General features: G+C 44.0%; 2 protein-coding genes, 2 long non-coding RNA genes and 1 other non-coding gene across 12 annotated transcripts in view; 4 read left to right on the top strand and 1 right to left on the bottom strand.

Moving 5' to 3' along the window:
* The first annotated feature begins 109,099 nt into the window (after window positions 1-109,099).
* LOC130273067 (LIM zinc-binding domain-containing Nebulette) lies at window positions 109,100-381,009 on the top strand. 2 transcript variants are annotated; one of them, XM_056519260.1, is made up of 8 exons: window positions 109,100-109,434; window positions 147,525-147,619; window positions 242,484-242,568; window positions 253,456-253,563; window positions 367,362-367,533; window positions 368,178-368,270; window positions 376,786-376,910; window positions 380,242-381,009. In XM_056519260.1, exons 1-8 carry the CDS (start codon window positions 109,366-109,368, stop codon window positions 380,416-380,418), a joined length of 924 nt encoding a protein of 307 aa, XP_056375235.1. In that variant the 5' UTR covers window positions 109,100-109,365; the 3' UTR covers window positions 380,419-381,009. The 2 variants fall into 2 exon arrangements, with proteins under 2 accessions (XP_056375235.1, XP_056375234.1); XM_056519259.1 differs by lacking the exon at window positions 368,178-368,270.
* LOC130273066 (nebulette-like) lies at window positions 256,922-367,346 on the top strand. Of its 7 annotated transcripts, none has more exons than XM_056519251.1 (32): window positions 256,922-258,056; window positions 258,277-258,376; window positions 261,843-261,958; window positions 263,008-263,122; window positions 286,110-286,198; window positions 286,289-286,360; window positions 296,896-296,991; window positions 301,196-301,306; window positions 307,567-307,677; window positions 315,871-315,972; window positions 318,136-318,237; window positions 325,327-325,440; window positions 332,773-332,877; window positions 334,212-334,316; window positions 335,049-335,156; window positions 336,635-336,739; window positions 342,794-342,901; window positions 344,152-344,262; window positions 344,712-344,819; window positions 346,176-346,280; window positions 348,173-348,280; window positions 349,221-349,331; window positions 351,534-351,644; window positions 351,738-351,848; window positions 355,529-355,639; window positions 356,928-357,038; window positions 357,980-358,084; window positions 362,284-362,376; window positions 363,506-363,598; window positions 363,693-363,785; window positions 365,098-365,190; window positions 365,665-367,346. In XM_056519251.1, the coding sequence occupies exons 4-32, from the start codon at window positions 263,083-263,085 to the stop codon at window positions 365,854-365,856; spliced, it is 3,024 nt and encodes a 1,007-aa protein (XP_056375226.1). In that variant the 5' UTR covers window positions 256,922-258,056; window positions 258,277-258,376; window positions 261,843-261,958; window positions 263,008-263,082; the 3' UTR covers window positions 365,857-367,346. The 7 variants fall into 7 exon arrangements, with proteins under 7 accessions (XP_056375226.1, XP_056375228.1, XP_056375229.1 ...); XM_056519253.1 differs by having other exon boundaries at window positions 258,272-258,376; XM_056519254.1 differs by having other exon boundaries at window positions 256,922-258,073.
* On the top strand, window positions 290,521-290,709 carry LOC130274693 (U2 spliceosomal RNA). Its single transcript, XR_008844435.1, has one exon. It is a non-coding gene; the product is annotated as a U2 spliceosomal RNA (small nuclear RNA).
* An 11,057-nt stretch (window positions 381,010-392,066) lies between the features above and the next one.
* The window catches only part of LOC130273063 (uncharacterized), a 224,993-nt gene continuing 61,662 nt past the window's right edge, over window positions 392,067-555,397 (top strand). The window contains exons 1-5 of the long non-coding RNA XR_008843859.1: window positions 392,067-392,223; window positions 449,036-449,166; window positions 449,676-450,082; window positions 508,157-508,275; window positions 520,004-520,101. This is a non-coding gene — a long non-coding RNA (uncharacterized LOC130273063). The remainder of the gene's footprint in view (window positions 392,224-449,035; window positions 449,167-449,675; window positions 450,083-508,156; window positions 508,276-520,003; window positions 520,102-555,397) is intronic.
* LOC130273064 (uncharacterized) lies at window positions 467,189-485,320 on the bottom strand. Its single transcript, XR_008843860.1, has 3 exons — window positions 485,036-485,320; window positions 469,404-469,498; window positions 467,189-467,376 (listed from the first exon to the last, which is right to left on the bottom strand). It is a non-coding gene; the product is annotated as an uncharacterized LOC130273064 (long non-coding RNA).

Raw genomic sequence — 555,397 nt, 5'->3', positions numbered from 1 at the left:
TACAGCCTATGCACATATATACATACAGCCTATACACATACATACAGCCTATACACATACATACATACATACAGCCTATACAGATACATACATACAGCCTATACACATACATACAGCCTATACCTATACATACAGCCTATGCACATATATACATACAGCCTATACACATACATACAGCCTATGCACATACATACAGCCTATACACATACATACATACAGCCTATACACATACATACATACAGCCTATACACATACATACAGCCTATACACATACATACATACATACAGCCTATACACATACATACATACATACATACAGCCTATACACATACATACAGCCTATGCACATACATACAGCCTATACACATACATACATACATACAGCCTATACACATACATACATACAGCCTGTACACATACATACAGCCTTTACACATACATACATACATACAGCCTATACACATACATACATACATGCAGCCTATACACATACATACAGCCTATGCACATACATACAGCCTATACACATACATACATACAGCCTATACACATACATACAGCCTATGCACATACATGCAGCCTATACACATACATACAGCCTATACACATACATACAGCCTATGCACATACATACATACAGCCTATACCCATACATACATACAGCCTATACCCATACATACATACAGCCTATACCCATACATACATACAGCCTATACACATACATACAGCCTATGCATATACATACATACAGCCTATACCCATACATACATACAGCCTATACCCATACATACATACAGCCTATACCCATACATACATACAGTCTATACCCATACATACAGCCTATACACATACATACATACATACATACAGCCTGTACACATACATACATACTGCCTATACACATACATACATACAGCCTATACACATACATATATACAGCCTATACACATACATACAGCCTATTCACATACATACATACAGCCTATACACATACATACATACAGCCTATACACAGACATACATACAGCCTATATACATACATACAGCCTATACCCATACATACATACAGCCTATACACATACATACAGCCTATACCCATACATACATACAGCCTATATACATACATACAGCCTATACCCATACAAACAGCCTATACCCATACATACAGCCTATACACATACATACATAAGCATATACACATACATACATACATACATACAGCCTATACACATACATACATACAGCCTATACCCATACATACATACATACAGCCTGTACACATACATACATACAGCCTGTACACATACATACATACATACAGTCTGTACACATACATACATACATACATACAGCCTATACACATACATACATACATACAGCCTATACACATACATACATACAGCCTATACCCATACATACATACAGCCTGTACACATACATACATACAGCCTGTACACAGACATACATACATACAGTCTGTACACATACATGCAGCCTATACACATACATACATACAGCCTATACACATACATACAGCCTATATCCATACAAATATGCATACAGCCTATACACATATATACAGCATATACCCATACATATATACATACAGCCTGTACACATGCATACATACATACATACACACACACACACACACACACACACACACACACATAGGGGGAGATTTATCAAAATCTGTGGAGAGGCAAAGTTGCCCAGTTGCCCATAGCAACCAATTAGATTGCTTCTTTCATTTTTCATAGGCCTTGTTAAGAATGTGAGAAGGAACCTGATTGGTTGCTATGGGCAACTCAGCAACTTTGACTCTCCACAGGTTTTGATAAATCTCCCCCATACAGCCTATACACATACATACAGCCCATACACATAGATACAGCCTATTCACATACTTACATACAGCCCATACACATACATACATACAGCCCATACACATACATACAGCCTGTACACATACATACATACAGCCCATACACATACAATCATACAGCCTATACACATACACACATACATACAGCCTGTACACATACATACATACAGCTTGTACACATACATACAGCTCATACACATACATACAGCCTATTCACCTACATACATACATACAGCCTGTACACATACATACATACAGCCTGTACACATACATACAGCCTATACACATACATACATACAGCCTGTACACATACATACATCCAGCCTATACACATACATACATACAAAAAGCCCATACACATATATACATACATACAGCCTATTCACATAAATGCATACAGCCTGTACACATACATACATGCATACAGCCTGTACACATGCATACATACAGCCTGTACACATACATACATACAGCCTGTACACATACATACAGCCTATACACATACATGCATCCTGTACACATACATACAGCATATAAACATACATACAGCCTATATACATACATACAGCCTGTACACATACATACAGCACATACATACATACAGCCCATACACATACATACAGCCTATTCACATACATACACACATACAGCCTGTACACATACATACATACAACCTATAGACATACATACAGCCTATACACATACAAACATACAGCCTATACACATACATACATACAGCCTATACACATACATACATACAGCCTGTACACATACATACATACATACAGCCTATACACATACATACAGCCTATACCCATACATACATACATACATACAGCCTATACACATACATACATACAGCCTATACACATACATACATACAGCCTATACACATACATACATACAGCCTGTACACATACATATAGCCTGTACACATACATACATACAGACTATACACATACATACATACATCCTATACACATACATACATACATACAGCCTATTCACATACATACATACAGACTGTGCACATATATACATACAACCTATACACATACACACAGCCTATACACATACATACATACAGCCTATACACATACATACATACAGTCTATACACATACATACATACATACAGCCTATACCCATACATACACACAGCCTATACACATACATACATACAGCCTGTACACATACATACAGCCTATACACATACATACATACAGCCTATACCCATACATACATACAGCCTATACACATACATACATACAGCCTATACACATACATACAGCCTATACCCATACATACACACAGCCTATACACATACATACATACAGCCTATACACATACATACAGCCTATACACATACATACATACAGCCTGTACACATACATACAGCCTATACACATACATACATCCTATACACATACATACATACAGCCTATTCACATACATACATACAACCTATACACATACATACAGCCTATACACATACATACATACAGCCTGTACACATACATACAGCCTGTACACATACATACAGCCTATACACATACACACATACAACCTATACACATACATACATACAGCATATACACATACATACATACAGCCTGTACACATACAGCTTATACACATACATACATGCAGCCATTACACACACATACAGCCTATACACATACATACATATAGCCTATAACCATACATACATACAGCATATACACATACATACATACAGCCTATACACATACATACAGCCTATACACATACATACATACAGCCTATACACATACATACAGCCTATACACATACATACATACAGCATGTACCCATACATACAGCCTATACCCATGCATACAGCCTATACACATACATACAGCATATACACATACATACATATAGCCTATGCACATACATACAGCCTATACCTATACATACATACAGCCTATATCCATACATACATACAGCCTATACACCTACATACATCCTATACACATACATACATACAGCCTGTACACATACATACATACAGCCTATACACATACATACATACATACATACAGTCTTTACACATACATACATACAGCATATACACATACATACAGCCTATACACATACATACAGCCTATACACATACATAGATACATACATACAGCCTATACACATACATACATACAGCCTATACACATACACACATACAGCCTATACACATACATACAGCCTATACACATACATACATACATACAGCCTGTACGCATACATACATACGGCTTATACACACACATACATACATACATACAGCCTATACACATGCATACATACAGCCTGTACACATACATACATACAGCCTATACACATACATACATACAGCCTGTACACATACATGTATACAGCCTATACACATACATACAGCCTATACACACACATACATACAGCCTGTACACACACACACACACACATGCACACATACAGCCTGTACACATACATACAGCCCATACACATACATACAGCCTGTACACATACATACAGCCTATACACATACATACGTACAGCCTATACCCATACATGCATACATACATACAGCCTATACAAATACATACAGCCTATACACATACATACATACATACATACAGCCTATACACATACATACAGCCTATACACATACATACATACAGCCTATACCCGTACGTACATACATACATACAGCCTATACACATACATACAGCCTATACACATACATACATACATACAGCCTATACACATACATACATACATACAGCCTATACACATACATACATACAGCCTGTACACATACATACATACATACAGCCTATACACATACATACAGCCTATACCCATACATACATACATACATACAGCCTGTACACATACATACATACATACATACAGCCTATACACATACATACAGCCTATACACATACATACATACAGCCTATACACATACATACTTACAGCCCATACATACATACAGCCTATACACATACATACAGCCTATACACATACATACAGCCTTTACACATACATACAGCCTATACACATACATACATACAGCCCATACACATACATACATACATACATACAGTCTATACACATACATACATACAGCCTGTACACATACAGCTTATACACATACATACATGCAGCCTATACACATACATACATACAGCCCATACATACATACAGCCTACACACTTACATACATACAGCCTATACACATACATACAGCCTTTACACATACATACAGCCTATACACATACATACATACAGCCCATACACATACATACATACAGTCTATACACATACATACATACATACAGCCTATACACATACATACATACAGCCTATACACATACATACATACATACAGCCTATACACATACATACATACATACAGACTGTGCATATATATACATACAACCTATACACATACATACAGCCTATACACATACATACATACATACATACAGCCTATACACATACATACATACAGCCTATACCCATACATACATACAGCCTGTACACATACATACAGCCTATACACATACATACAGCCTATACCCATACATACACACAGCCTATACACATACATACCTACAGCCTATACACATACATGCATACAGCCTATACACATACATACATACAGCCTATACACATACATACATACAGCCTATACACATACATACATACATACAGCCTATACACATACATACATACATACAGACTGTGCATATATATACATATAACCTATACACATACATACAGCCTATACACATACATACATCCTATACACATACATACATACAGCCTATACCCATACATACATACAGCCTGTACACATACATACATACAGCCTATACACATACATACAGCCTATACCCATACATACACACAGCCTATACCCATACATACATACAGCCTATACCCATACATACACACAGCCTATACACATACATACATAGTCTATACACATACATACATACATACAGCCTATACACATACATACAGCCTATACCCATACATACACACAGCCTATACACATACATACATACAGCCTATACCCATACATACATGCATACAGCCTATACACATACATACAGCCTATACCCATACATACACACAGCCTATACACATACATACATACAGCCTATACACATACATACAGCCTGTACACATACATACAGCCTATACACATACATACATACAGCCTGTACACATACATACAGCCTATACACATACATACATTCTATACACATACATACATACATACATACAGCCTATTCACATACATACATACAACCTATACACATACATACAGCCTATACACATACATACATACATACAGCCTATACACATACATAAAAACACACACACACAAAAACACATCTCTTCAGACAGGCCTACAACAGTCTCTAATTGGCCTCAACATATCCTTAACATATCCCCAACATATCCCCAACATTTCCTTGATATATCCCCACACCTCTTGTTTGAATAGTTATTGTGTCTGATACTTGTCTTTGTTTGTACCCCATAATTGTAAGCGCTGCAGAATCTGTAGGCGCTATATATATAAATACATACATCCTACACATTCTTGCTAATTGTGGGCACCTTCAATAACACAATTATTATTACTTTCATTACTTTTACTAATTGAGCTTTATTACCATTGTTGGACTATCAGGGAAGAAAACTTTAATCTTTCATTTCAATAAAGTATAATTTTGTTAGAAATAATTACACCAATATATTATAATGAAGGCTGAATAAAGCACATTATCACTATCTATCTATCTATCTATCTATCTAATATTTATCTATCTATCCCATATCTATCTATCTTATATCTATCTCATATCTATCTATCTCCTATCTATCTATTTATCTATCTATCTATATCATATCTATGTATCTATCTTTCTATCTCATATCTATCTATCTATCTATCTAATATTTATCTATCTATCCCATATCTATCTATCTTATATCTATCTCATATCTATCTATCTATCTCCTATCTATCTATTTATCTATCTATCTATATCATATCTATGTATCTATCTTTCTATCTCATATCTATCTATCTATTTCATATCTATCTATCTCATATCTATCTATCTCATATCTATCTATCTATTTCATATCTATCTATCTCATATCTATCTCCTTTTTTATTCTTCTTTTACTTCTTCTCTGTTGCTTTCTTTCTTTCCTCTATTTATACATCTATTCATGTCATTTCTATCGATCATCTGTCTATTTCATATCTATTTCTCTATCTATCTGTATTATAAAATACACTCTTGGATCTATGAATTGGATCTATGGATGTTTATCCCTATTTTTTGTTCACATAACAAAGTCTTTGTGATTTCGTGTTATTTCTTCTTTCCTCCGTGGTATGATTGTATAGAATAGTGTGCATTAATTTGTGTGTAATATTTCAGTGATCGTACGATCTTTTCTCAGAACAGGGGAACAATATTACACAATTTACACTACAGTTCTTACTACAGCTGTCATATCATTACACGGGGTGAAAAGTTTCTGCGATCTTTTTGGGGATATTCGCATTATTTTCATATACAAGTAGAAATATCCACGAGACAGATATCTAGATATATACAGATGACAGATTTGAGAAAGATCAGAGAGAACATAAATAAATAAAAATCGGATAGGTCAATTGACAGAGAAATAAATAGGTATGGGATAGAGCCGTTTTATCAATAGATCTATCAATAGGTATGCAAATATATAAATAATAGGTAGATAAATAAATAAATAAATAAATAAATAAAATAGATGGAATGTAGATAGATAAAACAAAGACAAAAAAAAAACAAAAAAACAAAAAACAAATAGATAATAGTCTGAGAACACTATAAGTGCGCAGTATTGACCCTCCCAGCCGCAGTCATCACTCAGCAGCCAATATGTATGATGTCTCCTCCTTTCACTCTATTATTATTACTTATTATTATACTTATTAGTTGGTGCAGTTGCCGGCGATTTTATTGCAGCGTTTACAGATCATATGTAGCTGCAGCTTCTGCTGTGACTGTTACCGCGTGACGCTACTGCCCTCTACTGGCCAAAGCCGACAGTGCAGCCAGCGAACGCTTCGCCAGCTATTTAAAGGGGCCGACTTTCTTAAGGTGGAACGGAAGAGTTCAGCAGCGCGGACAACTTTCTCGATTTCCTCTCGGTATACCGTGGATCCCGCCGAAAACTCTTACTCATAAATACTAGTTTATCCTCTGCCATTACATGAAACCAATAAAAAGTCCCTAGAGCAGTGTTTCCCAACCAGGGTGCCTCCAGCTGTTGCAAAACTACAACTCCCAGCATGCCCGGACAGCCTTTGGCTGTCCGGGCATGCTGGGAGTTGTAGTTTTGCCACAGCTGGAATGCACCCTGTTTGGGAAACCCTGTCCTAGAGGTCGGTTTAGTCCTATCCTGGTATATACACAACTATATTGCGCTGAATAACCCATGTAGCAGACCCAAGCTGTACTTTGCTTCCATAAAAACAAATTTGGAACAGTCGTAGAAACTCACCCGAATTTATTTAAAGGAAAAAAAAAATAAAAATTAAGATTACTATAAGATGATGGATAGTTGGAGGGAAATTCTAGAATTCCAAGTCCCCCAAAATGTGTTGTATGATTTGTAGAAATGCATAAGGTTCTGTCAAATCTTCAGTATTTTTTTTTTGGCTAAATTAATTTAATTATTTACTTTAAGAAAAAAATAAAAAAAACATCACCCAAATTATTCTAGAAACTGGAAATAAGTCCCTGCACATAATAATTTGTCATAATTATAATAATATGAATGGAGATAATAATAATACTAATTGTAATACAAGTAATCTAAAAACAAGATTGTAAAAATCAGTAATTAGAAATTAACAATATATACTCTTTTTTTGGGTTTATGATGCAAGATTTTAGAATTTACTGAATTTATTGCTAATAGGTAAAGAAAAAGCCAAGCAAACAAGAATGAACAACACATACATAGTACAAGATATTCATTTCTTTTCTTTTTAATTCTTATATTGCTAACCTGATCCTTTTTTTTTTTAATCTATTAAGAAAAGAAATATTAAAAATATAATCTTCATCATCAACATCATCATTATATCACAAAAAACACACTTTAATACAAACATATTTTTGGATAATAAAATGTAATTAATATCATTCAACTATTTTTTTTATTAATATGAACACTTTCCTTAAAAAAGATGAATACTTTAATACAAACATATTTTTAGATAATAAAATGCAATTAATATCATTTAACTATTTATTTTATTAATATAAACACTTTCCTTAAAAAAGATGAATATTTTAATACAAACATATGTTTAGATAATAAAATACAATTAATATCATTCAACTATTTTTTTTTTATTAATATGAACACTTTCCTTTAAAACGAGGAATACTTTAATACAAACATATTTTTAGATAATAAAATACAATTAATATCCTTCAGCTATTTATTTTTTATTAATAGACACAGAAAAAAAAATCTACCTATAAAAAGAAACAACTAAACAGTTACCTATTGTTTGTATGGTGTCTTTTGTATTATTATTGGTGTCTTTTGTATTATTATTATTGTTTAATTGCCCAGAAGTAATTCATGGTTATATTGAAATAAAATCTTCAGGCTGTAATTTATGGGAGGTCCATGGAATCACAATGCTAATATACAGACAGGAGGAGGAAAAGGTAATAAAAATGCAGAGAAAATGTTGACATTCCCCTTACTATCTGACATGGAGAAAGCAATTTATGTCAGGAAAACTCTCTGGCTTTCCAGAAATTAAATATTTATTTAAAGTGGAGCTATTGTGGGGATTGTGCTGGGAGGCTGGGATAAATAGAGCCTTGTTCAGACCAGTCTGAAGGTGATATTCCCTGTAGGCTCAGCTTATGGGTTCACTGAGCATGTGATCAAGGCAAAAAAGGGTTCATAACCCAGTCAGCCCCATGCAAGCTGACACAGGGCTGTGCACTCCATAGTGGACACATGGTTGTAAGCCTAGAATAATACTGGGTATATGAGTAATAGCCAGGGAAAGTGTGTTGTAAAAAGAAAGGGTTATTACCACACACACATATATTTATATATAAATATACACACACATATATTTATATATAAATATATATATATATATATACACACGCATATATATATATATATATATATATATATATATGTATTTTTATATATATATATATATATATATATGTATATATATATATATATTAAGCATATAAATATATATATATATATATATATATATATATATTTATATACATATTTATTCATATATATATATATATATATAAATATATATATGTGTATGTATATATATATATATATATAAATATATATATATATATATATATATACACACACATATATTTTTATATATATAAATAAAATGTTTATGAATATATATTTATTTATATGCTTAACATATATATATATATATATATATATATATATATATATATATATATATATTTATATGCTTAATATATGTATTTATTTATATGCTTAATATATATATATATTTATTTATATGCTTTATATATATATATATATATATATATATATTTATATGCTTAAAATATATATATTTATTTATATGCTTAACATATATATATTTATATGCTTAATATATATATTTATTTATATGCTTAATATATATATATTTATTTATATGCTTAATATATATATATATATATATTTATATTTATTTATATATATATATATATAGCACAGATAAATAGCACTTGATTGCCTATATGTGGAATCCCCACAAGAGAATCCAATACTTTATGCATTTACGTAATATTGTTATTGTGTATCCATAAAAGTGTCATCATCTTTCATGCTGCAGTACAAAATGTTGCAGAATAAATAGAATAAAAATAATATATATATTATATATATATATATATATATATATATATATATATATATTATTAACAATGAAAAAGTAATATTCTGATTAAAATAATAAAAAAAAAATAAAAAATCAATAAGAATTGTATTAATATCACCAATTTCATCTCCTTATTTGCCAAGAACAATACGTTTAGCACCTTTCCTGTAAATGATCATAAATAAAATAAGAGATTTAAAAAAAAAAAAAAAAAATATTTAAAACTTTTTTGCAGTTTTAGTTCCCGTTACATTTTTTTTACACTGCTTTTTTTTTCTTCATTTAGTCAAAACTACCAATGAATTCTCATAAGGCCACGTTCACATGGTAGCGTTTGGTTAACATTTTACATCAGCCTAAACCAAGAGCGGAACCCAACATGAAGAAAAAGTATAATGGAGAGATCTGCACCTCTTTTGTGTGTTTTGGCTTACAGAAACTGATGTAAAATACTAACCAAAACATTGGTGTGCGAAAGCGGCCTACAGAGAAATAGAATCCTTCCTATATACACTTTTGGGGGGTGTTCACACATTCAGGTTTTTAATTGCAATTACTGAATACAAAGCCAGGAATGGATTTGAAAAGAGAAGTCTCAGTCTTTTCTTTCTATATGTCCTCAATTTATGATGTGTGATGGTTGACCACCGCCATTGGCTTCAAATACTGCTGTTGCAAAACTACAACTCCCAGCATGGCCGGACAGCCGAAGGCTGTCCGGGCATGCTGGGAGTGTAGTTTTGCAACAGCTGGAGGCACTCTGTTTGGAAAACGCTGTCATAAAGGTTTGTGTTTCAAGTGTCACGTAATTTTACTTTAGGAAATATCGCAAGCATTTTGTACTCCTTTTTTGGGGATGGTAGTTTTTCTGCCCTTTTTGTTTTCTTTTTGACTTATTTAGCCCATAGTTTGTGACCTCTTCATGTTTTCCATTGTTACCTGTATGCAACTTTTAAGAACGGCTATTTTTCGGACTAGCATTATTTATTTATTTACTTATTTATTTATTGTTGTGGGGACAATGCTCTTTATTTACACATATTTAATTCCTCTTTATATCCCAGATGCCGACTATACTAACCTATTACTTTACACTAAATATTTTACTATTGTAAAATTTTACAATTAGAATATTTTACTATCATATTAAATATTTTGGGATCATTAAAGGGCTTATCCACCATAAGGGGATTTTAGTGGTACATCCCTGCCAGAACTGGGTATTTCCTGTTGAATTTCGTTCTCTAAACTACACATCCCATAGTTCCATAGTTTGTAAGTATGAGGTCACTTTCCTCCCTCCCACACATCAGCCACCCCACCCATTGAAACACACACGTGATCCCTTCAATGCTATGCAAACATTGTTTCCTAATCAGGGTGGCTAGAGCTGTTGCAAAATTAACTCTCTTCCACCCTGAGGTCGCTCCACCCATTAAAGCAGGACAGATTCCCTCTGATCACCTGACTAGTGATGTCAGGTCTCGTCGCACTGCAACCTGGGAAATCTCGAGACCTGAGTAATTTGTATACTTTTAAAAATAAATATAATCACAGAAGAATTGTGAGACCACCGTCAGACACAGGTACAGACACTATATTATGAACTACACTAACTTTACATCCCCTCTAGCATAGTCAAATAAAAAAGATCCTGGAATACCCCATTAAGGGCAAGTTTATGGATTCCATTAGCCCTTAGGTACGGGTATGGGTACAGGTATTGGTCTGACTGCTGCCAAAGTGCATTAGCATGCAGTAATCAAAAGACATGGGGCTATGTTCACACATAGTAAGTCCCTCAGTAATTCCAGGACCCGATTCAGAGGAAAACTATGATAGAAAGAATCATACCTTTCCTGTGTTTGGACTCACTCCTGTTTTTGTTTAAAGGGTACCTATTATCAAAACAAATCAGGATCAAGCCTTAATGAATATCTTTCTAATTGGTTTGTATTAAAAATGTTGCATCCTTTATTGTTTTTTTTTACTATTAAAAAAGTGACCACTAGGGGTCTCACTGTTACGCCGAGCGCTCCGGGTCCCCGCTCCTCCCCGGAGCGCTCGCTTCACTCTCCCCGCGGCAGCGCTCCGGTCACGTCCTCTGACCCGGGGCGCTGCGATTCCGCTGCCAGCCGGGATGCGACTCGCGATGCGGGTAGCGCCCGCTCGCGATGCGCACCCCGGCTCCCCTACCTGACTCGCTCTCCGTCTGTTCTGTCCCGGCGCGCGTGGCCCCGCTCCCTAGGGCGCGCGCGCGCCGGGTCTCTGCGATTTAAAGGGCCACTGCGCCGCTGATTGGCGCAGTGGTTCCAATTAGTGGTTACACCTGTGCACTTCCCTATATCACCTCACTTCCCCTTCACTCCCTCGCCGGATCTTGTTGCCTTAGTGCCAGTGAAAGCGTTCCTTGTGTGTTCCTTGCCTGTGTTTCCAGACCTTCTGCCGTTGCCCCTGACTACGATCCTTGCTGCCTGCCCCGACCTTCTGCTACGTCCGACCTTGCTTTTGCCTACTCCCTTGTACCGCGCCTATCTTCAGCAGCCAGAGAGGTGAGCCGTTGCTAGTGGATACGACCTGGTCACTACCGCCGCAGCAAGACCATCCCGCTTTGCGGCGGGCTCTGGTGAAAACCAGTAGTGGCTTAGAACCGGTCCACTAGCACGGTCCACGCCAATCCCTCTCTGGCACAGAGGATCCACTACCTGCCAGCCGGCATCGTGACAGTAGATCCGGCCATGGATCCCGCTGAAGTTCCTCTGCCAGTTGTCGCTGACCTCACCACGGTGGTCGCCCAGCAGTCACAACAGATAGCGCAACAAGGCCAACAGCTGTCTCAACTGACCGTTATGCTACAACAGTTACTACCACAGCTTCAGCAGTCATCTCCTCCGCCAGCTCCTGCACCTCCTCCGCAGCGAGTGGCCGCTCCTGGGATACGCTTATCCTTGCCGGATAAATTTGATGGGGACTCTAAGTTTTGCCGTGGCTTTCTTTCCCAATGTTCCCTGCATCTGGAGATGATGTCGGACCTGTTTCCCACTGAAAGGTCTAAGGTGGCTTTCGTAGTCAGCCTTCTGTCCGGAAAAGCCCTGTCATGGGCCACACCGCTCTGGGACCGCAATGACCCCGTCACTGCCTCTGTACACTCCTTCTTCTCGGAAATCCGAAGTGTCTTTGAGGAACCTGCCCGAGCCTCTTCTGCTGAGACTGCCCTGTTGAACCTGGTCCAGGGTAATTCTTCCGTTGGCGAGTATGCCGTACAATTCCGTACTCTTGCTTCAGAATTGTCCTGGAATAATGAGGCCCTCTGCGCGACCTTCAAAAAAGGCCTATCCAGCAACATTAAAGATGTTCTGGCCGCACGAGAAATTCCTGCTAATCTACATGAACTTATTCACCTAGCCACTCGCATTGACATGCGTTTTTCCGAAAGGCGTCAGGAACTCCGCCAAGATATGGACTCTGTTCGCACGAGGCGTTTCTTCTCCTCGGCTCCTCTCCCCTCTGGTCCCCTGCAATCTGTTCCTGTGCCTCCCGCCGTGGAGGCTATGCAGGTCGACCGGTCTCGCCTGACACCTCAAGAGAGGACACGACGCCGTATGGAGAACCTCTGCCTGTACTGTGCTAGTACCGAACACTTCCTGAGAGATTGTCCTATCCGTCCTCCCCGCCTGGAGAGACGTACGCTGACTCCGCACAAAGGTGAGACAGTCCTTGATGTCTACTCAGCTTCTCCACGTCTTACTGTGCCTGTGCGGATGTCTGCCTCTGCCTTCTCCTTCTCTACAGTGGCCTTCTTGGACTCTGGATCTGCAGGAAATTTTATTTTGGCCTCTCTCGTCAACAGGTTCAACATCCCGGTGACCAGTCTCGCCAGACCCCTCTACATCAATTGTGTAAATAATGAAAGATTGGACTGTACCATACGTTTCCGCACGGAGCCCCTTCTTATGAGCATCGGATCTCATCATGAGAGGATTGAACTTTTGGTCCTCCCCAATTGCACCTCGGAAATTCTCCTTGGACTTCCCTGGCTTCAACTTCATTCCCCTACCCTGGATTGGTCCACTGGGGAGATCAAGAGTTGGGGGTCCTCTTGTTCCAAGAACTGTCTAAAACCGGTTCCCAGTAACCCTTGCCGTAACTCTGTGGTTCCTCCAGTAACCGGTCTCCCTAAGGCCTATATGGACTTCGCGGATGTTTTCTGCAAAAAACAAGCTGAGACTCTACCTCCTCACAGGCCTTATGATTGCCCTATCGACCTCCTCCCGGGCACTACTCCACCCCGGGGCAGAATTTATCCTCTCTCTGCCCCAGAGACTCTTGCCATGTCCGAATACGTCCAGGAGAATCTAAAAAAGGGCTTTATCCGTAAATCCTCCTCTCCTGCCGGAGCCGGATTTTTCTTTGTGTCCAAAAAGGATGGCTCCCTACGTCCTTGCATTGACTACCGCGGTCTTAATAAAATCACGGTTAAGAACCGCTACCCCTTACCCCTCATCTCTGAACTCTTTGATCGCCTCCAAGGTGCCCACATCTTCACTAAATTAGACTTAAGAGGCGCCTATAACCTCATCCGCATCAGAGAGGGGGACGAGTGGAAAACGGCATTTAACACCAGAGATGGACACTTTGAGTATCTGGTCATGCCCTTTGGACTGTGCAACGCCCCTGCCGTCTTCCAAGACTTTGTCAATGAAATTTTTCGTGATCTGTTATACTCCTGTGTTGTTGTATATCTGGACGATATCCTAATTTTTTCTGCCAATCTAGAAGAACACCGCCAGCATGTCCGTATGGTTCTTCAGAGACTTCGTGACAACCAACTCTATGCCAAAATTGAGAAATGTCTGTTTGAATGCCAATCTCTTCCTTTTCTAGGATATTTGGTCTCTGGCCAGGGACTACAGATGGATCCAGACAAACTCTCTGCCGTCTTAGATTGGCCACGCCCCTCCGGACTCCGTGCTATCCAACGCTTTTTGGGGTTCGCCAATTATTACAGGCAATTTATTCCACATTTTTCTACCATTGTGGCTCCTATCGTGGCTTTAACCAAAAAAAATGCTGATCCCAAGTCCTGGCCTCCTCAAGCAGAAGACGCCTTTAAACGACTCAAGTCTGCCTTTTCTTCGGCTCCCGTCCTCTCCAGACCTGACCCTTCCAAACCCTTCCTATTGGAGGTTGATGCCTCCTCAGTGGGAGCTGGAGCTGTTCTTCTACAAAAAAATTCTTCCGGGCATGCTGTCACTTGTGGTTTTTTCTCTAGGACCTTCTCTTCAGCGGAGAGGAACTACTCCATCGGGGATCGAGAGCTTCTAGCCATTAAATTAGCACTTGAGGAATGGAGGCATCTGCTGGAGGGATCAAGTTCTCCTGTTATTATCTACACCGACCACAAGAACCTCTCCTACCTCCAGTCTGCCCAACGGCTGAATCCTCGCCAGGCCCGGTGGTCTCTGTTCTTTGCCCGATTTAATTTTGAGATTCACTTTCGTCCTGCCGATAAGAACATTAGGGCCGATGCTCTCTCTCGTTCCTCGGATGCCTCAGAAGTTGAACTCTCTCCGCAACACATCATTCCACCTGACTGCCTGATCTCCACTTCTCCTGCCTCCATCAGGCAGACTCCTCCAGGAAAGACCTTTGTTTCTCCTCGCCAACGCCTCGGAATCCTCAAATGGGGTCACTCCTCCCATCTCGCAGGTCATGCGGGTATCAAGAAATCTGTGCAACTCATCTCCCGCTTCTATTGGTGGCCGACTCTGGAGACGGATGTTGTGGACTTTGTGCGAGCCTGCACTATCTGTGCCCGGGATAAGACTCCTCGCCAGAAGCCCGCTGGTTTTCTTCATCCTCTGCCTGTCCCCGAACAGCCTTGGTCTCTGATTGGTATGGATTTTATTACTGATTTACCCCCTTCCCGTGGCAACACTGTTATTTGGGTGGTCGTTGATCGATTCTCCAAAATGGCACATTTCATCCCTCTTCCTGGTCTTCCTTCTGCGCCTCAGTTGGCTAAACAATTTTTTGTACACATTTTTCGTCTTCACGGATTGCCTACGCAGATTGTCTCGGATAGAGGCGTCCAATTCGTGTCTAAATTCTGGAGGGCTCTCTGTAAACAACTCAAGATTAAATTAAATTTTTCTTCTGCATATCATCCCCAGTCCAATGGACAAGTAGAAAGGATTAACCAGATCTTGGGTGATTATTTGCGACATTTTGTTTCCTCCCGCCAGGATGACTGGGCAGATCTCCTCCCATGGGCCGAATTCTCGTATAACTTCAGGGTCTCTGAGTCTTCCTCCAAATCCCCATTTTTCGTGGTGTACGGCCGTCACCCTCTTCCCCCCCTCCCTACTCCCTTGCCCTCTGGTCTGCCCGCTGTGGATGAAATTTCTCGTGACCTTTCCATCATATGGAGAGAGACCCAAAATTCTCTCTTACAGGCTTCATCACGCATGAAGAAGTTCGCGGATAAGAAAAGAAGAGCTCCCCCCGTTTTTTCCCCTGGAGACAAGGTATGGCTCTCCGCTAAATATGTCCGCTTCCGTGTCCCTAGCTACAAGTTGGGACCACGCTATCTTGGTCCTTTCAAAATTTTGTGTCAAATTAATCCTGTCTCTTATAAACTTCTTCTTCCTCCCTCTCTTCGTATCCCTAATGCCTTTCACGTCTCTCTTCTCAAACCACTCATCCTCAACCGTTTTTCTCCCAAGTCTGTTCCTCCCACTCCTGTTTCCGGCTCCTCGGACATCTTCTCGGTCAAAGAAATTTTAGCTGCCAAAAAGGTCAGAGGGAGAAATTTTTTTTTAGTGGACTGGGAGGGTTGTGGTCCTGAAGAGAGATCCTGGGAACCTGAGGACAACATCCTAGACAAAAGTCTGCTCCTCAGGTTCTCAGGCTCTAAGAAGAGGGGGAGACCCAAGGGGGGGGGTACTGTTACGCCGAGCGCTCCGGGTCCCCGCTCCTCCCCGGAGCGCTCGCTTCACTCTCCCCGCGGCAGCGCTCCGGTCACGTCCTCTGACCCGGGGCGCTGCGATTCCGCTGCCAGCCGGGATGCGACTCGCGATGCGGGTAGCGCCCGCTCGCGATGCGCACCCCGGCTCCCCTACCTGACTCGCTCTCCGTCTGTTCTGTCCCGGCGCGCGCGGCCCCGCTCCCTAGGGCGCGCGCGCGCCGGGTCTCTGCGATTTAAAGGGCCACTGCGCCGCTGATTGGCGCAGTGGTTCCAATTAGTGGTTACACCTGTGCACTTCCCTATATCACCTCACTTCCCCTTCACTCCCTCGCCGGATCTTGTTGCCTTAGTGCCAGTGAAAGCGTTCCTTGTGTGTTCCTTGCCTGTGTTTCCAGACCTTCTGCCGTTGCCCCTGACTACGATCCTTGCTGCCTGCCCCGACCTTCTGCTACGTCCGACCTTGCTTTTGCCTACTCCCTTGTACCGCGCCTATCTTCAGCAGCCAGAGAGGTGAGCCGTTGCTAGTGGATACGACCTGGTCACTACCGCCGCAGCAAGACCATCCCGCTTTGCGGCGGGCTCTGGTGAAAACCAGTAGTGGCTTAGAACCGGTCCACTAGCACGGTCCACGCCAATCCCTCTCTGGCACAGAGGATCCACTACCTGCCAGCCGGCATCGTGACACTCACTAACAGTCCTGCCAGCAAGCCTATGTACTAATTTTGGACTCATGCTGGTCAGCCAGTATGTGTCCAAAATCATGACTGCAGGCAGGACACAGTCAAGCTCAGCACAGCACAGTCAATGAGACAAGCGGGAACAAGCACTGTGCTCATTCCTCAGCAGGGCGCGCTCCTGACTCGGCTGGCCACATCCTCAGGCTCTGCCCCCTGACAAGGGGAGCCTGTGTGCGCTGGCCCCGAGTAAGTGGAGTGCTGCTCAAGGATCCGGTCTGCCCTGCGAGCCCCGACAGGCATCAGATGATGTCACGCCTGCTGGGAAACGCCCACTTCCTCCCCTGGCACAGGGCAGCCTACTGAGCTACCGAAGACATCAATAAAAAGGTATTTTTAGGGGGTTTTGAACAAAAAAAAGGACAGGGATAGATTTAGTTGGAGTTAGGGACAGATGGGGATGGGGAATTAATGATAGGTACTCTTTAAAAATACTGATTCAAATACTGACTAAAATACTATGTGTGAATATAGCCTTTAAAATAAAAAATATATAAATGTAAGAGTGAATAAATGGTCACTAAATTAAATACAGGGATACAATTTTTTTTACACCTTCGCAATCTCCTCCAGTGTTTTGAAACGTGTTCATGAATATTTTGCAAATTTTGGGGGCATCACAATGAAAGCTATTGGGGGAGATTTATCAAAAGCTGTCCACAGGAAAAGTTGCACAGTTGCCTATAGCAACCAATCAGATCGCTTCTTTAATTTTGCAGAGGCCTTGTTAAAAAGTAAAGAAGCGAGCTGATTGGTTGCTATGGGCAACTGGGAAACTTTTTCTCCGGACAGGTTTTGATAAATCTCCCCCATTGTGTCACACAGATGCCATAATAACACTTTGTGGCCGGTAAGCTTTTTCGACCTGTCACTTATATATGTGGATGAAAAAAATATGACCTTCTTCGTCATATACTGGGGTATTTTTTTGGGGTGTTTTTTTTTAACCCTTTATAGACATTTTTTAGGCTCATTGCCACGGTTTTTCAAAACCACAGCATGCATTGGGTATGGCCTTTTCTTTTCAAGAATGTTTGACATATTTCCTTCCATGGAAGTCCACAAGTGGGAAAAAACGTCGGAAAAAACGTCTTGTGTATAGATGGACATTGGTGTTTTGTTTTTTTCCTGGCCCTTTTTTCCCCCTCCAATTTTTCAATGGAGATCCTTGAGTCACATGAAGAAAGAATCACATGACTTTTTTGTTGAAAAAAAAAAAGAAAAACAATAAATAAAAAAAACACCAAAACAATAAAAATTGGATCTTGGAAGTAAATAATGATGGGGTATTTTTCCCTGGCCAAAAAAACGAAAAAAAAAAAATTAAAGGGGTACTCCGGTGGAATTTTTTTTTTTTTAAATCAACTGGTGCCAGAAAGTTAAACAGATTTGTAAATGACTTCTATTAAAAAATCTTTACCCTTTCAGTATTTTCAGCAGCTGTATGCTACAGAGGTCATTGTTTTCTTTTTGAATTTCTTTTTTGTCTTGTCCACAGTGCTCTCTGCTGACACCTGATGCCCGTATCAGGAACTGTCCAGAGCAGGAGAAAAACCCCATAGCAAACCTATGCTGCTCTGGACAGTTCCTGACACGGACAGAGGTGTCAGCAGAGAGCACTGTGGACAAGACAAAAAAAGAAATTAAAAAAGAAAAGTATTTCCTCTGTAGCATACAGCTGCTAAAAAGTAATGGAAGGGTAAAGATTTTTTTTATAGAAGTCATTTACAAATCTGTTTAACTTCCTGGAACCAGTTGATTTAAAAAAAATAATGTTTTCCACCGGAGTACCCCTCTTAAAAAAAATTTGAAAAGTTGTTTCTAATCTCAGCCTTATGGTGTTATAGGCACAACAAGGGGTCACATTTCGGTTGTTTACTAAGCAAAAACTCAAGTTTCCAGAATTCTATCATCTTGTTTGATCAAGCCATGCATGATATGAAGATGAGGTCACCTGGGCAGGGCCTGTCAATCACATCACTGTCATCAATATAATTGGTTTCTACCTTAAGCTAATTGGACGCCAGTCCCTGGAGCCGGGGCCGGTGCTGTCACACACAGATCCCACTGTCTCGGTGCAGCAGGTGTGCTCACATCTAGTCCCATTCAAAGACACCTGTGTATAGCCAGGTCTCTTGTGTTACAAAGGGCCGCCTTAAGGGATCAAGGGGTCGTTGCCCCGACAAACACTCACACAGATGTAAGCTATAATCTAATTGCACATATGGATGCCTTTATTGTCAGCTTATTAGCACAGGGGGGCTATTTTTAGCTGCGGCCGCTAAATCAATTTATCCTCAGAAACACAATGAATTTACCTCTTTACGTATCAAGTGAGCAGGAAACTTTTTAAAGCCAGGTTCACACTGGGCCTCTCTATGTGGCCTTACATCGGAGCAGAGTTTACCAACCAGCATGGCTCCAGCTGTTGCAAAACTACAACTCTCAGCATGCCCGGACAGCCAAAGGCTGTCCGGGCATGCTGGGAGTTGTAGTTTTGCAACAGCTGGAGGCACCCAGGTTGGGAAACACCGCACTGAAGACTACCACAAACACCGCACTAAGGCAGAGTTCAGATGGTAAAATTATTTTTTTACTTTTTAGATTAGGTTTACACTTTTTTTTTCCATCAAAAACTCAGGGGCCAGAAGCTAGGTGAAAGTCAATGGAAAGTTATTATTTATGCTTTGGCCTTTTTTTCCCACTCTTTTTGGGCATCTCTTTTATTTTTGGGCTCAGTGGCAGTTCCGTAAAAGCACAGCATGCCAAAAGTTAGGCTTTTAATTATTAATTTATCTATTTCTTAATGTATTTATTTATTTATGTATTTATTTATTTAGATGTTAAACTCTTGGCTTTTTTTTCTCCATAGAAGTCTATGGGAAGGAAAAAAAAAACATCATAAAAAATACCATATGGATGCAAGTAATTTTAAATTATTTTTTTTTTCTGGCTCATTGGCAGTTTTGTAAAATCGTAGCATGATGAATTTATTAATGTATTTATTTATTTATTTATTTAGATTTTAAACTCTTGGCTTTTTTTTCTCTCCATAGAAGTCTATGGGAAAAGAAAAAAAAAACGTCATAAAAAATGCTTATGTGGATGCATGTGGGTTTAGAATTATTTTTTCTGGCTCAGTGGCAGTTTTGTAAAATCGTAGCATGATGAATTTATGAATGTACCGTATTTATCGGGGTATACCACACACCGGCCTATAACACGCACCCTCATTTTACCAAGGATATTTGGATAAAAAAAGTTTTTTACCCAAATATCCATGGTAAAATGAGGGTGCTTGTGTGTGCGTGTATACCCCGATACACCCCCAGGAAAGGCACCGGGAGAGAGGCCGTCGCTGCCCGCTTCTCTCCCCCTGCCTTTCCTGGGGTCTAGAGCCCTGCTGCCGGCCCTTCTCTCCCCCTGGTTATCGGCGCCGCTGCCTGTTCTGTCCCTCTGACTATCGGTGCCGGCGCCCCATTGCCGGCGCCGATAGCCAGGGGGAGAGAAGCGGCGCCGACAGCCAGGGGGAGAGAAGGGGCAGCGACACCCATTGCCGGCGCCGCTGCCCCGTTGCCTCCCCCCATCCCCGGTGGCATAATTACCTGTTGCCGGGGTCGGGTCCGCGCTGCTGCAGGCCTCCGGCGTGCGTCCCCTGCGTCGTTGCTGAAGTCTATGGGAAGGAAAAAAATAACGTCACCAAATATGACATGTGGATGTGGTTTTAGAATTTTTTTTTTTCCGGCTCAGCGGCAGTTTTGTAAAATTGTAGCATGATGAAACTATGGGATTAATTTTTTTATTTTTGTAAAGAAAAAAAAATTAATATAATTTTTCACCCAAGAAGTCTATGGGAAAGAAAAAAATGTTATAAAAAATGACGTTAGTATGAGTTTAGTATTGGCTTATTTTTTTCTGGCGCCTCCCCCCCCCTCCATTCCTTTCACAGAGATCTTTAAGTCACATGATGAAAGAAACACTTAACTTTTCATGAGAATAATGCTTAGGGTAGAAAAAGAAAAAAAAAAAAAAAACTAAGAAACAAAACGCAAAGACTAAAACCCACTATTTATGAAAAAAATATTATTTGTGGAATTGTCCAAACTATTAAAGTATAATGTTTATAATCCCACACAATGAATGCCGTAAATGTAAAAAAAAAAAAAAAAAACTGATGCCAGAATTGCTGATTTTTTGGTCACTTATATCAGAATATAAACAATAAAAAATATTATAAATATATAAATATTAAATATAAATATTAAAAAAGAGACCAAAAAGGGCGATCTAACAATTTACTGATAAAAATCTTCAGATCATGGTGTAAAAAATGAGGCATCGTACAGCCCCGTATACAGAAAATAAAAGAGTTATAGGGGGTCTGATTAATTAAATTTTAAAGAGGTACTACGGTGGGAAACAATTTTTTTTAAATCAACTGGTGCCAAAAAGTTAAACAGATTATTAAATTACTTCTTTTAAATATCTTAATCCTTCCAGTACTTATCAGCTGCTGTATGCTCCACAATTGTGTAGTCCTTTCCAGTCTAACCACAGTGCTCTCTGCTGACACCTCTGTCCATCTCAGGAACTGTCCAGAGCAGGATAGGTTTGCTATGGGGATTTGTTGCTGACATGGACAGAGGTGTCAGCAGAGAGCACTGTGGTCAGACTGGAAAGAACTACACAACTTCCTCTGGAGTATACAGCAGCTGATAAGTACTGGAAGGATTAAGATTTTATCTAAGTAATTCACAAATTTGTTTTTGGCACCAGTTGATAAAATGTTTTTTTTCCACTGGAGTACCCCTTTAAGCTTACAGATTTTTGGGGTCCAACCAATTCAGATAATGAAGAATCTATAGTGTAGACTCTTTGGGGTAAAACTGCAGAAGCCATTGGCCACACTTGGACATTTTGGCTTCATGTGGCCTACAGCTCATGTGGTTTCACCCATGATGCCTTCCCTATAAAGTGGCGCCACCACCACTCACTGTGTAGGACACAGTGCAGCAGTTCTTTGTAGAGCTGGGTAGCTGAAGGATCTGCTGTGCTAAGAAAAACTATACTAAACCAATGCTACCGTCCCTTCATTCTTATGACTGTTTGGGGTTGATTTTGTGATTGAAAAAAACTTTATTAGCTATCAATGATTATAAACATACATACAATGTACTGCGACATAGCAGCACACAACACATAAATCCAATTAGCGTATATAGCGCTAATATACATCATACCACATGCTACACTTACATTCCTGTACACATTATACATTTATATATTTAACAATAAAGCATTGCAGACTGTGGGGTGGGGGTTATAAATTTGAAGCTCTCCCATCCATCATAAAGTGATGGCATATCCTATCAATATTCCATCACTTTATAAGATGTGGGACTGAAGGGGTAAAGTTTCTTCTTGAGGAGAGAGCGCCAAAAGGTGTGTGTAGTATTATGGGACATTTAGGTCTCCACTATAAAAAAAAAACACATATGCAAAGTAGCCTTCCTCCAAAAAGAGAGTGAGCTTGCTCTCTGGTGCCACCTATTGGAGGTAGTGTCCCTGCAAGTAAATGCTTGGCACCTAAAAAAAAAGCTTAAGGGGGTATTCTGCCCCTAGACATCTTATCCCCGATCTAAAGGATAGGGGATAAGATGTCTGATGGACCCCCGCGAACTCGTCGTTCGTTTACAGCGTCGGATGCAGCGCCAGAGGCTCGTGACATCATAGCCACCCCCCCTCAATGCAAGTCTATGGGAGGGGGCGTGACGGCCTCCACCCCGCATCGCCAGTCATCTGGCACGGAGTGAAGTTTGCTTCGTGCACCAGATGTCTGGGGTGCCGCAGCCAAGATTGGCAGGACCCCCGCGATCAGACATCTTACCCCCTATCCTTTGGATAGGGGATGAGATGTCTCGTGGCGGAGTACCCCTTTAAAACATGACATGGAATTGTTAGTCAAGCCAGACTCTCCAACAAAATGAAGAGTCCCCCTTCTGTGATGGGCTTGTCTCCTGTCTGTTTCAGACACTTCTTTCGCAGTTCACATCGGGGGGTCGCCGAAACACCTAAAGACCGATAATTTCTTTCTGATTCATTCTTAGGTGTGCCTCTAATAAAATTCATTCAATTAGCTGTAATTGGAAAAGAAGTCTAGTATTAGCCCAGTATACATTAGTGTAGTGTATAGTAAAGAACTACTGCAACGTCTCCCATCAGTCGCTCATTAACTCATTTATTTCTTGGACCTGAGCCAGGAGCTGTGGTTTCCTCGAGAATGTAGAAGGTAGTTCACACAAAGTACAACAAATTCCTGTTTTTATATTATGTTTCAACAAAGGTAGAGGCAAATATTATAAATTGTGTTTAATATGCACTCCAATAATTTGATTTAATTCTGCACAAATACATTCAATAGGAAACATTGTCTAGAAATAACCTTGGAGCCCAGACACATTTACACAACAAAGAGAATAGCCATTATTTTTATTATCAGGGTCACAATTTATTATCAGGGCCTCTGTCTACAGACCTGTAGAAAGGGGGCACCTGCTAAAAAATCAACTCAGTGAGTGTGTTCATATGGAAATTATAATGATCAGCCCATTACATCAAAGGGGTACTCCGCTGCTCAGCGTTTGGAACAAACTGTTCTGAACGCTGGAGCCGACTTCGGGAGCTCGTGATGTCATAGCCCCGCCCCTCATGATGTCAACCCCCACCCCCTCAATGCAAGTCTATGGGAGGGGGCGTGACAACCGTCACGCCCCCTCCCATAGACTAGCATTGAGGGGGCGGGACTATGACATCACGAGCTCCCGGCTTTGGAACAGTTTGTTCCCAATGCTGAGCAGCGGAGTACCCCTTTAAAACTTGGATGACACATGTACATCCTGTGAATGCTTAGAAGCTGAGCTCACTTTACACAGGGTGAGTACCAGCTGCTATTTACTGACCATAAATGGCGGCATCTATAAGTTAATCTAACAATTGTCAGGGGTTTTGGAAGACTGGGACCTCCGCAATGCAGTGTGAACAGTCCTGATCAGCTAAGATGGCAGCTGGAAAGTAAAGTTTTTCCTTAGCTCTATGCCACTGATCGTCACTCTGGTAATACAGCCTGCCTCAGGCAGACTGTAGAAGCAGAGCACCGATAGTGCTAATCTGTGCTATGCTATTATATAGCTTTTACTACCAAGTGAATTATTGCTTATAATAGTCCCTTAGGCTACGTTTCCACTTGGTTTTTTTCTGGCAGTTTTTGGATATCTGCCACTGCAGTTTTTGAGCCAAAGTCAGAAGTGGATCCATAAGGGAGGAGAAGTGTAAGTCCTTCCTTTATATGTCCTATTCCTTTTGAATACATTTCTGGCTTTGGCTCAAAAACTGCAGTGTCCGTATTCCAAAAACTGCCAGAAAAAAACCAAGTGGAAACGTAGCCTAAGGGACTATTATAAGCAATAATTCACTTGGTAGTGGAAACTTAGCCTTATGAAGACTTAAAAAGTGTGATAAATATTAACATTTTTTTTCAGAAAGCCCCTCCCTAATAAAAATGTTAATCATCCCTAAATGTAAAAATACCCAACATGTATTAAAAAAGGTTTATGATCCCACATGGTAAATGGCCTAAATTACCAATATCCTTTGGGTATTGTTGTTATCATATTGACCAATAGAATTAAGTTAATAAAATGTTTACCATGAAGTGCACTGCATAGAAATGAATTCCACTCCCCAAATTTAGTTTTTTTCTATTTCACTGCACAAATATTATTTTCTTGCTTCGCCGTAGATTCTACAGTACAATGAATCGTGTCATTACAAAGTACAATTGGTCCTGCATGAAAAAAGCTCTCATATGACCCTGAAGATGGAAAATTGAAAGGGATATGGCTATTAAAAGATGAGGAGGAAAAAAACGAAAATGCAAAAATTAAAATTTGCGGCATCCTTAAAGGGGTATTCCAGGATTTTTTTTTATTTGACCATGCTACAGGGGCTGTAAAGTTCATGTAGTTCATAATATAGTGTCTGTACCTGTGTGTGACGGTTTTCTCACAATTCTTCTGTGATTTTCGCCCCAATATTTATTTTTAACAGCATACAAAATGACTGTTGTCTCAGATTTTTTCCAGGTTGCAATGCGGCCGAGACCTGACTCACTAGTCAGCTGATGACAGGGAGCCTGTCTGCTTCAATGGGTGGAGGGATCACTTGGTGGGAGAGAGATCAATCTGCAACTAATGCAACAGCTGTAGGCACCCGGATTGAAAACCACAGATCTTTTGAATGGATGCAGCTCATTTATGTTTCAATGGGTGGGGTGGCTGATGTGTGGGAGGGAGGAAAATTTAAATATGGGATTTGTAGGCAAAAGAAGAAAACTCAAAAAGGAAATACCAGTTCACAAAAAGCTAGCCACAATGTTATGGTAATCTCACAACACAGCCATTTAGCCCCAAGACAAGCGTAGATCCTTCCTAAACATGTCCATTACTGCCTGACAGGTAAAATCACCTTATGGTGGAAAACCCCTATAAGGGGTTGAAACCACCTGACTAATATTGTGGTGGTCCCCCCCGGTACCATATTGTCCAACAGTAGGGATGATTCGTTGCTCTGCTGTCAGCTGGATGGAGGAGGTTGTTAAGTTGTTGTTTGCTTTCGATCCTTAGGATGCACTTACAATTATCAGTGGCTGGGGGTAAACAGGGGCCCTAGGCTTCCGGCACCACCACTCGGCACTTTCTTAAGTAAGTAGGAAGTGGGATTAACTAGTCACGCTGCCTACATCTCTATCTAGATGCCAGGCCTGACAGGCTGAGGCCTAAGCGGCACCGATTGAGGATAGCATGGGAGTGGAAATGATAAATATGTTATACAGCAGTACATTGGGGGCAGAGGATAATTATTCAATTATAGGGGCATGGTATATAAATATTTCATTTATAGGGGCATGGTATATAATTAATTCCTTTATAGGGGCATGGTATATAATTAATTCCTTTATAGGGGCATAGAAATGTATTGAATTTCAGGGTTATGGTGCATATTGACAGTATCTGATCGTGGGAAGTCCAACAGCTGGGATTCCCCCGCAATCTCTAAAACAGAGCCCTTGCTCTTGGAGAGCATTTGCTGTAGACAGTACCGCTTAAAATTCAGAGGACATAGTGTATGGCAATGTTATGGCAGTGTGTGGCGGGATTATATTCTGGGGGTGTATGTGGCAGGGTTTTATTCAGAGGGTACAGTGTTTGGCAGAATTGCATTGATTATTGTTTTCTTACAGACGATTAGGTGAAAAGTAGCTGAAAGAAGTCATGTGGTCTGGACCAGATAAAGAAGAATAGGAAAGAGAAGACGTCACCTGTGAGACACTGATATCATTGTGTAGTCTGTCAGTGTCTCATCAATGCTGTAGTCTCTTGTAAGTTTTGCAGTTATTATAAATGAAATAACAACTCCCAGCATACCCTTACTTGCCAACTGGTATATTTGAATATTAAACATTATTTTAAGTAGTTTTCACACCAAGTAGGGTTTCAAGCCAAGTAGGGGTACTCTGCTGCTCAGCGTTTGGAACGAACTGTTCTGAATGCTGGAGCCAGCGTCGGGAGCTTGTGGCGTCATAGCCTCGCCCCCTCATGACGTCACGCCATGCCCCCTCAATGCAAGTCTATGGGAGGGGGTGTGACAGCTATGACATCACGAGCTCCCGGCGCCGACTCCAGCTTTCGGAACAGTTTGTTCCAAACACTAAGCAGCGGAGTACCCCTTTAAAAATGTGAATGTGACCCCTGATCTGCCCTAGTGGTAAGGAGCATACAGCCAATTTTTATATGAAGAGAGCTGTGTCTTTGGTTAATTTTTGTTGTAGAACAGGTAGGGATGTACAACTATCAAGTGCAATTGTAAAAGCCCAGTTATTTTTTCAGATATACATTTAATAAGCCACATGTAGAGGAGCTTAGTACACATGAGTTATACATGGAAGGGACAAACTATAGGGAACCTCGTGTCATACATAGTAACATAGTTTATAAGGTTGAAAAGAGATCAGAGTCCATCAAGTTAAACCTATAACCCTAATGAGTCCCTACTGAGTTGATCCAGAGGAAGGCAAAAAAAAAAACACCTCATACTAGAGGTAAAAATTCCTTCCCGACTCCAAATATGGCATCAGAATAAATCCCTGGATCAACGTTCTGTCCCTATAAATCTAGTATAACCAGACCTATAACCAGCGATGTTATTACTCTCCAAAAATGCATCCAGACCCCTTTTAAATTCTTTTACAGAGTTCTCCATAACCACCTCCTCTGGCAAGAGAGTTCCATAGTCTAACTGCTCTTACAGTAAAGAACCCCCGTCTGTGCTGGTGTATAAACCTTCTTTCCTCTAGACGTAGAGGATGCCCCCTTGTTATAGATACAGTCCTGGGTATAAATAGATCATGGGAGAGATCTCTGTACTGTCCCCTGATATATTTATACATAGTTATTAGGTCTCCCCTAAGCCTTCTTTTTTCTAAACTAAATAAGCCTAATTCTGATAATCTTTCTGGGTACTGTAGTCCTCCCATTCCCCGTATTACTCTGGTTGCCCGTCTTTGAGCCATCTCCAGCTCCACTATATCTTTCTTGTACACTGGTGCCCAGTACTGTACACAGTATTCTACGTGTGGTCTGACTAGTGATTTGTACAGTGGTAGAATTATTTTCTTGTCGTGGGCATCTATGCCCCTATTGATGCACCCCCTGATTTTATTTGCCTTGGAAGCAGCTGCCCGACACTGGTCACTACAGCTAAATTTACTATTAACTAAGACCCCTAAGTCCTTTTCCACGTCAGTCATCCCAAGTGTGCTCCCATTTAATACATAATCCCAGCCCGGACTTTTCTTCCCCATGTGCATTACCTTACATTTATCAGTGTTGAACCTCATCTGCCACTTCCCAGCTCAAACCTCCAACCTATCCAGATCCATTTGTACCAGTGCACTGTCCTCTATTGTGTTTACCGCTTTACAGAGTTTAGTATCATCTGCAAAGATTGCTACTTTACTATTCAACCCCCCTACAAGGTCATTAATGAATATATTAAATAGAACAGGACCCAAGACTGACCCCTGTGACCCCTGTGGTCACCCAATCAGAATAAGAACCATTAATAACCACCCTCTGTTTCTTATCACTGAGCCAGTTACTTACCCACTTACACATTCTCCCCCAGCCAAATCCCTCTCATTTTATGCACCAACCTTTTATGTGGCACTGTATCAAATGCTTTGGAAAAATCAAAATATATGACATCCAGCAATTCCCCCTGGTCCAGTCTGGAGCTCACCTCCTCATAAAAGCTGATCAGGTTAGTTTGACAGGACCGATCCCTCATAAAGCCATGCTGATATGGGGTCATACATTTATCTTTATCAAGATATTCCAAAATAACATCCCTTAGAAAACCCTCAAATTATTTACATACAACAGAGGTTAAACTAACAGGACTATAATTCTTACCTTTTGACCCCTTTTTAAATATTGGCACCACGTTTGCCATTATATTTAGATTTTTTGTAGTCGGCACTGTACTTCTTCCTGGGTTACACAGGTGACCTGTACTGGAGAGTTTACCTTATCTTGCTGTATTTCACCTGGCATTTCATTTTCCTCGGTGAACACAGTGGAGAAGAATTTGTTTAATATATTTTCTTTTTCCTGATAATTTGTTCCTCATCTTTTTTTTAAAGGGCCAACACTTTCATTTTTGACCTTTTTGCCATTTATATAGTTAAAGGAGTAGTCCAGTGGTGATTCAGTGGTGAGCAACTTATCCCCTATCCTAAGGATAGGGGATAAGTTGCAGATCGCGGGGGGTCCGACCGTTGGGGCCCCCCGAGATCTCCTGTATGGAGCCCCGACAGCCGGCGGGAAGGGGGCGTGTCGACCTCCGCACGAGGCGGCGGCCGACACGCCCCCTCAATACAACTCTATGGCAGAGCCGAAACGCTGCCTTCGGCAATCTCCGGCTCTGCCATAGAGATGTATTGAGGGGGCGTGTCGGCCGCCGCTTCGTGCGGGGGTCGACACCCGCTATCTCGGCGGAGAGTCGGGGCCCCGTACAGAGAGATCGCAGGGGGCCCCAGCGGTCGGACCCCCCGCGATCTCAAACTTATCCCCTATCCTTAGGATAGGGGATAAGTTTTTCACCACTGGACTACCCCTTTAAAGAACATTTTGGGGTTAGTTTTACTCTCTTTGACAATGAGTCTTTCTGTCTCTATTTTTGCAGCTTTTATCAGTTTTTTTTTTAACATATTAAACATTTTTCTCTATAGCTTTTTAATGCTTCTTCAATGCCGTCCTGTTTTAGTTTCTATGTTACTATGTTACTATGTCCTTCAGACCTGAACACATAATATGCTTCCATTAACTATGGCATCTGTTTTAAATAGTTACATCTACAGCCAAACATTCTGGATCTCACCCAGAGATACTTAAAGGGTCATTAGGAATCCTATTTTATTGGTCTTTTTAGCTTTTGATTTTTTTTTCGTCAGTTGTCTCCAGCCATCTTTATATCTAGCAGGTCACTCTAGTTGACGTTGCTTTTTCCATTTGAATAGACATTTTCTCTCATCATCGGCAGAAATCCTCGGCTGATCCCGCCATAGAGAATGACACCATGTTTTCACCGTGTTTAAATAACAAAGCCTCGAAATCACACAAGAAAAATGAAAGAATCTTATCCATCTTTTCCCAGGTTCAACAGTTCTTGGCGCTTCTTCTAGTCACGTTCTCTTGTACAAGGACTTTTGTCTTATAGTAATGTTCCTGCATAACATCCCGTCCTTTTATAGGCGCATTTGACTTCCCTAACATATAAAAGGAGGCGCTATCAAATATCCTTTTCTACACGTTCCCATTTGAAGGCACCACCTCTGGAGTTCTGGCGCAGTGAAAGGCAAATTAGAGCCTCTGCGTTCTTTCATCTTTTCCTATCAAACTCTCGGGTCTTCACAATACCTTGTAACAGATCTGGAGAATCTCGCACGTGACAAGATTTCCCATTATATGAGTGACTGGCCCAGGAATAGAAAATCAAATCTTCCTATAATATTTGCCTTTTGTAAAGGTTGAGTTATTGCTTTGCTCACATTTGCTCGGCTGTAATATATAGCCTACGGAGTAATGAACAATTATTACAGGATTATTAACTGATTATTAACCCGCAGTGACATCCTATGAATTTCCTGAGAAATAATTATATTCAACCTGCCCCCCAGTATATCTTGATATTAAAGATCGTGGTGTGTGAAAAGATAAGACTCATTGAATGATGGCGGAAATGGGATGTGGTAGAATAATTGCATGCAAATTCTAGTTTAAAGAAAAAAATATATGAGAAAAATTTTAAGAGCACTTATAATCTACTATTTATTAATGAATGAATGAATTAATTTAGTATGGATATGTATATATATATATATATATATATATATATATATATATGGAGAGAGAGAGAGAGAGAAAGAGAGATTCATTTATTAAAGGGGTTATCCAGAAATTTAAAAACAGATCTAATTTCTTTCAAAGAGAGCTCCCTGTCTGTCGCCAGGTTGGGTGTGGTTCTGCAGCTCAGTTCCATTGAAATTAATGGAGCCAGATTGTAATTCCACACAGAACCTGGAGACAGACAGGGAGCTATCTTTATAAGGAATTAAGTCTGTTTTTCGATTCCTGGATAATTTTAGTGCCCCCTATGTTCTATGAATTTTAGACATTCAAAGATTGGCTGTTGACTGGTTCTAGTCTTTATTTTTACCCCCAACATTGTAAAGCGCTGCAGAATTTGTTGGCACTATATAAATCAATATTATTATTATTTGTTCTGCCTTAGCATTTATGTATTGTATATGCTAATGTATATTAACTGTGTTTTTATTGCAGTAACTAAAGAATGACAGGCTGCAATACCCAGCAGTGCCGCCATGTTGGATTGCTGTGGCTGACAACAGGAATGGGAGTTTTCTGGATGGACAGTCCCAGGGGGATGTACAGATGCTAGTATAGGATAAGTGTTAAGGGAAGGATAGACAATTATGCGCTATGCCGCCATGCTGAGTGGGAGGAGCCTTGGCTGAATTTTTGTGCCAATTAAAGTGTGTATGTTAGCCCATGAGAGATGTCAGTGGAGAATGCCATTGGCCTGTAAGAGGAATAATAGGCCTGAGGCTTGGATATTACAGTGCAAGCTTATTCTACTATATGATATGGCAGGGGGGCTGGAGAAAGCAGAAACATGGGTGGACTGGGGCCCATGAAACATATCATAAGCCTTTGTAGTGCTGCATAAGAGGATGGCCTATAGAAGAAAGAGTCTATGAGGAAGGGGTTCATCTGCTTTGCCAAGCAGACAGTAAGCTAATAAAGTGGCCCTGCTGCTATTCTAGAGCTAGGAAGGAATGGCTGTGGAGGAGGATGACTTTATATTAATGAATATGCATAGGCTGAGCCTGGACATGGTTACCTGTGGAGAGTCCTCTGAGGTTGTGGAGACAAAGTCAGTCTGGTATGCAGAACCGGGAGCGGGTTATCAGTGTATTGCTCAAACAGAGTAGAAGGTGTACCGGTATATAGGTTCTGTTTAGGGTCTGGGGAGGATGGTGGATAGCTGCAGTAGAGGTTGTTTCTCAGCTGAGCCACTGTATTTGAAGAAGTGTTAAATATGTCATTTCAACAAAATCCAACAGAAAATGGTATGGAGGTACTGAGGACATGGTATAAAGGCACTCAGGAAATGATATGGAGGCACTCAGGAAATGATATGGAGGCACTCCGGAAATGGTATAAAGGCACTCAGGAAATGATACAGAGGCACTCAGGAAATGATATGAAGGCACTCAGAAAATGATATAGAGGAACTCAGGAAATGATACAGAGACACTCAGGAAATGATATGGAGGCACTCAGGAAATGATACAGAGGCACTCAGGAAATGATACGGAGGCACTCAAGTCACTCAAGTAATTGATTAAGCACAGGTATGTGCAAAATGGCTCGTCGGGCATGTGATGTATCTGTGATCTGCAATAAGGAATAAAGAAAACTGCCCTTGACCTGAGTGTCTCCACACCTTTTTCTGTTGGATTTTCTATCTTGTTTTCTGAATGAACACTGGGAAGGAGCGAGAGTTGGAGATCCGTGAGTGTTGACTGCAGTGCACATGATTGTCTGATCTAAGTGCAATAGTGCTGACTGCAAGCTGTATTCTGCTGTGGACTAGTCATTTCAACAAACTTTGCAAAGATCAATTGTACAAGCGAATATAAGAAACTTTGCAATATATCTTATTATATCTAATAAAAATGTCACTCTGAAAGTCTGGTCCTGTAGCTCATTCTGAGATCAGTTTACAGCTGCTCATACATGTCAGTGGGGGTAGGGGGTAGGAAGAGCACAGGAGCTGTAGAGACAACTGTGTAAGTAAGAGATCTCACCCCGGGCTTTAGTCACTGTTTGGTCTGTTCACTACTTTTTCATGCCTTCCCCCCCTCCACTTCTTTTTAGGCTGTGCATAGAGACATAGAAGTTCATGATGTCTGTACAGTGTATGGCAGATCCCATAGACGAGTGGTCTCGAAACTGTGGTCTCGAAAATGGTTAATGAGGTTGAGTGGGGGGGTGTATTTTTTGTAAACTTTTTCTAAACTTTAATTTACAAGCTTATTAGGGGAAGCCATCTGATAGATTATGTCTATTAATAAGCTGGTATTTAAAGGGGTGATCCAGTGGAAAACTTTTTTTTAAATCAACTGGTGCCAGAAAGTTATACAGATTTGTAAATTACTTCTATTAAAAATTCTCAATCCTTCCAGTACTAATTAGCGGCTGTATACTACAGAAGAAATTCTTTTCTTTTTGAATTTCTTTTCTGTCACCATCACAATGCTCTTTGCTGACACCTCTGTCCATTTTAGGAAATGTTCAGAGCAGCATATATTTGCTATGGGGATTTTCTCCTGCTCTCGACAGTTCCTGACATGGACAGAGATGTCAGAAGAGAGCACTGTGGTCGTGACAAAAAAGAAATCCAAAAAGAAAAGACTTTCCTCTCTAGTATACAGCAGCTGATAAGTACTAGAAGGATTAAGATTTTTTAATAGAAGTAATTTACAAATCTGTTTCACTTTCTGGCACCAGTTGATAAAAAAAAAAAAAAAAAAAAAATTTCCCACCGGAGTACCCCTTTAATGATAGTTATTATTCCAGTACCTATGCCTCAGAGGTGTTGGGAAGAGCCAGTACCAACAGGCAAGGTGTGTCCAAAATGGCACTCCTTGGTTTAGGTAGTAACAAGCTGACATTATTTAGCCTGAGAAGGGCCAAAAACAATGGTCCTCGCCCACCCTGGTAATGTCAGGCTGCTGCTGCTTTAGTTGATATCGGGCTGATTTTTTAAATTGGGGGAACCCCGCACTATTTTTTTTTTTTAAATAAATGAATAAATAAATGTTAAAAATGCATTCCCAAAGAGTTACTTGCAACAGCTGGCGGCACCCTGGTTGGGAAACCCTGGTATAGGGGCTTGCTGTCTGGCAGGTGGTGCATTTTGTAATAAGAGTCTCCGGTTTTTATAGGGCCGGTCTGACATTATCATATAAGGTAATAATTGACTGTTCAGCCTCATGTTCTAATGTCTACATCAGCTTTGGAGACACGCTTTTCTTTTTTTCTGTTCTTGTGTCTTTGAGGTCTATATTGATTTTTTTCCTCTTTGCTTGAAGAGTACATATGTTAGGGTTTTAGTAGAACATGCCGAGCAACAAAGGGAGTGCTGGGACTTGTTATAAATTGGAAGGGTTAATCACTTAATCTGCTTAGAACAGAAGAGAGATTTATTTAATGGAAGTCAAGATGGAAGCGCTTCAAGGGGGCACAAGTCCGACAAGCGATAGGAATCACAAGTAATGTGTTTTATTTACATGTAAAACCCAATTGGCAAAGAATCTGTCAAAATATTTGATTGAAGCACTGAATTTATTTACAATAAAGGGAGTTATGCTTTCCTTCTTCTGCCCCTGCCCCTGAATCTGTATACCCTTGTGAAGGCAGAGTGACTTGTTGCCCCCCCCCCCCCCATTACCCAGCACCCTATATCTGGCCAAGACAGAGTATACTTTTGGCACCCAGCACTTGGGCAACATACACCTGACCTGGCAACTCCCCAGGGAACTTATATTAGCATTTCATTTAATATGATTCGGCAGGTTGGATGGGAAGGGGTGGTATGGTAGTATTTTTTTCTCTAGGATTTTCTTCTAACATACTGCACTAGTTCTTTCAGAGGGGCAGACAATTGCCCAGAATGTGCACCAATCGACTATATACCACCATAAAATACAGTGGTCCCTCAACATACGATATTAATTGGCTCCAGGAGGACCATAGTACCATATATACTCGAGTATAAGCCGAGTTTTTCAGCATGATTTTACGTACTGAAAACGCCCCCCTCGGCTTATACTCGAGTGAACTCTCCGCGTGTCAATCTCTTCCCTTCGTCATCATGCAGACCCCCCCTTTAGTTTTCTACTCACCTCCCCTTGGTAGGAAGGAAGGGTGAGCTGTTCTGGGCCATCTATGCTACAGGGACCGTCCGGTGGGGAGGGTTAGTCATTCCGGGCTGTCCATCTTCACCGGGAGGCCCTCTTCGGGCTGGCCCCGGACTAGTGACAATGCCTGACGACGACGCACAGGGACGTTCATGCGTCGTCGTCAAGGAAACGTCACTAGTCCGGGGCCGCAGCAGAGAAGAGGGCCTCCCGGTGAAGATGGACAGCCCGGAACGACTAACCCTCCCCACCGGACGGTCCCTGCAGCATAGATGGCCCGGACCATCTCACCCTTCCTTCCCACCGAAAAGAGGTGAGTAGAAAACTAAAGGGGGGTCTGGATGACGACGAAGGCCGCAGTGGTCTTCAACCTGCGGACCTCCAGATGTTGCAAAACTACAACTCCCAGCATGCCCGGACAGCCGATGGCTGTCCGGGCATGCTGGGAGTTGTAGTTTTGCAACATCTGGAGGTCCGCAGGTTGAAGACCACTGATTGAAGGGATTGACAGGCGGTGATGATGAAGGGGGGGTGATGATGACTAGGGGGATGATGACAGGGTGATGACGACGGGGGTCTGGATGATGACAGGGTGATGTGTAAGGGCTCATTTTTTGCGCCATGGTCTGTTGGTATTTTTTTTATGTAAACGCCATTGACCGCGCGGTTTACTCAACATATTATTTTTATAGTTTGGACATTTTCGCACAGGCGATACTACATGTTTATTTTTATTATGTTTACATATTTTTTTAATAGAATTTGGGAAAAGTGGGGGGGGGGGGAGGGTGATTAAAACTTTTAGGAAGAGGTTAATGTGTGTTTTTTTAAACTTTTATTAAGCTTTATTTTTTTACACTTTTTTAGTCCCTTAGGGGACTTTTCAGAGGAATCATTACTTTCCTCATACAGATCAATGGAGTTCCATAGAATTTCATTGATCTGCATGCTCTGTGCTCATTTGGCTGAGCCTGGTCCAGCCAGGCTCAATCAAATGAAGACCACGGTCCTAGAAGGAAGCAGAGGTAAGCCCTCTGGCTACCTCCACAGTGGATCACCCCCATCACAATCATGCTGTGGGGGTCGATCCACCCCACTGGACCACCAGGGAGTGTTTTAAAGTCCCTTTAGACACCGCTGTCAGCTTTGATACGGGGTTTTAAAGGGTTAATAGCCAGCCGCGGCCGCATGTCGGCTATTAACCCTGGCCCCCAGCTACAGGAATCAGTTGGGGGGCGGCCGCTATGTCGCGGGCTCGAGTCAGGAGCCTGCGCCATACACTGGTTGCCGTCTCCTTAGACAGCAACCGGTTAAACAGCTATCCTGTGACAGCTGAAGCAGTCAGCACTGCTGGATAGCCATTTTAGCGAGGGCCCGACACATAGCAGCATCGTATGTTGATGCTGCCTTCAACATACAATGGGCTCTAAGAAGCCATCGTATGTTGGAACTATCGTATGTCGGGGCCATCACATGTCGGGGGACCACTGTATATAATAACTAGCCAAGGAGCTCAATTACCATATATAATAGCACAAGACCTGAGGTGACCTTTATTATTCTGCTGGCAGAGAAGCTGGCATTACCCGGGCTTCCTACCAAAACCTTGTGAGAGAGGAAAAGAAACAATGATGCTCTTGTCCTCATATCCCATCCTCATATCTTTACCTCATATCCCCTTCTTGTATCACAACCTCATATCCCTTCCTCTTATTCCGACTTCATATCCCATCCTCATATCTTTACCTCATATCCCCTTCTTGTATCACAACCTCATATCCCTTCTTCTTATTCCGACTTCATATCCCGTCCTCATATCCCGACCTCATATCCCATCCTGAAATCCCTACCTCTTTATCCAATCTCATAACCTGACCTTATATCCTGTTCTCATATTCCATCCTTTTATCCCGACCTGATATCCATCCTCATATGTCTTCATATCCCGTCCTCATATCCTGTTCTTACATCCTGTCTTCATGTACCATCCTTATATGCCGTCCTCATATCCCATCCGTATATGCCGACCTCAATTGCCATCCTCATATCCAGACCTCATATCCCGTTCTTGTATCACAATCTCATATCCCTTCCTCTTATTTCAACCTCATATACCTTCCTCTTAATCCGACCTCATAACCTGACCTCATAACCCATCCTTATATCTCGTCCTCATACAGTATCCTGACCTCATGTTCCATCCTTAAATCCTGTCTTATATCCCGACCTCATATTCCGTTCTTATATCACTATCTCTTATCCTGTCCTTATATGCCAACCTTATATCCCGACCTGATAACCTGTCTTCATATCCCGACCTTATACAGTCATGGCCGTAAATGTTGGCACCCCTGAAATTTTTCTAGAAAATGAAGTATTTCTCACCAAAAAGGATTGCAGTAACACATGTTTTGCTATACACATGTTTATTCCCTTTGTGTGTATTGGAACTAAACCAAAAAAGGGAGGAAAAAAAAGCAAATTGGACATAATGTCGCCAAACTCCAAAAATGGGCTGGACAAAATTATTGGCAAAATTGTGGAAAAATAAGATTGTTTCAAGCATGATGCTCCTTCAAACTCACTTGGGGCAAGTAACATATAAAAATCACACCTGAAAGCAGATAAAAAGGAGAGAAGTTCACTTAATCTTTGCATTGTGTTTCTGTGTGTGCCACACTAACAGAAAGAGGAGAAGATAACTGTCTGAGGACTTGAGAACCAAAATTGTGGGAAAATATCAACAATTTCAAGGTTACAAGTCCATTTCCAGAGATCTAGATTTGCCTTTGTCCACAGTGTGCAACATTATCAAGAAGTTTGCAACCCATGGCACTGTAGCTAATCTCCCTGGGCATGGACGGAAGAGTAAAATTGATGAAAGGTGTCAGCGCAGGATAGTCTGGATGGTGGATAAGCAGCCCCAAACAAGTTCCAAAGATATTCAAGCTGTCCTGCAGGCTCAGGGAGCATCAGTGTCAGCGCGAACTATCTGTCTACATTTAAATAAAATTAAACGTTATGGCAGGAGACCCAGGAGGACCCCACTGCTGACACAGAGACATAAAAAAGAAAGACTACATTTTGCCAAAATGAACTTGAGTAAATCCTTCTGGGAAAATGTATTGTGGACAGATGAGACCAAGATAGAGCTTTTTGGTAAAGCACATCATTCTACTGTTTACCGAAAACAGAATGAGGTCTACAAAGAAAAGAACACAGTACCTACAGTGAAATATGGTGGAGGTTCAATGATGTTTTGGGGTTGCTTTGCTGCCTCTGGCACTGGCAGCCTTGAATGTGTGCAAGACAGCATGAAATTTGAGGACTACCAACGGATTTTGGGTCGCATTGTACAGCCCAGTGTCAGAAAGCTAAGTTTGTGTCCGAGATCTTGGGTCTTCCAGTAGGACAATAACCCCAAACATACATCAAAAAGCCCCCAGAAATGGATGGCAACAAAGCACTGGAGAGTTCTGAAGTGGACAGCAATGAGTCCAGATCTAAATCCCATTGAACACCTGTGGAGAGATCTTAAAATTGCTGTTGGGAAAAGGCGCCTTCCAATAAGAGACTGTCACGATGCCGGCTGGCAGGAGGTGGATCCTCTGTGCCAGAGAGGGATTGGCGAGGACCGCGCTAGTGGACCGGTTCTAAGCCACTACAGGTTTTCACCAGAGCCCGCCGCAAAGCGGGATGGTCTTGCTGCGGCGGTAGTGACCAGGTCGTATCCACTAGCAACGGCTCACCTCTCTGACTGCTGAAGATAGGCGAGGTACAAGGGAGTAGGCAGAAGCAAGGTCGGACGTAGCAGAAGGTCGAGGGCAGGCGGCAAGGATCGTAGTCAGGGGCAACGGCAGGAGGTCAGGAACACGGGCTAGGAACAGACAAGGGAACGCTTTCACTAGGCACTAATGCAACAAGATCCGGCCAGGGAGTGCAGGGGAAGTGAGGTAATATAGGGAAGTGCACAGGTGATCACACTAATTGGTAATTGGGAAGATTGGGCCAGGCACCAACATTGGTGCACTGGCCCTTTAAATCGCAGAGACCCGGCGCGCGCGCGCCCTAGGGAGCGGAGCCGCGCGCGCCGGGACAGGACCGACGGAGAGCGAGTCAGGTACGGGGACCGGGGTGCGCATCGCGAGCGGGCGCCACCCGCATCGCGAATCGCATCCCGGCTGGAGGCGGTACCGCAGCGCACCCGGTCAGTGGATCTGACCGGGGCGCTGCAGCAACGAGAATGAGGCGAGCGCTCCGGGGAAGAACGGGGACCCGGAGCGCTCGGCGTAACAGAGACCTGGAGCAGTTTGCAAAGGAAGAGTTGTCCGACATTCCGGCTGAGAGGTGTAAGAAGCTTATTGATGGTTATAGGAAGCGACTGATTTCAGTTATTTTTTCCAAAGGGTGTGCAACCAAATATTAAGTTAAGGGTGCCAATTATTTTGTCCAGACCATTTTTGGAGTTTGGTGTGACATTATGTCCAATTTGCTTTTTTTCCTCCCTTTTTTGGTTTAGTTCCAATACACACAAAGGGAATAAACATGTGTATAGCAAAACATGTGTTACTGCAATCCTTTTCTGTGAGAAATACTTAATTTCCTTGAAAAATTTCAGGGGTGCCAACATTTACGGCCATGATTGTATCCCTTTCTAATATCAACAACCTCATATCCCTTTCTCTAATGTCGACCTCACAACCCACTCTCATTTCCCCTTCTCATATCCCGATCTCACATCCCATCTTCATATCTCATCCTCATATCCTATACTTATATCCTGTACTCATATCCAGTCATCATATCACATCTCTACATCCCGTCCTCATATCCCGACCTCATAGCCCATTCTCATATCTCATACCCCATTCTTATCTCGTTCTTATATCCTTTACTCGTATCCTGTACTGATATTCCTCATATCCCTTCTTCATCCTCATATCTTGACCTTATATCCCGACCTCATATCCCGTTCTTATATTACAACCTCATATCTCTTCCTCTTATCCCGACGTTGATTTAACTTAAAGGGGTACTCCGGTGGAAAACATTTTTTTTTTTTAAATCAACTGGTGCCAGAAAGTTAAAACAGATTTGTAAATGACTTCTATTAAAAAAATCTTTACCCTTCCAGTACTTTTTAGCAGCTGTATGCTACAGAGGAAATTCTTTTCTTTTTGAATTTATTTTTGTCTTGTCCACAGTGCTCTCTGCTGACACCTAATGCCCGTATAAGGAACTGTCCAGAGCAGGAGAAAAACCCCATTGCAAACCTATGCTGCTCTGGACAGTTCCTATCACAGACAGAGGTGTCAGCAGAGAGCACAGTGGACAAGACAAAAAAGAAAAGAATTTCCTCTGTAGCATACAGCTGCTAAAAAGTACTGGAAGGGTAAAGATTTTTTAATAGAAGTCATTTACAAATCTGTTTAACTTTATGGCACCAATTGATTTAAAAAAAAATATATATGTTTTCCACCGGAGTACCCCTTTAATTTGGGAAAACCAGGTTTAGATTTAAGACACCTTATACTTAATTCTGCCGAACCTGCTGCAGCTGGCTGGTTCAACCAAATGTGATAAACATATATGGGGAGGTCAGGAAACTGTTAATTTGGGAGACAGTTATTGAAAACATATAGGCACCTTAAGAGCTCTATTCAATGTTAGGGTACATTCACACGTGCGGATTTTTGCAGCGTATTTAGCTGCGGATCCACTGGTGAAGGCCTGCTCTATGCTGTCTTTACATGTGCCTGCTCGTAGCAGAAATACGCCGCTACGAGCAGACACACTGCAGCGATGTGCGCGGCGTACTCGCACATCGCTGCCGCTCTCCCTGCTCTGAGCTAGGCAGAGAGCTCCCGCAATGTGTGAGTATACAGCGACTCGCACATCGCAGTGTGCCTGCTGGTAGCGGCGTATTGCCACTACGAGCAGGCACATGTAAAGCCAGCATAGAGCAGGGCCTTCACCAGCGGATCTGCAGTGTAAAATCCGCTGAAAATCCGCGCGTGTGAACGTACCCTTACTGTGGAAACCATACATCAATTATTACCAACCCTAAACAATAAGGCTAAGTTTCTACTTGTTTTTTTGTCCTGCGTTTTTTGGTTTGAAAAAAAAAAAATGCAAGAAAAAAACGCCTGAAAAAATGGCAGTGCAATTTCCTGCGTCTGGCGTTTTTTCTGGAGTGTTTTCTGGTGTTTTTTCATTTGTGTGGAAATTGCACCTTGGCAGTTTTTTTTGTCCATAATATTGCAGAGATGTGGAGCGGCTCTATACGGCGTTCACATCTCTGCTCTGTATTCCGACCAGTGATGTGAATAGAACATCACTCATTCATATTTTCCGCCCAGAGTGGTGATTGGCCGGATGGTTGCAGCCAATCACAGCATTGAGGGAAATATGAGTGAGTGGCTGGCCGGAGACGATCACAGCGGATGTCAGTAGTGATACCCACTGTGATCTGTTCTTACCTGCAGGTACTACTACTCCCAACACGGAGCATACTCTGCTCCATGCTGGGAGCTGTAGTATCTGCATTAATAGACAGATTGCAGCGAGTGTAATTTCTGACACCTGTTGCGATCTGTCTATTAATGCAGGTACTACAGCTCCCAGCATGGAGCAGAGTGTGCTCCATGTTGGGAGTAGTAGTAACTGCAGGTAAGAACAGGTCACAGCGGGTATCACTCCTGACACCCGCTGTGATCCTCCTGTATAATGTATAGATGCGGCCGGCCGCCCTTCTATGGTCCCCTGCACTGACGTGTATATATACACCTATTCATATTTCCCACAGAGAGTTGTGATTGGCTGGAACCATCTGGCCAATCACAGCTCTGCAGGAACTATGAATAGGTATATATATACGTCAGTGCAGGGGACCATAGAAGAGCCGCTGGCCGCATCTATACATTATGCAGGAGGATCGCAATGGGCGATCTGTCTATTAGTACAGTTACTACTACTCCCATCATGGAACAGTGTGTTCCATGCTGGGAGTAGTAGTACTACCTAAAAAAATGTAAAAAATAAAGAAAAAAGTGAAAAACACACACACACTACATTTTTATTATTGTCGGCTACATTTTTAAGTCCCCGCCCCCCCCCCACATAAATTGATCCCGGTTTAAAAAATATATAAAAATTTTGTTATAAAAAAGATACATAAATTTTGTTATAAAAAAACGCCAAGGAGCTGAAAAACGCCAAAAGAGAGTGAAAAAAGCCAAAAGAATTGAAAAAAAAAAGCTAAAGTGAAAAACGCCAAGTGGAATAAGAATTTTGCGATTTCTCATTGATTTAACGCTAATATCTGGCCACAGCCAAAACAAAAACCAAGTAGAAACTTATCCTAAGGGAACCCATAAAAGGAAAAAACAAACATGGAAACCTCCCATCCTTACCTCGAAAGAATTACCTGTATTGTGTTGGCTGGATCAGAGAATCTCCGAATAGGCCAGTCTTGTGGGGTCTTTTTGGTATGCATTAGCTAGTACCTACCATGAGTGCACAAAAAAATAAAATATGACTTAATGACACTTTCTGGGTGCCCAAGGCTTTGCTGCTGATTTTCCTACCTGTTGACTTCAATGGTTAGGAAAATCAGCAGCAGAAAATCTGCAGCAAAATCCTCATGTGTGAACAGAGCCTAACTCTGAGCTAGTATAGATTTCCACTATAGTTTATGCCAGATGAATAATAGTTAATCTGCCAGTCTGTAGAAGCCCCACCCCTTCTCTCATGTTGCCCCACCTATTTTTTTTTAAACCTGCTGGAAAGTCACATATTTTGTGCATATAAGGCTTTGGATTTGTTGTGGATTTTTTTTTATGAAACATGTACACAAAATGTCTTCTAACCTCATTCACATTGCTTCTATTGTAAATGCTGTGGATTTTCCACAGGGAAATTCCATGTGGGGAATCTGCAAGGTATACACCACAAATGGCTGTACCCTTAAAGGGGTTTTCTGGTGATTTGCAAAAACCTACTTGGCCCTGATCCACCGCTGGTCCCTTGCAGCTCCTGTTGGCCTCTGTCCGGTCCTGTGATCAGCATGATGTGCTGGCTCAACCAATCACTGGCTGTGGAGGTGTTCTGTCTGGGCCAGTGATTGGCTGAACCGGCAGGTCCTTCAACAAGCAATTGTCTTGGAAGCAGGAAGAAAAGAGAATATCAGGGGGGCTATTTTTACCCAGCCCCAGCTAGATATCAATTGCAAAATACACCCTTCAAGGTGAGCATGAGGTGAGATAAGCCCTTCAAGGTGAGCATCAGAGTTATCACTTAAAGGGGTACTCCAGTGCTAAGACATCTTATCCCCTATGCCTGATCTCGTGATCTTTCACGCAGCACCCCATTACCATCAGCCCCCGAAGCATGTTCGCTCCGGGTCTGATGACTGCCAATCACGGGGCCGAAGTATTGTGACGTCACGGCTCAGCCCCCCGTGTGATGTCACGCTCCACCCCCTCAATGCAAGCCTATGGGAGGGTGTGTGACAGCTAGGCCCAGAATATTGATGGACATTATATATATGTACACATCCCCACTTGCCGTCCCACCTATAATAATTACACATGACCAGTGACAAACTCTTATATGGCTGGACTGGGTGGTCGGTTACAGCTATAGATTATTACCTTAAATCAGTTTAACAAAAAAACCGAGGGTAAAATAACTGTCTAGCAGGTAACTTGCTTAAACATATGACTTATTAAATACAACTTCACTTTTTGACCTTCTTCTTCCTCTTGCTGTAGCAGTATGGCAGCCGCCGGCCCCCGATGGGCATGTGTGCCCGCAGCTTCACCGCTTTTCAATGATTTTCCGCCGCCAGCTGTGACTACAAGAGGAAAAGACTAACGAACAAAGAGAAGAAAGCACTAAGCACAACAATAAATAACATTAGAGGCAGCATACAAACAAATGCCGTACAAGCCACCGGAGCCCAAATAAAGAAATATATACAAATCATTTTCTGAGTTTTTTTTTATATAGATATGTTTTTGTTTTTTTTAAACAGGGGTAACAAAAGCAGAGAGGTCCACAACAGACACCCCCTCCCCACCTTCAGAACACAAACAACAAGAAAACAGGGTGGGAGGGCGGGACAAAGTTCTCCTCATGTTGGTGAGTAAAGAAGGAGGGGGAAGGGGGAGTGAGGAGGACTGATATAACCCATGGGCGGGCCCTAAACTTCCCTCCTCGTCTTATGATTAACCCACTGTGGTCCGGCTGCTTTTCTCTTCTTTGCTTAAAACCAATATCTTGGCAGTCAGAGGCGTCTAGGCTTATGCATGCCGGTGACAACCAGGTAGCCTAGTATATAGGTAGGGAGTTAAAGGATAAGTTTCAGGAAGAAAAATGTATCCACTATCCGAAGAGGGATAAGTAGTTTTAGATTGGGGAGGGGGGGGGGGGGGGGGGGTTGGGGGGGTCTGAGCGCCAGTTCTCCAGCACAGCGGCACGTCACAACCCCTGGCCGAAGCGAAGGCCACCACACCCCCTTCATATATCTCTATGGTAGAGCCGTTTGACAATCTTCGGTTCTTCCATAGAGCTTTAGGTGTGGCGGCCTCCGCTTCGGGCGGGGGTCATGACATGCCCCTGTGCTGGAGAACTGGGGCTCCAAACAGGAGATCACGGGGGACCCCAGTGTTTGGACCCTCCATAATCCTCTTCCTTCCTTGGGATAGGGGATACGTTTTTCTTCATGATACTTATCCTTTAAGTAGGCCGGTAGTCCCCTCAGTTTAGACCCCCAAAGTAGACAGGTAGTCGTCCCACATTAGCTCCCCAAATTGGCAGGTAGTACCCTCAGATTAGACCCCACCAGCAGTCAGGTAGTCCCCTCAGATCTTTATATTAGACTCCCCCCCCCAGTAGACAGATAGTCCCCTTCACTTACCATGTGGCTGCAGCCAGCAGTGCACCACGCTTCATCGAGGACGATGCTGCTGCTGTATGAGCAGGAGCCAAAGGCTAAAGTTGTACCGCCTCCAGCTTTCATTCATTGCTCTGACTCGGTCCGTTCGCATTGGAGAAGAGATACCTTTCGCAGCCCGGGAGAGGCTCTTCCCCTAGATGGTGAGTGGTGCACGGCCGTACAGAAACGGCGGCCACGTAATGACGTAGAACGTAGTGATGCACTGGCCTTGTGATTTTGGAAACGTCATTATGCGGCCGTCGTATCTATACTGCCGCGTACTGCTCGTAAGCTGGGGGAGGAGCCTTTGCACAGCAGTGAAAGGTATTTCTTGCTCTGATGCAAACGGACTGGGAACACCGGGTCGCCGCAATGAATGAGAGCCGGAGGTGGAGCGAATTTAGCTTTTGCCTCCGGCTCCTACATGAGCCCTGCCTGGACCCGAGCGTGGGGCTAAAGGGCTAGCTGCTTTGGGCCCACAGGAATGACAGGGCCCAGCGCAGCTTCCCCTTTTGCCCAGTGTTAAAGATGGCCCTGCCTACCACACATCAGCCACCCCACCCAATGCAATAGACCAGTGTTTTCTAACAAGGGTGCCTTCAGCTGTTGCAAAATTACAGTTCACTGCAGAATGATCTCCCTTCCACCCAGCGGTCGCTCCACCCATTGAAGCAGACAGGCTCCCTCTGAATACCAGACTAGTGATGTAATATCTCGGACTCCACTGTAACCTGGGAAAACCAGAGACAACAGTCATTTTGTATGCTGTTAAAAATAAACCTTGGGGGCTAAAATCACAAAAGAATTGCGAGACTATCCATCACACACAGGTACAGACACTATATTATGAACTACACTAACTTTACAGCCCCTGTAGCATAGTCAAATAAAAAAAAATCTCTGGAATACTTGTTTAACTATATTAGTAATATACTATATTATAATATATTAGTCTAGTATATTGCAACAGCTAGAGGTAGCATATACAGTGATCCCTCAACTTACAATGGCCTCAACATACAATGCTATGGAATCTGCGAAACATGTCAATGGCTGGAAGAACTGACCAATCAGAATGTATATTTCACTGGTAAAACCCCTGTATTCCTAAAGTGTATGCACTGACTGGTGTCTGGTAGCGCCCCCTACAGTACAGGGAGGTATTACATGTTCTGTACTCTTTACCTGTGCCAGGGTTAGCTGCTCCTTTGGGCATCAGGTGAGGGCGGCTCCATTTTCCTTTTTTTTAGGACATTGTGTGTTCTGTACAGGACCCTGAAGAAGCTTCTGTCCTCTACATAGACCAGTGTTTTCCAAAGAGGTTGCCTCCAGCTGTTGCAAAACTACAACTCCCAGCATGCCCGGACAGCCTTTGGCTGTCCGGGCATGCTGGGAGTTGTAGTTTTGCAACAGCTGGAGGCACCCTGGTTGGGAAACACTCAAATAGACAGTGATATAAAGCTCCCAGCAGATCTTTCTTACTTTTATATGTAAGGATTTGCTTTATCTATATTAGTTATCTACTTATTTTTCTTTAATCCTAACTTTTTTCCTATTTTTGGATGACATTTTGGGGGCTTCAGAACCAATTACCAGGTTTCCATAGAGTTATGGTCTCAACATATCATGGTTTTAACATACAATGGTCGTCCTGGAACCAATTAATATTGTAACTTGAGGGACCACTGTAGTATATTTGCTTGTTTAGGCCAATGTTGCAAATGTTGCATCCTTCAGCACAGGCAGATCGCATAAAACAAGTGATATGATTTAAACCATCCAATATAGTGCAGTGTTTGCAGTGTTTCCTAACCAGGGTTCCTCCAGCTGTTGCAAAACCACAACTCCCACCATGCCTGGACAGCCATTGGCTGTCGGGGCATGCTGGGAGATGTAGTTTTGAAACAGCTGGAGGAACCCTAGTTGGGGAACACTGAACTGCACTTAAAGGGGTTCTCCGGTGCTTACACATCTTTTCCCCTATCCAAAGGATAGGGTATAAGATGCCTGATCGCGGGCGTCCCGCAGCTGGGGACCCCCGTGATCTTGCATGCGGCACCCCATTTGTAATCAGTCCCCGGAACGTGTTCTCTCCGGGTCTGATTATGGTCGACCGCAGGGCGGGGGGCGTGTGACGTCACGCCTCCTCCCCCGTGTGACGTCACGCTCCGCCCCTCAATGCAAGCCTACGGGAGGGGGCGTGTCAGCTATCACGCCCCCTCCCGTAGGCTTGCATTGAGGAGCGGAGCGTGGCATCACACAGGGGCGGAGGCGTGACGTCACACGCAGCCGGCCTGGTGGTCGCCTGTAATCAGTCCCGGAGCGAACACGCTCCGGGGACTGATTACAAACGGGGTGCCGCGTGCATGATCCCGGGGGTCCCCAGTGGCGGGACTCCCGCGATCAGGCATCTTATCCCCTATCCTTTGGATAGGGGAAAAGATGTGTAAGCACCGGAGAACCCCTTTAATGTATACTTACAACTAATGCTAACAAATCAGACCAGACTCTGATAATTCACATAATAGCCACCAGATGGTGCCACTTAGCTGTACAATTACTCTTTCCCTTCGGGGTTAACAACGTATTTCATGAGCCAAAGAAAAAAGTAACCAAAAAAAAAAAAAAGGAAACACATTTTTTTGAGGATTTGTGGGATTCAAATAAAAGTAAAATAGTCTTGTTTGCTATTTTTTTTATGTTGTCCAAATAAAAATCTCCAAATCTTTGAATGGAGCGTTCCACACCAGATCTATTCTTAACTAAGCCAGAAGCTTGTCTGTAACTCAATGCGACTATTAAATCTGCAGCGCAACATCTGGAGTCACTCCACTGAAACTAAACAGACACCGAATATATAAAACAAGACAACACAATTGTGGTTAAGAAACGGCCCGAGAACAACATTAACCAGCATTATGGGAAATTTGTAGGCAGCAACTGGCAATTTAATGCAATTTTAATTTAATGCAATGTTTCTGTGTCTGGAGGATCTTGCATACCCACCAATTTCAATGGGAACTGTGTAATGCGCCAGTTTCCCTGTGGGGGTGCTGTAGGGCAATAAAAAAAACCTGAAAAATGTATTTGTAAATGTAAATTGTTAAAATTTTGAAAAATTATAAAAAAAAAACTGAAAGAAAAAAAAGTGATTGAGAGACACAAGAGTTTCTATGCATTAGGTGTCCTACACATCATTGGGTCCAACAGACGGGGGGGTGGAAATTATACAGTAGATACACACACACACACACACACACACACACAAACACATATACATGTTATACAGTATCAATAAATAACAGTGACATATATACATAAACACACAGAGAAATTGCACAAGAATAGATAAATAAAAAAAGTTTCATTTAAACAAATGTATAAATAACAGTGTAATATATATATATATATATACTGTATATATATATAATAGTTTATATATATATGTATATATTTAAAACTCAGAGTAATGATACAAAAGTAAATAAAAAAAGAATAAAACACTATTATTTATTTATTTATGTTTTATTCTTTTATATATATATATATATATATATATATATATATATATATATATACATACATATATATAACAGTAATGAAAAAAGAATAAAACATAAATGAATAAATAACAGTGTAATACACACACAGACATATAAATGGATATCTATTTTTAACACTGTTGTTTATTCATCTATGTTTTCTTTTTTTTAATTTATTTATCATTATTATTATTATAATTTCTTATATAATTACTCTGCGTCACAGACCTGCAGGACTGGGGGCTAATAGAGCCCTTATTGAATTGTTGTAAAAAAGGCAAAACATAATTCCCGGGACTTAAATAATTTATTAATTCACTTTTTTTCCACTTAATTTTACCCAGAATGAATAAATGTATCCATGTTTTCTCAATGAATGTTATATTTTAAGGCCATTTTCCCTCAGTTGCACTGACCTTCCCCATAGCAGTGTGTAGAGCTACTAACATTCTACGCCAGTGGTCTCCAAACTGTGGACCTCCAGCTGTTGCAAAACTACAACTCCCAGCATGCCTGGACAGCCATGCTGGGAATTGCAGTTTTGCAACAGCTTGAGGTTCACAGTTTGGAGACCACTGTTCTACACAATTTAACATGTATTTAGGGTTTGGATAATGTTATGCACACACAAGTTATTTCCCAAAGATTATTGTTAATATTGTTAAAATTCTGTTTTCACTTTTGCAGTATTGGGTGCAGAATTGGGGGAAAAGTAGATTTTTTATAAATTGTAGAACAACGTAACAACATAACAAATTTATTTTTTAAAAGCAAAGGATCTGAAAACCTGCACTGCAGGTAACACAATGGTTAAGTTGTAATCCAGCTATACTATATGTATCCTATAGCTATTCATTCATTGACCTTGTTATCTTTTCGGCCTTTTTTCCCCTGTTGTACTGACTGACCTTCCCCATAGCAGTTTGTAGAGCTATTAACTTTCTATACACGATAATATATATCTATGGTTTGGATGATGTTTCGTACACGAGTTGTTTCACAAAGATGAAGGTTAATATTTAACTCACCAAGGCAAAGTATAGAAGAGGGGAAAGTGGGAGATCAAATGGCAAAAAAAACGTATCCTGAGTTACAAAAAACTAGAGAAGAAATCTAGACAAAAGATGTTATTAGACATAATAACACAAAATAACACAACATACAAGGCAAATTTTATCAGGGCTGGTGAAAGGATTTTGCCAACCTAGGCAAAAGCTAATCTGGCCTCCCCCTTGACCCTGCCCATTAGCTCCACCCTTTAACACACTACTTGGGTGACACACTGTAACAAACACCCTCCTCATGTAATCTCCTTACTACTGGGGGGGGGGGCCACACTGTAACAGGGGAAGTGTTGCTGGCTGCGAACGGGAGGTTTGTATGCTAGCTGGCTAAGAGGGCACTCTAGGCGGCTGCCTATTTTGCCTGTGGGCAGAGCCGGCCCTGAATTTAATCTATTTAATAAGTTGATCTTAAATGGGCACTGTCAGAATCAAATACTTTTTATATGTTGTACATCTTTGCAAAACATTAACCTTTCTAATATTAATAGAAATTGTTATCACCTTTTTATAGAAATGATGGCTTATAGCAAAGACCACTAGGGGTCCCCATACCATGCAGAACTTAATACTGTCCAGCTGCAGCATCATATTTGTCTCAGTTAAAGTAGAGGCGGGGTCAAAGTCCAGTAAGAGAGGGCAGGACTAGCACTTCTCTGTGCTCACTCCTGTCCTATCAAACTGCAGCATGAAAACAGAGAGGAGGGGGTTACAGAGCAGCCTGCAGTGATTGGATGAAGAGACCCAGTACAGCACAGCAGACTCAGGGAGTAAGTGAATGCATGGTATGTGAGGGCAGGCTCACTGCTTGTCTTGGACAGGCCCCTGCGTAAGCAGTGGATGTCAGAATGAGGGAGCAGCAGCACAGGGGGATTTGTGAGCCAAAAACAGAAGCTAGACACATAAAAAAAATGTAAAGCATCTACATGAACCTAGTAAGTAACATATAAAATCTGTATTTATTTCTGTGATGTGGCAGGTACGCTGTAAAGGGGTTTTCTAAAACTTTTTTTTTCATTAATGGCTATCCCCATGGTATGCCTTCAATATCAGTCACCTGGCACACCTAACCAATCAGTTCTTTGCCAGAGCTGCTACATCAACATATGCAGAGAACAAAGCACATTGGGGAGATTTATCATAACTTGTGCAGAGAAAAAGTTGGCCCATTGCCCATAACAACTAGTCAGACTGTTTGTTTTACTTTTCAGAGGCCTTTTCCAAAGGAAAAAAAAAAAACACAATCTGATTGGTTGCTATGGGCAACTGGTCAACCTTTCCTATGAACAGGTTTGGATAAATCTCACCCAATGTGTATTGATCGTGCTTGGTTACTACAGATAAGCTTCCACAGAAGTGAATGAGTGCTGAGCTGCAGTTACCCAGCATGGCCACTACTCAAGGTATAGCGCTGTCTGCTACAAGAGCCATCTGCTACCTCTGGCTTCTTTACTTTGGACTTGGCTTGACTTCACACTATCTTACAATTTGCTCATAAGTCCTGGTTTCCTGACACTTGGACTGTGTTCCGACTACCCACTGCCTGCCAATCCTGTTACCTTCTGACCTCCTGGCTCTCACCCAGTTAGTTAGATTCTGCCTTTTTCTTAATTTTTGTGTTAGCCTAGGGAGGGATCATCTCCATGGTTGGGGTCACTAATATCAGGGCGAGTGTTGTAAGTAAGCAGGGACAGATTAGAGTTGTACGTCTTTTTTCTCCTCATTATAACTTTTGTGTTTTTCTATTTATTTTGATTACCACATGTCCCTGATTTATCAGTTCAGTTGCACATCTTTTTTTATTTTTTTTTATTTTTTTTATTTCAAATGACAAAATTACAATAATGCATTTCAAAATTCGCTTTACACAATATAAATAATCCCACCCACACCCCTATCCCCCCACCCACTACCAGCTAGGATGCCTCATCCCATTTCTTCCACTCGTTTTCAACTTTTTGACCTATCTTTTTTCCCTGATAGTAAATAGCTTCAAATCTTCTCATTTGTTGGACTTCCCTCTGCCACTCAACCCAACATGGGCCCTGGGGAGCAAACCATCTCCTAAGAATAATTATTCTAGCTAATCCGAAAGCCTTTATCAGAACACTGTTCTTGCACTTCTTGATCTTGATGGTCGGATAAATTGATTGTCCACCTTATGACCTATTCTACTTTTAAGAGAATGGCCCTGTTGAGTGAACCTGTATGGAAGCTGTGATGAATAGTTCTGTCAGGACCCATAGGGTTAAAGGGGTACTCCGCCTCTAGAGATCCAAAGGATAGGGGATAAGATGTCTGATGGCGGGGGTCCTGCCGCTGGGGACCCCAGCAATCTCTCCTGCAGCACCATCTTCAGAATGCTCCGTGCTGATGACTCACGATACAGGGGACATTATGGCCCGCCCCCTTGTGATGTCACGCCCTGCACCCTCAGTGCAAGTCTTTGGGAGGGGGAATGGCAGCCCCCTAAATAACCTGTTCTCGATTTGTAACCCATGAAACTAACCCATGCAACTTGGCTCCATGTCTACCCAAGAGAAGCGTAAAAGGTTCCGGTTTCTCAATGGCCTGTGTTTCTATTGTGGAGAAGACACACACTGTCATCAGGACCTGTGCCAAGCGCCCGCATCCAAGTGGTCATCATGGGGGCCACTTGGGCGCACAGTAAACCTGCCAATTGTACATTTGGGGAAAATTGATATGCCTGTTATTCCTACTAATGTTTCATCTGCAAGTTCTAAGAAGCCAGCTAAAAGTGTTCATGTGAAATCTGAGTCTGGGAAATGTGCTGAGGATAATTGCGAACTAAATGACACCAATTAATGGTGTGATATTGAGGATGAGGACACGATAGAGGAGATTGATGGTCCATCCGTGGTTAAGTCTGCTGCTGGGTGTGGTTCAGCTTGCTGGACCTATTAGGATACCCCTGCTAGCATCACAGTCATATATAAGGAAGCCTGTTCTCTTCATGCCTCATCTGTGAAAATTCTTGCAACTGAAACTAGCATTCTCTGACTCTTGACTCCTCCATTGCTCTCTGTTATTGTACTCCGTACCCTCCTGGCTTTGACTCAGCTCGTTGACTTTGTTTTCAGTGTATGTGAGTGTTTAGGTTGATTTCTGTTAGTTTGTGTTTCCCGACATCCTACTGTATTATATTTTAATGTTTTGACTTTTGACTGTCCCTGCACGTATCTTTGGAAGGCACTGTCTTCGTGGTTGTGGACCCCTTTGTTTGGGACGGGTACGCAAGTAGGCAGGGACAGAGGGTATGGGCAAGATTAGGGCTTTACTCTATCCCTGCCCAACATGACAGAAGCACATGTATTCCTTACTGATCCATGCTACGGAGATATTCTTCCTTAGAATCCAGAGATGTAACTCAAAGCTCCTGAGCTCCAATGTAAAATCTGTTACAGGGCCCCTGACCATAATGTAGGTATTTGTAAAACTGGTGCACTCTTATATGGTATCGGAACCTGGTGCCCCTCATCATACAGTCCGGGCCTGCTGCACAGCTAGCATGGTGCTGGGGCAGGCCGTCTGAGCCTTAGTAATTTACATTAAAAACAAAAAAAACTAAACAAAAAGAAAAATCATGGCAGCAGGCCCCCTCTCTGTCCCGTGTGCTCGGGCAGTGCTCAAGTGAGTCTGCCCGGGTGCACATTCAAAGTAATGAGGTTTAGTTTGTATTCTGTAACCATGGAAACACATTGCACTGCAGAGGAGCTGTATTAAACAATAGTGGGAGATTTTTTTTAATCAGACTAGAAAAACCGTTGCTCTAGGTCTTCATGGATATATGTATGTATGGAAATAAATATGTTTTAAATCAAGTCTTTATTCCAATTGTGGATGGTGGTGTGATTTAATGACATTTTATATTATGATTTGTCATTTGTTCTATTATAGCTACCACCATAAAGAAAGAATAAAGTGTCTTGAGTGAGCCATCCCTTTATCTGTCTTTGCTATTGGCAATTTTATTTTTATATTCAGATGCATTGGATCAATACCATAATGGTCGCCTAATGGTGCAAATGGATGTAAAACTGTCCTTTTATTACTCTAGATCTGCAGCCATTGAATATAATCTCTAAGAAGCCATAGAAACAGCTACTGAAACTCCAAACAATCATTTCAAGGAAACATTTTAACTTCAGAATGACTCTACTATTACAGTAATGCTCTTGTTTAGCATTCCCAGTTGCCGCAGCCTATGTGCCATACTTCGAATATTACCGATCAGGACAACCTCAACTTTTAGGCCAATTTTATTTTCATTGAAAGCTCCTGAGAGCACATGATTTGGTTTGACTATAGAATCCTTCTTACCTAAGCTCTTCAAAGGCTGCATAATAATAATAATAATAATAATAATAATAATAGCTCACAAAACATATCAAATGTTATGATACAGTCACCATGGCCAGAAGTGTAACTTGTAGTGCAAAATCTGTAACAGGGCCCCATGTCTACTGTACGCCATTTATAATACAGGTGTTTTCTCATGGGGCAGAGGTGTCTTTGGGCCCCCTTAGGCATCAGGGTCCCAGTCCTGACCATAACCCACATCAGCTCCATCATCATGATCATCAATAAAGCAGTGTTTCCCAACCAAGGTGCTGCCAGCTAATTTTTTTGGACAAAATGCTAAAAATTTTGACCTCTATAATTATTTTATTTTTCTTTATACAGGGCTGCTCATTTTTTATTTTTCTGTATACAGGGCTGCTCATTTTTTATTTTTCTGTATACAGGGCTGCTCATTTTTTTTATTTTTTCTGTAAGCAGGGCTGCTCATTTTTTGCAGCGTGATATGTAGTCTCTGTTGGTACCATTCATGTTTCGATAAGACTTTTTGATCACATTTTCTGATTTTTTTCTGGTAATTGACCCAGAAATTATAGGCCTGTTCTGTGAATTATCGACCTGTTAGTTTAACCTCCGTTGTATGTAAATTGTTTGAGGGTTTTCTAAGAAATGCTATTTTGGAATATCTTGATAAAAATAAATGTATGACCCCATATCAGCATGGCTTTATGAGGGATCGGTCCTGTCAAACTAACCTGATCAGCTTTTATGAGGAGGTGAGCTCCAGATTGGACCAGGGAGAATCGCTGGATGTCGTATATCTCGATTTTTCCAAAGCATTTGATACGGTGCCACATAAAAGGTTGGTGAATAAAATGAGAAGGATTGGGCTGGGGGAGAATGTGTGTAAGTGGGCAAGTAACTGGCTCAGCGATAGGAAACAGAGGGTGGTTATTAATGGTACTTATTCTGATTGGTAGACTGTTACTAGTGGGGACCACAGGGGTCAGTCATGGGTCCTATTCTATTTAACATATTCATGAATGACCTTGCAGAGGGGTTGAATAGTAAAGTAGCAATCTTTGCAGATGATACTAAACTCTGTAAAGCGGTAAACACTATAGAGGACAGTGCACTGTTACAAATGGATCTGGATAGGTTGGAGGTTTGTGCTGGGAAGTGGCAGATGAGGTTCAACACTGATAAATGTAAGGTAATGCACATGGGGAAGAAAAATCCGGGCTGGGATTATGTATTAAATGGGAGAACACTTTGGACGACTGACATGGAAAAGGACTTGGGAGTCTTAGTTAATAGTAAATTTAGCTGTAGTGACCAGTGTCAGGCAGCTGCTGCTAAGGCTAATAAAATCATGGGGTGCATCAATAGGGGCATAGATGCCCACGACAAGTAAATAATTCTACCGCTGTATAAATCACTAGTCAGACCACACATAGAATACTGTGTACAGTACTGGGCACCAGTGTACAAGAAAGATATAGTGGAGCTGGAGAGGGATCAAAGACGGGCAACCAGAGTAATACGGGAGGACTACAGTACCCAGAAATATTATCAGAATTAGGGTTATTTAGTTTAGAAAAAAGAAGGCTTAGGGGCGACCTAATAACTATGTATAAATATATCAGGGGACAGTACAGAGATCTCTCCCATGATCTATTTATACCCAGGACTGTATCTATAACAAGGGGGCATCCTCTACATCTAGAGGAAAGAAGGTTTCTACACCAGCACAGACGGGGGTTCTTTACTGTAAGAGCAGTGAGACTGTGGAATTCTCTGCCAGAGGAGGTGGTCATGGGGAACTCTGTAAAATAATTTAAAAGGGGTCTGGAAGCATTTTTGGAGAATAATAACATTACAGGTTATGGATTCTAGATCTATATCAACTCAGTAGGGACTCATTAGGGTTATAGGTTGAACTTGATGGACTCTGATCTTTTTTCGACCTTATGAACTATGACTTCACCAAAAATCAGCAATATGAGCATCACCTGTTGTCAATGGTGTCACCAACATCATCTGCCTTCAGATTTAAAATAGTGTTACCTTTTTTTTGCAGTCCTGCCCCTGGCAATAATGATATGACCCTGTCCCAATGTTCACACAATAGAAGCAGAAAAGTGACAGATAGGGCCCATGTACACAATGGCAATTCTGCTCAGAATGTTTCTGTGCGAAATTCTGCTTGCAGCAGCCTCCATTCTGCTGCACTTTGCACACTGCAGAAATTTCAGATTCTGAGCAGAAATGCATTGTTGTGAAAGGGGACGGGGCTAAAAGGGGTACTCCGGTAGAAAGCATTTTTTTTATTAACTGGTGCCAGAAAGTTAAACAGATTTGTAAATTACTTCTATTAAAAAATCTTAATCCTTATCGGCTTATCGGCTGCTGTATAATACAGAGGAAGTTCCTTTCTTTTTGAATTTCTTTTCTGTCTGACCACAGTGCTCTCTGCTGACACTCTTTTTTATTATAAAAATACAAAACAATTCCAAAAAACAAGAACACAAAACAAGCTTAACTAGCTACAACAGAAATGTAAAATAAAATAAAACCCTGCCTAACCGGCCAGCCCATCTTTAATAAATTCCAAAATATACCAAACTACAACTATACTATACCTATACACCTAAGCAAACTATGAAATTCTCACTCACACACATAACATAACAAAAAAATTAATAAATAAATAAAAATAAAAATAAAAAATAAATATTATTTGCTCAACTTGGCTAATTAAATGAAATAAATAAACCAACATAAAATTCAGCACCACCTGGCTATAACTCAAAATCATCCATACTTGGGAAAATAAATAAATAAAGCAACAGAAAACATAACACACGCATAATCTCCAAAACTAAGAAAGACACACACACACACACACATATATTGAGAATGAAAATAACAACAGCACAACTTGGCTTATTAAAAAAAAAAAAAAAAAAAAAAAAAAAAATAAATAAATAAATAAATAAAAAAAATTAAAAAATTAAAAAAAAAAAAAAAACAAAACAAATTATAATTAAAAGCACACCTCTGCTTTTTAAAAAAAAGTTATATATACACAGACAAAAAACACCTATATACAATAATAATACTACATAACTACAACTGGTCCGACTGCCCTTTTCTTATGGCTAATGCAACAATATAAAACAAAATACATGACACAATATACCAACAAATAAATAAAATAAAACAATAATATAAAACAATATACATAGCACAGTATACATACAAATATAATAAATGTGCCTCACAAAAATACCTACAAAAACCCAAAAATAAAACCCAAAAATAAATCCTACACTAAAACTGTGCCCTCTCCCACACCACCCCTCCTGTACATGGGCCAGTCCATAACCGTTCGTACAGTTCTTAAGTCCAGTCCTTAACTGACCCATGTCAGATCCCTTAAGGAAGAAAGAGAAAAAAAAAAAAATATATATATATATATATATACATTTTATTTAAAAAAAAAAAAAAAAAAAAAAAAAATTTTTAAAAATTAAAAATAACAACACCCACAAATGCCCCCTCCCCACCTAGCACTCCAACCAACCAACTAAATACAACCTTACATACAAGACCACAACCCAATTTAGGCCCAAGTTCAGTGCCTGTAAGCCCTTCATACCATATCAGCTGAAAACAAAACAAAAAGCTATGGTGCACATGCAACAGCCCACCACCAGGGAGAAGGATGGCAGATCTGATACACTGAAGAAATTTAAACTCTTTCCCTAACTCCCCCTACTATTCTCCCTAATTCTCTCCCTTCATCAAACTGACCCTACTATCACCCTATCTCTATCCCTGTATGCCTTTCCTTAACCAAAATAAAGGTACTCTACCAAAAAGGTCTAGTACCTAGGGCACATCAAAAGAAAAACCTCTCCATAGGAGAGAAGCCCTACTGGTGCCAAGACTGCCATACTCCAAAGACCTGATCTTCCCGAGGTCACCGGTGATGTTCCTACAGACCTCCACCTCGGAGAGGACTTTCTGCTGGGTTGACACTAAACACCGTGCATTCCACGTGTGATACTTAACCACTAAGCTAACTAAAAATAAAGTGCCCCGATCTCGGCCACCGAGGGTCCTGAATGCCCCATAAGCCCACTCCGGATAGGTAAGGCCGGCAAGCTGACTCCAGGCAATGGAAGCGCCCACCCGGTTGTAGACCCCTACGTTAAAGGGACAATGAAGCAGGAAGTGGTCCATGCTTTCCAGCGTGTCCACACACTCTTCTCGGGGACACCCCCGGTCATCAGAGTTCCTGTACTTCAGGTTGTCCCTTACACCTAGCTTCCCCTGAAAGCAGCGCCAGGCCAAGTCCCAAAACTTCTGGGGGATCCTTTTCAAGTTCAAAAGATACAACCCCACCCTCAGATCCCGACCTGGGCAGTCCCTGAGCGCCAGAGGCTTCTGGAAGTGGGTCAACAGAACCCGTTTGTCAAGGAACTGCCTTGACTGGGTCCTGATCTCCCACACTCCCAGACCCCACCGACGTAACGCCTTCAGAGTCGGGGTAGCATAAGCCGGAAGATATCCATGGGGTGTACGGAGGTCCTTCACTTGCCCTCCTCTCTCCCATTCCTGGAAGAAAGGCCGAAACCATTCCCTGCAGGAGAGTACACACGGAGAAGCCCTCTCTTTCCAGAGGTTCGAGATGTTAGCTTTCAAGAAGGTGTTTGTTAAGAACACCACAGGGTTTACCATAGATAAACCCCCTAGTCTCCTCGTACGGTACGTAACCTCCCTCTTGACTAGGTTCAACCTGTTCCCCCATAACAGTTGGAAAAACAGGCTGTAGACCCTAGTGTAGTAAGCCTCTGGCAAGATACATACACTGCCCAGATAGATAAACAAGGGGAGCAGGTATGATTTGATCAGGTGTACCCTTTCTCTGAGAGTCATAGACCAACCCTTCCACTGGTTCACCCTCTGAGTGGCATCATGGAGCTTACCGTCCCAGTTTTTGGTGGGATAATCATCCTGGCCGAATGTGATGCCCAGAATTTTTGCTGAGTCTTGGGGCCCTGGGAGGGTGTCCGGGAGATCAAATGTGGGATCCCCCCCTCCCAGCCAGAGACTTTCACACTTTTCCTGGTTGATCTTGGACCCGGATGCCTCCGAGTAGCGCTCCACCTCTGACATCACCACATCGACCTCCTCCCTCGAGGAGACAAAAATAGTGACATCATCAGCGTACGCCACCACTCTCTGGGTGACATCCAGCTCCACCAGACTCATCCCGACTCCCGCCAACGGCCCACGATCTACTCTCCGGACGAAGGGATCAATCGAGAACACGTATAAAAGCGGGCTCAAAGGACAACCCTGACGGACTCCGGACCCCACCTCAAAAGAGCGGCCAGACCACCCGTTCACCAGTGGGAAACTCTCTGCCCCGGCATACAAGATCTTAAGCCAATTCACAAAAGTACTCGGTAAGCCATATCTCAGGAGGACGGACCAGAGGTACTCGTGGTTCACCCGATCAAATGCTTTGGCCTGATCCAAGGACAGCAAGTACCCCTTCCAGAGACCCGCACTACTCCGCTCCACTGCCTCCCTGACACTGAGGACAGCACTTAAGGTGCTTCGGCCTGGAACAGAGCAGTGCTGAGCCCCCGAAAGGAGCCGGGGTGCAAACTTCACCAGCCGATTAAACAGTATCTTGGCCAGAAGCTTCCTGTCCGTATTGAGAAGAGCTATGGGCCTCCAATTCTCAACACGGCTAGGATCTTTACCTTTTGAGAGAAGAATCAGGGCTGACCTCCTCATTGACTTTGGCAGAGTGTCCGAGGAGAGACACTCATTGAATACCTTGGTCAAGAGGGGAGCTAAAGACTCCTTAAAGGTCTTATACCACTCGGATGTTAAGCCATCTGGACCTGGCGACTTCTTGGGGGCGAGCCCCTCGATCGCCAGTCTCACTTCCTCTTCCCTGATATCTTCTGCCAAAACATCAAGAGAGGGGTCTACCCCTGGCTCAGGAATGGTTTCAGCCAGGAAAACCGACATCCTGTCTCGATCTAGATCCTTCCTCCCCAAGAGGTGTGAGTAGAAGGATCTGACGACCTCCAGGATCCCTGATCTGGACCGATTCAGAGATCCTGTACTATCAACCAGTCCTGAGACTACTTTACTACTCACTGACATCTTGCAGTTTTTGTAAGGGTCGGGCGAGCGGTACTTCCCGTAATCCCTCTCAAAAACCAAAGATGCGTGCCTATCGTACTGACACCTCATCAGCAAGGACTTCACTCTGGAGATATCATCACGACTACCTCCAGTCGAGACAAGAAACTCGAGTTTCCTCCTCAGACCCTGATACAGGCGATACCTATTCAGGGACCTGAGGCTCGAGAGCTGGCGGAAGAACCCCGCAACCCGCTTCTTGAATATCTCCCACCACTCTGACTTACTACTACAAAGGCCCAGTAAAGGTACCTGACTCTGAAGAAAATCCTCAAAGGACTGTCTTATCTCCGCTTCCTCCAGGAGGGACGAATTCAGCTTCCAATAACCTTTACCCATCCGAGGGGTCTCTGAAACATTCAGGGAAAACAAAATCATACAGTGATCAGAGAACTCCACCTCAACCACGGACACTGCGGAAGAGACGGCTTCCTCCTTTAAATAAAACCTGTCTATCCTAGACCTGCGACTACCTTGATGATAGGTGAAACCCGCGTGGCCTGAGGGGCTCCGGATGTGGGCATCCTCTAGGCGAGCTTCCCTAACTATATTATTAAGGGCCACACTATCGCAATCCAGCGGACCGTTGGAGCCTCTCCTATCTTGGGACCTTGTGACATTATTGAAGTCCCCTCCAAAGATCACCAGCCGGCTAGTAAAAAGGAAGGGCTTAATCCTCATAAAGAGATTTTTACGGCCCAGCTTTGTTTGTGGGGCATAGATGTTTATGAGCCGGAGCTCTTGTCCCTTCATGAGGACATCTAAGATCAGGCACCTCCCCATTTCTAACTCAATAACCCGTCTGCATTCAACCGGAGCGGTAAAAAGGACCGCCACCCCACTATACGGCTCAGCCGCAAGAGACCAGTGGGAGGGCCCGCGCCTCCACTCTCTTCTGGCTTTCACCAGAGAGGCTAGATCTGACAACCTGGTCTCCTGTAAAAGGAAAATGTCGGCTTCAACACGGCCGAGAAAATCGAAGGCTGCAAATCTAGCCGTATCCGACTTTATACTTGCACAGTTAATAGATGCCAGCGTCAATGGGGTGAGTGCCGCCATCATTGGTGATTGAGTTAGACGGCCACACCTTTACTTCTGCTTCCCCTTCTTTTTTGCCCCCTCATCCCCTGAAGAAGAGGAAAGGGCAGGACCACTTTTCGACCTTTTCTTAGACTCTGATTGGTCCATGGGGTCCCCGTCTCCGTCCGGCCCCAGTCTAGCCCTGCCCTCCGAGGAAGGTGCCTCCGCAGGACAGGGCCCAGTTCCCCCCAGAGGCTCTCTCACCCTAGGCACCCCGCCCTCACCTTCCCCCTCCAAGGAGGGGGAGGAGATGGTATCGAGGACGAGGTACCGGTTTGACAGGTCAATCAGAGGGGGGGCAGTCAGGCTTCCGTTTTGGACCTGGCCCGTAGTACAAGGCTTAACAGAGGGCTCCGACCTCTTCTTTCTCCCTTTCCTTTTGCCCTTGTCTTTCTTTTTTGGCCTCTCCCCACTCTCCTCATCCACACTTTCATAGTGGGAGGAATCGGAAGGGTCGGCCATATTGCCTTCCTCTCTGCGCAGCCTCCTGATCTCCTCATTCAGCACATTCTCCCCCAGAGCTTCAGTGGTTACAGGGCCAGCTTCAGGACCAGGGGCCGGAGCTACCCCAGTCACCTGGGCACTCTCCAGCTCCCTACTCCTCCTACGAGTTTCCTCCCGCCTTAGTTTGGCGGGGCCCTTTATCCTCGTCACTAGCCCTGTTGTGCCCCCATCCCTGCTTGTACCCTCCCCAGCCGAGGCAACTTCACAGCTCTCCCCGGCCGGAGCAGTCGCAGCACGGGCGAAAGCACTCGGACAACGGCTGAAAGGGTGCCCGAGGACACCACACAGGTGGCACCGGATCTGCCTACAGGATGCGGCCAGATGACCCACCCCACCACACAAAGCACAGACCTGTACAGTACAGGCTGCGCTAAAATGGGTGGGGCTGCCGCACCTGTGACAGACCTTAGGCTGCCCCTGGTAGAAGACCTGGATCCTGTCACGTCCAAGGAAGGCGGCTGACGGAATGTGGGCAACTGTACTACCTGAACGTTTGAGTTTGACGGAAAACGTCCAGGCCCCGGACCAGATCCCGTGCTCATCCAAATTTTTCTTGGGCATGTCCGTCACATCCCCATATCGACCGAGCCAGGTCATGATGTCATAACAAGAAAGTGACTCATTACGGGTCAAAACTGTCACTTTCTTGACTGAGTTCTGACGGGAAATCGCCTTTACAGCAAAATCCCGCCAGCAGGGCTCGTTCTTCGCCACTTCGTAGTTTGACCAGAAGAGTTCGAGACCCTCTGGCCGAACGAAACTGACGTCAAACTCAGACGAACCGTAGGGGTGGATCAGGGCAAAGATGTCACTCGCCCTGAATTCCATCTGGAGGAGGAGCTCAACCACTTTAGCGCGAGGCGGGCACGCATCCTCGCCCCTCCAAATCAGACGGACCACATTCCTACGGTTATTGTCCTGCCCGGGTGTCGGGAGGGACCAGACCACCTCCCCATTCTGCTCTCGGAAAGCCCCCAAACCGTGCCTCTCTATCCAGAAAGACAGGTCGACCTCACCCCTTCCCTCTACCTGGATCGACCTGTCGCCCCTACGCAGAGCCTCCAGGAGGCGCTGTTGCAAGTAACCCCCGGGGCCGGACGGAGACGGGGACCCCACCGAATCCCCGGCAGCAACACTGGCATAGCTCCTAGGAGCAGTCACTGCCGGGGGGGCAGCCGGACCAGACCCAGACCAAGGAGCACCATTCACACCACAACTCCCATCATCCATACCAGATGTTGCATTCACACCACCACTACTCCCACCATCATTCACTCCACTGGCACTCCTCCCAATCACAACACTACCACCCCCATCATTCTCACAACCTGCACTCACTTCCTGCCTAACATATCCTGGGCTGGCTGGGACTTGTAGTACCGCCGGTTTTAATACAGGTTTTCTTGCTGGCTTAGCTGCCGCTGGGGTCAACGCTGATGGCTCCTCCTTCATAGGCGATGTTACCACCTGAGTCTGGGGTTGCCCCACCGGGCGCACCCCAGCTCCTCCCACAATGCCACCACTAGGCTTGCCCGACCGCTCAGGCTCTGCTGATGACACTGACGCCCGGACACTCTCCCCCCTCACAGAGGAGTGCCCCGCAGCGCCCGCAGAAACCACAGTACTCGGGGGACCGCCCCCCGAGCACACGGACCGACCTTTCTCTGCTTCCGACGCCCGGACACTCCCCCCCCTCACAGGAGAGTACCCAGCAGCGTCGGTAGTGCCCACAGCACTCGGGGAACCGCCCCCCAAGCACACGGCAGCATAGCTCTTCTCTGGCATTTGGACATGCCCCCCGCCACCCTGGGGCGTCCCAGCAGCGCCAGAGTTGCCCAACATGAGCCCATCCTGCCCTTCCCTACCGGCAGGACGGGTGGGCTTCACATCTATTGCGTCCATAGCCATTTCAGACGCCATTCTATACCCCCCTTGCTGGCCCCGCTCCACCACAGGAACGGCGTCTTGCAGTTTGGGGGGCTCAGCAGCCTGAACCAGCTTTGCAGCTGACCCAGACTGCTGGAAAGGTACGAACATGTACTGCACAGATTGTTGGGTCTTCTGCTTCTTTGCTTTACGCCTGACTTTTCCATCCTCGCACTGATCTTCACCGAAGGTGAAATTCTGGAGGTGGACTGGGGATTCCTGCATGACAATTGCCCTCAATAAACCCCCAGCCTCACTCTCCACATCGTCCTCCTCACTGTCAGTCACAGGGAGCGCCACTTGGGCCGGCTCTATGTAGCTGTCCTGGGTGTCACAGGGCATAGGAACAGACACAGCATCCTCCACCACATGCGCTCCTTCCTCTACCTTCTCCTTAACTCCTTCACTGCCATCCTCACTATCTTCACCGCCACTACTCTCCCCATCATCCACCTCAACCTCCACCTTACCTGGGGATTTCATGGCGGCAAACCTTTCATCATTTGCCAGCTTCTCTCTTAGGAGACCGCTGCCCTCCAGGATCTCTGCCTTCCTCTCCTCCAGCTTGGCAATCTGGGCTTTCAGGGCTGTGATCCTTTTCTTCAGCTCAGGCTTGCTTCTCCTGGACCCAGAGTTTGCCAGACTCTGAGTCCCACGCAGATCTTCTCTTGCAAGCCTGAGCTCTTTACTGCAGCGGTCGTATTCCGCAAAGCGTGCGGCCATGCGGGAGCAGTAGGTCTCACTTGATTCTTTGGGGCCTCTTTCAGCCCACATCTCCAAACTCTTCCTCCTTGTTTTCCTTCCACCACCAGATCTCTGGCTGGCACCTGTTGCTTGATGAGCAGAGCTTGCATTGCTGCAGACTCTGCTGGATCTTCTGCCTCCGGCTGGAACAATGGCTGTAGCAGTTTTCTCTCCACCCCCCGCCAGCCTTGAAGAACGGGGAATGGAGGCCTGAGGCTCCATGCAGGAAAGTTCTCCCAGGGAGCCTGCCACACCCCTGGGAAAGCCTTGATGTAAAATGCTGCTTCTCTGGATGTCTGGAGCTCAAAAGAGACACACCCGACAGCTTCTCACACAGAACTCCTCTGGACTACAGGATGTGCTCTCTGCTGACACCTCTGTTCATGTCAGGAACTGTCCAGAGAAGGAGAGCTTTGCTATGGTGAATTGTTCCTGATCCGGACAGTTCCTGACATGGATAAAGGTGTCAGCAGAGAGCACTGTGGTCAGACAGAAAATAAATGAAAAAAGAAAAGAGATAAGTACTGGAAGGATTCGTTTTTTTAATAGAAGTAATTTACAAATCTGTTTAACTTTCTGGTACCAGTTGATAAAAAAAAAAAAGGTTTCCATCGGAGTACCACTGTAATGTCTATGTAGACAGTTTCTCCAATTCTGACGGTGCCGGCTGCACATGGGATCTCTGTTAGAAATTCTGAGGTGTGCATGGGTCTTAGAGTTTGCTTATAGCAGTGTTTCCCAGCCGAAGGCTGTCCGGGCATGCTGGGAGTTGTAGTTTTGCAAAAGCTGGAGTCACCCTGGTTGGGAAACACTGGCCTATAGTGTGAAAATTTTAATATTTCAGAATTACAAAAAAAAATAATAATAGATATATTTAGAGAAACGAAACAGAAAAAAATTATTGTATCATTTCAAAATAAATGCTTTATAGTACAATAGAACAATGTAACATTTAAAGTAGAACAGAAGGATTTCCAGCGCAGGTAAGTGGTAATGGAATGCTTTATTACGGAAACTTCAGCACATGGATGACAAAGACACAAGTGATGTGTTTCGGCCCTGGAGTCAGGCCTTAGTCATACACAGGTATAAGGTATGTACAGGCTTTATATAAGGAGTCCATCTCATGACCCTCCAATCATGGGCTGTGACCATGAGGTGAACTCTGCCCCTTTAGTCCTGGACCGGTGTGCCGCAGCCTTCAATTCTAGCACAACGCACCTGTGCAGTAGGGGACAACACAAGACCTAGATGATAATAAAATGCAAGGCGGCAAAAAAGAATAAAAAATCATTATTATTATGCAACTATCCTTGTACATATTTAATATATACATAATTTTAAAAAAACAACAGTGGGTCAAAAGAAAAACCTAGTTATCGAAGAACACTCACTGGGGACAAGGCAATGGGGAGTTCACTGCATGGTCACAGCCCATGATTGGAGGGTCATGAGATGGACTCCTTATATAAAGCCTGTACATACCTTATACCTGTGTATGACTAAGGCCTGACTCCAGGGCCGAAACGCATCACTTGTGTCTTTGTCATCCATGTGCTGAAGTTTCCGTAATAAAGCATTCCGTTACCACTTACCTGCGCTGGACATCCTTCTGTTCCACTTTCCTGTATTCCAGGCGCTGCCCACGCCAGTCCGGGCACTGCGGGCTTGGGAGTGAATTGAACATCCTTTCTGCTGTTACAATGTACATGTTTCTTTGAAGGGGCTGCAGTGAAATGTTTCATAATTTATGCCATTAACCTGGAGAATTCATGCCTTTGAAATAGTAAAGATTGTTTAATTTAATTTTGGAACTTAGCACTAAGAGACATAAAGTAATAGATGGTGGGACCCCCTTTGTTTGCACAATGCACCCTCATAGGACACATGGAAAGTTGTTATATATATATAGTACAACACAAATAGAGAAACAGACAGCCACCATTTGTATTTGATCTACTTGCTTCTCAGCATAATTGAAAAAACGAACAGGTTGTTAGTATACATTTTGATCAAAAAGTACAAGCCCACTCGTCACGTCAAGGCCGCCTAGTCAGAGTGGGTCCCTAACCTGCCTCCGAGACACCATGCCCACAGGGGAAACGACCCAGTGCCCAGGCAACCCCACTGCTGCCCGACCAAGCCCCTGGCTTTGGGCCGCACCACCCCACAGACAAAGCATCATAGAAACATGCATGAAATTTATGCTGAGAAGCAAGTAGATCAAAATACAAATTTTGGATGTGCGGCTGCGTTTCTTTTCCTCTATTTTTGTTGTACATGTGTAGTCTGCCCCCTCTTTCATAGCCAGCACTCTCCTCCACCCAGGCGTTTTTATTAGCAGGAGACTGCATAAGGGTTTCCTCCTAGCATTCTACCAGCACTTGGTAGATATTCACATTGGTGTGGTTGCACTGAGGCGGTCATTATTACTGTGATGCTTTGTCTGCGGACTGGTGAGGCCCAGAGCCAGGGGCTTGGTTGGGCAGCAGTGGGGCTGCCTGGCCACTGGGTCGCTCCCCCTGTGGGCATGGAGGTGCTGTGGTGGTGGTGCTACGCCAATGTTGAGTTAGGGACCCACTCTAAATAGGTGGCCTTGACATGGCGAGTGGGCTTGTACTTTTTGATCAAAATGTATACTAACAACCAGTTAGTGTTTCAATTTATGCTGAGAAGAAAGTAGATCAAAATACAAATTGTGGATGTGGGGCTGTGTTTCTTTTCCTCTATTTTTGTTATATATATATATATATATATATATATATATATATGTAGTGGACACCCCTTTTATCACACAGTATGGCACAGAAAGCTCTTGCTTAACTAGTTTACTATTCTACTTACATAAGAGACTACATTCCTCTTTAAAAGAGACATTTATTCAGACTTGGCTTTACATATATATATATATATATATATATATATATAAATCTCTCTCTCTCTCTCTCTCTCTCTATATATATATATATATATATATATAAAATAAATGAGTGTTCGCCTTTATCCACTAGTCTACAATGTATATAACTATATACTGTGCACAATGGGTGGAGTCCCTTTCTTGAATCTACTACATTACTTACCTTGTACTCATCCTGTGATCCTGAGCTGAAGTTTGTATTAAACTCCAGAACTGCATTTGCAATTCTTCGGGTTGTCCTTGGAAAGAGTACACGACCCTCTGACAGGCGCACCTCTTACTGGACTAAAAAATGAGACAGGCACCTTTTTTTTCCATTAAAAACAGGGACAACCAAATGGAAGGCAAACATCCAGGTCACATGACCTACAATCCAGAAAGGAGTTGAAGAGGTGAGGCATCTATGGCTGCAGTGAAAACTCATTATGGAACCAATAATCTATTCTGTTTTGACATGTTGCTACCGATCCATTAGAATCATCGCCTTCTTAACGCAGCTAACCTTCTCCTAATCCTCGGCAGCAACATGTCAAAACGGAATAGAATAAGTGCAGGCAGCATTGATGATCCCTTAAACCTACCCTCTATGTGCACTGAAGGACTTTGAAGCGACATCAGAAGCTAAGCTCGCTTCAAAACAAGTGAGTAGCGGCTGCTATCATCAGCTGTGACTCACCACTAATGCCAGACATGAGCGATCACACTGATTTCTGGCATTCAAGTCTTTGAATGCATCTAGAACAATGAAATACTGTTGCAGGGTGTTTGGGGCACTCATTGGAGCCCCCCCCAACATGATCGCAGGGGTATGATGAGAGGAAAAGGGTCTCCTACCAAACTTCTGCTCCCAGAGAAGGTACCAACAGCATGAGAAAATGATTTATCTTTTAATCCCTATGTTTTTTATTACTTTTCCTTCTAAAACCCAATGCATATTTTGGTGATGACAACTAAGGATTACGATACTAGTTTATTTTTTGAAGAGTTCAGAAATGTGTAATTTGCATATGCAAAATAGCCCATCATTATCTTTTCAAGTCTCTTAAATGCAGAAGACATAATTATGTTCTATTACATGTTCCAGGCACTCTGGATGACAATGACAGGCATTTCATATTGGGACAAGATGTTAGAAAAAAAAATTATTTTAACTTTTTGTCATTTTTTATTTAATGACTTATTATATAATAAATGCAAAGTGACTGACGTAGGAAATTTTTGTTTGTCTAAGCAAGAAAACTAACTATTGTTGGAACTGTGAAAGAAAGAATAATCTTATTGATGAAACTAAAGAAAATAACAGGGCAACCTAATGGAAAGATTGATAAATATTAAAGCAAATGTATTATTTTCAGCTTTTATCATGATGTATGTGTCTCCATGCTAACTACAAGCTCTGCGTCAACTGGTTCTATAGTCATATTTCTATTAAAGGACCTTAAGGACCAGGCCCATTTTAACCCCTCACCTTAAAGGGGTTATCCACCATAAGATGATTTTAGTACATACCTGGCAGACAGTAATGGACATGCTTACGAAGGATCTGCACTTGTCTTGGGGCTAAACGGCTATGTTGGGAGATTACCATAATACTGTGGAAAGCTTTTTGTGAACTGGTATTTCCTGTTTCAGTTTTCTTTTTTTGACTACAAATCCCATAATTAGAGATGAGCGAACTTTTGAAAAATTCGATTCTGCCAATTTGCCGAATTTTTTAAAATAATTTCGTTCAATCCTAATTTATTTGCGATTAATCTATATTAAAAATGTCTATTTCTGGACTTCAGAGAGACTCAATAGGGGTGTAGAACACTTTGCTGTGTTCTAACACGCATATGAAGTGTGCTGGGGTAGTGAAATAATACTGTTATTCAGTATGACATGCAGATTACAGGCATCGCTTTTAGAATCACTGCCGCAGAGTGGCATAATGACAGAGCATGGAGGTGGCATCAGTATGAGAAGACCATATAGTGGCTGAATGACACAGCGTGGATGAGGCTGAAGCATGGGGAGATCATATAGTGGCTGAATGACACAGCGTGGAGGTATTGACAGCATGAGGAGACCATATAGTGGCTGAATGACAAAGCGTGGTGGTGTTGGCATCATGAGGAGACCATATAGTGGCTGAATGACACAATTTGGAGGTGTTGGCTGAAGCATCAGGAGACCATATAGTGGCACAGCCTGGAGCTGGCTGCAACATGAGTAGACACTAGGGCTTCCCAATCCCTAAGATTAAAAGATGAATTCTGAAATTTAAATTGAAGATTTAGGGTAGCTAGTGCTACCATAAAAAATTTTTTAGGCCCAGACAAAGCAGCATCAGTAAACCATATATTGGCTGAATGACACAGCCTGGAGTTGACTGAAGCATCAGGAGACCATATAGTGTCTGAATGGCACAGCCTGGAGTTGGCGACTGATGAGGAGACAATAGGGCCTCACAATCTCTAAGAATGAAAGATGAATTTTGTAATTTCCATTGAAGATGTATGGTACCTAGTGCTACCATTAACATATATAGGTAGTGTCCTAGGCCCAGCAGCATCACTAAACCATGTAGTTGCTGAATGACACAGACTGGAGCTGGCTGAAGCATCAGTAAACCATATATTGGATGAATGGCACAGCCTGGAGTTGGCTGGAGCATGAGAAGAGACCATATAGTGGCTGAATGAGACAGCCTGGAGGTGGCAGCAGCATCAGGAGTCCTGAAAGTGACCCGGCGACAGAGTGGTGCGGTGGGTGGCAATACCAGTACCCGGTGACAAAGGTGGGTGAAAAAAGGTCTGATGCGTAGGAATGTTTGTAACTGGGGAGCAGTGCCTTAAATCTGTTTGGCACTATCCATATTTGTGAAAAGTTGGTGTGGCACCATGGTCAATCTACTCTCATGCATCAGGCATTGGTCGTTGGAAATCCGGGCTGATCCATGCCTGATTCATCTTCACAAAGGTCAGTCTCTCCACATTTTTTGTGGACAGACCAGTTCTCCTTGGGGTGACTATAACCCCCCGCCACACTAAACAACCGCTCTGATGGCACACTACTGGCCGGGCAGGACAGCTTTTGCCGAGCAAACTAGCAAGCTAGTTGCGGCTACAAATCAAGTTTGGCTGCCCAGAAGTCCAGCGGATCTTCAAGGTGTGTTGGCATGGGCATGTCAAGGTATGCCACCACCTGCTTGTTCAGGTCCTGCTCCAGGTGTACATGCTGCTGATGAGTTGCTTCACTATGCGAGTGAAGAAAGCTACTCATCAGCAACTGTAGACTCAGGATGCTGCTGATGGAGCTGGTACTGCTCCTGCCACTCCTCCGGAGGAGTTCGTCTTATAATATATCTGGATGATATTCTCATCATAGCCGATTCTTTAAATCTCATTCATCTTCACTTACATTGGACTTTAAGCTTACTTACCAATCTCAGATTTCTAATCAATCTTGAGAAGTCAGTTCTCGAACCTTCAAAAAAGTGGTCAATACTCAATCAGCCATACTGAGCCCTCCCCCAAAAAATTACAAATAATTTTGAGTTCGATACGATCCATTTTGATCAAACAATAAGTGTCCCTACAAGCCATTGCTCGTTGTTACGCCGAGCGCTCCGGGTTCCCGCTCCTCCCCGGAGCGCTCGCTTCTCCCCCTCCGCTGCAGCGCTCCGGTCACGTCCTCTGACCCGGGGCGCTGCGATCCTGCTGTCAGCCGGGATGCGATTCGCGATGCGGGTAGCGCCCGCTCGCGATGCGCACCCCGGCTCCCCTACCTGACTCGCTCCCCGTCTGTTCTGTCCCGGCGCGCGCGGCCCCGCTCCCTAGGGCGCGCGCGCGCCGGGTCTCTGCGATTTAAAGGGCCACTGCGCCGCTGATTGGCGCAGTGGTTCCAATTAGGGTTATCACCTGTGCACTTCCCTTTATTACCTCACTTCCCTTGCACTCCCTTGCCGGATCTTGTTGCCTTAGTGCCAGTGAAAGCGTTCCTTGTGTGTCCCTTGCCAGTGTTTCCAGACCTTCTGCCGTTGCCCCTGACTACGATCCTTGCTGCCTGCCCCGACCTTCTGCTACGTCCGACCTTGCTTCTGCCTACTCCCTTGTACCGCGCCTATCTTCAGCAGCCAGAGAGGTGAGCCGTTGCTAGTGGATACGACCTGGTCACTACCGCCGCAGCAAGACCATCCCGCTTTGCGGCGGGCTCTGGTGAAAACCAGTAGTGGCTTAGAACCGGTCCACTAGCACGGTCCACGCCAATCCCTCTCTGGCACAGAGGATCCACTACCTGCCAGCCGGCATCGTGACAGTAGATCCGGCCATGGATCCCGCTGAAGTTCCTCTGCCAGTTGTCGCTGACCTCACCACGGTGGTCGCCCAGCAGTCACAACAGATTGCGCAACAAGGCCAACAGCTGTCTCAACTGACCGTTATGCTACAACAGTTGCTACCACAGCTTCAGCAGTCATCTCCTCCGCCAGCTCCTGCACCTCCTCCGCAGCGAGTGGCCGCTCCTGGGATACGCTTATCCTTGCCGGATAAATTTGATGGGGACTCTAAGTTTTGCCGTGGCTTCCTTTCCCAATGTTCCCTGCATCTGGAGATGATGTCGGACCTGTTTCCCACTGAAAGGTCTAAGGTGGCTTTCGTAGTCAGTCTTCTGTCCGGAAAAGCCCTGTCATGGGCCACACCGCTCTGGGACCGCAATGACCCCGTCACTGCCTCTGTACACTCCTTCTTCTCGGAAATCCGAAGTGTCTTTGAGGAACCTGCCCGAGCCTCTTCTGCTGAGACTGCCCTGTTGAACCTGGTCCAGGGTAATTCTTCCGTTGGCGAGTATGCCGTACAATTCCGTACACTTGCTTCAGAATTGTCCTGGAATAATGAGGCCCTCTGCGCGACCTTCAAAAAAGGCCTATCCAGCAACATTAAAGATGTTCTGGCCGCACGAGAAATTCCTGCTAACCTACATGAACTTATTCACCTAGCCACTCGCATTGACATGCGTTTTTCTGAAAGGCGTCAGGAACTCCGTCAAGATATGGACTCTGTTCGCACGAGGCGTTTCGTCTCCTCGGCTCCTCTCTCCTCTGGTACCCTGCAATCTGTTCCTGTGTCTCCCGCCGTGGAGGCTATGCAGGTCGACCGGTCTCGCCTGACACCTCAAGAGAGGACACGACGCCGTATGGAGAACCTCTGCCTGTACTGTGCCAGTACCGAACACTTCCTGAGGGATTGTCCTATCCGTCCTCCCCGCCTGGAAAGACGTACGCTGACTCCGCACAAAGGTGAGACAGTCCTTGATGTCTACTCTGCTTCTCCACGTCTTACTGTGCCTGTGCGGATGTCTGCCTCTGCCTTCTCCTTCTCTACAGTGGCCTTCTTGGACTCTGGATCTGCAGGAAATTTTATTTTGGCCTCTCTCGTCAACAGGTTCAACATCCCAGTGACCAGTCTCGCCAGACCCCTCTACATCAATTGTGTAAATAATGAAAGATTGGACTGTGCCATACGTTTCCGCACGGAGCCCCTTCTTATGAGTATCGGATCTCATCATGAGAGGATTGAACTTTTGGTCCTCCCCAATTGCACCTCGGAGATTCTCCTTGGACTTCCCTGGCTTCAACTTCATTCCCCAACCCTGGATTGGTCCACTGGGGAGATCAAGAGTTGGGGGTCCTCTTGTTCCAAGAACTGTCTAAAACCGGTTCCCAGTAACCCTTGCCGTAACTCTGTGGTTCCTCCAGTAACCGGTCTCCCTAAGGCCTATATGGACTTCGCGGATGTTTTCTGCAAAAAACAAGCTGAGACTCTACCTCCTCACAGGCCTTATGATTGCCCTATCGACCTCCTCCCGGGTACTACTCCACCCCGGGGCAGAATTTATCCTCTCTCTGCCCCAGAGACTCTTGCCATGTCCGAATACGTCCAGGAGAATCTAAAAAAGGGCTTTATCCGTAAATCCTCCTCTCCTGCCGGAGCCGGATTTTTCTTTGTGTCCAAAAAAGATGGCTCCCTACGTCCTTGCATTGACTACCGCGGTCTTAATAAAATCACGGTTAAGAACCGCTACCCCTTACCCCTCATCTCTGAACTCTTTGATCGCCTCCAAGGTGCCCACATCTTCACTAAATTGGACTTAAGAGGCGCCTATAACCTCATCCGCATCAGAGAGGGGGACGAGTGGAAAACGGCATTTAACACCAGAGATGGACACTTTGAGTATCTGGTCATGCCCTTTGGACTGTGCAATGCCCCTGCCGTCTTCCAAGACTTTGTCAATGAAATTTTTCGTGATCTGTTATACTCCTGTGTTGTGGTATATCTGGACGATATCCTAATTTTTTCTGCCAATCTAGAAGAACACCGCCAGCATGTCCGTATGGTTCTTCAGAGACTTCGTGACAACCAACTCTATGCCAAGATTGAGAAATGTCTGTTTGAATGCCAATCTCTTCCTTTTCTAGGATATTTGGTCTCTGGCCAGGGACTACAGATGGATCCAGACAAACTCTCTGCCGTCTTAAATTGGCCACGCCCCTCCGGACTCCGTGCTATCCAACGCTTTTTGGGGTTCGCCAATTATTACAGGCAATTTATTCCACATTTTTCTACCATTGTGGCTCCTATCGTGGCTTTAACCAAGAAAAATGCTGATCCCAAGTCTTGGCCTCCTCAAGCAGAGGACTCCTTTAAACGACTCAAGTCTGCCTTTTCTTCGGCTCCCGTGCTCTCCAGACCTGACCCTTCCAAACCCTTCCTATTGGAGGTTGATGCCTCCTCAGTAGGAGCTGGAGCTGTTCTTCTACAAAAAAATTCTTCCGGGCATGCTGTCACTTGTGGTTTTTTCTCTAGGACCTTCTCTCCAGCGGAGAGGAACTACTCCATCGGGGATCGAGAGCTTCTAGCCATTAAATTAGCACTTGAGGAATGGAGGCATCTGCTGGAGGGATCAAGATTTCCTGTTATTATCTACACCGACCACAAGAACCTCTCCTACCTCCAGTCGGCCCAACGGCTAAATCCTCGCCAGGCCCGGTGGTCTCTGTTCTTTGCCCGATTTAATTTTGAGATTCACTTTCGTCCTGCCGATAAGAACATTAGGGCCGATGCTCTCTCTCGTTCCTCGGATGCCTCAGAAGTTGATCTCCCTCCGCAACACATCATTCCACCTGACTGCCTGATCTCCACTTCTCCTGCCTCCATCAGGCAGACTCCTCCAGGAAAGACCTTTGTTTCTCCACGCCAACGCCTCGGAATCCTCAAATGGGGTCACTCCTCCCATCTCGCAGGTCATGCGGGCATCAAGAAATCTGTGCAACTCATCTCCCGCTTCTATTGGTGGCCGACTCTGGAGACGGATGTTGGGGACTTTGTGCGAGCCTGCACTATCTGTGCCCGGGATAAGACTCCTCGCCAGAAGCCCGCTGGTTTTCTTCATCCTCTGCCTGTCCCCGAACAGCCTTGGTCTCTGATTGGTATGGATTTTATTACTGATTTACCCCCTTCCCGTGGCAACACCGTTATTTGGGTGGTCGTTGATCGATTCTCCAAAATGGCACATTTCATCCCTCTTCCTGGTCTTCCTTCTGCGCCTCAGTTGGCTAAACAATTTTTTGTACACATTTTTCGTCTTCACGGGTTGCCTACGCAGATTGTCTCGGATAGAGGGGTCCAATTCGTGTCTAAATTCTGGAGAGCTCTCTGTAAACAACTCAAGATTAAATTAAATTTTTCCTCTGCATATCATCCCCAGTCCAATGGACAAGTAGAAAGAATTAACCAGATCCTGGGTGATTATTTGCGACATTTTGTTTCCTCCCGCCAGGATGACTGGGCAGATCTCCTTCCATGGGCCGAATTCTCGTATAACTTCAGGGTCTCTGAATCTTCCTCCAAATCCCCATTTTTCGTGGTGTACGGCCGTCACCCTCTTCCCCCCCTCCCTATCCCCTTGCCCTCTGGTCTGCCCGCTGTGGATGAAATTTCTCGTGACCTTTCCATTATATGGAGAGAGACCCAAAATTCTCTCTTACAGGCTTCTTCACGCATGAAGAGATTCGCGGATAAGAAAAGAAGAGCTCCCCCCGTTTTTTCCCCTGGAGACAAGGTATGGCTCTCCGCTAAATATGTCCGCTTCCGTGTCCCTAGCTACAAGTTGGGACCACGCTATCTTGGTCCTTTCAAAATTTTGTCTCAAATTAATCCTGTCTCTTATAAACTTCTTCTTCCTCCTTCTCTTCGTATCCCTAATGCCTTTCACGTCTCTCTTCTCAAACCACTCATCCTCAACCGTTTTTCTCCCAAATCTGTTCCTCCCACTCCTGTTTCCGGCTCCTCGGACGTCTTCTCGGTCAAGGAGATTTTGGCTGCCAAAAAGGTCAGAGGAAAAAATTTTTTTTTAGTAGACTGGGAGGGTTGTGGTCCTGAAGAGAGATCCTGGGAACCTGAGGACAACATCCTTGACAAAAGTCTGCTCCTCAGGTTCTCAGGCTCCAAGAAGAGGGGGAGACCCAAGGGGGGGGGTACTGTTACGCCGAGCGCTCCGGGTTCCCGCTCCTCCCCGGAGCGCTCGCTTCTCCCCCTCCGCTGCAGCGCTCCGGTCACGTCCTCTGACCCGGGGCGCTGCGATCCTGCTGTCAGCCGGGATGCGATTCGCGATGCGGGTAGCGCCCGCTCGCGATGCGCACCCCGGCTCCCCTACCTGACTCGCTCCCCGTCTGTTCTGTCCCGGCGCGCGCGGCCCCGCTCCCTAGGGCGCGCGCGCGCCGGGTCTCTGCGATTTAAAGGGCCACTGCGCCGCTGATTGGCGCAGTGGTTCCAATTAGGGTTATCACCTGTGCACTTCCCTTTATTACCTCACTTCCCTTGCACTCCCTTGCCGGATCTTGTTGCCTTAGTGCCAGTGAAAGCGTTCCTTGTGTGTCCCTTGCCAGTGTTTCCAGACCTTCTGCCGTTGCCCCTGACTACGATCCTTGCTGCCTGCCCCGACCTTCTGCTACGTCCGACCTTGCTTCTGCCTACTCCCTTGTACCGCGCCTATCTTCAGCAGCCAGAGAGGTGAGCCGTTGCTAGTGGATACGACCTGGTCACTACCGCCGCAGCAAGACCATCCCGCTTTGCGGCGGGCTCTGGTGAAAACCAGTAGTGGCTTAGAACCGGTCCACTAGCACGGTCCACGCCAATCCCTCTCTGGCACAGAGGATCCACTACCTGCCAGCCGGCATCGTGACACTCGTATTGTAGGATTACTTTCTGCTTCCATTCAAGCAATCTTCCCAACACCTCTGCACTAAAGGGTACTTCAATGCTTAACATTTGAGAAATGTCTTAGGTTATTCAGATGAGATATCCCTCACTTTAGACACCAAAGAAGAACTTCTATGCCAACTTGAGTTCTGGATATGATCATAGAATTGAATGCCAGTTGTCTGGGTTGGGGTGTTCGCTGCAGTTCCCTTTCCGCAGGAGGAAAATGATCCGAAGAAGAATCCCTTCTTCATAGCAACTGTTTAGAACTTTTAGCGGGTCCTTTTGCCCTCAAGAGTTTTGCCAATGACAAGTATTTTACTGCGGATGGACAACATTCCTGAGGTACAATACATCAATCGACTTGTAGGTACCAAATTGAAAATGTTAGCAAATATCGTAAAATATTGCAGAATACCTCCCAGGTTTTTCCAACTCCAACTTACCAAATTCCACGATTCTTCATTTGATGTCCTGACCCTGAATCTCTCAGCACGGATGCATTACTTCAACTTTGGCCATTAGAGACCCTTTATGCATTTCCACCATTTGCATTAATTCAGAGAATTCTCCTATTACCAAATTACAGAAATTGACGATTGTCCTGATAACCCCTCTTTGGCCGACCCAATCTTGGTTCCCTCAGATTCTGGGAATGTCAATAGATTTTCCTTGCATCATACCAATGCATCAATCCATCCTTTTAGATCTGTTAGGGAATTCACATCCTCTTATTTTGTCAGACCAATTGCCTCTAGTAGCCTGGTTCATCTCAGGTCATCAGAACCTGATTTCGATCTTTCACAACCAGCTAAAGATATCCTCTCGGACACATGGGCATCAGGTACCAGATCAGCTTACGGATAAGCCTGAAAAATTTGGTCTAATTGGTGCATACAACGGGATTTGGATCCCATACATGCATCTATAACACAAGTCATCAATTTCCTTTCAGATTCTTTTGATGTGGGTAAAGCTCTCGTACTATTAATGTATATTGTTCAGCCGTCTCTCTTTACCATGCACCAGTGCACGCTTTACCGTTAGGAAAACACCCTTTAATGTGCTAGTTATTGAAAGGTATTAAATATAGCAAACCCCCTGATCCTAGATATCAATCTACTTGGCATGACATGGTACTCTTAAATTTGATCAATTCATGGGGAAATAATGATTCCTTACAATTAAAAGGATTATCTATTTATCTATCTAAACTGCTCAAAAAAAATAAAGGGAACACTAAGATAACATATCCTAGATCTGAATGAATGAACTAATCGTTTGAAATACTTTCGTCTTTACATAGTTGAGTGTGCTGACAACAAAATCACACAAAAATTATCAATGGAAATCAAATTTATCAACCCATGGAGGTCTGGATATGGAGTCACACTCAAAATCAAAGTGGAAAACCACACTACAGGCTGATCCAACTTTGATGTAATCTCCTTAAAACAAGTCAAAATGAGGCTCAGTAGTGTGTGTGGCCTCCACGTGCCTGTATGACCTCCCTACATGCCTGGGCATGCTCCTGATGAGGTGGTGGATGGTCTCCTGAGGGATGTCCTCCCAGACCTGGACTAAAGCATCCACCAACTCCTGGACAGTCTGTGGGGCAACGTGGTGTTGGTGGATGGAGCAAGACATGATGTCTCAGATGTGCTCAATCGGATTCAGGTCTGGGGAACGGGCGGGCCAGTCCATAGCATCAATGCCTACCTCTTGCAGGAACTGCTGACACACTCCAGCCACATGAGGTCTAGCATTGTCTTGCATTAGCAGGAACCTAGGGCCAACCGCACCAGCATATGGTCTCACAAGGGGTCTGAGGATCTCATCTCGGTACCTAATGGCAGTCAGGCAACCTCTGGCAAGCACATGGAGGGCTGTGTGGCCTCCCAATGAAATGCCACCCCGCACCATTACTGACCCACTGCCAAACCGGTCATGCTGGAGGATGTTGCAGGCAGCAGAACGTTCTCCACGGTGTCTCCAGACTCTGTCATGTCTGTCAAATGTGCTCAGTGTGAACCTGCTTTCATCTGTGAAGAGGACAGGGCGCCAGTGGCAGATTTGCCAATCTTGGTGTTCTCTGGCAAATGCCAAACTGCACGGTGTTGGGCTGTAAGCACTACCCCCACCTGTGGACGTTGGGCACTCATACCACCCTCATGGAGTCTGTTTCTGACCATTTGAATGGACACATGCACATTTGTGGCCTGCTGGAGGTCATTTTGCAGGGCTCTGGCAGTGCTCCTCCTGCTCCTCCTTGCACAAAGGCGGAGGTAGCAGTCCTGCTGTTGGTTTGTTGCCCTGCTATGGCCTCCCCCACATCATCTGATGTACTGGCCTGTCTCCTGGTAGCGCCTCCATGCTCTGGACACTACGCTGACAGACATAGCAAACCTTCTTGCCACAGCTCACATTGATGTGCCATCCTGGACGAGCTGCACTACTTGAGAAACTTGTGTGGGTTGTAGACTCCCTCTCATGCTACTATTAGAGTGAAAGCACCACCAGCATTCAAAAGTGACCAAAACATCAGCCAGGAAGCATAGGAACTGACCTGCAGAACCACTCCTTTATTGGGGGTGTCTTGCTAATTGCCTATAATTTCCACCTGTTGTCTGTTCCATTTGCACAACAGCATGTGAAATTGATTGTCAATCGGTGTTGTTTCCTGAGTGGACAGTGTGATTTCACAGAAGTGTCATTGACTTGGTTTTTGCTTTACATTGTGTTGCTTAATTGTTCCCTTTATTTTTGTCATTGTCACGATGCCGGCTGGCAGGTAGTGGATCCTCTGTGCCAGAGAGGGATTGGCGTGGACCGTGCTAGTGGATCGGTTCTAAGTCACTACTGGTTTTCACCAGAGCCCGCCGCAAAGCGGGATGGTCTTGCTGCGGCGGTAGTGACCAGGTCGTATCCACTAGCAACGGCTCAACCTCTCTGGCTGCTGAAGATAGGCGCGGTACAAGGGAGTAGACAGAAGCAAGGTCGGACGTAGCAGAAGGTCGGGGCAGGCAGCAAGGATCGTAGTCAGGGGCAACGGCAGGAGGTCTGGAACACAGGCTAGGAACACACAAGGGAACGCTTTCACTGGCACGATGGCAACAAGATCCGGCGAGGGAGTGAAGGGGAAGTGAGGTGATATAGGGAAGTGCACAGGTGATAACACTAATTGGAACCACTGCGCCAATCAGCGGCGCAGTGGCCCTTTAAATCGCAAAGACCCGGCGCGCGCGCGCCCTAGGGAGCGGGGCCGCGCGCGCCGGGACAGGACTGACGGAGAGCGAGTCAGGTACGGGAGCCGGGGTGCGCATCGCGAGCGGGCGTTACCCGCATCGCGAATCGCATCCCGGCTGGAGGCGGTATCGCAGCGCCCCGGGTCAGTGGAACTGACCGGAGCGCTGCAGTGAGGAGAGTGTAGCGAGCGCTCCGGGGAGGAGCGGGGACCCGGAGCGCTCGGCGTAACAGTACCCCCCCCCTTGGGTCTCCCCCTCTTCTTGGAGCCTGAGAACCTGAGGACCAGACTTTTGTCCAGGATATTGTCCTCAGGTTCCCAGGACCTCTCTTCTGGACCACAACCCTCCCAATCCACTAAAAAGAAGGTTTTCCCTCTGACCTTTTTAGATGCTAAAATCTCTTTGACGGAGAAGATGTCCGAGGAGCCGGAGACAGGAGTGGGAGGAACAGATTTGGGAGAGAAACGGTTAATGATAAGTGGTTTAAGAAGAGAAACGTGAAAGGCATTAGGAATACGAAGAGAAGGGGGAAGAAGAAGTTTGTAAGAGACAGGATTAATCTGGCGCAAAATTTTGAAAGGACCAAGATAGCGTGGTCCCAACTTATAGCTAGGGACACGGAAGCGGACATATTTAGCGGAGAGCCATACCTTGTCTCCAGGGGAAAAAATGGGAGGAGCTCTTCTTTTCTTATCCGCGAATTTCTTCATGCGTGAAGAAGCCTGTAAGAGAGAATTTTGGGTCTCTCTCCATATGATGGAAAGATCACGAGAAATTTCATCCACAGCGGGCAGACCAGAGGGCAAGGGGGTAGGGAGGGGAGGAAGAGGGTGACGGCCGTACACCACCAAAAATGGGGATTTGGAGGAAGATTCAGAGACTCTGAAATTATACGAGAATTCGGCCCAAGGTAGAAGATCTGCCCAGTCATCCTGGCGGGAGGAAACAAAATGTCGTAAATAATCACCCAAGACCTGGTTAATTCTTTCTACTTGTCCATTGGATTGAGGATGATATGCAGAAGAAAAATTTAATTTAATCTTGAGTTGTTTACAGAGAGCCCTCCAGAATTTAGACACGAATTGGACGCCTCTATCCGAGACGATCTGCGTAGGCAACCCGTGAAGACGAAAAATGTGTACAAAAAATTGTTTAGCCAACTGAGGCGCTGAAGGAAGACCAGGAAGAGGGATGAAATGTGCCATTTTGGAGAATCGATCAACGACCACCCAAATAACAGTGTTGCCATGGGATGGGGGTAAGTCAGTAATAAAATCCATACCAATCAGAGACCAAGGCTGTTCGGGGACAGGCAGAGGATGAAGAAAACCAGCGGGCTTCTGGCGAGGAGTCTTATCCCGGGCACAGATAGTGCAGGCTCGCACAAAGTCCACCACATCAGTCTCTAGAGTCGGCCACCAATAGAAGCGAGAGATGAGTTGCACAGATTTCTTGATGCCCGCATGACCTGCGAGATGGGAGGAGTGACCCCATTTGAGGATTCCGAGGCGTTGGCGTGGAGAAACAAAGGTCTTTCCTGGAGGAGTTTGCCTGATGGAGGCTGGAGAAGTGGAAATCAGGCAGTCAGGAGGAATGATGTGTTGAGGAGAGAGTTCAACTTCAGAAGCATCTGAGGAACGAGAGAGAGCATCGGCCCTAATGTTCTTATCGGCAGGCCGAAAGTGAATTTCAAAATTAAATCGGGCAAAGAACAGAGACCACCTGGCCTGACGAGGATTCAGCCGTTGGGCAGACTGGAGGTAGGAGAGGTTCTTGTGATCGGTGTAAATAATAACTGGAAATCTTGATCCCTCCAGCAGATGCCTTCATTCCTCAAGTGCTAATTTAATGGCTAGAAGCTCTCGATCCCCGATGGAGTAGTTCCTCTCCGCCGGAGAGAAGGTCCTAGAAAAAAAACCACAAGTAACAGCATGCCCGGAAGAGTTTTTTTGTAGAAGGACAGCTCCAGCTCCCACTGAGGAGGCATCAACCTCCAATAGGAAGGGTTTAGATGGGTCAGGTCTGGAGAGCACGGGAGCCGAAGAAAAGGCAGACTTGAGCCGTTTAAAGGCGTCTTCCGCTTGAGGAGGCCAAGACTTGGGATCGGCATTTTTTTTGGTTAAAGCCACAATAGGAGCCACAACGGTAGAAAAATGTGGAATAAATTGCCTGTAATAATTGGCGAACCCCAAAAAACGTTGGATGGCACGGAGTCCGGAGGGGCGTGGCCAATCTAAGACGGCAGAGAGTTTGTCTGGATCCATTTGTAGTCCCTGGCCAGAGACCAAGTATCCTAGGAAAGGAAGAGATTGGCATTCAAACAGACATTTCTCTATTTTGGCATAGAGTTGATTGTCACGAAGTCTCTGAAGAACCATACGGACATGCTGGCGGTGTTCTTCTAGATTGGCAGAAAAAATCAGGATATCGTCCAGATATACAACAACACAGGAGTATAGGAGATCACGAAAAATTTCATTAACAAAGTCTTGGAAGACGGCAGGGGCGTTGCACAGGCCAAAGGGCATGACCAGATACTCAAAGTGTCCATCTCTGGTGTTAAATGCCGTTTTCCATTCATCCCCCTCTCTGATGCGGATGAGATTATAAGCACCTCTTAAGTCCAGTTTGGTAAAAATGTGGGCACCTTGGAGGCGATCAAAGAGTTCAGAGATGAGGGGTAGGGGGTAGCGGTTCTTAACCGTGATTTTATTAAGACCGCGGTAGTCAATGCAAGGACGTAGAGAGCCATCTTTTTTGGACACAAAGAAAAATCCGGCTCCGGCAGGAGAGGAGGATTTACGGATAAAGCCCTTTTTTAAATTTTCCTGGACGTATTCAGACATGGCAAGAGTCTCTGGGACGGACAGAGGATAGATTCTGCCCCGGGGTGGAGTAGTGCCCGGGAGGAGGTCAATAGGACAATCATAAGGCCTGTGAGGAGGTAGAGTCTCAGCTTGTTTTTTGCAAAAAACGTCCGCAAAGTCCATATAGGCCTTAGGGAGACCGGTTACAGGAGGAACCACAGAGTCACGGCAAGGGTTACTGGGAACCGGTTTTAGGCAGTCCTTGGAACAAGAGGGCCCCCAACTCCTGATCTCCCCAGTGGACCAATCCAGGGTTGGGGAATGGAGTTGAAGCCAGGGAAGTCCAAGGAGAATTTCAGAAGTGCAATTGGGGAGGACCAAAAGTTCAATCCTCTCGTGATGAGATCCGATGCACATTAGAAGGGGCTCCGTGCGGAAACGTATGGTACAGTCCAATCTTTCATTGTTTACACAATTGATGTAGAGGGGTCTGGCGAGACTGGTCACCGGGATGTTGAACCTGTTGACGAGAGAGGCCAAAATAAAATTTCCTGCAGATCCGGAGTCCAAGAAGGCCACAGCAGAGAAGGAGAAGGCAGAGGCAGACATCCGCACAGGCACAGTAAGACGTGGAGAAGCAGAGTAGACATCAAGGACTGTCTCATCTTTGTGCGGAGTCAGCGTACGTCTTTCCAGGCGGGGAGGACGGATAGGACAATCCTTCAGGAAGTGTTCGGTACTAGCACAGTACAGGCAGAGATTCTCCATGCGGCGTCGTGTCCTCTCTTGAGGTGTCAGGCGAGACCGGTCGACCTGCATAGCCTCCACGGCGGGAGGCACAGGAACAGATTGCAGGGGACCAGAGGAGAGAGGAGCCGGGGAGAAGAAACGCCTCGTGCGAACAGAGTCCATATCCTGGCGGAGCTCCTGACGCCTTTCGGAAAAACGCATGTCAATGCGAGTGGCTAGGTGAATGAGTTCATGTAGATTAGCAGGGATTTCTCGTGCGGCCAGAACATCTTTAATGTTGCTGGATAGGCCTTTTTTAAAGGTCGCGCAGAGTGCCTCATTATTCCAGGATAATTCTGAAGCAAGAGTACGGAATTGTACGGCATACTCGCCAACGGAAGAATTACCCTGGACCAGGTTCAAGAGGGCAGTCTCAGCAGAAGAGGCTCGGGCAGGTTCCTCAAAGACACTTCGAATTTCCGAGAAGAAGGAGTGTACAGAGGCAGTGACGGGGTCATTGCGGTCCCAGAGCGGTGTGGCCCAAGACAGGGCTTTTCCAGACAGAAGGCTGACTACGAAAGCCACCTTAGACCTTTCAGTGGGGAACTGGTCCGACATCATCTCCAAGTGCAATGAACATTGGGAAAGAAAGCCACGGCAAAACTTAGAGTCCCCATCAAATTTATCCGGCAAGGATAGTCGTAGTCCAGAAGCGGCCACTCGCTGCGGAGGAGGTGCAGGAGCTGGCGGAGGAGATGATTGCTGGAGCTGTGGTAGTAACTGTTGTAGCATAACAGTCAGTTGAGACAGCTGTTGGCCTTGTTGCGCTATCTGTTGTGACTGCTGGGCGACCACCGTGGTGAGGTCAGCGACAACTGGCAGAGGAACTTCAGCGGGATCCATGGCCGGATCTACTGTCACGATGCCGGCTGGCAGGTAGTGGATCCTCTGTGCCAGAGAGGGATTGGCGTGGACCGTGCTAGTGGATCGGTTCTAAGTCACTACTGGTTTTCACCAGAGCCCGCCGCAAAGCGGGATGGTCTTGCTGCGGCGGTAGTGACCAGGTCGTATCCACTAGCAACGGCTCAACCTCTCTGGCTGCTGAAGATAGGCGCGGTACAAGGGAGTAGACAGAAGCAAGGTCGGACGTAGCAGAAGGTCGGGGCAGGCAGCAAGGATCGTAGTCAGGGGCAACGGCAGGAGGTCTGGAACACAGGCTAGGAACACACAAGGGAACGCTTTCACTGGCACGATGGCAACAAGATCCGGCGAGGGAGTGAAGGGGAAGTGAGGTGATATAGGGAAGTGCACAGGTGATAACACTAATTGGAACCACTGCGCCAATCAGCGGCGCAGTGGCCCTTTAAATCGCAAAGACCCGGCGCGCGCGCGCCCTAGGGAGCGGGGCCGCGCGCGCCGGGACAGGACTGACGGAGAGCGAGTCAGGTACGGAAGCCGGGGTGCGCATCGCGAGCGGGCGTTACCCGCATCGCGAATCGCATCCCGGCTGGAGGCGGTATCGCAGCGCCCCGGGTCAGTGGAACTGACCGGAGCGCTGCAGTGAGGAGAGTGTAGCGAGCGCTCCGGGGAGGAGCGGGGACCCGGAGCGCTCGGCGTAACAGTCATCAGTGTAGTTTGTCTGACAATTTAGGAAATCAATCAATGTATAAAACCACATATCTCAGGAACAGAAGGAAGGATTAAGAAGTTGTAAATAGGTGTGTGATCAGGCCACCCAAACATATTTTATGAGGTGGCCACTAGTCCTTTTTAATCTCCATAATGTACAGTCGCAGTACAGGGAAAATACACACAGTGATGTCACAGTACAGGGATAATACACACAGTGATGTCACAGTACAGGGATAATACACACAGTGATGTCACAGTACAGGGATATTACACACAGTGATGTCACAGTACAGGGATAATACACACAGTGATGTCACTGTACAGGGATAATACACACAGTGATGTCACAGTACATTTCCACCTGTTGTTGGCTCCATTTGCACAACAGCATGTGAAATTGATTGTCAATCAGTGTTGCTTCCTGAGTGTACAGTGTGATTTCACAGAAGTGTGATTGACCTGGAGTTACATTGTGTTGTTTAAGTGTTCCCTTTATATTTTTTTGAGCAATGTATCTATCTATCTAATATCTATCTATCTATCTATCTATCTATCCATCTTCCTATTATTTATCAATCTAATATCTATCTATCTTCCTATTATTTATCAATCTATCACAATAGGTAGGGCACAATGTAGACCTATTCTCGCTCCTCAAACCACTGTCCCTACCTACTTGGCCGATCTGCCTTAAACGGCAGCTTCCAACTGGGTGGCGGTTCCTACACAGACTACATACACGGGTGGCCTAAAAGGGTCAAACAGGCCAGGTCAGCAACATCTGGAAATGTCAAGTGCCATGTACCAAAACCAGGAGGACAGCGCAGTACAAAATCAGAACTATAATCAGAACATTAAACAGCTTGAAATCCAAACAGGAAGCCAGGATCCAAATCAACAGGCAGAGATGGGGTAAGGTAATAGGCAGAAGTAAGGTTAGGAACGCAGGGATAATACAAGGAACACCATTCATGAGTAGAACCCCAATCATAGATGTCTGAGCAAGGCCCATTTAAATAAATCTGTCATTTAGAGTAGTGAGCGCTGGCAGCGCTGCTGACTGGCCTAGCGCTCCCACCTCCTGAACCAACCACGTCCCAAAGTGCCGAGTTGCCCAGGATGCGGCTCTGGAACGAGAACATGTGAATTTGTTACACTACCTACCTGTGTCATTTTTTTTACATACTTTACTAGCTTTTTACCGTGTTTGGGCAATTGCATTTGGTATCAAAATAACATAGAATCACAATCAGAATCTGGAAAATATGTAACCAGTGCAAAGTCTAGCCTTGAGATCAGAGACAGGGGCTTTCATGGCTGCTCATGATCTCTGCAGCACTGTCAGACCAAGCACAGTAGAAAGGCTCAATCTCTTGTTAATGGTCAACAAAGGGCAGGCGGTGAACTGGAACTGCTAGCTCCTGTTTACTGTCACCTCTGTCACGACCTTGGACTGGGCCGACAATCAAACACTTATAGCCTTAACTTCAATTATTTCTCAATATATCATGGAGCCATAAATGACCGGCTGCAAATGCCAAGTGGCCCGTAGCGCTAATTGTGTGTCATACCGGCTGTAACATTTTACATTGCAATTGCATTGAATCAATATTCTATAAAAGTAGCCTTAATCCAATAAAATAATAACAGGCTGGCGCTACCACATATGAACAAAGGGAACTTTTTAATATGAGTGTTGAATGGTGGCACTCGGCTACTGTTTAAAGTCCATTATTCACATATAAATTCTCAGAAAAAGTATCCAGTGTTTGGTTAATTTCTATAAAAGCAGAAGGTTGGATGAGATGAAAGGAGATCTGCAAAAGCGACGGTCATTTCCTGTGACACATCTTGCTTTCTCTAGCCTCTAGCCCTGTGTTTTCCAACCAGTGTGCCTCCAGCTGTTGCAAAACTACAACTCCCAACATGCCAGGACAGCCTTTGCTTCTTTATCCTGTTATCAAACATCCCCTACACCACCTGCTGCTCAAATCTTCTCTGAAAATCAGCTCAGCTTTGTCCTGTGTCTGCAAGACAAGCAATACAAGTCCATGGAAGGGTAAGGAGGGAGCTCTGCCCCCCAGCTCTGGAAAACTGCTGTAACATCCCAATGGGTGTGGACCAGTTTTGCCACTTTTGGCCTTGGGCCAAACTTGCAAGCGGAGTTCATGTGTTCCTCTTGTTTTCACCCTTTATTCTGCTACAGGGTGCGGAAGTCTAAGCTGCAGGGGAGACACCAGGTCATTACCTCGAGTGGTTCCGGTAAGTGGCAGCTGGCCAAGCAGGCCAGAACACCCCAGTGCCAAGCATTGGGGATACAGGCAGGTGGGGCAGAGTGACGCTTAAATGGAAGAGTGCATCAGCATAGCCAGATGAAACAGAGCTGGTGCTGTGAGAACAGCAGAGACGAGGAGCTCAAGTTCAGGCAGATGTAATAGATAATTGGGGTCATACACAGGAGAAGCAGTATGGAACAAAGGGATCAGGCTGAGGGAGAGTCAGTTAACAGGCTATGGTCAAATACAGGAACACTGGTCAGAAACAGGACGGACACCTTTGCTGTAGACTAACTACACTATTGCTCAGACACCACAGGAAGAGAGTAGAGCTTTCTTATAGTTGGTGCCTGGCAGGGCTTGGAGGAGGATCCATTAGAGAGTTCACACTGGCCCTATAAGTCTCACCCAGTGCTTCTGCACAGCCCTTCGAGTGCAGAGGGGAAACTGCAGTGATGGCCAAAGCAGGAGCAGAGGGGGAGATTTATCAAAACCTGTCCAGAGGAAAAGTTGCCAAGTTGCCCACAGCAACCAATCAGCTCGCTTCTTTCATTTTTAACAAGGCCTCTGCAAAATGAAAGAAACAATCTGATTGGCTGCTTTGGGCAACTGGGCAATTTTTCCTCTTGACAGGTTTTTATAAATCTCCCCCAGAAAGTTCAGAGGAGGAAGGCCAGCCAGGATGCATAGCAGAGACATGAAACAGAGAATGTCGTCTTATGCAGGTAGCCAGGACACATACACAGGAACTGCTGTCACACTCCAGCCACATAAGGTCTAGCATTGCATTAGGAGGAACCCAGAGCCAACTGCACCAGCATATGGTCTCACAAGGGGTCTGAGGATCTCATCTCGGTACCTAATGGCAGTCAGGCTACCTCTGGCAAGCTTGTGGAGGGCTGTGTGGCCCCCCAAAGAAATGCCACCCCACACCATTACTGACCCATGGCCAAACTGGTCATGCTGGAGGATGTTGCAGGCTGCAGAACGTTCTCCACGGCATCTCCAGACTCTGTCACATCTGACACATGTGCCCAGTGTCATCCTTCTTTCATCTGTGAAGAGCACAGGGCGCCAGTGGTGAATTTGCCAATCTTGGTGTTCTCTGGCAAATGCCAAATGTCCTGCACATTGTTGGGCTGTAAGCACAACCCCCACCTGTGGATGTCGGGCCCTCATACCACCCTCATGGAGTCTGTTTCTGACCGTTTGAGTGGACACATGCACATTTGTGGCCTGCTGGAGGTCATTTTGCAGGGCTCTGGCAGTTCTCCTCCTGCTCCTCCTTGCACAAAAGCGAGGTAGCGGTCCTGCGGCCGGGTTGTTGCCCTCCTATAGCCTCCTCCACGTCTCCTGATAGCGCTTCCTGTCTTCTGGTAGCGCTTTTTGCCACAGCTCGCATTGATGTGCCATCCTGGATGTGAAAGCACTGCCAGCATTCAAAAGTGACCAAAACATCAGCCAGTAAGCATAGGAACTGAGAAGTGGTCTGTGGTCACCACCTGCCGAACCACTCCTTTATTGGGGGTGTCTTTCTAATTGCCTATAATTTCCACCTGTTGTCTGTTCCATTTGCACAACAGCATGTAAAATTGATTGTCAATCAGTGTTGCTTCCTGAGTGGACAGCGTGATTTCACAGAAGTGTGATAGACTTGGAGTTACATTGTGTTGTTTAAGTGTTTCCTTTATTTTTTGAGCAGTGTAGTATGCTGGCGATTGCTGTAAATCTGCTGGAAAATACTATACAAAACTTTTAGAATGGACAGAAATATAGCTGTTCCTATGTAGACACACATAGGAAAAGTCATCCAAAATGACAGGTATGTTTTAAAGTTCTGGCTGTCTGCAGCCACCTCTAGAGGGAGCTTAAGAGCTTACTGTGTTATACAATGTTAATAATGAGTTCAATGTATAATCAGTATTTAGTAAGAATATACTACATGCTCTGTCAGTATAATATATGGCTCTATTTAAGAACTGTACTATAATTTCAAATGACTGAGAAGACACGAGAGATGTCAAGAAGTATAGTATAGTAATTGCTTCCTGTAAAAACTACCAGACTTTACAGAAATAAACCATCTGAAAGATATTTTAGCAAAGTCATTTCTGACTCATTGAAGATCAGATTATGAGAAACAATGTCAGGATGATTATTTCTCTGTTATCCCAAAGATCTCACAGATACTTCATTGCGAAGACAAAATCTATGGAGACTTTGTTTTGTTTTTGGGTTATGAACGTTACGTATGATGTAGCTAGAGGCTATCGGACTGAGGTTGACTGTGCTGTTTTGGCCATTGGCATCATGATAATACTGAGGGTACAAAGATAGTCTCTTAAAGGGGTACTCCTCCCCTAGACCTCTTATTATATTGCCTTGGATGGTGGTGATGGATTGTTATCATTATGAAATTCTGAATGTACCACATGTAGTGCAGATAGAGAACTGATAGAGTAGGAAAGCTATGGAGGGAGAGAGTCCTGTCCTTATGAGCTTTACAATCTAAAGGGTAAAGAATAGAAAGAGATATTGGTGAGAGGAGATATTGGTTGTGTTTACAAGATGAAAACTTGGTAACATTTTCACAAACATGTTTGGAGCTTTAGGTTAAGATGCTGTTTAGTCATAGTGACTGCATTTTATTGTCCATCGTATGTTCTATCACTGGGTTTTCCCAATGGAATAAATCTAGCAATTTCTGCATATTTACTTTAGCATTGACCTTTTAGCTACTGCTTGTATATTGTTATTCATTTCAACAAGGAAATTGCTTTTCATAGGCAGTAAATTTACTTTAGTCCAGCACACGATGAACTAAACAAAAACCCCATGATGCCAATTGGCATTATGGATTTGGATGGGAGAAAAACACCATAAATACCAAGAGCTTGGGTTCTTAAAGGGTGTGGTAGCCCTTGGGGCAGTGTATGGTAGTGATGGTATGGTATCGGTATATGAGGGGTTAATGTTAACCCTATAGTTTGTGACGCCATGCTGAGGCAATGCTCCGGCCTATTGCCGCCCTTCCCAGTAACGATAGGTGCATGAAATGACTGAAAAAATAGGCATATAGAACAAAAAGTCCCGGCACTCACCAAGTTGCAAGCCAATATGTATTTATTGTATGTGGGTAATGCCGAAACGCGTCCTGTTTACCCGCATACAATAAATACAAATTGGCTTGCAACTTGGTGAGTGCCGGGACTTTTTGTTCTATATACTTATATTACTTAGTGACTGACAGTTGTTGCGGACCTTGAGCTATTTAGAAAGTCTCTGAATTTAGGGTAGATATTTGCAGATCCGTCCGGATTTAGGGGTTATATTAGGTCCGGTGATGCTGCAGAGTGTCTGGGAATTGATACACTTTATATTCTGAATTACTCAGCCGTTGCCGCAAGGCTCGGGCCTAACTCACTGCGTTAGTTGCTGTACAGGTCTTTCCACGTCAGGAGTACAGGAGCAAGAGAGAGAAGATGGCCGCCGCTCCCTTATATGGGCTTAGGGCGGGGCAAATCTGATTGGTCCGAACATCTGTCACTCACTATTACAGAGAGTAATTGGATTGCTTACGTCACAGGGCCTCCAAAGGTCCTTAAGCTTAATACCATAGAGTTTACCTAGTCATGTGACCCGCAGGTCCTGCAATGCTATGGAACCTGTAATTAACCATTTATCTACATATATATTACTATATTTACATTACCTTTACATAAATTATTGCTCTATGAGCTAGAATAGAGGCGACAAGGGGTAGACTACATCACAGGGATCCCTACGTCCTAGGGACTCTGGCTATTTGGACCCACACATACATAGGTACTGTAACACTCACGTTTCTGAAGACAGGAACTCCGGTGTTTGTGGATCCGCTGGACCTGTGTGGCAGATGACTCGGACCGTGCCAGGGAACAGAGTCTAAGGTGCCGCTGGTCTTCACCAGAGTCCGCCGCAAAGCAGGTTGGGCTTGCTGCTGCAGGCAACACCCAGGTCGTAACCCCCGGCAACGGCTCGACCACACAGGCGGCTGAGGAGATGTGAAGCACAGAAGGGATGAGACAACTCGTAGTCAGGATAGTTGTAGATCAGGGCAGGCAGCACAGTAGCGTAGTCGGGACATAGCAGAAGTTCAGTAGGCAGACGGCAGAGAAGCAAGGTCAAGGTAACAAGAGCAGGAGATCTGGTACACGGCAGGGAAATACAAAGGAACGCTTTCTCTAGGGCACAAGGCAACAAAGATCCGGCAGAGAACTGAGGAGGGGGGAGGAATTTATCAACAAGACACAGGTGGTTACACTAATGAGCGTACTGGCCCTTTAAATCTTAAAGCTCCAACGCGCGCACGCCCTAAGGGACGGGGACACGTGCGCTGGAGCAGAGAGGTGGAAGCAGATGCAGGGGAAACACACGGAGAGTGACGGACAGGGACTTGCATGCGGGTGCGACCCGCAGTGCGAGTCCCAGCCCCGTCGGCAGCAGAAGGTAAGGGGACCATGCGCTCACGTCCAGCGTGTGAGGCCGGAGCGCACAGCGTAACAGTACCCCCCCTTTGGACTCCCCCTCCTTTTACGAGAGAGGAAACTCCTGAGAAGGTCACGGGCCAGGATATTCTCCTCAGGTTCCCAAGATCTCTCCTCAGGACCATAACCCTCCCAGTCGACCAAAAAAAATTGTTTACCTCTCACAGTTTTTGCAGAAAGGATCTGCTTAACTTTGTAGACATCTGATGAGCCGGAGACAGGTGTTGGGGGAGGATTCTTCTGAGAAAACCGGTTTACAATCAGAGGCTTGAGGAGAGAGACGTGGAAGGAATTGGGAATACGTAACGTAGCAGGTAGACGGAGTTTGTAGGAAACAGGATTGATCTTTTGAAGAATCTGGAAGGGACCAAGGTAGCGGGGACCGAGCTTGTAACAGGGGATCTTGAAGTGGATGTATTTGGATGAAAGCCACATCATGTCACCAGGAGAGAAGGACGGAGGAGGTCTTCTACCTTTATCTGCTTGCGCCTTCATACGTGAAGAAGCCTGGGACAATGACTGTCGGGTCTGTTGCCAGATGGTGTTGAAGCCACGGACCAGCTCATCAACAGCAGGCACACCGGAGGAGACTGGGAGAGGAAGAGGAGGACGGAGATGGAGTCCGTAGACAACAAAAAAAGGAGACGACCTCGTGGACTCGGAATCCTTAAGATTATATGAGAATTCAGCCCAGGGGAGAAGGTCGACCCAATCATCTTGGCGAGCTGAAACAAAATGCCGAAGATAAGTCTCAAGGATTTGATTGACCCTTTCCACTTGACCGTTGGACTGAGGGTGGTAGGCCGAGGAGAAGTCCAGATTGATGTCCAAACGGTTACAAAGAGCTCGCCAGAACTTAGAGACAAACTGCACACCTCGATCCGAAACGATATGTTGTGGAAGACCATGTAAACGAAAGACATGCAAAAAGAAGTACTTCACCAGCTGTGGAGCAAAAGGAAGACGTGGTAGAGGAATGAAGTGAGCCATCTTGGAAAACCGATCTACCACGACCCAGATGACATTGTTATTATGAGAAGGTGGCAGATCGGTGATGAAATCCATGGCGATATGGGACCAGGGAGTCTCTGGAATGGGTAAAGGCTGTAAGAGTCCTGCAGGTCTTTGCCGAGGAGTTTTGTCACGGGCACAAGTTACACAGGACCAAACAAAATCAGAAACATCACGTTCAAGATGAGGCCACCAGTAGTGCCGGGAAATAAGAAGTAGGGTATTGCGTATTCCAGGATGTCCTGCTGTCAAGAAAGAAGGACCCCATTTCAAGACCTTGCGTCTCAATCTGGTGGGCACAAAGGATTTTCCCGGAGGAATTTGCTGAATCTCAGCAAGAGCGGTAGGAATCAAACGGTCAGGAGGAATAATGTGCCTAGGCGTGGAGTCCAAACCAATGACGTCAGAGGACCTGGAGAGTGCATCAGCCCTGATGTTCTTGTCTGCAGGACAGAAGTGAATGAAGAAGTTGAAACGGGTAAAGAACAGTGACCATCTTGCCTGGCAGGGGGTTCAAACGCTAAACAGATTGAAGGTATAGAAGATTCTTATGATCGGAGTAGATGCTGACCGGATGAGAAGAACCTTCCAGTAAATGTCGCCATTCCTCCAAAGCTAGCTTAATAGCGAGGAGTTCACGATCTCCAATGGAGTAATTCCTCTCAGCAGGAGAGAAAGTCTTGGAGAAAAACCCACAAGTTACACTCTTGCCCATGGCGTTTTTCTGTGTGAGGACGGCTCCCGCTCCAATAGATGAGGCATCAACCTCCAACGCAAAGGGCCTCTCTGGATCAGGTCTTGTAAGCACGGGAGCAGAGGCAAACGCAGACTTTAAACTGGGAGAAGGCCTCTTCAGCCTCTCGAGGCCAAGACTTAGGATTGGATGCTTTTTTAGTGAGAGCTACAATAGGAGCAACCAAGGATGAAAAATGTGGGATGAACTGACGATAATAGTTAGCAAATCCCAGGAAGCGTTGAATAGCACGTAGGCCCGAGGGATGAGGCCAATCCAAAATTGCAGATAACTTATCAGGATCCATCTGCAGGCCCTCATGAGAGACAATGTAGCCAAGAAACGGAAGACTAGACTTTTCGAACAGGCATTTCTCCAATTTGGCGTAGAGATAATTTCTCCATAGTCTCAGAAGAACCAGACGAACATGAGAACGATGCTCCTCTAAGTTGGAAGAGAAGCTCAGGATGTCATCCAGGTATACGACAACACAGGTGTAAAGAAGATCATGGAAGATATCATTAACAAATTCCTGGAAAACGGCTGGAGCATTGCAGAGACCAAAGGGCATAACAAGATACTCAAAATGTCCGTCACGAGTATTGAAGGCCGTTTTCCATTCATCTCCCTTGCAGATACGAATGAGATTATACGCACCGCGTAAGTCCAGCTTGCTGAAGAACTTGGCACCACGTACACGGTCAAAAAGTTCTGAGATAAGAGGTAAAGGGTAACGGTTCTTGACCGTCGTGATTTTGTTAAGTCCTCTGTAGTCAATGCATGGACGGAGTGAGCCATCCTTCTTCCCTACAAAGAAGAAACCTGCTCCTGCAGGAGAAGAAGACTTACGGATAAATCCCTTTTGGAGATTCTCCTGGATATACTCAGCCATGGCTTTGGTCTCAGGAACTGAAAGAGGATATATCCTCCCACGAGGGGGAGTGGCACCAGTCAGAAGATCAATAGGGCAGTCGTAAGGACGATGTGGAGGCAGAGACTCAGCCTGTTTCTTGCAGAAGACATCCGAGAAATCTTGGTAAGGTGGCGGCAGGCCAGGTAAAGGTTGAGAACGAGAAACAACTTTACGCAGAGCAGACTGGAGGCAAAAATTTTGACAGGATTGTCCCCAGCGAATTATTTCTCCAGTTCTCCAATCCAGTTGTGGGGAATGGCGTTGCAGCCAAGGAAGGCCAAGAAGAATCTCAGAAGTACAGTGTGGCAGAACATAGAATTCAATCTCCTCTTTATGCGATACTCCCACTTGCATGACGAGAGATTCAGTACGGAAGTGAACCTTACAGTCCGGATTTTGTCCATTAACAGAGGAGATGAACAAGGGCTTGGCAAGCCAAGTAAGAGGAAGATGATACTTGTGGACTAAAGCCGCATCAATAAAGTCACCTGCAGATCCGGAGTCCAAAAATGCTGTAGCGCTGAAGGAAGACTTGGCTGAAGCGAAGACTTGTACAGGAATAGTTAAGCGTGGAGAGGTAGTATTCACACCCAGGGATGCCTCTCTCACATACCCTAGGTGCGCACGAACAGTACAGTCCTTGAGAAAGTGCTTCCGGGCTAGCACAATACAAGCACAAATTCTCGTTGCGTCGTCGTGACCTCTCCTGCTGCGTAAGACGAGGACGATCTCCTTGTATAACCTCTTTGGCAAGAGGAGCAAGAGACAGAAGAGTTGGACATTGGGACACAGGTGTCAGGTGGGCAGATTCCGTCTCAAGGCCCAATTCCTCCACATCAATGCGTGTGGCCAAGTGGATAAGTTCAGACAAAGAAGATGGAGGATCTCATGCTGCTAGAGCATCTTTAATCCTGCTTGACAGTCCTTTTTTAAAATGTGGCACACAAGGCGTCTTCATTCCAGGCAAGTTCAGAGGCTAGAATGCGGAACTGAACCGCATAGTCCCCAACGGTAGAATCTCCTTGACATAGATTCAGCAACGCCGTCTCAGCTGAAGAGGCACGTGCGGGTTCCTCAAAGACACTGCGAAATTCAACCCAGAATGCAGACAAATTGAGGGATACTGGATCACCACGGTCCCAAAGGGGTGTAGTCCAAGCCAGGGCTTTTCCAGAAAGTAGACTAATGACAAAGGCCACCTTACTACGTTCAGTCGGAAACAGTTCAGACATGAGCTCCAAATGCATGGGGCATTGTGTAACAAAGCCTCTGCATGACTTGGAATCCCCATCACACTTGGAAGGCAAAGGCAGGTGCAGCTGGGAGCCAGGAGACACTGCAGAAGCTGGAGGTGGGAGTGGGCCAGATTGTGGTACCTGCTGCTGTTGCAAGGCCAAAAGCTGTTGTATCATGGCTGCAAGTTGAGAAAATTGCTGCGCCTGTCGGGCAACTGCTGTGACTGACGTATCACAACGGAGGAAAGATCCGCAACTTCAGGCAGGGGTTCCTCAGCGGGATCCATGGCCGGATTTTACTGTAGCACTCACGTTTCTGAAGACAGGAACTCCGGTGTATGTGGATCCGCTGGACCTGTGTGGCAGATGACTCGGACCGTGCCAGGGAGTGGAGTCTAAGGTGCCGCTGGTCTTCACCAGAGCCCGCCGCAAAGCAGGTTGGGCTTGCTGCTGCAGGCGACACCCAGGTCGTAACCCCCGGCAACGGCTCGACCACACAGGCGGCTGAGGAGATGTGAAGCACAGAAGGGATGAGACAACTCGTAGTCAGGATAGCTGTAGGTCAGGGCAGGCAGCACAGTAGCGTAGTCGGGACGTAGCAGAAGTTCAGTAGGCAGGCGGCAGAGAAGCAAGGTCAAGGTCACAAGAGCAGGAGATCTGGTACACGGCAGGGCAATACAAAGGAACGCTTTCTCTAGGGCACAAGGCAACAAAGATTCGGCAGAGAACTGAGGAGGGTGGAGGAATTTATCAACAAGACACAGGTGGTTACACTAATGAGCGTACTGGCCCTTGAAATCTTAAAGCTCCAGCACGCGCACGCCCTAAGGGACGGGGACACATGCGCTGGAGCAGAGAGGTGGAAGCAGAGGCAGGGGAAACACCCGGAGAGTGACGGACTGGGGCTCGCATGCGGGTGCGTTCCGCAGTGCGAGTCCCAGCCCCGTCGGCAGCAGAAGGTAAGGGGACCAGCGTGTGAGGCCGGAGCGCATAGCGTAACAGGTACCGTATAAGATGCGGTACCGGGACACCACAAGGGGTACTACCCTGCCCCAGCGTCCGTAAAATTTAGTTCCAAACGCTGGGTGTGCCACCACGCCCCCTCCCATAGACTTGCATTGAGGTTGCATGGTGTGACATCATGAGGGGCATGGCCGTTACATCACAACCACCGCAGCACGCATCCAGTGTTCAGAACTAAATGTTCCAGATGCTGGGTCAGTGTGGAGTACCCATTTAACCTGTGTTATGCGTACACCAGGACATGGGAAAACCTAGAACCCCCTCCCTCTTTGAGCAGTTTAGAAGAAACATTAAATGGCATTGTTTCAACAAACATTGCATAGATCAATAATATTAGTAACCATAACCAGTGACTTTGTAGCATATCATAGAAAAGGAATATGCAAAGCAGCTCATCACATCCCCTTCACAGGTAGAATTCTCTAAATATCATCTTTAGCTCCAGTTATGGAGTCTCAGAAACTGATTGGGATTCAATGCCAAACCAGAAGTCTCCCCAGAAGAGAAGTGGACCCATCTGAACAGTGCTGTTTTGGGGGTGTTGCCCCTCATCAGAACAGAGCACGGGTTCTGGCTTGGCTGGTGAGAGGCCTGTCACCTAGGCAAAAGGGGCAAGTATTCTCCTTGTGGAAGCACCATTTCTGGTGTGTGGAGATTCAAAGGCCATTAGCACTCCATAGAGGCACTCCACTGGGCACTCCACTGGGCACTCCATAGGGGAGCTGAAATGTTGCTTGTTGTGACACGAGTCAAGAAATTTCACTTTTTACTTTTGCTAAACTGGAGTCCTGCGCAATTGGTGTATATCTGGATGGACTTTGATCGAGTTTGAGGTGATGGCACCCACACTGTGGATTGTGAAGAAGTGCTGCACATTTTCTTGGATATATATATATATATATATATATATATATATATATATATTTTTTTTTTTCTATGGTTTTATGGTTATTGTAATTTACAGTTATATACCTTTGCATATATTACATATGCCTATATAATATGTTTGGGAATTTATACCCTTTGTCATATTTGAATATTTGAAAAATGTACATACCTGTAACCAGTCTGGGCCATTTCTATATATCTATTATTATACAAATTTTTATATAGCTATATTCTAAAAAGTGCTTGTTGTCAGTATTTTAAATTGTGTTTATTTTTGTATGTATACACATGCCTTTGTATTTCCACTGCGGGATCTGGTGGGCGTGATTACACCAGGTGTTCACCTGGGTGTTCCCTTCCACCACTTCCCATAAAGGAATGGCCACTTCCTTTGTATCTTTGTATGAGTAAGGCTGGTTTTTCCGGCTGAAACGCGTAACCTTGTGTCCTGCTATCCTATGGCTTGAATCTACAATAAATTTTGGCTTTTATTGCACGTTATCCTGCGCTGGACCATCTATTTTCTTCATATATATATATATAAAAAAATCCCAAAATAAGCAGCACATCGAGGTAATTGAAGATATGTAGGTAGGGTGCATGCATGCTGGAGCCACGGTCCACTGGTTCCTTAGTAATAGTCAACTGACTATATATATATATATATATATATATATATATATATATATATATATATATAGGAAAGGTAGTGGAAGCCGGCACTCCAATGTAGTTTTCAAAAAAAGTGGTAGTTTATTCACCTATATGTGATGTCCCAGTATGGGATATGCATCTCTCAGTCTTATCAGCTTGAGTCCCTACACGTCCCCAGGGCTCACCTGCACTGTACCCCTATAATCTGTGTAATTGTATATTATGTGTAAAGGACACATGATAATAGTTGTCACATGTTAAAGTCACATGTTTTCTACCCAGAGAGCACCAGGTGACCAGATGACCTGCAGCTAGCCTATGGGCTCCTTGCTCAGCCACCCTTTATAAGAGCGGGGGGGGGGGGGGAGGTGCTACAATATCTCTTCTCTCTTGTGTTTAACTTTCTGCTGAGGTCAAGTCCAGTCCAGACGTCTCGGAGCCAGTGTCCAGCACATCTGGAGGTCTCAAGCCTAAATTACAGCCACAAGTCAGTAACTCAAGTCATCTCTGTCTACTGTCACTATCTTCAGTCAAGTCTATTATATTCAGTGTGGCTGTCCTAAAGTCTGTCAAAGTCACTGCAAGTCCCAGCAAGCTGCAAGGTCCCAGGTGTTACTGGCCACCTCTCTGGGATCCTGGCCTAACTGTAAAGACTGTACCATCTGTCTACCTCAGTAAAGCTACCGTTATAGGGGTTAGGCTGGGTCCACACTACGTTTTGTCCCATACGGGAGCACATACGGCAGGGGGGAGCTAAAAGCTCGCGCTCCCCTATGTCATTCATTTCAATGAGCCGACCGGAGTGAAACGTTCGGTCCGGTCGGCTCATTTTTGCGCCGTATGCGCTTTTACAACCGGACCTAAAACTGTGGTCAACCACGGTTTTAGGTCCGGTTGTAAAAGCGCATACGGCGCAAAAATGAGCCGACCGGACCGAACGTTTCACTCCGGTCGGCTCATTGAAATGAATGACATACGGGAGCGCATACGGTAACATACGGGAGCGCGAGCTTTTAGCTCCCCCCTGCCGTATGCGCTCCCGTATGGGACAAAACGTAGTGTGGACCCAGCCTTATCCAGGAACTTTTTTTTATATATCAACTGGCTCCAGAAAGTGAAACAGATTTGTAAATTACTTCTATTAAAAAATCTTCATCCTTTCAGTACTTATGAGCTGCTGAAGTTGAGTTGTTCTTTTCTGTCTAAGTGCTCTCTGACACCTGTCTCGGGAACTGTCCAGAGTAGAACCAAATCCCCATAGCAAACCTCTTCTACTCTGTGCAGTTCCCAATACAAGCAGAGATGTCAGCAGAGAGCACTGTTGCCAGACAGAAAAGAATAACTCAACTTCCGCAGCTGATAATTATTGGAAGGATTAAGATTTTTTAATAGATGTAATTTACAAATCTGTATATAAGCGGAGAAGTGGAAAAAACCGGCTGACTCACCGACAAGTGATGAGGCCAGATGAAGCAGGCTTGACGTGTGAAACAGACTCTGTTGCCGGATTTGTGTACCCCCCATCCCGTCCTCCTCCCCTGTTCTACATGTATATGTGAGTATATTAATAAAGAAGAAAACCTCAAGAGAACTTGTCGGTGAGTCAGCCGTTTTTTTTCCACTTTTCCGCTTATATACAGTTGACATTTCTTCATTGAAACCAGAGCACCACCACTACTCCAGGTACAATAGACTCCACTATAATCCTAGCCCGGGTGTCCGGCTTACTTGCCGCAACAGTGCCGAACCATCTTTGTATTTTCTAATTTACAAATCTGTTTAACTTTCTGGAGCCAGTTGATATATATAAAAAAGTTTTTTCCTGGATAACCCCTTTAGCCCTGACCTGGCCTTGGACTCTTATTTGCCCTGCCTAAACTAGGACTAGCAGTCCTACGGTTCGGGTGGTTGTGGGTTAAAACCACGCCCTGGAGTCACGAACATTTAGGGGTTAACACCATCTGCCCCTGGGCTACAACATCTGCCCCATCCACTTCACACCCCAACACCACACATACAATACAGGTAAAGCGACGTTTCGACCTAAACTAAGGTCTTTCTTAAGCATAGTGACAATCAAATAAACATATATATATATGGAAGCCAATTAATGACATCATAATTAAGGGGTGGATACAAAAAAGTGAGAGGTGGAAACATAGTGACATCATTTGTGTACATCATTAAGTATAAAATGCGCAAGACAGGAAGTGACTGCAAAGTCACACTATTTCCAAATGTAACATACTGCGCTCTGGCCACAGACACCGGGTGTGAGCGCAGCGTCCCTGTGTCCCCGAATGCCGGCGCGGCCGGGATTTGCATCGCGGGACGCGCCCCATATGCAAATCCCGGCCCATCTCTTACCTCACTCCACTCCTGCAGCTGCTTCCTATCAGCCCCGGCGTGCGCGTCCCCTTCCCTTAGGGCGCGCGCGCGCCGGAGCTTTGAAATTTAGAGGGCCAGTGCGCGCATAATTAGTGAATTCACCTGTCACCATGTTATAAGTTATTTGCACCTCCCACGCCCCTCTGCCGGATCTTCAGTGCTTATTTCCTAAGAGAAAGCGTTCCCATTGCCTGTTTTGCCTACCCATGTTTCCTGACCTTCCTGTTACGTTTTTTTTTACTTCAAACCTTTGCTGCCTGCCTAGACCTTCTGCTACATTGACTATGCCTCTGCCTCATCCTCTGGTACACCGCTTTGCCCAGTTACCTGTGTGTTCGAGCCGCGTCGGGGGTAGCGACCTGGGTGTCGCCTGCCACAGCAAATCCATCCTGCTTTGCACCGGGCTCTGGTGAAGACCAGCGGCACCTTAGACTCCGCTCCCCAATATGGTCCGAGTCATCAGCCACACAGGTAGAGGATTCACATCCAGTTTCGTGACGGCCGGCATTCAGGTGCGTGACAACAAATAGACCAGAGGGGCATGCAACTGGCAGTGGTGAACAACGGCTCTCATCTGATTGGGGGTTTCTTCTGTGTACAGGTGTGAGTAACATGAACTGTCATTTTTGGATTTATAAGCTATAAGTAAGTATTTAAAGATTGAGGATTACATGTATGTTCTTCACATCACTTTATACAACATGATGGACACTGTACACGGTCATGGCTGTAAATGTTGGCACCCTCTTAAATTCTTCTAGAAAATGAAGTATTTCTCACAGAAAAGGATTGCAGTAACACATGTTTTGCTAGACACATGTTTATTCCCTTTGTGTGTATTGGAACTAAACCAAAAAAGGGAGGAAAAAAAGCAAATTGGACATAATGTCACACCAAACTCCAAAAATGGTCTGGACAAAATTATTGGCACCCTTAACTTAATATTTGGTTGCACACCCTTTGGAAAAAATAACTGAAATCAGTCGCTACCTATATCCATCAATAAGCTTCTTACACCTCTCAGCCGGAATGTTGGACCACTCTTCCTTTGGAAACTGCTCCAGGTCTCTCTTATTGGAAGGCACCTTTTCCCAACAGCAATTTTAAGATCTCTCCACAGGTGTTCAATGGGATTTAGATCTGGACTCATTGCTGCCACTTCAGAACTCTCCAGCGCTTTGTTGCCGTCCATTTTTGGGTGCTTTTTGACGTATGTTTGGGGTCATTATCCTGCTGGAAGACCCAAGATCTCGGACGCAAACCCAGCTTTCTGACACTGGGCTGTACAGTGTGACCCAAAATCCGCCGGCAATCCTCAGATTTCATGCTGTCTTGCACACATTCAAGGCCCCAAGGCCCCCAAGGCCCCCAGGCAGCAAAACAACCCCAAAACATCATTGAACCTCCACCATATTTTACTGTAGGTTCTGTGTTCTTTTCTTTGTAGGCCTCATTCCGTTTTCAGTAAACAGTAGAATCATGTGCTTTACTAAAAAGCTCTATCTTGGTCTCATCTGTCCACAAGACGTTTTCCCAGAAGGATTTTTGTTTACTCAAGTTAATTTTGGCAAACTGTAGTCTTGCTTTTTTATGTCTCTGTGTCAGCAGTGGGGTCCTCCTGGGTCTCCTGCCATAGCATTTAATTTCTTTTAAATGTCGACAGATAGTTTGCACTGACACTGATGCTCCCTGAGCCTGCAGGACAGCTTGAATATCTTTGGAACTTGTTTGGGGCTGCTTATCCCCCATCCGGACTATCCTGCGTTGACACCTTTCATCAATTTTTCTCTTCCGTCCACGCCCAGGGAGATTAGCTACAGTGCCATGGGTTGCAAACGTCTTGATAATGTTGCGCACTGTGGACAAAGGCAAATCTATATCTCTGGAAATGGACTTGTAACCTTGAGATTGTTGATATTTTTCCCCAATTTTGGTTCTCAAGTGCTCAGATAGTTCTCTTCTCCTCTTTCTGTTGTCCAAGCTTAGTGTGGCACACACATACACACAATGCAAAGACTAAGTGAACTTCTCTCCTTTTTATCTGCTTTCAGGTTTTTATATTGCCTACACCTGTTACTTGCCCCAAGAGAGTTTAAAGGAGCATCACATGCTTGAAACAATCTTATTTTTCCACAATTTTGAAAGGGTGCCAATAATTTTGTAAAGCCCATTTTTGGAGTTTGGTGACATTATGTCCAATTTGCTTTTTTTCCTCCCTTTTTTGGTTTAGTTCCAATACACACAAAGGGAATAAACATATGTTACTGCAATCCTTTTCTGTGAGAAATACTTAATTTTCTAGAAATATTTCAGGGGTTCCAACATTTACGGCCATGACTGTTTGAATAATGCACACATATTTGTGTATGTTTATGTGATTGTCACTATGCTTGAGAAAGACCTTAGTTTAGGTCGAAACATCGCATTACCTGTATTTTATGGGTGAATAAGCTACCACTTGTTTTGAAAACTACATTGGCGAGCCGGCTTCCACTATCTTTCCTTTTGTGATTTGGGCCTTGGTCTGGCTTTGAGGACTTAAAAAGTCACTCACAGTGCATCATCCATTCCATTTTTCTTCTATATATATATACAAATGTAGAAAAGCAGCACAACCAGTCCAATTCAATCAAAATGAATACTGCAAAGCAGATTCTAGAGTGTAGCTCAAAAGAAACGCCAACTTTAAAGGGGTATTCCGGCTTTATACATCTTATCCCTAATCCAAAGAGACAGAAGATGCAGAGAGACAGCAAAGACACTGCAAAGGAACTTACCAAGAGCAATACATCTCTCCACAGGACTTGATTTGCAGATTACACCGCTCAGTACTGCTCTATAACATCCTCCATGCTGCTACTGCTTCTCAGGGTGTGTATAGAAACTTAGCAGGATCCCCTCCATTGTGTGTGTCCAGTATATAGCAGACATCATTGATGTTAGGCTCCACTCACCAGATGAGGGACAACTGAAAATTAGAGATGAATTCTGCAGAGGGGGAAAGCTGATCAAAAATGCCATAAACGAGTTATCAGCCTAATATTGTGTAGGACCCCCATGGCAGCCTGGACTCCACAAGATCTCTGAAAGAGTCCTTTGGTATCCTGCACCAAAACATTAGCAAGTTGCTTTTTACCCAGGTAAGTGACACACATGATGGGAAAGAGAACGCTCTTCGTACATTTAGTATTGTAAGTTCTATTTTGTATATACATTTCAGTTGACATGGTAGATGCACTTTAAAGGGGTACTCCGGTGGAAAACATCTTTTTTTTAAATCAACTGGTGCAAGAAAGTTAATCAGATTTGTAAATTTCTTCTTTTTAAAAATCTTAATCCTTCCAGTACTTATCAGCTGCTGTATAATACAGAGGAATTTCTTTTATTTTTTAATTTCTTTTCAGTCTGAACACAGTGCTCTCTGCTGACACCTCTGTCCATTTTAGGAACTGCTCCGAGTAGGAGAAAATCCCCATAGTAAACCTCTCCTGCTCTGGACTGTTCCTGAGATGGACAGAGGTGTCAGCAGAGAGCACTGTGGTCAGATTGAAAAGAAATTCAATAAGAAAAAAACTTCCTCTGTAGTATACAGCAGCTGATAAGTACTGGAAGGATTAAGATTTTTAAAAAGAAGTAATTTAGAAATCTGTTTAACTTTCCGGCACCAGTTGATTTAAAAAAAAATAAAAATAAATGTTTTCCACCGGAGTACCCCTTTAAGCAGACCTCCAATGTAGGAAATAAAATATTTTGGCAAATCGAGTAGCAGCATTTCCCCAGAGCAGCCTTTGATGACTGCAGATCTTACTACATTATGTGTTGTTTTTACTCCTCATTGTTATGTAACAAGGAGTGTGAGAAGCGCGGTGTGCTAAAAAGATCAATTATACTCCGTGTAGACAATACATTCTACCGGGGCTTCACCCACATCAAAGTCATCTAAACATACATGACTTCATTCCTGTAGGTTTGGCCCAATCCTTTTATATCTGTTCGCGACAATGCTCTCCTTCTTATCTAGAGTGTTCGCAACGTTCTACCCAGTTATTTGTGTCGTCGTGCAGCCTCCAGACATCACATTCAGTCTCCCCTGCACACTAAATCCACTGTTATATTATTTAGAATAGTGTTTCCCAACCAGGGTACCTCCAGCTGTTGCAAAACTACAACTCCCAACATGCCCGGACAGCCGAAGGCTGTCCGGGCATGCTGGGAGTTGTAGTTTTGCAACAGCTGGAGGCATCCTAGCTGGGAAACACTATTCTAGAATGTCAGCATGTCATACACATACAGAATAAGTAATGTCACACCCTTCATATGTCATTATGAAATCCCTCACTACAAATCCCAGCATGTCCTAGCCATTTTATGATCTGTACTAGAGCCACAATAAGGACCTCAACATCCCCCCCCCCCCCACCCCGGCTCTACTGATCCTTTCTCAGATCTAACTGCATGGGTCTAAAGCAGTGTTTCCCAACTAGCGTGCCTCCAGCTGTTGCAAAACCACAACTCCCAGCATGCTCGGACAGCTGAAGGCTGTTCGGGCATGCTGGGAGTAGTAGTTTTGCAACAGCTGGACGCAGGGGTCAAGTCCTGGGAAAAAAAAGTGCAGGAACTCACCCAAGATTTCCACTCAAGGGCTGATACTGCAGGACTCCTACTAATGGGAACAGTGTTCCTGCTGTAGAAAAAGTGCAGGAACTCAGTTCCTACGCGATCCTGCAGGACTTGAGCCCTGGCTGGAGGCATTCATGCTGGGAAACACTATTCTAGAATGTCAGCAGGTCATTCGCATACACAATAAGCAGTTGTTCCACACGCTCCAGACTTTGTCCTGAATTCCATAGAAAAATTCGAGGCACAATCTGCATATTTTGCATGCAATTTTTAATGCGTATTTTACCCTATGCATTGCAAATCAAAAATCTGCAACAGAATTGACAGGTAGATTAGAAAATATGAAAAATGCCCTGAATTCCGTAAAAAATTTGTACATGCTGGTTAAAGGCGGAGTTGGCACGCCCTCGTGAATACAGAGCCATTCTTTTAGTGCTCCTATTTGCCAGTAGTATGAACTTACAGATCCGCTTTTAGGGCAGGGTCACACGTAGTGGCGGCAATCGCAAGAGCGAGCTCCCTGCTGCGGCCGGGTGTCCGCCCGTTGCGGCGGATTTCCCACTGCAGACATGGTACCTGCTTGTAGCAGATGCGCAGCAGGAAATCCGCCGCTCAAGCAGACACACAGAGCTACCTAGCCGCAGCAGCGACTGCCTTCTGACTGCCGTCGGTGCATCCTCAGCTTGAAATGTGTGACCCTACCCTTAACAACCATGGGGGAGATTTATCAAAACCTGTGCAGAGGAAAACTTGCCCAGTTGCCCATAGCAACCAATCAGCTCGCTGCTTTCATTTTTATGAAGGCCTGTGAAAAATGAAAGAAGCGATCTGATTGGTTGCTATGGGCAACTGGGCAAGTTTTCCTCTGCACAGGTTTTGATAAATCTCCCCCCATGAGCGTATATTTACGCTCATGGACGGCTCCCGTTATGAGAACCGCTCTCAGGATCTGAGCACGCTTCATATCTGGCAGGTCCCGGTTGCTATCAGCAACCAGGACTTGCGGCTAATATCGGACATTGCCGATTGGGCTGATGTCCAGTATTGATTGCGGCGTCTAAAACGGGAGAAAATTCTGCTGGTTAGCTCAGTGAATGGGTCTGTATGTGCAAAATTGAAAACGTTATGATTTTCAGAAGGTGATGAGGAAAAAACGAAAGTGCAAAAACAGAAAAACACGTGGTCCTTAAGGGGTTAAAGGAGTTATCCATGAATCGAAAAAACTGCTAATTTCTTTTAAAAACAGCGCCACACCTGTCCTCAGGTTGTGTGCGGTATTACACCTTGGCTCCAATCACTTCAAAGAAACTGAGCTGCAATACCATACGCAGCCTGAGGACTGTCCGGGTATGCTGGGAGTTGTGGTTTTGCAACAGCTGGAGGAACCCTGGTCGGGAAACACTGCTCTAAGAAATTCGAGGAAGAGAGCTACACTGTAAGACAAGACACAACAGGTTGGTTATTCCTAAATAGTATGGGAACGACTTTTTTTTTTGAATACTGAAGTCAAAGGCTCCTGTGCGGATTTCTGCATTGACCAACTCAAATGAATGGGACAGTTTCAGAAATTTCTGCAAAAAAAAAAAAAAAAATTTAAATCCGTGGTTGCGCGTGAACATCCACCTGTGTGTTTCAGTTTAGCAAATTGTAAAATTTCAATAAAGCAATATAAAAAAAGTAAAGAATAAATAGATAAAATAACAATAATAAATCTGAAGTATGTATGTTTTTGTTTTGCATATTGTAAAATGTTTTGCATATTATAAAAAATTAAATACATTTTAAATAATAAATCGGCGGTGCCTGTGAATATCAGCCTGCGTATTTTAGTTTTGCAAATTTCAATAAAGCAATGTAACAAAAAAAAAAAAAAGGAAAAAAAAAATGTAAGAAATCTGCAGTGCCTGTCAATATCAGCCTGTGTGTTTTAGTTTAGCAAATTGTTAAATTTCAATAAAGCAATATTAAAAAAAATAATAATAATATTAAATAATAAATCGGCGGTACCTGTGAAGATCAGCCTGTGTGTTTGTTTTTTTTTGCAAATATTGTAAAATGTCAATAAAGCAATATAAAAAATAAAATTAATTTTAAAATAATAAATCTGAGGTGCCTGTGTCAGAATATCAGCCTGTGTGTTTTTGTTTTGCAAATTTTGTCAAATTTCAATAAAGCTATGTAAAAAAAAAAAGTCAAACAAATAAATAAATAAAAATAAGAAATCTGCAGTGCCTGTCAATATCAGCCTGTGTGTTTTAGCTTTGCAAATTGTTACATTTCAATAAAGCAATATAAAAAAAAAATTATAATAATAATATTAAATAATAAATCGGCGGTACCTGGGAATATCAGCCTGTGTTTTTTTCTTTTTTTTGCACATATTGTAAAATTTCAATAAAGCAATATAAAAAATAAAATACATTTAAAATAATAAATCGCCGGTGCCTGTGTCAGAATATCAGCCTGTGTGTTTTTGTTTTGCAAATTTTGTCAAATTTCAATAAAGCTATGTAAAAAAAAAAAAAAGTAAAACAAATAAATAAATAAATAAATAAGAAATCTGCAGTGCCTGTGAATATCAGCCTGTGTGTTTTTGTTTTGCAAATTGTAAAATTTCAATAAAGCAATATAAAAAAAAAAAAAAAAATGTAAAAAAAAAGAAAAAAGAAGGCAGGGCGGACTGGGAGGGAGCTTAGTCGCTTGCCTGTACACAGTCACACACATCTGCCTTGGGACTGCAGTGTGATCTATTCTGCCTCCAGCTGATCAGCACTCCCTCCGCTCACTGACAGCTCCCTGTGCTGTGGAGACCCCCGACAACATCAGAGCTAAGGGGGGCACTTTTTTTAATTTATTTTTCTATTTTATTTTTTATTATTATTAGCATTTTTTTTTTTTTTTTATATATTCCCTCTCGGTCTTTTATTGCCAAAAAAATAAATAAAATTAAATTAAAATTGCTTTAAAGAGTCCGAGAGAAAATGAACCCGCAGTGCGCCCGCTGTGGCAGAGTGGTGTATCCCACCGAAAAAGTCAACTGCTTGGACAAGGTAAATATTTTTTTTATTATAATAATAATAATAATAATAAAAAAAAAAAAAATATATAATCTTAGAATAATTATTTATTTATATAGCACACACAGATTCCATAGCGCTTTAAAAAAAAAAAAAATGTAATTTTTTTTATATATTTACGGAGATTTCAGCATCGTATACTTATTCGGATGAGTCGACGTTTCCCTAGTTTAACTAGTTATGCAGGTGTCGGGCGATGCATAAACTTCATCCTGCAGCAGTGATACTACGTAGCTGGGCAGACCGGTCGTGTTGTAACTCTTTGTACAACTGTATTGTGATAAGTCAGCGCAGAATGGCTCTGCTGCATTTGACCGACTCAGCTCTGCTGCATCTTCAAGTTGCAGAATGCACACAATGCTGTTAATGATGATGCCAGAGGAGACTTAAGTCAGTGTTTCCCCAACCAGGGTGCCTCCAGCTGTTGCAAAACTACAACTCCCAGCATGCCCGGACAGCCTTCGGCTGTCCGGGCATGCTGGAGGTTGTAGTTTTGCAACAGTTGGAGGCACCCTGGTTGGGGAAGCACTGACTCAAGCAGGAATGCCTTAAAATTTGCAGCAGGGGAGGGCGACGCATACAGTAACGGGTTGGCAGCGAACAACTTGGTGCCTTTCGTATCATGTTTATCAGGGTATTGGACATGAAAGAATGTGCCCCCCCCCCCCCTCTCTTCACGTCAACTGCTGTGTGTGCACAGTTGTGTAAATGGCTTCTAATCTCTTGTGCAATGTCACGTTTTGGCTCAGGGGCAAAAAAAAAAAAAAAAAAAAATTAAGCTTTTCATCCGAGTGACTGAAAGCAATGCAGAAACGACTTGTCCAGGATAGGAGTGTAATCATCGCGTATTGACGGCGGATGGCAGGCGTACTGCTGAGCCATGGCGATGTCAGCTAACAGGACCACACGCTGACGGTGATCAGAATACAGCAGTGAGCGGCGGTGAAGAGATAATGAAGCAGCGTCATGGTGTGAAGGGAAAGGGGAGCTGACTTGATGGTGATGATGATGATGATGATGAGAGTGCTGCTTCTGTAGGTTTTGCTGCATCCTTATGGGATTGGCTATTAAAAGAACAACCAATGTCAAAACTTGCGTCAACGAGTGAGTGGCCCTGAGCAACTCTGTAGGGGCCTATACGGACTGCACTTTTTTTTAAAGGAGTACTCTGGGTTAGAAAAATGCATCCCCTCTTCTAAGGATAGGGGATAAGGGTCAAATCGCAGGGGGTCTGACCGCTGATCTCACACTTATCCCCTATCCTAAGAAGAGGGGATACATTTTTCTAACCCGGAGTACTCCTTAAACAAAAAACAAAAAAAAAACTATTGGGAGTAGTGGTCACATAGGTTGAGAAAAAGACACAACATTGAATTCTGTTTTATCTCATACCTTGTGATATGATCCAGATCTAGGTAAAAAGCAAAAAAATAAATAAATTTAAAAAAAAACTGGTTAACCATAGCAGATTTTTACCCCATGAAGGGATGTTGGGGGTAGAGATGACAAGTTTTTTCCAGACCTCCGTTAATTTCCCTGGATCGCTTAAAGGGGTTATCCACCATAAGGTGACTTTAGTACTGTACTTATCTACCAGACAGTAATGGATATGCTTAGGAAGAATCTGTGCTTGTCTTGGGGCTAAATGGCTGCGTTGTGAGTCCATAAGGCTGCTACTTTCTTTTTGTGAAATGGCTATTTCCTGTTGAAGTTCCCTCCCTCCAACTGCAAGTCCTAGGATCCCTTGTTTGTACGTGTGAGGTCACTTTTCTCCCTCCCGCACATCAGTCACCTCAGCCGTTTCAGAAAAAAATAGTCTCTCTTCCATGCATGCCAAAACTACAATTCCCTGCAGCCCTGTTAAGAATGATCTCCCTCCCATCCAGAGGTCGCTCCACCCATTGAAGCACATGCAGGCTCCCTTTCAACACCTGACTAGTGATGTCATGTCCCGGGTCACACTGCAGCCTGAAAAAAGCCGAGACAACACAAATTTTGTATGCTGCTAAAAATGAACATCGGGGCAAGGATCATATAAGAATTGCGAGACAAGCCATTAAACACAGGTACAGACACTATACAGTGATCCCTCAACTTACAATGGCCTCAACATACAATAGTTTCAACATACAATGGTCTTTTCTGGACCATTGCAAGTTGAAACCAGACTCAACATACAATGCTACGGACAGTCCAGATCTGTGAAACGTGTCAATGGCCGGAAGAACCGACCAATCAGAATGGGAATTTCACTGGTAGAACACCTGTATTACTGAAGTGTATACACTGACTGATGTCTGGTAGCGCCCCCTACAGTGCAGAGAGGTATCACATGTTCTGTACTACTCCTTACCTGTGCCAGGGATACCTGCTCCTTTGGACACCAGGTGAGGGCGACTCCATGTTACTTTTTTAGGACATTGCATGTACTGTACAGGACCCCGAAGAAGCTCCTGTCCTCTACATAGACCAGTGTTTCCCAAGCAGGGTGCCTCCAGCAGTTGTAAAACTACAACTCCCAGCATTTGGCTGTCCGGGCATGCTGGGAGTTGTAGTTTTGCAACAGCTGGAGGCTCCCTGCTTGGGAAACACTGACATAGACAATGATTTACAGCTCCCATGTAAGTACTTGCTTTATCTATATTAGTTATCTACTTATTTTTCTTTAATTCTCACTTTTTCCTATTTTTGGATGACATTTTGGTGCCTTTAGAACCAATTACCAGGTTTCCATAGAGTTCTGGTCTCAACACACAATGGTTTCAACATACAATGGTCGTCCTGGAACCAATTAATATTGTAACTTGAGGGACTACTGTATTATTAACTACACTAACTTTACAGCCCCTGTAGTATAGTCAAAAAAAATCCAGGAATACCCCTTTAAATCTTAATTGTAAAATTATATAAAAGATGATTACAGTGCAGCCCTGTTCACAATAATTTTTTGAACTAATTTTAAAATAGTAATCTAAATACTTGTCCATGCTCTAGGATGATCAGGACTATTGTCCGGGCTCCAGGATGCTCATAACTATGCACTGGGAGATAGAGCCTCCTGGTACTTCTTCATAGCACCCATAGTCGTGACGAGACCCAGTGCAATAGAATCAAATTACACTGGGTCTCGTGCTGGCTTGAGGTGCTATGGAGACAGAACAGGATGTGCCATCTCCTGGTAGCAGTTATTAGCAACCAGGAGCCCAGACAAAAGCCGTTTCATGGTATTTAAATACGATTTGAAAATTACACTGGTTTAGAAAAATTATTATTGTGCACAGAGCTGCACTATAATCATTTTTCATATAACCTTACAGCTACACTCAAAACATTGTACAACAAAAATAGGGAAACATAGCCGCACAGCCACCATTTGTATTTTGATCTACTTGCTTCTCAGCATAATTTAAAAAACTAACAGGTTGTTATTATACATTTTAATCAAAAAGTACAAGCCCACTCGCCACGTCAAGGCCACCTAGTAGATCAAGTAGAAGCAAGTAGATAAAAATACAATTTGTGGATGTGCAGTTCTCTCTTCTTGTTATACATTTGTAGTTACTCCCTTCTTCCATGGCCAGCACTCCGCTCAACCCATTCGGCCCAGGCGGTTTTAATTAGCAGGAGACTCCTTACATTCTCCCAACCCTCTGGCAGTGAGCACATGGTAGCTGTTCACACTGGTGTGGTTCTCTGTGGCAGCCATTGTTACTGTAATGCTTTGTCTGTAGGGTGGTATGGCCAGGGGCTTGGTCAGGCAGCAGTGGGGCTGCCAGGCCACTTGGTCATTCCCCCTACGGGTTTGGTGTCGTGGTGAAAGTGGTCGCCACCCGGCGCTACGCCAGTGTTAGGATAGGGACCCACTCTGACTAGGTGGCCTTGACGTGACTAGTGGGCTTGTACCTTTTGATCAAAATGTATATTACTACCCAGGGCTGAACTGGGGATTTAAAGCAGCCCTGGAAATAATTTCCTACCAGCCCCACAGCAATGCAGCACTGTGGCAACAGCCGCCAGGGCGGCCATCAGAAATTTTACACAGCTTAAGGCAATGGCTCCTCCACTTGACTCCCCCCCCCCAAGGGCTTGCCCGCTATTTTCCCCATTTATCAAATTATCAATAAAAAAAAAATGTAAACCACAGGACAAGAAAAACAAGAGCCCTTTAGTTCAATGGAGAAAGACATAGGAAATATTATCACCATACATATTACCATCATACTGTTACTAACCAAATACTGTATACTGAGACCAATATTACCAATAATACCAGTATACAAAGAGGAATATTATCACCATACATATTACCATCCTACTGTTACTAACCAAATCCTGTATACTGACCAATATTACCAATAATACCAGTATACAAAGAGGAATATTATCACCATACATATTACCATCATACTGTTACTAACCAAATACTGTATACTGACCAATATTACCAATAATACCTGTATACAAGGAGGAATATTATCACCATACATATTACCATCATACTGTTACTAACCAAATACTGTATACTGAGACCAATATTACCAATAATACCAGTATACAAGAGGAATATTATCACCATACATATTACCATCCTACTGTTACTAACCAAATCCTGTATACTGACCAATATTACCAATAATACCAGTATACAAAGAGGAATATTATCACCATACATATTACCATCATACTGTTACTAACCAAATCCTGTACACTGACCAATATTACCAATAATACCTGTATACAAGGAGGAATATTATCACCATACATATTACCATCATACTGTTACTAACCAAATACTGTATACTGAGACCAATATTACCAATAATACCAGTATACAAGAGGAATATTATCACCATACATATTACCATCCTACTGTTACTAACCAAATCCTGTATACTGACCAATATTACCAATAATACCAGTATACAAAGAGGAATATTATCACCATACATATTACCATCATACTGTTACTAACCAAATCCTGTACACTGACCAATATTACCAATAATACCTGTATACAAGGAGGAATATTATCACCATACATATTACCATCATACTGTTCCTGACCAAATCTTGTATACTTATCAAAATTACCAATAATACCAGTATACAAGGAGGAATATCATCACCATATATATTACCATCATACTGTTACTAACCAAATACTGTATACTGAGACCAATATTACCAATAATACCAGTATACAAGAAGAAATATTATCACCATACATATTACCATTATACTGTTACTGACCAAATCCTGTGTACTGAGACCAATATTACCAATAATACCAGTATACAAGGAGTAATATTACCACTATACATATTACCATCATACTGTTACAGACCAAATCCTGTATACTTAGACCAATATTACCAGTATACAAGGAGGAAATATTCCCCCCATACAGTGACCATATAGTGGTAGATATTAGCTCTACACAGGCTCTGCAGACCATATAAGGGATTAATTACAGTTACATCAGGTGACGTCTTCTCTGATTGGAGGCATTCACTTTCCGCTTTCTTCTCCTTCCGGCCCAGACCATCATGACAACTTCTTCCTTTCACAATTCATATCCACAGAACCTGCCAGACAAACATTTTAGGCTCCCCACTTTTCCTGCACCTATAACGTTCCATACATACATAATATTAGAGTGGCTAGATAAGTGTGTTGGGGAAGAGTCGTTAGGTCCGTCCGCCATCCATTAGGTAGTTAGGTCGCTCCAGAAAGTAGACAGGTCCCTTCACATAGTTTCCCTCATTACACAGGTGCCCGGAGTAGGGAGGTACCACCTGTAGGTAGGTCCCTGTGTACATAGCTGCCCCCTGTAGATAGCTACACCCTTTATGCAGTAGCAGCCCCCTATAAGTAGGGGTTACTACCTGTATGTAGATCCCCCTGTATATAGTTGCATATACAGTATTATCCTCCCCTTTAGGTGTTAGTAGCAGCCCCCTTTAGGTAGGAATAGCCAGCAGCATCCCCCTTTAGGTAGTAATAGCCAGCAGCATCCCCCTTTAAGTAGTGATAGCCAGCAGCATCCCCCTTTAGGTAGTGATAGCCAGCAGTATCCCCCTTTAGGTAGTGATAGCCAGCAGCAGCCCCCTTTAGGTAGTGATAGCCAGCAGCAGCCCCCTTTAGGTAGTGATAGCCAGCAGCAGCCCCCTTTAGGTAGTGATAGCCAGCAGCAGCCCCCTTTAGGTAGTGATAGCCAGCAGCAGCCCCCTTTAGGTAGTGATAGCCAGCAGTGCCCCCTTTAGGTAGTGATAGCCAGCAGTGCCACCTTTAGGTAGTGATAGCCAGCAGTGCCCCCTTTAGGTAGTGGTAGCCAGCAGTGCCCCCTTTAAGTAGTGGTAGCCAGCAGTGCCCCCTTTAGGTAGTGATAGCCAGCAGTGCCTCCTTTAGGTAGTGGTAGCCAGCAGTGCCCCCTTTAGGTAGTGGTAGCCAGCAGTGCCCCCTTTAGGTAGTGGTAGCCAGCAGTGCCCCCTTTATGTAGTGGTAGCCAGCAGTACCCCCTTTATGTAGTGGTAGCCAGCAGTACCCCCTTTATGTAGTGGTAGCCAGCAGAACCCCCCGTTAGGAAGGAATAGAAGAGAAAAAACATATTTACCTGGCTCCCGTGCAGTCCATGGCCTCTTCTCTTCTGTCTTCTTCACCAGTCTGTGATCCGGCACATGATGATGACGTCATTCATGTGCCGGAGCGCAGAGGACGGAAGCCCGGGCCACTTGTGGGCGCATGCACAATGTGTGTTGCCCACAAGAGTGAAGAGCCAATGGCTCTTCGCTCTGTCTATCAGCCGAGCCCGAGCGCCGCATTGAACTATAGGCGCGTCTGTAAGACGCGCTTGTAGTTCACTGCGTCCTGGACTGGCCATGGAAGCAGGAGACTGCTGTGTATATAGCGGTCCCCTGCTTCTGTGCTGCGGCATCTGCAGGGGGGTGCAGCGGGGGCCCGGGCCCCTTACTGGAGTACTGGCTGTACCCCCCCTTAATGGCGGCCCTGGCTGCATACAAGGTCCTGATACTAGTATCAGGACCTTGTATGCAAGTGTGCATGGGCGGCCCGACCGCGGTCCGATCTATATGAACGGGTCTGGTCGGTGACTGAGCACAGGCTGGCCACTGTAGCCCCAGGGTGAGTGGCCTACCTGGAATTTTCCCCGGTATCCCGGTGGGCCAGTCCGGCCCTGCTACTACCTGATAGTTTTTGAAATTATGCTGAGAAGCAATTGGATCAAAATGCAAATTGTGGATGTGCAGCTTAAAACATTGTTTATTGAACTCTGTCATTGCTTCATCTCAGGATGGGCATTTTAAAGTTTGATTGATCTTACTGCAAAGGAGCCTTTCCTATATTGATTTTTTTTTTACTTGTCCTTCCTCAATCCATAAAAATTGTTAAACTTTACAATTCTTGGAATGAATCATGTGCCAGTTGTTTCTATCAACCTTATCTATGTTTTGATATGTTGATAAGACCGCCCCTAATTCATCTTCTATCATATTTTTCCAGCTTTTTATCACTAGCTTTCTTAGATCCCTATTATAATGTGGAGCTGGAAACTTAACCTCTTGTTCAAAATGGGGTGACTAGAAATGGGGATTTATAGAGGGGCATGGTTCTGTCTGGATTATAACTGGATTTTCACTGTCTTTTATACATACTAAAATCTTCTTTGCTTTTGCAGCAGCCGCTTGACACTGAGTGCTGGTTAGTTTACTGGTAAATAATATAGTATACTCGAGTTCTTCTCTTGCTCTTCTATCCCTAGTTAGATTTGCTGGCCTATGATTTCTGCTGCCTATGGAAACTGTACATCTAGTATCTAAGCATCATGGCCTAACCAATGGATATGACTCTAAAAAGTATAGAAAAATTGTCATGATGCCTTTGTTAGTGATCAGGTGATGTTGGGATGGCTAGTGCTTTATATACATGATGTAGTAGAATAGGTTTACAGTCATGTCCAGTGGATGGGCCATGCTGATGGTTGTAGTGTTCAGTGTAGAGTATAATGGTGTCCTTAGTCATATCTGTTGGTTGGGCCATGATTTGGCTGTGTAGTGTTCTGTGTATTACAGGCATATCCATTGGTTAGGCCATGATGGAGGATGTTGTAGTTTGTGTATAGAATAAGATAGAAATGTATTACAGTCATGTAGTAGTTGGGCCATGATTGGGGGGGGGGGGGGGTGTTAGTGTTCTGTGTATAGAAAATCATAGACTTGTATTACAGTCACGTCCAGTAGTCGGGCCATAATTTTGGGGTGGTGTAGTGTTCTGTGTATAGAGAAGGCTAGACTTGTATGACAGTCTCGTCCAGTAGTCAGGCCATGATATGGGGGGGGGGGGGGGTGTAGTGTTCCATGTATTGAGAATAATCAGACTGAATTACAGTCAGGTCCAGTAGTTGGGCCATAATGGGGGTGTAGTGTTTTATGAGTAGACAATAATAGAACTGTACCATGCATAGAGAAGGATAGAACTGTATCACAGTCAGGTCCAGTAGTCGGGCCATTATGGGGGGGTTTAGTGTTCTATGTATAGACAATAACAGAAATTAATTACAGTCACGTACAATAGTAGGGCCATTATTGGGGGGGGGGGGGGTGTAGTATTCTATGTATAGACAATAATAGAAATGTATTACAGTCATGTCCAGTAGTCGGGCCATAATGGGGGTAGGGGGTAGGGTAGTGTTCTGTGTATAGAGAAGGATAGACTTGTATTACAGTTGCGTTCAGTAGTTGGGCCGTAATCGGGGATGTAGGGGGAGATTTATAAAAACATGCCCAGAGGAAAAGTTGCTGAGTTGCCCATAGCAACCAATCAGATCGCTTTTCAATAATGAAAGAAGCGATCTGATTGGTTGCTATGGGTAACTCAGCAACTTTTTCTTTGGACAGGTTTTGATAAATCTCCCCCGTCGTGTTTTGTGTATAGAATACAATACAAATGTATTACAGTCCAGTAGTCGGGACATAATGGGTGGTGTAGTGTTCTGTGTGTAGAGTGTTATTGAAATATATCCTCGTATGGCCACGCAGAGGGGGAGATTTATTAAAACTTGTGTGGAGGAAAAGTTGACCAGTTGCCCATAGCAACCAATCAGATCGCTTCTTTCATTTTGCAGAGGCCTTTTTTGAAAATGAAAGAAGAGATCTGATTGGTTGCTATGGGCAACTGGTCAACTCTTTCGTCTGTACAGGTTTTGAAAAATCTCCCCCATAGTCCCTGAGACTTATTTTTATATTTCGTCAACTACGCAATAGCAGCCGCCGGTGAGGATGAATATTGAGAGCTGTAGGGAAGCCAGGTGACACGCTTCTAATTCATGGTGGCAGTAGTGCTTAGTCAGCAAGTAATCCCAGATGTTGCTTTACAAATGCCCTTAGTTTCCAACAGTACAAACATAATGACAGAAAAAAAAAAGTATTTGCCCCCTTCCAGATAAGTGACCAGTTCTCAAAATGCCATATTAGATAACAGGAACCTGAACAACTAAGTGGTACAGTTTTCGGAATATTACTGTAACAACCATATGCAACGAGACGAGGAGCAAACTGCCGAAAAGTTGCGAAACGCGTTGTTATTGCGTGAAAAACCTGAAACATTGCATATGAAGGATACTTACCTGGTACTGGATTTGAATGTTAATACACAAAACCTGCTAGTTTTATAACATACAGCAGTGTTGACCGAGCCGTGTGCCTCCAGTTTTTGCAAAACTGCAACTCCCAGCATGCACGGACAGCCTTCGGCTGTCCGTGCATGCTGGGAATTGTAGTTTTGCAACAGCTGGAGGCACTCTGGTTGGGAAACACTGCCATACAGTATATAGCTCTATAAGCAAGGGTTCCAAGCAGTTCCTGACATGGACAGAGGTGTCAGCAGAGAGCACTGTGGTCAGACAGAAAAGAACAACTCAACTTCCTCTGGAGCATACAGCAGCTGAAAAGTACTGGAAGGATTAAGAGTTTTAAATAGAAGTAATTTACAAATCTGTTTAACTTTCTGACACTAGTTCATTTAAAAAATGTTTTCCATCGGAGTACCCCTTTAAAGGGGTACTCCACTGCTCAGCGTTTGGAACAAACTGTTCCAAATGCTGGAGCTGGCGCCGGGAGCTTGTGACGTCATAGCCTCGCCCCCTCATGATGTCACACCACGCCCCCTCAATTCAAGACTATGGGAGGGGGCTGACCAGCAAAGTACCAGTTTAAAGGGGTACTCCACTGGAAAACATTTTCAATCAAAAAGAGATTTGTAAATGACTTCTATTTAAAAATCTTAATCCTTCCAGTACTTATCAGCTGCTGTATACTTCAGAGGAAGTTCTTTTCTTTTTGAATTTGTTTTCTGTCTGAACACAGTCTGACCACAGTGCTCTCTGCTGACACCTCTGTCCATGTCAGGAACTGACCAGAGCAGGATAGGTTTGCTATGGGGATTTACTTCTGACATGGACAGAGGTATCAGCAGAGAGCACTGTGGTCAGACAGAAAATAAATTCAAAAAGAAAAGAACTTCCTCTGGAGCATACAGCAGCTGATAAGTACTGGAAGGATTCAGATTTTTAAATAGAAGTCATTTACAAATCTAACAATCAAATTTATAGCTTTTACCTCAAGTACCTCACCATCTAAGGTGCATAATGATATGTGTGGAAACGTGAATAAATTGAATAAAAAACAGCATCACCAGTACAAAAATGTATTAAAATTAGTATTCAATAAAATATATTAAAATGTACTAAACATATACAGGCACCAATAGATACCCCACTGGGCCCTAGTGGGGGTAACGATACTGAATGAATGACTATAGAATGTTAAGCATATATATATATATATATATATATATATATATATGCAGTCCGATAGTCCGGCACCTGGTTTGAGAGTCCCGTTACGGAGCAGATGGTTAAAGTGCACTTGATCAATAATGTGGAATCAGACTCCAGATAGTCAGTAGATTAAATAATAGAAATATTGAAGAGACATTAATAGTTGTATTTCTCAACTGGAATACAACTATTAATGTCTCTTCAATATTTCTATTATTTAAAGGGGTACTCCGGTGAAAACCTTTTTTCTTTTAAATCAACTGGTGGCAGAAAATTAAACATATTTGTAAATTACTTCTATAAAAAAATCTTAATCCTTCCAGTACTTATTAGCTGCTGAATGCTACAGAGAAAATTCCTTTCTTTTTGGAACACTGATGACATCACAAACACAGTGCTCTCTGCTGACATCTCTGTCCATTTTAGCAACCATGCATAGCAGATGCATAGCAGATGTATGCTAAGGGCAGCATGGTGGCTCAGTGGTTAGCACTGGTGCCTTGCAGTGCTGGGGACTTGGGTTCAAATCCCACTAAGGACAACAATAAATAAAGCATTATTATTATTATAATAACATCAGCAGAGAGAACTGTGCTCGTGATGTCATCAGAGAGCATTCCAAAAAGAAAATAATTTCCTCTGTAGTATTTAGCAGCTAATAAGTACAGGAAGGATTAAGATTTTTTAATAGAAGTCATTTACAAATATGTTTAACTTTCTGCCACCAGTTGATTTAAAAGAAAAAAGGTTTTCACCGGAGTACCCCTTTAATCTACTGACTATCTGGAGTCTGATTCCACATTATTGATCAAGTGCACTTTAACCATCTGCTTCGTAACGGGACTCTCAAACCAGGTGCCGGACTATCGGACTGCATATATATATATATATATATATATATGTATATATATATATATATATATATATGCTTAACATTCTATAGTCATTCATTCAGTATCGTTACCCCACTAGGGCCCAGTGGGGTATCTATTAGTGCCCGTATATGTGCCTGTCTCTGACGCCGGTGGGGACCGGTTATAGCTTTAATTACCTTGCACCTTTTGTTGTGAGCTGCACCTTTTTGAAACTAATTTACAAATCTGTTTAACTTTCTGGCACCAGTTGATAATTTATTTATTTTTTATCCAGGGGAGTACCCCTTTAAGGACTGCATGCCACAGATACTTGGGTTAGCAGGTGACATTGTAGAGCCCTTTTATTTGGCCAGTATGGCTCTGGTACTGTATATATTATGAGCTTTGTTCTTGTACTTTATACATGTTATGTGCTTGGTTCTGATACTTTATATAAGCTAGATTTAAAAGGCTAGGTTATAAGGAGGCTTGTTGCACCACACAACTCTCCTGCTTTTGCAGGGTGTAAACCCAGTAGGCTGCACACTTCTATGGTATTGTGCACATACAGGTCCAGGAGCTTTATACTGTACGTCAGTGTTTCCCAACCAGGATGCCTCCAACTGTTGCAAAACTACAACTAAAGAGTTGCAGTTTTGCCACATGTGGAGGGTCACAGTTCAGAGACTACCACTCCATATTACTAAAGGGGGTACTCCGGTGAAAAACTTTTTTATTTTAATCCACTGGTGCCAGAAAGTTAAACAGATTTGTAAATTACTTCTACTGAAAAATCTCAATCCTTCCAGTACTTATTAGCTGCTGAATACTACAGAGGAAATTATTTTCTTTTTGGAACACAGAGCTCTCTGCTGACATCATGACCACAGTGCTCTCTGCTGACACCTCTGTCCATTCTAAGAACTGTCCAGAGTAGGAGAAAATCCCCATGGCAAACATCTGCTGCTCTGGACAGTTCCTAAAATGGACAGAGATGTCAGCAGAGAGCACTGTGTTCCAAAAAGAAAATAATTTTCCTCTGTAGTATTCAGCAGCTAATAAGTACTGGAAGGATTAAGATTTTTTAATAGAAGTAATTTACAAATCTGTTTAACTTTCTGGCACAAGTTGATTTAAAAAATAAATAAATAAATAAATAAAGTTTTCCACCGTTGCACCCCTTAAGGATGACTTGATTTTATATATAACTGAACGCAGCATGGTATTTGCTAAAGTATTTTTCCTTCCAGAAGAGTACGGCAAACTGCCTAAAAATAAACCCATCTCAAATTCTAGGAAACATGTTTTAGTGGCATCCTCCCTGCAATAAAACAAACAGAACAAATATGCAACGCATGTCATGTGGACTGCCATTCCCAATCTCCTCCACCTAGCCCATCCCTGCCTCGTGGAGAGAAATTCTCGGCCTCTGTAAATGCTTTTACTGTGCGGCAAACAAATCAGAGGATGTAAAACAGGGTCAGAGGTATGTAAGTCTATGACGACACCTACGTGTTAGATAAGTACTATGAGAAAAGAGAGCAGAGCTCTTCATAGGGCAATAACGTTTTTAAAAACCTATGCATGGATTTAAGGTGAAGCAGTGCGCCCAATAATGAAAACTTGCTCACCTTGCTCTGTTGTTTATGATGACACAACAGCAATAAGCGTATAAGTGAAATAAATGGTGGTGCAGCTTCCTGGAGTCGGCAGTAGGAATTGGAGGAACGCGGAGGAAAATGCCAGGTTTGTCAGTGCGAGACACCAGGCAGGAGACTTAAACAGCAAGATTCAGTTTATTAGCCACAACATTATGTGTTGCGAGGTTTTGGAACCTTTTCATCAGATGTGCAGGAAGATGCCTGCACATCTGATGAAGAGGTTCCAAAACCTCGAAACGCGTAATGTTGTGGCTAATAAAATGTTGTGGCTAATAAAGTCTCCTGCCTGGCAGGCAGAAGTTGACAGAGTCAGGCCTTTGTCACATGGCAGTATTTTGGACAGTCTTTTGCATCAGTATTTGCAGGCCCAAAACCAGGAATGGGTGCAAAACACGAAAGAGGTGCAAATCTGTTATATGCAGGGCCGGCTCTGCCTATAGGCAAAATAGGCAGCCGCCTAGAGCGCCCTTTTGATCGGGGGGGGGGCTGATCTGGGGCGTGTCAATTTTTGCCAATGGGCGGAGTCAAGAGGGCAACAAAATTAGCTTTTGCCCTAGGGTGGCAAAAATCTTTTCACCAGTCATGGTTATATGTTATATTGGCCCATAGATTTTTATTCTTCAGATGTATTACTAATATACTGTTGTTTTAACTGTATCAAAAAGCATACGTTGTAATACAACAGTCTTGTCACGATGCCGGCTGGCAGGTAGTGGACCCTCTGTGCCAGAGAGGGATTGGCGTGGACCGTGCTAGTGGACCGGTTCTAAGCCACTACTGGTTTTCACCAGAGCCCGCCGCAAAGCGGGATGGTCTTGCTGCGGCGGTAGTGACCAGGTCGTATCCACTAGCAACGGCTCACCTCTCTGGCTGCTGAAGATAGGCGCGGTACAAGGGAGTAGGCAGAAGCAAGGTCGGACGTAGCAGAAGGTCGGGGCAGGCAGCAAGGATCGTAGTCAAGGGCAACGGCAGAAGGTCTGGAAACACTGGCAAGGGACACACAAGGAACGCTTTCACTGGCACTAAGGCAACAAGATCCGGCAAGGGAGTGCAAGGGAAGTGAGGTAATATAGGGAGTGCACAGGTGATAACTCTAATTGGAACCACTGCGCCAATCAGCGGCGCAGTGGCCCTTTAAATCGCAGAGACCCGGCGCGCGCGCGCCCTAGGGAGCGGGGCCGCGCGCGCCGGGACAGAACAGACGGGGAGCGAGTCAGGTAGGAGAGCCGGGGTGCGCATCGCGAGCGGGCGCTACCCGCATCGCGAATCGCATCCCGGCTAGCAGCAGGATCGCAGCGCCCCGGGTCAGAGGACGTGACCGGAGCGCTGCAGCGGAGGAGGTGAAGCGAGCGCTCCGGGGAGGAGCGGGAACCCGGAGCGCTCGGCGTAACAGTACCCCCCCCCCTTGGGTCTCCCCCTCTTCTTGGAGCCTGAGAACCTGAGGAGCAGACTTTTGTCAAGGATGTTGTCCTCAGGTTCCCAGGATCTCTCTTCAGGACCACAACCCTCCCAGTCTACTAAAAAAAAATTTTTTCCTCTGACCTTTTTGGCAGCCAAAATCTCCTTGACCGAGAAGACGTCCGAGGAGCCGGAAACAGGAGTGGGAGGAACAGATTTGGGAGAAAAACGGTTGAGAATGAGTGGTTTGAGAAGAGAGACGTGAAAGGCATTAGGGATACGAAGAGAAGGAGGAAGAAGAAGTTTATAAGAGACAGGATTAATTTGACACAGAATTTTGAAAGGACCAAGATAGCGTGGTCCCAACTTGTAGCTAGGGACACGGAAGCGGACATATTTAGCGGAGAGCCATACCTTGTCTCCAGGGGAAAAAACGGGGGGAGCTCTTCTTTTCTTATCCGCGAACCTCTTCATGCGTGAAGAAGCCTGTAAGAGAGAATTTTGGGTCTCTCTCCATATAATGGAAAGGTCACGAGAAATTTCATCCACAGCGGGCAGACCAGAGGGCAAGGGGGTAGGGAGGGGGGGAAGAGGGTGACGGCCGTACACCACGAAAAATGGGGATTTGGAGGAAGATTCAGAGACCCTGAAGTTATACGAGAATTCGGCCCATGGAAGGAGATCTGCCCAGTCATCCTGGCGGGAGGAAACAAAATGTCGCAAATAATCACCCAGGATCTGGTTAATTCTTTCTACTTGTCCATTGGACTGGGGATGATATGCAGAGGAAAAATTCAATTTAATCTTGAGTTGTTTACAGAGAGCTCTCCAGAATTTAGACACGAATTGGACCCCTCTATCCGAGACAATCTGCGTAGGCAACCCGTGAAGACGAAAAATGTGTACAAAAAATTGTTTAGCCAACTGAGGCGCAGAAGGAAGACCAGGAAGAGGAATGAAATGTGCCATTTTGGAGAATCGATCAACGACCACCCAAATAACGGTGTTGCCACGGGAAGGGGGTAAATCAGTAATAAAATCCATACCAATCAGAGACCAAGGCTGTTCGGGGACAGGCAGAGGATGAAGAAAACCAGCGGGCTTCTGGCGAGGAGTCTTATCCCGGGCACAGATAGTGCAGGCTCGCACAAAGTCCCCAACATCCGTCTCCAGAGTCGGCCACCAATAGAAGCGGGAGATGAGTTGCACAGATTTCTTGATGCCCGCATGACCTGCGAGATGGGAGGAGTGACCCCATTTGAGGATTCCGAGGCGTTGGCGTGGAGAAACAAAGGTCTTTCCTGGAGGGGTCTGTCTGATGGAGGCAGGAGAAGTGGAGATCAGGCAGTCAGGTGGAATGATGTGTTGCGGAGGGAGATCAACTTCTGAGGCATCCGAGGAACGAGAGAGAGCATCGGCTCTAATGTTCTTATCGGCAGGACGAAAGTGAATCTCAAAATTAAATCGGGCAAAGAACAGAGACCACCGGGCCTGGCGAGGATTCAGCCGTTGGGCAGACTGGAGGTAGGAGAGGTTCTTGTGGTCGGTGTAGATAATAACAGGAAATCTTGATCCCTCCAGCAGATGCCTCCATTCCTCGAGTGCTAATTTAATGGCTAGAAGCTCTCGATCCCCGATGGAGTAGTTCCTCTCCGCTGGAGAGAAGGTCCTAGAGAAGAAACCACAAGTGACAGCATGCCCGGAAGGATTTTTTTGTAGAAGAACAGCTCCAGCTCCTACTGAGGAGGCATCAACCTCCAATAGGAAGGGTTTGGAAGGGTCAGGTCTGGAGAGCACGGGAGCCGAAGAAAAGGCAGACTTGAGTTGTTTAAAGGAGTCTTCTGCTTGAGGAGGCCAGGACTTGGGATCAGCATTTTTCTTGGTTAAAGCCACGATAGGAGCCACAATGGTAGAAAAATGTGGAATAAATTGCCTGTAATAATTGGCGAACCCCAAAAAGCGTTGGATAGCACGGAGTCCGGAGGGGCGTGGCCAATTTAAGACGGCAGAGAGTTTGTCTGGATCCATCTGTAGTCCCTGGCCAGAGACCAAATATCCTAGAAAAGGAAGAGATTGGCATTCAAACAGACATTTCTCAATTTTGGCATAGAGTTGGTTGTCACGAAGTCTCTGAAGAACCATACGGACATGCCGGCGGTGTTCCTCTAGATTGGCAGAAAAAATTAGGATATCGTCCAGATATACCACAACACAGGAGTATAATAAATCACGAAAAATTTCATTGACAAAGTCTTGGAAGACGGCAGGGGCATTGCACAGTCCAAAGGGCATGACCAGATACTCAAAGTGTCCATCTCTGGTGTTAAATGCCGTTTTCCACTCGTCCCCCTCTCTGATGCGGATGAGGTTATAGGCGCCTCTTAAGTCCAATTTAGTGAAGATGTGGGCACCTTGGAGGCGATCAAAGAGTTCAGAGATGAGGGGTAAGGGGTAGCGGTTCTTAACCGTGATTTTATTAAGACCGCGGTAGTCAATGCAAGGACGTAGGGAGCCATCTTTTTTGGAGACAAAGAAAAATCCGGCTCCGGCAGGAGAGGAGGATTTACGGATAAAGCCCCTTTTTAGATTCTCCTGGACGTATTCGGACATGGCAAGAGTCTCTGGGGCAGAGAGAGGATAAATTCTGCCCCGGGGTGGAGTAGTACCCGGGAGGAGGTCGATAGGGCAATCATAAGGCCTGTGAGGAGGTAGAGTCTCAGCTTGTTTTTTGCAGAAAACATCCGCGAAGTCCATATAGGCCTTAGGGAGACCGGTTACTGGAGGAACCACAGAGTTACGGCAAGGGTTACTGGGAACCGGTTTTAGACAGTTCTTGGAACAAGAGGACCCCCAACTCTTGATCTCCCCAGTGGACCAATCCAGGGTTGGGGAATGAAGTTGAAGCCAGGGAAGTCCAAGGAGAATCTCCGAGGTGCAATTGGGGAGGACCAAAAGTTCAATCCTCTCATGATGAGATCCGATGCTCATAAGAAGGGGCTCCGTGCGGAAACGTATGGTACAGTCCAATCTCTCATTATTTACACAATTGATGTAGAGGGGTCTGGCGAGACTGGTCACTGGGATGTTGAACCTGTTGACGAGAGAGGCCAAAATAAAATTTCCTGCAGAACCAGAGTCCAAGAAGGCCACTGTAGAGAAGGAGAAGGCAGAAGCAGACATCCGCACAGGCACAGTAAGACGTGGAGAAGCAGAGTAGACATCAAGGACTGTCTCACCCTTGTGCGGAGTCAGCGTACGTCTTTCCAGGCGGGGAGGACGGATAGGACAATCCCTCAGGAAGTGTTCGGTACTAGCACAGTACAGGCAGAGGTTCTCCATACGGCGTCGTGTCCTCTCTTGAGGTGTCAGGCGAGACCGGTCGACCTGCATAGCCTCCACGGCGGGAGGCACAGGAACAGATTGCAGGGGACCAGAGGAGAGAGGAGCCGAGGAGACGAAACGCCTCGTGCGAACAGAGTCCATATCTTGGCGGAGTTCCTGACGCCTTTCAGAAAAACGCATGTCAATGCGAGTGGCTAGGTGAATAAGTTCATGTAGATTAGCAGGAATTTCTCGTGCGGCCAGAACATCTTTAATGTTGCTGGATAGGCCTTTTTTGAAGGTCGCGCAGAGGGCCTCATTATTCCAGGACAATTCTGAAGCAAGTGTACGGAATTGTACGGCATACTCGCCAACGGAAGAATTACCCTGGACCAGGTTCAACAGGGCAGTCTCAGCAGAAGAGGCTCGGGCAGGTTCCTCAAAGACACTTCGGATTTCCGAGAAGAAGGAGTGTACAGAGGCAGTGACGGGGTCATTGCGGTCCCAGAGCGGTGTGGCCCATGACAGGGCTTTTCCGGACAGAAGACTGACTACGAAAGCCACCTTAGACCTTTCAGTGGGAAACAGGTCCGACATCATCTCCAGATGCAGGGAACATTGGGAAAGGAAGCCACGGCAAAACTTAGAGTCCCCATCAAACTTATCCGGCAAGGATAAGCGTATCCCAGGAGCGGCCACTCGCTGCGGAGGAGGTGCAGGAGCTGGCGGAGGAGATGACTGCTGAAGCTGTGGTAGCAACTGTTGTAGCAAAACGGTCAGTTGAGACAGCTGTTGGCCTTGTTGCGCAATCTGTTGTGACTGCTGGGCGACCACCGTGGTGAGGTCAGCGACAACTGGCAGAGGAACTTCAGCGGGATCCATGGCCGGATCTACTGTCACGATGCCGGCTGGCAGGTAGTGGACCCTCTGTGCCAGAGAGGGATTGGCGTGGACCGTGCTAGTGGACCGGTTCTAAGCCACTACTGGTTTTCACCAGAGCCCGCCGCAAAGCGGGATGGTCTTGCTGCGGCGGTAGTGACCAGGTCGTATCCACTAGCAACGGCTCACCTCTCTGGCTGCTGAAGATAGGCGCGGTACAAGGGAGTAGGCAGAAGCAAGGTCGGACGTAGCAGAAGGTCGGGGCAGGCAGCAAGGATCGTAGTCAAGGGCAACGGCAGAAGGTCTGGAAACACTGGCAAGGGACACACAAGGAACGCTTTCACTGGCACTAAGGCAACAAGATCCGGCAAGGGAGTGCAAGGGAAGTGAGGTAATATAGGGAGTGCACAGGTGATAACTCTAATTGGAACCACTGCGCCAATCAGCGGCGCAGTGGCCCTTTAAATCGCAGAGACCCGGCGCGCGCGCGCCCTAGGGAGCGGGGCCGCGCGCGCCGGGACAGAACAGACGGGGAGCGAGTCAGGTAGGAGAGCCGGGGTGCGCATCGCGAGCGGGCGCTACCCGCATCGCGAATCGCATCCCGGCTAGCAGCAGGATCGCAGCGCCCCGGGTCAGAGGACGTGACCGGAGCGCTGCAGCGGAGGAGGTGAAGCGAGCGCTCCGGGGAGGAGCGGGAACCCGGAGCGCTCGGCGTAACAAGTCTGCAAACATGTGTGGTGGTTCAGTAGGGAAGGCGTTACCCAGTACCCTTGTTGCCCTGTCTGGCAGCCTCCCTTCAGTGTCCCCTGGGCCCCTTGTACTTGTTTTCCCCCCCCTGTTTATATGTTTTGCTATGTATTATAATATATAATGCGTTGTTGCTTTAAGAGTGATGTCATGTGATTGTTACCCAGGAGGTATCAGTGACCAGTTGATCCCAGGGGTGACCTATGGGCTCCCTGCTAGTCTCCCCCATATAAGCCCTGGGTGGAGCTAGCTCTCTCTCTTAGAGCTCTGCTCTTTCTGCTAAGCTGAGGTCCAGTCAAGTCCTAGTGTGTGTCCAGAGTCATTGGAGGCCTCAAGTCAAGTCCTGCAGCCACAGTCAATTGCAAGTACCGAATTTTTCGCCGTATAAGACGCACTTTTTTCTTCCCCAAAACTGGGGGGAAAAAGTCGGTGCGTCTTATACGGCGAATACATCCCTATCACAGAGGTCCCTGCGGCCATCAACGGCCGGGACCCGCGGCTAATACAGGACATCACCGATCGCGGTGATGCCCTGTATTAACCCATCAGACGCGGCGATCAAAGCTGACCGCCGCGTCTGAAGGGAAAGTGACACTAACCTGGCTGTTCAGTCGGGCTGTTCGGGACCGCCGCGATCTCACTGCGGCTGTCCCGAACAGCCCGACTGAATAGCCGGGTTAGTGCTTACAGGACATCGGGAGGGACCTTACCCGCCTCCTCGGTGTCTTCTCCGTTCAGGGATCCCCTGTATGGCCGGCGCTCTCCTTCCTCGTCATCACGTCGTCACGTACGTGCGTCGGCGTGCATAACGACGTGATGGCGGCGCCGGAGAGCGAGGATACCCGGCCGGCAGCAGAGACGTTCCAGAGCGACGGGGACACGGCGACAGCGATGGAGCGACATCCAGGGCAGCGGTGAGGGGTCCGGAGCGGTGGGGACACGTGAGTATTACCTCCTATGCAGTGGTCTTCAATCTGCGGACCTCCAGATGTTGAAAAACTACAACTCCCAGCATGCCCGGACAGCCAACGGCTGTCCGGGCATGCTGGGAGTTGTAGTTTTGCAACATCTGGAGGTCCGCAGGTTGAAGACCACTATTGGGTTCAAAATCTTTATTTTTTTAGATTTTGCCCCTAAAAATTGGGTGCGCCTTATACGCCGGTGCGTCCTATAGGACGAAAAATACGGTAATCTGCAGTCATAGCTTTGTCAGTCAAGTCAAGTCAGTCCCTGTCAGCAACTGTCAAGTCAGCCTGGCCTGCATTAAATTGTCCAGTCCTACTACAAGTCCCAGCAAGCCCTTAAGGTCTCTTAGTCACTGGTCCCCTCCTTGGGCCCTGGCTGAACTGTATAGACTTTTCCATCTGTCTACCCTCAGTAAAGCTACCATTGTCCGTAACTTAGCATCGGAGTCATTATTGCTTCTGTGCTAAGCCCAGGATCCAGCGGTATACCTACGGGTGGTATCGAGGATAAACCATGCCCTGGCGTCTTGAATACAAGGGATTAATGCCATCTGCCATAGGGTAACAGCAAGCTTAGCCAAATTAACCCTTTGCGCGCTGTAGATCATGCATAAAATGGCAGACAAATACCTGTTCAGTACAGAAAATACAGAATATAGGTCTTCCGCATCTGAAAGTCACAAGATACGATCTAGCAAACCTTTTGGTGCTCAACCACCTGACCACTGTGATGGGTAGCAGCTGGCAACGCTGTGCTGGGCCAACACACATATTGTGACTGCAAATCTGCAATTAATTTTACAGTAGTTCTGACATTTGTGGCTTCAACATAAGGGGGAAATAGATTTTTATTTCCAGGCCACAGCGCAGACAAAAGTGTCAAAAGTTTAGTCCATCTGATTACTGGAGACAGGTTCCTAGGGAAGCGCGCAACTCCAACATATCTAAACTTTTGACATGTCTGTGCAACGTATCAAAAGTTCAATTAAGTGACAATAATGCTTTAACTCCCCTGGGGCACAGCATGTGTGTCACTGCTCAGCCTAGTGAATATGGAGTGGCCCATGACAGGGAGGTGCAGTAAGCCAAACACTGGGAGTTGAGGAGAGGTGTAAGGAGTCGTTACTTAAAATGAACTCTTCCATAATATTGAAGCACAGTCTCTTAGTGTTGGTGGTAGCAAATGGTTGTCTATGTGGGGATGGTGAATGTCAACGCATCTGGCTGCATATCATGGTGTAGTCCCTCAGGTAACATGTGTCATTGGTTGGCTTCCATATATAGACCAATATATGGCGGGTTAATACTCAAGTTCAATTCCTATAGGTCACCTAGGTGACCCAAAAATAACCCAATTTCCCATATATTCCCAAAACTTTATTATTAACTCATAATTAAGCACATTATTTGGTCTAAAAATCCAGTGTTTTTCCGCTCCTGAGGTATTAGATGCTATACAGCACTCTCAACATTCATGATCGGTGTACACCTGCAGTGTGTACAACCAATACAGGAGCTAACACTGATGTTTAAAATCAAAGCTCAGCCCCCCTCTCTGAGGGGGGCTGAGCTTTGATTTTAAACATCAGTGTTAGCTCCTGTATTGGTTGTACACACTGCAGGTGTACACCGATCATGAATGTTGAGAGTGCTGTATAGCATCTAATACCTCAGGAGCGGAAAAACACTGGATTTTTAGACCAAATAATGTGCTTAATTATGAGTTAATAATAAAGTTTTGGGAATATATGGGAAATTGGGTTATTTTTGGGTCACCTAGGTGACCTATAGGAATTGAAATTGGTTGGCTTCCATTGAATTCCCAGACAATGGGGGAGATTCATCAAGACCTGTGCTGAGAAAAAGTTGACCACTTGCCCATAGTAACCATTCAGATCGCTTCTTTATTTTTCTGAGGCCTTTTCAAAAATGAAAGAAGCGATCTGATTGGTTGCTATGGGCAACTGGTCGACTTTCCTCTGCACAAGTTTTGATGAATCTTCCCCAATCAATACTCAATTTGCACTGCAGCTTGCAGGTTCTCTGAAAAATGGTAACTGGACAGCTACTAGTCCCTAGGCCCAACTGAAGGCCCGCAAAGGTCCTAGACTATGGCAATGGTGCTTATGTACGGCTTATTTTCACAAACTTTATGCTGGTATTTTTCTGTCATGAAGGCTGTAAATGATAATCCCCTCTCATCTCATACTTGGGTTTCTTCAGGATGGGACTAGGTAGGTCTACCAGGACATCATAGGCTTAATGCAGATGCCAGCAGGGCCTGTGTCTTTGGGCCTAACTAGGCCTTCTTCCCTGAGGAAAAAGCAGCAGACACTAGACTAGTAAATTATCTCAGCTCATGAGGCAGATTCAGATTCATCTAAACTTTTTTCTTCTCTGAATGGAGGTGCTGGTCTAACACTGACTATGTAAAGAATGGTTTAACCCCTTTTGACCAAAACTTGGTACAAAGACATTAACAGCATATCTACATAAGGCACTTTAACCAACCAACCCAATGCACCACAAGGGTCCCAATGAGACATTGACTCTATTGCAGGGAGGCTCACAGACTGCTCGCACCAATGCCTTGCGGCACTATGGGACAGCTGCACCGTAATTCAATCAAGCTCTCTACAGTCTTCTTAGTGCGCTGGTACAGCCGCAGCCCCCTCTATAGCTCAGTCTTTTTGCCCTGGCTTGCTTCTCCTGGTGACACACTGGCAGCACTTGCAGTTATGTCCGTGTATCTCTGCAGGCTTCACAGCCCCCTGGCACAGCTGCATTGCTTTATAGCTCAGTCTATTTCTCTGTGCTGGCTTCACAGTGCCCTAGTCACAGGTGTGGACTTCTGTAGCAGATCAGTAAGATATTTCAGTAAATGCCAAAAACAACAACGTTCTGGTGGGAACCCCCAGTTTTATCATGTTCTGTCTCGTCCCTGCTAGTGTGGCAACAGCTTGTGCAGCAATTCCTGCATCCCATATCGCATGGCCCAACAGCATGGCGTTCTGGGTTGGAACTGATGCAAATGAAAGAACCGTCTATTCTAGTGCAAAACACACTGTCATAAATGTGGTGTCCCAGGAGAGCATTTCCAGCTGCTACCCACTAAAGAGTTGTCATTGACTAAGTAAATAGGTTTGCTGGATGCACAGCGTGTAAATCAAGTCCTGGATAGTATTGCAAATATGATTATCTGCAAATGTATTTTCTGTATTGCACTTCTATTTTATGCATACAGTGAGGTAGCAGAGTACAGAGGGTTAATCTTGGTCACATGCCGTTCATTTCATTGTATAGCTTAATGATGATTTGGTCACATGTAGTCTCCTAGCTAATTATTGCAGAAGAAGGTCTCTATTCCAACTATACTGGGGAATTAGGTGGACCTAAACCAGTTATAAAGATTTCTAACCTGGTCTTTAGCTAGCTGCGATCAGTTGCTTCTTCTGATCTGAGTTCCAGTATCGCTGTATTGATACATTTTTCTACATTTCCAAAAAGGAAAGACTTTTCAAAAAAGGATGAAGCTAAACAAGGGCCTTTCTGTTTTTCACTGATCTATTTTGGGACTACAGTCGGATCAGTAGCAGCCTGTCTGCCAAGTCAGGGAGAACATCCCTGGAGGTGCCTTTCTGAGTATTGTATCACAGATTAGGGTGTGAGGAAAGTGAAGTCCTATATTGCCTTTTACACGACAGTTAATTCACCCATGAGCTAGAATTTGGACTAGAGAACTTGTGAGTGAGAAAACGGTAAATCCTTGTGCACATATACACATAGCTACAGAGAACATTTTCACATACTAATACTTCAAGATTGCTAGCATTCAGCTTAGCTGCTATGAAAACACTATTTCAAGGGACAGTGACAAAATCTACATTCTCTGCAGCTGGACTGTTTAAAGCCGCACACAAGTTCCTGTATTTCTCTGCAATTGTTAAAGGAGTTAAAGAGGTACTCTGCCCCTAGACATCTTATCCTCTATCCAAAGGATAGGGGATAAGATGTCTGATCACGGGGGTCCCGCAGCTGGGGACCCCCGCAATCTAGGCTGCGGCACCCCAGACATTGCAGTACATGGAGAGAACTTTGCTGACTGGCGATGCCAGGCAGAGGCTCGTGACATCCTAGCCATGCCCCGTCAATGGAAGTCTATGGGAGGGGGTCGTCACGGCCGTCACGCCCCCTACCATAGACTTGCATTGAGGGTGTGTGGCCGTGATGTAATGAACGAGGTGTGGCTGTGACATCACAAGCCTCCGGAGCTGCACCCCGCCATCAGAGATCTTATCCCCTATCCTTTGAATAGGGGATAAGATGTCTAGGGGCGGAATACCCCTTTAAGTAAACCTTACTGCATTCTAGCATCAGAAGTCTCATTCATTTTCTTTGCCTTTGTAAACAGCTTTACTGAGCTGGGGGTCACAAAGGGAATTTGAGTTAACACCACACTGCTATGGAACATAATCATCCGGGAATACTACACCCATCATAGCCCACACTTCTCATTCCTTGTGATTACCACATACAGTGGTCCCTCAAGTTACAATATTAATTGGTTCCAGGACGACCATTGTATGTTGAAACCATTGTATGTTGAGACCAGAACTCTATGGAAACCTGGTAATTGGTTCTGAAGGCACCAAAATGTCATCCAAAAATAGGAAAAAGTGAGGATTAAAGAAAAATAAGTAGATAACTAATATAGATAAAGCAAATCCTTACATATAAAAGTAGGAAAGATCTGCTGGGAGCTGTAATCAATGTCTATGTCAGTGTTTCCCAAGCAGGGAGCCTCCAACTGTTGCAAAACTACAACTCCCAGCATGCCCGGACAGCCAAAGGCTGTCCGGGCATGCTGGGAGTTGTAGTTTTGCAACAGCTGGGGGCACCCTGCTTGGGAAACACTGGTCTATGTAGAGGATAGAAGCTTCTTCGGGGTCCTGTACAGTACACAGTGTCCGAAAAAAGTAACATGGAATCGCCCTCACCTGGCATCCAAAGTAGCAGTTAACCCTGGTACAGGTAAAGAGTACAGAACATGTAATACCTCCCTATACTGTAGGGGGCGCTACCAGACATCAGTCAGTGCATACGCTTCAGTAATATAGGTAAAGAGTACAGAACATGTAATACCTCCCTATACTGTAGGGGGCGCTACCAGACATCAGTCAGTGCATACACTTCAGTAATACAGGTAAAGAGTACAGAACATGTCATACCTCCCTGTACTGTAGGGGGCGCTACCAGACACCAGTCAGTGCATACACTTCAGTAATACAGGGGTTTTACCAGTGAATGCCCATTATGATTGGTCGGTTCTTCCGGCCATTGACACGTTTCACAGATCTGGACTGTCCGTAGCATTGTATGTTGAGTCTGGTTTCAACTTACGATGGTCCAGAAAAGACCATTGTATGTTGAAACTATTTTATGTTGAGACCATTGTAAGTTGAGGGATCACTGTATACATAAAGATTGCAGCATACTGTGGGCACACATATAGATACAGTCTAACACATTTACACTTGGACATATTCCCATCTGTCATATGGGTGTCACTCACAGCATGATGTTCACTGCGCACACCCATATTACACATTCATTGCTGCAGGAACATGGTATGCCCATTACTTAAAAAAAAAAAGTCCCTCATAAAAGTCAAACATGCTGGAGAGCAGGAAGATGCACACTGCTTGTTACATAAAGGTGCAAGCTGATGTTTTAGCTCTGCAAGAGGAAACACACAAAAAAGAAACATGTAGACGCATAGCACAACTTACAACAATTCCCATACCCACATAGCACATACTACAACATACCTGCACAGCACATCCTACAACAGTGCCTATGTGGTGTCCCAGCACAAGTGGTTGTCTTGTGGTTTCGGACTGACTCGGGCAGCCTGGCAGCACAGAGTGTTCGGCCCACTGGCATTCTTTTTTTTACATTAATTATGTGTATAGTGTAATATAAAAATAACATATTTTTCTTAAATACATTTTGTTATGATTCCATGTATATTACTGTGGCTTTAAAGGGTACCTCTCATCAAAAAAACTTTTGATATATTATAGATTCTTGTTTGCAGAATAACTTTCCAATTGCATGTTATTAAAAAATATGATTCTTTCTATTTCATTTTCCACTTTGAAAAAATGACCACTAGGGGGCTCCCTACCAGTCCTGGCAGCAAGCATTTCAGACTCATGCTGGAGTCCTAAACACTCAGAGCTGCCAGCCTGCTTTGTTCACAGCCAAACAGGCTGTGAACAAAGCAGGCTGGCATCTCTGAGTTTTCTCCTTTGTGAACAAAGCAGACTGGCAGCTCGTAGTGTTTAGGACTCCAGCATGAGTCTGAAATGCTTGCTGCCAGGACTGGTAGGGAGACCCCTAGTGGTCATTTTTTCAAAGTGGAAAATTAAATAGAAAGAAGCATATTTTTTTTACTAACATGCAATTGGAAAGTTATTCTGTATACATTAAACTATAATATATAAAACATTTTTTTTGATGAGAGGTACCCTTAAAAATGAGAGCAGTGAACACCATTTGACCATGTGAGCCAATGAGACCCCATAGGTCTCCTTGTATAGTGAGGTACAGGGGAGGAGTTAGTCAGTCTAGTTCCAGCAAGACTCCTGAGCAGCAGCTAAACTCAGGTGTGCTGTGTCGTGTGTCCTAAGCAGAGGCCTACTTCAGTTCACTGCTGGTCATCCTACAAATGTCACTCGCGGGAAAGATTCATGCCCCTGCAGAATAGTCTGTGGTAGCCCTTGGGGGCTGTATGGTAGTGGTGGTATGGTATAGGTATATAAGGGGTTAATGTTAACCCTAGAAGAGTTTGTGACGCCAGGCTGAGGGCTGGTATGCTGAATCAGTGTTCCGGCCTATCGCCGCCCTTCCCAGTAACGATAGGTGCATAAAATAACTGAAGGTCCACAAGAAGATTTGAACTTGAACTTGAATAACATTTACTGTAGTGCTTGCAATATTCACGGTACAGTCACAGTCTCATACAAACAGTCCTTTGGTTACTGAGCGACTGGCAGTAGTTGCGGACCTTGAGCTAGACAATAAGTCTCTTAATTTAGGAAGAGATTTGCAGATCCGTCCGGATTTTGGGGAGGTATTAGGTCCGGAGATGCTGCAGAGTGTTTGGGAGGTGATACACTCTATAATTATAATTGTTCAGCTGTTGCCGCAAGGCTCGGGCCTAACTCATTGCGATTACTGCTGTACAGGTCTTGCTTGCTTGACAGCCCACAAGGTAAGAGAGATGTTGCTAGCTTAGCTCCCAATAAGAGAGAGAGAGAGAAGATGGCCGCCGCTCCCTTATATGGGCAGGGGAGTGGCGAATCTGATTGGTCCGAACTTCTGCCATTCACCTTACATGGTGTGATGGGATTGCTTACGTCACAGGATCTATATACATTATACAACCAAAACGAGGCTAGAAATACCAAAGTGAGGCCTGGAACGCATCCAGAGTGAGGCTTGGAACGCATCACATGACCATGACAAGTAATTAACCATTTATTTACATTTATACTATACTATTTATATTATCTATGCATAAATTACTATTTATACGTTAAGATAGAGGCGACTAGGGGTAGACTAGATTACAGGGATCTCTGGCTATGGGGACCCATAAATAGATAAGTACCGTATGAAATGCGGTACTGGGACACCACAAGTCTATAGTGCCTTGGAAGGACCCTAGCTACCAGAATCAAAAATTCTACAATTCTGTCCGGTGAAAAGCACCACAAGTCCAAGTCTCAGAATGGCAACAAGGCTCGCAAGGGGTACGCTGCACTCTCACACTAAGGCCAGCTGTTTGTGTTATACCAACTTCACAAGCTCAGTAAAAACTTTGGTGTGTTTATTGGCTCATCGTGTCTGGCCCAGGAAGTCTGCTTCCCACCTTCGGACCGTGGATCGGATAAATGGTTTCCTGGCATCACAAAAGGAACAAGGTACTTCTACTTACACCCAACGGCTGCCACACCGGTACCTGCACAGTACATCCTACAACAGTACCTATATGTGGTGACACAAGGGTGCAAGGAATACCTGAACACTTTGTGAAGCCAGGGCACCGTTCGCCCATATACGGTCCGAGGTGGAGACAGCTTCTCCTGGGCCAGACATGGGGAGTAAAGAAACACATCGACGTTGGGTTACGGATTACTGCCTTTTACTGAGCAGGGTGTAGATGTTATTATACGCAGACAGTATGGAGCAAAGTGGAAGGGGTGCAGTGTAACCCGTTGGGAGCCCTGTTGCCTTTCTGGGACTTATGGTGCTTTTCACCCACTTGATTAATAATACTGACTTGTTATGAGAGATTAGAGATTCTCCAGGCTGGCTAGGGTTCTGACAAAGTCCAACAACTTTCTCCGCCAGGGCTTGACTTTCCACTGTATTGAGAAGACATTTGTTCGGGGGCCTTCTTCAGGATTTCTCCACAAGCCACTTCATTTCTTTACCACACTTGTACTCCGCATGAGCTCACACAGGAACTGAACTCAACTCCGAACTGGGGCAACTCCCTCCCCCACTACACTATATACAATTTAGGGGTTCCCATTGGGCAGGCAGAGTCACATGGCTTACACTGCTTCTCTGCTCTTACATAGTACAACACACTTAAATAACAGGTTTTGCAGTGCATATAAGAAACATAAATGAAGATATATTAAAATGCTTAAACATATGAAATAGAACGGACAGTCTCTTAGTAGGCCCAACACCTGTGCTGTAGGTCCTGTCCTAAAACAGTGTGTCTTAAAGGAGTGCAAAAACTTACAGATGTGATGTGTAGAGGAGCGTAGAGTGCAAAGGAAACTGTGTGCAGGAGCAGGGACTCCTGTCAAAAGAAAGCAGTCCATGCTTCTGTACAGAAAGCTGCACTGCTCTATGTATCACCACAATTACATTTGCTAGATTGAGAGCTAAACACAGAGTCCCACAAATGTACATGGTGGCCCAGGAGTGTAGCGGTGATTCTGTATTGTGAAAGTCAAAACAATAAAACTTTTCACTACAAAAACCTGACCATGGTACCAACCTTTTCATTTTCTGGGAATTGGCTCCAGAATTCCCTTTCTAAACATAATGTATTATAAACTCCCTACCGGTTGTAGTCCGGAAGTACAATGATGTATTTCAAAATTGTATAGGCTATTTACAAAGTTACTTGAAGGGAACGTCTGGTGTAGAATTTCTCTTTTTAAATTCCTTATTGGTATACCGAGTTACTAGAGAAGAATTGTCCATTCAGAATCCTCACTTATCAATGATAACAGAGACCGGCTCACACTGGCAGACCCAGCACCTCTGCCCATTACAAGGACTGCTCAACGATTCCAATAAAAACTGTGTACTACTTCATTTCCTCTGTGGTGGTGCTGCAGGGAAACTGAAAACTTAAAGGGGTACTCCACCCCTAGACATCTTATCCTCTATTCAAATGTGGTGGCCCAGTACAGGAGTTGCACCCCTGTACCTTTGCTGCCCTGTCAGGCAGACTCCATTCCGTTACCCCTGGCCCCCCCTGTACTTGTGTCTTATGTATTCCCCTAAGTGCCTATCTTAACCAAGGTAGGTACCAGTGACATGTGACCTACAGGGTGACCTATGGGACCCCTCCTGAGTGTCCCCCATATAAACCTTGGGTGGAGATAGTTCACTCTCTTTTGGAAGTCTGGAAAGAGTGTCTGGTGTCCTAGCGTCTACCACGCAGCCACGGATCCACAAGTCCACTACCCCCCAGGTCCAAGTCAAAACATAGTCAGTCTCAGTCAAGTCAGTCCAAGTCAATCTGTCTCAGGTCAGCGTGGCCCTGCATCAAATTGTCCAAGTCCACTATAAGTCCCAGCAAGCCCTGTGGTCCCTGAAGTCACTGGTCACCTCCGTGGGCCTAGCCAAGCTGTATAGACTGTTACATCTGTCTGACTCAGTAAAGCTGCCGTTGTTCCTTGGCATTGGAGTCATTATTTGCCCCCGTGCCTAGCCCAGGATCCAGCGGTATACCATCGAGTGATGTAGAGGATAAACCACGCCCTGGTGTCACGAATACAAGGGGTTAATGCCATCTGCCCCTAGAGTAATTCCATCTACCCTCATCACACCCTCACCACACAAAGGATAGGGGATAAGATGTCTGATTGTGGGGGACCCGTCGCTGGAGACCCCCGCAATCTCGGCTGCGGCACCCCAGACAGACTGGCGGTGTGGGGTGGAGGCTCATGACTTCACGGCCACACCCTGCTTGTGATGTCATGGCCATGCCCCCTCAATGCAAGTCTATGAGAGGGGGCGTGACGGACATCATTCCCCCTCCCATAGACTTGCATTGAGGGTTGTGACTGTTACATCACGAGTGGGGTGTGGCCTTGACATCACAAGCCTCTGGAGCTGCACCCCACGCTCTAAACGAACGCGGGGGATAGGGGATAAGATGTCTAGGGGCAGAGTACCCCTTTAATGCTTTTAAATAAAATTTTGGGAGAATTGTCAAAAATAGCAAAGAAGAAAAGTTAAGTAGTTGTTCATGGCAGCCTATCGGATTCCAGCGCTCACATTTAGGGGACCCTCTGAAAATGAAAATTGATTCTTTTCTGAGGACAACTTCCCTATAACTTTACACCAGTCATATGTTTCCTGTGTCTGAGTTCGTTACCATCCGGCTACATTGAGTTTCTTTAGTAGTAGTTGAAATGGTTTTGTGTAAACTTTTTAAGAACCAATTTAGTTGGAAAACACTGTATGGCCTCCATTCCCTGGGGGTTTGTAATCTGATTCGGTGAAAAAGAAAAATTTGTATCCTAGGGGAGAGGACTCTGTGGAGCGCGGTTACAATCATTTCCCTTGTATTTGTTAATTGACAGAAGGGACGTCATCCTAGAGAGAAGTCATTAGTCCTGCGGAATATAATCCCGTCTTGATGGAAACAAAGTTATCGTCGCAGTCTGTTATCATAACACATAATAGTTTCCCACTCATTAAGTTCAATTATTTGTCACGTCGGATGTGACTTGCATGTTACCTTTAGAATGGGTAAAGCGTGTAATTTAATTGCTCGCTACATCTTCAGCATTCATTACTGGAATTTACATATGTAAGTAGACCTTGAAAAGTGTTTGTTCTGGGGAACTTCATTCCTTACTTGTTTGAAGTGAAGCTTTCGGGGGAGCTCGTAATGAAATATTTACTGACTGCTAAAATCGCTGTTGAAATTGGTTAAATATGTAAGTGGGATGAATTATGGAGAGTGGTAATGTATTTGTTAAAGTCCGGTACTCTACACAGAGAAAATAAAGTAAGGAATGGAGAAATAATTGTTGCACTTTACAGTTGTGTTTAATAGGGCATATGTAGGGACAGGGGATCGTGAAGAAAGCCCCTGGAGGGGACAGAATGGGAACGGAGGGTCCCCATGACAGGGGTATTATGCGGGCAGGTAGGGGTTAAATGTGAGGAGGTTAGAGGAGGGAGCTAGGGAAGCGCGGGCTTTTAGTGAGGGAGTAGGGAGGAGTTAAGGAGGGTATATAGGAGAGGGCATTTGTGCGGGGGCCACAATCTGCGTGGCTGAAGAAGTGTCCCGCCCGCCCGCCCTTATTTTTGTCACAGTGGCGGGGTCAGGAGAGGAATCTGGGGAGGCACCAGTGGATGGGCATGGTATGTTGGATGGTGTGGAGGTGGGCTGGGAGCGGTTCCCAGCCAGAAGGTGGAATTCAGGTTGGTGGGCTTCACAAAATGGTGCTCCTGTGCAGGTGAGCTACGGCTAGGAGCAAGTGAAGATCCCATCACCTGTGGTCTGGTAACGGTGCCCCTCAGGTTCTTCTCCTGCGCTAATAGACATCCTAATGTTAGGACAGGTTATATTGTTATGTATGACGTTCATACATCGGTTTACAATGTTGTAATTGATTATTTATGTTATTTAATAAATGGGCTGCTGTGGCCTTTGTTTAACCAACACATGTCTTATGTCATTTATAGGAGGGAATAAGCTAAGATTAAGTTAAAGGTGTTAAATGATAGATGATCTGGTGGGGGTCATAGCAGCTATAATATCCCCTAGTCATGATCAATAAAGGAAACCTGGGTCATCTTCAAAAGAACTTCAGCTGTTATCACCCTGATCTAGCTGGCGCTTCAGTATTCAACAGCTCTTTGTGGAGTTACGTTGGGTGCCTGATATGCTAATGAGGGCCTAGACTGTCAATTGGTCGGTCCTCAGCTCTTTGTTTCCAATGGCCGTTCATCACCTCTTCATTCTCAGTGGGGAGTGTGCATTGGTCCACACCCTGTTTGACAACTGAACAGTGATTATACCACCTTGATAGGATATGGACTCCATTTTAGTCCATGGGCCAGAGCTTCTCAACCACTGTGCTTCTAGCTGTTGCAAAATTCTCCGAGCAACAATCTCTTTATCATAGCTCAGCCCCACCTTACTTCACAAGCTCCACATCTTGTAAGCTACGCACCTGACACAAGCCCCCCCGCCCCCAAGTAAAGCTATGCCTCCTTCTATTTTCGGACTATGATCTCTTCATAACAACTCAGTCCCACCTGAGGACGGGATATGAGGACAGGATATGAGGAAGGGATATGAGGACAGGATATGAGGACGGGATATGAGGACAGGATATGAGGAGGGGATATGAGGACGGGATATGAGGACGGGATATGAGGACGGGATATGAGGACGGGATATGAGGACGGGATATGAGGACAGGGATATGAGGAAGGGATATGAGGACAGGATATGAGGACGGGATATGAGGACGGGATATGAGGACGGGATATGAGGACAGGATATGAGGACAGGATATGAGGACAGGATATGAGGTCAGGATATGAGGACAGGATATAAGGACAGGATATAAGGAAAGGATATGAGGAAGGGATATGAGGACAGGATATGAGGACAGGATATAAGGACAGGATATGAGGACGGGATATCAGGAAGAGATATGAGGACAGGATAGGAGTGTGGCATATGGGGACGGGATATGAGGACATGATACAAGGACAGGATACAGGATCGGGATATGAGGACTATATATTCGGTCCGAATGTAAGGATGGAATATGAGGATGGGATTTGAGGATGGGATATGAGGACATGATACAAGGAAAAGATACAAGATTGGAATATGACGACATGCGATGGCCCCATCATCAGAGACCATTATATGCTGAAGGCAGCATCAACATACGATGCTTCTCTGTGTCAGGGCCATTACACAAACGGCTATCCAGCAGCACTGACTGCTTCAGCTGCTGCCGGATAGGCGTTTAATTAGCCCCATGTGCCCCGCTAAATGATACTTACATATCCCCGCTGCTCCGGACCATCAGTTCGCCGCTCCTCTACTACCCCTGTCCTGCGGCGGCGTTCTTCGTTGCCACTCACGCCACCCCGTTATCCAATAGGCGCGGCATGAGCAGCGACGTGATTACGGCGACTGAGAGCGACGGCGCAGGGCAGTGGTGACATAGGGATACGGCAGCAAAGGAGCAGCGAACTGCTTCAGCTGCTGCCGGATAGCCATTTAATGTGCCGCATGTGCCCCATCAGTTCGCTGCTCCTCTACTGCCGGTGCCCAGCGGCATTGCTCTTTGTCGCTATCATCACGTCGCCATCATCACGTCGCCCCATTGTCCGATAGGGGCAGCGTGAGTGGCAATGTGATGGCGGCGATGGAGAGCGAAGGCAATGTAGTGATACGGCAGCAAAGGAGTGGCGAACTGACGGGCCGAAGCAGCGGGGACATGTGAGTATCATTGAGCATCTGTCTGTGTTGTCTGTGTGCCTCTATGTATAGTGTCAGTGTTCAAATGGTTTCAACATACGATGGTCCGCCAGGAACCAATTACAATTGTATACTGTGCAATAGAAATGAATAGGCTGCACTCACAACTTCATTTTTCATCTGTGCTTTTATTCTGGTTCGATCATGAGTATGTACAGCGGGTGCATTCAATAGGAGAGCCACATATGTTTTGTGCTGTTTAGTGCATTCTCTGGCTCATACAATTGTATGTTGAAGGATCACTGTATTAGGAAGGAATGTTAGGGTGGGATATGAGGACGGGATATGAGATCGGGATATTAGGACGGGATATGAGGATGAGATATGAGGACGGGATATGAGGACAAGAGCATCATTGTTGCTTTTTCTCTCCCACAATGTTTTGGTAGGAAGACCAGGCATGTATGTATGTATGTATGCATGTATGTATGTATGTATGTATGTATGCATGCATGTATGTATGTATGCATGTATGTATGTATGCATGTATGTATGCATGCATGTATGTATGTATGTATGTATGTATGTGTGTATGTATGTATGTATGTATGTATGCATGCATGTATGTATGTATGTATGTATGTATGTTCCAACATGACTTCCAAACAGCTCTAAATGTTTTAATTAAACTTAGTACTTGTTTCTTGTATGTCACAGAAAAATATAGTACAGTTTAGGGATGTCTCCACAGCCAGAGAGTAATGAGATCAGGAGATGTACTGTAAGCCCCATGCAAGTCTCTTGGACTTCTGGTACAATTCTTAATCAAGTTACTCCCAGGCTGCGAAGATTGCCCAGGAGTTTTAAACATCCTCCTGTCTGACCAATGTCATGGTAAAGTATGTTATTCCAACAGGAATACAAGTATTTACTAATAGAGAGAAGTCAAAAGAGGCCACCGGTCTTCCTTAAAAATAGAATGCTTTTATTGATTTAGCTTAAATTTAAAGGGGTACTCCCATGGAAAACTTTTTTTTTTTTTTTTAAATCAACTGGTGCTGGAAAGTTAAACAGATTTGTAAATTACTTCTATTAAAAAATCTTAATCCTTCCAGTACTTTTTAGGGGCTATATACTACAGAGGAAATGCTTTTCTTTTTGGATTTCTCTGATGTCATGATCACAGTGCTCTCTGCTGACCTCTGCTGTGCATTTTAGGAACTGTCCAGAGCAGGAGAAAACCCCCATAGCAAACATATGCTGCTCTGGACAGTTCCTAAAATGGAGAGCAGAGGTCAGCAGAGAGCACTGTTGTCATGACATCAGAGAAATCCAAAAAGAAAAGCATTTCCTCTATAGTATACAGCCCCTAAAAAATACTGGAAGGATTAAGATTTTTTTTAATAGAAGTAATTTACAAATCTGTTTAACTTTCTGGCACCAATTGATAAAAAAAAAAAAGTTTTTCACGGGAGTACCCCTTTAAGGATGAAGAGAAACCTGTTGTATATAGAGGTATTCACAACATTCTCATGCTAAAATGGATTAAGTAACACTTGGTTGCTCTCATGGTTGAGGCTTCATGTGTTTCAGGAATATGTTCTCCCTTTCACGTTTTTAAAGGGGTTATCCAGGAAAAAAATTTTTTATATATCAACTGGCTCCAGAAAGTTAAACAGATTTGTAAATTACTTCTATTAAAAAATCTTAATCCTTTCAGTACTTATGAGCTGATCAAGTTGAGTTGTTCTTTTCTGTCTAAGTGCTCTCTGATGACACCTGTCTCGGGAACCGCCCAGTTTAGAAGCAAATCCCCATAGCAAACCTCTTCTACTCTGTGCAGTTCCTGAGACAAGCAGAGATGTCAGCAGAGAGCACTTTTGCCAGACAGAAAACAACAACTCAACTTCAGCAGCTGATAATTATTGAAAGGATTAAGATTTTTTAATAGAGGCAATTTAGAAATCTGTTTAACTTTCTGGAGCCAGTTGATATAAAAAAAAAAAAGTTACCCCTTTAACTAAAATCAAGAACAAATCCTAGCCTGAGGGCAAAGAGATACTTTTCCAAAGGAAATATTTAGTAATAGATTCTGTCTTTTCTAGGCTGAAAGCCGTTCCCTTTTTTTGCAGAGAAAAGTAATAAAGGAGAACCAACTTTTATGGAACATTCACAGTTTAAAGTGAATGACCATTTCACACCCTGTAGGTCCAACATTTGTTCCAATTCATTTTTCACCAATTTAGTTTTTTTTGCACGCTAAACTCTATTTTCTGGTCCAGAGCTTTGAATACTGTGCATAGGCATTGTGGGGAATTTATTCCTTTTATTAAGACTGTTGTCTCATATGCCGGTTTAGAAAAGAGTTTTGCGGGAAAATTTAACCCCTAACTCAATGCTTTCCTGTGCAATAATATAGCAAATTATGGCACACTTATCAGCTGCTGTATGCTCCAGAGGAAGTTGTGTAGTTCTTTCCAGTCTGACCACAGTGCTCAGTCTCTGCTGACACCTCTGTCCGTGTCAGGAACTGTCCAGAGCAGGAGAGGTTTGCTATGTGGATTTGCTCCTTCTCTAGGACAATTCCTGACATGGACAGAGGTGTCAGCAGAGAGCACTGTGGTCAGACTGGAAAGAACTACACAATTCCTCTGGAGCATACAGCAGCTGATAAGTACTGGAAGGATAAAGATTTTTAAATAGAAGTAATTAACAAATCTGTATAACTTTCTGGAACCAGTTGATTTGAAAACAATATTTTTTTCCTCCAGAGTACCCCTTTAAAGGATCTGACAGTTATGATTTAACATCCCCGATCCTTATTTTTCCTGCATTAGGGTAAATTATGGATGCCCCATGAATGCCATAATCATCTTGTTTGGCTGAATGTTCTCTAATATATATGGGACGTTTAGATCAATGTTTACCAACCAGTGTGCCTTCAGCTGTTGTAAAACTACAACTCCCAGCATGTCCGGACAGCCTTCGGCTGTCCGGGCATGCTGGGAGTTGTAGTTTTACAACAGCTGAAGGCACACTGGTTGGCAAACACTGCTTTAGACCCATACAGTTGGATCTAAGAAAGTATCAGTAGAGATCCGTATTTTTAGTACAGATCATACAATAGATTGATTAGACATACTGGGATTTGTAGTGAATGAGAGTTCTCTGTAATGACATATGAAGGCTGCATAGATGTGTGTTCTCCGTTAATGCGGTATTCGGTTTTCTGTTTGATGTTAGGTAAATTGCATTCTTCTCTTGAGAAACCTTTTTCCTGAATGTCAGTTTTCCGCATATTTTATTCTGGTAGGTGTGAATGCATTGCGCAAATCATCCCCCGAATGTCGAAATCTTCTCACCTCATGATACCATAAAGGGATTGTTAAGCGGCCGCCCTATCCGTGTTGTTACTTTCCTTCTCTCAAACAATTTGTCTCCTGTCTCTTCAGCTTCGGCGCACTGTCTATGAATGATGAATGGCGCCGTGGTCAAATATATCTTTATATACTTATATATCTATATAAGATGAGATGAGGGAAGTGATTGCCTTTATTGGTTAATGATTATATCACATGATCGTGTCTTTGTTTTTGTCTTTTTCAGTATTGGCATAAAGGATGTTTCCATTGTGAGGTTTGCAAAATGACTTTAAACATGAACAGCTACAAGGGGTACGACAAGAAGCCCTACTGCAATGCGTAAGTACAATGGGGGCGATTTATGATGCTTTTCCGTCGTCTTTTTTGGCTCTATATTTGGCGCATAAATTGTTGTAAGTGTTGCTTTTGCGTAAACTTTGCAAAGTAATTTTTGACTATAATTACTTTGGTACTCACTTTTGTTTTCTCATTTATTAAGTGCAACTTTTCTACATGCACCAGCCTAGACCTGGCTTACAAAAATGGATGGCCTTTTAAAAAATTGTTTCGCATTTTTTTTTAGTAATGGGTTAAAAAGTTGCCAAAAAAGATGCAGGGGAGAAAATATACAAAGTGATGTCTAAAGGTCTTTAAAATAAATAAATAAATAAAAAAGCGTATTAGCACCATATTTATCACATGCGCTGCACCATTTAATAAATTTGGTGCACATACACATTAGCAGCACATAAAAATAGTTTTACCTACACAAACAATGATAAATTCCCGCAATGACTTCTTCATATAGTAACATAGCTTGTAAGGCTGAAAAAAGACATATGTCTATCCATCCAGTTAAAGGAGATATCCAGGGGATAAGTTTCCAGGGGGGGTCCGACCGATCTCCTGTACGGGGCCCCGGCAGCCAGCTGGAAGGGGGCGTGTTGACCACTGCACGAAGTGGCGGCTGACACACCCCCTCAATACAACTCTAGGGCAGAGCCGGAGTGCTGCCTTTGGTAATCTCCAGCTCTGTATTGAGGGGATGTGTTGGCCGCCGCTTCCCGTGGGATGCCGGGGCCCCGTACAGTGGTCGGACCCCCCCCGCGATTGGTAACTTATCCCCTATCCTTAGTGTAGGGGATAAGTTTTTCAGGACTGGACTACTCCTTTAAGCCAATTACCCTGTTGTTGGGGGCTTCATATAGAAATCTCTTAAGGGCTTTAGAATGTTTCCCCACCTATGGTGGTCTTTGTAGGACAGATGTTGTGTGATTAATCTTTAATTAGATTGCCCCCCCCCCTATGAGCTGTGTCACTTCTTTCTTACCTGTCCCTATGTTCTTATTTGTAATGCATCCTCTCCAGATACCTCCACAAATTGGTCATCCAACCATGTATCTATAGGTTTATCCTTATATATATATATATATATATATATATATCTACACACACACACACACACACATATTGACATGTTATGTGTTGGGGAGGGCAGAATTGCATTTAAAGGGGTACACTGGAGAACATTTTTTCTTAAATCAATTGGTGCCAGAATGTTATACAGATTTGTAAATGAATTTTTACTTAAAAAATCTTAAGCCTTTCCAGTGCTTATCAGCTGCTGTATGCTCCACAGGAAGTTGTGTAGTTATTTCCAGTCTGATCACAGTGCTCTCTGCTGACACCTCTGTCCATGTCAAGAAATGTCCCGAGTAGAAGCAAATCCCCGTAGCGAACCTCATGCTCAGGACAGTTCCTGACATGGACAGAGGTGGCAGCAGAGAGCTCTGTGGTCAGAATGAAAAGATCTGCACAACTTCCCCTGGAGCATACGTCAGCTGATAAGTACTGGAAGGATTAAGATTTGTAAATAGAAGTAATTTACAAATCTGTATAACTTTCTGGCACCAGTTGATTTGGAAAGACAAATTCTCCTCTGAAGTACCCCTTAAATTTGGTCTAAAGTCATGGAACTTTACTAAATGCAGGTAAAAGAAGTATTGTCCATCGTCTGAAGGCTTTAGACATGGACATCTTTTTGTCTAAATAGTGGCTCCGTCAATACTTCTGGTATCATATAGTATAGTCTTCTTTGGCTCGGTTGATGTAACAGTGCCTTCAAACAGTGTTGGCCAAACCTGACAAAAAAGTATAAAAACTCATAGTAATAGTAAAATAAATAAACTGTAGAGGCAATCAACAATAATATGGTTTGGGACATGGGAGTACTCATTTCTGTAACTCTCGCCTCAAAACATGTGTAACTTATGTCATATGACTATTTTTAGTAATAGTGATGCCATAAGATCTATATAAGGCAAGAGAGACACAATCTGTATTTCACCTACCTCTCTGAGGCTACAGGATATATAGCAAGCATGATCTAGTTGTAGCCGCAATGCACAGTTGACATCATAGTAGGCATATGTTTTAAAATTATAATTTTTTTTTATAAAAATGTATTTAGTAAATTATATGAAGTATGCCCATGCCCTTGGTATATCCTGGGTTGAATGGGTGGCTGACACTTAGTTTCTATTCTATACTAATGGTGGCAATAGGGCTGCAGATGTTGCTGTTGTTCCTGCACTCAGGAGCTTAGAGGGCTCTCTACTATGTAGGACAGTGGTCTCCAAACTGTGAACCTCCAGATGTTGCAGAACTCCAACTCCCAGCATGCCCGGACAGCCAACGGCTGGGAGTTGTAGTTTTTCAACATCCGAAGGTCCACAGTTTGGAGACCACTGATGTAGGAGAAAAGAAGCATTATTATACACTGTATTTAGAGTGTTTTCACACACACACACACACACACACACACACAGAGGAACCACTGTGGATTTGAAGTTGTAAAATACGCAATTTCGGATTTTGGATAGCCTTGTAAAATCCACAACTGCAAATCCGCAGCAGATCTGGTGTGTGTGTGAATGCACCCTTAGGGTACTTTCACACCATTTACCATTCACTTCAGTAGAGCTGCTGAAAATCAAAAAATAAAAATGGAATTAAAATAAAATTAAATAATTAAATGTAAAAATAATTATTAATATCATTCTAAAAATAATAATTTATATTCACTTAAATAAAAATGTACAACTTCATGTCTGCAGTGGATCCGGTGTGTGAATGCACCTTAAGATAGTAAATATTAATAATTATATAGTAACAGAAGGCAAAGCAATCACATATATATATATATATATATATATATATATATATATATATATGTATATATAAATATATATATATATATATATATATATATATATATATATATCATATGTGTTGACCCCACTCATTGTACTGCATGCACTTATATTAACTTCTACATTAACTTATAGCCCTCCCATACCCATAAATAACACTAAACAACAACTTTTTTTAAAAGTAATAACATAAGTGATAAGCTGGGCTGCAAAGGTGTATAATGTTGGTGTATGGTGTGGCAAAAACAACTTACAGTTCGTGACACCGGGGCAACGTTAACCTACACATTCCGAGTTTTAGATAGCTCTGCTGAGCCAAGCACTGGGTCAATGATGACCACGAAGCAAGGTTACGAAAAACTATTTGTACTGCAGGAATGTTGTTACAGCCTTCTCAGTACAGATTTATGCAGAGGGAAGTGCAGAGTGAGCCCGGGAAACCTGTCGCCTTGCTGGGACTTGTAGTTGCTGAAACTGCAGACTTGAGATTAATGACAGCACAAGCTGACTGAAGATTATTTTTCCCCGTTGTGCTTACCGCCAGGCTTGAAATTCACCTGAGCAATGGGGTTCTTCAGAGATTTGCGTGGCTGCAGATTTTGAAAGTTTCTTCTCCTTAGGCCTCCTAATACTTCTCTACACACTGTTACTCCACACTGTACCTCTGCTCACACTGAGCTTTGCATTCAGACAGAACTGAAAACTGAACAGCTCCTCCCCCTACACTATATAAAGGCCAATGTTGGGGGGCTCCCATTGGGGCGTTATGGTCACCTGGGCCGATGTAGCATTCCCTTAAAGACATTTTCAACATTTATTAAAGGCAATGTAACAGACACATTATAAATCATCAGACAATAAACGTTAGTGCATTTTAATGCAGCACTTGAGCAGTGGGGCCCAGCACATGTACCTGAGGCAATGTTTACCTGTTAGGACAACTCCTGTACTGGAACACCACACACACAAATGTATAAACAAATGTGTAATACATCCAGTCAATATCGGTATCAAAATTAGGGAGGGAAGGCAGAAGATCCTGCTCCTAAAGCCACTGGTGAGTCTTGAGAGGTCAGAAAAAGGCAAAAGGGGGATTCTCTCCTGTGACCACCCCCACTTGCTAACTACGCCCCTCACCATTGCTACAGCCAATTAGCTGTTTTTCACTTAACTGCTTGCAGTCCGTGGCACCTTCACTTATACAGCAAGGTACCATCCATAAAGTGGTATGGGGTTTTGTATTCTGTGGTGTCGCATGGTGCAAATCTTTCTATCGGGGGCCCAGGAGCTACAGGATTTGTCCAGCAAAATGGGCTACCTCCTCCTCCATCTTTAGCGCTGTCCTATTTGCTCCTAAAGGTAAGGTGTGTTTCTTTAGCATTGCATTCTGGGGGATGTGTTTTGCGGTATAATAAAAAAAAAAAAACAATCCCATGATGTTATGGCTTTTAGATAAGCTGTAACGTTGCGGTTTCATTCCGGCATCCTCCCTGTTATCGGCGCTTTAGCGTTTATATCAAGTCTGAAATCATTTTCTATTTTTACCCAATGACATCTTCACATTGCAGGTCTGATTCTATCCCAGCATCATGAGCAACGAAAGGTGAATTCAGGGAGATAATAAAGTGGTTTCTGGCAGCCATATGTTACTAATACAAAATACGTCACCGCCTGTCATTTTCAGGTGTCTAAGGTCTGAGCGCATTTATTCCGATCTATTGCTTGGCTGTAGGTACTTTACAGGGGTTGTCTAGTTTAGAAATCCCACTGTCATGCAGTGGTTTTAGAACGGTGTGTCTCCAGCTGTTGTAAAACTACAACTCCCAGCATGCCCGGACAGCCGAAGGCTGTCCGGGCATGCTGAGAGTTGTAGTTTTACAACACAGGACAGGTCAGGTCTTATATTTTTGCGGAATGTCGAATTTGCACTACATAATGTGCAGTACATTTTGGCGGAATTTCCGGCGGAATTATTCAGCAGAATTCCATGCAGTAATTCCGCCTTGTGAATAGCCTTACTGAGGTAAACGGCAATAAAAAGGATGAATATTGTAACGTTAAAATGTCCCACAAATGTCTTTTATGTGTTGATGGGGGCACAATATGTAACATAAAAATAAATATGTAAAAGGAAAACATCAAGTAAAAAAATAAAATACCAAAACCACAGCTATTGTCTTCTTAGAAGAAGTGGGGTCTCAAAGTAACAAAACATAGTAGAAGAAAAGTATTGTCCCTATGTACCCCAATGTATGCTAGCTGCTTTAGTGTGTGCACAGGGAATACAAATAAAACGTAATATGCATACAAAATATGTAGGACCAGCAGATCATTGAATAGTATGTAGTAGCTTGGGGGGTGTAGGGTAGGTAGTGTGTAGCTGTGCAGTAATGAAAGGGTGTTGGATTAACCGTTAAAGGCGTTGTGTGCTGCCCTGCCTTTCGGAGCTCAGCACGCAGCGTCCGGAAGTTCATTACTTCGAACGCTGTGTGCGGGCTTCCGTGTTCGTGGCCGCCGGGCGTGACGTCACGCCCGCCCCTCTACCAAAGTCTATGGGAAGGGGGCGTGACAGCGGTCGCGCCCCCTTCCCATAGACTTTCGTTGAGGATGCGGGCGTGACATCACGAGGGGGCCGGGCGTGACATCACGCCCGGCGGCCGTGAACACGGAAGCCCGCACACAGCGTTCGGAGTAATGAACTTCCGGACGCTGCCTGCGGAGCTCCGAAAGGCAGGGCAGCGCACAACCCCTTTAACTGTCGTGACGCCAGGGTGCGGGTTCCTCTCTGTATATATATCCTACCGACACCCGTCCCAGGAACGATAGGGAGGAATAAAGGATTGTCCACAACCGGAGTTTTAGTAAACTGAAGATAACTTTACTGCATATTTTATGCAGGTTAAACGAAGTAACAGTCTTTACAGAGGACCGGACTTTAGGCTCCTCACAGGTTTGGTTGGGATCTTATAGGGAATAAGCTTGAAGTATTTGCTTTACGCTGTTCCACTGGATTTAGGGGTATTGTTTAGGTCCAGCAGTCACGTAGGATTAAGATTGAGTTAGATTGAACTCACGGTTTTGTATTCAGCTGCAGTTAGCAGGCTTCAGGCCTTGAAGGTATACACGGAGCTTCTCTCTCTCTGCTGTCACGATTCGGCTGGCTGGAGGTGGATCCTCTGTGCCAGAGAGGGATTGGCGTGGACCGTGCTGGTGGACCGGTTCTAAGTTGCTACTGGTATTCACCAGAGCCCGCCGCAAAGCGGGATGGTCTTGCAGCGGCGGTAGCAACCAGGTCGTATCCACCAGCAACGGCTCAACCTCTCTGACTGCTAAAGATAGGCGCGGTACAAGGGAGTAGACAAGAGCAAGGTCGGACGTAGCAGAAGGTCAGGGCAGGCAGCAAGGATCGTAGTCAGGGGCAACGGCAGGAGGTCTGGAACACAGGCTAGGAACACACAAGGAAACGCTTTCACTGGCACAATGGCAACAAGATCCGGCGAGGGAGTGCAGGGGAAGTGAGGTATAAATAAGGAGTGCACAGGTGAGAATACTGATTAGGCCTGCTGCTCCAATCAGTGGCGCAGCGGCCCTTTAAATGGCAGAGACCCGGCGCGCGCGCGCCCTAAGGAGCGGGGCCGCGCGCGCCGGGACAACACAGACGGGGAACGGGTCAGGTACGGGAGCCGAGATGCGCATCGCGAGCGGGCGTGTCCCGCATTGCGAATCGCATCCCGGCTGGGAGTAATATCGCAGCGCACCCGGTCAGCAGGTCTGACCGGGGCACTGCGAATGAGAGAACGCTGCGAGCGCTCCGGGGAGGAGCGGGGACCCGGAGCGCTCGGCGTAACAGTACCCCCCCCTTGGGTCTCCCCCTCTTTTTGGAGCCTGAGAACCTGAGGATAAGACTTTTGTCCAGGATGTTGTCCTCAGGTTCCCAGGATCTCTCTTCTGGGCCACAGCCCTCCCAATCCACCAAAAACAATTTTTTCCCTCTGACCGTCTTGGAGGCCAAAATCTCCTTCACGGAGAATACGTCAGAAGAACCGGAAACAGGAGTGGGAGAAACAAGTTTGGGAGAGAAGCGGTTAATGATGAGTGGTTTAAGGAGAGAGACATGGAAGGCATTGGGGATACGAAGAGAAGGAGGAAGAAGGAGTTTGTAAGAGACAGGGTTAATCTGGCACAAGACTTTGAAAGGAACAAGATAGCGTGGTCCCAGTTTGTAACTGGGGACACGAAAGCGGACATATTTAGCGGAGAGCCATACCTTGTCTCCGGGAGCAAAAATGGGGGGAGTTCTTCTTTTCTTATCGGCAAATTTTTTCATCCGGGATGAAGCCTGTAAAAGAGAATTTTGGGTCTCTTATGGTGGAAAGATCACGAGTCACTTCATCCACAGCGGGCAAACCAGAGGGCAAGGGGGTAGGGAGGGGGGGAAGAGGGTGACGGCCGTACACCACGAAAAATGGGGACTTAGCAGAAGACTCGGAGATTCTGAAGTTGTATGAGAATTCGGCCCATGGTAGAAGATCTGCCCAGTCATCCTGGCGGGAGGAAACAAAATGCCGTAAATAATCACCCAGGACCTGATTAATTCTTTCTACTTGCCCATTGGATTGGGGATGATAAGAAGAAGAGAAGTTTAGTTTAATCTTGAGCTGTTTACAGAGAGCCCTCCAGAATTTAGACACGAATTGGACGCCTCTATCCGAGACGATCTGCGTGGGCAAACCGTGAAGACGAAAAATGTGTACAAAAAATTGTTTTGCCAACTGAGGCGCTGAAGGAAGACCAGGAAGAGGAATAAAATGTGCCATCTTGGAAAATCGATCAACGACCACCCAAACAACTGTGTTGCCACGGGATGGGGGTAAGTCTGTGATAAAGTCCATACCAATCAGTGACCAAGGCTGTTCGGGGACAGGTAGAGGATGAAGGAGACCAGCAGGCTTCTGGCGAGGAGTCTTATCCCGGGCACAGACAGTACAGGCCCGCACAAAATCAACAACATCCGTCTCCAGAGTCGGCCACCAATAAAAACGAGAGATGAGTTGCAAGGATTTTTTGATGCCCGCATGGCCTGCGAGGTGGGAGGAGTGTCCCCATTTGAGAATCCCGAGACGCTGGCGTGGAGAAACAAAGGTCTTCCCTGGAGGAGTTTGCCTGATGGAGGCTGGAGAAGTGGAGATCAGACAGTCCGGAGGAATGATGTGTTGCGGAGAGGCCTCTACTTCAGAGGCATCAGAAGAACGAGAGAGGGCATCGGCCCTAATGTTCTTGTCAGCAGGGCGAAAATGAATTTCAAAGTTAAAACGGGCAAAGAACAACGACCACCTGGCCTGGCGAGGGTTCAGTCGTTGGGCAGACTGGAGATAGGAGAGATTCTTGTGATCAGTGTATATGATAACTGGAAATTTTGATCCCTCCAGCAGATGCCTCCATTCCTCAAGCGCCAATTTAATGGCCAGTAATTCTCGATCCCCGATGGAATAGTTTCTCTCCGCCGGGGAGAAGGTCCTAGAAAAAAAAACACAAGTCACAGCATGCCCGGAAGAATTTTTTTGTAGAAGGACAGCTCCAGCTCCCACTGAGGAGGCATCTACCTCCAATAGGAAGGGTTTAGATGGGTCAGGTCTGGAGAGCACGGGAGCAGAAGAAAAGGCAGACTTGAGATGTTTAAAAGCGTCTTCCGCTTGTGGGGACCAGGACTTGGGATTGGCATTTTTCTTGGTTAAAGCCACGATAGGAGCCACAATAGTGGAAAAGTGTGGAATAAATTGTCTGTAATAATTGGCAAACCCCAAAAAACATTGGATAGCACGGAGTCCGGAGGGGCGTGGCCAATCTAAGACGGCAGAGAGTTTATCTGGGTCCATTTGAAGTCCCTGGCCAGAGACCAAGTATCCTAGGAAAGGAAGAGATTGACATTCAAAGAGACATTTCTCCATTTTGGCATAAAGTTGATTGTCCCGAAGTCTCTGAAGAACCATGCGGACATGCTGGTGGTGTTCTTCTAAGTTGGCAGAAAAAATCAGAATATCGTCCAGATAAACCACAACACAGGAATATAAGAGATCACGAAAAATTTCATTAACAAAGTCTTGGAAGACGGCAGGGGCGTTGCACAGGCCAAAGGGCATGACCAGATACTCAAAGTGTCCATCTCTGGTGTTAAATGCAGTCTTCCATTCGTCCCCCTCCCTGATGCGGATGAGATTATAAGCCCCCCTTAAGTCCAGTTTGGTAAAGATGTGGGCGCCTTGTAGGCGATCAAAGAGTTCCGAGATAAGAGGTAAGGGGTAACGGTTTATTACCGTGATTTTATTAAGTCCGCGGTAGTCAATGCAAGGGCGTAGGGAGCCATCTTTTTTGGACACAAAAAAAAAATCCAGCTCCGGCAGGAGAGGAGGATTTGCGGATAAACCCCTTTTTTAAATTTTCCTGGATGTACTCCGACATGGCAAGAGTCTCTGGAGCAGACAGAGGATAGATTCTGCCCCGGGGTGGAGTAGTACCCGGGAGGAGGTCAATAGGACAGTCATAAGGCCTGTGAGGGGGTAAAGTCTCCGCTTGCTTCTTGCAAAAGACGTCAGCATAGTCCATATAAGCCTTAGGAAGACCGGTTACAGGGGGAACCACAGGGTCCCGGCAGGGAGTACTGGGAACCGGTTTAAGACAGTCCTTGAGACAAGAAGTACCCCAGTTCTTGATTTCTCCTGTGGACCAATCAAGGGTTGGGGAATGGCGTTGAAGCCACGGTAATCCAAGAAGAATTTCAGAAGTGCAGTTGGAGAGGACCAAAAATTCAATTTTTTCGTGATGAGGTCCGATGCACATTAGGAGGGGCTCCGTGCGGAAACGTATGGTACAGTCCAATCTTTCATTGTTAACACAATTGATGTAGAGGGGTCTGGCGAGACTGGTCACTGGGATGTTGAACCTGTTGATGAGAGAGGCCAAAATAAAATTTCCTGCAGATCCGGAATCCAGAAAGGCCATAGCAGAGAAGGAGAGGGTAGAGGAAGATATCCGCACAGGCACAGTAAGGCGTGGAGAAGCAGAGTTGACATCAAAAACTGTCTCACCCTTGTGCGGAGTCAGCGTACGTCTTTCCAGGCGGGGAGGACGGATAGGACAATCCATTAAGAAGTGTTCGGTACTGGCGCAGTACAGGCACAGATTTTCCATGCGGCGTCGTGTCCTCTCTTGAGGTGTCAAGCGAGACCGGTCAACTTGCATAGCCTCCACGGCGGGAGGCACAGGAACGGATTGCAGAGGACCAGAGGAGAGAGGAGCCGGGGAGAGAAACCGCCTCGTGCGAACAAAGTCCATATCCTGGCGGAGCTCCTGACGCCTTTCGGAAAAACGCATGTCAATGCGGGTGGCCAGATGAATAAGTTCATGCAGGTTAGCAGGAATTTCTCGTGCGGCCAGCACATCTTTAATGTTGCTGGATAGGCCTTTTTTAAAGGTCGCGCAGAGGGCCTCATTATTCCAGGATAATTCGGAGGCAAGAGTACGGAATTGGATGGCGTACTCGCCAACGGAAGAATTACCCTGGACCAAGTTCAGCAGGGCAGTCTCAGCAGAAGAGGCTCGGGCAGGTTCCTCAAAGACACTTCGAATCTCGATGAAGAAGGAGTGTACAGAGGCAGTGACGGGGTCATTGCGGTCCCAGAGTGGTGTGGCCCATGACAGAGCTTTCCCAGACAGAAGGCTGACTACGAAAGCCACCTTAGACCTTTCAGTTGGAAACTGGTCCGACATCATCTCCAAGTGCAGGGAACATTGCGAAAGAAAGCCACGGCAAAACTTAGAGTCCCCATCAAATTTATCCGGCAAGGATAATCGTAGGCCGGAAGCGGCCACTCGCTGCGGAGGAGGTGCAGGAGCTGGCGGAGGAGATGATTGCTGAAGCTGTGGTAGTAGCTGCTGTAGCATCACGGTCAGTTGAGACAGCTGGTGGCCTTGTTGCGCTATCTGTTGCGACTGCTGGGCGACCACCGTGGTGAGGTCGGCGACAACTGGCAGTGGGACTTCAGCGGGATCCATGGCCGGATCTACTGTCACGATTCGGCTGGCTGGAGGTGGATCCTCTGTGCCAGAGAGGGTTTGGCGTGGACCGTGCTGGTGGACCGGTTCTAAGTTGCTACTGGTATTCACCAGAGCCCGCCGCAAAGCGGGATGGTCTTGCAGCGGCGGTAGCAACCAGGTCGTATCCACCAGCAACGGCTCAACCTCTCTGACTGCTGAAGATAGGCGCGGTACAAGGGAGTAGACAAGAGCAAGGTCGGACGTAGCAGAAGGTCAGGGCAGGCAGCAAGGATCGTAGTCAGGGGCAACGGCAGGAGGTCTGGAACACAGGCTAGGAACACACAAGGAAACGCTTTCACTGGCACAATGGCAACAAGATCCGGCGAGGGAGTGCAGGGGAAGTGAGGTATAAATAAGGAGTGCACAGGTGAGAATACTGATTAGGCCTGCTGCTCCAATCAGTGGCGCAGCGGCCCTTTAAATGGCAGAGACCCGGCGCACGCGCGCCCTAAGGAGGCGGGCCGCGCGCGCCGGGACAACACAGACGGGGAACGGGTCAGGTACGGGAGCCGAGATGCGCATCGCGAGCGGGCGCGTCCCGCATCGCGAATCGCATCCCGGCTGGGAGTAATATCGCAGCGCACCCGGTCAGCAGGTCTGACCGGGGCGCTGCGAATGAGAGAACGCTGCGAGCGCTCCGGGGAGGAGCGGGGACCCGGAGCGCTCGGCGTAACATCTGCTAGTCCGGAACCCAAGAGAGAGATCATTGGGTAACAGTGCCTTTATATCTAAAGGGGCGGGCTTCAAGCTTATTGGTCCCCCAGACCTGTCAGTCCTAATACAAAGCATTGAGGTACATCACGTGACATGAGCACCTGACCTGGAAGGTCCTTAACCTTAGCAGAACAATATAATTATTAATCATGTGACCTAAGGTTCTGGAAGCAATGTTTACACTATACATTATATATATTACAAACACATAAAATTAAAGAAGAGGTGACTAGGGGGTTCCCCACTAAGAGCATCCTATCAGTACAGAGGAACTCTGACTTTGGGGACTTATAAGACAAGGTACAGTACCGGGACACCACAAGTACATGTAGAGGAGTATTGTATACAGGTATATATCAGTCGTTGATTCAGGTTTCCTCTGATAAGGTAACAATGGTTTGTTGTGTATGGACATTTACATTTATATCCTTTATAAAGATCTTCCATTGAAGCCAAATCATTCCACAGTTATGAGCATTGTCTTTCCTGTTCAGCGCTTCTATGACCTCATGATATTTGCAAAAATGGAATTTGCATCAAAACCTCCCTTGAACATTGTGACATCGATTCCTTCACTTATCTATAAGCAGAAGTGCGTTTTGAATTTCTGGTATGGCCCTACAAACAATAGAAGGTGGAGGTAGAGGACAGACATCCAGGATCATACTGGGGTGCATGTTCTGTAAGCTAGGATGCTTAGGGCTACTAGCATTTAAAAAACTTTCGACATGTTGCCCAGGTAAATCAAAAGTTTTGACCCACCGCGCTGTTAAAGGGGTATTCCAGGCCAAAACTTTTTTTTATATATCAACTGGCTCCGGAAAGTTAAACAGATTTGTAAATTACTTCTATTAAAAAATCTTAATCCTTCTGATAGTTATTAGCTTTTGAAGTTGAGTTCTTGTTTTCTGTCTAACTGCTCTCTGATGACTCACGTCCCGGGAGCTGTACAGTTCCTATGGGGATATTCTCCCATCATGCACAGCTCCCGGGACGTGACATCATCATTGAGCAGTTAGACAGAAAACTTCAGAAGCTAATAACTATTGGAAGGATTAAGATTTTTTAATAGAAGTAATTTACAAATCTGTTTAACTTTCCGGAGCCAGTTGATATATAAAAAAAGGTTTTGTATGGAATACCCCTTTAATCAAATTCGACCTATCTAGTGATCACAATGGGTCTCAAAGTAGAACTCTGTGTAATCAAAACTTTTGACATGTCTGGGTAAGATGTCAAAAGTTTTTTGGGTTTCTGACGCCATTCCCGTCAAAAACAACGGCACCCGACAGTCCCCATAATAGTAAATGGGAGCAGTCGAGACCGGTTGTTGCCCGTTGTTCCCCATCACGAGAACGGCCGGTAAAGTTACAAAAAAAAAAAAAGGGAAACTTTAACGGCCGTTCTTGACAGGGAGCAACGGCAGTGTGAAAGGGGCTTAAACCTACCCTAAAAAGGGCTTTCCAGGAGTTTTTCATTGAAGGTCTATATAACCTAGGTCTCCAAACTGGGGACCTCCAGCTGTTGCAAAACTACAGCTCCCAGTATGTCCGGACAGCCGTTGGCTGAAACAGGAGCAGTGACCAATCGCCACACCCAAATATGATTTATGGGAAAAGTAGGCAGCATTATAAATCTTTAATTATGAATTTATATCCGAAATGTTGCCTATCCTGTGTCTGCCACATCAGCTAAAATAAGTAAGCACAACACATACACAAGAACCTTTACAATATTCTCTCATAATTGGCTATGTTGCACATATACAGTGACCCCTCGACCTACGATGGCCCCGACATACGATCATTTCAACATATGATGGTCTCTCAGAGGCCATCGCATGTTGAAGGCAGCATCAACATACAAGGGGCACACTGCTTCAGCTGCCACCGGATAGCCGTTTACGCTGCCCCGTGTGGTTCGCTGACGATCACTTACCTGTCCTCGGGGCTTAGTAGCGTACTCCTCGATCCCCTGCATCGCCGGCGCTCTCCTTTGCTGTCATCACGTCGCTGCGCACACCGTCTTGTCATCCAATAGGAGCGGCGTGCGTAGCGACTTGATGGCGGCAACGGAGAGCAAAGTTCCCAGGCAGCAGAGACCTTCCCGGGGCGTCGAGGACACCCCAAGGACGCGGCGACAGCGATGGAAGGCGACATCCAGGACAGCGGTGACGAGCGGTGACGGTCCGGAGCGGCGGGAACACGTGAGTATAACTTCCAATACCAGTGGTCTTCAACCTGCGGACCTCCAGATGTTGCAAAACTAAAACTCCCAGCATGCCCGGACAGCCAACGGCTGTCCGGGCATGCTGGGTGTTGTAGTTTTGCACCATCTGGAGGTCTGCAGGTTGTAGACCACTGTCCTATACTTCACATTGCACGGATCCCTCAACATACGATGGTTTCAACAAACGATAGTCCATTTGGAACGGATTCCCATCGTATGTTGAGGGACCACTGTATAAGTAAAAATAAAATCCAAGAGTGTTTCTTTAAGTTTTGAAAACTATTCCAAAAACTACACATTATACGTCTTTTTTATTTTTTATTTTTTACTAACAGCTAATTCTCCCAACACCCCAAAGAGTTCATGTCAATGAGGAAAGAGAAAGAATCCATTTACAGGTGGAGCAAAGAATATGTCTAGTCACTGTTTCCAAGGTTGTCTGCAATTGGGGACTTTCAATCTGCTTCAGAAGATTTTAGTGTACTGTTCCCCAACCCGTGGCTCTCCAGCTGTTGCAAAACTACCATCATGGCATGCAATGGCAAGAGAGCCGGAGAAAGAAAAACCCTGCTTTAGTGTATAGGCTATGACCAAGTAGGGTTCCAAAGTAGCACAACATAGTGGAAGAAACTAGAGATGAGCGAACTTACAGTACATTTGATTCGTCACGAACTTCTCGGCTCGGCAGTTGATGACTTTTCCTGCATAAATTAGTTCAGCTTTCAGGTGCTCCCGTGGGCTGGAAAAGGTGGATACAGTCCTAGGAGACTCTTTCCTAGGACTGTATCCACCTTTTCCAGCCCACCGGAGCACCTGAAAGCTGAACTAATTTATGCAGGAAAAGTCATCAACTGCCGAGCCGAGAAGTTCGTGACGAATTGAATTTACTGTAAGTTCGCTCATCTCTAGAAGAAACTACTGCATGGATACCCCAATGCATTCTAGCGGCCTTAGGGTCTATTCCCACGGCAGAATTTCTGCATGCGGAATTCTGCCTCAAATAAAAGCCCAACAGACTTCTATGGTATTCTGGACTCCCCTTCATACTTCTGAATTTGCAAATGGAAATTTAGAAGTGTGGATGGGAGTGCGGAATCCCATAGAAGTCTACTGGGCTTTCGTTTGAGGCGGAATTCCGCATGCAGAAATTCTGCCGTATGAATAGACCCTTAGTTTGCGCACAGGGAATACAAATAAAAAGTAATAGACATACATAATAAAAATATGAATTGCCAGCAGATCATTAAAAAGTAGATGCATGGGCGTATTGTATACAGGTTTATATCAGGTTTCCTCTGATAAGGTAACAATGGCTTGTTGTGTATGGACACTGACATTTGCATCCTTTATAAAGATCTTCCATTACATACAAATCGTTCCATAATTCCGAGAATTGTCTTTCCTGTTCAGCATTTTTATCACCTCATGATATTTGCAAAATGGAATTTGCATAACATGAAAACCTCCCTTGTACATTGTGACTTCGAATCCTTCACTTATCTATAAGCAGAAGTGAGTTTTGAATTTCTGGTATGGCTACAAACGATAGAAGGTGGAGGTCTAGGACAGTGGTCTCCAACCTGCGGACCTCCAGATGTTGCAAAACTACAACTCCCAGCATGCCCGGACAGCCAACGGCTGTCCGGGCATGCTGGGAGTTGTAGTTTTGCAACATCTGGAGGTCCGCAGGTTGAAGACCACTGGTCTAGGAGATACATCCAGGACCATACTCGGGTACGTGTTCTGTAAACTACAATGCTTAAAGTTTCCCTATCATTTAGAAATGCTTTTGATATGTCACAGAGACATGATAAAAACTTTGATAGGTCGGGGTCTTAGTGCTGACACCCCCAGCTGGGATCACTCCCCGTCTCTCAGCAATCTTCATCCAGCTTCACAAGATGCTTTTATAATTGACAGGTAGACTTTAAAGGGGTACTCCCACCCTAGACATCTTATCCCCTATCCAAAGGATAGGGGAAAAGATGTCTGATCGCGGGGGTCCCGCCGCTGGGGATCCCCGTATTATTGCATGCGGCACCCACCTGTCAGGACTCCGCCCCCGTGTGACGTCACGCCCGTCCCCTCAATGCAAGTCTATGGGAGGGGGCATCACGCCCCCTCCCATAGACTTGCATTGAGGGGACGGGCGTGATGTCACACAGGGGGCGGAGTCCTGACATCACGGACTTCCGTTTCCGTAGTCGCGACTCAGACCCTCCAGCGGTTCCGGTGAAAAAACAGGTGGGTGCCGCATGCAATAATGCGGGGGTCCCCAGCGGCGGGACCCCCCCCCGATATGACATCTTATCCCCTATCCTTTGGATGGGGATAAGATGTCTAGGGTGGGAGTACCCCTTTAAAGGGAATTTTGGATGCCTGATTGGTGGGGGTCCGACACCTGATCAGCTGTTCACCACAACCACCGTACCCACAATCAAGACCGAATCAGAAATTTCAGGGGCCCCCAGACAGACCAGGGTAAGGAGCAGAGCTCCTTCTTATGTCTAATTTAGCCCAGGCCCCTGACGGAACTACCACCAGTACTGTCCTGATAAGTCCCTGCCCACAATACATAGTGAATGGAGCCAGAAGCATGGCCACTACACAATGTAAGGTAACCTTAGCTTCTTGCTGTGTTCACGGTGTATTGGGAGTCCTGCAGCTCTAGTGAACAGCTGATAGGCAGGGGTACCGGCTGATGGACCTCCACCAAGCAGACATCAATGTAAAAATCCTGGAATATCTCTTTAATTTCTCTGTATGGTCCTGAATGTATTTGCCCTGTCCTTATAGAGTATAGACTTCTTATGTAAGTGTGGTGACCCAGTACAGAATATGTACAGAATATAGCATCCTGCCCGCCCTGTGTGGCAGATGTTGCCTTCAGTGTCCGTCTTGGGCCCACACTACTCAGGACTCTATATCTACTACAGTTATGTTATGGTTAATGTATTGTCATTTTCTGTGTACCTGTTGCTTTAAGCCTGTTAAGCCTTAGGGACCCTGTTGTTAGGGGAGTGTGCATGAGGTGAACCATGTGACTTATCTGCCCAATGGGAATGCTCCAAATCTGCACCTAATATAGTGTGGTAGGAGTTCAGAGGTCAGAGCAGTCTTGTGCTAGCTGAGGTACAGTTTGGAGAAGACTGAAGTGAGTCTCTGAGGTATTCTAAGGAGGCCTCAAGTCTAATCCTACAACCAGTCATCTGATAAAGAATAACCCCAGTTCCCAGGTAAATGTCAAGCCTAGCGGTAAGCATTTAAGTCACGGGGATTCAAGTCAAGTCAGTCAAGTTAGTCATACAAGTCAAAAAGGCAAACTTGGGTTGCCATACAGCAAGACAGTCATACACAGCACAATCAACCATAAGTCCCAGTAAGCCAATAAGCTCCCAAGGTTCACCCTGCACTTCTCTTTATACCAATCTGAGCTGTAACGGATTTTACCATCTATCCTGCCTCAGTAAAGTCAGTTTTTCCATAACCTTGCGTCGGAGTACTTATTGTTCCGTGCCTGGCCCAGGAGAAGCTGGCTCAACCTCGGGTGGTGTATAGGTTAATCACGCACTGGCGTCACAAAAAGGTCAATTGCACATTACCCTCACCTGACACCACATAGGAACAAGGCCTAATAGGGAACCTGTTGCAACCTCAACCCCCTGCAGCTCCACCTCTGGTAAAAAAGCAGGGAGTTTAAGGAATGTGGATATAAAACACGTATCAATCATTGCAGTGGAACATTCCTTCTGTGTAGAAAGTGAATTAAACTTTTCCTTCCTTATGTAATGACATTTCAGCCGGTAGAATTTTAGAATGTTTCACTACTGGCAGAATCCAGTCAACACCCAACATAAGGGGCCTCATTTACTAAGAGTGTTGGGTTTTTACTAGTGTGAAATGTTGTTTCAGACTTGCAGGATTCCACTCTATTTACTATGGGGATTCACAGATTTACAAGGTGGGTAATTTTCTGACCAGCTATTTCTAGGAGGAAATTTCCAGCCATTTATTCACTTAGTAAATAGGTCTGGTTGTGAAACCACACCCCATTTTTGTATGGCTACACCCCATATTCAACAGACCACGCCCCCCTTTTCATCTTTTCACAATGCAGTGTCGGTTAGTCGGATTTTCCTGGTGCACACTGTCTGTGACACTATGCACCAAAATAACTTGGAAAAAAACAGACAAAAACTAGATTTCTTGCCTTCTCCTAACATATATCAATTACTCAACTAAATCTTTGAGATTTTCTCTTCTACCAAACTGCATATAATTCATTCAGCAATTTCTTAATTATAGTTGATAACCATTGCAGCCATCTTTGAAGGGGGTTTCTTTAAAAGTGCTCAGGTGAACACATTTTGGATGTACAGACCTTTTTAATCCTGGCTAAAAATGAAAACGGAAACCATAGTTTAAAATTATATATAGTTTCTGTTTAAATTTTTACAGCCATGATTAAGGACGACTTCACCCGAAACGTGTCAGTCTCGTGATCCACTTGTATGGGAGTCTGTATTGGACAGGAAGTTGTGCCATATTCCCCACTTCTGATGGTGCCTGGTCTCTGCTACTTACTATGTTTTGACGTCTGGACACAAGGAAGTGCCAACTCTGCCAATCATTGTCTGAAATAGGTCCCTACAATGCCAAATAAATGGCTTAGCAACATCTCCTTGTGTCGGGACATCACTTAAAAGTAGTGAGTGGTAGGGACTGGGCACCATCAGAATGGCATCAAAAGTTGGGGCAGTTTAGTAAATTTATTTTTTATTACATCAGATGTACAGTATCTAGAGACTAGGCTCGTATAATTCTGAATATGAGTTCAGCCCTTATGTTATTTATAGTTTCTGGTAACTTACTGCATTAGCTGTTAGTTGCAGCCCAAGGTTGATGACAGCTTGTGTCTGCTATGACATAGATTTCTCATGGTTATTTCCTAATTGCTACCTACCTATTTGCTGTCCTAGGCCTGAGTATACAGCAAAGCAATGTAATGCTTGTAGTGGAAAATACTATAATAGGATTCTAGATCAGTGGGGTCTGACTCCCGACACCTCCTTCAATCAGCTCAGGTAGGCATCATAGCTTCTTCAGTGTTTACATGCACTTGTCCTAGCAGCAGTGGAAGGTACTGTAGTGGTTCCCCAATTAAATTAATGGGGCAGTGCTGCAACCAGTTGTTAACCCCAAAAGGAAGAGAAAATGTAAGTATTGAAGAGGCTGCTGTGCTCATTCAGCCCTGTGGCGCCGTCAAACAACTGATCGATGGAGGTTGTGGGAGTCGGACTCCTGACGATATAATATGGAAGACCTATCCTTACCACAGGCCATCAGTTTTAAAAGTCTGGATAACCTTCTCATGCTGTCAACATACTAAAGAATTTAGGATGCCAAAAAGACCTGAAGTCATTGACGATACTTTGAAAGTTGTTTGTGACTGCCCAGATGTTCCCATTAATGTCCCATGTGTGTTACCCACATATGGCACACTAAAAATCAGTTGGGGCTGCCTATCCCCTCCAGTATTACTCATTACTTGGCAGGGGTGGATCCAGAGTCTAGTCTAGGTAGGGGCACTATCAGAGCATTGTGCGGTGGTCGACACGTCCCCTCCCATAGACTTGCGTTGAGGGGTGTGTGGTCTGATGCCACAAGGGGCGTGGCTGTGATGTCACAATCCCCGCAGCTTGCACCCAGAGTTTGGAACAAAATGTTCTGAACGCTGGGGCAATGGAGTACCACTTTAAGTATGCAGCATAGTTCCTCCACACTAGGTAGGCAGCATAGTTCCCCCACATTAGGTAGGCAGCATAGTTCCCCCAAACTAGATAGGCAGCATAGTTCCCCCACACTAGGTTGTCAGCATAGTTCCCCCACATTAGGTTGTCAGCATAGTTCCCCCACATTTGGTTGTCAGCATAGTTCCCTCCACAATAGGTTGTCAGCATAGTTCCCCCCACCTTAGGTTGGCAGTATAGTTCCCCACATTAGGTTGTCAACATAGTTCCCCCCAAATTAGGTTGGCAGTATAGTTCCCCACATTAGGTTGTCAACATAGTTCCCCCCACATTAGGTTGGCAGTATAGTTCCCCCACATTAGATTGGCAGAATAGTTCCCCCCACATTAGGTTGTAATTTCCCCACATTAGGTTGGCAGTATGGTTCCAACTACATTGGGTTGGCAGTGTAGTTCCCCCCACATTAGGTTGGCAGTATAGTTCCCCCACATTAGGCTGGCAGTATAGTTCCCCCACATTAGGCTGGCAGTATAGTTCCTCCCCACATTAGGTTGTAGTTCCCCCACATTAGGTTGGCAGTGTAGTTACCCCACATTAGGCTGGCAGTATAGTTCCCCCATATTAGGTTGGCAGTTCCCCCAACACTTGGTAGGCTGTGGCCCCCACAGACATACAGCCTTTAGCCATATACAGTGTATGGCTGGAGGCAGTATGTCTGTGTACTGCCCCACTTCAGTGCTCCGACCACTGCTCCTCCGGTCAGGGGTCATGATCTACTGCTATGGCCTACAGGTCATAGCAGTAGGTCCCGGGACCGGAGGAGCGGTGGTCGGAGCACCGAAGATGACGTGCTGGTAACTTACCATACCCGTGCATCCTCCTCCTACCTGCTCTGCTCCCCTCTGCTCTGTTTCTATGGGCGCATAAAGTTAACGTGGGGCAGCAGAAAGGTAACCGGGACATCCTTGTGTCCCGAAAAAATATTTCCGGACACAGGGATGTCCCGAATGGGAAGGGGGAAATTAATTTGGCGGGGAGGGGCGGAGTCCCCCAGGATCTGCAACTTTTACTTGGGAAGAACTGAAGAGCATTGGCTAAAAAAAGCAAACCTTTGTCACTGATGGTCAAAAGAAACATCAGGATTGCTGGCAGATCTTAACACAACCGGTAGATTGGCCAATGAGTCGCTCTAAAGTAAACAACATGATCCTACTACTACTACTACTACTATTATTATTTCTACTACTATTAATATTATTATTACTACTACTACTACAACTACTATTATTACTACTACTACTACTATTACTACTACTACTACTATTACTACTACTACCACTACTACCACTACTACTACTACTACTACTACACTATTACTACTACTATCACTACTATTATAACTACTACTACTATTATTACTACTACTACTACTATTACTACTATTGCTATTACTATTATCAATACTATTTTTACTACTACTGCTACTTTTTATCTTCAGAACTTTCTGTATACTACTACTACTACAACTACACTATTACTACTACTACCACTACTATTATTACTACTACTACTACTACTACTACTATTATTACTACTACTACTACTACCATTACTACTACTGCTATTACTATTATTAATACTATTTTTACTACTACTTCTACTTTTTATCTTTAGAACTTTCTGTATACAAATGTCTGACCCAAACTGGAGCCATAAGCGGTGTAGGCTTATAACAGTAGAGTACAATCTAACTGGGTCCTATCTGTAACTGCATCTACATTACTAACTTCCCTTTCATGTGTGAGAAGCTCACTAGAGACTTTACACTTAGTACATCTGCTGAAAAAGAAACTCTTAACCCCTTTAACGGATAAGGACGTACATGTACACATTGTGAGTGTGTCTGGAGTCAACCCGCCAGCCGCCAGCTAATATCAGTACCTGGGGGCTGCATCTAATAGCCGGCATGCTGCAATGGCCGTTGTCCTATTAACCCTTTTGATGTCGCTGTCAAAGTTGACAGTGGCATCTTAATGGCAGTTACTAATGCCAGTGGTAGTGCAGTGGTTAAGATCTGGCATGGGCAAAAGTCACTGTAGTGAATATGCTGCGTTTCAGCTAAGGCCCTTCCATTGGGTCCTGTTGTGAACCACAATTGTCCGAAACCCGAGAGTCTGAAGAAATCCAAAGCAGATTAATTTCTTGCAAGGTTGAGGTCAACATGACCCATTCCGGTCATCTTTGCGGTGACGCAGCATGCTCTTTGCCATGCAACCTGTCTTGTGGCCAATATTGCACTGAAGCCATAGCCTCAAAGGGGTACTCCGGAGGAATTTTGTTTTCCAAATCAACTGGTGCCAGAAAGTTAAACAGATTTATAAATTACTTCTATTTGTTGTGTAGTTTTTTCCAGTCTGACCACAGTTCTCTCTGCTGCCACCTCTGTCCGTGTCAGAAATTATCTGCAGCAGGATAGGTTTGCTATGGGGATTTGCTCCTACTCTGGATGGACAGTACCAGACAAAGACAGAGGTGTCAACAGAGAGCACTGTGATCAGACTGGAAAGAACTACACAACTTCCTCTGGAGCTGATAAGTACTGGGAGGCTTAAAAAAATGCTATTATTATTATTATCATTATTATTATTAATAATAATAATAATAATAATAATAATAAAATAGTAATAATAATAATTTAACTTACAAATCTTTATAACTTTCTGGAACCAGTTGATTTGAAAACATTTAACTACAGAGTGAAATGAAAAGAAGAATAAATACCAAACAAACATGAGTTGCTCAGGTATAGTCATATTCCTAGTATATGAGCACTAGACTATGAGTTATAAAGCATTCTGCCTCACAAAAGTATACCAAGAAATACTTTATTCTCCAATAGGAAGATTCTCGTGCGTTGCAAGGGGTTGGGTGACTCCTCTCATGTCAGAATGCTATACTGGTAATTGTATTATTGTCATTGCTACTGATGGCAAATAAGATTAAGTGATGGGTATACTGACCAAAAAAAAAAGAAAACAAAGAAAACCGGAGAAGTCATGACAATGGGAAAGCAAAGCAAACAAACAACTACTTCTATGGCTAACAGCAGACAAATACGTATATATAATACATATTTACCAAATGTATTAGAGATTTAATGGATCTGATGGTGTTTTATGTAACTAGTATACCCTGTTTGCCTATAGGATTACCCAGTGTTTCCCAACCAGTGTGCCTCCAGCTGTTGCAAAACTACAACTCCCAGCATGCCCAGACAGCCGTTGGCTGTCCGGGCATGCTGGGAGTAATAGTTTTGCACCCCACCGATACTATACATCCCATTGCAGCTTCGCATTATATAGGAACCTCTTTTCAAACGGAACTAGTGCGAGGATCGGCTGATTGTCCGGATCTGGTATTTCCAGTCCAATGATGCGTATGACCAAACAGCGGCCACTGCAGGGGAAATGAGGCATTACATAGCAGCAATTCAAATGAATAGCATGTGCATGTAATACATAAATGGACCAAGTACACCAGGATGGGAGCCCCTTTTAAAGTAGTACTCTGGAGGAAAAATAATGTTTTCAATTCAACTGGTGCCAGAAAATTATACAGATTTGTAAATTACTTCTATTTAAAAATCTTAATCCTCCCAGTACTTATCAGCTGCTGTGTGCTCCAGAGGAAGTTGTGTAGTTATTTCCAATCTGACCACAGTGCTCTCTGCTGACACCTCTGTCCATGTCAGGGACTGTCCAGAGCAGGATAAGTTTGCTATGGGGATTTGCTCCTACTCTGGACAGTTCGAGACATGGACAGAGGTGGCAGCAGAGAGCACTGTGGTCAGACTGAAAAGGGATACACAACTTCCTCTGGAGCATACAGCAGCTGATAAGTACTGAAAGGATTAAAGTTTTTTTTAAAAATATAAATAATTTACAAATCTGTATAATTTTCTGGCACCAGTAGATTTGAATTTTTTCCCCCTCCGGAGTACCCCTTTATGGTTTAAATAACAAACAGCAATGTCTTCCACAATGCAGTACAAACAGTTGATATGCGCAGAAATGGTGGTAGACCTAATTGAATAAGATAGGAATACCTTTGCAGTTCCTTTAGAAACTCAATAAAAAATCCTTGTAAAGCCTTGTTCACACTGCCGTTAGGTGGAGCTCTGTTGGCATTTCCGTCAAGTTTAGCGGAGAAAAAAATAGTGCAAGCACTATTTTTTTTCTCCGCTAAATTCCTGTAATATTCCTGGATCATTCACTGGCCCCATGCAAGTGAATAGGGTCTGTTGGGACCTGGCAGTACCCGTCAGTATCCAACCCATTTCAAGGTCCAATCGCCTCAAAAAACTAAAAAACGATCGGACCCTTAAAGGAGATCTGTACTGAAACATAATTTATAGGGGATAGGTTATAGATCACGGGGGTCCGCGCGATCTCCTGAACCGGGCCCTAGCAGTCTGCTGGAAGGGTGCGTGCGGTTCCCCGCACGGAGCTTCGGCTGACACGCACCCTCCATGTATCGCATAGAGATTCATGGAGAGGGCGTGTTGACCGCTGCTTCCTGTGCGGGTCAGAATGGCCACTTCCGGAAGACTGCCAGGGTCCCATTTAGGAGACCACTGGGACCCCCCGCGATCTCTAACCTATCCCCTATCCTTTGTATGTTTGGATAAGTTATGTTTCACTGCACTACTCCTTTAACGGGTCGGATGCAAACGGCAATGTAAACCTAGCCTAATAAAGATAATTTGTAGGGATTAAAAATCCTCCACTATTAGAGATTGTGCTTCTACATGACATAGAATGGCAAACTGCTGATTTCTCAGTTAATACTTGATACCGATCAAGCTCTAATCTTCTTAACAGCATCGCCGTCTCCGGGTAAGCTGCATAAATGTTTGGTAATACTCCGTAGTGACATACCCCTAATAATAGATTCTAGAAATTCACCACTTTCCAAGTGAGAAACCTATTTACCCAAGGACAGCTTGATGATGTCTTTATAAATATTCATGACAATACGGTCTTGTCTGTGAACAAGCTTTAGTGTCGTTAATCACGTCAATAATCAGACGGCTCTGTGATAAATCAACAGATAGCACAGCACTGTGTAATACCTCCTTTCTCCTGTGGAGGTGCTGTGGAGAATTTGAACACTTACTGCCAGGTTTCCCTACAGATTACAGTACTGGTATGAAATCCGGGTCCATTATTGTTTTTGGGTATCCCCAGGCATATTGTAATATACTTTGGACAAATATATATTTTGCACTGCACTTAAAAGTATATATATATATATATATATATATATATATATATATATATATATATATTGTCCAGATTGTCCAGTGCTTTATTTCCTATGGGTCATTCAAGGAGTGGACCTACAGAAGCAACCTGAGATTGGAGCATGTACATATTTATCTACAACAGTGTTTTAAAACCAGGGTGCCTCCAGCTGGGGGCAAAACTACAATGCCCAGCATGCTCGGACAGCCTTTAGGTTGTGAAACACTGTTGTAGATGATCTACTGTTATAGATGACTCCAACTTAAAGTCCCATGATCCCTTGTTTGTAAGTATGAGGTTACTTTTCTCCCTCCCACACATCAGCCACCCCACCCATTGAAGCACACCAGAGCTCCCTACCATGCTGTGCTGTGAACAATAGATCAGTGTTTTCTAACCAGGATGCCTCCAGCTGTTGCAGAACTACAATCCCTGCAGAATGATCTCCCTCCCACCCAGCGGTCTCTTCACCCATTGAAGCAGACAGGCTCCTTTGAACACCTGACTAGTGATGTAATGTCTCGGGCTGCATTGCAAACTGGGAAACCTGAAACGACAGTCATTTTGTATGTAAATAAACATTGAGGCAAAGATCACATAAGAATTGTGAGACCATCATCACACACAGGTACAGACACAATATTATGAACTACACTAATTTTACAGCCATTGTAGCATAGTCAAATAAAAAAAAAAAAAATTCCTAAAGGGGAACTCCAGTGGAAACAAGTAGAAAACAAAAGCTTTCAAATCAACTGGTGCCTGAAAGTTAAACAGATTTGTAAATTACTTCTATAAAAAAAAAATCTTGATCCTTCCAGTACTTATTAGCTGCAGTATAAAACAGAGAAATTTGTGAATTTCTTTTCTGTCTGACAACTGTCCAGATTAGAATAATATCCACATAAAAAACCTCTCCTGCTCTGGACAGTTCCTGACACAGACAGAGATATCAGCAGAGATCACTGTGGTCAGGCTGGAAAGAACTTCACAAATTTCTCTGTAGTATACAGCAGCTGATAAGAACTAGAAGGGTTACAATTTTTAAAAAGAAGTAATTTACAAATCTGTTTAACTTTCTTGCACTAGTTGATTTGAAAAAAAAAATTTCCATCTAAGTTTCCCTTTAAAGGATTTGTCCAGTTTAAAAAAAAAAGAAAAAAAAAAGCATTTTTACAAAATTCTTAATTATTACAGGGCAATACTTTGTTTAAGAGCTTCATCTTTTTGCTAGAGTGGAGAATGGTTTCAAAGAGTACCTCTCGCTCTGGAGGACCTGTCTTGTCCTGCATTACACAAAACACATTAATCAGAATGGGCACTGTGTAATACCACATTTCTCCTGCGGAGGTGCTGCAGACAATCTGAAGAGAATTACTACCAGGTTTCCCCACATATTACAGTTCATTGTGAGGGTTCCAGCAGAAAGACACTGTGGGGGAAATTTATGAAACCCTGTCCAGAGGAAAAGTTGCGGAGTTGCCCATAGCAACTAATCAGATCACTTCTTTTATTTTTTCAAAGGCCTTTTTAAAAATGAAAGAAGCAATCTGATTGGTTCACATGCTAGTAACTAGCAGCTGGTTTCCTGCTGCAACAGTCCTGCTGCAAGTTACGCTACCATCTATTTGAATGGATCCGCGGACAGTCCGCAAATCTGACCCTATTGCGGACTCTTTGCGGACCCATTCAGATGAATGGTAGTGTAACTCACAGCTGGTTTCCTGCAGTGGGAAACCCGCTGCTAGTTTACTAGCGTGTGAACGCATCCTTAATGTAGATCCTAAATATGGTGAAAAAAGGGTCATAATGCAATAAACTTTTAATAGATGCTAAACGGTTAATGAGTAAAAAGATCATATGGTAGTCAGTAGAAAACAACTAGTAATGAAAGAAAATTTTTGGGTGGTCTAACACATTTCATGCCAACTAGTTACCTCTTCAGGGACAATATTAAACAAGTAAACCAAGAACTGGAGCGCTATGGCTGAAGTTTGAGGGCTCATTGATAAATACTAAATGAAATGTTTCTTTAAGGTATGATTTCACTAACATCAAACCTATCCATATCTCCGATGAGGGTATATGAACATTATAGTTGGGTTATCTTGTTAAAGACCATGTCTTTATTGGACTGAGAGCTTCTGTAATAGACTGTCTCTCACTCTAGTAAACCCAGTATGCCCATACAGTGGCACACACACATGGATGGCCTGACAAGTCTGGATCCCAGCAAGAAGGCACTTTGTGATCAGCTGATTATCAGGGAACTTTTTTAACAAGTACAAATTGTCAAAAGGAAAAAAAAACTTCTAATGGTGGTCCTAAATATGATGAAAAAAGGGTCAACGTATTATCAACTTTTGATAGATGCAAAACAGTTAATGAGCAAAAAGATCATATAGTAGACAGTAGGAAACAACCAGTAACAGTGAAGAAAAGTTTTATTGTGGTCCAACACATTTCATGCCAGCTAGTCACTTCTTCAGGGCCAATATTAAACAAAATAATCAAGTGTTTGAGCATTTGAGCTGAAGTTTGAGTGAATATTGATAAATACTAATTTCAATGTCCTGTAAAGGGATTATCTCACTAACACCAAACCTTTCCTTATCCCTGATAAGGGTATATAAACATTATAGTTGGGGATTACTGTTAAGGACCCTGTCTTTATGTGACAGAGAACTTCTATCAAAGACTAGGAGAGACAAAGAGAGGACAAAAAAAAAAGGAGAGGCACAATAGAAGGGAAGAACCCAACCAAGTAGACACACAACAGAGGAACCGAGCCAGGGCAGACACTGACCGGACCTGAAACCCCAGGCGGTTACACCTGGGAAGGCAGAGCAAATCCCAACATAGTGACCATGCAGGACAGAGAGGTTTTAACACAAAAGCCGGTACTCAGGGGAAGAACAAAAGGTGGACCACGGGAGTGGAGTAGCACCAAACCTGGAAACGTCCGCAGGATGAACAGCTAGAAGCTCTTACATATGTTTGATTTGCGCAACTTCTGAAAACCATTCCTGAAGGGAGGGATGGTCGGGACATTTCCAGCATCTTCAGGAGAAGGTGTCGTGCAAGGGACTTCTTATATTTAGTTTGCTCCATAGGAAACATGTAGAGCAAGGCAGCCTCGGGGCTAAAGGGGATCTGAACCCCCGTAACATCCTGGATAACCCGAAGGATCAAACGCCAAAAAGACAGCAGCTTGGGGCCACTCCACCATATATTTGTCATGATACCCTTGGCGCTGCCACAACGCCAACAGGAGCTCGGTACAGAAAGGTACCAGCGATGTCGTCGGCACCCGGTACCATCGGGACAAGATATTATAACTCGTCTCCTGAGATTTCATAGCAATTACCGCCTTGTGAGTTAGGAAGAAACATCGATACCATTGGTCAGGAGGAATGGATTTACCCAGCTGGGTTTCTCAAGCTCGACAAAAGGTGTCAGATGTGAGAGACAGTAACAGTACATAGATGGCCGAGATGGAGTGCTGAGGGTACATGCTCAAAAGGTGTTAGACTATGATGTAGGGTAAAATGTCTAGGAAGGCCAGAGTAAAAATGTCGTAGCTGGAGATAAGCAAAAGGAGCACGTTTAGACAGAGGGCGGTCTCCCACCAGGACATCCAAAGGTTTAAGCACACCACCAGCTAGGACATGGTGAAAACAGAGGGGGTTTGATAGAGTGGCCCAAGGAAACCACCATTGAGGGAGGACCCTGGTAAAAACTGTGAATAGAAACATAGAATTTGTCAGCAAATAAGAACCATTTGGCCCATCTAGTCTGCCCAATAATCTGAATCCTATCAATAGTCCCTGGCCCTATCTTATATGAAGGATAGTCTTATACCTATCCCATGCATGGGCATTAAACTCCTTCACTGTATTTGCAGTAATAGGGAGGAGGGGACCCCCATTATCAATGAGGCTCATGGCAGAACCCGCATTATGCAATATAGCCAAGGTGTGACGGGTGGCATAAGATGTGAGATTATTCTCCTGACTGCCTAAATATTACATGTGGCAGTCAGGAAGTCCGACTCCGCCTAGTAATTTGGGACGGGTCATAGTAAGGCTTCTTAACCACGGACGTGCAGAGGCCCACACGAAGGATCTGAAGCACGCTTGAAGCTGCTGCCAGTACTGAGAGGGGATAAGGATGGGAATGGTTTGTAGTAAATAAAGCAAGCGGGGCAGTAGGGTCATTTTAATGATGCTAACCTGGCCAAACCGGGAAAAATCTTTGCGGTTCCAGGACTTTAAGTCTATCCGGAATCGCGCCAATAGAGGGGAGAATTAAGAGAAAACAAGCGGGAGAGATCCATAGGGATCATCGTCCCTAAGTATGTAATACCTCCTCCGGGCCAGCTAAACAGGAAGGGGGATTTTAGGCAATTCACTGTTCATCCGGGTATGGAAACATTGAGAGCTTCTGATTTAGAAAAATGTATCTAAAAATTTGACCAGGTGCCAAACTGAGCCAGGCGGGACATCAATCATGGAAGGAACACCAGCGGATCAGTGATATATACCAGGAGATCATCTGCAAATTCAGAGCATTTATATGTACAGTCTCGAACAGTTCCTGACATGGACAGAGGTGTCAGCAGAGAGCACTGTGGTCAGACTGAAAAGAACTATCCAACTTCCCCTGGAGCATACAGCAGCTGATAAGTACTGGAAGGATTAATATTTTTTTAATAGAAGTAATTTACAAATCTGTATAACTTTCTGGCACCAGTTAAATAAATAAATAAATAAATAAAATTGTTTTCCACTGGAATACCCCTTTAAATAAGGTCTGGCCCAAAGAAACAGATTGACTTGGTGTAGGTGACGTGTTCACTTTAAGCTTGTTAGCTATTTTCAGCCGCACAGATATAATAGATGTGATAAATTCACACCAGGCTGTGCGCAGGATACACATTGAAATCAGCAACTGCCGGCGCCGTACACTGGAGACCTGTACAGAGCGCATGTAACACTGCCTCCAGTGAAACCGCAAAAACTGACAATAAAAGAAATGTTATACTTCACACTAAAATCTGACGCTTCATCAGAGGTGAAAACACGACCACATGGAACATGCTCATCAGAATACTGTACAGATACCAGGAGTGTACAGATTCATATTTAAAGGTTGTGCATATATTTGTAACCATGTTATTATTGCTCCATTATATCTAATGTACAGACGCAGTCAATAGAGATGAGCGAATTTACAGTAAATTCGATTCGTCACGAACTTCTCGGCTCGGTGGGTGCGGACTTATCCTGCATACATTAGTTCAGCTTTCCGGTGCTCCCGTGGGCTGGAAAATGTGGATACAGTCCTAGGAGACTCTTTCCTAGGACTGTATCCACCTTTTCCAGCCCACCGGAGCACCGGAAAGCTGAACTAATTTATGTAGGAAAAGTCATCAACTGCCGAGCAGAGAAGTTCGTGACGAATCGAATTTACTGTAAGTTCGCTCATCTCTAGCAGTCAACATTGTTGGAATGCCTGAATATTAAGTACACCATGTAGAATATCTCATAAAATAAAGTGTTCATTATATGCTTGACATAGAGAAGACACAAAATAATAAAATAGGAAAAGAATACATATTTGAAAACAATTGCAGAACAGGATTAACCCTTTAAGGACAATAGATGTAAATGTACGCCCTTGTGCCCTGGCACTTAAAGGGGTACTCCAGTGAAAATCATTTTTTTTTTAATCAACTGGTGCCAGAAAGTTAAACAGATTTGTAAATGACTTGTAAAAATCGTAATCCTTTCAGTACTTATCAGCTGCCGTATAATACAGAGGCTCTCTGCTGACACCTCTGTCTATTTAAGGAACTGTCCAGAGTAGGAGCAAATCCCCATAGCAAACCTATCCTGCTCTGGACAGTTCCTAAAATGGACAGAGGTGTCAGCAGAGAGCACTGTGGTCAGACAGAAAGGAAATTCAAAAAGAACTTCCTGTGGAGCATACAGCAGCTGATAAGTACTGGAAGGGTTACGATTTTTTAATAGAAGTAGTTTACAAATCTGTTTAACTTTCTGATACCAGGAGATTTAAAAAAAAAAATGTTTTCCAGAGGAGTACCCCTTTAAGACCAAGGATGTACATATACTTTCTGAGCTGCATTCTATCTATAAAGTGAGGGAAGGAGCTGCGTTTGCTACATTGACTGTGAGCGGCAGCTGATATCACCAGTTGTGCACTCACATTCAATAGTGGCCAGGGCTGTCATCAGAAATTTCGGGGCCCCTTACACAGCTCAAGGCCTAGGCCCTTCTGCCCCCCCCCCCCCCCCCCAAGGCTTTTTATAATAAGCAGACCATTTTTTTTTTGGTGGGGGTCCGACTGCGACCCCCCCCTCTCCCGCACCTCTCCTTATCATTACTATAACCCCCCCGCACCTCACCTCATCACTACTAGAACCCCCCCGCACCTCTCATCACCCCCATAACCCCCCTGCACCTCTCATCACCCCCCCTGGACCTCTCATAACCTCCATAACACGCCCACCGCATCTCTCATCACAGCCCCACCCATAACCCCCCTGCACCTCTCATCACCCCCCTGCACCTCTCATCACCCCCATAATACGCCCCCCACACCTCTCATCTCCCCCCATAACACGCCCCCCGCACCTCTCATTACCACATAACATGCCCCCCTGCACCTCTCATCACCCCCATAACTCCCCCTACACCTCTCATCACCCCCCTGCACCTCTCATCACCCCCATAACACGCCCCCCGCACCTCTCATCACCCTCATAACACGCCCCCCGCACCTCTCCACCCCCATAACCCCCCTGCACCTCTCATCACCCCCATAACCCCCCTGCACCTCTCATCACAGCCCCCCGCAAGTTCACCTACCCTGCCGCTGCCAGTGGCCAGGGATCGGTACAGCGGCGTGAGGCAGCGGAGGATGCTGCTGCTCCTCTCGCTGAGGATCACTGGAGATTGCGCAGGGACGTAGGCAGGGACAGGTCAGGTGATTGGAGTGGACGTGCGTGCCTGCACGGGGCAGCCCTTGGCCTGTCCGGCCCAGCCATTACTCTTAAGGGGCCTGCACCCTAGAAAGAAGTAATTAAACAGAAATGTGCGGGCCCCCCGGACATTGAGGCCCGGTCCGCACCAAGCGGTCAGTGAGTGACAGTCGCAGTCACTCACTGACAAGGCAATAAAAAAAATAAATAAAAAAAAGGTCCAGGGACGTCCGGGCCTCCTGAAGCTCCGGGCCCCATACAGTTGTAAGGGTTGTACCCCCCTGATGGCGGCCCCAGAGCGATCTGCTAATAGAGTCTGCTTAGGCTTAGAAAAGTCAAAAACAATAAAACAAACTGTGCAAAAGTCAGGGAACCGGTCAGGACCAACCAAGTAGCACAAAACAGCTAGCAGAAGTCATAGACACAAAATAACAGACAGGAACAAATGCTGGGGATAAAGCTGCAATCAAGGCTGAGCAGGGATTTAAAGGGGTACTCTGCTGCTCAGCGTTTAGAACAAACTGTTCTGAGCGTTGGGAGCTCGTGACGTCGTAGCCCCGCCCTTAATGACGTCCCTCCCCGCCCCCTCAATAAAAGACTATGGAAGGGGGCATGACAGCCGTCAAGCCCCCTCCCATAAACTTGCATTGAGGGGGTGGGGCTTAATGCCATGAGGGGGTGGGGCTATGACATCATGAGCTCCCGGCATCGGCTCCAGCATTCAGAACAGTTTGTTCCAAACGCTGAGCAACGGAGTACCCCTTTAAAGCTCTGTTCATGTTCTGTAGATACCATTGGATCTGTACTGTCAAGGGCCGGATAGGGAAAGAGTAAGCAGTCACCTAAGGTGTTTTTCTGGGGGCAATATATGGCTTAAAAAAATTGAATGAAAACATATCTAGAGGCTGATATCCTTTTCTTAAAAAAAATCTTAAAAAGGCAACTTAAAATATATTGGAATCTTGGGCCACAAATAGGCCAGGGCTATTAAAATGGCCAGACTATCCTCTTAACGAAATGTTCCTGTATAATACGTTCTCTAGAAATACTGTGTCTATGTTGTATTTCGGAGACCCTTAAAAGTCTCTTACTTCACTATGTTTTCACATGTAAATGTAAAAAAAGCAATCATTATGGGGTCAAATATCAAAAGGGGTCCTGATCTCGGAAGACAAACATTAAGGTCCTATTATCCGGCGTGATGATTTATTCATGCAGTAACCGAACTCGGTAGCAGCTGAGAATAAGATTAGTGTAAATCGTATACAGTTCAGACATCTGCGTGATTGATAAGGAGGCAATTACTTCCGCATTGTGAGGTAGACGGGTATTTTGGGACTCTAAAAATCCTGCTGCTTGACTCAGACATTGTTGGAAGGGGGGAAAAATTCGACAGTAAAAGGTCTGTGATTTTTTTTGACCCCCTTTGGATCAAAATTTATTTGTCTATTTAAAATATGCTGAAGGTTTATAAATATATATTTTTTAACTTTAGTTCTGGTACTTTTTTGGACGATTTTAGTTTTCTGTTGCATTTCTGGACTCTATCCACTATATCTGCTATCTGACTATTGTCTTTTAAAGGGGTACTACGGTGCTCCAGCATTCTCAACATTTTGTTCAGAATGCTCGGAGCCGGAGGCCGTGATTGTGATGTCACATCCACGCCCCCTCCTGATGTCACACCATGCCCCCTCCATTCATGTCTATGGGAGGGGGCGTGTCACCGACACGCCCCCTCCCATAGACATGAATGGTGGGGGCATGGGAGGGGCCGTGGCTGTGATGTCACGACCACTGCCACAGGAACTCTGCATTTGTTTAGAATGCCTGGTGCTGTGGGACATCGCGGGGGGCTCCAGCAGGAGGACCCCCGCGATCAGACATCTTATCCCCTATTCTTTGGATAGGGGATAAGATGTATAGCAGGGAAGTACCCCTTTAATCAGTGCTATATCCGATATTTGCTGTTATACCTTTGCTGTTTGTTACATAAAATCGTCCAATAGAACATAATAGACAACTTTTTGTACCTTGATTTTTACAAGCCTAGAATAACCTTCTTGGGCCTAAAAAAAATAGATTTAAAAAAATTTGTGGGTGCATGATAGGTTAAAGGGGTAATCCCATTTTTTTTTAAATCAACTGGTGCCAGAAAGTTAAACAGATTTGTAAATTACTATTAAAAAATCTTAATCCTTCCAGTACTTTTTAGGGGCGGTATACTACAGAGGAAATGCTTTTCTTTTTGGATTTCTCTTCTTTCATGACCAGAGTGCTCTCTGCTGACCTCTGCTGTCAATTTTAGGAAGAAAATACCCATAACAAACATATGCTGCTCTGGACAGTTCCTAAAATGGACAGCAGAGGTCAGCAGAGAGCACTGTGGTCGTGACAGAAGAGAAATCCAAAAAGAAAAGCATTTCCTCTGTAGTATACAGCCCCTAAAAAGTACTGGAATGATTAAGATTTTTTTAATAGAAGTCATTTACAAATCTGTTTAACTTTCTGGCACCCCTTTAAGGGAGATTTAAGGTGTGGGACACTGCTGCTCCCACATTTCCACCCTTGTGCCTGCAGCCTCTACAGGGGAGAAAGTGTTTGAATACAGGGCATTTCTGTCCCACTTGTTGTCCCACCTGTCCCAAAAACCACAGCAAGTAAGGGTTCGGTAGCAATGGTTACTTCTGCTGCAATGACCAGGTTATGACTGCAGTGGACACCATTGAACCATGAAGGAGAATGTGGGAGGAGAAGAATTATCATTGGGAGGAGCTCCACTGAGGTCCAACTGGCTGCAGTTAAGACTGATGGTCAAGCTGTGAATGTAAAAGCAAAGTGAAACTAGAAAAATGGTCCTGGCAAGTCTGCTGTGTGGCCAAGTGTTGAGACAGTTTCGGGAGGCCGCATCTCAACCAAGAGAGAGCTGCAGAAAAAAACACAGGTGCTATGGGCAGGAGTGTGCTTGGTGGTGTCTAGGACTAGTTTGGTGAGCATGACAGCCCAATGGAAGGCTGAGCGATGAGAGTGTCAGCAGGAAGAGAGCAGGCCATGTGTAATAGTCTACTAGACGGGCCTAGAAGAGGCCAAAACATTGTCCCTGTAGCAAGTAGACTCTCCTAGTAACTTAAAGACTATAAATAGTTAATAGTTGTGGCCTATAACTAGGTTAAAGTTTGTTGCCATACTGGTTATTGTTCCTGTGCTGCTCTTGTGGTCGTGAGGCCTGATAGGACTGTTAAATGTGATGTTCAAATAATTGATGTTCTCCTATGGAAAGACTCTACAAATGTGTATATATTTTTGGGTGCTCAATAAAGTATTACTTGCTGTCTCTTTATATCCGGTGTCCCGCCGGTCATTATTTCTATGCCATCTCATCACCTGGGGGGCCTTCCCAAAAATGTTATTGTTAAAAGAGATTGCAGCAGGGCCCTGAGAAGTGTGTTTGACCCAAATGTTGAAACCTGCATGTTGGAGTTGAGTACTAGGATTTGATGAGTATTAATAGTTTTTGTATTGTATGTGGCAGGAGTGGCTGCCTCCATCTTGATTGTGCACTCCACCCAATGCCCTTGGTGATTTTAAGCATGGAATAAATGGATCTTACATGTCAAGAATTTGCAGGCTTAGAGCAAGCCCAAGAGAAGCATATCTATAGTGTAGAGTCCATCCCGATGAGATCTCCTTACTGTGGTGGGATGGTACACAACTGGGAAAACCACCCCCTTGTGCAGCAGACTTTACACTGGGCAAAAATCTGCGCTAACGATAAATCCCCCCCCCCCAAAAGAGATGATAAAATGGTAGTAACATAAGATAATATACAACCTGTCCCTTTACTCCTGAAAATAAATACACCCCTCGTCCTGTATCGCCTATAGACAGGGGCCTGCTGTGACTTGTGATGACATTTTTAACATGCAAAACAAAAAAAAATTCCCCGGCTGCATTTTTGAACTAAGACGCACTCTGGTGCTACCATATCAATAGTTACACAGTCAGTGTGATGAAATGATGGAGGCAGTGAGGCATAGCAGTATAATTTTTAGCTCTAATATGTAGGTCACCATTCAGTAAGTGGCGGCCCATGAAGAACCAGTAGGGAAGCCATTCGAGGTGGGTATTTTTGGTTCTTCGAGGCACTGTGTTCTGTTGGCATGACATTTTCTTTTCATATGTAAATCTCTAACAGCTGGTGCCGTCTTGTGTCAACTCTTGCATTTTTACACCATATTCTAAATTTTTATTTCAAACTGAAAGTTTTTCTTGCTTTATATTGATCTAAAAGTCATGAGAATAAATTAGCAAATAAATCCATAACATCACCGGGTGATAAAATGTTTCATCCATCATTCAACAATATGGCTGCTGACACTATATATAGACTAACAGATGTAGTTTAAAATAAAATGCTCCAAATAATATGACTATATCACTTTTTCCAGGCTGGATGTCTGCAGACTGGTTTGATGTATTGGGTGCACTTACTGAGTGTTAAAGCGTTAATATTCAATTTCAAAATTAATATTATTCTTTTGTATTAGGGACATTCAAAAAGTTTCCACCTTTTTATTTTTATTTTTTTAACTCTGTTTATTTTAAAATGCTCCTCGCCCCAACCACTGTCCTTAGCTACTTGGATGATCCACCCTAAACAGAGGCCCCCAAATTGGGCAAAGGTCCCTACACTAGGCTAAGTGCACGGGGCGTCAGGAAGGTCAGACAGACCAGGTCAGCAACACATGGGCAAAGACAGTACAAAATCAGTAGACAAGGGGTTAATCAGGTACAAGCCAGAAGTAAGAAACCAAGAAGACAGCACAGTACAAAACCAAAAGAAACAGTCAAGTGTCAAACCTAGGTAGCAGCGAAGTACAGAAGGCAAAGAAGATGGTCAGGTCACAAGCCAGGGCCAGAATACACAGGTCAGGTCACAACATATACAATAAACTAGACTGCTAGTGTAGGGTACTATACAACCTCCATATGAGTAAATGATCCAACGCACAAATACATGAAGAAAAAACCAAAGGAAAATTTTTATACAGATCAAAATATAGATTCATTAATACAGAAATACAAAAACAGCAACATACATTTAAAAAGCATTAAAAATAAAAAGAAATCTTGCGGCTTATAAATAAGAAGCAGAGAGTAGGGAGATACCAAGATGGAATAGACTAACAATGAGGGCTCACAATACCAACAGGGTAAAGGTAGTATCACATATATTGGAGAAGTAACTACTAATCCTATTCTTTAGGTGAGATACAAGCAAGGATAATAGCAAGCAATACTGCATAAAGATATAGTTATAATTACAACTAGTGATGAGCGGCATTGCCCATATTCGAATTTGCGATATTTCGCTAATATATAGACGAATATTCGTCCTGTATTTGCGAATTTCACGTATTAGTTATATTAGGATATTCAAGGAAGAAAACAGTGAGGGGGTGGGCAACTTTACTGTTGGTTTCTAGGGATGTTGTTAAATAGCCTCTGACAAGTGTATTTGCATCATTTTAGTTGGCCCACAAGTGAAAAGAAGGAATATGCGCATCTTAACACATGCTAATATGCGCATATGCGGAAAAAAGTGAATATTCGTAATTTTGAATATATATCGATAACAATTTGAAATGCGAATATTAGCGCCCAACACTAATTACAACCTGTGGTAATAAAAAATAAAGTGCAAGAAATCCATTATATTACCAAGTGGCAAGAAAGTAATCAAGTGAGCCGTCACCACCCGGCGTTTCAAACACAAAATGGCTTCTAGTGTAGGGTATGAACCACTATCATGGGAACAGGTTAGAAACATTAGGGAGTTTAAATTTCCCGCTTCTGGAAGGTGTGAGTGCTGGTGCTTATTAGCTTGGTACTCACACCTCCTCATTGGCTGCGTTAGTAAAGAACGGCCCTAAAACATGCAGGGAATCCAAGAGTACAAGGGTTAGCAGGAGATCAGTACATGCTACATCTGTAGGCCCAAGTAACTTTTTTCATGACGTTGGTGCTAACAACTACACGTTGACTCCTCTTCATTTATGAAACAAATATTTCATACACAGTGGTCCCTCAAGTTACAACGTAAATTGGTTCCAGTACAGACCTTTTACGTTGAAAGTATCATGAGACCAGAATATTATGGAAAACTAGTAATTGGTCCCAAAGTCTCCAAAATATCAAAATATCCTCCCCCCCCCAAAATTTTCGAAAAATGACAAGATAATTAACAAAGATAAAGCAAATCAAGGGATACTTCGGTGCTTAAGCATTCACAACATTTTGTTCAGAACACTCGGAGCCGGAGGCCATGATTGGGAAGTCATGGCCACGTCCCCTCATGATGTCATGCCACGCCCCCTCCATTTATGTCACACTCCCTGCCATAGACCTGAACGGAGGGGGCGTGGTGTGACAGCACAAGGGGGCGTGGCTGTGACATCACGACCACTGTAACAGGAAACCAGCATTTGTTTAGGACGCCAGGTGCTGCGGGAGATAGCTGGGGGCTCCAGCAGCTGGACCCCTGCGATCAGACATTTTATCCCCTATCCTCTGGATAGGGGATAAGATGTCTAGCAGCGGAGTACCCCTTTAAATTGGCTAAACCAAATAAAACAGACAACTCTTTTTTTGTTCACGTACACAAATCTAAAGTTGAGTCTAACAACTAGTCTAGGACATGTATCAGGCGATGGACAATCCATATATAGCCTGATGGATGGGGTTGCTGGTCTTTGTTCTATTAATACAAATGGGGACTGGAATTTGTTAAGGACGCAAGAGAATTATTCTAGATTTTTTTTTTTGCTTTGGGGATGAGCATGCTTCTTACACAAAATCTATAAAGCTCACATGTTAAAGCCCCCAAAATTCCACATTCATTGTTCAATTACAGGCCAGTAATGTAGATTTACCGAGAGAATTGTCGGCAGTGATAAGAGAGCAGTAAATGTAGCCACTTTATCACTTTGACAGTGTCCTCTTTGTTATTGCTAAAGGCTAAGATCTCATCATTGGAAAGCAGATGAACAAAATCTAAATGGTAACTTATAATCCAAATGCTTCTTGGAGAAGTGATAAAAAGGACAAAGCGTATATTATAAATTTCTAGTATCGGGCAAAAATTCCACATCTATGACATTGCCATACTTAAAGGGGTACTCCGCCCCTAGACATCTTATACCCTATCCAAAGGATGAGGAATAAGATGTCTGATTGTGGGGGTCCCCGCAATCTCTGTGCTGCACCAGGCGTTCATTAAGAGCGTCGGGTTCAGCACCGGAGGCTCATGACGTTACGGCCGTGCCCTGATCGGGACTTCACAGCCACGACACCTCATTCCAATTCTAGTGGAGGGGGCGTGACAGTCGTCACCCCACCTCCCCTAGACATGGATTGAGGGGGCATGGCCGTGACGTCACGATCGGGGCACAGCCGTGATGTCATGAGCCTCTGCCCCCCCAGTACATGACATACAGAAAAATGAACCGGTGGCTTCAAATAGCCAGATCTTACTAGAGAAATGCCATGTGGGATTGAGAGTCTATTGTTCCATCATCTGCCACCATTTTGAACGAGTAAACTATGGACTAGCATTACTATACTGCTGTCAGGGATTCGGTTCTCTTGGCACTACTTTGGGCCCTCAAATGCAAAGGAGTACTTTTAGAATGTGTTGCATAACTTTCACAAGGATACCAAAATGGCTTCTAGCAGATAGAATCACTGAGCTGCCTGGTTTTAGGGTTCATATCAATGACCACCGAGTCAGTGTTATCAGTCTGTGTATTGAATGGAATGGAGCTAATACCGACTGTGCACTTATCTCCCCACTAACTATTTGGGGTAACACTAAAAGTTTTTATTGGAATAACTTATCAAAAGTTCACAGTAGTCATTAGAATATTTTCGGTCTAATAAAGTCCATGGAGTGCCTTTCATATGCCATGTTAGGTCTGTATTTCAATGTAAAACAGTGATATACCCTGTAATTTGATGTGAATGGGCCTTAGATGCACACTAGGTAGCTGTCATCTGAAGTAGTTTGGTGCCCATTCTATAGGGTTCATTCTAGACTCCCTACTCCTATTGAGGCTCCTGTACCCTTGATTTGTCTTTTCTTTCCTCTATGAAACTACTAGTTTAGATGCTACCTACTTCTGCAGTGATCCATCGACTTACAATGGCCTCAACATACAATAGTTTCAACATACAATGGCCTTTTCAGGACCATTTTAACTTGAAACCAGACTCAACATACAATGACCAGACAGTCCAGATCTGTGACACGTGTCAATGGCTGAAAGAACTGACCAATCAGAATGGAAATATCACTGGTAAAACCCCTGTATTACTGAAGCGTGTGCACTGAATTCCTGTCTGGTAGCGCCCCCTACAGTACAGGGAAGCATTAAATGTTCTGTACTACTCTTAACCTATGCCACAGTTATCTGCTCCTTTGGACACCAGGTGGGGACGGCTCCATGTTACTTTTTCAGGACACTCTGTGTACTGCACAGGACCCTAAAGAAGCTCCTGTCCTCTACAAAGACAGTGATTTACAGCTCCCAGTAGCTTTTTCTTACTTTTATATGTTTGGACTTTATCTATATACATTATCTACTTTTTCCTATTTTTGGATGACATTTTGGTAGCTTCAGAACCAATTACTAGGTTTCCATAGACTTATGGTCTCTACGGTCTAACATAAAATGGTCGTCCTGGAGCCAATTAATATTGTAACTTGGGGGACCATTGTATTAGGTTGGCACTTCAGGTGGTGGGGTTGTTAGCATGTGCACCATCTCCTTCAGCTTACCTACCCTGGTCTTTAGCAATTGGGACCTATGGATGGAGGGTTAAATTCAAAACTTTATTTGCAATTGATCACTTACATGATCACTAATACCCTATTTTTCCCATCCAATAACTAAGAGTTAAAATGTAACTCTTATTCTTATTTGCCTATAAATGGAATTAAAATTCAACAGACGGTCTCTATATGATATTCCCTACTACATGTATCTACATGCTAATATTATGCCCTGGTACTTGCGGCTGCAGTCCGCTATTAGGCAATCATGTTTATTTGAAACCGGACTGTTGTTATTTTAAAATCTTATACACATCGCCCCCCCCCCAATGTTTCACCACCAACAGGTGGCTTTCTCAATGGTTTAGGACAAAACCCTTGAGAAAGCCACCTGTTGGTGGTGAAACGTTGGGGGGGGGCAATGTGTATAAGATTTTAAAATAACAACAGTGCGGTTTCAAATAAACATGATTGCCTAATAGCGGACTGCAGCCGCAAGTACCAGGGCATAATATTAGCATGTAGATACATGTAGTAGGGAATATCATATAGAGACCGCCTGTTTAATTTTAATTCCATTTATAGACAAATAAGAATAATACCTTCCCTGGTCAGCACCGTATCTGCCATGAGATGAGATGAGCGTCTCTCCTCAGGCTGTGAGAGTTACTGAGTCTGAGCTCAATCTCCATTGCTGCTGGTATTACTGTTTAATTAAATGAGACTGAGATGTAATCCTAGAAAAAAACTGATCAAGGACATCCCCTTCAAGAAGATTTAAAGTGTCAACACCTCTTCAAGGATACGTAGATGCGTGTGTGTGTGTGTGAATCGAATGTTTTGTGCTGATTTCTAGAATGCTGTGGCTCATTGAAGTCACTGACCAAGACCCTTGTGTCTTGTCACATGATGGAGCCTTGGGAAAGCTGTGAAGATCCCCAGGGCTGAGTCACTCATTTGTTTTCATGCTTGTCACTGCAGTTAACAATCCATTTCAGCATTGGATTTAATGAAAAGGTTCTTTGGGGCAGAATCATGAAAGCAGGAGGCGAGCTATTATGTCATTATGTTTATTGAAATCGACATGACTCACATATCAAAATGTGAAGGGAAAACAATAGTTCGCTGTTTCTGGGTTTTCCACTCAGGAGCCCCCAGCTCAAACTGTAATAGTATGGAGAATTTCCAAATCTTTTACTGTACATTATTTCTATTTGGTGAACCTTCAGCCGTCATGTGCAGTATTGTAAAATACATTACCAGACAATGCAATTTCTCTACAGGCATTGCGTACAATCCTGTCCTTGGGTCTGGTATTGTTTTTAGCATTGAACTGCAAAACAAATACTGTACTAATCCCTGACAACACTTTCACTTGCACCTGCTAACATTTAGCAAAAATTGGTTTGGCCACAAGGGTATAGGGTATGACAATGCTGGTGTAAAACAAGGCAAATGTAGTCCCAAGTAGATGGACCCGCCATGGTCTACATCAGTATACCGTTAGCATTTTGATGGTATCCCAACATATACAGTACCTGCAACATTACACGTTCAGTGTTCTAAAGATCTGTGCGTACCAGCTTCTTCATTGACACTCTTCTTCCCCCCTGTACTGAGCCTACTATGCTGCAGAATGGAGCTCCACTCTGCAGCATAACATCTTTCCTCTGCATGCCCAATAGCCGATGCCACAGCTGTTATGCTGCGGCTATAAACTAACTAGCTAGGAACATAGGAACATCCCATTTTGGGCCAGTAAATTTTGGGGGAAAGTACTGAAAAGATTATTTTAAAATATTGATAGTAACATGGAAAATTAGAAAAAACATTACCATTCTTAAAAAATCTGTTTAACATAAAAACTCAAACATTAACAATAGAAAATTTTAGACGACACATTCCCTTAAAATGGTAGTCCAGTAAAAACTTTTTTTTTAAATCAACTGGTGCCAGAAAGTTAAACAGATTTGTAAATTACTTCTATAAAAAAAATCTTAATCCTTCTAGTACTTATTAGCTGCTGAATACTACAGAGTAAATTATTTTCTTTTTGGAACACCGTGCTCTCTGCTGTCACCATGACCACAGTGCTCTCTGCTGACATCTCTGTCCATTTAAGGAACTGTCCAGAGCAGCATATGTTTGCTATGGGGATTTTCTTCTACTCTGGACAGTTCTTAAAATGGACAGAGATGTCAGCAGAGAGCACTGTGGTCATGATGTCAGCAGAGAGCTCTGTGTTCCAAAAAGAAAATAATTTACTCCGTAGTATTCAGCAGCTAATAAGTACTAGAAGGATTAAGATTTTTTAATAGAAGTAATTTACAAATCTGTTAACTTTCTGGCACCAGTTGATTTAAATAAAAAAAAGTTTTCCACCGGAGTACCCCTTTAAAGAAGTACTCCACCCCTAGACATCTTATCCCCTATGCAAAGGATAGGGGATAAGATGTCTGATCGCGGGGGTCCTGCCGCTGGGGACCCCTGCGATCTCCCTGCTGCACCCGGCATTAGTTTAGAGCATTGGGACCGTCACACTCCCTCCCATAGACTTGCATTGGGGGGCATGGCCGTGATTTCATGAGCCTCCGCCCTGCATCGCCAGTCATCCGGCACGAAGCAAAGTTTGCTCGATGTCTGGGGTGCCGCACCTTATCACCCCTGAAAACAAATTGGTCAGGCTAAAGACCAATTGCCCGATCCTTGTCTTCATCTTTTTGGGTTACAGTCGAGAAGCTCCCCGCACATTAGATGATCGTCCGGTCCTGCTGAAATATCTGGGTTCGGCCTACATTAATCTAGTGCATATGACCAACCTTACTATTCAGGAAACATTGGAATAAAGAGTAAATACAGAACCATGGGTAACACTTTCTAGTTTACACATGAACCATATCCTTATGTGATTTTTTTGGTAGAGAATGATACGCGGCTCCATGACATTTTTTTTATTTTTTATACAGGCTGATGGATAACAGTGTTTTGATAGGTGCCTTACAGGGAAAGCAGCTGCTTTTTTACCATCATATTTGGCTTGTTATACCTGCCTGTATTTCTATAGTCTATTGTTATGCTAGAGGGAATGTTCCAGCTCTATAATAATGGGACAACTAAGTATTTTCGTCTGATCAATGACAAGACTAAGAGAATATCTGAATTCAGCTGATGGACCTTCTAGTTTCTGATGACAATGTGTCACCTGTGTAAATGGGATTCTGTGCAGATTTTGGAGCTGTCTGCCTCAGCACATTAACTATGTCTGTTTCTAACAAAAGCATCAATGGAAATAGCTATTTGCAACCAAAAATCAGATTGTTTAAGCTTTAACTCCATCTAAATTAGATAGTGCTTTTGTCATATGTATATGCTTATCCATGGTTTACATTTTTTGTAATTTTATAATATCAAAATTTTGATGGAGAAAAGTAGATATTTCAAACCTAAATTTTAAATGTACAAACATTTCAAAAAATGTACTGGGCTGTTGGAAAGTTCCTATCCACACTAGATCATCTGCAAATCTGGGCAAAAGGTGCCCATACACCTACAATCGTTGTCAGCTTAACGTCTGTTCAGTCGAGAGCTCTCTCACCTGATCATTCCCTACACTTGAATTTTTGACCATTCACTGTATGCATCATTTTTAGAAATAAATATCTAAATAATAATAATAATTAATAATAACAAAGAAAGCATGGTTCCTCCCCCTTTTTCCATAACTAAGCAGCAGCAGACTAGTACTACCAGGGTGGGAAAAGCCATTTATTATGGCCCTTTCCAGCCTAATAATACCAGCCTGCTAAAACCCCAGATCTGGAGCATCATTTTTATTTTATAATTGGGTCATACAGCCTTTGTTGACCATTTTATGAAAAACATTTTTTTTTAAATAAAATAAACCGGTTAATGATGTAGGTATGGTCCGTGGAGGTAAGTAGTGATGTTATGCATTGCTACTTAACTCTTTACACTCTGTAGGCTGAGTTTCCTGCAGCCGACCCAGGGAGTTTAGAATCTGCACGTTTGCTATAAGTTAATGGAAAATTTGCTATCCCGTAGGATTTTATCTGCTGCTAACTTGTTACCTCCATACACATTTGACCGTCACCTGATCACAGTCGTTTCTTTTGACATATTTTTTATTTGTATTCTCTATGAGATAACAGTTGTTGAGCGTGTTGTCGTAGAATTCTGTCTTGGTCCTCTGTTATCCCTTCTGGACATCTATGAATAATGTGACAACTAGTTGTTGCTGTTTCCCTTGTCTTTATTCCGATGTCTTTTTATTAATTGTTTTGAAATATGTAATTGACTTCCACATAATAGTAGTCAATGGGCAAAGTATTGCTCCCACAAAATAATAGTCAATGGGCAAAATATGACTTTATATGGAATACAGTTGCATATATCTAGGTCTTATATTCATCCTATACACAATGGGGGAGATTTATCAAAACTTGTGCAGAGGCAAAGTTGCCCAGTTGCCAATAGCAACCAATCAGATAGCTTCTTTCATTTTTCAGAGGCCTTGTTAAGAATGTAAGAAGCGATCTGATTGGTTGCTGTGGGCAACTGGGCAACTTTGCCTCTGCACTGGTTTTGATAAATCCCCCCCCAATGTGAATAAGGCCTTATATGGACAATATCAGCAACTATAATATGGTCTTACAAACCATTTTTTTGTACAATATAAACTCATCTATTGAAGGTGGGATTTGCTTTGTACTGTTTTCCTGTTTCTCATAATGGGCTGGATGGTGTTTTCATGGTAATATATCAAACCCGCTGACATCCTTTTTAATCTAATCAGTCCACACCCGATGCATGGCATTGAATTATCAGTCTACTTTTGTCTCGCGTAGTAAAAGAAGCCATAAACAAATATTGTTCTTGGCAAGCGTTTCTTCAGTCAGAGCCTTTAAGCAAACTGATTTTTAATGTGGATGATACATTTTAGGTCATCGGACATATTTTTATATTTTGGTTTGCATGTCCATACAGTTCCATATTCTGTAATACTAGCATTCAATGTTTGATATCTTATTGGGTCTGACAGGTTGAATTCGTTTATTTCAAAACAAGGCCATTTTACACTATCCATTTTTTTTGTATTAATTGAAACCAGTGTTGGATTTGGGTTCCTTGGGTTCACCAGAGAAAATAATTATGTTCACTTTTATTTGCATCTTAAACTTTGTTGTTATTATTGGAAATGTAGGACACACAAAACACTCTGAAGAGTGTGGGGAACTTTCGGTGTCTGACAGATCTTACTGCTGTGTGGTAAAGTTGAACAATTGACATCCTACTGTTAAATCTCTGTTTGTAAACACAGTGGGGTAATTCACTTCATCTCACACACTTCATGGTCAGGGAACCTGTCTTTGTGAAATTATTATTTAGCCTATCAGCATCCTGTTATAGAGCAGGAGGAGCTGAGCAGATTGATATATATATATATATATATATATATTATTTTTTTTAAGTGGGAAAAGATTCTGTATAGCATGTAACTTATTGAAATTCTTGCTCTTTCTATTCTTAGGAGTCCAGTGGGCGGTGTCACTCAATGATAGGACTGCCCACTCCTAAGAGAGATTTCAATCAATAAGTTATTAAAGTGATGCTGAGCTTTTCCCCCAGAAAAATATATATCAATCTGCTCAGCTCCTCCTGCTCTAAAAAAAGATTCTGTTAGAATAGGTAACATTTTTATGACGAGAGGCTCCCTTTAAGTAAAACCTCACAGGAGAAAGATCCCCCAAATGTATTTAGAGGCTTGGGCCTGCTATTAGCCGATGCATATATCAGCTACAATTGTTGCATGTTTTCTGCTGTAAATTATTGTATCTGTAGAGATGCAGGAGGTAAAGTCTCCTCTTGCTAAGCCCTACCCACTTTTATTCCTATGTGCGGCAGAACATTTTAAAAAGTTGTTTAATTTGGCACTTTTGGCAACTTGATGGAAACCACAGCAAACCGGTGAGTGAGGGGCACAGCCACATTCTTCTCCTAGCTCATTCTAATGATTTTTGGGGGTCTGAACACTCTGGCCCTCATTTACGATTGCAAAACCAACATGTTTTGTCGGGTTGTGCGCCAGATTCTGCCGCATTGCACCAGAAATTCTGTCTGCACCAGCATTTGCAGCAGAATTGAAAAAAAAACCTGACTAACTGTCCATCTTACTAAGAAAACCCGAAAAATGGTCGTGGCAGCTGGAAAAAGGGGGCATGGTCACCAACAAAGGGCGTGTTCCCGACATAGTTAAGGTTTCCACAGAAAATGTGGTGGATTTCATCTGAGGAAAACCCTACAGATCAGAGTATGTTTAAAAAAAAGCAAAATGTAGGGAAAGTGGAAAATGTAGGGAAACCTTAGTAAATACTGTGGAAAATATATTGTATGGAATTAAAACCCACAAAGAAACCTACACTCCACTCTTAGTAAATCAGGGCCTCTGTCTCTGATCAAAGCTTTTGGTGTGTGTCTGTGACATGTTAAAGGTTTTTCCAAAGGACAGGGAAACTTTAAAAGGGTTATGGACCATAAGGTGATTGTAGTACTTACCTGCCAGACAGTAATGGACATGCTTAGGAAGGATCTGTGCTGGTCTTGGGGCTATGTTGTGAGATTACCATAATGCTGTGACTATCTTTTTGTGAACTGGCCATTTCCTGTTGGAGTTTTCGTCTTCAACTACAAATCCCATCGTTCCTTGTTTGTAAGTGTGAGGTCACTTTCCTCCCTCCCACACATCAATCAACCCACTCATTGAAACACAAATGAGCTGCATTCCATTCAAAAGATCAGTGTTTTCTAACCAGCTATTGTAAAAATACAATTAGTTGCAGAATGATCTCCCACCCAGCGGTCGCTCCACCCATTGAAGCAGGACAGGCTCCCTGTCATCACCTTACTAGGGATGTCACTTCTTGGCTGCACTGCAACCTGGGAAATCCTGAGACATGAGTAATTTTGTATGCTGTTAAAAATAAATATTGGGGCAAAAATCTTTGAAGAATTGCGAGACCACCATCACACACACAGGTGCAGACACTATATTATGACGTACCCTAACTTTACAGCCCCTGTAGCATAGTCAAATGAAAAAAAATATTCCCCTTTAACTCTTGTGCTGTTTGTATAGCGAGTGAAATAAGTTCTAAATTAGATTTTTGCTTATATTAATCTCTAGTTATTGCTTATATGGCACATTCTGTTCCTTATACATTTCACTACATAAACTTTCTATTAATTGAAAAATTCCATGGGGAATAGATTAGCAAATACAAACTTTATACTGTTCATTCTTTAGGTAAATATGCATTTCATTCTGACAACAGAAACACAGAGAGATATGTTTTTGACTAGATGCAGCTGACTGGATGTAATTCAGCTCCAGACTGACGCTTTAGGTCATGCTGAGACTTCCCGCTGGAATAGGGAGAATGAGCTGCCTCATCATTCACTGTGGACACAGAACCATTCACAAGACTGCTACAGATAATGTATTCTGTGAAATACTGATAGAATAAAAAGGAATCCCTGTGTGGGACTTTCATTGTGCACATTATTACCGTAGATAAAAATAAGGATGTATTTTATTCCTAATTTACAAATGTATTTTTCTACAACATATACTAATCTTTTCTATAATTTATATACTACAATCTTTTCTACTTTGAGAGAAATAGCACAAATCAAGCCTCATGTACTATTCTTATTTTTCCAGTTTTCCTTCATATACATTCATGGCCGTAAATGTTGGCACCCCTTAAATTTTTCTAGAAAATAAAGTATTTCTCACAGAAAAGCATTGCAGTAACACACGTTTTGCTATACACATGTTTATTCCCTTTGTGTGTATTGGACCTAAACCAAAAAAGGGAGGAAAAAAAAGCAAAATTGGACATAATGTCACACCAAACTCCAAAAATGGGCTGGACAAAATTATTGGCACCCTTTCAAAATTATGAAAAAATAAGATTGTTTCAAGCATGTGATGCTCCTTTAAACTCACCTGGGGCAAGTGACAGGCATTGGCAATATAAAAATCACACCTGAAAGCAGAGAAAAAGGAGAGAAGTTCACTTAGTCTTTGCATTGTGTGTCAGAAAGAGGAGAAGAGAACTGTATGAGGACTTGAGAACCGATGTTGTGGAAAAATATCAACAATCTCAAGGTTACTAGTTTATCTTGAGAGATCTAGATTTGCTTTTGTCCACAGTGCGCAACATTATCAAGAAGTTTGCAGCCCATGACATTGTAGCTAATCTCCCTGGACGTGGACAGAAGAGAAAAATTGATGAAAGATGTCAATGCAGGATAGTCCGGATGGTGGATAAGCAGCCCCAAACAAGTTCCAAAGATAATCAAGCTGTCCTGCAGGCTGAGGGAGCATCAGTGTCAGCGCAAACTATCCATTGACATTTAAATGAAATTAAACACTATGGCAGGAGACCCAGGAGGACCCCAGTGCAGACACTGAGACATAAAAAAGCAAGACTACATTTTGCCAAAATGAACTTGAGTAAGCCAAAGTCTTGTGGACAGATGAGACTAAGATAGAGCTCTTTGGTAAAGCACATCATTCTACTGTTTACCAAAAATAGAATGAGGCTTACAAAGAAAAGAACACAGTACCTACAGTGAAATATGGTGGAGGTTCAATGATGTTTTGGGGTTGTTTTGCTGCCTCTGGCACTGGGTGCCTTGAATGTGTGCAAGGCATCATGAAATCTGAGGATTACCAACGGATTTTGGGTTGCACTGTACAGCCCACTGGGTGTGGACAGAAGAGAAAAATTGATGAAAGGTGTCAATGCAGGATAGTCCGGATGGTGGATAAGCAGCCCCAAACAAGTTCCAAAGATAATCAAGCTGTCCTGCAGGTTGAGGGAGCATCAGTGTCAGCGCAAACTATCCGTTGACATTTAAATGAAATGAAACACTATGCAGGAGACCCAGGAGGACCCCACTGCAGACACTGAGACATAAAAAAGCAAGACTACATTTTGCCAACATGAACTTGAGTAAGCCAAAGTCTTGTGGACAGATGAGACTAAGATAGAGCTCTTTGGTAAAGCACATCATTCTACTGTTTACCGAAAATAGAATGAGGCTTACAAAGAAAAGAACACAGTACCTACAGTGAAATATGGTGGAGGTTCAATGATGTTTTGGGGTTGTTTTGCTGCCTCTGGCACTGGGTGCCTTGAATGTGTGTAAGGCTTCATGAAATCTGAGGATTACCAACGAATTTTGGGTCGCACTGTACAGCCCATTGTCAGAAAGGTGGGTTTGCATCCAAGATCTTGGGTCTTCCAGCAGGACAATGACCCCAAATTTACGTCAAAAAGCCCCCAGAAATGGATGGCAACAAAGCGCTGGAGAGTTCTTAAGTGGCCAGCAATGAGTCCAGATCTAAATCCCATTGAACACCTGTGGAGAGATCTTAAAATTGCTGTTTGGAAAAGGCGCCTTCCAATAAGAGAGACGTAGAGCAGTTTGCAAAGAAAGAGTGGTCCAACATTCCGGCTGAGAGGTGTAAGAAGCTTATTGATGGTTACAGGAAGTGACTAATTTCAGTTATTTTTTCCAAACGGTGTGCAACCAAATATAAAGTTAAGGGTGCCAATAATTTTATCCAGCTCATTTTTGGAGTTTGGTGACATTATGTCCAATTTGCTTTTTTTCCTCCCTTTTTTGGTTTAGTTCCAATACACACAAAGGGAATAAACATGTGTATAGCAAAAAGTGTTACTTTTTCTGTGAGAAATAACTGTATATGGTGACACAGAGGTGCTAGGAATACCTGATCACTTTGTGACGCCAGGGCACTGTTCGCTTAAACACGGTCCGTGGTTGGAGACTGCTTCTCCTGGGCCAGACACCGGGAGTAAAGGAACACACCATTGTAAGGTTACGGATAACTGTCTTTACTGAGCAGGGTGCAGATGGTATTACATGCCAACTGTATAGTGCAGAGTGGAGAGGATGCAGTGTAACCTGTTGGGAGCTCTGTTGCCTTGCTGGTGCTTTTCACCCAAAAGATTCAATACTGACTTGAAATGAGATTGAAGATTGTTCCAGGTAGCTAGGGTTCTGTCAAGGTCCTGTAGCTTTCTCTGCCAGGGCATGAATTTCCTCTGTGCAGGTGATCATTGCAGAATGACTGGATAAGACTTGGAATTAGACATGTGCAGAACCAAAAATGTTGTTTCTTTTCGTTTCGTTCGTTTTAGTTTTCAAAAATCAGTTCTGTGAATATTCGGAATGCTGTTAATTCGTTATATTCGGTTTTCGGATGCATAGGCTAAATTTTTTTTCGTTTTCAGATGCATTCGTTAATAACAACTTTCGTTGTATCTGTAAAATTTGTTAAATTTAGCATTCGTTACTAAACGAAATGCACATTAGTTTCACTTGCTGATCCTCCTTTGTAATAAATAGCAGGTGTTACCTTTTTTTGCAGTTTTCTCTGTGTAGGAAGGCAAGTTTTCCTCAGGTAAACCCAATGAAAAAAATCTAATTCATTCCTTACATTCGGTTTACTGATAACGAATGCATTCATTATTCGTTAACATGCATTATTCGTTATTTAACGAATGCATTCGTTAACTGTATAATCGTATTCATATTCTTTTTTGGAAATATTAGATTTTTTTTTTTCGTGCATTCGGATTGTAACGAACACCCGAAAACGGGAAAATTCGCTAAGTTTAGTATTCGTTCCGAAACAAATTGCACATGTCTACTTGGAATGATAAATTTGTTCTGGACTTCCTTCAGAGCTTCTCCACACACCTCACACCTTTACCACACTTGTGCTCTGCTTACCACAGTGACTAACACTGAACTGGGGCAACTCCTCCCCCCCCACTACACTATATGGCCAAGAATATAGGGGTTGCCGTTGGGCATACAGGGTCACATGGGCCTGCACTGCTCCTTAGTCTTAATGGAACAAAATCATATATAAATAATATATATATAGAAATAACATAATACTTATGAAAATATATTGAACCTCTGGCAAAGTGCTTAAACATAATAGAAACAATAACCAGTCTCTCAGTGGGCCTAACACCTACACTGCAGGTCTGCTCGAGGAAGTCCGAAGCCACAGGACAGCCTTTGGTGCTGGGACACCACATATCCACAAATGAGATTTTCACAACGTCAGGAAACTTAAACACATCGATAATGCTCCAAATTGCATCAAAGGTTTGCCCTCTTTAACCTCTCTCTTAAAAATGAAAAATGCCTGAACCAGGCCAATGGACAGGCTATCTCCATACTCCAGGGGGCACCAACTAATACATATTCCAGTTTTATCAGAGGGTTGCTGGCAATATTGATATAGCACAAACACGTTTTGGTCTTCTCACATAAGAACCTTCATCAGGATCATTGATGCCTGTTGGAGGCTCTGGTGCAACAGGACTGAAACACATTGCGTTAGTGAAGAACATTGGTGGTATATCAATATTGTGAGCAACCCATTGATAGAGCTGGAGTATACATTGGTCGCTGTATCCTTTGGCCTGGGCCTGGCATCTTTGAATTCGATTTGTGGATAGTAGACAAGTGTCAGCACAACTGCAATGGTTGTGGCATTAAAGGCAATAATAACAGTAGTAAGAAGATCGCAGCACTCACCAAGTTGGATGCAATAACTGAAGTGTTTACATCTGGTCATAGTAGTGGTACAGGCAGTATGTGTTTTGGTGCAGTAGGCCTTCCTCAGCTGCACCTTCAGTTATTGCACCCAACTTAAAGGAGTACTCCCTTGCTCCAGCATTCTGAACATCCTGTTCAGAAGCTTGGAGCAGGTGGCCACAGTTGTGACGTCATGGCCACACCCCCATCGTGATGTCACGCCACGTCCCCTCCATTCATGTCTATGGGAGGGGCCATGACATCACGACTGCAGCCGCCCGTCCAAGCTTCTGAACAGGATGTTCAGAATGCTGGGGCACGGGAGCACCCCTTTAATGGGGTTCCACATGGTGCTACAGCAGCCTATACGATTTGACTTACATTAGAGTTGTGCCTAACTGATGCTCAACTCTAGAAAGTTAGTATATTGATTGACGGGTTTTGGGCCCTAGAACATTTGTACTGTTCAATTGGAGATAATACATGAAATATCGCCCCTTCATACATTTTGTCTTTAGCAAGAGGGAAAAATGAGAGCAGGAAAAAGCACCAAAAACAGGTTGAGCAATTTCATAACTCCGATCAGATTGTAAAAATGTAAAAAACCTACATGCCATCTTTTTTGAAAATTAGCTGAAAGTAACAGATTGATTGGAAAAATAGGTAAACCTGGGACCTGCCTGGCGCGCACACAATTAATAAATTGAAATGCATTTCCCCATTCTTTTTTTCACCAAAATTTCCACTGAACTCCAATAGTTCTTGAGGCCCATCATGTCAAAAACTTTGTTCAGATAACTTTGTGCTAAGATGGCAATAGGGAAAAGAAAAAGTTACTTAAAGGAGTAGTCCAGTGGTGACTCAGTGGTTAACAACTTATTCCCTATCCTAAGGATAGGGGATAAGTTGCAGATCGCGGGGGGTCCGACCACTGGGGCCCCCTGCGATCTCCTGTACGGAGCCCCGACAGCCCGCGGGAAGGGGGCGTGCCGACCTCCGCACGAGGCGGCGGCCGACACGCCCCCTCAATACAACTCTATGGCAGAGCCTAAGCGCTGCCTTCGGCAATCTCCGGCTCTGCCATAGCGATGTATTGAGGGGGCGTGTCGGCCGCTGCCTCGTGCGGGGGTCGACACCCGCTATCTGGGCGGAGAGCCGGGGCCCCGTACAGAGAGATCGCTGGGGGCCCCAGCGGTCGGACCCCCCGCGATCTCAAACTTATCCCCTATCCTTAGGATAGGGGATAAGTTTTTCACCACTGGACTACCCCTTTAAAGGGGTACTCTAGAGGAAAAAAAAAATCAGATCAACTGGTGCCAGAGAGTTATACAGATTTGTAAAATTACTTCTACATAAAAATCTTAATCCTTCCAGTACTTATCAGCTGCTGTATGCTCCAGAGGAAGTTGTGAAGTTCTGTCCAGTCTGACCCCAGTGCTCTCTGATGCCACCTCTGTCCGTGTCACAAACTTTCTGGAGCAGAAGAGGTTTGCTATGGGGATTTGCCTCTACTCCGGACAGTTCCTGACATGGCCAGAGGTGTCAGCAGAGAGCACTGTGGTCAGACTGGAAAGAACTACACAACTTCCTCTGGAACATACAGCAGCTGATAAGTACAGGAAAGATTAAGATTTTTTATATAGAAGTCATTTACAGATCTGTTTAACTTTCTAGCACCAGTTGATCTGACATTTTTTTTTCTTTAAAGGGGTACTCTGGTGGAAAACACATTTTTTTTTTAATCAACTGGTGCCAGAAAGTTAAACAGATTTGTAAATTACTTCTATTAAAAAATCTTAATCCTTCCAGTACTTAGCTGCTGTATGCTCCACAGGAAGTTCTTTTCCTTTTGAATTTATTTTCTGTCTGACCACAGTGCTCTCTGCTGACATCTCTGTTCATATCAGGAACTGTCCAGAGCAAGATAGGTTTGCTATGGGGATTTGCTCCTGCTATGAACAGTTCCTGACATGGATAGAGGTGTCAGCAGAGAGCACAGTGGTCAGACAGAAAATAAATTCAAAAGGAAAAGAACTTCCTGTGGAGCATACAGCAGCTGATAAGTACTGGAAGGGTTAAGATTTTTAAATAGAAGTAATTTACAAATCTGTTTAACTTTCTGGCACCAGTTGATTTAAAAAAAAAAATAATAATAATAATTCCACCGGAGTACCCCTTTAAAGAAAAAAAGTCAGCTCAACTGGTGCTAGAAAGTTATACAGATCTGTAAATGATCTTTTATATAAAAATCTTAATCTTTCCAGTACTTATCAGCTGCTGTATGTTCTACAGGAAGTTGTGTAGTTCTTTCCGGTCTGACCACAGTGCTCTCTGCTGACACCTCTGGCCAAGTCAGGAACTGTCTGGAGTAGAGGCAAATCCCCATAGCAAACTTCTTCTGCTCTGGAAAGTTCCTGACGTGGACAAAGGTGGCAGCAGAGAGCACTAGGGTCAGACTGTATGCTCCTATGGAGCATACAGCAGCTGATAAGTACTGGAAGGATTAAGATTTTTTAATAGAAGTAATTTACAAATCTGTTTAACTTTCTGGCACCAGTTTCGTAACGTTTGCCATCCACAGATGGACTAAGAGACAACAAAATGGAAACTAATTCTAATATGAATTTTTTTTTTTGTCTTTTGCGAGTTCAAGTTCCCCCCAAAAAATTCATAGCCTTCATTCAAACACTCACAGACTCACAGATTGTCCCCGCTCTACTTTTGTCTATGTTGTCTGATCTATTCAGAAGCCTCCTCATTGACTTCCAGCATGACTAATTCTCTGCAAAACTGTAAAAGCCGACACTTCACAATTAAGTAAAGGCAACGAGTAAGAAAGGCAGAAAAAATACTCAAGAATATATAATCAAAGTCTTAGCGCGCACACAATGCTTTTTGATTCTTACATTTGTATAGTCACCCAGATTAAAAAGGGACTAAATGCATCGTTTTTCTTCCGATCTTGTCCTGCTAAACCCTCGCTGAGTCACTTATAAGGTTTTCTACAACAACAAAAAAAAAGGCAAAAAATAATGAAATAAAAAAAAAAGCAAATGAGAAAAATCCTAACAAAATGATGAGAATGTAACCATGCAGAAGTATATTACACAATATTGTAATTGCAGAAGCTGCTGATAGGGATCAACAGTAAGGTGTGCGGAACTTGGACTAAACCGAGGATGATGTAATTTTACTATAGGGTACGGCAGATAAGAGTCCCCGCTTGATTGACGTGTCCCAATTATTAATCTGATTACTCCATAGTTTCCTCCCAATTCCTGTAAGACTAGATTCTGTCATTATAGAAACAACATATATTACGTAGGGTAACTATAAGCAAGCTACGTGTTCAAACTTATTGTAAGAATGTATTAAAGGGGCACTCCGCCTTTTACAAACATACGGGGCAGTGTTTTCCAACCAAGGTGCCTCCAGCTATTGCAAAACTACAATTCCCAGCATGCCCGGACAGCCGTTGGCTGTCCGGGCATGCTGGGAGTTGTAGTTTTGCAACAGCTGGAGGCACGCACGGTTGGGAAACACTGGGAAAGGGGATAAGTTTCTGACCCCCATGATCTCCAGAATGGGGCTGGACTCTTCCCGCTGAATACTTTGGCCCCTACCTTCCTAGCCAATCTGGTCTCCGCAGTGAGGGCCAGCTTAGTCAGTCACCAACTGAGGCGTGACTAAGCAGCCCGTCACTGACGTGACCGGTTCGTCTCGGAAGCTGTGCGATGCAGCACTCAGTGGGCGCCGTTTTGGAGATCAAAGAGGGTCACGGTAGTCGGACCCCTGCGATCACTTATCCTCTATCCTATGGAGAGAGGGGGTTTGTTTTTAAAAGCTGGATAACCCCTTTAAAGAGGTACTCCGGAGGAGAAAAAAAAATGTTTTTAAATCAATTTGTTCTATTTAAAAAATCTTAATCCTTCCAGCACTTATCAGCTGCTGTATGCTCCAGAGGAAGTTGTGTAGTTCTTTCCAGTCTGACCACAGTGCTCTCTGCTGACACCGCAGTCCGTTCCTGGACAGTTCCTGACATGGACAGAGGTGTCAGCAGAGAGCACTGTGGTCAGACAGAAAGGAAATTGAAAAAGAAAAGAACTTCCTGTGGAGCATACAACAGCTGATAAGTACTGGAAGGATTAAGATTTTTTTTTTAAAGAAGTAATATACAAATCTGTTTAACTTTCCGGCACCAGTTGATTTAAAAAAAATTTCCCCAGCCGAGTACCCCTTTAAAGGGATCCCCTGCGATCTCTGTGCAGTATCTGGCATTCTGTGCCGGGCGCTGCTCCAGAGACGGAGATGCGATGCCACGCCCCCTCGTGAAATCACGGCATCCCCCCTCCATTCATGTCTATGGGAGGGGGCGTGACATAACGTTATGTCTCCATCTCTGGAGTAGTGCTCGGCACAGAATGCCAGGTGCTGCACGGAGATTGAGGGGTGGGAGGAATCCCAATGGCAGGACCCCCGTGATCTGACATCTTATCCCCTATCCTTTGGATAGAGGATAAGATGTCTAAGGCCGGAATTCCCCTTTAACCTTATATAAACAGTAGTTTACAATCTTTTTCAGTCTTCGTTTTCAGTCTTTCATTCATGCCCTTCTTTTATGCTTCTTATCTCAGTATTCTTACTGCACTATGAATAATATTGGCATGGGATCCTACTTTTACTTGCCAAGCTGGTAAAGTGTTGGTGGAGGTACGGAAACCTTCAAAGGAGAGATGTTTATCTGAGTGGAAATGATTCATTGACAGTATACTCAAACTTTCTGCAACATTCTGTGCCCAAAGTTGAGTAACTTTGCAAAGTCTGTGCTTTACTATTTGTGTTGTGGTGTCCCGGTACCGTACCTTGTGTGCTAAGTCCCCAAAGTCAGAGTTCCTGTGTATCGGTAGGATCCTCCTAGTGGGATAACCCCTGGTCATCTCTTCCTTTTTTAATTTTATATGTTTGATTTGTATAATTTGTATAATATATATATATACATAGTACTTCCAGGACCTTAGGTCACATGAATCATAAGTTTATGGTTAGGTTAAGCTTAAGGACCTTCCAGGTCACGTGAGTGGGTCACAAGATGTACCACAATTCTTTGTGAAGGGACTGACAGTTGGTGGAACCAATAAGCTTTGAGCCTGCCCTTTACCATATAAGGGCGCTGTTACCCAATCAACACTCTCTTGTGTTCTGGACTAGCAGAGGGAGAGGAGCTCTGTGTATACCTTCAAGACAAATTTAGGCCTGAAGCCTGCTAACTTCAGCCGAATAGAAAACCGCGAGTTCAACTAAACTCAGTCCTAAATCTACGTGACTACTGAACTTAAAACCAAACCCTAAATTCAGTGGAACAGCGTAAAGCAAACCTCAGAGCTTATTTCCCTACAAGGTCCCAACCAACTGCGAGGAACCTAAAGTCCGGTCCTCTGTAAAGACTGTTACTACTGTTAACCTGCATGAGAAGTTGCAGTAAAGTTATTTTCCTGTTTACTAAACCTCCGGTTGTGGACAATCCTTTATTCCTCCCTATCGTTCCTGGGACGGGTGGATATATATATATATATAGATATATATTTCTATATATATATATATAGATATATATTTCTATATATATATATATATATATATAGATATATATATATCTATAGATATATAGATATATATATAGATAGATATAACTATATATAACTAAACCGGATGAGTATTTAACTCAGGGCGAGTTCACCACTCGTGGTGTGACGGAGCTTTCAAGGGCCACTAAGCACTCACAGGCATTATGGGTAGGGGAATGTGCAAATCAGCTCATTACATCACCAGTGAACTCACCCTGAGTTAAATACTCATCCCGTTTAGTTGGTCTAAGGCCCCTCATCTCAGCCAAGCCAGATTACCCTGCTCTGTACTGACGAGGGGCAAGAACCCCGAAACAGCTGTCTGCCGAAGGTTCCCTCTTTTCTTCTGGAGAGAGAGTTCTGGTTTGGCATTAATCCCGATTAGCTTTTTATATTCCGTCACTGGAGCTAAGCTGATACCAGGGAACATCGCCTGAGAAGGTGATGTAATGAGCTGATTTGCATATTCCCCTATATATATATATATATATATATATATATATATATACATAGACATATATAGAGGAAGAACCCGCACCCTGGAGTCACGACAGTTAAGGATTACTCAAACACCCTTTCATCACTGCACAGCTACACCCTACATCCCCACAAGCTCACCACAGTGTACTGTTTTATTCCTCTCCATTTGGGTGCATTCACACTAAGGAATTCCGCGGTGTGAACTTAACATTAACATTAACCCTTTGGGTGTGTTCACACTGCAGAATCTCTGCTAGCGGAGATTCCGTCTGGAGGCTGCCGCCGAAAATACTTCAGTGCTAGGGCCGGGGGGCACTGAGCTATCACCATTGACGGCTGTAAAGTGCTTGCGAAATCCGCGCAAAGAATGAACATGTTATTTCTCTGCGCGGAACAATTTCAGCGGCAGAATTCTCTGCCGCTTAAATTCTGCAGTGTGAACGGGTATCGTGGAGACCCATTCGCACTGTAGTTACTGCTAGGTTTTGCTGGCTGCCCTTGGAAGCTGAGAGCAGTTTATCTTAGCTCATCCTCTTTGATGGTTATGAGATAGATGAGATATTGTTTGTCTGACAGCTATTTTTTCCCCCCAGCTGTATCCTGGCTGAAACCTTGCAGAAAGAGGATCTGAGGTCACATAATATAAAAAAAATCCTGTTTAAAAAAAAAAAAAAAATTTGATGTGCAGGATTTTCTGCTGCAGATTTCAGTGTAAACTGAACGACAGAACACAGCTTGAAATCCTGCGCATTAAATCTGCGCAGAATACCGTACGTGTGAATACACCCTAACACTGCTTTTGTTTGTTGCCATGTCTCTCTCTTCCCAATATATAGGAGTTCTTTACCTTTATATTCCCATCTTCTGAGCCTGATTCACACCCTTCAGGCTCATGTTCCAACCCCCTGAGCCTAATTCACCCCCTTAGCCCCACATTCTGACCCCCCCTCATGATCTTACCCCCTTAGCTTGATTCACACCCCTTAGGCTCATGTTCCCACCAACTAAGTCGCCTGATTCACCCTCTCAAACTCATTACCTCACCTGAGCCGGGTTTCGCACCCCTCAGGCCCATATTCCTACACCCTTAGCCTGATTCACCCCCTCAGGCTCATATTCTTACCCCTTTACCTTGATTCAACCCCTTGGCCTCATATTTTGACCTCTCCCAAGTCTGATTCACACCCCTCAGGCCAATATTTCCACCCTCTGGGCCTGATTCACCCCCTCAGGCTCAAAATCCTACCCCCGTAGCCTGTAAAAATAAAATAAAAAAAACTAGTTGCGCTCCTAGTGCATTATGGTCAGGTGCGAAACCTCCTCATGTAAGCAACCCTACTTACCGGATAGTGTTGTGCTGAGAGTTCAACACCCTCGCTTGCCCGTAGACACACTGCTTGAGGTCCATGTACGATGTAGGTGGCAGCCTTCACACCTCCCATTGCTTCCAAGGTAGTGGTAAAAGATACTATACGTGGTCATGGGGTTTTGGAAAATTCCCCAAAAATGGCGTGATTATCAGGCACTTCCCCAAAATGATGACTGAGCACTTATGGTTAAGAGTACTCACAATTTATTCATCAAATGCAGTAAGTACTCTTAACTATAAGTGCTCAGTCATCATTTTGGGGAAGCGCCTGATAATCACCCCAGTTTTTGGGGAATTTTCCAAAACCTCGTGACCATGTACAGTACCCCCGTAGCCTGGTTCACACGCCTCAGGCTCATGTCCCCACCCCCAGGTCCTGATTTAACCCCATAGGCTCATATTCCCACCCCCCTAGCCAGATTCCCACCCCTTACACTCACATTCCCATCCCCTTAGCCTAATTCACACCCCTTAGCTTCATATTCCCACATACTCTCATAGCAGCCAGTGCTATGGGTATGAAGCATGCTCAGCTTGTGAGAGGTTAAAAGAGTACAGCAGTAGATTAGGCAACATGCCCCCCCCATAATCATGTCCAAAACATATGAAACAACTAAAAGTTTCAATTAAAAAAGAAAACCAAATCAGAATCGAATTTCAGTTAGGAAAAAATACAGGTGATGCATTTCCTCTAAGTGAGTGCCCAGAAATCACGGAGTGTGCCGCGCGCTCTACTTATGGTAATGCATTTCCATACAGACCTTTTATCGAATGGGAACCATAATTGCAAACATAAATACTGTATGCCTCATTCTCACAGGAATCACTTCGCGTTCAACACTTTACCGTGACTGATAAATAAACAGAATGCAGTAACGCCGGCAGACAATAAAACCCCTGTCCCCACTTCATGACTAACAGAGGTTTGTTTTGGTTAATAGGTTTGTTTGGAGGCGGCTGCGCATTAGTGTGGGAATGAATGCGACACACCTGAGCCTAATGAAGACGGCATTATAATTGCAGGTTTAGCGCTGGGCTGTGGCCTCAGGGCTGTTGCTCTTTGGATTATATTGTGAAAAGCTTTTACAAATACATTTTTTTTAAAATAATTATAATAATAATATATATATATAAAGATATATATATATATATACATATATATATATATATATATATATATATATATATATATATATAGAATATATATATATAAAAAAAATTATTATAATAAAAAAATAATATATATATATATATATATATATATATATGTGTAAATAATAATTGCAGGTTTAGCGCTGGGCTGTGGCCTCAGGGCTATTGCTCTTTGGATTATAATGTGAAAAGCTTTTACAAATACATTTTTTTTAAATAATTATAATAATAATAATATATATAAAGATATATATATATATATATATATATATATATATATAGAATATGTATATATAAAAAAAATTATTATAATAAAAAAATAATATATATATATATATGTAAATAATAATTGCAGGTTTAGCGCTGGGCTTTGGTCTCAGGGTTATTGCTGTTTGGATTGTAATGTGAATAGCTTTAAAAAAAAAAGAAAATATATATATATTTATTATAGAATATGTATATATAATATATATATATATATATATTTATGTGTATATATATATATATATATATATATATATATATATATATATAATTAAAGCAAAATCATCTGTAGTGCACTAATACGGCTACTCCTAACTACTCTATAAATATATTTATATATTTATATACGGTTCCAAATTATAATAAAACTGCCTGCTCCAAATAATTCAGTATTTGGAGCAGAGAGAAATGAGACTATGAGGCTATATTCACACTTCGGAATGTCCACATGGAAAATCTCTTTGCGGACATTCCAGAGACTGCGGGCACCATCACGATATGCTGGCGCTAGGAACACACTATGAATTCCATGCGGAGTCTGCAGAAAGGATGGACAGGTTAAAGGGGTTATCCCTTTTTTATATATCAACTGGCTCCAGAAAGTTAAACAGATTTGTAAATTACTTCTATAAAAAAATCTTAATCCTTTCAGTACTTATGAGTTGATGAAGTTGAGTTGTTCTTTTCTAAGTGCTCTCTGATGACACGTGTCTCGGGAAATGCCCAGTTTAGATGCAAATCCCCATAGCAAACCTCTTCTACTCTGGGCAGTTCCCGGGACAAACAGAGATGTCAGCAGAGAGCACTGTTGCCAGACAGAAAACAACAACTCAACTTCAGCAGCTGATAATTATTGAAAGGATTAAGATTTTTTAATAGATTTTTTTTCCTGGAATACCCCTTTAATTTCTTTCTGCGGACACGGAAATTGGATTTTCCGTGGCAGAAAAATGTGGCGTTGAAATTCCGCTGTGTGCACAGCGCGGCAGAATCCCGTTGAATACAATGGGACTCTGCTGCTCCGGGATCTCGAGGTGCGAACATAGCCTTAGAACGCTGACATTACAAGCAGGAAATAAGAGCGATCAGAAGTGAGGAAAAGTTCAGTAGCTGCTGCTATAAAATGAACGGTAAATACGAGTGCACTCTGTAATAGATCAGCGTTTTATAGCAGGATTGTGAGGCGGATGAGCTGTATATTCTCTATGGTGGGATCTGTGTCCTTAGTAAATAGCTGCCTGTCACTTTAAATGGACACTTTAAATCAGTGGTCCCAAACTGTGGCCCTCCAGATGTTGCAAAACTTCAACTCCCAGCATGTCCGGACAGCCAACGGCTGTCCGGGCATGCTGGGAGTTGAAGTTTTGCAACATCTGGAGGGCCACAGTTTGAGACACTGCTTTACATCTAGGGGGCAATTGTGTATATGTGAATGAGTTTATGTTCATATTGGGGGTGTTTAGCTCAGTAGAGATGGGCAAATGGCATAAAACACTGGTCAGAGACAGTGACACTGCTCAAATGCAGGGCTTCTTCTGCAGTTTAGGGTCTAAAAATGAAAATACTGCCATATTTACATTGGCACAAAACAAAACCTGCTTGTCCAGCACTAACTAAGCACTAAGCAACTAAGCATGTGGCCACTTGACAAAATAAACTTTAAGAGTAGGGTCGCACGTAGCATAAATGCAGTGAAATCACATTGGCGCGTTGGCTCCGCCTCCAAACCTCACTGCACACACAGGCTACCACTGGCTAGTTCTGTGCATCTGCTCATAAGAGAATATGTAGCTGATTTTGTGCAGTGTGTATACAACATGTGTGACCCTACCCTATGGTTGTCACCTCGCACCACTGGCACTTGTCACAAAGTCCACTTTTTAAGGCTGCAGTCTATAAGAGCATTACCATCTGAGGGCCAGATTCCTCTCAGCCCCACTAGCAGACTAGCTTCCAGCTAGTTTTTACACCCAGTAACAGCTGTCCTCAGCACCTGTGCTGATCAGGACTTGACTGTAAACCTAATGTGGTGCCCAGGAAGTGGACTTAAAGACCCAAATGCCGATCCTGCCCTTCTTTTCTGGACCGAAAATAGTGTTTACCAAAGTCCCTAAATTTAGCTAGAAATTTTAATCTAGCTTTACTTAGATGAAAGATGCACCTCCAAAACCCTCCTTGCTACATATGACAGGTACATTTGGGAATAATAGTGATCCCTGACCATCATTCCTGTCACGGTCTCACAGTGTTTACTGTACATTTGTTATAGATGTAGCACTTACAATCATGAGCATGACATTGCGGCATCATGGTAATGCAGCCGTGTCAGTATGGCATCAAGAGGTGTGATCCAGGCGAGTGCACATGAGCTGCAATACATACAGTGTATTGTATGAATTGGCACTTACTTGTACATCAGCCTCAGAAGCAGTACAGAGAGTGGCAATGCACACAGTACTGTGTGCATCGCTGCTCAGTACAGTATAGTTCCTACAGGAGGAAGAGGTCTGACAATAGACAGGAGTCCCTGCTTTTGTGTGTATATTCTCTGGCATGCTACATTGAAAGTGTACCCTGCTGCATGGAGCGGTGGGTCGGCACGTGCTTCATGCAGCAGTAAGAGTCCCGGTCATGTTCCGGAGATCGTAGAGCAGGGGGGGTCCATGAGGTCGTACCCCATGCAATCAAGCACTACTGCCCTATCCTGTGGATAAGGAATAATTTTTAAGTGCTGAAACACCCCTTTAACCCATAATATGTATCTTTTTTAATTGCAATATTATTGTGTATTGTGTTCTGCAATGGCCACTGTAAGATCAAAGCATTGTCACTTGAGATCATAATGCTATAGAAAAGCACCAGACATACCCAAACACAGCATCTTTGGCGATATTATAGACAATGTATAGTGTATGTGCCGGCCCATCTAACCATGGAGCAGGAAGAGTCACGGAGGGGGGTAATTTGATCCCCATAGCTATACATTATGCATTTATAATGTCACTATAAAATAACAGAAAAGTTGACTTTACCAAACAAATTCCCCATCTGCGCCATTATTATTATTATTTTTGTCCCTGACGCTTTCTGTTGCTTTAAAATGTTTTATTATGTAGCTGGAAGTCCCCTTTACATATTGTAACATCTTTTCTAGCAATCATTGCCTTTAGGGAATTATAACCTGCATACTTGCTCCAATTTATTTCACATTTTAAGCTATCTTTCAATTGGAGCCCAAATGAATAAACAAAGATTACAGCGAGGTCATACATGACTGCTGGTGATTCATGGGATGGTACAACGTGTGATACATTTTTTATCTAGACTCCTTTATCTAGACGGTAGAGATCTGTTAAACAATGGCCTTTCATAGAAGATGATAACCAAATAAGTAGTCAAATGTCCTTCTAAAACAAACCAAAACTACAGGAACATCACACACAATGGGGTTTGTCAATAAAGCAGCAATACAATAACTTATGATTCCAGTTTTGAAGCCGGTGTTTACCATGCCTGCCATATATAGTGATAGGCAAAGTAGTATTTGTTCAAACAGTTTGCATGGTGTAGGTCTCATGTCCCCCTGAAGTTATTGCTTAGTAGTTTGGCCCTGTCATCCGCCCCTTCCCCACTCCCATAGTCTCCTACGCCCCTCCCTGATCACAGATTATAATGTTTGGTTATTTCGCATTTCGTGTTTTTCTCTTTCAAGATTGAGCAGAGTGTTAGTGTAGCATGTGGTGAGATGTATAGCTTAGGGTACCAATGCTCTTTATTGTACTGCCATGCTTTGTATGATTGTAATCTATTGTATGACTTGTACTAATTGAACGATCAATAAAGCTCTTTTCAAGACATCTGAGACGTGTCAGAAGATGTCCTATTTGAGGGTTGCACCTCCATGACCACCACTGATCAGTAGAACGAAGATCCTCTAAGCTCGTTGTCCCTTCATCTTCTGGCATTCAACCTGCTATAGGACCTTAATGTGCATTTGCATATATGGATTTTCTCAATATATTATTCTAAACCTGCCGACAGACAGAAGTAGTCATTAACATGACCATGTTTCTTGCATGTTTTTTTGTATGGAGGGAAGACTTTTCATCAGCTCCTTGACATGTTCAAGGCTGCTTATTTTTGAACAGCCAAAGATAATTGGCCATAAAGTTTCTCCAAAAGCCATCTTTTCCGACTTCTCCTGGCTGAGCATGCGTGTTTTCTCAATGGGGAGAGGAGGGTAAGTCAATCATCATCAAGAACCGCCAGATACCACTGAGAACCAAAGGATCAGGTATATTGAGATCAAATTGCTGTTTCTTTCTGGTCATGGTAGAGTTAGGAGGTCTCCATAAACATTAGTTGGTTGACTTGTCTTGGCTGTCAATAATTAGCTTCAATATGGTCAATTCACTTTTTTCCCAAATGGTCTTCCAGAATTATGAAAGGGATTCTTAAAAGTGAACTCTAGTACTAGAAAACTGCTCCTTGCCAGATTACTGTCGACCACAGCCCGAAGCTGTGGCCAAAACACCCCCTCCAGATATCTCAATGGAAGATCTGGAGATGCACGACTGCTGTATCTTAATCTCTCCCATTGACATGAATGGAGATGTTCTGTTGACCACGGCCACTCTGAAGCTTAGCACAGCCGCCGTTAAGATTGCTGTGATGCCGAGCTGGAGATCGCTGGGGTCCCATCGGCCGGACCCCCATCCTGTGAATAGGGGATAAGATGTCTAGTACAGGATTTCTCTTTTAATTATTTCAACAGCAGTCCTCACCGAATCCCTAAAAGTCTAAGGCACTGTTCACAATGGTGTCAAGGCCCCCATTCAAAACAAAGCTGTGATCTCATTGACAGATCTTATTGACTTATATGAGGTTCCATCTGTTTTCCATCAGGTTCCAATCTTTGGACTGCTAGAGTAAAAGGATAATGAATAACACTAATGTGAACAGAACCTAATACGGAGTCAATAATTAGATTGTAGAAAGCTGTGTTATTGTAGCAGGGCTGGATTAAAAACAAACTAAAATGATCACGTACAGTATGAAAACTCTGTTGTGTTTTTGTTAGCGCATATTTCCACTTGGTTCAATGTGAAGCTACTAGTTATTAACCCAGTTACCATGGTATCTCTTGTACTTGAGGTTGTGACCCACGTATGAAGGTGTGAGAGAGCAGTGGGAGCCTTGAGCAATGGTGCCGACTACAACCACCTCCAAATACTCTCTCTTTATTACACATACAAGTAGAGTCATTGTTCAGTGTCCTTATCCAATTTGTACATTCTTGTTAAAGAATGTGAACAATGTGTGTGTATGGATGATTCTAAACTACGTGTCATTCCTTAAAGGCACATAATATCACCTTTTCTATGTCAGGCTATATGCTCAGTTGGGTAAAGGGAACAGTAAAGATTTTTGTCTTTGCTACTGCCAGTTTTCTGCAGGGAGTTGGGATGGGGGGGGGGTGTTGAATGTTGCATAAAAAATGTATCTATTGGAGGATAGGATTCAGGATATCCTTCATATAAGACAGGGTTAAAGGTAGGCAGAAACGCGTGGGAACTATGTTTAGGCAGTTTTTCTACAGCAGTGTTCCCATTAACAGAACTCCTGTAGGACCGGACCTTGAGTGAAATTCTTTGGTGAGTACCCACAGGTTCATTCTTTCTGAGGACACAGAAGACTGAATTTCTGTGCCAGAAACATCTGCCGTGGAAATTCAGCAGTGTGCACAGCACAGCAGATTCCCATTGAACACCATAGGATTCTGCCGATCCAGAATCTCCGGCAGAATTCCATTGCGGAATTCCACACGGAAATTCTGGACGTTTGAACATGGTCTAAGAACACAGATCACAACCCCTATAGAAGCTATAATGGCTGTAATCAATTTCTGCTGACACTTTTATTTTTGTAGAAACTCTATGGGGGAAATTCTTCAAACTGTTGACCCTGTTTTTGGTCTAAATTTGACGCATAAATTGTCGCAGCCGTTTCTAAACCTGCACGGAGAGATTAATAAGGAATTCCCCCCTATGTCCATGATTTATCAAAAAGTGTGAGAGAAGAACTGGAGAGATTTCACATATAACAACCAATCACAGCTTAGATTTCACTTTCATTTTATCAGAGCTTAAAGGGGTATTCCAGTGGAAAATTTTAAATCAACTGGTGCCAGAAAGTTAAACAGATTTGTAAATTGCTTCTATTAAAAAAATCTTAATCTATCCAGTACTTTAGCTGCTGAATACTACAGAGGAAATTCTTTTCTTTTTGGAACACAGTGCTCTCTGCTGACATCACAAGCACAGTGATCTCTTCTGACATCTCTGTCCATTTTAGGAACTGCCCAGAGCAGCATATGTTTGCTATGGGGATTTTCTCCTACTCTGGACAGTTGTTAATATGGACAGAGATGTCAGCAGAGAGAACTGTGGTCATGATGTCAGCAGAGAGCACTGTGCTCGTGATGTCAGCTCTGTGTTCCAATAAGAAAATTATTTCCTCTGTAGTATTCAGCAGATAATAAGTACAGGAAGGATTAAGATTTTTTAATAGAAATAACTGACAAATCTGTTTAACTTTCTGGCACCATTTGATTTAAAAAAAAAAAAGTTTTCCACCAGAGTACCCCTTTAAGGGTGTATTCACACGTACAGTATCCTGTGCAGACTTGATGCGCAGGATTTAAAATTGTGTTCAGTATACATCAAAATCTGCAGCATCAAATCCTGTGCTGCATCAAATCTGCGCAAGATACTATACGTGTGAATAAACCCTAAGATAGGAAATCTGAGTTATGATTGGTCGCTCTGGGCAAAATCTCTCCAGTTTTTCTCTCACACTTTTTGATAAATCAGGGGAGATTTATTAAATCATGTGCTGAGGAAAAGTTGTCCAGTTGCCCATAGCAACCAATCAGTTCGCTTGTTTTATTTTTTTAAATTTTTTATTTAAATATTTATTTTATTTCCACAAAATTTTACAATACATAAAAAAGCAAAAAGAAAGGGAAAAATGAAGGGCAAGTCATTAAAAAAGTGCCTCTTTACATATAACCTTTTCCCAGTTATTCCATCCCCCCCCCTTTTTATCCCCCTAAAATATTATTCCAACCTGTACTATCTATCTCCCCTATAGCTATACTCCATTTTTCTCTACTTTTTGGCGGATAATTTTTGATATTACTCCTGATCAGTAAATTATAAATTCTGCCTATTAGTTTTTTTCTTACCAATATTTCTGAACCCATCAGTTCGATTAAAGGAGAACTACGGGATTGAAAAATGTATCCCCTATCCTAAGGATAGGGGATAAGTTTCAGATCGCGGGGGGTCCGACCGCTGGGGCCACCCACGATCTCCCGTACGGGGCCCCTGCTCTCTGGTTAGAGAGGGCGTGTTGACCACCGCACGAGGCGGCGGCTGACACGCCCCCTCCATACACTGCTATGGAAGAGCCGGAAATTGCCGAAGGCAGCGCTTCGGCTCTCCCATAGCAGTAAATGGAGGGCGCGTGTCAGCCGCCGCCTCGTGCGGTGGTCAACACGCGTTCTCTATGCAGAGAGCAGCGGCCCCATACGGGAGATCGTGGGGGGCCCCAGGGGTCGGACCCCCTGCGATCTGAAACTTATCCCCTATCCTTAGGATAGGGGATAAATTTTCACTCCCGTAGTTCTCCTTTAATTCGTTACTTTCTTCTTCCAACCTGGGGTTACCCTTCTCCTAAAAAGCGTTCTAAATTTGAATGTGAGAAAATCTATTTTCCTCTCTTAAACTGTGTCTATTTCTAAGTGGCTCACAGCTTATTCATTTCCCATTTAGGATAATTTGGTTCAATTTCTTAATTCCCACGTCAGGTGATCCTCACGCGGAAATCAGTCTGCTTCTTTCATTTTTAAAATGGCCTCTTGAAAAATAAAAAAAGCAATCTGATTGGTTGCTATGGGCAACAGGTCAACTTTTCCTCTACACAAATCTCTCCCTTATCTCCATGACGCCAATAGGGACCTACTGGGCCTCGGTACTGATAACACAAATGGTCCCATGATTTTTGTGTAAAGCTGTTCTTTGGAGATTGTTTGTTAGAATAGATAGGTATGTGGTGGACCACCGGTGTATGGCGGGACCACGGGTGTAGCAGTGTAGGTGGTGGGGCCAGATGGTATTAACCCCTGGGGCAAGATGTTATTAATCCATAGTGTTCGTGATGCCAGAGTGTTTTTTGGGTACCAGAACCACACAAATGGTATCTCCGCTATTCCAATGGCTAGTTAAGGAAAGGAGAGTCCACAACCAGTTATGGTTTAACGGAGGCTTTACAGAGTTAAGACAGAAGGAATTATCTTCACAGCTAGGCCAGATTCCCAGAGAGGTGGCCAGGAACCCAGAAGAACCTCGCAGGTTGCTGGCACCAATTATACTTGTAATAGACTTGAGACAATTATCTTGAAGCTTGACTGTATGCAGGAATTGACTATTTGTAGTGACAGCAGACATAGACTTTGACTTACTGGATTGTCTGTAGCTTTGTGGCCTTCCAGATGCTGGTCGCTAGTACTTGTTGCTGGTCTCAGTAAAGACTGATCTCAAAGAGAGTGAATTGTAATGGCCACCCCTTTATATAGTGGGGTGCTGGACTACGGCCCATTGGTCAAGCTGCGGGTCATAGGTTAAGCTGGTGCTCTCTGAGTAACATCATGTGACAACATAACATAAGATGTGACTATCTCACAGGTCCTTTAGACTAGCTATACATTAGGACACTGACTACACATAAGGTAGGACAAATAACATTATAGAAACAGCAGGGGAGACCCTGCGGGGGAGCCCCCAGGTCACTGAGGGACTCAACCTGACAGGGCCATTCTGCAGTGCAGGACCATGTCCTGTACTAGGACATTACAGGTAGTAAATAAGGCAAACAGTAAAACTCCCCAGACCAAGTAGTTTCTGGTGGCATTGGGAAAGGGTCCAGGATCTTCTCAAACAGAGATATGTGCACCCTAAGAATTACAAGCAGTATTTTAGGGGAATATTTGCACTGTCCCCATGCTGTGCAATGTATGATCATAGCCTTGGGGCTGCTAAACTGCACATGACCACCCACTAAAGGAAAAATGGAGTATGGAAAGAAAATGTATAAAACTACTTGTAACCATCCTTATTATTCTCTGCAGCCTTATATTCAACATTTTGGACACATTTTAATAAGGTCAAGTTGAATTTAGCCTGGCTTCTTTCGAACAATAAAGTTGCATTTACTAATCTCCTCCAAGCTTCCACATCTGGTTGCACACAAAAAATTCAACAATAGAGGACTTCCTTCATAGCAAAAGATAAAAAAAAAAGAAAAGTTATTTAATTCTACATTTTCATTGGTCTATCTGACCCTGTTTATTCAATCCCAATATTCTAATCCAAGGAGTAAGCTTGAACACTCAGACCCCAACCAATCAAAACATTCGACATAACGCTAGGACATGTCAAAAATTTTTTAAGTAACAGGTACACTTTCCGTCAATAAATGTAGAGTGTGGGTCTTCTCCAAGCTACTGTATGTGGAAGCAATTGAGTCTAAGTTGAGTCTAAATTCTGTTTCAGGGTAGGGTCACACGTAGCGCATCCGCTGCGCATTTAATGCTGTGAATGCACTACTGTTATCCCTAGAATGTGCCCCAGTTGTTTTCCCCCTGTGCCCTACTTGCAGCAGCTATCTATCGCTACGAGCAGACACAGAGGGAACTGTGAGTCGTGTGTGATGCGCAGCTCTCCAGACATTGCGATCACTCCCCCTGCTCCCTGAACTAGGCAGAGAACAGCCTCCATGTCTGGTTCACACGCTGCATGCGCGCGCAACTCGCTCTGTGTCTGCTTGTAGCAGTGGATTGCTGCTGCGAGCAGGGCACAGGGGAAAATCAGCTAGAGGCACACTCTAGGGATGGACAGTAGCGCATCTGCAGCGGCAAATACGCAGTGGATGTGCTACGTGTGACCCTACCCTTAGACCAGACTTTGGAACATCAGTTATGGGTCCAGTGAACTGAGTTTGGCTAAACACAATTTTCAAAAAAATGTTTGATTGGTTGGGTTCTTGGTGTTCAGACCCCCACCAATCTCTAGAACTTCTCCATGCTCTGTGTTCATGACAGGAAACCCATAGAGTTATTATATAAGTCCATTCTGGTTGTATGTACAGAGAATGTGCTAAGCATGCACTTCTCCCTGCTCGCTCTAGCCATCAGTGGAGATGGAAAGATCCAGACCCCTATCGATTAAAGTGACAGTGCCCAATATTGAACTGGAAGAGTATATTTTTATTTGATTCCCTGTGTACATTTTGGACCAAACCCGAAATGCTTCATAGTTTCCCATACATTGGGCCATTTTCCTCAACTTTTTAGTAGCATCTAGCATCTAGAATTGCAAGGATATTACAGTGGTTGATATATCTGGAATAAATTCACATTGATCTTCTCTGGTAGTTTTAAGAAATTGTGAATAGGGTGGAAGTTGGGTAAAAAAAAAAAAAAGAAAATAGCCTCCCCACTGAGACCAAGATCAAGTGTACTATCTGTCCTATTAGTTGATGGTGTAGCAGACTACCAAGGCAGAATGGAAAACCACACAATGGGACATGATCTGGGTAAGCAGGGGTTGGCTCTATGGCTACCCTGGGGTAACCCAGACCTCTTGATATTGCTATAAGGTATCAAGTAGGGCTAGAGTTTGGGTGCAGAAGTGCCCTAGGAGTAGTGACCCCAGGGAGCAATGTTGTTGGCTCTTTGGTTGAACTTGGGTTGCAAACTTTTGCAAACGGGTTGCAAATGGCTGTAAAAGGATCATATTGATGTCAATGGGATTTTTTTTACAGTCCTTTGTCACCTGTTTTCTTTCTATTCAAATTTTTTTCCTCTAGAAAAGACATTGTATGCAGTATTTTTTTCTCTGTAAAAAAAAAAAAAAGGATCAAAAACGGATATAATAAATTTAACATTGAAGTCTATGGGAAACGGATGAGCCTTTAATGCCATCTGTTTGCATCCATTTTTTTTTCAATCAATTTTTGATCCGTCTTTATTTTTGAGCATGCTCAGAAGAAACTTTTTTTATTTTTTATTACCTGAACAATAATGGATCCAAACGGATGCAAACGTATAACATCTGTTTGCATCCGTTTACTTTAGTTTGTTTGACTGTTAAAAGATAGGTCGGTAAACCTTAATAGCGGGAGAAAAGCGTGAAGGAAGAGAACGGTCGTGTGAACCTAGCCTTAGATCCTGGACCTTTGCAGTTGTCTTCTGGCCTAAAGAGAAAGGAAATGTTTTGTGGGGTCTCTCTACTTTCAGAGAAGGGCTTGGGATGGACGGCACCCTTGTGCACTTTTTGTGTGACACTTTTGACCTTTTTTTGCACTAGGGGGAAAGAGCAACTTATGTGAATTCTACAACAACCTGGATCTAGACCATCTTTACAGGAGTTTTTAAATAAAAATGTTAAGTTGAATCGTACATCGTCCTTGGTGGAAAACCTTTTACAAATGCATTCTTGAATGTACCCAATAATTCCGATGTCAATATGTCCCAACATCCTCATTTGATCTCAGCGGGGAGGCTATCTTGGCCTGTCAAATACTACAAATTTAAGTAATGCATTCTTTCTATATCCTTGGACTTCTAAAGCTCCTCTCTGCTTCTCAGCCAATGCTTTTAAAGTTAGTATACTGAAATAAGTTGACATACATTGGGTTAAAAAAGTATTTAGTCAACCACCAATTGTACAAGTTCTCCCACTTAAAAAGATGAGAGAGGCCTGTAATTTTCATCATAGGTATACCTCAATTATGAGAGACATAATGAGAAAAAAAAATCCATAAAATCACTGTCTGATTTTTAAAGAATTTATTTGCAAATTATGGTGGAAAATAAGTATTTGGTCACCTACAAACTAGCAAGATTTATGGCTCTCACAGACCTGTAACTTCTTCTTTAAGAGCCTCCTCTGTCCTCCACTCGTTACCTGTATTAAGGGCACCTGTTTGTACTTGTTATCAGTATAAAAGACACCTGTCCACAACCTCAAACAGTCACACTCCAAACTCCTCTATGTCCAAGACCAAAGAGCTGTCGAAGGACACCAGAAATAAAATTGTTGACCTGCACCAGGCTGGGAAGACTGAATCTGGAAAAGGCAAGCAGCTTGGTGTGAAGAAATCAACTGTGGGAGCAATTAATAGAAAATGAAAGACATACAAGACCACTGATAATCTCCCTTAATCTGGGGCTCCACACAAGATCTCATCCCGTGGTGTCAAAATGATCACAAGAACAGTGAGCAAAAATCCCAGAACCACACGGGGGGACCTAGTGAATGACCTGTAGAGAGCTTGGACCAAAGTAACAAAGGCTACCATCCTTAACCTCTTAAGGACCCAGGACGTACGGGGACGTCCCCGCACCCTGGGCTTTAAGGACCCAGGACGTCCCCATACGTCCTGGCGTTTTGCGGTCCCTGCCGCGTGCCGGGCAGAGATCAGAAGTGGATGCCTGCTGAAATGGACCATGCTGAAGTATAGTAGCGAGGTGGCAAGCCTGCCACCTCCTCCTATCCCCTGCGATTCTTCGGTTAGCTAACCGACCAATCGCGGGGGGGGGGGGGGGGGGGTTACTTCCTCCCGCCCTGCCTGGCCCCTAAAAGTCCGGAGAGAACGGGAGGAAGACTGAAGGACGCGGCGGGGGACGGGGGAGTGCTGGGGCCCGGCCCCGGTACTTACCTCGTCCCTGAGGACCCGGATCCCGGTGGCAGAGACGGCGGCGGTGGCGACAGGTGAGTTGATCTTCGGCGGCGTCGCAAGACCTTTGCAGCAGTCCAGACCGCCGTAAAGCGATCTGGACTGCTCCATCTGGTCCCCTTACACTACAACTCCCAGCATGCCCAGACAGCCCTTGGCATCTGGGCATGCTGGGAGTTGCAGTTTTGCAACATCTGGAGGTCCACAGTTTGGAGACCACTGTGCCCTTCCAGATGTTGCAAAACTACACATCCTCAGCATGCCCTTACTGTCCAGGCATGCTGGGAGTTGTAGTTCTGTAACATGTGGCCCTTCAGATGTTGCAGAACTACAACTCCCAGCATGCCTGGACAGTTTTGGCATACTGGGAGTTGTAGTTTTGCAACATCTGGAAGGGCACAGATTGGAAACCACTGTATTAGTGGTCTTCAAACTGTAGTCCTCCAGATGTTGCAAAACTACAACTCCAAGCATGCTGGGAGTTGTAGTTCGGCAACATCTGGCTCTAAAGATGTTGCCGAACTACTACTTCCAGCATGCCTGAGAATGTTTGGGAGTTGTGGTTTTGCAACAACTGGAGGCACACTGGTTGGGAAACATTGTCTGTTTCCTAACTCAGTGTTTTCCAACCCGTGTGCCTCCAGCTGTTGCAAAACTATAACTACCAGCATCCACTGATAGACTGTGCATGCTGGCAGTTGTAGTTTTGCAACAGCTGGAGGTCCCCACCCCCTGTGAATGTACAGGGTACATTCACATGGGCAGGGGGCTTACAGTGAGTATCAGTCTGCAAGTTTGCGATGCAGCAAATTTTGCGCGGCAGCTCAAATACGCAGCGGGAAACTCGCTGTAATCCCCCGCCTGTGTGACTGTACCCTAAAAACACTACACTACACTACCACAAAATAAAATAAAAAGTAAAAAACACTACATATACACATACCCCTACACAGCCCGCCTCCCCTCCTCAATAAAAATGAAAAACGTCTGGTACGCCACTCTTTCCAAAATGGAGCCTCCAGCTGTTGCAAAACAACAACTCCCAGTATTGCCGGACAGCCGTTGACTGTCCAAGCATGCTGGGAGTTTTGTAACAGCTGGAGGCACCCTGTTTGGGAATCACTGGCGTAAAATACCCCTATGTCCACCCCTATGCAAGTCCCTAATTCAGGCCTCAAATGCGCATGACGCTCTCACTTTGGAGCCCTGTCGTATTTCAAGGCAACAGTTTAGGGCCACATATGGGGTATCGCCGTTCTCGGGAGAAATTGCCTAACAAATTTTGGGGGGCTTTTTCTCCTTATGAAAAGGTGAAGTTGGGGTCTACACCAGCATGTTAGTGTAAAAAAATATTTTTTTTACACTAACATGCTGGTGTTGCCCCATACTTTTCATTTTGAAAAGAGGTAAAAGGGAAAAAAGCCCTCCAAAATTTGTAATGCAATTTCTCCTGAGTACGGAGATACCCCATATGTGGGCGCAAAGTGCTCTGGGGGCACACAACAAGGCCCAGAAGGGAGAGTGCACCATGTGACCTCATTTCGGGAAACTACACCCCTCATGGAATGTAATGAGGGGTGCAGTGAGAATTTACCCCCCACTGGTGTCTGACAAATCTTTGGAACAGTGGGCTGTGCAAATTAAAAATTTTGTACAGCCCACTGTTCCAAAGATCTGACAGACACCAGTGGGGGATAAATGCTCACTGTACCCCTTGTTACGTTCCTCAAGGGGTCTAGTTTCCAAAATGGTATGCCATGTGGGGGTTATTTTGCTGTCCTGGCACCATAGGGGCTTCCTAAATGCGACATGCCCCCCGAGCAAAATTTGCTCTCAAAAAGCCAAATATGACTCCTTCTCTTCTGAGCATTGTAGTTCAGGTCAACTTATGGGGTACCTCCATACTCAGAAGAGAGGGGGTTACAAATTTCTATGGGTATTTTCTGCTATTAACCGTTGCAAAAATGTGAAATTTAGGGGGGAAACACACATTTTAGGGAAATATTTTTTTTTTTTAGGTATGCAAAAGTCGTTAAACCCCTGTGGGGTATTAAGGCTCACTTTATTTCTTGTTACGTTGCTCAAGGGGTCTAGTTTCCAAAATGGTATGCCATGTGTTTTTTTTTTGCTGTCCTGGCACCATAGGGGCTTCCTAAATGCGACATGCCCCTGAGCAAAATTTGCTCTCAAAAAGCCAAATATGACTCCTCTTCTGAGCATTGTAGTTCACCCGTAGTGCACTTCAGGTCAACTTATGGGGTACCTTCATACTCAGCAGAAAATACCCCCCAAAATTTGTAACCCCATCTCTTCTGAGTATGAAGGTACCCCATAAGTTGACCTGAAGTGCACTACAGGCGAACAACAATGCTCAGAAGAGGAGTCATATTTGGCTTTTTGAGAGCAAATTTTGCTCAGGGGCATGTCGCATTTAGGAAGCCCCTATGGTTCCAGGACAGCAAAAAAAAAAACACATGGCATACCATTTTGGAAACTAGACCCCTTGAGCAACGTAACAAGAAATAAAGTAAGCCTTAATACCCCACAGGGGTTTCACGACTTTTGCATACGTAAAAAAAAATATTTCCCTAAAATGTGTGTTTCCCCCCCTAAATTTCACATTTTTGCAAGGGTTAATAGCAGAAAATACCCCCCAAAATTTGTAACCCCATCTCTTCTATTAACCCTTGCAAAAATGTGAAATTTGGGGGGAAACACACATTTTAGTGAAATTTTTATTTTATTTTTTTACATATGCAAAAGTCGTGAAACACCTATGGGGTATTAAGGCTCACTTTATTACTTTTTATGTTCCTCAAGGGGTCTAGTTTCCAAAATGGTATGGCATGTGGTTTTTCTTTTGCTGTTCTGGCACCATAGGGGCTTCCTAAAGGCAACATGCCCCCCGAAAACCATTTCAGAAAAATGTACTCTCCAAAATCCCCTTGTCGCTCCTTCGCTTCTGAGCCCTCTACTGCGCCCGCCAAACACTTTACATAGACATATGAGGTATGTGCTTACTCGAGAGAAATTGGGCTACAAATATAAGTATAAATTTTCTCCTTTTACCCCTTGTAAAATTAAAAAATTGGGTCTAGAAGAACATGCGAGTGTAAAAAATGGAGATTGTGAATTTTCTCCTTCACTTTGCTGCTATTCCTGTGAAACACCTAAAGGGTTAAAACACTGACTGAATGTCATTTTGAATACTTTGGGGATGCAGTTTTTATAATGGGGTCATTTGTGGGGTATTTCTAAGATGAAGACCCTTCAAATCCACTTCAAACCTGAACTGGTCCCTGAAAAATTGTGAGTTTGGAAATTTTGTGAAAAATGGGAAAATTGCTGCTGAACTTTGAAGCCCTCTGGTGTCTTCCAAAAGTAAAAACACGTAAATTTTATGATGCAAACATAAAGTAGACATGTTGTTTTTTTTTGGGAATATCCATTTTCCTTGCAAGCAGAGAGCTTCAAAGTTAGAAAAATGCAAATCAAATTTTGGGATTTTTCACCAAGAAAGGATGCAAGTTACCACAAAATTTTACCACTATGTTGAAGTAGAATATGTCACGAAAAAACAATCTTGGAATCAGAATGATAACTAAAAGCTTTCCAGAGTTATTAATGTTTAACCCCTTAAGGACACATGACGTACTGGAACGTCATGTGTCCACTCCCGATCTATAACGCGGGGCCACGGCGTGGCCCCGCGTCATAGCGGGTCGGGCCCGGCCTCTAACAACGGCCGGGACCCGTGGCTAATAGCGCGCGGCATTGATCGCTGTGCCGCGCGCTATTAACCCTTTAGACGCGGCGTTCAAAGTTGAACGCCGCGTCTAAAGTGAAACCGAAAGCATGCCGGCTAGCTCAGTGGGCTGTTCGGGATAGCCGCGGTGAAATCGCGGCATCCCGAACAGCTGACAGGACAGCGGGAGGGCCCCTACCTGCCTCCTCGCTGTCCGATCGCCGAATGACTGCTCAGTGCCTGAGATCCAGGCATGAGCAGTCATCCGGCAGAATCGTTGATCACTGGTTTCTTATGAGAAACCAGTGATCAACATAGAAGATCAGTGTGTGCAGTGTTATAGGTCCCTATGGGACCTATAACACTGCAAAAAAAAAGTGAAAAAAAAAAGTGAATAAAGATCATTTAACTCCTCCCCTATTAAAAGTTTGAATCACCCCCCTTTTCCAATAAAAAAAAAAACACAGTGTAAATAAAAATAAAAATAAACATATGTGGTATCACCGCGTGCGGAAATGTCCGAATTATAAAAATATATCATTAATTAAACCGCTCGGTCAATGGCGTGCGCGCAAAAAAATTCCAAAGTCCAAAATAGTGCATTTTTGGTCACTTTTTATATCATTTAAAAATGAATAAAAAGTGATCAATAAGTCCTATCAATGCAAAAATGGTACCGTTAAAAACTTCAGATCACGGCGCAAAAAATGAGCCCTCATACCGCCCCATACACGGAAAAATAAAAAAGTTATAGGGGTCAGAAGATGACAATTTTAAACGTATTAATTTTCCTGCATGTAGTTATGATTTTTTCCAGAAGTCCGACAAAATCAAACCTATATAAGTAGGGTATCATTTTAATCGTATGGACCTACAGAATACATATCAGGTGTCATTTTTACCGAAAAATGTACTACGTAGAAACGGAAGCCCCCAAAAGTTACAAAACAGCGTTTTTTTTTTCAATTTTGTCGCACAATGATTTTTTTTCCCGCTTCACCATAGATTTTTGGGCAAAATGACTGACGTCATTACAAAGTAGAATTGGTGGTGCAAAAAATTAGCCATCATATGGATTTTTAGGTGTAAATTTGAAAGAGTTATGATTTTTTAAAGGCAAGGAGCAAAAAACGAAAATGCAAAAACGGAAAAACCTCCGGTCCTTAAGGGGTTAAAGTGACAGTGGTCAGATGTGCAAAAAATGGCCAGGTCCTAAGGTGTAAAATGGCTGGGTCCTTAAGGGGTTAAAGGGGTATTCCAGGAAAAAACTTTTTTATATATATCAAATGGCTCTAGAAAGTTAAAAAGATTTGTAAATTACTTCTATTAAAAAATCTTAATCCTTTCAGTACTTATGAGCTTCTGAAGTTAAGGTTGTTCTTTTCTATCTAAATACTCTCTGATGACACCTGTCTCGGGAAACGCCCAGTTTAGAAGCCAATCCCCATAGCAAACCTCTTCTAAACTGGGCGTTTCCCAAGACAGGTGTCATCAGAGAGTACTTAGACACAAAAGAACAACCTTAACTTCAGAAGCTCATAAGTACTGAAAGGATTAAGATTTTTTAATAGAAGTAATTTACAAATCTGTTTAACTTTCTGGAGCCAGTTGATATATATATATATATATATATATATATATATATATATATATATATATAAAGTTTTTTCCTGGAATACCCCTTTAACACACTATGCCGACAGGGATTCAAATCATGCAGTGCCAGACGTGTCCCTCTGCTTAAGCCAGTACATGTCCGGGCCCATCTGAAGTTTGCTACAGAGCATTTGGATGATCCAGAAGAGGATTGGGAGAATGTCATTTGATCACATGAAACTAAAGTAGAAATTTTTGGTAAAATCGCAACTCATCATGTTTGGAGGAGAAAGAATGCTGAGTCGCATCCAAAGAACACCATACCTACTGTGAAGCATAGGGGGGGGGGGGACATCATGCTTTGGGGCTGTTTTTCTGCAAAGGGACCAGGACGACTGATCCCTCTAAAGGAAAGAATGAATGGGGCCATGTATCGTGAGATTTTGAGATAAAACCTACTTCCATCAGCAAGAGCATTGAAGATAAAACGTGGCTGGGTCTTTCGGCATGACAATGATCCCAAACACACTGCCCGGGCAACAAAGGAGTGGCTTCGTAAGAAGCATTTCAAGGTCCTGGAGTGGCCTAGCCAGTCTCCAGATCTCAACCCCATAGAAAACCTTTGGAGGGAGTTGAAAGTCTTGGTTGCCCAGCGACAGCCCCAAAACATCACTGCTCTATAGGAGATCTGCATGGAGGAATGGGCCAAAATACCAGCAACAGTGTGTGAAAACCTTGTGAAGACTTACTAAAAACATTTGACCTCTGTCATTGCCCACAAAGGGTATATAACAAAGTATTCAGATTAACTTTTGTTAATGACCAAATACTTATTTTCCACCATAATTTGCAAATAAATTCTTTAACCCCTTAAGGAGTCAGGGTTTTTCAGTTTTTGCACTTTCGTTTTTTCCTCCTTACCTTTTAAAAATCATAACCCTTTCAATTTTCCACCTAAAAATCCATATTATGGCTTATCTTTTGCGTCACCAATTCTACTTTTCAGTGAAATTAGTAATTTTACCCAAAAATTCACGGCGAAACGGAAAAATAAATCATTGTGCGACAAAATCGAAGAAAAAAACGCCATTTTGTAACTTTTGGGGGCTTCCGTTTCTACGCAGTGCATATTTCGGTAAAAATGACACCTTATCATTATTCTATAGGTCCATACGGTTAAAATGATATCCTAGTTATACAGGTTTGATTTTGTCGTACTTCTGGAAAAAATCATAACTACATGCAGGAAAATTTATATGTTTAAAAATGTCATCTTCTGACCCCTATAACCTTTTTACTTTTCCACGTACAGGGCAGTAGGAGGACTCATTTTTTGCGCCGTGATCTGAAGTTTTTCTCGGTATGATTTTTGTTTTGATCGGACTTTTTGATCACTTTTTATTCATTTTTTTATGGTATAAAAAGTGACCAAAAATACGAATTTTTTGCGCGTACGCCATTGTCCGTGCGGTTTAATTAATGATATATTTTTATAGTTCGGACATTTACGCACGCGCCGATACCACATATGTTTATTTTTTTTTTTATTTACACTGTTTGTTTTTTTTTGTTATGGGAAAAGGGGGTTGATTCAAACTTTTATTAGGGAAGGGGTTAAATGACCTTTATTAACACTTTTTTTTTAAACTTTTTTTTGCAGTGTTATAGCTCCCATAGGGACCTATAACACTGCACACACTGATCTCTCATCCTGATCACTAGCGTGTACTAACATGCCTGTGATCGGTGTTATCGGCGCTTGACTGCTCCTGCCTGGATCTCAGGCACGGGGCAGTCATTCGTTGATCGGACACCGAGGAGGCAGGTAAGGGCCCTCCCGGTGTCCTGTAAGCTGTTCGGGACGCCGCGATTTCCCCGCGGCGGTCCCGAACAGCCCGAATGAGCAGCCGGGATACTTTCACTTTCACTTCTGACGCGGCGGTCAGCCGCGTCTGAAGGGTTAATATAGGGCATCACTGCGATCGGTGATGTCCTGTATTAGCCGCGGGTCCCGGCCATTGATAGCCGCCGGGGCCGACCCGATATGACGCGGGGACACCGCCTGACCCCGCGGCATATCGTGGGAGTCGGCAGAGGACGTAAATATACGTCCTGCGTCGTTAAAGGAGTTAAAAATCAGACAATGTGATTTTATGGATTTTTTTTTCATTATGTCTCTCATAGTTGAGGTATACCTATGATGAAAATTACAGGCCTCTCTCATCTTTTTAAGTGGGAGAACTTGATCAATTAGTGGTTGACTAAATACTTTTTTGCCCCACTGTGTATCCTAGTCCATTTTTACTCTGGGAACTGTAATTGTCAGGCATGCAGAGGTGAGAAATGAGAAGAACTGCACCTGAAAATAGAAACGTAGGGTTATACTCAGTAAAGGTCACTAGACATAGGGAGTAGACACTATGACTGGAACAAAAATGGTGCCAGAAAGAAGTTTACATAGCCCTCCATGTGTCTTGATAGGGCATAATTCCTTGGTGGTGGGGAAGCTTAAAGGGGTTTTCCACCATAAGGTGATTTAAATACGTATTTGTGAACTGGCTATTTCCTGTTGGAGTTCGTTCCCTTAAAGTACAATTCCCATTATTCCTTGTTTGTGTGAGGTCACTTTTCTCCTTCCCACACATCAGCCACCTCACCCATTGAAACACACCTGTGACCCTTTCCATGCAATAGACCAGTGTTTTCTAACCAGGGTGCCTCCAGCTGTTGCATAACTACAATTCTTTCAGGATGATCTCCCTTCCACACAGCGGTCGCTCCACCCATTGAAACAAAGACAGGCTCCCTCTGAACACCTAACTAGAGATGTAATGTCTCAGGCGAATTGCAACATGGGAAAACCTGAGATGACACTCATTTTGTATGCAGTTAAAAATAAACCTTGGGGCAAAATTCACAGAATGTAGGTTATCTGGCTGCATAGGAATAGGTAACCCTGACTGCAGGGACCTAAGGAGTTAAGGGAGAGAGTTAAGGGTAGTAGTCTTCCCATTTTCCCTGGGTAAGGAGGGGACAAGTTGGGTAAGCCCACGGGTATATTAGGACCATCTCTGCCCATGCTGCTTCCTTTTGGACTCACCAGCACCTGAGTGAATTTGTCCTGCCCGCCTTCCCTGGTTATTAATGATTGTATGGACTGTTGTTTCACTGCCACGTGCCTTGGGGTAAGGTGCGTCAGTTTTTGTTACCCCTGTTAAATACAAAAACAAAAATCTTGATGGACAATACTATAATAAAAAAAATGTCTAAAATAAAATATTACTTTATGTTGCCTGTGCCTTGTTGGCGGTTTTATTGTCTTTGGTCCTTTCTGGTGGTTTGTCTTTTCAGGGGTCTTCCCCCTTTAACCTCTTAATGACCAAGGACGTAAATTTACGTCCTGGTGCTGCAGTACTTAGCGCACCAGGATGTATATTTAAGTCCTGTACATGACCGCGAGCATCAGAGCTCGGATCATGCGCGGCTGGTCCCGGCTGCTGATCGCAGCCAGGGACCCGCTGGTAATGGCCGACATCCGCGGTCACATGGATGTTTGCCATTAACTCCTCAGATACCGTGATCAATACAGATCACAGCATCTGCGGGAGTGCGGTCAGAAATATGGTTGATCGGATCGCCTGCAACATGCCGCGGGGATCCGATCATCCTGAATGGCGCAAGGAGGTCCCCTCACCTGCCTTTGCCGCCTTCCACGGGTCTTCTGCTCTGGTCTGAGATCGAGCAGACCAGAGCAGAAGATCACCGATAACACTGATCAGTGCTATGCCCTATGCATAGCACTAAACAGTATTAGCAATCAAAGAATTGCAATAAATAGTCCCCTATGGGTACTATAAAAGTGTAAAAAAAAAAAAAGCAAGAAAGATAAAAATAAAAAAAAAGTAAAACAAATTTGAAAAATCCCCTCCCCCAATGAAAATGTAAAATGTCCTTTTTTCCCCATTTTACTCCCATAAAGTGTAAACATTTTTTTTTTTATCATTGACAAATAAGAACCGGATACCTTTCCCAGTACCCTACCTTGCAGCTATGAAGCAGGCAGCTCTACGTGATTTGGTAATGCTCGGCAATGACACGGTAGCTCAGCTGGGGCTGTCACTTCTCATCAGATGCAATATCTGGCCATCTGTGTCATGAAAACATACAGAACGAAAACAAAATATCCCCTTTCTGGTAGCACGTTGCTTGGACGTGGTCCCAGACATCAGATAACATATGTCTGAAGATCTCGTAAACCATATGTCACCATGTGCTTTAGAACGTGAGCTTGTGTGGACAGCATACTCAATTGTTATGATACGTTTATGTGTTTGGTATTGGAATTGGGCAAATATGGGTTTAAATGGCAAACATAACCATGCAAGCAGTGCCAGATTGTATATCAGTGCTACCATGCCGGTTGGCAGGGACGTAGCTATAGGGGGTGCAGTCACATCGGGGGTTTGGTGCCTAAGGGGGCCTCAAAGCAAATCTGCCCCATCAGAGACCAGTATTATATTTGCCACATGGGGCTGTTACGCCGAGCGCTCCGGGTCCCCGCTCCTCCCCGGAGCGCTCGCTACACTTCCCTCACTGCAGCGCCCCGGTCGGTTCCACGGACCCGGGGCGCTGCGTTACTACCTCCGGCCGGGATGCGATTCGCGATGCGGGTAGCGCCCGCTCGCGATGCGCACCCCGGCTCCCGTACCTTACCCGCTCCCCGTCAGTTCTGTCCCGGCGCGCGCGGCCCCGCTCCCTAGGGCGCGCGCGCGCCGGGTCTTTGCGATTTAAAGGGCCACTGCACCGCTGATTGGTGCAGTGGTTCCAATTAGTGTTTACACCTGTGCACTTCCCTATATCACCTCACTTCCCCTTCACTCCCTCGCCGGATCTTGTTGCCCTAGTGCCAGTGAAAGCGTTCCTTGTGTGTTCCTTGCCTGTGATTCCAGACCTTCTGCCGTTGCCCCTGACTACGATCCTTGCTGCCTGCCCCGACCTTCTGCTACGTCCGACCTTGCTTCTGTCTACTCCCTTGTACCGCGCCTATCTTCAGCAGCCAGAGAGGTTGAGCCGTTGCTAGGGGATACGACCTGGTCACTACCGCCGCAGCAAGACCATCCCGCTTTGCGGCGGGCTCTGGTGAAAACCAGTAGTGACTTAGAACCGATCCTCTAGCACGGTCCACGCCAATCCCTCTCTGGCACAGAGGATCCACTACCTGCCAGCCGGCATCGTGACAGTAGATCCGGCCATGGATCCCGCTGAAGTTCCTCTGCCAGTTGTCGCTGACCTCACCACGGTGGTCGCCCAGCAGTCACAACAGATTGCGCAACAAGGCCAACAGCTGTCTCAACTGACTGTTATGCTACAACAGTTACTACCACAGCTCCAGCAATCATCTCCTCCGCCAGCTCCTGTACCTCCTCCGCAGCGAGTGGCCGCTTCTGGAATACGACTATCCTTGCCGGATAAATTTGATGGGGACTCTAAGTTTTGCCGTGGCTTTCTTTCCCAATGTTCATTACACTTGGAGATGATGTCGGACCAGTTCCCCACTGAAAGGTCTAAGGTGGCTTTCGTAGTCAGCCTGCTGTCTGGAAAAGCCCTGGCTTGGGCCACACCGCTCTGGGACCGCAATGACCCCGTCACTGCCTCTGTACACTCCTTCTTCTCGGAAATTCGAAGTGTCTTTGAGGAACCTGCCCGAGCCTCTTCTGCTGAGACTGCCCTGTTGAACCTGGTCCAGGGTAATTCTTCCGTTGGCGAGTATGCCGTACAGTTCCGTACCCTTGCTTCAGAATTATCCTGGAATAATGAGGCACTCTGCGCGACCTTTAAAAAAGGCCTATCCAGCAACATTAAAGATGTTCTGGCCGCACGAGAAATCCCTGCTAACCTACATGAACTCATCCATCTTGCCACTCGCATTGACATGCGTTTTTCCGAACGGCGTCAGGAGCTCCGCCAGGATATGGACTCTGTTCGCACGAGGCGTTTCTTCTCCCCGGCTCCTCTCTCCTCTGGTCCCCTGCAATCTGTTCCTGTGCCTCCCGCCGTGGAGGCTATGCAGGTCGACCGGTCTCGCCTGACACCCCAAGAGAGGACACGACGCCGCATGGAGAATCTCTGCCTGTACTGTGCTAGTACCGAACACTTCCTGAAGGATTGTCCTATCCGTCCTCCCCGCCTGGAAAGACGTCCGCTGACTCCGCACAAAGGTGAGACAGTCCTTGATGTCTACTCTGCTTCTCCACGTCTTACTGTGCCTGTGCGGATGTCTGCCTCTGCCTTCTCCTTCTCTGCTGTGGCCTTCTTGGACTCTGGATCTGCAGGAAATTTCATCTTAGCCTCCCTCGTCAACAGGTTCAACATCCCGGTGACCAGTCTCGCCAGACCCCTCTACATCAATTGTGTAAACAATGAAAGATTGGACTGTACTATACGTTTCCGCACGGAGCCCCTTCTAATGTGCATCGGATCTCATCACGAGAGGATTGAACTGTTGGTTCTCCCCAATTGCACTTCTGAAATCCTTCTTGGACTTCCCTGGCTTCAACTCCATTCCCCAATCCTGGATTGGTCCACTGGGGAGATCAAGAGTTGGGGGCCCTCTTGTTCCAAGGACTGCTTAAAACCGGTTCCCAGTAAACCTTGCCGTGTCCCTGTGCTTCCTCATGTAACCGGTCTCCCTAAGGCCTATATGGACTTTGCGGACGTTTTTTGCAAAAAACAAGCTGAGACTCTACCTCCTCACAGGCCTTATGATTGTCCCATTGACCTCCTCCCGGGCACTACTCCACCCCGGGGCAGAATCTATCCTCTGTCCGTCCCAGAGACTCTTGCCATGTCTGAATACGTCCAAGAAAATTTAAAAAAGGGCTTTATCCGTAAATCCTCCTCTCCTGCCGGAGCCGGATTTTTCTTTGTGTCCAAAAAAGATGGCTCTCTACGTCCTTGCATTGACTACCGCGGTCTTAATAAAATCACGGTTAAGAACCGCTACCCCCTACCCCTCATCTCTGAACTCTTTGATCGTCTCCAAGGTGCCCATATTTTTACCAAACTGGACTTAAGAGGTGCTTATAATCTCATCCGCATCAGAGAGGGGGATGAATGGAAAACGGCATTTAACACCAGAGATGGACACTTTGAGTATCTGGTCATGCCCTTTGGTCTATGCAACGCCCCTGCCGTCTTCCAAGACTTTGTTAATGAAATTTTTCGTGATCTACTATACTCCTGTGTTGTTGTATATCTGGACGATATCCTGATTTTTTCTGCCAATCTTGAAGAACACCGCCAGCATGTCCGTATGGTTCTTCAGAGACTTCGTGATAATCAACTCTATGCCAAAATAGAGAAATGTCTGTTTGAATGCCAATCTCTTCCTTTTCTAGGATACTTGGTCTCTGGCCAGGGACTACAAATGGACCCAGATAAACTCTCTGCCGTCTTAGATTGGCCACGCCCCTCCGGACTCCGTGCCATCCAACGTTTTTTGGGGTTCGCCAATTATTACAGGCAATTTATTCCACATTTTTCTACCATTGTGGCTCCTATTGTGGCTTTAACAAAAAAAAATGCCGATCCCAAGTCTTGGCCTCCTCAAGCGGAAGACGCCTTTAAACGACTCAAGTCTGCCTTTTCTTCGGCTCCCGTGCTCTCCAGACCTGACCCATCTAAACCCTTCCTATTGGAGGTTGATGCCTCCTCAGTGGGAGCTGGAGCTGTCCTTCTACAAAAAAACTCTTCCGGGCATGCTGTTACTTGTGGTTTTTTTTCCAGGACCTTCTCTCCGGCGGAGAGGAACTACTCCATCGGGGATCGAGAGCTTCTAGCCATTAAATTAGCACTTGAGGAATGGAGGCATCTGCTGGAGGGATCAAGATTTCCAGTTATTATTTACACCGATCACAAGAACCTCTCCTACCTCCAGTCTGCCCAACGGCTGAATCCTCGTCAGGCCAGGTGGTCTCTGTTCTTTGCCCGATTTAATTTTGAAATTCACTTTCGGCCTGCTGATAAAAACATTAGGGCCGATGCTCTCTCTCGTTCCTCAGATGCCTCTGAAATTGAACTCTCTCCTCAACACATCATTCCTCCTGACTGCCTGATTTCCACTTCTCCAGCCTCCATCAGGCAAACTCCTCCAGGAAAGACCTTTGTTTCTCCACGCCAACGCCTTGGGATCCTCAAATGGGGTCACTCCTCCCATCTCGCAGGTCATGCGGGCATCAAGAAATCTGTGCAACTCATCTCTCGCTTCTATTGGTGGCCGACTCTAGAGACTGATGTGGTGGACTTTGTGCGAGCCTGCACTATCTGTGCCCGGGATAAGACTCCTCGCCAGAAGCCCGCTGGTTTTCTTCATCCTCTACCTGTCCCCGAACAACCTTGGTCTCTGATTGGTATGGATTTTATTACTGACTTACCCCCATCCCATGGCAACACTGTTATTTGGGTGGTCGTTGATCGATTCTCCAAAATGGCACATTTCATCCCTCTTCCTGGTCTTCCTTCAGCGCCTCAGTTGGCTAAACAATTTTTTGTACACATTTTTCGTCTTCACGGGTTGCCTACACAGATCGTCTCGGATAGAGGCGTCCAATTTGTGTCTAAATTCTGGAGGGCTCTCTGTAAACAACTCAAGATTAAATTAAATTTTTCTTCTGCATACCATCCTCAATCCAATGGACAAGTAGAGAGAATTAACCAGATCTTGGGTGACTATTTACGACATTTTGTTTCCTCCCGCCAGGATGACTGGGCAGATCTTCTACCTTGGGCCGAATTCTCGTATAATTTCAGAATCTCTGAATCTTCCTCCAAATCTCCGTTTTTCGTGGTGTACGGCCGTCACCCTCTTCCCCCCCTCCCTACCCCCTTGCCCTCTGGTCTGCCCGCTGTGGATGAAATTTCTCGTGATCTTTCCACCATATGGAAAGAGACCCAAAATTCTCTCTTACAGGCTTCTTCTCGCATGAAGAGATTCGCAGATAAGAAAAGAAGAGCTCCTCCCATTTTTTCCCCTGGAGACAAGGTATGGCTCTCCGCTAAATATGTCCGTTTCCGTGTCCCGAGCTATAAGTTGGGACCACGCTATCTTGGTCCTTTTAAAGTTTTGTGTCAAATTAATCCTGTCTCTTACAAACTTCTTCTTCCTCCTTCTCTTCGTATCCCTAATGCCTTTCACGTCTCTCTTCTTAAACCTCTCATCCTCAACCGTTTTTCTCCTAAATCTGTTCCTCCCACTCCTGTTTCCGGCTCCTCGGACATCTTCTCTGTCAAAGAGATTTTGGCCTCTAAAAAGGTCAGGGGAAGAACTTTTTTTTTAGTGGATTGGGAGGGTTGTGGTCCAGAAGAGAGGTCCTGGGAACCTGAGGACAATATCCTGGACAAAAGTCTGATCCTCAGGTTCTCAGGCCCCAAGAAGAGGGGGAGACCCAAGGGGGGGGGTACTGTTACGCCGAGCGCTCCGGGTCCCCGCTCCTCCCCGGAGCGCTCGCTACACTTCCCTCACTGCAGCGCCCCGGTCGGTTCCACGGACCCGGGGCGCTGCGTTACTACCTCCGGCCGGGATGCGATTCGCGATGCGGGTAGCGCCCGCTCGCGATGCGCACCCCGGCTCCCGTACCTTACCCGCTCCCCGTCAGTTCTGTCCCGGCGCGCGCGGCCCCGCTCCCTAGGGCGCGCGCGCGCCGGGTCTTTGCGATTTAAAGGGCCACTGCACCGCTGATTGGTGCAGTGGTTCCAATTAGTGTTTACACCTGTGCACTTCCCTATATCACCTCACTTCCCCTTCACTCCCTCGCCGGATCTTGTTGCCCTAGTGCCAGTGAAAGCGTTCCTTGTGTGTTCCTTGCCTGTGATTCCAGACCTTCTGCCGTTGCCCCTGACTACGATCCTTGCTGCCTGCCCCGACCTTCTGCTACGTCCGACCTTGCTTCTGTCTACTCCCTTGTACCGCGCCTATCTTCAGCAGCCAGAGAGGTTGAGCCGTTGCTAGGGGATACGACCTGGTCACTACCGCCGCAGCAAGACCATCCCGCTTTGCGGCGGGCTCTGGTGAAAACCAGTAGTGACTTAGAACCGATCCTCTAGCACGGTCCACGCCAATCCCTCTCTGGCACAGAGGATCCACTACCTGCCAGCCGGCATCGTGACAGGGGCCCTGTTGCAGATACTGCAATGGGGCCCAGAAGCTACAAGTTACGCCTCTGTCGGTTGGACAACCATAGCTATGTGTATATGTAATCACAACAAATGAATGGAGCAAATGCAACTTTAGGATGAAGATGACACAATCCTTTTAATAAAAACCAAATGCACACAGGTACAAGAAAAACAGCTCTCACCTTGAATGGACTATCGGCTACCAAAGACATTAAAATGATATTCACACGCTGGAGTGAGATTGAGTAAAATCTGACGGATTTCGGTCACGTGGACCTTAATCATAGATCCCATAGACCTATGACAAAGGTCCATGTGACCGAAACCTGTCAGACAAACTGGTTTCAGACCTCTTATAATGTTATGATAATCGTGATAGAATTTGGAGACCTTAGCTTGGATGTAATGAAGTGATATCAGCCGATATTTATGATGTCATTGTGTGTGCCATTTCTCGGGATGTTAGGGCATCGCATATGTAACAGTGAGTGAAATCTGACGCGTTTCGGTCACGTGTACCTTATTTATAGATCACATAGACCCGGCCCGCATCTCATTCATTTGAATAAGCCGACTGGAGTCAGATAGTGGTCGGACTGAAAACTGTGGGATGCTACAGTTTTCAGTCCGGCCACAAAACCGAATACGGGACAAAAATAAGCCGACCGGAGTCACTATCTCAATGAATGAGATGCAGGCCGGACCCGGCCCGCTTCTCATTCATTTGAATTAGTCAGATGGTGACTCCGGTCGGCTAATTTTTGCCCCATATCACCGTATGAAAGAAACGTGGTGTGAATGCATCCTTAAGTCCACGTGACCAAAACCTGTCAGACAAACTGGTTCCTGAGCTCCTAAAACGTCATAATAATTGTTACGCCGAGCGCTCCGGGTCCCTGCTCCTCCCCGGAGCACTCGCGGCGTTCCTCTCTCTGCACCGCCCCGGTCAGACCCGCTGACCGGGAGCGCTGAACTGACATTGCCGGCAGGGATACGATTTGCATAGCGGGGCGCGCCCGCTCGCGAATCGCACCCCAAGTCACTCACCTGTCCCGGTCCCCGGCTGTCACGTCCTGGCGCGCGCGGCTCCGCTCCTTAGGGCGCACGCGCGCCAGCTCTCTAAGATTTAAAGGGCCAGTGCACCAGTGATTGGTGCCTGGCCCAATCAGCCTAATTAGCTTCCACCTGCTCCCTGTCCATATTACCTCACTTCCCCTGCACTTCCTTGCCGGATCTTGTTGCCTTGTGCCAGTGAAAGCGTTTAGTGTTGTCCAAGCCTGTGTTACCTGATCTCCTGCTATCCTCTTTGACTACGAACCTTGCCACCTGCCCCGACCTTCTGCTACGTCTGACCTTGCCTCTGTCTAGTCCTTCTGTCCCACGCCTTCCAGCAGTCAGCGAGGTTGAGCCGTTGCCGGTGGATACGACCTGGTTGCTACCGCCGCAGCAAGACCATCCCGCTTTGCGGCGGGCTCTGGTGAAAACCAGTAGCATCCCTAGAACCGGTCCACCAGCACGGTCCACGCCAATCCCTCGCTGACACAGAGGATCCACATCCAACTGCCGAATCCTAACAATAATTATTTCATAGAATTTGGGTACCATAAACATGGATGTTATGATATCTGATATGCAGCAAAATATATGAAGCCTATGATTATGATTGCGCATGGCATCTCTCGGTATGATAGGACATCACTAGGCATCTCCTGATGATTGTGACATCATAGTATGCGACATCTTTCTGAACGTTATGACTTCACAAATGTAACAATATCTAAGTGATTTTTTTTTTCCTGTATACTGTACACATGTAGCTTTATAGAAAAAAAGCTGTAGATGGAATAACATATGATTTTTTTGTATGCAATATGTCTCCATTTAAACACCTTCTGAATATGTCATAGGACTATGTGATCTCTGCCTGGACGTAGCCAATGATGTCTTAAAATTATGTAACCTCTGTGTATACAGTATGATATCTTACGTGTAGCAATATGTGAGCAGCTTATAATGATGTTCTAGACCAGTGTTTCTCAACCAGGGCGCCTCCAGCTGTTGCAAAACTACAACTCCCAGCATTTTCAGACAGCCTTTGGCTGTGGCCACATTGTTTGGAAATGACTGACTTAGGTACTATATGGTAGCATTATGTGGGCACTATATGGCATAGCATTGTTTTGGCTCCTATATTTTGGCACATTGTGGCAATATTAACATAGTTCTCTTAGGCCTCATTCACACAGTGGAATTCGGCAGAAATATTTCGCTTGGAAATTCCGTCGCAGCAGAGTCCCATTGTTTTCAGTTCAGCCTGCAGTTCTACAAAATTTAATGATGGGACTTAAAATTTTGCGGAATTCAGAACTTCCGTGTGAATCCCATTAAACATAATGGGGGAGATTCATCAGGACCTGTGCGGAGGAAAAGTTAACCAGTTGCCCATAGCAACCAATCAGATCGCTTCTTTTAAAAAATGAAAGAAGCGATCTGATTGGTTGCTATGGGCAACTGGTTAACTTTTCCTCTACACTGGTTTTGATAAATCTCCCTCAATGTGCTTTAATTTCATAATTCTGAATTCTTCAGCGGAATTCTGCACGGAAATTCCACCGTGTGAAAATGGCTGTAGACTGACTTTTGTCTGTGTTACCGGTATGGTGCTGGTATTAGGCTATTATACAGCAGTATTATATGCCCATGATGATGATGTTGTTTGGTCGGTATTATTTGCGCAGGGGTAGCATTATGTTTCGTGTTGTGCTTGGTCAGGGGACGTGCCCCCTGATGAAGCACAATGCGAAATGTACGTTGGGGTAGGAGCTGGTATGTGGCAGCATACATGGCAGGATATTTGTATGTCTTCAGCTTGGTCTTGTATCAGTAGCTGTTTGTTTAGCTCCTACCCCAACATACGTTTGGCATTGCCCCCTGTCAAAGCACAATGCCCCCTGACAAAGCACAATGTGAAACGTACGTTGGGGTAGGAACTGGTAGGTGGCAGCACACATGGCAGGATATCTCTATGTCTTCAGCTTCGTCTTGTATCTGTAGCTGTTTGATTAGCTCCTACCCCAACGTACATTTCGCATTGTGCTTCGTCAGGGGGCGTGCCCCCTGACGAAGCACAATGCGAAATGTACGTTGGGGTAGGAGCTGGTAGGTGGCAGGATATTTGTATGTCTTCAGCTTGGTCTTGTATCTGTAGCTGTTTGTTTTCCATATTATTCATAGGCAGCAGCATCTCCTCTACCATTGTATCATCCTTTGTCATACTGCTTTGGGATTCATATTACTATGGAGTCACTTGCTGCTATCTATCCTATGGATGTTTTTTTATGCCCTCTCATCCATGTATTGCTGCTATCTATTCCTGCTCCACTTTTCTGTATCTGCTACTGCCGTGCCTTGCTTTTAATCTTTCATGTCAATTTAAGTGTATGTCTAATTTTGATATATTTAAATAAAATTAGCTATTTTACATTCTTGATTCTTGTTGTTGGTCTTTATATTGTTTCAAATATGCAGCTTCAAAATCCTGCACATCAAACATGCGCAGGATACTGTACGTGTAACTACCCACTAGGGGTGAATTCACACATTCAGTATATTTGATGCGCACGATTTGAAGCTGCAGATTTGAAACTGTGTTCAGTCATTTAGTTTACATTTAAATCTGCAACATAACATCTGCAGCTTCAAATCCTGCGCATCAAATACATGCAGGATACTGCATGTGTGAATAGACCCGGAGGGTGTATTCACATATTCAGTATCCTATGCATATTTGAAGCTGCAGATTTTGAAGCTGTGTTCAGTCATTTAATTTCCATTGAAATCTGCAACTTCAAATCGCCAGAATCAAATATGTGCAGGGCACTATGTGGACGTGTGAATATACCCTAAGGCTAGGTTTGCTCTTGTTATCTGGTGTTTTTTTCTCTGAAAAAAGTATCACATAAAAAGATGCAGTTTTTGTGGAGTTTTTTTATTTTTTTTAAATAGTGGGTTTTAGTCTTGTTTTTATTTTTTTTTATCTTTGGTGTTTTTTCATGACAAGACATGTGATTCTTTCATCATGTGACTTAAGATTTTTTTATTAAAGAAATGGGAAAAAAATGTCAGAGAAAAAACGCCAATGCTTAAAGCGTACCCGTCAGATCCAACAAAAATATATCTTTTTTTAATATATCACTCAGTACCTAATCCTGACCATGTACATTAAATTTTTATGTGTCTAGCACCTTTATTTTTTTTTTTTATTACACTTTTAATTTAGCTCACTAGTCTGAATTCCTCTCAAAAGGAGGGGGTGTGGCCTCACTGTGCAGGTCTCCGCCCCCTCCCTCAGTATGCTGTCTGCTCACATCTCCCCTAGCATTAGCAAACTACAACTCCCAGCTTGTCCTCACTGACAGTAGTGGGACACAAGCTGACAGTGGGAGGATTTTTCCTCCAGCTCTGAGCCCTGCGCTCACAGCTGTCAATCAAGGAAGTGTGTCCATGACATAGGTGATGACTCATGGACACAGCAGGACTAGTATGTGTCCAAGCAGGCAGGGGGGGGGGGAAGTTGTTTGACTGGATTTTTCAGTATCAAATACTGAAAATTTTCTAATGAAAGCAATTGAAAAACCTATTGGTTATACATGCTTTACAACATATCAAAAGTTTTTGTATCTGACAGTGCCCATTTAACCCAGGTGGCATTTTTTTTTTTATTTTTTTGCTCCTATAGACATTTATGAAAGAGAAATTGTAAGATTTGGTAAAAAATAAAAAAATAAAAAAAAAACTCAAAGACGCCATAGTCTAAACATGCTGCGATTTTGGAAACTTGACTCTGAGCCCAAAACTGCCGAAAAATTGCAAAAATGATTTAAAAAAAATGCCAAATGGGTTTGACGTTTCATAACTTCCTATTGACTTTCAGTTCCCATCTGGCTGCTGTGATCTTTCTTTAAAAATTTGTGGCATTTGTGGTGTTTTTTGGGCCTTTTTTTGAAAAAAAAAAAAAACACAAAAAAATAAATAAAAGAAAACACACACCAAAAAGTGGAAGCAAAGCTGAAAGGGTACTTGCAAACCAAACAGGGATTTCCTAGCAGAATCCAACTCTTCTTCCCATTTTTCATTGTCTTAGAAATTGTGATATCCGTGTGATATATCATTGACTATTTCTCTTTTTTTCACTTTATAGACACTATCCTAAACAGTCCTTTACCACTGTGGCAGATACTCCAGAAAACCTTCGACTGAAACAACAGAGCGAAAATCAGAGTCAGGTAATTAAATACACACACACACATATATATCCATCTATATATTTATATATATATATTTTTATATATATATATATATATATATATATATATATATATATATATATATAACTAAATAGATAACGTAGGTCACCTTGTAGCAGTGTTTCCCAACCAGTGTACCTCCAGCTGTTGCAAAACTACAACTCCTAGCATGCCCGGACAGCCATGTGTGTCTCCAGCTGTTGCAAAACTACAACTCCCAGCATGCCTGGACAGCCATGTGTGCCTCCAGCTGTTGCAAAACTACAAGTCCCAGCATGCCAGGACTGTGTATGTATCTTTGGAATAGATTTCATATAACTTGTCATTAAGTGATCAAAATCCCTGCTCTTGTGGGCGGTCCTAAACAATGATTGACATCGCTCCCTGTATGATATAAAATACATAGATAGCTATGGTCCCCCCACTGGACTGCTAAGCATAGAAAGATGAGAGATTTCATTCAATAAATGACAAGTAATACTAAATTCATATATATACAGTGGTCCCTCAACATACGATGGTAATCCGTTCCATACGGACCATCGTTTGTTGAAACCATCATATGTTGAGGGATCCGTGCAATGTAAAGTATAGGACAGTGGTCTACAACCTGCAAACCTCCAGATGTTGCAAAACTACAACACCCAGCATGCTGGGTGTTGTAGTTTTGCAACATCTGGAGGTCCTAAGGTTGTAGACCACTGTTAGAGGGAGTTGTGATCACCTGTCCCCGCCGCTCTGGACCGTCATCGCTCGACACCGCTGTCCGGGATGTCGCCGTCCATCGCTGTCGCCGCGTCCCCAGGGTGTCCCCGACATTCCGGCAAGGCCTCTGCTTCCCCGGCAACCGCGCTTTCCGTTGCCGCCATCACGTCGCTACGCACGCCGCTCCTATTGGATGACGGGACGGCGTGCGCAGCGACGTGATGATGACGATGGAGAACGCCGAGGATGCAGAGGATCCCAAAGAGGACGCGCCGGAGCCCCGAGGACAGGTAAGTGATCGTCACCGGAGCTCATGGAGCACCGTAAACGGCTATCCGGTGGCAGCTGAAGCAGTCTGCGCTGCCGGATAGCCGTTTATGCGATGGCCCCGACATACAAAAGCATCGTATGTTGATGCTGCCTTCAACATGCGATGGCCTCTGAGAGGCCATCGCATGTTGAAATTATCGTATGATGGGGCCATCGTAGGTCGAGGGGTCACTGTATACACACATATATATATATCAAAATGCAACCAGGGCGCCCCCAGCTGTTGCAAAACTACAACTCTTAGCAGTGTTTCCCAACCAGGGTGCCTGAAGCTGTTGCAAAACTACAATTCCCAGCATTCCGGGCATGTTGGGAGTTGTAGTTTTGCAACAGCTTCAGGCACCCTGGTTGGGAAACACTCCTCTATGTAATTATTGGTGCAGAAATGAAGTAATTCAGACTCGCCCTTTAGACTGCAAAAATAGCTTAGGAAATGCCACCCTTCCTTTCCGGTGACAGCATACTTTTGTTTTTTATAAGCTTCGGAATAGAAAATATTATATTTACCATTCTGAAAAGTTCAGGAGTGCTAATGTCATTTACCTTGGGCAGGGAAGCCAAAAATAGATCGTATAATTAAAATAAACCAAATATTATTTTGGGAAGGCCAGGAAGAAAACTTGCACTGTAAGAGTTCATATAAACTAAAAGATTATAGGTGAAGGTGCCATAACTGTTCACACCATAAATCTTTCTAGTTCTAGGCTTGTTTTTTTTTCTTTTTCTATTATTTATTGATTTATTTTTGCAGTGTAGTTTTTTTTTATTATTTATTTATTTTAATTAATTTTGCAGTGTCTGTATTTATTTATTTTTTTAAATATTTATTTATGTATTTCACAGTGTCTGTATTTTTTTTTAAATGTATTTATATATTTTTGCAGTGTAGTTTTTTAATATTTATTTATTTTAAATTTATTTATTTTGCAGTGTCTGTAGTTTTTATTTACTTATTTATTAAAGGGGTACTCCGGTGGAAAACTTTATTTAATTTTTTTTATGAACTGGTGCCAGAAAGTTAAACAGATTTATAAATCACTTCTATTAAAAAAAATCGTTACCCTTCCTGTACTTTTTAGCAGGAAATTCAGTTATTTTTTTATTTCTTTTTTTGTCTTGTCCACAGTGCTCTCTGCTGACACCTGATACCCATATCAGGAACTGTCTAGAGCAGGAGAAATTCCCCATAGAAAACCTATGCTGCTCTGGACAGTTCCTGACACGGACAGAGGTGTCAGCAGAGAGCACTGTGGACAAGACAAAAAAAGAAATGAAAAAAAAAAAAGGACAGAATCTCCTCGGTAGCATACAGCTGCTAAAAAGTACTGGAAGGGTAAAGATTTTTTTAAGAGAAGTCATTTACAAATCTGTTTAACTTTCTGGCACCAGTTGACTTATAAAGACCAAAACAAAATATGTTTTCCACCAGAGTATCCCTTTATTTTTTTTTTTACAAATGAATGCAAAACATGCAGTACCTGACACGGCCACATGGGTATGGCCGTGATGGTGTTAGGTGCTGCAGCGAATGGGCTTCGGCACTACAGCCGGCTCCTTCTTGGAGTTGGAAAACTTATGGAAATCATGGAAAAACCTTAAAGTTGCCATATCTCTGCTTTATAGTGACATAACCCAGAACATATGTGTTGAAGCGCAATGCATTATGACTTGGAAGGAAAGCGGCCTGTGTTTGACAATAGCGGTGACTCAGGCTCAGCCTGACAATGTTATGCTTGCCACGTATACTATATATTTAGAGTTATTAAAAATTCAGGCTGCATACACAATGCATTTACAGCTTCACATGATCTCCATCAAAGCGAAGCTTATCCCAGGATGAATTTTACCTCCTGCGACGCTTCCTTTTTCATATCACAACTGGCAGTATAATGTGATTTCATGCAAAAAAGAAAATCATTTCTACTAGAATTTTTTCATAAATGTTTAAAAATTTTTTAATTAACTTAGTAACGGTAGATTGGCAAACCTGTGTCTCCATTTTCTCACCATTTTTAAATTCACATTTATAATTTACCTAAATGTTGTGAGTAGCATTGTACACAATATACAATATATGACTTAGGGCATGTTCACACTGACGGCATGCACCGCTAAAGGGAGCGCTGTCAGCCAGTCCGGCGGATGGACAGGAGTTGAGTGGAGAAAATGTTTTTCTTTGCTCAACTTTTGTAAAATGCCGAATCCCTGAAGAATCCCATTCGAGTCAATGTGATCCTTTGGGACCTGGGAGTGTTAGTTGTGCTCCAACCTGTTCAGGGTCCATTTGGTGCAAGAAAAAAAGAGCCAAACAGACCCAGAACGGGTTGGAGCTCGACGGCTGTGTGAACTTTACCTGTACGGATTCAGAGTTACTGTACATCCTGTCTAGTAGTCCATAGGCTGCCCATGCATAATATAACCATATGCATGCCTTTAGCGCACCAATTAAAGAAGAGGAAGACAAATAGGGGTCTGGTTTGGGACATGAGTTCATTTAGGGGTCTGTTCATCTAGGTTCTGTATTAACTTAGTGATCTGGTCTGAGGCTTAAAGGGGTATTCCTGTGGAAAACTTTTTTTTTTTTTAATCAACTGGTGCCAGAAAGTTAAACAGATTTGTAAATTACTTCTATTAAAAAAACTTAATCCTGCCAGTACTTATTAGCTGCTGCATACTACAGAAGAAATTGTTTTCTTTTTGGAACACAGAGCTCTCTGCTGACATCATGACCACAGTGCTCCCTGCTGACATCTCTGTCCATTTTAGGAACTGTCCAGAGCAGCATATGTTTGCTATGGGGATTTTCTCCTACTCTGGACAGTTCTTAAAATGGACAGAGGTGTCAGCAGAGAGCACTGTGCTCCTGATGTCAGCAGAGAGCTCTGTGTTCCAAAAAGAAAATAATTTCCTCTGCAGTATTCAGCAGCTAATAAATACTGGAAGGATTGAGATCCTTTAGAAGTCCTTTACTAATCTGTTTAACTTTCTGGCACCAGTTGACTCTGGAGATAAAAAAATAATAATTAAATCAACTGGTGCCAAAAAGTTGTGCAGATTTGTAAATAATATCTATATAAAAATATTAACAGCTGCTGAATGCTCCAGAGGAAGTTGTGTAGTTCTTGACACAGTGCTCTCTGCTGACACCTGTCTATTAGGAACTGTCCAGAGTAGGAGCAAATCCCCATAGCAAACCTCTCCAGTTCTGAACAGTTCCTGACATGGACAGAGGTGTCAGCAGAGAGCACTGTGGTCAGACTAAAAAGAGCTACACAACTTCCTCTGGAGCATACAGCAGCTTATAAGTATTGGAAGAATATATATTTTTATATAGAAGTAATTTACAAATGTGTATAACTTTCTGCCACCAGTTGATTTAAAAACATTTTTTCCTCCAGACAAGGGGAGAGCACACAGCTACACACTCCACAATTCCCACACCTGTGCACGGACTGAGCGGCAGCGTTCCATGCCCAAACGGAGTCCACATATCTTGATTTTTCCAAAGCATTTGATACGGTGCCACATAAAAGGATGGTGCATAAAAGGAGAAGGATTTGGCTGGGGGAGAATGTGTGCAATTGGGTAAGTAACTGCTCAGTGATAGGAAACAGAGGGTGGTTATTAATGGTACTTATTCTGATTGGGTGACTGTTACTAGTGGGGACCACAGGGGTCAGTCTTGGGCCCTGTTCTATTTAATATATTCATTAATAGTAAAGTAGCAATCTTTGCAGATGATACTAAACTCTGTAAAGCGGTAAACACAATAGAGGACAGTGCACTGTTACAAATTGATCTGGATAGGTTGGAGGTTTGGGCTGGGAAGTGGCAGATGAGGTTCAACACTGATAAATGTAAGGTAATGCACATGGGGAAGAAAAATCCGGGCGGGATTATGTATTAAATGGGAGAACACTTGGGACGACTGACGTGGAAAAGGACTTAGGAGTCTTAGTTAACAGTAGATTTAGCTGTAGTGACCAGTGTCGGGCAGCTGCTGCAAAGGCAAATAAAATCATGGGGTCCATCAATAGGGGCATAGATGCCCATGACAAGGAAATAATTCTACTGCTGTACAAATCACTAGTCAGACCACACATAGAATACTGTGTACAGTACTGGGCACCAGTGTACAAGAAAGATATAGTGGAGCTGGAGAGGGTTCAAAGATGGGCAACCAGGGTAATACGGGGAATGGGAGGACTACAATACCCCAGCAGTCGGACTAGGTGCAAAACAGGAACTTCTTTATTGGATCACAACAAGAACAGTACAACCATAAAACTCAGATGTGTTTCGAATCACACTAGATTCTTAGTCATGGCATATAGAAAAAAGTATACAAAAAGGAAGGTTGCAGCAGCACTCTTGGTCAAAAAATGGAGGCTCTTAGCGCACATTTTGATCAAAACGTGTCCCCCCATCCACCACGCGGAGGTGGGCTAATTTTGGATGGGACCCTAACACTTATTCCACTCACCTCTGCTGGGTATATAGCCTCTGATTGGGTGACATGCTGGATCCGCTATCAATTTAAAAAACCTCTTGTGAATAGGGAGGGGTGCACGGCTACAGAGGGTGCCACTCTCTCTAACTTGCATATAGGAAAAGTGCAGTAAAACCCATATATATATACATAGTTAAAAAGGTCACGTTAGTGATGTCACAAAACTAAAATCCTAGACTACAAGTACAGCTAAGACGTGGAGCAAATACAGGCATTTTTTCCTCCAGAGTACCCCTTTAAAGAGGCCTTGTTGGATGTCTGATTTTTTAGGGGTCTTGTCTGGAGTCTGAATTAATTCAGGGGCTTGACCTGAGGTCTTTCAAATATCTTTTTCATTGAAGTAGAAACAGTTTGTCTGTCATTGACTGCTTAGAATAAAACAGAGCAAGCTGCTCTGGCACAAGACATAGTGAAAAAGGCCACCAAGAGTGTACAGTGAACAGGTAGACTAGAAACAATCAAAACAGAATGGATACTAACATTATGGAAACAAGGAAGAAAGAGGAGGGAGGGGCATGGAAAACAAATACCAAGGTAGGTAAAAGTATCAGCACATAGTAACGTGAATAAATGCTTAAAGGAGTCAACAGCGTCAATTGATAGAGCGATACAGATATCTGATACTATGAACAACTGAACCTGGTAGGGGAATCAGTGGGTAATATGGGGGGGAGGGGGGGGATGGGGAGGGAGGTTTATAAGAAGGTACATTGTATTGAGATACAGTAGTAGCTGAGAGGAAACGGGATCGGGAGCTGGTGGAGAGGAATAATGCTGCAAGGTCCTAAAAGGTGACCATAATTTTAGATAGGCATCATATGTTATGCTAGAACCACTAGTTTGTTCCTTGAATCAGCAGATTTGGTTAACTTTAGCTATCCAATCCACTATGATGGGGGAGGGGGGTTCAGAGTATTTTCATTTAGGTGGAATAAGGGACTTTGCCGCAGCTAGGAGGTATACTAGTTAGGGGGCATGCCCACAATATGTGGAAGTATGAACCTACATGTGAGTTGTACCTCCAGCAGTGGTTCGAGGGCAACAATTTATAGGTGAAGAACCACTCTGGAGTCTTGTACCAACTGGTCACCAAGACACACCTGGAAAATCTATGGCCATATTTCAAAATGAATGAGACAGCCGACATCCAAGAAAGGAGTGCTCCATACTTGGTATTTGGAGAATTGTTGAGCAGGAAGTACAAGTTAGAGAGAGAACAAGGCTTGTCTGTCAATCAAGGTAGCAGTTTCTCAAATTCTGTTAGGGGCCTATGGACATCATGTTGGGATAATACTTTCGAGCAACAGTCTCCAAGATGAACTATCTGTAGAAGTGTCACTTGAATGTGTGAGACTAAGGCCTCATTGGTGGCAGGATCAGGTGGTTTCTTCTTACGAAAGATGAAGGCAAAGTACTTTTCCATTTTCCATTCCAGGCCACACCAGCAGAGAGGTCAAAGAGGCCTGCTGGACAATGGCGGGGTGTAAGAAGGCAGGGATGCAAGGAGATGGGGCCTGGCCTATGGAAGAAATAGGGGCAATTAATGGGGCTCACATATTCCAGCCAGCGGCTGAGTCGTATGACCTATGACAAGACTTCAGGGAGGCCAAATCCACCATTTTGTTATTCCTAAAAAAAGAGGTGATGAGATATGCAGGTAACCACTGGATCGCAAAGATTGCTTCCTTCAAAGAACGGCATACCAATTTGGGCATCCCCATTAAAGGGGTACTCCCCTGGTAAACATGTTTTTATTAATCAACTGGTGCCAGAAAGTTAAACAGACTTGTAAAGTACAACACAATATAGAATACAGCTGGTACTGCTGGGATACCTGCACATGCTCACTCCCTTTGTTACCCTCCAATCCACCCAAGGTACTGCACAGTCTCTCAATGTAGCCTGCTACGTGGTGGTGCTTCAGTACAAATAGCAAAAGATCCAAGATGTATGATGCAACATGAGGAAGAACATGCGTCAGCTCACCACGTAAGTAGCAAAACAGGCAGTTTTATACTTCAATCATGGGATACAGTGAACGTGCAGGCAACATACAAACACAAACGAGCAACGTCCGTTTCGCACAGGTCGTGCTTCTTCCGGCTCATACATGTGACATAAACAGTCCTCTATTTAACTGCGCTATGCATGTGACGTCAGTGAAGGGGTGGCATTGATAACCACACCAACGACCCTGCCCCTATATCTCAAGTGGTATCAGGTGACATACAAATCAATCATGTGCTCCGTCGCCATCGACACGGGCTGGACGTGACGCCGACACAGCAACAACCATTCTGGAAACTGATTTGTCGTAGCCTCCCCTTGTCTCCACAACAAGCTGGCCTCACAGGTCTGTAACGGCACTAAAAAAGAGCGCAGAAAAAAACGAGAATGAGTACGTGTGACTTGTGAAACAAATACATAATTAAAATGACTATTAAAAACAATGGAATACTCTTTATTTATAGAAACATGCTCATATCTGTCTTCTCATTCAAACCTGCAGGTCCCATTGCGTCCATCTTTAAGATCCTTTTAGTCACATTGTAAAAGGAGTTTTTCTCTATCCCCTCCATTTGACGGATACTTAAAGGGGTACTCCGGTGAAAACCTTTTTTCTTTTAAATCAACTGGTGCCAGAAAGTTAAACAGATTTGTAAATTACTTCTATTAAAAAAAATCTTAATCCTTCCTGTACTTATGACGTCAGCAAAGAGCACTGTGCACGTGATGTCATCAGAGAGAATTCCAAAAAGAAAAGAATTTTCTCTGTAGTGTTTACACTACAGAGGAAATTCTTTTCTTTTTGGAATTCTCTCTGATGACATCACGTGCACAGTGCTCTTTGCTGACGTCATTATAATAATAATAACTCTTTATTTATTGTTGTCCTTAGTGGGATTTGAACCCAAGACCCCAGCGCTGCAAGGCAGCAGTGCTAACCACTGAGCCACCATACTACCCTTAGCATACATCTGCTATGCACGGTTGCTAAAATGAACAGCAGAGAGCACTGTGCTCGTGATGTCATCAGTGTTCCAAAAAGAAAGGAATTTCCTCTGTAGCATTCAGCAGCTAATAAGTTCTGGAAGGATTAAGATTTTTTAATAGAAGTAATTTACAAATATGTTTAACTTTCTGGAGCCAGTTGATCTTAAAAATATTTTTTTTCCTGGAATACCCCTTTAAGGACTAACAAATCATTGTTCTGCTCTTCCTTAATATGGTGGATGGACCTTAATCCTTCCAATAATTATCAGCTATTGAAGTTGAGTTGTTCTTCTCTGTCTGGAAAGAGTGCTCTCTGCTGACATCTCTGCTTGTCTCAGGAACTGCACAGAGTAGAATAGGTTTGCTATGGGGATTTGCTTCTACTCTGGACAGTTCCCGAGACAGGTGTAATCAGAGAGCACTTAGACAGAAAAGAACAACTCAACTTCAGCAGCTCATAAGTACTGAAAGGATTAAGATTTTTTAATAGAAGTAATTTACAAATCTGTTTACCTTTCTGGAGCCAGTTGATCTATAAAAAAAAGTTTTTTTTCCAGGATAAACCCTTTAAATTTGCAGGCCTAGAAATAGTTTAAGGGGTAATCCGCTGCTCAGCCATTGGAACAAACTGTTCCGAACGCTGGAACCGGCGCCAGGAGCTCGTGATGTCATAGCCCCGCCCCCTCGTGATGTCACACCCCACCCCCTCAATGCAAGTCTATGGGAGGGGGCGTGTGGATGCCACGCCCCCTCCGATAGACTGGCATTGAGGGGGCGGGAGAGTGATATCATGAGAGGGTGTGGTCTATGACATCACGAGCTCCTGGCTCCAGCGTTTGGAACAGTATGTTCCAAATGCTGAGCAGCGGAGTACCCCTTTAAGTATTCGTCAAATGGAGGGGATAGAGAAAAAAACTCCTTTTACAATGTGAGACTAAAAGGATCTTAAAGATGGACGCAATGGGACCTGCAGGTTTGAATGAGAAGACAGATATGAGCATGTGTCTATAAATAAAGAGTATTCCATTGTTTTTCATAATCATTTTAATTATGTATTTGTTTCACAAGTCACACGTACTCATTCTCGTTTTTTTCTGCGCTCTTATTTAGTGCCGTTTCTGACCTGTGAGACGAGGGGAGGCTGCGACAAATCAGTTTCCAGAATGGTTGTTGTTGTGTCGGCGTCACGTCCAGCCCGTGTCCACGGCAACGGAGCACATGATTGATTTGTATGTCACGTGATACCAGTTGAGATATAGGGGCAGGGTCGTTGGTGGGGTTATCAATGCCACCCCTTCACTGACGAATAGAGGACTGTTTACGTCACATGTATGAGCCGGAAGAAGCACGACCCGTGCGAAACGTACATTGCTTGTTTGTATTTGTATATTGCCTGCCACTGAATCCCACAACTGAAGAATAAAACTGCCTGTTTTCCTACTAACATGGTGAGCTGCCTCATATTCTTCCTCATGTTGCATCAGACTTGTAAATTACTTCTATTAAAAAATCTTAATCCTTCCAGTACTTATCAGCTGCTGTATGCTCCAGAGGAAGTTCTTTTCTTCTTGAATTTCTTTTCTGTCTGACCACAGTGCTCTCTGCTGACACCTCTGTCCAGAGCAGGAGAGGTTTGCTATGGGGATTTGCTCCTACTCTGGACAGTTCCTAAAATGGACAGAGGTGTCAGCAGAGAGCACTGTGGTCAGACAGAAAAGAAATTCAAAAAGAAACAAACTTCCTATGGAGCACAAACCAGCTGATAAATACTGGAAGGGTAAATATTTTTTAATAGAAGTAATTTACAAATCTGTTTAACTTTCTGGCACCAGTAGGTATAAAAAATAATGTTTTCCAGCAGAGTACCCCTTTAAAGGAAATCTGTCATCAGCATCACCCGCACTAAGCCTTTTTAACACAGGCTTGTAGTGCGGGTGATGCTGATTAAAACGCTATGTACTTTATTAAAAACCGAGCAGTGGATGTTTAGAAATCTTTATATTTACTTACCTGTCAATCACAGGCTTGGGGCTCAGTTACGTCAGCGGGACTCGGGACTCGGAAGCAGGACTCGGCCGGCCATTGATGTAAAGTTTCCTGTGATCTAAAGTTTTTACAAAGTGTGCATGCGCGGGTTTATGCTAGCGTTAACCCACGCATGCGCACTTGTAGAAGGCTAACAGGCTTAGTGCGGGTGATGCTGATGACAGATTTCCTTTAAGTTAAGGAATAAATATTTCTTGCTATTTTCCTGTAGATTGCATGATAGAGACATGTAAATTCACTCAGGGCAAAATGTATAACCTATATAAATATTTATGTTGTAGGTAAAATATAAGAAAGACTTTGAAGAAAGTAAAGGACGAGGCTTCAGCATTGTCACAGACACGCCGGAGCTACAGAGACTCAAAAAGACCCAAGAGCAGATCAGTAATGTATGTCCAGGTGTTATCCCTATAAAAGTGTGGGGACCATGGCGGTGTGGGTGTAAAGTGTTTGTAGTGTTGGTATGTGAAGATATTGTATGTGAGACAACGTGTGAATGTGTGTCAGGTTCAAATGCAGATTATCTATCTATCTATCCATCTCATATCTAGAAATCTCATATTTATCTATCTATTTATCTATTCTGACCTAGAAGTTTTTAGAAAACGTAACATCTACAGTAGAGCCAGGACATATATCTGCTGAGTGCTCTGCGGTGCCCTGCGGTGCTGGAGTGTGCTGCATATGCTGAGTGCTCTGTGGTGCCCTGCGGTGCTGGAGTGTGCTGCATATGCTGAGTGCTCTGCGGTGCCCTGCGGTGCTGGAGTGTGCTGGATTTGTGACCACCCACTTCCGACTGCAACATACTTGGCGTGCCGGGACCTCGTGACATCATAGCCCCGCCCCTCATGACATCACGCCCGCCCCCTCAATGCAAGTCTATGGGAGCGGCTATGACATCACAAGCTCCCAGCGCCAGGTCCAGTGTTTGGAACAGTTTGTTCCAAATGCTGAGCAGCGGAGAACCCCTTTAAGAAAAATTAGCAGAAAGTGACCAGAAAAATAGGTAAACTTTGGCAAATGTTTGGCACACACCATTATTAAATACAGTAGTAGGAAATGCTACTTTTTTCCACAAAAATTTACAAGCAACTCCAATAGTACCTGAAGCTCATCGTTTTTTCCACAAGGGCTGTGTAGCAGGACCGCTGACCATAGTTGTAAATCGCACTGTAGCAACTCCATCTACATGACAGTTTTTAAATGGGATCAAAAGTTGTGATTGGTCGGAGTCCAAGTGTTCAGACCCCAACCAATCAATAGAACGAGCCGGGAGAAGATTGGGCTTGGACAAACTTACAATGCACTGTATATAATGTCTATGGGATTGCCTCAGTTATGTGGCTCAGCTGCTCAGTTCTCTGCCTGTTCATTCTAGCGATCAGTCTGGATCTGAAAACTCAGACCCTGATAGACCAAAACTTTTGGCATGTGTCTAGGACATGTGAAAAGTTTTTTTTTAAAGCGACAGGCACACTCTAAATTATTAAAATGATAGACAACATAGCAATGGTCAGTAGAGCACAAGTGAGCTCCTTCAGATACACAGTTATTGTTTACCATAACGCACAGCATCATACGTTATACACTTCAACAACCACTATGAAATTTCCATGCATTATGTCGCAAGTATTACCATGTCCATTGTATGTATTGTGAGTTTTGTTAGTGTGTAGAGACTTTACTACCTAACTAGTGACCACATCAACCTTATATCTACAAGAATACTGAAGAAACCACCGAGAAGCACGTAAGTACTGTTATGCATTATTTTCTAGATTATTGTATAACGTTTATTATCATTAATAGTATTTTCATTATTACTAATAGTAATAATATTGTTATGTATTTTTATTATTATTATTAATATTAATAATAAAAATAACAACAATAAAAAAACACCAAGAAGCACGTAAGTACTGTTATGCATTATTTTCGAGATTATTGAATAAAGTTTATCATTAATAATATTTTATCATTATTACTAATATTAAAGAAGAACTACGGGATTGAAAATTTTATCCCCTATCCTAAGGATAGGGGATAAGTTTCAGATCACGGGGGGTCCGACCGCTGGGGCCCCCCACGATCTCCCGTACGGGGCTGCGGCTCTCTGCATAGAGAGCGCGTGTCGACCACCGCACGAGGCGGCGGCTGACACGCGCCCTCCATTTACTGCTATGGGAGAGCCAAAGCGCTGCCTTCGGCAATTTCCGACTCTCCCATAGCAGTGTATGGAGGGGGCGTGTCGGCCGCTGCTTCGTGCGGTGGTCAACACGCCCTCTCTAACCAGAGAGCCGGGGCCCCGTACGGGAGATCGCTGGGGGGCCCAGCGGTCGGACCCCCCGCGATCTGAAACTTATCCCCTATCCTTAGGATAGGGGATACATTTTTCAATCCCGTAGTTCTCCTTTAATAATATTATGTATTATTATTATTATTAATAATAATAAAAATAACAACAATAAAAAAACACCAATAAGCACGTAAGTACTGTTATGCATTATTTTCTAGATTATTGAATAAAGTTTATCATTAATAGTATTTTATAATTATTACTAATATTAATAATGTTATGTATTATTATTAATAATAAAAATAACAACAATAAAATACTATTTATTGTAATAATCATAATAATAATATTTATTATTATTATAAATAATAATAATACTACAAATAATGAAAAAATATTATTATTGTTATGTATTATTATTATTATTAATAATAATAATAATAATAATAATGAAAACATACTATTTATTATTATTATTATTATTTATTATTATTCATTTGGAATTGTTCAGTCGGTGCTCAGTTTTAAAATCTATAAATGTCTTATTATGACTTTTTATGCTTTTGTTATCTGTATTTTTCCCAAATGCACAGTCAGTTATAGGCTAAGTCCATATGGATTCTCATAGTTTTTTTTAATTATATCTATGTCTACCCTTCAGCTAGTGCAGTGGTCTCCAACCTGTGGACCTCCAGCTGTTGCAAAACCTCAACACCCAGCATGCCCAGACAGTAGTTTTGCAACAGCTGGAGGTCCACAGTTTGGACACTGCTGAGCTAGTGCCTACTTTTACCCCAGGTATCTCCTATCCCCCAACATCTCTGGAAGGTACAGAATGAATCCATGCTCATCAATCTATTTTAGGAAGCCAACTGATAGATTAAAGGGTACCTCTCATCAAAAAAACTTTTGATATATTATAGATTAATGTATGCAGAATAACTTTCCAATTGCATGTTATTAAAAAATATGCTTCTTTCTATTTAATTTGCCACTTTGAAGAAATGACCACTAGGGGTCTCCCTACCAGTCCTGGCAGCAAGCATTTCAGACTCATGCTGGAGTCCTAAACACTACGAGCTGCCAGTCTGCTTTGTTCACAAAGGAGAACACTCAGAGCTGCCAGCCTGCTTTGTTCACAGCCTGTTTGGCTGTGAACAAAGCAGGCTGACAGCTCTGAGTGTTTAGGACTCCAGCATGAGTCAGAAATGCTTGCTGCCAGGACCGATCGGGAATAATACAATAGAAAGAAGCATATTTTTCATTAAGATGCTATTGGAAAGTTATTCAACATTCATTAATCTAAAATATATCAAAAGTTTATTTTCAGATTTAACTGGCATTACAGCTTGCCCATGAGGTTGTTCTCCTTGCAAAATTGATTTGTTGTAACCCTAGATCAGTGTTTCCCAACCAGGGTGCCTCCAGCTGTTGCAAAACTACAACTCCCAGAATGCCTGGACAGCCGAAGGCTGTCCAGGCATGCTGGGAGTTGTAGTTTTGCACCAGCTGGAGGCACCCTGGTTGGTAAGCACTGCCGTAGATGTTGGCCATAAATTGTGCTATTCTAACCAGTCCACATGGGCATAAAAACCTTAAAAATACTAATTTAGTAACAGTCATGTGATAGTGGATATTCCCACGATATAAAAATTTAGAAAAATGTTTAATCTAAAGGTTGCAAACCTGTGATAATATGGCCGCCAAGCTGTTTAGAGAAGATTTTTTGTTTATTGTAGCCCAAGGCCGCAACATAATAAAATGTAAAAAATGTGAAAGGGTCCGAGAGCTTTCTGAATGCCTGTATAATGGATATTATTCAGCAAGCTTTAGTTAAGAATTCAGGTGTAGCATGGATTCAGAATTCCATGTTCCATCACGTTTGCATGGTGCTACGAAGTGTTAAAGGGGTATTCCAGGAATTTTTTTTATTTGACTATGCTACAGGGGCTGTAAAGTTAGTGTAGTTCATAATATAGTGTCTGTACCTGTGTGTGACGGTTTTCTCACAATTCTTCTGTGATTTTCACTCCAATATTTATTTTTAACAGCATACAAAATGACTGTTGTCTCAGATTTTTTCCCAGCTTGCAATGCGGCCGAGAGCTAACTCACTAGTCAGCTGATGACAGGGAGCCTGTCTGCTTCAATGGGTGGAGCGATCGCTTGGTGGGAGAGAGATAATGCAACAGCTGTAGGCACCCTGATTGAAAACCATAGGTCTTTTGAATGGATGCAGCTCATTTATGTTTCAATGGGTGGGGTGGCTGATGTGTGGGAGGGAGGAAGATGGAATTGTGGGATTTGTAGTCAAAAAAAGAAAAGTCAAACAGGAAATACCAGTTCACAAACAGCTAGCCACAGTGTTATGGTAATCTCATAACATAGCCATTTAGCCCCAAGACAAGCGCAGATCCTTCCTAAGCATGTCCATTACTGTCTGCCAGGTACATACTAAAATCACCTTATGGTGGAGAACCCCTTTAATGTTTTTAATAGGATTTTTGACACCAACTTCTCTATATTAGGTAAAGCTGACTTGAAGGTACCACAGGAAAACCAGCAGGAACCTTCTTATAAAGATCGGTGAGCTTGGATTTTAGGTATATTGGAGTTGGAAATAAGGTGTTCATATATCGATTAAATACATTTCCTTAGAGGACATATATGCATTAGGATATATAACAAAATACAATAATACATAAAAATCGAAGTAAGGTATTGTCTGTATGATGCATTATCATGATGTCCACATAATACTATAAAGAAGGCAAGTGATCTAGAAGATCAATCTGTTCCAGAGCAGATGACTGGTGACATGGTTGAGTGGGCACTACCTTGTGTTGAGATGAAGACCAGGAAATGCAATGAATCAGGACTGGGCACCATCAGGGCACCATCACCAGGTGAGCAAACATTTATTATATTCTGTATTTATTTCTCTTCTTTTAGGGTGTGTTCACTCAGCCATCTGTCCCCGTTTTTAAAATTTTTTTTTATTTTATCCCCGTTTCGGTTCCATTCTTTCAGGCTGTAAACGGATAAAAAAAACGTTTAAAAAAAATCCCATTCATGTCAATGAGATTTTTTTTTTTACAATCCTTTCACATCCGTTTGCATCCGTCTGTGCTCATTTCCATTTTTTGATGGCAGAAAAATTGGCACATGCAGTATTTTTTCTTCCGTCAAAAAAACAAACAAAAAAAAACCGGATACAGTAAATTTAACACTGAAGTCTATGGAAAACGGATGAGCCTTTAATGTCATCCATTTGCATCCGTTCTTCCAATCCGTTTTTTGGTCCATCGTTACTCCTGAGCATGCTCAGAACAAAAAAAAAATTTTTTGGGTTGATTGACTGAACAATATTGGATCCAAACGGATACAAATGGATAACATCCGTTTGCATCCGTTATTGTCCATTTTTTTAAAGTCTGTTTTTATTTTTGATGGCAGAAGAACGGGATGGATCTAGATGGCCGTGTGAACGCAGCCTTAGTCTCCATGTAGTGTATTTTTTAGGTTTAGGACTTGGGTGAGAACTACAATGCAGGTATGCAGAAGGAATAAAGCTGGCCTTCTAGTCCCATGCATCCGAGGTAGAATCCCTGTAGGTTAATATCTGACCCATAAAAGTGCCCTAAGACATAACTAGTGATTATCAGCCAAAGCAGAATCTTCTCCATGCCATAAGGCACCTGCAAAGGTTCAGGATCAATTCGTTGAAGCTCAGGGAGGACTAACAATACTCCCAGCCATCTCCTGGGCATCAACCCTAGTTCCAGCTGAAGAATCAACAAAGAGGACTCATCTATAGACAGCTATTTTAGGGGTTGTCTGTACAGAGCAGAGTGGTTGGCTGGGTGAGATGCCTAAGTGTGAAACGATAACTTTACACACAACCCTTTGCAGGAGGATGCCAGGACGATGCCAGGCTGAGTTCGGTGAGAGTCTGGCATCCTCCCGCTAATCTTGTAAAGGTTTGATTGTAAAGTCATTGTTTTACACCAGAGGAAGATGCAGAGAATAGCCTCGAAACGCGTTACGCATTGAAAACAATAAAAAACATACAAGCTCTAATACCTGATGACCATCTTTATTCATAACATTGGTGGATTGCGCCATACACTTAGGAACTCTTTTTTCCTCCTTTTTTTTCCAGGGAGCATTGACTTGCCTATAAGACAATCTACAATCTGGTAGTCTCCTCAAGAGAGAAACACTACCTTCTTATACCAACAATACAATACATGCAGCTATATGTACAGAGGTTAGAGGAAGTTCTTACAACCCTCTGCCTTTCTATGAAGCACAGGCTTGTATATGGTCTCTCTCATTTGGTCAGAAATATATACATAAGTATAATACAGTAAATTATGCGTCAGTAATAAAAATGCAATAATAATAATTATAATAATAAAAAAAAAAAAAATGGTAAAAATAATTATACTATTTAATATAATCATCGTCATCATTTGGAAGAGTTAGTGGGTGCCCAGTTTTGAAATATATAGATGTCTTAGGGTATGTTCACACTACGGAATTCCCCACGGAACTCCGCGAGACCTGTTCACACTGCGGAATTTCAGCGGCGGACAAATCCGCCACTGAAATTGTTCCGCACAAAGAAAGAACATGTTCATTCTTTGCGCGGAAGTCTGCGAGCACTACATAGCCACCAATGGTGACAGCGCAGTGCCACGCGGTCCTTCCGCCGCCGCCTGCCTCTGTAGTGTATACATACCCTTAGGCTGCATTCACATCTCGTTTTTACACTGCGGGTGCCAGATCCCGCTCCTGTACCCCAGCCGGACCAGCGCTGAACTCCATTCACTTTAATGAGGCGACCGGAGTCAAACGGCTCGTTTTTGACCCGTATCTAGTTTTGTGATCGGACCTAAAACCGTAGTATACTACGGTTTTAGGTCCGGTCACAAAACTGCATACAGGTGAAAAATGAGTCACCGTTTGACTCCGGTCGCCTCATTAAAGTGAATGGAGTTCAGCGCTGGTCCGGCTGGGGTACGGGAGAGCCCGGTTTGCCCCTCCCCCAGCCGGATCACTGCACCCGTAGTTTAAAAACAAGATGTGAATGCAGCCTTATTGTGGTGAGGGTGTTGGGAAGGCAGATGTTGTTAACCCTCAGTGTTTGTGATGCCAGGGCGTGGTTATCCTCTACAACAACCGAGGTATGGCCGCTGGTTCCTGGGCCAGGTGGGGGGGGGGGGGGGAATAAATAATCACTCCGAAGCAAGGTTACATAAAAACAGCACTTTACTGAGGCAGGCAAGTTGTGCAGATGCAGGGTGAACTTAGGAAAGTTTATCGGCTTGCTGGGACTTGTAGTTGCAATTGACTTGACTGAGCCAGCCACGCTTCTGAAGTTGAGTTGTTGTTTTCTGTCTAACTGCTCTCTGATGACTCACGTCCCGGGAGCTGTGCAGTTCCTATGGGGATATTCTCCCATCATGCACAGCTCCCGGGACGTGACATCACCATTGAGCAGTTAGACAGAAAACTTCAGAAGCTAATAACTATTGGAAGGATTAAGATTTTTTAATAGCAGTAATTTACAAATCTGTTTAACTTTCCGGAGCCAGTTGATATATATAAAAAAAGGTTTTGCCTGAAATACCCCTTTAAGGTAACAGTGCATATAAAATACATTATATTAACTCTCGTATAACAATTCATTAGTAATACAACCCTTAATGTAATAAAGAGAGTTCTAGGGAGAGAGGGGACCCATGACGGACATTGAGCTGGATCTGCCAGACAGGATGGGCAGGAATACATGACTCTGTACTGGGTCACCACATTATTATGACTTTTTATGCTTTTATTTACCGCGATTTCTCCAAAGGCAATCAGTTAGGCTAAGTCCATATGGGTTCTCATTGTTTTTTAATTGTATCTATGTCTACCCTTCAGCAAGTGCAGTGGTCTCCAAACTGTGGACCTCCAGCTGTTGAAAATCTACAACTCCCAGCAGGCCCGGACAGCCGTTGGCTGTCCGGGCATGCTGGGAGTTGTAGTTTTTCAACAGCTGGAGGTCCACAGTTTGGAGACAACTTCATATGCCCGTCAATGTGCTGTGTGGAGGGTATTGTGCAGGACACAGAAAAAGCTTTGACTATCATTGAAATAGATCCGGATTAGATATTCTGCCACGTGATCTGATATATCTTCTGACAAATTCTTGGCCCTTTACAAAAATGACAAAAGCTACAATGTAAAAAGCCATAGGCCATTCTAGCTGAAGGCCAAGAGGGACAATTCTTAGCGTCTTTTAGAAACCGAAATATTGGTTCCAACATCCAGTTGCGCCGTATTTATTACAGACCCTTCTTCTTCTTCAACTTCTTGTTCCAGGAGAGTCATCGGAAAGCCGCCATAAGGGGAAAGACAAGAACTAAAAGGGAATAATTGTCCTGTTCCTCCTGCGACATGGCCAAACTCAAAAGGGACACCTGCCAAGGTTTTAGTAGGTAAGTACTTTTATTCATTTTTTTCTAGATTATTGAATAAAATGTATGATTATTTATTATTATTTATAATAATAATATAAATAATAATACTATTTTATTATTATTATTATTATTTATTATTATTAATAATAATAAAAAAAATACAAAATAGTTTTATCTTTTTTATTATTATAATGATTATAATTATTTGTATTATTATTATTATCATAATCATCATAATAAAAATGTTAATACTATTTATTATTATTATTATTATTAGTAGTAGTAGCAGTAATAACATCAATAATTATAATGATAACAATAAAATATAATGATAAAAAAAATAATATTTATTATTATTATTTTTATCATTATATTTTATTGTTATCATTATAATAATAATCATCATCATCATCATCATTAAAAAATGGTAAAAATAATACTACTATTTATTATCATCATCATTATTATTAATATTATTTATCATCATCATCATCATCATCATAGTGGGTGCCCAGTTTTGAAACCTATAGATGTCTTATTATGACTTTTTACGCTTTTATTATCTGTGATTTCCCCAAATGCACGTCAGTTAGTCTAAGTCCATATGGGTTCTCATTGTTTTTTAATTGTTTCTATGTCTACCCTTCAGCTAGTACAGAGGTCTCCAAACTGTGAACCTACAGCTGTTGAAAAATGAAAATGCATGCTGGAAGTTTCAGTTTTTCAACAGCTGGAGGTCCACTTTTTGGAGACAATTTGGGGACAATTTCATATACCAGTTAATGTGCTGTGTGGAGGGTATTGTGCGGGACACCGAAAAGGCTTTGACTATCATTGAAATAGATCCGGATTGGATATTCTGCCACTTGATCTGCTATATCTTCTGACAATTTCTTGGTCCTGTACAATAATGACAAAAGCTACAATGTAAAACGCTGTACGCATTTCTAGCTGCAGATTAAGAGGGACAATTCTTAGTGTCTTGTAGGAACAGAATTACTGGTTCCAACATCCAGTAGCGGTGTCTTTATTACAGCCCCTTCTTCTTCTTCAACTTCTTGTTCCAGGAGAGTCATCGGAAAGCCGCCATAAGTGGAAAGGCAAGAACTGAAAGGGAATAATTGTCCCGTTCCTCCTGCGATATGGCCAAACTCAAAAGGGACACCTGCCAAGGTTTACTGGGTAAGGAAATGAGATCTACTTGAGAAAATCAGTCGATGGTTTCCAGGGGAATGCTGCTGTTGAAAGCAAACTCTCTCGAGCTAAATGGGCCTATTGTCCTGGGAGCGTCCTTTATCCGCTCCTGGTAGCTCTGTTGAATTTTAAGATGCGGTGTATTATTTTCTCAATCTGGCAAACCGTGGATTGGAAAAAAGGCTTCAATTGTGTCATTTGCACTTTGTATGTTTCTCTTGTTGCAGTGGCGGATGAAATAGAAATGACAGAAAGCAGCATTGCGCCAAAGTACCATCATTACGATCACAATGATGACACTTAATTTCAAGATCATTTAGTTGATACTTTCAGTATCTGAAAGTGTACCCACCATGTATACAACCTATAAAGAGGGTACAACCCCTAGCAATAGATAGGGAATCACTACACTTACAGGACGCAACAGTAATAAAGGGGGAGATTTATCAAAACCTGTCCAGAGGAAAAGTTGCCCAAAGCAACCAATCAGATCGCTTCTTTCATCTTTAACAAGGCCTCTGCAAAATCAAGGAAGCCATCTGATTGGTTGTTATGGGCAACTTTTCCTTTGATAAATCTCTCCCAAAGTGACTGCAGTAACAGGGTGTAGAAAAAAGTCAAAGATTTATTTCCTCCAGTCCAAAAAAGTTTATTTTCGAACCATGTAGGAGTCGTTGTCAAGCTAGAGAGTGATCACCCAGTTTTTTTTCTTTTGTAGCCAATATTCAAATCTCGAATATGACAAAAATAAAAAGGGGGAGATTTATCAATGAGTTGTTTATGTCGTTTTTGAAGTCACATTTGTAGCAGCTTTTTTGGCAGACAAATGCATAATTTATCATATGTGTGATAACTAATAAGGGAGTCCACTAAAAAACATCATAGAAGATTCATAAATCTCCCCCAACGTTTGTTTTAACCTGTTAACGACTAAGGATGTACATAAATGTCCTTGTGCCATTAACAGTGTATGGCGCGGGCTCCTGACCCGAGCCTGCGCCATACTGGGAAGCCCTCAGCCGATTCTTTGTAGCTGACCGCCGCATTTAATAGCCGATCGCTGCTGGCAGCTATTAGCCCTTTAGATAGTGGCTGTCAAAGGCTCTGTACACTGAGGACAAGCAGGGCTCTGTGCACTGAGGACAAGCAGGGCTCTGTACACTGAGGATAAGCAGGGCTCTGTACACTGAGGACAAGCAGGGCTCTGTACACTGAGGACAAGCAGGGCTTCATGCACTGAGGACAAGCAGGGCTCTGTACACTGAGGACAAGCAGGGCTCTGTACACTGAGGACAAGCAGGGCTCTGTACACTGAGGACAAGCAGGGCTCTGTACACTGAGGACAAGCAGGGCTTCATGCACTGAGGACAAGCAGGGCTCTGTACACTGAGGACAAGCAGGGCTCTGTACACTGAGGACAAGCAGGGCTCTGTACAAAGCCCTGCATGTCCTCAGTGTACAGAGCCCTGCATGTCCTCAGTGTACAGAGCCCTGCATGTCCTGAGTGTACAGAGCCCTGCTTGTCCTGAGTGTACAGAGCCCTGCTTGTCCTCAGTATACAGAGCCCTGCTTGTCCTCAGTGTACAGAGCCCTGCTTGGGCCCGGGACCCGCCGCTAATAGCGCGCGGCACCGATCGCTATTAACCCTTTAGCCGCGTGCTCAAAGTTGAGCCGCGCGGCTACAAACGAAAGTGAAAGTGCCCAGCTAGCTCAGGGAGCTGTTCGGGATCGCCTTGGTATAATCGCGGCATCCCGAACAGCTGTAGCACAGGAGGAGGTCTTCTTACCTTCTCCTGTGCTGTCCGATTGCCGAATTAATGCTTCAAGCCTGAGATCCAGGCTTGAGCAATCAATTGCCGAAAACACTGGTTGATCCATTCTTATGGAGATCGATCAATCAGTGTTAAAGATCAGTTAATGCAATGTTATAGCCCCCCCTATAGGAGCTATAATATTGCATAAGAAAAGTGTAAAAAAATCATTAACCCTTTCAATTATCCCTTCCCCTAATAAAAGTTTGAATCACCCGGCATTTCCAAGAATAAAAAAAAAAAAACTGTGTAAATAAAAATAAACATATGTGGTATCGCCGCGTGCAGAAATGTCCGAATTATAAAAATATACCACTTTTTTAACCGCATGTTCAATGGCGTACGCGTAAAAAAATTCAAAAGTCCAAAATAGCGCATTTTTGTTCACTTTTTATACCACAAAAAAGTGAATAAAAAGTGATCAAAAAGTCTGATCAGAACACGACGCAAAAAATGAGCCCTCATAGCGCCCTGAACACAGAAAAATAAAAAAGTTATAGGGGTCAGAAGATGACCATTTTAAACGTATACATTTTCCTGCAGGTATTCATGATTTTTTTCTGAAGTGATACAAAATCAAACCTATAGAAGTAGGGTATCATTTTAACCATATGAACCTATAGAATAAAGATAAGGTGTCATTTTTGCCGAAAAATGTACTGCGTAAAAAATGGAAGCCCCCAAAACTTTTAAAATGGTGTTTTTTCATCAATTTTGTCGCAGATTGATTTATTTTTCCCGTTTCACCGTAGATTTTTGGGTAAAATTACTAATGTCATTACAAAGTAGAATTAGTGACGCAAAAAATAAGCCATCATATAGAATTTTAGGTGAAAATTTTAAAGAGTTATGATTTTTTTAAGTTAAGGAGGAAAAATTTTAAATGAAAAAAAACGGAAAAAGCCCGGGTCCTTAAGGGGTTAAGGGCAGTGTAGCTGCTTTTCCCAATCCAGCTTTGAGTGCCCTAAAGCAACGTAGTTAGCAACCAAACTTTTTGCTGTGCGAACATGGCCTAACTCTTGTCCCAGCCTTCAATAAATCATTTCTCCCTCACGTGACCTGTCTGCCGGACAGTTAAATCATACTTTACCATGACGTTGTTCTGGCGGCAGGCAGTTTATAACTCCTGGGCAATCTCCGCAGCCCGAGAGAAATGCGATCAGGAGATGTACTGTAAAAAATGTTTTATATGCTTCTGTGGTGTATCGCTTTTACTGCATTTATAATAAAGGAAAGAAGATATTACTGGAATAAGAGTGCCGGGCATGCATTTTGTATAAGTATTACACTATGCCCATTCAAATCAATAGGTTGTTTATGCAATGCAAGACAGGATGCACTTTGTAGCCGCTCTTTAGAGATGAAAATCCTGATATGGAATCCCCCATCTCTATTATGTATTTTCCTTATATAAAAATATATTTTCTAAGGTAGAAAAGTGTGGTTTGGGAAGTAAGTTTTTAAAGGGGTACTCTGGTGAAAAACAAATTTTTTTTTTTTAAATCTACCAGTGCCAGAAGGTTAAATAGATTTGTAAATTACTTCTAATTAAAATTCTTAATCCTTTCAGTACTTACAGCATCAGTTGCTGTATGCTCCCGAGGAAGTTCATTTCTTTTTACATTTTTTTTCTGTCTTACCACATTGCTCTCTGCTGACACCTCTGTCTATGTCAGGAACTTCTCTGAACAGTTCCTGACATGGACAGAGGTGTCAGCCGTGAGCACTGTGATCAGACTGGAAAAGACTACACAATTTCCTGTGGAGCATACAGCAGCTGATGAGTACTGGAAGGGTTAAGATTTTTAAACAGAAGTAATTTACAAATCTGTATAACTTTCTGGCGCCGGAGTAACTTTCTTGCACCGGAGTACCCCTTTAAATACTGTGTTATCAAACTAATACTTAGTAAGGGTACGTTCAGACGAGCGGATTTTCCGCACGTATTTCGCTGTGGATCCGCCGCTGAAGGACCTTTTATATGCTGCCTTTACATGCCGCTACGTTGCTATGAGCAGACACACTGTGATGTGCGAGTCGCCGCGCGCATGCGCAGTATACTCGCACATCGCAGCAGCTCTCGGCCTAGCTCATTGAGCAGGGGGAGTGGCCGCAATATGTGCGAGTACACCGCGCATGCTTGGCGACTCGCTTCTGTGTGTCTGCACGTAGCGGCTTATTGATGCTCCGAGCAGATACATGTAAAGGCACCATACTGAGGTCCTTCAGCGGCGGATCTGCAGCATAAAATCCGCTGTAAATCCGCTCGTCTGAATGTACCCTAAGGGTACATTCCCACACAGCGTATTTTGCTGCGTATTTGGTGCTGCGTATTTTCCTACCCATTGACTTCAACAGGGAAAATAAAATACGCAGCAGCAAATACGCAGCAAATACGCCGTGTGGGAACGTACCCTAAAACCAGAAAAGGAAATGTCTGCATAGATTCGTATTTTGCAACCAGGGTGCCTCCAGCTGTTGCAAAACTACAACCCTTAGCATGCCCGGACAGCCGAAGGCTGTCCGGGCATGCTGGGAGTTGTAGTTTTGCAACAGCTGTAGGCATCATGGTTTGAGAAACGCCTGCATAGAGGTTTATATACCTTGGAGGACCCAAGTGTGCAGTTTTAACCATCAAGAATTACATTTTACATTTTTTTGTGAACTGAATCCTCGAACACACTTCAATGTGACAAGTTAAAATATAGTTATATGAGCCATTTGCGGATTTTACACCTTGCGCCAAATTTGATATGAGGAACAGCTTTTCCCTTAGGCTGACTGACTATATATAATTAGAAGAGCGTATATTGGTTTTGAACACTTCTCAATACGCCTGGAGAAATGTTCGTATCTTTGAATTATTTAACAAGTGCAAACAGGTTATCTTTTTGTTCACATGCACACAGGATTTTTTTCCCGCTTGTAATTTACACAAAAATATACAGCTGGGCTAATGGTGCACCACTTATAGACTCCCCTTTAATCAAGTCTATAGTGTAGAAAATGAAGTGGCACTTACCAAGCCATTAAAGTTTACCAGTCATATCATAGAAAAAACATAATGCTTCTATATGTTGCTCACAACCCCTGTTATAGTGGACCTGATGAAGAGAGGAATCCCCTCTCGAAACGCGTTGTCCAGCCTGCAAAGCATATTGTGAGAACCTCTTTGCCTTTGTACCACCCGCAGTACGGCAAATAAAAACTGTTTTCACAACTACATTGCCTACGTCCTTTCTTCCGCCTCCCGATGCAGTGCCGCTCCCGTAAGTCGGACCTTTGGGACAACCCCCGCCAGGGACTCCCGCACTACCTCCTGCTAGCTTCTGTTTTTGGCTCATAAATCCCTCCGTTCTGCTGCTCACTTATTCTGACATCTACTGCTTAGGAAGGGGTGTGTCCGAGGCAAACACTGGGCCCACCATCGCTCACCATGCATTCACTTCCTCCCTGAGTCTGCTGTGCTGTGCTAGATCTCTCTTCATCCAAACACTGCAGGCTGCTCTGTAACCCCCTCCTCTCTGTTTTCAGGCTGCTGTCTGTAAGAACAGGAGTGAGCACAGAGGGATGCTAGTCCCACCCTCACTTCCTATAATTTGTCGGTGCCTCAGTCGGGACAAAGATGCTGCTGCCGCTGGACAGGATTATGTTCTGAATGGTATGGGGACCTCTAGTGGTCTCTTTATCTAGCCATGATTTCTACATATATAGATAAAAAAAAAATGTATGAATTATATTACAAAGATTAATGGGGTACTCCGGTGGAAAACTGGTGCCAGAAAGTTAAACAGATTTGTAAATTACTTTTTTTTTTTTTATCCTAATCCTTCCAGTACTTTTTAGGGGCTGTATACTACAGAGGAAATGTTTGTCTTTTTGGATTTCTCTTATGTCACGACCACAGTGCTTTCTGCTGACCTCTGCTGTTCATTTTAGGAACTGAGTAGGAGAATATCCCCATAGCAAACATATGCTGCTCTGGACAGTTCCTAAAATGGACAGCAGAGGTCAGCAGAGAGCACAGTGGTTGTGACATAAGAGAAATCTAAAAATATAAACATTTCCTCTGTAGTATACAGCCCCTAAAAAGTACTAGAAGGATTGAGATTTTTTAATAGAAGTAATTTACAAATCTGTTTAACTTTCTGGCACCAGTTGATTAAAAAAAATAATAATAACAATTTCCACGGTAGTACCCCTTTAAAGGGATACTCTGCCCCAAGGCATCATATCCTCTATCCAAAGGATAGGGGATAAGATGTCCAATCGCAGGGGGTCCCGCCTCTGGGGACCCCCACGATCTCCCTGCTGCGCCCAGCATTCGTTAAGAGCCTCGGGTGCAGCGTCAGAGGCTCGTGACATCACAGCCATGCCGAGCTCATGACGTCATGGCCACGCCCCTCAATTCAAGTCTATGGACGTCACGCCCCCTCCCATAGACTTGCATTGAGGGGGTGTGGCCGTGATATCATGAGCGGGGCGTCGCCGTGACGTCACGAGCCTCCGCCCACATCGCCAGTCATCCGGCACGGAGCGAAATTCGCTCCATGCACCGGATGTTTGGGGTGCCGCAGCCGAGATCGCGGCGATCCCCAGCGGCGGGACCCTCGCGATCAGACATCCAAAGGATAGGGGATAAGATGTCCAGGGGCAGAGTACCCCTTTAAGTTCAGCATAGCAGCTGGTGCAGAGGTGCTGGGTGACCACATTATAACCTCAAGCCATATAATTAAAAGCCAATATATGAAGAGATGTCAAACTATAGTATACTTTATAGTGCCTTATATTGTCTTCAGGAATAACAAATACCTTGTGAGAATCCTAAGAAGATGCTGAATATTTCCCGTCTCGAGTAACACGGTGAACATGTGATTGACACAACAATTTATCAGTGCAGAATCCGTGAATCGCTTCAACAACTTGTTCATGATGCTTACGGAAATTGTATTGATTAACCCTCGCCTGCACCCACGAGTCTTTTAACTCAATGAAAAAAGTCAAAAATAGCACAGAAAATCAGTTCTGACTTCACAAAAACCTGAGATCGAAACACATGAAGTATGAGCTTCCTACATTTAGTGCAGAGACGTAGCTCCTGGGTCCCAATTCAAAAATTGTAATATGGTCACCTACGTACCATGTGCCCATAGGTTTGCGCAGCTTATTGCATTAGGGTGTGCACCCTAAAGCACAAACTCACGCCGTGTGTGTACGTATGTATATATATATATATATATATATATATATAGATATAGATATATATATATATATATACACATATATACATACACACACAAATACACTCTTGCTTGCATGCACACATACATAAACAGACCTGCACTCATATAGGTGCTGTATAGTTCCCCCACATTAGGTTGTCAGTATAGTTCCCCCACATTAGGTTGCCAGTATTGTTCCCCCCACATTAGGTGCAGTACAGTTCCCCCCACATTAGGTTGGCAGTACAGTTCCCTCCACATTAGGTTGGCAGTACAGTTCCCTCCACATTAGGTTGGCAGTACAGTTCCCTCCACATTAGGTTGGCAGTACAGTTCCCCCACCTTAGGTTGGCAGTACAGTTCCCCCACCTTAGGTTGGCAGTACAGTTCCCCCACATTAGGTGCAGTACAGTTCCCCCACATTAGGTGCAGTACAGTTCCCCCACATTAGATGCAGTATAGTTCCGCCACATTAGGTGCAGTACAGTTCCCCCACATTAGATGCAGTACAGTTGCCCCAGATTAGGTGCAGTACAGTTCCCCCACATTAGGTGCAGGACAGTTCCCCCACATTAGATTCAGCATAGTTCCCCCACATTAGGTGCAGTATAGTTCCCCCACATTAGGTGCAGTATAGTTTCCCCCCATTAGGTAGGCAGTATAGTTCCCCCCACATTAGGTTGACAGTACAGTTCCCCCACATTAGGTGCAGTACAGTTCCCCCACATTAGGTGCAGTACAGTATCCCCACATTAGTTGCAGTATAGTTCCCCCTCATTAGGTGCAGTACAGTTTTCCCACATTAGGTGCAGTGCAGTTCCTCCACATTAGATGCAGTACAGTTCCCCCACATTAGGTGCAGTATAGTTCCCCCACAGACATACAGCCTTCAGCCATATATAGTGTATGGCTGGAGGCTGTATGCCTGTGTACTGCCCACTTCAGTGTTCCGACCACCGCTCCTCCGGTCTGGGGTCACGATCTACTGCTATGGCCTATAGACCATATAGCAGTAGGTCCGAGGAGCGGTGGTCAGAACACTGAAGATGACGTGCTGCCAGCTGGTGCTGGTGACTTACCATGCCGGCCAGCGCGCGTCCTCCTCGTCGATGCTCCATTCCTCCGTTGCTATGGGCGCAGGCATGGGACGTCAGTGACGTCCCTGCGTGCGCTACCTCCCGGCGGCCCCTGCGTTTTTAAAGTTTTTCAAAATCTATACAATATGGATCCCTAATATGTCAGTGTTCATTAGGCCTTACAGTCTTTTTTCAACATCCAATTTCATCAAGGATTGAGCATCAAAAACCCAAGCTACAGCTCCAAGCACTAAGCGTTGCAGAATGCAGAGCAAGTCCCAGGTATGTGTTACCCACATGTTGACATTGGATGCCCCGTTTGACACAACTGGAGGGGATGTTGTTGCCTCTGGGGGTCTAGCAGACCTAACTTTTACCCCGTACATTTCTTGTCTACATCTGAGATGTGGAAGATGTACAAGATGCAACTACATTACTTGGTATATGGATTGGAAAGGTTTAGGCAGCACACCGGCCATGTTACAGTGCTGTATGGCATTGTTATTAAACACTGTACTACTTTATTATTTGGGCACTATATTGTAAAATATAAGGTTACGTTTTACAGTTTTTCGGCAGAATCACACAAAAAATGATCAATGTAAATCAAATTTATCAACCCATGGAGGTCTGGATATGGAGTCACACTCAAAATCAAAGTGGAAAACCGCACTACAGGCTGATCCAACTTTGATGTAATGTCCTTAAAACAAGTCACAATGAGGCTCAGTAGTGTGTGTGGCCTCCACGTGCCCGTATGACCTCCCTACAATGCCTGGGCATGCTCCTGATGAGGTGGCGGATGGTCTCCTGAGGGATGTCCTCCCAGACCTGAACTAAAGCATCCGCCAACTCCTGGACAGTCTGTGGTGCAACGTGGCATTCGTGGATGGAGCGAGACATGATTTTCCAGATGTGCTCAATCGGATTTAGGTCTGGGGAACGGGCGGGCCAGTCCATAGCATCAATACCTTCCTCTTGCAGGAACTGCTGACACACTCCAGCCACATGAGGTCTAGCATTGTCTTACATTAGCAGGAACCCAGGGTCAACCGCACCAGCATATTGTCTCACAAGGGGTCTGAGGATCTCATCTCAGTACCTAAAGGCAGTCAGGATACCTCTGGCAAGCACATGGAGGGCTGTGCTGCCCCCCAAAGAAATGCCACCCCACACCATTACTGACCCACTGCCAAACCGGTCATGCTGGAGGATGTTGCAGGCAGCAGAATGTTCTCCACCACGTCTCTCTCCTCTCTCTCTCTCTCTCTCTCTCTCTCTCTCTCCTCTCTCCCTCTCTCTCTAGCTCTTCTCTCCTCTCTCTCCTCTCTCTCTAGCTCTTCTCTCCTCTCTCTCTCTCTCCTCTCTCTCTCTCTCTCTCTCTCTCTCACTCTCTCTCTAGCTCTTCTCTCCTCTCTCTCTTCTCTCCTCTCTCCCCTCTCTCTTTCTCAATCTCTCCAGGTGATAAGTTCTAGAAGGATTAAGATTTTTAAATAGAAGTAATTTACAAATCTGTTTAATTTTCTGGCACCAGTTGCTTAAAAAAAAAAAAAAAAAAAAAAAAAAAAATTCTACCGGAGTACCCCTTTAACCTCTTAAGGACCCAGGACGTATGGGTACGTCCTGGGTCCCGGTCCTGCGATATAACTTGGGGTCACACGGTGACCCCGCATCATAGTGAAGCCGGGACCCGCCTCTAATAGCGCGTGGCACTGATCGCTGTGCCGCGCGCTATTAACCCTTAAAGCTGAAAACGAAAGTGAAAGTTGCCGGTGCATTGCCGTAGAATGAGATTTGCCATAGAATGAGATGGTCCGCCTCCATCACATCCTATTGGCTCACTCTTGTCACGTGAAATATTTAAACGTCACGCATCGATGCGCACAGCAGTGGAAGTTTGGCTATCACAGGGTGAGGATCTCCTCTCCCTGTGATAGCTGAAGCTGCACGGAGCTCTCATGGCCTCTGTGGCCCGACAGAAGTTCACACATGTACGCAGCTCATACGGCTGCCTCATATACATTTACTGTACTATTACATGTACTGTTGATCCACAGCGCTATCGGGATCCCGATGGCGCTGTCATCAGTGTGCGTCCCCGCGAGCGCCCCACGCCCGCAGCTCTACTCCCCGTCCTCCGCAGCTCTACTCCCCGTCCTCCGCAGCTCTACTCCCTGTCCTCCGCAGCTCTACTCCCCGTCCTCCTCAGCTCTACTCCCCGTCCTCCGCAGCTGTACTCCCCGTCCTCCGCAGCTCTACTCCCCGTCCTCCGCAGCTCTACTCCCCGTCCTCCGCAGCTCTACTCCCCGTCCCCCGCAGCTCTACTCCCCGTCCCCTGTTAACGCTCAGGGAGCGATCCACAGCGCTATGGGGATTCCTATGCCCGATGGCGCTGTCATCAGTGTGCGTCCCCACAAGCGCCCCATGCCCACAGCTCTACTCCCCGCCCCCCGTCCCCCGCAGCTCTACTCCCCATCCCGTTAACGCTCAGGGAGCTGGGAACAGAAAGTAGAGCATCGGGCGCAGGTAAAGTAGTACTGCGCATGCGCAGCACTACGCGAATAACTTAACCTGCGCCCGATGCTCTACTTTCTGTTCCCCTCTCCCTGAGCGTTAACGGGACGGGGAGTACAGCTGCGGGGGACGGGGGGCGGGGAGTAGAGCTGCGGGGGACGGGGAGTAGAGCTGCGGGGACGCACACTGATGACAGCGCCATCGGGATCCCGATAGCACTGTGGATCAACAGTAAATGTATATGAGGCAGCCGTATGAGCTGCGTACATGTGTGAACTTCTGTCGGGCCACAGAGGCCATGAGAGCTCCGTACAGCTTCAGCTATCACAGGGTGAGGAGATCCTCTACCTGTGATAGCCAAACTGACACTATTGTGCGCGTAGATGCGTGACGTTTAAATATGTCACGTGACAAGAGTGAGCCAATAGGATGTGATGGAGGCGGACCATCTCATTCTATGGCAAATCTCATTCTACGGCAATGCACCGGTTAGCTCAGGGAGCTGTTCGGGATCGCCGCGGTATAATTGCGGCATCCCGAACAGCTGTAGCACAGGAGGAGGTCTTCTTACCTTCTCCTGTGCTGTCCGATCGCCGAATGAATGCTTCAAGCCTGAGATCCAGGCTTGAGCATTCAATCGCCGAAAACACTGATCCATTCCTATGGAGATGGATCAATCAGTGTAAAAGATCAGTACATGCAATGTTATAGCCCCCCCTATAGGAGCTATAATATTGCATAAGAAAAGTGTAAAAAAAATCATTAACCCTTTCAATTATCCCTTCCCCTAATAAAAGTTTGAATCACCCGGCATTTCCAAAAATAAAAAAAACATTATGTAAATAATAATAAAAATAAACATATGTGGTATCGTCGTGTGCGGAAATGTCCGATTTATAAAAATATACCACTTTTTAAACCGCTCGTTCAATGGCGCACGCGCAAAAAAATTCCAAAGTCCAAAATAGCGCATTTTTGATCACTTTTTACACCACAAAAAAGTGAATAAAAAGTGATCAAAAAGTCTGATCAGAACAAAAATGGTACCGCTAAAAACTTCAGATGACGGCGCAAAAAATGAGTCCTCAAAGCGCCCTGAACACAGAAAAATAAAAAAGTTATAGGGGTCAAAACATGACCATTTTAAACGTATACATTTTCCTGCATGCATTCATGATTTTTTTCGGAAGTGATACAAATTCAAACCTATACAAGTAGGGTATCATTTTAACCGTATGGACCTACAGAATAAAGATAAGGTATCATTTTTGACAAAAAATGTACTGCATAAAAACAGAAGCCCCCAAAACTTACAAAATAGTGTTTTTTCATCAATTTTGTCGCACATTGATTTTTTTTCCCGTTTCACTGTGGATTTTTGGGTAAAATGACTAATGTCATTACAAAGTAGAATTAGTGACGCAAAAATTAAGCCATTATATATAATTTTAGGTGAAAATTTTTAAGAGTTATGATTTTTTAAAGTTAAGGAGGAAAAATTGAAAATGAAAAAACGGAAAAAGCCCGGGTCCTTAAGGGGTTAAAATGTGCAGTGTGCACGGTGCAGCGGAATCCCATTGAAAATAATGGAAAGCTATAGCAGTGGACCTCCAGATATTGCAAAACTACATCTCCCAGCCTCCCAGCATGCCGGACAGCCAACGGCTGTCCGGGCATGCTGGGAAATGTAGTTTTGCAATCTTAAATTTCGGAATTCTTACTCCCCAGACACCAGTTATTTATATCCCACTCATAAATCCCAGCAATGTGACATAAAGCCCAGACCATTACCTCACTCTTGGCAGTATTTGTCTCCAGCTCTCGCCGTGCGCCATACCTGCTGACTTGGAATGACTTCTGCGTTGTACCCTCCAAATTGGTTACAGTCCCTGTTTAGATTAAGGCTGCTGTAGGCAATCAAAAACTCAGCAGGCTTCACAATGGGACCAAGCGCTCATTCCACCCAGAAACCGGCTCGCCAGTTAAGGATAAGTCAGTGCACATATTTGTGGAGAGGTTATTAATTCAGGAGTTTATTTTACACCCATGTGCCGTCAACTTGCTGTAGGATCAAAAGCTGATTTGTGACCATTTTCAGCAGTTATCAATATGGCCATAGAGTAGACTGGATGAGATTTTATTATATAGGTCTAAAGCAAATTCTATGTGCATTGAAAAGTTTAATATGTCTGGTATTTTATGTTAGCGTTCCATTGCAATGAAAAAGATTTTAAATGGGCACTTTCAGAATCAAAAGCTTTTTATATGTTGTACATCTTGGCAAAACTTTAACCTTTCTTATACAGTCCGTAAATGTTGGCACCCTTGAAAATTTTCAAGAAAATTAAGTATTTCTCACAGAAAAGGATTGCAGTAACACATGTTTTGCTATACGCATGTGTATTCCCTTTGTGTGTATTGGAACTAAATCAAAAAAGGGAGGAAAAAAAGCAAATTGGACATAATGTCACCAAACTCCAAAAATGGGCTGGACAAAATTATTGGCACCCTTTCAAAATTGTGGAAAAATAAGATTGTTTCAAGCATGTGATGCTCCTTTAAACTCACCTCGGGCAAGTAACAGGTGTGGGCAATATAAAAATCACACCTGAAAGCAGATAAAAAGGAGAGAAGTTCACTTAGTCTTTGCATTGTGTGTCTGTGTGTGCGCCACACTAAGCATGGACAATAGAAAGAGGAGGAGAGAACTGTCTGAGGACTTGAGGACCAAAATTGTGGAAAAATATCAGCAATCTGAAGGTTACGATTACATCTCCAGAGATCTAGATTTGCCTTTGTCCACAGTGCACAACATTATCAAGAAGTTTGCAACCCATGGCACTGTAGCTAATCTCCCTGGGCATGGATGGAAGAGAAAAATTGATGAAAGGTGTCAATGCAGGATAGTCCAGATGGTGAATAAGCAGCCCCAAACAAGTTCCAAGTATATTCAAGCTGTCCTGCAGGCTCAGGGAGCATCAGTGTCAGCGCGAATTATCCGTCAACATTTAAATGAAATGAAACACTATGGCAGGAGACCCAGGAGGACCCCACTGCTGACACAGAGACATAAAAGCAAGACTACATTTTGCCAAAATGAATTTGAGTAACCAAAATCCTTCTGGGAAAAAGTCTTTTGGACAGATGAGACCAAGATAGAGCTTTTTGGTAAAGCACATCATTCTACTGTTTACTGAAAATGGAATGAGGCCTACAAAGAAAAGAACACAGTACCTACAGTGAAATATGGTGGAGGTTCAATGATGTTTTGGGGTTGTTTTGCTGCCTCTGGCGCTGGGTGCCTTGAATGTGTGCAAGACATCATGAAATCTGAGGATTACCAACTGATTTTGGGTCGTACTGTACAGCCCAGTGTCAGAAAGTTAGGTTTGTGTCTGAGATCTTGGGTCTTCCAGCAGGACAATGACCCCAAACATACGTCAAAAAGCCCCCAGAAATGGATGGCAACAAAGTGCTGGAGAGTTCTGAAGTGGCAGCAATGAGTCCAGATCTAAATCCCATTGAACACCTGTGGGGAGATCTTAAAATGGCTGTTGGGAAAAGGTGGAGAGGTGTAAGAAGCTTATTGATGGTTATAGGAAGCGAATGATTTCAGTTATTTTTTCCAAAGGGTGTGCAACCAAATATTAAGTTAAGGGTGCCAATAATTTTGTCCAGCCCATTTTTGGAGTTTGGTGACATTATGTCCAATTTGCTTTTTTTCCTCCCTTTTTTGGTTTAGTTCCAATACACACAAAGGGAATAAACATGTGTATAGCAAAACATGTGTTACTGCAATCCTTTTCTGTGAGAAATACTTCATTTTCTTGAATAATTTCAGTGGTGCAACATTTATGGCCATGACTGTATATTTCATAAAAATTTTCTCCTTTTTTATAGAAATTATGGCTTATAAAAATGACCACTAGGGGTTTCCATACAATCCAGAACATAATCCTGTCCATCTGCAGCATTAGCTTTTTCCCGACTGAACCCCGGGCAGGGATAAAGTCTAGGATGTGAGGGCAGGACTAGCATTTCTCTGTGTTTACTCCTGTCCTGTCTATCAGACTGCAGCATGAAAACAGAGAGGTTGAGCAGCCTGCAGTGATTGGGTGAAGAGACCCAGCAATGCACAGCAGACTCAGGGAGGAAGTGAATGCATGGTGAGAGGGCAGACTCAGTGCATATCTCAGACATGTCCCTTCCTGAGCAGTGGATGTCAGAATGAGTGAGCAGCAGAAAGGAGGGATTTGTTAGCCAAATACAGAGGCTAGACACATAAAAGATGTGTAAAAAATCTGCATGACCTAGAGAGTAACATATAGAAGCATTATTTTTCTTTTCTTTTATATGCTAGGTATGCTTTAAAGCAGTGGTCTCCAAACTGCGGCCCTCCAGATGTTGCAAAACTACAATTCCCAGCATGCCCGGACAGCCAAAGGCTGTCCGGGCATGCTGGGAATTGTAGTTTTGCAACATCTGGAGGGCCGCAGTTTGGAGACCACTGCTTTAAAGAATCCAGTTCACACAATGCAGCTGAAAAACTTGTTGGTTTTTAAGACCACTATGGAGAAACTGTGACATAAAATAGCATAAAAACACAATGAGGATAATGGTTAATCCACAGAAGGAGGTTGAACTCTCCATAACAGGGGCAGTGAGGAGCCCATCATAGTGTGAGCTACAGGACCCTAAATTGTCCAATAACAGTAGATACAGTAGAAGCTCCAAAGCTTCCCCATACCCTGATAGTCCCATATCAATCTAGAGCTCCAGGGTCACTTAATGTTGCCCACAGGGCTGGTGCAAGGATTTTTGCCACCCTAGGGGAAAGCTAATTTTTCCGCCCCTTAACCCCGCCTTCGCCTACTGGTGTGACACACTGCAACAAACCCTCTCCTCAAATAATGTCCTTACTACTGGGGGGACACACTGTAACAAACCTCCTCTTCATGTAATCACCTTACTTCTGGGGGGACACACTGTAACAAACCTCCTTCTCATGTAATCACCTTGCTACTGGGGGGACACATTGTAACAACCCTCCTCCTCATATAATTACCTTACTACTGGGGGGGGGGGCACACTGTAACAAACCTCCTCCTCATGTAATCACCTTACTTCTGGATGTGACACACTGTAACAAACCTCCTTCTCATGTAATCTCCTTACTACTGGGGTGACACATTGTAACAACCCTCCTCCTCATGTACTCTCCATACTACTGAGGTGACACACTGTAACAATCCTCCTCCTCATGTACTCTCCTTACTACTGGGGTGACACATTGTAACAACCCTCCTCCTCATGTACTCTCCTTACTACTGAGGTGACACACTGTAACAACCCTCCTCCTCATGTACTCTCCTTACTACTGGGGTGACACATTGTAACAACCCTCCTCCTCATGTAATCTCCTTACTACTGGGGTGACACACTGTAACAACCCTCCTCCTCATGTACTCTCCTTACTACTGGGGACACACACTGTAACAACCCTCCTCCTCATGTACTCTCCTTACTACTGGGGTGACACACTGTAACAAACCTCCTCCTCATGTAATCACCTTACTATTGGGGTGACACGCTGTAACAAACCTCCTCCTCATGTAATCTCATTACTACTGAGGTGACACACTGTAACAACCCTCCTCCTCATGTACTCTCCTTACTACTGGGGTGACACACTGTAGCAACCTCCTCCTTGTGTAATCTTCTAACTTCTAAGGTGACACACTGTAACAAACATACATAATCGTGCACTTACACATGCTGTAAGAATCTTCACACAATCCCCTATCGGCTGTCAGTATCGCCATCATTGTCCTCTGTAGCCCGAGCGGTGGCGGAGACAGAGTTGTCATGAGGCAGAGGACATCAGCGGTCATGCCTGTCTGAGGAGCACATCGTTGTGAAAGCAGTACTCCTCCGAGGCAGACAGACGTAATCGCTCTGGAGCGGATGTATGGAGGCGCCTGTGATGTCAGGATGCTGGACGGACCTGACCTGCCTGTCTACCTCAGAGGTGGCACTGTACTCCTCCAGCAGGCTGAAGAATGCAGATTATTATGGTACCGGGGGGCGGTGACGGAGGTGCTGGCTTGGCAGGTGTTTTGGATGAGCAGCTGGTGCTTCGGATGCTAGCTGGCTACTAACTTTCTTGAAGTGGGCAGAGCGGCATCCCCATCAAGAGGGCGCTCTAGGTGGCTGACTATTTTGCCTATAGGCAAAACCAGCCCTGGTTGCCCACAAATTGTTGTAAAAAAAATATATTCTTTTTGTTTCTCTATGGAAAGAAGTCTTGGTGTCAACTTTTTCCCATTTAAGCCGGGCCTTTGTTATGGTATTCAAACTCTGTAGCTCAGATTCTAGAGCCCCAATGTACAGTGTCAGCCATATTCTCTCCCTTATACAGTGACAACCCCATATATATGTTGTCAGCCATAGGCACCACTAGATGGTGTAAGCTGCTGCCAGACTCCTCTGGTGGTGGCTTCTCTAGAAGAAGAAAAAAATCTAGCATTTAAAGCTCAACAAACCAGATATTACTTTCCCCCAAGATGCTCGGTTGATCTAGCTGAAATCGCCAGGTTTGGCCAACACATGTTTTAAGGACCTTTTATGTAGGTGTGTACTGTATCCATGCCATCAGTCATCTGTATTACGTCTTCTATTGGTAGAGGAGACATAACTCCTTTAATGGTAGATGCATTTACCAAGACCAGATGGTCTTCTTGGATCTCCAAACATGGTGCTTGTGGGTGGGCACACTTGCAATAGTTCTCAGAATTAGTGGCTGCCTTTTTTGAATATGAGGGAATCCTAATTTCCTGTTTATCCTGTTCAGGATCCTTGTCTATTGGCCAAAGTGATTACAAAGAGCATCTCTAATACTGGAGGACCTGGCCTGTCATTCCTGCATTACAAACATTGCTTTGAATAGACATGGTGTAATGCTTCATTTGCCCTGTGGAGGGGCTGCAGATCAAAAATTTACTGCCAATTCCCCAACAGGTTACAGTTGATTTTTGGTGTCTACAGCCAATCTTAAAGGGGTTATTCACCAGAAGGTAAGTTTAGCGACTGCCAGACAGTAATGATCTGTGCTTGTCTTGGGGCTAAATGGCTGTGTTGTGAGCATGTTGTGTTTGTGAAATGGCTATTTCCTGTAGGAGTTCCCTGCTTCCAACTAGTCCCAGGATGCCTTCTTTATAATTGTGAGGTCACTTTTCTCCCTCCCACAAATCAGCCACCCTTTGCAGCATACCTGAGCATGCATGCTGTTTATAAAACTACAATTCCCTGCAGCACTGTGGAGAATTATGTCCCTCCAACCCAGCAGTCGCTCCACCCATTAAAGCAGACAGGCTCCCTTTCAACACCTGAATAGTGATGAAATGTCTCAGGCCACCCTGCAACATGGCCCAGTACGGGAGGTGTTACCCCGTACCCTTGCTGCCCTGTCAGGCAGCCTCCTGCAGTGTCCCCTCACCCTCCCCTGCATCTGTTTATTGTAATTGTATATAATCCCTATGTTATATATGTAAGAGTGTTATACCTTTAAGAAATGTTCCCATGTGATCTTCAGTTGTCAAGTGATTATCATGTGATTGTTACCCAGGAGGTATCAGTGACCAGGTGACTTAAGGGTGACCAATGGGACCCCACCAGAGCCTCCCCATATAAGCCCTGGGTGGAGCCTCTGCTCGCTCTCTTAGTCTTTGCTGAGGTCCAGACAAGTCGAGCCTAAGTGCCCGGAGTCATAGGAGCCTCAAGTCCAGTCTGCAGCCACAAGCTACAAACCTGCAAGTAAGTCACAGTCACAGTATTGTCAGTCAAGTCAAAGTAATCTGTCTAGTCAACGTGGCCTGCACTAAATTGTCCACCTCTACTACAAGTCCCAGCAAGCCCTTAAGGACTCTAAAGTCACTGGTCACCTCCGTGGGCCCTGGCTGAACTGTATAGACTTTTCCACCTGTCTAACCTCTGTAAAGCTACCATTGTCTGTAACTTGGCGTCAGAGTCATTATTGCCCCCCGTGCCTAGTCCAGGATCCAGCGGTATTACCTTTGGGTGGTATTGAGGATAAACCACACCCTGGTGCCACAAATACAAGGGGTTAATGCCATCTTCCCCTAGGGTAACAACATCTGCCCTTTGCATCACACCCCATACCACATTTATATGCTGCTAAAAATAAACATTGGGACAAAGATCACATAAGAATTGCGAGACCAGCCATCAAACACAGGTACAGACACTATATTATGAACTACACTAACTTTACAGCCCCTGTAGCACAGTCAAATAAAAATAAATACCCATTTAAGGGACCTTAATTCTCTGCAGTGCCAGTCACAGACAACCATGGACCAGAGTAGTGCTGTATTTTTTTATTTAAAAAAATAAATAAAAATCAGCAGATTGCTACTGTATTCTATTTTTGGACTGCTCCTTTAAGTGCTCTGAGACTCTCATACAGATAGGCTTGTGCAAATAGATACAGGCTCCGGCTTTAAGCTGATTTTCCCGAAATGTTCTGTCTAAGCGGAGAGAGATTATTTACCATATTAAATATTAACCTGCTCTGAACTGCTGGCTGCGCAGGGAATGAGGAATTCACCGCTCAAGTACTCTATTTTTCTGCCGACCGTGCTCTGTGTGAACGCGCTCTGTGATGTGTGCCATACCAGGCTTATCTCGGAGCATGCCGCTGAGGTTCCTGTTTTCACTCATGCTTGGTTTTATGCCTGATCAAATACTCTTCTAAGTTCATAAACATTACTCTTTCTATATCCTTACAACATGGCTGCAATGGATTATACAGATCTATCTTCTTTTCGTTAATATTAGTTAATAATGCCCATTAAAGGAGAAGTCTCATCCTAAACATTACTGAAAAATGTATCCCTGGGATCTATTAAATGGGGCTCTGGCTCAGGAGCAGCGCGTCATGACCCCCCCCCCCCCCCCCCCCCCCCGCGCCATACCTCCATCTCTTTTGGAGAATCAAAGATTGCCGAACAGTTCTTCCATAGAGATATATGGAGGGGGCGTGGCAGCCCCTGCTTTGGGCGGGGGTTCAGACGTGCCGCTCCCAGGGAGGACTGGGGCCCCGTACAGGAGATCGCGGGAGGTCCTGCAGATAGGGGATATGTTTTTCAGTAATGTTTAGGATGAGACATCTCCTTTACCAGAAATTTCCCATTGATATATTTGTTAATAATATTTGCGTGATGTCAGAACCTGATGATTATACAGAGATGAGAGGTATTACATGAAAACCAAGCTACCACTGATGGTTGGGGACCAAATGCAATGGCTGGGATCAGAGATAACTTAAAAGTGTACTCCTCCCTTGGACATCTTATCCCCTATCCAAAGGCCCCCCCGTGATTCTATACCCCAGTAATCACTACACGGAGCGAACTCCACTCCATGCCGGATTACTAGTGACCAAAGCTGTCACGCCTCCTCCCATAGACATCAATGGAGGGGGGGGGGGGGTGACGAACATGGCCATCCGAAGCCTAGCACAACTGGCATTCTGAACATAATTGTTCAGAATGCAGGGGTTCTGGGATGGAGATCACGGAGGTCCCTGTGGCTGGACCCCCGCAATTTGACATCTTAGTCGCAACCAGAAGGGCGAGGTAGCCCTTTAAAATCCAGCTATTAAACTCCTTAGATGCTGTTGTCAATAATAACTGCAGCATCTAAGGCAGTGTTTCCCAACCAGTGTGTCTCTAGCTGTTGAAAAACTACAACTCCTAGCATGACCAGACAACCGTTGGTTTATTACATGTGGATACCCAAGATGATTTCCGCATGAAATCTACATGGATTCTGCATCAAGAAGTCTTGTTTTGATTATTTTATTTAGCGCCACATGCTGGTAAACTCAGGGTGCTCATCAGACCCCCGCATTGGGATTGCAGGGGTCCAATGAGCTAAAAGGGAGACGGTGGGTCCCCTTATCTGCCTCTGGCCACAAGTTCGACGAACCAATGATGCAGCATGGCTCAGCCAGACTGTATCAGTAGAGTGCAGATCACACTGTATAATGCTATGCAATAGGCATAGCATTATACAGTGAACGCGAAGATCAGGTGTAGTATCTGATCTTATCACTCTTATCGGTGGACTAGACAGCACTGATATATTACTGGTGGGAATGGGTGGTTTCTACGGAATCAGCTCAACAGCTGCCCCGATGCGACCTGTTCCCTCTGTTCACAATGAGGCTGGGAGGGTCTAGAGCCAAGGTACTTTTGTGCCTCTGGTTGTTGTGACCCCGTGGTGCCAAAACTCACTGAGTGAATGGGCTGAGTTGAAGCACTTGCACCATTCTCTACACCTGTGACACTCACCTCTTGACATTCTAAATAAAATTATATAAAAACTCCTCCCCTAATAAAAAATAAAATCACCCTTATTTTCCCATTTTACAAAAAATAAATAAATAAAAATAATAAACATATTTAGTATCGTTGTGTGCGAAATTTTCTGAACCATTAAAATATAATGTTTATGATCTTGCAATATGAACGGTGAAAATAGTAAAAAAAAAAAAATACCAAACACCAAAAATGCTGATTTTTGGTCACATGATTTACAAGAAAAAAATAAAAAGTGATAAAGTCTCATTAAAACAAAAATGGTACCAATAAAAACTACAGATCATGGTGCCAAAAATGGTCAAATAGTTATAGAGGTCAAAAAAGGACAGTTCTAAGTATTTATTTTATAAAAAAAAACAAAAAAGGTTGACTTTTTTTTTTAAAGTAGTACAACAATAGAAAAATTATATAAATTAGGTTTTGTTTTAATCACAATAACCCACAGAATAACGAGAACATGTCGGTTTCACCATAAAGTGCACTGCATAAAAACGAAATCCCCCAAAAGTAGCAAAATAGCGTTTTTGTTTTTCAATTTCCCCTCTGAATAATATTTTTTTTTTTATTTTGCTGTACATTTTATGATAAAATGAAAGGTGTTGTTACAAAGTAAAATTGATCGTGCAAAAGGCAAGTCCTTATTTGGGTCTGTGGATGGAAAATTAAATGATTTATGACTGTTAATACGCAAGGAGGAAAAATGAAAGTGCAAAAAAAGAAAAATTGTTCTCAAGGCCAAAATTGTCTGTGCGCTGTGCCTTTAAGGGCAGTGTTTTTCCAACAGTGTGTCTCCAGCTGTTGCAAAACTACAACTCCCGGCATACCCGGACAGCCTTTGGCTGCTGGAAGTTGAAGTTTTACAACAGGTGGAGACACAATGTTTGGAAACCCTGCCTTAAAGAGGTAGTCACTGGAAAACATTTTTTTTTTTAAATCAACTTATGCCAGAAACAGATTTGTTAATTACTTCTTTTAAAAATCTTAATCCTCCTAGCACTTATCAGCTGCTGTATGATCAACAGGAAGCTCTTTTCTTTCTGAATTTCTTTTCTGTCTGACCACAGTGCTCTCTTGCTGACACCTCTGTCCATTTTAGGAACTGTCCAGAGTAGGAGCAAATCCCCATAGGAAACCTATCCTGCTCTGGACAGTGCCTAAAATGCACAGAGGTGTCAGCAGAGAGCACTGTGGGCAGACAGAAACAAAATTTAAAAAGAAGAGAACTTCCTGTGGATCATAAAAGCAGCTGATACATTTTGGAAGGGGTAAGATTTTTTAAGAGTAAAAAGTAAAGTAATTTACAAATCTGTTTAACTTTCTGGCACCAGTTGATTTAAAAAAAATTAAAAATAAATAAAAAGTATGTTTTCCAGTGGGTTAAAGCAACACCAGGAAGCAGAGTTTTTGAACCAAAAAATGCAGCAAAATTCTGTATTTTTTTTGCCATAACCATAACTAAAAAACTCTAATGGAAAGATATGCATATTTTTTCATGTTTTGTACCCACTCTAGTTTCTGGCTACAAATACTGACTAAATTCTGTACAAATACTGACCAAATCCTGACTTTTTTTTTTTATGAATTGTAAAAATTGGCAAAAATGTTGCCAAAAAGACCAAAATGTATACTTTTTTTTAAGATTTGTAGTGTAGGCTGGTGATATTGGGAAGGGGGCAGTTTATATAACACAGAAGTGTTATTGAGCGTGCTCTGTAGTCAGACGTCTAAATATATATTATCAGAGACTGACTACATTGTAACTAACGGCCACTTGAGCTATTCTCTCCCTCTCTATCAGGAGAAAGTCTCAGATAAGGGGCCTGTAGCACCATATAGGGGTGAGCCCTCGATAAGTTTAACACGGCTAAGGAGACGCCATCATCAGTCCAGTTCATTGTCCCTGTTCGGTCATTACACAAGGCACTGACTTGGATTTTGTTACTTTACAGACTTAAGATACTATTCTTTACCATCCAAAAAGATGAAGATTCCGATCATCATTGACTCTACAGTAGATGACAGTGACGAGGAGGAAAAGGTAAAAAAAAAAACAATCTTCTCTTGGTTTCTCCAGACTGAGTGAGTTCCTTTTATTTTTCAGTAAACTAAAGGGCGTTTTTGATTTCAGGTTTTCCCTAATCCCGTGCTGGAAAACAGAGACGTTGAATTTGCCAAAAAATGCACCGAATTTATCAGTGATGTAAGTGGACGGGCTTCTTTTTCTTTCATGTCTGGTGTATTTGCTGCTTATTTAACGTATGTTAATGTTTTGTTTCTTTATAGTTTTTATTTTAGAAATTTTGACAAATACAACACAAGAAACAAAAAAACTAAACAAAAGAAACAAAAACAATACAATTTAGAAAACAAAGCATAGGCTGGGAGACAAAAAGGCACAAGGTTGTCCACAATAAGTACCGTATTTTTCGTCGTATAAGACGCACTTTTTCTTCCCCAAAACTGGGGGGGGGGGGGGGGGGAGTTGGTGTGTCTTATACGGCGAATACCTGCGGCCATCAACGGCCGGGACTTGCGGCTTATACAGGGCATCACCGATCGCGGTGATGCCCTGTATTAACCCTTCAGACGCGGCGATCAAAGCTGACCGCCGCGTCTGAAGCGAAAGTGACACTAACCCGGCTCAGTCGGGCTGTTCGGGACCGCCGCGGTGAAATCGCGGCATCCCGAACAGCTTACAGGACACTGGGAGGGACCTTACCTGCCTCCTCGGTGTCTGCTCCGTGCCGGGATCCCCTGCATGGCCGGCGCTCTCCTTCGACATCATCACGTCGTTGCGCGCACCGTCCCGTCATCCAATAGGAGCGGCGTGCGTAGCGACGTGATGACGGCGACGGAGAGCGAGGATCCCGGGGAAGAAGACATCCAGAGCGTTGGGGACACCACGGGGATGCGGCGACAGCGATGGAGCGACATCCAGGGCAGCGGTGACGGGTCCGGAGCGGCGAGGACAGGTGAGTATTACCTCCTATCCAGTGGTCTTCAACCTGCGGACCTCCAGATGTTGCAAAACTACAACTCCCAGCATGCCCGGACAGCCAACGGCTGTCCGGGCATGCTGGGAGTTGTAGTTTTGCAACATCTGGAGGTCTGCAGGTTGAAGATCACTGTTGGGTGCAGAATCTTTTTTTTCTAGATTTTGCACCTTTAAAATAGGGTGCGTCTTATACGCCGGTGCGTCCTATAGGGCGAAAAATACGGTAATCATACCATTAGGGATTCATGGAACATAGTAAGATAAGGCACATAATTCTATATCCACACGCCAGAATTTCTTATGAGCCTTATGAACTTCAATGGAATTCTGCAGCCCCATTCACACTTTAGCATTTCCACATGGGTCTTTCCACTGCAAAAGTTCCGCATTCTGCATATAGAAAGGTCCTGTCCTAAATGTGTGCACAATTCTTTTTTTTTTCCGCGCAAAATGCAGAATTCATGCAGGTTCCGCACAAAGTTTAACATGAATGAAAAGCACCTTTTTCCATGCACTGAAAATACACACAGAATTTCCACATAAATTCCACGTGAATTCTGCAGAAATTCCGCATCGGCATCCTTTGGCCGGAATTCCACATCTTTATGTGGAAATTCCGAGGTGTGAACATGTTGAGATTTAGAAGGAACAACCAACATGGGGGGAGATTTATCAAAAGTTGCCCAGTTGCCCATAGCAACCAATCAGCTCGCTTCTTTCATTTTTAACAAGGCCTCTGAAAAATGAAAGAAGCAATCTGATTGGTTGCTATGGGCAACTGGGCAACTTTTCCTCTGCACAGGTTTTGATAAATCTCCCCCATGGAGATATTGTCAAGGCCAAGGCTATGGAAAGTGTAATGCTGGGTTCACACCATGAAATTTATGAGTGGAATTCCTATTTAAAATGTAATTTAAAAATTCTGGTGGGGCAATGGTATTCCACTGCACAGTACACGCTATGGAATTTCAATGGTGGACGTTCTGCCTATGAAATTCTGCTGCCGAATGATTTTGCTTATTATTTCGGCAGAATCCGCTTGGAATACGTTGCTGTCTATGGGGACGGCAATGTACACCGAATCAGTCGGTGCTGGCCATACTCAGAATCTCCATCCAGAATGTTTCCATTTGGACATTTCGTAGAGTGAATCTAGCCTAAAGGGAGTGTTGGTAACTGGGCCATAGAGCCCAAAAATGCCCAATGACTTTCTTACCGGATAATAAGACACTAGTGTTATATATGTTTTGTGTTGTCTTTGTTGCCTTTTTCTGGATCAACACAGTAAGGATATAGGTTGAACTTGATGGATTGTTGTCTTTTTTTTCAACCTTATGAACTATGAAACGAAAGTATGTGAGGGCCTTAATTTTATATTGCGGCCTGAAAGCTTCAAGTTATGAAGGAATTATTATTTGAAGGGAATATATTACATATATTTTTTTTGTACTGATTTAAGATTTTAAGTTTTTATGTTCCGATTGTAATTTTTTTTTTTGTACATTATTATGGGGGCAGCCATGTTACCCGAGCAGTTTTTAACAGCATTTAGAGATATGCTTTACAGCAGGACGCATTAACATGGACAACAATAGACAGGATCTGTCCCGTTGATATGAAAGTGAAAGGTATCTGGGAGTGCTAGGTGACCTCTGCAAAGGTCATTCCATAGGGAGGGAGAGGCTTAGCTGCGAGCAACAGCTATTGTGTGTACCTCTGTTATCAATACACTGGTGTTATCTTTCGTGATATGCCAGTCTGTGATGATAAGGAGGAGACTGCTGGGAAGTGATTTGTACAGAACAGGACATCTCAGCTTAGGTTTAGGCCTAGAGGCCAGAATGGAGGCTGCAAAAAATCTGAAATGATTTCAGAATTGTTTTAATATATATATATATATATATATATATATATATATATATATATATATATATATAGATATATAGATATATATATATAGATTGTTAAATTCAAAAAGCATTATCAAAAATTCTTAAAAACACGTTTAACATACAAGCTTGATTTTTTTTTATTTTTTTTATTCTGGTGATACATTCCCTTTAAAAATGTACTACTTAAGACATTGTTTCCCAACCAGGGTGCCTCCAGCTGGGAGTTGTAGTTTTGCAACAGCTGGAGGCACTCTGGTTGGGGAAAAACTGCTTTACTAAGCTCATAGTGACATTGGATAGCAATCCCTACTGGGGACAAATGTGAACAGTTGCAGCACTATGTATTATGGTATATTATAGGCTATAGACTGCCCTTCATTGTCTCTACAGTCTTTTTGCTACAAGAAGTAGGACATTAAAGGGATACGGGTTTAGAAAACCAAGGACCCTATCAGGGACATTCTTAGCTATTGCAGGGTGGGTCCTCATTTGGGACCATAATGACTGAGTTTAGTTACAAAGAGTCTCTGTCTGGTGGACCTCCTATTTCTATGCATTTAGCCAACTGACTATTTATTTCAATGGACATTGTGCAATGATTCATTTTCCCTGCAGTGGCACTGCAGCAGAACTGAGCTGGGGCCCCTTTTCTGGAGATCACTGGGGGTCCCAAAGGTCAGACCCCCACCAAGATTAGACACCTATCCCTTTAGATGCTGGAATACCCCTTTAAAGGGGTACTCCGGCGCTTAGACATCTTATAGTGGTTAAGTTGTCTAAGGCTGCAGTACTCCTTTAAGGCCTCAAAACGCATTAGCAAAAAGTAGGCCGAACCTGTCAATTTTGGTGGCACTGTCTGAGTAATGTGTCCTGACTCATCCCTTTAAGATTTAATATAAGCTTGGAATGGTTATATTTAATGTGGTATCTCATCCATAGCTACAGCCCATAAGTCTATTCCTTCAAGGTCGAGCTGCGTCTCTTCTCTCAGACAATATATAAAGTCTTGACAAGCTGCCAGGCTATGGAAAGAGCATCTAAACTACTTTGTAACCTTATATTTCTCTTTTTATTCCTGTGTCAATGGAAATTCTATATAGGAGAGCACTGTGAGCCCTCAACAGGGAATTGCTTCTCTGGCCGTATTAATGTAATGCAACATCAGTAATTAACAGCTGAATGGATGTAACAATGTGACAGTGTAAGTCTTTACATGTCTCTCTGAAGCCACCTATAGTCAGCTGCCCTGGAAGTCAATGCCAAACCCATTACAGAGTCGTGAACACGATGAGCAATTTTAGCTAAGAGAATTAATTTGCATATCTTTTCCCAGAAAGCATTGCCTATAAGATTTCCCACAACAGCTGGTAGTCTCCTCAAGGAGAAATGATACCCCAAGAGCGATGTCTTTACATAGTAGCAATGCAATACGCCATTTGGTTTATCTGCTCATCATTGGACTGTATATAATGGAGCAATTCTCGGCCTTTTGGCTAAGATCAAGTGTAGTATCTGTTCTTATCAGTCTTTCATGCCGGTGTGCAGTAACGCCGGTATGGGGCTGGTGGGGATGGGTGCTGCATGGTAGGGAGCAGGTGTACCAGGGCTTTCCGGGGCTGGTTCTGAGGAATCAGCTCGACGGCTGCCCTGATGTGACCTGTTCCCTCCGGGTCTCGCCATGAGGCTGAGAGGGTCTAGAGCCGAGGTACTTTTGTGCCTCGGGGAGTGGTGACCCCGAGGTGCCGAAACTCACTGGGAGGATAGGCTCACTGAGTTGAAGCACGGGCACCATAATCTCTTCACCTTGTGGCACTCACCTCTTGATTCCCGGCCTTCTGGTTAGGATCAGAGAAATATTTATAGATCCGGCCGGATGTCCGGGCAGTATATCTACACACATTCACTTATTTATTTCTTTTTTGTCTCACTGTGTCACTTTTTGCGTGTTGTGTGTTCACAAGATTTGTCAGGATGCGGTAGCCCTTCTGGGTGTCCCTCCTGGTGGTCTAGGGGAGGTGTGTGTGTGGCCATTAGGTTCCGCACCTCCCTGCAAACACCCCGGGTACTCCTCCTTTGGCAGGGTACCTACCGTAATCGGCTCTGCGGGCAGATACCTTGGCTAACGCCAAGGGGGATGCCGGGAGCATTTGTGGTCCCCTAGTAGCTTCGGCGAAAAGGGACATAGAACCTGGAACCTCGCAGGTACCTTTTGGTCCGGAGGCGAAGGGTAAGGTTTGTTGGGGGGCCTCTCTCCTATCGGAGAAGGGCTTGCGATAGACCGCATCCTTTGTGCAAGTTTTTTTAGTGTAACACGTTTGCACTTTTTCTTGCACTTTGGGTGAATCGAAAGCACGTTCCTCGGCTTAAAAAAAAAAAAAAAAAAAAAAATGGAGCAATTAAAGGACAACAGGATTAAAGGGGTACTCCGGTGGAAAACTATTTTTTCGAAATGAACTGGTGCCAGAAAGTTAAACAGATTTGTAAATTACTTCGATTAAAAAATCTTAAAAGGGGTACTCCGGTGGAAAACTTTTTTTTATTTTAATTTTTTTTAAATCAACTGATGCCAGAAAGTTAATCAGATTTGTAAATTACTTCTATTAAAAAAATCTTAATCCTTCCAGTACTTATTAGTGGCTGTATACTACAGAGGAAATTCTTTTCATTTTGAATTTCTTTCCAGCCTGACCACAGTGCTTTCTGCTGACACCTCTGTCCATGTCAGGAACTGTCCAGAGCAGGAGAAAATCACCATAGCAAACTTATGCTGCTCTGGACAGTTCCTAAAATGGACAGCGGTGTCAGCAGAGAGCACTGTGGTCGTGACAGAAAAGAAATCCCAAAAGAAAAGAATTTCCTCTGTAGTATACAGCCGCTAATAAGTACCGGAAGGAATAATATTTTTTTAATAGAAGTAATTTACAAATCTGTTTAACTTTCTGGCACCAGTTGATTTAAAAAAAAAAAAGTCTTCCACCGGAGTTCCCCTTTAATCCTTCTAGTACTTATCAGCTGCTGTATGCTCCAGAGGAAGTTCTTTTCTTTTTTCATTTCTTTTCTATCTGACCACAGTGCTCTCTGCTGACACCTCTGTCCATGTTAGGAACTGTCCAGAGCAGGAGAGGTTTGCTATGGGGATTTGCTCCTGCAAAAGAAAAGAACTTGCTCTGTAGTATACAGCAGCTGATAAGTACTGGAAGGATTAAGATTTTTAAATAGAAGTAATTTACAAATCTTTTTAACTTTCGGGCACCAGTTGATTTAAAAAAAAAAAAAATGTTTTCCACCGGAGAATCCCCTTTAAGACAGGGGAGAAAAGTTATTTAAGCTTGACTTCTCTGGAGATTAGAGGATATGATGGAGGTTACTGAGTAATTGTAGTTAGATAAAGGGCACCCCCTTCTATGAGCACATGTGTTATATCAAGTTCTTTCCAATATGGCTGCCATTACAGGAGTTATCCGCCAGCTTTCTGGAAGACAATTGTTGTGACGAGATTGTGAGATCACTGTATTCATCATTAGACAGGTTTGCCTTTCAGGGGTCTGGGAAAGTTAGATGGACCCAACAGACAGTACAAAGAAATAACACAGTATAGAAAAAAGTCATCTTATATTTTGTCTTAAAGGGGTCCTCCACCCCAAGACGTCTTATCCCCTATCTAAAGGATAGGGGATAATATGTCTGATCGCGGGGGTCCCGCCACTGGGGACTCCCGTCATCTCGGCTGCGGCACCCCAGACATCCGGTGCACGGAGCGAACTTCGCTCTCTTTGACTGGAGATTCGGGTCCAGAGGCTTGTGACGTCATAGCCACGCCCCTTGTGAAGTCACGACCATGCCCCTCAATGCAAGTCTATGGGAGGGGGCGTGACAGCGTCACGCCCCCTCCCATAGACTTGCATTGAGGGGGCATAGTTGTGATGTCACGAGGGGTGTGGCCGTGATGTCACAAGCCTCTGGCTCCGCATGAGTACCCCTTTAAGGATTTTGACATTTGGGAGCTGGAGATTTTTCCACTATTTTGAACATATTTTTAAATAACTTTTAAATAATGTTTTTTGTTTTTGTTTTTTGTTTAATGACATTGGTTGTCCAGGGCTAGAAAAACATTGCTGCTTTCTTTCAAAAACAGCCCCACACCTACATCATAGCATCATTCACTTCAGTGAAGCTGTAGATCAGTGGTCTTCAACCTGCGGACCTCCAGATGTTTCAAAACTACAACTCCCAGCATGCCCGGACAGCCGATGGCTGTCCGGGCATGCTGGGAGTTGTAGTTTTGCAACATCTGGAGGTCCGCAGGTTGAAGACCACTGGTGTAGATGGTGTTGCACCAAAATTGCAGCCATGTTTTTCCAACCCATGAAAACCCCTTTAACCTTTTGGTGCTCGGTTATTTAAAGGGGTACTTTGGAGGAAATACATTTTTTTTTTTTTTAAATCATCAGGTGCCAGAAAATTATACAGATTTATAAATGTCTTCTATTCAAAAATTGTCATCCTTCCAGTACTTATCAGCTGCTGTATACTACACAGGACGTTGTGTAGTTCTTTCCAGTCTGACCACACTGCTCTCTGTCCGTGTCAGGAACTGTGCGGAGCAGGAGCAAATCCCCATAGCAAACCTCTCCTGCTCTGGACAGTTCCTGACACAGACAGAGGTGTCAGCAGAGAGCACTGTGGTCAAACTGGAAAGAACTACACAACTCCCTGTGGAGCATACAGCAGCTTATAAGTACTGGAAGGATTAAGATCTTTGAATAGAAGTAATTTACAAATCTGTATAACTTTCTGGCACCTGTTGATTTTGAGTTTTTTTTTCTTCTTTTCCTCCAGAGTACCCCTTTTTACCCCTTGGGTAAATGCTCTATGATGACAACCACACTCCTGCAATGGCCATGACCAGAGACCGCTCTAACCAAGATGTATGTCTACTAAGATGCTAAAGGGACTTCTTGAGAGTTTTATTTTCATACTCGTAGCAGCACCCAAGTAGTATAAAATAATGGAGGGTGTTCCCTTTGTTTCACTCTCAGCGGTCAAGGAATCACAAATCGCATTGATTTCTATGTGACATATACATTAATTCTGTATGTAGTTACCTGTGCTATACTTCTTACGCCATAGACAGAAATGACAACACTGCCATCTTCAGGCCATAGAAAGATGTAGGACTAAGTTATAAAGTAAACATGGGCTAAAAAGTATAAAAATACCATAAATGCTCCAATTATTAAACTACCGTATTTTTCGCCGTATAAGAAGCACTTTTTCTTCCCCAAAACGGGGGGGAAAAAGTTGGTGCGTCTCATACGGCGCATACACACCCCTATCGCGGCGGTCCATCAACGGCCGGGACCCGCGGCTAATACAGGACATCACCGATCGCGGTGATGCTCTGTATTAACCCTTCAGACGCGGCGATCAAAGCTGACCGCCGCGTCTGAAGCGAAAATAACACTAACCCGGCTGTTCGGGACCGCCGAAGTGATATCGTGGAGTCCCGAACAGCTTACAGGACACCGGGAGGGACCTTACCTGCCTCCTCGGTGTCTGCTCCGTGCCGGGATCCCCTGCATGGCCGGCGCTCTCCTTCGACGTCATCATGTCGTCGCGCACGCCGTCCCGTCATCCAATAGGAGCGGCGTGCGTAGCGACGTGATGACTGCGACGGAGAGCGTGGATCCCGGGGGAAGAAGACATCCGGAGCGTCGTGGACACCACGGGGACGCGGCGACAGCGATGGAGCGACATCCAGGGCAGCGGTGACAGTCCGGAGCGGCGGGGACACGTGCGTATTACCTCCGCTACCAGTGGTTTTCAACCTGCGGACATCCAGATGTTGCAAAACTACAACTCCCAGCATGCTGGGAGTTGTAGTTTTGCAACATCTGGAGGTCCGCAGGTTGAAGATCACTGTTGGGTTCAGAATCTTTTTTTTCTAGATTTTGCACCTTTAAAATTGGGTGCGTCTTATATGCCGGTGCGTCCTATAGGGTGAAAAATACAGTATATGAAAGGCTCCTTTCACACTACCATTTTTACCCGGTAGGTGACGTCCGTTAGGAAGATAGCGCGAGAAAAATTTGTACTTGCGACGCGTTTTTCTCCCGGTATCTTCAGCCGCAATAACGGGAGTTATAACGGGCGTTAGAGGAATCCCATTCATGTGAATGAGATCCTCTTTTCCGGTTATGACTCCCGTTAGTCTCCGTTACAATAACGGACATTAAAGGGGTACTCCAGCTCTAAGACATCTTATCCCCTATTCAAAGGATAGGGGATAAGATGTCTGATTGTGGGGGTCCCGCCGCTGGGGACCCCCGTCATCTCTGATGCAGCACCCACCTGTCTCAGCTGCACGCAGCGATGATCGCTCCGTGTCTGAAGCCTCATGACCATGGGGCCGGAGTATCGTGATGTCATGACTCCACCCCATTGTGCCATCACGCACCCTCCCATACGCTTGCATTGAGGGGGTGGGTCGTGATGCCCCCTCCCATAGGCTTGCATTGAGGGTGCAGTGTGTGACGCTCCCACCCATAGGCTTGCATTGAGGGGGGGGGGGGGGCGTGATTTCACACGGGGGTGGAGTTGTGACGTCGCGACACTCCGGCCCCGTGGTTGTGAGGCTTCAGACACGGAGCGATCATTGCTTCATGCAGCTGAGACAGGTGGGTGCTGCATGAGAGATTGTGGGGGTCCCCAGCGGCGGGACCCCCACGATCAGACATCTTATCTCCCATCCCTTGGATAGGGGATAAGATGTCTTAGGGCCGGAGTACCCCTTTAAGGGCGGTCAAAGTAAAAAAAAATAATAAAAAAATAAAAAAGAGCCCTTAACGTCCGTTTGTAACGGAGCCACATTCATAGTGTGAAAGTGGCCTTATATGTGTACATTAACACGTCCTGTGTTTGCTGCAGATTTAATGCAGTGTTCGGTCTTTTAGTTTCCTTGATTTACACTGCATAAAATCCGCAGCAAACATGGTACCTGTAAAGGAGCATCGTTTTTAAAATAAATATTTTATATTTTAATATATCTCCTTTAGATAATTTCTTTTGTTACTATGTCCAACTATTTTTCTAAAAAGAGAGCAAGGAATTTTGGGTAAAGGGGTATGAAGTATTTTGGGGATACCTTTTAGATACTATACTTAAAATACTAAGTTTTTGGAAATATTTAATTATAAGAAGGTCAAGAATCCTTTTTTTTATAAAGTGTGTTATTTAAATTTTTTTCATGAAATAATATGTAATTTAAAATTTTCATTGAAGAAAGTTTAAGTGAAGTTTCTCTATATTTGTTGCACAAAATCTCGTTTAGAAAATCTATTTTTTAATATCTTATTAGGGAAATCTGAGTCAATAGAAATAGTCCCACATTAAACATGCTCTAATGTTGGTTAGTCTCTTGCTCTGGAGGCCCTGGCATGCCTGTGTATTGCATGAACAGGTTATTGATTTTCAGTGTAATGCCTCATGTCACCTGTGGTGGCGCTGCAGGTATATTAAATGCTTACTGCTGGATTCCCTTATAGATTACAGATGATTGATGGGGGTTCCAGATGTAGGACAATCTGTCATACTTGTATTGTCATTTGATATTCCAATCTACTGACCACAATTAATTAAATTATTTTTTATGAGACCTGTATTTCTTTTAACATAAATGTGAGGGAGGATAAATCTATGTCTAGAAATGGTGCTGATTAAACAATTTCCTCCAGTTGTGTAGATTTCCCATATTTAACAGGGAACAAGCCATCTCCAGCAGGTTTCCATTATTTGTGTTTAAAATAACATTGTTTAGAGTGAATTGACTTAATGGCTTTGGTTTTACAGATCACCTATAAAGAGGGGTACAAAAAATCCAAGGGCAAAACTGAGTTTGTTCCCGACACTGCTCAAGTGAAAGCTGTCACAGATTCCATATCCGAGGTAAGATTCATTAAACAACTCTGTGTGTTGTGCTAAGGCTCTGTGTACTGCGGTAAGGCTCTGTGTGCGCTGCGGTAAGGCTCTGTGTGTTGCGGTAGGGCTCTGTGTGTTGCGGTAAGGCTCTGTGCGCTGCAGTAAGACTCTGTATCTTGTGGTAAGGCTCTGTCTGAGCTGCAGTACGGCTCTGTGTGTGCTCTGATAAGGCTCTGTGATTCTGCGGTAAGGCTCTGCGTGTTGCAGTAAGGCTCTGTGTGTGCTGTGATAAGGCTCTGTGTTTCTGCGGTAAGGCTCTGTGAGTTGCGGTAAGGCTCTGTGAGTTGCAGTAAGGCTCTGTGTGTGCTGTGATAAGTCTCTGTGTGGTCTGTCATAAGGCTTTATGTTTCTGCGGTAAGGCTCTGTGTGTGCTGTGATAAGGCTCTGTCTGCGCTGCAGTAAGGCTCTGTATGTGTGCTGTGATAAGGCTCTGTGTTTCTGCGGTAAGGCTCTGTGTGTTGCAGTAAGGCTCTGTGTGTGTGCTGTAATAAGGCTCTGTGTTTCTGTGGTAAGGCTCTGTGTGTTGCAGTAAGGCTCTGTGTGTGCTGTGATAAGGCTCTGTGTTTCTGCGGTAAGGCTCTGTGTGTTGCAGTAAGGCTCTGTGTGTGTGCTTTGATAAGGCTCTGTATTTCTACGGTAAGGCTCTGTGTGTGCTGTGATAAGGCTCTGCGTTTCTGCGGTAAGGCTCTGTGTGTTGCAGTAAGGCTCTGTGTGTGTGCTGTGATAAGGCTCTGTGTTTCTGCGGTAAGGCTCTGTGTGTTGCAGTAAGGCTCTGTGTGTTGCAGTAAGGCTCTGTGTGTGTGCTGTAATAAGGCTCTGTGTTTCTGTGGTAAGGCTCTGTGTGTTGCAGTAAGGCTCTGTGTGTGCTGTGATAAGGCTCTGTGTTTCTGCGGTAAGGCTCTGTGTGTTGCAGTAAGGCTCTGTGTGTGTGCTTTGATAAGGCTCTGTATTTCTACGGTAAGGCTCTGTGTGCGCTGTGATAAGGCTCTGCGTTTCTGCGGTAAGGCTCTGTGTGTTGCAGTAAGGCTCTGTGTGTGTGCTGTGATAAGGCTCTGTGTTTCTACGGTAAGGATCTGTGTGTTGCAGTAAGGCTCTGTGTGTGTGCTGTGATAAGGCTCTGCGTTTCTGCGCAAAGGCTCTGTGTGTTACAGTAAGGCTCTGTGTGTGTGCTGTGATAAGGCTCTGTGTTTCTACGGTAAGGCTCTGTGTGTTGCAGTAAGGCTCTGTGTGTGTGCTGTGATAAGGCTCTGTATTTCTACGGTAAGGCTCTGTGTGTTGCAGTAAGGCTCTGTGTGTGTGCTGTGATAAGGCTCTGTGTTTCTACGGTAAGGCTCTGTGTGTTGCAGTAAGGCTCTGTGTGTGTGCTGTGATAAGGCTCTGTATTTCTGCGGTAAGGCTCTGTGTGTTGCAGTAAGGCTCTGTGTGTGTGCTTTGATAAGGCTCTGTGTTTCTGCGGTAAGACTGTGTGTGTGAAATTTAAAAAATTAAGGAAACTTTGAAAATAGCATTTATTTAAAGGGGATGTCTGGGAAGAATTTTTTTTTTTGCATATTTGGCAAGGGAGAGGTGATTAAAAAAAGGAATCTACACTTACCTTACTCACTCCTGTGTCCCCCGTCCACCAATGCAGCACTTCGGAGTTTGGTGATGTGATGTCACACAGCACAGCAATGTCCCTTCTCATCTGCTGATTGGCTGAGCAGGAGTGTGACATCACGTCCCTGAACTTGGAAGCCCCGCACAGCGGGAACTGAAGATCCATTCTACCGGTGGTGGAGCAGGAGTGAGGAAAGTAAGTGTGGGTTCTTTTCTTTTACTGCCCCCTCTCTGGCTAAGAAAATGTTGTGTCCAGACATATGGGCCCATGGTTTTTGCGTACAACTTCTATGTAGATCTTATATGTCTTAATGGTTACAGACTACAAACAAACTCTGTGTAGTCAGATCCTACCAAATGCATGTTATCTATCTCCTATCTCTCTCTCCACTCTCATCTATCTATCTATCTCATATCTATTTATCTATCTATCAAGTAAATAGGATGCAGCACACCAACGAGATGCAATTCAGAAGAAATTTATTCCATGATGTACACATAGACTAACCTTCACGCCACCATCCTATCTCCTATCTATCAATCAATCAATCAATCTATCTCATATCTATCTATCTATCTATCTATCTATCTATCTATCTATCTTGTGGAGTACTGACAGACATGTGTGTAGGAAGAATTGCCTTATACCCAATAAAAGATATACGGTAACTCTGTTGATATATGTAGTCAGCTGCTCGGCACGCCAGCACCGGGCACGTATAAGCCCACACACAGGACAACATGGCGCACGTAGCCCCAGCAGTCACGTTCTGCTGATTTATGCCCAACAACTGCAGATATATCCAGCAATACTTATCTCTCTGTTCCACATTTTAATGACATTTCACACAGGGACCAGGAATCGATTTCCAGGCTTGACTGTTATAGATGGGGACTGTTTTATTACTGTACCCAGAAAACCCTACTCCATGAATGCAACATGATGGTGAAACATGGAGGGTTGTATGTGACCATGGTTCATGCTGACAGTAGAAATTGGAAACCTTTCATCTGTTCTGTTATTGTCTCCTTTTTGACACATAGATCCTTCTTACCCTTGTATACTGTACTTGGAGAATTGAACAATATGTTAGGCAGTGGTGTGCATACAGCAGAGAGGACTTACTTAGCAAAACCCAAAGTGGAGCCCTCTGCTGGCATGGCTGTGAGCCATAGAACCCTATAAATCATGTAGAGGCCCAAAGAATGGTATTCTCCTCACTGCATTTCTATCACTTGAAGAGGAGGGTCACATCCTTTGGCTATTTAGTTTTTATGGACAATTTTTTTGTGTAATTGGTTGTTATAAAATGTTTTGCACTGTTGACTTCCATATCTTGCACCTATTACAATAAATAGTGAACTGCTTGATGCCATTCATTGTTAATTGTCTCAGAGGGGCTCCTTGATCATTCAGTCCATCTGACAGAATTGACAGTTAACAGCACTGAGTAGCTTACTATGTATTGTAATATATGCAAGCTACAGAAAACCTGTAAAAAGGCTACTTTTAAGTAGTGTACCTCTTTGTGATAGATCATTTACTGCTGTACATGCCTCTATAATAAAAGTGATGGCTTTTTAGAAACTGAAAAATAATTCCCATTTTGAGATTAGCATTCTAGGAAGTGCACATAAGTGACACAAAACCCTCTATGCGACTTTTTAACAATTAGTGTAAAACAAAACAAAACTGTCAAATTAAACTTAAAACCAGATTTTGCACTGACAGAACAGATGCAGAACACTGTTTTGCTTTACTACAATTATAATACGTGTGGTCCTCCTCCTATCTGTGTTTTGTTTACTGCTCACTGTCCCTCAGAGAGATCTTCACCTAACACATAGTATCTCTTAAAAGGCTTCTGAAGCTCTGTGCATAGGCATTTATAGTGGCTCTGACATCACCCTTATACTGCCTCCTGATTGACTGGGAGGGCTGTTTGAAAGGCATTATGGGATTCCCTGAGGTCATGTGACCCCTCCTCCTTCTTCTTTCTCCTTTCTGTGGCTTTTTTAGCAGGTGCTGCCGAACCGAACAGCCCAAAGTTCAACTAAACTCTGGTTCTACTGGTTCAGTGCACTCATCTCGATCAATGGGGGAGATTTATCAAGACCAGTGCAGAGGAAACGTTGCCTAGTTGCCCATAGCAACCATTCAGATCACTTCTTTCATTTTTCAGAGGCCTTGTTAAAAATGAAAGAAGCTATCTGATTGGTTGCTGGACAACTTTTCCTCTGGACAGGTTTAGATAAATCAAAGGTAAATAAAGCATCTAGCTGCCATTTTTTGTGTTTTTTTGTCTCTGCCTCACAGTTTTCAGATTGGGGTCTGTGAATTTTTTTTTAATAGTTTGTAGAAGATGTTGTACACCACAAAACTGTTGGGCGGTAAGGACGTAGGCGCTTTTTACACCATGTTTTTTCACTGTATACAAAACTGCAGTTGACATAGTATTATGCCAGTATATAAGACCAAGTAGAGTGAGCCAACAAGTTTTTGGAGGAGAAGTTACACCTATGACTGTGTTCACAAATAACCTACCCACCAAACATGTGTTACGTTCTCTTCTAGACAAAGTACAAGGAAGCCGGCAAGAAAGAATTATCCAACTCCCTGTACAAGATGATGCCAGCGACATTAGACACAGTGTTTGCTAAACAAGTGACGCAGCTTCAGAGTGAGGTACGGTCAATAAGTTATAATAAAATAATAATAAATATACCTATTATTAGAGAATATTAACATTTGCCTAATAATTATATTATTTTGAGTTTTATTTTAACTCTTGGCCAACAAGTCGAGCGGCAGCATTCGACCCTGGCAGGCACCTTGCAATGTAAGTCAATTTAGCGAATGTTGTCTTTCAGTGACAGAAGGAGCTTTGTTAGAGAAGGCTGCTGACTGCACGGTGAGCCAAGTTTCTACGACAACGCCCAGGAATCAGGCTTTACACTAGTTATAAATATTGGCCCTATAAGCGAAGTGTCTGTTTTGACCATTTACTATTTAGTGTTTGAAAACAAGTTATTTTACAAGTTCTTGTGATCAATTACTGTTTTTTGTTACTGGTTAACTGGTGTTTTGCAAAACTTATGAAAAATAGTGTAAAAAAATAAAATAATCTTATTATATTTAATTTTTCCATTTGGACAACCCCTACATACTGTATGTAAGACCTCCTCCCCCAAATAGGATCAGTTGATGGGGGTGGCTGGTTAGTGCTCATTTCCCATTGATCATGTTACAGATTGAATGATTTGTGTTAGATTGTCAGCCTACAAACCAAGAGAGAAAATCCTCAGAATTTACTTCTCATGTTGACGCACTCTTAGACCATCCAGATATGCTCCGGGGGAAGATTCTGTCTAAGCCAAGGACCACTTCAACATACACAGCAATACACATCTGTGCAGTTTCCGCAAAAAGAATGAATATGTTTAGGCTACATTCACACTATGGAATTCCATCTGTTGCGGGCACCGACTGAATCAGTCAGCGCTAAGACCATCTCCATAGACAGCAATGTATTGAACAGTGCAGCAGAATTCCATCGAAAACAATGGAAGGCTGCTGTACTGGAATTTTCTAGCAACTTTTACAATAAAGATCCCCTTAAAGGGGTACTCCTGTGGAAAACTTTTTTTTTTAAATCAACTGGTACCAGAAAGTTAAACAGATTAGTAAATGACTTCTATTAAAAAATCTTAATCCTTCCAGTACTTATTAGCTACTGAATACTACAGAGGAAATTATTTTCTTTTTGGAACACAGTGCTCTCTGCTGAATCACAAGCACAGTGCTCTCTGCTGACATCTATGTCCATTTTAGGAATTGTCCAGAGTAGAAGAAAATACCCATAGCAAACATATGCTGCTCTGGACACTATGGGTATTTTCTTCTACTCTGGACAGTTCTTAAATGGACAGAGGTGTCAGCAGAGAGCACTGTGGTCATGATGTCAGCAGAGAGCACTGTGCTCCAAAAAGAAAAGAATTTCCTCTGTAGTATTCAGCAGCTAATAAGTACTAGAAGGATTAAGATTTTTTAATTGAATTAATTTACAAATCTGTTTAACTTTCTGGCACCAGTTGATTTAAAAAAAAAAAAAAAAAGTTTTCCACTGGAGTACCCCTTTAAAGAGGATTTCAGGATTTTTTCAATCTTTGAATGTTCCATAGGGGCAGTAAAGTAAGTCTAGTTACTAATATACTTTGCTAACCTGTGTTTGGTGCCTGGTATCACATTTCTTTGTCTTTCTTTTACCCAAAAGTTCATTTTCTGCCGCCTCCAAAATAATTGTAGACTCAGACCTTTCCCAGCATGCTGTGCGGCCCGAGGCATTACATCACAAGTCAGGTGCTGAAAGGGGGCTTGGCTGCATTGTCTGTTGTATGTGAAGCCGGCCCTCTGATGACGTTACCACCGCGTGTATTCATCATCACACAAATCCACAGCTTGTGTCAGGTTGTGCTGTGCTGCAATGGGTGGGGCGAGCGATGTGTACAAAGGATCCTGGAGATTGTAGTCTGATGGAGGCCAGCGGAACAGGAAGTAGCTAGTTCCCAAAAACAAGCCAGCAGGGTGAAGGGGGACACAGTGGCGGGAACCCAGCGATCAGACATCTTATCTCCTATCTTTTGGATGGGGATAAAATGTCTAGTGGCAGAGTACCCCTTTAATTACTAAAGTCCCTTAATGTTGGATAACCCTTTTAAAAGGCGTATTCCGGCATTAGACATCTTATCCCATATCCAAAGGAAAGGGGGGTTAGATGTCTGATCGTGGGGGACCTGCCGATGGGACCTCCCGGCGATCTCCTTGCAGCACCCAGCATTCTGTGCCGGGCGCTGCTCCCAAGACGGAGACGTGACGTCACACCATGCCCCCTCATTATGTCACACCATGCCCACTCTATTCATGTCTATGGGAGGGGGCGTGAATGCCCCCATAGACATAAATGGAGGGGGTGTGACGTTACTTCACTTCTCTGTCTCGGCAGCAGCACCCGGCACAGAATAAGGGGTGCTGCACGGAGATTGCGGGGGGAGGGGGGGTCCCAGGGGCGGGTCCCCCGCGATCAGACATCTTATCCTCTATCATTTAAAGGGGTACTGTGCCCCTAGACAGCTTATCCCCTATGCAAAGGATAGGGGATAAGATGTCTGATCGTGGGGGTCCCGCTGCTGGGGTCCCCGCGATCTCTCCTGCAGCACTCCCATATATAAGCAGCCCGGAGCTATGTTTGCTCCGTGGCTGATGACGGCTGATGCAGGGGCCAGGGTATCGTGATGTCATGGCCGTGCCCCCTTGTGATGTCACGCTCCACCCCCTCAATGCAAGTCTATGTGAGGGGGCCGGGCTGTGATGTCCCGATACCCTGGTCCATCAGCCGCAGAGCAAACATAGCTCTGTGCTACTGATACACGGGGTGCTGCAGGAGAGATCGCGGGGGTCCCCAGCTGGGGGATCCCTGCGATCAGACATCTTATCCCCCATCCTTTGGATAAGGGATAAGATGTCTAGGGGCAGAGTACCCCTTTAAGGTCATTTCTGGCTACCTGGGACCAAAGCCCAAAACGCGAGGTGGATACTCTTTACCTTAGCTGCTCTTCATGCTTTTCATTCTGTCTTCTGCATCATGAATGATTTTTCTTAAAGCGTGTTCTGGGCCTTCATGGTATTTTAGAGAAATCAGCACATCCCAGTCACACCAGTCTCCAACTCTGCTCTCCGGGTTTACCAAGAACTTGGATGAGTCTCTAATCTGCCCGAATATACAAGGTAAATTGGTTCCTTGTGATGAATGACAGCAGATGCTTCCTCCTGCAATCCGACACTGCGTCTTCCCTTCTAAATGCGACATTAATTTACTGAGTTGGTGGAAAACGTGGCAGTCACATTTCATGGGAATAGACATCTGCTGGAGAAAAATTAACCACAGACAACTACATCGATAAAAGAAACACTTTTTATTGTCATCGTAAAAATGAAATATACTTTGGCAACATTAATATTTTCTCTGCCATAAATAACTCTATTTTATTTTGTTCTGCGCGGCCATTCAATTACTCATATATTAGATACAGTATTTCTTATTTCACACCCAAATGACATCATTGAAATAAATTTAATGTACGCGTAGAAAGTCTCGACGGGTAAAATCGTTTTCCCACAGTCTATTAAATTATTTATTACCCTTGATGCACTGAAGCGTTACCGTTACACTAAGAGTATACAGGCTCTTGTGCATTGTTGGACTGTACTCTAGGACAGTATATGGATGGCAGGGGGTACAGTGAACTAACATATGGGTGCATTATAGAGCAAATTATATTATTATTAATAATAATTATACTATAGTAGGGATCTGACATCCAGTACCCTCGCTGACCAGCTGCTTAAGAGGGCGCTAAAGGTCACATCAAAGCCTCGTTAGGGTTCACAGAAGCTTGTACCTTAATTAATTACCACATTTATAGGAGCGGGAGTGCAAGGTACTATGTCATTGCCCCATTCAATTCAATGCAGCAACCAGCATCAACGTTACTAGACGGTGGACAATGCAGAAAACATGCAGCAATTGCACGAGCGCCACAGTCTCTTTAAGCAGCTGATTGATCAACCAATCACCATGAATCTGGCTTCTCTAAGGGATTAAGGGATTAGGTGTCATCACTGGGATAAAACCACATTTGGCTTTATATTTTGGCTCCTGGAGAAGAAATGTAGTATATATGGCAGCCATTCAAATAAATGGTCGACCATGTTCTGGTTCATATAGTGGATCGCCAGAATTAGCGCCACTTTTGTCTTCTGGACACTTTTGGTATTGTAGCTTGGCCCCATTTACTTGATTGTAGACTAAAAGGTTTCTATTCTTATACCATCCCTATAAAAGGAGTTCTCCGCTTTGGACAATCTCTATTTATAAGAGTTCCTTAACAATATGCAGAGGACATGATGACCCCTGCTGGGACTCTCAACGATCAGTAGTGCTGCTCGCGAATAATCGCAATGCGAATTTTATTAGCGTATATCGCATATTCGCGAATTCGTGAATATTCGCGAATTCGCGAATATTCGCGAATATAGCACTATATATTCGTAATTACGAATATTCGTTTTTTTTAAATTTTTTTTTTTTTATCACAGTACACATCACAGTGATCACCCCTCTCTGCTTCCAGCTTGTGTGGAGTAATGAAAGCTCTAATACTATTGTGTGAGACTGGTGTGCGAATTTTCGCATATGCGAAAAGTTGTTTATGCTAATATTCGCATATGCGAATTTCCGATATGTTAATTTTTATCTATGCTAATTTTCGCATACGTGAATTTTTGTATATGCGAAAATAAACGCGAATATTGCGAATATGCGAATTTAGCGAATATATGACGAATATTCGTCCATGTATTCGCGAATATTCGCGAATTCGAATATGGCCTATGCCGCTCAACACTAACGATCAGCTGTAATGTGTGGGGAAACCTGGCAGCAAGTGTTCCATTTCCCTGCAGTACAAGCACAGGAGAGATTAAAGCGGAACTACGCTCCTAGACATCTTATTGAGGGATCTTATAGGGGATAAGATGTCTGATCACGGGCGTCCCACCGCTGGGGACACCCGCGATCTCCGGGCTGCACCCGATGTTCGTTTAGAGCTTCGGGTTCAGCTCCAGAGGCTCGTGACATCATGGCCACGTCCCCTCAATGCAAGTCTATGGGAGGGGGCGTGACGTCCGTCACGCCCCCTCCCATAGACTTGCATTGAGGGGGCATGACTGTGATGTCACAAGCTGGGCGTGGCTTTGACGTCACGAGCCCCGCCCCGCATTGCCCGTCATCCTGCACGGAGCCAAGTTCACTCCATGCACCAGATGTCTGGGGTGCTGCAGCTGAGATCGGGGGGGAGGGGGGCGGGACGGGGCGGGACCCCCAATTACACTTTACTGATTCTAATTAAAGGGAACCTGTCAGATCCCCTAACCCCTATAAGCACTTCCCAGTACCTTGTAGATGTCGGGCACAGCATTTGGACGCTGTGCCCATTAGATCCTCTGCTCTCAGAAGTCTCTAGTAGGGGCTTGTATTGCTCTCCTGCCGCGCCAATCGTGCATGTGTAGGGAGGTTAGGTATATAGCCAAGAGATTGGAGTGTTAGTAAATATTATACTGTGAAATTGTTCTAATAACAAATGTCACATGATTCATATTAATGGAGTGTGGCAATAAGAAACTTTGTAAATCCCTTATTTTCTTGCCTTATTGTTAACCATCAATGGATAAGTGGTCACTTATGTTCATTATTGAAATCAATAGAAGTTAAAGGGGCACTCTGGTGGATTTTTTTTTTTTTTTATCAACTGGTGCCAGAAAGTTAAACAGATTTGTAAACTACTTCTTTTAAAAAATCTTAATCCTTCCAGTACTTATCAGCTGCTGTATACTCCAGAGAAAGTTGTGTAGTTCTTTCCAGCCTGACCGCAGTGCTCTCTGCTGACACCTCTGTCCATGTCAGGAACTGTCCAGAGCAGGATAGGTTTGCTATGGGGATTTGCTCCTGTTCTTGACAGTTCCTGATATGTCAGCAGAGAGCACTGTGGTCAGACTGAAAAGAAATTCAAAAAGAAAAGAACTTCCTGTGGAGCATACAGCAGCTGATATGTACTGGAAGGATTAAGATTTCTAAATAGAAGTGATTTACATATCTGTATAACTTTCTGGCACTAGTGGATTTAAAAAATTTTTTTTTCCATCGGAGTGCCCCTTTAAGAATGAAGTGATCTGAAACAAGCTCTATATCCAATAGCGAACAAAGCATTTCTTTTTCTAAATACTTTAACTTTTTTGGGCAATCCTCAAAATTGACTTGTCATATTCTGTTTTTGTCTTCACAACAGTGTATGGATGCCTCAGTTGGATAACATAGTTATTTCTTGCAGGTTTTTTACAAGCAAAAACATGACGCCGAAAAGGGAAAATCTACTTATGCTCAAATGCTGGAGCCTCCCGACATCAAACATGCGATGGAAGTCAACAAACACCAGAGCAATGTGAGTAATATGCAGCTTCCTTCACCGAGGTGTTGTCATTGATCATATATGCCAGAGGTCCCCAACCCGGTCCTCCAGGTCCACCAACAGTCCATGATTTTATGTTTTTTCTGTTCAAGGAAGTAACTGAAAACCCCGGAATGTTGGTGGGCCTCGAGGACTGGGTTAGGGACCACAGATATATGTCACCAATGTCGGATAGGTGGGAGCTGATCTGTGAGATTCCCATTGGCACATTTTATCTTAAAGTGGTACTCCAGTGGAAAATACTTTTTTTTTTTATCAACTGATGCCAGAAAGTTATACAGATTTGTATATTAATTATTTTAAAATCTTAATCCTTCCAGTACTTATCAGCTGCTGTATGCTCCACAGGAAGTTATTTTCTTTTTGAATTTCTTTTCTTTCTCTCCACAGTGCTCTCTGCTGACACCTCTGTCTGTGTCAGGAACTGTCCAGAGCAGGATAGGTTTGCTATGGGGATTTGCTCCTGCTCTGGACAGTTCCTGACACAGACAGAGGTGTCAGCAGAGAGCACTATGGTCAGACAGCAAAAGAAATTCAAAAAGAAAAGAACTTCCTGTGGAGCATACAGCAGCTACTTTTTTTTTATATATCAACTGGCTCCAGAAAGTTAAACAGATTTGTAAATTACTTCCATTAAAAAATCCTAATCCTTTCAGTACTTATGAGCTTCTGAAGTTAAGGTTGTTCTTTTCTGTCTAAATCCTCTCTGATGACACCTGTCTCGGGAACCGCCCAGTTTAGAAGAGGTTTGCTATGGGGATTTGCTTCTAAACTGGGCGGTTCCCGAGACACGTGTCATCAGAGAGCACTTAGACAGAAAAGAACAACCTTAACTTCAGAAGCTCCTAAGTACTGAAAGGATTAAGATTTTTTAATAGAAGTAATTTACAAATCTGTTTAACTTTCTGGAGCCAGTTGAGATATACACACACACACACACACACACACATATATATATATATATATATATATATATATATATAAAGTTTTTTCCTGGATAACCCATTTAAGATATAAATCATATATGTAAAATTTATGTGAAATCTCGACATTTCTTCTTGTAGCTTAATTAAGAGAAAGCTGAATGAATTTACATATTATCGACGGAAGACGGCGACAGGTTTAGTGACTAATCAGGCGAACGCTGTATATTAATGAGCTGAAAAATTACCAATGAGAGGGAATTACCCAATCATCTGTACATGCTCGAGATGGAAATTATCGCTTCCGACAATGTTCAGGTTTTTACATATAAATCAAAGAGAACATTTGGCTCTGTTCATATAGAGCAGTGGGCTCAAACTGTGGCCCTCCAGATGTTGCAAAACTTCAACTCCCAGCATGCCCGGACAGCCAACGGCTGTCCGGGCATGCTGGGAGTTGAAGTTTTGCAATATCTGGAGGGTGACAGTTTGAGACCACTGATAGATAGAGCTTCTTCCAGATTCAGCTTACTGTATGTATTAACCCATTCAGGATGAGGCCAATTTTCATTTGTTTCCTCCTTCCATCCACAGGGCCATAAGAGGGTTTGTTTTATGTGGGACCAATTGTACTTTGTATTGTCATCGCTCACGTATAACACGTAATAACAGTCAACACCACTCAATAGTGTGTTCTGAGATGCTTCTAGAAGTACTATCAGCAGAATTGTCCACTAAAAGCTTCCTGAACCAAGTTTTTATAGATGAGATCATTGGGCATAATGCCGGCTCTCGGCTAAAGTGGTACAAAGCACCCAGAATTGTTCAATCTCATGGACGGATATGCGGTTGGTTGAAACCAGAATGCTTTCAGCTCTAATGCATACTTCTTACTTTGTAGCTGTTTGAGGCAATTTAGTGAAAACTTTTAGTTCTAGGGAAAAAGAACCCTTCATTACATAGTTACATAGTTTATAAGGTTGAAAAAAGTCAAGAGTTCCTGCTGAGTTGATCCAGAGGAAGCAAAAAAACGTCATCTTAGAGGTAAAAATTCCTTCCCGACTCCAAATATGGCATCAGAATTCATCTCTGGATCAACGTTCTGTCCCTATAAATCGAGTATACATAACCAGCGATGTTATTACTCTCCAAAAACGCATCCAGACCCGTTTTGAACTCTCTTATAGTGTTGCTCGCGAATATTCGCAATACGAATTTTATTCGCGAATATCGCATATTCGCGAATGTTCGCGAATATAGCACTATATATTTGTAATTACGAATATTGTTTTTTTTTTTTTTTTTTTTTTTAATCACAGTACACATCACAGTGATCATCCCTCTCTGCTTCCAGCTTGTGTGGTGTAAAGAAGGCTCTAATACTACTGTGTGATACTGGCGTGCGAATTTTCACACATGCGAAAATTAGCATATGCAAATTTTCGCATATACGAATTTTTGCGTACGTTAACTTTTGTATATGCTAATTTTCGCATACGCGAATTTTCGCATATGCGAAAATAAAACGCGAAAATTACGAATATGCAAATTTAGCGAATATATGACGGATATTCATCCATATATTCGCGAATATTCGTGAATTCAAATATGGCCTATGCCGCTCAACACTACTCTCTTACAGAGTTCACCATGACCACCTCCTCTGGCAGAGAGTTCCACAGTCTCACTGCTCTTACAGTAAAGAATCCCCGTCTGTGCTGGTGTAGAAACCTTCTTTCCTCTAGACGTAGAGGATGCCCCCTTGTTATAGATACAGTCCTGGGTATAAATAGATCATGGGAGAGATCTCTGTACTGTCCCCTGATATATTTATACATAGTTATTAGGTCTCCCCTAAGCCTTCTTTTTTCTAAACTAAATAACCCCAATTCTGATAATCTTTCTGGGTACTGTAGTCCTTCCATTCCCCGTATTACCCTGGTTGCCCGTCTTTGAACCCTCTCCAGCTCCACTATATATCTTTCTTGTACACTGGTGCCCAGTACTGTACACAGTATTCTATGTGTGGTCTGACTAGTGATTTGTACAGCGGTAGAATTATTTCCTTGTCGTGGGTATCTATGCCCCTATTGATGCCCCCATGATTTTATTTGCCTTGGCAGCAGCTGCCCGACACTGGTCACTACAGCTAAATTTACTGTTAACTAAGACTCCCAAGTCCTTTTCCACGTCAGTCATCCCAAGTGTTCTCCCATTTAATACATAATCCCAGCCCGGATTATTCTTCCCCATGTGCATTACCTTACATTTATCAGTGTTAAATCTCATCTGCCACTTCTCAGCCCAAACCTCCAACCTATCCAGATCCATTTGTAACAGTGCACTGTCCTCTATAGTGTTTACCGCTTTACAGAGTTTAGTATCATCTGCAAAGATTGCTACTTTACTATTCAGCCCCTCTACAAGGTCATTAATTAATATATTAAATAGAACAGGACACAAGTCTGGAACTCACCTCCTCATAAAAGCTGATCAGGTTAGTTTGACAGGACCGATCTTTCATAAAGCCATGCTGATATGATGTCATACACTTATTTTCATCAAGATATTCCAAAATAGCATCTCTCAGAAAACCCTCAAACAATTTAAATACAACTGAGGTTAAACTAACAGGCCTGTAATTCCTGATTCCCGTCTATAATTTCTTCCTCATCACTTTTTAAAGGGCCTACACTTTCATTTTTAATCTTTTTTTTATATTTTATATAGTTAAAGAACATTTTGGGGTTAGTTTTACTCTCTTTGGCAATGAGTCTTTCTGTCTCCACTTTTGCGGCTTTTATCAGTTTTTTTAAACATATTTTACATATGTTTCTATAGCGTTTTAATGCTTCCTCACTGACAGCCTATTTTAGTAGTTTAAATGCTTTATTTTGTAATTTATTGCCCTCTTTCCATTTTTATTGAACACTGGTTTTCTTCTATTCCTGACCCTTTTATTCCCATAAGGTATATACCTCTTACAGTGAGAATTTAAAATATTTTTAGTCTCCTATTTAGTGTCAGTATTCTTGTCTTTTAGGACATTATGCCAATTTATATTGTTAAAGGGGTAGTCCAGTGGTGAAAAACGTATCCCCTATCCTAAGGATAGGGGATAAGTTTGAGATCGCGGGGGTCCGACCGCTGGGGCCCCCTGCGATCTCTCTGTACGGGTGCCAGGCTCTCCGGCCAGATAGCGGGTGTCGACCTCCGCACGAGCAGCCTGACGAAGCACCGGAAGGTGTGATACGGTCCGTGGCCAGCGTCTGATAACTCTCCCACGCGCCGCTGCTCTCCCTGGCTAGGATCCAGTCTCCATGACTTGTATCCATGAGGATCTCCTAGAAGTGGCATCTGATCTGGGTGAGTGCGTATCTACCCTCTTTCTCTGTGTGGATCTGTACATATTATTTAATGCCACCAACCACCACAAGTAAGACCCTTTGTCGCTGTATCACAAGTGACCATCAAACACGCTGACCACGGCGCCGGATGTGCCCCAGTGCTGTCCAACCCAACACTGGGGGACACGTCCTGCTCCGTGGTCACCAAGTTTGATGGTCACTTGCAGTAGCTGCAAACAAGTCACTCTCCTTTTTACCAGATGGTCTAGATACAGGACTGGGGCAACAATCTGAATCTTTGTCCCAGGTGACAGAAAGCCTCCTTACATTTTTGGACATGGACTGGACTATCACACAGCATTTATAGTACTTACATGGGACTGACAGACATTTTGGGCCCGATGCGCCTACTTTCTATGCACCCCCTATAGTAAGGTCCACGTACAGGGCAGGGTTTGCTCTATTGTATTAAGAACATGTGAATCAGATTTAGCAGGGAATTCATTATGTGACGCTGCACATCCGCTCATTGAGTCAGATGTGAAGAGGTGTTAACACTGACTGTGAAATGATCAGCATGAATTGAGAGAACTGCATTGTGCTATTTTTACCACTATCCCTCTTGAGCAGGAAGAAGAAAGTACATTTGTCCATGAAATTTATATATTCAATTACAGGTTACATCAAAGGGAAATGTACCAAAATACCTAATGAGAATTCAGTTAATGAAGAAAGAATAATTAAAGATAAAGAAAATTAGTCATAGGAATAGCGCATTTACAGAATCTACTAGGGGCAGACATTTTACTGACTTAAAGGGGTACTCCAGAGGAAAAAAAATGTTTTTAAATCAACTGGTACCAGAAAGTTATACAGATTTGTAAATTATTTCTATTAAAAAATCTTAATCCTTCCAGTGTTTAGCAGCTGCTGTATGCTCCAGAGGAAGTTGTGTATGTGGTGAGCTGGGGTGTTGCAACGTTGTAGCAGGGTCTGGTGGTATTAACCCTGTGGGGTAAGGTGCTATTAACCCCTGATTTGTCGTGACGCCAGGATGTGGTTGTTTTCTGTATACGGCCCTGCCGACAACCAACCCAAAAACAGCAGGCAATAAAGGAATGTTCACAGCAGGAATTATGAGATAACTGTAACTTTTACTTAAACTTCCTGTGATACAGTCTTTACAGTTATGCAGTTTCTCTAGAGGCAACCGAGATGCAGGATACCTCACTGGCTTGCTGGGATTTTTGCAGGTCACTGTGCTTCTAATTGTGGTGTCCCGGTACCGCATCCTATCCGGTACCTGTGTGTATAGGTCCCCATAGCCAGAGTCCCTAGGACATGCGGTTTCTTATTGTCTAGTCCACCCCTAGTCACCTCTCATCTAGGTATTAGTTATCTAGTAATTATTTAGGATTTATATATAAAGGATTGTATAAATGTATATAATTGGATAATTACCTGTACGGAGCGTGGCAGGACCTGCGGGTCACGTGATCAGGTAAACTCTATGGTTTTTGCTTGAGGATCTTTGGAGGTCCCTGTGACGTATTGCACCCATCGTTCTTTGTGACAGTGAGTGACAGATATTCGGACCAATCAAAACAACCCCGCCCCTGCCCATATAATGGAGCGGTGGCCATTTTTAGCTCTCTTCCCTCGTGTGCTGTTGACAGGGAAGGATCTGCGCTGCTGTCATCAGTGAATTTAGGCCCGAGCCTTGCGGACGCCAGCTAATCTCTTCTAAACCGTGAGTGTATCAATCCCTAAGCACTCTGCAAGATCACCGGACCTTATCTATCCCCTAAATCCGGACGGATCTTCAAAATTACCCTAAATTCAGAGACTTATAATACAATTCAAGGTCCGCAACAACTGTCAGTCACTGAACTATATAGAGACTGTTTGAATGAGACTGTTATTGTGCATTGGATGTGCCGCAAGCATTTAAGTAAAGTTTATCCAAGTTCAAGTTCAACTACTTTGTGGACCTTCAGTCATTTTATGCATGCACCTATCGTTACTGGGAAGGGCGGCGATAGGCCGGAGAATTACCTCAGCATATTAGCCCTCAGCCTGGCGTCACGAACTATAGGGTTAACCTTAACCCCTCATCTACCGAAACAACACCCCAACTACCTTACACCCCCCAAGGGCTACCACATAATTGTATACTTGAGTTGAGTAGTAGTCACTAGAATTGTAGATAGAGCTTGATAACTCACGTTTTGAAGTGGCTGCAGGTTCCTTAGGCTTTGGCCTAGCTGAGATGAATTTAGTATATATGCTGAGATTGTGCTTGCTTTAGGTGCAGGTCTCAAGAGAGTTCAGGAACAAGAGAGCAAATTTAGAGACCCCAGCTCCTTATATACTAGGGGGGCTGGACTAAAGCCCATTGGTTGCAAAGCCTGTAGGTCCTGTACCCGGGGAACTCAGGGTACATCACATGACAGTAGATCACGTGACCCAGGAAGGTCCTATACATTTTATACATTTGTAAAACTTTATACATACTGAACTATATACAGAAATATTATGCGCCTATTTATATGACGCAGTAACTGATGAGCAAGGGGGGGGGGGGGGGGGGAGAGCCCTGCAGGAGATCCCTATGGACTGCAGGGACTCTTCCTGAGGGGACTTAGAAAGGGTACAAGACCATGTCCTGTACCGGGATACCACATGTAGTTCTTTCCAGTCTGACCACAGTACTCTCTGCTGCCACCACTCTCTATGTCAGGAACTGCCCAGAGCATGAACAAATCCCTATAGCAAACTCTCCTATTTCGGACAGTTCCTTACACAGACAGAGGTGGCAGCAGAGAGCTCTATAGCGGTATTTCCCAACCAGTATGCGTCCAGCTGTTGCAGAACTACAACTCCGAGCATGCCCGGACAGCCAAAGTCTGTCCGGGGGGCATGCTGGGAGTTGTAGTCTTGCAAATGCTGGAGTCACACTCGTTAGGAAACACTGCTCAATAGACTTATAATGGAGTCTATTTCCTCAATTGGACTGACTGGCGAGACAGGGAGCGAAGCGCACATCCAGTTACATCTACATATCGGTGGGGGTCTCAATACTGAAATCCCGACCATCTTAAACTTTTGACATGTCTATTTACATGGTGCTAATGTAAATCCCCCTGGCAATGTTTATTGTTTCCTCCCCACCTGAACATAACAAATTAAAAACTACCCGCAAAACCCCCTCTCCCCCCCCCCCCCACAAAAAAAATTGTCTCACATTTTTATGTGTTTTTAGACATTTTTGTTATACACTTTTGTGCCTCACTCGACAAAAGAGGTTCCTGTCTAGCAGGAAGTAGGTTTGGCTCACTTTGCTAAAACAGGGGATGGTATCAATGCTCCAAAACAAGAAATATTGGCGCACAAGTATGCCAACTAAGAGATGGTACAAACTTAGACAGAAAATCTAGATGCAATAAATAGCCTTTGGGATAGATCTGGTAAATTCTTAGATTGTCTAGTTGAAGTAAACATTTTTTTTTTATTCATCTTGCTAAATAAATCTGTTTTTGCCCAGAGTGTTCCTTAAAATACTGATCAAGTATTAAAGGGGTACTCCACTTGCCAGCATTTGGAACACGCCCGTTCCATAGACTTGCATTGAGGGGGCGTGGCGAATGCTGGCCAGTGGAGTACCCCTTTAATCAAAACCGTAGTGGTAAATAAATTTGAAAAATTTGACCTATGGTCCTCAACCCAGTCCTCAAGGCCCACCAACATTCTGGGTTTTTAAAGTTACTCCATTGAAATAGAACAGGGAAAACTTGAGGATTGGGTTGGGGACCCTTTGAGTTAGAGGGACATCTTTTACAATTCTTCTGTGTGAGGGTTGGGTATGAGATGAATAATGGTATTTTTGTTTCTTGCAGGTGAGTTATAAGAAAGATGTACAGGACATCCACAAATACACGGAGGTGGTGGACAGGCTGGACATACAGAAGGCTACCGAGATTTCAAAGATCATAAGCAATGTAATTACTTTAAGTGGATTCCATTTTACATATATATATTTTTGGGGGAGGAATTAGGCATGGTTCACACATAGCATTTTGCTCAGTATTTGGTCAGGATTTCGGATACAGAAAAGGGCTCAAATATTTCCATTGTAGTTTTTCTCTTTGTTGGTTACACTTTTTTTTTTTTTTTTACAGTTTTTTTGATACGCCCTTCTGTTCCTGAGATATGGGATAAGGATTTGTCTGACAATTCAGTGAATCAGTCAAATGGGCGGGAAATACATTTTAATAATGAGAGTGATGAGGTGGGTGGGATTATACAGTCAGAAGGTGTGTATAAGCCCCTCAATGTACAACATTCACACCCCCTGACTGCATAATTTGCCCATACCTTAATAGTCCCATTATTAAAATTAAGATCCCGCCCATTTGACTGATGCCCTTAATTGTAAAACACACTATAACCCCCCCACCCCCCATATATCAGGATAGGTAAAATCTAAATGTTTTGGGGTTAGCTACGGGTCCTTTTTAAACAGTTGTCCAGCAAAAATTATTTTTCAAAAAATTTGTCCAGGCAGCCTAAAAAAAGGCTATACTTACCACTCACTAGGTCCCTGTAGCATCTAGTATTGCTGCTCACAGTCTCCGCCTTCCTTGTCCTGGGGTCCAGTATGTTGGACTGCCATTTAGCTAATCTCTGGCTGAAGCGGAACACTGCTGCGGCCACTGATTGGGTGAGCAATAATATAATGTATTGGGGCTTGACACCAGAAAGTAAAGTTCACCGGAAACCAGTTGCTGGGGTCGTCACAAGACATTACTGCTTAGCCAATCACTGGTCACAATGGTATCCCACCTTAGCCTGTGATTAGCTGATCGGCACAGGTATCGGACCCCAGCACCAGGAACTGGAGGTCCACAGTTTTGAGACCTTTGACCTAGAACCTTAGTCAACAGTGCTAGCCACTGAATCCCTTGTAAACAGTAGGTTTTGATCTTATTAATGTAGCAGCACACTAGGTAAAAAGCAAATGCATACTATAGTACTAATGTTGTACATCATCAAAATTTGGCTAAAAGGGACCTGTCACCATAAAAATGCTATTTAAAGGGAACCAAACATCATATTTTACCATTTACAGTATAATGCGGGGCAACATATAATGTATGGTAAAATCATCTTCCTCATCATCCCCAGGGGACATTTCTGCTTGCAGGGATGTGAGGATATAAAGCTAGTAAGTGTCCCCCGCTTGCCCCATAAATCATTATAGTTATAGTTACCTAATTCTGTCTTCTCTGGCTGTAATTATGCCCCCTCCACGTGATTAATAGCCTGTGTTGTTTCTCTGCTCTGTCTGCTTAGAGAGCAGAGCGGTGATATGGGCTGTCAATCATGTGGAGTTGGTAGGATTACAGTGCAGCTGATGGGATTAGGTAAGTATAGCTCCCGCCCAGGAGACTCCTTACGTGGCGGGTGTGGGCTGCAAACTTTATATTCTCACCATCCCTGCCGGCAGGAACGTCCCCCGGGGATGGTGAGGAAGAAGATTTTACCATATATAACGTGTTGCCAAGTGTTACTGTATATATGGTAAAATGTGATGCTTGGTTCCCTTTAATTTATTGGCAACATGTTTTAGAGCAGTGTCACTCAATGATAGGACCGCCCACTGGACTCCTAGGAATAGAAAGAGCAGGAATTTCAATTAATAAGTTACAAGATACACTGAATCTGTTCCCACAAAGATATATTTCAATCTGCTCAGCCCTTCCTGCTCTATAACATGATGCCGATAGATTAGATAGCATTTTCATGGTGTCAGGTTGAGTTTACTAGCTGCTATAACTGAAACTGTGAGCTGTAGCAAAAGTTGTATAATATCCTGTAGTTCCCTTTCGGGAATGAAATTATCATTACCACGAGCAAGCCTATTCCCCTGGGCGAGTGTAGATGGTATTCCATTTTGCTCACTACACGTTTTTGGCAATGTTCATGCCTCGTTATTTATGGAGAATGGACCACAGTTGGCTCAGTTGTTGGAACCGATCTTATATCTTTATCTGAAGAAATAAAACTGTATTTTCATCACCTGTAAACCTTCATGTAGAGTGATTATATTTTCCTATCATGGTCTAATAAGATATGAAACTCTTGTCTTATGTTTGAAATAGGTGGATTATAGGAAAGCCATAGGTGAACTCAGTAAAGAACCCATGGTCTTGGGCAGACCAGATTTCGAACATGCAAAAGAAATGTCAAAGGTCACCAGTCAGGTAGGTGTGCATGTTACCGTTCCTCACTATCACTCCGTTAATAGAGCTTACTGTTTCGAAATCCTAAGGTTCTGTTCACACTGCTACTCTCACTTTTTAAAGGTAAGACTAACATAGACTACAAAGCTATAGTATTCTTGCCATAGAAATAATGGAAACACTGTTATAAATAAATGATATCCTTCAAATTTTTTTAATGATCTGTTTTTAAAATGGATCCATCAAAGGTGTCTGTCACGATGCCGGCTGGCAGGTAGTGGATCCTCTGTGCCAGAGAGGGATTGGCGTGGACCGTGCTAGTGGACCGGTTCTAAGCCACTACTGGTTTTCACCAGAGCCCGCCGCAAAGCGGGATGGTCTTGCTGCGGCGGTAGTGACCAGGTCGTATCCACTAGCAACGGCTCACCTCTCTGGCTGCTGAAGATAGGCGCGGTACAAGGGAGTAGGCAGAAGCAAGGTCGGACGTAGCAGAAGGTCGAGGCAGGCAGCAAGGATCGTAGTCAGGGGCAACGGCAGAAGGTCTGGAACACAGGCTAGGAACACACAAGGAACGCTTTCACTGGCACAATGGCAACAAGATCCGGCAAGGGAGTGCAGGGGAAGTGAGGTGATATAGGGAAGTGCACAGGTGAAGACACTAATTGGAACCACTGCGCCAATCAGCGGCGCAGTGGCCCTTTAAATCGCAGAGACCCGGCGCGCGCGCGCCCTAGGGAGCGGGGCCGCGCGCGCCGGGACAGAACAGACGGAGAGCGAGTAAGGTACGGGAGCCGGGGTGCGCATCGCGAGCGGGCGCTACCCGCATCGCGAATCGCATCCCGGCTAGCAGCGGAATCGCAGCGCCCCGGGTCAGAGGATGTGACCGGAGCGCTGCAGCGGGGGGAGTGAAGCGAGCGCTCCGGGGAGGAGCGGGGACCCGGAGCGCTCGGCGTAACAGTACCCCCCCCCTTGGGTCTCCCCCTCTTCTTAGAGCCTGAGAACCTGAGGAGCAGACTTTTGTCTAGGATGTTGTCCTCAGGTTCCCAGGATCTCTCTTCAGGACCACAACCCTCCCAGTCCACTAAAAAAAAAGTTTTCCCTCTGACTTTTTTGGAGGCTAGGATCTCTTTGACAGAGAAGATGTCCGAGGAGCCGGAAACAGGAGTGGGAGGAACAGATTTGGGAGAAAAACGGTTGAGGATGAGTGGTTTGAGAAGAGAGACGTGAAAGGCATTAGGGATACGAAGAGAAGGAGGAAGAAGAAGTTTATAAGAGACAGGATTAATTTGACACAAAATTTTGAAAGGACCAAGATAGCGTGGTCCCAACTTGTAGCTAGGGACACGGAAGCGGACATATTTAGCGGAGAGCCATACCTTGTCTCCAGGGGAAAAAACGGGAGGAGCTCTTCTTTTCTTATCCGCGAACTTCTTCATGCGTGAAGAAGCCTGTAAGAGAGAATTTTGGGTCTCTCTCCAAATGATGGAAAGATCACGAGAAATTTCATCCACAGCGGGCAGACCAGAGGGCAAGGGAGTAGGGAGGGGGGGAAGAGGGTGACGGCCGTACACCACGAAAAATGGGGATTTGGAGGAAGATTCAGAGACCCTGAAGTTATACGAGAATTCGGCCCATGGGAGGAGATCTGCCCAGTCATCCTGGCGGGAGGAAACAAAATGTCGCAAATAATCACCCAAGATCTGGTTAATTCTTTCTACTTGTCCATTGGACTGGGGATGATATGCAGAAGAAAAATTTAATTTAATCTTGAGTTGTTTACAGAGAGCCCTCCAGAATTTAGACACGAATTGGACACCTCTATCCGAGACAATCTGCGTAGGCAACCCGTGAAGACGAAAAATGTGTACAAAAAATAGTTTAGCCAACTGAGGTGCAGAAGGAAGACCAGGAAGAGGGATGAAATGTGCCATTTTGGAGAATCGATCAACGACCACCCAAATAACAGTGTTGCCACGGGAAGGGGGTAAATCAGTAATAAAATCCATACCAATCAGAGACCAAGGCTGTTCGGGGACAGGCAGAGGATGAAGAAAACCAGCGGGCTTCTGGCGAGGAGTCTTATCCCGGGCACAGATAGTGCAGGCTCGCACAAAGTCCACAACATCCGTCTCCAGAGTCGGCCACCAATAGAAGCGGGAGATGAGTTGCACAGATTTCTTGATGCCCGCATGACCTGCGAGATGGGAGGAGTGACCCCATTTGAGGATTCCGAGGCGTTGGCGTGGAGAAACAAAGGTCTTTCCTGGAGGAGTCTGCCTGATGGAGGCTGGAGAAGTGGAGATCAGGCAGTCAGGTGGAATGATGTGTTGCGGAGAGAGTTCAACTTCTGAGGCATCCGAGGAACGAGAGAGAGCATCGGCCCTAATGTTCTTATCGGCAGGACGAAAGTGAATCTCAAAATTAAATCGGGCAAAGAACAGAGACCACCGGGCCTGGCGAGGATTCAGCCGTTGGGCAGACTGGAGGTAGGAGAGGTTCTTGTGGTCGGTGTAGATAATAACAGGAAAACTTGATCCCTCCAGCAGATGCCTCCATTCCTCAAGTGCCAATTTAATGGCCAGAAGCTCTCGATCCCCGATGGAGTAGTTCCTCTCCGCTGGAGAGAAGGTCCTAGAGAAAAAACCACAAGTGACAGCATGCCCGGAGGAATTTTTTTGTAGAAGAACAGCTCCAGCTCCCACTGAGGAGGCATCAACCTCCAATAGGAAGGGTTTGGAAGGGTCAGGTCTGGAGAGGACGGGAGCCGAAGAAAAGGCAGACTTGAGTCGTTTAAAGGCGTCTTCTGCTTGAGGAGGCCAGGACTTGGGATCAGCATTTTTTTTGGTTAAAGCCACGATAGGAGCCACAATGGTAGAAAAATGTGGAATAAATTGCCTGTAATAATTGGCGAACCCCAAAAAGCGTTGGATAGCACGGAGTCCGGAGGGGCGTGGCCAATCTAAGACGGCAGAGAGTTTGTCTGGATCCATCTGTAGTCCCTGGCCAGAGACCAAATATCCTAGAAAAGGAAGAGATTGGCATTCAAACAGACATTTCTCAATTTTGGCATAGAGTTGATTGTCACGAAGTCTCTGAAGAACCATACGGACATGCTGGCGGTGTTCTTCCAGATTGGAAGAAAAAATTAGGATATCGTCCAGATAAACAACCACACAGGAGTATAACAGATCACGAAAAATTTCATTGACAAAGTCTTGGAAGACGGCAGGGGCGTTGCACAGGCCAAAGGGCATGACCAGATACTCAAAATGTCCATCTCTGGTGTTAAATGCCGTTTTCCACTCATCCCCCTCTCTGATGCGGATAAGGTTATAGGCGCCTCTTAAGTCCAATTTAGTAAAGATGTGGGCACCTTGGAGGCGATCAAAGAGTTCAGAGATGAGGGGTAAGGGGTAGCGGTTTTTAACCGTGATTTTATTAAGACCGCGGTAGTCAATGCAAGGACGTAGGGAGCCATCTTTTTTGGACACAAAGAAAAATCCGGCTCCGGCAGTAGAGGAGGATTTACGGATAAAGCCCTTTTTTAGATTCTCCTGGACGTATTCAGACATGGCAAGAGTCTCTGGGGCAGAGAGAGGATAAATTCTGCCCCGGGGTGGAGTAGTGCCCGGGAGGAGGTCGATAGGACAATCATAAGGCCTGTGAGGAGGTAGAGTCTCAGCTTGTTTTTTGCAGAAAACATCCGCGAAGTCCATATAGGCCTTAGGAAGACCGGTTACTGGAGGAACCACAGAGTTACGGCAAGGATTACTGGGAACCGGTTTTAGACAGTTCTTGGAACAAGAGGACCCCCAACTCTTGATCTCCCCAGTGGACCAATCCAGGGTTGGGGAATGAAGTTGAAGCCAGGGAAGTCCAAGGAGAATTTCCGAGGTGCAATTGGGGAGGACCAAAAGTTCAATCCTCTCGTGATGAGATCCGATGCTCATAAGAAGGGGCTCTGTGCGGAAACGTATGGTACAGTCCAATCTTTCATTATTTACACAATTGATGTAGAGGGGTCTGGCGAGACTGGTCACCGGGATGTTGAACCTGTTGACGAGAGAGGCCAAAATAAAATTTCCTGCAGATCCAGAGTCCAAGAAGGCCACAGTGGAGAAGGAAAAGGCAGAGGCAGACATCCGCACAGGCACAGTAAGACGTGGAGAAGCAGAGTAGACATCAAGGACTGTCTCACCTTTGTGCGGAGTCAGCGTACGTCTTTCCAGGCGGGGAGGACGGATAGGACAATCCCTCAGGAAGTGTTCGGTACTAGCACAGTACAGGCAGAGGTTCTCCATACGGCGTCGTGTCCTCTCTTGGGGTGTCAGACGAGACCGGTCGACCTGCATAGCCTCCACGGCGGAAGGCACAGGAACAGATTGCAGGGGACCAGAGGAGAGAGGAGCCGAGGAGAAGAAACGCCTCGTGCGAACAGAGTCCATATCTTGGCGGAGTTCCTGACGCCTTTCGGAAAAACGCATGTCAATGCGAGTGGCTAGGTGAATAAGTTCATGTAGATTAGCAGGAATTTCTCGTGCGGCCAGAACATCTTTAATGTTGCTGGATAGGCCTTTTTTGAAGGTCGCGCAGAGGGCCTCATTATTCCAGGACAATTCTGAAGCAAGAGTACGGAATTGTACGGCATACTCGCCAACGGAAGAATTACCCTGGACCAGGTTCAACAGGGCAGTCTCAGCAGAAGAGGCTCGGGCAGGTTCCTCAAAGACACTTCGGATTTCCGAGAAGAAGGAGTGTACAGAGGCAGTGACGGGGTCATTGCGGTCCCAGAGCGGTGTGGCCCATGACAGGGCTTTTCCGGACAGAAGGCTGACTACGAAAGCCACCTTAGACCTTTCAGTGGGAAACAGGTCCGACATCATCTCCAGATGCAGAGAACATTGGGAAAGAAAGCCACGGCAAAACTTAGAGTCCCCATCAAATTTATCCGGCAAGGATAGGCGTAGTCCAGGAGCGGCCACTCGCTGCGGAGGAGGTGCAGGAGCTGGCGGAGGAGATGACTGCTGAAGCTGTGGTAGTAACTGTTGTAGCATAACGGTCAGTTGAGACAGCTGTTGGCCTTGTTGCGCTATCTGTTGTGACTGCTGGGCGACCACCGTGGTGAGGTCAGCGACAACTGGCAGAGGAACTTCAGCGGGATCCATGGCCGGATCTACTGTCACGATGCCGGCTGGCAGGTAGTGGATCCTCTGTGCCAGAGAGGGATTGGCGTGGACCGTGCTAGTGGACCGGTTCTAAGCCACTACTGGTTTTCACCAGAGCCCGCCGCAAAGCGGGATGGTCTTGCTGCGGCGGTAGTGACCAGGTCGTATCCACTAGCAACGGCTCACCTCTCTGGCTGCTGAAGATAGGCGCGGTACAAGGGAGTAGGCAGAAGCAAGGTCGGACGTAGCAGAAGGTCGAGGCAGGCAGCAAGGATCGTAGTCAGGGGCAACGGCAGAAGGTCTGGAACACAGGCTAGGAACACACAAGGAACGCTTTCACTGGCACAATGGCAACAAGATCCGGCAAGGGAGTGCAGGGGAAGTGAGGTGATATAGGGAAGTGCACAGGTGAAGACACTAATTGGAACCACTGCGCCAATCAGCGGCGCAGTGGCCCTTTAAATCGCAGAGACCCGGCGCGCGCGCGCCCTAGGGAGCGGGGCCGCGCGCGCCGGGACAGAACAGACGGAGAGCGAGTAAGGTACGGGAGCCGGGGTGCGCATCGCGAGCGGGCGCTACCCGCATCGCGAATCGCATCCCGGCTAGCAGCGGAATCGCAGCGCCCCGGGTCAGAGGATGTGACCGGAGCGCTGCAGCGGGGGGAGTGAAGCGAGCGCTCCGGGGAGGAGCGGGGACCCGGAGCGCTCGGCGTAACAGTGTCATTGCTCTTCTCCTAGTCTATCAAGTTTTTAAAAAATCTGGTGCATCTTGGCACTGTCTACTCTCAGTCTGCACCACCTTTTAGGTCATATCATTAAAGCATTGGTCCCATGTAGGAGAAGTGTCTGATCATAGGGGTCCTAGCACCAGCTCGTGTATCCATGGCTCTCCCATAGAGATGCAAAGAGAGCATGTGTCGATACATTTACCTTCATGGGACTACTCCTTTAAGGCAAGTTTTTTTTGGCACATCCTACTGAAAATTTAGCACAATTTAAGCCCTGCTTCTTGTCCACATCCCTTTTAAAAAAAATAAAAAAATAAAATAAAAACAAAATTACAAAGAAGGCAATTTTTTTTGAAAATGTGTGCTGCACCACTTGTTCAACCAATCTAGCTGAAAAGGTTTTTGTGTATCCCCCCACTGTGTCTTAAATTAAAATTGAAGCATTGAGATATTGTGTACAGATGATATATAGAGAGGCAATTATGGCAGACTGCCCCATCACAACCAGGTTGCTGCTTCAAAAGGAGCTCCCAGAAGTGAAATATGTAATCTGATTGGTTGCCAGGAACAACTCTTTTAGCAAATCTTCTGTAAGGAATTAATTTACACCATGTTTACTATGGGGGATCGTCCGGGATATTCCTGTATAGGCTGCTCACAATGAATACGAGCATTAATATGGCTGCTATTGGCTTCAATGGGAGCAGTTACAATATGTCAGCAGTGAAATCTTCCTAGTAGAAGAGCCAGAATTAAATATCTCTTGACTGTGTGAATGGAAGCACTCAGCTGCCAATGTTTGATGGACCACTCTGCAGACACTGTTGTTTATTGATAAATTCTACTGGCCCACTTTATGTGGGTCACTTTGTTGGCACTTTATTAGGGAGAACTCTGCTGGCACACTTTATGTGGGGCAGCCTGCTGGCATCAGAGCCACGTTGGCTGATGTAATGGAGGCTTGGTCCATGAAAGTTCACACCTCATCTCAGGTCTACCTAAATATAATTCTATAAAGTAAGCCAGTGTTTCCCAACCAGTGTCCTTCCAGCTGTGTTGTGAAAAATTGTGAAATACTGCCTTAGATGCCTCAGTCACCATTGATAGCAGCATCTAGGGGGTCCAGCTCTATCATATCCATATGCTCTAATACAGCGTTTCCCAACCAGTGTGCCTCCAGCTGTTGCAAAACTACAACTTCTACTTTTTATTTTTTAGGTGAAATACAAGGAACAGTTTGATAAAGAAATGAAGGGTAAGAGGCCTTGTTACAACCCACTGGATAGTGCTGCCTTTAGACAGGCCCAAGCTGCGACTGCCCTGGCGAGTGATGTAAGTATTTTTGGCCAATATTATTTTATGACGAATTTCATAATCATCTTAAAATGTTCTAATTTTGGTGTTAGGTTACTTCATGTCATGGGGCTTGATAATCTTTCCTTGTTATTAAGGTTGACTCCATTTATACTTGTGTTATGGTTTCTTTTTCTTATGGAAACCTTTACATCTTTTAGGTTCTGTTGCATGATAGATACCACTTGTACTCGAAAAACTTACAATGGTGTCTGTGTGATCTCATTGTGTTTTCAAGTTAAATAGGCATTGTCATTTGAATAAACATTACAAGTGTATATAATAAACTTTGTAATATATCTTGTTAGACACAAGTGCTTCTTTCCACTGTTATCAAGCTTCTTCACTCCCTCCCTCCTGCGAGACTATTTTCGACTCTGAAAATCAGCTCAGCTTTGTCCTGTGTCTGCATGACAAGCAATACAAGTCTATGGAGGAGGGAGCTCTGCCCACCAGCTCTGGGAGAACTATAAATTAGAGAAAAAGCCTGCAGAGCAGACATCTGCTGAGAAATACCATATACAGGTTCTATAATGGTCAAAAATAATGCTGCTCTTCATGTACACACATGAAAGCTTATCCTGAAAATTCACCTGAAATGACAGGTTGGCTCTAAAGAACAGTGCTGAGTGCAAAGATATTCTTCCTTCCGGACGATTTCGAGCGTGGCTGGCGCTGACTGAATCAGTCGGTGCCATGACTGTGTAGATATCACCGGTTCTCCATAGGCGACAATGTATTCTGAGAGGATTCCACTGAAAGAGTGATCAACATAATTCTTTCGGCGGCGGAATTTCAGCGCCAGACACTCTGCCGCTGAAATTCCTTAGTGTGTACTATGCAGTGGAATCCTATTGACAACAAATGGATTCTTCTGCATCAGAATTTCCGAGCTTAATTTCTTAGCGGAATTACACTTGGAAATTCTGTAGTATGAACCTGGCTTTAAACTTCTGAGATTATTGCCTCTGATGGAGGCCCAAAAAATAGATTTTAGAGCACTGGGCATACACCTGAACCTATACATTATTCTCTAATAATAGCATACGCTGTGCTATATATGCAAAAAAAAATAATTTAAAAAAGTGCTTCTTTAACATAAAGTTATATGTACAATATCCAGTATATTTTTTTTCTTTGCTACATGGCTGGAAAAATAAAATTCGAAAAGTCTGATGACTCATTTTTTGTCAAGGACCTTTTTTAGTTTTGGAGTAATAAAGAACAGCCAATCTCCAGGACATAACAAGCACAAGCCACCACTGTCCTCATACAAACCTCTAAATACATCATTGTAAAAGAAATAACCCAAATCAGTTTTTCTGGGCTCTTGAATATTTTGTTTTTCTCTTCTGTTTTGTTTATTGGAAAACTGCAGAACTCAATTAGGAAACTAATGAACATGAAGTCGGAGCGATATAATCCTATTATAAGTGAATGAAGGCATTAGCTTATAGAATACATGCACTGTAATTATTACCGCACACCATGGAGCACATGGCTTGTGGTTTCCATGATTCAATAGAAGCCATTGTACGTAGAGAGTCCATCATTATTTTTACATTTTTTTTTGCCCTCTTGCAAGTACATGCACCATTCATATTTGAGAATTTCCTTCATTGTATTTACAGAAGAAGCCCTGCACCAAAGGATTATGCGTAGGAAGAGCTATGTTACTTTATAACATCTATTCATCCTTCATACATTATTCACATTAAAGGGGTACTCCGCCCCTAGACATCTTATCCCCTATCCAAAGGATAGGGGGTAAGATGTTTGATCGCGGGGGTCCAACGCAATCTCCCTTCTGCACCCGACATTCGTTTAGAGCGTCGTGTGCAGCGCCGGAGGATCGTGATGTCACGGCCACGCCCCACTCATGATGTCACGACCACGCCCCCCTCATTGCAAGTCTATGGGAGGGGGCGTGACGGCCGTCACGCCCCCTCCTATAGACTTGCATTGAGGGGGCATGGACTTAACGTCATGAACGGGGAATAGCCGTGACAAGATCGTGGGGGTCTCCAGCAGTGGGACCCCTGCGATCGGACATCTTATCCCTATCCTTTGAATAGGGGATAAGATGGCTAGGGGCGGAGTACCCCTTTAAGGCACATTTCTCAGCATCATGTAGTGTTTGGGGCTATTCTTCATAGTCTCACTTTTCGGCCATTCCATGCATTATATACCTCATAATCTTTTATGGTGGCGATAAACTTCTGGTGTAAATGAGAAGTGTCTCTTACATCACAACCACCAAATGTGAATGAATAAAAAGCGAGGCACTTGAAGAAGGACTTTTAAGGTACCCTTCTTAAGTTTGATCAGTGGTCTTTTATAGATTGAAACATGAATTAAAATTAGCTGGCACTATGGTATGTATAGGCAGTTGCAGACCAGAAAATCGGCACAGTAAATTGCATTAGTCCAGGAACATACAGGTGCAGTTTTTTTGGCATAGGTGTTGCTCAATGACAGGTGTAGATAATTTCAAATTCAGAATGTAAAGGTACAGTTCATGGCACTCACCCACTGTGTCGTAATCAACTAGTACTTTATTTAAAGTTGCTTAAAAGTCCATAAAGTGCAGGAAAGACGTTCAAAGGTGCAGATGCTCAGGAGGTGTGAACAGAGTTACAGCCGTTTCACGCGAATGTGCTTCATCACAATCCAACTGTCGATGCCCGTTCCAGGGGGATTTAAATGCGCCTGTCCCATGACGTGCATGAAGTCATGCAACAACAAATAATTGAAAACAAAACAATACAAAGCAATGGAATGCTAGATATATAAACAAAAGTATTAGCATACTAAATGAAAATACCAAAATGTTCTCATTTGCACTAATTGTAACATGATTTGATGCACGTCATGGGATGAGCACATTTAAACCCCCCTGTGAACGGGCATCGACAGGTGGATTGTGATGAAGCACATTCGCGTAAAACGGCTGTTACTCTGTTCACACCTCCTGAGTGTCACGATGCCGGCTGGCAGGAGGTGGATCCTCTGTGCCAGAGAGGGATTGGCGTGGACCGTGCTAGTGGACCGGTTCTAAGTCACTACTGGTTTTCACCAGAGCCCGCCGCAAAGCGGGATGGTCTTGCTGCGGCGGTAGTGACCAGGTCGTATCCACTAGCAACGGCTCAACCTCTCTGACTGCTGAAGATAGGCGCGGTACAAGGGAGTAGACAGAAGCAAGGTCGGACGTAGCAGAAGGTCGGGGCAGGCAGCAAGGATCGTAGTCAGGGGCAATGGCAGGAGGTCTGGAACACAGGCTAGGAACAAACAAGGGAACGCTTTCACTAGGCACAAGGGCAACAAGATCCGGCAGGGGAGTGCAGGGGCAGAGGTCAGATATAGTCTGGGAGCAGGTGGAAGCCAATTAAGCTAATTGGACCAGGCACCAATCATTGGTGCACTGGCCCTTTAAATCGCAGAGACCCGGCGCGCGCGCGCCCTAGGGAGCGGGGCCGCGCGCGCCGGGACAGGACCGACGGAGAGCGAGTCAGGTACGGGAGCCGGGGTGCGCATCGCGAGCGGGCGCCACCCGCATCGCGAATCGCATCCCGGCTGGAGGCAGTATCGCAGCGCACCCGGTCAGTGGATCTGACCGGGGCGCTGCAGTAACGAGGATGAGGCGAGCGCTCCGGGGAGGAACGGGGACCCGGAGCGCTCGGCGTAACACTGAGCATCTGCATTTGCTTACGACACAGTGGGTGAGTGCCATGAACTGTACCTTTATATTCTGAATTTGCCTTTTATTTATTTAGCTCTGACATACTGTAGAGCAGTGGCCTTCAAGCGGCAGACCTCCAGCTGTTGCAAAACTACACTTTCCGGCTGTCGGGGCATGCTGGAAATTTTTCAACATCTGGAGGTCCACCGGTTTGAGACCAATTCTGTAGAACATTGTTCCTCAATCTGTCGCCGTCCAGCTGTTGCAATGCTCCTCAACCTGTTGCCCTCAACCTGCTGTAGAGCAATGTGTCTCAGCATGTTGCCCTTAACCTGTTTTGCAACATTTAAAGGTCCACACCTTCGAGACCTCTGCTGCAGGGCTGCCATCAGACATTTTGGGGCCCCTTACACAGCACAGGCCTGGGCTCCCTGGACGCCCCCCACAGTACTGCCAATTGCACATATCACATTGCGCATCCTATGACGTACAACATGATACCCCCGTGCACTTTTATCTCCTCCCCCCGATCAACCCCCTGTGTTATATCATTTGCTACCCTCTGATCCCCCCTGCCACTTTATTTCCCCCCTCTGATCCCCCCCCTGCCACTTTATTTCTCCACCTCTGATCCCACCCTGCCACCATACTGACACTAATCTGGCCGGCAGGCTCAGGTGCAGGGGCTCGGTGTATTAACAAGCTCCTCTGCCCTGCACTGACTAGTGATGTCCTCCTGCTGTAATGCAATGTTCCTCAAAATGTTGCCCTTCAGCTTTTGCAATGTTCCTCAGTCGGTTGCCCACAACCTGGTGTAGAGAAATGTTGCTCTCCAGCTGTTACAAAACTATAACGTCCATCATGCTGGCTGTCAGGGCATGATGGAAATTTAACTTTTGCACCAGCTCGAGAGTCACAGGTGGAGAACTTTGCTGTAGAGACTTACTTGGTAAGTGGGTACGTAACCCTTTTTTAAGAATTTAAGATTTGCAGCATGTGTTTCTAAAGGGGTTTTCCCAACATACACATATAGGTAACAACCACAGGATATCCTTAACCCCTTAAGGACTCAGTCCATTTGGACCTCCTCGCCTTCTAAAGATCCTAACTCTTTTATATTTTCATCCACAGACCAGCATAAGGGCTTGTTTTTTGCGCGACCAGTTGTCCTTTGTAATGACATCACTTATTTTACCATAAAATGTATGCCCAACCAAAAAAAAATACTATTTGTGTGAGGAAATTGATAAGAAAACCACAGTTTTGCAAATTTTTTAAGGTTTTGTTTTCATGCTGTACACTTTACGGTAAAATAGACATGTTTTCTTTATTCTGTGGGTCAATACGATTAAAATTATACCCATGATTACATACTTTTCTATTACTGCACCGCTTTAAAAAAAATTGCGCCGCGATCTGTACTTTTTTTGATACCACATTTGCATATATAAAACTTTTAATACATTTTTTATCAATTTTTTGGGGATAAATAAAAATAAGGAGCAATTTTGGATTTTTTTTTTTTTTTTACATTCACGCCGTTTACCATACAGGATAATTAACATTATATTTTAATAGTTTGGATATTTACGCATGCGGCGATACACTTTTTGGGGGTAAAATGGGGAAAAGGGACAACTTACATTTTTATTGGGGGGAGTGGATTTTTCACATTATTTTTACTTTTGTTTTTTACTTTTTTTTACTTTTATTTTTACACTTTAATAGTCCCCATAGGGGACTATTTATGGCAATCATTTGATTGCTAATACTGTTCAGTGCAAGAAAGTTAAACAGACTTGTAAATTACTTCCATTTAAAAATCTCAATCCGTCCGATACTTATCAGCTGCTGTATGCTCCACAGGAAGTTCTTTTCTTTCCAGTCTGACCACAGTGCTCTCTGCTGACACCTCTGTCCATGTCAGGAACTGTCCAGAGCAGGAACAAATCCACATAGCAAACCCATCCTGCTCTGGACAGTTCCTGACATGGACAGAGGTATCAACAGAGAGCACTGTGGTCAGACAGGAAAGAACTGCACAACTTCCTGTGGAGCATACAGCAGCTGATAAGTACTGGAAGGATTGAGATTTTTAAATAGAAGTAATTTACAGATCTTGATATCCGTGAAGAGAAATGAAAATATCGGCACTCACCAGTGTGGCTGCAGGGTCTTCTTTATTGAGACATACTCACATGCGGGGTACAGAAGAGAGGGGAGTGGGGGACAAGTGGTGGCGACCGAGCTCTAGTTTCGCACACTTGGTGTGCTTCGTCCGGCCAGACGAAGCACACCATGTTGGCCGGACGAAGCACACCAAGTGTGCGAAACTAGAGCTCGGTCGCCACCACTTGTCCCCCCACTCTCCACTCTTCTGTACCCCGCATGTGAGTATGTCTCAATAAAGAAGACCCTGCAGCCACACTGGTGAGTGCCGATATTTTCATTTCTCTTCACGGATATCATAAACTTTGCTTATTATAGTATCTGAGCACCACCAGAGGCATTACAGCTACATCAACTCCCACCTGCCATTCCTAATCCAGCACACTCACTCAGTGCCGCACTACCTCCTTTGTAATTTACAGATCTGTTTAACTTTTTGGCACAAGTTGATATTAAAAAAATAATAATAATTCCACTGGAGTACCCCTTTAATGTAGGGTGTCCCACATCTAGAAGCCCTGCATGTCTGTTAAATGGGGGTCCTTTGAACCCGTTTTGCCAGGTAAGGTGGCAAGCATTAAGACCAAGTTTGCATGTTTTTGTAAAAGTTAGAAGAAGCTAAACTTCATCAGGATGCAGAATGGGGTCCAAGGGTTCCCTTTTCTTTCTATAGCTGGAGATTCTAGAGGTGGACCACCTATCATGCACTTACGGCCTAACATACCAAGACCTCCAAAAAAAAATCACAATGTAAAAATTCTATTCATATACTGTAAAAGTTACAATCCAGCTTTTGTGTGTAAATGTATTGGTAACAATTACAACTTCACATCACAGATCTTCTATACTGAATTTCCATTGTAGAGATCAGCAGTGCCACCAGTTAGCCACAGCTTCCATTGCTAAGCAACAGTCAGGAGATACTTGGGCCATTACCAAAAATTGTTCATTGTGAAGAACGAACTTAGCCACAATTTATGGTCACAGTATCATAGAAAGTGTTTTATTTTATATTTTACTAGTATTAACCTTAATAGATATAGCACTTAGCATAAACACGTCACGTCAAATTACATTGTACAGTAGAATCTCCCAATAGCGATGAGATGTCCCCCCATATCATTTCATTCCCCCTTTTATACCCTGTGACATCTTATTTCCCTGTGCATTGTGCCAAATGATTCCCCCTTACCCCCTGTGCCACAGCATTTCCCATTTCTCCTAGGACTGTATCCACCTTTTCCAGCCCACTGGAGCACCTGAAAGCTGAACTCATGTAGGCTAAAGTCAGCAACTGCCGAGCCGAGGAGTTTGTGACGAATCGAATCACTGTAACTTCGCTCATCTCTAGGAATAATGCATAATTAAAAATGTGTTTATTTCTTAATCCAACTGTGACATCTATTTCCTTATATTATTGGTTATGCTTATCTTGCCTCCCACATCCTTACCCTGTTTTCTAGGTACAATATAAGAAAGACAAGAATATCACACATGAGACATCTGCAGACATTCCCAACATGCTCCACCTGGAACATGCTCTGATGGCCACCAAACTACAAAGTGATGTAAGTACATGGGAGACTTTATTCCTAGTGTGGTAACGGGGTATGATGAGGGAAGATGTTGTTACCCTAGGGGCAGATGGCATTAACCCCTTGTATTCGTGACGCCATGGTGTGGTTTATCCTCACCACCACCTGAAGGTATGCCGCTAGATCCTGGGCTAGGTACGGGGGCAATAATGACTCCGACGCCAAGTTACGCATAACCGTAGCTTTACTGAGGGTAGACAGATGGTAAAGTCTATACAGTTCAGCCAGGGCCCAAGGAGGTGACCAGTGACTCAGAGACCTTAAATGGGCACTGTCACCAACTTTATTTTTTGATATGTTGTAGTACTTATGTACTAAAACATATCTCTAATATACTTTTATTTTTTTTATTTTTTTTCATTAAAAAGGTTTAATTTACATTTAAAAACCGGCTACTGAAAAAGGACTGATTTTGGAGTGGCAATCAGTCCTTTTTCAGTTAGGCTGCACTCGCTCCCTGCCTGTCAATCAGACAGGCGGGAGCGAGCGCTTTGGCTCCCCGGCCACTGGCTGGAAGGCCACTCCTCCCGCACATCGCCGCTGCCTCGTTGCCGCCGCTGTCCCTGCACAATGTAATGCAGACCACGCTGACTTGACAGGACTGATTTGACTTGACTGAAGACTGACAAAGCTATGACTGTAGCTTACTTGCATTTGATGGTGGCTGCAGGACTTGACTTTGAGGTCTCCAACACTCTGGACACACACACAAGGCACGACTGACCTCAGCAAAGACTTATCTCCAAAGAGAAAAAGAGCAAGAGAGAGAGAGCTAGCTCCACCCAGGGCTTATATGGGGAGACTAGCAGGGAGCCCATAGGTCACTCTTGGGGTCACCTGGTCACTGATACCTCCTGGGTAACAATCACATGACATATCACATGGTACAACACTTAAAGCAACAAGACATTTTATAATACATTACAATGCAGAACATATGTACAGGGGGGAAAGAAGTACAAGGGAGCCGAGGGGACACTTAAGGGGGGCTGCCGGACAGGGCAGCAAGGGTACGGGGTAATACTGGGCCACCACAACAGCACCTGCTGCCTTGTGTATCTAAAACCTTGACAGGCACCATTGCCACAAGATAATCAATGTAATTCACTTTGCCTTTGTACATCCCATGTTGTGGTGGCTGCATGTAACAGCCAATGGCCATACAATTTTGCCTTCAATACAACATATTGGTGCCTAAATAATCACACATTGGCCACTGCACGGTTTCCGCAGCTTGGGCCCACTGGTAGGTCAGACTGTGTCTTTAATGTTATGGCTGATCGGTATACATACGCTTTATCTTTTAGAAAGTGTATAAGAAACAATTTGAGGAAAATAAGGGGATTTACCATTTTGCCCTGGATACAGCCGAGCAGATTCATCATAAAGAGAACGCCGTACTGCAAAGTCAGGTAAGATTTATCCCGCCACACCATGACCACATATTATCACCATACTGTTACTAAAGAAAAAAAAAGACTATACACAGAGGCGAATGTCCTTCCATACAGTGGTAGATAACAGCTCTACAGTTTCTGAAGATGGTATAAGTGATTACAGTGCAGTTACATCCCGTGACTCACAGGTGACGCCTTCTCTGATCGGAGTCAATCACTTTCCCTTTTTCGTGTCCATCCAGCCAAGTCTTCCAGGGTTTATTTGGCATTGTTACCTCTGTCTTTAACAGCCCTGTACAACACCATGGAATGTGTTGATGCTATATAAATCCATAATAATTATCTATGATCTGGACGAAGACACCCTGATCTAAGCCCTGTGCGAAATCATCAAAACAAAGAGTAAAAAAAGTCCAAAGACAGTGGGGATAAACAGGGGATGAGCACTTAATGCCATAGAACAGTGTTTCCCAACCAGGGTGCCTCCACGTGTTGAAAACTACAACTCCCAGCATGCCCGGACAGCCTTTGGCTGTCCGGGCATGCTGGGAGTTGTAGTTTTGCAACACCTGTAGGCACCCTGGTTTGGGAAACACTGTCATAGAAGTTGGCCCATATTACTATGAGGCTCTTGGTACTATATATATGCCGGGGTAACTGGTGTATCAGGTGGAGGACCTCTTTACCAATTCCATTCCTATATTCTTGCATAACTTATGGAATTTATCATTTTATCTTTCTCTGCAGGTCAAATACAAAGAAGATTATGAAAAATCAAAGGGAAGGTCCATGCTCGAATTTGTGGATACTCCGTCATATAACATCTCAAAGGAGGCTCAAAAATATCAGAGTGAGGTTGGTAGGTGATCATGTGAATCGTGTTTAAAGGGGTACTCCGGTGGAAAACTTTTTTTTTTTAAATGAACTGGCGCCAGAAAGTTAAACAGATTTGTAAATTACTTCTATTAAAAAAATCTTTATCCTTCCAGTACCTATTAGCAGCTGTATGCTTCAGAGGAAATTCTTTGCTTTTTGAATTTCTTTTTTGTCTTGCCAGCAGTGCTCTCTGCTGACACCTCTGTCCGTGTCAGGAACTGTCCAGAGCAGCATAGGTTTGCTATGAGGATTTTCTCCTGCTCTGGACAGTTCATGATACGGGCATCAGGTGTCAGCAGAGAGCACTGTGGACAAGACAAAAAAGAAATTCAAAAAGAAAAGAATGTCCTCTGTAGCATACAGCTGCTAAAAAGTACTGGAAGGATAAAGATATTTTAATAGAAGTCATTTACAAATGTGTTTAAGTTTCTGGCACCAGTTGATTAAAAAAAAAAAAATTTTTACACCGGAGTACTCCTTTAATAAGAGGGAAGTCTCAAGATTCTATCAAGATTGATATCCAACATCCCATAAAAAGGGGACAGGTCACATCACGTAAAAACTTGGAGTTTGTCCTACTCAATGGATTTTTACATGGGTTGAAAGTTGTACATGGCTACTTTACTTTCTTTCAGAAACAGCACCCCACCTGTCCATGGGCTGTATTTGTATTACAGTTTAGCTCCACTATTCAATGGGGCTTAGCTGGAATACAATATACAACCTATGAATAGAGGTGGAGCTGCTTTGACCTTCCCAACTTGCTCCACCTGGAACATGTTCTAAAGGCCACCAAGCTACAAAGCAATGTAAGGACATGATTTTATTCCTAGCACCGGCTGCCTTGCATATGCCACCACTTGGCAGGCACCATTGTCATAAGATAATCAGTGTTATTTACTTTGCTTATTGGTAGTTTTTATATACATCCCATGTTGTGGTGGCTACATGCGGTGGGCGGCCATTAATACCACCTTTTTTTAGTGGCAAAATGACATGCACATTGGCCACTGCATGGATTCCGCAGCATGGGGCTGCTAGTAGGTGAGACTGTGTCTTTAAAGAGGTACTCCGCCAAAAAAAATCTGATCGCGCGGGTCCCACCGCTGGGGACCCCTACGATCTCCAGCACGGCACCCAAGTCATCCGTGCACTGAGCGAATTCCGCTCCATGCCGGATAACTGGCAACTACAACCGCCACGCCCTCTTCATTTATGTCTATGGGAGGAGGCGTGACAGCTACGGACTAGCCGTCACGCCCCGTCCCATAGGTGTGGTGTGACGTCACGAACGCGGACGCTCCAAGCTTCCGTGTTCCGGATGCTGCTGCTGCCGGCCCAGAGATCGCGGGGGTCCCCAGCGTTGGAACCCCCTTGGGATAGGGGATAAAATGTTTTTGGGCGGATTACCCCTTTAATGTTATGGCTAATCACTATACAAATGCTTTGTCTTTTAGAAAGTCTATAAGAAACAATTTGAGGAAAATAAGGGGAGTTACCATTTTACCTTGGATACAGCCGAGCAGATTCAACATAAGGAAAACGCTGTAGTGCAAAGTCAGGTAAGACTTTTAACTCACACGTATATATCACATGTGATACAAGATAATACAAAGTTAGTTCTAGCCATGTTTATATCAGTTTAAGGGGTTAACCAGGAATAGAAAAACAATGCTAATTTCTTTCAAAAACCGTGCCCCGTCTGTCTCCAGGTTCGGTGAGGTTCTGCAGCATTTGAAGTGAATGGAACTAAGTTGTAATACCACAAACAACCTTGGGACAGACGTGGAGCTGTTTTTGAAATAAATTTGCTGTGTTTTTCTATTCCTGGAAAACCCCTTTAAGAAGGTCTTGAGAGTATAAGCTCAAGTGCAACACTGTCAGGTGTGTATGCAGGATTTTCCTAAGCATGTTAAAAAAAATAATAATAAGAAAATGATTAAAAATAATAATAATTCTGCCACTCCATGATCATCACCATCCTGTTCTTTGTTAAAAGCCATGTTAATGAAAATTGAGAAGATCTTGAGAGTGTACTCTTATGTGCTACACTTTCAGGGTCATACGCAGAATTTTACCAAAGAATTTTTAAGAAAAACTGACTGCAGGGTCACCAGCACTAACCTAAATATATACAGGTAGAAAGTACAGGTGACTCTGTTTCTACACTTCTTACCGGGTGTAAATCGGTGCAGCTGATCAGGAGATATTCATCTTGTTACTAATATGGGGATTTCTTACGTTCTTCTTACGTTTGGTGGAGGCGGCCCCTGCTGGATGTGCAATGCTTTCTCACCTTGACTATTGTAACTCTTTACTAATCCGTCTTCCCTTCTCTAACCTCTCCCCTCACCAATCCATCCTAAATGCCGCACCCAGACTCATCTTCCTCTCCAGCCTTTACACCGATGCCTCCCCCCTGTGCTAGTCACTACACTGGTTACCTATCCGGCCCAGAATACAGTACAAAATCCTTACTCGTGCTGCACCAGTTCTCTGAAATACAATACTTCAAATCCATCTCCCCTACTATCACTTTGCCCCCTTTTGAGACCTCTAGTGCCTTAGTGCTCTACACTCTTGGTTTCTAACTGTGGCCCTCCAGATGTTGCAAAACACTCCTCTCTCGTCTCACTCGTCTTGTCTTAATATCCAGTATTTAATATCGTAATGTCTGATACATGTCTTTATTTGTACCCCCATAACTGTAAAGGGCTGCAGAATATAATATTATTATTATTATGTTTATTGTTTTTTTTATGTTTATTATTATTTTTATTTGTTGGTCGCTCTTCATTGGGGACACACATACTGATGGGTATATGCTCTTACCACTAGGAGGCACTGACATCCTGGCAGGATATACCCGCCCACTGGAAGTGAGGTAATCAGTTTTAGCTAGTGTCAGTAGGAGACTAGTAAGGGCTGTTTAGTTAGCTTTTTTCCTCCCTTAGGTTTCTCATTTTCAGGTGGGGTTCAGGAGCATTACGCTACCTGTTCCCCCATATGCGACAAAGGGGCACAGACATAGAGTATGTACTGTTAACCCCTTCTCGCCAACGGCCAGCGCCTGGAGGTTGTACCCTGGGACCCCCACTGCCCCTGTTCGCCCCGCTATCTTAGCCTGGTATGATGCAGCGTGGCCATAAGCTGGCTGAAGCCGTCTAGGTGAGTATATGAAGATGGAGTCCGGGTGAGTATGTACCACCCCCCTTTATGGCAGGGTCTGTGGCTGGACTTGAGGGGTTAATGTTGCTTTGTGGACTTGCGCTTGTGGTTTGAGGATATGTCGGTCCTCAACGGGGCACTTAAGGGGCCATGGTCCCGGTCTTACAGGGGGTCTGGATTCCCACCAGTAGTCTCACCTGTCTATAGGTTGGGAGTTACGTCAGCCGTTCTGTCTCAGGGCAGCTTAGCTCCTCCGGCACTGTGCTGGCCGGCAGGAGCCTTAATGGCGGCAGGTAGCTCCGCCCCTCTTCTTCTCAAGCTCACCGCGGGAATATGGGGGGATCAACTGAGCGGGGACTCTCTCCCTGCTCTGTCTGCGCTGCCTTCAGAGCGCCCGTCAGGGTAACTCGGCGCCTTTCTGCTCTCCTACACCCCTCTCCTCCCCGCAGCGAGCCCTCCAGGCTTGGCGTTGCAGGGCTCATAGGGATGTCAGAGGCTGTATTCCTCTTCTGACTCCCTAGTTCAGGGCCGTGGTTTCCTCCAGCCCGGTGGGAGCCCTCCCACCCAGGCGCTACGGTTACCCCCCTGACTCAGACTCTTCCGGTGCCGGCTGCTGAGCAGACGCCCATATGCCTTTTATTTCCCCATGAGCACCTGGGGTTGGCTGCTCTCCCTTCCACCGCTGAGACTTTGGCCGAGGTCTCAGAGCTTAGCTCAGCCCCCCTCTCCTTTAGAGTGGGACCTGGGGGTTTAGTTTGCTCCCCCACCAGCGGCCATTGTGGCTGGGGGGGGAGATGGCTCTGCCCTCCTCTCCTCGCCTGGTCCATATCCCCTATCTTGCAGAGCGGGATAGTGGGGTTGTCCTCCCCGTCTGGTCGCCATTAAAGAGGTGGGGGAGTCAGCATAGCCCCGCCCTCCTTACCCTCTCCTGCAGTGCAGGAGAACAAAAAAAATTATAATAATTTGTTCAAATACCCCCTTATGGTCATTTGCTGCATTCCTCTTGGTTTTATTCTCACCAATGAGCTCCCTCTGGTGCCAACTTTGGGTACTGCATCCCATACAGTCAGCTTCATGTCTCCCCACTGCTAGTGCGAGGTGTCCAGAGGAATGACCCATTATATACCATGGACCCATACCAGTAAGCCAGACAGTGGTCTGCGTGGTTTCCTCTTCGCCTGTCATCTATCTCATGGCTGAGGTATCTGCGGCTGGAGTTCCGGTACCCCACTGCTAGTGTTTGGTACCCAAAGACGTGGCCTGGCGTGTCCTATGGACCCCATGCGGAGCATAGGGATATACAATCCAGGGCTTCTCAGTCTCCCCTGATCTCCCATTGGGGCGGGGATTCTGTCCTTTGCTCCTAGGCATCCCCGCCCTCCCACATACACCTGTTGCCCCTTTTTTTACCAGCGCTCGGAGGTGTAGTCACTAAGCCAGACTGTTGTCTTCCGCCGCAGTCGGCCTCCCATCTCTGGGCGTCCATGTGCATGGCTGGGGTTTCCCGTATCTCTCTGCTGGTGGAAGGAATCTGACCAGGATGGCTCAGTTGACGGGGGTGTTCCTCCCAACGCTTCTTGCTGCGTGTGCTGCTTCTTTGCATTCGTAGTCACATCTTGTGCCCTTGCCCAGCTCCAGTGTCCAGGTTTCAGATCCCTTTGGGGATGCTAAAGGCTCCTCCATGCCTTGATTGGTTTTTGCAGGGCTCCTGGGGGCTATGACCAACCAGTACCTTGACCGTTGCCGTAGGGCGGCATTTCCCCGCTCATACAGTACCTGGCACACTTTGGTATTCCCCCTTCCACAGGGGGTTCGGAGATCAGAGAGTTTGACACGGTCAGTGCCTGAGTTTCATCTCCACCACCCCTTGTTTTTCCCTCCACCAGGGGAACTGTTTCGCTGATCACTTCTTCGGCCCAGATGCCGCCATCTCCCGCTTCCCCCTACATGAGTAGGGTACCTGGCTGGGCCCCTGTTTTTTTGCTGCGAACAATCAGAACAGCTTTTCGCCAGTTATGCTTGTGGGCTTACTGCCCACGATTACAGCCTGGCTATACTCCTGTTTTCTTGGTTGTCTCAACTGCTCATGCAGCCAAGGCACTCTCCTCTGTTGGAAGGGTTTATGCATTGATGTTTGGCTCAGCGACAGCTGGTGCAGCCACCGTCTGTTGTTTGGGTCATGTCATTGCTCTTCTCCTTCCTTGGTGCACTCTCACTGGATGGGTGTGTTCCTCCTTCCCTTAGACAGTGTCTTTGCTACACTGGCCCAACGGTCTTTTGGAGTAACCTTCCTGTGCCCGGATCCTGGGAGCCCCTGCTGTTTTTTTTTTACTTCCCCCTCCATTCCTGCCCTGACGGGATGTTGCTTCGGAGCACTCTAGGGTCCTGGGCACTTTCCTAGACTGCCGTGGCGTGCCTTCTATTCTAGGTCGGCCCTCCTGCTTCTTCAGGCCTTAGTGATGGTTGTGGTCTCGGGCATGTGTAGTGGTCCTCCCGGACTTCTCCGCAATCCCATTTGCAAGCGGACTTTCTGTGCTGCCCTTCTTGTCTCGACATAGCGTTATGTCTCCCGGAGCATTTTGCAGATGTTGGGGATGCTTCCCCTACTGGTGTAGAGCCTCCAGACTATTTTTTACTTTCAGTCTCCTTCTTCGGGGTCCATGTACTCTTGGGGATGGAGGGCAATCCGATCTGCCGGTTCTCGCCAGTCGAGCGAATTTCGGCATATGTGTGGATGTGTTTCCTTCTCGCTGTTCAGATGCTGTGTTATCCTCTCAGAGTCCACGTTTCCCTCGGGTGTTCGCGCTGTGCTCTGGGACAGTGGTTTTTGGAGTCTACAGTTTTTTGGTTCAGGTCTTTGATCTTCTGCACCGTGCCTCTCTGGAGACTGTCTTCCTCTTTTCCAACAGTTTCTGGTCTTCACCTTGGCTGTGCTCGCCTTCGTCCACAGCTCTCTCTGGCGTTTTCTCGCCTTGATCTCTGGTTTCGGTTGGTGCTCCGTATGGGGTTCTCTTGTCGTTCCCTTTTCCTTTTTTGTTTGGCAGCCAGGCTCTCCCTCTGTCTGTTTCTGCACTTTTTGGAGTTGTTTGCTACCTCCTTCCACGTTGGTTACGGCCTTTGGGTCTCTGAAGTGCCCCTTTTTTTGTCTCTCTATGTGGCCTATTGGTTTAGAGTCTTTCCTAGGACAGTCCCTTCCTGGCATCCTAGTCCATCTCCATGGACGGTGGGCACTGCCAGACCCTCAGTTCCAGGCCTCGGTTGCCTTTTGGCCCAGGGTCTCACCTGTGAGCCTTATGGCAGACTGGGGTTCAGTCTCTGGACTAACCCCCTTTCTCTAGTGGTTGTTCTTTCCCACCCCAGGGACGGCTTTGGTACGTCCCATCAGTATGTGTGTCCCCCAATGAAGAGCAACCGAGAAAAGAAGATTTTTTGTACTCACCGTAAAATCTCTTTATCGTAGCCTTCATTGGGGGGACACATTTTTTCCGGCTCTGGTGTTTTTATCCGGCATTCTTTTCCAGGGTCCTTCGGATATATATCTTTGTTGGCTTCTCCTACTGCTTTGTGACAAAACTGATTACCTCACTTCCAGTGGGTAGGTATATCCTGCCAGGGAGGAGCCAACTTTTTTTTCCCTAGTGTTAGTGCCTCCTAGTGGCAAGAGCATATACCCATTAGTATGTGTGTGTCCCAATTAAGGCTACGAGAAAGAGATTTTACGGTGAGTACTAGAGATTAGCGAATTTACAGTAAATCGGCAGTTGATGACTTTTCCTGCATAAATGAGTTCAGCTTTCAGGTGCTCCCGTGGGCTGGAAAAGGTGGATATAGTCCTAGGAGACTTTTTTCATATTTTTATTATTAGTATTATTATTAGTATTATTATTTTTATGCTTATTATCATTTTTATGTTTATTATTATTAATATTTTTATGTATATTATTATTATTTTTATTTAATTTTATTATTGTTATGTTTATTTTGGGAAAGCTTCATATGCCTGTGTAGAATTGCTTTTGAAGTTTTAAAGCCAAAAAGGACTATAGCCGTATTAGGATTTCTAGTAAAGGAGGGGAATTGGCAGTTTAGGATCCTCATCTTTTGGCCAATGTGGAAAATGGATACAAAGAGAGTCTCTTGCTCTGTAGGACCTGCCCTGTCCTGCAATATACAGACAACCCATTGATTAGAATGAGTACTGGGCAATGCTTAGTTTCTCCTGTGGTGGCGCTGTAGGGAACCTCAACACTTACTGCCAGGTTTCCCCTCAGATTACCACTGATTACCTGGATCCCAGCACAGGGAGACACTTAGTGATCAGATTATTGTCAAGGAACTATTTTATCAAGTAGGGATTTTTCAAGGTGGAGGACCCCTTTAACAAATCCATTCCTATTTTTTTTGCATGACTTACCACATTTTTTAAATCATTTTATCTTTCTCTGCAGTTCAAATACAAAGAGGAGTATGAAAAATCAAAGGGGAAGTCCATGCTCGAATTTATGGATACTCCGTCATACAACATTTCAAAGGAGGCTCAAAAATATCAGAGTGAGGTTGGTAGATGATCAGAGTATAAATGGGAATCAGCTTTATTAATAGGGAAGTCTCAAGTTTATATTAACATTGATATCCACCATCCCATAATAGAGGGACATGTCACATCCGTCAGCATGAGTATGACCTAGTCAGTAGGTTGTACATGGGTTGTAAGTTGAACATCTCTGCTTGCATCCAGAAACAGCTCCACACTTTCTATGGGTTGTATAGGGTATTACAGCGAAAGGCTGGGCTGCAATACCACACACAAACTGTGAACAGGTGCGGCACGGGGAAAAAAGTAGCCATGTTTTTCTTTTCTTGTACATTCCCTTTGCTCATTAGTATCCCCTTAACAACATTGGTCATAAGTACATCCTGGTGCCCTTGGTCTTAAGTAGCATTCCAACAATGAAGCAAGCTCTCAGGTCATGGCGGACATTAGCTATGATGCTGATACCCACCATTAAAGGGGTACTCTGCTGCCCCAGTGTTTGGAACATTTTGTTGCGAACGCTTGGAGCGGGTGGCGGGGGTTGTGCCGCCATGCCCCCTCTCATAGACTTAAATTGAGGGGGCATGGTGTGACATCACAAGGGACGTGGCCATGACGTCACATACCCCACCCCCCCCCGCCCACACCCGGCGTTCGTTTAGAGACCCTGCGATCAGACATCTTATCCCTATCCTTTGGATAAGATTTCTAGGGGAGGAGTACCCCTTTAACCCTTCAGATGAAGTGATCAATACTTATCATGGCATCTAAAGCAGTTACAATGCTTGGGTTCTCTGACAACCCACAGTGCAATTGCGGGGGGTCCGTTGATTGAAAATGGCGGTAGGAACTCTGCTTATCTGCTCCATGCCGGTGTAGGGATTTTCTTGTATAGTCTGCCCACAGAGGCAGGCTATCCAAGTTGATCGCCGATATTACTGATTAGTGCTATGCCTAATAGCAATCAAATTATTGTTATAAATAGTTGCCTATGTGGGCTTAAAAATGTTAAATAAATAGGGAAAAACAGTGAATCAGCCCTTTTTCTTATATATATATATATTTTTTAAAGTGTAAAACAAAATAAATTAACAACATTTTTGGTATCGCAGCCTGCGAAAAAGTCTGAACTATTAAAATAAAATGTTAATTATCATTTTTTATTTATTTATTTAATCTCTTTATTTACTATTTATCATAGTTGATAACATAATCCAGAAAAAAGTTAGTGGCTATAACTGTAACACCCCAGTAATGCTGTCTTATTTGCAGAAATTATATCGGAAAGACTTTTACGAAGACATCAAGGGAAAAGCACCAGGGGACCTAGAGCTCACTCCATCATTGTTGCATGCAAAACATGTTATGAACCTGGCCAGTGAGGTAAAATATTTATCTATAATCCCCTGCCCTCTAGATCCTGTATAGAATCCACAGTAAACCATGTTGTGCTAGCAAATAAGTGCTCTATAATATGGGCCGATGGGCTGTGTAGTTGATCCCTGATTTTATAGATTGGTCCTCATTCACATTGCCTATTACAAAGCTCGGCTATGGTCGCCAAATCATTTGTGCGGCCCTTTGCTTTAGTCATTCATTAGCGAACATTCCCTATTAGAGTACGTTCACACGTACGCAGATTTGGTGAAAACCCTCTTACCAGGTACATACTTATATTTTTGCATGACCTACCCTATTTATTTATCATTTATTAATCTGTTTATTTATTTGTTTCTTTAATTTATTAATTATTGTTATTATTTGTATTTATTAATTTATTTATTCATTAATGTATATATATATATATTTATTTATTTTATCATTCCCTGCAGGTTAAATACAAAGAGGATTTTGAAAAATCAAAGGGAAGGTCTATGCTCGATTTTGTGGATACTCCGTCATACAACGTTTCAAAGGAGGCTCAAAAATATCAGAGTGAGGTTAGTAGATGATCAGAGTATAAATGGGAATCCTGTTTAGTTAGAGGGAAATCTCAAGTATCAAGACTGATCTCAAACATCCCATAATAAGGGAACACGTGACATCCATATGCCCTACACATTGGGTTGTACATAGCTACTTTACTTCCTTCTAGAAATAGTGCCACACCTGTCCATGGGTTGTATTTGGTATTACAGCTCAGCTTCACCGAAGTGAATAGTGCTGAGCTGCTATATCACACGCAACCTGTGAAAAGGAGTGGCGCTGTTGTGACCTTCCAAACTTGCTTCACTTAGACCATGCTTTGAAGGCCACCAAACCACAAAGAATTGTTTGTACATGGAGGATTTGATTCCTAGCATCTGCTTCCTATTATATCCCACCCTTTGACAGGCGCCATTGTTACAAGATAATCAATGTTATTCACTTTTAGTGTTAAGGTACACGCACATTGGCCACTACATGATTTCTACAGCATGAGCTCGCTGGTAGATGACACGTTTAAAGGGTACCTTTCATAAAAAAAAACTTGTGATATATTATAGATTAATGTATGCAGGATAACTTTCCAATTGCATGTTATTAAAAAATATGCTTCTTTCTATTTAATTTTCCACTTTGAAAAAATTACTACTAGAGTTCCCCCTACCAGTCCTGGCCACAAGCCCTTTTTTTTTTTATAGATTTCAGACTCATGCTGAAGTCCTAAATCTCAGACTGCAGCCGGGACACAGACAAGCTCAGCACGGCTCCCCGCATGTCAATCAGACAGGCAGGAGCCAGCACTGTGCTCATAGCACATCAGGGCATACTCCTGACTCTGCCTTACTGCATGCCCTCATTCATTTTACTATCTGAGCTCCGATCTTTCTTTTCTCTGCACATGCAGTTGTAAACAGAGAGGAGAAGATTGAGAGCTGCCAGCTGAGCTTATCTGTGTCCCGGCCGCAGTCTGAGATTTAGGACTCCAGCATGAGTCTGAAATCTATAAAAAAGGATTTGCGGCCAGGACTGGTAGGGAGACCTCTCTTAAATATAAAGAAGCATATTTTTTAATAACATGCAACTGGAAAGTTATTCTGCAATCATTAATCTATAATATATCAAAAGTTTGTTTGATGAAAGGTACCCTTTAATGTCTTTAATGTTATGGCTGATCGCTATACATACACTTTGAGGAGATTTATCAAAACCTGTCCAGAGGAAAAGTTGCCCATAGCAACCAACCAGATTGCCTCTTTCATTTTAAACAAGGCCTCTGAAAAATGAAAGAAGCGATCTGACTGGTTGCTATGGGCAACTGGGCAACTTTTCCTCTTCACAGGTTTTGATAAATCTCCCCCTTTGTCTTTTAGAAAGCCTATAAAAAACAATTTGAAGAAAATAAGGGGATTTACAATTTTGCCTTGGATACAGCCGAGCAGATTCATCATAAAGAGAACGCCGTACTGCAAAGTCAGGTAAGATTTTAATTTTCACGTACACATCACATGTCATACAGGATAATGCAAAATTATTTCTTACAAGCTATATTAATAAGTTGAGAAATACAGTTTTATTTAGGGGGGATTTAAGAAAATTATAATTATACTTCACATTGACCACATATTATCACCATCCTGTAATAAAAATAATTCTATACACAGACCTATCACCCTGCCCCATATATTTGTAAATTGCAGTTCTACGCAGATTCTGTCATTACAGTGCAGTAACATACAGTGACATCATTACAGTGCAGTAACATACAGTGACATCATTACAGTGCAGTAATATCCAGTGACATCAAGTCCGTCACTTTCTCTGTTTCCTCTGGTCACAATTAATCCCAGAGGAACCTGACACACATCCTAGGCTAGGAACTTTTCCAGAGCCCTTCTTTCCCCATTTATAGTGTCCCAAAATAGTAACAATTCCCTTCTTAGTGTCCCAGACAGTAAAGTGGGTAGGTAAGTGTTTTGGAAGGTGGGGGGTTGGGGGAATACAGTATGTAGGTTTTTTATATAGGTAGTCACTTTAATAAGGAGACAGATCCCCCAGATTAAGTTTCCACCATTAGGAAGTTGCCACCAGCATGTACACAGTATGTATATTTATTGTAGGTGTCCCAAGCAGGTAGTTTCCCTAGTTTATATGTGCTCCCAGTAGTAAGTTTCCCAAGTATATGGGCCCCCAGTAGGTTGTTTTCTCCTCTAAATAGGCCTCAATAGGTAATTTCCCATTGTAGATAGGACTCAGGAGGTAGATAAGCCCTTTAGAAAGGCTCCAATAGGTTGTTCCCTGGTAGATAGCCCCAGCAGAGTGTTTACCCCTTTAGATAGTCTCTTAAGTAGTGTTTCCCTATATAAAACCCAAAGTTTCCCTATATATAGCCCCCTGTACATACTGTAGCTCCCTCAGTAGGTAGTTCCCCTTGTAAATAGACCCCCCCCAGTAGTTAGTTGTCCCATGTAGATAGTAGGCAGTTTTTCCCTGTAGATATGCCCCCCCATAGACAGTTTCTCCCTGTAGATGGCCCCCCAAGTAGGTATGTTCCTCCTGTAGAAAGCCCTCAAGTATGTAGGTGCCATCTGTATGTCCAGTGCCACTAGATGGCACTGTAACTGGGAGGTCCTGAAATAGTATAGCAATGTCAGTTGTTTCAACCTATGTTGTCATATATGTAAAAACTTGATGGTTTGTAGTTCAGTCTCCATTTTGTTTCACCGGTAAAAAGACATAGACCAATGTTGTTGCATCATATTAATTATCAATTATAATTAAGTACATAACACTTCATGCCTGCAGACACTAGACACTTTGGAGCACCTCTTTCTATGGGATATGTGTAGGATAAATGACATCATCCTACACTTGTATGTCCTGAAGAGATGCTCCAGGCCTCTAGTGGCTGAAGGCATAAAGCTGCCTCTGACCTAGAAAATAAGCGCTGCTTTTAACTGTGAGCCCATCAGTCTTCAGTACCTGTTCTGCATTATTTAGACAAGCCATTAATTGGAATGGACACTGTGCAATGCTTAGATTCTCCTGTGGTGGCGCTGGCGTTTACTGCCAGATTCCCCCTCAGATTATAACTGACTACCTGGATCCCAGCACAGGGAGACCCTTGGTGATCAGATAATTGTCAAGGATCATTTTATCAAGTAGGGATTTGTTAAGGTGGAGGACCCTTTTTATTCAGATACTGTTCTTAATTTTTGCATGAGTTATTTAATTTATTTTTTATCTTATTTATTTATTATTTGTTTTTTTTAATGTATCATTTATTTTAATTAATTAATTAATTCATTTATTTATTTATTTATTTATACTTTGTTTGTTTATTTATTTATTATTGTATCATTCTCTGCAGGTCAAATACAAAGAGGAGTATGAAAAATCAAAGGGAAGGTCCATGCTCCAATTTATGGATACTCCGTCATACAACGTTTCAAAGGAGGCTCAAAAATATCAGAGTGAGGTTGGTAGATGATCAGAGTATAAATGGGAATAATTTTTAAGACAAAGATACAGAAACAGATCAGGCACTGCCTCTTCCCAATAAGAGTTCAGTTATACTGGTGCTGACTGCAACAATGCAGGTATAGGTAGACGTGTAGTAACTGTCCATAAGAATGAATGAAGTCGCACATGGATATTCTTCAGCAATTAATGGAATCTTTATCGGTGCAGTAAAACAAACTAGATCGGTGCAGTAAAACAAATGAAACAAGTGAAACAATGTTCCATAGCGGGGAGCGAGAGCCGGCAAGCTCTCGGACACGTCCGAGAGCTTGCCGACTCTCACTTCCCGCTATGGAACATTGTTTCATTTGTTTTACTGCACCGATCTAGGAATAAAGATTCCATGAATTGCTGAAGAATATCCGTGTGAGTGCGACTTCATTCATTCTTATGAACAGTTAATAAATGGGAATCATGTTTAAAAAGAGGGAAGTCTCAAGTTTTTATTAAGTTTGATATCCAATATTTCCCAATGAGGGACAGATGACATCCGTCAGTATGAGTTTGTACTTGTGCTGTAAGTTGTACACCTTTACCTGCCTCTAAAAACAGCGCCACATCTGTCCATGGGTTATAGTGAAGTGAATGGGGCTGCTCTGCAATACCACACACAAACCAAGAACAGGTGTGGTGCTCCTGTTAAAAGAAAATGGCCCTCTTTTTTTCTTTTCCTGTACATTCCCTTTAATTGTGTATATATATATATATATATATATATATATATATATATATATATGTAAATATATGAAGTGACATGAAAAATTAAATGAATTTTGCACAACAACTTGGAAAACCATACACTTGTGTAGAAGGTTTTGTATTGCGTAAAATTCTGCACTAAGTAAAGGCTAAGTGTGTGTACCTGCAGCCCCTCAGTAATGCTTTCTTATTATCAGAAATTATATCGGAAAGACTTTAACGAAGACATCAAGGGAAAGGCATCAGTGGACCTAGAGCTCACGCCAACGTTCTTGAACGCAAAACATGCAATGGACCTGGTCAGCGAGGTACGATTATTAACTCTATCTCCATATTACTTACCATCAATATTATCAGATATATTAGACCCCTAAACAGCCCTGGGAGATTATCTGCTATAGAAAATGTGTTTTTTTGTTTTTCTGGTCTTGTGAGCTTCTTTATTATATTGTAATCTGCTGCTATAAACAATTGCAGAATTATCAGACTTTCTTAGCAGTTAGCAGATAAAAGATCTTATCTAAAAGGAATAGATATATCCTATCTATATCTATCTATCTCATATCTATTTATCCCTCTATCTATGTATCTACCTATCTATCTCATATCTATCCTTCTTTCTATCTAGACAAAACAAAAAAAAATAATCCAGCAGCACTCCAAGAATACGATGAATTAGTGTTTGGCTTTATTCATCAAATAGTGAAGCGACGTTTCGGCTGCCTCATGCAGCCATTATCAAGCATTCGTGAGGCAGACAAAACGTCGCTTCACCATATGATGAATAAAGCAAAACACTAATTCATCGTATTCTTGGAGTGCTGCTGGAATATTTTGTTTTGTCTTCTTTGTAAACCCCTGACCCGGGTTTTGCCAGCCGGCACCCAAAGCAACAAATACCATGAGTCATTAGGATCTACTGTATCTATCTATATATCTCATATCTATCTATCTCATATCTATCGATCTATCTATCTATTTATCTCATATCTATCTACAGTATCTATCTACTTCCCTTGGAGACTTGTTCTCCAAAGAAGCATACTACTGCACTCCATCAATTTGGGGAACTAGGTGGCCCTAATGGTTGCTAAGTTCTTTACAGGCAAAAAAAGGTGTGAAAAGGTGGCTATAAATGGATGTGGTATTCTTTTCTGAAGTCAAAGAGAGGTACTGCCTATAATTCTCATGGACTACAGTGGAGAGGGTCACATGTATGTTTGGTCTCCTTCCTATATTTAGTGATACGAGGTCAGGTGGGGTCCCAGAGGTGAGATGGGGAGCCTGGAGACAGGAGAGATATTTCCACATATTGCAGGCGTCTGAAAGTAGATCTAAGACGGGTTTCACACGAGCAGGTTACGAGCAGGTGTATTTTTGTATTTGTATTAGTGTTGCTCGCGAATATTCGCAATTCGAATTTTATTCGCGAATATCGCATATTCGCGAATTCGCGAATATTCACGAATATAGCGCTATATATTCGTAATTACGAATATTCGTTTTTCGTTTTTTTTTTCATTTTTTTTTCACAGTACACATCACAGTGATCATCCCTCTCTGCTTCCAGCTTGTGTGGTGTAAAGAAGGCTCTAATACTACTGTGTGAGACCGGTGTGTGAATTTTCGCATATGCGAAAATTTGCATATGCTACTTTTCGCATATGTGAATTGTCGCTTATGCTAATTTTTGTATATGCAAATTTTCGTATATGTTAATTTTCGCACACGCGAATATTCGCATATGCGAAAATAAAACGAGAATATTACGAATATGCGAATATTCGCGAATATGACGAATATTCGTCCACATATTCGCAAATATTCGCGAATTCGAATATGGCCTATGCCGCTCAACACTAATTTGTATTAGAGACACAAGTCCCCACCTGACTGTGAAACTTGTGTACGTAATATAGACTCACATATATATGCATGTAACCTGCTTGTGTGATACCCGTCTTATGATGTAGAAATGATCAGTCAACACTCCATGTCTGCATTTGTGAAAGTTGAAGTAAGTCTCTGCGGATTTATTTTAGGTCACATTTAGATCACCAAAATCAGGTTAAAGGGGTACTCCGCCCCTAGACATCTTATCCCCCCGATCCAAAAGGATAGGGGATAAGATGTCTGATCGCGGGGGGTCCCGCTGATGGGGATCCCCGCAATTTCGGCTGCGGCACCCCAGACATCTGGTGCATTGAGCAAAATTTGCTCCGTGCTGGATGGCTGTCACGCATCATCCCATAGACTTGCATTGAGCGTTGCAGCCGTGATGTCTCGAGCCTTTGGCGCTGCACGCGACGCTCTAAACTAACGCCAGGTGCCGCAGGGAAATGGACCCCTACGATCAGGCATCTTATCCCTTATCCTTTGGATGGGGATAAGATGTCTAGGGGCGGAGTCCCCCTTTAAGGCTTCACCCCCAAACAGCGTTATTCCCTGAGCCACCCTCCTGCCCTCTTATATATTATCTAACGTCTGTAAATCTTTATGTCCATTGTTAGAGGGAGTACAGAAAAGACTTCGAAGAAGGAATCAAAGGAAAAAGCTTGACTGTTCTGGAAGATACACCTGAATTAATCAGGGTAAAAAACGCTTCCCAAATATTAAATGAGGTAGGTGTAAGAAGGAGGTGATACAAACCAAACTACTATTACTCTCTATAAGGTGCAGATTTTTAAGCATTTTCTTTTTCTTTTCTTTTTAAGAAAGAGTATCGAAAGGACCTGGAAAATGATATTAAAGGAAAAGGCATGGAGTGCAGCGCAGACCTCCCTGATATGATCCGAGCCAAGCGGGCAATGGAAATAGTCAGTGAGGTAATGAAATTCAGACTTATAAACATGGCTGTAATTCTATAACATCTCCACAGGTCTGTAGGGGCACTGCTGTATCTCTGTAGGCCTCTAATTCATTTGGGGGCATACAGAGATTTAAATTGGCATGTTCCATTGGATGTCATATTATGAAGACATTATTCCCTAGAAGCACTGAGAATATCTCCATAATGTGGTGCTGTAAGACCCAATGACCCTGATTTACTTTTATAAACCCGACATGCTTTGTCAGGTTGTACGCCAGATTCTGGCGCATTACACCAAAAATGTTGTCTGCGCCAGAATGTGCGCCAGAATTGAAAAAAACCCGACTAACTCTCCATTTTACTGAGAAAACCCAAAAAAGGGGCTTGGCCATCAGGAAAAGCCGGCGCGGACGTCAAAAAGGGGGCGTGTACCCAACATTTTCACAAAAAAACAACATATTAACTAAGGTTTCCACAGAAAATGTGGTGGATTTGAGCTGAGAAAACCCGACACATCAGAGCATGTGTAAAAAAAGGAAAATGTAGGGAAACATTGGTAAATATCATGGAAAATAAATTGTAGGGAAAACCCACAAAGAAAACTACACAACACTCTTAGTAAATCAGGGCCAATATGGCAGAACACAGAGTGCCTACAGCTCCATTGTACAGAGGCAAATTCCATTAAAGAGTACCTGTCATGATCTCGATAAATGTTATCATCCTCTTAATTCACTGCCCCCATTATGATAAACCACCCCCTGCCTTTATTGTTATTACTTTTTAGTTTTCTACCTTTATATTGCTCTGTATTTTCTGCTCAGTCAGCTCCACAAACTGGGAAGGGGCGTTCCCCAGCAGGCATGACATCATCTAAAGCCCTGCTGGGGAGAACTTCCTCCCTCACTCTGCTACACACAGCCCAGAGTGTTTCAGTGTGAGATGGGCTGTGATTGGCTGAGGCTGCATCCCTGCCCCTTAGCTCTTTGAACTCTGTGAACTCTACTGTACACTCTATACCCTATGCTGAGCTGAGGTCCCACCTGCATTTCCTGACTTTTGTCTCTGCCAGGCTGCAGGAGACAATCTAATAGAGGACCCATGGTGGCCAAACTTTTAGGGGCTAATTTAACACATAAAAGGTAAAAAAATAAATAAATAAGAAGTATATTAGAAAGGCTATTCGAATAGGCTGATCTATAACATATTAATTTTTTTACCATTTAAAGGGGGAAAAAGAGGGGGAAAAAAGTTTTCAAATTAACTGGTGCCAGAAAGTTAAACAGATTTGTAAATTACTTCTATTTAAAAATCTAAATCCTTCCAGTACTTATCAGCTGCTGTATGCTCCACAGGAATTTGTATTTCTTTCTGGAATTCTTTTCTGTCTGACCACAGTGCTCTCTGCTGACACCTCTGTCCATGTCAGGAATTGTCAAGAGTACAAGCAAATCCCCATAGAAAACATATCCTGCTCCAGACAGTTCCTGACACGGACAGAGGTGTCAGCAGAGAGCACTGTGGTCGGACAGAAAAGAACTCCAGAATAAAATACAACTTCCTGTGGAGCATACAGCAGCTGATAAGTACTGGAAGGATTTAGATTTTTAAATAGAAGTAATTTACAGTAATTTACAGTAATTTTAAAAAATTGTTTTCCACCAGAGTACCCCTCTAAGTAGTGAATTTTATAAACTGAAAATTAACAGCACTGAATGCATTCTTACAATCATCACAATATCATTAGCAGATATAGAAACTCCTAACCTGGAGGACTGTGAGGTTTATCCATTAGGTCACATTAGATGTTGCTTTTCTTGGTAGCGCAGTAGATTATTGTGTCTCGTATGAGGTTAGAGAGATCATAATTGTTGTAATTACTTTCCAGTCATGATACTCACATACAGGCCACGATAATCATCATAATTGTCATAATGGGAACAAATTAGGTCGGCAACAAATCTATTCTAGGCCTTGATCTGTCCTAGAATACAGCGAATTGTTCCATCTGATAGTAAAGTGAGGAATATTTGCACTAAAAATGAAGCCGCGCATGTGCGGTGAAACGCGTTGCATTTTAATAAACCTTTTATACTCACCTGATGTGCCTGTTCCGAGTCAGCGCCGCAAAAGACCCACCATATCTTTGAAGTCCATTTGTCTCTATGTACTTGGTTGGGAGGCTGCAGACCGGGCTCTAACAATCCTTATACGCTGTTCATTGTTGTGTGTGAGTTTAACCACCTGGGGTAAGAGGCTTTAAAAAGAATCTTTCTACCAATATCTGTCTAGTTGGTTTTATGCTACGGAGCGCTCTCTTTTATATTTTTATGCATATTGCCAGGCAGATGCCCAAGCTCACCATACCATTGCTCAGGAATTTTTGGTTCTTTGAATGTAATACAGGAACAACAAAGTTAGTCTAGTTATTAATATACTTCACTTACCTATGTTCGGGGGCTGGTATAGAATTTCTTTGTCTTATTTTTTTCCCGGGAAGTAAATTTTTTGCATCCTACAAAATGAGGGTTGTCTCGGACCTTTCCCAGCTTGCTTTTTGGCCCAAGACAATACATCACAAGTCAGATGCTGAAGGGGGGCTTTGCTGCTTCATCTGTTTTGTGTGAAGCCGACCCCCTGATGAAGTTACCGATGCACATGTGCGTACATTCATCATCATGCAGATCCACAGCTAGTGTGTCAGGTGATGTCAGGCAAGTCCTGTGATCAAATGGAGCGTGGCTGTGCTGCAATGGGTGGGACGACTGATGTGTGAGAGGGAAATAAATCGCCTCCCACCTTGAAATAAAGGATCCTGGGGATTGTAGTCTGAGGGAGGCGACGAAAACAGGAAGTACCCAGTTCCCAAGATAAAGCCAGCAGCGTGATGGGGGCACAGGACATGGCCATTTACCACCAACACAAGCACAGATCCTTAGTAAGCATGTCCATTACTGTATGGCACATAATTACTAAAGTCACCTTATGTTGGATAACCCCTTTAAGGATTTCCTAATGTGGTAATGGCAATTTTTTGGTGCACATGGACCACACTCATGTTAAAACTAAAGATCCATTCTTTGTTTTAAATGTAGGTGCCCACTCCAAGACTTACCTGCTTGGCCACCACATGCTCCAGAAATTATGGCTTGCCAGGGAATCTGCATAGAAAATAATGTGTGGGTAGTGAGTTATTTTTTATACAAGTTACTTGATGGATCATGACAACCACTGACCAAGATGTAAGCACGCAGGTGGAAGAAGACTAAGAGAGGACACTCATGGATCTTCTGACTAGTGGGGACCAAGTTATTGAGGCTTGGGCTATATATGAGTGCTGGTTGACCTTTGCAACAGGGGACTGTCTTTTCAATATCTTATATCACTCTTCTTATTGTGACTTAAAAAGGATTGGAAAAATGGCAGGACCATGTTACCTACATTTCATTGTCCTTGTTAAAGGGGTTCTCCACTGGCCAGCGTTCGGAACTAAATGTTCTGAATGCTGTTTTCACGCTGCGGTGGTCAGCCACACCCCTTGTGACATCACAGCCACGCCCCCTCAATTCAAGTCTATGGGAGGGGGTGTGACGTGGCCAGTGGAGTACCCCTTTCAATGTATTTTGGTCTGCATGACAACTAAATCCTTTTTGTATTATTTGTTTAGCATTTCTTTTTTTTCTTTTTTTCGAGCAGAAAGAATACAAGAAAGATTTGGAAACGGAAATCAGGGGAAAAGGAATGCAAGTGGGTATTGATATACCAGAATTACAGCATTTTAAGAGGGTCTCTGAATTGGTGAGCCAGGTAGGTACAGTTTAGTTGCAGGTATAGTAGACAATTCAAAAATTGATTCAATGTTTTTTGTTTTGTAAATAATTGAACTGGAATAAAAATGGTGGCAGTTGTGGGATGAGAAGAAAATGTCTCCTGTAATGTAGGACCAAATAGTTCACAATCACTGACAATTTAACATCCAACTAAAATATTTTTGTAGTCTGAAAGAGGTAAGTGGAGGAGGAGGGAGCTGCAGAATAAGACAGTGGCCAAGAGACACACAGCAGATGCTGAAAGCAGTTATCTCTCTTCCGGGTGCTTGATTTACAGCCTACATTTCTTAGTACTGCTCTATAATGTCCTTTATGCTACTGCTGCTAAGATTGTTCTATAGAGATATAGGGGAACAGGACCCCCTCATTGTATGGAATACATCATAGCATCAAGTCTCCATCCACAAACTCAGGGACAGCTAAAAATTAGAGGTGGGACCTGCAGAGGGGAAAACTGCTGCAAAATGCAACATAAAAGTTATATAATGAAAAAAATTAATTTAATTAATTTAATAAACGGACCACAAAGTATGCAAAAATATCAATGATTTTTTATTAGTCAATATGGGAAAGGATGAGCTTCATCCACAGATGATAGTGTGCTCACATGGTACCCCAAGCATTACAAATCACATAACAGTCAATAAATTGTGGCATCAATAATACTGTATACTGCCACTAATAAATAATTACATATAGGTGGTAAAGCTATTGCGCAATTGTCAAGGTGCAAACAATACATAAAATGCAAGGGCAATGAACATAAGCCCAAACAGATATTTAGTGCAACAGAGCTTTACCCGAAATCAGAACACTGCCAGGGAGCCAAAGGAGCACCTACCACTATGAACATTTTGGAAGGAGCCTTCTTCTGGGGGTCTCTCTCCAGTTCTTGATTCATTGCTTACACTGCTCAACGCTGCTCTATAATGTCCTCTATGCTGTTGTTGTTACTGAGTGTGCTATTCAGATATAGGGGAGCAGGATCCCATCTTCCATGTGTGCTTAGTGTATGGGAGAAATCATAGCAGCTAGTCTTCCCTCACTAGCTCAGGAACAACTGAAAAATCTATATGGAGCCTGGAGAGGGGAAAACTGCTGAAAAATGGCCACAAATAGTGATGCACCTCATTAACACATACAGCAACTTATCCTGAAATGTAACATCCGATAATGTAAAAACAAAAAATTTAAAAGTAGAAAATAAAATCTCGGCTTGTGCATCATTGATTTATTTTATTTTTTTCTTTTATTTTTCTTTGCAGAAAGGATATAAGAAAGATCTAGAAACTGAGATTATAGGGAAGGGAATGCGGGTCGGCCCGGACATACCAGAGCTGCAGAGGGCTAAAAGAGCTTCGGAGATTGTGAGCCAGGTACGAATTATAGTTTTCTAATATATACATTGTAAATATAGGGATAGCCGGGTAATGTACTTTCTGAATATGTAGACTATTCACCATACAGGACTTTAGTTTATAAGGTTGGTTCATTCAGGACTGGTACATTTTCTGATATCTTCATTGATAATTGGATGTAGGGTACATTTTAAAACAGTGGTCTCCAAACCGTTGCCCTTCAGCTATTGCAAAACTACAACTCTGGGCATGCTCGGAGTTGTAGTTTTGCACCATTTAGCATTTCACAATTATCCATTTAAAGGGGTACTCTGGTGAAAAAACACATTTTTAAAAATCATCTGGTGCCAGAAAGTTACACAGATTTGTAAATTACTTCTGTTTAAAAATCTTAATCCTTCCAGTACTTATCAGCTGCTGTATACTCCAAAGGAAGTTGGATATTTCTTTCGAGTCTAACCACAGTGCTCTCTGCTTCCACCTCTGTCCATGTCAGGAACTGTCCAGAGTACAAGCAAATCCCCATAGCAAACCTCTCCTGCTCTGGACAGTTCCTGATACGGACAGAGGTGTCAGCAGAGAGCACTGTGGTCAGACTGGAAAGAACTGCAGAAAGAAATACAACGTTCTGTGGAGCATACAGCAGCTGATAAGTACTGGAAGGATTAAGATTTTTAAATAGTTGTAATTTACAAATCTGTTTAACTTTCTGGTACCAGTTGATTTAAAAAAAAAAAAAAAATCCACCGTAGTACCCCTTTAATACCACAATGAGCTCATACAAGGATGAACCTGATAATAACATGGACTCAGACCCAAAAAGAAAGCCACCTTGTAGTCAATGCGCAGCCCAGTAACGTGATCTCTTTGGAACGAACATTCAATGGGGAAAATATACTTACTATAATTTGTTTTATTTAATGTTGGTGTTTTATTTAGACTTTTGTTTGTGGTTCCAGAAAAAATACAAAGATGAAGCTGAAAAAATGCGCTCTACATATTCTTCTGTGGCAGATACACCTGAAATGGAGAGGGTCAAAAACGTGCAGAAATCAATAAGTTCTGTGAGTATAATAATGGATGAAAGAAAATAATTACTAAGGGGGGTGTTATTGTGGCCATCTATTTGTTTTATGGGTATGTGTTACTCTTCTCCACCATGTCAGAAACACTACTTCCAGATTGAGCAGTTGCTCAGTTCTACAACTCCCAGAATGCATTTCAGTTCCTCAGCTCTTCATCACAGTTCTCCCAACCTACTTAATCCCCTTCCACAGTTCCCTTCCCAGACCTCAATTGCTCTAGAGAACAGCACCTGCTGTATTTATTGCCTGTCTGCTTCTCTGCCTGTAGCATTGCTCAGCACAAGGTAGCGTGCTGTAAACACACCTCATTCTTTCCTAAATATCTCGATAAAGATGTATGTATATATAACAGAGAGATGGTAATGTAGGGTGTAGGTGCTGGTCAGAAGTGATGGACATCGCTCAGGGGGTGGGACTAGAGCTCAGAGACAAGATCCAGACACATCTTCTGAGACAGCAGAGAATGATGTGTGATTTCAGGACATAGGGAGGAACTGGTGAGCTGGAGACATCACCCCACTGACAATAAGAGGACTACACAACTTTCTGTAAGGAGAGAGGGAGGAGCCAGAGAGCTGCTGAGACAAAACCCCACTGACAATAAGAGGACTACACAACTTTCTGTAAGGAGAGAGGGAGGAGCCAGAGAGCTGCTGAGACAAAACCACACTGACAATGAGAGGACTACGCAGCATTCTGTCAGGGGTATTTCAAGAAAAATCATTCTAAAGACAGTACAATTTGTGTTAACATTGTATTAGTAAATTGCACATCTTAGTGGGGCTGTTTTATTTAAATAACATTTTCTAATACCAAAATGCAATGCAAAGATGCGCTAGGATAAGATGTTCCAAATATATTGGCCCTCATTTACTATTCTAAACCCGACTTCTTTTGTCGGGTTTTTTTGGCGCATCTTTGTCTGCGACATGTCGCAGACATCGTGCGCCAGTCTGCGACACGATGCAACATTTTTTCCCGTCGGACCCAATGTGTATTCTCCCAAACCCGAAAAAGGGGTGTAACTCGACATTTCTGAGCTTTCCCACGTATTTATAAAGGTTTCCAACCCGAATTTGTTGAATTGTTGTGGATTTTTTCCCGACAACTCAGAGGAATTGGAAACCAAAACCAACAAAACCCACGTGCGACAAACAGGATGCAACATAATAATGAATACCAGGGAAAAAAGCAGTCGGGTAAGAAAGCAACATAGACTTACAACCCGATTTTCAAAGTAAATGAGGGCCATTATGTGCAAATAAATGTGGCACATATTTAACTGTACATCCGCTACACTTTAAAACCTATGCCAGCTATGATGTATACAGTATATTTTCTATAATTTACCCCAATATTGTGGTGTGAAATATAATTAATGTGTTGGCGTACGAGAGGCCATTCCCACTCCCACTAAGTACCCCTATGCCCCCGTTCCGAGTCCTTAAGGACTCAGGGCGTAAAGGTACGCCGTGCGGTTTTCCGGTCCTCGCCGCTCGCCGGGGACCACATCGGGATTCCTGCTGAAGTAATTCTGCAGGCATCCCGTGACATCGCCGCAAATCGCCGGTCTAAATTTCCGAGGATTCAGGGTCATACGGGTCTCCGGTGACCCGGAAAATAACAGGTCACAGAAAGCCCCCTCAAATCCATCTCAAGCTTAACTGGTCCCTGAAAAATTCAGATTTGGAATCTTTTGTGAAAATTTGGAAAATTGCTGCTACACTTGAAAGCCCTCTAATGTCTTCAAAAAGTAAAAATATGTCAACTGTATGATGCCAACATAAAGTAGACATATTACATATGTGAATAAATATATAATTTATTTGGCATGTCTGTTTTCTTTACAAGCAGAGAGCTTCAAAGTTAGAAAAATGCGAAATTTTCATGAAATTTTTGAATTTTTCACCAAGAAATGATGCAAGTATTGACGAAAATTTACCAGTATCTTAAAGTAGAATCAAATAAATAAGTAAAAGCATCCCAGATTTATTAATACATAAAGTGACAGAGGTCAGATTTGTAATTAAAGAGTACCTGTCACCAAACTAAACTTTTAATATATTGTTCCTTATGTAATTATAAGACACTTTGCCATTTACTTTTCATTAAAATTTTCGGCGTTACTTGAATCCTTTTTTGGCGAAAAATCCCAAAATTTCATGAAAATTTTGAAAATGTTGCATTTTTCTAACTTTGAAGCTCTCTGCTTGTAAGGAAAATGGATATTCCAAATACATTTTATTTTTATTCACAAATACAATATGTCCACTTTATGTTGGCATCATAAAATGGACATATTTTTGCTTTTTGAAAAAATTAGAGGGCTTCAAAGTAGAGCAGCAATTTTCAAAAAATTTCATGAAAATTGCAAAATCTGAAGGGACAGATGTTACAGAACTACAACTCCCAGCATGCCTGGGCAGTCTAGGCATGCTGAGAGTTGTGGCTTGGCAACATCTGGAGGGCTACCGTTTGGGCATCACTGTAACAGTGGTCTCCAAACTGTGACCCTCCAGATGTTGCAAAACTACAACTCCAAGCATGCCTAGACAGCCTTTGGCTGTCTGGGCATGCTGGGAGTTGCAGTTTGGCCTTCCTAGTGGTTGCCACAGTAAAGATTACTTTACTTTCACTTTCATCCCCCCCCCTCCCACCGTAGTTTCCCTACCTGAGCCAGGATCCAGCAGTCTCCAGCGACGATCCGGGGTCCCCAGGCATATTCTCCTCCAGGTACCGGCCTCCATCTTCTTCCCACTATCCCCTCGACATCCAGGGGTGGGCAGAACGGGGGGTTGCCAACCCACTGTCCTGCCCTGCCATTGGTCAGAATCAGTTCTGACCAATGGCAGGGGATAGGAGGAGATCGCAGCACTGCAACCTCGCTCCTATCCCTCAGGATGATCAGGGCTGTCCCTGACAGCTCCGATCATCCCTATTTTCCGGGTGATCGGGTCACCAGAGACCCGATCAGCCCGGAATAGCAGAAAGTCTGAATTGGCATGCGATTTTCTGCGATCGCCGACATGGGGGGGTCTCAGGACCCCCCGCGGCGATGTGCCAGGATGCCTGCTGAATGATTTCAGCAGGCATTCCTGTCCGTTCCCCAACCGGCTAGCGGCGGGGACCGGAATTCCCACGGTCGTATGCATAAGCCCCAAGTCCTTAAGGACTCAGATTGCAGGGCGTATGCATACGCCCGGCGTCCTTAAAAAGTTTAAAGAGGTACTCCCCTGAACAACATTTTTTTTTTTAAATCAACTGGTGCCAGAAAGTTAAAAAGATTTGTAAATTACTTCTATTTAAAAATCTTAATCCTAATCTTAATCTTCCAGTACTTATCAGCTGCTATATGCTCCACAGGAGGTTCTTTTTCAATTTCCTTTCTGTCTGACCACAGTGCTCTCTGCTGACACCTCTGTCCATTTCAGGAACTGTCTGGAGTAGGATAGGTTTGCTATGGGGATTTGCTCCTACTCTGGACAGTTCCTAAAATGGACAGAGGTGTCAGCAGAGAGCACTGTGGTCAGACAGAAATAAAATTCAAAAAGAAAATAACTTCCTCTGGAACATACAGCAGCTGATAAGTACTGGAAGGATTAATCATTTTAAATAGAAGTAATTTACAAATCCGTTTAACTTTCTTTTTTGATTTAACATTTTTTTTCAAGTGGAGTACTCCTTTAAGAGGTTAAAAATGCCAAAAAAGTGTTCTTTTTCATGCAAATGAGTTTTGCACATAAACTGCTACTTTCGTATGCCAGAAACCAGGCACTAGGTTTGTTTTATTCAGCATTGTCTAGAAGTGTAACGATCAATCTTTAACCCCTTTATGATTACAGTATATTGGGTCTCAATGGCCCACATTTATTATAGTAGGAGTGATTGGGTGTAATGGTGTGAATCTGTACTATCTACATCTACAGTATATTGTTTTTTACTGAAGCTAAAAACTAGTAAAATTGTAGAAGCACATCTAGATGAGAATGGCGTATAACACTTGAGTCTAGGTCAATAAATCTAGCCATGTATTTGCAAAGTATATGAAAATATACAGTAACAGCTATACACTGTTATACTGTTGGATGATGATATTGTCATTTTCCCATTTGTATACAGTATTAACACATTTTATTGCATGTGCATGAATAAAAACAAATCTTTTTATTTTACCTTAGGTTTTTTACAAAAAAGGACCAGGCGCTGGCACGTCGATCAGCGAGACCCCAGAGATGGAAAGAGTCAAGATGACCCAGCAAAATATTAGCACAGTAAGAATTTATGTGCTATTCGCTTGATCTAGTGATATGTAGACCTGTAGATATTACAATAGTGGCTCTAAAGATCCACGCCAAATTTCAAAATTGGTTACCACCATATCTCTGCCAGACCTGTGCCATACCCCCTTCAATACAATAAGCCGGACAGAGTCAGCTAGTTTTCCCAACCTTATCAGGCTTTGGCCGCACAGAAAACAGTGGTCTGCAGCAGTTTTCAGTCTGGATCAGGTATGGTTGGAAAATGACCTGACACCAGCTGACTGTCTGGCTTATTAAATTGAATTGGGTTTATTAGTAGTGTGGCAGACATATGGTGGCAACCGGGTTTAAAATTTTTCCACCAGATCTGGCTTCCGGAGGCTCAAAAAATAGTGTGAATGCACCCTAACAGTGTTGTAAGAGGGAAATCCTTTTGAAAGATCCCCTCTATAGTGCACAACTATTTCTCATTCTATTAAATTCAAAGCTGGAAAAAGAGTCAAGCTGTTTGTTAGTAGAACACACATAGTTACTTCCTCCCATAGTTGTCTGTCCAATCACAGCACTGCACAAGACCCACTTCTCTCTGCTATGCTCTGACATAGTGCTGGTGATGGTGCTCTGAACAGGTTGGGGGTGTACTGGGCAGATGATTTACACAGTAAACTACTATTGGTGGCATGTAGGGGAAAAATGGGTTACTCATACACTGGCTTTGCAAAGTGCTATGTGAGCAAAAATGAAAGAAGGAAGGGGTTAAACTAAACATTGAGCTACTGTTGAAGATAACCCTGCAGTTGTGTGTGGGGGGGGGGGGGGTAAGATACAGGAGGAAGTGTTGTGTACATACAACAGTTGCACAGCAAGGAAGGGGCCATGGGCTACACTAAGCACTGAAACCACTGCTACTGATGAGATGAGTGGAAAACCATGATTTGCTTTGCATGGACAATGCAGATGCTCTGGAGAATGGACACAGCTTATAGGTACAAAATTATAGCTGCTCTGGATACAGTTTAATACCACCCTGTTGGGTTATCCTGACTCTTTCCCACAATAGTGTATAGGATCAGGGAATCTGGGGTTTAATCTGTAACAAGTAGGAATGCTCTTTACCCATAAAAATTTTATTTTTTTTCAGGTAAAGTATAAAGAAGAAATTGGACCTGCCACAGCCATCCCTGACCTGCCAGAAATAAAGAGGGTTAAGGAGAACCAGAAAAACATCAGCAATGTAAAGGAACCAATGAGCAGCTCTTATGTTACTTTTTATTATTGAACTGCCAAAAACTCGCAGATTGATCTAATCTCTGAACTTCCATCATCAGGTTCATTATAAGGAGCCACTGAGCAAAGCGACCTCTGTCAGCATTACTCCAGAAATGGAACTAGCGAAGAAGAACCAAGAGCATTTCAGCAGGGCAAGAGTCCTCAGACATTTTTATATCTTGTTCTCCTTACTTCTATAGAGGAATATAATTTATGAGTAAATTATTTAAAATGGTAACATGAAATTAGAAAAACACACTGAAAAGAGACAGCATTCGGGACAGTTACCAGTCCTTGCTGATCTGTTCACACCTGGAGTCGGTGTGGAAATTCCTGCTGACCCTGGGTGCTCAGCCTGGACAGTATGCAAATGTATTCAAATATATTATGCAGCCATATTTTTTTAATCTCAAAACTTTAAGAATAGGAATAAAATGAAAGTTTGCACTCACCGGGTTCATGGCAACAGATCTTCTTTATTAAGTTTATAGAAGGCGCAGTGTCACACATTAAAATCAGAGAAACAGGAACGCCGGATCCCCCTGGGGGATCCGGCGTTCCTGTTTCCCTGATTTTAATGTCTGACACTGCACTTTCTATGAACTAAATAAAGAAGACTTGTTGCCACGCACCTGGAGAGTGCCGACTTTCATTTTATTCCTATTCTGAAAGTTTTGAGATTAGAAAAATATGGCTGCTTACTTCCAGAACAACCCATTGAGAAGAGTGACATTGTTTCTGGAAGTGAGCGGCCACGTTTCCCTAATCTAATACATCTGATTTAATTCATCTCCTCTGGACCCAAAGTTCTAGTATGGCTTGTTGTCATGAGCCATTTAATGGCGACCACATAGGCTGGGTTCCCATTACGTTTTCCCCGATACGGCAGCGCATGCAGCAGGGGAAAGCTAAAAACTTGCGCTCCCGTATACCTTTCTATGCGCTCCCGTATGTAATTCATTTCAATGAGCCGACCGCAGTGAAACATTCGGTCCGGTCGGCTCATTTTTGCCCCTTATGCGCTTTTACAACCAGACCTAAAACCATGGTCGACCACGGTTTTAGGTGCGGGGAAAAAGTGCATACGGGGCAAAAATGAGCCGGCCGGACCGAATGTTTCACTGCGGACGGCTCATTGAAATGAATTACATACGGGAGCGCATAGAAAGGCATACGGGAGCGCAAGTTTTTAGCTTTCCCCTGCTGCATGCGCTCCCGTATGGGGGGAAAACGTAATGGGAACCCAGCCTAACTCGGTAGAAGTTACAAGTAATTAAAATGATCTCAAATGCAACCTGGCAAAAATGCTTTCCAATTTCAGTAGGATCCTTTCAAACCATCATGGTCTTTTAAACCAGAATACATTGTTGCCATCTCATCAATATTACTTGTTTAAAGCTTAGCGGGATAACGCCCTCATCCTACCTTTTTATTATGAAAAGTCTTTTTTTTCTGTATTTTCAGGTTCATTACAAAGACAAGGTTGGCAAAGTCACCTCTGTTGGCCTTACCCCAGAGATGGAGAGAGTTAAAAAGAACCAAGAAAACATTAGTTCGGCAAGTGACATCTGCCTTGTGCTTTCTTTGCAAATTCTTTCTTTTATGTCTTCTTGTTTTCCTGTTCTTTTTATATATTTTATTGTTTTCCTGTTCTTTTTATATATTTTGTTTTCCTGATCTTCTTCTTAGACATCTTCTTGTTTTTCTCCTCTTCTTTTAATATATTTTTTGTTTTCTTCTTCTTAGATATCTTCTTGTTTTTCTCCTCTTCTTTTTATATATATTTTTTTGTTTTCTTCATCTTCATATATACTTGTTTTTCTCCTCTTCTTTTTATATATATTTTTTTGTTTTCTTCATCTTCATATATACTTGTTTTTCTCCTCTTCTTCTTAGATATCTTCTTTTTTTTCTCCTCTTCTTTCTATATATTTTTTGTTTTCTTCATCTTCATATATACTTGTTTTTCTCCTCTTCTTATATACTTGTTTTTCTCCTCTTCTTTTTATCTATCTTTTTGTTTTTCTCCAGGTGAAATACAGCAATGACTTACAGCAGATGAAAGGTAGACCTAGTGTAATTCTAGACACACCAGAGCTGAGGCATGTCAAAGAAACACAAAATAATATATCAATGGTAGGACACTTCCAGGTATACGGAACACAACTGCACTTTGCTTTGCTGTGCGACCACCACCACCACCAGTGTTTCTTGATGCTGTAGTCCTATATTTCCCATACATAATGAAGACCTTATGTATAATATCACAATATAATAAAATAATTCTATTAACTTGTTTTTGTGGCTATTTTTATTAACCTGCATGGGACTGAACCTGACACAATGTGAATGTGATGTACCATGAGTGGTCGTGTGCATGTCTGAGCAGAGGAATGGTTTGGACATATTGTGATATTTGCTATTGACATGAGATTGTTTCATTCACACTGCATGCTATGTATGATAGTCCACTGTATATTGCTAATATGTTGTTATAGTTCTCACGATAAATAAAATCTTGAACTTAAACTATAGAGTGTCGCCACCTAAAAGCCTCCTAGATCGTCATCCAATATTAAAGGGGCTATCCAGATTATTTTATTTTTTTTTTTAAAGAAAAGGGCCCCAAAATAAGAAACCAGCAGTTACTAATTTCTCCAGTCCCTTGCTAATCCCCTGTTCAGTGTCCCATTGGCACCCCAGTCTTCCTTTTAAACTGATTATCATGTGACTACCACAGCCAATCACTGTCTTCATTGGTCATATGACGTATTACTGTACAGGCATCGCTGCTCAGTTATGGGAGCCATAATGCTCAGTGAGAGGAACAATGATGCTCTGTGATGGAAGCCATCTTTAGTTTCCCATACCCACCTATACTAATCTGAAGAAGACAAGGAGCTTAATATTTTTTTCCATTCTGCTCTAAGAGCCCCAACCCAGTCCTAAAGGCCCAACCACAGTCCAGGATTAACATTTTTCCCTGTTTTATTTCTATGGATTAACTGAAAACTCCCAGAATGTTGGTGGTGCTTGAGAACTGGGTTAGGAACAAAAGCTCTAGAGAATGCAGCCCTAGAAAATTGCACAGTTTGCCTCCCCCTAAAATCCACCCTAAGAAGTTGTCAACCAGTTTTCCCGGCCTTAGATGTATCATTTTAGATTGGTTTGCCTCCCAGGAGACTGTTATAGCTGGATGCCAACATCCGAGGCAGCCTTTAAAGGGTTATCTGTTAAATAGTGTTTATTTAAATATGCCCAGGCTACCAGCATAAGCAGAATATATATATATATATATATATATATATATTTAATTACCTACCTCCCTTGCTCCTTTGCAGCCTCTGTTATCACTGTACCTGGTCTCTGCCACACTCTACTTCCTAGTGTTCTGGTCAATATGTCACATTCAGTAACAGAAGCTGTGGGGGAGTGCGGGAGGTAAGTACATATTTTTTGTTTACCGTAAGCACGCAGCCTGGGCATAATTTTAAAAAAAAAAAAAACTTTTTTGCCCGACAGCCCCCTAGGTTGGACTGTATTGAACTAAGAAATAGAATAAGAGAATTTACAACAAGTTGTCACAACAGGGAAAAATTATGGAATAAGTAGAAAAAAATCTTAGTCCAAAAATAATAATTTAGCTATTACATCTGCATCACACGTCATATGAGGATTTCAACATAATTTATGCCAATGACTTATCATTTTCCCAACTATTATTTTAGATAAAATATCATGAAGACTTTGAGAAGACGAAAGGAAGAGGCTTCACCCCAGTACCAGATGACCCAGTGACGGAGAGAGTAAGGAAAAACACACAGATTGTTAGCGATGCTGCTTACAAGGGCGTCCACCCCCATGTAGTGGAGATGGACAGACGACCAGGAATGGTTGTAGGTAAGTGTTCATGGAAAGCTGTTTGAGTGGTCTACATGTCCCTTGGGCACAAATCAACTGTGATAAACCTTTTGGTAAGAGTGTTCTCTGTATTTATGTATTGTACATGTCAAGTGGTGCCCAGGAGAAACATAGGCAAGAAATATATGAGGGCCCTGTATATGTTCACATAGTGTACACACAACAGAAGCATACAGTGGTGTATAATACCGCATACAGTGCCTACATAAGTGTCATACAGTGTACATACATGCTGGAGTGTCAATATTGTGCAGAATTTTTTCTTAAGCTTTGTTTTTTGCACACAAGGACGGGACTTGGGCAAAAATATTTGCTCAATTTTGCCACTCTGCGCTAGTAAGGGAATGGTATATTCCCATAGTGTCCAAATATTATTGCCTAAATACTGTAATACTACAACTATCATGAGGTACAGTGTAAAGTGTCTAAAAACATAGTTAGAAATGTCATTTTACATTAAAAGGTGCTGTATGTTGGGCCAAAATTACCAAGGTTGTCATTTGGCAGTCTAGTCCATACTTTTTCCCTCGCCTTCTGTGCTATTGTTTTATGCTTTGTGCTCATCTATACCTCACCTTTCTTTTTTCTGTCTCATCTCATGCTTTTTTGTCTCTCAACAAAAGACCTTAAGGTTTGGCGTACTGACCCAGGTTCTATTTTCGACATTGACCCACTGGAGGACAATATTCAGTCTCGGAGCCTTCGTATGTTATCTGGTACAGCAGCTTGAGTTATTCTTCCTCATAAAAGACAAGAGACCTTAAACCATATGTCACACTACACTTAATAACAAATATTAACAAGTGATCGCTAGGGTCGTAGTAGGGAAGCCTTCTAAGAAGTAAAGATTGTCCCCTTTAGGAAAAGTTTTTTAGTTTTCATTAAAAAAACAGCTCAGTTTCAAACCACCGAATTACCATGTGAAATAGCTACCAAAATATATGATAACTAGCTGAGTACTCGGCGTTGCCCAGTCTTCCTACCTAAACATTGTGGCAAAAGCAACAATGACACTCCTGTCCTCATATCTCAACCTCATATCCCATCCTTCATGTCCCGACCTCATATCCTGTCCTCATATCCTGTCCCCATATCTCGTCCTCATATCCCAGCCTCATAGCCCATCATCATATCCCCTCCGCATATGTCATCCTCATATCCCATCTTCATATCTCGTCCTCATATCTCATCCTCGTATCCCGGCCTCATATCCTGTCCTCATATCCCAACCTTATATCCAATCCTCATATTCTTATCATATCTCATCCTCATATCTCGTTCTCATATCTCAACCTTATGTGCCGCCCTCATATCTTATCCTCATATTCCATAGTCATATCCCGACCTAATATCCTGTCCTGATATCCCATCTTCATATCTTTTCCTCATATCCCAACCTCATATCTAATTATCATATTCCGTCCACATATCCTGTTCTCAAATCCCAACCTTATACCTCGTCCTAATATCCTGCCCCCACTCCAGTAGGATGTTTAAAAGTCCCTGTCAATCTCTGCAGCCTGTAAATAACATGATCAGGAAATTTACCGGAAGTCCCATAAACTTGCATGAGCATGGGTTAGGGTTGATTTAACTCTACTATATTTTTAGTTAACATATAAGTAACATGTACCTAGTTTTATCTGACTATCTCCAGCCATTTGGAGATACAACATATGTATGTATGTAAGTGAGTGTGTGTGTATATATATATATATATATATATATATATATATATATATATATATATATATATATATATATACACACACACACTCACTTACATACATACGTTGAGTTTAATACATAAAGATCTAGTAGCTAACATGCCCTTTTAATGCCAGATTAAAGCGGTACTCCGGCGAAAACCTTTTTTTTTTTTTAAATCAACTGGTGGGAGAAAGTGAGACATATTTGTAAATTACTTCTATTAAAAAATCTTAATCCTTCCTGTACTTATTAGCTGCTGAATACTACAGAGGAAATTATTTTCTTTTTGGAATGCTCTCTGATGACATCACGAGCACAGTTCTCTCTGCTGACATTATTATAATAATAACACTTTATTTATTGTTGTCCTTAGTGGGATTTGAACCCAAGTCCCCAGCACTGCAAGGCAGCAGTGCTAACCACTGAGCCACCATGCTGCCCTTAGCATGTCTCTGCTATGCACCGTTTCTAAAATGGACAGAGAAGTCAGCAGAGAGCACTGTGCTCGTGATGTCATCAGTGTTCCAAAAAGAAAGGAATTTCCTCTGTAGCATTCAGCAGCTAATAAGTACTGGAAGGATTAAGATTTTTTAATAGAAGTAATTTACAAATATGTTTAACTTTCTGCCACCAGTTGATTTAAAAGAAAAAAAGGTTTTCACCGTAGTACCCCTTTAATAAGCAAGTCTCCTGTATACAAATGCTGTTCATACTCTTTATATGAATTCTATTTCAAATCATTATCCTAGATATTTATTTCTGCTGCATGTTTCTCTGTTTCATGCTGCATCTTCTCTTCCCTGTTGGTCACTATACTATTCCTTTATTTGTAGAGAGAGCTAGTCTTGGTAACAGGCACTCCTGTGGTGCGGCCCGGGGGTGTCAGGCTGATGACAGGTCAGAAGTGTCTGAGATGAAATCTAGTTTCTCTTACTACAGTGAGGGTACGAGGGCATCTGAAGAAGGAGGTAACAAACACCAACACTGCCTTACTTAAAGCAACCGTCCCATCTCTACTAGATGTTTAATAACACCCCCTCCTCTCAAAATGCAACCCATTGGCTCCAGCTATGGTTCAAGCTCCCAAGTAAACATGCTTAGGTATTTGCAAAAATTTTTTTGCTATAATGATAAACCAAATAAATACATATCAGAAAACAAGAGACCTTGCAAATAATTTTGAGTAAAGAAAACCCTACCTCAGTGGTCTCTAACTGTGAATCCAGCTGTTGCAAAACTCCCAGCATGCCCGGACCGGATGCAGTAAAGGGCTACATAATTGATCCAACGATCATTCACGGGGTCTTCCCTACATGACCCGCGAGCCTTGTTCTGGGCTCTGTAAACAAGCGGTGATCTAAGAGGTTGGTGCTTCGTTACAGCACGGTTTGAGCTGACTGATTGGGCCCTAAGAAATAACTACAGCATCTGACTACACTGGGTTTGTTTGTAGTCTGTAACTATGGAGACACCAAACAATGGTATATTTTTTCATAAAGTAGTGTGCAAACTACCCCTCTGTAAACCTCCATTTTCATCAATCTGTGCACTATTTCTATTTTAATAAATGCCTAGTTATACTTTCACATAACTGTAGTTTGACACAATGTATCAGCATATGTAGAAGCCAACAATCTGCAGTCCTGGACACGAAAAAAGATGTGTGCTACTTATCTTTATATTGATACATTGTATCAAACCACTGAACCTAATGTTCTACTCACTGACAACAAACACATAGTGAAAATTGTGAGGAACTAAAACAAAAGACCACCTTAAAGGGGTACTCTGGTGAATTATTATTATTATTATTTTTTTAAATCAACTGGTGTCAGAACATTAAACAGATTTGTAAATTAGGATAAATAAAGAAGCACGTACGTGGAGATGGTTGTGTAACGGGCGCCATACTACCTGCGCCCATGCTGAGACCCAGCTCCCCGTGAACCGGACCCCGTCACACAACTATCTCAGCCAAGCGGTGAGTACACATACGTGCTTCTTTATTTATCCTTATTGATACTTCATTCTATCGTATGTGCACCCCGCAGGAGATCCCGAGCGTAGGTTGCTGAGACCGCGCTGCCTTCCAGTAAAGGTGAAGTCCGCCTCTTGTGTGCTCTCCCTTTTCCTGTCTCACTGCTATTAGAGTTGTAAATTACTTCTATTTAAAAATCTTAACCCTTCCAGTACTCAGCTGCTGTAAGCTCCACAGGAAGTTCTTTTCTTTTTAAATTTCCTTTCATTCTGACCACAGTGCTCTCTGCTGACACCTCTGTCCATGTCAGGAACTGTCCAGAGCAGGAGAGGTTTTCTATGGGGATTTGCTCCTACTCTGGACAGTTCCTGACATGGACAGTGGTGTCAACAGAGAGCACTGTGGTAAGACAGAAAATAAATACAGCAGCTGATAAGTACTGGAAGGGTTAAGATTTTTAAATAGAAGTAATTTACAAACCTGTTTAACGTTCTGTCACCAGAGGATTTAAAAAAAAAATTTCACCGGAGTACTCCTTTAATTAGATCTCCCACCTTCTTCAGACAAGTTTTCTTGTGATAAAAATTCCATTCCAGCATTTTTTATGCATTCTTTGAGAATGAATGAATACCATACCTGAGGAGGTTGTTGTTAAGTATTTTGTACTGTACATGGGACGGCTGCCTTAACTAGCATTGGCACCACATTGCTGTGTGAAGCTTCACTTATAACACACCAAAAGTGTTAGGGTCTATTCACAGGGCAGAATCTCCTCTTGCGGAAGTTCAGAAGTGTGAATGGGAGTGCGGAATCCCATAGAAATCTATGGGCTTTAATTTGAGGTGCAATTCCGCAAGCTGAAATTCTGCCATGTGGATAGACCCTTACTGACACACACTTTTCCATTGCCCGATTCCACTGATGCCTCCCCCCATTATATCCTATGGAAAGAATCAGTCGGATTGGGCGACTCACTCACTAACTCACAATCTCAGCCGGTCTCAGGACTGACAGTCTCTGGGCTGAGGGACTGTAAGGTTTATATTATTGATACTGAACAGGACCTTATACATATATGTAATAAGTATGAAAAGATCACAAACACACAAAAAATGTTCCAATGACTGATGAACATTTAATGATGACATAATATTTCTCAGCATCTTATAGTAATTTAAAAGGACATATTCATTCATTAGAATTGTGTGTTTGATCTTGATTTGCTTTACTAACTTTTGCCTAATATGTAAAATGACTCTGTTTTATGATCTATGTTCTGCAACTGTGCATAGCTTTATTATGTAGACTGGGTCACTGGTATTACAGAGCTTCAGTCGCTCTGTTGTGCTTCTGGGTACGGGGACGTGTTGTCATAGACCCACTCAGCCAATCAGCAGCCCTTAGCAGTGTTACGCCTCACTTCTTGGCTGGGCGTTCTAGGACATCACATCCCTAAACCCAGGAGGGTCCGGAGCTCCATAATACCTGTAGTGGTGTGGGAGCGAGGAAGGTAAGTGTGTGTGTTTTTTTTATTTTTTTTTATTTTAGTTACCACCCCCCGAGCATATGCATAAAAAACATGTAGCCTGGACAGCCCCTTTAAAGCTCTGTAAGGCTATGTTCACACAGAGGAATTTCCAAGCGGAATTCCATGGAAATATTCTGCTCAGAATTTCTGCTCCCATGATTTCAATGGGATTCTGCTGCACTGAGCACATGGATGAATGCTGTAGATGTATGTGCCATGGAAATCCCGATTTTGGCCTCCACGGCAACAATGAATCAGCCCAATGTTTCTGCAGATTCCGCTTGGAAATGCATTGCCGTCTATGGAGACGACGCATTTCCAAGTGGTCTTGGTGGAACATGCAAATATATATGTATATAAGAATGTCCGTCCATGGTGTTGCGGGTGGACATTCTGCACATTTTAAACCATGTGAACATAGCCTCAAGCTGTAAAGATCAGCACAGTAAAACATACTAAAGTAGCAACCATAAAAAAATCTTAGTTCAATCCTGCATGTGAATGGGTTTTAGGACGTGTTGTAACTCAGGATCAGTACAAAATAAGTAAAATAAAGTTCTGTAAACTTTTATGCTGTTTTATCTGTACAGTAATATTAGGACATCCTCAGGCATCATCCAAAACTCCCTCCTACCTAAGACAAAACTCTGTCCTGCCTCACACCTAGGAGTTGTAGTTTTGCAACAGCTGGAGGCACCCTGGTTGGGAAACACTGCGCTATGCATTTATGCTCCCATGTGGGGCCTCTCTCACATTCTGCAGACCTCTTGGCCTGAGGCAGTACAGAGTTTTGTCTGAGGGTGGAAGGAGGAGGGAGTTTGGCCTGTGGGAGGAGGGAGTTTGGCCTGAGGGGGGAGGGAGGACGGAGTTTTGCCTGAGGGGGGAGGGAGGACAGAGTTTTGCCTGAGGGGGGAGGGAGGACAGAGTTTTGCCTGAGGGGGGAGGGAGGACGAAGTTTTGCCTGAGGGGGGAGGGAGGACAGAGTTTTGCCTGAGGGGGGAGGGAGGACAGAGTTTTGCCTCAGGGAGAAAGACGTTTTGCCTGAGGGAGGAAGGAGGACGAAGTTTTGCCTGAGGGAGGACGGAGGACGAAGTTTTGCCTGAGGGAGGACGGAGTTTTGCCTGAAGGAGGAGGGAGGATGAAGTTTTGCCTGAGGGGGGAGGGAGGACAGAGTTTTGCCTGAGGGGGGAGGGAGGACAGAGTTTTGCCTCAGGGAGAAAGACGTTTTGCCTGAGGGAGCAAGGAGGACGAAGTTTTGCCTGAGGGAGGACGGAGGACGAAGTTTTGCCTGAGGGAGGACGGAGTTTTGCCTGAAGGAGGAGGGAGGATGAAGTTTTGCCTGAGGGGGGAGGGAGGACAGAGTTTTGCCTGAGGGGGGAGGGAGGACAGAGTTTTGCCTCAGGGAGAAAGACGTTTTGCCTGAGGGAGCAAGGAGGACGAAGTTTTGCCTGAGGGAGGAGGGAGGACAGAGTTTTGCCTGAAGGATGACAGAGTTCCGGATGATGCCTGAGGAGGGCCTAATATGGACACCGTTTTATCTGGATTGTACACAAAGTTGGGAAGTCATCCTATACTTTGAAATTGACTACTACCTCATCAAAGCAAAAACTTCTAGTACAATAATATCCAAGGAATGAGACCCATTCTGGAGAAATATATGAACTGTTTTAGGGAATACTCACTTATACAGTATTCTGTCCATATTTGATGCTGCAGACTTCAAGCTGTGTTTACAATGATGTGGGTAAAATGTATCAAAAAAATGTGTAGCTCACTTAGGATATGGGGAAGAAGAGGGGGGGGGGGTGCTCGAGGTTAAAGGTGATGCCTTCACCCAATAGGCCTAAGAAATATACGGAAAAGAGGGATGTATATATGATATATATACACAAAAACCAGTCCTCAAGAGCACTAAGGGTATAAATTGAGAAAAAGAAAGGAAGTTTAGGATCCAGTAAAAGTATATTTATTATAATAATGAAATAAAATATGACCGATCGCCCAGCAGGGCCCTTGCAGAGGCGAAAGGTATATGTGATATTAGGTAAGATGTAGCACTACTCAAATAAAATAATAATAATATATATCCACTATAGTGAGAGTCTATATTCTGTTGGTATAAATATATATGGTTCACAGTTCGTCACAACCAACAATATTGCGGAAGAGAGTGTTCCAAAAGCAACCAAATTATCCGTAACAATAAACTCTCCAGTAACACCGGATAAATCACATAAATCGTGCCGCTTGTGACTGTGTTGCGATCCTGGTTAACCACAGCGCAGTTGTATCAGTAAATCCAGTAATAGAACTTGTAACCTTATTGCAGTTTCGGAATAGAAGCAATGTTCGTAGCGGAACGGTGCACAGCACCACTCACCCTCCTCGGCAGATCACGGATGCAGGCTTGGTACGGCAGTATCTTATGGTGGCGATGTCTGTCTGTACTTGCGGTGCCTTGCTGAGGTACAGCCTGGGTGAGTGGCTCTCCGGTGGGCTCAGAAGTTCCCGGGTTGGCACGGAATGGCGTCCGGCCTCGTGGGGTGATGTCCGGGAGTTCCGCCGCCCGGGGCTGTGATGGAAGATTGCAGGAAGCAGGTGCAAATCTGAATAGGGCGCTAGCAGTTCGCGCGTCCCAGTGGTCCCAGTGATAGGGGCATCCAGCAGTTGCAAATCAGAAATAGTGGATACAGTCTATTTTTAAGTGATGTACACTTAATAGAGTAGTGCTTAATAACGGGTCAGACGCGTTTCAAGGCCGCGGGCCTTTTCTTCAGTGACAAGAGAAGAAAAGGCCCGCGGCCTTGAAACGCGTCTGACCAGTTATTAAGCACTACTCTATTAAGTGTACATCACTTAAAAATAGACTGTATCCACTATTTCTGATTTGCAACTGCTGGATGGATGCCCCATTAATGGGACCACTGTGACGTGCGAACTGCTAGCGCCCTATTCAGATTCGCACCTGCTTCCTGCAATCTTCCATCACAGCCCCGGGCGGCGGAACTCCCGGACATCACCCCACGAGGCCGGACGCCATTCCGTGCCAACCCGGTGACTTCTGAGCCCACCGGAGAGCCACTCACCCAGGCTGCACCTCAGCAAGGCACCGCAAGTACAGACAGACATCGCCACCATAAGATACTGCCGTACCAAGCCTGCATCCGAGATCTGCCGAGGAGGGTGAGTGGTGCTGTGCACCGTTCCGCTATGAACATTGCTTCTATTCCGAAACTGCAATAAGGTTACAAGTTCTATTACTGGATTTACTGATACAACTGCGCTGTGGTTAACCAGGATCGCAACACAGTCACAAGCGGCACGATTTATGTGATTTATCCGGTGTTACTGGAGAGTTTATTGTTACGGATAATTTGGTTGCTTTTGGAACACTCTCTTCCGCAATATTGTTGGTTGTAACGAACTGTGAACCATATATATTTATACCAACAGAATATAGACTCTCACTATAGTGGATATATATTATTATTATTTTATTTGAGTAGTGCTACATCTTACCTAATATCACATATACCTTTCGCCTCTGCAAGGGCCCTGCTGGGCGATCGGTCATATTTTATTTCATTATTATAATAAATATACTTTTACTGGATCCTAAACTTCCTTTCTTTTTCTCAATTTATACCCTTAGTGCTCCTGAGGACTGCTTTTTGTATATATATATATCATATATACATCCCTCTTTTCTGTGTTTACAATGAGTTTACATCGAACTCAAACGTGAATCAGATATGCCCAGGATACTGTGTATGTGATTACACCCTTGATACGCATCTATTGATCAATAAATGGATTTTTTTTCCAATTCAAAGTGGGTCAGAGAGATTTGGTTCAAAAGTAGATTGGTAGATTGTCCGCCCAAAGGAAGGAGGCTTGAGGTAAGTACTTCTTATTGCAGGTTTCATGTATTTGAAAAGATTGGTGTGTTTTGTTTTTTTTCATTTACTTTAATATCCATGAAAATTATAATTGCTACTGTATTTTCTTAATGCAGCCCCTGTTCTCCCTGGTGCCTACCATCCTTCCCAGTCTCAAGGCTTTGGCTACATGCCGCAGTCCAGTATGTCCTCTATGAGGTCAATGCATTCTCCACATGCACATTCAACTTCTCCAAGTATGGTGAGTATTGGGATTTATCAATGGTTAATATATACATACCATGTTCTATGGTAGCACATACAGAATATGTCACCTAGAGCAGTGTTTCCAATCAGTGTGTCTCCAGCTGTTGCAAAACTACAACTCCCAGCATGCCCGGACCGCCTTTGGCGGTCCGGGCATACTGGGAGTTGTAGTTTTGCAACAGCTGGAGGCACACTGTTTGTAAAACACTGTCATAGAGCATTATGCAGTAAGATGGCTATAAAGCATTTCTATCCTTAAAGGGGTATTCCGCCCCTAGACATCTTATCCCCTATCCAAAGGATAGGGGATAAGATGTCAGATCGCCGCGGTCCCGCTGCTGGGGACCCCTGGGATCCCCGCTGCGGCACCGCGCTATCATTACAGCACAGAGCGAGTTCGCTCTGTGCGTAATGACGGGCGATACGGGGGACGGAGCAGCGTGACGTCATGGCTCCGCCCCTCATGACATGACAGCCCGTCCCCTTAATGCAAGTCTATGGGAGGGGGCGTGACGACCGCCACGCCCCCTCCCATAGACTTGTATTGAAAGGGGCGGGCCGATACATCACGAGGGGCGGAGCCACGACGTAACGATGCTCCGGCCCCCGTACCGCCCATAATTACGTGCAGAGCGAACTCGCTCTGTGCTGTAATGATAGCACGGTGCCGCAGCGGGGATCCCAGGGGTCCCCAGCAGCGGGACCGCGGCAATCTGACATCTTATCCCCTATACTTTGGATAGGGGATAAGATGTCTAGGGGCGGAATACCCCTTTAAAGGGATACTCTTGTGACAAACTAATTTTTTTTTAAATCAACTGGTGCCAGAAAGTTAAATAGATTTGTAAATTACTTCTATTTAAAAATCTTAATCATTCCAGTACCTATCAGCTGCTGTGTGCTCCAGAGGAAGTTTCAGTCTGACCACAGTGCTCTCCGCTGATGCTTCTGTCCATGTCAGGAACTGTCCAGAGCAGTAACAAATCCCCATAGAAAACCTCTCGTGCTCTGGACAGTTTCTTACACGGACAGAGATGTCAGCAGAGAGCACTGTGGTCAGACTGGAAAGAACTACACAACTTCCTCTGGAGCATACAGCAGCTGATAAGTACTGGAAGGATTAAGATTTTTAAATAGAAGTAATTTACAAATCTGTTTGACTTTGTGGCACCAGATGATTTAAAATAATAATAATAATAATAATTCCACCAGAGTACCCCTTTAGCATATTCTTTTATGTAGCCTGTAATCGACATTCTTCAACTTCTGTAAGATTTTGGCATTTAATCCTCAACATGGTTTTAAGGCCTTTTAAAGGGATACTCAGACGGACAAAAAAGGTTTTCAAATTAACTGGTGCCAGAAAAATATACAGATTTGTAAATTACTTCTAGTACTTATCAGCTGCTGTATGCCCTGGAGAAAGTCATAAAGTCTTTCCATTCTGACTACAGTGCTCCTTGCCGTAACCTCTGTCCATGTCAGGAACTGTCCGGAGCAGCAGAGGTTTGCTATAGGGATTTGCTCCTTCTCTGGATAGTTCCTGACAGGGACAGAGGTGTCAGCAGAGAGCAGTGTGGTCAGACTGGAAAGAACTACAAAACTTCCTCTGGAGCATACAGCAGCTGATAAGTACTAGAAGACTGAAGATTTTTAAATAGAAGTAATTTACAAATCTGTATAACTTTCTGGCACCAGTTGAACTAAAAACATATATATATATATTTTAACCTCTTGCCTGATGCCTACATATGATGCATCTTTATCTCTGTTTAGCATGCAGTTGAGAAAGGCCATTGTGCCGGAACGCACGCTGCATTTCTTGTTTAGTGTTATATGCCTGAATAAAAGCAAAGTCTTCTTGAAGATATCCTACTTTATGATGGGATTCAGTCTACAGAAATTTGCTCTTCTATCCACAAGCGACACATTTGCTCTAGGGCCGACCTCACTACTATTGGACCCAAGCAAACGGCACCTTACATATCAATTTTCTGAACATTTGTATGTGATGTGTTAGTCCAAAGTTGGTCTCTTGTCCATTTTTCAAAGAATGGTGCGGAGAGGTGCAGCTCACGCTGGGTGGTGCAGTAGTCATACAATGTCCAGCAAGTTCAGTACACAAACCCTTTTCTGATGAATGGGACTCATGCATGGGACTTGCTGGGCATCATATGGTTGCCTGGGCTAAACTATGTGTCTCTACACCGATCTTTGCAGAAAGGGCATGAGACCAACACTGGGCTTACACTTTCAGAGGGTTGACTTATCAATTTTCACATTTTTCAAATACCCTTCTGAGCTACCAGGGGGAAAGTTTTCCCTCTCAGGACCCTTATTTGTTTTCACAGTAGAGTGGCTACATAAGGGCATCTCTCTTTCTGGGCGACCAGGCTTGCCGGTCCTTTCCTCGTGAATTCAATGGGACAGACTGTAATGCTACATTTACCCTGTTGTGGCACTGAAAATAGAAACACCAGTTTGTCACACGAGTTACAGCTGATCAATAGGTGTAAGCTTCTGACGAATAAATTATTGTCAGAAAATCCTTCTAACAAAACGAGATTGTCCAAAGTGGGCCTATTCCAAAATTAAAAGTTATCCCCTATCCACAGAATAATTGGTCTGTGGGGGTCTGACCACCACCGGAATGGAGGACAGTGGTGAATCGACTTTTGAATACTGCTGAGTGCTGAATCTCTTTGGAAGTCCCAAATGGAACCGTGGCCAAGCTTGTGCTCCGGCAGTCTATGGGCGGCATGGAGACACAGTGGTTACCACTGTTGTCTTGCAGCACTTGGGTCCTGGGTTCAAATCCCACCAAGGACGACATCTGCAACAAGTTTGTATGTTCTCCCTGTGTTTGTGGGGTTTCCTCCAGGTACTCCGTTTTCCTCCAAAACATACTGGTAGGTGAATTTAGATTGTGAGCCCCAATGGTGACAGGGACCAAATTGAGTAAAGATTTTACAGCGCTGCAGAATCTGTGTAATCTCTATAAATTAAGAATTAATATTATTATAGTTTGCTGGAGCACATGCTTGACCACCGCTTCATGCACTGTCTATGAGACTTCCCAACAAGTTGAGCACTTGGCAATACTCAGAGGTCTAATAGAGAATGACTGGAGTGGTGGCCAAACGTGGGTGGGCACTGATAACTCCATTAAGAAAGGGAAGCATTAACTAATGCCAAACCTCACATTTTAGATGGAGGTAGCCTTTAACGTACATAATACCTTATATCCACACCCAATACTGACATATTACTAACACTATAAGAAATAATAACCCCCATATCTACCACCATCCTTGTGTCTTGTGCAGAGAACATTCAGAGCCATGTACGACTACAGCGCTCAAGACGATGATGAAGTTTCCTTCAGGGACGGTGACTATATTGTCAATGTTCAGTCAATTGATGAAGGATGGATGTACGGGACAGTGCAGAGAACTGGGAAGACGGGCATGCTGCCAGCCAACTATATCGAGCCTGTTAACTGAGAACCGGGCGCTCCTTCCCGTTCCGGCAATCGGCATACATTTTATTTTTATGTGATGGATCACCACGATCGTGGATACAATTATTCTTTTAAAAATGTGCAAAACTAAGTTTAATTTTTTTAAGCACTAGCATCAACCTCTATGACAATACAAGAAGCTTTTAGATAAAATGCTCTTCTCCTTGTAAGAATTACAGGGACTATACAAACAAACCGTCCTAGACTTAGTTGAATGTTGTATATTCTAATGGGATTTTTCTTCCTTATGTGACCTATTTTTTCATAGTTAACCTCAGAGGGCTGGTAATTGCTGACAATCTCGGATATAGCAGTGGCATAATGTAGATTATATATATATATATTTAGGATTAAGATGTATTCAGATGCTTCTGCTATATTCTCTTCTCTGTGCATTGGTTAGTATTGCACCATTAGTCAAATGGAATTTAACCTCTCAAAATTTTATTCTAATTTAACACTAAATAATATATTAGAATGATAAGAATTTAGTATTTATAATCATGATATAGTCCATACTTTCCAAAAGTTCCTTGTGATTGCATTGAAACTGAAAGGAGATCCCCATTGTACAAGAAGATGGAGATCCTCTTTTCATGACCCTCTTTTAAGACCATCTCTCACTCCAGACGTATAGGACAATTGATTTAAAGGAGATCTTCCGTGAAAATGAAGCTATCCACAGGTTTGCAGATCACAGGGGGTCTGCCCCTCGCGATCACCGGGACCGGAACCTGGCACTCAGTGAGGAGTGTGTGCTGGAGCCGACACGCGCTCCATTCATTTCTATGGGAGCGCCAAAAAACCGGGCATCATCGGTGCTATCATAGAAATGAATGGAGCTTGTGCCGTCTACCAGTAAAAGACACGCTCCTCACTGATAGCACCAGGACCCCGTCCCAGTGATCGTGGGGGCACCAGCGGTCGGACCCCCCCCCCCCCCACGATCAGCCACCTATCCACTATCCTGTGGATAGGGAATAAGTTCATTTTTGCCGGAGTACTCCTTTAAAATAGTGGTCTTAAACTGTGGCCCTTCAGATGATGCAAAACTTGAACTCCCAGAAGCCGTCGGCTGTCCAGGCATGCTAGGAGTTGAAGGCCTCTTCAAAACTGAAAGAAGGGATCTGATTGGTTGCTATGGGCAACTGCGCCACTCTTCCTCTGCACAGGTTTTGATAAATCTCCCCCATTGTCCTGGTTGTAGAATTATTGGCAGTATTGTTCTGGCAGCATCGATGGCTGAAGGCCCAGAAGTACCTGCCATTGTATTGGGGCTGTCCTACACATGAAATGCGGCAAGCTGCGTCCCCGTCTGTAGGTCTCTGCGCCATTGCTGGCAAAGACCAAATGTAGTTCATTGAAATTAATAAATCTGAGGGGTTTGATTCACTTTAAGGCATCAGGGAGATGGATGTTGTTTTTTTTATTTATTTAAATGATCATAAATCATAATTCACATCTATATATAAAAATAAAATAAAAAAAACGTTAGGGTTGGAGAACGCATAGCATATATTTGGCTATGCTAGTGTTTCCCATCCAGAGTGATTCCAACTGTTGCAAAACTACAACTCCCATTTGACATGTTGGAAGTTGTGGTTTTGAAACAGCTGGAGGTACCCTGGTTGGGAAACACTGGGCTTTGCATTAGGCAGGTAGGAATAATCTTTTTCAATTTCCTCCATCACTTTATGATGTGTGTGTGTGTGTATATATATATATATATATATATATATATATATATATATTGGACTAATATGGCTATTCCTAACTAATAGATATATATATATATATATATATATATATATATATATATGGGTCAAGTCCTGGGGAAAAAAGTGTGGGAACTCACCCAAGATTTCCACTTAAAGGGGTACTAGACATCTTATACACTATCCAAAGGATAGGGGATAAGATGTTTGATCCTGGGGGTCCCGCCGCCACATTCTCCCTGCTGCTCCTGGCGTTCGTTTAGAGCGTTGGGTTAGAGCGTTGGGGTCACGGTCATGGCCCCTCAATGCAAGTCTATGGGAGGGGGCGTGACGGCCGTCACGCCCCCTCCCATAGACTTGCAGTGAGGGGGCATTATTGTGAAGTCACGAGCCTCTGCCCTGCATCACCAGTCATCCAGCACGGAGCAAAGTTCTCTCTATGCACTGGATGTCTTGGGTGCCGCAGCCTAGATCGCGGGGGTCCCCAGCAGCGAGACCCCCATGATCAGACATCTTATCCTTTGGATAGTGGATAAGATGTCTAGGGGTGGAGTACCCCTTTAAGGGCTGGTCCTGCAGGACTCCTGCGCTAATGGGAGCTGTGTTCCTGCTGCGGAAAAAGTGCAGGAACACCGTTCCCATGAGTTCCTACAGGACTTGAGCCCTGTGTGTGTGTGTGTGTGTGTATACACACACACACATATATATATATATATATATATATATATATATATATATATATAGAGAGAGATAGATAGATAGATAGATATTGCAGCAAAACTTCTTGAAGTATAACTACCATCCTGCTGTGGTGGCAGGATACGTGCTGTGCTTAAAATTCCTGGCAACCCCCTGCTAGAGCCAAAGGGTCTACAGAATTGCCAGAAGTTCCATGCAAATCTATGGGACTTTCAGCAATTGTGTAGAGCGCTCTCTTTAGCAGCGAACTGGAATCGAGTGGGCAGTGGTTAAAAAACATGTATCCTGCCGCCACAGCAACAATATTGTAGTTACATCTGCACAGAGTTTATAGTTCTTCTGGTGTCTCTGCCAGAGTGTTATCCAACCAGGGTACCTCTGGCTGTTGCAGAACTACAACTCCCAGCACCCAGACAGCCAAAGTTTTGCAATAGCTGGAGGCACCCTGGTTGGGAAACACTGATCTATTTGATAGGCTGTAAAAGTCTATAGTGAGGAAACTCCCGTAACCTATACAAATTTAGTCGATATCATGTAGAGCTCTGACACTGGTCCTGGCCCTGACCACGGGATAATACAGACACTGCCATGTGTCCCCAACCTTAAAAGCAGAGAAGCACAAAATCTCACGACCACCAACGTCTCGTAAACAGACTCGCTTTCTATTGCCGGGCTGCTTTAATAGCTTTAATAGATTACTTATACTATCAGCATCTAAGCAAATAAATAATCGCACTGGAACATTTCTTTTAAGGGTCAAAATAAACCAAAATTAATAAAAATTTACTTATTGTAACACAATACATTTAACCATGGTGATGGGGTCAATATATATATATATATATATATATATATATATATATATATATATACAAAAAATGGTAAAAAGAGCAGCATTCCTCCAAATAGTGTAGAAAAAATGTGAATTTATTAGCTCACGTAGCAGCAATGTTTCTGTCCTACCATAGGACCATTTTCAAGCTTAGTGATACAATTCAAGAAGAGGGTATATATACCCGTACATAAGTGATTAAACAATACATATCAAGTGATTCAATTTCAACGTCAATGATAATGAAATTCATATAAAATCTATGCAAAAGTGCCATATATCCAATGTACTAGTGTACGGGGTGCCATAAAGTGCCATACAGTAAAGGGCAATGTGATTAAAAACAAGCTTGAAACAATGATAAATATATAAATATCATCATAATGATTACATGTATTATCAATAATCAATATCGGGGATACCTGTACGAACTGCTCTGTGTGTATAAACAATCATTTCGCCGGTGGCGTGGAATGCTGCTCACAGCGTGATTTCCTGTACATGTCAGAGTTCCAAAGCAAAGTCACATGATCTCGTAGCCATGGAGCACCGGGACGCTGCGCTGCACGCCCCAGAGCGCTCATATGAGCAAAGATGGTGACAGCAGGATGCTAAGTGTAAACTGCGCCCAGTATACCAAAACATGCTCTGTAGCAGGCGCACTCCTGTATTGGCTGTAGTGGCGAGGTCATTATGGGCAGCAGTTCTCAATCGAATTCCGCCTCGGTGACCTACCAGTGGTGGGCTTGTTCTGACATCCAGTTGATGAGGTCAGACACGACCACCCTACAAACCTGGGAGCTATCCCATATCTAACTGCTTTATATAATATTGTATTATTGCATATATATATATATATATATATATATATATATATATATAAAAAGAATAATATTTTTTTATTTTTTGATAATTTTTTATTTTATTTTTTATTTTCTATTTTTATTTTTTTATATTTATTTTTTGTTTATTTTTTATATATTTAATTTTCATTTCCTTAAATTCTGCTTTATGCTTTGTATTTAATTTCATTTTTATTTCGTTTTTTTTCTCATATTCTTAATCTCTATTTTCTGTTAATTGTGCTTTTTTAGGTTAATCTTCCCTAATCTGTTTGCCATTACTAGTAGTGCTATGGTCATCATCATTAGTACTACTAGTTGGCCCATATTTATTTGTACTATGTTTTGATATACTGGGCGCAGCTTAAACTTAACGTCCTGCTGTCACAATATTTGCTCATATGAGTGCTCTGGGGCGTGCAGGGCAACATCCTGGCACTCCATGGCTACGAGATCATGTGACTTGTACATGTACAGGAAATCACGCACATGTACAGGAAATCACGTACATCACGCACATGTACAGGAAATCACGCGTTCCACACCACCGACAGAGCGGTTTCGCACAGGTATCCCCGATATTGATTATTGATAACACATGTAATCATTATGATGATATTTATATATTTATCATTGTTTCAAGCTTGTTTTTAATCACATTGCCCTTTACTGTATGGCACTTTATGACACCCCGTACACTGGTACATTGGATATATGGCACTTTTGCATAGATGTGTATTTTATATGAATTTCATTATCATTGATGCTGAAATTGAATCACTTGATATGTATTGTTTAATCACTTATGTACGGGTATATATACCCTCTTCTTGAATTGTATCACAAAGCTTGAAAATGGCCCTTTGGTAGGGCAGAACCGTTGCTCCTTTGTGAGCTTATTAATTAAAAATTTTTTCTACACTATTTGGAGGAATGCTGCTCTTTTTACTATATATATATATATATATATATATATATATATATATATATATGTATATATATATATATTTTTTTTTTTTGTGTGCGAAGATATCCATATTGTGTGGAAGACACAAACTGGAGATATATAGACAATCGAATAAGTTTGTCATTAAAATTGAACAACGTTCTTCTCACAATGAATGCCTTTTTGGTTTACTTTACTTGTCCTTAGCTAAGGCCCTGTTTATATTACATTTTGCTCCTATGATTAATGTGTATTAAAACCACTTACATATATAAACAATATACCAATACCCTAAATTAATGTGTATGTTAGGGCATACATGCTAATATGTCCATAAGGGTCAAAAAGAAGCATCCTTTTGGCCTTCACTTGGTTAATTTTGTGTCAGTAGACCACAAAAAATGAAGTATGGAAGAACATGGTAGACTACACTATGTCGTACCTTGGGACCTGCCCAATGGGTACCATATTAGCCTATGGGTGACCGTTGCAAACCTACCAACTTATGGCATCTGCTACACGGACCTGTTTGACGGATACCTAGCTCTCTATCAGAAGCATAACTTAGTTCTCCTGGGCCCCAGTGCAAAATCAGTGACAGGGCCCCCACTGACCATGTGGCATTTATAGGAATAGTGTCTTCAGGGGCCCCTCAGGCATCAGGGCTCAGGTGCATATGCTACCTCTGCACCCCCTGTAGTTATGCCCCTGCTCTCTATCTAGGATACTATCACTGGAGAAGCCCAAGGGCGAGATGATGAGACCTCCTTCCTCCTAAGCTTCCTCCAGAGTGGTGATACTAAAATCATCTGAGACACATTTTGCCCTAAACTGTGTATTGGTTGGCTGTCCGCAGTACCACCGCTCTGAGGGAGGAAGCTCCGATGATGTGACTCTTCATATATGGACAGTTACAACACCAATGTTTTCCCAGGGCCTCCTTCTGGAAACAGTCAACATATCCAACTGGATGGAGTATTTTGTAGCCATCTATGGTCTTCAAACTTCCAGATGATTTTCAGCATGGCTGTCCTTGCATGCTGGATATTGTAGTTTTGCAACATCTGGAGGATAAAAGTTTCAGACACCTGATCTAAGATATACGTCAGGAGCAGAGGGGTGACTTGTAGCTTCTGGGCCCTAATGTTAAATCTCTAACCTGGCCCCATATCTACCATGTGTCATTTATAAAACTGGCATTTTCTTATGGGACAGAGGTGCCTTTGGACCTCCTTAGGCACAAGGGCCCCGATGCAACTGCTGCCTCTCTACTCCCTACACCCCTGTCCTCCTGACATATACCTCTTATGGAAGGCCGAAACATCATGGGTCTAAAAGCATTACTTTCTCTTTAAAAAAAATAATAATAATTTTTCAAATAGCATAAAGACATGTCAAATGTTTTGATTAGTTATGGTTTTAGTGCAAAGATCTCTAGACATAGCAAGGAGAAGTCCACGGCAGCACCCTTCACTGCCCGATACTCAATCCACCTTATTGAAGGAGTTCAGCTTCTACAATACACTGGGCTGAGTGCCGAGTGCTTCTCTTGGCTTTATCCAGAGATCGGTGAGGGCCTTATACTGAGACCCCAACCCATCGAAACTTTTGAAGCATCACGCTGTTTTTTAAAGGACGGTATGCTTGGTCACTGTCATGTGAAACATTTTTGATTGGTGGGGTCTGAGTGTTAAGACTGATCAGGAAAATGAGCCGACTCCATGTCACATCATCGAGATGGTCTCATAATGTAACTATGAATCTTGTCTCAATCACGTGACAAAAAGCAGGGAGAGGAGCATGTGAACTTCTCCCCACTCGTTCTGATCGGCAGTGGTCTGAACACTCAGACCCCAGTCGATCAAAAATGTTGACATGCCGCTAGGACATGTAGAGATTTTTTTTCAAAAGTAACAGGTACCCTTTTACCGATGTCAAAAGGATACCCATTTGAAATCAGATGGGTTACTGGGCCTATAGATATGTTTGCCAAATACCCTGGTTGCTTTCCCTACACATTCGACAAATGAAAACCGTAATGTGAACATAGCCTTATCCACCTTTTTTTTAACACTACATCTGCCCTGATCTTTTCTTTGTCTAAACATCAGTGGTCTTTCTATTAAATGGGTGGGCTGAGGATTGATTTAACACAACAAATATTGTTCTTTGGTCTACTTATCGTTCTTTGGTCTACCCATCATACATACAGGGCCTATTCTTTCTATAAGGTATCATGTGCTCATATAAAAAGACACTTTAGGAGGAAATTGGTAGCAAAAGCTCAAGAGCCAAAAAGTTCCACAGACAAATCTTAAAAAAGAAGTTTGTCCCAAGTGAATAGGATTAGTTGGCAATAAATACTACAGTACCTGTATCTACTATTTTGCTGACGGGTCCACCTAAGGCCTTGTGCACATTGGCTTTTTTTTAACTCTAATATACTATATGCAGAATGTAATACAATGAAGGTTTTTTTGCGTTCCAGTGTGCCAAAATGATTTCTCCTGATTTATGCTCCTATCCTTTGTGATTAAGATACAATAAAGAGTCTAATTGCTTATATTTTCAATTCACTTCAATAGTCTGAGCCTTGTGTTTTCCAAAAATGTCTACACTTAAAGAGGTATCCCAGGATTTCTCTTTATTTGAGTATTCTACAGGGGCTGGAAAGTTAGTGTAGTTCATAATATAGTGTCTGTACCTGTGTTTCATGGTGGTCTCACAATTCTTCTGTGATTTTTGCCCCAATTGTAGTTTTGCAAATGCTGTAGGCACCCTGGTTAGAAAACACTGGTCTATCACATGGAAGAAAGCAAAGGTGTGTTTTAATGGATGGGGTGGCTGATGTGTGGGAGGGAGAAGAGTGACCTCACACTTACAAACAAGGAATCATGGGACTTGTAGTTGGAGGGAGGGAACTCCAACAGGAAATAACAATTTCAGACTCAGAACATAGCCATTTAGCTCCTTCCTAAGCATGTCCATTACTGTCTGGCAGGTAAGTACTAAAATCATCTTATGGTGGATAAACCCTTTAACTAAGCTCTTTCCATGCTCCCACAATGTGCTATGGAGAAATGTCTGTATCTGCAAAGAGATGTGATAGTGCGGGTGGATCTAGAGCAGTGTTTCCCAACCAGTGTGCCTCCAGCTGTTGCAAAACTACAACTCCCAGCATGCCTGGACTGCCTTCGGCTGTAGTTTTGCAACAGCTGGAGGCACTCTGGTTGGAAAATATTGATCTAGAGAACCATTTCATTATTGCATGGTGGCAAAGTCACATATTTTTCTGTCATTTAACTATGATTCACAATTTGACAGAAGAGGACAACTTTCAGGGGGAGATTTATCAAAACCTGTTTAGAGGAAGAGTGGTGCAGTTGCCCATAGCAACCAATCAGATTGCTTATTTGATTTTTTAAAAGGCCTGTGGAAAATGAATGAAGCAATCTGATTGGTTGCTATGGGCAACTGCACCACTCTTCTTCTACACAGGTTTTGATAAATCTCCCCCATTGTACGTCTTTTACTATTCTGAAATTCCTGTTTGATTGAGGAAGTGAAATGTTTTTTATTTTAATTTTTTTAGTCTATTTTTTAGTTTTTTTTTTACAGAAAAAGTTCTTAAAAGTTCTTACAACAGTAGCATACAAAGCAGTGGGATCAACCCTCGCAGGAGTGTTCGGTATTATCGAAATAAAGGATCAAATGTCAAAAGAAAATGTCCAAATGAATATCCAAAAATATCTGTCCCATAAAAGCAACATGTAAGGCAGGAGAACCGAATACATAAAAAAGAGGCATCACTATCTCAACAGAAGAACGAGAGGCGTTACGCAGAAGTTTGCATAAGAAGTGGAAGACCAAGGATTGGATATCTGATGGACCACCCTTAAAGAGGGTCCTACCTACAGGGGGAGAACTACCTTAAGGGAGGTCCTACATACTGTGGCGGGGGTACCTTAAAGTGGGTCCAATCTACGGGGGCAAACTATGTGCCTTGGATCCTACATATAGTGGGGCAAACTAATTTCTGGGGGTCCTACCTACAGGGGGTACAAGCTACTTTAAGGGGGACCTCCCTTTGGTGGGGAACACTTTCTTCAGGACGGAAACTACCTGCAGGGGGCAAACTAATGTTGGGGGAGTCTTACCTCCTTATTTGTAGAGGGCTTACTAAATACAGGGTGGTTCTATTTACAAGAGGGGGGGGGGGGACTAGCTTTGGTGGGTGGTCTTACCATCAGGGGAAAAACTTCCTATAATGGAGTCCTACCAGGGGGGACAAACTACCTAGAGGGTGTAAACTACCTATAAGATACCCCAAGATAAAAAAAAAAGGTTGGGAAACACTGGTACTGTATATACACTAGTACTTCTTTAAAAAGTCCCTTTGGGGGACTTAAAAAGTGTAAAAAAAAACATATATTCTCAAAAATTTTAATAGACCCCCCCCAACAAAAAATATATATAATTCCCCCTTTTTCATTATGTCATATAAGAAAATATTTTAAAAAAGATATATATATATATATATATATATATATATATATAAACGGGATGAGTATTTAATTGAGGGAGAGTTCACCACTCCTGGTGTGACGGAGCTTTCAAGGGCCACTAAGCACTCCGCAGGCATTCTGGGTAGGGGAATATGCAAATCAGCTCATTACATCACCTTTTCAGGCAATGTTCCCTGGTATCAGCTTAGCTCCAGTTACGGAATATAAAAAGCTAATCGGGATTAATGCCAAGCCAGAACTCTCTCTCCAAAAGGAAAGAGCACCCATCTGCAGACAGCTGTTTCGGGGTACTTGCCCCCTCGTCAGTACAGAGCAGGGTAATCTGGCTTGGCTGAGATGAGGGGCCTTAGACCAACTAAACAGGATGGGTATTTAACTCAGGGAGAGTTCACCACTCCTGGTGTGACGGAGCTTTCAAGGGCCACTAAGCATTCCGCAGGCATTCTGGGTAGGGGAGGCATCTGGGCAGGCATTCTGGGATGGGTGCTCTTTCCTTCTGGAGAGAGAGTTCTGGCTTGGCATTAATCCCGATTAGCTTTTTATATTCCGTAACTGGAGCTAAGCTGATGCCGGGGAACATCGCCTGAAAAGGTGATGTAATGAGCTGATTTGCATATTCCCTATATATATATATATATATATATATATATATATATATATTTGTTATCACAATCAAAACTATTAAAATGTATAATTAATGATTCAGCGAGTTTAACAGCATTGCAGTTTTTTGGTCAAAAAACATTATTATAATGTAGTATAACATAATGGTATTGATAAAAACTACAGATAATGAGCCCCCACTTAGCCCCATAGACTGAACACTAAATAGTTATGAATAGGGTTCAGAAATGTGGATATATCTTTAACTGAAGATTTGGTATCCCAATGGACTGATACTACTAATGTTATTCACTAACTTATCCCAATGGATGGGTCACCCCTTGTTTTAAAGGGGTACTCCACATTTTGTTCCGAACACTGGGTGCAGGCTGCGGGGGTCATGATGTGACGCCCACGCCCCTCGTGATGTCACGCCCCCTCAATGAAAGTCTATGGGAGGGGGCGTAGCCCCCTCCCATAGACTTTCAATGAGGGGGCGTGGTGTAGCACCACGAGGGATCACACCAGTTGCTAAAACAAGTGGACAAAGGTGCCTGTGGCCTTTCTACAAATTCTTTCTACTCTGCCAGAGCTTATCAGACAAAGTTCTTGGTGTTGTGGATATCCCGGTGAGGTAACGAGTCTATGACTCCCTGTTTGGGAATATGGAATAATGCAAAGTCTCTGTGCAATGTTGGTAGCTGTATTAGTAGGTAACAGTTATACAGGCATGTAGATGGTACCTTGTAGAGCGTGTCAACAGCAGTCCATGTTCCGGTGTCTCCTGGCAGGGAGCGGTAGTGGACTCTGTTTGTGGGAACTACTGCGCTTCTCCTGATGCGGTGATAGTGGATCCCGGCGGCAGCCTCGTGCTAGAGGCAGCGCACGCTGTCACGGGTTGACTGGCAGGTCTGAGGATGCCTCTCAGGTAGGCAAATAGAGACTTGTGCTATCTCAATATGGTAGGTGTGTATACAGAAGAGATAATGACACAGACAATACACTGGTAGGTATACTTGACAATACGATCCAGTAGCGGTGGTGTTCAACCAATAGAGGCAAGACGTTCCCCACCCCACTCCCCGCCTGCTACCAGCGTCCTGTCACCGAAGTGTGAATAAAGACATCCTGCATGGTGAGGGCCGCCTTCTGTGTTTCTTTACTTTTGGATCAAAATGGTAGGTAGTGGTGGTCACTAAAATAGAATTGTACTATCCTAGTATCCACCACTACCTACCATATTGAGATAGCACAAGTCTCTATGGGGGAGATTTATCAAAACCTGTCCAGAGGAAAAGTTGCCCATAGCAGCCAATCAGATCGCTTCTTTCATTTTTAACAAGGCCTCTGCAAAATGAAAGAAGCGATCTGATTGGTTGCTATGGGCAACTCAGCAGCTTTTCCTCTGGACAGGTTTTGATAAATCTCCCCCTATTTGCCTACCTGAGAGGCATCGTCAGACCTGCCAGTCAACCCGTGACAGCGTGCGCTGCCTCTAGCATGAGGCCGCCGGAATTCGCTATCACCGCATCAAGAGAAGCGCTGCAGTCCCCACAAACGGAGTCCACTACCGCTCCCTGCCAGGAGACACCGGAACATGGACTGCTGTTGACACGCTCTACAAGGTACCATCTACATGTCTGTATAACTGTTACCTACTAATACAGCTACCAACATTGCACAGAGACTTTGCATTATTCCATATTCCCAAACAGGGAGTCATAGACTCGTTACCTCACCGGGATATCCACAACACCAAGAACTTTGTCTGATAAGCTCTGACAGAGAACAAAATACTTTATCATGCGCAGTATTTTGATCCAGGTTATTTTATTATATTTTATTCTATTCTTATTTTATTCATATTTAGTGTGTGGCCACATTTTTATCATGAAAGGGCAGAGGGCCCCTTCACACGACACACACTGAGCAGCAGCGCTGCACCGCTGCTGCTCACAGTCAGGGCCAGGGTCGCCATCAGGGGGGTACAACCCCTACTCCTGTAAGGGGTCCGGAGCTTCAGGGGGGCCCGCCGGCCCTGTGCTTTTTTTTTTCTTCTTTTCTTTCTTGTCAGTGAGTGACTGTGTCTGTCACTCACTGACCGCTGGGGGCCCCCTCTGTGCACTGCTCATTGACTGACTACATACAGTCAGCCAATCAGTCAGACTACAGTAGCGTGCCCCGCACATACCTCCATGGCGAGCATCTGCAGGGCCCCCTTCCCCCTCTTATGCCAGCCCCCCTCGTCGGAAACAAAAGAAAGAAAAACTTTACTGACGTCACTGCTCCTGCCCGGCTTCCTCCTGCCCCCGCGTTGCTCCGAGCTGTACACAGGATACAGAGCAGGCCGTGACCCCTGCCTTGACGACATCACTCACAGATGTCTGGCCTGTGGAGAAGATAGGACGTGGCGTTACACCAGTGTTTACAAATCAGTGTGCCTCCAGCTGTTGCAAAACTATAACTTCCAGCATGCCTGGACAGCTAGAGACTGTCCAGGATTCTGCTGGGAATTGTAGTTTTGTAACAGCTGGAGGCACCCAGGTTGGAAAACAATGGACTAAGGATCTACCTACCAAACCTGAGTGCCTCCAGCTGTTGCAGAACTATAACTACCAGCATGCCTGGACAGCTAGAGACTGTCCAGAATTCTGCTGGGAGTTGTAGTTTTGTAACAGCTGGAGGCACCCAGGTTGGAAAACAATGGACTAAGGACCTACCTACCAAACCTGAGTGCCTCCAGCTGTTGCAGAACTATAACTACCAGCATGCCTGGACAGCTAGAGACTGTCCGAGAATGCTGGGAGTTGTAGTTTTGCCCCACCTGGAGAGACACTGTTTTGAAAACACTGCCTTAGTCAGTATTTTCCAAACTGGGCATTTCCAGCTGTTGCAAAACTACAACTCCCAGCATTCCCCTGACAGTCTTTAGCTGTCCAGGCATGCTGGGAGTTATGGTTCTGCTACAGCTGGAGGCACTCAGGTTTGGTAGGTAGGTCCTTAGTCCAGTGTTTCCCAACCTGGGTGCCTCCAGCTGTTGAAAAACTATAACACCCAGCTTAAGACTGTCCGGGCATACTGGGAGTTGTAGTTTTGCAACAGCTGGAGGCACCCAGGTTGGGAAACACTGACTACGGCAGTGTTTTCGAAACATTGTCTCTCCAACTGTTGCAAAACTACAACTCCCAGCATGCCCGGACAGTCTTAAGCTGGAAGTTAGAGTTTTGCAACAGAAGGTGGCATTTTGGTGGGTAGTTGGGCCCTTAGTCCAGGGTTTCCCAACCTGAGTGCCTCCAGCTGTTGCAAAACTACAACTCCCAGCATGCCCAAACAGCCAACGCCTGTTTGGAAAACACTGGACTAAGGGCCTACCTACCAAATGTAACGTGGCCACCCATATTCTTTGCACAGGGGCCCTCTGTTGTCTGTGTCCGCCCCTGAATCTACTAAATGCAACTTTGATTATATGTCTTATTAAGGTATAGCCTTTTTATCTGCCGCCACTTTGTATATTATTCATTTTCGCTATCTTGTGTCCCTGTTGACTGACAAGGGCCCTGTGAGTCACAGCACATAACGTTGTTAATTTTATATACTAATAAACTCAAATTGGTTCAATATTCATGACCCTGAGCCCTGATTTCTTTTTTTGACTAATTAACAAACCTGTTAAACTTTCTGGCACCAGTTGATTTGAAAAAAAAAAAATAATAATAATAATAATAATAAAAAATTGTTTTCCAGCGGAGTATCCCTTTAAGGGGTGGATTCACAATTCTCTAATACGTTATATGAAAATGTTTTTTTCTTATCTGGACAACCCCTTTAACCTCATCATGGCAAGAGGCTAAATTCCCGGACAGGCTAAATTCCCAGTTTTTGAAGTCCCCAACTACAGGTATCCAAGTCAATACTACAGTGGTCCCTCAACATACGATGGTAATCCGTTCCAAACAGACCATCGTTTGTTGAAACCATCGCATGTTGAGGGATCCGTGCAATGTAAAGTATAGGACAGTGGTCTACAACCTGCGGACCTCCAGATGTTGCAAAACTACAACACCCAGCATGCCCGGACAGCCAAAGGCTGTCCGGGCATGCTGGGAGTTGTAGTTTTGCAACATCTGGAGGTCCGCAGGTTGAAGACCACTGGTAGAGGAAGTTGTACTCACCTGTCCCCGCCACTCCGGACCGTCACCGCTCGTCACCGCTGCCCGGGATGTTGCCGTCCATCGATGTCGTCACGTCCCCGAGGTGTCCCCGACGCTCCGGCAAGGCCTCTTCTTCCCCGGCATTCGCGCTCTCCATCGCCGCCATCACGTCGCTGCGCACGCCGCTCCTATTGGATGACGGGACGGCGTGCGCAGTGACGTGATGACGACGATGGAGAGCGCCGACGATGGAGGGGATCCCAAAGAGGACGCGCCGGAGCCCCGAGGACAGGTAAGTGATCGTCAGCGGACCACAAGGGCACCGTAAACGGCTATCCGGTGGCAGCTGAAGCAGTCTGCGCTGCCGGATAGCAGTTTATGCGAGGGCCCCGACATAAAAAAGCATCGTATGTTGATGCTGCCTTCAACATGCGATGGCCTCTGAGAGGCCATCGTATGTTGAAATGATCGTATGTCGGGGCCATCGTAGGTCGGGGGGGGTCACTGTATTAGATTCTTTCTATCTCAGATTTGTAAGATTTAATAAACAAGGCCTTAGTAGTTTTGTATGAAGTCTTGTGGCGCCATCTAGAGCGTAACATCTTCCGGGCCTCCATTGCTCGGCATGTCACAATTCGAGTTTCAAAACAAGTCATTTTTGTTCATTTTATCCCCTGTTTTTAACAAGTGAGCTATCGGTGTTCATTGGTTCATCAGAGAGTGGTGATTTCATTAATAGTTCCATAATGCTCGCTACTTAAGTTACCAAATCATTAAAACACCAATAAAAGGATTTGGCACCACAGAATCTGACTCAGATTTGCCAATAAATCTATGTCTGTCCCATTAATGGCCGCCCTGTGATATTTCACCACTCGCTTGTGTGTTTGACTAACAGACCGTAATTGTTTTTTACGGTTCACGAGGCCTAATTTGATCGTTGCTCCTTTTATGACTTAAGACTCTTTCCCAAACAAACAATCCAGTCTTGCCGCTCTGAGACTCTCATTACAACCAGCCCTGTTTACTCAGTGTATATCTGCAAATAAAAAGGGTTTTACGGATCGTGTAGACTTTTTTTTTTTTTTTTAAATCAACTGATGCCAGAAAGTTAAACAGATTTGTAATTGACTTCTATTAAAACATCTTAATCCTTCCAGTACTTATCAGCTGCTCCACAGGAGAATTTCTTTTCTGTCCGACCACAGTGCTCTCTGCTGACACCTCTGTCCATGTCAGGAACTGTCTGGAGCAGGAGAGATTTGCTATAGGGATTTGCTCCTACTCTGGACAGTTCCTAAAATGGACAGAGGTGTCAGCAGAGAGCACTGTGATCGGACAGAAAAGAACTACTAAACTTCTTCTGGAGCATACAGCAGCTGATAAGTACTGGAAGGGTTAAGATTTTTTAAATAGAAGTAATTTACAAATCTGTTTAAAGGGGTTATCCAGGAAAAAAAACTTTTTTTTATATATATCAACTGGCTTCAGAAAGTTAAACAGATTTGTAAATTACTTCTATTAAAAAATCCTTTCAGTACTTATGAGCTTCTGAAGTTGAGTTGTTCTTTTCTGTCTCTCTGATGACAGCTGTCTCGGGAACCACCCAGTTTAGAAGCAAATCCCCATAGCAAACCTATTCTACTCTGTGCAGCTCCCTAGACAAGCAGAGAGGTCAGCAGAGAGCACTGTTGCCAGACAGAAAACAACAACTCAACTTCAGCAGCTGATAATTATTGAAAGGTAATTTAGTAATTTACAAAAGTAAAATTTATAGTAATTTACAAATCTGTTTAACTTTCTGGCACCAGTTGATTTAAAAAATGTTTTTTCCAGTGGAGTACCCCTTTAAAGAACAATTGTATATTTACCTATATTAGTGTACATGAACTGATGGAATCAGTGGATCATGTGAACAAGTCATGAGGAAAATAAAACCTTTTTTGGGGGGCGATTCTCCCGAAGGATCTTCAGGGAATGGTCTCCTGGAGATCCTTTAGGAGACGCACCTTTAAAAAGTTTTATTTTCCCTGTGACTTGCCCACGTAATCCCCTGTTAGGGTACATTCAAATGGGCGTATTTTTTCGCGAGTATTTCGCTGCGGATGCGCCGCTGAAGGATCTCTATATGCTGCCTTTACATGTGCCTGCTCGGAGCAGCAATACGCAGCTACGAGCAGACACACTTCGATGTGCGAGTCGCCGCACGCATGCGCAGTATACTCTCACATCGCGGCAGCTCTCGGCCTAGCTCATAGAGCAGGGGTAGCGGCCGCGATGTGTGCGAGTACACCGCGCATGCGCAGTGACTCGCACATCTCTTCAGTGTGTCTTCATGTAGAAGCGTATTGCCGCTCCGAGCAGGTACATGTAAAGGCAACATAAAGTGGTCCTTCAGTGGCAGATCTGCAGTAAATTCGCGCGTCTGAACGTACCCTTAGGGTCTATTCACACAGCAAAATTTCCTCATGCAGAATTCTGCCTTAAATGAAAACCCAATAGACTTTTATGGGATTCCGCACTCCCATTCACACTTCTGAATTTCCGCTTGCGCGTGCGCAAGCGGAAATTCAGAAGTGTGAATGGGAGTGCAGAATCCCATAGAAGTCTATTGGGCTTTCATTTGAGGTGGAATTCCGCATGGGGAAATTCTGCCATGTGAATAGACCCTTAGCATCTCACCAGGTCGCTCCTTGCGGATTTTCGCATGAACCTTGTTGCTGCTGACCCTCATCCTATACTATATGCATCAATGGTGCTGCGCCCAGTGCAAAACCACGTCTGGTAAGAGTTCATGCTCTTACACCATCTTTCTAACTTGAGCTTTGTGGGATTCACTAGGTGTCGACCATCTTTTGTTAATTTCTTTTTTTCTGGACTAATAGAATGAGCCTTATAGCATGCTCTGGGTCCTCCATATAAGGCTGGTTCCCATTACGTTTTCCCCCATACGGGAGCGCATACGGTAGGGGAGAGCTAAAAACTTGCGCTCCCGTTTGCCTTTCTATGCGCTCCAGTATGTAATTCATTTCAATGAGCCGACCGCAGTGAAACGTTCGGTCCCGTCGGCTCATTTTGGTCGACCACAGTTTTAGGTGTGGGGGAAAAGCACATACGGGGCAAAAATTAGCCGACCGGTCCGAAAGTTTCACTGCAGCCGGCACATTGAAATGAATTATATACGGGAGCGCAATTTTTAGCTCTCCCCTGCCGTATGCGCTCCCGTATGGGGGAAAACGTAATGGGAACCCAGCCTTTTACCCAAAAATTCTGCCCAGGTTCAGGGTGTATTTACTGTATTTGTGTTGATTTCGCCATGAAGTTGGACACATTTTGGCAAAAATATCTCAAAACTGAAAGGTGTGAATTTATGTTGTGTAAAACGTGGGGGTGATTTAGTAAGCCACTTGATTATAACCATTTAGGTGCAGGAGCAGCTCCTAAATATTGGGTCTATGTGGGCAGACTGAGTGGCATCCCGCTGTTTCTCCTCCTGCCATCTACTGTCTGTTCCAATCCCACACCTGAAGAGGTAATACAGAAATAGAAAAACAGAGCTAATTTCTTCCAAAATCAGCACCACACCTGTCCTCAGGATGTGTGCATTATTACAACTTGGCTTCATTCACTTAAACGGAAGGGAGCTGCAATACCACACACAAACTGAGGATTCAGCTCTGTTTTCTAATGCTGGATAAGCCCCTTAAAGGGGTACTCCACTGGAAAACATTTTCTTTTAAATCAACTGGTCCCAGAAAGTTAAACAGATTTGTAAATTACTTCTATTCAAAAATCTTAACCCTTCCAGTACTTATCAGCTGCGGTATGCTCCACAGGAAGTTCCTTTCTTTTTGAATTTCTTTTCTGTCTGACCACAGTGCTCTCTGCTGACATCTCTATCCATTTTAGGAACTGTCCAGAGCAGGATAGGTTTTCTCTGGGGATTTGCTTCTACTCTGGACAGTTCCTAAAATGGACAGAGGTGTCAGCAGAGAGCACTGTGGTCAGGCAGAAAGGAAATTCAAAAAGAAAAGAACTTCCTGTGGATCATAACAGCAGCTGATAAGTACTGGAAGGATTAAGATTTTTTAATAGAAATCATTTGCAAATCTGCTTAACTTTCTGGCACAATTTGATTTAAAAAGCATTTTTTTCCAGTGGAGTACCCCTTTAAAGGGGTATTCATATTTCAAAAAGCTATCCACAGAATAATTGGGAGTCCAACTGCTGGGACCCCCACTGATCCCCAGAGGAGGGAGAAAGTGTCCCTGTACATGTGCATGGCTAGTGCTCCATTCATTCTCTATGGGGCTTCTAAGCATTGCTGAGCTTAGTATTGTGTAATATTTTTAAACCCCAAAGGGAATGAATAGAGTGCAGGCCATGCAGGAGCGGTGAGCACGGGTCATTCCAGGGACATTTCACCTCCATTCTTGGAATAAGCGATTGGGCTATTGGGCTTGTTATGGATAGTGAAGGCATAGGCAACCTTCGGCACTGCAGATGTTTTGCACTATATCTCCCATGATGCTTTGGCAGCATTTTGGCTGAAAGACCATCATGGGAGATGTAGTCCAAAACATCTGCAGTGCCGAAGGTTGCCTATGCCTGGGATAGTGGACAACACCCTTTGAAGATGGCCATACACATTAGATATGTCTTTGCAGGACAGGCTCACTTCTCTTCAAAGGCAGATGTCAAGTGAAAGAAGTATTGGCCATGTTGGATTCCAACTGCCCAATCCTGTTGTTAAGCCCTCACCACCAGGGGAGTCAGTGGCTTACAAAGAACCTGACTCACTAGAAAAATACAGGCTAGGGGCCAGAATTAGACCACATTAATTATAAAACACATAGGCCTAAGTCTGGGGTAAAAAGAAACCCTATGCCAGAACCCACTCTAAAAAAGAACCTATTTGGTTCAGAAGGTGTCAAGTGTGTGTGGCAGTAACCAGGTAAGAAGTGCAAAGACAAATGTGTCTTGTCTACAGTCAAGCATGGTGGTGGAAGTGTCATGGTCTGGGCCTGTATGAGTGCTGCTGGTACTGAGGAACTACAGTCCATTGAGGGAACCATGAATGCCAACATGTACTGTGATATACTGAAGCAGAGCATGATCCCCTCCCTTCAGAAACTGGGCCAAAGGGCAATATTCCAACATAATAACTTCCCCAAACACCTCCAAGACCACCACTGCATTGCTATAGAAGCTGAGGGTAAAGGTGATGGACTGGCCAAAAATGTATCCAGACCTAAACCCTTTTGAACATTCTCAAATGGAAGGTGGGGGAGGGTGCAAGGTCTTTAACATTCACCAGCTCTGTGAAATTGGATTACAGTGACAACCTGTGAAGCTCTGGGGCACTCCATTCCCAAGAGGATTAAAGGAGTACTCCGGTGCACACTTTTTTCATTTTATCCCGTCCGGGCTGCAAAATAAAAGAAAACACACTTTCTCTTACCTGCCAATGAGCCCCCGGAGCTCCGATACAGGTGTTCAGTCCCCGGGCTGTATTCTTCTTACTTCCTGTTAGCCCGGCACATCACATGGAGCTTCAGCTTATCACTGGCCGAGGCGGAACATCGCTGCGGCCGGTGATAGGCTGAAGCTCTGTGTGACGTGCCGGTGTTACGCCGAGCGCTCCGGGTCCCCGCTCCTCCCCGGAGCGCTCGCTACACTTCCCTCACTGCAGCGCCCCGGTCGGTTCCACGGACCCGGGGCGCTGCGTTACCACCTCCGGCCGGGATGCGATTCGCGATGCGGGTAGCGCCCGCTCGCGATGCGCACCCCGGCTCCCGTACCTGACTCGCTCCCCGTCAGTTCTGTCCCGGCGCGCGCGGCCCCGCTCCCTAGGGCGCGCGCGCGCCGGGTCTTTGCGATTTAAAGGGCCACTGCACCGCTGATTGGTGCAGTGGTTCCAATTAGTGTTTACACCTGTGCACTTCCCTATATCACCTCACTTCCCCTTCACTCCCTCGCCGGATCTTGTTGCCCTAGTGCCAGTGAAAGCGTTCCTTGTGTGTTCCTTGCCTGTGATTCCAGACCTTCTGCCGTTGCCCCTGACTACGATCCTTGCTGCCTGCCCCGACCTTCTGCTACGTCCGACCTTGCTTCTGTCTACTCCCTTGTACCGCGCCTATCTTCAGCAGCCAGAGAGGTTGAGCCGTTGCTAGGGGATACGACCTGGTCACTACCGCCGCAGCGAGTGGCCGCTTCTGGAATACGACTATCCTTGCCGGATAAATTTGATGGGGACTCTAAGTTTTGCCGTGGCTTTCTTTCCCAATGTTCATTACACTTGGAGATGATGTCGGACCAGTTCCCCACTGAAAGGTCTAAGGTGGCTTTCGTAGTCAGCCTGCTGTCTGGAAAAGCCCTGGCTTGGGCCACACCGCTCTGGGACCGCAATGACCCCGTCACTGCCTCTGTACACTCCTTCTTCTCGGAAATTCGAAGTGTCTTTGAGGAACCTGCCCGAGCCTCTTCTGCTGAGACTGCCCTGTTGAACCTGGTCCAGGGTAATTCTTCCGTTGGCGAGTATGCCGTACAGTTCCGTACCCTTGCTTCAGAATTATCCTGGAATAATGAGGCACTCTGCGCGACCTTTAAAAAAGGCCTATCCAGCAACATTAAAGATGTTCTGGCCGCACGAGAAATCCCTGCTAACCTACATGAACTCATCCATCTTGCCACTCGCATTGACATGCGTTTTTCCGAACGGCGTCAGGAGCTCCGCCAGGATATGGACTCTGTTCGCACGAGGCGTTTCTTCTCCCCGGCTCCTCTCTCCTCTGGTCCCCTGCAACCTGTTCCTGTGCCTCCCGCCGTGGAGGCTATGCAGGTCGACCGGTCTCGCCTGACACCCCAAGAGAGGACACGACGCCGCATGGAGAATCTCTGCCTGTACTGTGCTAGTACCGAACACTTCCTGAAGGATTGTCCTATCCGTCCTCCCCGCCTGGAAAGACGTCCGCTGACTCCGCACCAAGGTGAGACAGTCCTTGATGTCTACTCTGCTTCTCCACGTCTTACTGTGCCTGTGCGGATGTCTGCCTCTGCCTTCTCCTTCTCTGCTGTGGCCTTCTTGGACTCTGGATCTGCAGGAAATTTTATCTTGGCCTCTCTCGTCAACAGGTTCAACATCCCGGTGACCAGTCTCGCCAGACCCCTCTATATCAATTGTGTAAACAATGAAAGATTGGACTGTACTATACGTTTCCGCACGGAGCCCCTTCTAATGCGCATCGGATCTCATCACGAGAGGATTGAACTGTTGGTCCTCCCCAATTGCACTTCTGAAATCCTTCTTGGACTTCCCTGGCTTCAACTCCATTCCCCAATCCTGGATTGGTCCACTGGGGAGATCAAGAGTTGGGGGCCCTCTTGTTCCAAGGACTGCTTAAAACCGGTTCCCAGTAAACCTTGCCGTGTCCCTGTGCTTCCTCATGTAACCGGTCTCCCTAAGGCCTATATGGACTTTGCGGACGTTTTTTGCAAAAAACAAGCTGAGACTCTACCTCCTCACAGGCCTTATGATTGTCCCATTGACCTCCTCCCGGGCACTACTCCACCCCGGGGCAGAATCTATCCTCTGTCCGTCCCAGAGACTCTTGCCATGTCTGAATACGTCCAAGAAAATTTAAAAAAGGGCTTTATCCGTAAATCCTCCTCTCCTGCCGGAGCCGGATTTTTCTTTGTGTCCAAAAAAGATGGCTCTCTACGTCCTTGCATTGACTACCGCGGTCTTAATAAAATCACGGTTAAGAACCGCTACCCCCTACCCCTCATCTCTGAACTCTTTGATCGTCTCCAAGGTGCCCATATTTTTACCAAACTGGACTTAAGAGGTGCTTATAATCTCATCCGCATCAGAGAGGGGGATGAATGGAAAACGGCATTTAACACCAGAGATGGACACTTTGAGTATCTGGTCATGCCCTTTGGTCTATGCAACGCCCCTGCCGTCTTCCAAGACTTTGTTAATGAAATTTTTCGTGATCTCCTATACTCCTGTGTTGTTGTATATCTGGACGATATCCTGATTTTTTCTGCCAATCTTGAAGAACACCGCCAGCATGTCCGTATGGTTCTTCAGAGACTTCGTGATAATCAACTCTATGCCAAAATAGAGAAATGTCTGTTTGAATGCCAATCTCTTCCTTTTCTAGGATACTTGGTCTCTGGCCAGGGACTACAAATGGACCCAGATAAACTCTCTGCCGTCTTAGATTGGCCACGCCCCTCCGGACTCCGTGCCATCCAACGTTTTTTGGGGTTCGCCAATTATTACAGGCAATTTATTCCACATTTTTCTACCATTGTGGCTCCTATTGTGGCTTTAACAAAAAAAAATGCCGATCCCAAGTCTTGGCCTCCTCAAGCGGAAGACGCCTTTAAACGACTCAAGTCTGCCTTTTCTTCGGCTCCCGTGCTCTCCAGACCTGACCCATCTAAACCCTTCCTATTGGAGGTTGATGCCTCCTCAGTGGGAGCTGGAGCTGTCCTTCTACAAAAAAACTCTTCCGGGCATGCTGTTACTTGTGGTTTTTTTTCCAGGACCTTCTCTCCGGCGGAGAGGAACTACTCCATTGGGGATCGAGAGCTTCTAGCCATTAAATTAGCACTTGAGGAATGGAGGCATCTGCTGGAGGGATCAAGATTTCCAGTTATTATTTACACCGATCACAAGAACCTCTCCTACCTCCAGTCTGCCCAACGGCTGAATCCTCGTCAGGCCAGGTGGTCTCTGTTCTTTGCCCGATTTAATTTTGAAATTCACTTTCGGCCTGCTGATAAGAACATTAGGGCCGATGCTCTCTCTCGTTCCTCAGATGCCTCTGAAATTGAACTCTCTCCTCAACACATCATTCCTCCTGACTGCCTGATTTCCACTTCTCCAGCCTCCATCAGACTAACTCCTCCAGGAAAGACCTTTGTTTCTCCACGCCAACGCCTTGGGATCCTCAAATGGGGTCACTCCTCCCATCTCGCAGGTCATGCGGGCATTAAGAAATCTGTGCAACTCATCTCTCGCTTCTATTGGTGGTCGACTCTAGAGACTGATGTGGTGGACTTTGTGCGAGCCTGCACTATCTGTGCCCGGGATAAGACTCCTCGCCAGAAGCCCGCTGGTTTTCTTCATCCTCTACCTGTCCCCGAACAACCTTGGTCTCTGATTGGTATGGATTTTATTACTGACTTACCCCCATCCCATGGCAACACTGTTATTTGGGTGGTCGTTGATCGATTCTCCAAAATGGCACATTTCATCCCTCTTCCTGGTCTTCCTTCAGCGCCTCAGTTGGCTAAACAATTTTTTGTACACATTTTTCGTCTTCACGGGTTGCCTACACAGATCGTCTCGGATAGAGGCGTCCAATTTGTGTCTAAATTCTGGAGGGCTCTCTGTAAACAACTCAAGATTAAATTAAATTTTTCTTCTGCATACCATCCTCAATCCAATGGACAAGTAGAGAGAATTAACCAGATCTTGGGTGACTATTTACGACATTTTGTTTCCTCCCGCCAGGATGACTGGGCAGATCTTCTACCTTGGGCCGAATTCTCGTATAATTTCAGAATCTCTGAATCTTCCTCCAAATCTCCGTTTTTCGTGGTGTACGGCCGTCACCCTCTTCCCCCCCTCCCTACCCCCTTGCCCTCTGGTCTGCCCGCTGTGGATGAAATTTCTCGTGATCTTTCCACCATATGGAAAGAGACCCAAAATTCTCTCTTACAGGCTTCTTCTCGCATGAAGAGATTCGCAGATAAGAAAAGAAGAGCTCCTCCCATTTTTTCCCCTGGAGACAAGGTATGGCTCTCCGCTAAATATGTCCGTTTCCGTGTCCCGAGCTATAAGTTGGGACCACGCTATCTTGGTCCTTTTAAAGTTTTGTCTCAAATTAATCCTGTCTCTTACAAACTTCTTCTTCCTCCTTCTCTTCGTATCCCTAATGCCTTTCACGTCTCTCTTCTTAAACCTCTCATCCTCAACCGTTTTTCTCCTAAATCTGTTCCTCCCACTCCTGTTTCCGGCTCCTCGGACATCTTCTCTGTCAGAGAAATCTTGGCCTCTAAGAGAGTCAGAGGAAAAACTTTTTTTTTGGTGGATTGGGAGGGTTGTGGTCCAGAAGAGAGGTCCTGGGAACCTGAGGACAATATCCTGGACAAAAGTCTGATCCTCAGGTTCTCAGGCCCCAAGAAGAGGGGGAGACCCAAGGGGGGGGGTACTGTTACGCCGAGCGCTCCGGGTCCCCGCTCCTCCCCGGAGCGCTCGCTACACTTCCCTCACTGCAGCGCCCCGGTCGGTTCCACGGACCCGGGGCGCTGCGTTACCACCTCCGGCCGGGATGCGATTCGCGATGCGGGTAGCGCCCGCTCGCGATGCGCACCCCGGCTCCCGTACCTGACTCGCTCCCCGTCAGTTCTGTCCCGGCGCGCGCGGCCCCGCTCCCTAGGGCGCGCGCGCGCCGGGTCTTTGCGATTTAAAGGGCCACTGCACCGCTGATTGGTGCAGTGGTTCCAATTAGTGTTTACACCTGTGCACTTCCCTATATCACCTCACTTCCCCTTCACTCCCTCGCCGGATCTTGTTGCCCTAGTGCCAGTGAAAGCGTTCCTTGTGTGTTCCTTGCCTGTGATTCCAGACCTTCTGCCGTTGCCCCTGACTACGATCCTTGCTGCCTGCCCCGACCTTCTGCTACGTCCGACCTTGCTTCTGTCTACTCCCTTGTACCGCGCCTATCTTCAGCAGCCAGAGAGGTTGAGCCGTTGCTAGGGGATACGACCTGGTCACTACCGCCGCAGCAAGACCATCCCGCTTTGCGGCGGGCTCTGGTGAAAACCAGTAGTGACTTAGAACCGATCCTCTAGCACGGTCCACGCCAATCCCTCTCTGGCACAGAGGATCCACCACCTGCCAGCCGGCATCGTGACAGCCGGGCTAACAGGAAGTAAGAAGAATACAGCCCGGGGACCAAACACCTGTACCGGAGTGTACCGGAGCTCTGGGGGCTCGTTGGCAGGTAAGAGAAAGTGTGTTTTCTTTTATTTTGCAGCCCGGGCGGGATAAAATGAAAAAAGTGCGCGCCAGACTACTCCTTTAAGGTAGTGCTGGAAAATAATGGTGGCCTCACAACATATTGACACTTTGAGACCAATTTGGACACTTCCCCTTAGGGTGTATTCACTTCTGGGCAGTACAGTTATTTACTATAAGAGACAGGTCAAGAGAGACGACAGCTCCACTATAGTCCAGTGACTCGCAGGTGACGTCTTCTCTGATTACACTGTAGGTACTGTAGTCCTCCCATTCCCAGTAGTACTCTGGTTGCCCGTCTTTGATCCCTCTCGAGCTCCTTATCCCTGCAAGAAGAGGCAAAACAGGGAAAGACATCACAGCCACAGTGACAATGACAGAAGCTGCACTGTAAGTGTGACTGTGTGTGATGTGATGCAGCTCCAGCCCCACACGAGTAAATAGTTTATAACACAATTTCTGTGCAAGCAGGAGGACTTTGTGAGCGACAATACAGCATGAAAGCCTGACAGACATTGTCCCTCTGTCCTGCTGCTGCGCTCACTAGCCACAATTAGTGTTGAGCGGCATAGGCCATATTCGAATTCGCGAATATTCGCGAATATATGGACGAATATTCGTCATATATTCTCGAATATTCGCATATTCGTAATATTCCCGTTTTATTTTCGCATATGCGAAAATTCGCGCATACGAAAATTTACATAAGCGAAAATTCGCAAATGCGAAAATTTGCATATGCAAATTTTCGTATGCGCGAAAATTCGCACACCAGTCTCACACAGTAGTATTAGAGCCTTCTTTACACCACACAAGCTGGAAGCAAAGAGGGATGATCACTGTGATGTGTACTGTGAAAAAAAAAAACGAATATTCGTAATTACGAATATATAGCGCTATATTCGCGAATATTCGCGAATTCACGAATATGCGATATTCGCGAATAAAATTCGCATTGCGAATATTCGCGAGCAACACTAGCCACAATAGTTAACTGCGGTTTCCCTTTGCAGGTCTCCGCAGCTGCCTCAGACAGTGGTGTTGCATATAATTCAATACCGTAACAACTCAGAACATACATATACGTCCTGTGCTTGCTAAGTGCCTTGGAGCGAGCTTGCTTCATACATAGTGGCTTTCATCAGCCTGGGCTCACCGGTAATACCAGATAAGCAGAGTGCTGATAATACTGATCAATCCTATGCTATGGTATACAAAATGTGCAATATATAAAAAAATTTTTAAAAAATATAAATAATCATCTCTTTTAATAAAAATGTAAATCACCCTCCAAAAACGTAACAAAAAAAGTAAAATATATACATATTTGGTTTTGCTGAATGGAGAATTGTTTGAACTATTAAAATATGTTTACGATCCAACACATGAATGATGTAAACGTGAAAAAATACCAAACGTAATTTCAGATATCAGAAAAAATAAAAAGTGATGGAAAAGCGCCATCTAAATATGGTACTGATAAAAACTACAAACAAAGGAGGTAGTCCAGCGAGGTAATGGTGCCAAAATCTTCTTTATAGTTAAAAGCCAGCAAACAGGATATAAGTGACGCGTTTCAGGTGTTGGACAAGTGTTCAATGCAGGACAACCTCCTTTGTTTGACACGTTGCTCTTGTGCTTGCCACAGCACAGTCCGGACGAGGGACGAGCACATGGGGAGCTGGATCTTTTCTACTATTTCTCTCCTGATAAAAACTACAGATCATGATGCAAAAAATTATTATGGAATTATATGGAAAACTATAAGTCTATGCAGAAGAAAGATGGGATCTTCTGGTCGTCATATGGAGCACAATGTTGTCCATTCCCCTGGTCCATCTCATGATTGCAGCGGGTCCCAGGAGTGAGACACTGTGCGATGTCTGAGCAACAAGTCAAAAATATTTTTAATGAGAGTAACGCTTTAAGGGGTTAAACATACAGCTGAAATGCGAGACAGGCGGCCCACTGGGAAACTGCCAGGCCTGGACAATTGTCAGTTCGGGCCTTGTTATTCTTGTAAATTGACCAGAAAATAGGAGTTTTTTTTTTTTTTATCTGAAGGTGACACTTGATTTAAGGCGAAGCAACATCTTAAAGGAGTACTGCAGCCATAGACAACTTATCCACTGTCAACAGGATAAAGGATAAGTGTCTGATCACGGAGGGTCTGACTGCTGGGACCCCTTGCAATGTCCCGTACGGGGACCCTGTACTACTGCGGCTCTGTGTGGCTAATGCTCACTAAGAGGTCGACAGACACGCCGCCTCCATACAGCTCTATGGGAGAGGTGGGGAAGCACGAACGCTGCATCTCCCATAGAGGTACATGGAGGGGGCATGTTAGCCGCGACATAATGCTGCGGCCGACACACCACCTGCATGGGGAGAGCTGGGGCCCCGTACAGGAGATCACATGGGGTCCCAGCGTTCGGACCCTCAGCGATCAGACACTTATCTCCTATCCTGCAGACAGGGGATAAGTTGTATTAGGCTGCAGTACTCCTTTATATTTTCCTTAGTAGAGGAATTGTGAGAATTTTCGTGTGACAAACCTGCCTCTGGAAGTAAGCTGATCCAGTCCTTCTGCAGATGGCAGATACTGGAGATACTGGTGGAAGGTTTTTGCTCAGTCTGATCATTTACTGCGATGATATACAGCGGACAAGCTAACATCACTGTGCAAAAATACTGCCAGAATCTTTCCATAAATTTTACTCCACGGCCAGAGACATCTGAATTACAAGATCAGCAATCTCTTTACCAAAAGTCCTGAAGTATACAACATAAAGCAGAATGTCTGCTTCTTTTCTGATCAACCACTACTAGGATGGAATTCTTCTCCTTGGGAAACTGGTGCGATGACATAAAGTTCCTACAGCTAGATCCCCAAGGATAATATGGACAGAGGCTGCAATGATCCACATTGTGAGATATTGGGAGCGTGTGCACACCATTATTTGCTGAGTTGCTCCTTCTAAGGGCCCATTCACATGGCAAGATTTCTGAATGGAATCCTAGAAAAATGTTACTTCGAATTGTTTTCAATGGGATTCTGCTGCACCATGTACCTGCCGCAAAAATTCTAATTCTTTCAGCGAAGTCTATGAAGACAACGAATTTCCAAGTCCTCCTAGCAACATCTTGTCCTGCCATCACTTGTTGTTCATGGAATGTCCTCCTGGAATTTTTCTGGATGGACATTTTGCCATGTGAAAGGGCCCCTAAGGACATCAATGAAAGTTAGTAAATCCTCCAAATTGTTGGATTTTTGATATTTTTTAGAGGACCCAGCACCTAATAGCTCGACTCTTGCTAACCCTACAGTATATACACTGCTCAAAAAAAATAAAGGGAACACTTAAACAACACAATAAGAGAGTAAAACTAACCCCAAAATGTTTTTTAACTATATAAATAGCAAAAAGGTTAAAAATGAAAATGTTGGCCATTTAAAAAAAATGATGAGGAGGAAATTATAAACGGGGATAAGGAAAAAGCAAATATATTAAACAAATTCTTCTCCACTGTATTCACTGAGGAAAATGAAATGCCAGGTGAAATACAGTGACTTAAGGTAAACGCCCCAGTACAAGACAACTGTCTAACCCAGGAAGAAGTACAGTGCCACCTACAAAAAATCTAAATAGACAAATCGCCAGGTCCAGATGGCATTCACCCCCGTGTTCTAAAGGAATTAAGTAATGTAATAGACAGACCCCTATTTTTAATATTCAGGGACTCTATAGTGACAGGGACTGTTCCCCAGGACTGGCGCATAACAAAGACGGTGCCAATATTTTAAAAGGGGTCAAAAGGTGACCCCGGGAATTTTAGGCCTGTTAGTTTACCCTCTGTTGTATGTAAATTGTTTCAGGGTTTTCTAAGGGATGCTATCAGCTTTTATGAGGAGGTGAGCTCCAGACTGGACCAGGGGGAATCGCTGGATGTCGTATATCTGTTTTTTCCAAAGCATTTGATACGGTGCCACATAAAAGGTTGGTGCATAAAATGAGAAGGATTGGTCTGGGGGAGAATGTGTGTAAGTGGGTAAGTAATGTGTGTAAGCCTGAACAAGGATAATCAACTAGACGTAAATGTGTTAGGTCCCACTTCAGACCACGCTTAAGCGTAATTCCACCCAGCATTCAAATATGTCAAAAGAACAAAAAATATAAAGGTGTTCAGGGTAGTGCCTAAAAATTAACTTTTATTTGGATCATTAAAAAATCACCCAAAGATGTGTTTGATTCCAACACCATTAAAAATTGAATAGATGTAGACCACCAGGAGCAGTAACCTTCCAGAATCAAAGGAGACGCTCAAACTGTGCCACAGCTAATTAGTAACTATGGGTTACCAAAACTAGCAGCATATCATACCACTATTATATTGTACCACCGACGCGTTTCTGCCATATATTTATATGGCATCCTCAGGGAGGCATATAATATGTACAGAAAAGGTATGTCAGATTAATAGGTTTTATATATATACAGTCGGTATATCAAATCAAACCAAAAGTATTAAAGAGGTCCTTGGCGTAGGGAACACGTCATCCATCTGCAATAAAAATATTCTCCTATCCCTATAAATCCTGTAGGGAAAAGCAGCAGGTATACATAAATGATAAGACTCTGTCCCTATATTATAGGCCAGGACTCTGTCTAATTACTAATTAGCTGTGGCACAGTTTGAGCGTCTCCTTTGATTCTGGAAGGTTACTGCTCCTGGTGGTCTACATCTATTCAATTTTTAATGGTGTTGGAATCAAACACATCTTTGGGTGGTTTTTTAATGATCCAAATAAAAGTTAATTTTTAGGCACTACCCTGAACACCTTTATATTTTTTGTTCTTTTGACATAAGCCTGAACAAGGAAAGACTAAGCCTGCTAAATTTCTCCCCCAGTGCTTTAACCTAAGTAACTGGCTCAGTGATTGGAAACAGAGGGGGGTTATTAATGGTACTTATTCTGATTGGGTGATTGTTACTAGTGGGAACCACAGTGGGAACCACAGGGGTCAGTCTTGGGTCCTGTCCCATTTAATATATTTATTAATTACCTTGTAGAGGGGTTGAATAATACTAAACTGTGTAAAGCGGTAAACACAATAGAGGACAGGGCTCTGTTACAAATGGATCTGGATAGGTTGGGGGTTTGGGCTGAGAAATGGGAGATGAGGTTCAACACTCATATATGGAAGGTAATGCACATGGGGAGGAAAAATCCGGGCTGGGATTATGTATTAAATGGGAGAACACTTGGGATGACTGACATGGAAAAGGATTTAGGAGTCTTAGTTAATAGTAAATTTAGCTGTAGTGACCAGTGTCGGGCAGCTGCTGCCAAGGCTAATAATGGGGTGCATCAATAGGGGCATAGATGCCCACAACAAGGAAATTATTCTACCGCTGTACAAATTACTAGTCAGACCACACATAGAATACTGTGTACAGTACTGGGCACCAGTGTACAAGAAAGGTATAGTGGAGCTGGAGAGCGTTCAAAGACGGGCAACCAGAGTAATACAGGGAATGGGAGGACTACAGTACCCAGAAAGATTATCAGAATTAGGGTTATTTAGTTTAGAAAACAGAAGGCTTAGGGGAGACCTAATAACTATTAGTGTTGAGCGGCATAGGCCATATTCGAATTCGCGAATATTCGCGAATATATGGACAAATATTCGTCATATATTCGCGAATATTCGCATTTTATTTTCGCATATGCAAATATTCGCGTTTACGAAAATTAGCATATGCGAAAATTTGCATATAAGAAAACGTGTGCAAGCAAAAATTCGCATATGCAAAAATTCGCGCACCAGTCTCACACAGTAGTTTTAGAGCCTTCTTTACACCACACAAGCTGGAAGCAGAGAGGGATGGATCACTGTTATGTGTACTGTGAAGAAAAAAAAACAAAAAAAAAACGAATATTCGTAATTACGGATATATAGTGCCATATTCGCGAATTCGCGAATAAGCGATATTCGCGAATAAAATTCGTATTGCGAATATTCGCGAGCAACACTAATAACTATATATAAATATATCAGGGGCAGTACAGAGATCTCTCCCATGATCTATTTATACCCAGGACTGTATCTATAACAAGGGGGCATCCTCTACATCTAGACAAAAGAAGGTTTCTACACCAGCACAGACGGGGGTTCTTTACTGTAAGAGCAGTGAGACTGTGGAATTCTCTGCCAGAGGAGGTGGTCATGATGAACTCTGTAAAAGAATGAGAATGAATTTAAAATGGGTCTGGGTGCATTTTTGGAGAATAATAACATCGCTGGTTATGTATATTAGATTTATAGGGACAGAAGGTTGATCCAGGGATTTATTCTGATGCCATATTTGGAGTCAGGAAGGAATTTTTACCTCTAGTATGATGGTTATTTGCCTTCCTCTGGATCAACTGTAACTATGTATATGTTACAATGTAATTCCAAGTCAATTACACTTCTGTGAAATCACACTGTCCACTCAGGAAGCATCACCTTGTAGAGTGTTCTGCTGCCTGCAACATCCTCCAGCATGACCGGTTTGGCGATGGGTCAGTAATGGTGTGGGGTGGCATTTCTTTGGGGGGACCGCACAGCCCTTCATGTGCTTGCCAGAGGTAGCCTGACTGCCATTAGGTACCGAGATGAGATCCTCAGACCCCTTGTGAGGCCATATGCTGGTGCGGTTGGCCCTGGGTTCCTCCTAATGTTAGACAATGCTCGACCTCATGTGGCTGGAGAGTGTCAGCAGTTCCTGCAAGAGGAAGGCATTGATGCTATGGACTGGCCCTCCCGTTCCCCAGACCTGAATCCGATTGAGCACATCGGGGACGTCTTGCTCCATACACCACGCTGCACCACGGACTGTCCAGGAGTTGGCGGATGCTTTAGTCCAGGTCTGGGAGGACATCCCTCAGGAGACCATCCACCACCTCATCAGGAGCATGCCCAGGCGTTGTAGGGAGGTCATACGGGCACGTGGAGGCCACACACACTACTGAGCCCCATTTTGACTTGTTTTAAACACATTACATAAAGTTGGATCAGCCTGTAGTGCGGTTTTCCACTGTGATTTTGAGTGTGACTCCATATCCAGACCTCCATGGGTTGATACATTTGATTTCCATTGATCATTTTTGTGTGATTTTGTTGTCGGTACATTCAACATGTAAAGACGAAAGTATTTCATACGATTAGTTCATTCATTCAGATCTAGGATGTGTTATCTTAGTGTTACCTTTATTTTTTTGAGCAGTGTATAACCCTAGAACAGTAGTTATATACCACAAGAATTGTATTTTCTTGATGGAATTCAAATTTTTCCAATTTAATATAGAGCTAATGACCTCTTAAAGGAGTACTCCAGGATATGAAAACGTATCCCCTATGCCAGCAGTCGGACCCCCGCAATCTGAAACCTATCCCCTATCTTTAGGATAGAGGATACGTTTTCATATCCCAGAGTGCTCCTTTAAGGTTTGAAAGCTAATCCCAATACACATGAACGTTTGGCACAGCTTAAAATGTAAGTGTTCTCTACAAAGAAGGAATGGATAAGCTTCTGCCAGACAACTGGTGACAGTGTATATGTTCCAGAACAATAGGGTTGGGTAATTCAAATCCAACATACTCAGCTTTTCTCTTACCCCAACATCATATTTTGGAGGGAGAATCTGGAGGACTCTACACTTTAGACCAGTGGTTCTCAACCTTTTTTGCGACTGTACCGCCAAAGTGTGAAAGTATGTCCACGGGTACCCCTCTCACAGAACTTACACGCGAGGGTTACCCGCGGACAAAATAAGTAATAAAAGTACTTAATTTCATAATGGCGTGTGCTTACCTTTCTAATGCGATACTAATGTGATACTTAATCCCCTTGTGCCATTATTCCCCCTTCCCTCTGATCTCCTTTTGCCATTATCTCCCCCCCATCTTAATACCCTTTTGCCATTATTCCCCTTTCCCTCTGATCCCCTTTTGCCATTATCCCCCCTCCATCTTAATCCCCTTTTGCCATTATCCCCCCCTCCATCTTAATCCCCTTTTGCCATTATCCCCCCCCTCCATCTTAATCCCCTTTTGCCATTATCCCCCCCCCCCACTCCAATCCCCCTGGGCCAATATAGAAGATGCATACAATAACACCCTCCCATACTGCGGCGTTACACTTAGTTTAACATGCTTACCAGGCCTGTGTCTATCCCGTTCGGCGGGAGTCGGAGCGCCGCACTGACAGGTGACGTCCTTCTGTGCTGTGCCGGCACCTCCACGTAATATCAGGGACGTCACACGTCAGGCCCAGCAGCCACTGCAGCTCATGTAAAGTGGCCGCGGCACAATATAGTGAGCTGCCACGGTGACTGTGGCGTCCAATCCCCACTCTACGCTAACAAATACTGGCCAATGCATGGCCGGTATTTGTCAGCGAATTGCTGTACCCCTGCAAAACCTGTGGCGTACCCCTGGTTGAGAACCCCTGCTTTAGACAGTTGACCCGCCAGTTTCGGGTATGGGCACCTTTAGATGATTCAACACTTATGGGGGAGATCTATTAAGATGTCTTATAGTAAGATTTTCTTTGTTGCCCATAGTAACCAACCAGAGCAATATGAGAAAAAAAAGCTGAGTTGTGATTGGTTGCTATGGGCAACATAGAGAATCTTACTATATAACACCTTGATGAATCTCCCCCATGGGTCTAATGTTCGTCTGCAAAATTGAAATTTTATAACTTATTCAGAAACTGATATAAGGCGTCTATGAACATTATAAAATGCTGGAAAGTTGTCGTAGCCTTGCAAGATGCGAAAGACATGGCTTGATATTCATAGTGTCCACTACACAATATAAACACTATTTTTCATACATCTTCTGCTCTGTTATAAACCAAATTACAATATATGAACCTTGAGGATCTAATTAAGTGGGAACCATCCAGCAATTCAGGAATCAATGGCGGGGATAATGGATTGTGCCTTCAATTTCCAACAATGCAAGGTCTTAACCCCTTAGTCACCAAGCCAATTTGGGTCTTACTGATCAAACCATCTTTTTTACATCATTTTTTACATTTTAATACCTATATCTTTTACATGCTTTTTTGAGGTTCGTATAACTTATTGATAACATTTTATTAATTATATTTTTGAGGGGGGGGGGGGGGGGTAATGAAAAATTGCAACTTTGTGTTTTTTTTTTTTTGTTTCTAACTTTACGCCATTTACCGTGCAGAAAATAATTACTTTATATTATAATTTTTTCTGTGGGTTAATACGATTACAGCAATACAACATTTACAACACTTAAACAAAGAAAAATGTGTAGCCACATTCTAAGACCTGTAACTTTTTATTTATTTATTTATTTATTATTATTATAATTTTTTTTTTTTTAACAGAGCTAGCTGGGTGTTTGTGTTTTGTACTGGTATTATTTTCCGGTACATATGACTTTTTGATATTGTATATATTATTATATTTTTGTTTTTGCATTTTGGCATTGTTAAGTTAATTATTTTTTCCAGTGTTCACTGTGTGGGATGAATAATTATGTAGTTTGTATAGTTATTTGATAACAAATAAGAATAGTTCTTTTTTAAAATTTTTTATATTTTACACAAAAATGTATTTTATATGGGGAATCTATGCATTTTTATTTGGGGGGGGGGGGGGGTGTAATATATATATATATTTTTACATTCTTTTTTTTCACTAGTCCCAGTAGGGAGCTTTTGCCAGCAATCTTTTTATAATGCTTAACTCCTGAAATGCAGATCCTGTTAAGCCATGTTCACGTGTCAGAGTTTCTGTGCCGGATTTTGCGATGGAATCCGGCACTGAGATTCCGCTGCAGCAGGGTCTCATTGAATTCAACAAGATTATTCTGCTCTGTGCATACGATGGAATTTCCGTGCCCGATGTTTCCAGCACGGAAATTCAATTTTGCGTGTCTGCAGAGAGAATGAACGCATTGAGAAATGAACTGTCTATGAGACGGCGCATTACTGTGCAGTCCTAGCACCGGCATGTTTATGCTGGAGCCTGCAGTTTGCAGAATGTCTGCATGGAGATTCTCCGTGCGGATATTCCTTAGTGTGAACATAGCCTAAGAGACCTTTCAGGACTTCTTTCCTCTGGGCAGTCGGCGGAGGGTCCCGGATCTCATTCTGAAAGCAAGACTCCTGTGAAACTGGCACAGGGGACCTGTATGGACCAATCAGGCTGCCACTAGGCAGCCTGGCTTAAAGCCCCTTAGTTATCACTGTTTTTAGATGTCAGGCAGTCACTAAGGGGTTAAAGGGGTTGTCTGAGAAAATATTTTTATACATAAAAGTGCTCATGGTCGGGAACAAAATAGTAAAACACAATCTCACCTGCTGCCAATCTACCACCAGTACTATTCCTTTTCTCCGACCCAGCACACAAAAAAATAATTGTTCAATCACTCACTGGCCGCAGTGGTTTTTAAAATACATTAATATATAATTAGTTTTATTTTTTATTTTTGCTTTTCAATAACCAGCCAGGTACAAAGCCAAGCAGCAGCAGCCTAGTACTCCCAGCATAATAATACCAGCCTGCTACTGCTCTAGCAGGAGCATCATTTTTTTATGTTCTGGATATTAATGCATTTGGGTCTTTGTAGTACCCCTGCTAGTGGTGGGTACTGGTGTAATAATGCAGGGGTTAGCATTAGCCATTTTATGGGTAAACATTAAGCCCCAGCTTAGTAACAGATGCTGTCTATGAGATGACTCCACTACAAGGTCTATAAAGTGAAAAGAAAAACACAAGTTCCCAGGGATTTTTATTATATTGAAGTAAAATCGTCCCCACACTCCACCACGACCATTTGACGATAAAAAAAAAAAAGAAAAAAATCCACGGATCATTAATATAGTGCATTAAATTCACTCAAAATGCAGTTAAAAAGAATAATCTTAGCTTACCTGTTTCAGTCTCTCCCCTCAGCAGTGGGTATGACCTAGCAGCAAGGGGTTGTGGGGTTTGAAATATGACAATGTGTGCCAAAATTGTGCCAAAATGTTTGTGTACAAAATTGGTGCAAATGAGAACAACCAATTGTTGACCATAAATATGGCGCATTCTTAGGCTAGTTTATGCTTTCTAGCCACAAGAATATGATAACAGACTATATATGCTGCAGATTTTATGTTGTAGATTTTCTGCTGCAGATTTTATCATTCAGCATATATAGTACATGTGAACATACTCTTACACAGGATTAGTAATGTCACTAGGTTCCAGATGATCCTTTCAAAATAAATTTGACGTATTTACATGTCTAATTGTAACCCCTATGTATTTTTGCCATATAAGTCAATAAAGAAATAAATTCATTTTCTGTTTCAATTTATTAAAAACTGCAGCTTTATGTGACCAAAAGTTAACTTTTTTTTTGTAATTATAGTACATCTCCACCAGATGGCAGCATCGTCTCAGTTTTCTGTAGCAGACTGTAAAGCCTGAGTTTCTGCCAATAAAATTGATGCACAGTGGTGACAACACAGGGGTTAATTCTGTACAGCTAAAAGAACTGTACAGAACTCAACCTGTACAGTGAAATTTACCTTAAATTATGAGAGGAAATTTACTGTATGAAATTAATTAAAAAACCTGTGAAATAATGAAAAACATAAAACTAATGTTATTTCATATTTTATGAAAAAAGAAAAAGAAAATAACCCATGTAATGTACAATAAATCGATCTGCATTATACTAATAAATGTGTCCCTTTAGACCTGAAAAAAAAATAAGAAGAATATATGGACTGCGGTACCTAAGATGACTCTAGGTGACCCCTGACACCAAGATGAGTGGTTTGCTATAGGACAGTGGTTTCCAACCTGCGGACCTCCAGTTGTTGCAAAACTACAACTCCCAGCATGCCCGGACAACGGCTGTCCGGGCATGCTGGGAGTTGTAGTTTTGCAACATCTGGAGGTCCGCAGGTTGAAGACCACTGCTATAGGAGTTCTGAGTTATGAGCAGATGCATTGGTTACAATATGACATCCACAGGGGCAATATTGCAGACAATTCCAAAATTTCAAACTCAAATATTTATCTGCAAATGTTTCAATAATTCAGGATTAGTTGTTTCTATATAAAGGAGATGTTTCTTCTCCAATTTTGTGTTGGGGTTCAAAAAGGGTTGGGGCTTTTGCTAAAACAGACAGCTATGGCCTGTTGTGGGGAAATGGATGTTGTGGTCCTAATGTCAGTGTAATATTTGGTGGTCTGCTGGGACCTCTACATTTTTCTACAGTGTCACCATGGGCGAACCTAAAGGGGTACTCCACCAGAAAACATCTTATCCCCTATCCAAAGGCTAGGGGATAAGATGTCTGATGATAGGGGGCCTGCTGCTGGGGACCTCCGCGATCTCCGGGCCGGGAGCAGCAGCATCTGGAACACAGAAGCTTGGAGCTTCCATGTTTGTGACATCACGTGACGCCCCCTCCATTCATGTCTATGGGAGGGGGCATGACAGCTAGTACGTAGCCATCCCACCTTCTCCAATAGACCTAAATGGAGGGGGGCATGGCGGCTGTAATCGCATGTCATCTGTTAGGGCATGGACTTCGCTCCATGCATCGGAGGTCTGGGGTGCCGTAGCAGAAATTGCGGGGGTCCCCACTGGCAGGACCCTCACGATTAGACATCTTATCCCCTATCCTTTCGATAGGGGACAAGATGTTTTCTGATGGAGTACCCTTTAAAGGGGTACTCCACCCCTAGACATCTTATCCCCTATCCAAAGGATAGGGGATAAGATGTCTGATCGCTGGGGTCCTGCCGCTGGGGAACCCCGCAATATAGCACGCAGCACCCACCTATTACTGCTCCGGAAGTGCTGGAGGGTCTGGCTCACCACCATGGGGACGGAAGATCGCAACGTCACGACTCTGCCCCCGTGTGACGTCACGCCCTGCCCCCTCAATACAAGTCTATGGGAGGGGGCGTCACGCCCCTCCCACATACTTGCATTGAGGGGGCGGGGTGCATCCACTTTTGTTTTGATCGGACTTCTAATAAAATTTTTTATGGTATAAAAAGTGACCAAAAATATGCGAGTTTGTATTTTTTTTACGTGTGCGTCATTGACCGTGCGGTTTAATTAACAAAATATTTTTATAGTTCGGACATTTACGGATGCAGCGAAACAACATTTTTTTTTTTTACTTACACAGTTAGTTTTTTTAATGGGAAAAGGGGGGTGTTTCAAACTTTTAAGGGGTTAAATCACATGTATTAACACTTTATTTTCACTTATTTTTACACTGTTCACTGCCATGCAATAGTGTGTTATCACTGCTCGACTGCTCCTGCCTAGATCTCAGACACGGAGGAGTCATTCGGCGATTGGACAGTGAGGAGGCAGGTAGGATCCTCCTCGCATCCTGCAAGCTGTTCGGGACGCCACAGTTTCACAGCGGCAGTCCGGAACAGCACCACTGAGTTAACCGGCAATGTTTACTTTTGTTTTAGACGCGGTGATCAAGTTTGATTGCCGCGTCAAAAGGGTTAATGCCGAACATCAGTCCGATCGACGATGTCCGGCATTAGCCGTGGGTCCTGGTTGCATATATCAACCAAGACTCCCGCCACACCTCGGGAGCCGCAGATGGACGTTAATGAACGTCCATTTGCGGCAAGGGGTTAAACCAGCAGTGGCATTAGTGAAAAATGTATGCTACCGTTGCTTTAAGAGACCAGCCGCCCACCGCTGCCACTGAGGATCCAGGACACTTGTCCCGGATCCCCAGGCAGACAGTGCTGCTTTTTACTGTATGTGCGGCTCACACACATACAGTAGAAAGCCTCCTCTCTGTGCAAGCCGCATCTGCGGCCTACACAGAGGGATGTGACCACCGCCCCACGCACCAAGCAGTGCAAGCACCATTGACATCACTCATCGGCACCTGCACTGTGGAGGAAGGAAGACGCGGGCCCCTGATGCAATTCGGAGGAGAAAATCGCTGCGTGGGACATCAAGTGAGCATCATTTTTTTTACAACCTGGGGAGGGGGAAAAACTCTGCTGCCTACATCTATTGGGGGAGGGACGGTAACTGCTGCTTACACCTACTGGGGGTGAAGGGGGGGGAACACTGCTGTCTACACCTACTGGGGAGGGAGGGGGGAAATTCTGCTGCCTACACCTACTGGGGAAGGGTGGGGGGGGGAACTCTGCTGTCTACACCTTCTGGGGGGAGGGGGGAAGCTCTGCTGCCTACACCTACTGGGGAGAGGGGGAAAACTCTGCTGCCTACACATATTGGGGGGAAGCTCTGCTGCCTACACCTACTGGGGGGAAAGGGGAAAAACTCTGCTGCCTACACCTTCTGTGGGGGGACCCTGCTGCCTACACCTACTGTGGGGGACTCTGCTGCCTACACCCACTGTTGGGGGGATCTTGCTGCCTACACCTACTGTGGGGGGACCCTGCTGCCTACAACAACTGTGAAAGGGAACCTGCTGCATACACCTATTGTGGGGTACTCTGCTGCCTACACCTACTGTCGGGGGACCCTGATGCCTACATCTACTGTAGGGGGACTCTCCTGCCTACACCTACTGAGGGGGGATTCTGCTGCCTACACCTACTGTGGGGGGACCCTGCTGCCTATACTTACTGTGGGGGAACACTGCTGCTTACACATACTTTGGAGAAACTCTGCTGCCTACACCTACTGTGGGGAAACTCTGCTGCCTACACCCACTGGCTACCTACTTGACTAACTACCTGGCTACCTAACTTTATACCTGGATGCTTACCTACATACCTGGCTGCCTAACTAGCAACCTACATATCTTGCTACCTTCCTACTTACCTGGCTACCTCACTATGGCCTTCATACATGGCTGCCTAACTACCTAGCTAGAAATACCTACCTACTGTTACGCCGAGCGCTCCGGGTCCCCGCTCCTCCCCGGAGCGCTCGCAGCGTCCTCTCATTCGCAGCGCCCCGGTCAGACCTGCTGACCGGGTGCGCTGCGATATTACTCCCAGCCGGGATGCGATTCGCGACGCGGGAAGCGCCCGCTCGCGATGCGCATCCCGGCTCCCGTACCTGACCCGTTCCCCGTCTGTGTTGTCCCGGCGCGCGCGGCCCCTCTCCTTAGGGCGCGTGCGCGCCGGGTCTCTGCGATTTAAAGGGCCACTGCGCCACTGATTGGCGCAGCAGGCCTAATCAGTATCATCACCTGTGCATTCCCTACTTATACCTCACTTCCCCTGCACTCCCTCGCGGGATCTTGTTGCCATTGTGCCAGTGAAGGCGTTTCCTTGTGTGTTCCTAGCCTGTGTTCCAGACCTCCTGCCGTTGCCCCTGACTACGATTCTTGCTGCCTGCCCTGACCTTCTACTACGTCCGACCTTGCTCTTGTCTACTCCCTTGTACCGCGCTTATCTCAGCAGTCAGAGAGGTTGAGCCGTTGCCGGTGGATACGACCTGGTTGCTACCGCCGCTGCAAGACCATCCCGCTTTGCGTCGGGCTCTGGTGAATACCAGTAACAACTTAGAACCGGTCCACCGACATGGTCCACGCCAATCCCTCTCTGGCACAGAGGATCCACCTCCAGCCAGCCGAATCGTGACAGTAGATCCGGCCATGGATCCCGCTGAGGTCCCGCTGCCAGTTGTCGCCGACCTCACCATGGTGGTCGCCCAGCAGTCGCAACAGATAGCACAACAAGGCCACCAGCTGTCTCAACTGACCGTGATGCTACAGCAGCTACTACCACAGCTTCAGCAATCATCTCCTCCGCCAGCTCCTGCACCTCCTCCGCAGCGAGTGGCCACTTCCAGCCTCCGATTATCCTTGCCGGATAAATTTGATGGGGACTCTAAGTTTTGCTGTGGTTTTCTTTTGCAATGTTCCCTGCATTTGGAGATGATGTCGGACCAGTTTCCAACTGAAAGGTCTAATGTGGCTTTCGTAGTCAGCCTTCTGTCTGGGAAAGCCCTGTCATGGGTCACACCGCTCTGGGACCGCAATGATCCTGTCACTGCCTCTGTACACTCCTTCTTCACGGAGATTCGAAGTGTCTTTGAGGAACCTGCCCGAGCCTCTTCTGCCGAGACTGCCCTGCTGAACCTGGTCCAGGGTAATTCTTCTGTTGGCGAGTACGCCATCCAATTCCGTACTCTTGCCTCCGAATTATCCTGGAATAACGAAGCCCTCTGCGCGACCTTTAAAAAAGGCCTATCCAGTAACATTAAAGATGTGCTGGCCGCACGAGAAATTCCTGCTAACCTGCATGAACTTATTCATCTTGCCACCCGCATTGACATGCGTTTTTCCGAAAGGCGTCAGGAGCTCCGCCAGGATATGGACTTTGTTCGCACGAGGCGGTTTCTCTCCCCGGCTCCTCTCTCCTCTGGTCCTCTGCAATCCGTTCCTGTGCCTCCCACCGTGGAGGTTATGCAAGTTGACCGGTCTCGCTTGATACCTCAAGAGAGGACACAACGCCGCATGGAGAACCTTTGCCTGTACTGTGCCGGTACCGAACATTTCTTGAAGGATTGTCCTATCCGTCCTTCTCGCCAGGAAAGGCGCACGCTGACTCCGCACAAAGGTGAGACAGCTCTTGATGTGAATTCTGCTTCTCCACGTCTTACTGTGCCTGTGCGGATGTCTTCTTCTACCTTCTCCTTCTCTGCTATGGCCTTCTTGGATTCCGGATCTGCAGGAAATTTTATTTTGGCCTCTCTCATCAACAGGTTCAACATCCCGGTGACCAGTCTCACCAGACCCCTCTACATCAACTCTGTTAACAATGAAAGATTTGACTGTAACGTGCGTTACCGCACGGAACCTCTCTTAATGTGCATCGGACCCCATCACGAAAAAATTAAATTTTTGGTCCTCTCTAACTGCACTTCAGAAATTCTTCTTGGATTACCGTGGCTTCAACGCCATTCCCCAACCCTTGATTGGACCACAGGGGAAATCAAGAACTGGGGTACTTCTTGCCACAAGGACTGTCTTAAACCGGCTCCCAGTACTCACAGTCGAGACCCTGTTGTTCCCCCGGTATCTGGTCTTCCTAAGGCCTATCTGGACTATGCTGATGTTTTTTGCAAAAAACAAGCAGAGACTTTGCCTCCTCACAGGCCTTATGACTGTCCTATTGACCTCCTCCCGAGTACTACTCCACCCCGGGGCAGAATCTATCCTCTGTCTGCTCCGGAAACCCAAGCCATGTCGGAATACATCCAGGAGAACTTAAAAAAGGGGTTTATCCTCAAGTCCTCCTCTCCTGCCGGAGCTGGATTTTTTTTTTGTCTCCAAAAAAGATGGCTCCCTACGCCCTTGCATTGATTACCGCGGACTTAATAAAATCACGGTAAAAAAACGCTACCCCCTACCTCTTATCTCGGAACTCTTTGACCACCTACGAGGCGCCCACATCTTTACCAAGCTGGACTTAAGAGGTGCTTATAATCTCATCCGCATCAGGGAAGGGGACGAATGGAAGACTGCATTTAACACCAGAGATGGACACTTTGAGTATCTGGTCATGCCCTTTGGCCTTTGCAACGCCCCTGCCGTCTTCCAAGACTTTGTTAATGACATTTTTCGTGATCTTCTATATACCTGTGTTGTGGTTTACCTGGACGATATTCAGATTTTTTCTGCCAACTTAGAAGAACACCGCCAGCATGTCCGCATGGTTCTTTAGAGACTTCGGGACAATCAACTATATGCCAAAATGGAAAAATGTCTCTTTGAATGTCAGTCTCTTCCTTTCCTAGGATACTTAGTCTCTGGCCAGGGACTACAAATGGACCCAGATAAACTATCTGCCGTATTAGATTGGCCACACCCCTCCGGACTCCGTGCTATCCAACGTTTTTTGGGGTTCGCAAATTATTACAGACAATTTATTCCACACTTTTCCACTATTGTGGCTCCTATCGTGGCTTTAACCAAGAAAAATGCCAATCCTAAGTCCTGGTCTCCTCAAGCGGAAGACGCATTTAAACATCTCAAGTCTGCCTTTTCTTCTGCTCCCGTACTCTCCAGATCTGACCCATCTAAACCCTTCTTATTGGAGGTAGATGCCTCCTCAGTGGGAGCTGGAGCAGTTCTTCTACAAAAAATTCTTCCGGGCATGCTGTTACTTGTGGGTTTTTTTCTAGGACCTTCTCTCCGGCGGAGAAAAACTACTCCATTGGTGATCGAGAATTACTGGCCATAAAATTGGCGCTTGAGGAATGTAGGCACCTGCTGGAGGGATCCAAATATCCAGTTATTATATACACTTATCACAAGAATCTCTCTTATCTCCAGTCTGCCCAACGACTGAACCCTCGCCAGGCTAGGTGGTCGTTGTTCTTTGCCCGTTTTAACTTTGAAATCCATTTTCGCCCTGCTGACAAGAACATTAGGGCCGATGCCCTCTCTCGTTCTTCAGATGCCTCTGAAGTGGAAGCCTCTCCGCAACACATCATTCCTCCGGACTGTCTGATCTCCACTTCTCCAGCTTCCATCAGACAAACTCCTCCAGGGAAGACCTTCGTTTCTCCACGCCAGCGCCTCGGGTTTCTCAAGTGGGGACACTCCTCCCACCTCGCAGGCCATGCGGGCATCAAAAAATCCTTTCAACTCATCTCTCGATTTTATTGGTGGCCTACTCTGGAGACTGATGTTGTTGATTTCGTGCGGGCTTGTACTGTCTGTGCCCGGGATAAGACTCCTCGCCAGAAGCCTGCTGGTCTCCTTCATCCTCTGCCTGTTCCTGAACAACCTTGGTCACAGATTGGTATGGACTTTATTACTGACTTGCCCTTATCCCGTGGCAACACAGTTGTTTGGGTGGTCGTTTATCGATTTTCCAAGATGGCACATTTTATCCCTCTTCCAGGCCTTCCTTCAGCGCCTCAGTTGGCAAAGCAATTTTTTATACACATTTTTCGCCTTCACGGGTTGCCCATGCATATCGTCTCGGATAGAGGCGTCCAATTTGTGTCTAAATTCTGGAGAGCCCTCTGTAAGCAGCTCAAGATCAAATTAAACTTTTCTTCTTCTAATCATCCCCAATCCAATGGGCAAGTAGAAAGAATTAATCAGGTCCTGGGTGACTATTTACGACATTTTGTTTCCTCCCGCCAGGATGACTGGGCAGATCTTCTACCATGGGCCGAATTCTCATACAACTTCAGAGTCTCAGAATCTTCTGCTAAATCCCCATTTTTTGTGGTGTACGGCCGTCACCCTCTTCCTCCCCTCCCCACTCCCATGCCCTCTGGTTTGCCCGCTGTTGATGAAGTGACTCGAGATCTTTCCACCATATGGAAAGAAACACAAAATTCTCTTTTACAGGCTTCATCCCGGATGAAAAAATTTGCTGATAAAAAAAGAAGAACTCCCCCCATTTTTGCTCCCGGAGACAAGGTATGGCTCTCCGCTAAGTATGTCCACTTTCGTGTCCCCAGTTATAAACTGGGACCACGCTATCTTGGTCCTTTCAAAATCTTGTGCCAGATCAACCCTGTCTCTTACAAACTCCTTCTTCCTCCTTCTCTCCGTATTCCCAATGCCTTCCATGTCTCTCTCCTTAAACCACTCATCCTTAACCGCTTCTCTCCCAAAGTTGTTTCTCCCACTCCTGTTTCCGGTTCGTCTGACGTCTTCTCGGTGAAGGAGATTCTAGCATCCAAGACAGTCAGAGGTAAAAGATTCCTCTTGGTTGACTGGGAGAATTGTGGCCCAGAGGAGAGATCTTGGGAACCTGAGGACAACATCCTAGACAAAAGTCTTATCCTCAGGTTCTCAGGCTCCAAGAAGAGGGGGAGACCCAAGGGGGGGGTACTGTTACGCCACTCCCCGCTCCTCCCCGGAGCGCTCGCAGCGTCCTCTCATTCGCAGCGCCCCGGTCAGACCTGCTGACCGGGTGCGCTGCGATATTACTCCCAGCCGGGATGTGATTCGCGACGCGGGACGCGCCCGCTCGCGATGCGCATCCCGGCTCCCGTACCTGACCCGTTCCCCGTCTGTGTTGTCCCGGCGTGCGCGGCCCCGCTCCTTAGGGCGCGTGCGCGCCGGGTCTCTGCGATTTAAAGGGCCACTGCGCCACTGATTGGCGCAGCAGGCCTAATCAGTATCATCACCTGTGCACTCCCTACTTATACCTCACTTCCCCTGCACTCCCTCGCCGGATCTTGTTGCCATTGTGCCAGTGAAAGCGTTTCCTTGTGTGTTCCTAGCCTGTGTTCCAGACCTCCTGCCGTTGCCCCTGACTACGATCCTTGCTGCCTGCCCTGACCTTCTGCTACGTCCGACCTTGCTCTTGTCTACTCCCTTGTACCGCGCTTATCTCAGCAGTCAGAGAGGTTGAGCCGTTGCCGGTGGATACAACCTGGTTGCTACCGCCGCTGCAAGACCATCCCGCTTTGCGGCGGGCTCTGGTGAATACCAGTAGCAACTTAGAACCGGTCCACCGACACGGTCCACGCCAATCCCTCTCTGGCACAGAGGATCCAGCCAGCCGAATCGTGACACCTACCTTGCTAGTTGCCTACCTCCATATCTGGCTTCCTGATCTACCTACCTATTTACCTGGCTACCTACCTACCTGCCCCTTTACTGTGCAGGGCACCAAGAAGGGAACTATTACAGTTTGGGGGCCTATAGATGGGGAGACTGTGTAAATGAGGGTAGGGCACTGAAAAAATGCAAAGTGTAACATGTTTATCCTGCAGATGCTAAAGAAATGCGTTTTGGTTGGAAGAAGTTGTCATTGCAGTCTACTCTGGACTGGGAAGAAAAGGAACAAGGATGCCGCTGATCAGAAAATACATCACCTGGAGGTAACGAAAATCACCTATATGGTATACAAATCCTGTGTACAGCCGGAATGTACCTCTATATGGTCCTGTATATATTCACTTATATGGTATACAGATCTGTGTACAGCTTACAGCTGGTATATGGCCCTGTTTAGAATTACTCATATGGATTACAGATACTCTGTACAGCTGGTATATACCTCTATATGGTCCTATATATAATCACTCTATAAAGTAAATGTATGTGGGAATATTGGTCTTTTATACAGTGGATTTTTGGCAACAATATAGAGGTATAAATCAGTGATAATGGTGGTGGTTATGGTATGGCAGTATTTCTTGTACTTTACTGGTAACACAAAACTATCAATGTGCACCTGTGCACGAATTTCATATTGTTGCTATTGAAGATGCTGACCATTTTCGTTGTTTGTACTGATATTATTGGTAATATTGATCTCAGTTTACAGGATTTGGTCAGTAACAGTATTATGGTGATATGTATGGGGAGAATATTCCTCATTGTATCCTGGTATTATTGGTGATATTGGTCAGTATACAGGATTTGGTAAGTTATAGTATAATGGTGATAGGAGTGTCATTGCTGAAACAACAATGTACAGTTGTCCGCTGGTAGTTGTGAGTATATTGAAGAAGGAGGCTGGATGCAAGTGGGCGTGGATGAGGGTCTGGTTAGCGGTGTAACTGAGGGCATGGTTATGGGCTCTAGCCCCCGGTCTCCTGGAGACCTAGCAATGCCCCTAGACATGCTCCATCTCTAATGTTGTCCCTAAACTAATAGATTTAGACTAGCTGCTATAATGTCTGCCATACACTGCACAAACACAGATAAGTGGAGGTCAAAATCCCCTATATTTCTATAGCAGACTCACTGGAGATATATATATATATATATATATATATATATATATCCTCCAAATTTGCAAAGGCAGCACAACCCAGTAGAGCATACATGCAGTGGGTACCAGCAGTAAAATGCAGTCCAAGTCATGGTCTGTCTGTTCAGTACACAGAAAAGAGGTTCTGCAGCACTCCAAGATAGATTTTATTTTCCCATTAAGATATGATGGAACATTTCACCGATCTCTCACCGGCTTTTTCAAGCATACACAGAGTTGAAAGTGCCACTTATTTATATGGTGCAAACTTTAGATAGTGATTAACACATTAATCAAACAATTAGTGATAAAATACATAAAATACCATAAAAATATACATACTGTGCAAAAAATCCATAAAGACAATCAAAGTGCAGATGAAAGTGAATTTATATTATAGCGTGTAAAGTGCCGATTGCTGGATATAATGGTATTGTTTGTATGGCAGCATGAAATTTATTGTGTACAGCGTTTACATCCAGCGATCTGCACTTTACACGCTATAATATAAATTCACTGTAATATGCACTTTGACTGTCTTTATGGATTTTTTGTACACTTTGTATATTTTTATGGTATTTTATCACTAATTGTTTGATTAATGAGTTAATCACTATGTAATGTTTGCACCATATAAATAAGTGGCACTTTCAACTCTGTGTATGCTTGAAAAAGCCGGTGAGAGATCGGTGAATCGTTCTATCATATCTTCATGGGAAAATAAAATGACGTTATGAATCTATCTTTGAGTGCTGCTGCTTGTTGTATATATATATATATATAATGATCACATACTATTTTTTTCAGCAGCTTCTCCTTGTGTCTATCTTCTTCTGTCTCACTCTGCAACTTCTCCATCCACCCTCTTTTCTCCATAGACTTCTATGTAACATGATTCCTCAGTGAGCTGATAATCCATCTCATCATCTTGTTTCTCAGAGTGAATGATGTGCAGGAGGGGAATGTTAGGCAGGAAAGGAACATGTTTAAAATATTTCATAATAAGATATGTTACAAATGTTCTTATAATTGTGTGGTGAGGGTGTGATGAGGGCAGATGTTATTACCCTAAGGGCAGATGGCATTAACCCCTTGTATTTGTGATGCCAGGGCAGGGTTAACCTCTGTACCACCCGGGGTATGGCCGCTGGATCCTGGGCTAGGCACGGGGCAAATAATGACTCTGAAGCTAAGTTACGGAACAACTGCAGCTTTACCGAGGCAGACAGGTGAAATAGTCTTTACAGCTCTGTTAGGCCCAAGGAGGTGATCAGTGACTTAGAGACTTGTAGTGGACTTGGACAAGATGCTGTAGACCCACGCTGAATTTAGACAGACTTGACTGACTTGACTAGGACTGACTAGACTTCACCGCTTGTGTAGCTTACCAGGCTCTGACGTTCACCTGTGGGGCACTTGGTGGGGGAAGTATGGCTGCGTGACTAGGCCTTAGGTCTCCTCAGGAAACCAGATACCCTCACATGTCTTGCCTCAGGTCTTCCTCAGGTCTTCCTCAGCATGCTCTAAACTGAAACTAACTAGTTCCTCCCAGGGGGAGACTTTAGAGGGGTCCTATAGGTCACCCACAAGTCATCTGGTCACTGACACCTTCCCTGGTTACAAGACGTGGCAACAACATTTAAAGGTATATACATTATAAACACACTTTCATGAATAACATAAGGGACTGATTAACCATTTTAACATACTCAATAGGAGGGTGGACTCAGAGGACAATGCAATAGAGTCCGCCATACAGGACAGCAAGGGTACAAGGGTGCAACTCCTGTACTGGGCCACCACAAACTCCCCCTCTTAAAAACAGTGGTCCTTGGCGTCCTGTCCTGGGGGGCGGATGACATAAAGTGGCTACTAGAGGCCATGAAATGACAACAAAAACAGTTCCTGGGGCATTTGAACCAATGTCCTTCATAGTGCTGATGAACTGGGGAAGAGTCCATGTGGAATTGTGTATAACGTCCAAACATGCTCAGTTTTTTGGGGTATTTAACCAGGAAAAATTTAATCAAATTATGGTGAGGTGTTTCGGCCTCGTAACTGCTTGATGGTAAATAATTAGTTTTGGACTGGGCTGCCTGAGGCTCTCTACCCTGATGCCTGTGCTAATGGGGCCCTCCAGCTTAAGCTACTTCTCCCCATAACATTGGACTAGCAGTTATACATTTTTCTGACAACACATGAAAATATTGCATACATACACAATAGCTCTGTCACTTTATGTGCTACTTACGCCTTTCAGGAGAACTCTCTGGCCACAAGAGTACCCTGTGCACAGTGGACAGGAAAAGATAGACATTTGTTGATTGATGTGGACTAAATATATGACTATTTAGCTACAGTCCTGACTAAATATGTGACTATTTTAGGTACACAAAATATGCTATGTACATCACTGACTAGTTATAATGACTTTCTGTACAAAAATGTGATACTTTATTACGACTAAACAATAGTATGCTATTGACGGATAACTTTTATATACATAGGTACTTTATTCTCTATACCTAATATGTATGGCAATGAGGTGATTTGGTACACTCCTCCTGATAGGGTCAGGACACCTCCTGTACAAATGCCATGGACAAAAGAACATTAGACACTATAGACATTCTGTGTAAACATTCTATGTACACTTTATTACAAGGTGATGCACATAATAAATTCTTACAACAATAATTATAATTGTATTCACTTGTGCAAGACATAAAACAATATATTACTCTTTAAGTAGTTTTGAGTACCGCTCCACAGTTCTGGTACAGAAGAGTCTGTAGTAAAGGATCACGGCTGTAAGCCGGGCACAATAACTTACGCAAAATGGTTGCAAAGAGTTCTTGGTTAGTCCACCAGGCACTTTTCTTGAATGTTGAAGAAAACCTAGAAAACAACAGTGGTACAGTATCTCCACATACCAATGTCAGTCTCACGACTAAGTAGTGAAAAACAAAGTTATCACACTTAGACCTTAGCCTGGAAATTTCCCATGCCAGCCTCGCCTGTCAGACTGTTGCCTAGGCTGGGACATGTAACGGGGACCATGGGACTGTGCCCCCTGTGAAGGACTGACATGAGTGTTCCAATTTACTCGAGACAACTTGGAATCTGTGATGGTAGGACTCACTGTAACTACCATTTGCACAGCAGCAGCTTGCACCACTGGGGGACAATGTGTTGGTGCCTGTCAGGCCGACCAAACCTCCTCCTCAGCAAGAGTAAGCTGAGGCACTTTAGTTAGTGCTCGGTGAGTAGGCCAAAACATCCTCAGCAAAAGGAATAGGCCTGGGCACATCTGTAGATGACTTGATGAGGTGCCTTGGGCAGGTATCCTTCTTCTTGACAGGTGCCCCTGGCTTTAGGAGACAGCAAGCCAATGGGGTCCGCATCCCAGTCGTCCCATGGGAAGTAGGCAAACGGGAGCTGCGTGGGATTCTTCGGACGGGTCACCGCGGCGACCCACTCTTCTCTCACGCTGTTGACTGGACTATATTCCACTATCTCCCCGCTCTCCAGAGAATACAGATGTTGTGGGAGATAATCTCTTCTGACTGCCCTTCTATTTACTAGAATGGATCCCCCGTGACGGCAGAACAAGAGGGTGCCAAAGCCCTGCACTTTATCAAATTTAATGACTGTGGCTCTAGGGGTGGCTCTCCCTCTTTGGGGTGTTCTAGCATCCTGACATACAGGGCTTCAAGGCTTTATTTAGACAGACTTGACTGACTTGACTAGGACTGACTAGACTTCAACCCTTGTGTAGCTTACCAGGCTTTAACGTTCACCTGTGGGGGCACTTGGTGGTGGAAGTGTGGCTGCGTGGTTAGGCCTTCAGTCTCCTCAGGACACCAGACACTCTCTCAGGTCTTGACTGTTCCTCAGCATGCTCTAAACTGAAACTAACTAGCTCCTCCCAGGGTTTATATGGGGGAGACTTTGGAGGGGCCCTATAGTTCACCCACAAGTCATCTGGCTTGACACCTTCTCTGGTTATAAGACATGGCAACAGCTGCGGTGGCCCAGTAGGGGATGGTGTATCCTCGTACTTCTCCTGCCCTGTTAGGCAGTGTCCATTCATGTCCCTAGGGTCTCCCTCCAGTGTTACCCACAGTGTACATATTTTATACATTAAGAGTGTAATGTTTCTTTAATTGCTATGACCATGTGATTGTTACCCAGGAGGCACTAATGACCAGGTGACCCCCCCCCCAAGTTACCTATGGGCTCCTTGCACAACCCCCTATAAAACCAGGGGAGTGGCTGCAATCTCTCTCTTAGCTCATTGCTATTCCTGCTGAGGTCCAGTGCAGTCGTCTCAGAGTGTGTTCAGAGCATTGGGGGCCTCAAGCCTAAAGTCTCCAGCCACAAAGTCAGCTCAAGTAAGCTAAAGTCATCGTCTTGTCAGTCACAAGTCAGTCATCTGTCAAGTCAATTATCTAGTCACTCTGGCCTGCACTAAATTGTCTCTACATAGTGCAAGTCCCAGCAAGCCTGCGAGGTCCCCCTGTGTCACTGGTCACCTTCTTGGGATATTGTCTGAACTGCATAGACTGTATCACCTGTCTACCCTCAGTAGAGCTACCGTTGTCCGTAACTTGGTGTCAGTGTCTTCATTGCTCCCGTGCCTAGCCCAGGACCAGCGGTATTACCTTTGGGACGTTAAGGCTAAACCACGCCCTGGCATCACGACAAGAAGGGGTTAATAACATCTGCCCCTTGGGTTATAACATTTACCCTGCATTGCAACCCGCTGACACCACACAACATTTAAAGGTATATACAGTATAAACACACTTTCATGAATGACATAAGGCACTGATTAACCATTTAACATACTCAATAGGAGGGTGGACTCAGGGGACACTGCAATAGAGTCTGCCAGACAGGACAGCAAGGGGACAGGGGTGCAACTCCTGTACTGAGCCACCACATTTGCTTGTTCTATTGGCTTATATATAGTCTGTTAAAAAATACAGTCACCATTTAAATAATCTGCTGCTAAAATTTGGGTACAAAAGGAGTCCTTCCATACCTCAAAGAGTGAAAGCTGTATGAGGGGGCCTACACAATTTTGGGGAGATTTATTCCTTATTGTAATGTTTGTTTGGGGTATATTATTTAGATAACCTCTATCTATCTATCTCATATCTATCTATCTATCTTTCTATCTATCTATCTATCCATCTATCTATCCATCTTTCTATCTATCCATCTGTCTGTCTGTCTGTCTATCTATCTATCCGTCTGTCTGTCTGTCTGTCTGTCCGTCCGTCCATCTTCTTCTTTATGCATAAACATGACTTCAGTCTTTCAGACACTAAAGTCTCCGCCGTTCTTCCTCCTTCCCCTCCTCCTCCTCCTCCTCTGGGACCACATTAAAGTAAAGAGCATTTAATCACTGAGTGTGAATAATGTAAGGTAATGGTTTCTGGACATCCCTTCAGATGTCTGATGTGACCCACTGCACCTGACTCTTTACATTACAATATGTGGCTGCTATAGTATTAATAATGAATGTAAGTTTATCATTTCTGTATCCAGGAAAATCCTCTCCAGTCAGTCACGGCCGCTGCACTCACTCGTCTCTATGGTAAGACTGAAAGGTCTATTCGGATGGCTGCACCTAGGAGAGTATCACTGAGGAATCATACAGGAGTATAATATAATAAAGTGCAGAGATTGGAGTCATCTACTGCCTGATGCCAAATCGGGGGAAACTGGTCCTACAATTGGCATGTGATGGGATCAGGGCCCTGTTATGGATTTAAATTGGGGACCAGGAGTTATTCCTCTTATCTCCTCAGGGGTTCCAACCTAACATTAGCCCAGACATCCCCATGTGATGGTCTCAGCTTACACCCCCCTGGGTTCAGTCACTACATTATGTCAAGTACAGGGCATTAGGGAGCAGAGCATGGACCAGGGATTTTAAAAGAGAAATAAGAGATATGTGTTGGGCTCCTCCCCTTGGCCCTGCCGTAGAAATAACACAGTGCCGGGCCGATCCTAGGGTAATGGACACCTGGGTGCAAGACTATTTTTTGGCGCCCTACCCCTATAAATGGGCATGTTTTAAGCATACTCATTTTCTTACAGAGAAAGTTATCATTTTTTAAAAGTAGTAAAAAAAAAAAATCAACATAAACTGGGTATAGTTGTAATCGTATTCACACAAAACATAACATGTAAAGTATGCAAACCATAAAGTGCACTGCATAGTAACAACCCCCCAAAAAACTTGAAAAATAATTATTTTTATTTTCTCAATTTTGCCTCACAAAATTTTTTTTTTTTCTTGGGCCTTGCTGTAGATTTTGTGGTAAAATGAAAGGTTTCATTACAAAGTACAATCGATCTCACGTAAAGCAAGCGGTAATATGGGTTAGCATGTGAAAAATTGAGACAATTAAAAAAAAAAAAAAATGCAATAATGAACCATGATAATTGGCTGTGTCCTCGGGGGCCAAAACAAGGCTGCAATCGGTATCGGTTGCAGCATTTAAAGGGTTAAAGGAAACCATATCTCCTATACAAAGGATAGGGGATAAGATGTTAGATCACAGGGATCCTGCCGTGGGGGGACCCCCGTGATTTCCACTGCGGCACCTCTGCCATTCGGTGCACGGAATGAACTCCACTCTGTGCCCGATGTCTGGCGATGCCAGCTGCCACGCCCCCCCCATTCACATCTATGAGAGGAGGCGTTACTTCTATGTAATAGCTGCCACACCCCCTCCCATAGACATGAATGGAGGGGGCTTGGCGGGACATCACAAACGCGGAAGCTGCAAACATCCGTTTTCTGGCCGCCGACGGCCCAGACATTGCGGGGGTCTCCAGCGGTGGGACCTCCACGATCTGACATCTTTTCCCCAATCCTTTGGATAGGGGATAAGATGTTTTCAGCGGAGTAGCCCTTTAAATTATGGATATGAGCATGATCTCTGATATCCATTATTAATGGTGAATGCCGGCTGCTAATACCAGCCAACAGTCACCGGTTATAAAGCTTCATAGACTGACATGTGTGTTACCTAAGAAGCATCTGTCCACATATAAGCACCTACTCGGCACCCCCTTCTTCACCCTATCAGCGTAATCGCTGATATCCATCATTAATGATGAATGCCAGCTGCTGTTGGCAGCCGACAGTCAGCGGATATGGAGCTTCATAGAGCGTAATTGCATGATATCACCTAAAAAGTCTTGGTCCACCTATACTTAGTGTCCCCTTCTTCACCCCGTGCACCCACCCATGATAGTCCCTGACAAGTGTATCCATTTTCCCTTGAGTGCTCCTTTAATGTAGCAATTTTAGCATTTGATTTTGTATCTTTTATTTCCTTATACAATTGCAGTCACTTTCGGGGAATAAGGGGATTACAGGCATCAGATCTTGCAGTATTGATTCCAAAAAGCAACGGCCCGAGATGACAGCACTACCTGGTGCACAGAGAGTTGGACACGATCCAGAGGAGTGGTTGTGAGGAAAGAACAGCCTGTTCTTGTCTTTGACCAACATGTATGTTGAATAATTGAGAGATAACGGCAGGTTTGATCCATGGGTGACCAGGTGTGAGCTACATCTCATTCCTCTTTGTTTAGATCTCATTGCGGCACCATGCGGGTTAATTTGCCTCCGTTGCATTTTTTGATAAAAAAGGTTGGAAAATAAAACAAAAAGCAGTCGAATGTCTATGAACACTCAATGCTAAGGTCTATGCTATCCTATCCAGCAAAAAGTGAGCCTAACGTATAATTTCACAATGACCGGTCGAATGCATGGTCATTCGTGTAATACAGTGGTCTGCAAACTGTGGCCCTCCAGATATTTCAAAACTTCAACTCCCAGCATGCCCGGACAGCCGTTGGCTGTCCGGGCATGCTGGGAGATGAAGTTTTGCAACATCTGAATGGCCAAAGTTTAAAGATCACTAATGTGATACATAGATAGGTCAGGTCCATTAGTGGCTAACCAATAAAGCTCTTAAAGGGGTACTCTGGCCTTAATACATCTTATCGCCTATCCAAAGGATAGGGGATAAGATGTCTGGTCACGGGGGTCCCGTCTCAGGGGACCCCCGCAATCTATCAATGTGCACCCACCATTGTGAGCTCTCCGCAGTGCTGGAGGCTCCAAATGTGTAACAAGACGATCTGCCGGGGCTGGAGTATCGGGATGTAACAACTCTGCCCCTGTGTGACATCACGCCCAGTCCCCTCAATGCAAGTCTATGGGAAGGGATGAGACCGTACAGCAACACAGTACGTGAGAGAAAAAAGTGCTAAAATGCTGAGCACTGCCCTATACTAACAAATCTGCAGCCGTTTTGTGCCCATAATGCACTTCGCCTTGCCGACGAAGTGCCCATAATGCACTTTGTCGGACCACTTGAAGTGTTCTGACCAAGTGCATTATGGGCACGAAATGGCTGCAGAACCATTTGCTCCTTAAAGGAGTAGTGCAGTGAAAAATAACTTATCCCCTATCCAAAGGATCGGGGATAAATTATAGATCGTGGTGGGTCCGATTGCTGGGACCCTCCGCGATCTCCTAAACGGGGCCCCGGCAGTCTACTGGAAGCGGCAGTTCCAACCCCCGCAGGAAGCTGCGTCCAACACGCCCCCTTCATTTATCTCTATGTCAAGCCCCCTCCGATAGACTTGCATTGAGGGGGCGGGTGTGACATCATGAGGGGGCAGGGCTATGACATCACAAGCTCCCGACATCGGCTCCAGCGTTCGGAACAGTTTGTTCCAAACGCTGAGCAGCGGAGTACCCCTTTAAACGCTTGACTTATGGAATAAAGACAAGAATTTTTGATATAGCATTACTGAGTTGCCGCTTTCTAGTTTTCTCTATTGGATGCGCAAGCATATCAGTAACCCCTTCTTCCCGACATGCTATTTATAGAATTGGACTGTGTAAATCAACCCCCAGCACAGTGCAAGCCTGTTCAGTGCACTTGTCATGGCATAGCATAGCATTGAGGAATTTGTCATTTGTTGAAAGTCGTCAGAGAAGTAAGGGAAAGGAAGTCGTGTGAGTACTACTGGAAAACATCACTGTCCTGGTCCCGCCTCCTGAAATGGAAAGAATAAGAATTAGCTGTTCACCATGGAGGAGACTCTTAGGAGCTTAATAACAGTCGTGTGAATGCTAAATTCACCATGTGATGAGGGTAAAAGTACCAAACCATGCAGGTTTTTAAAATCTTTTGTATCAACACTGTTTATCCTGAAAAGTTATGCTTTGAGTTAACTTGCCTCGCATACTTCTATGTATCATTACGAGCCCTGATTGTTTTATAATAAGTTTCGCCATGAAATAATCCCTGACTGTGCACACTACCTAAAAAGTCCCTTCTGATACAAATCCCCCCATTGTATCGTACAGCGCATGCCTTCATAAATTGGTCGCCCTTAGAGACCTAATTACAATACTACCATAAAATAATGACTCGTCCTTAATAGCGTTCCATTTTATCAGCGCAGGTCAGCCTCGGAGGCTCGGCTGGAGTAATGTTAATGTTGGAGCCATAATTAATGCATATATTCATCTGGCAGCTACGCAAATCTTTTACACCAACTCTGGAGAGCCATGCGAGATAATCCGATGGTCTTGTTTGATGACCCCGCGCTATTATTAATCCTACAAAACCATGTCCGACATGTACCTCCGCTGCCTTGCGAATTTACATGATGAGAGGCAGGTAAGTAAGTTGCGCTTGGCCGTGCCTTAGAAATTGCAGTCTACGGAGAAAGTCATGTTCGTCGCTGTCTGGTACTTTTCAATATTCTTATATTTTACGTCTTCGCTCCCTTGCAGAATAAAGTGTCACATCAGGTTTCATGCAGCCGGGTCTGTATCAAAATCTATAAATAGCTTCCTGCAATAAACAAGCACAAACTATTTCCTCAGTGCAGGATTTAAGAGCCGCAATATAAAAGCTGAACTCAGCAAAAACTCCGGCGAAGAGATAGACTGGAGTGTTGCCAGTGGATTCTCAGTGACAGCACAATTATACCCTATTAACAGTTACAATTTACGTGTCAGCATTGAAAAAAAATATGATGACTAAAATAAGTCGGTAATAGCAAAATGACAAATAAGAAAGGAAAATGAAATGGCAGCAGAACATGTTGGTCTGGAAACTATTGCTAAATTAAGTCATATAATAATAAACTACATCTGCATTAAATATGCACAGACAGAGACACATACAACACTTTTAAAGTGTACCTTTCATCAACAAAAACTTTTTATATAACGTAGATAATAACATTATATGTATATTTGTAATATACATTGGTTAAATAATATGTATATTTTGTCCCTGCAGCTATTGCCTGTGTGTCTCTATGAGGAGTCCAAATACAGGGAGTTAGGGCAGGACAAGCAGGGCTCTGTACAGTGAGGACAAGCAGGGCTCTGTACACCTAGGACAAGCAGGGCTCTGTATACTGAGGACAAGCAGGGCTCTGTACACTGAGGACAAGCAGGGCTCTGTACACTGAGGACAAGCAGGGCTCTGTGCACTGAGGACAATCAGGGCTCTGTATACTGAGGACAAGCAGGGCTCTGTACACTGAGGAAAAGCAGGGCTCTGTACACTGAGGACAAGCAGGGCTCTGTACACTGAGGACAAGCAGGGCTCTGTACACTGAGGACAAGCAGGGCTCTGTAAACTGAGGACAAGCAGGGTTCTGTACACTGAGGACAAGCAGAGCTCTGTACACTGAGGACAAGCAGGGCTCTGTACACTGAGGATAAGAAGGGCTCACACTGAGGACAAGCAGGGCTCTGTACACTGAGGACAAGCAGGGCTCTGTACACTGAGGACAAGCAGGGCTCTGTACACTGAGGACAAGCAGGGCTCTGTACACTGAGGACAAGCAGGGCTCTGTACACTGAGGACAAACAGGGCTCTGTACACTGAGGACAAGAAGGGCTCTGTACACTGAGGACAAGCAGGGCTCTGTACACTGAGGACAAGCAGGGCTCTGTACACTGAGGACAAGCAGAGCTCTGTACACTGAGGACAAGCAGGGCTCTGTACACTGAGGACAAGCAGGGCTCTGTACACTGAGGACAAGCAGGGCTCTGTAAACTGAGGACAAGCAGGGTTCTGTACACTGAGGACAAGCAGAGCTCTGTACACTGAGGACAAGCAGGGCTCTGTACACTGAGGATAAGAAGGGCTCACACTGAGGACAAGCAGGGCCCTGTAAACTGAGGACAAGCACGGCTCTGTACATTTAGGACAAGCAGGGCTCTGTGCACTGAGGACAAGCAAGGCTCTGTACACTGAGGACAAGCAGTGCTCTGTGCACTGAGTACAAGAAGGGCTCTGTACACTCTGGACAAGCAGGGCTCTGTACACTGAGGACAAGCAGGGCTCTGTACACTGAGGACAAACAGGGTTCTGTACACTGAGGACAAGCAGGGTTCTGTACACTGAGGAAAAGCAGGGCTCTGTACAGTGAGGACAAGCAGGGCTCTGTACACTGAGGACAAGCAGGGCTATGTACACTGAGGACAAGCAGGGCTCTGTACACTGAGGACAAGCAGGGCTCTGTACACTGAGGACAAGCAGGGCTCTGTACACTGAGGACAAGCATGGCTCTGTACACTGAGGACAAGCAGGGCTCTGTACACTGAGGAAAAGCAGGGTTCTGTTCACTGAGGACAAGCAGGGCTCTGTACACTGAGGACAAGCAGGGTTCTGTACACTGAGGACAAGCAGGGTTCTGTACACTGAGGAAAAGCAGGGCTCTGTACAGTGAGGACAAGCAGGGCTCTGTACACTGAGGACAAGCAGGGCTATGTACACTGAGGACAAGCAGGGCTCTGTACACTGAGGACAAGCAGGGCTCTGTACACTGAGGACAATCAGGGCTCTGTACACTGAGGACAAGCATGGCTCTGTACACTGAGGACAAGCAGGGCTCTGTACAGTGAGGACAAGCAGGGCTCTGTTCACTGAGGACAAGCAGGGCTCTGTACACTGAGGACAAGCAGGGCTCTGTACACTGAGGACAAGCAGGGCTCTGTACACTGAGGACAATCAGGGCTCTGTACACTGAGGACAAGCAGGGCTCTGTGCAGTTAGGACAAGCAGGGCTCTGTACACTGAGGACAATCAGGGCTCTGTACACTGAGGACAAGCAGGGCTCTGTGCACTGAGGACAAGCAGGGCTCTGTACACTGAGGACAAGCAGAGCTCTGTACAGTGAGGACAAGCAGGGCTCTGTACAGTGAGGACAAGCAGGGCTCTGTACAGTGAGGACAAGCAGGGCTCTGTTCACTGAGGACAAGCAGGGCTCTGTACACTGAGGACAAGCAGGGCTCTGTATACTGAGGACAAGCAGGGCTTTGTATACTGAGGACAAGCAGGGCTCTGTACACTGAGGACAAGCAGGGCTCTGTACACTGAGGACAACCAGGGCTCTGTACACTGAGGACAAGCAGGGCTCTGTACACTGAGAACAAGCAGGGCTCTGTACACTGAGGACAAGCAGGGCTCTGTACACTGAGGACAAGCAGGGCCCTGTACACTGAGGACAATCAGGGCTCTGTACGCTGAGGACAAGCAGGGCTCTGTGCACTGAGGACAAGCAGGGCTATGTACAGTGAGGACAAGCAGGGCTCTGTTCACTGAGGACAAGCAGGGCTCTGTACATTGAGGACAAGCAGGGCTCTGTACACTGAGGACAAGCTGGGCTCTGTACACTGAGGACAGTCAGGGCTCTGTACACTGAGGACAAGCAGGGTTCTGTACACTGAGGACAAGCAGGGCTCTGTGCAGTTTTGACAAGCAGGGCTCTGTGCAGTTAGGACAAGCAGGGCTCTGTACACTGAGGACAAGCAGGGCTCTGTACTCTGAGGACAAGCAGGGCTCTGTACAGTGAGGACAAGCAGGGCTCTGTACAGTGAGGACAAGCAGGGCTCTGTACACTGAGGACAAGCAGGGCTCTGTTCACTGAGGACAAGCAGGGCTCTGTACACTGAGGACAAGCAGGGCTCTGTATACTGAGGACAAGCAGGGCTTTGTATACTGAGGACAAGCAGGGCTCTGTGCACTGAGGACAAGCAGGGCTCTGTACACTGAGGACAACCAGGGCTCTGTACACTGAGGACAAGCAGGGCTCTGTACACTGAGAACAAGCAGGGCTCTGTACACTGAGGACAAGCAGGGCTCTGTACAATGAGGACAAGCAGGGCCCTGTACACTGAGGACAAGCAGGGCTCTGTACGCTGAGGACAAGCAGGGCTCTGTGCACTGAGGACAAGCAGGGCTATGTACAGTAAGGACAAGCAGGGCTCTGTTCACTGAGGACAAGCAGGGCTCTGTACATTGAGGACAAGCAGGGCTCTGTACACTGAGGACAAGCTGGGCTCTGTACACTGAGGACAGTCAGGGCTCTGTACACTGAGGACAAGCAGGGTTCTGTACACTGAGGACAAGCAGGGCTCTGTGCAGTTTTGACAAGCAGGGCTCTGTGCAGTTAGGACAAGCAGGGCTCTGTACACTGAGGACAAGCAGGGCTCTGTACACTGAGGACAAGCAGGGCTCTGTACAGTGAGGACAAGCAGGGCTCTGTACAGTGAGGACAAGCAGGGCTCTGTACACTGAGGGCAAGCAGGGCTCTGTTCACTGAGGACAAGCAGGGCTCTTTACACTGAGGACAAGCAGGGCTCTGTACACTGAGGACAAGCAGGGCTCTGTACACTGAGGACAAGCAGGGCTCTGTACACTGAGGACAAGCAGGGCTCTGTACACTGAGGACAAGCAGGGCTCTGTATACTGAGGACAAGCAGGGCTTTGTATACTGAGGACAAGCAGGGCTCTGTACACTGAGGACAAGCAGGGCTCTGTACACTGAGGACAACCAGGGCTCTGTACACTGAGGACAAGCAGGGCTCTGTACACTGAGAACAAGCAGGGCTCTGTACACTGAGGACAAGCAGGGCTCTGTACACTGAGGACAAGCAGGGCCCTGTACACTGAGGACAAGCAGGGCTCTGTACACTGAGGACTAGCAGGGCCCTCTACACTGAGGACAAGCAGGGCCCTGTACACTGAGGACAAGCAGGGCTCTGTACACTGAGGACAAGCAAGGCTCTGTACACTGAGGACAAGCAGGGCTCTGTGCAGTCAGGCTCAGTGACATGCTTTGGGCTCACACATGAGGATGATTGACAAGCCTGGAGCCTGTACAGAGCCCTGCTAAAAGTTTTTGTTGACAACAGGTACACTTTAAGCGTCATTTAAAGGGGTAATCCCATCTGCTGGACCATGTATCTATGTTTACAGCATGACAGCATGAACAAGTTTGTAATTGGCTTAATTTAGCAAACTTTTTTGGTTCTGTAGATAACTCTTCTTATCTACACTGTTGTTGACAGCTGGCTGTCTTGGATCCTGTCCACCAGCTTTGCTTTAGAAACAGCAGTAATGTCACTCGATGTGTAGAGTGCTTGGTGGTCCTTAGGGATCCCAGCTCTGGCTTATCTCAGCCCATCATGTCTGACAGCTGCAGGCATAGCCCTTTAGCTTGGGAACTATAAGACACAGAAGCAGATGATCTGCCTCTGAGCCCGTCCACCAGCAGTCCTAGAAGTGTAAGCAGACAGCAGCAGAGACAGGTTATAAAGACATCTTAAGACACCATAAAGACATCTTAAAAGTTAAAATGAACGGTGTTTAAACTAATATGTTATCTTCATTCTGCTGTTAGTAAAATTTAAGATACCAAATTTATTTTGTCTCTGTTTAGTTTTACTATATATAAAAATAAATATCAATTAAAAATTGCTCTGCATCGCCATAATCTCACTCTTATACCTTTTTATTTTTCTGTCTAGAAATTTGTGTGGGGCTTTTTATTTTTACTGGGGGATCTGTAGTTTTTTACTGGTACCATTTTAGGGTAAATGTAACTTTTTGATCGCTTTTTAATCTATGTCTTTTATGAGTTAAAAAACAAAACAAAAACATTCTTGGGTATTTTGTTTCTCTAGAAAGGATCAATATGCCTTTAAAGGGAACCTTTCACCAGTTTTATGCTGTCCACGGGCAGGCAGAATAAAACTGGTGCAGGCAGCACGATCCTGATGCACTATGACTTTTTTTTAAACACTTGGGCATTTAAAGGGTTATCCAGGAATAGAAAAACAGAGCTAATTTCTTTCAAAAACAGCTCCACATCTGTCCCCAGGTTGGGTGTGGAATTAAAACTTGGCTACATTAATTTCAATGGAACTGAGCTGCAGAACCGCACCCAACATGGAGACCGACCGGGAGTGTTTTTTGTAAAGAAATTAGCTCTATTTTTCTATTCCTGGATAACCCCTTTAAGACAATCATAGTCTTAGGAGAGGCTGACTGACAGTGACTGACAACTAGCTCGCTGCTCTATCAGCGACACAATCTCCGTGCTGTTGCATCACTGTGTTCTAAAATGGACGTGTAGAATAAATTGCCAACCGGCGGTCTACGGGTGGTCTGCTAGTGGTTAAGTAAATAAATGGTAAAAATACATATTTTTAAATAAAACACCAATAATGATCAGTAAGCAATTCTAATATCCATGGCTGTAATCCAATGAAGATCTCCTGGGTAAATTATGGATATGATTTTCTTTTTGACACGATTGCCTTAACCTTGACTTCTAGGGATTTTACATTATCTGTCGCACATTTAGCTTGTTTATCCCTTCAATATGGTGTCTTTTTTTCCAGAAGAATTGTGAATTGCAACATAATCAATAATTCATTAGGAGCAATTATCCAGATGTTGGAGAGAACACAAAGCATTTTTGATATTATTTAAAATAATTACCGTATTCCCCACAAGTATAAAACCATCTGAGCAGAGGCTAAAGAATAAAGGTGCTACAATAAATAGGAATATTAACACATAGGAAAGGGAGGAGAAGAATGAAAATTGGGTCTTTCTGAAACAGCTCTTAGGTTATTGATGGTGTTTTTCATGCAGTCCGGCGCCTCTATCTCGCATACTATCCTATCAGAGATATATCAGTTAGGTATTTTTGTAATTTGTGTCAGAAATGTTGGCAAAAATGGAATTTAAAGAAGTTCTCCACATTGGAAGTTAGAGGCAATCTGTGGGAATAACTGACAATACTGTAAGTGTTCAGTTTCCCTGCAGCACCCCCAAAGGATAAATAAAGTATTACACAATGCTTATTTAAAAAGATTGTTTATGTAATGCAGGACAGGTCCTCCAGAGCTTAAGTGGCTTACTGTTCCTTATTATCATTTTGACAAAGAAATTTAAATCTTAAACCGAGGACCCAATCTATTATCTCAGACCTCCCTAAAAGGATTATGAGACTGGGTTTCCTAAGCTTAAAAAAAATGATAATGGGGAGGTTGTCACAGGCGATCAAGAGAAGGCGGAGCTACTGAATGGGTTCTTTAGTTCTGTATACACTATGGAAGAAGGAGCTGACATTGGCCAGGTCGGTGCTGGTAACACATCATGTAATGTACTGAACTGGCTTAATGTAGAGATGGTACAAGGTAAGTTAAGTGATATAAATGTAAGCAAATCCCCAGGACCGGATGGACTACACCCAAGAGTTCTTAGAGAGGTAAGTTCAGTAATATCTGTACCCCTGTTCATGATATTTAGAGATTCTCTGGTGTCTGGTATTGTGCCAAGGGACTGGCGCAAGGCGAATGTGGTGCCAATCTTCAAAAAGGGCTCTAGGTCTTCCCCAGGAAACTATAGACCGGTAAGTTTAACGTGCATTGTGGGTAAATTGTTTGAAGGACTTATAAGGGATTACATACAGGAATACATAGGGGATAATTGTATTATAAGTGATAGCCAGCATGGGTTTACTAAGGATAGAAGTTGTCAAACCAATCTAATTTGCTTTTATGAAGAGGTGAGTAGAAGCCTTGACAGAGGAATGGCTGTGGATATAGTGTTTCTGGATTTTGCTAAAGCATTTGATACTGTCCCTCATAGACGTCTGACAGGTAAGTTAAGGTCTTTGGGTTTGGAAATTTTAGTTTGTAACTGGATTGAACACTGGCTCATGGATCGTACCCAGAGAGTGGTGGTCAATGATTCGTACTCTGATTGGTCCCCGGTTATTAGTGGTGTACCCCAAGGTTCAGTACTGGGCCCGCTGTTGTTTAATTTATTTATTAATGATATAGAGGATGGTATTAACAGCTCTGTTTCTATCTTTGCAGATGACACCAAGCTTTGTAGCACGGTACAGTCTATAGAGGATGTGCATAAGTTACAAGATGACTTGGATAGACTAAGTGTTTGGGCATCCACTTGGCAAATGAGGTTCAATGTGGATAAATGTAAAGTTATGCATCTGGGTACTAATAACCTGCATGCACCGTATGTCTTAGGGGGGATTAAACTGGCAGAGTCACTGGTAGAGAAGGATCTGGGTGTACTTGTAGATCACAGACTACAGAATAGCATGCAATGTCAGGCTGCTGCTTCCAAAGCCGGCAGGATATTGTCATGTATCAAAAGAGGCATGGACTCAAGGGACAGGGACATAATACTCCCCCTTTATAAATCATTGGTACGGCCTTACCTGGAATATGCTGTTCAGTTTTGGGCACCTGTCCATAAAAGGGACACTGCGGAGTTGGAAAGGGTGCAGAGACGCGCGACTAAACTAATATGGGGAATGGAACATCTTAGCTATGAGGAGCGATTAAAGGAGTTACAATTGTTTAGTCTTGAGAAGAGACGTTTAAGGGGGGATATGATAAACGTATATAAGTATATTAATGGCCCATACAAAAAATATGGAGAAAAACTGTTCCAGGTTAAACCCCCCCAAAGGACGAGGGGGCACTCCCTCCGTCTGGAGAAGAAAAAGTTTAGTCTCAAGGGGCGACACGCCTTCTTTACTATGAGAACTGTGAACTTATGGAACAGTCTACCTCAGGAACTGGTCACAGCAGGAACAATTAACAGCTTTAAAACAGGATTAGATACATTCCTGGAACAAAATAAGATTAATGCTTATGAAGAAATATAAAATCTCATCCCTTCCCCAATATCGCGCCACACCCCTACCCCTTAATTCCCTGGTTGAACTTGATGGACATATGTCTTTTTTCGACCGTACTAACTATGTAACATTTTATAAAATCATAAATTTTTAATAAACAAATTTGTTTAACTTTCTGGCACCAGTTGATTTAAAAAAATGGGTTTTCCACCCAAGTTCCCCTTTAAAGGATATGGATACCTTTGGTCATGTCAGGCAGGGATACGTGCAGCCTGAGCTGACAGGCATGGAAATGCTGGAGAGGGTCGAGCTGATTGGCCCGGATAGGAACACATCCCATTGTCCGGAGCTGCCCTGTCATAGCATGATCAGAGACTCTACGACTCCTAGGGCCATTGAAATGCCGCCCAGTATAAGCCAAATCAAAGGAGACAATGCTGTAGCCTAGACAGGTGAATTTGTTACCCCCCCCCCCCTTTTAAAAGGGATTACTGGACTCTCAACAGCCCAAGAGGACAAATGTGCTGGTTTACTCACAGAACTTTTCAACCACTCCCTTTCTTCAGGGTAGTAGAAGCCAACAATGTCCCCATCAGTATCTTACTCCTCAATATCACATCAATTGTTAATATCCTCCAAATCACTCTCTCAAGAATGGCTCATTAAAGTAGCACAGACTGGACTAGAGGAATTAACAAATTGTAAAACTTTTCCTACCCAAGATTTAAAAAAAAAAAAAAAAAAAAAAAAAATTGGGCTCCATGAGTAGAATATAGGGATGAGATGGCTACTATTAAAGACACTCAGCATGAATCAAAATATATTTTTTAAATGTACTTTTCCTTTAAATGTAATGTTCCTTTTTTTCTGTGTTTATGGCATATCTCTTAACTTTTTTTCTGTTTGTTCGTCATTTTATTTATGCTTTTTTCTTTGTTTCTTCTCTTATCCTTTCTATTTTTTGCTTGTTTTATTTCCTTTTTTTATTCTTTCTTTCTCTTTGTACCATATTGGCTAATTAATTAAGATCGACTAAATTCAACCCTAGGATGCACGAGAGACAAGAAGTAATTGTAAAAATAACTGAATCATGGAATGGGAACAGATTGCCCTTTAAATGGGCACTGTCAGAATCCAAAATGTTTTACATGTTGGCTAAACATTATCTTTTAAAATATATTTTATGGGAAAATATATATAAATTTTTTTAAAAATAGAAATCATGGCTTATAAAAAAGACAACTAGGGGTCCCCATACCATCCAGAACATAATCCTATCTGGCTGCAGCATCATCTTTGTCCAAGCAAGCTGAAACACAGGCTGGAACAAAGTCCAGAAATTGTGGGTGGGACTAACACTCTGTGCTCACTCCTGTCCTATCTACCAGCAGCATGAAAACAGAGAGGAGGGAGTTACAGAGCAGCCTGCAGTGATTGGATGAAGAGACCCAGCACAGCACAGCAGACTCAGGGAGGAAGTGAATGCATGGTGAGTGAGGGCGGGCTCAGTGCTTGCCTCAGACTCGCCCCTTCCTGAGCAGTGGATGTCAGAATGAGTAAGCAGCAGAGCTGAGAGATTTGTGAGCCAAATACAGAAGCTAGACATAAAAAAGACATGTAAAGACCTAGTGAGTAACTTATATATGCATTCTTTTTTTCTGTGATATGACAGGTAAACTTCAAGGTTTCTAGTACATAGAATTATTATAATCTATAAAATTGAAATTGTCTGATTTGTATAGATAAATGCAATGTATGGTTAAATATTAATATTTAGATTAATACAATGGAAGTTATTATATTGCAATAGAAATAGAAACTGTTTCAGATAAGTGTCCCTATGAATATTAATGCCTTTGTAGATAGTATTGAAGGTGTAGCGTAGTGTTACCTGGTTTAAGGATGGAAAAGTAACAATGGACGCCCCTGGTAGTCTAGCGTAGTAAAGGAGTATTGTGGTTCATGGCTTGGGGTAAGCCATGTGTCCCAGGGGTTAACAAAATGGTTGCCAACCACCTGGTGAGTGTATTCATAAGCACCCACAGCCAACCTATTAATATGAGGAATTCAGGGAGAGTTATATCCTAACAGTTAACAAACAATATTGCCAATCACTCAGAATGCATTAAACGATAATAATGTTTAATAAAATAATAAACATATTCTAGACAAATATAAAATGCAGAGAAATGATACAGTTTTGTATTTAGCATCCCAGGATCTTAGATGAAAAATGTAGATGGAAGTTTCAGCTGTTCTGGCGGATGGATCGGCCTTTGGTGACCCATGAGGCCCTGTAACCTGAAGGCCTACATCTTGGGAAATGTTCCAGCCACAGCAAGAGGTGGAAAAGGAAAAAGACCCCCAACAATGCTCAGAAAAGTCTTTTATCTAAAAGATGCCCCTCCCAGATTCTGCACCCTTCAGGTTATTACCTAACCATAAACAGAACACAGGAGTGTTGAGGAGCGGAAAGCGACAAACAAAAGTTGTGCTGGGAGCTGCAGAGGATCGGGGGTAGGTAAGTATAAATATTTTCGTACAGCCCCAGCAACATTATTTTTTTTTTTTTTTTTTTTTTTTAAAGCTGAAATACCCCTTTAATATGCCCTAGGCCCTTTAAAATGTTTTGCCTTAGGACCCAAGAAGTTTACATTAATTTATTTGTTGCCTGTATTCTGCAAAGAACACCAGTAAGTCAGTAGCTGCCCTTCCATATCTACTGATAGCCTCATGCTGGTATGGTGGTGGTGGCGGTGGTTAAGGCCGTAGATGCAAGGTAATAAATATTTAAAAAATTGCTACCAATACAGTATCCAAAATGGACATTCACTGTCAAAAGAATGTACCGCATTTTTCGCCCTATAGGACGCACCGGCATATAAGACGCACCCAATTTTAAAGGTGCAAAATCTAGAAAAAATAAGGTTCTGCACTCAACAGTGATCTTCAACCTGCGGACCTCCAGATGTTGCAAAACTACAACTGTTGTAGTTTTGCAACATCTGAAGGTCCGCAGGTTGAAGACCACTGGATAGGAGGTAATACTCACGTGTTCCCGCCGCTCCGGACCCGTCACCGCTGCCCTGGATGTCGTTCCATCGCTGTCGCCGCGTCCCCGGGGTGTCCCCGATGCTCCAGACGTCTTCTTCCCTGGAATCCACGCTCTCATCACGTCGCCGTCATCACGTCGCTACGCTGCGCGACAACGTGATGACGTTGAAGGAGAGCGCCGGCCATGCAGGGGATCCCCGCGCGGAGCAGACACCGAGGAGGCAGGTAAGGTCCCTCCCGGTGTCCTGTAAGCTGTTCGGGACGCCGCGATTTCACCGTGGCGGTCCCAAACAGCCCGACTGAGCAGCCGGGTTAGTGTCACTTTCGCTTCAGACGCGGTGGTCAGCTTTCATCGCCGCGTCTGAAGGGTTAATACAGGGCATCACCGCGATAGGTTTTCTTCTTGTTTTATTTAGGAGAACGGGTCAGTGGAAAAAGAAATAAGAAATTCCATCATTACGTGAGGTGCTCGACCTTGGAAATCTCTAAGATTATTTGTATTAGCAAATGAACAGCGATCGTTTTCTTGAAAAGGTTATGTTAAAAGGTTAGAAACTTCTTAAAATAGAATTAGTTGTGAAGGGCCCTTGAGGAAATCTTGCTCCAGAATTTAATCAATAGCCATCGTCATGTGGAAGTATTTAAACTTATTAAAGTTTTCTACAGTGAGGAATAGATGAAAATCATCCCAAAAGGCAAAAAGTGGTGAAAGTTTTGAAAAAGGTCAATTTATGAGTCAAGATAAGCTAATAGATGTCCCTGCAGTGCTATGTAAACCCAGCACCTAGGTAAACTGCAGAACACTGTGCCAACTAACCAATGCATCTGGGGCAATTTGAGCAATAATTGCTCATTTATTTGTTATTTAATAAAAATTCCACATGACCTGATTGCTCGCAGGCACAGTTATACCCCCACTTGTGCTGCTGTTAGGACTTAGGAAAAATTAATTATTGTTAGAAATTAATGATTAGTGTAATCATTCTGATTATATCTTTTTATGCAATTTTATGGCTTTATTCTGTAAAAAAATAACATATTTACTGTCTTCCACAGTGTCACAGAGTCATGGCCAGGAGTGCCCCTGGGCTGCAAGAATAATTTAATCCCAAGCCACACTACTCTGACCTTTGATTGACACACAGGTCTAGCCGCCGATGACAGCCCTGCTTGTTTTGCCCATCCCTGGATCACCAGTAAGGACTACAGCGCATGCGCGGTGACTCTTGCAGGCTCACAGACTCTCCTTCTGACAGGGGCCAGCAGCCACAGTGGTAACTACAAGGGAATAGAGACAGTCTAGTGATGTCTCCTCTTTTTACTTAACTAGTGGAAATTTAGACGCAAAGGGGTAAATACCGAATATCCCCTGCTGGCAACAGTTGCAATTTAAAGAACTGGCTTTTGGGAAATTGGGAGAACTGGCCAAACCCAGAACTGGGGGTTTTCATAGATAACCAAAGGTAAGCATTAAAATTTGCCTACAGGTATAGAGGGTCTTTAGGTTTAGTTTCCACACATACCGGTAAGCACTTAGGGGTACTCCGGCGGAAACCAATTTTTTTTTTTAATCAACAGATGCCAAAAATGTAAACAGATTTGTAAGTTACTTCTATTTAAAAATATTTAGCCTTTCAGTACTTATCAGCTGCTGTGTACTAGATAGGAAGTTCTGTAGTTCTTTTCTGTCTGACCACAGTGCTCTCTGCTGACACCTCTGTCTGTGTCAGGAACTGTCCAGAGTAGAAACAAATCCCCATAGCAAATCTCTGCTTCTCTGGACAGTTCCTGACATGGACAGAGGTGTCAGCAGAGAGCACTGTGGTCAGACAGAAAATCACTATACAACTTCCTCTTGAGCATACAACAGTCCTGGAAGGATTAAGATTTTTAAAAAGAAGTAATTTACACATCTGTTTAACTTTTTGGCAAACTTTTTAAGGCCAAAGGAACAACCTTTCTTTTCACTGTGCTGTGTACACTGGGGAAGTATAATCAGTTATCTTGTAATCATTGGAATGTAGGATTAAAATTTAAAGGGGTATTCCAGGAAAAAGCTTTTTTTTTATATATCAACTGGCTCCAGAAAGTTAAACAGATTTGTATATTACTTCTAATAAAAATCTTAATACTTTCAGTACTTATGAGCTGATGAAGTTGAGTTGTTCTTTTCTGTCTAAGTGCTCTCTGATGACACCTGGACACCGCCCAGTTTAGAAGCAAATCCCCATAGCAAACCTTTTCTACTCTGTGCAGTTCCCGAGACAAGCAGAGATGTCAGCAGAGAGCACTGTTGAAAGACAGAAAACAACAACTCAACTTCAGCAGATGATAATTATTGAAAGGATTACGATTTTTTAATAGAAGTAATTTACAAATCTGTTTAACTTTCTGGAGCCAGTTGATATAAAAAAAAAAAAGTTTTTCCTGTTCCTGGAATACCCCTTTAAGGTAACATCTTTATCATAAGGGTAAATCCCACCACTGGCAATAGGTGATGAAGACGACTTAGTTCCTCCTCCCTCTCTCTGCACAGCAGCCTCTCTACCGAGTCACAACTCAATGCCAAACAAATAAATGCATCATTTTCTGCTTTACAGATGTAAACTTTTACGGAAATCTCTAGAAGCTCAATTTAATATCACCATACAACCCCTTAAGTATCCGATTCCTGATAAGATTATCATAAATAATAGAAACCCATCTTAATAACAAGCACTGCACCAGAAAGCAATGGACTATTAAATCACATTATAAGTATTTATTTCCATCTCTAATTAAAACACAAAAACAAGAAAACTATTTGCATGAAGTTATTTACTACCATCACCCAAAAGATATAAAATCACATTATCACAGTCATATTTCTGTTATGTAAGCATTCGTTACATAATTAAAATAAAAAGAAAAGTTTCAAAAGAGCAGAATTAATCACAAAGATTTATTTTACATGTTTAAATATTGTGCTTACAAATATAAATCTTACAAATATAAAGTAACATAAAAAAAAACACCTCTCTAATATTGTGTTGGTTTTGATGCCACCAAAGTAGCTCTGACTCATCAAAACACGGATTCCACAAGACATCGCAAGACGTCCAATAGTACCTGACACCAAGACAATAACAGAAGATTCTTTAAAGGGGTCATTCAACATTAGGTGACTTTAGTTTTTTAAGTGTCATAAAGTAATGGACATGCTTACCAAGGATCTGTGCTTGTGTTGGTGGTAAATGGCCGTGTCTTGTATCCCCCATCACCCTGCTGGCTGATTTTTGGAAACTGTCTACTTCCTGTTTCCTGTCAATACCTTACTTGATATGTATAGTCTCAGGCTGCACAGAGGGTTGGGAAAGGTCAGAGACAACACTCATTTCGTAGGCTACAGAAAATGTAGGGAAAAGAAAGACAAATACATTTGATACCAGCCTTCAAACACAGAAAAAGGGAAGTATATTAGTAAGTAGACTAACTTTGTTGTCCCTGTGTTATATTTAGAGAACCCAAAATACTGGAATTCCCCTTTAAAACCTCCAATTTGTTAGGTGGGGCTTCCATGGAATTTAAATTGTTAGCTCCAATAGGGATAGGGACTAGGGGCAAATCCAGGGTTGGAACCTACAGGAGGACGAAATATAGAGGTGCATAACACGTGTTAAAGTAAAATGTACTTTATTTGACCATGCCCATCACTCAACTGAGTCAAATGTCTGGGAAATCATGGAGATCTGTCTCAGATGTGTGTAGAAGGTGCAAGTTGTAAGTTCAGAGATAATAGTAGAAACCTAATTAGATAAACTATTTTGGCAAGATTCAGTCCAAACTTTGGGTAGGTCTCTGCTCACCAAACTTTCAAATATCGCGCAAACCTGGCAATGTTGGGTCTCAGCCGTGCCTGCAGCTGACAGCCACGAGTACAGCTCAGCCCAGCAAGAAGGAGTTACTTAGTGCTAGTTAACTCCTTTGTATATATTATACAGTTATCTATTTGGCTAAATAATATATACAGTAAAGAGAGTGATACTTTCCACCATCTTGTTGGTTCAGACCTCTATGTAGCTCTGATTCAAAATGATCAAACTAAACACCATGATTTCCCATACACCAAAAATATTAATACATTGGTAATTATTGGAAATAAGACATTTCATCTACCTTCTGGCAGCAGCAACCTATCCTATATGTACATATTTTCACTGTGTACGTCAGCAGGTATACACTGCAGTGATTTAGAATATGTATCTTTGTCATAAATTAAAACACAAAGACAATGCCACCAACATGTTTTACCACATGAAGTGGCGTCTTCAGGGGAAAATAGAGAAATTGCCATTCCCCTTTTTGCCCTGAAGATGAAACATTATGTGGTGAAACATATACAGCAAAGATACCCTATTTTACTGCAGTGCAAACCTGCAAGTGTATGCAGTGGACAAATGTAATCATAGGGTAGGATGTTACTGCCAGTAGGCAGAGGAAATCTCTAATTACCAATGAATTTTATTATTTGTTGGTGTACATTAATCAACTGATTGATAGGCCATCAATGAAAAAGATCCATAAAATACCTTTAAGTGTACCTGTCAGATCCCCCCCAAAAAATATATATATGTTACTCAGGACCTAATCCTGACCATGTACGTCTAGTTTTTATGTCTCTAACTCCTATATTTATTTTAAAAAAATCCCTCTTTTCATTAGCTCACAGTGTTTGAAATCCTCTCGGGGAATGGGGTGTGTCCCTCCCTTGTGGTGGTGGGAGGGGATTGGTGTGTGGTGGGAGGTGATTGGTGTATGGTGGGAGGGGGTGTGTCCTCCTTGTGGTGGTGGGAGCTGATTGGTGTGTGGTGGGAGGGGGTTTGTCCTCCTTGTGGTGGTGGGAGCTGATTGGTGTGTGGTGGGAGGGGGTTTGTCCTCCTTGTGGTGGTGGGAGCTGATTGGTGTGTGGTGGGAGGGGGTTTGTCCTCCTTGTGGTGGTGGGAGGTGATTGGTGTGGGGTGGGAGGGGGTGTGTCCTCCTTGTGGTGGTGGGAGGTGATTGGTGTGTCTGCTCATGCAGCCTTGTCCATAAATTATCTTTTGTTTATGACTCATGGACAAGCCTGATGCTGCTGCAGGACTGTTTATTGTCCCAGTAGGTATAGTGACCCCTAGTGGTGGGATTTTCAGGAGCCGTTTTCTTTTTTCAATATTCAAAAAATGTTAAACAACCATATTGCAAAAGGTCTTTAATTTTCATCAGTAACAACATATAAAAAGTTTTTGAATCTGACAGTGCCCATTTAGGTTAAACAATGAAATTATAATATAATATTTTTACTCTTCCTTATAGTAGCAGCAATACAGAACAACTGCTCATGTTCAAAAAGCAAAGAAATACACGAAACATACCAGGACAGTTCAGAGTAGAAGGTCATTCACAGAATCACTCACATCAATGATTGACTTTATGCTTAATATAAATAATGAGGCATCAGTCGCCCATAAAACTTAAAGTTTTATAAAACTAAAAATGACATCTGAGATTAAATCTTCAGCCACCGGCAGCTCCACATGAAGCTCCAATACACTTGTTTTGATAAAGTGTCCAACGCTGCATATGGGATTAGTCATGTGTGGATGTTTTAGTGTCATCACTTGTAGTTATGGGTGATAGGTGTATATTATCCTGGAATATTGTCTTTTTTATATATTGCATTTTCGAACAATAGGATAACACCTCTCACTTTTCAGCTGTATACATTTGGGCAGTACTAGTACCATCAAGGCAGGATTAAAATAAAAAGCTATCATAAATGCAGTCTGCAGCCCATTGGAACACCACGTTATGGGGCACAACTTGCAGGTTGGATAGGACTTGGAGTGCCACAATCGGTCATGGTCTAGTGGGCTCGAGGGGTCCTACAGGTGAGGCCATGCTTCATGGTATGGTCCTGATGCTTTGGAAGGGGATGCACTATGAGCAATCATCTTGGTTTCCTCAGGGCACTCTCAAATGTGTCAGGGGTATTGAAATTTGGGATGCCCTTGGTGTAATGTTGCGGATTGAAATGCTAAACACAGGATTGTAGAAATTAGAATTCACTCTTTTCTATTCAGTTTGGATAATAAAGGGCTAATATAGTCTTTGCTAAAAACTTACCAAGTAAGAGTTCACAACTGAAGCAGGGAAGTTATAGCGAGCTGATACAGTAGTATATAGCCAGTTCCCTCTCTTGTTTTCTCAGCCTGTGGTTGGGCCTAATATAAACAGGATCAGTTCACAAACTATTCTCCGTCAAAGATGGGGACTCTCACCAGTCAACTCCTGGTTGAGTTTTTTTTATACTTATAGTGCTCACCGCTCTGTAATGCCTAAATCTGTAGGGTACAGACAACCTGAGGGGCAGCTATGTGCCCTGAGGGGCAGCTATGTGGATGGGTCCTACAATGCAATGAGGCACATCTGATCCTCACTGGTTTTAGACTCTCTCTCTCTTTTAGCTTGGCGGCTTGAAAGTTGTAGTTCTTTTAGTTACTGGAACTCTTACATGTAATCCCTTTGGTTGTGGCTAAGTACTCTTGGTCTTTAAAGGGGTACTCCGCTGCTCAAGGTTTGGAACAACAGTTTGTTCCAAATGCTGAGCAGCGGAATACCTCTTTAAAGACCAAGATTACTTAGCCAAAACCAAAGGGTACATAGCCCCGCCCCCTCATGATGTCACGCCCCGTCCCTCCATGCAAGTCTATGGGAGGTGGCTTGATGGCTGTCACACCCCCTCCGGTGGACATGCATTGAAGGGGCGGGGCGTGACATCATGAGGAGGTGGGGCTATGACATCACTCTAGTTTGTTCCAAACGCTGTGCAGCGGAGTACCCCTTTAATCCTTACGTCATTGGAGACTTACCTTGATGGGGGCCTTGGCTGTATGTAGGGAGTCCTATAAACTAGAAAGGTTAGAGCTAGGCTGCTATTACATCCTCACTTTTAGCGGTTTCTACCATATACAGCTATGTCTTAATGTTAATACACTACAATATTTACAATAAACATAAATGCATTAATAAGTTGTTGACACTGTTGATGACAAGTACACAGCACATTATGCAAAGATACAGAAAAGCATAATATCAAAGTACATAACTTGAGTTATATCCAACCGACGACCGCAGGCAGCTTAAAGGGGTACTCAGGTGGAATTTTTTTTTAAATCAACAAGTGTCAAAAATTTACACAGATTTGAAAATTACTTCTATTTAAAAATCTTAATCCTTCCAGTACTACATCAGCTGCTGTATGCTCCAGAGGAAGTTCTTTTCTTTTTGAATTTCTTTCCTGTTTGACCACAGTGCTCTCTGATAACACCTCTGTCCATGTCATGAACTGTCTAGAGCAGGAGCAAATCCCCATAATAAACCTCTCCTGCTCTACACAGTTCCTGACATGGACAGAGGTGACAGCAGAGAGCAATGTGGTCAGACAGAAAAGAAATACCAAAAGAAAATGACTTCCTCTGTAGTATACAGCAGCTAAAAAGAACTGGCAGGATTAGGAGTTTTAAATAGAAGTAATTTACACATCTGTTTAACTTTTTGAAACCAGTTGATTTAAAAAAAAAATGTTTTCCACCTGAGGACCCCTTTATATTACACCCAGTAGGACACTGCATAAGGCTCGGCACACGAGGACAGTTCAGCTCCTCCTCCCTGCATAGCTATCTCTTCACAGTGTCATTGATCTTTGACAAGAGCCTTTGTAATCTATTAGTTGGTTTATGGATGTAATGTAGGGTTAAACCAGGGAGTGATGTGTAAGGGATTGTGTCTTCTTTACCCATTATTACTGCACTGATGTCTGGACGTTTCCTCAAGAAAACCCAAGGTAGCTACTTCTCCTGCCATCTATACTCCATTAGCCACCTCTGACTCATAAGTGGATAGAGACAGTACAGTAGGACTTGTGGCAATACAATTGTGATGGCCCAGTACAGGAGTTGCACCCCTGTACCCTTGCTGCACTGTCAGGCAGACTCCATTCAGTGACCCCTGGGCCCCTCTGTATTCCCTAAATAGTTAACTACCACCTGTGCTATCTAATGTAATGTATCTAACTTGTCATATACCTTGAAAATACTGTTGTCATGTGTTGTAACCAAGGAAGGTTCCAGTGACATGTGACCTACAGAGTGACCTATGGGACCCCTCCAGAGTCTCCCCCATATAAACCCTTGGTGGAGCTAGTTCAGTCTCTTCTCTAATGAGTGCAGCAAGGTCAAGTCCTGTGAGAGTGTGTCAGGTGTCCTGAGGAGGCCTAAAGCCTACCACGCAGCCACAAGTCCACAGGTGAATGTCAAAACCTGGTAAGCTACAAACGGGGTGAAGTCTGTCTAGTCAGTCCCAGTCAATTCAGTCAAGATTAATCTGTGTCAAGTCAGCGTGGGCCTGCCTCAAATTGTCCAAGTCCATTATAAATCCCAGCGAGCCTTGTGGTCTCTGGAGTCACTGGTCACCTCCTTGGGCCTAGCCAAGCTGTATAGACTGTTACACCTTTCTATTAAGTAAAGCTGCCGTTGTTCCATAACTTGGCATCTGAGTCATTATTTGCTCCCGTGCCTGGCCCCGGATCCAGCGGTATACCTTTGGGGGGTGTAGAGGTTAAACCACGCCCTGGCATCAGGAACACAAGGGGTTAATGCCATCTTCCCCCTAGGGTAATAACATCTGCCCTCATCACACCCTCACCACACAATCATTCCTAAAATTCTCTCCCAAAGAAGTGTGTCAAGATAATGGATCCATACTTTCATGTGGTTACGCAAATCTCTGGAAGCTCGATTTAGTACCACAATACAGTCCATTCAATATCACATCCTTGGTCAGATTATCATAAATAATATAAACCCGTCTTAATAACCAGCTCTGCACCAGAAAGCAATGGGCTCTTAAATTACATTATTTATTTCCATCTCTAATTAAAACACAAAAACAAGAAAACTATTTGCATAAAATTATTTATTACCATCATCCAAAAGATATAAAATCACATTATCACGGTCATATTTCTGCTGTGTAAGCATTTGTTGCACAATAAGACTGTATTTTTATAGTGTATTTTTGGACTTCATTGTAAAACCGCAAGGCTAGTTCACATTTTATCGGTCATTTTCTTCTGACTTAAAGGGGAACTCTGGTACTTAAAGGGGTACTCCACTGTAAAAAAAAATTTTCTAAATCAACTGGTGCCAGAACGTTAAACAGATTTGTAAATTAAACAGAAATGGGTAGCCAGTGGTACGATGAAAAATTCTGTTTATTCGGATCCCATAAAACCGCATGCAAGCGGGACTCAGCCAGGTGACAAACAACCAATGATCAGCGTGGACGCGTTTCGGGTATGCACCCTTTGTCTCAGCACCATACCTTCCTTAGATTTGTAAATTACTTCTATTTAAAAATCTTAATCCTTCCAGTACTTATCAGCTTGTGTATGCTGTACAGGAAGTTCTTTTCTTTTTGAGTTTTTTTCCAGTCTAACCACAGTGCTCTCTGCTGACACTTCTGTCCATGTTAGGAACTGTCCAGAGCAGGAGAAAATCCCCATAGCAAACCAATTCTGCTCTGAACAGTTTCTGACATGGACAGAGGTGTCAGCAGAGAGCACTGTGGTCAGACAGAAAAGAAATTCAAAGAATACAGCAGTTGATAAGTACTGGAAGGGTTAAGATTTTTAAATAGAAGTAATTTACTGTTTAACATCAGTTGAATAAAAAAAAATAATAATGTTTTCCAGCGGAGTACCCCTTTAACAATTTAGGCTAGGTTCACATTGCCGTTCGCATCTGACTTTTTAATTTAATTACATTTTTTTAGCTGATTGGACCCTGAAAAGGGTCAGATGCCAACGGCTACTACTGGGTCCCGACGAACCCCATTCACTTGCATGGGGTCCGTTGGTAATCCGGTAATTTTGCAGGGATTTAGTGGAGGAAAAAATAGTGCTTGAACAATTTTTTTCTCCGCTAAACTTCTGTCATTCTGCCCCGATTGCTAATGGAACTCGGAATAGTGGAGTCTGACGGCAAAGTGAATAAGGCCTTAGCCCCCCTCCACAGGATAAGGGATACCGCTGGAACCCCTGCGATCTCCTGCCCAGTACCCCGGCTCTCCTTATGCACAGAGCAGCCACTGCTCTGTGCATGGAGTCGTGCTGACCACTGCACCAAACGGTGCTCAACATGCTCCCTGTATGCTTCTCTATGGGTGAGCAGAAAATACACGAGAAATGTACTTGTGTATCTCTGGCTCTCCCATATAGATGCATGGTGGGGCGTGTTGACCAGTGCTTTGTGCATGAGGAGAACCGGCGTGCTGGGCATGAGATCGCGGGTGCTCCAACTGCTGGGACACTTATCCCCTATCTTGTGGAGAGGGGCTAAATTGTTAAATGGGCACTGTCAGATACAAAAACTTTTGATATGTTGTAAAGCATGTATAAGCAATAGGTTTCATTAGAAAATTTTCAGTATTTCCTACTGAAAGACCCAGTCAAACAACTGCCCCCCCCTGCCTGCTTGGACACATACTAGTCCTGCTGTGTCCATGCGTCATCACCTATGTCATGGACACACGTCCTTGATTGACAGCTGTGAGCGCAGGGCTCAGAGCTGGAGGAAAAATCCTCCCACTGTCAGCTTGTGTCCCACTACTGTCAGTGAGGACAAGCTGGGAGTTGTAGTTTTGCTAATGCTAGGGGAGATGTGAGCAGACAGCATACTGAGGGAGGGGGCGGAGACCTGCACAGTGAGGCCACGCCCCCTCCCTTTGAGAGGAATTCAGACTAGTGAGCTAAATTAAAAGTGTAATAAAAAAATAAATAAAGGTGCTAGACACAAAAAAAATTTTGTTGGATCTGACGGGTACGCTTTAAGTACCGGAGTTCCCCTTTAAACTCTTAAAGGTGACCCCCTCATCATATCGCGGCAGGCCCGGCGTCATAGTTAAGCTGGGACCCGCCTCTAATAGCGCGCGGCTAAAAACGAAAGTGAAAGTTGCCGGTTCGCTCAGGGAGCTGTTCGGGATCGCTGCGGTATAATCATGGCATCCCGAACAGCTGTAGCACAGGACGAGGTCTTCTTACCTTCTCCTGTGCTGTCCGATCGCTGAATGAATGCTTCAAGCCTGAGATCCAGGCTTGAGCAAGACATGATTCTGCAAATTAATATTTCTACATACAGCTGAGTGATTGCTTTATTAATATTTATATAACTGTGTTATATTTGTTATGTATTGTTCCTTGGCCACGTTGTTTTCTTTGGCCAATCTTTCCTTTGTTGTAAATTTCTAAAAAAAAAAATCCAATAAAAATTATTTAAACCAATCGCCGAAAACACTGATTGATCCATTCCTATGGAGATGGATCAATCAGTGTAAAAGATCAGTACATGCAATGTTATAGCCCCCCCTATAGGAGCTATAATATTGCATAAGAAAAGTGTAAAAAAATCATTAACCCTTTCAATTATCCCTTCCCCTAATAAAAGTTTGAATCACCCGGCATTTCCAAGAATAAAAAAAACACAGTGTAAATAATAATAAAAATAAACATATGTGGTATCGCCGCGTGCTGAAATGTCCGAATTATAAAAATATACTGCTTTTTAAACCACTCGTTCAATGGCGTACGAGCAAAAAAATTCCAAAGTCCAAAATAGCGCATTGTTTATAAAAAGTAAAAGTGATCAAAAAGTCTGATCAGAACAAAAATGGTACTGCTAAAAACTTCAGACCCTTTTAAACGTATAAATTTTCCTGCATGTATTCATGATTTTTTTCTGAAGTGATACAAAATCAAACCTATACAAGTAGGGTATTATTTTAACCGTATGGGCCTACAGAATAAAGATAAGGTATCATTTTTGCCGAAAAATGTACTGCGTAAAAACGGAAGCCCCCCAAAACTTACAAAATAGTGTTTTTTCATCAATTTTGTCGCACGTTGATTTTTTTCCCGTTTCACCGTAGATTTTTGGGTAAAATAACTAATGTCATTACAAAGTAGAATTAGTGACGCAAAAAATAAGCCATCATGTAGAATTTTAGGTGAAAATTTTTAAGCGTTATGATTTTTTAAAGTTAAGGAGGAAAAATTGAAAATGAAAAAACGGAAAAAGCCCGGGTCCTTAAGGGGTTAAGTTCGGATTTTGTCATTCCCAACGTTATTTCTTACTTACAGCCACAAATATTGAACATGCTCATTACCTTAACAACTGTTAGTGCCCCTTAAAATATTGCAAAACTTCAACTCCCAGCATGCCCGGACAGCCGTTGGCTGTCCGGGCATGCTGGGAGTTGAAGTTATGCAATATCTGGGGGTCCACAGTTTGAGACCACTGCCTTAAAGCTATGATGCTATGATGCTTAAGGCTATGTTCACACAGTGTAAAATGAGCCATGTTTTTTTTTTTTTTTTTTTTCAAAAATGATGCCGTAAAATTTAGTTAAGACTACAAATAATGGGGAACATCTACTAAGTCATGGGTGCCTGCAAACACAGAGTAACTATTTATAAGTTCACAAAGAAGTAAAAAAAATAAAAAATACGAGACCGGATGGTTCAGAGTAGAAGGTCATTCACAGCCTCTCACATCAATGATTGATTTCATGCTTAATATAAATAATGTAGCATCAGACAGCCATAAAACATAAAGTTTTATAAAACTAAAAAGTGATGTCTGAGATTAAATCTTCAGCCACCGGCAGCTCCAAATCACCGATATTGATAAAGTGTCCGAATTTAATATATCTGATCATATATAGAAAGAAGTTTATGTACTTTTCATAGTTAGAAGGGATCTCTAGTGAGAAACAATTTATACAGATTTGTAAGTTACTTCTATTTAAAAATCTTAATCCTTCCTGTACTTATCAGCTGTTGTATGCTCCACAGTAAGTTAAAGGGGTTCTCCAGTTGAAAACTTTTTTTTTTTTTTTAACTCAACTGGTGCCAGAAAGTTAAACAGATTAAAAAAAATCTTAATCCTTCCAGTAATTTTTAGGGGCTGTATAGTACAGAGGAAATGTTTTTCTTTTTGGATTTCTCTTATGTCACGACCATAGTGCTCTCTGCTGACATCTCTGTCCATTTTAGGAACTTTCCAGAGCAGCATATGTTTGCTATGGGGATTATCTCCTGCTATGGACAGTTTCTAAAATGGACAGCAGAGGTCAGCAGAGAGCACCGTGGTCGTGACTCCAAAAAGAAAAACATTTCCTCTGTAGTATACAGCCCCTAAAGAATACTGTAAGGATTAAGATTTTTTAACAGAAGTAATTTACAAATATGTTTAACTTTCTGGCACCAGTTGATAAAAATAAAAAAAAGTTTTCCACGGGAGTACCCCTTTAAGTTGTTCTTTTCTATCTGACCACAGTGCTCTCTGCTGCCACCTCTGTCCATGTCAGGAACTGTCCAGAGCAGGAGAAAATCCTCATAGAAAACATATCCTGATCTGGACAGTTCTAGATATGGACAGAGGTGTCAGTAGAGTGCACTATGGTCGGACAGAAAATAAATTCAAAAATAAAATAACTTCCTGTGGAGCATACAGTAGCTGATAAGTACTGGAAGGATTATGATTTTTTAATAGAAGTAATTAACAAATCTGTTTAACTTTCTGACACCAGTTGATTTAAAAAAAAAAAATTCCACTGGAGTACCCCTTTAAAAGTGTAATGTGAGATGGTAAAGGAGGAAATTAAAAAGTTTACTACATTTTTATGCAACCAAGGAATGCATCATATGTGGGTTTGTCCTGTCTTAGGGACCATGACATATCAGGAGAATGGGGTCCTGGAGGTCCTCATTCATTGTTCCTTGTTCTTTCCATTGAAGTCTATGGGAGTAACATAAAGAAGCAAACAAGAAGCTGGCATTTATACTTTTTTTTTTTTTTTGTTAGGTCAGCATCATTGTATGATTATGATACCCACTTTATATAGATTTGGATAAATAGCATGATATTGAATCACTGGCCACAAGGTACACCTTGCTAGTGCCTGGTTGAATGTCGGATTGAATGCCATCTGAATGTCGCAACTGGAATTGAGACTATTAGACCAGACAATGTTCTTCCAGTCTATTTATATGCAACCAAGGAATGCATCATATGTGGGTTGGTCCTGTCTTGGGGACAGTTGGAATTGTAATCCCAGTTTCCTGTTCTTAGCTGACAGGAGTAGCTCCCGATGTTGTCTTCTGCTGCTGTAGCCCATCTGCTTCAAGGTTGGACATGTTGTGCATTTAGAGATGGTATTCTGCAGACCTTGGTTGTAAAGAGTAGTTATTTGAGTTACTGTTGCCTTTCTGTCATGTCAAACCAGTCTGCCTATTCTCCTCTTACTGCAACAAGGCATATTTGTCCACCCGACCGACGTTCACTGTATATTTTCTGAAGAAAAACATCAACAACAACATCTGATAATGCCATAAACAGGGGACCCCCATTCTTGTGATCAGTGGGGGTTCTAGCAGTTGGACCCGACCAATCAGGCAATCATTGCCGATTCAGATGGGTAATCAGTGTAGCTGATAGGAAAGCACCTTTAGGCTACCTTCCAATGTTATCTCAACTTTGTGTTGAGTTCCCATAAAACAACGCCCAATGCATTACCGCGTTCACCTAACATTACCCTACTGTAGACGACGGCAGGAACCATTTATGTCATTCATGTTTTTACAGATTTAATAATCTTGTCCTTCTGTCAGATTTTAGCACCAGTTACGCCACATTTTGTTGATGCTGTGTTCAGGCATTGAGGAATTGATTGATAATCCTGTCTTTGCTGGAACATAGGCTGTCAGTGACGGGCGGACATCCTCACACTGTCAGCGTCTGACACCAAGACATATAATCAGAGGTAACTTGTACTTGTAACTCGCACTGCTGGTATCATTTACATCTCCGTAAGGCACCATGCTAAAAGTAATGGGAATTTTCTATACACAAAATAAAATTCTTACCAGGCAGGTGCTCAAATGTGTGTAAAATATACACTTGGGATATGTCATTCCACAGGCCAAGCAATTGTGGGAGATGGAAAATCAAACCATATGTTAAGATCATTTGCGAAAATGCCACTTACCTGTACCATCCAGCCATCATCTGAAGAAAGCAGCGCAATTGCCACTTGTCACTTGACAAATTGTCGTCCTCCATGGCTGCTCAGATATTTAAAAACTTTTCTTAAGAACTTTCTTTATACATAACAATCGTAGAAATATTATTCAGTCTTGAACAAATTCCTCCTCGGTTTTGTTACATTATTATTATTCTTTTTTTTTTCTTTACAAGAAAATCTCTATTGCACTATACACATACAGTATATATATATATATATATATATATATATATATATATATATATATATATATATTTTTTTTTTTATTATTATTATTTTTTGGTAATAAAATTCAATATTAAAAACATATAAATTTGGCCTTAGGAAAAATTAATTGATACTGATATGAACTTATTCCCATCATGCTTCAGGTATTTCAATGAACCTATAGTTTATCTTAACCTTTATCAGGGTCTTTCGGTCTTAAAAAAAACTGTACAAATGGTTTAACCTCTTAAGGACGCAGGGCGTACCTGTACGCCCTGCCCCCGGTCCTGGTGTTTAAAACGGGGTCACCCCGTGACCCCGCATCACAAAGGGTCGGTCCAGGCTGCTAATGATAGCCGGGACCCTGGGCTAATAGTGTGCGGCACAGATCGTTGTGCCGTGCGCTATTAACCCTTCTGACGCGGCAATCAAAGTCAGGCTGATCGGGGCTATTGCGATAAAAACGCGATGTCCCGATCAGCTAGGATGCGAGCGGAGGTCCTCTCACCTGTCTCCATCAAGTCCGATCGGCGTTTGATTGCTCCAAGCCTGAGCTAAAGGCTTGAGCAATCGAGCCCCTAGAACGCTGATTCATCCAAAGCTATGGCTTTGCAGGGATCAGTGTAAAAGATCAGTGTGTGCAGTATTATAGCACCCTATGGGAGCTATAACACTGCAAAAAAAAAGTGAAAAAAAAAAGTTAATAAAGGTCATTTAATCCCTTCCAGAATAAAAGTTTGAATCACCCACCTTTTCCCATAAAAAATCTGTGTAAATAAAAATAAACATCTGTGGTATCGCCGCATGCGTAAATGTCCAAACTATAAAAATATATCGTTAATTAAGCCGCACGGTCAATGGCGTACGCGCAAAAAATTCAAAAATAGCGTATTTTTGGTCACTTTTTATATCATAAATTTTTTTTATAAAAAGCGATCAATGCAAAAATGGTACATATAGAAACTTCAGAACACGGCACAAAAAATGAGCCTTCATATCGGCCCTGTACGTGGAAGAATAAAAAAGTTATAGGGGTCAGAATATGACAATTTTAAACGTAAACATTTTCCTGCATGTAGTTATGATTTTTTTCAGAAGTACAACAAAATCAAACCTATATAAGTAGGGTATCATTTTAATCGTACAGACCTACAGAATAAAGATAAGGTGCAATTTTTACCGAAAAATGCACTGCGTAGAAACGGAAGCCCCCAAAATTTACAAAATTAAATTTTTTCTTCAATTTTGTCGCACAATGATTTTTTTTTCCGTTTCTCCGTGGTAAAATGACAAATTTCACTGCAAAGTAGTGGCGCAAAAAATAAGCCATCATATGGAATTTTATGTGCAAAATTTAAAGCGTTATGATTTTTAGAAGGTGATGAGGAAAAAATGAAAATGCAAAAACAGAAAACAGAGTCCTTAAGGGGTTAATGGGGTTATCCAGGTTTTAAAAAAATTGATTGTGTGTTCTCAGAATTGGCCAATGATATTAGATCAGTAGGGGTCCGACTCCCAGCTCCCCCCTCGATTATTGAGGCAACTACGCTGCTCGTGAAGGTGCCGTAGCCTCAGCCATGCTTATATCTGCTCATACCTGCAATCCATGTGCTAATATTAGCGGTGGTGGAAGGTACTGCAGTATTGTCCCATTCAAGTGCACAGGAGAACACTGTATGACCTTGCACTGATGCAACTAATAGTGCAGAAATTCCATGCTCGAGTGCCGAGGCCCCTTCAACTAATTGACGGGGGTGCCAATAGTTGAACCCCTTTAATATTAAATAGGCACTACCAATTAAACAAACGTTGCATAAATTAATAGTACAAGCGAATATAAAAAACTTAAAACTAAAATGCTTCTGTTATCAAAAATTTACTTTCTGCTGCTCAAATCTTCTCTGAAAATCAGCTCCGCTTTTCCTGTGTCTGCAAGACAAGCAACACAAGTCTATGGAGGGGAGAAGAGGGAGCTCCGCCCACCAGCTTTGGGAGAACTGCAAATTACAGATGAAGCCTGCAGAGCAGAAATCTGCTGAAAAATGCCATATACACCTTATATAATGGTAAGAAATGGTGCTGCTCCTCACGTACCGTACACACAGGACAGCTTATCTTGAAAAGTCATCTGAAATGACAAGTATGCTTTAATGGCTAATCTTGAGGATAACTTACCAAATATTAAAGTCCAGATAACCCTTTTACTGCAGTAAAATCATTTACTAATGTATCATCCATTTTCCTTCTGCCTTGCTTTCTGTGGAGTAGGTGTTTTTACAGATTGTTCAGAAACTAGTAGCATTACAGAAGAGCAGTATCTCTGTAGTAGATATGTGTGAAGTGCAGTGCTTAAAGGGGTACTCCGCTCCTAGACATATCTTAGGGGATAAGATGTCTGATCTGCTGCATTCGTTTAGAGCGCTGGAAGCTCGTGATGTCACGGTCCCGCCCCGCTCGTGACGTCACGCTGTCATCACGCGGTCATCACGCCCCCTCCCATAGACTTGCATTGAGGGGGCATGGCCGTGACATCACAAGCTTTTAGTTTTTTATCCAATTAATCTTAATTTTTTTTAATCAACTGTTGCCAGAAATTTAAACAGATTTGAAAATTACTTCTATTAAAAAATCTTAATCCTTCTAGTACTTATTAGCTGCTGAATATCACAGAGGAAATTATTTTCTTTTTGGAACACCGTGCTCTCTGCTGACATCACAAGCACAGTGCTCTCTGCTGACATCACAAGCACAGTGCTCTCTGCTGACATCACAAGCACAGTGCTCTCTGCTGACATCTCTGTCCATTTTATGAACTGTCGAGAGCAGCATATGTTTGCTATGGGGATTTTCTCCTACTCTGGACAGTTCTTAAAATGGACAGAGATGTCAGTAGAGAGCACTGTGCTCATGATGTCAGCAGAGAGCTCTGCGTTCCAAAAAGAAAAGAATTTCCTCTGTAGTATTCAGCAGCTAATAAGTACTGGAAGGATTAAGATTTTTTAATAGAAGTAAATTACAAATCTGGCACCAGTTGAATTAAAAAAGAAAAAAAATTGTTTTCCACCAGAGTACCCCTTTAATGGTTTTCCTGCATTTAGTCCTAGACCAAGTAACGTATTGACTGGAGCTTTATAACATTTTTGTTTTTAAACATGGAAAACTTTGATGGGAAACTTATGATAAATCGCCCGATATATTCAGCCTAGTGTAACACACTCTCTCTAATTGAATCAGACATGTGACAAGACACGGGTATACATTACCCACAATTTATCTTTGACCCCAGCTGTGATTTTGAATTGAGGACGTTGGGATGTATGGCAGAATACATATATTGGATGATGTGATGGCTCTTTTTATTTCCACTGCGTTGGGCCTTTTAAAAAGGTTTTAGCTGAAAAAACATAAATAGATTTAATGACAGACACTTCAGATAACCTATCATTAAGAAGGGACATTGACAACTGTGTAAATTGCATCTTTTTAAAAGATAAGTCTTCTCCAGTGGCTCTGTATTGCTTTTCACTGTCTGATGAAAATACTGGCTATAAGAAGTCAAGATGAGGTTAATTTCCAGCCTGTAGATCTGAATATTTTCACTAACACAGTAAGGCAATCTAGAACATGTGCTGACCCCAATCCACACAGGCAATGTTATTCCTAATCTAACCCATCAACGGTATAGATGGACTGTGCACAACGACTGTATTTATGTTAGAAAATACATCTGTAAGGGAAAAGAAGAGAGAAATGATCTTCCTACAACCTACTGAGGGTGAAATCGTGAGAACTATTACACTTCGGCTCTAAAAGCTGTATACAGCATAACATAATGAATAGTGTTGAGCTGGAATATTCGAAATGCAAATTTTTACTGTGACTATCGGCATAATTTGAATATAGAGCAGATGGGGGAGAAGGATTCTCCCAAAAATGGTGTCTCTTGTGGCGCTCTCCTTCGGAAGGTCTGTGTCTTGATTAGGGCAAATATCCGACCAAATACGGACTTCGTTTACGTGATCAGTGGTCGTCCATATATTCGCGAAATATCACAAATTCAACATGGACCCTGCCGCTAATCACTAATAGTGAAGATTAATTATCTTAAAAGGGTACTCGTCCCCTAGACATCTTATACCCTATCCAAAGGATAGGGGATAACATGCCTGATCGTGGGGGTCCTGCCGCTGGGCACTCCAGCAATCTCGGCTGCGGCACCCCAGACATCCAGTGCACGGATCGAATTTCCCTCTGTGTCAGATGACTGGCGATGCGGGGCGGAGGCTCGTGATGTCACGGTCACACCCCGTTCGTGAAAACATGGTCACGCCCCTTCAATGCAAGTCTATTGAAGGGGGCTTGACGTCCGTCACGCCCCCTCCAATAGACTTGCATTGAGGGGTCGTGGGGCAGGGCACGGCCATGACGTCATGAGTCTCCAGCACTGCACCTGATGACCTAAACGAACACTGGGTGCAGCAGGGAGATTGCAGGGGTCCCCAGGGATGGGACCCCCTGCGATCAGACATCTCATTCCCTATCCTTTGGATAGGGAATAAGATGTCTAGGAGCGAAGTACCCCTTTAACGACGTAGGGCGTACCTGTACGCCCAGTCCCGGTGTTTAAAACGGGGTCACACCTTGACCCCGCATCACACTGGGTCGGTCCCGGCTGCTATTCATAGCCGGGACCCTGGGCTAACAGCGCGCGGCACCGATCCTTGTGCTTGCGCTGCGCCCGAAAGTGAAAGTAAACGCTTCCCGGCAGCTCAGTCGGGCTGATCGGGACATCGCGATGAAATCCTGCATGTAGTTATGATTTTTTCCGAAGTACGACAATATCCAACTTATATAAGTAGGGTATCATTTTAACCATATGGACCTACAAAATAAAGATAAGGGATTATTTTTACCGAAAAATGCACTGCGTAGAAACGGAAGCCCCCAAAAGTTACAAAATGACATTTTTTCTTCAATTTTGTCGCACAATGAATTTTTTTTCTGTTTCGCTGTGGATTTTGGGTAAAATGACTAATGTCGCTGAAAAGTAGTATTGGTGGCACAAAAAATAAGCCATCAAATGGAATTTTATGTGCAAAATTGAAAGCGTTATGATTTTTAGAAGGTGATGAGGAAAAAATGAAAATGCAAAAACGGAAAAACCCTGCGTCCTTAAGGGGTGAAGGCTTCATTTCAGGTATATGTTAACTTTTATTTAGGGTGGAAAAATCTCACAATGTATACCAACGTATGACCCCCAATGGGTTACATCCCTATAGTCCCCTAAAAATCAATTGTCAGCATTGCAGACAGAGATGAATGTAACAGCGTACAGTTCCATATAGTGACTTTGTTTTGATTTTTGCATAATCATTGTAAAACTCCTGTGAAAAGTCATATAACAGCACTATGTGAACATACCCCACAGCCTTATTTTATTCTTCATCTTCATTCATCAATAACGATTTCCAGAACAACACAGACAGTCCAGGTTGAACAGAAAAACAGCACAGTCCCTGAAAACATAAATACGGTGGAGGAACATAAATATTCTATACTAAAAAAAACAAAAAAGAGTAACAGAAACAGTGAATGATTTAGTTCCAATATGTAAGAGTAGGAAGGGCAGAAATGTGCAGCGTGGAGTTTGTTATAGAGCTTAAAAATGAATAGTCTGACTGTAGCCTTGGACTTTGTACCTTTGTGTCGAAAAAAAGGCGAAATTGTGCGATCTAATCAGTTGAAACTTCAGAATGTTTTCTGACCTAGTGATTTTACCTTGGGCAGAAGAAATGCCATGAATTGGACAAATAGTTACATGCCGTATATGTCTGCATCCTTGTGTGCTTCCCTATACCGTGCAGAGCTGCTTAAAGGGGTACTACCGTGGTAAAACATTTTTAAATCAACTGATGCCAGAAAGTTAAACATATTTGTAAATTACTTCTATTAAAAAATCTTAATCTTTCCAGTACTTTTTAGGGTCTGTATACTACAGAGGAAATGGTTTTCTTTTTGGAACACAGAGCTCTCTGCTGACATCATGACCACAGTGCTCTCTGCTGACATCTCTGTCCATTTTAGGAACTGTCCAGAGCAGCACATGTTTGTTATGGGGATTTTCTCCTACTATGGACAGTTCTTAAAATGGACAGAGATGTCAGCAGAGAGCACTGTGCTCGTGATGTTAGCAGAGAGCACTGTGGTCATGATGTCAGCAGAGAGCTCTGTGTTCTAAAAAGAAAACCATTTCCTCTGTAGTATTCAGCAGCTAATAACTACTGGAAGGATTAAGATTTTTTAATAGAAATCATTTACAAATCTGTTTAACTTTCTGGCACCAGTTGATTTAAAAAAATAAGTTTTCCATGGAAGTACCCCTTTAAGAATGACTTGTTCCAGAATTTTCCATTTCATGGGAAGATTACATTTTTTAGGTTAAGAAAAATAAGGTTTCACACACACCACGTTTTGGCACACGTCAGCGGGATCTGGTGTGAGAATTTAAAAAACAAAAACAAAAAAACATCTGCTGATGTTTCCCTAACTAGTGACCATTGTTGGGCCAGTTTTTAACTGTATGTGAGCTGGAAGCCGCAGCAGATCACACGTTTTAGTCTGGAAAAAAAACAAACAAACAAAATCCCAGATACGGTCCAAAAATTATCCAACCGGAGTCACTCGCTGACTCTGGATGACTAACTGAAATAAATAGGGTAAGGCATGGGCACGGTGGTGTGCATGCACCCTAAGGGTAGGGTTACATGTAATGGATGTGTATGCACTGTGTACTCAGACATCATGTCTGCTCCACAATGTCTGAGTGCACTCGGCAACCCGCAGGCCCCCAGTGTGGCTTCTCAGAACAGCAGATTGCTGCTATGAGCAGGCCAGGGGTAGGAGTGAGGGGGCGGGTGTTTTTTGTCAACAGCTGGAGGCACAACATGGGTCGAGTCACCAGAGGATCCACAGGAGTTTTTCAGAACTTTGTTATTGATATCCTGTGCTCATGATAAGCCATCAGTAGCTGTGCCCAGATGTACTGTGCCCAGTGAATGGAGCCAGAAGCCAGCGTGGCTGCATAATTGTGCATTAGTCTGGATTACTGCAGTTCTATACAGTACAGGTCAATTCAGTTCAAGTCTGTGAACACTTACAGAGAGCCTGCTGGAGGATTGTTATATTACTAACTCTAAATATGTGACTAAGTGGCATATATTTTACATTAAAAGGGGTTCTCCCTCTATTAACACTTATTCCCTATGTACAGAATGTTGGAGTATCCTCTATTCAAATGGGTATGGGATAAATGTTGATAGTGGGAAACAGCCTTTAAATGCTAAATAAAATTATGACAATAGAAATACTTTAAACCTCAATGAATTCTCTTTGTTGAAAGTAATGCTACCACTTACTATTCTTGAGATATGTGGGTTTATAGTTTGTCAACCATTCATGGAATCGGTCAGATGGGCAGAAACTTAATTTTCATAAAGGGAGTGACGGGTGGGATTGTACAGTTGGACATGTGAATGTTGTACAGTGAGGGGTGTGTCCGCCTAAAACACATCCCATGACTGCCTATCACATGATGCCAATGTAACTCTGTTGGTTGGCAACCACCAGTGTACCATGTGTCCTGGTTCTTACCAGCATCGGAAAACAATCTCAGTTACATGTGTCTGATTAATTTCAGGAAGTCAGGGAAATACAGCAGCTCTGCTGCCTCTTATGCTATCTAATGTGTCAGTTTGATCTACTCTGCCTGTCTGTCTGGCTGCCACTTTTGGCACAGTGGGTCCACACTTGTGGGGCGTTACGTTGCGCCAATTTAATGGCCAGTAGTTCTCGATCCCCGATGGAATAGTTTCTCTCCGCCGGGGAGAAGGTCCTAGAAAAAAAAAACACAAGTCACAGCATGCCCGGAAGAATTTTTTTGTAGAAGGACAGCTCCAGCTCCCACTGAGGAGGCATCTACCTCCAATAGGAAGGGTTTAGATGGGTCAGGTCTGGAGAGCACGGGAGCGGAAGAAAAGGCAGACTTGAGATGATTAAATGCGTCTTCCGCTTGGGGGGACCAGGACTTGGGATTGGCATTTTTCTTGGTTAAAGCCACGATAGGAGCCACAATAGTGGAAAAGTGTGGAATAAACTGTCTGTAATAATTGGCGAACCCCAAAAAACGTTGGATAGCACGGAGTCCGGAGGGGCGTGGCCAATCTAAGACGGCAGAGAGTTTAATTGGGTCCATTTGTAGTCCCTGGCCAGAGACCAAGTATCCTAGGAAAGGAAGAGATTGACATTCAAAGAGACATTTCTCCATTTTGGCATAAAGTTGATTGTCACGAAGTCTCTGAAGAACCATGCGGACATGCTGGCGGTGTTCTTCTAAGTTGGCAGAAAAAATCAGAATATCGTCCAGATAAACCACAACACAGGAATATAGGAGATCACGAAAAATTTCATTAACAAAGTCTTGGAAGACGGCAGGGGCGTTGCAAAGGCCAAAGGGCATGACCAGATACTCAAAGTGTCCATCTCTGGTGTTAAATGCGGTCTTCCATTCGTCCCCCTCCCTGATGCGGATGAGATTATAAGCACCTCTTAAGTCCAGTTTGGTAAAGATGTGGGCACCTTGTAAGCGATCAAAGAGTTCCGAGATAAGAGGTAAGGGGTAGCGTTTTTTTACCGTGATTTTATTAAGCCCGCGGTAATCAATACAAGGACGTAGGGAGCCATCTTTTTTGGACACAATAAAAAATCCAGCTCCGGCAGGAGAGGAGGACTTGCGGATAAACCCCTTTTTTAAATTCTCCTGGATGTACTCCGACATGGCAAGAGTCTCAGGAGCAGACAGAGGATAGATTCTGCCCCGGGGTGGGGTAGTACCCGGGAGGAGGTCAATAGGACAGTCATAAGGCCTGTGAGGAGGCAAAGTCTCAGCTTGTTTTTTGCAAAAAACGTCAGAATAGTCCATATAAGCCTTAGGAAGACCGGATACAGGGGGAACCACAGGGTCACGGCAAGGAGTACTGGGAACCGATTTAAGACAGTCCTTGTGACAAGAAGTACCCCAGTTCTTGATTTCTCCTGTGGACCAATCAAGGGTTGGGGAATGGCGTTGAAGCCACGGTAATCCAAGAAGAATTTCAGAAGTGCAGTTGGAGAGGACCAAAAATTCAATTTTTTCGTGATGAGGTCCGATGCACATTAGGAGAGGTTCCGTGCGGTAACGCACGGTACAGTCCAATCTTTCATTGTTAACAGAATTGATGTAGAGGGGTCTGGCGAGACTGGACACTGGGATGTTGAACCTGTTGATGAGAGAGGCCAAAATAAAATTTCCTGCAGATCCGGAATCCAAGAAGGCCGTAGCAGAGAAGGAGAAGGTAGAGGAAGATATCCGCACAGGCACAGTAAGGCGTGGAGAAGCAGAGTAGACATCAAGAACTGTCTCATCTTTGTGCGGAGTCAGCATACGTCTTTCCAGGCGGGGAGGACGGATAGGACAATCTTTCAAGAAGTGTTCGGTACCGGCACAGTACAGGCATAGGTTCTCCATGCGGCGTCGTGTCCTCTCTTGAGGTGTCAAGCGAGACCGGTCAACTTGCATAGCCTCCACGGTGGGAGGCACAGGAACGGATTGCAGAGGACCAGAGGAGAGAGGAGCCGGGGAGAGAAACCGCCTCGTGCGAACAAAGTCCATATCCTGGCGGAGCTCCTGGCGCCTTTCGGAAAAACGCATGTCAATGCGGGTGGCAAGATGAATAAGTTCATGCAGGTTAGCAGGAATTTCTCGTGCGGCCAGCACATCTTTAATGTTGCTGGATAGGCCTTTTTTAAAGGTCGCGCAGAGGGCCTCATTATTCCAGGATAATTCGGAGGCAAGAGTACGGAATTGGATGGCGTACTCGCCAACAGAAGAATTACCCTGGACCAGGTTCAGCAGGGCAGTCTCAGCAGAAGAGGCTCGGGCAGGTTCCTCAAAGACACTTCGGATCTCCGTGAAGAAGGAGTGTACAGAGGCAGTGACAGGGTCATTGCGGTCCCAGAGCGGTGTGGCCCATGACAGAGCTTTCCCAGACAGAAGGCTGACTACGAAATCCACCTTAGACCTTTCAGTTGGAAACTGGTCCGACATCATTTCCAAGTGCAGGGAACATTGCGAAAGAAAGCCACGGCAAAACTTAGAGTCCCCATCAAACTTATCCGGCAAGGATAATCGTAAGCCGGAAGCGGCCACTCGCTGCGGAGGAGGTGCAGGAGCTGGCGGAGGAGATTGTTGCTGGAGCTGTGGTAATAGCTGCTGTAGCATCACGGTCAGTTGAGACAGCTGGTGACTTTGTTGCGCTATCTGTTGCGACTGCTGGGCGACCACCGTGGTGAGGTCGGCGACAACTGGCAGTGGGACTTCAGCGGGATCCATGGCCGGATCTACTGTCACGATTCGGCTGGCTGGAGGTGGATCCTCTGTGCCAGAGAGGGATTGGCGTGGACCGTGTTGGTGGACCGGTTCTAAGTTGCTACTGGTATTCACCAGAGCCCGCCGCAAAGCGGGATGGTCTTGCAGCGGCGGGAGCAACCAGGTCGTATCCACCAGCAACGGCTCAACCTCTCTGACTGCTGAAGATAGGCGCGGTACAAGGGAGTAGACAAGAGCAAGGTCGGACGTAGCAGAAGGTCAGGGCAGGCAGCAAGGATCGTAGTCAGGGGCAACGGCAGGAGGTCTGGAACACAGGCTAGGAACACACAAGGAAACGCTTTCACTGGCACAATGGTAACAAGATCCGGCGAGGGAGTGCAGGGGAAGTGAGGTATAAGTAGGGAGTGCACAGGTGAGAATACTGATTAGGCCTGCTGCGCCAATCAGTGGCGCAGCGGCCCTTTAAATGGCAGAGACCCGGCGCGCGCGCGCCCTAAGGAGCGGGGCCGCGCGCGCTGGGACAACACAGACGGGGAACGGGTAAGGTACGGGAGCCGAGATGCGCATCGCGAGCGGGCGCGTCCCGCATTGCGAATCGCATCCCGGCTGGGAGTAATATCGCAGCGCACCCGGTCAGCAGGTCTGACCGGGGCGCTGCGAATGAGAGAACGCTGCGAGCGCTCCGGGGAGGAGCGGGGACCCGGAGCGCTCGGCGTAACAATTCCCATTTTAAAAATTATTGTATTAATTATTGTGCATTTTGTGGAATAATCTGCAACAAATTCATTGTAAATTCAAAGCATAAATTAATATGCTACCTATTCCACACCTGCATCTAAGGTCGAGCATTGAGAATAAACACGGAATACACATTTTAGGTCAAGTTGCCTGTATTTTCTGAATTTAATTAAACATACAGTATTTTTACCTGGGTTTAACATACAGTGGGGATCAAAAGTTTGGGCACCCCAGGTAAAAATTTGTATTAATGTGCATAAAGAAGCCAAGGAAAGATGGAAAAATCACCAAAAGGCATCAAATTACAGATTAGACACTCTTATAATATGTCAACAAAAGTTAGATTTTATTTCCATCATTCACACTTTCAAAATAACAAAACAAAAAAATTGCGTCTGCAAAAGTTTGGGCACCCTGCAGAGTTAATATCTTGTACTGCCCCCTTTGGCAAGTATCACAGCTTGTAAACGCTTTTTGTAGCCAGCCAAGAGTCTTTCAATTCTTGTTTGTGGTATCTTTGCCCATTCTTTCTTGCAAAAGTCTTCCAGTTCTTTGAGATTTCTGGGCTGTCTGTCACGCACTGCTCTTTTAAGGTCTATCCTTAGATTTTCAATTATGTTGAGGTTAGGAGATTGTGAAGGCCATGGCAAAACCTTCAGTTTACGCCTCTTGATGTAATCCCCCGTGGATTTCGAGGTGTGTTTAGGATCATTATCCATTTGTAGAAGCCTTCCTCTCTTTAACTTCAGCTTTTTCACAGATGGCATCAAGTTAGCATCCAAAATTTGCTGAAATTTTATTGAATCCATTTTTCCTTATACTCGTGAGATGTTCCCTGTGCCACTGGCTGCAATACAACCCCAAACAATGATTGATCCACCTCCATGCTTAACAGTTGGACAGAGGTTCTTTTCATTAAATTCTGTTCCCCTTCTTCTCCAAACTTACCTTTGCTCATTCAGGCAAAAAAGTTCAATTTTAACCTCATTGGTCCACAGAACTTGTTTCCAAAATGCATCAGGCTTTGTCTATATGTTCATTTGCAAAGTTCAAATGCTGATTTTGTGGTAAGGACGTAGAAGAGGTTTTCTTCTGATGACTCTTCCATGAAGACCATATTTGTACAAGTATCTCTTTATAGTGGAACAGTGTACCACAACTCCAGTGTCTGCCAGATCTTTCTGGAGGGATTGTACAGTCAAACATGGGGTTTGAATTGTTTTTCTCACAATCCTGCAGGCTGTTCTGTCTGATATTTTCTTGGTCTTCCAGATCTTGCTTTAACTTCCACTGTTCCTGATGACTGCCATTTAATAATTATATTCCGAACAGAGGATTTTTCCATCTTTCCTTGGCTTCTTTATGCACATTTATACAAATGTTTACCTGGGGTGCCTAAACTTTTGATCCCCACTGTAACTATGCATTTAAAAGTGTTGAGAGTGAACGTAGAATAGTCATCTACATTTAAGTTATGTGTACTTTTCAGGTTTAATTTAACATACAGTGTTTCTACCTAGGCATAACACAACTGTGCATTGACAGTGTTGAGAGTGAACGCGGAATAGCCATCTAAAACCAAGATATGCATATTTCCTACGTTTCATCAAACATAGCATTTCTTCCTAGGTTTAACATAAATAGGAATTGAAACCCTTTAGAGTGAACATGGAATAAACATTTTATGCCATATTAGCTGGCTATTTCTCCCTGACTATATTGGGACACCAATCCTGTTGAAACTCCCAACAGTATTGGTGTCACCAGCAAAATGGATACTTTATGCACCTTTATTTTAGTGTTTTACTGAATTTTGGTGTAACTTTGATATTAACTTAGGCTTAAAACCACTTTAAAATTACTTGAAAGTGTTATGCAGAGCTTTAGAGCTCTTAACCAGTGTCATACATGTTTTTTGAGGCTTATTTAATTGCCAGTTAGTGGAGAACCTGTTGGAAACAAACTATTTTGGAAAGTTTCGTGAGCCCACCAAGCCAAACTTTTGAAAAGTTTGCTCAACTCTAGTGACATCCCAGTGGTCATGATGTGAAATGCATCCTGTTGAGTATTTTGCCACAATGTTGTGATAATGTCTGGAATTTGTATTGTGAAAAATTAATATTAAAATATAGGTTTACACGTTTGTTTGACCAAAAGCATTCTTTCAGCACAGGTTTGGCTTCTAGAGTCTACAGATACATCAGAGAGTTTACCAGTATTAATACCAAACATGCACCGTAGCAATGATGTGAACTTAGCCTGACTGCATCCTGTATACTTCCTGTACACTGTACACATTTCCTGTACAATTTTACTGTTCATTGAACTGAGATAAGATTTGTCCACAAAAGACATTTGATCAGCTCCTCTGAAACATACGGTTAATAAAAATAAGCTATCAAGGGGGCGTGGCTGGAAGTCAATGGAGTAGGATGCAAGCTCAACACGCTCTGCTCCTGGCTGCTATTAAATGCAGTATTTGCCCTGCCAATTTGCAAATTACCAATATATATAGCTCCTAGGTAGACTGGGGACACTTGCCTGTCTGCCATGCTCATTCTTCTGGCTCCATCCGGCTCTCTGTCCGTCCTCTGGGAGACGCGGACCTGCGCAAACAGCCGGGACGCCGTCCATTACAGCGCACACATGCGCAGCGCTCACGTTGGAGGCAGCGTGATCTGACGGCACTGCTGTTGGGGTATCCGGACCATTACACTCAGCCTCAAGGGATACCGCTGACCCCAAGAATAGTGTGGCCGGAGACCTAAAGAAAGAAGGAGACACTGCAATAGGATACCTGTATCCAGAAGCCTCACACAGCGCAGCTGCAGCAAACACTCTGCAGCTTCCAATACAGGATCTTCCCCTCTGCACTAAGCTAAGTAAAACAAGCTAAGTGTCACGATGCCGGCTGGCAGGAGGTGGATCCTCTGTGCCAGAGAGGGATTGGCGTGGACCGTGCTAGTGGACCGGTTCTAAGTCACTACTGGTATTCACCAGAGCCCGCCGCAAAGCGGGATGGTCTTGCTGCGGCGGTAGTAACCAGGTCGTATCCACTAGCAACGGCTCAACCTCTCTGACTGCTGAAGATAGGCGCGGTACAAGGGAGTAGACAAAAGCAAGGTCGGACGTAGCAGAAGGTCGGGGCAGGCAGCAAGGATCGTAGTCAGGGGCAACGGCAGGAGGTCTGGAACACAGGCTAGGAACACACAAGGAAACGCTTTCACTGGCACGATGGCAACAAGATCCGGCGAGGGAGTGCAGGGGAAGTGAGGTATACATAGGGAGTGCACAGGTGAACACACTAATTAGAACCACTGCGCCAATCAGTGGCGCAGTGGCCCTTTAAATCGCAGAGACCCGGCGCGCGCGCGCCCTAGGGAGCGGGGCCGCGCGCGCCGGGACAGGACCGACGGAGAGCGAGTCAGGTACGGGAGCCGGGGTGCGCATCGCGAGCGGGCGCCACCCGCATCGCGAATCGCATCCCGGCTGGAGGCGGTATCGCAGCGCACCCGGTCAGTGGATCTAACCGGGGCGCTGCAGTAGCGAGGATGTAGCGAGCGCTCCGGGGAGGAGCGGGGACCCGGAGCGCTCGGCGTAACAGTACCCCCCCCTTGGGTCTCCCCCTCTTCTTGGAGCCTGAGAACCTGAGGACCAGACTTTTGTCTAGGATATTGTCCTCAGGTTCCCAGGATCTCTCTTCAGGACCACAGCCCTCCCAATCGACCAAAAAAAAGGTTTTCCCTCTGACCTTCTTGGAGGCCAGTATCTCCTTTACGGAGAAGATATCCGAAGAGCCGGAAACAGGAGTGGGAGAAACAAGTTTGGGAGAGAAACGGTTGATGATGAGTGGTTTAAGAAGAGAGACATAAAAGGCATTAGGAATACGAAGAGAAGGAGGAAGAAGAAGTTTGTCAGAGACAGGATTAATCTGGCACAAAATGTTGAAAGGACCAAGATAGCGTGGTCCCAATTTGTAGCTGGGGACACGGAAGCGGACATATTTAGCGGAGAGCCATACCTTGTCTCCGGGAGAAAAAATGGGGGGAGCTCTTCTTTTCTTATCGGCAAACTTTTTCATGCGAGATGAAGCCTGTAAGAGAGAATTTTGGGTCTCTTTCCATATGGTGGAAAGATCACGAGTTATTTCATCCACAGCGGGCAAACCAGAGGGCAAGGGAGTAGGGAGGGGGGGGAAGAGGGTGACGGCCGTACACCACGAAAAATGGGGATTTGGAAGAGGATTCAGAGACTCTGAAGTTGTACGAGAATTCGGCCCATGGTAGAAGATCTGCCCAGTCATCCTGGCGGGAGGAAACAAAATGCCGTAAATAGTCACCCAGGACCTGGTTAATTCTTTCTACTTGCCCATTGGATTGAGGATGATAAGCAGAAGAGAAGTTTAATTTAATCTTGAGTTGTTTACAGAGAGCCCTCCAAAATTTTGACACGAATTGGACGCCTCTATCCGAGACGATCTGCGTGGGCAAACCGTGAAGACGAAAAACGTGTACAAAAAATTGTTTTGCCAACTGAGGCGCTGAAGGAAGACCAGGAAGAGGAATAAAATGTGCCATCTTGGAAAATCGATCAACGACCACCCAAACAACAGTGTTGCCACGGGATGGGGGTAAGTCTGTAATAAAGTCCATACCAATCAGAGACCAAGGCTGTTCGGGGACAGGCAGAGGATGAAGGAGACCAGCAGGCTTCTGGCGAGGAGTCTTATCCCGGGCACAGACAGTGCAGGCCCGCACAAAATCAACAACATCCGTCTCCAGAGTCGGCCACCAATAGAAACGAGAGATGAGTTGCAAAGATTTTTTGATGCCCGCATGGCCTGCGAGGTGGGAGGAGTGACCCCATTTGAGGATTCCGAGGCGTTGACGTGGAGAAACGAAGGTCTTCCCTGGAGGAGTTTGCCTGATGGAGGCTGGAGAAGTGGAGATCAGGCAGTCAGGAGGAATGATGTGTTGCGGAGAGAGCTCTACTTCCGAGGCATCCGAGGAACGAGAGAGAGCATCGGCCCTAATGTTCTTGTCGGCAGGGCGAAAGTGAATTTCAAAATTAAAACGGGCAAAGAACAGAGACCACCTGGCCTGGCGAGGATTCAGCCGTTGGGCAGACTGGAGATAGGAGAGATTCTTGTGATCGGTGTAAATGATAACTGGAAATTTTGATCCCTCCAGCAGATGCCTCCATTCCTCAAGTGCTAATTTAATGGCCAGTAGCTCTCGATCCCCGATGGAGTAATTCCTCTCCGCCGGAGAGAAGGTCCTAGAAAAAAACCCACAAGTAACAGCATGCCCGGAAGAGTTTTTTTGTAGAAGAACCGCTCCAGCTCCCACTGAGGAGGCATCAACCTCCAATAGGAAGGGTTTAGATGGGTCAGGTCTGGAGAGCACGGGAGCAGAAGGAAAGGCAGACTTGAGCCGTTTAAAAGCGTCTTCCGCTTGAGGAGGCCAGGACTTAGGATTGGCATTCTTCTTGGTTAAAGCCACGATAGGAGCCACAATGGTGGAAAAATGTGGAATAAATTGTCTGTAATAATTGGCGAACCCCAAAAAACGTTGGATAGCACGGAGTCCGGAGGGGCGTGGCCAATCTAAGACGGCAGAGAGTTTATCTGGATCCATTTGTAGTCCCTGGCCAGAGACCAAGTATCCTAGGAAAGGAAGAGATTGACATTCAAACAGACATTTCTCCATTTTGTCATAAAGTTGATTGTCTCGAAGTCTCTGAAGAACCATGCGGACATGCTGGCGGTGTTCTTCTAAGTTGGCAGAAAAAATCAGAATATCGTCCAGATACACAACAACACAGGAATATAAGAGATCACGAAAAATTTCATTAACAAAGTCTTGGAAGACGGCAGGGGCGTTGCACAGGCCAAAGGGCATGACCAGATACTCAAAGTGTCCATCTCTAGTGTTAAATGCAGTTTTCCATTCGTCCCCCTCCCTGATGCGGATGAGATTATAAGCACCTCTTAAGTCCAGTTTGGTAAAGATGTGGGCACCTTGGAGGCGATCAAAGAGTTCAGAGATAAGAGGTAGGGGGTAGCGGTTCTTTACCGTGATTTTATTAAGTCCGCGGTAGTCAATGCAAGGACGTAGGGAGCCATCTTTCTTGGACACAAAGAAAAATCCAGCACCGGCAGGAGAGGAGGATTTGCGGATAAACCCCTTTTTTAAATTTTCCTGGATGTATTCAGACATAGCAAGAGTCTCTGGGGCGGACAGAGGATAAATTCTGCCCCGGGGTGGAGTAGTGCCCGGGAGGAGGTCAATAGGACAGTCATAAGGCCTGTGAGGAGGTAAAGTCTCAGCTTGTTTTTTGCAAAATACGTCAGCATAGTCCATATAGACCTTAGGGAGACCGGTTACAGGGGGAACCACAGGGTCACGGCAGGGAGTACTGGGGACCGGTTTAAGGCAGTCTTTGAAACAAGAGGTACCCCAGCTCTTGATCTCCCCTGTGGACCAATCAAGGGTTGGGGAATGGCGTTGAAGCCATGGTAGTCCAAGGAGAATTTCGGAAGTGCAATTGGGGAGGACCAAAAACTCAATTTTTTCGTGATGAGGTCCGATGCACATTAGAAGGGGCTCCGTGCGGTAACGTATGGTACAGTCCAATCTTTCATTGTTAACACAATTGATGTAGAGGGGTCTGGCGAGACTGGTCACCGGGATGTTGAACCTGTTGATGAGAGAGGCCGGATCTACTGTCACGATGCCGGCTGGCAGGAGGTGGATACTCTGTGCCAGAGAGGGATTGGCGTGGACCGTGCTAGTGGACCTGTTCTAAGTAACTACTGGTATTCACCAGAGCCCGCCGCAAAGCGGGATGGTCTTGCTGCGGCGGTAGTAACCAGGTCGTATCCACTAGCAACGGCTCAACCTCTCTGACTGCTGAAGATAGGCGCGGTACAAGGGAGTAGACAAAAGCAATGTCGGACGTAGCAGAAGGTCGGGGCAGGCAGCAAGGATCGTAGTCAGGGGCAACGGCAGGAGGTCTGGAACACAGGCTAGGAACACACAAGGAAACGCTTTCACTGGCACGATGGCAACAAGATCCGGCGAGGGAGTGCAGGGGAAGTGAGGTATACATAGGGAGTGCACAGGTTAACACACTAATTAGAACCACTGCGCCAATCAGTGGCGCAGTGGCCCTTTAAATCGCAGAGACCCGGCGCGCGCGTGCCCTAGGGAGCGGGGCCGCGCGCGCCGGGACAGGACCGACGGAGAGCGAGTCAGGTACGGGAGCCGGGGTGCGCATCGCGAGCGGGCGCCACCCGCATCGCGAATCGCATCCCGGCTGGAGGCGGTATCGCAGCGCACCCGGTCAGTGGATCTGACCGGGGTGCTGCAGTAGCGAGGATGTAGCGAGCGCTCCGGGGAGGAGCGGGGACCCGGAGCGCTCGGCGTAACACTAAGTACACTAAAAGCATTATCCCCTGTATCAGTTAAGTCCTCTGCATCCACATAGCAGCCACTGGAGCAGTGTGTGGGGACTGAGAGGGACTCCTGGGAGCCGCCAGTTTAATTATTCCCCACAGAAGCCATCTTGGGGTACCATAAGGGACAGTGAACTCTGCTCCTCAGCTGATTACCTGCAGCAGCCTGTGTCTTTCAATATAAACTACTCCCACCTCGGTTATACTCTCACCCATATACACTCTACTTCTGTGAATTACCCCAGACATCATACAGAGATCTGGGCTCTTCAAACCAGGGACACTAATAGAGGTCACATTCATACTCTGCTGTGATTACCTGGCTCATGTCAAAATTACCTGTGGAGTTGAAAGGTCTGTTAGAACACAAGGATAACAAGATTAAATCTTAAAAGTGTACTGCTGCCATTTTCAGACGGATCTGTGAATTGCACCCTATTCTATAAAACAGCTTACATCAAGTTATTGGGAAAATTACTTATTGTTTGCTGACTGAATATTCCCTGGACATTACTCTAGCAATTATTATCTCCTCTACTACTCATCTTTACAAAATATATGTTCCCTAAAGTCTTCTTATGGGAGGTCATAAAAAGCAGAAAGATCCTACACAAAAGCCAAGATCTCTGAGATCCAGATTCAAATCCACATCTGCTGCTGCACGTAAAAGATCCGATATATTATTAATTATAAATACTTGTTTTCCTGAGGTTTACAGAGCTCCATCGTCACCAACCTCTGCTCTATCAACCACATTATCTAATAGATTTCATCCAATTCAATCTCTGACTCTTCTCAAGATATTAACATAGTCGTTCCTACCTCGAGTTCCCCAAGCATTATGGAAGACTCTGCTTCAAGGGACAGCACTGTTTCTGAAAATTTACTGCAAACATCTGACCACTCACTCCAAGCTGCATATTCTGGGGAGTTGGATATTCTGCAACAACCTCACCAAACAATGACTTCACAAACTCCAGCTAAGACTCTGAACGGTGACCCAAAGAAACAAAGGAAGTCTAAATATCCTCCAATGAACGTTTAGACAACACTTTCTTCTACAGCATCCTGGGACTTTGACTCTACTGAACACTCCTCCTCTCCATTGCGTAAAATATTGGGTCAAATTCCATGGTTTCCTCAACCCTCCGGCTCACATGTCTTGTCAAGGAGAAACAGATTGGAGAAATGATGTTGGCCAGCTAACCACGAAAGATGATTTTTGGAGTTTTCTATCAGAAATGAAGGCTACTCTCAAATCAGAGATCACAACTGTGAGGCAAGAAGTAGCACACAGAGTAGACACTCTGGAAGAAGATCACGATGTCACCCACAAATACATTTCCTCATTGCAATCAACAGTCTCTAATCAACACTCTACCCTCTGTTAATATCAGAGACACCTAGAGGACTTGGATAACAGAGGGAGATGACATAATATCCGTGTAAGGGGCCTACCCTAGGCTACACAAGAGGAGTATTTGAAAGTTACTCTGGAGGCGATCTTCAATTCAGTTTTAAAAGCTCTGCCAAGTCACAAAGTCCAAATGGATAGAGCCCACAGAGCTCTGAAACCTAAGGGGTCCTCCCCTCTTCCTAGAGACGTAATTTGTTGTATCACAGATTATTCGTTGAAGGAAGAAATAATGCTAAAAGCAAGGTCCCAACGTACAATTGACTTTGACTGGGCAAATGTTCAGTTAATGCCGGTCATGGATAACCCTCCAAAAGAGACGTCAGCTGAGACCTCTGCTTCAATCTCTCAGAGACAATGACATAACATACAGATGGGGATTTCCATTCAGCCTATCGGCGAAGAAAAATGTGAAGTCAGCATTACTCCGATCCTCCCAAGATTTACATGCCTTCTGCTAAATATTTGACATACTGGTCCCACACCTCAACAATTGGGAACTTTTGCCTCCTCCTCCTCTGGTGTGGTCAAGAGTACTTTCCCAGTAGAAGTCCAACTCTCAACCTCGTACCCCAGATAACCGCAGATCTCCACCAAGGGGCTGATACAGTTAAACTGAATTTGAGTGTAACCCCCTTTATATATTATTGGATGTGCAAAAATGTAGGTTTGATCTTCCTGCTACCACTACTTTCAGGCTTTTGGCAGGGCCTAATGATTACATTAAAGACTGGTTGACAGTTTATAAAAATTTAGACTACTAGTTATTCTTGCTAATTTAGGTTAGCTATGTTTACATATTTCAATTACTTTAGCTTATAACATGCAGCTAGGGGCGGAGTGGGTCATTAGAGTCTTCTTTAATACCTTCCTGCTTAGATAGGGACTTTAAGTCTCTTCCCCCACAAGTAGAGGAACTACCCCTCTTCCCTGAGTTTCTGGTATCTTAGGTGTGAGTTTAGTATTCAGTTCCTCGACCTTCGGAACTCTCTGGAATTGTTAACGAGATTAATCTCACTTACGGTTATGTATGATGTTCTTAATTTCTTTGCAGCTGTCCTCGCTTTTGCCTTTCCTTTTCCTTATCCGCACAGTCATCCACCCATATTCTTCATATTCCGACACATGGAGATCAAGAGTCACCTTACAGATTTGCCATAATACTACTATCTACAAGCCAAGTCACATCAGTCTGGTAACTAACATGTTTGTCTTTCACTCCTCCCATTCCCATGATAGGTGTCAGCACCAGCAGGGTTGACAGGTGCTGACAAGGTGTTGTTTGCAAGGTTGCCGGGTTACGCCCTGCTGTCTGAGTGGCTAGCTACTGATTGACCACATGTGCATCTCCCTATATTACCAGGCATCAGTCACTGGGAAGATGCCTGTGAAAGCGGTCATTACCCGAGTAGCTAGCAATCCCTTTATTTCTTGTATACCTGGCGACTTGACTTTGGTTATAGCGAGTGGGATTCACCTCTTCCCACTCCTGGCTTGACTCGGTTTGACTGACATCGACTTTATGTGTGTACGTTTAGTTTGTCTTTGTTAGTTGCTTGTTTCCCTCTTGATCCTGACAACCGACAGGATTGTATTTTATTGTGTTGACATTTGACTCCCCTCACTTATTTAGGAAGGGATTGTCGACCAGTTGCTGGCCTATCATTTAGGATGGGGACGGACATGTAGGCAGGGACAGGGGTGCGGGTGAACGTAGCAAGCACTCCTTCCCTGCCCATATGTGACATTTTCACAGGCCCAAACTACTACCTGCATCTGCTATGATGGAAGCAATGACTGCTTTAGTAGAGCAAATGCAGGGATTAACCCATTTAGTGCATTCTCTTGCTGAGAGGGTTCAGGCTCAGGAGACAGCTAATGGTCAGTCAGTGGTCTGTCCTCCAGCTGTTTCAAGTGACCCTAAAATTAATCTTCCTGACCATTTTTCAGGTGACAGAAAGAAATTTGTTGTCTTCAGAGAGAGTTGTAAGCTATATTTTCGCATGAGACCACAGTCTACAAGAGGATCAGAGAGTAGGACTTATATTGTCTTTGTTGCAAGGAGACCCTCAAGAGTGGGCTTTCTCCTTACCTTCCTCAGCTCCTGAATTAAGTTCAGTGAAGGCTTTCTTTTCTGCTTTGGGCTTTCTTTATGATGAGCCAGACCGTGCAGCCTTTGCAGAATTGCAGCTAGTCAATCTTAAGCAGGGAAAAAGAACAGCAGAGGAGTACTGTGCGAATTTTCGGAAGTGGTGCACTGCTTCAGGTTGGAATGATCCAGCCCTTAGGTGTCAGTTCAGACTAGGATTATCTGACGCTATTAAGGATGTTTTAGTAAGTTATCCATCACCTGACTCATTAGAACAAGCCATGACATTAGCTATACGACTTGACAGACGTATGAAAGAAAGAAATCGAGAGCGGACTTTTAATTCTGTTCGTCACTCTCCTTCCTCCATGTTTCCTTCTTCTCCTGTCTCTCCTGTCTCTTCCGAGGAACCCATGCAGATAGGGAAATTTTCCCCCCAGCAGAGAAAATCCTTTCGGAAGAAAGACTGGTGGAGAGAAGGGTCTTCAGGTCCAGAATTGCGCCAAACGCTAGTAGCCGAGAGACGTCAGCGCCTAAATGACAATCAGGGAGGTCATTTAGGCGCACAGGTACATCCGGAATTATCTTCAAAAATTTGGTTACCAGTGCAAATATGTTTTCAAAAGAGAAAAATATTTGGTAAAGCTTTTGTTGATTCTGGTTCTGCTGCTAATTTTGTGGATCTAAAATTTATTAAGTCTTTAAATTTACCTTTGAGACAGTTGGAGGATCCAATTCCCGTTTCTGGAGTGGATTATATACCCTTGTCAGGGGGTTGCGTCAGTTTTTCTACCCCCGAAGTGGGATAATTGGTCGGTTCTATGCATTTTGAAAAAATCCCCTTTTTTGTTCTTAAAAATTTGTCTGTAAATGTGATTCTGGGTTTACCCTGGTTAAGAAATCATAACCCTGTTTTTGATTGGACCTCAGGGGAACTTATCAAGTGGGGATCTGAGTGTTCTAACAAATGCATTACCGTCTCTCTTGCTACTCTCGGTGTGGGTAAAAGTATTCAACCCAAATTTATTTCAGATTTTTGTGATGTTTTTTCTGAGGAGGCCTCCTCTGCTTTGCCCCCACACCTAGATTATGTCTGTGCTATTGAACCTTTACCTGATGCCTTGTCTCAAAGTTTCAGCGCTTCTCAGTCTATAGACTCTAATCCTGAGACTATTCTTCCAGAGGCTGTGGTTATCTCTGCAGTATCTGCCGATTTAACATCGGAAATTTTGAGTAATCAAGGTTTGGTTCCTCCAGAGACTCCTAGAGGCAAAATCTTTGTACCTAGTCAGTTTCGCCTCCGTATAATCGAGGAATCTCATTGTTCTTTGTTAGCAGGTAATCCTGGTATCCATGGTACAAGGCGATTGCTTCAAAAGAGATTTTGGTGGTCAACCCTGAACAGGGATGTGAAAGCTTTTGTTGCTTCTTGTGATCTATGTGCCCGAGCTAAGACTCCTCGGATTCGTCCTGCAGGGGAGCTGTACTCATATTTCTATGGATTTTATGACAGATCTGCCACCATCTGAGGGAAAAACAGTTTTATGGGTGGTGGTGGATAGGTTTAGCAAACAGTGTCATATTATTCCTTTGAAAAATCTTCCTTCACCTAAGATTCTTGCTGACTTATTTATAAGGCATGTTGTTAGGTACCATGGATTACCAGAAAATATTTTATCAGATCGAGGAGTACAATTTGTCTCTAAATTTTGGCAAGCTTTTTGTAAACAATTAGGTGTTCAGTTATCTTTTTCTTCCGCTTTTCATCCGCAATCTAATGGTCAAACTGAAAGGTTGAATCAAAGTGTGGAATAATACTTGAGATGTTATGTGGCAGACAGACAGAATGAATGGGTGTCCTTTCTGTCTCTAGCTGAGTTTGCCTTGAATTATCAGGAACATTCTTCTACCGGTATGTCACCATTCTTTTGTGTTTATGGATTTAATCCACGGTTTTCTTCCTGTACCTATACTGATAGTGATAACCCTGAGGTCAACACCACTATGAGTAAACTGTGCACAGTTTGGGCGGCTCAGGTTCAGAAGAACCTGGAAAACGCCCAAGTACTACAAAAGAAATCGTCCGACAAGAGACGTACTTGCGGCATAAAATTTAAAGTTGGTGATAAAGTGTGGTAATCTACAAAAAATCTGCGTCTCAAGGTTCCGTCTAAGAAACTGGCAACTAGGTTCATTGGACCTTATGAGGTAATTGAAGTTATTAATCCTGTGAGTTACAGATTAAAATTACCATCTTCTTTTAAGATTCATAATGTGTTCCATTGCTCCTTATTGAAATGTTATGTTCCTACTCAGTCTCCAGTGCCGAGTCCGCCTCCTCCGGTTGAGGTTGATGGAGAGCTTGAGTATGAGGTCGCTAGAATACTGGATAGCAGAAGGGTACAGAATTCTGTCCAGTACTTAATTTATTGGAAAGGCTATGGTACGGAGGAGAGATTGTGGGTTCCGGCCTCTTCTGTCCATGCGGCCACTTTAATTAAGAAATTTCACGATTCTAACCCAGACAAACCTAGACCTAGTTTTCAGGGTCCAGTGGCCCCTCTTAAAAGGGGGGGTACTGTCAGCACTAGCAGTGTTAACAGGTGCTGACAAGGTGTTGTTTGCAAGGTTGCCGGGTTACGCCCTGCTGTCTGAGTGGCTAGCTATTGATTGATCACATGTGCATCCCCCTATATTACCAGGCATCAGTCACTGGGAAGATGCCTGTGAAAGTGGTCATTACCCGAGTAGCTAGCAATCCCTTTATTTCTTGTATACCCGGCAACTTGACTTTTGGCTTTTTATCTGACTTCTCTTTGGTTAGTGATTCGGCACCTCTTCCCACTCCTGGCTTGACTCGGTTTGACTGACATCAACTTTATGTGTGTATGTTTAGTTTGTCTTTGTTAGTTGCTTGTTTCCCTGTTGCTCCTGACAACCGACAGGATTGTATTTTATTGTGTTGACATTTGACTCCCCTCACTTATTTAGGAAGGGATTGTTGACCAGTTGCCGGCCTATCATTTAGGATAGGCGGACAAGTAGGCAGGGACAGGGGCGTGGGTGAGCGTAGCGAGCACTCCTTCCCTGCCCATATGTGACAATAAGTCTCTGCATTCATATACTCCTCCTCTCCTTAGTCAATCAACATGGCACGCTTAATGTTGTCACGATTCGGCTTCCAGGTAGTGGATCCTCTGTGCCAGAGAGGGATTGGCGTGGACCGTGCTAGTGGACCGGTTCTAAGCCACTACTGGTTTTCACCAGAGCCCGCCGCAAAGCGGGATGGTCTTGCTGCGGCGGTAGTGACCAGGTCGTATCCACTAGCAACGGCTCACCTCTCTGGCTGCTGAAGATGGGCGCGGTACAAGGGAGTAGGCAGAAGCAAGGTCAGACGTAGCAGAAGGTCGGGGGCAGGCGGCAAGGTTCGTAGTCAGGATGGGTAGCAGAAGTTCAGGTACACAGGCTTTGGACACACTAAACGCTTTCACTGGCACAAGGCAACAAGATCCGGCAAGGGAGTGCAAGGGAGGAGACTAGATAAAGGCAGGGAGCAGGTGGGAGCCAATTAAGCTAATTGGGCCAGGCACCAATCATTGGTGCACTGGCCCTTTAAGTCTCAGAGAGCTGGCGCGCGCGCGCCCTAGAGAGCGGAGCCGCGCGCGCCAGCACATGACAGCAGGGGACCGGGACGGGTAAGTGACCTGGGATGCGACTCGCGAGCGGGTGCGTCCCGCTGTGCGAATCGCATCCCCAACGGCCAAAACAGTGCAGCGCTCCCGGTCAGCGGGACTGACCGGGGCGCTGCAGGGAGAAAGACGCCGTGAGCGCTCCGGGGAGGAGCGGGGACCCGGAGCGCTAGGCGTAACAGTACCCCCCCCCCTTAGGTCTCCCCTTTTCTTTGACCGGCAACTGCCTCCCCTGGGATGAGGACCCCGGGAAAGAATGGAGGGTTTCCTCAACGGCAGGCAGTACAGCAGGAGTGGGAATGGGGAGGGAGGGCAGAGGGCGAAGCCGGGCACGGGGCAGTGTGACACCAGGACGGGGGCCATGAGGAGGCACAGAGGTTTGCCTGACGGGACTGGGAGGGGGGGAGAGGCACTTCCTATGGCAGGCAGAGTCCCAGTTCTTTATCTCCCCGGTGGTCCAATCAAGGGTGGGGGAATGAAGCCGGAGCCATGGCAGACCGAGGAGGACCTCAGAGGTACAACTGGGGAGAATGAAGAACTGAATCCTTTCGTGGTGGGGTCCGATAGACATCAGGAGGGGTTCTGTGCGGTAACGCACGGTGCAGTCCAATCTGGCTCCGTTGACCGCGGAAATGTAGAGCGGTTTGGCGAGACGGGTCACCGGGATGCAGAATTTATTGACAAAGGACTCCAAAATAAAATTCCCGGAGGCACCAGAGTCCAAGCAGGCCAAGGCTGAGAGGGAGGAGTTGGCTGTAGGAGAAATCCGCACGGGCACCGTGAGACGTGGAGAAGAAGATTTAGAACCAAGAGATGCCACACCCACGTGAGCTGGGTGCGTGCGTGCGTTTCCCAGGCGTGGAGGACGGATAGGGCAATCCACCAAGAAATGCTCGGTACTGGCACAGTACAGACAGAGATTTTCTTCTCTACGGCGATTCCTCTCTTCCTGGGTCAGGCGAGACCGATCCACTTGCATGGCCTCCTCGGCGGGAGGCCCAGGCATAGACTGCAAAGGATGCTGTGGGAGAGGTGCCCAGAGATCTAAGTCTTTTTCCTGGCGGAGCTCTTGGTGTCGCTCAGAAAAACGCATGTCAATGCGGGTAGCCAAATGGATGAGTTCTTGGAGGTTGGCAGGAATCTCTCGTGCGGCCAGCACATCCTTGATGCGACTGGATAGGCCTTTTTTAAAGGTCGCGCAGAGAGCCTCATTATTCCAGGATAGTTCAGATGCAAAAGTACGGAATTGTATGGCGTACTCGCCAACGGAAGAATTACCCTGGACCAGGTTCAGCAGGGCAGTCTCAGCAGAAGAGGCTCGGGCAGGTTCCTCAAAGACACTTCGGACTTCAGCAAAAAAGGACTGGACTGTGGCTGTGGCAGGATCATTGCGGTCCCAGAGCGGTGTGGCCCAAGACAAGGCCTTTCCTGAAAGAAGGCTTACTACGAACGCCACCTTAGACCGTTCTGTAGGAAACAAGTCTGACAACATCTCCATATGCAGGGAACACTGAGACAAAAATCCACGGCAGAGTCTGGAGTCCCCATCAAATTTGTCCGGCAGGGACAAGCGGAGGTTAGGAGCGGCCACTCGCTGCGGAGGAGGTGCAGGAGCTGGCGGAGGAGATGGTTGCTGCTGTAGCAGGGGCAGAATTTGCTGTAACATGGCGGTCAACTGCGACAGCTGCTGTCCTTGTTGGGCAATCTGCTGCGATTGCTGAGCGACCACCGTGGGAAGATCAGCGAGACTTGGCAGCGGCACCTCAGCGGGATCCATGGCCGGATCTACTGTCACGATTCGGCTTCCAGGTAGTGGATCCTCTGTGCCAGAGAGGGATTGGCGTGGACCGTGCTAGTGGACCGGTTCTAAGCCACTACTGGTTTTCACCAGAGCCCGCCGCAAAGCGGGATGGTCTTGCTGCGGCGGTAGTGACCAGGTCGTATCCACTAGCAACGGCTCACCTCTCTGGCTGCTGAAGATGGGCGCGGTACAAGGGAGTAGGCAGAAGCAAGGTCAGACGTAGCAGAAGGTCGGGGGCAGGCGGCAAGGTTCGTAGTCAGGATGGGTAGCAGAAGTTCAGGTACACAGGCTTTGGACACACTAAACGCTTTCACTGGCACAAGGCAACAAGATCCGGCAAGGGAGTGCAAGGGAGGAGACTAGATAAAGGCAGGGAGCAGGTGGGAGCCAATTAAGCTAATTGGGCCAGGCACCAATCATTGGTGCACTGGCCCTTTAAGTCTCAGAGAGCTGGCGCGCGCGCGCCCTAGAGAGCGGAGCCGCGCGCGCCAGCACATGACAGCAGGGGACCGGGACGGGTAAGTGACCTGGGATGCGACTCGCGAGCGGGTGCGTCCCGCTGTGCGAATCGCATCCCCAACGGCCAAAACAGTGCAGCGCTCCCGGTCAGCGGGACTGACCGGGGCGCTGCAGGGAGAAAGACGCCGTGAGCGCTCCGGGGAGGAGCGGGGACCCGGAGCGCTAGGCGTAACAAATGTCTTATAATGTCAAGGGTCTGAACACAAATGTAAAAAGGAGACTCCTGTTAAAGGATCTAAAATCTCAGAAGATCGATATAGCCTTCATCCAGGAGACCTACCACGATAATTCCCAATCCTTTTTTTTGCTCTGCGCCAATATCCCAAAATTATACAATAATCTCTGTAATTTACACTCACCTAACCACTCTCAAATACCCTTTTTAAAACAGGTTTTCAATAAATTGTCTAAATTCCTTCCGACAACTATATTAATAGGTGGTGGCTTCAACATTCCGTTCTCTGTTGCTACAGACAAACATTCGATTGACCACCCTATCCTGTCACCAGCCTTCACAATTTATGCAATTAATCAGGAAACATTACTTATTTGATCTATGGTGCATACTTAACCCAAAACATAGGGAAGGGAATTCACTTTTTATTCCCACCCACATACCACCCATACAAGGATAGACACCTTTTTCGGTAATGTATTGGCCCTACATCTCTCAGAAAAATCTGTGATCCATCAAAGTATAACCTTATCTTCTAGAATTAAGAAGGAACTGCTGAAGGACTCATCTGATTTTGAGAAATCACAAAAATTCCTAGAGTGGAGGATGCAGACTCGCCCCACAATAGCACTTCTGAGACGTATCACCCAGACAAGAAACAAACTGAGGGACATGGAGGTTAATAATGCAGAGAAACTGGTTACATACGCCAAACATATGTATAATGCTAGGGCGAATAAGACCCATTCCTTGCTTGCTTCCCAACTTAACTCTCAGTCCCTTCAGTCTAACCCACTTGGAATTAAAGATACATCAGGTCAGATCATATTTGATCCGGAACATATTGCTAAATTGTTCAGGGATTACTATTCTCAATTATTTACTATTTACCTAGATAAATGTAACTTGCCAAGAATCATATTCAATGACTTACAGTTACTTAATTCTCAAATTAAGGCAGGCCTGACCATCTTATGTATTTATATTATAAAGTGTTTTTGGACACACTTACCCCCCCACATGTTGACTTTATTTAATTATTTTTTTTAATCAGGTGAGCCCATTCCTTTCTCTATGCTCAACTCCTATATTATAGTTCTTCCCAAGCCAGACAAAGACCCATCTAAGTGTGCGAGTTATCGCCCAATCTCCCTGCTAAACTTGGATTTAAAAATATTTTCCAAATTGTTGGCTAATACGTTGGGCGAGGTACTGCCTAAATTAGTACACAAAGATCAAGTGGGGTTTGTGCAACTTTGCAGGATGGGGACAGCACGAGACGGAACATAAATATCATAGATATTCTTTTTAAAACAAAAAAAAAAACGGGTCTTCTACTCAGCTTAGATGCTGAAAAAGCATTCGACAGGTTGAATTGGGCATTTTTCATGCAAGCCCTCAAGTCTCATGGTATCACCGGTATGATCATGTTGGCTGTCTCCAGCCTTTATACCACCCCATTAACTCAGGTTCACTTGACCCATGCACTATCCCCCATCTTTAAGATTTCCAACGGGACAAGACAGGGGTGTCCCCTATCTCCTGTATTATTCGTATTAAGTATAGAGCCCCTAGCAGCTAGTATAAGAAACAACTCTGACATAAATGGAGTTAGATTGGTCTCTTCAGAGTTCAAGATCTCTCTATTTGTGGACAACGTCGTCCTCACATTAACAAACCCCCATATTTCGCTACCTAACCTCCTCTCCTCTATCCAACTGTTTTCTAAAGTGTTGGGTTATAAAATCAATTCTACTAAAACTGAAGCATTACCCATAAACATTACAGGACCTGACCTTCAGAGACTACAGCTAACTTATCATTGTAGATGGCAAGACGCCTCATTAAAATATCTTGGGATCAAACTCACTCCAAACTTCACTTCCTTGTTTAAATATCATTTCCCCCCGCTTATTCAGGAGATTAACTCCTTACTAACTAAATGGTCTTCTTTATCCTGATCTCTCCTAGGCAGGATGTCAGCAGTCAAGATGACTGTCTTACCCAAGGTCCTTTACCTCTTCAAGACCTTACCCATTCCTGTTCCCAAAAAGACCTTACAAAAACTCCAATCATCACTATTAAAATTTGTATGGAAAGGGGGACACCATAGAATCTCTTTTTCAGTTTTGGCATCACCTAAAAACTTTGGCGGTCTGGCATTTCCTGACCTCTATAAGTATTTAATGGCTGCTCATTTACGTAGATTACCTGCTTGGTCATCTTTCTTAATTTTCCACAGGTGGTGCGAAATTGAACAAAAGTGGATCTCACCCACCCCTCTCAGTTCTGGAACCCAACTAAAAATTCCAAAGACCTACTGGGCTTCATGAAACTTACTAACAATATCTGGGAGTAATCCTCTTCTGCATTCCTCCTGAAATCACATAAATCCTTGTTAACCCCCTTGCTCTTTAACCCCTTCCCACAAAGTTAGGTACATGTATGTGATGATTAGGGATGACTTACCGCATCACCAAGTACATGTACTTGATGAGAATAAACTGTCACAGCGCCACCGGGCACTGTGACAGTTTATTGAGCTCGGCTGTGCTGCATAGCCAAGCCTCCCTTAAGCCAGACAGTTACCAATCGCAGCGGTCCCCGTCCGGCAATCGCTGCTATTGCGCTCTGATCCTGGGTTAACCCTGTGGACACTGTGGTAAATGAGACCTCAGCCTCTATTAGGGTAACAGAGGGAGGAAGCGCTCTCTGTCACTGATCGGTGCTCTGCAAAGTGTAAGCAGAGCGCCGATGGTTGCCATGGCAATCGGAGGCCTTGCACTGGCCTCCGTTGTCATGGCAACATGAGTGATCAGTCCCTACCTAAGGTCAATATAGACAGACATAGGCATACTTCAATGTAGTACAGATGTGTACTCCATTGAATTACGTGTATAATAGTAAAAAAAAAAAACTAAAGTGTGAAAAAAAGTGTGAAAAAGTGGAAAAAATAAAAAGTTAAAAATGTAAAATGAAAAAATGTAAAATGAAAAAATGCGAAAAAGAAAAGAAAAAACAGTTCAAAATATATACAAATATCCTAAACTAAAAGGATGCCCCAAAATCCACACAACACTCCTTCATGGCTGAGGCCTGTGCGAGAGACATGTAGCGCTCAAAGGCCACATATGAGATATTTCTAAGTATGTAAGAATTTGGGGAATAAATCTTGAGTTTTATTTCTTTGTCAACACCTACTGTGTTACAGAAAAAAATGGATTAAAATGAAAAATATACAAAAAAATTTAAATTTTAAAATTCCGTCTCCGCTTTGCTTTTATTTCTGCGAAACGTTAATAAACTTCTTTAATGTAATTCTGACTACTTTAATGGGTGTAGTTTATAAAATAGGGTGATTTATGGGGGTATCTAACATATAGGCCCCTCAATTCCACTTCAGAACTGAACTGATCCCTGAAAAATCAGATTTTGCAACTTTCTTGAAAATCTGGAAAATTGCTCCTAAACTTATAAACCCTCTAACATTCTAAAAAAGTAAAAGAATGTTTATCAAATAATGGGCACATAAAGTAGACATATTGTAGATGTGATTTAATAATTTGGTGCGGCATGGCTATCTGTCGTAAAAGCAGAAAATATAAAATCTAGAAAAATGCTAATTTTTAATTTTTAGAGTGCAAAATTTTGTTCTTTTCCCCAAAAAACGCTAAAAATATGAATCAAAATTTACCACTAATGTAAAGTATCATATGTTACGAAAAAGCAATCTCAGAATCGCTTTCATAAGTGAAAGCGTTCCAAAGTTATTATCAAATAAGTGGTCGCATGTCAGATTTTGAAAATTTTCCTTGGTCATTAGGGTAAAAACAGGCTATTGAGTAAAGGGGTTAACCCTCTTATTCCCTAGTAAAGATATTGGTGTGATCTCTCCTTGGATGAAGGCTAGATTGTTTCAACTAATTGACATAATTGACCCACTTAGGCATACCATTTTGCTTTTTGTGACCCGCCAAGACAAATATGATCTCCTTGGCTCTTCCCTTCCCTTCTATAGGGAAATCGTCAATAAATTTATCCCTTCTTCCACGAATAAACCACTTCCCTCCCTAACACCATTTGAAGCAATATGCGGAAAAACAGTGACATCTAAAGGCCTTATTTCACAAATTTATAACATTCTGGTTACACCCACTGATCTGGACTTAAACGCTCATTCATACATGTCCAAGTGGGGATCTTATCTGGGAAAACCCATTCCATTACAGTGCTGGCAAAGAATTTGGTCTCATGCTGCCAAATCTTCATGTATCTCACATAAGGAAAATCCATTTCAAATCCTCTTGTTTTGGTACCACACCCCGGATGCATTACACTGTTTCTTTCCCCAAGTCTCTGAAACATGTTGGCGGTGTGGGATTGATAAAGGGACTCTCCCGAATATATTTTGGGAATGTTCATACTGAAACTGTTTTGGCCAAGGGTACGTAATATTATTCACAAACTACTTGGATATCTGGTCCAGATGGATCCTTCGATATGCCTCCTTAATCTCCTATCATCTTAATAAACTCCAGGTCAAATTGTGTCTCCACATCTTAACTGTGTCTAAATGCCTCATAGCGCAGTGGTGGCAACATACTGAGACGCACTACTAGGCAGGATTACGGAGGTAAGGCGGATGGAATATCTCTCTGCCCTCATAGACCATACCATGTCTCTATTTCACTCGACATGGCGGCCCTGGGACTTATGGGAGAAAGAATCATAAAGAGCCTAGATATTTTTCAACTCGTTCTACAGTATGAGACAGTGCGGATATAATTCTCCAAGTCTCTTCTTTTCCCTCCTTTATTCTTAATTTGTTTTTTCCCTTTTCTATATCCTTATTTTTCCTTTTACCTTGTTCTTGATTTCCTCATTATACTCTATGTCAACTACGAGTATATTTCCTCTCTCTACGAAATATGTAGATAATACAATAATTTTGGCCTATCGGGATAGGCCATACATCTGGCTTATGCTGAATCACTGAATCTTTATGCATTCTAGATACCAATATTTAGAAGCCCCAACGAACCACATTTTGTTTTATTTACGCACACATTGAGGAATATACTGCCTTCAATTTAAAATGTCACGCATATTATTATATTGAATACATGATTCTGTTTTCTGATTTCTTTACATTATTACATGTTGCACGTTTTGTTTTCTGTACCTCACATGTTATATAAATATGGAAAAACTTCTTTAAATAAACAATTATAAAAAATAAAAAAAGGCTATCAGACATATTTTGCGATTTTCTCAGGTTCAATATGACAGCATCTATTTCCGTCAGTGTCAAAAAGCTGACAAGAGTTTGGTATTTATTGGCAAAGCTGCTACTGTAACATCTGTCAGGAAGAGCAACTTTACCCTCATACATAAGCAATCTACCCCCAACTTATAAATCATAATTCCAGGTTACTTTTATCCCTGTCCTTTGTCATTTTTCAAGACATCATTCACGATGTAATGTCTGCTTGGCTCGGGTTTCAAATATTAATAATGCAGGCTGTTTTATAGAGTTACAGGTTTTTTGTCATCTATAAAAAAGTTACAGTCTTCAGAAAGAAAATACACGCACTGGATCTCCTTCAACAGGAATAGTTACCTATCTGTAGACAGCTGTAAATCTTCATTCATTTTCAAAGAGATTGTGGCTTGGCTAATAATCCCCAGTCATGCACTAAGACTCTTAACCCCTTAAGGACCAAGCCCATTTTCCCCTTAAGGACCAGGCCAATTTTATTTTTGCGTTTTCCTTTTTACCTCCTAGCCTTCTAAAATTCATAACTCTTTTATATTTCCATCTACAGATCCATATAAGGGCTTGTTTTTTGCGTGACCAATTGTACTTTGCAATTAAACCTCTCATTTTACGATAAAATGTACAGCGAACCCAAAAGAAATTTTTTTTAGGAAGGAAATTTAAATGAAAACCACAATTTTGCACATTTTGGAGGGTTTTGTTTTTCACACTGCACAATTTATGGTAAAAATGACATGACATGTGTTCTTTATTCTGTCAATACGATTAAAATGATACCCATGGCTAGATACTTTTATATTTTTGTACAGTTTAAAAAAATATCTAAAACTTTTTGTACAAAATCAGTAATCTAAAATCACCCGATTTTGACCACCTATAATTTTTATTTTTTTCACCGTCATCCCTACTTTTCATCACTACCACATTTGCATATGTAAAACATTTATATCATTTTTTATAAATTTTTTGGGAATAAAATGTGACAAAAAAGCAGCATTTTTGAATTTTTTTTTATTTTTTACGTTTACACCGTTCACCGTACGGGATCATTAACATTATATTTTGATATTTCGGACATTTATGCACACGGCGATACCAAATATGTTTATAAAAAAATATGCTTTTTGGGGGTAAAATGGGAAAAGCGGACAATTTTCATTTTTATTGGGGAGGGGACTTTTTTACCTTTTTTTACTTTTTATTTTTACATTTTTCAAAATTTTTTTTTTTTACACTTTTTATGTCCCCATAGGGGACTATCTGTAGCAATCATTTGATTGCTAATACTGTTCAGTGCTATGCATAGGACATAACACTGATCAGTATTTTTGGCTATCTCCTGCTCTGCTCGATCTCAGACCAGAGCAGGAGACACCGGGAGACGGACAGAAGCAGGTGAGGGGACCTCCGTCCACCATTACAGATGATCGGATCACTGCGGCAGCGCTGCGGGGCGATCCGATCATCTATTTTAACATGCGCAATGCCGCAGATACCATGATCTGTATGACTCCTTATCAGCATGGCTTTATGAGGGATCGGTCCTGTCAAACTAACCTAATCAGACTGGATCAAGGGCAATCACTGGATGTCGTATATCTGAATTTTTCCAAAGCATTTGATACAGTGCCACATAAAAGATTGGTGCATAAAATAAGAAGGATTGGGCTGGGGGAAAATGTGTGTAAGTTGGTAAGTAACTGGCTCAGCGATAGGAAACAGAGGGAGGTTATTAATGGTACTTATTCTGATTGGGTGACTGTTACTAGTGGGGTACCACAGGGGTCAGTCTTGGGTGCTGTTCTATTTAATATATTTATTAATTACCTTGTAGAGGGGTTGAATAGTAAAGTAGCAATCTTTACAGATGATACTAAACTCTGTAAAGCGGTAAAACCAATAGAGGACAGTGCACTGTTACAAATGGATCTGGATAGATTGGGGGTTTGGGCTGAGAAGTGGCAGATGAGGTTCAACACTTATAAATGTAAGGTAATGCACATGGGGAGGAAAAATCTGAGACAGGGTTATATATACGTGGAAAAGGACTTAGGGGTCTTAGTTAATAGTAAACTTAGCTGTAGTGACCAGTGTCGGGCAGTTGCTGCCAAGGCAAATAAAATCATGGGGTGCATCAATAGGGGCATAGGTGCCCACGACAAGGAAATAATTCTACCGCTGTACAAATCACTAGTCAGACCACACATAGAATACTGTGTACAGTACTGGGCACCAGTATACAAGAAAGATATAGTGAAGCTGGAGAGGGTTCAAAGACGGGCAACCAGAGTAATATGGGGAATGGGAGGACTACAGTACCCCGAAAGATTATCAGAATTGGGGTTAGTTTAGAGTAAAGGAGGCTTAGGGGAGACCTAATAACTATGTATAAATATATAAGGGGGCCATACAGAGATCTCTCCCATGATCTATTTATACCCAGGACTGTATATATAACAAGGGGGCATCCTCTACGTTTAGAGGAAAGAAGGTTTCTACACCAGCACAGACGGGTGTTCTTTACTGTAAGAGCAGTGAGCCTGTGGAATTCTCTGCCGGAGGAGGTGGTCATGGTGAACTCTGTAAAAGAGTTCAAAAGCGGTCTGGATGCTTTTTTGGAAAATAATAACATCGCTGGTTATGTATACTAGATATTTAGAGACAGCATATTGATACGGAGATTTATTCTGATTGTCATATTGGAGTCGGGAAGGAATTTTTACCTCTAGTATGAGGGTTTTTTGCATTCCCCTGGATCAACTCAGTAGGGACTCATTAGGGATATAGGTTGAACTAGATGGACTCTGGTCTTTTTTCAACCTTACGAACTATGTTACCATGTACTGATCACGGCATCTGAGGGGTTAATGGCGGACATCCGCTCGATCGTGGATGTCGGTCATTACCGGTGGAACCTGCCGTGTATGACGTGAGCAGCGCTTCGATGCTCGCGGTCATACACAGGACGTAAATGTACGTCCTGGTGCGTGAAGTACCGCCAAATCAGGATGTACATTTACGTCCGTGGTCATTAAGGGGTTGCCTATCTCCACTAAGTATTTCTGGAGGATAGCTACTCTGAATGATTCTATCATAAGAGGTGTGGAGTTTAAGGAAAATGGTTTTGTGAGATATCTCCCTGGTGCTACTGCTAGCAGAGATAAGAGAAATATTCTTAATATTGTTAAGCAAGCAAAGCAGGAAGGGGAAGTGGATGTTCTTGTCTATCTAGGGACAAACAATCTGGCTTGCAATGAGGTTTTAGAGGTGAAGGAAGCTTTCACACGCTTGGTAATGATCTATGGGAGTTTGCATCCACTGTTTCAATTTCTGCAGTTCTGCCTGTGCATAACCTTTAGAATGATAAGTACATAGGTTACGAAATGACAAGCAGAGAGTCTTTTCTACAAATTCTTGCAGTTTAGGGAATAAGATCAATGAACTTAAGTCATTAATGGCATCTGAAAATGTAGATTTAGTGGCTGTTACTAAGACATTCTTTGATGAGAGTAATGACTGGGATATAACAATACCGGGGTACTCTTTATATAGCAGAACAGAGAAGGAAAGAAAAGGGGAGGGGGGTCTGTATGTGAAAGAAGGCATAAAAATCTAACCTAATACAAGTTAGTAATATAAATTTACAGTCAATTTGGGTTATATTGCAGTTTGATAATCATGCAGTAACTTGTGTAGATGTGATACATAGACCGCCTGGCCGAGTAAAAGAATTAGATCATCCACTAGTTGAGGAAATAGCTAAAATGACATTGAAAGGGGAAGTTATCATTATGGGAGACTTTAATCTTCCTGATATAAATTGGAAAACCAAAATAGCTAGTTCTGCCAGGACTACAAATATTCTAAATTTCCTAATAAGGTGTATCTGTAAAACAAGTAATTGAGGAGCCAAACCGGAAGGATGTCATTTTATATTTAGTATTTACAAATGGGGATTTGGCATATGATATTACTGTAGGTGAAAGCTTTTTATCTAGTGATCACCAGTCCGTGTGGAAATCTAAAACTTTATTTTTTGTGTGCTGTGTCACTGAGTCACACCACACAAAAACAAAAGTTGAAGATTTTAGAAAAAAATTACTTTTCTAAAATGAGCTTAGTGTAAATGAGTCCCTATCAGACTGGAATAGTTTAAATGGATTCTTGGAGAAATGGGACTACTTAAAAGATTCATTATTAAATGCAACAAATAATTGCATTGTCAGTTAAAGCAAAATTTGGTACTCCACAGAAGTGGCCAAAATCATAAATAAACAAAAAAGCAAGCATTTAGAAATTGTATAAAAAAAAAAAAACACAGGAATGAAGATAGGGAAATGTATAAGATTAGAAAGAAAGAGGCCTGTTACGCCGAGCGCTCCGGGTCCCTGCTCCTCCCCGGCGTCTCTCTCCCTGCAGCGCCCCGGTCAGACCCGCTGACCGGGAGCGCTGCACTGACTTTGCCGGCGGGGATGCGATTCGCATAGCGGGACGCGCCCACTCGCGAATCGCATCCCAAGTCACTTACCCGTCCCGGTCCCCGGCTGTCATCTGCTGGCGCGCGCGGCTCCGCTCTCTAGGGCGCGCGCGCGCCAGCTCTCTGAGACTTAAAGGGCCAGTGCACCAATGATTGGTGCCTGGCCCAATTAGCTTAATTAGCTTCCACCTGTTCCCTGGCTATATCACATCACTTCCCCTGCACTCCCTTGCCGGATCTTGTTGCCTTGTGCCAGTGATAGCGTTTAGTGTTGTCCAAAGCCTGTGTTACCTGAACTCCTGCTATCCATCTTGACTACGAACCTTGCCGCCTGCCCCGACCTTCTGCTACGTCTGACCTTGCCTCTGCCTAGTCCTTCTGTCCCACGCCTTCTCAGCAGTCAGCGAGGTTGAGCCGTTGCTAGTGGATACGACCTGGTTGCTACTGCCGCAGCAAGACCATCCCGCTTTGCGGCGGGCTCTGGTGAACACCAGTAGCCTCTTAGAACCGGTTCACCAGCACGGTCCACGCCAATCCCTCGCTGACACAGTGGATCCACAACCTGTAAGCCGAATCGTGACAGTAGATCCGGCCATGGATCCCGCTGAGGTGCCGCTGCCAAGTCTCGCTGACCTTACTACGGTGGTCGCTCAGCAATCGCAGCAAATTGCCCAACAAGGACAGCAGCTGTTGCAGTTGACCGCCACATTACAGCAACTTCTGCCTCTGCTACAGCAGCAACCATCTCCTCCGCCAGCTCCTGCACCTCCTCCGCAGCGAGTGGCCGCTCCTAGCCTCCGCTTGTCCCTGCCGGACAAATTTGATGGGGACTCTCAATGTTCCCTGCATATGGAGATGTTGTCGGACTTGTTTCCAACAGAACGGTCTAAGGTGGCATTCGTAGTGAGCCTTCTTTCAGGAAAGGCCTTGTCTTGGGCCACACAGCTCTGGGACTGCAATGATCCTGCCACAGCCACAGTCCAGTCCTTCTTCGCTGAAGTCCGTAGTGTCTTCGAGGAACCAGCCCGAGCTTCTTCTGCCGAGACTGCCCTGCTGAACCTGGTCCAGGGTAATTCTTCAGTAGGCGAGTACGCCATCCAATTTCGTACTCTTGCTTCCGAATTATCTTGGAATAATGAGGCTCTCTGCGCGACCTTTAAAAAAGGCCTATCCATTAGCATCAAGGATGTGCTGGCCGCACGAGTGATTCCTGCCAACCTGCAAGAACTTATCCATTTGGCCACCCGCATTGACATGCGTTTTTCTGAGAGACATCAGGAGCTCCGCCAGGAAAAAGACTTAGATCTCTGGGCACCTCTCCCACAGTATCCTTTGCAATCTACGCCTGGGCCTCCCGCCGAGGAGGCCATGCAAGTGGATCGGTCTCGCCTGACCCAGGAAGAGAGGAATCGCCGTAGGGAAGAAAATCTTTGTCTGTACTGTGCCAGTACCGAGCATTTCTTGGTGGATTGCCCTATTCGTCCTCCACGTCTAGGAAACGCACGCACGCACCCAGCTCACGTGGGTGTGGCGTCTCTTGGTTCGAAGTCTTCTTCTCCACGTCTCACGGTGCCCGTGCGGATTTCTCCTTCTGCCAACTCCTCCCTCTCAGCCGTGGCTTGCTTGGACTCTGGTGCCTCTGGGAATTTTATTCTGGATTCTTTTGTGAATGAATTCTGCATCCCGGTGACCCGTCTCGTCAAGCCGCTCTACATTTCCGCGGTCAACGGAGTTAGATTGGATTGCACCGTGCGTTACCGCACTAAACCCCTCTTAATGTGCATTGGACCCCATCACGAATTGATTGAATTTTTTGTCCTTTCTAACTGCACCTCTGAGGTCCTCCTCGGTCTGCCATGGCTCCGGCTTCATTCTCCCACCCTTGACTGGACCACCGGGGAGATCAAGAACTGGGACTCTGCTTGCCATAAGAAATGCCTCTCCCCCCCTCCCAGTCCCGTCAGGCAAGCCTCAGTGCCTCCTCATGGCCCCCGTCCTGGTGACACTCTGCCCCGTGCCAAGCTTCACCCTCTGCCCTCCCTCCCCATTCCCACTCCTGCTGTACTGCCTGCCTTTGAGGAAACCCTCCATTCACTCCCGGTGTCCTCGTCCCAGGTAAAGCAGTTGTCGGACAAAGAAAGGGGGAGACCTAAGGGGGGGGGTACTGTTACGCCGAGCGCTCCGGGTCCCTGCTCCTCCCCGGAGCGCTCACGGCGTCTCTCTCCCTGCAGCGCCCCGGTCAGACCCGCTGACCGGGAGCGCTGCACTGACTTTGCCGGCGGGGATGCGATTCGCATAGCGGGACGCGCCCGCTCGCGAATCGCATCCCCAGTCACTTACCCGTCCCGGTCCCCGGCTGTCATCTGCTGGCGCGCGCGGCTCCGCTCTCTAGGGCGCGCGCGCGCCAGCTCTCTGAGACTTAAAGGGCCAGTGCACCAATGATTGGTGCCTGGCCCAATTAGCTTAATTAGCTTCCACCTGTTCCCTGGCTATATCACATCACTTCCCCTGCACTCCCTTGCCGGATCTTGTTGCCTTGTGCCAGTGATAGCGTTTAGTGTTGTCCAAAGCCTGTGTTACCTGAACTCCTGCTATCCATCTTGACTACGAACCTTGCCGCCTGCCCCGACCTTCTGCTATGTCTGACCTTGCCTCTGCCTAGTCCTTCTGTCCCACGCCTTCTCAGCAGTCAGCGAGGTTGAGCCGTTGCTAGTGGATACGACCTGGTTGCTACTGCCGCAGCAAGACCATCCCGCTTTGCGGCGGGCTCTGGTGAACACCAGTAGCCTCTTAGAACCGGTCCACCAGCACGGTCCACGCCAATCCCTCGCTGACACAGTGGATCCACAACCTGTAAGCCGAATCGTGACAAGGCCAAGCAAGAGCTTCTAAAGCATAAGCAGAAGAGAGAACTAGCCCAGTCAGAGAAAAAAGGAGATAAGACATTCTTCATATATATAAATAAAAATAGGAAATTAAAACAAGGAATAACTAAACTAAAAACAAAGGAAGGTATGTAGAAGAGGATAAAGGACTAGCTAACTGCCTCAATAAATTATTCTGTTCAGTTATCACAGAAGAAAATGATGGAAAAGTACCTTAAGTTAGGGAGGAAGAGGTTAGAGGAGGAGAAGTCAGCTGTCTAAAGTTAAGACAAATAAGTCACAGGAGCCTGATGGGATACACCAAACGTTATAAAAAGAGCTTAGCTAGCTGTCTGTACTAGAAAACCCATTAACAGTTTATTTAGAGAGCTGAGTGGTGTATTAGCAAAACCATTAACAGATTTATTTAACCAATTACTGGTAACAAAAGTCATCCTAGAAGATTGGAAATTAGAATGTTGTGCCCATTTACAAGAAAGGTAATAGGGGGAATCAGGCAACTATAGGCCAGTAAGCCTGACATCAATAGTGGGGAAATTAATGGAAACCCTACTAAAGGACATGATTGTGGAAAATATTTATGGTAAAACAATGCCATTTTGACCATGATTTTGGAAAAATTTTGGCTGAAATGTATTAAAAACTGCACCATGTGAACACAATCGAAATGTCCCATAAAAGATATGTGTGTATGTGAGAGACAGATGGGGATATAGGCTGGAGGTGTTGGCCAGAGGTGATGACATCACTAGAGCTTAGGGTTAGAGCTCAGATACAAGATCCATTCAAGCCTCTTGAGACAGCAGAGGATCATGAGTTGTCTCAAGAGAAAGGAACTTCCTGTCAGGGGAAAATCATGCAAAAACCCATGGAAGCCAGTAAAATGTGTGATTACACTATTTAGTAAGTTATATATCTTTTGGTGATTGTCTTATTTAAATACAATTTTTTGCACTGGAATAAACCTTTAAAAAGTGAAATAGCTTAGGCTTAAAAGCTCTCTTTCAAAGAAAAATTAAAGACTTATTGCTCTTAGAAGACAAGGACAAAAAAGGAGATGAAAGTTGTCTGTTTAAGGACAACAAATTGATGGACTATCCCATTCACTTAAAGGGGTACTCCGTTCCCTTGCTTTCGGAGCTCCGCTCCCCAGCGTCCGGAAGTTATTGTTCTGAATGATGTGTGTGCGGGGTTCCGCGTTCAGGTTCGCCCCTCATGATGTGAACACATACACATCGTTCGGAACAATAACTTCCGGAAGCTGGGGAGCGGAGCTCCGAAAGCAAGGGAACGGAGTACCCCTTTAAATGAGACAATGCTGCAATACCTTGTACCACCACTACAAATAGTATGGTAATTTTAAAGTAGTACTCTAGTGCAGTAAAACGTATTCATTTTCCAAAGGAAAAGGGATAAGTGTCAGATTTCGGGGGATCCGCCCTCTGCCCCCCCACCCCACGTTCTCCTGCACGGCATCTCAGCTCCCCCCAGGAACAGAGTGTGTTTACCATGGAGGACACGCCCTTTCCATGTATCTCTGTGAGAGAGCCTGAATGTACCTGAATGTTGTATCTCCAGCTCTCCCATAGAGATACATGGAGTGGGTGTGCCAACCGCCACTTTGTGCGGGGGTCGACACGCTCCCCGTTTCTGGGGAGAGCCGGAGTGCAGTGCAGGATATCATGGGGGCCCAGCCGTTTAACCCTCTGCTATCTGACACTTATCCGCTTTCCTTTGGATATGGAAAATACTGCATCACACGGGATGTATGTAGAAACTTTATCATTAGCTAAATAAGCTCCTAACTAAATGAAGGAAAGTGCTCATCTGGAGGACACACAGCATAAAAGCAAATGCTACTGTATAAGTGAAGGGGGTATTCCGTCTAATGGTTTCAGATAAACAGGACATCATTTCATACGAAATCTTATCTTGATGAATGAAAATGGATTCAAAATGGAGGTGACCCGCATTAAATTAAATATATCTTTTATGCCATCCATAAAATCAGATTATAAAATATTTTATTTTAAGCACTCGGCAGAATCGCTCTGATATCAAAGTGCTTAAAATGGATCTAAGTGTAGGAGAGACACATCTACAGGAAGATTGGAATCCATTAGGCATTGATCATATAAATGATCCAGATGGTTCTTGCAGATTTAAGTGGCATTTATTATATGACTATAAGAGACGCTTCAAAGGTAACTAGACAAGCTTTAATACCGTCTTGAAAATTCTTTGGTGGTCCTGTATAAAAAATTAAAAAAAAACTAATACAACTAATGTAAAAAAGAACAGCAGAAAGCCCCTAAGAAAACTAATTAGAAAATTTTATAATTTCCTTTAATGGGCAATGTCATTGGAAAAAACTTTTTATATAGTATAGATAATAACATTATATGTATTTACATTTGTAAGATATATTGGTTAAAAAATGTGCAGGGACACAACTTTAGAGGGTGAGGAGGTAGCAGTCTCCCTGGGGTCCTGTGACTGAGGGGCCTCAAGGTCCCATAAGAAGACACCCATAACATGAATGGCTCATGGTAGACAAGGGCCCAGTTACAGATTTTGCATTGTGGCCCAGACACTACCCGGGTATATTTTTGGTAAGAAAATGCTGCACACTTCTTACCACTAGGGGTCCCTCCACTGTCCAGAACACTGTCTTGTCCTGGCAGCTATTGCCTGTGTGTCTATATGCAGAGACAAACTACAGGAAGAGTGTGTGTGTGTGTGTGTGTGTGTGGGGGGGGGGGGGGGGTTAAGCAGGGCTCTGTGCAGACTTCTAGCTTGTCAATCAGCCTGCTGTTTGAGCCATGGGTGTATCACAAAGCCTTAGTGCACAGAGCATCCAGTTGTCAGCTCTGAGTAGTGAGGGAGAAAGTTCCCACATGAGATGTGAGGGCAAGTAAGGGGAGACACCCCCTCCTCCTCTGTGAACTGCATGCAATGAAGCAGCATAAACAAGGGAATAGGGAGCCATAAAAGTGATGAAAACTAGGATTTAAGCACACAGACAGGATCAGCACCAGTTAAAAAACCTGGAGTATTTGTTTTTAATGTAACATGTACACTTTAAAATACACCTTTCACCTCTATAGAAGGTACAGAGGTGCAGGCACCATCATTTAGGACATAGGGAGATTGAACATACCATACGTTTGCTTTCTTAGCCTGTATCTTGTAAACTTAGATCACAGTTTTTTTCTATTTCTGTTCAACAGTCAGAGTGGCCAACCGATTCTGGCAGCGGGATGCCTCCTCCCCTCCATAACCCCCTCTCAGCATGGAGCCCTGTATGTCAATAATGTGGAACCAGCTAGAATTACAAAATGCCTATAAGGTAAGATGAATAGAGGTAGTTTCTAAGGTCTCCATGGTGGTGGATACTCCCAGGTCACCCCTTTCCATTTGCTATCCCTATATCCCAACTCGGTCTATCACCTTAAATATGAAAAAAAAACAAAAAAAAAAACATTCATAATTGCTACTTCTTTTTTTTTTTTTTTTACCAAGAAACTGGAAAAAAATTATAAAAAGTTATAAGAATGATAATATACATTCATAATTAAAAAATAATATAATAATTGACAATTTGTTTGCTTGGTGCTTGTTATATACAAAGAATACACAAAAAACTTTAGTTTGTTTTTAGTATTAAGAGATGCTCTGGAAAAACATATATATTTCTTCTTCCTAAACCAGTGGTCTTCAAACTTTGGACCTCCAGCTGTTGCAAAACTACAACTTCCAGCTGGAAGTTGTAGTTTTGCAACAGCTGGAGGTCCAAAGTTTGGAGACCACGGCCCTAAACAATTCCATATTTTGCCCATCTTCTCTGCCTTTAACAACCTCTTGTGCTCTAGAGAAGAAGCTGTGGAGGACAAGTCCTGACAACATACATTGTATATGTGTTGGGCGCCATCATTATTATATTTTTCTGTAGAATGTCGGAAATAATGAAGATCAGATGATTGTTAATAATGAAGACAAAGAGCAGAAGGTCAGAGGTTATTAATAGGTTACATCCAGAATCTGATGACTTGTTATGATATTCTAGTAAGCTGTAGCCTAAAATGATGCAATGGAACAAAGGAAGATTATTTGTTTTTCTATGGACTGAAGAGTCTTTCTCACCTTTTGCTCTTGTTTTTAATCATCCTTTAAGTCTCTCACATCGCGCTTTATTCATTGGCGGGTGATATAAACACAATCTAGACACCTTTTGTTGTTACGTGAACTTACCGACCTTCATATTCCTGATGATACTCGATCGTGTTGCCCTATAACCTCATTTTTATATATTTCCTCTTCTCCTCACACTTGTATTTTTTCCCTTACTCTTAGGAAATATACACTTGACTTTTATATACATTATTTAAGAATCATAGGATATAAATCTCACGCGGGGTACGTCCTTCTGTACCTAATGTTGATCTATTGAATTTATTATGTGGAATAGACTTTTATACAATAGCATTAAGTATATACAGTACAATAAACTATTTTATTTATCTATCTATCTATCTCATATCTATCTCATAATTATCTATCAATCTCACATCTATCTATCAATCAATCTCCTATCAATCTCCCATCTATCAATCAATCTATCTATCTATCTATCTATCTATCTATCTATCTATCTATCTATCATATCTATCTATCTCTCATATCTATCTATCTATCTACACCAATGAAAAGATTCCGCATCACTCCAATGTAGGTGGATCATGAGTGAAGTTTATTGACCTGACTAGAGATGAGCGAATCGAACTTGACGAACCCGAATTCGTTACGAATTTCATGAAAAATCCGATTCGCAACGAATACGAATATTGCCGCGATTCTATAGCATGAATCGCTTCATTAAACTCCATTTTACAGCGTTCCAGGCTATTGTAGAGCTAAGATGGTGGATCCACATGTGAACACATGGGGCAGGGGATTATGGGAGGGCGGGAAACAGCGGCGGGAATGAAGGTAGGCGGGCTGACCCTGAACCACATGTGAGATGCAGCCTATCAGTATTCACTGACCCCTGTGATGTCACAACCCCTATATAATCGGTGGCCATCTTGCCTCACTTCATTTAATCTATGCACTCAGATGTAGAGGACGGGACTGTGTGTGTGTGAATAGCTCATACCACAGCGTTACACTGCAACTGCTAGTCACATCAGCATTAGGGAAAGGCAGGAGTGCAGAGTGCTGTGCTGTTACACTGAGAAGGATCATTGATTGCTAAACCTCCTATTCACGTTATTGAGCATTGCAGCAGAGAGGGGCAGATAGCTGTCAGCTGCCTCATACAGATCTCCAAGCTGCCTGAACTTTCTGAAGCATCTTATCTCATTTTTCAGCTCTATTGAGTTTTTTTTTTGCTCCACAAATCTTCTGCTGCTCAGAATTGTGTGACAGAGTGCAATTTAGGGTTTAATCCCTGGATTTTTTTTGGTGGTGCTGCACTGTTGGGTCCTGCTGCTGTTCAGAAATAAGTCATATTAGTGTGGACTTTAGTGCCTTTTTACCATTTTTCACCTGTTACTCTGTCTCTGTGCTAAATTCAGTGTTATACCACACGTTATACACCTGCCGGTGTATTAAAGAAAAAAAAGTTTTTCCTGAGTACAAATACGCTTTTTCAGTGGCCTTATCATTGCAAAGGGCCTACATACAAGCAAATAGCCTGCCATATACTGCCTTTTTTTCTGTCTCTGTGCTAAATTAAGTGTTATACCACATGTTATACACCTGCCGGTGTATTAAAGAAAAAAAAAGGTTTTCCTGCGTAAAAACACGCTTTTTTAGTGGCTTTATCATTGCAAAGGGCCTAAATTCAAGCAAATAGCGTACCATTTACCACCTTTTTTACTGTATCTGTGCTAAATTAAGTGTTATACCACACGTTATACACCTGCCGGTGTATTAAAGAAAAAAAAAGTTTTTCCTGCGTACAAATACGCTTAAAAGTGCGCTCATCATTGCAAAGGGCATACATACAACCAAGTAGTGTACTATTTAGTACCTGTATTTCTGTCTCGGTGCTAAATTCAGTGCTATTCCACACATCAGTATACACTGGCTGGTGTATACAACAAAAAAAGAGTTTTTTTTCTGCGTGTAAATACGCTTAACAGTGCGCTTATCATTGCAAAGGGCATACATACAACAAAGGAGTGTACTATTTAGTAACTGTTATTCTGTCTAGGGCTTATATACTTTGAAAGAACAGCCGTAAGTAATCGCCTGCTGCTGTTCTATACTCTCATCAACGCACTAAGTATGTCAGGCAGGGAAGTGCCAGGACGTGCACAGAGAAGAGGCAGAGGCCTACATAAGTCAGGCAGAGTTGGCAGCAGACTTGGGGCGAGTGGCAGCAGGAGTCGCAGCAATGGGCCTGAGCTCCCATTAACACCCAGCGGTCGTGTCGTCGACCCATCTCTCCTCGTCAATTGGTTTGCACACTCATCCCCATCATCACAAGCGACATCTGACAACCCCAGTCAAGAGTCGGCGGGTTCCTCAGACACAACCTTCAGTTGGCATGGCCCGGGAGCAGTCCCTGTAATCCCATTGCCTTTGTCCTATGCTGTTACCTCTCCCAAAGAAGTATCTCATGCTTTGGGTTCAGCTCCACTATTTAGCGAGGACGATGTAATAGAGGACAGTCAGCATCTAATGTGAGGAGACATGCGTCCCTTGCTCCGCAAGGCGGCCAAGTAGTGATGCGGAGAGTGACGTGGGAGGCGGTGTTTCAATTGCTCAGGGTCCTGAGGCAGACACTGTTGTGGAACACGAGGAGGACATCAGTGACGTGCACACATCTTTTGATGATGATGAAGCCGATCGCAATTGGGAGCCAGGTGCAGAAGCCGGGGCTTCATCATCATCAGGAGAAGAGATTTGCTCTTTGTCTATGAGGCAGCAAGGCGGTAGCACGGTTGGCAATCAGCGTGGTGGTGGAAATTCAGGAGCCAAACGTGCCAGGGGGAGACCACCTACTTCGCGGCAAGCTACCATTCAGGGAGGTAGTGGAACAGGGGTTCCTGGAGACGGCGCCAATAGCAGTGAAATAGTGCGGACTGCGGGTGGGAAAATCAGCTACTCTGCGGTGTGGTTGTTCTTCATAAAGAATCCGGAGGACCTTAGCGTAGTCATATGCAAAATCTGTTGGCAGAAAGTGAAGCGTGGCCAGAGTCCCAATCTCTGCACCACGGCCCTGCGTCAACACATGATTCGCCACCATAAAGCGGCCTGGGATAACCGTGGCTCCGAGGTAGTGGTCCAGCCTGCCGCATCACCCAATGGCCATCCGCTCCCTCCGTCATCCAGCCAAGGCTCCACCACCTCAGCCGAAGGGAGCATTGTGTCAAACCATCCTTCTTGTGCTCCTGCTTCCTCCGCTCATAGTCAGCCATTCCGCCAACAATCGATCGGCGAAGCCATGTCCAAGAGACAACAGTATGCGCCCACTCATCCAACGGCGCAGAAGTTGAATGTGCTCCTGTCCAAGTTGCTGGTGTTGCAGTTCCTCCCTTTCCAACTGGTGGACTCTGCAGCTTTCAGGGAATTGATGGCTTGTGCCGAGCCGAGGTGGAGAGTCCCAAGCCGTCATTTCTTTGCGAAGAAGGCAGTACCAGCCCTGTATAAGTTTGTTACAAGAGAAGGTGAGTCAGTCCTTGAGCCTGTCGGTGTGTTCAAAAGTGCACGGCAGTGCCGATGTGTGGAGCTGTAACTACGGGCAGGGACAATACATGTCTTTTACGGCCCACTGGGTAAATGTTGTTCCTGCACAGCCACAGCAGCAACTTGGCCAGGTCACACCGCTTCCTCCTCCACGCTCTCGCTCCAGGGCAGTTGGTCCTTTTACAGTGTGCGCCTCCTCCTCCACCCCCGTGTCCTCGGCCTCCACTGCACATCCAAATCTCGGTGGCCCTTCATCGTACCACGTGTGTAGGGCACAGCGGTCTCAAGCCGTCCTTTACATGGTTTGCCTTGGCGAACGGAGTCACACAGGGGAGGAACTGCTGAAGTTAATTAGGGAAGAAATCCGAGTATGGCTTACTCCACGAAATCTGGAAATGGAAACCATGGTGACCGACAATGAGAAGAACATTGTGGCTGTGCTGCGACAAGGAAGTGTGAACCATTCGCCCTGCATGGCACACGTGTTGAATCTGGTTGTCAAGAAGTTCATCAAGTCTTCACCCCATTTGCAATACGTCCTGACAATGGCAAGGAAACTGTGCATGCACTTCAGCCACTCGTACACCGCCAAGCACACTTTGCTTGAGCTGCAGCGTCAGAACGGTATCCCACAACATAGTCTCATTTGTGATGTTGCCACACGTTGGAATTCCACCCTCCATATGTTGGACAGACTATACGAACAAAGAAAAGCCATCACGGATTTTTTGATGATACAAGCAGATAGGAGTACTCCCCTGTGTAACTTCAAGGTGAACGAGTGGCAGCTCATACCTGACACCTGCCGTTTGCCGAGGCCCTTTGAGGAAGCCACATTTTTTGTTAGTCGCTCGAATTACGCCATGAACGACGTAATTTCACTCCTACATTTACTCCAAAAAATTATTGAAAACATGGCTGGTCACGGCAATGGAGAGGTTGCGCCTACATCAGAAGGCTACATGAGTCCTTTGGGGGATGAACTGGAGGAGGATGATGAGGGGCAGAGCGGAGCACAGTTTACGGTGGATGAGATGGCCTGTGTTTCTGGTCATTGGACAGGAGGGGAGGAGCAGGAGCAGCCAGAGGAGCTGGAGGGTTATTACGAGGGAGGCGAGACAGAGGACCCAGACACTCTGTGGCAGTATGCAGTGGAGATGGAGGCAGGTAGTCCCAGTGAGTCACTGTCACAAATGGCACGATGCATGCTGAGTTGCTTGCATAGTGACCCCTGAATTGTCAAAATTCGTCAGCGCAATGACTTCTGGATCTCCACCTTATTAGACCCTCGCTACCGGCCCAGAATGGGGGCCTTTTTTACACCCACTGGGAGGGAGGACAAACTGACCTACTTCAGGGAGCTTCTACGTAGTCGGTTGGCCGATGCCTATCGGCCACATGGTCCATCCACTCGCAGGTCTGACTCAGGGGGCCCTCTGCGCTCACCTTCCACTGCCACGGCTGCTGGGAGGGGTGGCAGGAGCAGTACCGGCTCTATCAGCAGCAGCCTGAGTCTACAGTCGCTGATGAGTAGCTTCCTTCAGCCGCATAGTGAAGCTACTCATCAGCAGCAGGTGGACATGGAGCAGGACCTGAACCAGCAGGTGATGGCTTACCTCGACATGACCCTGCCAACAACCATTGAAGATCCGCTGGACTTCTGGGCAGCCAAACTCGATATATGGCCGCAACTAGCGGAGTTTGCCCTGGAAAAGCTGTCCTGCCCGGCGGCCAGTAGTGTGCCATCAGAGGGTGGGTTTAGTGTGGCCGGGGCCATAGTCACCCCAAGGCGAACTCGTCTGTCCACTAAAAATGTGGAGAGACTGACGTTTGTCAAGATGAATCAGGGATGGATCAGCCAGGATTTCCAGCTGGGTCTGAGTAGATTGACCATGCTCCTACAACAAAATTTTCTCTATTGTGGTTGGTTATGAAACCCTCTGGGGTAGACCTGGGGATTGTATGGCCCGCTTGACACATATGGCCCTTTGATTGGCTCTGACCGGCCCGCGCTGATTGGGGGACAACTATGCTGCCTAATCTGAGGGACAAGTATGCTCCTAATCTGGGTGACATCTATGCTGCCTAATCTGGGGGACAACTATGGTCCTAATCTGGGGGACATCTATGCTGCCTAATCTGGGGGACAACTATGCTCCTAATATGGGGAAAACTGAAGCTTCTGGCTTTGGGCCTATCATTTTTTGAAGTTTAGCAGTAGCTTAATACATGCTTAATGCAAATGTCAACATTGATCTTTAAATGTAAGGGGTTATGAAACCCTCTTGGGTACTGCGAATGACTGCTCCAGACTCATTCTGTGTCTTTCACAAACTACTTGCCTCCCTGGTGCCTCAGGCCTTGGGCCTATAATTTTTTGAAGTTTAGCAGTAGCTAAATACATGCTTAATGCAAATGTAAACATTGATCTTTAAATGTATGGGGTTATGAAAACCTCTGGGGTACTGCAAATGCATGCTCCAGACTCATTCTGTGTCTTTCAGGAACTACTTGCCTCCCTGGTGCCTCTGGCCTTGGGCCTTACATTTTTGGATGTTTAGCAGTAGCTAAATACATGCTTAATGCAAATTTCAACAATGATCGTTAAATTCTCGGCGCTCTGCCAGGGCCTTCTCCTACCCCGCCTGGGCCGATCCGAGGACCTCACTAACCAACTCACTAACTAATCCAATCGCTTATAGCGGCGGGCGGTGTGTACAAAGGGCAGGGACTTAATAAACGCCAGCTTCTGACCCTCACTTACTGGTAATTCCTCATTTTAAGATTAAATAATTACAATCACAGATCCCTATCACGAACTGGTTTCAGCGTGCAACACGCACCTGTCCTTGAAAGATAGAGAGACGCTAATCCGTTCAGGGGAGCGCTAGTGCGGCCCAGGACATCTGAGGCCATAACACACCTGTTATTGCTCGATCTCGCAATTGATCGGGCAAGGTAAGGGGTTATTAAAGCCTCTTGGGTACTGCTGAGGCCTACTCCTGACTGCTCCTGGTGCAATGTATGGGGTAATTAAACACTCTTGGGTAGTGTTATTGTTAAATTTACTGGTAATTTTATCAGTAATAAAATTGAATTTGGGGGATGCTAACCGTTCCACAACGGAACGCTTGTTGCGTGTGATTTTTTAATGAAAAAAAAAATAAAAATAGAGGAAGAGGGATTAACTCTGCTTAATCATTTTTGGCGAATAGAATCCTTTTGCTATCTGATTTTTTGGAGACATATGCACTTACACACATGTAATAATTTTTTTTTAACCAAGTTTCAAACATTGTGTGGTTTATTACTTTTGAGAAGAATGTCTTTGGGTGGTCCACCATCCTGCATTATAGAGTCTTCTGAACTGCTGTATATGCGCTTGTTTAAAAAAAAAAAAAAAGGTATTTTGTCCGACAATTTCGATAAAATTTTGTGGTTTTTTGGGGTGGATTGTGAAGCCTGGGTGACGGGTGTGTAGTGTGTACTCGTGCATCAGTCAACTCCAGTCTGTCTCTGTTAGGCAATATATGGGTTACTGATGCAGCAGAGGTGGGGCCTTGGTCTTGGAATTTCAATTATTTAAAAAAATTTAACATATTGTGTGGTTTATTATATTATAGAAGAATGTCTTTTGGTGGTCCACCGTCCTGCATTATAGAGTCTTCTGAACTGCTGTATATGCACTTGTTTTTTAAAAAAAAGGTATTTTGTCAGACAATTTTGATAACATTTTGCGTTTTTTTGGGTGGATTGTGAAGCCCGGGTGACAGGTATGTAGTGTGTACTCGTGCATAAGTCAACTTCAGTCTGTGTCCGTTAGGCAATATATGGGTTACTGATGCAGCAGAGGTGGGGCCTTGGTCTTGGAATTTTAATTATTTAAAAAAATTTGAACATATTGTGTGGTTTATTATATTATAGAAGAATGTCTTTGGGTGGTCCACCATCCTGCATTATAGAGTCTTCTGAACTGCTGTATATGCGCTTGTTTTAACAAAAAGGTATTTTGTCAGACAATTTCAAAAAAATTTGCATTTTTTGGGGGTGGATTGTGAAGCCTGGGTGTGTACTCGTGCATCAGCCAACTCCAGGCTGTGTCTTTCAGGCAATCTATGGGTTACTGATGCAGCTGAGGTGGGGCCTGGGTCTAGGAATTTCAATTTATTTTTTTTTTAAATTCAACAATTATGTGGTTCATTATTTTTGAGAAGAAAGTCTTTGGGTGGTCCACTGTCCTGCCTTATAGAGTCTTCTGAAATGTTGGATATGCGCTTGTGCTTACACAAAGTTGTAAATAAAAAAAAAAAGTTATACAATTTTGTTGATTTTGGGGCGGATTGTGAAGCCCTGTGTGTACTGGTGCATCAGCCAACTCCAGGCTTTGTCCTTCAGGCAATAAATGGGTTCCTGATGCCGCAGAGGTGGGGCCTGGGTCTGGGAATTTAAAATTTTTGGATTGCGGGTGCTACAAAAAAAAGATGGACACACCCTAATCCGTTCAGTGGAGCGCGCCTGCGGCCCCGGACATCTGAGGGCATAACACACCTGTTATTGCTCGATCTCAGGAGAAGGGGGTTCATCATCGGGAGAAGAGAGTTGCAGGTTGCCCTTGAGTCAGCAAGGCGGTAGCACGGTTGGCAGTCAGCGTGGTGTGGCAGTAGTAGAAATTCTGGAGCCAAACGTGCCCGGGGGAGACCACCTGCTTCGCGGCAGATTACCTTTCCGGGAGTTAGCGGGTTACCAGCAATGGTCGATGAAAGATAGAGACACGCTAATCCGTTCAGTGGAGCGCGCCTGCGGCCGCGGAAATCAGAGGGCATAACACACCTGGTATTGCTTGATCTCGCAATTGATCGTGCAAAGGTAGGGGGTTATTGAAACCTCTTGGGTACTGCTGAGGCCTACTCTTGACTGCTCCTGATGCAATGTATGGGGTAATTAAACACTCTTGGGTAGTGTTTTTTTTTTTATTTACTGATAATTTTATCAGTAATAAAATTGAATTTTCCAGAATGCTAATCGTTACACAACGGAACGCTTGTTGCGTGTGATTTTTTAATGAAAGAAAAAAAAAAAAAAACACGGATAGGGATTAACTCTGCTTCATCATTTTGGGCGAAAAAAGTCCTCTGGTGATCTGATCTTTTGGAGACAGATGCGCTTACACACATATTCAATTAGTTTTTGTAAAAAAAATGTTAAACATTGTGTGGTTTATTATTTTTGAGAAGAATGTCTTTGGGTGGTCCACCGTCCTGCATTATAGAGTCTTGTGAACTGTTGGATATGTGCTTGTTCTTACACAAAGGTATTTCTTTAAAAAATTTCTAAAATGTTGTTGTTTTTTGGAGGGGATTGTGAAGCCCGGGTGTGTACTGGTGCATCAGCCAACTCCAGGCTGTGTCCTTCAGGCAATATATGGGTTACTGATGCCACAGGGGTGGGGCCTGGTTCTGGAAATTTCAAAATTTTTGGATAGCGGGTGCTACCAATGAGAAATCTTTGACAAAAATGTCATATATTGTGTTGGTTTTTGGGGGGGAGATTGTGAAGCCCTGGTGTGTATTCTTGCATCAGCCAACTCCAGGCTGTGTCATGCAGGCAATATATGGGTTACTGATGCCACAGGGGTGGGGCCTGGTTCTGGAAATTTCAAATTTTTGGATAGCGGGTGCTACCAATGAGAAATCTTTGACATAAATGTCTCATTGTAATGATTTTGGAGGGGGGATTGTGAAGCCCTGGTGTGTACTCGTGCATCAGCCAACTCCAGTCTGTGTCCTACAGGCAATATATGGGTTACTGATGCCGCAGAGGTGGGGCCTGGGTCTGGAAATTTCTAACTTTTGGATAGCGGGTGCAACCAATGAGAAATCTTTGACAAAAATTTCATATATTGTGTAGTTTTTTTTTTGGGGGGGGGGATTGTGAAGCCCTGGTGTGTAGTGTACTAGTGCATCAGCCAACTCCACGCTGTGCCATTCAGCCACTAAATGGTCTCCTCTTGCCACGCTATGTCCACGCTATGTCATTCAGTCACTATATGATCGCCTGACACTGATGCCACCACCAGGCTCTGTCATTGTGCTGCTGTGCGGCAGTGATTCTAAGAGCGATGCCGGTAATCTGCATGCTATTCTGAATAACAGTATTATTTCACTACCCCAGCACACTCCATATGCGTTTTACGACACAGAAAAGTGTTCTATACCCCTATAGAGGCTGTATGTAGGCTAGAAATAGCCTTTTTTAACATCGATTCGCCGAAAATAAATTCGGATCGAAACAAACTTTTCGGGAAAATTTGGCGAATCGGCCGAATCGAATTTTTGAAAAGTTCGCTCATCTCTATATGTAATGTATGATGTGGGAGGGACGGCAGGTGTATGTATGATGTGTGTATGTATGTAATGTATGTATGATGTGTGTATGTATGATGTGTGCATGTATGATAGATGTATATAAGCTATATGCATGTATATATATAATCTGTATGTATTGTGTGTATATATTATTGCAAGTGTGTATGATGTTTGTATGTATGAATGTATGATGTGTGTGTGTGATGTGTCGTTATGTATGATGTGTGTATGAATGATAGATGTGTGTAAGCTAGATGTATGTATGATGTGTACAGATATGTATTATGTGTGCATGTATTATTGTGTATGATGTGTGTGTGTGCATGATGTGTCTATGTATGATAGATGTGTGTAAGATAGGTTTATGTATGTATGTATATATGATGTGTGTGTATGTATGATTTGCGTGTATGTATTAAGGGTTTATGCATGATGTGTGTATGTATGATGTATGTGTGTATGTACCAAAAATGCACCAAAATGCACCTTTGCCTGTAACAAAAATCCTTGCACCAGTCCTGTCAGTAATCCCTTTGTGAGCATACATAAAAGAAACAGTAGGCAGCAAGTAAATAATTACATAAACACTGAACATGATGGCATTGTGCTGGGAAATGATATTTAGAGTACACTACCATAGATGAGAAGGGGAGAAGGGAATACTGATGCACTGACTTTGCATTATGCTATGTGAGCAGAAATGAAATAACTGCAGCAGCACAGCAAGAAAGGGGTTACACTTAGTACTGAACTGCTGCTGCCGGGAAGCTAAAGAATGGGGGGGATCACAATGCAGCATTGTGGATATACAGCTGTAAGCACACTGGCACTACGGAGAGAACTATAGAGAGGAAGCCTTAATTTACCATTCAGGAACAGCATGGATCATCTTAAGCAGGCAGACAGGGTTAGCTTGCAGGTACGCAACTCAGGCTTTCTCAGCCTCTTTTGTTCTATCTCCTGCACATAGCAGTAGCTAAGCTCCAAACCCATTTCATGTGTTCTTTTCTGGTCTAGCTCTTACTAGAGACAGAATTCTCCTATCAACAGGCAGTTGACAGCAAACTGCAGGGAAGGGAGACACCTAGTGGCCAAAAGCTGTATTTTTTTGGAAGGTAAGGAGCCATTATTGTTAAATGAAGTGTTAGTAATCACCTAGGCCAATAGCCTCTAAACTGAGTTGAGGTCCAGCTGTTGCAAAACGAAAACTCCCAGTATGTTCGGACAGCCAATGGCTGTCGGGGCATGCTGGGAGTTGACGTTTTGCAACATCTGGTGGTCCAGAGTTTTCTCGGCCCTGGTATTATTTTTGCGTTTGCTTTATAGCATGATTATACTAAAACAGTCGTTCTATCACGTTTTCCTTTCTACTAAAACTCAATGCTCCAACCTGATGGATCAGAAACAAAGCTATTTGGGATCTTTGTGCCTTCCGTAACATCGATAAAGCTTGTTAGTTTGTGCGAGTACATAACATGGTAATTCCTTGATCATACATTGAAACAAATTCCGGTAAGATCCGTAAAGTCCTCATTTCCATTTTCTAGCCATCTCCATCCCGGCCCTCTAATATTTTTGTTTTTAATAGACATGTTTCCTTCCTCTCTCCAGACAAGTTGATGTAATTGCTCCCTCTTGAATTCCTCCATCGAATAACAATAATTTATTTAAGAACTATAATCATTTTTAGAGGAGTATTTTTTTGTGTGTGTGTATTCTTTTTTTCAATTTACGAGATAAAAAATGCAATCCGTGGGATTGTACATTGTCAGTAAATGTGTTCTTATTCGGAGTGATGCGCCATAGGCATTTTTGTGTATACAATCTCTCTCCAGTCGACAGAATACATGCACTGCTGGGACAATTTGTTTTATTGAAGACAACAATGAGGAGGATCAAACAAGCTGAACGGTACAAATCGTGTGTTGGACTAAATGCTGTCATCCTGCGAATAAATATGAAGGAAGCGAATGCTTATCTTAAGGGTTTACAACAATTTGTGAACCAAAAGGGTAATCTATTCTATAGGGAAATGTGGCTGTTCTTTAGAATATTCAAAGCAGCTCAATCACACCACATGTTTAGGTAACTTTCTCTAAACCTTAGAATTTCACTTGGATTACAGAGTTTTCGAAACTGCGTGGGAATTTCTACAAAGCTGGAAATCTCTCCACATGTGTTAACAGCTGTTTCGGGTTGATTTCCCTAATCGGTACAGAGCAGAGTGTGCTGGTTTGACTGTCCAAGGAGAAGGATTTCAATCGCACAACCTTTTTTAGGTAGCTTTCCCTAAACCTTAGAAAATTCTGTAATTCAAGTGAAATGCTAACTGCCTGGGAATTTACGCCAAGCTGGAGATCTCTCCACATCTGTAAACAACTGTTTCAGGTTGATTGCCCTCATCAGTAGTGTTGAGTGCAAATATTCAAAATGCTAATATCAGCACTTTGCGATTTCGTGAATATTTAGAATATAGCGCTATATATTCGTAATGACGAATATTGTTTTTTTTTCTTCACAGAACACATCACAACAATGATGAGTACTGTGTAAAAAAAAAAAGTGATCATCCCTCCCTGCTTCCACCTTGTGGTCCAAAGGAGTCTCCAATATTGTTTACTGTGTGAGTAGGTGTGGAGCGTGAATGTTTCGTATATGTGAATATGCAAATATTCATGAATATTGGCACTTCCAGAGTGTAAGGATCCCGGCAGGTGGTGGATCCCCTGGGCCAGTGTGGATGATGACGTGAGCCGTGCCAGGGAGCGGAGTCTAAGGTGCAGCTGGTTTTCACCAGAGCCCGCTGCAAAACGGGATGGTCTTGCTGTGGCAGGTGGCACCCAGGTCGCTACCCCTGGCATGACTCGTCCACACAGGTTGCTGGGATGAAGCGTGGCACAGAAGGATACAGACAAGATGTGGTCAGGATAGATGATAGACGGGACAGGTGGCACAGTAGCAGGGTCAGGACAAGGAACAAGGGTCAGGTCACAGATAACAGGAACAGAAGCTTTCTCTCAGGCATTAAGGCAACAAAGATCCAGCAGCGAGTCATGGGAGGAACTGATACTTATAAAAGAAGGTGCAGGTGACTTCACTAATTAAGGGCATGTAGGCCCTTTAAATATAAGAGCTCTGGCGTGTGCGCATCGGGACTGAGAACATGGAAGACCAGGGAGGTGAGTGACGGACATGCGGGCGCGTCCCGCAAAACTAATCCCAACCCCGCCGGAAGCGGGGACAAGACAGGGGAGCGCTCACGGCCAGCGTGTCTGGCCGGAGTGCTGACACTACATAGAGGACACCGATCCCTCCCTTCTTTTAACTTGTGGGGCAATGAGAATGATGCAAATACAGTTGTCAGAGGTTAGCAACATCCCTGGACACCAATAGGAAAGTTGCCCACCTTTCACTTTATAAGATTCTTCCCAGCAGCGTTTTTTTTTTTTTTTTGCAGTTTCAGGAGATTGAACACTGTCTGTGCTGTGCTTTTTTTTTTATCAGCAAATCGAATTATATACTGAATTAACAGTTAGTGTTAGATAGGGTAGGTTAGTTTAGCAGATGGGTTCTAGTGTAGGGTATAGTGTTAGTTGAAATATATAATCGCGCATGCGCACTATACGAATTTAATTACGACTTTTGCATGGAAAAAACAAAGTGAATGAACAGCAAATATGCGAATTTCATGAACATAGCACAAATATCCATCCATATATTTGTGAAAAATCACAAATTTGAATATGGCCCCTGCCGCTCATCACTAATCATCAGTACAGAGCAGGATGTGCTAGCTTAGCTGGCGAAAAGCCTGTCAAAGGGGTAGGATTTCAATTACACCACATTTTTAGGTAGCTTTGCCGAAACCTTAGCATTTCACTTGAATTACAGAGTTTTTTAAACTGCCTGGGAATTTACGCCAAGCTGGAAATCTCTCCACATCTGCAAACAGCTGTTTCAGGTTGATTGCCCTCATCAGTACAGAGCAGGGTGTGTTGGCTTGGCTGGTGAGAAGCCTGTCAAAGAAGTAGGGTTTCTGGCTTGTCATAAATTCCCAGTCAAAAGCTCAATAGTTGGAGTGAAACACAGATATTTAGGGAATGTTAACTGAAAAGAGGTATGGTTTACCTGCCTTACATATCCTTTCTTTCTAGATTACCCAGAGCAGTCCTGATTGCCTATAAAACTCCACACACCGTTATGGTGTTATTCAGAAGCAGAGTGTACCCATCTATAGACAGCTTTTTTTTTAAGAGCCGAGGAGCGTGCTCTCAATTCACCCAAGTATCAAGTAAAAATTGCAAGTGTTCACACAAAAAAATGTGCATGAGGATCCGAAAGGAGAGAGGCTCCCCAACAAACCAAACCCTTCGCCTCTGGGCCAAAAGGCACCTGCAAGGTTCCAGGTACAATGTCCCCTTTCGCCAAAGCTACTCAGCGACCGAAAGTGCTCCTGGCAGACAAATAGGCATTAACCAAGCTGCCAAGGAGCCAGTAAAACCGGTTTGGCATTCCTGCCGAAGCAGGTATGGCAGGGAGGGGAGGAACCAGATGACCTCACACACCTCCCCTAGACCGGCAGGAGGGACACCCAGAAGGGTTACCACACCTGAACCAAATCCTAGTGACACATAAAAGAACACAAACATGAGCACAGTGACAAAAACATATAAAATAAATATCTGTAAGAAGATGTGCACAGTGTGATATTGCCCAGACATCTGGCCGGATCCAAAAAAAAAATCCTCTGCAGATCAACAGCCAGAAGGCCGGAATGCTAGACATGAGTGCTCAGAAGAGTGAGAGAAAAAGTGTGTGTTACGTGCCATCAGTCAAATGGGGTTGCTACTCCCAAGTGAGTTCCGGCACTCTGGGGTCACCACTCGCAGGGCACTTTTGCACTTGGGCTCTTACCCTACCCGAATCTTAGGGCGGGATCCAGAGAGTACAGGTTGCTTTTGGGTCTGTTGCCAGGCCATGCAGCTGACCCTGGTACACCTGCATCACTCTGTGTAGTTCCCCATCCTGCCTTGGTGGTCTACCACACTGCCAACTAACAGGAAAGGAACTTCACTTGATCTTAGCCAAAAGGCTGAGAAGCAATCTGTAAACAGCTGTTTCAGGTGAATTGCCCCTCATCAGTACAACAGTGTGTTGGCTTGGCTGTCAAGAAGCCTGTTGATGTGGGTCAAAGGGATAACATCTTTCCTTGAGAAGACGATAATGGTGTGCAGAGATTTACAGACAGTTAAAGGGGTACTCCTGCCCTAACACATCTTATCCCCTATCCAAAGGATAGGGATTAAGATGCCTCATCCCGGGGGTCCCGTTGCTGGAGCAACGTGACGTCACGGCTCCGCACCCTCAATGCAAGCCTATGGGAGGGGGCCTGTGGCTGTCACACCCCCTCCCATAGGCCTGCATTGAGGGAGCAGAGCCGTGACGTCATGATACTTTGGCTCCGTGATCGTGAATGTGATTAATCAGACCCGGAGCAACGTTCGTTCCGGAGGCTGATGATAGCGGGTGCTGCATGAAAGATTGTGGGGGTCCCCAGTGGCGGGACCCACACAATCAAGCATCTTATCCCCTTTGGATAGGAGATAAGATGTCTTAGGGCCGGAGTACCCCTTTAATACTTGTGGAGAGATTTCTGGCTTGGCATAAATTCCCAACAGTTACAATAACCCTGTAGTTGGAATGAAACGTTGATTTTTAGGGAAAGCTGTCTGAAAAGGGGGAATAATTTCACTGCTTTGCATATTCTTTCTTCCCAGAATTCACAGTGCTGTGCTTATGGCCTATGAATCACCACACACCATTCTGATGTTCTCCAGAAACAGAGTACCCATCTGCAGACAGCTGTTTCAGGTTGATTGTCCCTTATTAATACAGAGCAGGTTGTGCTGGCTTGGCTTGTGAGAAGCCTGTTGATATGGGTCAAAGGGGGAAAATTTCTCCTAGAGGAAAATACCATAATGGTGTGTGAAGATTAATATGCCATTAAAGGGGTACTCCGCCCCTAGACATCTTATCCCCTATCCAAGGATAGAGGATAAGATTTCTGATTATGGGGTGCCACTGCTGGGGATCTCTTCTGCAGCCCCCTGAGTCATCAGCTCTACAGAGCTAAGTTTGCTCTGTTGCTGATGACTCACAAAACAGGGGCCGGCAGTTTGTGACGTCATGGCCTCGCTCCTTTAATGCAAGTCTATCGGAGGGAGCATGGCCATGATCACGCCTCCTCCTATAGACTTGCATTAAGGGGGCAGGGTGTGACATCATGAGGTGGCGGAGCCATGACATCACAAACCACTGGCCCCTGTATCATGAGTCATCAGCCACGGAGCAAACTTAGCTCTGTAGAGCTGATGACTTGGGGGGGGGGGGGGGGGGGCTGCAAGAGAGATCGAAGGAGTCTCCAGCAGCGGGACCCCTGTGATCTGACTCTTGCTTGTACCCTGTGCTCTGTATGTTATATTCCTGTTTGGTATTCCCGGTTCTAGTCTAGTGTTTCATGTATTATATTTCCGTTTCCTACTGGGTCAGTATTTTGTCCACATGGTAGAGTGTGTCCGCTGGCCAGTAGCCTGTTTGGGTTTATTATTAATGGCTACTCCTTTTGTGGAGTGGGGTGTCCTGTTTGTTTGTTCTGTGTCTCAGTGTGAGCAGTGTCTTATGTTTCCTTGTCAGTTTGCCTGTTTATATTATGCCCTATTAGTATTTGTATGCTGTTTGGTATATCTGGTTGTCTAGTAGTTTTCTGGCCTGTGACCAACTATGTATATTATGTGTTTTTACGCCACTGCACTTTAGCGCAGGAAGTGACTGGCGCCTAGTTGTCGATCCATCATTTAGGATGGATGGGCAAATAGGCAGGGAGAGTCTTTTTAGGGTCAGTTAGGGCTCACTCTCCCTGTCCCCAGTCGGTCATGACAGGTGTTCTCCAGGAGCAGAGTGTACCCATCTGTAGACAGCTGTTTCAGGCCTCTATAAACAAGTTTTACTTTTCATTTGTACATATTAGACATATATGATGAAATGGTAGTAATGGGGTATAATAAGTCTTTCCTCTCAATAGAAAGTCATATTACATATCTTCTCATTTGGGCCAAATTATAGAGTATGTACAGTAGATGTAACTGCAGATAGGATGATATTCTTTTCCTATTGTATCTTGCAAGCATAATAAAAAGCATGTCAATGAATATAGAGGTATAGAGTAAATGCGTACATTGTGAGTGTGCATGCACTTCTTAAAGGGGTTATCCACCATATGATGATGTTAGTACTTTCCTGCCAGATGGTAATGGACATGGCTAAATGGCTGTATTTTTGTGAAATGGCTATTTCCTGTTGGTGATCCATCCCTAAAATTACAAGTTCCAGGATCCCTTGTTTGTAAGTGTGAGGTGACTTACCTCCCTTCCACACATCAGCCCCCCCCCACCCATTTTAGCACAGCTAGGCTCCCTTCCATGTGTGCTGTGTTTGAAACTAAAATTCCCTGCAGCCCTGTGGAGAATGAGCTCCCTCCCACCCAGGGGTCACTCCACCCATTGAAGCACAGACATGCTCCCTTTTAACACATGACTAGTGATGAAATGTCTTGAGCCGCACTTCAAACTGGAAAAATCTAAGAGGACACTCATTTTGTATGCTGCTAAAAATAAACATCAGGGCTAAGATCACATAAGAATGCAAGACCATCCATCAAACACAGTCAAATAAAAACAAAATCCCAGAGTATCCCTTTAAAAACTGCTGGATCTGGATGCTAAGCAGTAAACAACATTGACCCTGTGACCTGTTAGATAAGATCCTTTTAATTTTAGCTGGAGTCTGAAAGGTGCGTGTTTACAGGATTAACTGTGGCCCCTGTAAGGGGATTTTAATCAATAAAATAAATAGGTCTAATCAGGAAATCTATAGAGTTAGCTGGAAAGTACTGGAGCGTGCAATGTTCCCCAGCACAGCTGATTTGTAAGAATCTTTCCGAGCCCAGGAAATCAGCTCAACATGATGTTGAAAATGTGATTCTTTAAAATAAAGGGATTATTCTTCCTGCACCGGCCGGCTCTGGTGTATTTGGAGCACACTTTATATTTACTGGTTTATCACTGCAATGGCAGGTAATAAATATTGATGACAAACAAATCTTCACAGCAGAGAACAGAAGCGATGGTATAAAGCCTGAACAACTCGCTCCACTTTCCTGTCTGCTTGGGTTGGCACTCTTTATATTCCATCGCAATGGCACCTCTAACTGAATATATTATAACATAATTATATAATTATATTATAGAACATCACAAAGGGAGGATACATAGTGTCGCCAACATAAAGGCTTTACTATACTTTGGAATAATCATATTGTCACGATGCCGGCTGGCAGGAGGTGGATCCTCTGTGCCAGAGAGGGATTGGCGTGGACCGTGCTAGTGGACCGGTTCTAAGTTACTACTGGTGTTCACCAGAGCCCGCCGCAAAGCGGGATGGTCTTGCTGCGGCGGTAGTAACCAGGTCGTATCCACTAGCAACGGCTCAACCCATCTGACTGCTGAAGATAGGCGCGGTACAAGGGAGTAGACAAAAGCAAGGTCGGACGTAGCAGAAGGTCGGGGCAGGCAGCAAGGATCGTAGTCAGGGGCAACGGCAGGAGGTCTGGAACACAGGCTAGGAACACACAAGGGAACTCTTTCACTAGGCACAAGGGCAACAAGATCCGGCGAGGGAGTGCAGGGGAAGTGAGGTATACATAGGGAGTGCACAGGTGAAGACACTAATTGGAACCACTGCGCCAATCAGTGGCGCAGTGGCCCTTTAAATCGCAGAGACCCGGCGCGCGCGCGCCCTAGGGAGCAGGGCCGCGCGCGCCGGGACAGGACCGAGGGAGAGCGAGTCAGGTACGGAAGCCGGGGTGCACATCGCGAGCGGGCGCCACCCGCATCGCGAATCGCATCCCGGCTGGAGGCGGTATCGCAGCGCACCCGGTCAGTGGATCTGACCGGGGCGCTGCCGTAGCGAGGATGTTGCGAGCGCTCCGGGGAGGAGCGGGGACCCGGAGCGCTCGGCGTAACAGTACCCCCCCCTTGGGTCTCCCCCTCTTCTTAGAGCCTGAAAACCTGAGGACCAGACTTTTATCTAGGATATTGTCCTCAGGTTCCCAGGATCTCTCTTCAGGACCACAGCCCTCCCAGTCCACTAAAAAGAAAGTTTTTCCTCTGACCTTTTTGGAGGCCAGTATCTCCTTTACGGTGAAGATGTCTGAAGAACCGGAGACAGGAGTAGGAGAAATAAGTTTGGGAGAGAAACGGTTGATGATGAGTGGTTTAAGAAGAGAGACATGAAAGGCATTAGGAATACGAAGAGAAGGAGGAAGAAGAAGTTTGTAAGAGACAGGATTAATTTGGCACAAGATTTTGAAAGGACCAAGATAGCGTGGTCCCAATTTGTAGCTGGGAACACGGAAGCGGACATATTTAGCGGAGAGCCATACCTTGTCTCCGGGAGAAAAAATGGGGGGAGCTCTTCTTTTCTTATCAGCAGACTTCTTCATGCGTGATGAAGCCTGTAAGAGAGAATTTTGTGTCTCTTTCCATATGGTGGAAAGATCACGAGTTATTTCATCCACAGCGGGCAAACCAGAGGGCAAGGGAGTAGGGAGGAGGGGAAGAGGGTGACGGCCGTACACCACGAAAAATGGGGATTTGGAAGAAGATTCAGGGACTCTGAAGTTGTACGAGAATTCGGCCCATGGAAGAAGATCTGCCCAGTCATCCTGGCGGGAGGAAACAAAATGCCGTAAATAATCACCCAGGACCTGGTTAATTCTTTCTACTTGCCCATTGGATTGAGGATGATAAGCAGAAGAAAAGTTTAATTTAATCTTGAGTTGTTTACAGAGAGCCCTCCAGAATTTTGACACGAATTGGACGCCTCTATCCGAGACGATCTGCGTGGGCAACCCGTGAAGACGAAAAATGTGTACAAAAAATTGTTTTGCCAACTGAGGCGCTGAAGGAAGACCAGGAAGAGGAATAAAATGTGCCATCTTGGAAAATCGATCAACGACCACCCAAACAACAGTGTTGCCACGGGATGGGGGTAAGTCTGTAAAAAAATCCATACCAATCAGAGACCAAGGCTGTTTGGGGACAGGCAGAGGATGAAGAAGACCAGCAGGCTTCTGGCGAGGAGTCTTATCCCGGGCACAGACAGTGCAGGCCCGCACAAAATCAACAACATCCGTTTCCAGAGTCGGCCACCAATAGAAACGAGAGATGAGTTGCAAGGATTTCTTGATGCCCGCATGGCCTGCGAGATGGGAGGAGTGACCCCATTTGAGGATTCCGAGGCATTGGCGTGGAGAGACGAAGGTCTTCCCTGGAGGAGTTTGCCTGATGGAGGCTGGAGAAGTGGAGATCAGGCAGTCAGGAGGAATGATGTGTTGCGGAGAGAGCTCTACTTCCGAGGCATCCGAGGAACGAGAGAGAGCATCGGCCCTAATGTTCTTATCGGCAGGGCGAAAGTGAATTTCAAAATTAAACCGGGCAAAGAACAGAGACCACCTGGCCTGGCGAGGGTTCAGCCGTTGGGCAGACTGGAGATAGGAGAGATTCTTGTGATCGGTGTAAATAATAACTGGAAATTTTGATCCCTCCAGCAGATGCCTCCATTTCTCAAGTGCTAATTTAATGGCCAGTAGCTCTCGATCCCCGATGGAGTAGTTCCTCTCCGCCGGAGAGAAGGTCCTAGAAAAAAAAACACAAGTAACAGCATGCCCAGAAGAATTTTTTTGTAGAAGAACCGCTCCAGCTCCTACTGAGGAGGCATCAACCTCCAATAGGAAGGGTTTAGATGGGTCAGGTCTGGAGAGCACGGGAGCAGAAGAAAAGGCAGACTTGAGCCGTTTAAAGGCGTCTTCCGCTTGAGGAGGCCATAACTTAGGATTGGCATTCTTCTTGGTTAAAGCCACGATAGGAGCCACAATGGTGGAAAAATGTGGAATAAATTGTCTGTAATAATTGGCGAACCCCAAAAAACGTTGGATAGCACGGAGTCCGGAGGGGCGTGGCCAATCTAAGACGGCAGAGAGTTTGTCTGGGTCCATTTGTAGTCCCTGGCCAGAGACCAAGTATCCTAGGAAAGGAAGAGATTGACATTCAAACAGACATTTCTCCATTTTGGCATAAAGTTGATTGTCTCGAAGTCTCTGAAGAACCATGCGGACATGCTGGCGGTGTTCTTCTAGGTTGGCAGAAAAAATCTGAATATCGTCCAGATACACAACAACACAGGAATATAAGAGATCACGAAAAATTTCATTAACAAAGTCTTGGAAGACGGCAGGGGCGTTGCACAGGCCAAAGGGCATGACCAGATACTCAAAGTGTCCATCTCTAGTGTTAAATGCCGTTTTCCATTCGTCCCCCTCCCTGATGCGGATGAGATTATAAGCACCTCTTAAGTCCAGTTTGGTAAAGATGTGGGCACCTTGGAGGCGATCAAAGAGTTCAGAGATAAGAGGCAGAGGGTAGCGGTTCTTTACCGTGATTTTATTAAGTCCGCGGTAGTCAATGCAAGGACGTAGGGAGCCATCTTTTTTGGACACAAAGAAAAATCCAGCTCCGGCAGGAGAGGAGGATTTGCGGATAAACCCCTTTTTTAAATTTTCCTGGATGTACTCGGACATAGCAAGAGTCTCTGGGGCGGACAGAGGATAAATTCTGCCCCGGGGTGGAGTAGTGCCCGGGAGGAGGTCAATAGGACAGTCATAAGGCCTGTGAGGAGGTAGAGTCTCAGCTTGTTTCTTGCAAAATACGTCAGCATAGTCCATATAGGCCTTAGGGAGACCGGTTACAGGGGGAACCACAGGGTCACGGCAGGGAGTACTGGGAACCGGTTTAAGGCAGTCCTTGAAACAAGAGGTACCCCAGCTCTTGATCTCCCCTGTGGACCAATCCAGGGTTGGGGAATGGCGTTGAAGCCACGGTAGTCCAAGGAGAATTTCGGAAGTGCAATTGGGGAGGACCAAAAACTAAATTTTTTCATGATGAGGTCCGATGCACATTAGAAGGGGCTCCGTGCGGTAACGTATGGTACAGTCCAATCTTTCATTGTTAACACAATTGATGTAGAGGGGTCTGGCGAGACTGGTTACCGGGATGTTGAACCTGTTGATGAGAGAGGCCAAAATAAAGTTTCCTGCAGATCCGGAATCCAAGAAGGCCATAGTAGAGAAGGAGAAGGTAGATGCAGATATCCGCACAGGCACAGTAAGACGTGGAGAAGCAGAGTTGACATCAAGGACTGTCTCACCTTTGTGCGGAGTCAGCGTGCGTCTTTCCAGGCGGGGAGGACGGATAGGACAATCCTTCAGGAAGTGTTCGGTACCGGCACAGTACAGGCAGAGATTCTCCATGCGGCGTCGTGTCCTCTCTTGAGGTGTCAGGCGAGACCGGTCAACTTGCATAGCCTCCACGGCGGGAGGCACAGGAACGGATTGCAGAGGACCAGAGGAGAGAGGAGCCGGGGAGAAAAAACGCCTCGTGCGAACAAAGTCCATATCCTGGCGGAGCTCCTGACGCCTTTCGGAAAAACGCATGTCAATGCGAGTGGCAAGATGAATGAGTTCATGTAGATTAGCAGGAATTTCTCGTGCGGCCAGAACATCTTTAATGTTGCTGGATAGGCCTTTTTTAAAGGTCGCGCAGAGGGCCTCATTATTCCAGGATAGTTCAGAAGCAAGAGTACGGAATTGTATGGCGTACTCGCCAACGGAAGAATTGCCCTGGACCAGGTTCAGCAGGGCAGTCTCAGCAGAAGAGGCTCGGGCAGGTTCCTCAAAGACACTACGAATTTCCGAGAAGAAGGAGTGTACAGAGGCAGTGACGGGGTCATTGCGGTCCCAGAGCGGTGTGGCCCATGACAGAGCTTTTCCAGACAGAAGGCTGACTACGAAAGCCACCTTAGACCTTTCAGTAGGAAACTGGTCCGACATCATCTCCAAGTGCAGGGAACATTGTGAAAGAAAGCCACGGCAAAACTTAGAGTCCCCATCAAATTTATCCGGCAAGGATAGTCGTAGGCCTGAAGCGGCCACTCGCTGCGGAGGAGGTGCAGGAGCTGGCGGAGGAGATGATTGCTGAAGCTGTGGTAGTAGCTGCTGTAGCATCACGGTCAGTTGAGACAGCTGGTGGCCTTGTTGCGCTATCTGTTGTGACTGCTGGGCGACCACCGTGGTGAGGTCGGCAACAACTGGCAGAGGTACTTCAGCGGGATCCATGGCCGGATCTACTGTCACGATGCCGGCTGGCAGGAGGTGGATCCTCTGTGCCAGAGAGGGATTGGCGTGGACCGTGCTAGTGGACCGGTTCTAAGTTACTACTGGTGTTCACCAGAGCCCGCCGCAAAGCGGGATGGTCTTGCTGCAGCGGTAGTAACCAGGTCGTATCCACTAGCAACGGCTCAACCTCTCTGACTGCTGAAGATAGGCGCGGTACAAGGGAGTAGACAAAAGCAAGGTCGGACGTAGTTGAAGGTCGGGGCAGGCAGCAAGGATCGTAGTCAGGGGCAACGGCAGGAGGTCTGGAACACAGGCTAGGAACACACAAGGGAACGCTTTCACTAGGCACAAGGGCAACAAGATCCGGCGAGGGAGTGCAGGGGAAGTGAGGTATCCATAGGGAGTGCACAGGTGAAGACACTAATTGGAACCACTGCGCCAATCAGTGGCGCAGTGGCCCTTTAAATCGCAGAGACCCGGCGCGCGCGCGCCCTAGGGAGCGGGGCCGCGCGCGCGCCGGGACAGGACCGAGGGAGAGCGAGTCAGGTACGGAAGCCGGGGTGCGCATCGCGAGCGGGCGCCACCTGCATCGCGAATCGCATCCCGGCTGGAGGCGGTATCGCAGCGCACCCGGTCAGTGGATCTGACCGGGGCGCTGCCGTAGCGAGGATGTTGCGAGCGCTCCGGGGAGGAGCGGGGACCCGGAGCGCTCGGCGTAACACATATAGCTATGACAGTAAAAATAGTCTTACATAGGAGCTAGAGGGAGGAGAGATATATAGATAGATAATCCACAGAAAGATATACGTCAGCACTCCCATAGGTGAATCTATGTTTGGTATTATTCATCAAATGTTTACAGGCAATGTTTCGGCCATCTCATATGACTATTGTCAAGCAGATGCCGGAAACGTTGCCTGTAATCAGTTGGTCATCTCTCATGGCCATGATCAAGTGGATGAGCGAAACATCGCTTGTAAATTACACATAAATGTGTGACATTTATGTGTCATTTACAGGTGATAAATTACACATTGATTCACCTATGAGAGTGCTGCCATATATCTTTCTATAGATGACAGGGAAGCTTTAGACTTGGGCTATACTACAGCTTGCACCCTACTCCTGTTACATAAGTGTTCTGTTCTATCTTAGATAGATAGATAGATAGATAGATATGAGATTGATAGATAAATAGATAGACTTAGTTTACATCTACTGATCATGACTTACTCTCACAATTTCTTGTGGATTTGCACACAATGTTAAGCAATTTTCTTGAGAAAGATTAATAAGGTGGTCAATGAGAGGCAATAGAAACCAAGTACTTGTACTTGGTCTTAGACATCAACCTCCTGTTGCCAGTGCCCATCCCTGGAAAAATGATGAAAGGACAGCTTAGGCCAATGGATCTGGCCTTTGCTACAGGGAACCACCAGGTGACTATCTTCAGAGTAGTCTCCATTTACAACATGATTGGTATCGAAGAGAGAGGCATGAGTGTTATCAGTCAGGCCAAAGTCTGGGCAGTGGTGTTCTCTCACACGATAGATGGGTGATAGGCAGGGCAGGCAGAGTTCTTTCATAAATTTAGTCAGACAGAAGGTTTGGGTGGGCAGAGTCCATAATAGTTGATAAAGGGTAGGTCAGGGCAGGTGGAGTTCTCTTAAAATGGTGGACAGGCAGAAGGTCAGGGCTGGTAGCGGCAGAGAGAGAGATGAGAACAAGCCAGAGTGGTAACAGAATGATCAAACAGAAGACATCCTTTGCTTAAACAGAAGCCTTGTGGTTCAGGCCAAGAGTGATGGGAGACAGGTGTGTGTGATAACACCTGCACAGTAGATAGACAGACAAATAAATAAATAAATATTTAGATATACACAAAGGAGATTGCAGCACTCAAAATTCAGGTGAAAAAACTTAGAGTGGTTTTCTTCCATCCAAAGTGCGACATTTCGGTCGCCACATGCGACCATTTTCAAGCTTGAAAATGGTAGTATGTGGCAACCGCAACGTCGCACTTTGGATGGAATAAAACCACTCTAAGTTTTTTCACCTGAATTTTGAGTGCTGCAATCTCCTTTACGTATATCTCTACCTGGCTCTTTGGATTGCGGGCACCTGCATTTGTTCACACCGGTAGTACTGCTTCAGAACCTCTTTTTCTAAATATTTAGATAGATAGAAATAATAGGTGGATAGATAGATAGACATTTGATTTTAGATTTGAAGTCTCTGCCATTATGTTCCAGAATTGGTTTGTGCCCTTACTAACATCTAATATGGAGTGGCAGTCAATCTACCCGCCATTGAGTTGAAAGTCTACATGCACTGAGCGCCCGTACAGCTGGCTACTGGCAACCAAAGTTTAATGATTTATTGCATGAAGAAAGGCAGGGGACTTGGGCCTTCATGTAAGCAAAGTAGCCCTCTTCCAGAAGGAAAAAGCGTGATCCTCACTGCCATGTATTGGTCAGCAACATCTCATCAAAATTCAACCTTTAAAGAGCCTCGCAACATGACTAGGGATTATCTGCTGTGCTGAAATCTCTCCAGAAAGGAAGGTTAACTTGAAGCAGTTTATACAGAGATGTAATTGTTCCTTCTGGGAGATTCTGTATTTCCCAGTAATGTTTCAAGGACCTCTAAAGGGGTACTCCGGCGCTAAAAATATCAAAAGGACGGCCGCCACGCCTGCTCCCATAGACTTGAACTGAGGGGGTGGGGTGTGATGTCACAATACTCAGTCCCCTGCACCGCCTGTCATCAGCCACAGAGAGATCCTCGCTCCGTGCAGCTGAAAAGCGGGGGTGCTGCAGGAGAGATAAGATAACATCTTATCTCCTATCCTTTTCACAGGGGATAAGATTTTTAGCACCAGAGTACCCCTTTAAGTGTCGAATAATGATTTAAAGTGGTGCTACCTCCAATAGGTGGCAGTCAGGAGCAAGCTTTTTTCTTTGTGGCGGAGATCTACTTTGCATTCTTTTTTTTCTCATGGAACATTGCATGGCTTCTAAGACTCCATGCACCAGTTTGATGCTCTCCTCAAGGAGACAGGCTACCCCCCTCAGTCCCACAAGCTATATAATAACTGAAATTATAGATCTCTATAAAGTGACCAAACTATGAAGGATGATAACCGAAATAAAATAAAATAAATAAATAAATAAAAATAAAGTTTTCATCTAGTAATAGAATAGGTTTGGCACAATTAATGTAATGAGGCTCTCTTCACATGGAGAGTCTGTCCACATTCAGGGTGTTGCCCAGTCTAAATAAAGTCACAATTAGTGTTGGGCGCGAATATTCGCATTTCAAATTTTTATCATGAATACCGCAAATTTGCAAATTCGTGAATATATTCGCTATATATTTGAAATTACGAATATTCATTTTTTTTCCACATATGCGCATATTCACATATTCCTTCTTTTAACTTGTGGGCCAATTAGAATGATGCAAATAGACTTGTCAGAGGTTATCAACAACATGTGAATTCAAGTAGAAAAACCAGACATGGTCGCACATCCACATATTATATTTTGATCTAATTGCTTCTCAGAATAAATTCAAAAACTAACAGGTTGTTAGTATACATTTTGATCAAAAGGTACAAGCCCACTCGCCACATCGAGGCCACCCATTTAGAGTGGGCCCCTAATGTCCCTAGCATAAAATGGCGTAGCACTGGGTGGCGACCACCACCGCCACAACACCAATGCCCACAGGGGGGAATGATTCACTGGCAGAGCAGCCCCAATGCCACTCAAACCAGTCTAAGGGCCATGCCTCCCTACAGACACGGTGCCACGGCAGCAATGGATGCCGCACAGCACCACACCAGTGTGAACAAGGTGTAAAAGCTCACTTACCATGTGCTCCCAGTCAGACTGGGAAGCTGCCAGAAAAGAAAAGACCCTGTGTAGATACCTGCTATTTATATAGGGTTGGGCTGAGGGGGTGGGGCTGAGTGCAGACACTACTGAAAACAACAACAAAAAAGAGGGGGATAGAAAACACAATGTGAATTCAAGTAGAAAAAACAGACATGGTCGCACACCTACATATTATATTTTGATCTAATTGCTTCTCAGTATAAATTCAAAAACTAACAGGTTGTTAGTATACATTTTGGTCAAAAGGTACAAGCCCACTCGTCATCTGAAGACCACCTATTTAGAATGGGTCCCTAACGTCCCTAACATAAATGGCGTAGCACTGGGTGGCGACCACCACCGCTGCAACACCAGTGTCAGGTTAGGGACCCACTCTGACTAGGTGGCCTTGACGTGGCGAGTGGGCTTGTACTTTTTTGATCAAAATGTATGCTAACAACCTGCTAGTTTTTGAAATTATGCTGAGAAGCAAATAGATCAAAATACAAATGGTGGATGTGCGGCTCTGTTTCTCTATTTGTGTTATCAACAACATCCCTAGCAACCAATAGTAAAGTTGCCCACCCCCTCACTGTTTTCTTCCTCGAATATGCGAATATAACGAATACGCAAAATTCGTGAATATAGGACAAATATTCATCTATATATTCGCGAAATATCGCAAATTCGAATATGGCCAATGTCGTTCATCACTAGTCACAATACAGTAGTCCAATTGTAGTATGAAATGATGGCAATCACCGAAAGTAGACTTATCTTCACTTTATTAATCTGTGCACATCACTCATGCAAAGGGGAGATGACTATAAACGGGCAGGGGAGCCGTAATTGAGGAAAAGTCTACTTTGGGTGCTGTCATTTCATTCTACTTTTGTACTACTAAAAATAAGTTTTCACTGAATCTGGTGTCTATTGGATAAGCCTAAGATTTCCAAACAAAGACAAAACATTTTTCATATTTTTGACATGATGGCACCAAATAATTAATCATACCTCCCGATAAAGATCTTATTAACTGTCCTTTGTTTTCGGGGCCTCGCTGTCTTTTCTCCTTCCATTTATTTCCTGCTTTGTGCATTTTTCATTAGTTTCTCATTTATTTTTATTGCGTTTTGACTATACAGTAGGTTTTCCTGTATTGGCTCTTGCCCAACTCTTCTCCACCTTTTAACGTGTAGCCTTTTAAGGCAAAGACCATCTATGACAGAACCATCTCCAATAAGGGATATTATAAATCAGTATTCCTGTCTTGGTGCAAATTACAGTTTAGTAAGATTAATGTCAGAAAGTGACGAGACAATGCAGTATCCGCCAGCTTCTATTGTCTATGATGTTGAAGCCTTTGTAATTGAAATTCTATTAAATTATTATGGGGCATCTTGAATTCCTATTTTGGAGACATATGTGAAACTTACACCACATATTACTCTAATAATGGTCTCGGTAAATGTTCTAATGTCCAATCTGACTTTAAGATCTCACGGGCAATAAATATTAATGCCACGCTCAATGCAAAAATGAAAATCATGTATTAAGTTTTTGCAGAGGGGCATGTATACATCACCATAAAATAATGACTTAGAGTAAAATTAATTGAAGTCTTTTCTTGTTATATATTACAATATGATAATCTGGATTACTATCTAAGCATAAATTAATAACTTTTTGACTAGATTTGTGAATATAAATGTCATGTACAGCAGGGAATAGTCGGTCCTGAGTTTAAAACAGAACCCTTTTCCCTGCCTACTTGGGTATTGGGTCAAGTCAAAACAGAACAAGAACAAACAGCAAACAGAACTGAATGGAGGTCAGGGAAACAGGTCAGGATACAATGATATACAATGAATGATACAATGAATGATATAGATCGTCAGGAATGGAATGTAGTAACAAACAGATATCAGGAAGATGTAACAGAAGGTATGAGAGTAATGACAAAACAAGATACCGGGAGATAAAGTGGTAGGTTTACCAGGAATAAAGGTAAGTAAACAAATAACAAGTAAGGACACTATACTGATCAGGATATACAGGTTCTGCATCACACAAGACTAAACTGTCACGTACCTGGATGCGGAAGTCACAGAGCAGGTAGTGGATCCTCTACCTGTGTGGCTGATGACTCGGACCGTATCAGGCAGCGGAGTCTAAGGTGCCGCTGGTCTTCACCAGAGCCCGCCGCAAGGCAGGATTGATTTGCTGCGGCAGGCGGCACCCAGGTCGCTACCCCCGATGCGACTCGACCACACAGGCACTGGCCAAGGCGAGGTACAGGAGGATGAGACAGAGGCATAGTCAATATAGCAGAAAGTCAAGGCAGGCAGCAAAGGTTCGTAGTCTAAAAATGTAGCAAGAAAGTCTGGTAACACGGGTAGGCAAAACAGAAAATTGGAAAGCTTTCTCTTAGGCAATGAGTACTAAAGATCCGACAGGGATGTGTGGGAGGTGCAGGGATTTATAATGTAGTGTTCAGGTGCACTTACTAATTATGGGAGCACTGGCACTTTAAATTTCAAAGCCCCGGGCGCGCGCGTGCCCTAAGGGATGGGGACGACGCGCGCCGAGGCTGAGATGAAGCAGCAGCAGCAGGAGTGGACGTGGGTAAGTGACGGGCCAGGATTCGCATTCGGGCACATCCCGCAATGCGGATCCCGGCCCTGCCGGTGACCGAGGACACGGGGCTACTGCGCTCATGGCCGGTGCTAACCGCCGGAGCGCAGTGTGTATCATAAACACAATGAAATAACAACAGGTATAGGTGTAAAGTAAGAAGCAATGGATCAGGACTCATACCGTGGCGGAGTACAAAAGACAAAAAGGTCTGATTACAAGTCAGGATTTTACACAGATCAGGATGCAAACTTAAAGGGGTATTCCAGGAAAAAAAACCTTTTTTTAATATCAACTGGCTCCAGAAAGTCAAACAGATTTGTAAATTACTTCTATTAAAAAATCTTAATCCTTTCAATAATTATCAGCTGCTGAAGTTGAGTTGTTGCTTTCTGTCTGGCAACTGTGCTCTCTGCTGACATCTCTGCTTGTCTCGGGAACTGCACAGAGTAGAAGAGGTTTGCTATGGGGATTTGCTTCTAAACTGGGCAGTTCCCGAGACACGTGAAATCAGAGAGCACTTAGACAGAAAAGAACAACTCAACTTCAGCAGCTCATAAGTACTGAAAGGATTAAGATTTTTTTTAATAGAAGTAATTTACAAATCTGTTTAACTCTCTGGAGCCTGTTGATATATAAAAAAAGTTTTTTCTTGGATCACCCCTTTAATAGGATTACAACCAACCGTAAGTCTGGTTGATGTGTGGCGCACGCTTCACCCAAGTGACAGAACCTACACCTTCTACTCTACTCCACATCGCACGCACCACCAACTTGACTATCTGATCTGCCACGACAGTTTTCTACCGGCAGTTGTTTCAGCAGACATTGGGGCTAGAACACTGTCTGACCACTCACCTGTGACGGCTGACATATGCCTGACACATCTCCCTAGGAAGGACTGGACATGGCGGCTCAATGAGTCACTATTGACCAATGACCTTGACCTTGCTTCCCTGACCTCCCACCTAAAATCCTACTTTGAAATCAACTCCACCCCTGATGTCTCCATGCCAATTGTATGGGAGGCGCATAAGGCTTTCATAAGGGGGCATTTGATTGCTTTGGGGACTAAAGTTAAGAGGGACAGCTCCAAACTGATCTCGGACCTACTGGCCAAAATTACTGAACTGGAGCGTACGCAATTATCGGGAAGGTCTGGCTTTGATGAGTTACTCTCTTATAGGGATAGATTGAAAGATATCCTTAACAAAAAACATGCAGACAACGTAATCCGCTTTAAGCAGAAGCTCTTCCTGCATGGAGACAAGGGGGGAAGGCTCATGACCACAATGATAAAAAAGAAGAGGGAGAAGGCGTTCATCCACAAAGTGGTGGACGGCACTGGCCTCTCCTGTACCAATACCCCTGATGTAGCGAGAGCATTCCATGCATTCTATAACGCTCTCTATAACCTGACTCCTGAGACACCTACAGACACTACACGGACCACTGCGATCAAGACTTTCCTACACTCACTGACCTTGCCCACCATATCGCCAGAGAAGGGGAACGACCTGCTCAGACCGTGGACTGCAGAGGAAATTTTAGATGTCATCGAATCTTTCCCTGCGGGCAAAAGCCCAGGCCTGGATGGCCTGAGCCTCTTTTATTACAGAAAACTGTCTACAGTTTTGTTGCCACATCTCACTGGGTGGTGCAACTCCCTTATGGGGGGTTCCCGACTCCCCCCTCAAGCTCTTGGTACCCACATCACCATACTCCCAAAAGATGGCAAGGACCCTGTGCTCTTCTCGAGCTACAGGCCAATATCCCTGTTAAATTCAGAGATCAAGATCTGGGCCAAATTACTTTTCATGCGGATGGGGGATCTTCTACCTAAGATCATTAACCCTGACCAAACGGGATTTGTCAAAGGCAGGGACGGAAGACACAACACCTTGAGGGTGCTCCACGCGGTCCACTACGCCCGCATGTCTAACACACCACTAATCCTTCTCGGCACAGATGCCGAGAAGGCATTCGACAGAGTAGCATGGGACTATATGGCAGCTGTCCTATCCAAATTTGGCTTCCCCACTAGATTTATCACAGCAATTATGACTCTCTATGACTCACCCAGTGCACAGATCCAGATCAATGGCACCCTCTCCCCCTCTTTTCTAATCCGAAACGGCACACGACAGGGGTGCCCCCTCTCCCCGAGCCTCTATGTTATTGTAATGGAGACTCTATTGCAGGCTTTGAGACAAGACACCGTGATACGGGGACTGACGATATCGGGACATGTCCACCTTACTGCTGCATTCGCTGATGATCTCCTTTTAATGGTGACGAATCCTGTAGACTCCCTTCCGGCCGTTCAATCTATAATTGACCGCTATGGCTCACTATCCAACTTTAAAGTGAACTACACTAAATTGGAAATTCTGAATGTCTCAGTTCCCCCACACAGTATATGTCACCTGCAGGAAACATCCGCGTACAGGTGGCATTCCAAGAGTATCACATATTTGGGTATTTCCATCCCCACGTCCTTGACAGAATTGTTTAGTTTAAATTACACCGCTCTACTGGCCAGGATTAAATCGCAGCTTTCTGAATATAAAATTCCATACTTGTCTTGGAACTTGCTCCAGACATATGTAATTCCCTCCATTTTGTATGTACTAAGAATGGTCCCGATCTACCTGCCTGTCACCTATTTGTCACAATGGAGGCGTTTGTTTACCTCCTTTCTTTGGTCAGGAAAGAAACCCAGATTACCGTACAAACTCCTGGCTAGGAGACGGGTTGAGGGGGGCATTGGCATGCCCGATGTGGAACAGCTTTAACTAGCAACCCACTTGCAGAGATGGACTGAACTAGCGTCTCGCACGAGTCTGTTGCATGGACATGACCTGGAAATTTCACAACTGGGCCCCACGACACTCCAAGCCTCGAGAAACGTATGGCTTCCTACGCCCGGGAGCATATCTGTAGTATCTAGCCCTATCCTACACGGCACGTTACAGATCAAGCTAAGACGAGATGCTCGAGCTGGGAAGATTCCGGGGAAGAATCACCCTGTCCCTCCCAACATCCCTTCGTCACTGACACCTTACCTAATGCTCCCTACCCTGATGCAACCTGACGATGTCTGGACTAAACTAGACAGTATACCACTCCTTGACCTGTGTAAAGACAACCTCCCTCACCAGACCATATGCAGTCATTACTACCTTCTTATCCATTGACCTTTCTACAATCATTTCTTATTAGAAGGAATTGCAATGAAATGCTTGGGGTGTGTATCATCGCTTCCGACCTGGGCTGGTTGGAACGTATTGTGCAAACAGCATGTCAAAACAGATCGAGGCTATGTGTTTTTCGCATGTACCTGCTGGACAAGGGTAACACTACAACTCCTGGGTTCTTGCTCTCTTGGGAGAAAGAACTAGGGGTTAGTTTCACAGATACGCATATAGCCACTATACTTCGTAACTCCCATGACTTCTCCAGCTGTGTGAGGTTGCAGGAGAACCACTACAAGCTCCTGGCCCGATGGTACAGGACTCCAGAACTTCTGTATCACTGGGGCATATCCAATTCAGCAAGCTGTTGGCGTTGCAAAAATTACATTGGTTCCCTTTCTCATATATGGTGGTCTTGCCCTCATATACTGGACAGAAGTGGAGAGGCTCATGGGAATTATACTTGGTTCTGAAATTCACCTAACACCCACACTTGTCCTACTGGGCTTGCCTGGTGTTAACCCATCTGCTCTCTGCGGCAAAGGCTCTGGTTCCCCTGCACTGGTTGCAGACTGACCCACCCTCAAGTTCACAATGGCTTCTTAAAGTAGCACATCTCTGTAGAATGGAGGAGCTCTCCAGCTGGAGCACCAGGTCCTATGATAAATACTACAATACGTGGCATCCCTGGTTGACATTCAAAGATAGAGAACCCAATTTCATGTCACTACATCGCCTAGCTCCCCGATGACCTTGATACGGACCTCTGACGATTTACTGTGCCCAACCGGCATGGTGACATCCTAATTCCTTAACCTCACTCCTGGAAGACCCGCAGCTAACTGTATTAGATCTTTACCCTGAATCCACCCCCCTACTCGCCCCACTGCTACCACTTTTAATCATATTTATACTACCCCCTCTGCCTTCCCCTCCCTCCACCCTACCTCCACTTCTTTCACACTCCAACCCTTTTTCCTGACCGCGGCGTCCTCCGTCCTCCTTCCTTTCCTTCCCCCCCCCCTTCTCTATCCCATCCTTTCTCCTCCTTTCCCCTCCTACCTTTCCCCTCCTCTCCGTCTCCCCCTCCTTTTCTTTCTCACCACTTTTTCTTGTTCCCCTCCCCTTATTCTTCCTATTACATCTCTCTTCTCCTCTCCTTCTACCTCTCTTCCTTTATCCTACCTAACTTCTGCGCTCTCTTCACAATCTTCTTATACACCTTGTTCATTGATTATCTTTATCTAGTTATGTTTTATGGCTAAGACACCGATTTGTACTCATTGAACCTGTGCGGATGGCCTACTGCATCAGCCTTATGTTCTATTGTATACTTTCGTAACTCGGACGGATACTCGTCTTTATAGCCGGAACTGTTTTTCTTGGATAAGTTATCATCCCCTGGATTATTTTGGCCACTGTCGCCTGGTCGGATCCCGGGCCTAGGCACTGATTCTTGTTCATGTACATGTTTATGTTAATGCCATTACTGTTATACATACCTGAAAACCAAAATAAAGATTTGAAAAAAAACAAAAAACAATAAACAGCCGTAAGTAAGATCACAAGACAAACAGCACTAGGCTAAAAACTAAACAAATGGATCAGAACTACAACAATATGGCTGAAACAAAGTAGCAAGTCAGAACAGGACTAAAACCAGAACTAAGCTGAAATCAAGAGCAAGAGCTAGAAAGCTGAAGAGGAATCCAATATTCCATCTTAGCTGCTGATTGGGCCGGGCCTGTAACTCCTAACTGACAAGGGCACAGCATGCAGGTGCATTTGTTTCAAAGTGCAAAGAACTAAGTGGGTACCTTAAAACATAACTTTTAATTAATTAATAAATAAATAAATAATTCACACCAAATAATCAGGAGTAAGGTTTATGTGTCAATATAACCTCCCACCAAGGGGAACAACTGAAAAAGGAGGGGACAAATAATGCACTTCCCCGGTTATCGCATGACAATTCTATGTTACTGTACACCAATAACTATTACATCAGAGAGACCCCTTTAAATACCCAATGCGTTTTTGTTCTCAAAAGAACTTCATCAGGGGTAAATCAAGGTAAGAGGTAACAAAAAGGCACAAAAAGATGGTATGTATAGGTGTCAGAACTAGTAAAATACCTGCAGCACAAAGCCCAATCAATTTACATAAAGTATATTTAAAGATATTGCAGCAGCTATGTGATACTTTATACACAACCCTGGCAGGAATGATAACCTGCTAATGGACAATGCCGGTTATACAGGGAGTAAGAACAAGAGACCCCTATCCACAGCACATGACATATCACAGAGGTAGGGGATCACACAACATGCTGCATAGGGGCTGAAACAAGGCTGCATGGTCGGAGCGGGGTGCCACACAAAGCTCTGCAGTGGCAGAGCGCCCATACAATGCGGGGAGCGCATCTTATATGAAGAATAGCCTTATGCCTATCCCTGTCTTATATGAAGAATAGCCTTATATATATCCCTATCGTATATGAAGGATAGCCTTATGCCTATCCCTATCGTATATGAAGGATAGCCTTATGCCTATCCCTATCTTATATGAAGGATAGCCTTATACCTATCCCTGTCTTATATGGAGGATAGCCTTGTGCCTATCCCTATCTTATATGAAGGGTAGCCTTATCCCTATCTTATATGAAGGATAGCATTATGCCTATTCCATGTATGCTTAAACTCCTTCACTGTATCTGCAGCTACCACTTCTGCAGGAAGGCTATTCCATGCATCCATTACTCTCTCAGTAAAGTAATACGTTGTCATATTACTGCAGAAACCTTTTCTCTCTAACAAAACAATATTTCCTCTTGTGGTAATTTTTCTTCTTTTAGAAATACTCTCATTTACCATGTTGAACAATATAACAATAGCAATAGCTTCTGGGCACCAGTGCAAAATCCATAATGGGGCCTATGTCAATTCTAATCCAAGAATACCTCCTCCAAATGGGATTGTGGGTGCATACCAGGAACCATCAGTAGATTACTAATAAAAATTGTTTAATTTCATTTAGGCACAACCCATTTCTGTGCCACTCTGGCCCATTCTTCAAGGGAAGTCCATGCGCCAATTTTCACCATATGGAACATACAATTCAAATACAAGAATACCTCCTCCAAATGGGATTGTGGGCGCATACCAAGAATCACCAGTAGATTACTAATCAACCTTGTTTTATTCAACTTGATGCATGCCACATTTCTGGGTCATTCTGACCCCTTCATCAGGGGACAGACATGTGTAGTATTTTCTTTCCTGTGCTGCATGCAGTACCTGTCCGCTGAATACTCCTTTGCCTAGCCAGTCATTTAAAGCACATGCTGGGAACTTCAATATATTTTATGTTTTATACATTTTTTTAGTTCGTATGGCGTTGATTTGCAAATGTTACCTAGGATTGACCAACAACTGACAATATAAGCTTGCTGAGTACATACACGTATCATATAAACCTACTCAACAGCCCTGGAGATGGAGGCAGAACAAGGCAGTGAATAAAGGGATGAAAAAGAGACAGAATTGGAAATAACAGCTGCAACTATAATTGGACACGTACTATACATTTATACAGCATTGAGTGACCAAAGGCAGTCATAATACCAACCCCTTGCATATTGATGGATTAAATCGCAGCTATATTATGCATGAAACTCATAAAGCCAGAAAATCAATAGCAGCGATGTAAATGCATAACTGTAAAGCAGTATATTCCAAACAGTGTGCCTCCAACTGTTGCAAAATTACAACTCCTAGCATGCTCGGACAGCCTTATATTTTAAGGATTTTATGTCACCTAAATCTCTGCAACAAATCTATCATAGTATTGTTAAAATCTGATATTTAATTTTTTTAACCACTTAAGGACCAAGGACGTACCTGTATGCCAGTGGGAATTTCTGTCCCAGCCATGTCTATCAGCAGGTATCCCCTGCCAATGCCCAGGGGGGTCCTTAGACCCCCAATGTCGGCGATTCCGTGTCATACGGGTCTCGGAACCCAGAATCGGTGAAACAGAAAATAAGGGGGATCGGGGTTGTCCAAGACACCCCTGATCCCCCTGAAGGGATAGGAGTGCAGTGGCAGGGGTGTCACCCCTCCTATCCCTGCTATTGGTTGGTCAGAAGCGGATTGGGCGCGGGTTAAAGTTCGGTTCCCCCGTTCTGCCCACCCACAGTAGTCCGGGAAGAATGGGGGAACCGACGGTGACCGATGCCGGAGGTCAAATTATCCATCAGTGATCGGCGGCGGGCGGCATAGGACGGGCGGCTCCCTGGTGCGGAGATGACGTGCTGCGATCCTATGGAAGCTGGTGAGTAGTTGCTTAGCAACATCTGGAGGGCTACAGTTTTGAGACCACTATGCAGTTGTCTCTAAACTGTAGCCCTCCAGATGTTGCAAAACTAAAACTCCTAGCATGCCCAGAAAGATGTTTCCTGTTTGGGCATGCTGGGATTTGTAGTTTTGCAACAGCTGGAGGGCTACAGTTTGGAGATCACTGTGCAGTGGTCTCTAAACTGTGGCCCTCTAGATCTTGCAAAACTGCAACTCCCAGCATGCCCACACAGCAGTTTGCTGTCTGGGCATGCTGGTATTTGTAGTTTTGCAACATCTGGAGGGCCACAATTTGGAGATCACTGTGCAATAAACTGAGGCCCTTCAGATCTTGCAAAACTACAACTCCCAACATGCCCAAACAGCAAACAGCTGTCTCAGCATGCTGGGAGTTGTAGTTGCGTACTTCCAGCTGTTGCATAACTTCATCTCCCAGTATGCCCTTCGGCGATCAGTACATGCTGGGAGTTGTAGTTTTGCAACAGCTGGAGGCACACTGGTTGGACAATACTGAGTTAGATAACAGAACCTAACTGAAGGTTTTCCAACCAGTGTGCCTCCAGCTGTTGCAAAAGTACAACTCCCAGCATGCACGGTCTGTCAGTGCATGCTGGGAGTCATAGTTTTATAGTTTTGCAAAAGCTGGGGGTTTGCCCCCCCCCCCCCATGTGAATGTACAGGGTACATTCACACGGGCGGGTTTACAGTGAGTTTCCTGCTTCAAGTTTAAGCTGCTGCAAAATAAACCCCTGCCAGTGTGAATGTACCCCAAAAACACTACACTATACTAGAACAACAACTCCCAGCATTTCCGGACAGCCACTGACTGTCCAGGCATGCTGGGAGTTTAGCAACAGCTGGAGGCACCCTGTTTGGGAATCACTGGCGTAGAATACCCCTATGTCCACCCCTATGCAATCCCTAATTTAGTCCTCATATGCGCATGGCGCTCTCTCACTTCAGAGCCCTGTTGTATTTCAAGGAAACAGTTTAGGGCCACATATGGGGTATTTCCGTACTCAGGAGAAATTGCGTTACAAATTTTGGGAGGCTTTTTCTCCTTTTACACCTTATGAAAAGGAAAAGTTGGGGTCTATCCCACCCTGTTAGTGTAAAAAAAAAAAAATTTACATTGACATGCAGGTGTTGCCCCCATACTTTTTATTTTCACAAGGGGTAAAAGGAAAAAAAGACCCCCAAATTTGGAACGCAATTTCTCCTGAGTACGGAGATACCTCATATGTGGGCGTAAAATGCTCTGCGGACGCACAACAGGGCTCAGGCGTGAGAGCGCACTATGTACATTTGTGCTCTAAATTGGTGATTTGCACAGGGGTGGCTGATTTTACAGAGGTTCTGACATAAACGCAAAAAAAATAAATACCCACGTGTTACCTTATTTGTGAAACTACACCCCTCACGGAACATAACAAGGGGTATAGTGAGCCCTAACACCCCACAGGTGATTGAAAAATTTTCGTTAAGGTTGGATGGGAAAATGAAAAAAAAAATTTTTTTTTCACTAAAATCCTGGTGTTACCCTAAATTTTTCATTTTTATGAGGGAAAATAGGAAAAAAGCCCCCCAAAATTTGTAACCCCATTTCTTATTAGGAAGAACATACCCCATATGTGGATGTAAAGTGCTCTGCGGGTGCACTACAATGCTCAGAAGAGAAGGAGCGCCATTGGGCTTCTGGAGAGAAAATGTGTGTGGAATTGAAGGCCACGTGTGTTTACAAAGCCCCCATAGTGCCAGAACAATGGACCCCCCACATGTGACCCCATTTTGGAAACTACACCCCTCATGTAATGTAATAATGGGTGTAAATGCTCACTACACCCCTTATTAAATTCTGTGAGGGGTGTAGTTTCCAAAATGGGGTCACATGAGGGGAGTCCACTGTTATGGCACCATGGGGGGCTTTGTAAATGTTCATGGCCCCCGACTTCAATCCCAAACAAATTCTCTTTCCAAAAGCTCAATGGCGCTCCTCCTCTTCTGAGCATTGTAGTGCGCCAGCAGAGCACTTGACGTCCACTCATGTGGTATTTCCATACTTCCATAGAAATGTGGTTTCAAATTTTCTCCTATTATCCCTTGTAAAAATGTAAAAGTTGGGGAAAAAACTGCATTTTCATGAAAGTCGTCAAACACCTGTGGCGTGTTAAGGCTCTCTGTACCCCTTATTACATTCCTTGAGGCGTGTAGTATTCAAAATAGTAGGCCATGTTTTTTTTTTTTTTGCTGTTCTGGCACCATAGGGGCTTACTAAATGGGACATGCCCCCCCCAAAACCATTTCAGCAACATTTGCTTTCCAAAAGCCAAATGTGACTCCTTCTCTTCTGAGCATTGTAGTTTGCCCGCAGAACATTTTACATCCTAAAATGGAGTATTTCCATACTCAAAAGAGATGGGGTTACAAATATTGGGGAGCATTTTCTCCCATTACCCTTTGTAAAAATTGTAAATTTGGGAAAAAAACACTTTAGTGAATTTTTTTTTTCATTTACACACTTTAAGGAAAAGTCGTCAAACACCTGTGTGGTGTCTAGGCTCACTGGACCCCTCGTTACGTGCCTTGAAGGGTGTAGTTTCCAAAATAGTATGCCATGTGGGTTTTTTGCAGTTCTGGCACAATAGCAGCTTCCTAAATGCGACATGCCCCCCAAAAACCATTTCAGCAAAATTCACTCTCCAAAATCCCATTGCCGCTCCTTCCCTTCTGAGCCCTCTACTGTGCCCGCCAAACACTTTACATACACATATGAGGTATTTCCTTACTCAAGAGAAATTGGGTTACACATTTTGTGGGGCTTTTACTCCTATTAGCCCTTGTAAAAATTCAAAAACTGGGTCTACAAGAACATGTGAGTGTAAACAATGAAGATTTTGAATTTTCTCCTTCAATTTGCTGCTATTATTGTGAAACACCTAAAGGGTTAATACACTTTCTGAATGTCATTTTGAATACTTTGGGGGATGCAGTTTCTATAATGGGGTCATTTATGGGGTATTTCTAATATAAAGGCTCTTCAAATCCCCTTCAAAACTGAACTGGTCCCTGAAAATTCCGATTTTGAAAATTTTGTGAAAAATTGCTGCTGAAATTTGAAGCCCTCTGATGTCTTCCAAAAGTAAAAACATGTCAACTTTATGATGTCAAAATAAAGTAGACAAATTGTATATGTGAATCAATATATAATTTATTTGGAATGTCTATTTTCCTTATAAGTAGAGAGCTTCAAAGTTAGAAAAATGCTACATTTTCAAAGTTTGGAATTTTTCACCAAGAAAGGATGCAAGTATCGACGAAAATTTACCACTAACATAAAGTAGAATATGTCACGAAAAAATATTCTCGGAATCAGAATGAAAAGTGAAAGCATCCCAGAGTTCTTAATGCTTAAAGTGACAGTGGTCAGATGTCCTTAAGGTGAAAATGGGCTTGGCCCTTAAGGGGTTTAACGTACAATGGTAAAAGAAAGACCAATTCTAAGACCATTCAATTGTGCATCTAATGCAAAATAACCTAGAGGAGCTTTGCTAGGAAACCTTGTCAACCTGCTGATCTTAGCAAATAAAGCTATTTTTCTATTAATTCCCATCACAGGTGAGTGACTTCTTCATATATTATTTCCAAACACTGTAAGCGCTTCCCATCCATTTTATTCTTGTCTTCAGTAACAACATTCTGAATAGGCTTCTCTCATTTCGAAAAAAGGGATCCTTTCGCAGTCAAGGATGGCAAATGGCTCATATACCGATTATCAAAGTGTACTGAGCTTTTTGAAAAACTTGCATGGGTTTGTCGGATTAACCCTTCAAAGGCGATTTTTCTTATAGCTGTTACTTAACCCCTGAGAGCCCAGAAAGGATAGGGGATAAGATGTCTGATCATGGGGTGTCCCAGTTCCCGGACCCCCACGATCACACATACAGGGGAACATACATGCCTTACAGGGGAACTCCGTTGCTTGACATCTTATCCCCTATCCAAAGTATAGGGGATAAGCTGTCAGATCGCTGGGGTCTGGGTACTGGGACCCCCTCACGATCTCCGTGTAGACAACCAGCATTCTGAACATTATGTTCAGAGCGCTGAGTTTTGGCGGCTGTGGTTGTGATGTCACACCACGCCCCTTCCATTCATGTCTATGGGAGGGGGCGTGACGGCTGTCATGCCCCCTCCCATAGACATGAATTGAGAGACCGTGATGTGACGTTGCAACCACGGCTGCCCAAGCACAGCATTCTGAATATAATTTAAAGAATTCAGGTGTTTGCCAGAAATGGCGGGGTCTGGCCACTGGGACAGGGGATATCCACTTTGATAGTTTGTCCATAACAACAGGGATTTAAATTTAGTAGCTTCCCAGATTACTATTTCATCAGCAGCAGGAAGCAACAATCCATACTGAAAGTTATTTAGGCTGCATGACTCTGAAGGAAAAACATAAATATAAAGTTAAACTTTATCTGCAATGAAAAAATAGGAGCTTTTTTTTTTTTTACTTTTGCTCACATTATTTACATATAACACCAACCTGTTTTACACAAAGGACCACATTTTCTGCATATATACAATTTGCAAGGAAGGCATATCTTATAACAGTGGTTCTCAAACTTTTTTGCCTGAGTACTCCTTGAATAACATTAAACCATGTAGCTAAAAATTCACAATTTTATTAAATCCTCGTAAAAAACCCCAATAACAATAGTATAAATAATTAGTATCAATACATAAGAAAGAAAAAGCTCTCCTATGATGAACAACCGTATATCCCAACGCATTTCCCCGTGTATCTTGTGATATACAACGGTTCATCAGGGGATGACAAAAACAGTATACAAATATATAAAAATATTTGAGTACTCCTTGACAGCCCATTCCCAAAAAATTGTACCCCCATATTAGAGACATTTTGTAATGATTATAGTATAATTTATATGCTTTACTTTCCTCTCTAACAAGCCCCCTGTTCCTCTCCCTTTCTCCCCAGTCCCCAGATTTACAGGTGACGTCTTCTCTAATGGGAGTTGTTTACTTTTCTTTACTATCTGGCCTAGACCGCCATCAAGATTTCTCCCATACAAGACTTCTCCACAGAACCAGCCAAACAAACATTGTAGGCTCCTTTCTGCAGTACAATACCCATCTATTTACAAACTCCCCATGTTTATTGTCACACACAGTAATAGTACCCGCTTTGCATCCCCAAAAATTTGTTAGGCCCCCTCTGTGCCCCCAAATATAACTGTAGGCCCCCAAACTGCCCCCATATATAGTTGTAGGCCACCATACTATCCTGCTTTGTTGCTCCACTGCTCCTCTGGTCTGGTGACCTATTACTATGGCTCATAGTAGTAGGACCCCGGTCTGCAGGGCAGTGAAGCAACAAAGCTGATGGTAGTTACTGCCCATAGCAGCCCAGTGCCCTCACCAACCCTTTGTTGTCCTCCTGCTCTACTCCTCGGTGCAGTGATGTCAGCCTACCATTTTTTTCAAAGTGGTCCAGACCAGTAACCAGTGGCAGTGGCTGCCATTACTGATTTTTTTAAGTACCCCCTAGAGAACTGATAAGTACCCCTGGGGTTACTTCTATCCCAGGTTGAGAACCACTGTCTTATAGGGAAGAGACAAAGAAGGAATACCACCTATACCACCTGGTTGTAGGTTCTTACCCATACTCTTAAACGGTGCATCTGTGAATATCTTAAGGGGTAGGGGATAACATGTCTGATTGCAGGGGGCCCACTGCTGGGGACCCTAGCAATCTCTCCTGCAGCCCCCCCCCCGAGTCATCAGCTGTATGGAGCTAAGTTTGCTCCGTGGCTGATGACTGACGATACAGGGGCCAGAGTATTGTGATGTCATGGCCCTGTCCCCTCGTCACGCCCCACCCCCTCGTGATGTCACACCGCGCCCCCTTAATGCAAGTCTATGAGAGGGGGCGTAACAGCAGCGACATCACAAACTGTTTGCCCTTGTATCATGAGTCATCAGCCACGGAGCAAGCTTAGCTCCGTACAGCTGATGACTCGGGAGGCTGCAGGAGAGATAGCGGGGGTCCCGCTGCTGGGGATAGGGGATAAGAGATTGTGAGGGTCCTTGGATAGGGGATAAGATGTCTAAGGACGGAGTACCCCTTTAAGCCTAAAGCACACCATTTTCAATTTCAAAGGAAAATATTTGACCTTCTGTTTGCCCCGAGTTATGGGAGTTTCTGCAACTCCCATCTATGGGAACTATGTAAACTGCTAGCTTGTCTGTTTTTGAAATCCTGGATACCTGATAGCTCTTTATCACAATCATGTGTCAAGAAAGCCATGCTAAGCCATAACATGCTTGCCTGCTCCCTCCTCCATCCCTCCCTGCCTTGTCTGATTGACATATGGGAGTTGGCTTCCAGAAGTCCATGCAGGAAGACGAAAGGGAGGAAAAAGGCATGCATGCTGCAGTTTGGCACCATTATCTTGACACTTGAGTTATTAACATTTATGTTTATTTCCTAATGCCCATGTTTCTATATGAGGTTTCTTAGTATGTATTTCCGTTGCTTATTGGAATCATGAGAATATATGCTATTAACTGTCGAGTACTTGTTGAGCCCTAACTTCTTCATGTTTAACGGTGCATTTTTTCTTCAGGTGATGGGCGCTTCGATTGGGGCGAAGTTCACCCCCTCTCTTGCCAACATTCACATGTGTTGGTGGGAGAGGGAGATTCTCTTTGCCCCCACAAACCCCTTCAGCAAGCACTTGCTATGGTATGGCCGCTACATCGATGACCTCCCATTTCTATGGGGGTCTGATGTAGTTGCCATACAGGGGTTTTCAGATTACATCAATCGTAATAATCTCAATCTCAAATTCACTGTCAGTCATGAATTGGAGACCGTGAATTTTCTTGATCTGCGCTTGCGGGGTGACAGAGTTGGTGGCATAGTAATCTTTACTCTCGATAGAAAAAAGGTGGCAGTCAATTTAATTTTGCATGCCACTTCTTGTCACCCCGCACACGTAGTGGAAAATTTGCAGTGGGAGAAACAATTAGGGCTCACCGCAATTGTACACTTGATAGCGATTTCGCTGCTGTTGGCAACAGGCTCAAACAGTGGGGTTATCCCCAATGGACCATTACTAGGGCAAAACATCTAATTTGATTTCATGACAAATCTAAAATTGATAGAACTGGGAATGAATTGACACTCATAGTATTTTCTACGCAATATAGCACAGATTTCAGAGCCATAAAAAATATTATCAATAAATATATGCCGATTATATATACTGACCCTCATTTTAGGGAGGCTCTGAAAAATGGCAATATGTGTGTATTTAGGAAGGCCCCAATGATTGGCCAAATACTCTCCCCCAAGTTGTTACATAATGTTTTTAGTAATGTGCAATTAAATAATAGATTGTGAGCAACAAAAAAGCATATGACAGGGCATGGCAGGCCTTGTAGCTTTGCAACAGCTGAAAAGCCACAGGTTGAGGAAGACTGCTCTATTACACAGTAGGGCACCAGTATTATAAATGGCGCGCTGTACGTGAAAGAGGACTGTTATTGATTTTCCCGAGAGGCCCAGAGCTTGAAGTTACATCTCTGAACCTAGTCATCCATGTTCTTCCTCTACTACTTATTTTATGAGAGTGTCATGAGAGATATGCATCAACTTACCAACACGATACATCCATCCATAACCCAAATTGCACTGGTAACAAAGGAGCAATCCCCCCCCCCCTTTGTCACAAGGCAATTAGGTAACAACTGTAAACAGACATTTATTACTGACAGCCTCTTTGACTTTATGTGTCAGCGTGCTCACATTGTCAACACAAAACCATCATGAAACATTGCCTCTGCCCGAATAAAAAAAATCCCATAGCTGGCAATTAATATGCTTTATGTGCGCTGCAATGCTAAAATCCTTCATTTGCTGAATGCCATAAGTGCCCATTAAGGGCAGCATCAATTCTTGCCAAATGTTGGAGCATTTTATGGTTTGAGGAAAACGTCGGAAATAAATCCTTAACTACTTTTTTGCTATGACCTGAAAATCCGCATCGACTGTCACGGCAAGTCGCTATGTACCAATGAAGCATTCATTACGAAATTTAGAGAGAAGGTTGAGCGGTCTATTCACCTTCTGCAACATGAAAAAAGATGAAGCTGAGCCGCTGCACGCTATAATATGGGCAGGGTGTGAGGCTGGGTTCACATCTCGCATATGCAACGAGTTGAAGAATTTATACGAGCAAAAAAGTTACAAATTACAAAACAATTTGTGATTATGAATAGATTAAACAAAAGAATAGGGGGAGATTTATCATTGCTTTTAGAGCATTTTTTTGTCTATGTTTTGGTGCAGTTAAGGCGCAAGCAGCATATTTAGCGACTTTTATGTGTCTTTTGATATAGACAGTTTCACTCTTTTTGCCTACCCATAGAACTTTTTCTTTTTGACCATGCAGTGGTCACGTATTTATCATTTGCGACTTTTGTCAAAAGTTGCTATTTTGTGCGCAAAGGAACTTTTTTAGGTGCAAAGCTACACCACCTACCAGTAGGTGTGGGAATCACTTCTACCTTCCGCAATTCAACCTTTAACCTCTTGTGGACGACAGCGTCCCACTCCCCTTCTATGACACGCAATCAGGAGCTGAGTGCGGGTCATAGCTGGGTGGTCCTGGCGGCTATCTGCCACCAGGACCCATCTCTAATGTCAGACATCACCGATGACAGTGATGCCCGACTTTAACCCCTTAGACACCGCAATCAAATTTAATTTTAGTGTCTAAAATGCAAGAAAACTGTCCCGGCAGTTCTGTGAAAGTAAGTAAAAACACCTAACCTGCCAAATTCAGGACCCGGGAAAGAGTCTACTTCCCTCCCTCACAAGAGTCTAGAAAAAGTGTATGTGGTAGAGCTTTTCCCACCACAGCAGAGCTGCGCAAAATTCATCATCCTGCTGCACCTTCTTGATAAATAAGATGCCCGCTAGTCAAACCCACCACCCAAATAAACGTGGGAAAATAGCTCTACCGTAGACA

The sequence above is a fragment of the Hyla sarda genome, chromosome 5 (genome assembly GCF_029499605.1).
Source record: "Hyla sarda isolate aHylSar1 chromosome 5, aHylSar1.hap1, whole genome shotgun sequence".
In the NCBI taxonomy this organism is placed as follows: Eukaryota; Metazoa; Chordata; class Amphibia; order Anura; family Hylidae; genus Hyla; species Hyla sarda.
Note: the sequence above shows the minus strand (reverse complement) of the source record. Positions and strands in the feature narration are given on the sequence as shown.

Coding starts and splice junctions, on each gene's coding strand:
- LOC130273066 (XM_056519251.1), top strand. CDS start 263,083: ATGGCCAAACTCAAAAGGGACACCTGCCAAGGTTTACTGG. Junction 318,238..325,326: donor TGTCAAAGGTCACCAGTCAG/GTAGGTGTGCAT, acceptor TTTATTTTTTAG/GTGAAATACAAGGAACAGTT. Junction 346,281..348,172: donor ACGCCGTACTGCAAAGTCAG/GTAAGATTTTAA, acceptor CATTCTCTGCAG/GTCAAATACAAAGAGGAGTA.
- LOC130273067 (XM_056519260.1), top strand. CDS start 109,366: ATGAACCCGCAGTGCGCCCGCTGTGGCAGAGTGGTGTATCCCACCGAA. Junction 242,569..253,455: donor AGAGCGAAAATCAGAGTCAG/GTAATTAAATAC, acceptor TTTATGTTGTAG/GTAAAATATAAGAAAGACTT. Junction 368,271..376,785: donor GAGCCTTCGTATGTTATCTG/GTACAGCAGCTT, acceptor TTCTTAATGCAG/CCCCTGTTCTCCCTGGTGCC.